Source organism: Aquarana catesbeiana, linkage group LG02, assembly GCF_042186555.1.
Source record: "Aquarana catesbeiana isolate 2022-GZ linkage group LG02, ASM4218655v1, whole genome shotgun sequence".
NCBI lineage: Eukaryota > Metazoa > Chordata > Amphibia > Anura > Ranidae > Aquarana > Aquarana catesbeiana.
In genome coordinates, this window is record NC_133325.1 from 137,592,500 (window position 1) to 138,169,215 (window position 576,716).

Sequence of the window (576,716 nt, forward strand, 5' to 3'; positions counted from 1 at the left end):
TGAGGTATTGTAAAACTCTAACATTCACAGACATGACTAGGCATGATAGGAATTGTAGTTCCTGAACAACTGGAGGGCCATAGTTTTGCAGACCCCTGTGCTAGACCATTATTATGCCTCCGGAATTGGGAGTGTTGCATCTACCCAACTTCTCTCCGCTGGAGGACACAAACCTACATCTATATGTAGCGCTGATAGATTTCTAATCTACTGCTGATAGGTAAATCTAGTGGGTTACTTGTTAGGTGAAGTTAGATTTGCTTCTGTTCCAGCTTGGCTGAGTTGCGTGTAGTTCCACACTGCGCCGGTGGGTATCGTTGTCACCATGGGCCAGTGTTGGAAAGGCAATGTGTTGAAGCGTATGAGTGCTCTTCTGTCCCGGAAACAACTCGGTGGAGGTGGTCCTCCGAGTTGCATTCTGGGAGAGGGTATTTATGGGACAGACGCCATGTTTAGGGGTTCGTTTTCAGCCACCTGCTGGACCTCCTGGCCGACAGGTATGCGTTAGGAGTACCACCTCGTGTGGGTGGGCCCAGAAGCCTGTCTGGGGCCTACCACAGCGGCAGAGGAATGGTCCTGGGCTGTCTATCCTGTGTGAAGAAGCTGGACAACTGAGGAGATCCCAGGGGAGGACTCGTCCTGGAAGGATCATGCAAAGTGCTGGTCTGGAGAGGGGCCTGGTGACTCAGTTGGAGGACATATCCTGAAGTAATCTTACTGCATAGTGCTGCCGGGTTGGCTTAAAGGTTCAAGTGCTGTGTCTGATATTCACCGTAAACCATTACATCCTGTGGCAGAGGATCATACAGGTTTTGCTCCAAACAAGTCTGTGGCAGAGACTTTTGTTCGTGCTACGTACTGGCTGCTAGGCGAGTGAGAGAAACCTATCCAGGCGGGCAAAGATTGAATCCCACAAGGGGAGTATATTCAGTTACAAGCGTTCAATTGCTAGTGATGTACCAAAAAATACTAAGAAAAGGTATTTGAGCTTCCCAGCAATTTTCCTTCTGCCTCTTTCCTGCTACTTCCTTTATTACCTGTTCATTAAAGCATTGGAAAAGATACTCAAGTGTCTGGTGTCTACATTGTCCATAGGTAAACTCAATGGGACCCTTGACCCGGTGTCCGTGAAATAGAGGTGGCGAAAGTGAAGGCAACAGCCCGTTTTAAACCAGCAGCTCCACCGAGAGTTAGTGCTACATATAGATATATATTTGAGCAGCACAGTGGTATAGTGGTTAGCACTTTCACCTAGCACTTCCTGTCAAACAGGAAGTGAGGGTAAAACCCTACCAATGTCTTTCGTTGGGGACACACAGGTCAATCTAAATAGTTTCCCCATTAGGTAAACTGCACTCTAGCATTTTGCTCTGTACACCCCAAATTATTAGGTATCTTGGACCTTGGGGTTTACTTATTAAAGGCAAATCCACTTTGCTCTACAAGTGCACTTGGAAGTGCAGTTGCTGGAGATCCAGGGGGACATGCAAGGAAAAGAAAAAAAAACACCATCTTTGCTTCTACATGATTGGATGTTAAAATCACCAGTGCTTCCCCTCAGATTTTCAGTGACTACGCTTGTATTGCAGAATGGATTTGCCTTTAATAAACCCAAAAATAACTAATAATTTGGGGTGTACACAACAAAGTGCTAGAGTGCAATTTGCCTAATGTTGACACTAGTTAGATTGACCTGTGTATCCCCAAGGAAAGACATTGGTGGGGTTTTACCCTCACTTCCTGTTTGGCTATGTGACAGGAAGTGAAGGCAATTTTAAGAAAAGGGACACAAAGCCCAACCTAAAAAAGACAAGCAGGGGTTCTAACACTCAATTGGTTTCCCTTAAATGCCCACAATTAGAATAGGACTGTCTTGAGTTAGATCTTAGCGCAGTGCTCTAAATCAGTGCTTTTCAACCCTGTCCTCAAGTACCCCCAACAGGCCATGTTTGCAGGTTTTCCTACATCTTTCTCAGGTACTTTAAATCACAGGTATTTTGAGCAGCTATTTTAGATAAGAGAAATTCACAAAACATGTCCTGTCGGGGGAACTGAGGCTGAGAACCACTGTGCTAAAATGGAAAATTGAATACTTACCGCTCTGTATTTTCCTTTCCTGGTGCCTATCCATGGCAGCATATGCACAATCCATGCATGTGCTACCATGAAGGCACCAGGAAATAACTTTTAGACAAACCATGCCATGCCAATCAGCCTAGTTAACCACTTTCCGCCCGCCCTATAGCAAAATGACGGCGGCAAAGTGGTTTCATTATCCTGACCGGACGTCATATGAGGTGATCAGGACAATGAGCCGCTGCGCACCCCCGGGGGCGCGCATTGCGGCGATCGTTGTTGTGGTGTGTCAGTCTGACACCCCGCAACACCGATCTAGGTAAAGAGTCTCTGACAGAGACCCTTTACCACGTGATCAGCCGTGTCCAATCACGGCTGATCAGGATGTAAATAGGAAGAGCCAGTAATCGGCTTTTCCTCACTCACGTCTGACAGACGCGAGTAGAGGAGAGCCGATCGGCTGCTCTCCTGACAGGGGGGGATCTGTGCTGATTGTTTATCAGCACAGCCCCCCCTCAGATCCCACCCAGGACCACCAGGGAAGCCACCCAGGACCACCAGGATGGCCATCACACTGGACCACCAGGTATGCCCCCTAGACCCCCAGGGAAATACCAATATGTGCCCAGGCAGCTGTCAATCTGTGCCCAGGAAGCTGCCAATCAGTGCCAACTCCAATACCTACCAGTGCCACCAGGGATGCCTACAAGTGCTCCATATCAATGCCGCGTATCAGTGCCCAGCAGCGCTGCCTATCAGTGCCCAGCAGTGCCACCTATCAGTGCCACCCTATCAGTGCCACCCTATCAGTGCCACCCTATCAGTGCCCAGTGTCGCCTATCAGTGCCAACCAGTGCCACCCATGAATGCCCATCAGTGCCGCCTATCAATGCCCATCAGTGCTGCATATCAGTGGCACCCATCAGTGCCGCATATCAGTGCCCGCTCATCGGTGCCGCCTTATCAGTGCCAATCAGTGAAAAAGAAAACTTACTTATTTACAATTTTTTTTAACAGAAACAAAAGCAAAACTTTTATTTTTTTCAAAATTTTCGGTCTTTTTTTTATTTGTTTAGCAAAAAATAAAAACCGCAGAGGTGATCAAATACCACCAAAAGAAAGCTCTATTTGTGGGAACAAAATGATAAAAATTTAGTTTGGGTACAGTGTAGCATGACCGCACAATTGTCATTCAAACTGCGACAGCGCTGAAAGTTGAAAACTGGTCTGGGCAGGAAGGTGTATAAGTGCCCTGTATTGAGGTGGTTAAGCTGCAGTTGGGAAATCTGTTGCATGAAAAGTAACAAAACACATAAAACATAAAAATTTACTACAAATTTTATTGGTCAACAAAACAGGACTTGGAAAAGAGCAAGGAAAGCAAAAAACACATGTATGTTAATTTGAGACACTAATGCCCCGTACACACGGTCGGACTTTGTTCGGACATTCCGACAACAAAATCCTAGGATTTTTTCCGACGGATGTTGGCTCAAACTTGCCTTGCATACACACGGTCACACAAAGTTGTCGGAAAATCCGATCGTTCTGAACGCGGTGACGTAAAATACGTACGTCGGGACTATAAACGGGGCAGTGGCCAATAGCTTTCATCTCTTTATTTATTCTGAGCATGCCTGGCACTTTGTCCGTCGGATTTGTGTACAGACGATCGGAATTTCCGACAACGGATTTTGTTGTCGGAAAATTTTATCTCCTGCTCTCCAACTTTGTGTGTCGGAAAATCCGATGGAAAATGTCCGATGGAGCCCACACACTGTCGGAATTTCCGACAACACGCTCCGATCGGACATTTTCCATCGGAAAATCCGACCGTGTGTACGGAGCATAACAGAATATGGTTTTTGAGGCCTGACCATTTTGCATTGGAAATTAACAGGAGTTAAAAGGACTGCACCCACAAATGGATATCTATTAATCACTTAAGGACCAGCCTCGTTTTGGATTTTAGGTGTTTACATGTTTAAAACAGGATTTTTGCTAGAAAATTACTTAGAAAAAAACAATATATAATGTTTGGGGGTTCTAACACCCTAGAGTATAAAATGGCAGTCAATGCAATATTTTTTTGCACAGTATTTGCGCGTCGGGACGAGGGGGTTTTAAAATCTTTTTTTTTTTTTTTTTTATTATTTATTTTACATGATTTTATTTATTTTTACACATTTAAAAAAAATTGTGTCACTTTTATTCCTATTACAAGGAATGTAAACATCCCTTGTAGTAGAAAAAAGTATGACAGGACCTCTTAAATATGAGATCTGGGGTCAAAAAGACATCAGAGCTCATATTTACACTAAAATGCAATAAAAAAAAAAAAAAAAAAAAAAAAAGTCATTTAAAAAAAAACGTGCCTTCAAGACTTATGGGTGGAAGGGACGTTTTGACATCGCTTCCGCCCAGCAGTGTCATGGAGACGAGTGGGCGCCATCTTAGCCTCACTCGTCTCCAGGCACAGATGGGAGACAAATATGATTGCCTCCGCCGCTACCGACGGCTCTGGTAAGCGGCGGAGGGCACCGGATCGCAGCGGGAGGGGGGGCCCTCTCCCGCCACTGATAAAAGTGATCTTACGGTGAATCCGCCGCAGAGACCACTTTTATCTTAAAGCCGACCGCCGCACGAAAATGGGGATACCGGGGTTATGGCAGCTAGCTCCTGCCATAACAATGATATCCGCTGCCAAAGTTTGGACGTACATCGGCGTACGGCGGTCGGCAAGTGGTTAAGGATTTAAACATTAGTCACAACATCTTGAAAAAGATTTTGCTAAATAATGCACATTACTCTGCCTGTACAGTGGTGCATCTGTTTGCAACATGTATCCAAAATGCTGCTTCAAAGATGTACGGCTTTAGAGAAAACATACAAATTGACATTGCAGCTCCAAGATTTTAACACAAAACCAAAAATAGCCTGCCCCCCCCCCCCCCCCAATATATACACAAGGCCATTTGAGTCTGTAAAGGCTTAAAATGAGAACCCACTTGTAAAAAATACCACCCCAAAATAAAAAAATATTGTGCCCCTCCCACACACTAACAAACACCTAGCCAAACACCTAGCCAAACACACAGCAAGCCAGACCATGAAAGGGGGGGTGTATACTTGGGGGGAGGGGGGGGGGGGGGCTCGGACACCACAAAATTCAACCACCTTGTTCCCATATTCAGGGGGACAAGGGCCTCTTCCACACAAACCTAGGCTGGGGTTGTGGGGGGCTGCAGACAGGGGGCTTTATAGAATGTGGAAAGCCCCTTTATACTAGTGGGTACAAGGTGCTTTGTGGTTGGTATTGGGCTGAGCCCAACATGCCCCAAAGGCAGCCAGCTATGTTGAGTGCATGTGGCCTTGTATGGTTCAGGAGGGGGTTTGGCGATCGCTCTTCTCGCACCTTTCCTAGCTGGCTCTGTTGTATGCCATGAAAAAAGATATGGTTTGGATTGGTGAAGGCAGCTCACAGCCTTTTTAGAATGCAGTGGAGTATGGAGTTCCCCTTTAAAAGCAAAAGCTTGCCCATGGAAATCAAAGGGGTTAGAGGGGGAGACAAGAGCATTGGAGAATGTAGTGTGGGTACAAGGTGCTTTGTGGTTGGTATTGGGCTGAGCCCAACATGCCCCAAAGGCAGGCAGCTATGTTGAGTGCATGTGGCCTTGTATGGTTTAGGAGGGGGTTTGGCGATCGCTCTTCTCGCAACTTTCCTAGCTGGCCCTGTTGTATGCCCTGAAAAAAGATATAGTTTGGATTGGTGAAGGCAGCTCACAGCCTTTTTAGAATGGAGTGGAGTGTGGCGTTCCCCTTTAAAAGCAAAAGCTAGCCCATGGAAATCAAAGGGGTTAGAGAGGGGGGAGACAAGAGCATTGGAGAATGTAGTGTGGGTACAAGGTGCTTTATGGTTGGTATTGGGCTGAGCCCAACATGCCCCAAAGGCAGCCAGCTATGTTGAGTGCATGTGGCCTTGTATGGTTTAGGAGGGGGTTTGGCGATCGCTCTTCTTGCAACTTTCCTAGCTGGCCCTGTTGTATGCCTTGAAAAAAGATATGGTTTGGATTGGTGAAGGCAGCTCACAGCCTTTTGTGAATGGAGAGGAGTGTGGAGTTCCCCTTTAAAAGCAAAAGCTAGCCCATGGAAATCAAAAGGGGTTAGAGGGGGAAGACAAGAGCATTGGAGAATGTAGTGTGGAGTTCCCCTTTAAAAGAAAAAGCTAGCCCATGGAAATCAAAGGGGTTAGAGGGGGGAGACAAGAGCATTCGAGAATGTAGTGTGGAGTTCCCCTTTAAAAGAAAAAGCTAGCCCAAGGAAATCATATGCATTAGAGGGGGAAGGTTAAATGCCCTTTTAGGAGAAGCTAGAGTAGCGAGAGTCTTTTTACATAATTTTAACAAGGTGCATGTCACATGTTGGCAACATACCATACTAACATGACCTGTGTGCAAATATCATTTAAAAAATACATAAAGGTGAACTAGCGTAAACAAAAAATTGTCAAGTTTAGAGCTGTGTCCGTTCAACCCACGCAATTGCATTTGCATTGCTTGACATTTACTAAGATTTTGGCCGCACAATGAACAAACGCATTTCAACAAACGCATTTCAACAAGCGCAAGAGCCGCATGCGCAGTGCTTAAATTGATCTTACGCAGTTTTAAAACATACTTGCAGGCACAGCAGGCTTCATCAGAAAAAGTTAATTTCTCATTCTATTTTGGGCATATTTGTTAGTTGGGCAGTTGTTACTATACTTCGTCACATCACCCCATAATATTGGCACCTCCATCTTCTGTTAATATTGAACTGAAGAGGCTGTGCGCCATGTCCATAGTGGTGCTCAGATTTCATTCTCCTGTGCACCGAGATTACTATAGTAAATGAGGATTAGCACTCTGTTACTGGCGCAAACGTTTCGTAAATATGAAATTGTACTTTGCGCCTCGGCGTGCACCTCCACTGATGGCGCAAACGTTTCGTTAATCAGCCCGTGTCATCACCTCAGCTGAAGATATAGAGGAGAGTATCCTATAAGGAATCAGATACCTAAAACTCTATTTCATACACCATCGCCCAATACACAGTCAGATCATCCCCATACAATTATTACAGGAAGAAATTTTCAAAGAGGATGAATCGATCAATTATAAACAGCTTTAATAAGAATGTTTAGTAGAAATAGAACATGAAAAATTGCAAAAACATCTGACATAGATGTAGCACCCTGATGTTTAGGTGGGGTTGCTCTTAAATTTATCTACCAAGTGATGGCTACCTTGGCCAGTTGCTAGGAGGTCAATTGATATCACCCTAATTCTGGAATTGCTGCACTTCTCTCTTCTGTCGTTGGGTGGCCGGGTATCTGGTGACATTCGATAAGACAAGGGCATTGCAAGGATGGATTAGGAATGAATGGGGTGTCTCAGCCAATGGGTAGGGATTTTCTTGGGTTCCTTGGCCTGCTGGGAGAGCCTATTTATTTGGGTGAGGTCAGGTGATCGGGGTTCTGTGCCACCTGGACGGCTGTCTGGGTGGACGTGTGTTGTGCTGCCCGGGCTACTAGGCCAAAGCATGAGGCTTATCCTGTGGATGTCTGGCTGCTAGGCTATCTGAGGGCCTATCCAGAAGCAAGAGAGCAGCGTAGGGTTTGGATTGTGGATTGCAGTCCAACCAAAAGTGACGGTTCTGCCGGCCAGAGAACCTGTCGTGGTCGGAGGTAGAGAAGAAGCTGTTGTCACTAAGGGACCATCCACATTGTTCCAGGGACCACTGAGTAGCTGAAGCAAGTACCAGAGCAGCATTCTCACCAGCCAGGACGGTGAAGAATTGGGAAACTTCAGCAAATGTCAAGCCAGGAACCCAGCCAGTGGAGGTGACGCTTGCAGAGCAATATTGTGTGCCAAGCCAGGGACCAAGCAGGCTATTGGGGTGACGCTTGAGGAGTATCTGTGAGTGCCAAGCTAGGGACCCAACAGGGACGCTGGGGCGAAGCTTGAGGAAGATACTCAGTGAGAGACGATTGGAAGAGCTCAGGCGATTCAGTGGCAGTGGATCAGTGGGTCTAAGTGATAGACTGGGAGCTCAGTTGAGTGAAGATCTAAAAAGGAGATTATGGAAGAAGTGAAAGAGTTCATTACAACTTGTTAGAAACTGTTCAAGATTGTTGCCATAGCAGACAACATTTCTACACATGCAGACATGGTGTCCGGCTGGGTGCCTTTCCCTGCATGGCTATCTATAGATGTCTCGGAGTCTGCTAATTAACATTGCAACTACTAAAGGGTGTCCTGGCCCTAACCAGGGCCGATCCTAGGGTCACAGACGCCTGAGTGCAGAAATATTTCTAGCGCCCCCACATGGGCGTGGTCATCTTACCAACTCCTCCCTTTTACAAATGTTTCTATGGCAACGACTCAACCACAGAGATGCTCCCCTAAGAAGTCTTTGTTACCCTAGGATCCTCCCATGATCTTTTAACAATAAAGAAAATACAGGAAGCGCGTACACAAATGAGGCCTGGAGGGGAGTCTCTCTGATGCACACACAGAGGGCCCTCTGTTAGAGAGTCTGTTAGAAAGAGCCCCCAGACATAGTACAGGAGACGATCAAAGACTGCAGACATGATACATGAGACGGTCAGAGACTGCAGACATGATACAAGAGATGATCAGAGACTGCAGACATGATACAAGAGATGATCAGAGACTGCAGACATGATCAAAGGCGGCAGACATAGTACAGGAGATAGTCAGTGACTGCAGACATGATAAAAGAGACGGTCAGAGACTGCAATCATAGTACAGGAGATGGTCAGAGACTGCAGATGTAATACAGGAGATGGTCAGAGACTGCCGATATAATACAAGAGATGGTCAGAGAATGCAGACATGATACAAGAGATGGTCAGAGACTGCAGACATACTACAGGAGACAGTCAGAGACTGCAGACATACTACAGGAGACAGTCAGAGACTGCAGACATACTACAGGAGACAGTCAGAGACTGCAGATATACTACAGGAGACAGTCAGAGACTGCAGATATAATACAGGAGATGGTTAGAGACTGCAGTTCCTATGGACGTTAGTAGATAATGGCCGATAGGCCCTCTCACCTGACCCAGCGGTGGCGCAGGGCAGGGGGGTTCTCTCTCTGATGGTGTTCTCTCAGCAGTGTCCTCTCCCTCTGGAGTCCTGGGCGTGCTTCCCTGAAAGCTTTCCTAGGCTCCTGGCTCTCTCTCTCTCTCCCATTCAGCTGGGCATGCTGTGTGGGCTGCAGTTTCCGTGTTACAGTGGGGCTGCCAGTCCTCGGGGACTACATATCTCGCAATCCTCTTCTCTGCTCCTTTTTCTATTCTATTTCTTCCCTGGCTGATATGAAGGCGGGGGAAGAAACATAGTGGGCCGCTGTGCTGGTAATCGCCGCTCACTAGTACAGCAGCTCACATGAAGAGGAGAGGGAGAGAATGGCCCGCAGCTGCAGTGGTGTCACTAGGGTTAGTGTTCCCAGGTGCGGTATAACATGGTGTCACCCCCCTTCCACCAACTATAGTCGCCCCTCAGTACAGACCCCCCCCACTAAGTATAGACCCCCTCCGTCAGTGCAGACCCCCCCACTAAGTATAAACCCCTCCCTCAGTACAGACCTCCTTCATCAGTATAGACCCCCCAGGACAAACCACCCCCTCCATTAATACAGACCCCCCCCACCAGGACAAACCACCCCCCTCCATTAGTACAGACCGCCCAGGACAAATCCTCCTCTATTAGTACAGACCCCCCACCAGGACAAACCACCCTACCAGGACAAACCACCCCCCTCCATTAGTACAGACCCCCCACCAGGACAACCCCCCCTCCATTAGTAGAGACCCCCCAGGACAAACCCCCTACTAGGACAAACCCCCCTCCATTAGTACAGACCCCCAGGACAAACCCCCCCTCCATTAGTACAGACCCCCCCACAAGGATAAACACCCCTCCATTAGTACAGAGCCCCCCAGGACAACCCCCCTCCATTAGTACAGACCCCCCAGGACAAACCCCCCCTCTATTAGTACAGACCCCCCACCAGGACAAACCCCCCTTCTATTAGTACAGACCCCCCAGGACAAACCCCTCTCCATTAGTAAAGACCCCATCCACCAGAACAACCCCCCTCCATTAGTACAGACCCCCCAGGAAAAACCCCCTCCATTAGTACAAACCCCCCCACTAGGACAAACCCCCCTCCATTAGTACAGACCACCCCAGGACAACCCCCCTCCATTAGTACAGACCACCCCAGGACAACCCCCCTCCATTAGTACAGACCCCCCAGGACAAACCCCCCTCCATTAGTACCGACCCCCCACCAGGACAAACCCCCCATTCATTAGTACAGACCCCCCAGGACAAATCCCCCTCCATTAGTACAGACCCCCATCCACTAGGACAAACCCCCCCTCCATTAGGGTACATAAAAACACCCGGCGGCAGCTAGAGAGGAGAAGACAGTGTGCAGCCACACTACCCGGGTGGAGAACAGATCACAGCAGGCAGGTCCTGAGTTAGACACAGAGAGGGGGAGAATATGTGTCAGGCACAGACCGCCCCCCCGCAGCAACATCGCTGCGCAGCTGGTCTCTGTCCACACAGAGACCAGCCGCTCCGATCTCCGGCTGCTCTCCTTCTCTGACAGGAGGGGGGAGGGGCTTGAGCAGAAAACACGGCGGCAGCAACAGAGAAAGCCGCCTCTGGACACGGACAAGGAGAGGAGGAGGAGGAGGGAGGAGAGAACTCTGGCGCTTCAGCGCCCCCCACCTCTCTGGCGCCCAGGTGCACTGCACCCCGCGCACCTGCCTAGGATCGGCCCTGGCCCTAACCCTCTCTCCCACAGTTCTGTTTGAGAAAATAAATCACTTTGTATTCAAGAAGTGTCTGGCGCCCATTAATCTGCCTTACATCGCACTCACCATGCCTTGTAACCCACTCTACACAGAAGGATGTCAGCTGTCCCTATTTCTGGAGGTCACCATTAGGCCTGGAGAGGCTCGGGACTTGGCTACATAACAAAAAGTTAAAATGACAACGTTGTCAAAACCAGACAAGAAAGCAGCTGCAGACACCCACACAAATCACACATCCACCACACACTCATCCAATCCGATTGTTGAATCAAAGAGGCACTAGTGCAAGTGACTGCAGATAGAGTATAATGGGGTTTAACCACAGTTGGCCAGTCTATGACTTCAACAGTAGTACAGGGCCAGACGTGATGTGGAGTATATGAGAGATGGATGGCTGAATCCACTGAAACTCAGTCAGTCAGTGGTGCATTTGCATAGTACAGCCATAGGTACAGGTAAAGGCTGAATGGAGTCTGCGCACCGAAATACTGAATGGTAGCCGAACAGCTAACCTGGCTGTGTAAAGCTGGACTGGTCACCTTACCTTAAATATATGCTTATATATCTAGGATCATGCTACCATCCACTCACTGTTATAAGTGTATGGGGATGATCTGATTGTGTATGGGGCGATGGTGCATGAGACAGAGTTTGAGGTATCTGATTCCTTATAGGATACTCTCCTATACATCTCCAGCTGAGGTGATGACACAGTGATTTTTATCTTTTTCTTTAGGTGTGCATTGATTATAGAATGCTGAATCGAAGAACCATTCCTGATCGGTATACCACACCTCGTATAAAAGATGCTTTGCAGTGTCTGTCTGGAGCAAAGTTGTTCGGTGTGCTGGATCTGCGTACAAATCAGATACCCAGGCATCCTGATGACCGAGAGAAGATGGCTTTCATCAGCCCGTTGGGGTTCTTCGAGTTTGATCGCATGCTGCAGGGACTGGCAGCATTCGTTTTTGACGCTTAAAGGAGAGCCTTACTGAAGCTCCAGTGGGGGTATGTGGGGGGTTGTAATCAGGTTGGGGATATGTGGGGGGTGTGATTGGAGTGGGAGTATCTAGGGTTTTGTGTGATCAGGTTGGGGGTATGTGGGGGTGTGATCGTAGTGGAGGTGTGATTGGAGTGGGGGTATATGGGGGTGTTTGTGATCAGGTTTGGGTATGTGGGGGGTGTGTGAGATCAGGTTGGGAGTATGATCAGAGTGGGGGTGTGTGATTGGAGTGAGGGTTTGTGGGGGCAGAGGTGGTCGATGTGGGGGTGTGTGATCGGGAGGATGGTGTGAGGGAATGCTGGATATACGGGGGGCAGCAAAATGCACTTTCGCCTAAGTAGACAAAAATTTTTGCACCGGCCCTGCAGCCAAGTGCCAGCTTCTTCGACCGAACCTTTAGTAGAGGATGACCCTGCACCACCTTCTGACACGACTAGGTGGGTCACTAACCTTACTGGCCTGTCACCATGCATCACATTTCTGAGCCTAGAGGAGAGCATTGTGGGAACTGTAGTCTCTTGCTCAGTCATCGCTAAACTGTTGAATTATCTGTAAACTACACTTCCCAGCAAGCCATTCTCTTCAGGGGAGAATTATGGGGGAGGCTTTAAAGGGATCTGCCGCCCAGGCCTACGCTCTCTTGCAGACGTCACCAGTCTGGGCAATAAGGATGGGCTCAGGCGTGCTTGCAGCTCTACATGCCCAAGCCCACCACGTGCAGCATTTATCACAGGTGGTGAAATATTTACTAAAACATTTAATGTGAAAACAGCTTAAATGTAGCTTACTGTACAATAATGTGCCTAAACCTCAATCGATTGCCCTGAAATTTTGCACAGCCTAAGATCTCAACTTACCAAACCTATCCAAGAAGTTTCATGCGATTTGGTGTACCACAAGGCAAACTATGGACATTAAGCTCTCCAAAAAACAAGCTTAATGTGGCTTAACGTACAAAAAAGACCTTAAATGTTAACCAGTTTCCCCCAAACTTCACACAATAAAAGACTCTATCCATGTCAACCTATTCTGAAAATCTCAGCTCATTTAGTAAATCACACCAAAAGTTATTTACATTAAGCTATATTTTACAATGCTAAAACGTTTAATGTAAAGAGCTTAACGTACCATAATGTGCCTTAACCTCAATCAATTGTCTTGAAACTTTGCACAGCCTAGGTTCTCAACATCCCAAACCTATCCAAGAAGTTTCATGCGATTCGGTGTACCACAAGGCAAACTATGGACATTAAGCTTGTTTTTTGGAGAGCTTAATGTGGCTTAACGTACAAAAAAAGACCTTAAATGTTAACCAAATTTCCCCCAAACGTTACACAATAGAAGACTCTATCCATGCCAACATATTCTGAAAATTTCAGCTCATGTAGTAAATAACACGAAAAGTTATTCACATTAAGCTATATTTTACAATGCTAAAACATTTAATATAAAGAGCTTAACCTCATTCAATTGTCTTGAAACTTTGCACAGCCTAGGTTCTCAACTTCCCAAACCTATCCAAGAAGTTTCATGTGATTCGGAGTATTACAAGGCAAACTATGGACATTAAATTTGCTTTTTGGAGAGCTTATGTGGCTTAACATACAAAAAGACCTTAAATGTTAACCAATTTCCCCCAAACTTCACACAATAAAAGACACTATCCATGCCAACATATTCTGACATTTTCAGCTCATTTGGTTAATCGCACCAAAAGTTATTCACATTAAGCTATATTTTACAATGCTAAAACATTTAATGTAAAGAGCTTAACGTACCATAAAGTGCCTTAACCTCAATCAATTGTCTTGAAACTTTGCATAACCTAAGTTCTCAACTTCCCAAACCCATTCAAGTATTCCAGATCGTTTGGTAAATCACCCCAAGTTATTCTCATTTGACCATTTTTTTACAATCCTTAACCAGTTGCAGACTTCGGGCGCACTAGACACACCCAAAAACATGTCATCAGTGTACACAGGTCATGTCTAGTACATCTAGTCCTGCTCTGCTGCCAGGACGCTTCCCTGTCTCAGTACACAATTCAGAAGGAGCTGTCAAAAAAAAGAAGCAGGCTGGCAATGTTTATCAACAACCACATCACAGAAAGTTACATCTATTGTAACTTTGTGTTTTGCATTCACAGATTAAGGGAATGAACTTCGATTTGCAGGTGAAGAGAGTTAAAGCAACCTTGACAAGTAAAAAAAAAAAAAAAAAAAAAAAAAAAAAATGTTTTCTCTAATTAAATGTTCCTCTATTGAACTCCTTAGTAACCCTTTAGTTTTCTCTAATCAGCACTGATTAACTCTATATTCTCCTTTTCTATTCAATTTTAATTTTACTGGTATTTTTTTTCTTTTCTAATTTATTAACTAATAGTTAAACTTTTTTTCTGTTTTTGTTTGCTTTGCTTATTAATATTTTTGACCCCTATTTGTATATATATATATATATATATATATATATATATATATATATATATACACACATATACACATATACACATATATATACATATACATACACATATATATACACATATATATACACATATATATACACATACACACACACACACACACACACACCGAAAGAAAGAAAAAAAATGCCTTTTGTTTAGTTTTATTACATTTAATTGTCTAAGGATTGCAAAAAATAATTATTGTTGCAGGACAATATTCACAAAAAGAAATCCTTATTTTTCCTTGGAAAAAAAAAAAAAAATGCATGTATTATGTTGTTATCTTAAGTCAGGGGTTAGGCAAGCTCGGCACTCCAGCCGTGGTGAAACTACAAATCCCATCATGCCTCTGCCTCTAGGAGTCATGCCTGTGATTGTCAGGGTCTTGCAATGTCCTTGCTGGATCTATATGGGACTCAGGGTAGTGTTAGGGGGGCTGCTGCACACAGAAGGCTTTTTATCTTAATGCATAGAATGCATTAAGATAAATAAACCTCCTGACTTTAAAATCCCTTTAACCGCTTCAGGCCCGGAAGATTTTACCCCCTTCCTGACCAGAGCACTTTTTACAATTCGGCAGTGCATCGCTTTAGCTGACAATTGCGCGGTAGCGCAACATTGTACATAAACAAAATTTGCATCCTTTTTTTTCCCACAAATAGAGCCTTCTTTTGGTGGTATTTGATTACCTTTGCGATTTTTATTTTTTGCACTATAAACAAAAAAATGCGCAACAATTTTGAAAAAAAAAAGCAATATTTTTTACTTTTTGCTATAATAAATATCCCCTAAAAATATATATATATAAATTTTTTTTCCCACAGTTTAGGCCGATATGTATTCTACATATTTTTGGTAAAAAAAAAAAAAAAAAAAAAAAAAAGTTAAAGCGACTATAAAATAGGGGATAGAATTATGGCATGTTTATTATTATTATTTTTTTTTACTAGTAATGGCGGCGATCTGAGATTTTTATCCGGACTGCGACATTATGGTGACACATTAAACACTTTTGACACATTTTTGGGACCATTGCATTTTTACAGTGATCAGTGCTAGAAAAATGCACCGATTACTGCAAAAATGTCACTGGCAGGGAAGGGGTTAACACTAGGGGGCGAGCAAGGGGTTAATTGTGTTCCCTCTGCATGTTCTAACTGAAGGGGGAATGGGACTTACTAGGGGAAATGACAGATCACTGTTTACACACACAGATCCCGGTTCTTGCTGTGTCACGAGCGATCGCGGGTGACCGGTGGAGCCATAGAAGGCACGTGCCCGCTGCACGGTGGGGGACCGATGCGTGTGTCAATTAGTGCATTTTTCTAGCACTGATTGCTATATAAATGTCAATGGTCCCAAAAAAGTGTCAGGTGTCCGATCTGTCCACAATGTTGCAGTCCCGCTAAAAATCGCAGATCACCGCCATTACTAGTAACAAATAAATAAATAATAAAAATGCCATAAAAATACCATAAATCTATTACCTATTTTGTAGACGCTATAACTTTTGCCCAAACGAATCAATATTGCTATTTTTTTTACCAAAAATATGTAGAAGAATATATAATGACCTAAACTGATGAAGAATTTTTTTTTTAACATTTTTGTGGGATATTTATTATTCATTAACCACTTGCCGACCGCCTCACACTGATATACATCAGCAGAATGGCACAGGCAAGCGGAATCACGTACTTGTACGTGATCTGCCTCCCGCGGGCGGGGGGTCCGATTGGACACCCCCCCCGGTGCCCGAGGCGATCGGCGTTTGTCCAGCGGCGATCGGAGGTGAGGGGGAGGCCATCCATTCGTGGCCCCCCCCCTCGCGATCGCTCCCGGCCAATAGAATTATTCCTCTGCCTCTGTATAGTACACAGAGGCAGAGGAAATGATGTCATCTCTCCTCGGCTCTGTATTTTCCGTTTCGGCGCCGAAGAGAGAAGACATCGATGTGAGTGTAAAAACACACAACACACACACACACACACACACACACACACACACACACAGTAGAACATGCCAGGCACACATTACACCCCCCGATCACCCCCCAATCACCCCCCCCCCCGTGACACTGACACCAAGCAGTTTTTTTTTTTTTTCCTGATTACTGCATTGGTGTCAGTTTGTGACAGTTAGTGTGGTAGGGCAGTTAGTGGTAGCCCCCTTTAGGTCTAGGGTACCCCCCTAACAAAGTTTTAACCCCTTGATCACCCCCCGTCGCCAGTGTCACTAAGCGATCCTTTTTCTGATCGCTGTATTAGTGTCACTTGTTACGCTAGTTAGGGAGGTAAATATTTAGGTTCGCCGTCAGCGTTTTATAGCGACAGGGACCCCCATATACTACCTAATAAATGTTTTAACCCCCTTGATTGCCCCCTAGTTAACCCTTTCACCACTGATCACCGTATAACCGTTACGGGTGACGCTGGTTAGTTCGTTTATTTTTTTATAGTGTCAGGGCACCCGCCGTTTATTACCTAATAAGCCCCCTGATCACCCGGCGGTGATATGCGTCGCCCCAGGCAGCGTCAGGTTAGCGCCAGTACCGCTAACACCCATGCACGCAGCATACGCCTCCCTTAGTTGTATAGTATCTGAACGGATCAATATCTGATCCGATCAGATCTATACTAGCGTCCCCAGCAGTTTAGGGCTCCCAAAAACGCAGTGTTAGCGGGAGCAGCCCAGATACCTGCTAGCACCTGCGTTTTGCCCCTCCGCCCGGCCCGGCCCAGCCCAGCCCACCCAAGTGCAGTATCAATCGATCACTGTCACTTACAAAACACTAAACGCATAACTGCAGCGTTCGCAGAGTCAGGCCTGATCCCTGCGATCGCTAACAGTTTTTTGGTAGCGTTTTGGTGAACTGGCAGGCACCAGCGGCCTAGTACACCCTGGTTGTAGTTAAACCAGCACTGCAGTAACACTTGGTGACGGGGCGAGTCTCATAAGTGCAGTTCGAGCTGGTGGCAAGCACAAGTAGTGTCCCGCTGCCACCAAGAAGACAAACACAGGCCCGTCGTGCCCATAATGCCCTTCCTGCTGCATTCGCCAATCCTAATTGGGAACCCACCACTTCTGCAGCGCCCGTACTTCCCCAATTCACATCCCCAACCAAATGCAGTCGGCTGCATGAGAGGCATTTTCTTTATGTCCTCCCGAGTACCCCTACCCAACGAACCCCCCCAAAAAAGATGTCGTGTCTGTAGCAACCGCTATTATTGTCCCTCCTGTCCTGACAATCCTGGTCTTTGCATTGGTGAATGTTTTGAACGCTACCATTCACTAGTTGAGTATTAGTGTAGGGTACAGCATTGCACAGACTAGGCACACTTTCACAGGGTCTCCCAAGATGCCATCGCATTTTGAGAGACCCGAACCTGGAACCGGTTACAGTTATAAAAGTTAGTTACAAAAAAAAAAAAAAAAAAAAAAAGTGTAAAATATATATATATATATATATATATATATATATATATATATATATATATATATATATATATATATATATATATATATATATATATATATATATATATATAAATTTTAAAAAATAGTTGTCGTTTTATTGTTCTCTCTCTATTCTCTCTCTATTGTTCTGCTCTTTTTTTACTGTATTCTAGTCTGCAATGTTTTATTGTTATTATGTTTTATCATGTTTGCTTTTCAGGTATACAATTTTTTATACTTTACCGTTTACTGTGTTTTATTGTTAACCATTTTTTTGTCTTCAGGTACGCCATTCACGACTGAGTGGTTATACCAGAATGATGCCTGCAGGCTTATGTATCATCTTGGCATCATTCTTTTCAGCCAGTGGTCAGCTTTCATGTAAAAGCAATCCTAGCGGCTAATTAGCCTCTAGACTGCTTTTACAAGCAGTGGGAGGGAATGACCCCCCCGACCACCCACAGTCTTCCGTGTTTTTCTCTGGCTCTCCTGTCTCAACAGGGAACCTGAGAATGCAGCCGGTGATTCAGCCAGCTGACCATAGAGCTGATCAGAGACCAGAGTGGCTCCAAACATCTCTATGGCCTAAGAAACCGGAAGCTACGAGCATTTCATGACTTAGATTTCGCCGGATGTAAACAGCGCTATTGGGAAATTGGTAAAGCATTTTATCACACCGAGCTTGGTGTGGTCAGATGCTTTGAGGGCAGAGGAGAGATATAGGATCTAATAGACCCCAATTTTTTCAAAAAAGAGTACCTGTCACGACCTATTGCTATCATATGGGATATTTACATTCCCTGAGATAACAATAAAAATGATTAAAAAAAAAATGAAAGGAACAGTTTAAAAATAAGATAAAAAAAAAAAGCACCCCTGTCCCCCCCTGCTTTCGCGCAAGCGTCAGTCTGGCATCAAATGTAAACAGCAATTGCACCATGCATGTGAGGTATCACCGCGAAGGTCAGATCGAGGGCAGTAATTTTAGCAGTAGACCTCCTCTGTAAATCTAAAGTGGTAACCTGTAAAGGCTTTTAAAAATGTATTTATTTTGTTGCCACTGCACGTTTGTGCGCAATTGTAAAGCATGTCATGTTTGGTATCCATGTACTCGGCCTAAGATCATCTTTTTTATTTCATCAAACATTTGGGCAATATAGTGTGTTTTAGTGCATTAAAATTTAAATTCACGCAAATACTGTGTGAAAAAAAAAAAAAATTAAACACCCACCATTTTAATCTGTAGGGCATTTGCTTTAAAAAAAATGTATAATGTTTGGGGGTTCAAAGTAATTTTCTTGCAAAAAAAATAATTTTTTAATGTAAACCAAAAGTGGCAGAAAGGGCTTTGTCTTCAAGTGGTTAGAAGAGTGGGTGATGTGTGACATAAGCTTCTAAATGTTGTGCATAAAATGCCAGGACAGTTCAAAACCCCCCCAAATGACCCCATTTTGGAAAGTAGACACCCCAAGCTATTTGCTGAGAGGCATGTCGAGTCCATGGAATATTTTATATTGTGACACAAGTTGCGGGAAAGAGACAAATTTTTTTTTTTTTTTTTTTGCACAAAGTTGTCACTAAATGATATATTGCTCAAACATGCCATGGGAATATGTGAAAATACACCCCAAAATACATTCTGTTGCTTCTCCTGAGTATGGGGATACCACATGTGTGAGACTTTTTGGGAGCCTAGCCGTGTACGGGACCCTGAAAACCAAGCACCGCCTTCAGGCTTTCTAAGGGCGTACATTTTTGATTTCACTCTTCACTGCCTATCACAGTTTCGGAGCCCATGGAATGCCCAGGTGGCACAACCCCCCCCCCCAAATGACCCTATTTTGGAAAGTAGACACCCCAAGCTATTTGCTGAGAGGTATAGTGAGTATTTTGCAGACCTCACTTTTTGTCAAAGTTTTGAAAATTGAAAAATACTCACCATGCCTCTCAGCAAATAGCTTGGGGTGTCTACTTTCCAAAATGGGGTCATTTGGGGGGGGGGGGGGGTTGTGCCACCTGGGCATTCCATGGCCTCCGAAACTGATAGGCAGTGAAGAGTGAAATCAAAAATTTACACCCTTGGAAATCCTGAAGGCGGTGATTGGTTTTCGGGGCCCCGTACGCGGTTAGGCTCCCAAAAAGTCCCACACATCTGGTATCCCCATACTCGGGAGAAGCAGCTAAATGTATTTTGGGGTGCAATTCCACATATGCCCATGGTCTGTGTGAGCAATATAGCATTTAGTGACAACTTTGTGCAAAAAAAAAAAATTGTCACTTTCCCGCAACTTGTGTCAAAATATAAAATATTCCATGGACTTAATGTGCCTTTCAGCAGATAGCTTGGGGTGTCTACTTTCCAAAATGGGGTCATTTGGGGGGGTTTTGTGCCATCTGGGCATTTTATGGCCTTCAAAACTGATAGGCAGTGAAGAGTGAAATCAAAAATGTACGCCCTTAGAAATCCTGAAGGCGGTGATTGGTTTTCAGGGCCCCGTACGCGGCTAGGTTCCCAAAAAGTCCCACACATGTGGTATCCCCGTACCCAGTAAAAGCAGCTGAATGTATTTTGGGGTGCAATTCCACATATGCCCATGGCCTGTGTGAGCAATATATCATTTAGTGACAACTTTTTGTATTTTTTTTTTTGTCATTATTCAATCACTTGGGACAAAAAAAATTAATATTCAATGGGCTCAACATGCCTCTCAGCAATTTCCTTGGGGTGTCTACTTTCCAAAATTGGGTCATTGGGGGGGGGTTGTACTGCCCTGCCATTTTAGCACCTCAAGAAATGATATAGGCAGTCAAACTAAAAGCTGTGTAAATTCCAGAAAATGTATCCTAGTTTGTAGACGCTATAACTTTTGCGCAAACCAATAAATATACGCTTATTGACATTTTTTTTACCAAAGACATGTGGCCGAATACATTTTGGCCTAAATGTATGACTAAAATTGAGTTTATTGGATTTTTTTTTTTTATAACAAAAAGTAGAAAATATCATTTTTTTCAAAATTTTCTGTCTTTTTCTGTTTATAGCACAAAAAATAAAAACCGCAGAGGTGATCAAATACCATCAAAAGAAAGCTCTATTTGTGGGAAGAAAAGGACGCAAATTTTGTTTGGGTACAGCATTGCATGACCTCGCAATTAGCAGTTAAAGCGACGCAGTGCCAAATTGTAAAAAGTGCTCTGGTCAGGAAGGGGGTAAATCCTTCCGGGGCTGAAGTGGTTAAGGGGGCAAATCCTTCTGGGGCTGAAGTGGTTAATCAATAGCCTTGAAACTTTGCACAACCAAAGTTTTTATCTTCCCAACCCTATCCTGAATATGGATTTTGGTTTCCCAAAAGGGAAAGGAGTGACATTTAGCTTAGATGATATGTAAAGGTTCATTTTCTTTTTTTAAACAAACATTTCAGATTTCCCTCCTCTGTGCAGTTGGTTTTGCACAGAGTAGCACCGATCCTCCTCTTCTGGGGTCCCTCAGCGGTGCTCCTGGCTCCTCCCAGGTTGGAGAGCCGCTCTCCCTTGGGGGAACTCATGTGGGGGATGGGGAAGGGGGTTCAGTGTAAGTTCACCTTACAGATTTTCTGTAAAAGGTGAATTTACCCTTTAAGCTATTCCAATTAAATGTTTCAGGACTATAAAAAAAATTATTAAAAGTTAATAACCCTTGGTCTGTTTTACCAAACAATCTAAAATTTTTAGAATATGCTGACATAGATACAGTCTTCCATTGTGGGAATTTGATAACATCCAAAAAAAAAAAAAAAAAAAAAATAGTACAGCACCCCCTGACCCCCAGAGGCATAGCATGGACACCCATAGGCAGGGAAGACTGACATTTTGATCTCGGGAAGATCCTAGACCAGTGAAGGGCTGTACGTTCAGAGAAAGGTTTGGGCCAGTCATTTTAAGTACATTTTTAAATGCTTTATTGGAGAACTCAGTAACTGACAGGAGGGATAGGGCTGAGAACATCCATGGCAAAACTAGATTAGAACATAACTCCAGACTCACCAGTCCCTTTCAGTATTCCACAGTGCAGAATCAATAGGAGCAAAGGCTGGCACTGGGTATTATGCCCCGTACACACGGTCGGAATTTCCGATGGAAAATGTCCGATCGGAGCGTGTTGTCGGAAATTCCGACCGTGTGTGGGCTCCATCGGACATTTTCCGACACACAAAGTTGGAGAGCAGGAGATAAAATTTTCCGACAACAAAATCCGATCACGTCAATTCCGACCGTGTGTGGCCTGTTCCAACGCACAAAGTGCCACGCATGCTCAGAAGAAATTCCGACACGGAACAGCTCGGTCTGGTAAACTTAGCGTTCGCAATGGATACAGCACTTTCGTCACGCTGCAATGTTAAAAATGGTTTAATACAGCACACTCTTCTTTATAATGTGACAAGAATTAATTCGTTTTGCTGCTCATATTCACACACACACACACACACACACACTTCTCACAAACTTATTTCGTTACTATTTATCGTGATTCACTCAATATATTTTGATTTCTCACATCTGACATTTTGGTGTAATTTTTTTTCTTTTTTTTGGCTTGAATGTAGATTTTTTTTTTTGTGTTTGTATTTTTTTGAAGGGTGGTTTTTTTTTTTGGATTTTTATTTGTACTCCCGAAAATTTTTGTGTGTGTTTTTTGTGTCAAGTTACCACAACACCATTGATATGTTGTTCTATTTAATCTGTAGGCAATTGTTTGGTGTTGTCCCTTGTTAATTTCACATTTTATGTTAGAAATGTACCTGAATCCTCACCAACAAACTGTCCTTTTTGGATGAAAACACACACAGGAGAGTAGAATTTCCAAAAATAAAAAACTTTTATTAAGGGCTCACAACTAAACAAAGAGGGAGGCAACGCTGGAGAAACAGAAGAAATTGGCAAAGCCTTGGACCCCCAGGGCAGACATCAAAAATTTTCAAGCAAAATTGGTGGCCTGAGGAGTCCTTATCTAAGGGAGGGCAGTCTGGTCCAGAAGTCCCAGAGATCCGGAAAGCAGCAGATGACATCCGTGTCCCCAGGCTGTGGTCATACGAGAGACTGCAGCTTCTGTCAGACCAGACTGAACCCAGGGTCATCACTCTCAGGTCTTCTTTCCACGCTTCCTTCCACGCGGTGGCTGTGGTGGTGGAGTTGTGGCAGCAGGAGGAGGAGGAGGAGGATGGTCCAACTCAGTCACGTCAGTCTTGGGTGTTAGTTCCTCACTCACCCCCTTAGTTAGGACTTTATAAATCAGTTGCTCACACAGGAGGCGTTGACTCTCATGCATGCCCTGCAGTTTGGTGGCAGCCATGCAGGCAAAGGCCTCTTCAGGAGTGGGTAAGGCTCTGAGGGACGCAGAAGCCTCCTGAATGAGCCTGAGCGCTGAATCCTGCATGGGAGTTGTCTTCCTCGCTCTTTTATATGGAAGGCGGAAGGGAGGCACCTGCGATTCAGTCAGGCTGCGACTTGTCCCAGACTTCTCTTGGCTGACACTTAGCCCCACCTCCCAGGTCTTCCTGTGTATGAAAAAGGGACATAGTTTTAGTATTTTCTTCATCAATCACACACAATTTTAACCTCCTAACTGTTGCAAATTGAATGTTAACAAATATAACAGACCATCATTCTGAGCCCAGCATTTTTGTTTCTTTTAACAATTTTGGGTGCCCACTACTGTCTTAATATTTAAAACACTTTTTTTCAATCACCAATTAGTGATCAATCATAACATCTAGGAAACATAAATATCTTTATTGACCAGAAATCAGTAGAAGAATGCTATACCTGGCTCCAGCTGGGCTCCTCCACTTCTTCCTGGCTGGAAGTCCCAGGTTGGACATCGGAAGCCTCAGCTGGGGTGGAAGGAAGAGTAGAGAGGGATTCCCTGACTTCAGTGTGGTCTGACAGAAATCGCAGTCTCTCATAGTACCACAGCCTGGGGACAAACGTCATCTGCTGCAGCTCCGGACCTCTGGGAATCTGTGACCTTCTTGCGCTCCCTAAGATAAGTGCTCCTCAGGCCACCAATTTTGTTTTTTAAAAGGGGATGGTTGCTGTGGGGACCACCGGCTTCACCAACTCCAGCAGTTTCTCCAACGCTGCCTGCCTCTTTTGTTTATTGTTATAATGGGGGTGTCTCACCTGCCACAGACAGGGCAGCTCCCTGTATTTGTCTATGAACAGGGGGAGAAAATTGTGGTCGTTGAACCCATCCATTTTCTCTGCAAGACACAACACAAGACAAACCCTAAGGTCAGGCCAAACTCCCCTAATCTGGTTAAAAAATAGACTTCCATTTCGAAGCAGTATAGGCGCAAGTTTAGATTTTACCTTCATTATCACGATCGGCGCCTCCGATGCTCCTTCCTCCGCTCACAGATCGTACGTAAGACGCACGCGTGTTACGCTTTATACACACTGCGCATGCATGTAACTCCGCCCGCCCCTGACGTTCTTTCTAGTCTATTCCCCACCCCTTTTCGATCTGCGCAGTGGGGGGAAGAGCACATGGCGGATACACAGCAGGATCGTGCTAATTGTAGCAACTAGGAGGAGGAGGAGGAGGAAAACTCGGATCCGGAAACGTCCCAATCCAGAAGGAGATTTAAGGCCTCAAATTTGTCCTTTGGGGAGATGTTGGAGATAGTCGGCCTTCTTCAGGATGTCCACCATGATGGAAAGTATGGACCTTATCCCAACCCCAATGTCAGAAAGGCCAAGATCATTGCGAAAGTGGTCAAGAGTCTGCAACGGAAATTTGGGGTACGACGATCGAAAGATCAGCTCAGGAAGCGGTGGTCGGACCTCAAATTACGAGAACATGAGCAGTACAGAAAGATCCGGAGAGTGCTGCAAAAAAGTAAGTGGTTGTGCTGTGTTCCTATTCTTTTGATGTTTATTACGTTCGTGCTGCTCCATGTGCTTTTAGGAACTGTTGTACAGTTTAAAACAGCAACTTTCATGTTCATGGGCACATTATTCGTTCGTATCAAACATTTTTCTTTCGGCCTATAAAACACCATTGTTTAGGCCATATGCATTTGGCCACCATTTTTACGCCCTATACTTGTCTGAAACGAATTTGGTTGTGTAGATTGCTTTGTTACTAGAATGAAATGCAAACTAGATTCTGTGTAAGGAGAGGACACTCAGCAGCTGTTTTCACATCTGGACACTGGAGCACTAGTGTGGGACACAAGAACACCATTTTTATTAGGGGGCCACACAGGTGCTCCAGTGTATACTATAGGGGGGGGGGCTACATCTGTGAAGCTTGTACCAAACAGGTAAAGTATTGAAGCTTGACAAAGGACACTGAAAATGCTACATTTTGGAACTCTGCTAAAATTGACAATTGTACCCCACTTCCAAGCAATGTTTACTATTTTTAGTTCTGCCATCAAATATCTGTGTGCCAATTATACCATTTTGTTTTACATAGGGGATAAGAGACTCGGAGGGCACCCCTCATCCGAGGAGACCAGAGCCCACCCCCCTCTGGAAGAAGGGGAAATCCCCCCAACACAAGCTGAGCAGGAGGAAGAAGACGTGGTGGAACTAGTCACCACAACAGGTGAGTGTCTGCGACCACAGGCTCAAGTAAGAGATGGATGGCGGCATATTTTTGATACCTAATTTTTTTTGGGGTTCCTCTCTTTTTAGGTGATCGTGATGTTGTGGATCCAGATCCTTTCACATCCGAAAGTGCCCAGATCCTGATCGGGGAGATCATGGGGTGTAATTTACAATTGGAAAACCTCAAGAAAAACCATCAATGATGTTATTTAAAAAAATATAATCATTGATGTTTTGGGGCGAGTTTAAAGCCCCTCCAAATCCCTTTGTTTTTTTGGTGTGCTACAATGTGAAAAACGTTTGTGATTTTTCCCAAAGCCAAATTTGGATGATGCACACAATGTGTCAACATGTGCTATCTGCCATCACGGGAGATCAATGGACACGTTTTGGGGTTGCAACCCCTTCCTCAATAATAAAGTAGCTGAGAGGAAGGGGTTTCTCACCCCAAACACGTCCCTTGATCCCCCGTGATGGCAGGTTGCACATGTCGACATTCGTAAATTGGTGTGCATCTTCCAAATTTGGCTTTTCCTGGGGTGACTTCACCCCATCTGAACGCAATATCAAACAGTTCCTAAATACTCATGTCTGATATTGCCTTCAAATTCTAGCAAATGTGAACTTTGTAAGTTCAAGATTTGTGTCTTTCTTGTTGGTTTTACACATGCCTGTTTTATCTTAAATGGACATTTCTATTTTTGATAATGCTACCCCAAAAATTGTTAGACAACAAACATGTTGGCTTGTTTGAAAAACCTTTGGTAAATGCACATGTGATTGTGCAGGTATTAAAAAGTGTGTTAATCAAGAATGTGTGGATTATTGTGTCAACGCTAAAACACTTTGGTGGTGATGCAATTGGTGTTTTCAGTGAAAATGGGGGTTATTTCCTAAGGGCAAATCCTCTTGGCACTACAAGTGCAGTTGCAAGTGCACGTGTAGTGAAAAGTGTCTTTGCATTTTGTCAATAACACCCAACAGTGCTTTGTATAAGGTTACACAATCACACCATTTTCTGGACTCAACACATTTCTGTCAGGGTCAGCTAAAACAAACACAAGCAGTAAATGTCCACAAAGAATTTCTTTTTTTTGCTTTATTTGAAAAAGGCTTCACATATTTGCTGGCATATGGATGACCCCCTACCCGCAAAGAACTCCAGGTATCATAACCGGACATCACGGGCACTCAGGGAGGGCAAGCCAGGATGGCCGCTTTCAAGCGCCGTCAGTGTTGTTTCAGGTATCACTCCGGCCTCAGGCCCAACAGAGCCAGCATAGTTGGCCGAATGTTTCCTTAAAAAGTTATGGAGAATACAGCACACCATGATGATATCATTAAGTTTATACTCCGCCATATGGATAGGTGTCAGAAATAGGCAGAACCGGCTGGCCAGGATTCCAAATGTGTTCTCCACCACTCTTCGGGCTCTGGCCAGCCGGTAATTAAAAACCCTCTGTTCCGGGGTGAGGGTCCTCATAGGGAATGGCCGCATAAGATGGTCCCCCAGCGCAAACGCTTCAGCAGCAACGAACACAAATGGGAGTCCTTCCACATTGTCCTCTGGAGCTGGCAAGTCCAAGCTGCCATTCTGGAGACACCTGTAGAACTCTGTCTGGGCGATGACTCCACCATCGGACATCCGGCCATTCTTCCCCACGTCCACATACAAGAAGTCGTAATTAGCCGACACCACCGCCAACATCACTATACTATTGAACCCCTTATAGTATAAGTAGTATGACCCCGAGTTGGGTGGTGGGACGATGTGGATGCGTTTCCCATCAATTGCCCCTCCGCAGTTAGGCAAGTCCCACCACTGGGCAAAATGGGAGGCCACAGTTTGCCATTCCTGTGGCGTGGAAGGAAACTTGAGGAAAACAAAAATAAATGAGTACTTTTGCCCATAAACATGGCAAGCAGATTAGACACAAACATTCTTCGCCAACCTCCAGATAGCATTTAGTAAGGGGAATTTAACGCCAAAGTATAAGGTACACCTATCATATTCCCCCTCCCCCCCTCTCATGGGCCATTTCGAACATTATGGGGGGGGTGTGGAAATCTTGGACAGGTACCCCTCTTCACTTCATTGAGAGATGAATGCCTAAATACAGGGTATTACTTGGAACAGCCCCTCCTTAGTTACACTATTGGCAGCCCACTGGACAGGTAAGAAGTGTCATAATACAAAGATATAAATACACATTGTACACATTTGAGGACATTTGGACATTCTGCTATTACTTGTCAAGATAATAGGATACAAAAACTTGAAACAATACCATTTGAAAGTATACAGGCAGGCCCTTGCACTACATGCTTTGGGGAATTCATCCATAAATCTGAGCACAAAAGAGATGGGTATAGTGTGTATGGGTTTGGCAAAGTCAGCAGATAGATGATTGAGGATAGATAGAGTTTTGGGATCAGCTGACTTAGCAGTTGGGGGAGGGACGGTTAAAAATGATTTGGGGACAGCACAAAAAAAAAAAAAAAAAAAAAAAAAAAAGGCCTCTGCCACTGCCTGAATTTAAAGCTAAAATAACATTTCAAAACATTTTAGGGGGTGTTTGGGGTAAAGCACTACTATGGAGCTGATAAAATACATTGTTTTAAGTGACTACATGCGGTGAATATAGGGCCCGTAGAGCATGCTGGGGAGGTTAGTGAAGGACAATCTGTATGAAGGACCTAAAAAATTAATTACATAAAAATCCAGCATGCATGGAGGACAAAAGGGGACATTCACAGCATATTCCAAACATGGTAATTAGGGAATGAGGAAAGAAATACAATATATTAGCAAACATTAAATACAATGAAATGTGATATTAAAGGATAAAAATCTTACCTTCATATACTCCTTCTGCAGGACCGGTCTCTGGGATAATGATCCCCAGAGCCTGGGGGGAGATGCCTGTCGAGAACTTCAAGTCCTGCAGACTTCTCCCTGTCGCCAAATACCGCAGGGTAGCGACGAGCCTCTGCTCCGGAGTGATGGCTTGCCTCATGCAGGTATCCTGCCTGCTAATATAAGGGGTCAGTGAAGCCAACAAACGGTGAAACACGGGGTCCGTCATCCTGACAAAGTTCCTGAAATCATCAGGATTATTCTCACGGAGCAAAGGCATATGAGAGAACTGGTCACGCTGAAGCAACCAATTCTTGGTCCATGAACTCCTCCCCACCCTGTTCATGGACTGGACTTGTGTCAAGGTCAGGACCCCAACACCAAGCCCCCGCACAGCACGAACTCTACGAGGAGTACGCATACGCAACATGGCTAGAAAACGGTCGGCTGCTCAGAACGAAGTAACAGAACGCACTGAAGAACAGCAAGGCCTGTGAAGAGCGACCTGAAAAACAGTAACGAACAAGAACACAATGTCTAAGTCACGCGGAACTTGCTTGCACGCACTGAAGAGCAGATACAAACCCACAAGCACAAACTGAACGGCAGAAAACGATCTGAAAGCCACGAGTCTGAAAAAGCACGAATCGTCTCTCACCAAACTTTTACTAACACGAGATTAGCAAAAGGAGCCCAAAGGGTGCCGCTCTTGGTTCTGAACTGGCCTTTTCTAGTCTCGTCGTACGTGCTTGATGTCACCGCGTTCTTGGCGATCGGAAATTCCGACAACTTTGTGCGACTGTGTGTACGCAAAACAAGTTTGAGCCAAACTTGTTTCCTAGGATTTTGTCGGAATGTCCGATCAATGTCCGACCGTGTGTACGGGGCATTAGAGAAACAGCTGAATAGGGAATAGACATAAGATCTTCAGTAGGAGGGACACCAAACTTGCTCCTAGGTCCTTTCCAGTAACAGATACCTCCAGTAGCCATCCAGCGTCTCTGGTTGTTCTCCTCATTCAGCATGTGAGGCCCCTTTTAGGCTTGAGTCCTAGTCAAACCTTTCCCACACTTGAGCATTCCCATCATCAGGACAAGCCTGGATGTAGGCAGTATGAAGACTGAGCATATGGCAATTCTCCTAAGTATATATGCACTTCCCCAGCATGCACCACTGGCCAAGAAACCCCTAGTGAATGGCTGGGGAGCACACACACACACACACGCATAATATTCCCCCATTGGCTGTCCCACAATACAGTCTCTACACAAAAGGTGGTAGGGGCTTCACAAGCTTAATGTCACCCACATGTTTTGTGGAAAACAAAAATCCATGAAACATCTAGGATAGGTTTGGGGAAGCTGGAAGCTTGGGTTGTGCAAAGTTTCAAGGCAATTGATTAAGGTTTAGGCACTTTATTGTAAGTTAAGCCCCATTAAGCTCCCCAAAAAAAACAAGCTTAACACCTTTATTTTCTTTGTGGGAGACCAAAATCCATGACTCTTCTAGGATATGTTTGGGAAGTTGAAAACTTAGGTTATGCAAAGTTTCAAGACAATTTATGAAAGTTTAGGCACATTATGGTACATTAGGCTCTTTTTACACTGAGCCACGTATTTTGTGATTTTAAAATATAGCTTAATGTGAATAACTTTTGGTTAGATTTACTAAATGAGCTGAAATTTTCAGAATATGTTGGCATGGATAGAGTCTTCTATTGTGCGAAGTTTGGGGGAATTTGGTTAACACTTAAGGTCTTTTTTGTACGTTAAGCCACATTAAGCTCCCCAAAAAACAAGCTTAATGTCCCTAGTTTGCCTTGCGGAACACCGAATCGCATGAAACCTCTAGGATAGGTTTGGGAAGTTGAGATCTTAGGCTGTGCAAAGTTTCAGTGCGATTGAGATTTAGGCACATTATGTTACATTAGGCTCTTTACGTTAAATGTTTTAGCATTGTAAAATATAGCTTAATGTGAATAACTTGATGTACTTCACCAAATAAGCTGAAGTTTTCAGAATATGTTGGCATGGATAGAGTCTTCTATTGTGTGAAGTTTGGGGGAAATTGGTTAATATTTAAAGTCTTTTTCTTTTTTTTCTCACCACGTTTGCACTTTATATAACTTTTATTTCCAATTCTGGCCAAACAACTGGTGACCAAGAGTAAATACGATCAGTAGACTACATCAGTCATCATCCCCAAGGACATTTTCCCTGGTCATCTGATTTACTCATTTACAAATCCCAGTCGATCTAACGATCGATTGAGATCTGTATGTGTATGTGTATGTGTGTGAGAGAGAGATCTGTATGGTGAAATTGGAAAACTGTGGCCACCTATGTCCTCTTTAGACTATATGTCTTTTTAGTTCGTATTGGGAATAGGGACGTCTAATTTTTCACATTTGTTATTTGTATTTTGAATTACATTTTTGGATAGTTTCAATAAAAATCAATACTTTCGTCACTGGTTTGTCCTTATAGAAGAGTTGCTTCATGACTGTCACAAATTTTCTTGAAGTTGAGATCTTAGGCTGTGCAAAGTTTCAGTGCAAGTGATTGAGATTTAGGCACATTATGGTACATTAGGCTCTTTACGTTAAATGTTTTAGCATTGTAAAATATAGCTTAATGTGAATAACTTTTGATGTACTTCACCAAATAAGCTGACATTTTCAGAATATGTTGGCATGGATAGAGCCTATTTTGTGAAGTTTGGGGGAAATTGGTTAATATTTAAAGTCTTTTTTGTACGTTAAGCTCTCCAAAAAAAACAAGCTTAATGTCCATAGTTTGCCTTGTGGAACACCGAATCGCATGAAACTTCTTAGATAGGTTTGGGAAGTTGAGATCTTAGGCTGTGCAAAGTTTTAGGGCAATTGATTGAGGTTTAGGCACTTTATTACACGTTAAGCTACATTAAGTCATTTTCACATTAAATGTTTTAGCATTGTATAATATAGCTTAACATGAATTACTTTTGGTGTGGTATGATTAACCAAATGAGCTGAAATTTTCAGAATGTGTTGGCATGGATAGAGCCTATTGTGTAAAGTTTGGGGGAAATTAGTTAACATTTAAGGTCTTTTTTGTACGTTAAGCCACATTAAGCTCCCCAAAAATCAAGCTTAATGTCCCTAGTTTGCCTTGTGGAACACCGAATCGTATGAAACTTTTTGGATAGGTTTGGAAATGTAAAAACTTAGGCTGTGCAAAGTTTCAGGGCAATTGATTGAGGTTTAGGCACTTTATTACACGTTAAGCTACATTAAGCCATTTTCACATGAAATGTTTTAGTATGTCCCCATTTCCCGATCTGTGCAGCCACGAATCGGGAAATGTCTCACTGCCTGCGCAGTGTAAGCTTCCGGCGGGCTTGGGCATGTCACACCTGAGCCCATCCTTACTGGTCAAGGCTCCCTGCATTGATTGCTGATCACTTTGCCGCATTTAGGAATTCTTTGCTTCTCTGAGCTCCAACTGCCAGTAAAGATAATTGCAAGGCCTTGTATTCAGAACATTGTCTTTTCATTGCTCTTAAAAGGGGACACGTTACTGGTATCTATACTACTCCACCTCTCATTAGAATAAGGGTATTTTAGCCCCGCCCGATTTCTCCCTTAGTAGTACTAACAACTAAATATCCTTTTAAGAAATCTGTTGCTTATTGTCTGTTACTTTGTACACTAGTGTCACCTTGGGGAGATGCAGACAAATACATCACAGGTGAGCTCATTTGCTGCTCAGTGATTGCAGTATTCTAGTTCTCTTGCAAACCTGGACTGTTAGTAGGTCCTGAGGACAGGAGTTGAGAACTACTGCTTTAGGTGTCAAGGAAGACTTGTAGACTAAGTTCAGTGTTAAGAGCCTTAGGAATCATTGTTTGTAAACAGAAAATCTTCTTTTTCCTTCTGCAAGAGTACTGTGTCAAAGTTGCCCCTGCGGGTGGAAAGCGTAAGAGCAAAGAATCCCTATATTCTAAGGCCTTCAGGGGAAAGAATGAAACACATCAAAGTGTTGAACAATGGGGCCCACGTTCTGCATTACCTTGATTCCTGATGCTGCGCAAATGTTTACCGATGTGGACACACAATCGACATTTCATCTTTTGATCAGTTTGTTACAGGGACATTCAAGAATGTACAGAACCCATTCAGTACTGCAATTAATGAACTGTTTAATATGATATATTTTGCCTGTCCCCATCGGTAAACTTGTCAGTGCATTCCACAAAGCAACATATGTGGCAAGGGGAACATGCCATTGATCCGAGGCATATTCGTTGGAGTGTGCACAAACTGAGTACACCAGCCAGCCTTAGGTTTTTAGTCCTTCTAGTTACCAATAGAGGTCTGGACCCTACAATCCGATATAGATCAGGGGACAGTGTTAGAACATGCCAATGTTTGTCTAGAACGGACTGAATTTCATCCCGTTGGGATCCGTAATGATGATACATACTGGAGAGGGTGCAACTGTCTGTGTCCTAATTAGATCTTCACGTTTAGATGAAGAAGCCCACCTACCTGTAATACCTGATGGTTTTGTGAGAGTAGCCTCTATTTCTGAATCTCTGGTAAAGTTCTTCAGAACGATAGTCAGCATCCGTGGAACAATTCCTACGGTAGCAAAGGAATTAGCCAGTGGTAATGCCTTGAATAAGCAATGGTGGATGGCGACTAGACACCAACGTGTTGGCGGCTGTCTCCTTCCTAAAAGGTTCTTGCCCTGTCTGCCGTGACAGGTGGATATGGAAAGGTCAAGGAAGGAGAACCTTTCAAAGTCCCAGGTAAAAAGAATGTTTGATATTCCTATCATTGGTATTTAAATTCAGAAATAAATTGCTGTAATTCAGCAACAGTCCCAGATGACCAGAACATTGTCAGTATACCTCAGCCACAAACGTGCATGGCGGAGATACATAGTTAAGGCTTTTCTCCCATTACCCCAGAGATATGCAGGTGCCTCGTATTTGCTGATAATTTACTCCAGCAACCTGGAAGCTATTGTCTTGTCCTGCACTGACACCTACAGCAGTTGGGAGACTCTCAAACGGGGAGGTCAATGCGCTCTGCAGCAGCTATTAGATCCAGCTACATCAATGGTGAGACAGTTTCATGGTATGCTGTTCCCTGATTTGCATAAATATGCTTGAACTTTAAAGGCACTGTGTGGTTACCTCTCTACCTACAAATATCTGCCTGCTGCTCATATGCCTGTATTAGGCCCCATTCACACCTGAGCTTGGCGTTTTTAGGCAGAAAATTGTGTGATTTTGCAGCTTTTTTTTACCGCGATTTTGTGTAGGGCAAAAGGTCACCTATGTAAAAAGCAGAAAAACGCCCAAATCTGCCCGATTCGCGCGACAAAAAAGGGTCCAGAACTTGTTTGAGCTTCAGGCGTTTGAGTGGAGATGTGAACCATCTCCATAGAGAATAATTGATTTTTTTTCTCCTCCAGCATTTTGTAGCTTCAGGCTTCAAGCTACAAAACACTCAGGTGTGAATGGAGCCTTACAGCTACATGAGCCCTTCATACATGTACTTCAGTGCCTAATCCATCCTAGCCTTTAGGTCATCTGCATCTCCGATTGCCACATCCATCCCTGGTATATCCTATCATGGACTGTGATATCAGTGACTTTCACTGCTCCATTTGCAGTTTGGCTCCTGGTCCAAGTATACATTACCACTGGCTACTCTCAGACTTGCTGCCTGCCCCCACTCATCTGTCTCCTGACAAGATTGGATGATTGTCTGAACCCAGGCTGTGTTTTAAATGTTCTTGACAAAGTTGTCATGAATGCTTGTTTTATTGTGGTATGGTGAAGGTTTGTTTTGACATTTTTGCATACAATTTAATTGTTACAAAAAATTAAATATTAATTATACATATGCTGCAGTGAGTTTATTTCAGCTCCTTTTCCTTGCATTCTTGATTTTGACTCCAGAAACCTCACTCATCACATGGGTGAGTCAGCAATGTATGCCTTACATACCCCTTAAGTGAGGTTGTTACCTTTTTTTATCCCCTCTTTGTGATTAACTATATAGACATCTTGGTAATTAAATGAAACAAAAACTGTAGCATTAACTCACATTATCAGTCAAAAAGGAGACATCATATTACATTGGTAGTAAGTGTAGAAGTGCCACCTTACATTTGTGGTCAATGTGGCTGCTAAGGAAGCTTGGACCAGAACCAACCTATTCCAGTATCCATTATATTAATCACAATTTTCTTTGCATCTTAAAGTGGTTCTATACAAGCGTTTTTACATCTTATTTCATTCTCTGCATAAAAAACCCCACACCCCCCTTTCGAATACCTGTACCCCCATGCTGTGTGCATCTATGGATGCACACAGCCCAGCTCCAGAGCACACCTGCATGGGTGCCCCCATAGCACACAGCACCCGCAGAAGCAGGCAATGCCAGAGGATACCAAGAGAGGATTGGGGCCAAGATTGCACAGAGCAGGCAAGTATAACTTTCTTAGCAAAATAACCTTGAATAAATCACTAACTTTATTTCTGTACTACTGTTCCTGTAATGTACGCTCAGATTTCAGAGTGGGAAGGGAACAAAGCACAGGGGCATTTCTTGCACACAGCAGAGTCATGGTATTGTTTCAAGCTGCCCCATTAGATTAAGCAGGAGTGATTTCAACTTGGCCAATGGAAAAGATGAGGAGCAGCTTTTAAACAGTCTACTATATTCTCCTTCAGAAGAAAGGCTACTTTAATATATTCGAGCCAGCATTGTTAGGGGGTTTGAAAAAGCCCACAATGTGGTTTGCATTCAACTACAGGCAAGCAGCTTACGGTTGGTAGCTTTGCCCCTACCTTAAGCATCACAATTAGTAAGGCCGTCTTAAAAAGACAAGTATAGCTGGCAACCACCGTACAGGTTATGTTTGCACATCTATTTGAAACTTAAGGAATTTTACAAAGTATACCAGATGTGCAAGAACTTCTACAAGTCTCAAAAGCTACCTTTAATATGGTCTGTGGTGAACAAAAAAGTGTCCAGTCTCAGATGCCACTAGGCACATTGAGTGCTAAAAAAAAAAAAAAAAAAATTTAAATGTGTGTATATAGCTTTTTTTTTTTTTTAAGCACTCAATTTGTGTATATAGCTTGTCTGACTTTTTTTTTAAGCACTCAAAGTCAGACAAGCTATATACACAATTTTTTTTTTTTTTTTTTTTTTTTTTTATTACTTATGCGAGGTAACCTCTTTATGATCTCAAAGATCTAACTTTTTTTTTTTTATAAATATTTCTGTATCAATCCCAAAAAGCGGATAGAGAAAAAAGCCACAAGTATAGAGTCCATTAGTTGAACCACCAATATTGAAATTAGATGGAGACACTGTTCTCTATCTCACTTGGATCAAGGTAGGGATAGGGCAGATGCATGGTCTTGTTCCTCTCCTGAATGCATTTGGAGATCTCAGCCAGTTTAACATGAAATTCCTTAATGAACTGATGTGGGGTCCTTTCTGTAAAACGTATAGTACGGTAGTTTCCAAGACGCCTCTGTAAAAGAAGACCTGAATGAGACTTGCAATACAGTTACAATGCCATTACATGTTCTGAAACCAGGGGGAGGCAATATTTGGTTGGTAGCTTTTCAGAGCCTGGACCAGCTCAGACACAGCCAACAATGAATTGCACTCCTGTGATCTATAGAAGTACAGCCAAACAAGCTTTGGCTATACTTGCTCTATGCACTTTGCAAATTTCAGTACCATTACTACCTTATGGAAGTGCTCTGCATCCACCGGGATCCCTGAGCTGCCGCCACCTTGCTCTAACCCTTTAATCACCACTGCAGTTGCCTCAAGACTTATGGAAGCCAAAAAAGTATGACTGCACCAGGCAATCAGAACTAGTGTAGAGAACTGCAACACTTGTTTATCCACCTGCTCATGAAGAAAAAATAAATAAAAAAGTCCCCTCTGCTCCTGCCTCTTGGGTCCTTCTGCTGCACCAAGACCCAGAGAAATTACTTGTTGGCAACGCTGGGATTGTGGTCATTCTTTGGAAACTGCCTGCACCATAAAGCTGTGCAGGGCCACTATGTTGAACTGATGAGACCCAAGTTGTGCAAAGGGACAGTCCTACACACTTAATTGGCAACCCTGTCAAACACTAGAAGATCTGTATTGTCTATATCATGAGGTTTGAGTATCATTTTTCACTGGTCCTTTATACTTACCCTGTCTGAGGGCTCATTGCTTAGTGTCCATACAGTGGTCATGCCAAGAGCTGTGGTGTTGACATCTGGCAAAGCCTTCAGAATAACTTGCATTGTTGCACCTTTAGCAGTAGGTGGAGGACTTCTCATAGTGGTGGGGCCATTGGGCATCCAAGAATAGAGGTCATACTACAGGGAAAACAAATGGTTAGGCACAGCTGTAAGCAATTCAGGCTTTTTGCAGCCATTACTTTTTTAACGAGGCATACCGCATATACATGGCCCCTCCATTTCCAACCTTCTGAAATTTTGGCCACGATAGGAATTATGGCTGTGTTGCCAAGTAATAATGTGTCTGAACCCCCCCCCCCCCCCCCCCATACACACACACACACACACACACCAGTACCAATGCAATTCCACTCACCTGACCACTATTGACAGCTGCATGCTGGGCAGAACATGTGAAGATCACCATAGTCAGGTAGTGGATCAGTGAGGCAGTTGACTCAAAGGAAGATGGAAGTTCTGTCATGGAAAGGTGGGGATGGGAACATGTTTTAGTACATGAGAACAAGTCCTAAATAGGATTTGTCACTTCAGAAACCTACCTGAAGACTTATTTTGAAGAAATCCTTCCTTGAAGATCTCAGCCACCCAGGCCTGAAGTTCAGGGTCTTCCCTGACCATCACATCACTTGTGTAGTAGTAATTAATAATGTTGGAAACAAAACTTGATACAAAAATATGACAAAATCAGAAAATTGACACAAGAGCACCACATGTCCAATAAAAAACAAAACACACACACACACACCTACCTCTCCACAGCTGACCAGATCTTCATGCCATCATCCCTGTACAGGTAGTTTGGGATGGAATCCATTCCTCTACTTGCTATGTTATCAGGGAGACACAGGCTACTATAGGTTACCCCTTTCATGGCCCTCTTCAAGAGTACTGGAACTCCTCCATTTCCAATCACCACACACTAGAGAATAAAAGGCAACATGGTTTAAATACTCAAGTCTTAACAGGATCTCAACATGTGGTGGTTCAAGGCCACGTTTCAGCAAAAGACTTGACCACTGCATAGGTAACCAAAGAAAAGTTGTATCTACATTATATTCTGGTACAATTTTCACTGCAGCTTTTGCCTTGTGCTGAGGTTGCTGGAATGAGCCCTCACCAACCAAATATGAAAGCAAAAATGTTACATTTATAGCCATACCCCTTTGGGACAGGCATCTATGACTTGCAGAGATTTATTTTGATTACTGCTTAATGTTCTTGGCACCATGTGACATTTTCCTCTGGTGCCTGAGGCATAAAGGCCCTTTGGTCATTCAGAGCGCTACCTGACAATTATTATTTCTGTATAGTGACATTAGGCATATAATGTAAGCCTGCAAGGCAAGTACAGTTTGATAAAGAAAAACCCACACAACCCCAATGCATTACGCAACATACAGTATGACATTGAGTCATCTGCTTTGTTGGCACTTTGCTCATGCACGGCAAAGTGAAATGTGTTGAGAATCCATTCATGCACCAAAATGCCCGATTTCCAAAATCCCAAACAAACACCATTTTAGTGCCATTTGTCTTTAAATCAGTTCAATGATCGATTTGAAAAACGCAAGTGCTACATCTGACACTTGCAATATTTGGGAGCAGAAACCAAATCTAAAAACGTACTGAAGGAAATGAAATGCGATTGGGGAAAGGGTGTCTGAGCAGATTTAGGCTCTCCGCATTGGGGGGGGGGGGGGCTTGGGGAGTTTACAGCAAAGCAGCAATTCTAAAAATGGATCAAAATAGACACCATAAAGATTTGGCTCTTACTTGATCAAAGAGACCTTTGTGTCCAGTGAGCTGCTTCCTCATCAGAGCATTTATTTCCAGTGTGTAGCGAAAATGTGGAATCAGCAGCTAGGAGAAAAAAAAAAAAAATTCAGATCCAGCAGTTTGTGTTGTCCATGTCCATAGAAGGGGAATCAGCCGCCCCCCCCGAAACAAACCATAACACCACTGTATTAAAGAGTCCCATGCTCTTAAAAAAATTCTCAAAGAGAATCCTGTGCAATTGAGGTAGTTTGTATGTCACCTATATGCTTAGTGGTTTGCATGCTACTTTGATTCAAACACTGAGTTGTTTCTCCTGCTAAAGGTTTTGTACTTGTGTCCATCCAGTTCTGAGATTTAAACAGCAATGCCGCATAATAGTCCTGGCGAAAAAGGGGGGGGGGGGGGGGTTTATACAGTACACTTTTGGATGAATAAGGGAACCTCAATATCCACATAGGGGCTGGGATCTGCCCCCCCTTGTTAAAGTGGTCTTCCAGATTCTGATACATCTCCCACCTGCAGACCCCCACAACCAGGGTTGTGGGGAAGAGGCCCTTGTCCAACAAAGGAACGAGGGGTGGGAGGACCTGAATTTACAGATTTTTCTCATCCTGTGATTAGGCCATGATAGGAGAAGAAGCAGCAGCAGACTAATGAGCTCATCTGTCAGTCTTTCCGCTAATCAGGATACTTTGTGCCATGCAACGCCTGTTTTGGCTCCTTCTCAATCCCTAAACTACTGTGCAGGGAATGCAAGAATCAGATACCTGTTGAAATCTAGACACAATACTACAGAGCAAATAAGCTGTGCCTAGAGTTCAGCTATAAAGTGAAGTCAATTTCTCGTCATTAAAATAGACATGCCATACTTGCCTGCTCTGTGCAATGGTTTTGCGCACAGCAGCCCCGATACTCTTCTTGGGTCCCCAGTTGGTGCACCTGGCTCTTCTCCCCCAAAGTTGGATCCCGAGCTGGGCTGTTGGCATCTTTTCAGACAGCCGGTTGTGCCCCGCCCCCTGCTCACATGTTTTGACCGACAGCAGGAGCCAATGGTCAAGTTTGTGAGACAGGAGAGAGGGAAGAGCTGCTGTAGATGTGCACAGCACATTAATGTCACAAGGGAGCGGGGTCACCCACGGATGTCATTGGGTGTCCCCACCCCTTAGTTATTTAGGAACTGTCAGGCGGTGGGAGCCTTCGTTGGGTGCGGAACCTCAGGTCAGTGGGAATCATGACTGATGATGGATCTACACTGGGGGACATTTGTTTTGTTACTAAAAGACTGCCTCCTGTGTTTTATACACTACACTTTTGGGTGAATGAGTAGGGGTACCCTTCAAAAGGGATCAAGGTGCTTTGGGGGAGAAAGGGGGGCTTGGGTCAGAGCACCCCCCCCTGCATGCACTGATAAGGGTTTGGTATGGATTTTGGGGGCACCGTCTTTCTACACACTTTGGTATGGGGTTCCACTTAAAATCCATATCAGATTCAAAGGGTCTGGTATGGATGGGCAAGCGCCGCCATTTGTTTACATTCAGCTGTCAGTGGGAACAATGCAAAAAGACAGACTGTTGACACCTGTTTGGATCCGCTTCTGTTGTGTTTTTTTAATTGAATAGGGCCATCTGTTTGTTTTTTTGTTTTTTACACCACCACACATGGGGCCTAAAGCATATTCACCAGGTGAGTGTAGACTGGCTCAAAGTCACTAATTGTAGGTGAAGCAAAATTTGGGCATTTTATTGGAGGTGCATGGAAAAGACCAACTTGGTATGGCAGTTTGGAAGACAGTTTCAGAATATTTTTTTTAGGGACATAGTTTCTATTAGTTGGTACATAAGGCTTAAAACTGCAGAATAAAACCCAAAGAAAATAAGCTCAGTCAGCAAACGAATTAACAGTTTGCGTTAAGAGTTTAATTTGCACTCATTTGCAAATACATGCGCACGCTGCAGAGGCCACAACAAGAGCCTTCATAGAAGCACAGGCATTATAATGGATAGGCAGAGGTCAGGTAAGCCTTGAAGGAACCCATCCCTCAAAGGCACAGGGGCACACTAGACACCCAGCATATAGCACAATGGCAGCAAAAGGTGTCCAGTACACCCCCTCATCACTAATACAACAGTACAAACAAATGGCCACTGGCCACTGCCCTCACCTATGACTGGCCTTAACGGCAAGGAGCACATGGAAGGCCAATGCATGTTAAAACATAACCAAAGAAAATTCCTAGCAACCAAACTAAACCCCTGTTTAATGCAAACTGTTAGGTTGCTGGCTGAAAAGTTGAGCTGGGAATTTGGTTTTGTTTTACATGCACTGCACTTTTGTCTCCTTGACCTTAAGGCCAGTTATAGGTGGGGCAGTGGCCATTTGTTTGTAAGGTTAAGACTAATGCTATAAAAAAAAAAAAAAAAAAAAAAAAAAAAACTGTCCAGAGCTCACAATTTTTTGTTTATATGGTTCTGCATGGTGTGCATCAGACAGCCAAAAAAAGGTGAGTGTAGCCTACAAATTCTCTGCAATGCCAAGGAAGCACCCTGAATTTCAGATTTCTTAAATCTTATTTTAATAAGACAGTGGCCAAAGAACAGTTTTGCAACATTATATAGTGCCTAAAATGCAAAAAGCCATTATCTCACCTTATGCAACGGGTGCCCCAATGGAAGTTGCCTGATGGTTGCAATGGAGAAAACCTCAGCTAAGAGATGGGTACGGAGAAAGTGAGCATCAATTTCATGTACCTGGAAGTCAGAATTACGAACCCAGATCTTAGCCAGTAACCAATCAAATTTCGAGTCACTGGGCAGGAAGACTGGAGTATGTTCACCAGGGGTCTGTGATAACTGAAATTTAAAAGCGGTATGGTTCAATATGATATTGCCTTAATCCTAACCAATCACCAATATGTGCAAGCAGTCACGTGTTTCTAGTGAAACATCTAAAGATGTATTCTCTTAAAAAATGTAGAGAATTAAGAGTGGATTTTAACAAATGTGGGCGCAACAGTTTGTAGGTCCCATAAGAGTTGTACATTTTTTTTTTTTTTTTTTTTTTTTTTATCTAAAAATTAGTGCTCAGACACCATTTACAAGATTCACTCATAGCCTGTATTGAGTTAACTTTGCAAAAATGTGTAAAATCTGAAAGTTGGATTCCCACCCAGGCAATAGGCAAATGTCCAGCTGCATTATCATGTGGGCTTTGCATTAATAAGTATTGTGGTAAAATGATGCATGCATCTGGAGCTGCATGCAGGCAGCTTCTTACTCTAGGTGGATGCAGCAGCTGTACAAACAGTTGCAGGTTCTAGTTTTACGTGTAGGTGCATGGCACCAAATGCGTGCATTCTGACCACCTACATACTTGTCAAGGTCATATTTTTGATGAATGGCTGTGATAAGCAGCTTGTCAGACCCTGATCAGCACCATTTTTATTCAGCAATGTCTGGGGGCCGTTCGATACAAGTTCATGGTCACTGAAGCAGTCCGGAGCTTACATTTGAAAGGGGAATGCAGCTGAATAAGGCATGCTGACCTCGCCAGCTGCAGGTGGTTCTGTGCCACTGTATATATAGCCCTCTAAGGAAGGGAGTACACTCCCAAAACTCAGCTAGCCAGCATTGTGGTATTGCACGTCAGGTCACGCAATTCCCACACTAGAATATCCAGCTTTTACCATGCTCATCATATTCCACTTTTGTTGATTATTCATTTTGTCACCATTTACGTTTTAATATAATAAAGTTCTGGTAATGCACTAGGCGTTTGTACTTTCTATAAAAGAATGCACAGGAGGGTGCAGATGGGTCCAAGCCCATATATAGTCCTTAGCAACAAGAGCCCCTCAATGGTTCAGTCCTCCGCACACAGCTCTCCAGCCTTCCATGGCTCAAGGCAAATGTGTTTACAGCTCCTGGTCCACACAGTCCAGGAAAAACTGTTTTCCCCTCCCAGATGCATGGCTGTCAGTGCTGTAGTTCAGTCCCATTTGTCTCCATTGCGCAGTGCTCCTGGCGAACTACAGTATTGTACAAAGTTTTAGCCAGGTGTGAAAAAAAAAAAAAAAAAAAAAAATTTATATAAAACCTGTAAAGAATGCCTTCAGAAATTACTTCTATTCACTCACTTTGCATTTTGCAAATTGGCTGGCTAAAACTTTTGCCCACAGTCTGTATATCTGCCTGTGTTCAATGCAGAAATCAAATTTATTTAACCACCTGTAAAATATAATTAAACCCCCCTCCCCCCATCACCCTGTCAGAACACAACAGCTCAGCGTGGGAGATCGCTGGACTAACCTTGCATGATTAGTACAGTGGCTCCAACGGGTAGTGTGTGTCCGTCCGTAAAACCAAGACTTGCATTCTTAAGCCGGGTACAAATTACCTGAATGGCAATTGGGACAAGCTGATCCTGAGGATTTTTCCACAGTAGACACATAGGAGCAGCAAGGTATTGTTTCTTTTCTTTAATTGTATTTGTAGGAATTTTCTCAAGAATTTTATAGTCTGCTATGAAAATATGTCCATCCTGCAACAAATGTGTTGTAATCAGCAAAATTTGCTACATGGGCAGAAACCCCAGCTATCAAGGTTGTTTGATACCATTGGCTCTTACCATTATATCCAGACCAGAAAAAGCCCTTACCTGAAGTTCTGTCTCTAAATTGGTGGAAGTCCCCAGAGATGAAGCTACCATTTGTTCACAAACTGAAAAATTCCTTGGGATCTTGAAGCATTTCTTGATCAGTGTGGGATTAATTCCATTCAGATATTGGCTACCAAAGAAAGAATCCTCCTTCCATATCTCACTCACTATTCCTAAAACACAAGGCAAAACAAGATTAATATTTGTTGTAAGGCTCGGTTCACACTAGGACGACTTGGGATCCGACTTGTAAGCCCTCAAGTCGCCCCAAGTCGCCCCAGAAAGATTCACATTACAGTGAATGGGAGCGTCTTAATAGACACTACTGAAGTCGCTCCGACTTCAGAGCGTACTCCCTGTACTACTTGGATCCGACTTGGTAGGCGACCTCTACCATAGAAATCAATGGAAGTCGCCTCCAAGTCGGATCTCTCTCTACAGTCAAGCGACTTTGCAGGGAAAAAAATTTAGTTTGCCCAGGCAAACCCCTCCCTCCCAGAGAGCTGATTATCCTGTGATTGGCCACAGCCAAAGTCGCCTGTCCTGGAGGCGACTTGAAGTCGCGTTGTAATTTGCTTAAAGTCACGCTGAAGTTGCGCTGAAGCTGCGTTGAAGCCGCCGTACAAAGTCGCGCTGAAATCGTGTTGCCCCTGTGTGAACCGAGCCTAAGGGTCAATTACGAGATGCTATTGGCAGAAGACAACTACAGTTTTGTCCTAATTCTTCACCAGAATGTCAAAGACAATATAGTGCCCCAGAAGGAGTCAAGAACTTCAAATGCGTTTGAAAACCAGGAAACCGTGTTAGCAGTTGGGCCCCATTCACACCAGCACGTTCTGGAAATGTGCATAGTAGCATGCATTTCTGTGCACCTTCCCTAGAGATCGCATTACACTTGCAGTGCCATTAAGCCACAAACACAGCTAGCAGAGGGGAGAAAAAAAAAAAAACAAAAAACAGATGTTAAAGACAATCTTCAGTTGTGGTACTCGGTTACAGCCATCCAGGCCAACAAAGTTCTCCATAAAGTAATTAGTGTTTCCCTTCTACCTCAATTCCCAAACGATGTCCTGACAGTTTGCTCTTTTGCAGCTCTGGGATGCAAAACTGGTTAGGATGAATGGTTCTGTCACTTGGGCTTAATGTACACGGGATGTTTTTACAACCTCTCCTGAACGATTTAACTTGATAGTAACCCACGTTTAGAAAAAAATTCTCTTCAAAATAGCCAAAAATTAAAAACGAAACGCGCCTAAACGCGAGTTACTGCATTTAGCGTCTGAACTCATTTTTTTGCCTTCAAAGAAAAGCCTATAAAAGCGCAACTGCCTAAAAACAACATTAAATGAACCTGTGTACATGTACACATAAGAGAACATTGGATGAGTTCAGGGGCAGCTGAAAAAAGCAGCAAACTGCCTCTGAACATCTGTTTACCAGCAGCAGTGTACATGAGGCCTTAGAATTCCAAGATATATGAAAAGACTTGGCTGCAAGACCATGTGTTAAATTACAACAGTTCAACTCCTGTCCTCAGGACTCAACAGGCCAGATTTTAAATATTACTTTGGGGAGATGCAGACTAGATTATTGCATTCAATGAGCAGCAAATGATATCACCTGTGATGCATTTCAGTTATCTTGCAAAGCTGGCCTGTTAGTGGGTCCTGAGGACAGGAGTCGAGAACCATTGTGCTGGAAGTTGTTGTGTAGAGATCAAGATAACTGAACAAACAAGGTTTTACAAGAGATCCTACAAACCTGAATTATGTGATTTTCGCAGAGAGGACAGCAGCCGGATGTCTTCTAGACTAGGCCATGATCCCTCGTTGAATAGAAATCCTTTAAGCATTGCTTCAAAGCCACTGAGTAGAGAAGAACAGGTAGCTTATACTTCATCGATCTAGACCAGGGGTCTCCAAACTATGGCCCTCCACCTGTTCAGGAACTACAATTCCCATCATGCCTAGTCATGTCTGTGAATGTCAGTTTCGCAATGCCTAATGGGACATGTAGTTCCACAACAGCTGGAGGGCCGTAGTTTGGAGATCCCTGATCTAGACCAATAAGCTAAAACTAGGTTAGTTCAATGAGTGTTAGCCCCCCCAATTCTTTAAGATACACCTGAAGTGAGGTGGGGGGGAGGGGGGGGGTTATTTAAATTATTTTGGTATGTATGCAGATCATAGACAAATCAGTTGCAGTTTTAAATTCCTATTCAAAGTTAATTTGAATAGAAGGGGTTTGCTTTTAGGCTAAAAAAGGATTTTAAGACAGTATAGTAAACCAAAAGGTAGTTTTGCCAAGATACATTGCCGACAACTGCGGTGCCAAAAATTATTTTCTGATGACGTCAACTTAAACTTGTAGCCAGTTCCAGAGGATACTGGCAACTGCTGAACTAAAGTTGCCAATTTTTAAATGGGGGCTAACACCCTTTAAATGTCTTCCCACTTTGCCATTACAACTGATAGCATAATTGAAAGGGCCGGTCCTTTTAAAAGACGTGCACCGTTTGACTGGGTGGGAAGTACACTCAATAGCCCATCCATTACAGGGTAAGGCAAACGCTAACATGTTAGGCAGAACAAAATTGGAGTGAACATTTTCTTTAGCAGAGTTAGCAAAATGGTGGCCCTTTCAGAGAGGGCAACGTTGGGGATATTCTAAATGTTGACTTTTAATGGATAAGATTTGTAGCAGAGTAGGTTCAGTGTGAAGGTGGGAGGGGGCTGTGAAGGCAAATTGATATGTAGGAAGGAGGGAATGTAAAGGGGTTGGAGACGGCTGTCCAGGGACTTTGCAGTGGTTACTGGAGAGATTGTTGGAGGAAAGTACCAGCAAAAAGGAGAGTATGTGGGGTAAGGGAGTGCATCTGCTATGAGGATTAGTTGTGCTGCAAGGTGGGGGGGGGGGCATTGCAAAACAGACAGGGCCCCAAACACCATTAAGCAATGTTCAGACCCATCCAGCAGCATCCTACCATAGACTGACAGGATGCCTACTGTAGATTTGGATGCTGTTTTAGTGTGTCTGGGAAGAACACACTGCAGTTGAATGCTCTAGTGTGCAAGGGGCCTTTAGGGGGTGTAGGATAGAGTAGGGAAAAAGCTGTGGAGATAATTCAGCTGGAAGGGAGATGTAAAAGCAATTTAATGGCTGGCGAGCCCCAGCACTGCAGTGGCATGCGCAGAGGCAGTAACTGAGCCGAATGCAGAAGCACATAGCACCAGGTGCCTACTGCAGGCTCAGCTGGCTTCTGTGCACACTCTCTCCCAACCTTCCCTGCGGGTTCAGTCCAGTGACCCTGCCCCCTCTGGTAATACTGTGACTCTGCCTCTAGGTTCCACAACCAGCACTGGAGATAAGAGTCTGGACACCGTATGGGTGGTGGAGCAGGTCGGGACTCAGGGCAGGCCAGCCTCCTTGCTAGAATTCTTCATGCAGGCACAGAGAGGTGGCTAGAAACAGAGGGTAGTGGTAGTGGAAATTATAGGTGCCCTGTACAGCCTAACCCAACAGACCCCCTGAATTTATCTGCTTGATGTAACTGCAGAGCAGTACACATAAAAGTGCAATGAGCAGAATGGTAGTGCTTGGTATGCATTAGTAGGAAAGTGCAAGACAGTCAGTAAGCAGTATGTAGAGGCAGAAAATCAGCAAGTAGTATGTAGTGGTAGGCTGCTTAGTCACTTACAGCATGGCTGGAGATGAAGACTCCCCTGGGCTGCTATCCCCACTCTTCCTTCCCATCTTTAGCTGTGGGATCAAACACAATAAAAGCAGCCATTTGTGGGAGTGGAGGAGACAGCCACACCCAATCAACCTTGGCTGCTGGGAAATACTGAAGAGCCCCAAGAGGCATCCTAACCTACTCAGTGGGCAGGGGAGAGCTGTAGGCAAGGCCCCCCTCCTGCAGACCTGAGATTGTTGGCTTACAATAGCTGGGCAGAGCACTTTTTTTTTTTTTTTTTAATGTAAAACACACCTACAAAGGACAGAGAACTGCAGTGGTCCCTGTGTCTGGGATCTATAAAGGGATACAGCCCAAGACAAAGCTTCTGAGACTAAAAGTCGGCACTGTTGGCAAGTTTTTGTGTACAAAGCAGCAATGACACTACATGAGCAATGTAAATATTATGCAGGTGAAAAGCAAGGTGCAGGTAGGTCTATTAAACCCCTAATGGGCCATGCTTGATTAGCTTTGTTCCTGGCCAGTGCTGCTAAGAAAACAGCACTGACTCCAGAATTTATAAAATGCTTGTTTAGGGGGTTCATTCACCAGAGGGGAGATCCATGAAGAAAGGTTCTCCTGATCTCCCTCTGCTGTAGCCACCATGCTCATTTCAGGCCGACAGGAGTGGCAGTGAAGCTTGGAATATGGTGAGGGGGTGGTATCCTCAGGAGTGTGTGGAAGTGTTTGGTTGGGCTTTACAGCCACCTAAATATCTTCCAATAGAAAATTAAAACAGGTGCTGCTGCTGACATAAGGCTTATGTTGGTGGCAGTGAAAGAGTTAGATGACTATGTATGGTATTAGGAATATATGAAAGAATACAAGGGTGTTTGTATAGTATATACAAAGTTAAATTGAGACATTTCTATATCTTTTCTACAACCCTGCAAACAATATAATCTATTAAGTCTAAAAGATTGAACTGACCATTGTAATTTTAGTAACATGAACAAAAAGCTGTTTAGATCATCTTGACAGTTTTTAAAAAGATCTGCAAAGTTAAAATGTCATCATTGAATGCTGAGAGAACACACAAAATCCATCCTACTTTACATTACCTTTTGCTTAGGGATGCTAGAAGCACCAAGTGCCCTCTTCCTTCCAACCAATTCAAGAAGCATACCTACACAATAGTTCTGGACCCCTGCTTTTTCACAGAATAATGGAGATACATACGTGGAAAGAAGGTTGTAGCCAAGGCTGTACTCTTTTAGCAAGGAGTATTGATCATTAGCAGGCAGCTTGGATACATCATCATCTTCTACATCAATACAGTGAGGGACACCTTCTGCATAAACCTTCCACCTACATGAAGGAACGAGCTTATTACAAGTCACCCTTTATTACAAATTTAAAGCCAAACTACCTTTTAGAGGAAAAGCCATCCTATCATAAACAGTAACTTTAAGTAGAATGCATACCCAAAGATACAAGAATAAAAAGGCAAATGAGGCCTAAAAATAAAGTGTGTGTGTGTGTGTGGCAGGACGGGGCATAGCACATGTGTATGGTAGCCAGCTTCTAACTTCACCCTGTTCTGTTAAGCTTTGGCAATAAAACCTGGAAGCCCATAGTGACAAACTGCAAAGATCTGGGCCCTAAAAACACAATTCAAATCCATGGGAGCCATTAGGAGGACCTTCTGTGCAACTCACGGAACAGCCAAAGCTTTTATTTCTTCATGTGACAATGCTGTATTCAACTGTTAATCCATAGTAGCCACAAATAAATCATTTTTACTTTTTGGATCAATGCGATTACCATGTATGTAGGTAGATGGTCTGGAACCACTAGAGTGAAGTGCAGCAGTCAGAGATTTGAAAGTCCACAGTTCTGTAGAGTGCAAAAAGGGTATGCCAAAATGGAAACAAATTTCACTTGCATGTACAGATCAAGTGTAGGTTTCTTACTTGTGCATTTCTTGGTTCATCTCCAGCTCTGCCTTTCTTTGTTTCAGGAGAGTAGGGTGAGTGTTTCCAGTTATTACAACACCTGTAACAGAACAAGTTGTACATGTCCAAACAATCATAATACAGTTTGTTCATCACTAGAAGTTCAGTTCAACAACTTAGAGTACAAAGATCAGTGAACCCATGAAGCCAAATTGAGTTTTGTTGAGAAGTTACATGAACCAGTAAGCCTATAAAAAAAAAGGGTCAGACAAACCAAAAAGGTAACCCCAGATCAGCTATCGATTTCTGCATGACAGTCTTGTTGGGACCATTGCAACAAATTCATGCTAGGGCTCCCGATTGTGGCACTGACAAAGTGCCTTGCAAAAGTATTCACCCCCTTGGCTTTTTACCCATTTTGTTACATTACAGCCTTTAGTTCAAAGGTTTTTTTTAATCTGAAATAGTAAAATCATACATACATACATACATATTCAGAACAGCCCAAGTTGGTGAAGATACATACACACAGTGGGGACGGAAAGTATTCAGACCCCCTTAAATTTTTCACTCTGTTATATTGCAGCCATTTGTTGATAGCCTCCCATGGCTTCCAATACCACCTCTACGCCGACGACACCCAAATCTATTTCTCTACTCCTCAACTCACCCCCTCTATCTGCTCACGTATCACTAATTTACTATCAGATATATCAGTCTGGATGTCACACCACTTCCTCAAACTCAATCTATCCAAAACCGAACAACCAAACTTATAATTTTTCCTCCCCCATATGCCCCTTCCCCTGACCTCTGTCAAAAGCGATGGCACAACCATAAGCCCATCCCCACATGCCAAGGTTCTAGGTGTAGTCCTAGACTCTGAACTCTCCTTCAAGCAACACATCCAATCACTGTCCAAATCCTGCCGCCTCAACCTCCGCAACATCTCCAAAATACGCCCTTTTCTAACCAAGGACACAACAAAGCTCTTAATTCACTCACTGGTCATCTCACCTCGACTACTGCAACTCCCTTCTCATTGGCTTACCTCTACATAGTCTATCACCTCTTCAATCCATCATGAATGCTGCTGCTAGACTCATCCACCTTACCAATCGCTCTGTGTCTGCCACTCCTGTCAATCCCTCCACTGGCTTCCGCTCGGCCAAAGAATTAAATTCAAAATTCTAACTACGTACAAAGCCACATGTATCAATATTTATGATATTCCTTTGTTTTTCTCAGTTAAATTATGCATCCCACCCCTGATGACTGGCAAGAAGCCAAGAAACGCGTCGGGTTCGCAAACTAAGGATGCCCTATCAAGCTTAAATCATATCCCTGACATTTATCAATTTTTTATCGAGTTCTCATTTCATGCGATTTTGATTGGCGATTTTAATTCATGTATTTCTGTTATGAATTGCATATATGTATGTCCATTGATTTGCTTTACACTACTGAGTCTTCAATGATTGTTACTGCTAAATATGCTTATATATCAATTCATGCGACTATGTCTGTATCTATACTACTTTATTGGTACTGTATGCATCAAAATCATGGACTTGACTATAAATTAAATCCAATCATTTTACCTACTCACATGTATTCATTATTATTATACTTTCAATTGACATGCTTCATTTAAAGTCCCACTTGCCCCTCTCTTTTTCTTTTATATATGAACCCGGGATGGAAGCATGCCATTGATATTTAGTTATGCGACTGGTCACTTTCTTTTGTCTATATTTATATTTGGGTGGAAGACACCCGCTCCCTTGGTGACCAAGTCGCACCATCATTAATTTTTGTTCATCCTTAGTTCAAATATCTTTTTGTATTTTTATCCCAACTCCGTTACCAATTTTCCAACACAGTAACAGTCCGTGACTATATAATATATTTTTACATGCGTTTCCTTGAGTTTGAGAACTATTTTGTACTAATTCCAGGGTTTTTATTCCCTAGAATCCACTTATTGATTTAAATCCAGCATATGGGCTGGGGTGTTTTGATATTTTGCAGTCTCTATGTCCGGGGTTGAGATGCGCTCCGCTCCCTCCCCACCTCCCCTCATTTATTTCGGGGCGGCTGGGGCCCGATCAACGCATCGGCGCCATGCATTTTTTTTTTTTTCTCCATCTGACGCCTACAGCTGTGATGAGTAGACATCCACTGAGTTACTCTCAGCTGTGATTGCTCTCTCGTCTCTCAGCTGCCAATGACGTCATGCATGACGCTGGCAGGGACCCGCCCAGGGCCAGAGTATATCAGCTGGGACCAACAGACTGACGGTTCACTCCCTCACTGTGCTTTGCTAGGAAGGGACCGCTCTGTTAAGCAGCCACTATTCAACACATGGGTAATTAATATATATTTTTATATATTTTTTTTTTTTTTTTTTTTTTAATATATCTTTTTTTTTTCTGCTTACAGTACACACATTCTCATCCTCTCACCCATTTACCTGGCGCACGACACTCTCCATTTTCACACATTTCCTAGGGATTTCTTTTTCTCTCTCTTTTCACGTGCATTTTTATGCATCTATTTTATTTCTATTCCCCTTTATCATCTCATTTTTCACACATTTACTCTTTCAGATGTACCTAGTACATATTTTTTTTCAGTCATTCTATTCATCCAACACGTTCTACTCTAGATTTACTTTCTTTAACACATTCCATTTTCTTCAATTTTCTGCAGATTTTCCCATTTACAACTCATTGACCAGTACATTGAGGGCTCAGGAATCAGTTGGCTGTGGTTTCTCCTGGCCCACCCTCCAATCACTTTGGGAGGATGGTCGGTGCCCTGCCTCAACCCCGGTTGAGACGGTTATATCTCACACCCTAACAGATCCCATTGCTGGCGACTCTCCTTGACTTTTGGGCTATTTTGTAAGTAGCTTCTCTATTCAAAGTAGACAATGGACATTTCTGATACGATTTTCTCTATTAGCTGGAGGTTCCACATGTATCAATATTTATGATATTCCTTTGTTTTTCTCAGTTAAATTATGCATCCCACCCCTGATGACTGGCAAGAAGCCAAGAAACGCGTCGGGTTCGCAAACTAAGGATGCCCTATCAAGCCTAAATCATATCCCTGACATTTATCAATTTTTTATCGAGTTCTCATTTCATGCGATTTTGTGATTTTGATTGGCGATTTTAATTCATGTATTTCTGTTATGAATTGCATATATGTATGTCCATTGATTTGTTTTACACTACTGAGTCTTCAATGATTGTTACTGCTAAATATGCTTATATATCAATTCATGCGACTATGTCTGTATCTATACTACTTTATTGGTACTGTATGCATCAAAATCATGGACTTGACTATAAATTAAATCCAATCATTTTACCTACTCACATGTATTCATTATTATTATACTTTCAATTGACATGCTTCATTTAAAGTCCCACTTGCCCCTCTCTTTTATATACGTACAAAGCCAGCCACAATTTCGCCCCCAGCTACATCACTAGCTTCGTCTCTAAATACCAATCTACTTGTTCTCTTCATTCCTCAAAACCTCCTGCTCTCTAGCTCCCTCGTCACCTCCTCCCATTCTCACCTCCAGGACTTTGCCAAAGCCTCTCCAATCCTATGGAATGCCCTACCCAAATCTGTCCGCTTATCTCCTATTTTATTAGCTTTTAGATGATCCCTGAAAACCCTTCTCTTCAGACAAGCCTATCCTACCCACACCCAACAACTGTAATTTTCATTTCTCAGCTCATCCCCACAGTTATTACCTTTTGTTTCCACTTGACCCTCCCTTCTAGATTGTAAGCTCTAAATGAGCAGGGCCCTCTGATCGCTCCTGTATGGATTTGTATTGTAAGTGTACTGTCTGCCCTCATGTTGTAAAGCGCTGCGCAAACTGTTGGCGCTATATAAATCCTGAATAATAATAATAATAATAATAATGTTAAAATCATTTAAGTTCATTTTTTTCCTGTACACACAGCACCCCATATTGACAGAAAAACAGAAATTGTTGACATTTTTCCAGATTTATTAAAAAAGAAAAAAACTGAAATATCACATGGTCCTAAGTATTCAGACCCTTTGCTGTGACTCCTATTTAAGTCAGGTGCTGTTCATTTCTTCTGATCATCCTTGAGATGGTTCTACACCTTCAAGTCCAGCTGCAGGTTCCTAAGTGCACAGTGGCCTCCATAATCCTTAAATGGAAGACGTTTGGGACGACCAGAACCCTTCCTAGAGCTGGCCGTCCGGCCAAACTGAGCTATCGGGGGAAAAGAGCCTTGGTGAGAGGTAAAGAAGAACCCAAAGATCACTGTGGCTGAGCTCCAGAGATGCATTTGGGAAATGGGAGAAGGTTGTAGAAAGTCAACCATCACTGCATCCCTCCGCTAGTCGGGGCCTTACGGCAGAGTGTCCCGACGGAAGCCTCTCCTCAGTGCAAGACACATGAAAGCCGCATGGAGTTTGCTAAAAAACACCTTAAGGACTCCAAGATGGTGAGAAATAGGATTCTCTGGTCTGATGAGACCAGGATAGAAGTTTTTGGCCTTAAATTCTAAGTGGTATGTGTGGAGAAAACCAGACACTGCTCATCACCTGTCCAATACAGTCCCAACAGTGAAGCATGGTGGTGGCAGCATCATGCTGTGGGGGTGTTTTTCAGCTGCAGGGACAGGACGACTGGTTGCAATGGAGGGAAAGATGAATGCGGCCAAGTACAGGGATATCCTGGACGAAAACCTTCTCCAGAGTGCTCAGGACCTCAGACTGGGCCGAAGGTTTACCTTCCAACAAGACAATGACCCTAAGCACACAGATAAAATAACGAAGGAGTGGCTTCACAACAACTCCGTGACTGTTCTTGAATGGCCCAGCCAGAGCCCTGACTTGAACCCAATTGAGCATCTCTGGAGAGACCTAAAAATGGCTGTCCACCAACGTTTACCATCCAACTTGACAGAACTGGAGAGGATCTGCAAGGAGGAATGGCAGAGGATCCCCAAATCCAGGTGTGAAAAACTTGTTGCATCTTTCCCAAAAAGACTTATGGCTGTATTAGATCAAAATGGTTCTTCTACTAAAATACTGAGCAAAGAGTCTGAATACTTAGGACCATGTGATATTTCAGTTTTTCTTTAATAAATCTGCAAAAATTTCAATCCAATCTAACTTGGAGCAGCTGGAGCCGTTTTGCAAGGAGAAATGGGCAAAAATCCCAGTTGTAAGATGTGGCAAGTTCATAGAGACTTGTCCAAAGTGACTTGGAGCAGTGATAGATGCAAAAGGAGGCTCTACAAAGTATTGACTTTAGGGGGGTGGTTATGCACATTGACTCTTATTTTGTCCTAATTGTTATTTGCTGGGCACGCACCGCATTCTCAGTGACCGTGAGTTCTGTGGACTCGATGTCCGCGATCATGTCACAGAGGTAGAATGGGGGGGGGGCTGTAGATATTTTTGGGGGATATTATAGCGAAAAGTAAAAAATGCTTCCCCCCCCCCCCAATTTGTTGCTCTTGTTTATAGCGCAAAAAAAATAAACCATAGAGGTGATCACATACCACCAAAGGAGAGATCTATTTGTGGGGAAAAAAAACGTCAATTTTGTTTGGGTGCAATGTTGCCCGACCGCACAATTGTCAGTTAAAGTGACGCAGTGCCGAATCGCAAAAAGTGCTCTGGTCAGGAAGGGGGTAAAAGCTGGAAGCCGATATACGTCCTTACTGTGAGGAATATCATTATGGCAGCAGCTAGCTGCCATAACCCCGGTATCCTCTTGTTTGGCCGGTGGTCCGGTCTCCGTGTAATAGTGGTCCCTGCGGCGGATTCGCCACAAGATCACTTTTTATCGGTGGCGGGAGAGAGCCCCCCCCCCTCCCGCCGTGCTCCGGTGTCCTTCTGCTCTGTGGCATGAGACGAGTGAGGGGAAGATGGCCCCCACCCATCTCCATAGCATTGCAGGGCAGAAGCAACGTCAAAACGTCACTTCCGCCCATAGCTCTTAAAGGGCCATTTTTTTACATTGACTATTGCATTTTAGTGTAAATAAGATCTTTTTGACCCCAGATCTCATTTTTAAGAGGTCCTGTCATGCTATTCCCCCCCCCCCCCCCCCAAGCAGGGGCAGCTCCAGACAATTTTTTTTTTTGGGGGTGCTGTGTGAAAAAGTGGTGGAGCTAATGCAGAGCATCATGGTCTCGTGGGTGTGGCCAAAGGTAGGCATGACTGAAAATTGGGTGTTTCTTCACAGTCCTTCCCCTTTATATAGACAAAATAGGGCCTTTGGACACACATAATTGATTGTTGGAGTAAAACAAGCCCAAATGGGAATAATGATAACCCCCAGCAAGTGCCAAGGTCAGCAATAGCTCCCCAGTAAGTAGAAGGGCCAGATAATCTCCAGTACATGTCAGGGCCAGCCATAACACCCAGCAAAACATAATAACTAACCCCCGGCACAGAACAAAAATAAACCCCCAGCATAGCACAAAAATGAACCACAAGCATGACAATAATCCTCCAATATTGCACAATAATTAACCCCTTAGCCTGGCAGAACAATTAAATCCCAGCATGGCACAATAATGTAGCACAGCAATAAACCCCAGGAATATGCATTAATAACTACCAGAAGTACACAATTAACCCCCAACACTGTACAATAATTAACCTCCAGGATAATAGCAGTCAGTGAGCCCCCTTTATTGTAAAACTTAAAACAGAGAATATACAGTGAAGAGGTCAGCACTATGTGGTCACCATAAGTGCCCAGATTAGGAGTGACACCCTAGGATGCCCAGAGCAGGAATGACCCCTAAGATCACAGTGCCCATATAGATCAGGCTTGCTCCTTAGAATGCCCAGAAGAGGAGGAGGAGTGTCCCCTCAGAGTACCCAGAGCAGCAGAATGTCCTCTTCAAATGCCCAAAGCAGGAGTGTCCCATCAGAGTTCCTAGAGCAGGAGTGACCACTTAGATCAGTGCCCATATAGACCATGCTTTCCTCTTAAAAGTGCCACAATTAGGAGTGCCCCTTTAGAGCTTCCCCCATAGACTGTCAAGATTAGAGTGCCCAGAGCAGGAGAGTGACCCCCTCAGAATGCCCAGAGCAGGAGAGTGACCCCCTCAGAATGCCCAGAGCAGGAGAGTGACCCCTTAGCACACCCAAGCACCCACCTGGTGCCGCCCCTGCCTCCAAGGGATGTTTAAAAAAAAAAAAAAAAAAAAAAAAAAAAAAAAAAAAAAGGCAGCTGAGCTAGACTTACCTCCTTTTCTGAGAGTCTTCCAGGACAGCCCATGAGACCTAGGGCTCCTCCTACCAGGACAGGAAACACGTTACCCCCACCGGATAAAGGGGCGGTCCTCCAGGCCCCACGTCAGTCTTCTCAAGAACTGTAGGATGTTCCTGCAAAACATATGAATAATACACATAACTTCAGACAAAACCGGGTGGGAATCCAGCTGTCCTGGAAGACTTTCAGAAAAGTTACCGGTAAGTCTAACTCAGCTTTTCTCCAAGCGTCTTCCAGGACAGCCCATGAGACGATGAGCCAGAACTTACCAGTCTAGGGAGGGACAACTGCCTGAAGGCCCTTACGACCAAATGCCTGCTCCTGAGCCGATAGATCCAGGTGATAATGTTTAAGAGAAAAAAAAAAAAAAAAAATTTCTTGGTTGCCCTGTGGCAAAACTACAAAAGGTTGGCAGTACAATAGTCCTGGGATCGATGGAATGTACTGGCCACCTTGGGCAAAAAACCTGGATCAGTTCTCAAAATCACTCGATCCTCAAAAATCGTGAGGAAAGGCTCCCTCACTGATATGGCCTGCAACTCACTTACCCTACGAGCTGAGGTAACAGCTACAAGAAAAACAGTTTTTAATGTAACTAACTTAACTGAAATATCCTCAAGAGGCTCAAATGGAAAATTCAACCAGAGTTTGAAGTACCAGGGACAGGTCCCAAGTTGGACAACTTCTCACCACTACTGATCTGGCCCTAGAGATTGATTTGAAAAACCGGAGTTAGACTTACCGGTAACTCTTTCTAGGAGTCTTCCAGGACAGCCTCTGAGACATAGGGCTCCTCCCTCCGGGACAGGAAACATGTATACCAATTGTCTTAAAAGGTGGTCCTCCAGGCCTCCCTCTTCAGTTTACCAAAGAACTACCGGAAGGCTCTGAAAGACATAATACACTAACACCACGTCAGTACATAATTCCAACACCAGTTAAATATAAACACCGGGTGGGAACCAGGCTGTCCTAGAAGACTCCTAGAAAAAGTTACCGGTAAATCTAACTCCGGTTTTCTCCCTTTGTCTTCCAGGACAGCCTCTGAGATAAGCAAGGACCTTACTTTGTCAGGGCGGGACCACTGCCTGGAGGACCTTTCGTCCAAATGTCTGCTCCTTGTCAGGCAATAAATCCACCCGGTAGTGCCTAGCAAACGTTGAGTAGCTGGACCATGTTGCTGCCTTGCAGATGTCCTCCGGAGAAGCTCCGGCCCTCTCTGCCCATGAAACCGAGACTGCCCTGGTGGAATGTGCCTTTACTAATTGTGCTTGTCTACCTTCCAACTTATAGGCTTCTATTGCCATTCTTATCCATCTAATAATGGAAGATGTAGAGGCCCTGCAACCCTTGCGGGCCCCCGAAAAATTAACAAAAAGAGTCAGAGTTCCTAAAACCTCTAGTGAATTCTAAATAAACTAAAGGCGTCTCTTAACGTCCAATAAACTTAAAGATTCCTCCTCATCTACTTCTGAGGTGGAACGGAAAGTCGGCAGGACAATGTCCTGTGATTATGGAACATAGATGCTACTTTAGGAAGAAAACTGGGATCTGTCTTCATAATGACCCTGTCTTCCCAAATCAACAAAAATGGCTCCCTAATAGAGAGAGCTTGCAAATCACTCACCCTTCTGGCTGATGTGATAGCTATCAGAAAAAGGGTTGAGTACCACCCATCTTAGCCCAGATTTCTCCAAGGGTTCAGAGGGACTACCAGCAAATGCTCTGAGAACCAATGCTAGATCCCAAGTGGGGCAGGCTGTAATACTCACTGGCCTGGACCTCAAAAGTGCTTTGAAGAAATTCTTTACGAATCGATTCTGCTGAAGCGAGGTCTGCAAGAAAATACTCAAGGCCGCAGTCTGAACCTTCAGTGTACTGACCGAAAGGCCCAGTTCTACCCCTGCCTGAAGAAAATCCAGGACTGCCGGAATGACTCAGACCCTGCTCTACCAACCAGGAATTAAATCTTTTCCATACCTTGCCCTAGTTATCGGCTTACGACACTCGAGAAGAGTTCTGACTGCTCTCTGAAAACCCCTGCTCTCGCAACAACTGTTCCTCAGATACCAGGCTGATAGTTTGAAGCTCTCCATCTGAGAATGTAGAAAATCGGTCCCTGGGAGATCAAATCCTCCCTGACCGGAAGGGGTAAAGGAGGACAAAATGGCCAGTCTCTTCAGGATGGCAAACCGGGCCTTTTTGGCCAAAACGGTGCCACTAGGATGAGATCCGTCGATTCTGCCAGAAATCTTTGAAGGACCGCCGCTATCAGCCGAACTGGAGGAAATGCATAACACAGCTTGAACTGCCAAGGGTTGGCAAAGACGTCTATCCCTGTGGCCTGATCCTGTGGGTGGACCGAAAAGAACTGTGCCACCTTCTTGTTGGTCTCCGAGGCAAAGAGGTCCACCTCCGGTAGCCCCCAACACTGTACAATCTCCCTGAAAACATCTATGTTGAAGGACCAGTCATTCTGGTACACATGCTGGCGGCTGAGAAAATCCGCCAGCAAATTTTGAGAGCCTTTCAGGTGAATGGCCGACAATGAGGCCAGATTCATCTCAGCCCAACACAGAATCTTGTTGGCTATGTTCTGTAGGGCAGGACTCCTTGTGCCTCCCTGCTTGTTCACATATGCAACAGCTGCCGCATTGTCTGTCCGAACTTGCAGGTGTAATCCCCTTATCCGGGACTGGAAGGCCTCTATAGCCTTTAGGATTGCCAGAAGCTCCCTCTGATTTGAGGATCGCCGGGCCTCCACTGGCAACCAGCTTCCCTGGGCTAAGGACCCCTCCAGGTGGGCACCCCATCCCCATGCACTGGCGTCGGTAGTCATCTCTAGCTACAGGATGGGCCCATGACAGACCAACTGCCAGATTGTGATGTGTCCGCCACCACCATAAAGTCCTTTTGACCTTTGCTGGTAGGCGTATGGGAAGATCTAGGCTTTGTCTTCTGCCGTCCCAGAAACGCAGCATGAAATTCTGCAGGGGCTGCTGTTGAAGTCTTGCCCAAGGAACCGCAGGGAAACAAGACATCAGACCCAGAACTCTCATTACCTCCCTGACTGGGGATTACCTGATTGGATTGCAGCTGGACTACTGCCTGATCCACCTTTAGGATTTTCTCCTGGGGGAGGAACACTTTTATCTCCACTGAAGATATCCTGTACCTCAAATACAGGACCTCCTGTGCTGGGGTTAGCTGGGACTTCTGTTGACTAGCCACCCGAGAGATAGGAGGAAACTCTGGGCCTCCTGCAGATCCTTCTCTAGCTGATGAAAAGAGGGGGCCACAAACAGGAGATCGTCCAGGTAGGGGAATCACTGTAATGGCCCTGACTCTTAGCGGAGCTAAAACCTCTAGCACCTTTGTGAAGATCCTCAGCGAAGAGGACAGGCTGAAAGGTAGTGCCCGGAACTGGAAGTGCAGAACCTTTGAATTTATTCTGACTGCTAGCCTGAGATATTTTTGAAATTCCTGATGTATAGGGATATGCAGGTAGGCATCCCTGAGGTCTACCGTGGCCATAAAGCAGCCTGGAAAGAGGAGGTTGGTTATGGTAAATATTGACTCCATCCTGAATCGCTTGTATTTTACAAATTGAGTCAGAGGACGGAGGTCAGAGGACTGCAACTGTGATAGCCAGCACTCCAGATTTCTGGCTACGCAAGTAGCTGCAAGGGCTGGTTTCAACCCAATTGATGAGGCATCCCAAGCCCTCTTCAGCAGCACATCCCCCCCTCTTATCCATAGGATCCTTGAGTGATCCCAAGTCGTCAAAAGTCAAGTCTGTCTTTGAGACCTTGGCTAAGGGAGCATCCAATTTAGGAATTTTATTCCATAGATGGGAAGCATCTGCTTCAAACGGGAACCTCGGTTTGAGGCTACCAGAAAAGAAAGGCCTCTTTTCCGTTTGTTCCCACTCCAACAAAAATCGATTCAATCAAGGATTTGTGCATAGGAAAAACCCTGGCTTTATTAGCACTAGACCTTGGCACATCAGGTCGTGCCTTGAGAGTTGAACCTGCTCCTCCCGGATTTCTAGCATGTAATAGATGGCTTTCAACAAGTCCCCCACATCGTCCAGAGATAGTTTGTATCTGGAAACTCTAGATGAATCATCCTCCCCCTCCGAGTCGGATGCTGAATCCACTTGTGAGGAGGCTAGAGATCTAGCCCTCACCCCATCATCCTCAGTCTCCTGACTGGGCTCAGATAGGGAAGGCAAACTGGCTGCCCTGACTAGGGATGGTGAGGGACCCTGCATCCTATCCATCATTCCTTTAAATGATTGAAAGGTGGACGCAAGCTCGTCTTTAACTGAGGATAAGATTTTATGACAAGATGCCACCGAATCATCCCTGACGAGACTACTGACACTCGGGGCAAAGTGGTTTCTCCCAATTGGGACCCAACTTAGTCCCACATACAGCACACTTCTTCCTAGGTAGCCGAGTCTGATCTGTCCTAGGCTTTAACCTGGAAATTAAACAGAAAAAGACAAGGAGGACAAGCTACCGTTAGAATGCCTCCCTGACCCACACCACCACTGTGCCAGGGTCAGCCTAGGAAGTGCCCAACCCATCACCTTAGGTTCCCTACATAGGAAGGGAGTTACTTGGGTCCCAAGAACCCTGACCCCCCAGTGTAAGGAATGGTCTCCCCTCACCACCTTACCTGAGAGGTGCCGGAGCCAACCGAACCGGAGTCTATTGCTTGAACAGCTGTCTCCATGATCCTGGTGTCTTCTGCTGCCTTGCTGAGCCTTACACACTGCTCCGGATGCTGTGTATCCCCCGCCGTGCTTTTTGAGACCAGAACCACGTCTCATGGCGCCCCGATGACGCGGTTCCGCCGAAAATACCATCACTTCCGATTGTTGGAACGCAGAAGCCCCGCCCCCCCACGCCGCGATTCTTCCTCACCCTTTGAACGGAAGAGCGGTAAGGCCGAACGAACGTCTCTCGCTTGCCGGCCCGGAATCACCTGACACAGGCAGGTACAGCTTGTAGGTGGACGTGACTGCGGTCACCAGAGGTCTAGCTCTGAGCTAACGGCAGCTGTGGAACTTAGCACCTTACTCTTCCCCAGCAGGCCAGAGGAGAGTCAACGCCAGGGGCTCTTCACAGGACAGTCCTGAGACATGGAGCTCCCTTGGTTCTTTAGCGTGCTCCTTCCCATCCGGCAGGAAACACAATAACTGAAGAGGGAGGCCTGCCTTTTAAGACAATTGGTATACGAGTTTCCTGTCCCGGAGGGAGGAGCCCTATGTCTCAGAGGCTGGCTCTAGTGACTGTTTTTCTGCAATTTACCAGAGTCTTATTTACTTTGTCAGAGAACCCCTGGGCGCTCAGTATCGTCTCTTCAGATACCAAGCCGTCCAGTTTAAGGAAACCACCTGAGGGTGTGACACTGGACCCTGCGATAGTAAGTCTCCTCTCTTCAGAAGACTCAGTGGGAGGCTCCAAGATCAGAGTCTGTAGCAGGGAAAACCATGGCCTCTTGGGCCAGAAAGGAGCGATTAGGATAAGATCTGTTTCTTCTAGAAGAAACTTCCGGAATAAGTCTGATCGGCGGGAAGGCGTAACAGAGGCCGAATGGCCATGGATTCGACAGAGCATCGATCCCCAATGATTGATCTGCTGGGTTCAAGGAAAAGAACCTCTGTCTTGCGGTTGTTCTGATTTGCGAAGAGGTCCACTTCAGGACATCCCCATCTGTTGGTGAGATCTGCAAAGACTTCAGGATGAAGGGACCAGTTGTCCCGATCTACCCGGTAGAGGCTGAGATAATCTGCCAGACAATTGTGTGTCCCCTTCAGGTGCACAGCTGTAATTTAAGCTAGATTCCCTTCTGCCCATGATAAAATCTCCTGGGCAATAGATTGAAGTATCCGGCTCCTTGTGCCTCCGTTTGTTACGCAACTGTCACCCCCCCCATCCCCAGGAACTCACATCAGTTGTGATCCTTTGGGATATAGGAATGGACCATGGGAGACCTCTTGTTAGGTGCAGGTTTGTCCTCCACAAGCTTCTATTTACCCTTGTGGGTATCCAGACCCTTGATTCCAGGGACTTGCATCCCAATTCCCTAATAGAAACAGTTGTAATGGACATTGATGAAATCTTGCCCATGGTACTGCAGGAAAGCATGAGGTCATCAGACCCACTGCTCTCGAAACCTGTCTCAGCAAGACAGACTGGTTGGTCTGTAACGCTGACATAGTTTGGATCATTTTTGTAATCTTCTCCTGTGGAAGAAAAACTTTGGTCTACTGAGCAAAAGTCGTATACCAGATATGTCACTTTCTGGGCCGGAATTAAGGACGACGACTTCTCTACGTTTATTAACCAGGCTAGGGACTGTAGGAAGTCTTGTGCCGTCTGGAGATCCACTAACAACCTTTGGTAGGATTCTGCCACTACAAGGAGGTTGTCCAGGTAAGGGATAATAGTAATCATCTTTAACCTTAGCGGAGCCAGCGCCCCCCAACACCTTTGTAAAAATGCGTGGGGCTGAGGACAGACCGAAGGGGAGGGCTTGAAATTGAAAGTGCCAAGTCTCTGTTCCCATCTTGACTGCTAATCTCAAGAATCCCTGGAAGGATGGATAGGGATGTATAGGTAAACATCCCTCAAATCCAAAGTGGCCATGAAGCAGTTTGGGTAAAGCAGGCTTTTGATTGTGAATACCATCTCCATACGGACATGCTTGTATCCGATTGAACGGTTTATTGACCGGAGGTTCAGGATAAGCCGATACTTCCCTGATGGCTTTTTGATGACAAATATATGGGATGAAAACCCCTTGCCCTGGTCTGACCAGGGATCGGGACTTTTTGATCTTATAAGTCTCCAATTAGGAGACCCAGAGCCTTCCCTTTCTCTCGATCTCAGGGAGGAAAGGTAACCAATAACCCGGTGGTTGGCAAGAAAATTCCAGCCTGTACCCATTGGTCACTAGGTCCAGGATGAAGGGGCTTGAAGTGACTGCTGCCCATTATGGGAGAAAGGCCCTCAATCTTCCTCCCACTAGGGGACAAGAGTCACTGTGGCTTGGCGGGTTGTAGGAGGATTAAACAAGTACCCCGCCCTCTTTACCTCTGCCTTTGTGCCCTGTCCAATTTTTTGGGCCGGTTGTCCTTTTCTCTAGGACTTTGCTGCCTACCTTGGCCACGGAGAAAAAACAAAAAACCCTCAACTCTGGCTGTCCCCCCCATCAGCTGTACGTTCCAGTGCCTCCCGCAGTCCTGGGCCAAAATAGATGATCACCCGTAAGGGGAAGCCCACAAAGGCGCAACTTGGAGGCTGAATCACCTGACCAGGCTTCTTCTGGCCGAATTCACTAAGGCCGAAGTCCTGGCTATCATTCTTACTGACTCAGTGGAAGAATCAGCCAAAAATCGTACTGCACGAAAAAGACAAGGGAAAGACTTCAAAATCTGCTCTCTAGAAGTACCAGCCAACAAATGTGTTTGAATGTGTGTCAACCATCCTTACAGATTTCTGCCCACACATGTGGAGGCCAGAGCTGGTTTAAGATTCCCAACAGCTGAATCCCAGGCTCTGTGGAGAAGGATATCCCCTCTTGTCCATTGGATCCTTAAGCGTACCCATATCGTCAAACGCTAGGTCCGAGCTTTTTGAAACCTTTGAAAGAGGTGCGTCCAACTTAGGATTTTTGTTCCACGGCTGTGCTGAGTCCTCATCAAAAGGAAGCCCTTTTAGGTTACCAGAAAGGTTCACTCTGGATTTTCCCACTCCAGTTTGATAGTATCAATCAGGGAACTACGTACTAGAAAAACTCTAGACTTCTTATGTAAACCCTTATACATAAGATCTTGTTTGAAAACTTGAACCTCCTCTTTTAATTCAAGTGTAGTATAGATAGTCTTTAATAAGTCATCAACATCCTCTAAAGATAACTTAAACCTTGAGCCCCATGTGGATTCTCTATCCCTGGGCTCTATATCTGACCCAGATTGTTCCGGAGAAGAACAGGTAGATCTGACTTCAGCTTCCGAGTCTTCTCTCTCTGCTTGCTGTGGAGTGCTACCGACTGAAGCCCTAATTGAAGACGGACCCTCAGCTGGAGCCTGAAGCTTGTTAATTGGCATTTTAAATGAGCCAAAAAAAAAAAAAAAAAAAAAAGGGTAGACGCAAGCTCATCTCTGACTGAAGTCAGCATTTTCTGACAGGAAGCTACCGGGTCATCCTTTACAGGTGCGGCAAACTGCTTTGCTCCATGAAGAGCTCAATTTGTTTGCGCAAACCACACATTTCCTTTTTGGTGGCTGCGCTTGGGCCTTGTCCTGGGTCTTGGTCTGCAAGACAAAGTTAATTATCCATAATGAAACCATCAGCCACCCACTCTGTAACACCCCGTGCAGGAGGGAGGAAATGTGTCCCCTTACACCCACTACTACAGAGGGGGGAGGAGGAGGACACACTCACAGGGATAGCAAAAGAGTGACAGAACACCCCAGGCTTACCTGTGAGGTGCTGGTGTTAGGGACCGCATCCACTGCCTGTGCAGGTACTGCCGAAGGATCCATCCTGCCCCTCTTGGTCATCCACAGCCTTGCTGCTTTCACCAAAAAACACCAGCAGCCAGCGTCCCCTGTCTGCGCCGTTATGAAGACTGGAACCGGCGTCTTTGGCGCCTGATGATTATGTCAAATGCTTTGGAAGTGACCTCTAGGTATTTCCTTCGGGCCAGCTTGGAGCGCAGTAGCTCCGCCCCCCTTGAGCACCGCAGCTTCCTCTTTCCCCTGCATGTATCAGCCATGCCATCAGCGGGGAAAGGACATAGCCGCTCTGCCTGTAGCCATTAGTGCAAAGCACCGCGTTATGGGAGCTGACATCACCCCAGTCCTGGCCCTCTCCAGGCACTGAAAACAGGGGACAGCAGCACAGCCAAATTCCCCAGTGGAGATGCTGTTTCTGGCAGAGGAAAAAAAAAAAAAAAAAAAAAAAAAAAGAGAGGTTAGTGACATGCCCCAAACAGCCATTCAGAGCCCCTGCTCATTAGATCTAGGAGACCAGGTTCCAGGAACATGTTACCCCCTTTCCGGAGGAAACACTAATAACTGACATGGAGCCTGGAGGACAGCCCTTTTATCTGGTGGGGGTAACGCGTTTCTTGTCCTGGTAGGGGGAGCCCTAGGTCTCATGGGCTGTCCTGGAAGATGCTTGGAGAAAATTGTTTTTTTTTTTTTTTAAATGCTCCCCATCCCGCCGAGCTCGCATGCAGAAGCGCCGCATATGAAAACAGTGTTCAAACCACGCATGTGAGGTATCGCCACGATCAGTAGCACGAGAGCAATAATTCTAGCCCTAGACCTCCAACTAGAAATATGCAACCTGTAGACATTTTTTTAAACGTCGCCTATGGAGATTAAGGGTAAAAGTTTGTCACTAATCTACGAGTGGGCGCAATTTTGCAGCGTGACATGTTGGGTATCAATTTACTCAACATAACATTATCTTTCACAAAAAAAAAAAAAATATAATTGGGCTAACTTTACTGTTTTTTTTCCCAAAAAAGTGCTCTTGTAAGACTGCTGCACAAATATGGTGTGACAAAAAAAGTATTGCAACGACCGCCATTTTATTCTCTAGGGTGTTGGGGGGGGGGGGGGGGGGAAGAAAAGTTAGCCCATTTATACTGTATATATTTTTTTATATTATAAAAGATAATGTTATGCCGAGTAAATTGATACCCAACATGTCACGCTGCAAAATTGCAACAAACTTACCAAAAAAAAAAAATTGTGTCACTTTTATTCCTATTACAAGGAATGTAAACATCCCTTGTAATAGAAAAACAAACAATTTCAATAATACATTGTGCTTGATTGCCATTTGTAGGAATGGCCAAGTGTTGGGGATTAGGGATGAGCCGAACACCCCCCGGTTCGGTTCGCACCAGAACCTGCGAACGGACCGAAAGTTCGCACGAACGTTAGAACCCCATTGACGTCTATGGGACTCGAACGTTCGAAATAAAAAGTGCTCATTTTAAAGGCTAATTTGCATAGTATTGTCCTAAAAAGGGTTTGGGGACCCGGGTCCTACCCCAGGGGACATGTATCAATGCAAAAAAAACTTTTAAAAACGGCCGTTTTTTCGGGAGCAGTGATTTTAATGATGCTTAAAGTAAAAAAAAAAAAAAAAAAAAAAAAAAAAAAAAGTGAAATATTCCTTTAAATATCGTACCTGAGGGGAGTCTATAGTATGCCTGTAAAGTGACACGTGTTTCCCGTGTTTAGAACAGTCCCTGCACCAAATGTCATTTTTAAAGGAAAAAATCTCATTTAAAACTGCTTGCGGGTTTAATGTAATGTCGGGTCCTGGCAATATGGATGAAAATCAGTGAGACAAACGGCATGGGTACCCCCCAGTCCATTACCAGGCCCTTTGGGTCTTGTATGGATATTAAGGGGAACCCCGCACCCAAATTAAAATAAGGAAAGGTGTGGGGCCACCAGGCCCTATATACTCTGAACAGCAGTATACAGGCTGTAGGTTTGTTGTTAAGTAGAATCTCTTTGTAATTTTGAACGGGTACATTTTTAACGTGTTTAGCTCCAGCCAAAAAATCTTTAAGCTTTTTGGAAAACATAGGGAAGGGTTATCACCCCTGTGACATTTGTTTTGCTGTCTTTCCTCCTCTTCAGAAGATTTCACCTCACTTTTTGTCCCAATGGATTGGAAAGCATCAGTGGAAAGGAGAAATGTTTTTCCCATATTAACTCTTACAGGAGAGAATTTCCCTTCCTAGGGGTAGATTTATTCTCTCTTCCTGTTGTCTCCTTCCGTTTGCAAGTAGGAGTCGTTTGTAAGTTAGTTGTTTGAAAGTAGGGTCCTGCCCTATATACTCAGCAGAAATTTGGGCCTTAGGTGTTGCTGTGGCCACAACACTGTAAGCCCTCACAGGGCTCTGCTGTGAAATATTAGATCAAGAATTGTAATTACATGCCCCTTTTGAACAGGAGCTGAAAAATTAGGCCTTAGGCACTGGTGCCACAACACTGCAACCCCTCACAGACACTCTAGTTGGAATGCAGGAACGAGCCCTGCTGCAAAGTATTGCATCAAAAATTGTAATTACACGCCCCTGTTAAACAAGGGCTGAAAAATTGGGCCTTAGGCACTGGTGGTGGCACCCAGAACCAAAAATGTTCTTACAAGCTATCAGCGTGATGATTGAGGAGGAAGAGGATAATTACTCAGGGATAGTCACTCAGCATCAGCATAGGCAGTCTTTGAAGGGATCTGAGATTTCAAAAAAAATTATTCGGTTACATCAGCATCAGGTGCTTGGTAGCTGGTGGTGATCCAAGACTCATTCATTTTTATGAAGGTCAGTCGATCGACCGAGTCAGTGGACAGACGCACCCTGTGATCGGTTACCACGCCTCCAGCAGCACTAAATGTGCGTTCCGAAAGAACGCTGGATGCAGGACAGGCCAGTAGCTCAATTGCATACTGTGCAAGCTCTGGCCAGTGATCCATCCTCAAGACCCAGTAACCCAGAGGATTTTCAGTGGGAAAGGTGTCCAAGTCTGATCTTGCCCCTAGGTATTCCTGCACCATGTAAAACAGACGCTGGCGATGGTTGCTGGAACCGATCATACCTTGGGGCTGCGGACCAAAAAAAATTGTCTGAACGCAGCGGTCAGACGGCCACCTTCTCCACCGCTTCTTCTTTGACTGACCGAAGCCTCAGCAACACGTTGTCCAGAAACAGGAGTTTGTAACCTCCCAGTCTCTGGGAACGCGTTGCACAGACCTTTCTGCAAGGCCTCCCGAAGAAGTTTCATCCTCTGCTCCCTCTGCGATGGCAAGATAAGGTCCGCAACCTTACCCTTGTAACGTGGATCAAGGAGGGTTGCCAGCCAGTATTGGTCCTTCTCCTTGATACCACGAATACGAGGATCCTTACGCAGGCTTTGCAGGATCAGGGAGGCCATGCAGTGTAGGTTTGCTGAGGCATTCGGTCCGGAGTCCTCTGGGTCACTAAGGACGACATGGTCCGCAGCCACCTCCTCCCAGCCACGTACAAGTCCATGTGTTTCTTGGGACTGATCCCTTAAAGACCGCTGCTGATGCTGAGTGCCAGGCTCCACCTCCATACTGACACAATCTTCCTCCTCCTCCTCTTCCTCTTCCTGTGTGATCGGCGGGCACGCAGGAACACTGTCTGGATAAAGGGGGCCTTGAGAGCTAAGGAAGTCCTCCTCTTCCTGCCTCTGTTCTGCCTCAAGTGCCCTGTCCATTATTCCACGCAGCGTGTGCTCCAACAGGTGGACAAGGGGGACAGTGTCACTGATGCATGCACTGTCACTGCTCACCATCCTCGTGGCCTCCTCAAATGGTGACAGGACAGTGCATGCATCCCTGATCATGGCCCACTGGCGTGGGGAAAAAAAACCAAGCTCCCCTGACCCTGTCCTGGTGCCATAGTCGCACAGGTACTCATTGATGGCCCTCTGCTGCGTGTGCAGCCGCTGCAGCATGGCCAACGTTGAGTTCCACCTGGTGGGCATGTCACAGATTAGGCGGTTCTTGGGCAGGTTAAACTCCTTTTGGAGGTCCGTCAGCCGAGCACTGGCATTATATGACCGGCGGAAATGCACACAGACTTTCCTGGCCTGCCTCAGGACATCCTGTAAGCCCGGGTACCTGCCCAAGAACCGCTGCACCACCAAGTTAAGGACGTGAGCCAAACAGGGCACATGGGTCATTTGTCCCTGTCGGAGGGCAGAGAGGAGGTTGGTGCCATTGTCGCAAACCACCATTCCTGCCTTAAGTTGGCGTGGCGTCAACCACCTCTGAACCTGCCCCTGCAGAGCTGACAGAACCTCTGCCCCAGTGTGGCTCCTGTCCCCCAAGCACACCAGCTCAAGCACCGCATGGCATCTTTTGGCCTGCGTACTTGCGTAGCCCCTTGAACGACTACGGAGCACCGCTGGTTCCGAGGAAGAGGCCATGGAGGAAGAAGAAGAGGAGGGGGTGGAGGAGAGAGGTGTGTCACAATCATTAGCATTTTGGAGGCGTGGTGGCGGAACAACCTCCAACACTACTGCACCTTGTCCTGCATCCTTCCCAGCTGCCAGCAGAGTCACCCAATGCGCCGTGAAACTTAGGTAACGTCCCTGTCCATGCCTGCTGGACCATGAGTCAGCGGTAATATGCACCTTACCGCTGACCGCCCTGTCCAGCGAGGCATGGACATTGCCTTCCACATGCTGGTAGAGAGCCGGAATCGCCTTCCGTGAGAAAAAGTGGCGTTTGGGTACCTGCCACTGAGGAACCGCACATGCCACAAACTCACGGAAGGGGGCAGAGTCTACCAACTGAAAAGGCAGCAGTTGAAGTGCTAGCAATTTTGCCAAGCTAGCATTCAACCGTTGGGCATGTGGATGGCTGGGAGCAAACTTCTTTCAGCGGTGCAGCAGCTGGGGCAGGGAAATTTGCCTGGTACAATCTGACGTCGGTGTACCAAAATCAGATTGCCCACAAGTACGTGGCTGTGACACACCTAATTCTACACCTTCATTCCTCTCAGTGCAGGTCTCAGAGAGGACTGAAGGTCTAGTGGGGTTGGAAATCTCAGCTGATGAGGAGCAAGCAGAGGTCCTCTTTGTTCTTTGGTGTGGGTCTTTTAGATACGCTTGCCAACGAACTGCATGGCAGGTCAACATATGTCTGGTCAAGCATGTGGTACCCAAGCGGGAGATGTTTTGGCCACGCGAGATACGCTTGAGACATATGTTGCAAATAGCAGCGGTGCGATCTGATGCACTCGTCTCAAAAAAGGCCCACACCAAAGAACTTTTTGAATAACGCGCAGAGACTGCAGCGCCCTGCACATGTGGAGCTTTGGGGTGTGATGCAGTCAATGTGCTGCCCTTAGGCTGGCCCCTGGAGGGCATCCTGCCTCGTTGGTGATGTGCCGCCTCCTCCTCCTCCTCTCTCCTATCAGGCACCCACGTTGAGTCAGTGACCTCATCATCCCCTCCCTCCTCATCACTGGAGCAAACCTGGCAGTATGCTGCAGAAGGGGGAGCATGACTGCCAGATTGCTGTCCTTCTTGGGCACCCCCTCTGTCCGTGCTCGTGTTACTGCCTTCATCGAGCTCAGTATCATCATCAGAGCCTTCCAAACGCTGGGCATCCTCCTGGAGCATGTACCCAACACTGTGGTCAAACAGTTCGAGGGACTCCTCAGGAGGACATGGTGGGGCTAGGGAAGGAGTCACTGATGACATTGAGCCGAGGGAAGAGGCCGCTGCTTTGCCAGACAAAGTACCCTGGGCATGGGTGAGAGAGGATGAGGAGGAGGAGGATGAGGACGGCTTGGTCATCCACTCGACCAAGTCTTCCGCATGTTGCGGCTCAACATGGCCAGCTGCCGAAAAAAAGACCAAGCGTGTCCCATGGCCACGTGCTGATGAGGATGCACCGTCTCCACGACCAGCACTAGACACAGAGCCTGCTTGCCCTCTCTTATTGGCTTGTGACTGTCTGCCTCTCCTTCTTGGCCTTCCAGACATACTAATGGCCTGTAGCTGCACTAAGCTGGGATAGATTTTTATATATATATATATATATACATACATACATACACACACACACACTGCAGCTAGCAAAATCAACTGCCTGCCTGTAGTATGAGAACACCAACCTTCTACAGGTAGCTTTAGCTGAACACTGAGGTGGACGCACCCCACTAACTTGTAGGTTTAGCAGAACACTGAGCAGGACGCACTGCACTAACTGTAAATAGTCTAGCTGCCTGACTGTGGTACTAATAGGATCAAAAGAACACCAGCAATTTTCTTCAGGTAGCTGTATTTACTGTAACAAGACAAGCCTGCCTGTCAGTAAGAAGATAACAGAAACGGATCTAGCAGAACACTGAGCAGGACGCACCCCACTAGCTTGTAGGTTTAGCTGAACACTGTGAGGTGGACGCACCCCACTAACTTGTAGGTTTAGCTGAACACTGAGCAGGACGCACCCCACTTACTTGTAGGTTTAGCAGAACACTGGGCAGGACGCACTGCACTAACTGTAAATAGTCTAGCTGCCCGACTGTGGTACTAATAGGATCAAAAGAACACCAGTAATTTTCTTTAAAATACTGTAACAAGACAAGCCTGCCTGTCAGTAAGAAGATAACAGGAACGGATCTAGCTGAACACTGTGAGCAGGACGCACTGCACTAACTGTAAATAGTCTAGCTGCCCGACTGTGGTACTAATAGGATCAAAAGAACACCAGTAATTTTCTTTAAAATACTGTAACAAGACAAGCCTGCCTGTCAGTAAGAAGATAACAGGAACGGATCTAGCTGAACACTGTGAGCAGGACGCACTGCACTAAATGTAAATAGTCTAGAAGATAACAGGAACGGATGTAGCTAAACTGAATTATATATATATATATATATATATATATATATATATATATATATATATATATATATATATATATATATATGCGCAACACCTGGGATGCATATATATATACACAATACACTTTAAGTGCAGCTAACTGACTGACTGTCCTGCCTAATCTAGCTAACTCAAAATGAAATGACACTGTCTCTCTCTCTCTAAGCACACCGGAACACACTGCACAGGGCCACCGTGCAGGCGGCCTTATATAGTGTGGGGCATGTACTAAATCCCCTGAGCCATAATTGGCCAAAGCCTCCTTGGCTTTGGCCAATTATGGCTCTCTGTTAAGGCGGCGCTGTGATTGGCCAAGCATGCGGGTCATAGTGCATGCTTGGCCAATCATCAGCAAGCAATGCACTGCGATGCCGCAGTGAATTATGGGCCGTGACGCGCCACACGAATTTGGCGCGAACGGCCCATATCGTTCGCAATTCGGCGAACGATCGAACAGCCGATGTTCGAGTCGAACATGGGTTCGACTCGAACACGAAGCTCATCCCTATTGGGGATTTTTGGTGGCCAAGTTAAAAGGTGGGCTGGGTGATCAAGCATTAAAACCTCTAGTAGGATATGGTCACATCAGTCTCAAAAGGCAAGTAACAGATAAACAGAAAACCATCTATTAAGACTTACCTTTCCCCTCTGGGATCTCCACAGGGTCAGGTTTTGTTATCCACTGATAGAATGGAAATTGGTAAAGTTGACCATTTGGGCAGGTAACACTGACAAATTGGCAGAACCAGACATCTAGAATGAACTTTAAGTAGCACTCCAAAGACACCCGGACAAGCAGGAGCTCTCCAAGATCTTTTGTTTCATTTATATCAAACTCTGCCACCTAGAAGAGAATTGACAAATCTGTTCACTACAGGTTTTACCAGAGTCACATGGCCATACGTAGGCCAGTTCTTGCAGAGGATATGCAACTCAAGTTACAACTGCTCTATATAGCCTCCAAAAAGTTACATTCAGCCATCGGTGGCGGATGTACAAATTTTCCCTAAAAAGTCATTTTTCAGCAATTGGAGAGGACTGCGATAGTGCTGCTCTCATATCAGCTTTTCACGAAGCCCATGTCAAGGAGATATCCACAGATTACTACAATTTATAATGTGCCGTTAGCTGCCAGTTTGATGATTTTTTACAGTTATACCAAGTTGCTATCAAGAAACCTTTAACCAGACAATTGTAAATATTTTACCTAGCAAATGTCATCACTATGAGAGTATACTCACAGATTCAGGCAAAAAGTGACTCCAGTGACGGGGCATTTGGTGTTTCTCACCTTCTCCATTTATGCCCACAAGAACAATGAAGATATTACTACAGGTGCCAGCAGACAGGTCTGACCCAGTGGCTACTTTCAGTTTGTACAGTCCCATGGCTTCAGGAAATGAGGCCGCAGCTCTGAAAGACAAGAGTTTAATGGATGTGTCTAATGTTGGGCAACTGCAAATTACTAAAGAGCAGATTAAATGTGCTAAAATGATTTATGCTGGTTTTCTTGTACCAGAACCAAAAAGATTACACATGCTAGTCACAGTGGAATATGTAGTTGCATGGGTTAGGTAGAAAGGGTGGGTCAAATCACCTAGCTATGAATATGTTGGGGGAAAAGGGGTGCACAATAGCATTTTTTTGCAGTTTAATACTGTGCACATGCTTGTGTTGACATCTCTTTAAAATGTTAAACGTTGCCATTTTGTACTCTGTTTAAAATAGAGTATGTATGGCCACTTCATTGGGTACACATGTTCACCTGCTTGGTAACAAATTTCTAATCAGCCAATCACATGGCAGCAATGCAAAGCATTTAGGACGTGGTGAAGACTTGAAGTTCAAACCGATCAGAATGGGGAAGAAAGGGGATTTAAGTGACTTTGAATGTGGCATGGTTGTTGGTGCCAGATGAGTGTCTGAGGAAGGAGCCAATAAAACTCGTTTACCATCTCCTTGATTTTCTGAATGGACAGAGTCAGGGATCACCGACTGTCCATTAATAACTGAGCATCGTGAACTGTATAGTTTACAATGATTCAGTTTATGAATGGAGGAGCCTCCATCTCCTGTCCATCTTCAGTGCAGCTGAAGCTGCTGAGAAAGGGACTGTGGAATCCGTGTCCTCAGTCCCTTTCCCTGTCTCAAAGGGGAGATGTCAGGGTCTGTTTAGACCCGATATCCCAAAGCCCCAAGAGGGTTGATAAATAAAGGGGGGGGGAGTGTAATACTTAACGCACACACACCAAAAAGAAAACAAACAAAACTGACAGTCCACGTCAGTGCTGTGTATTAGTGCCACTGTCACATGACATTGGTGCAAACCTACAGAACAACATCTCTGAAACACAACCAACCTTGAAGCAGATGGGCTACATCAGTGGAAAACTACACTGGGTTCAACTCCTGTCAGCTAAGAACAGGAAACTGAGGCTACAAGTTGCACAGGCTCACCAAAATTGGTTAATATGAGTCAGAGTCGTCTCAATGTCAGCTGCAACATTCAGGTCAGAATTTGGAGTAAACATGAAAGCATCCTGCCTTGTATCAACAGTGCAGGTGGTAATGGTATGGGGCAGCAGGATAATGCACCGTGTCACGAAGCTCAAATCTCAAACTGGTTTCTAGAACATGACAATGAGTTCACTGTACTCAATGGCCTCCACAGGCACCAGATCATAATCCAATAGAGCACCATTGGGATGTGGTGCAATGGGAGATTCACATGGATGTGCAGCTGACAAATCTGCAGCAACTGTGTGATGCGATCAGTTCAATATGGACCAAAATCTGAGGAAGGTTCCAACACCTTGTTGAATCTATGCCATGAAGCATTAAGGTAGTTCTGAAGGCAAATAGGGGTCCAACCCAGGTGTACATGTAAACCCAACATTTCATATTCCTGATGTGTGCCTGCTGCATCATGTTTTTGGGAAGAAAGAAAATGGGATTTTTATTACAGCTTACCTGTAAAATCCTTTCCTTGGAGTACATCATGGGACACAGAACCTTAAAGTAATTACTTAATGAGTTATGGGCCACCTTCAGGTGTTGACACTGGTAAACCCAATCAAGGAAGTTTACTCTATATAACCCCTTCTCCTTCCAGGAGCACATCAGTTTTTGTAGTAAAGCAATATACTTAAACCCCATAAGAGGGGAAGGACCTCTGTGTCCCATGATGTACGCCAAGAAAAGGCTTTTACAGGTAAGCTGTAATAAAAATCCCATTTTCTTTATTGTACATCATGGGACACAGAGCCTAAGTAATGACTTAATGCAGTGGTTCTCAACCTGAGGGTCGGGACCCCCCCGGGGGTCAAATGACGATTTGCCAGGGGGTCACCGAATCCTGGGCTGTTCCTGAATCCCGCACCGCTCTCCTAGCCTTTTTGTGGCTGTACAGCTGGGCAGTTCCTGGAGCCGGTGACCACCCACTCAGCTTCTTCGCAGCCGCCCATTCAGTTCACAGCATGGCTGGGGGGCAGAGACTAAAGGTCAGCTGACTGGGAAGGAATGTGAAGTGGGAGAGGCTGGAGGAGACCCTATCTCCTGATTTCAGCATAGGTGTCACTGCTGCGAGTAACCACAAAGTCGGAGACACAGTGAGTAACACTACCTGTGATTATAGTTGCCATTAAAAGTCCCCACTACAGTTCTCAGATCAGCAGAAGACCTTGATCAAGAGCAAGTTGGCTGATCATAACTTCCCCCAGCACTGCCACTGATCCCACCCCCCGCCAGCACTGCCACTCATCCCATTCCCCCCACTAAGGAGTAAGAGAAAATAAAATAGAGAATACATGGAATGGAAAGGAAAAGAGGGGGAGGAACAAAGAAAAGGGAGAGAAAGAATAAGAGAACAAGAACGACGGCTAGAGAGAGGGAAAAGGGAAAAAAAAGAAACATTGGGATAGAAAGAGATAAAGGGGAAAGAAAGGAGAACAAAGAGAAAGAGTGGTACATCCTAAAATGTACCATAAGGGGTTTTAATAGTGTACGAGTAGAAGGGACTCAGGGAGCGCTAAATGTCCGTGGGTTAGGGGCGCAAATCACTTGTCTTGCCTTGGGTGCCGACAACCCACGCTATGAAAATAATTTTACTGTTAGGGGTCCCCACATCTTGGGGAATTTTATCAAGGGGTCACGACACAAGGAAGGTTGAGAACCATTGACTTAATGGGACCTCCCATAGCAGTGCTACTTGAGGGGAGGGAGACAACCCGGAAGGTACCCCAGACTTGAGGATCTATACTGCTGCCTGCAGCACACTGCGCCCAAAGCCAATATCCTCATACCTCCTTACATCCACCTGATAAAATCTTTGAGAATGTATGCACTGAAGACCAAGTTGCAGCCTTACAGATCTGAGCCATGAGGCCTGGTGACACTGGCCAAGAAGCACTAACCGCCCTGGTAGAGTACGCCTTAACTTGAAAAGGGGGAATCTTACCCCTTAAATTATACGTTTGAATTATAACTTGCCAAATCCACTTAGAGACAGTGGATTTCGACGCTGCCTGCCCTCTTAGGACCCTTTGGCAGAATAAATAAGACATCAGTCTTCAGAATCTGAGCAGTTGTCTTTAGATTCTCACATCAAAACACTGTAGTGACCTTTCTTCACTGGAACATGGTTTTGGAAAAATGGTAGGACAATATCTTGGTTCAGGTGAAAACCTGAAACTACTTTTGGCAAAAAGCCTGGACGAGGGTGTAACACCACTCTGTCCTCATGAATAATCAAATATGGCTCTTTACAAGAAAGAGCAGCCAATTCCGAAACCCTTCTTGCTGAGGATATAGCAACCAAAAATACCAGCTTCCTTGTCAGAAGGACTAAGGGAATATGCTGTATTGGTTCAAATGGCTGTTTTTGTAACACTGACAAATCTAAATTCAAGTCCCAAGGGCTTAAAAGGTGATTTAACTGGCTGATTAATCCACATCACCCCTTGCATAAAACCCCAGACTAAGAATGCGTAGCAAGCGGTGCTTGAAATAAAAGTGATAAGGCTGAGACTTGGCCCTTAATAGTACTCAAGACCAACTTCATCTCTACGCCTAAATTGTAGAAAGGCAAGCCTGCTGCCTATGATATCTCCGAGGGTGCCAACCCTTGGATTCACACCAGGAAACATAAGCCTTCCAGACTCTATAATGTATAGTTATGGAAGCTGGTTTCCTTGCATCAATCAAATTAGAGATAACCGACCCGGAAAGCCCACGTTTCTTCAGAATATGGGTTTCAATAGCTAGTCTGTTAAATTTAGCGGTAGTAAAGTAGGATGGAATATCAGCCCCTGTGATAACAGGTCTGGCCTTAGTGGAAGGGACCACGGACCCTCCACTGCCATCTTTACGATTTCTGCATACCATGACCTTCTGGGCCATGCTGGTGCTGCCAGAATTACCGGTTTTCTTTCCAGCTTGATCCTGCAAAGAAGTCTAGGCAGCAATTGAATTGGTGGAAAATGCATAGATCAGTGAGAACTGATCCCACGGTATCACCAATGCATTTGTTCTGCATGCGAATGGATCCTTTGTTCTGGACACAAAGTTGACTAACTTTGTTGAACTGGACGCTAGAAGATCTACGTCCGGAGTTCCCCATTTTTGACAAACAGCCTGAAAATGTGCTGGGGTGAAGAAACCATTCCCCTGGGAATAATCTGCTGGTGACTTAAGTAGTCCGCCTGCCAATTCTCTATTCCCGGAATGAAGACTGCCGATGGGCAGAAAGAAATATTCCATGCCCAAGTTAGAATATGGTTCACCTCTCTGCGCTGAGAGACTCTTGGTGCCCCTATTGGTGAGTGATATAGGTAACAGCCGTTGCATTGATGGATTGGATCCTGACAGGACAATCGCTTAACCTAGAAGTCCAGGCTTTCAGAGCCAGACGCACTGCCCGAATCTCTAGGATGTTGATGGGCAAGCCTCTTTGGTTCTTGAACACTGTCCTTGGAGAGTTGTCTTCTGTCGTTACCACTTTCTAGATAAGTGATCTGAAGGATTTACCCTTTAGCAGATTCTTTAGTAACCATCAATTGAGGCTTTGGGACACCCTTGGGGACAGCCGCATTGGCAAGTCCAAAGCTTGGATAGTTTTGTTCCAAGCAAATAGAATATTGTTTTGTAACAGTCTCAAATGGAACTGGGCATAGGGAACTGCTTCTAATGAAGCCACCACGTTTCCTAAGAACCTCATGCAAAGGCAAAGGGAGGGATCTCGTTTTGACCTCACCATCCACAACTCTTATGGAGTTGTTTTTTGCCTGGGCAAGAACACCTTTTTCTGGGCTATATCTATGATCAGACCCAAATACTCAGCTTTAGCGCTTTTAAGCAAGACTTCACTAGGTTGAGAACGCAACCCAGACAACTGATTGTAATGTGTACACCTTACTCCAAACACCGATTAGTCTATCAACAATAAGTCGTCTAGGTATGCCAAGACTGTTTAAGCCCTGTGCCCTTGACCTGGCTAGAGGTGGGGCTAGCACTTTTGTGAACACTCAGGGTGCTGTAGCTGGCCCAAAAGACAAGGCTACAAACTGAAATGCTGCTGTTCTACTTCGAACAGCAGAAACCTTTGGAGAGCGGGAAATGTATGGACGTGCAGACATGCATCCCTGATGCCGATAGACACCAGAAGTTTTCCTCCTTGTGGGATAGAAACTACAGACCTGATCGACTCCATAGAAAGGAGCGGATCTTCTGGAACGGATTTAGATTCTTTTAGATCTAGAATGGATCTGTTGAATTTCAGCAAGGATCTTTACATGTACAGGAAACGCATGAAAAAGGCAGTGAAGGTTTTAAGGAACCTAAGAAGAAACAGAACTATCAGCTGACTCTACTAGAGGTAGCTTGAAAGAGGCATGAACCATCTCTGTAAGATATTTGTACCAGCAATGTCTCAGTGTCTTAGACTTACCGGTAAGGTAATTTCTACGAGTCTTTCAGGACAGCACCTGAAGAGAGCGCAGCTCCACCCACTTTTCCCAGGAAACACTGCAGTCAGTTTCTTCTTTTAAAGACCGGACACTTCCACCATGGCCTCAGTTGTTCACAGAGTACCTCCAGCCATGCTGAAATTAGATAAGCAAAACATAGCAATAACACCACATGTTACAAAACAATTAGGGCGGGTCATCGGTGCTGTCCTGAAAGACTCGTAGAAACACCGTTACTGGTAAGTCTAACTAGGGTTTTTCTCCCCTTGTCTTTCAGGACAGCACCTGGAGATGATAAAAGTACTTACTCTAGGGTGGGACCACCGCCTGCAGGACCTTCCTGCCAAACGATTGTTCCGCTGCTGATAGCAAGTCCAGCCTGTAATGGCGGGTGAAGGTGGAGAAGCTTGTCCACATGGCCGCTTTACAGATCCGACCTGGAGAAGCCCCTGCTCTTTCCGCCCAGGACGTTGCTACTGCCCTTGTTGAATGGGCCATTACCCCTGTGGGAGGATCAGCCCCTGAAGCTTTATAGGCTTCACTGATCGCCATTCTTAGCCATCTGCCTATAGTGCTTTTGGAAGCACAATGACCCTTACGCGATCCAGAGAAAAGAATAAAAAGAGAATTTGACTTCCTAAACTCTTGTGATCTCTAAATAAAGGAGTAAACATCTTCTCACATCCAGAGTATGAAAAGCCTCCTCTTTAGAGTTGGATGGTGTAGGGCAAAAAGTAGGTAAAACTATCTCTTGTGCCCTATGAAAAAAGGTTGCGACTTTTCAGTTTTTAGCACTACCCGGTCTGGAAATATAAAACAAAAAGGTTCGATTATAGATAGAGCTTGCAACTCACTTACTCTTCTGGCCGAGGTAATTGCTACCAGAAGAACTAGTTTGAGCGTCCATAATTTTAAAGTCGCTTCCTCTGGGGGCTCAAAAGGTATTTTGATCAACCCTTGTAGCATCAGTGATAAATCCCATTTAGGAAAAGATTTAAAAAAAAGGTACTGGCCTAAGCCTGGCCAATGCCTTGAAGAATCTAATTATAAACGGCTCTTGAGATAACTTTCTCAAGAAAAACCCGACAAGGCAGCCACCTGGACTTTCAGGGTACTGGCTGCCAGCCCCATTTCCATACCTTCATTGAGAAACTCTAAATATTGAAGGCAATTCCTGTGGTGAACATTTTTTAGTCATGCACCAGAAATTAAACCGCTTCCATGTTTTAAAATAAATACCTCTGGTAACCTTCTTTCGCTTACTTAACAGGGTTGACACCAGCTTATCTGAGAGGCCTTTTTTTTTTAGAATCTGCTCTTCATTAACCACCCCCTGAGTTTGAGCTGGTCAATATTTGGATGCTGAAGGGGTCCCTGGGTTAAGAGATCTTTTTGAAGTGGAAGAACCCAATGTGGTTCCACAGCCATCCTCTGTATAGTTGCAAACCTGGGCCTCTTGGGCCAAAAAGGAGCCACTAGGATCATACTTGTGGTCTCTCGTAGTTTCTTTAAAACCAAAGGGATCATTTGAAAGGGGGGAAAGGCGTAGCACAAGTGGAAGTTCTTGCCTGTTTAGTGAATAGGCCTTCACCTTTGAATTCTTGTGGGATGCGAACAGGTCTATATGAGGAACTCCCCATTTCTCTTAATTTTTGGAATACCTCCTTGTTTAGACTCCACTCTGCCTCTAATATACTTTCTCTGCTTAGAAAGTTGGCTACTAGATTCAGCTCTCCTTTTAAGTGTACAGCCGTTAGGGACTTTAAAGTTGTTTTCGGCCCAGGATAGCATCTGAAGGGACAAGGCTAGCAAGACTTTGCTTCTCGTGCCTCCCTGTCTTGTAACATATGCCACTGCTGTGGCATTGTCTGATAGTACTAGAACATGGTGACCCTGGACTATTTTCCCGAAAGCCCATAGTCCTAAGAGAATAGCCCTTAGTTCCCTCCAATTGGAGGATCTCCTGGCTTCCCTGTTTGTCCAATTCCCCTGAGCCATCTGTCCTTCCAGGTGGGCGCCCCAACCCCAGGAACTCGCATCCGTTAATCTCCTCTCCTGGGGAAAACACCAGAGCAGGCCCCCGTCCAGATTGGAGTGACTCCACCACCAGAGCTTCCTCTGAACTCAGGGGGATATCATCATCATTTTTTCTAGGGACTCTCCATAGGACCAATTTTTCAAGATTGTCTGTTGAAGATCCCTTGCATGTAAACGTGCCCATTGTACTGCTGGTATCGATGCATTAAGGAGCCCCAAGACGTACATCGCTGCCCTGATGGAAATCGGCAGGTTTGTCTGGGTCTTTTTTACAACATTCTGAAGTTTCACTCTCTTTTCCTCGGGGAGGAAGATTCTCTCCTGTATGGAATCGATAGTGTAACCTAGCAACTTTGTCTGCGATGGAATCATGTTTGATTTTTCCTTGTTTATTAACCAACCCAAGCTCTCCAGATGACTTTGTCCTTTGCAGATCCTTCTCTAATATGTGCCTTGTTTTGGCAAATAGAAGATCGTCTAAATATGGGACAATCGAGATTCCCTCTATTCTGAGAGGGGCTAAGGCCTCTGCCAGAATCTTCGTGAATATCCTCGGAGAGGATGACAGCCCGAAAGGGAGAGCTCTGAATTGAAGATGTATGATAGACCCTTCCATCCTGATTGCAAATCTGAGGTGCTTTTGTGATGCTGGGCTATAGGCACATAGAGATATGCATCGCTCAGGTCTATGGATACCATAAAACAGTTCGGGGTCAGGAGACCCTTTACTGAAAAGATCATATCCATTTTGAATTTCTTGTACCTGACCGCTCTGTTGAGAATCTTCAGGTTCAGAATTAGTCTGAATTTGCCTGAAGGCTTCTTTACCAGAAATATGTGCGAATAGCACCCCTGTTCCACTTCTTTGGGGGGGAACATTTACTATCACCTTTTGCGGAATTCCTGTAGAATTGTAGACATTGCTGTAAGCTTTTCTGGGTCTCTGGGAGCCCAAGTTACATAAAACCGAACCGGAGGGGGTTGAGCGAACTCTAGTCCGTAACCCTCTATTATAGTCTTGAGGATAAACGGACTGTCTGTTATCCTCTGCTACTGTGGAAAGAAGGTTTGTAACCTTGCTCCCACAGTCGGAGGACAGTCACTGGCTTTTTGTATTTGGGGTAGGGGGGGCGAAATAGTACTCCTGACTTGCCCCTGCCTCTGAGACCTCCCAGGTCTTTTATATCCTGTCTCCTTTGAGTCTGAGGTTTTCCGAAAAGGATGAAAATTCTTATTGCCCTGAGGAACCACCTTTTTCTTAATGGGAAAGGCCTTTTTCTTGTCCGCCGTTCTTTCAAGTATGGCTTCAAGACTTGAGCCAAAAACCAAATCCCCTTCAAAGGGTAGACCACATAACTTGGTCTTTGAGGCAGTATCTCCTGTCCAAGTTTTGACCCAAAGAGCTCTACGAGTTGAGTTAATTAAGGCAGAGGATCTGGCTGACATTCTAATTGATCCAGCTGAAGTGTCTGCTATATGTCCTACAGCTTTCTGTAGCACCGGTAGTGTCTCCAAAAGATCTTTACAAGGGGTACCTGCCTCGATATGAGCTTTTAGTTGGTCCAGCTAATGCTCCAAGTTTCTGGCCACCACTGTTGCGGCCATAGCTGGCTTTAAATTTGCAAGGGTGGAATCCCAAGCTTTTAGCAAGGAGTCAGCCCTTTTAGCCATGGGATCCTTAAGGATACCCATATCCTCAAAACGCAAGGTCGGTGTTTCGACACCTGAGTGTAAGCTGCATCCAGCCTTGGTTTTTTGTTCCAGACATGGGTGCTATCCTCTTCAAAGGGAAACCTGCACTTGAGGGATTTAGAAAAGAAAGGGGCCCTCTCTGGGTCTTTCCATTCCCTCTTTATTGTTTGACAGAAACTTATGCACCGGAAACTCCCTGTGCTTCACTTCACCCATGCCTTGAAACATTTTGTCATGTAGCGACAACAGGGTTTTATCTTCTGTAATATTTAGAGTAGTGTGGATAGTTTTTAATAGATCATCCACCTCCTTTAGAGATAGTTTATAGTGAGAAGTAGAGGAAGAAGATTCTCGCTTCTTCCTCAGAGTCTGTAGCCACACTACGCTCCTCTTCAGAGTCACTGCCCCCTCTGTATGCAGAGACAGAAGACTGGGAACGAGGTACTGAGCTGCTACTTGCAGCTGGACGCTTGTCAAGATAAGATTTAAATGACTCAAAAAAGGTATCAGCCAAATCTTTTCTGAAAGAGCTCAGCAAATCTTGCTGAGCCACAGGTGTAGTAGGAGTGGTCTCCTCTTTCACCAAGTCTGCAATGCAACCCTTGCATAACACTTTTGCCCAAGACTCTTTAAGCATATTTTTCCAAGATGGGCATTTCTTTTTAACAGAAAAAGAGGAATGCTTGGTCTTCTTTTGCCTTCTGAAATACATAAGCAAACAAACCGTATTATCCTACAGAAAACAGTATGCTGAAAAAAAAAAAAAAATGGAGGTGCTAACGCTTTAACCCCTCTACTTAAAATCAGCCAGTAAATCCCCCCACAGATCTACTTCACAACTATTAAAACACACTTACTTCCTGACTCAAAACACAGGAAGAGTGTTGCAGGCTCTTAAACAAAATCTAACAAAGAGGGAACTAAAACACGCCTCTAAAGTAAGTTACAGAGACCGCTGTCCCCGCTTACCTGGGCCTGGCGGATAGGGTTGCCACATCATCCCTTTAGTCCAGGACACACATCAATTATACAGGTTCTGTGGCTGATTAAGGTGGTAATTAAAATTCACTTGGTGCCTTATCTGCATTAAATTAGCCTGAGAACCTGTGTAATATGTGTCCTGGATTAAAGGGATGATGTGGCAACCCTACTGGCGGACCTGTGTGGCTCCTGCTCCTGCCACCGCCAATTGTTCCTCCTCCATGCTGTCAGGATTCACAATGGCATTTGGTGCCTGTATTTGAAATTTCCCGTTCCGCTCGCCGCTGCGAGGGCCGGAAATGATGTCAGCCGTAAGAGGCCGCCCTCTCCTCCTGCGTTCCAGCGGCCGGAACCCGCATCGCTAAAGGTCCCGCCCCCGGCCGTAGTGACGCGCTCGCCACCGGAACCTGGAAGGCTGAGGCTTTGGGGATGAAAAGGAGACGCCGCTCCTCCATAGCCTAGCCGCTGGTCTGAAGGAGCGGGGGCCCCCAGCAGCCTGACCCTCGCCGGGTATGAAGAGGGGAGGACGCCGGAGCAAACCCCGCACGTAAGGGAGGAAGCTGGGCTGGCCTGAGAAAAAAAAAAAAAAAAAAAAAACAAACACACAGCATACCGGGTATGCCCCTCCTCTCTCCACTTGGAGAAAGTGCAGCACACCCCTGGCTCCCTGCAGTGCTTCCACCATGGCGGAGGAAACACTACAACTGAGGCCATGGTGGAAGTGTCCGGTCTTTAAAAGAAAAAGCTGACTGCAGTGTTTCCTGGGAAAAGTAGGTGGAGCTGTGCTCTCTCCAGGTGCTGTCCTGAAAGATGAGGGGAGAAAAAAAAAAAAAAAAAAAGTTCAACTACAGTTGTCTCCTCTGCAGAGGAGTAATTGGTTTGCCTTTCTTCCTGATCACCTGAGGGTAACCCTTCATCCTCTACCCACTGTTCCCTTGATAAGGGATCTAAGGGGGGGGGGGGGGGGGGGGACGCTTCGTATTCTTGGATAGCGGATGCGGTTAAAGTCACTAGTTTTCCTTCTAGGCCCTGCAGGGCAGAGGAAAAAATTACCAGTTACACTTACCGGTAACGGGTTCTCTAGGAAATCTTCCAGGAGGGCACACCCGAGATGACGAGTCCCACCTGACAGGAAACACACAAGGTTTAAAAAGGCCCCTCCCTTCCCCCTGTCCCTCAGTTATGACAAAGTATAAACCCACAGCAGTGCCAGAGGGTTCAATCTGTGAAACAAACACACCAACAATTAGGGTTCGGGAAGTAGGCCTGCCGTTCTGGAAGATTTCCTAGAAAACTCGTTACCGGTAAGTGTAACTGGTAATTTTTTCCAGTCATCTTCCAGGACGGCACACCTGAGACAATGAACAAGAAGTTCAGGTCTACCTGTAGGACCTTCCTGCCAAACGCCAGGTCCTGAGGAGGACAACCGCTCCACTCTGTAGTGCCTGAGGAATGTATTTTGGCTCATCCAAGTTGCTGCTCTGCAGATTTGATCAATTGAAGCACCTGCCCTCTCTGCCCAGGAGGTCGCCAGAAATCTAGTTCACATTTCTAGCAATGCATGAAAAGGCTGTGAAGGTTTTAAAGAACCTAAGGGATCAAACTTTCAGCTGACTGTTAGGGGTAGCATGAAAGTGGAACGAAACATCTCCATAAGAGTTTGTACCATCAATAGTATGTAAACTCTTGGAGGGGATGAGAAGGGACTATATACAAGATTTTAGTAACGGTATCATTAGCAGTAATCAGCATGGATTCATGACTGCCAAGACTGTTTAAGCCCTGTGCCCTTGACCTGGCTAGAGGTGGGGCTAGCACTTTTGTGAACACTCAGGGTGCTGTAGCTGGCCCAAAAGACAAGGCTACAAACTGAAATGCTGCTGTTCTACTTCGAACAGCAGAAACCTTTGGAGAGCGGGAAATGTATGGACGTGCAGATATGCATCCCTGATGCCGATAGACGCCAGAAGTTTTCCTCCTTGTAGGATAGAAAACTACTGACCTGATCAACTCCATAGAAAGGAGCAGATCTTGCCAAACCAATCTACTAACCTTCTATGAGGCGAGATGCCAGCTAGATAAAGGAAGGCCGTAGACATTGATTATCTGGATTTTCTAAAAGCATTTGGCACAGTTCCCCATAAACGTTTACTGTACAAAATAAGGGCTGTTGGCATGGACCATAGAGGGAGTACATGAATTGAAAACTGGCTACAAGGGCGAATTCAGAAGGTGGTGATAAATGGGGAGTACTCGGAATGGTCAGGGGTGGGTAGTGGGGTCCCCCAGGGTTCTGCCGTGGGACCAATCCTTTTTAATTTGTTCATAAACAACCTGGAGGATGGGATAAACAGTTCAATCTCTGTATTTGCAGACGGTGCTAATCAGGGCAATAACTTCTCCGCAGGATGTGGAAACCTTGCAAAAAAGATCTGAATTAATGGGGTGGGCAACTACATGGCAAATGGAGGTTCAAGGTAGAAAAATGTAAAATAATGCATTTGGGTGGCAAAAATATGAATGCAATCTATACACGGGGGGGGGGGGTTGGAACTCTGGGGGAATCTAGGATGGAAAGGACCTGGGGGTCCTAGTAGATGATAGCAGCAGCTTGGCTTTGCTGAGCCTAACAAAGCAAACAGAATATTGGCATGCAATAAAAAGGGGATCAACTCCTGAGATAAAACAATAATTCTGCCGCTCTACAAGACTCTGGTCCGGCTGCACCTAAAGTATGCTGTCTAGTTCTGGGCACCAGTCCTCAGGAAGGATGTACTGGAAATGAAGCGAGTACAAAGAAGGGCAACAAAGCTAATAAAGGGTCTGGAGAATCTTGGTTATGAGGAAAGGTTGCGAGCACTGAACTTATTCTCTCTGGAGAAGGACGCTTGAGAGGGGATACGATTTCAATATACAAAATACCGTACTGGTGACCCCACAATAGGAATAAAACTTTTTTCGCAGAAGAGAGTTTAACAAGACTCGTGGCCACTTGTTGAAATTAGAAGAAAAGAGGTTTAACCTTAAACTACGTAGAGGGTTCTTTACTGTAAGAGGGGCAAGGATGTGGAATTCCCTTCCACAGGAGGTGGTCTCAGCAGGGAGCATCGATAGCGTCAAGAAACTATTAGAGAAGCACCTGAATGACTGCAACATACAGGGATATACAATGTAATACTGACACATAATCACATAGGTTGGACTTGATGGACTTGTGTCTTTTTTCAACCTCACCTACTATGTAACAATCTCAGATTGCAAGGTTGCATAAGGTTCAATGGTTTCCTCTGCAGAGGGGAAAAAAAAAAAAAGCTTGTTTTTTCTACGCGAGTGCCTGAGGGTAATACCTCATCCTGTGCCCACTGTTCCCTTGGTAAAGGGTTTGAGGTGGGGAAGGGGGATCTAGCACGCTTCCTATTCCCTTGGACGGAGGATGTGATTAAAGCCGCTAACCTTCTTTCTAAGCCCTGCAGGGCAGAGGAAAATGCATCTTCAGTCACGTATACAGGAGCTGAAGTGTGAAAAGCAGTTGCACCACCAATCGGTTCCAAAAACACCCTGGCTTACCATACCTGGCATCTCCAGAGAGGATGACAGTATGGCGGCATGACTGGAGTAGTGCCAAGTACCAGTAGTGCCATAGTGCCAAGCACAAAAGCAGAGGCACTGTTAGTACATTCTATTTGCATAGTAGAAAAAAAACAAACACAATGGCAGCATAAAGATTAATCTGATGCTAAACCACAATGTCTTTTCCTGTACTGGAAATGCCTGTGTACACCCCTCACGTGCTCCTGTGCTAGACACCTTTAGTGATGAGAGCGTCAGCCTTTTAAGACCTCTCAGGTGTAAGCCTGATTGCCTGTGTACTTCCACAAGGATGGAGTCCACACATGGCACCAACTGCTTTAGCCACGCCCCTTCTTTTCAAAAGAAAACTTCAGCTCGCACGCAGACCCAAAGGAGGAGAGGAGGCTACAGCCGCCATGTGGCGTTTGTCTTCTCCCGTGAGAGGCTGGCTTCCTTGCATTAATAAAAAGGCAAGTAAAAAAAAATAAAAGTTTCTGGAAAAGCCGCACCGCATCCCTCTGCATTACAATTAGTATGAAAGAAAAGTCATAGGTGGACTTTGCAGTTCCTAAGCTTTTCTCTTACCTTTTCCTTGCTGCAGGATACTGCTGAAAACAGACAGATCCAGACTTCACCCATCACGGTGGGCAGCATAGTTAAACCTTCAAAAACTGGGTCCCTTTTAATAGGGGTTCCACTTTGGACCTGTATAGCACCCCTCAGGACAACTTTAGGAAAAGTAGCAAGACAAAAAAAAAAAAAAAAAAAAAAGAGTCCTGGTTCCTAGGGTCACGCCCTCAGAGAGAAGCGTTACAGGCAAAACCTTGTTCTTCTATGCGAGGCCCAGGTACCATCCTGTGGCCTCAGTGGCGTGGATGGATCCAGTTGGAGGTTTAAATCCAGCATGGATCCCTCCTGGAGCTGCTCAAAGCACATCTTCACTCGTGACCAACACCTTAGACACTGGCACAAAAAACCAATGTGCTCCTGGAAGGAGGAGGGGTTATATAGGGAGTGAACTTCCTTGATTAGGTATAACAGTGTCAACACCTGAAGGTGGCCCATAACCCATTAGGTAATTACTTAAGACTCTGTGTCCCATGATGTACGATAAAGAAAATAGGATTTTTATAACAGCTTACCTGTAAAATCCTTTTCTTGGAGTACATCACAGGACACAGAGCACCACTGGAGGTGCTCTCTGTATGGGAGGGGTTATAAAGGGAGGCAACTTCCTGTTTAGGGTGTGCCAGTGTCCATCACCTCAAGGTGGCCTATAACCCACATAGTAATTACTATGGTGCTCTGTGTCCTGTGATGTACGCCAAGAAAAGGATTTTACAGGTAAGCTGTTATAAAAATCCCATTTTCTTTATCATACATCACAGGACACCATAGTAATTACTATGTGGGACGTCCCATAGCAATGCTATTTGAGGGGAGGGAGACAACCCGTAGGGTGCACCCAGACTTGAGGGCCTATACTGCTGCCTGCAGCACACCGTGCCCAAAGGCGACATCCTCATGCCTTTTTACATCCGCCTGATAAAATCTGGTGAATGTATGGACTGCAGGCCAAGTTGCAGCCTTACATCACCAAGCCTCCATAGCTCAGATCTGCAATGCCCAAGAAGCACCAACTTCACTAGTAGAGTGCGCTTTGACATGAAAAGGTGAAATCTTACCTTTTAACCATTAGTCCTGAATTATAACTTGCCAAATCCACTTAGAAATAGTGGATTTCTATGCTGCCTGTCCCTTCCGAGGACCTTCTGGCAGCACAATAAGACAGTCTTTCGGGTCTGAGCAGTCTTTAAATAGACCTTGACCGCTCTCATTAAATCAAGACAATGCATTGAGTTCTCTACCTAGAATATGATTTTGGAAAAAGATGGTAGGACAATATCTTGGTTTAGGTGAAAAGCCTGAAACCACCTTAGGTAGAAGACTTGGATGAGGACCAAACACGAACCTGTCCTCGTGAATAATTAAATATAGCTCTTTACAGGAAAGAGCAGCCAACTCCGATACCCTTTTTACAGAGGATATAGCAACCCGAAACACTAATTTCCTTGTCCGAAGGACCAAGGGAGTATGCTGTAATGGTTCAAAAGGACCGTTTTTGCAATACAGACAAAAACTAAGTTCAAGTCCCAAGGGTGGAATAAGCCGCATTACCCCCTGTATAAAAACTCTGGACCAAAGAATGCAAAGCAAGTGGTCTTTGCAATAAAGCCGAGACTCAGCCCCCAATAGTACTCAAGGCCAGCTTCATCTTTTTTTTTTTTTTTTTTTTTTTTTTTCTAAAAGTACAAAGTAATTCTACCCATGTTATATTTCCGAGTGTGCCCCCCCTGGATTCACACCAGGAAACGTGAGCCCTCCAGACTCTAATATGACTGTTAGGTACCTGGTAGTTGAGCCCGACTGGTAGAAGGAGACCTCTCAAACGCTGGTTCAGGAGCCACTGGAAGTGGGAACAGTGGTCTCTTGAGCTCAGTGGGTAGGAGGGCCTGATGCAGGTTCCTGTGGTAGCAAACACTGGAACTGAAAAGACGTCCCTCCGGGATGGCTGAGCTGCGGATGCAGGTAGGCTGAAACGGATCAGTAGGCAGACAGGTGGATGATATGGCAGCAGCAGAACCTGGAGCTTGGCAGAGCAGGCTGGAAGCAGTGTCACAGGACACAGGCAAAGCAGAGTCAGACAGTCCGTTTGGCAGGAGATCAGGCAAGTATATGGCGGAAGGGATAATCAAAGAATAGGCAGGCAGGAGTTCGGCAACAGGTCACAAGATATGAGCGAGGTCAGGCAGGCCAGGTCGGATTGGAGACAGGAGAATGGTCAGACGGAGCCGGGTCACTAGCAATACAACAGGCAGGATACAGGAACTCAGGTGCAGAGCTGCAGACGAACAGCACCTGATGGAAGCATCTGACAGTCTTTTAAAGGGGCCTTGGCGCCAAACAGCGCTAGCGCGAATGGGCGTGCGTTCCGGCGCCGCCTAGTGGAGATTTCAGCATCTTTACGATATCTGCATACCAGGACCTTCTGGGCCATGCTGGGGCTACAAGAATTACCGACTTTCTTTCCAGCTTGATCCTTCAAAGAAGCTGAGGCAGCAACTGAATAGGGATAAAAACCTAAATCAGTGAAAACTGACCCCATGGGGGTCACCACGTATCTGTCTCACATGTATGTCCTTGACATAAAGTTGAACCTGGATGCCAAAAGATCTACTTCCAGTATCCCCCATCTTTGGCATATAGCCAGAAGAAGTCGGAGTGAAGGGACCACTCCCCCGGGAACAACTGCTGGCGACTCAAGTAGTCCGCCTGCCAATTCTCCATTCCCGGAATAAAAAGACTGCCGATGGGCGGAAAAGGGATGTTCCTTGCCTAAGCTAGAATATGATCCACCACTCTGAGCTGCGTGACCCCTAGTGCCCCCTTGGCGATTGATATAGGCCACAGCTATGGCATTTTCAGATTGGATCCTGACAGGACAATCCCATAACCTGAATGTTCAGGGCTTCAGAGCCAGATGCGCTGCCCGAATCCCTAGGATGTTGATGGGCAAGGGTCTTTCAGTTCTGGACCACTGTCCCTGGACAGTTGTCTTTTTCCAGTACTGCTCCCCAGCCTGAAATGTTGGCATCTGTCATTACCACTTTCCAGGTAACTGGTATGAAGGATCTTTCCTTCTGCAGATTCCCAGATACAGACCACCAACTGAGGCTCTGGGACACATCTGGGGACAGCCACATTGGCAAATCTAGAACTTGGACCCTTTTGTTCCATGCAGACAGGATACTGTTTTGCAACAGTCTCAAATGGAACTGGGCATAGGGAACCGCTTCGAATGAAGCCCCCATTTTTCCCCAACAACCTCATGCAAAGGCAAATGGAGGGCATCTCTCTTCGACCTGACCATCTGCACCAGTTCTCTTATGGTGTTGAACTTTGCCTGAGGCAAAAAAAAAAAAAAAAAAAAAAAAAATTAAACCTTTTTTCTGGGGTGTGTCTATGGTCAGACCCGAGTACTCCAGCCTTTAGTGGTTTTAAGGCAGACTTCTCTAGGTTGAGAATCGTAGACTTTACAGGTATTTGGTTGTAATGTGCACACCTTGCTCCAAGCAGGCCGCTGACCGGTCTATTAGCAATAGATTGTCCAGGTATGCCAGGACTTATGCCCTGCGCCCTTAGCCTGGCTAGAGGTGAAGCCAGAACCTTTATAAATACCTGGGGTACTGTAGCCAACCCGAAGGGCAAGGCTACAAATTGAAAATGGTGCTGTTCTACCTCAAACCCCAGAAACCTTTGGTGCGTGGGAAATATAGGAACATGCAGATATGCATCTCTGTTGTTGATAGAAGCCAGAAGTTCTCGTCCTAAGAAGCCTACGGCACCTGGTATTCCCAGGCGGTCTCCCATCCAGGCCCAACCCTGCTTAGCCTCTGAGATCAGCCGAGATCGGGCGCTTTCAGGACGATGTGGCCATAGGATAGAAAGCACCGACCTGATCAACTCCATGCGAAAAGAGCAGACCTTTAGGAATCGATTCAGATCTAGAATGGGTTTGCCATCACCATTCGGTTTTGGTACCTTGATGAGGTTTGAATAGAACCCAAAGCCTTGCTCTTCTGTGGGAATTTGCATTATCACCCCTTGAGCTAGTAATCGGTCTGATGCCTGAAACAGATGGCCTTTTCCCTGGATCTTTGGGAACATTTGACCTTAGAAAAACGAGGCGGTGAAACTCTCGAAACGCTAGTTTATAACCTAGAGTTATTGTGGAGACAACCCATCTGTCCTGAATGTCCTCCTGCCAGACTTCTGAGAGCTGCAGAAGTCTTCCCCCCCCCCCCCCCTGCCCTGGCAGGCAGGGGCGCCTCTTGAGGCTTTAGAATTTTGTTTTGCAGGTTTCTGTCCCCAGGTACCTGGGCCTGACCCTGAGGATTTCCTCTAGACTGACAGAGGCAGTCACGACTGCCTAGAGGCAGATGCCCTGGAGAAAGAGCATGCTTTAATGAAGGGCGTTTATTCCTTCTTTTGACTTTGGATGCATTTGTCCAAATCATCCCCATGAAAAGGAAAACCAGTCAGGAGCCTTTTGCATGGAGGAACCCCCCGCATGTGTACTGGTGGATAGAATCCCAAATGGAGTCAATGGCAAAACAATGCTCTTGGCAGCTCGGCCAAGTCCTGGGCCTGTTGCACAGGAACCTCCCTAAGGGCCTGTCTAAACTGGTCCTTCAGGGACTGACAGATGCCTATCGCAGTGACTGCCGGCTGAGTAACTGCACCTGTCAAAAAAAAAAAAAAAAAAAAAAAAAAAACACCCCACACACACACAGGGATTTTAAACAGGAATTCCAATCTTATCTGTTGATCCCTAAGCATTTAAGCATTGTCTACTGGACAAGTAGAACTTTTATTCACACTGGATATAGCAGCGTCAACTGCTGGTACATTTCCATCTTTTGGTGAACTTCCAGTAATGCATGGACGAGAAACGCATGCAAAGTCTTCGAAGGCTTTATGGAACCCAAAGAAGAAATGGGATTTTCAGCTGACTCAGTCAAGGACAGCTCAAAAGTGGAATGAGCCATCTCTGTAAGAGATTGTACCAGCAATTTCAGATTGTGAGGCTGAAAAAGGTTCTTTGCCCGTTGATTCCTCCGAAGAGGAGTTATTGGATTGCCTTTCCTCCTGATTCCCTGAGGGTAATACCTCATCCTCCACACACTGTTCCCTAGATAAAGGGTCCGAGGTGTGTAGGTGTGTGTGTGTGTGTGTGTGTGTGTGGAAATCTAACACGCTTCTCCCTTTGGATGGAAGATGCGATTAAAGCTGCTAGTCTCTCCTCAAGCCCCAACAGGGCATAGGAAAAGGCACCTTCAGTCACGTAAACAGGGGGTGAGATGCTAGCAGCAGCTGCAACACCCACCGGTCCCAATGGCTCACCCTGGCTAGTCACTTCTGATATTTCAGGAGAAGATGACAGTGTGGAGGCATGACTAGAATCTTCAGTGCCTTGGGGCGATGCTTTGGTTACCACCTTTGCAGTGTTTACACCGGCCTTTTTGGGAGGCATAGACCTAAGCACAAAAGCAGAGGTACTAATTAATTGCACTACTTGCTGAACTATAGCCTGGCAATGGAATGCTGCTAATAAAAGTTCAGCCTGGTGCTGAGTAAAATAGGTTTCCTCAATTTTGGAATGCTTGCATGCAGCACCTTATGTGCCCCCACCGCTTCTGTGCTTTTAACAGCCGTACTCTCCAGCTCTGAGGAGAGTCTGCTTTTTGGACTCTGCTTCCCCTGTGCCTGTGCCGTGTGTCCTCGTGGATGCTACGTCCCGCACATGGTGCCTAGGCCATGCCCCCTCCGTTTGTCACCCACACCCCCCCCCCCCCGTTTTAATTACAAACAGTTTGCGCATGTGGGCAGCATCTGGGTCTGTCAAACAGACCCAGCAAGAGGGGAGGGGAGGAGAGGAGAGGCAAGCCTACTTACTTGAGCAGTATGGGGAAACCAAATAGCTCTAAGGAAAGCCACCGCACCCCTTGCGAGTGGGGGTGGAGGGAGTACAAACTACTGTTATATCTCCCAGCCCCTTAGTCCCTCCAGGGGGGAGAAGTGCAGTATTGGCAAATCTTGGTGGGGGGGGGGGGGGGAGAGATTCCTCATACAGGAAAAGAAGAGCTGCTGGCCGAGCCCACACATGCTGTGACACTGAGCTGAAATGAGAGACAAACGTACTAAGGTATGTGCATTTACTCCCTCTAGTGGAGACTTAAGGCATGACAACATTTTACCCAAGGAAGAAAAACCCTAAGTGGACTTTTTAGAGTTCCTAGGCTTCTTCCCTTACCTTATCCTCACCGCAGGGTTTCTGCTGATATCAGACAGATCCAACCTTCACCCATCAAGGCAGGCTGTTTAGTAAACCTTCAAGGACAGGGTCCTTTTTATCAGGGGTTCCCTCCCTGGGACCTGTATAGCACCCCACCAGGAAAAACTTTAGGTAATGTGAGCATGACCAAAGCCCAGGATCCCGCCCTGCAAAAAGGAGTTACAGGCAAAAGACACTGGCAAGAACAAAAACACAAAAACAACACACACACACACACACACACACACACACACACACACACAACACTGGAGGTTCTCCCGGTATGGGAGGGGTTATATTAGGAAGGCAACTTCCCGTTGAGGGTGTGCCAGTGTCCATCACCTGAAGGTGGCCTATAACCCACATAGTAATTACTACGGTGCTCTGTGTCCCGTGATGTACGATAAAGAAAAAGAATCCTGTTCACTTTATTGCTTTCTTTGTGTGAAATACCTGGTGTTCCTACCAGTCCCTCTGCTCCCCCCCCTTTGAATAAAGTACTACATGTACTTTCAGTGTAGCGAATGTGCCAGAGCCAATAGAACTATGGAGGAGATCTAGATAGATGAATTCTTGCTGTGGAAGGAGCCCTCCCTCATAGATGCCTCCCATGATCAGCAGTGGGAAGGACAGGGTGAGGGTAAATTCTGGTCTCTCTGCTGCAGTGGTACAAGTGATCTCTGGTCTATGCTGCAAAGCCCAGGGCATCTCTTCCTGGGTCTTGGGCTCATTCCCCGCCGGTCTGGCCTCTCACCAGTCTGTCAGCCTGCAGCTGTTTTATTTTCCTCGCTTTCCTCAGTGAAAAGAATTTAATAAAAACTCCTTTGTAAACTCCTCCTGTTGCCCAGGACACACTGGAATCTAGTTCAGAAAGTCAGTTCCTGTATTACAGCTGCCATTTTGGACTACAATTCCCAGAATACCAAATGCCCTGCATTGAAGTCAATAGGGTGGCTTGGCTTTAAAGTGGATGTAAACCCACATATACCCAGTGAAGGGAACCACCTCAGATGACACAGTTTAAACAAATCCTCCAAAATAAGATTTTACATGCATCGGCAGTCTTCAGTTTTCTACACTTTAGAAAGTGCACATAGTGTTACAAATCTTGTTTCCTCATTCAGCAGAGAGAGGGGAGTCTGGGAATATACTGAGCTGATTGGAGGAAAGGTACACACCCCCCAACTCCACATAGAGGAATGAAGAAACTTGCAGAGCTGCAGTCTGAATAGACAAGCTCTCTGCTTAGCTCCAAGCTCCCTCCGACACAAAATTTTAGCGGTTATCTCATGTGTCAGAGAACCTGTCAGAAGTCATCATGCTGATAACAGGAATGAAGCAGGAGAAAGACACGGCACTTGGATCTTTGGAGAGAGACAAGTGAACACTACAGGTATATATGTGCCTAGGTCAGATTTCGTGGATGGGGTTTACTGTGTTTCCTCCAAAAAATAAGGGGGGGGGGGGGGCAAGATGGGGTCACCGACCACTTTCCCAGGGTAGGGAACTAGGCCCTCTTGGGCCACCAGGAAGTGACCAAAATCAGTCTGCTGTCAGACTGGCTCAAATTTTTGTACTATCCTTGGGATCAGGGCCAAGGGGGAGGCATAGGTCAGGTCGAGCTCCCAGTCCTGGGCCAATGTGTCCACACCCTTGGATTCCCTCTCTGGGACAGGAAAAATAACCTTCTCACTCTGTTTCCGAGCAAAGGTCTATCTCCGGCGTAATGAAGCACTGACATACAAGAGAACATGTCGGGATTTAGCTCCCACTCCCCTGGGTAAATCAGCTGCCGACTGAGGTAGTCTGCTTCTATGTTGTAGACCCCTTTTATATGAACTGCAGAGATTGAGGGTATTCTCTGTTCTGCCCACTCTAGGAGCTCCTGAGTTAAGCTCATAGGTGTAAGACCTGGTTCCTCCCTGGCAATTCAAGAAAGCCACAGTCGTTGAATTGTCGGAAAGGATCCAGATCTCACTTCCCCTGATCCTTTCTTCGAATGCTCTTAGAGCTTCCCTGAAGGTGGAGGAAGAGCCCCTCTGAAACTGGTTCCAGACTCCCTGGGCCCCCAACCCCAGGTGCTCGCATCAGTCATCACCCTGAGAGGTTGAAGCTGGGGTCAAAGGTGACCCTCCCCAACTTCCAAGGATTGAACCACCACTGTAGTGACTTACCTCCTCTGGAATGGAAACCTTCCCGTTTAATGCTCCACCTTTTCCATCCCAGGAGGAGAGCAGGAAATGCTGGGAGAATCCTGGAGTGGAGCTGAGCCCAGGGTGCTGCAAGATGTCAATAACCCGAGTACCCTCATAATGTTCCTGTGGGAGACCTCTACGGTCTCTAGAAGGGACAACACTACTCCCATCAGGCCCTCTACTTTCCTTTGGGGCAGCACCAACTTCTGTGCCACTGAATCCACCTGGAACCCTAGGTAAATCTTGGTCTGTGATGGAACCAGGGAGGATTTTTTCCTGGCTGATTTACCAACCTAGAGACTCCAATGTGTTTACCACCTTGTCCAGGTTGGAAAGCAAGAGATCCCGGGACTGGTTGTGGACCAAAAGGTCATCCAGATAGGGGTATCAGCGCAATCCCCTGGAGATGGAGGTGAGAAACCACCTCCGCGAGAATCTGAAAACATTCGGGCTGGCTGCCAGTCTAAAGGGCAGGGCACAGAACTGCCAATGCTGGATGCCCTGATCGGTGAGAACTGCAAAACTTAGCAAGTTCTGATGCTCTGGAAAAATGGGGGATGTGAAGGCAAGCGTCTTAGGTCATACGGAATCCCTTGTACTGTAGGAACCCGTTTATTATGAGGTAGTACTTCCGAGGGCTTTGGGTCCACAAAAATGTTAGAATAAAACCATCGTCAATGTTTTTCTTCCAGAACCGCCACCTGATGCTCTCTAGGAGATCTACCACTTTGTTGGTCTCTGGGTAGGCAGGTTAGAAGGAAATTTGGAGGAGATACAGAAAGTAGTTCCAAATTGTAGCCCTCTTTTATCAACCACAGGATGTGGGGGCTTTGATATTCTCCCACTGAGCAAGGAACTGAGAACCTCCCCCCTACCCTGGTGCTAGTGTTAGGATCCTTGTTGGACAGTTTTGGGCCAGAATAGAGGAGATCCCCTTCCTGCTAGCCCTTGCACCACAAACCCCCATTTTTTGCCTTCCTCATTTCTCCCCCAACCTTCGCTGAAGCAGTTGCTGACCTGGGGGCCCATGAAAAAAAAACCTTTCCCCTAATTGGCCCCCCCATTCCCTTAAAAAGGAAAACGTTTTGCCCTTTTCCGTGGTCCTAGACAGGGCCTGGTCCAGGCCTGTGCCAAAGAGTAGGGAACCCTCAAATGGCAGACCACACAACTGTGTCTTTGATGTGTAATCCCCATCCCAGGTCTTCACCCACAGAGCTTTCCTGGCAGAGTTTAGGAGAGCTGCAGACGTGCACACTGTCAACTGCTGCATCTGCCAGGTAGGCCAATGCCCTACCAATTACCTCTAAAGAGTCCATGACCTATTTTGATTTAGAAGTACATAACACATGATCTAACTTGGGCACCCACATGTCCGTGTCCCTGGCTACTCAAGCTGATGCCAGGGCTTGACTCAAGGCTGCTGCATTGGCCTCCCAGGTCGCAGACCTGCAGCCCATTTGGTCCCTTATATTGCCTGCATCCTCGAAAGAGGTAAGATTGTTTGGACACTTGCGCTAGAGAGGCATCCAGCCTGGGTGTCTTAAAAGAATCTCTTCCTCTTTGATGGGGCACCTGCACTTCCAAGTTTTAAACTTCAAGAGTTTCCTTTCTGGCTCCTTCCATTCTCTCAAGATATCGTCGAGAGCTTGGTGGATAGGGAGAACCTTTAACTCAGGTCTGACCAGACCCCTGTACATCCTATCCTGGGCCAAGACCTGCGTTGCAGGCTCCTGGACCTCCTCCGATGCATATACTGCCCTGAGGAGTCCCTCCATATCATCGGCCGAAAAAAATATGTCTACCTGGTCTGGAGTCCTCCTCGTCCTGGCTATCCTCAGTCAAGCTCCGATCAGAGACTTCTGCCTCAGAGTCCTGAGTGGTTGGAGCTCAGGGGTTCAGGACAGCTACTCCTGCTGTCCCTGTTAGCGGAAGACTCCTCCTGCGAGGAAGAGCCCCCCTGCTTGAAAGGGGCTCAACTTCCTGCCTAGGTTTTAGGGCTACTTGGAAAGCTTTAAGGGTTGACAACATCTCCCTCTGTACGGAGATAAAATCCTTCATGACCTGGGAGGTCTCTTTTCCAGACAACTTATGGATACATTTATAGCAGAATAGTTTTGAGCGGTCCTGCGATAGTTTGTCACTGCAGTAGCCACATCTCTTGGAATGGGAAGGGGTTTTGGACTTAAGTCTACTGGCGATTCCCTGGGCAGCAGCCTCTGTTTCTGTAAAAGATGCAGCCATTAGTAAAAGTCTTCCCCATCTCCTGCAATGGTTGGGTGGCCCTATTCCCCCTGCCAGCCGGGTAAACTCACCCCCTGTGGTGTCTTCTACTGCTGCGGCCGTTGCAGGCCACTCTCACACCATAGCCAGTGCACTTTTCTCTGGCTCCTTTCAGAGTCTCTGCGCTGATGTCTCCGGCAAGAGACAAGCAGGATGTGGACTCCTGCTCAGCCGCCAGTCCAAACTCCACTCTATGTGAGACGCTACCATTTTCCTGCAGACCGAAAGTGCCCCACTCTCACGAGGCAGTGGCATTTCCGGCACGAGGGGGGAAACCACGTCACTCCTGTGACCTGCCCTTCTCCTGGAATCAATGGCCACTCAGCTCCCCCAGCCAGCAAGCACCGCCAATGCCATCCGTGCGACCCCAGGAGACGGGGCCCCCCGCCGCCTCCTATAAGCGGACAACCAGTCAGGCAGGGGCGGACTGACAACTCATGGGGCCCCCGGCAATAGGAGATTATGGGGCCCCCAGGCAATAGAAGATTATGGGGCCCCACAGTACACACACTTTTACATACTGTCCCTGATTTTATTGAGGCTGGCAACCCTGATGGGGCCCCTTAGTGGCATGGGGCCCTCGGGCAGTGCCCGAGTGGTCAGTCCGACCCTGCAGTCAGGTAAGCAGGAAACTGGTCCCTGAAGTTCTGGGTACCCCACCATGCCAGGGTCCTTCAGTTCTCAGGGGGGCTCTTCCAAACTCTGCCCCCCCTGAGATGGGGGAAAAGCAAGCCCTACCAGACCCAGAGGCTTCCCAAGCCTGTGGTCAGGCTGGGGGGAGACCTCCAACCCTTGGCTTTGGGACACACACACACACACACACACACACACACACACACACACACACACACACTTTTGACCTCTTATTGTGTTTCCTGTCAGGTGGGACCAGTCATCTCTCAGGGGGGTGGGGGAGAAGATCTTTTGACTTTGCTGGTTTTTATGTTGGGGGTGGGGTGAAGGTCAACTAAACTAGATATCCATCCTAATGGGTGGCATTTGCTACCACATTGTTATGCTGGTTTCTTTCACCCTAATGTGGTTGATCTGCATGAGATGCACTTGTTTTATTCCAGTCTCAGCTTCCTGAATGAAGACTGTGGACCAGATCTGCACATGTAGGTCAGCACAGCCACCTGTAGTCTCCACCAGTAATAGGCAGGTCATAGATTATGCAATTTTTTTTTCCTTCCAGGTATCCCTCCCACAGCACTATTGTGTTCTGCTGGCAGAACAGTGATTAGCACTGCCAGCTATAACCGATGGCACTCATTTATCAGAAAAAAAAAAAAAAAAAAACCACAACAAAAAAAACCCCAAGCTAGTTGAAGGACCCTCTGCCCTCCTTTACCTCTATTTAGTCTAATTACATTATCTTATGTGCCAGCATTTCTCCATTCCACCAACCCAGACCTACTGTACACAAGCCGATTGATGGTATACAATCATGGTGCCCATACATGGATTGAAGAGAACACACAGCAAGACATCTAGATAATCTTGTGCAAAAGCTGGACAGCGTGCAGTTCATCCCCACGAAGTCAAACCATGAGTCTTCCAGAAAAGCCAAAATCACCATATGATTTAACCGCTTCCCGACCGCCTCACGCAGATATACTGCAGCAGAAGGGCACGTACAGGCAGATAAACGTACCTGTACGTTGCCCTTTAAGAGGCGGGTTGCGGGCACGCTGGGAGCTCCATGACCGTGATCGCGGGTCCCGCAGACCCGATGTCCGCGGGGATACCCGTTATCGTCTCACGGTGAGGAAGAATGGGGAAATGCTAATGTAAACAAGCATCTCCCAGTTCTGCCTAGTGACACTGATCTCTGCTCCGTGATCGGGAGTGGCGATCAGTGTAGTGTCACACACAGCCCCCCCCCAGTTAGAAACACTCCCTAGGACACACTTAACCCCTACAGTGCCACCTAGAGGTTAACCCCTTCACTGCAAGTGACATTTTTCACAGTAATCAATGCAATTTTTTTAGCATCAATCGCTGTATTAATGCCAATGGTCCCAAAAATGTGTCAAAATTGTCCGATGTGTCCGCCATAATGTCGCAGTCACGGGAAAAAAAAAAAAAAATAATAAAAATGCCATAAAACTATTCTCTATTTTGTAGACGCTATAACTTTTGCACAAACCAATCAATAAACGCTTATTGCGATTTTTTTACCAAAAATATGTAGAAGAATGCACATCGGCCTAAACTGAGGAAAAAAGAATGTTTTTTTATATATTTTTTGGGGATATTTATTATAGCAAAAAGTAAAAAATAATGTGTTTTTTTTCCTCAAAATTGTCGCTCTTTTTTGTTTATAGCGCAAAAAATAAAAACAGCAGAGGTGATCAAATACCACCAAAAGAAAGCTCTATTTGTGGGAAAAAAAAAAAAAAAAAGTCAATTTTGTTTGGGAGCCACGTCACACAATTGTCAGTTAAAGCGACGCAGTGCCGAATCGCAAAAAGTGCTTTGGTCAGGAAGGGGGTGAATCCTTCCGGGGCTGAAGTTGTTAAAGAAAAGTAAACTCAGAACAAAAATATTGCAGCTTACCAGTACATTAATGTGGTAACTGCATCAGGCTAAGTTAACACTAGCCAAAGCTCTGAAAAGTGATCTGCAGTGGATCATTTTTCAGAGTGCAGCTTTTTTTTTTTTTTTTTTTAAATTATAGAATTTATGATGGGGCTAATGCATGATAACCCAACCGGGAGCAGTGTGGCCCCATTGCATTTAACAGTGGAGTCTGACAGGCAGTGTTGCCTGTCAACTCATCATACCACATTAAATTTGCAGCAGCCATGATGTGATTCGTCATAGTCACTGCCTACAACCCACTACATTAAAAAGGGAAAAGAGGGTGGGGAGAAGATATTTTGACTTTGAAGAGAAAGATATGTTTAAAGCCCAGTCCAGGTGTCAAGGGAATAAAGCCACCCAGGGGCACAAGGGGTGTTTACAGGATAGCCAGATAAAAATAAAGGAAAAGCACCTGAAAAGAAAACAAGTGCAAACATCTCAAAAGTATTGAGACAATGCAATCAATTTTTTGGGGGTTTAGACACAATTTAAAAAAAAGGGTACAAAATGAATATAAGTTAATAAAATAGTCATGTATAAAACACATGTACATGGAAGCACAGATAAAAGCAAGGCTTGTTTTAGGACCACATCCTTTAAATCAGGTTTGTTTAGGTTTGTGTACTGAAAATGGCACATCTGAGTCATTCAGAACACGTTACATCAGTGGATCTACATAGCTCATCAAACCCTCTGCACACAATCAGATGACCCAACAAAAAAAGTACTTTGCCCTATACGTTAAACAAGGCCACAAACCCACACTTTACAAGGGCCAATTACTCACCTATTGAGTACAATGAAGAGTCTAATGTGTGCATAGACCCAGACAGTTTATATAGGTGGTGATAGAGGGGGTGTGATCTCCCCAGCCACACACAACCTACTTACAATTAACCATTTGTTACCTGCCATGCACTTAAACACTTGTAACTATATCGACATTGGAAAAAAGTCTTCTTTGCACTTAGCACAATGTCTGTTCAAGCCAGTCAACTGTGTCAAAGTAAACCCTTCTTTGACCAGTTGATATTTGTTGTATGGATGTGAACACAGACTTTTTCTTTCAAATTTTGCATTCGTCTTACTGTATAGGTATGAGCAGACAGTGTATGGCAGTGTACAAAGTGTTCTGCTTCCACAATCTAAGCACTGAAAGCAGGGGGTATCATGAAATCAGTGGGCCTGTGTGCAAGATCAAAAATGGGCCCTAGGCATGAAAAAAAAAGTGTGCCGCTCTGAGAAGTGGGCGTGGTTTAAATTGTGCTAAATATTGGGAGTGGCTTAAAGGGGGTGTGGTCAGAGATTACTTACATAATGCAGAATGTGGTAATGTTAAATAGGGACCAGTGGTGCAAAGTGTCCAGCAGTGGGTAGTAAGTTCAGAAGAGGGGTGTGGAGTGTACGGCGGTGGGTGTTATGTGCAGGAGAGGGGTGCAGAGTGTACGGCGATGGGTATTATGTGCTGGAGAGTAGTGCGCAGTGTACAGTGATGGATAGTATGTGCAGGAGAGGAGTGCAGAGTTTATGGGGCAGTGGGTAGTATGTGCAGAAGGGGAGCATGGAGTGTATCGCAGTGGGTAGTATGTACACAGCATACAAATATTCTCCTGCGCTCACAGTGGTGACCCAGTGGTATAGTCAGTGTAAAGGCTTCCTAATGCTGGTGGTCTTGCTGCCTTCTCAGGATATTGGGCATCCTCAAACTGGAAACTAGCAAAAAAGAGAGAGAAAGGTGCACCAACCTAGTGCATTACTACAATAGAATTGAAAGATTACAGAGTAATATATACTCACAAACGTAATTGATAAAAACGCATGTCATGACAAGTGTCCTCCACTAACATGATCCCTGGGATCAGCCACTACTTTCCTGACTCTGATGAAGAGGGCTCGCTATTGAAATGCATCAACTGTTTGGATACCTCCTGGTCTTCTGGCAGGACCGATGGATGTTAATAGACCTTCATATTAGTGGAGGGCACTTGTGATGACATGCGTTTTTATCAATTACGTTTGTGAGTATATATTACTCTTTTCATCTTTCAATAAATTCTGTTGTGGTAATGCACTAGGTCCGTGCGCCTTTCTATCTCTTATATGCTAGCGGGTAGTATGTGCAAGAGAGGAGTGCGGAGTGTATGGAGGTGGGTAGTATGTGCAGGTGAGGGGTGTGGAGTGTACAGTGGTGGGTGGTATGTCCAGGATTGTGTCAGTAGGGCAGTGAACGGTGTCAGCAGTGCTTTATTTTTAGTATTATTTTTTTTATTTTTTGTTACAATTTTATTTTTTGTTACAATTTTATTTTTTATTATTAAAAAAAAAAATCTAAATGCTTTTTGGGGCCAGTAGATTGTTTGAATGAATTAATGAATGAATGATTTGTATAGCGCTGCAGTTGCGAACTGAATCGCCTCAAGGCGCTGGATCCGTCCTGTGTTGTCAAGCTTCTCAGAAGAGGTAGGTCTTGAGTTTCTTTCTGAAGGCCTGATGGTTTTCTTCCATGCGAATGTGAGTAGGTAGCGCGTTCCATAGCCGTGGTCCTTGGACTGCGAATCTTTGTTCTCCCTTTGTTTTGTAGCGGGTTTTTGGAATAAGGAGGAGGTTATGGTTAGAAGATCGAAGACTGCGATTCGGTGTGTAGCGTTTTATTTTCTCGCATAGGTAGTGAGGAGCGTTTCCATATATGCATTTGTGGGTGAGGCAGAGGGTCTTGAAAGTGATCCGATTCTTTACGGTTAGCCAATGTAGGCTCCTCTGGGAAGGGGAGATGGATTCCCAGGGTTTTTTTCCTGTTAACAGTCTTGCCGCGTGCTTTGGATGAGTTGTAAGCACGCAAGCTGATATTGGGGTAGTCCTATGTAGAGGGAGTTTGCGTAGTCGAGTCTGGAATTGATGATTGTTCCAACTACTGCTGATTTGTCCTCTTCTGGCACGAATGGGATGAGTCTACGTAGCAGGCAGAGGAGCTGGTGAGATCCGCTGACTACTGATCCTATTTGTGCATCCATTGACATTTCTGAGTCAAAAATGACTCCGAGACTCTTGGCTTTAGTGCTTGGTGAGATGGTCTGTCCAAAGATGGTGGGAGTTGTCCATGGGGTCTTAGTTTTGGAATTTTGGTTTCCGTGTAGGAGAAGAAGCTCTGTTTTTGATCCGTTGAGTTTGAGAGAGCTAGTAGTCATCCAGTCGTCTATCAGAGTGAGGCATTTTTCTAGTTGCTGAAGGTGGTCTTTTTCCCCGGTGATGCGGAGGTAGAGTTGGGTATCATCAGCGTATGAGTGGAAGCAGAGGTCCGATTTTCTGATGATTTTGAGGAGTGGGCGGATGTAGATGTTGAAGAGCACTGGTGACAAGGGTGAACCTTGAGGAACTCCACAAGAGATAGTGCGGGTTTCAGAGTAGAATTCTCCTAGTTTCACTGTCTGAGAGCGATTCCCTAAGAAGGATGCGAACCATTGTAGATCTGAACCTGTGACTCCTGCTACCTCTGTGAGGCGGATGAGTAGAGTATTGTGGTCCACTGTCTGCTTAGACCCCTGATATCTCACCAAAGCCCCCCCAACAGAAAAAAAAGAAAAATTGTTATAAATAAATATTTAAAACTAAAATTGTACAAATAATAATAATATAATATAAATAATAATAATAATTAAAAAAAACACTGTCACCTTTGCCCCCCCCCCCCAAAAAAAAAGAGAGAGCATTGTAAAAAAAAAGTAAAATGTAAAAAAATAATAATAATAATAATAATAATAATAATAATAAAAAAAAATAAATTGTAAAAAAAAAAAAAAAAAACGATTAACACAGTCCACGAGTCCTCGGTGCTGCATATTAGTGCCACTTTCACATGACATAAAAAAAAATATTGGTAAACAGTATCTGCGAGTATTTGAGTACTTGAAAAAAAGTATCGGTACTTGTACTCGATCCTAAAAAAGTAGTATCCGTGCAACCATAATAAATACCATGTCAAATGACAAATGGGTTAACGGGGTGGTTTACATTGATACATAATATAAAAGACCATGACAATTCCACTTGTCGTAATATTATTTTTGCTTTTGTTTTTTAATTTTTTTATATTATATATATTTATACAGTTGTGCTCAAAAGTTTGCATATCTTTGGGGAATTGGTAATATACAGTATGTACCATTTTTAAAGAAGACATGAGTGAGCAGGCAAAACACGTTTCTTGTATTTATTATGGGATTCATATTCAGTAACTGTAGGTCATAACAGACTGGCACAATCATAGAACAAAACATGGCAATAAGTAAACAAATGAAATGACCCCTGTTCAAAATCTGCATACCTTTAGTTCCTAATACCGTGTATTGCCCCTTTAGGCCCCATTCACACCTGAGCGCAGCTTTTTTGTGCGTTTTTACAGGCGTTTTTTCACGCGTTTTGCTTCAGCGTTTTCAGGCATTTTTGAGCTTTGGCGTTTTTAATAGCTAATAGGAATAATGATCATCTGTTTCATCATTTGTTGCTATGTTTTTCGTTTTTTTTTCATCTGCTTCCTGGGTGAACATTGTTCTTCCTCTTCATCATTGTTCTTCCTGTTCCTGGCTGTGTGGTGTATCTTGTTATACAAAGATGAGATGGCGTGTTTTGTGGCAACAGTCACTGTTACATCATATTTTCTGCATGAAAGAGAGAGGAGGAAGAAGAGGGCACACAGATACTGGATCCACCCCGTAATTGCCGATAGAGAAGAGAGAGGCCAATTTTGGGTCATGTACAGTGCCCTACGTGATCATGAGGAAACATTTTTGGACTACACTAGGATGCCCATAAAAAGTTTAGTCAAACTTCTTTGGATTCATGATGTTTGACATTGTTAATTTCTTATCATGTCCACATTTGTTATTTTTGCTAACAGCTTTGATGAGTTACTGGGTTTACTCAGTAGTCGGTTGCAACGAATGGACACATATTTCCGTAACAGTATACCCCCTGTGGAATGACTAATCATCACACTGAGGTAATTATTTATTTTTTTTTGTAATTTTTTGAAGACTGATATATGAAGTACCCAAAATTTTAATATTTTATATAAAATAAATATAAAATAAGTACCCAAAATTTTAATATTTTATATAAAATAAATATAATTGCAGCATGTCCTGTGTCCACCATTGTAGCCTCACCTGTGTCCACCATTGCAGCGTGACCTGTGCCCACCATTGCAGCCTCACATGTGTCCACCATGGCAGCGTGACCTGTGCCCACCATTGCAGCCTCACATATTTCCGTAACAGTAATTTTTTCTACATTTTTAAAAAAGACTGATACATGAAGAACCCAATATTCAAATTTTTTTATATGCATTAAATAAGCACCAAACACACGTTTTTAAAGTAATACAAAACTTTACTTTTTTTTTCAAAGTTTGAAGATTCTCGAAATCTATTTTTTTTTATTTACATATACACCACTGGAGAATTATTCAGAGGAAACATCTGCCTCCGAGACTGGATATAGCTTGTGCAGACATTTTACTAATGGAGAACCCCTTTTCCTCTTTTTGTCATTCAACAATATAAAATAAATATGTTAAAATATGGTGATGGAAGGTTTGGGAGGAGTTGACTGCCTCATTAGGTGACATCACCACATTCATGGCATGGCCATAATGTGACCAGGTGGAGGTAGAAGGATTCTGATGAACATTCTGCCAATTAGAAGGTGGTGGTGTTGGCAGAGGAAGGTGGGTGGCAGAATGTGGTGATGGCAACTGAGGAAGGGGTAAAGAATGTGGTGTTGGCAGAGGGGGCGGAGGGAGACTTGCATAGGGACCATAAAGTGGTGGAAGTTCTGAGGACCTATATGTGGTGGTTGGCGGAATAAATGTGGCTATGTAACGTATGGTACCTGCCAACATGTCTGCTTGGAGTTCTGATGGTACCTTCTTCATCAGACCTTCCAGACACCTTGCAGAAACCTGCACGAGACCTGTTGGTGTTCATACTTTCCGACATACTGGCTATAATGTCCAACATGCGGTTAAAATCTGGATCAGGAGCCCTCCTTCTTATTACATGTATGTTAGCCCTTGCAGGTACACGAGGACAAATGGGAGGTGTGGACTCCTTGTCTCCCACAGGTGTCGCAGAGGTAGAACGTACTGGAGTTGATGTTTGGCTCTCCGTAAGCTCTTGGCCTGCTTGCTCACTGACTGACGCTTGGCCTGCTTGCTGACTGCTTGCAACTTTATCCAAACCGTTATTTCCAGTACTATCCTCCCAGCAGCTTTCCGTACGGAAAATAGAAATTTATTGTTAGAACTTTCTCTTTTCATATTGTTTAATGACATACGTACAGATGATAGCTTACCGCCCCAAAGCCAGAAGTGGCCAAAGGAACTCCAATTCTTTGGCATGCACATAATCTCCAGGAGCACACGCCGCAGCTCCACTCCTAAAATCCCTTAGCAGTCGTAGATGTCGAGTGTAGGCATCCCGTATACTCTTCCACTTGCCTTTCAGAGGTTTAAAACAAAAAATGTAAAATATATATTTATTTCTTTGTAGGTACCTAGCAACCGGACAATCCTTATCAAGTCTACACTATGCTTTTCGGTTGGAAAATCTACAGCCAGTTACATAGTCCGTGACACCTGCTCTGCTATTTGGGATGTGTTGGAGGAGATTGTGTTTAAAAAACCTACAGCCGAAGAATGTTCACATATCTCTGATGTTTTCTGGCAACGCTGCAACTACCCCAATTGCATGGAGGGATTTATGGAAAACATATTAGAATCATAAAGCCCATGGGCACCAGAAGCCAGTATTTTAATTACAAAAAATATTTTTTGTTTATTTTAATGACAGTGGCTGATGCTAATTATTGCTTCAGCTATATAGGTATTGGTTCGTACGGCAGTAGCGCTGACTCCAGTATTTTTGGGCATTCTTCGTTTGGACACATGCTGCGTACCAATTGTTCTGGGACAGATAGTTAAACCTTCTTATCCTAGTAAATTCAGATACCATATTTCTTTGTTCTCAGTTTTATTAGAACAAGCCAGGTGAAACTACAAGGTGTTGTCGAGCATATTGTAATCGTGAACTTTGTGGCATAGAACACTTTTGACTGGCATATTCAAGGCTTTGGATATCTTTTTATATCCTTTTCCATCTTTTTTAAAGTTCCATTACCTTGTTATGCAGGTGTGTGTGTGTCTGTACCAAGGCCAAACATTCCAGGGTATGTAAACTTTTGATCAGGGCCATTTGGGTGATTTCTGTTATCATTATGATTTAAAAAGGAGCCAAACAACTATGTAATAATAATTGGCCTCATATGATCACTATCCTTAAATAAAAGACATTTTTTTGGCATGATCAGTCATATTTTCAATATCAATGCAAAAATTGCACAATTTCTGCCAGGGCATGCAAATTTTTTAGCACAACTGTGTTTTCAGGTTTTTTTAGCTATATAAATTTAAATATTGAAATACAGCATGCTAGGTTTATGCAGTGCCTTGAAAAAGTATTTATACCCCTAGAAATTTTTCACATTTTGTTATGTTACAACCAAAAACATAAATGTATTTTATTGGTGTAGCTCCCTGGGGTTTAGTCAGGGAGCTCCTCACCAGATTCCTTATCAGGAGTAGCTACTGTAGTTAATTACTAGGGATCCATTGACTTCTTCCTAAGTTTGGCCTAGTTGTACTTTCCTCTTCTACCACCAGGTGGCTGGGCACTTGGAGGTATTAGATTAAGAAGGACAACTCAAGGTCAGGTTATGGGGTATCTCAGCTAATGGGCACGGATTTTGTTGAATCCCTTGGCCTGCTGGGAGAGTCTATATATTCGGTTGAGGTCAAGTGATCCAGGTTCTTGTGTGCCACCCAGACTGCAGTCTGGGTGGATGTGTGTCGTGCGCCTCGGGCTGCTAGGCCAGAGATTGGGCCTATCCCGGGGGCATCAGGCTGCCAGGCTGTGTGAGGGCCTATCCAGAAGTATGAGGGCAGCGCAGAGTTGAGACTGCTTGCAGTCCAACCAAAAGTAACGGTTCTGCTGGCCAGAGAATCTGTCAGTGGTCAGAAGTAGAAGGGAAGCTGTGGCCAACAAAGGGACCAATCGCCTTTACCAGGGACCACAGTGAGTAACTGAAGCAAGTACTGGAGCAGTATTCTCACTGAACGGGCACGGTGTAGAATCAGGAAACTTCAGGTGGTGATCAAGTCAGGAACCCAACTAGCGGAGGTGATGCTTGCAAAGCAGCCTTATGTGTTAAGTCAGGTAACGAACCGGTCAGCAGGGGTGAAGCTTGAAGGTATCCAAAGTGCCACGCTAGGGACCCAGCAGGGAAGCGTGGGTGACGCTTGAGTGAAATACCACCGCAAAAGCCTTGAGGAGCTCACAGGATTCAAAGTTCGTGAATCAGAGGGTCCAGTGAGAGATCAGGAGCTCAGGGGGCTGAAGAACTACAAGAAGAAGTTGTAGTACTGCAGAGATAACTGTTACTTTGAGTTAGGAACTGTTTAAGTACTGTTACCATATGAGGGAGCAATCCTGCACATGCAGAAGTGGCACCTTGCTGGGGCCTTTCCCTGTACGCCTGTCTTTGGACACACAGAGTGGGGTTCAGGAGTGACCACGCACGAGTGCCACTATAGCAAGCAGCAGGGGGGAGGAGCCAGGCACGCTTGCGGGGGACCACAAAAGAGGAGGATCAGGGCTGCTCTGTGCAAAACCATTGCATGGAGCAGGTAAGTATGACATGTTTGTTATTTAAAAAACTAAAAATAAAATGTAGCACCCTCTAGTGTGCTAGAAGAGTAATGTAGTTTTTTTGAGGGAAGTACAGCCAAGCCTGGGTGTGTTTTGATCTTGGCTGGGAGTGGCTCGGGGTAGTGCTGGGTGACTCACTGGTGGCATCACTAGGACCTCCTACTTCTTCTAGAATCTTCTAGCATTTTCTGGAACAGTAGGCTGAAAGGGAGGTGGAGCCACCTGGGGTATTCTAGGGAGCCCTGACCAATCCCCAATCTGGATTGGTGAGGGATAGGCCTCCTTAAATATCCAGGGTCAGCCCAGTGGTGGGTGGTTCAGGAAGAAGCTGGAGATGGAGTGCTAGGCTGTCGGTGGCCTTTGAGGGAGCTACCCAGTCTGGGGGGGTGACCTTGGGCATGGGCTCGGGTGCGGACAGGACCCTCTGAGAACATGTGGAGGTGTCCTGGACTGGAGGCACAGGAGCAAGGAGAGGGCAGTGGGATAGAGCACTGCCAGGCAAGTCTCCAGGGAGGAACTACAGGTCATAGCCAGGAGGGCTAGTGAGTAATGTACAGTCAGGAGGACTGGGGAGGCATACCTGAGAGGACTGGGAGTGAGCAGTCTGGGATGGGTGCAGAACCAGAAGAGTGGACTGTGGAAGTATGGGCAGGAGAGGGAGGCAGCTGCAGCCAGAAGGGCTGGCAGGGCCTAAAGAGGTGGTGCTGGGAGCAGTAGCCACGTGTAGGACAACTAGCACCAAGGACTATCATTTAGTCTCGTACGACGAGACTAAAAAAGGGCAGTTCAATACCAAGCGCACCACCCTTTGGGCTCCTTTTGCTAATCACGTGTTAGTAAAAGTTTGGTGAGAGACGATTCATGCTTTTTCAGACTTGTGATTTTCAGATCGTTTTTCTGCTGTTCAGTTTGTGCTTGTGGGTTTGTATCTGGTCTTCAGTGTGTGCAGTGAGTTCCCATTGGTTTATTCAGTGTGTTCTTGTCTGCTTGTTACTGATTTTCAGGTCGCTCTTTACAGGCCTTGCTGTTCTTCAGTGCATTCTCTTACTTCGTTCTGACCAGCCGACCGTTTTGAAGCCATGTTGCGTGTACGTACTCATCGTAGAGTTCATGCTGTGCGGGGGCTTGGTGTTGGGGTTCTTACTTTGACACAAGCCCAGTCCATGAACAGGGTGGGGAGAAGTTCATGGACTAAGAATTGGCTGCTCCAGCGTGACCAATTCTGTCTCATGCCTTTGCTCCGTGAGATCCGTGAGAATAATCCTGATGATTTCAGGAACTTTCTCAGGATGACGGACCCCGTTTTTCACCGTTTGTTCTCTTTGCTGACCCCTTATATCAGCAGGCAAGATACCTGCATGCGGCAAGCCATCACTCCGGAGCAGAGGCTAGTCGCCACGTTGCGGTACTTGGCAACGGGGAGAAGCCTGCAGGACCTCAAGTTCTCAACAGGCATCCCCCCCAGGCTCTGGGGATCATTATCCCAGAGACCTGTTCTGCCATCATCCAGGTCCGGCAGAAGGATTATATTAAGGTAAGATTTATCCTTTAACATCACATTCTATGTATTTAATGTTTGCTAATATATTATATTTCTTTCATCATTCCCTAATTACCATGATTGTAATATGCTGTGAATGTCCCCTTTGTCCTCATGCATGCTGGAATTTTTTAATGTTTTTTTTTTGTCCTTCATGCATATTTGCCTTCACTTACCTCCCCAGCATGCTCTCCTGGGCCTATATCCACCTCGCCTAGTCACTTAACAATATATTTTGTCAGCTCCATTGTAGTGATTTACCCTAAACACCCCCTAAAATGTGTAAAAATGTTATTTGTGCCCTTAAATTCTGGAAGAGTGCCAGAGGCTTTTTTTTGGGTCCCAAACTCATTTTGAACCCTCCCTCCCCCAACCGCTAAGTCAACCCATAAAAATCCTCTATCTGCTGACTTTGCCAAACCCATACACGCTATACCTACCTCTTTTGTGGTCAGATTTCTGTATGAATTCCCCAAAGCATGTAGTTCAAGGGCCTGCCTGAATACTTTCAAATGGTACTGTTTAAAGTTTTTGTATCCTATTATTACCTTGATAGGTAATTGCGGAATTCAAAATTGTCCTCCAATTTGGACAGTGTGTATTTATATTTTTAATTTATGACACTTCTTACCTGTCCAGTGGGCTGCCAATAGTGTAAGTAAGGAGGGGCTGACCAAAGTAACACACATTATGTATGCATTCATCTCTCAATGAAGTGGAGATGGTTACCTGTCCAAAACATCCCCCCCCTAAAATTTTTACAATGGGCCATCAGAGGGGGTGATGAAACTGATAATTGCACCTTATATTTTTGTCTTTAAATACTCCCTAAAATAAATGTTATACTGATGTTGGCCAAGAATGTTTATGTCTAATCTGCTTTCAATGTTTATGTGCAAAATGACTAATTTTTTTTTTGCGGTGGGACTTTCCCAACTGCGGAGGGGCAATTGATGGGAAACATGTCCACATAGTCCCACCCCCCAACTTGGGGGTCATACTATTACAACTACAAGGGGTTCAATAGTATTGTGATGTTGGTGGTGGTGTTGGCTACTTACGAGTTCCTGTATGTGGACGTGGGGAAGAATGGACGGATGTCGGATGGTGGAGTCATTGCCTAGACCGAGTTCTACAGGCATCTCCAGAATGGCAGCTTGGGCTTGCCACCTCCAGAAGACAATGCGGAAGGACTCCCATTCGTCTTCGTTGCAGATGAAGCGTTTGCGCTGGGGGACCATCTTATGCGGCCATTCCCTATGAGGACCCTCACCCCGGACCAGAGGGTTTTTAATTACCGGATGGCCAGAGCCAGAAGAGTGATGGAGAATACGTTTGAAATAATGGCCAGCAGGTTCCGCCTATTTCTTACACCGATGCACATGGCGAAATATAAACTCAATCACATCACCCTGTCTTGCTGTGTTCTCCACAATTTTTTAAGGAGAAATTCTTTTAACTATGCTACCTCAGTTGGGTCTGAGGCAGGAATTCAGAATGAACCAACCCTGACGGCGCTTGAAAGTGGCCATCCTGGCTTTCCCCCCCAGAGTGCCCGCGAGGTCTGTATATAAGATACCTGGAATACTTTGCGGGTAGGGGGGCCATCAATATGCCAGACAATGTCTGAGACATTTTTTAAATAAAAATATATTTGAAACTGAACAAATATTTGCTTTGATTTACTGCTTGGCTTTCTTTTAGCTGTCTCCTCGGTTATCTTTTATTAATGTTATATTTTTTTGCCCTTTTTCTTCAACAGTGCAAACAAAATTTCGTTGACACATGAGGTGACAATCTCTTCTTCGGCTAACTATTATTATTATGTTGTGGGTCTGCTACACACACACCTTGTTTTTTTTGTTAATGTATGTAATGCATTACTGACAAAAATATTAATATTTTTCAGCACCATGACCGATATTTGGGGAGTCATGAAAATGGCGTGATTGTGTAAAATTAGAAAGCACTGTTGGGTGTTATTTACTAAAGGAAAATACACTTTGCACTACAAGTGCACTTGAGACTGCACTGAAACTGCACTTGTAGTGCAAAGTGGATAAGCCTTTAGTAAATAACCCCCATTGCCACGGAAAACACCAACTTTACTCCAAAAAATGCTTTTGAGCATTGAAAGAAGAAGCCACGCATTGTTGATTATCAATCTTTTTCATCAAAGCACAATCACATGTGCGTTTATAAAAGGGTTTTTGAACAAACCAACATGTTTGTTGTATAACTTTTTTTTTTGGTCACATTAAGTAGCAATGGCCTTTTATGGTAAAACAGGCATGTTTAAAACCATAAAAAATTACACAACTCTGGAACTTACAAAGTTCATCTTTTAGAAAGTGAAGGCAATATCAGACATGAGTATGTACAAACTGTGTTTGATATTGCGTTCAGCAGATGGGGTGAAGTCACCCCTGTAAAAGCCAAATTTAGAAGATGCACACAAATTGCCTACTGTCAACATGTGCTAGCTGCCATCATGGGGGATCAATGGACGTGTTTTGTGGGTGCAACCCCTTCCTCTCAGTTACTTTATTGTCGAGGAAGGGGTTGCACCCACAAAACGCGTATATTGATCTCCCATGATGGAAGATAGCACATGTTGACACACTGTGTGCATCTTCTAAATTTGGCATTTAACATACGTAAAACATTTTAGTCATAAAAAAAAGCAGAAGAAATTTAGGGATTTCTGGGTGTTTTAGATTCTCCCTAAAACATCAAAGATGTTCTTCATTTTATTTTGAACATCATTGATGTTTTGCTTTATGTTTTCTAAATCTCGATTACACCCCATTATCTCCCCGATGAGAATCTGGGCACTTTCACTGGTGAAATGACATTCCTCTTCCACAACATCCCGATCACCTACAAAATAAACAAAAACAAAAACACAATTTTTTAGAAATATGCAGGCATCCATCTCTTACCTGAAGCTGTGGTCGCAGACACTCACCTGTTGTGGTGCACAATTTCTACAACGTCTCTCTCTCCTCCTCCTCTGGTTGGGTTTTGGGGATTTTCCCTTCTTGCTGAGGTGGGGGGCCCCTGGTCTCCTCTGATGAGTGGTGTCCTCTGAGTCTTTTCTCCCCTATGTGAACAAAAATAGGTATACTTAGCACACAGATATTTGATGGCAGAAATAGGAATATGAAACATTGCTTTGAAGTGGGGTACAATTGTCTGTTTTGGCAGAGTTCCAAGCTGAAGAATTTTTTTTTGTCCTTTGTAAAGCTTGAATACTTACCTGTTTTGTGCAAGCTTCATAGATGGAGACACCCCTATAGTATACACTGGAGCACCTGTGTGGGACCCCCTAATAAAAAGGGTGTTCTGGTGTCCCACACTAGTGCTCCAGTGTCCAGATGTGTAAACAGCTGCTGAGTGTCCTCTCCTTACACCAAATCTAGTTTGCATTTCAGTATAGTTACAAACCCATCTAGACATCAAACTATTTTTAATAGAAGTAGGCCAGAAAAATGGTATTGAACTGCATCTGGCCAAAACATCCTATTTTAGTGGCCGAACGAACAATGTTTCCTACGAACAATTAATGTGCCCATGGACATGAAAGTTGCCATTTTAAACTGTACAACAGTAAAGAAAAGCACATGGAGCAGCACGAACGTAATCAAAATAAAGAATAGGAACACAGGACAACTACTTACTTTTTTGCAGCACTCTCCTGATCCTTCTATGCTGATCGTGTTCCCTTAATTTGAGGTTCGACCACCGTTTCCTGAGTTGATCCTTGGATCGCCGTACCCCAAAATTCCTGTGCAAACTCTTCACAACTTTAGCCATGATCTCGGCCTTTCTGACATTTGGGTTTGGGTAAGGTCCATGCTTCCCATCATGGTCGGCCCTCTTCAATATGTCCACCATCTCCACCATCTCTACAAAGGCCATACTTGATGCCTTAAATCTTCTCCTCCGGGATCGTGACGTTTCTTGCTCCGGCCTTTCCTTCTCCTCCTTGTTGCTGGAATTATCATGCACCTGTTGTCTCTCCGCCATGTGCTCTACCGCACTGCACCGAAAGAGAAGGGGCAGGGAATATACTAGAAAGAACGTCAGGGGCGGGCGGAATTTCACGCATGCGCAGTTTATATAAAGCGTAACACGCATGTGTCATACGTACGATCTGTGAGTGGAGGAAGAAGTATCGGAAGCGCCGATCGTGATAGCGAAGGTACCATTTTAACTTGGGCCTATACTGCTTATAGATTTAGGCCTATATTGGGACAAGATTAGGAGAGATTAGCCTGACATTAGGGTTTGTCTTGTGTTGTGTCTTGCAGAGAAAATGGATCTAGTCAATGATCATGACTTTATGCCAATATTCATTGATATGTTCAGGGAGCTGCCCTGTCTGTGGTAGATAAACCACCCCGATTATAAGAATCAAACAAAGAGTAAGGCAGCGCTGGATCAGTTGGTGGAATTTGTGAAGCCGGTGATCCCCACGGCAGACATCCCCTGTTTGAAGGCCCTAATTGGTGGCCTGAGGAGCACTTATCTTAGGGAGCACAAGAAGGTCCAGGATTTCAAGAGATCAGGAGCTGCAGCAGATGACATTTATGTACCCAGGCTGTGGTACTATGACAGACTGCATTTTCTGTCAGGCCAGACTGAACCCAGGCCAGCACTCTCCAGTCTTCATTCCACACTTCCTCCCCTCCCAGCTGAGGCTTCAGACGCCCAACCTGGGCCTTCCAGGCAGCAACATGTGGAGGAGCCCAGCTTGAGTCAGGTATAGCATTCTTCTAAATATTTCTGGTTGTTTAAATTAATGATGTTAAATATATGTTAGTTTTGATAACTGATTTCACAAAGTGTTTTACATATCAATAGACAGTAGTAGCCATAAATGATTGTGATAAGAATGAAAAATGCTGGGCTCAGAATGATAGTCTTTTCTATTTATTAACATTCAATTTGCACCAGTCATGAGCTGAAAATTGTGTGTGATTGATGAACCAAAAACTAAAACAATGTCCCTTTTTCATACACAGGAAAGTCTCAGCCAGGAGGTGGCCGGGCCCAGTAGCCTGCCCGATACCCAGGTCCCTCCCCTTCGCCTTCCACAAAAAAGTGGCAGGAAGAGGAGTAACATGAAGGAGGCAGCAATTGACCTATTTATGAAGGCTACTGCGGCCCTCAGAACCCCCCACAGTGTTCAAGAGGACTTTACCTATATTACAGCCTGCAAAATGCTGGAAATGGAGGAGGGCCAATGCCTAATATGTGAGTATCTCATCTTACAAGCCCTAAATAAGGGGCTGAGGGGCCAACTCAGAAGACAAAGCCACGTTTGTGAGTTCAACCATGGTCCTCCTCCTCCACCACCTACCACACCTCCAACACCAGAGCCACAGCCTGGAAGGAAGCGTCTAAGGAAGACCAGAGAATGTTGGCCCTGGGTTCAGTCTGGTCTGGCAAAAGATGCAGGCTGTTGCAGTACCACAGCCTGGGGACATAGATGTCATCTGCTGCTGTTCCTGATCTCTTGTAGTCCTGGACCGGATTGTGCTCACTATTATAAGGACTCCTCAGGCCAACATTTTTGACTGTAAAATCATTGATGTGTGCCCAGGAGTACAAAGACTTCGCTAAGTTCACCAGTTTATCCAGCGTTGCCTTCCTCCTTATTTTGTAATGACCCAAAATAAATGGCTATTAATTTTTCACAAAGACTTGCCTATGTGTTTTACTTCAAAAAGGACAGTTTGTTTGTGAGGAGGCAGGTACATTTCAAAAATACAATGTGAAATTAACAAGGGACACCAATTAAAAAAAGATTAAAAAAGACAAGATAATAATGGTGTTGTGGTAACTTGACATACAAAACACACCCAAATCCATTCTGGAGATCACCAAAAAACAAAAAAAAAAAAAACAAAAAAAACAGGAGATCTGGATTTGAAAAAAATACAACAAATAATACAAAAAAAATATATAAAAAATATTTTTTTTTCGGTAGATGTGACAAATAAAAATATTATATTCATGAAATCACGAGAAATAATAAAGAAAGAAGTTTGTGAGAAGTCTGTGTGAATATAAGCAGCAAAACAACTTCATTCTTATAGCATTATAAAGAAGAAGAGTGCGCTGCATTCAACAATTTAAAACATTGCAGTGTGAGGAAAGTGCTATATCCATTACGAACGCTAATTTTACCAGACCGAGCAGTTCCGTCTCGGAATTTATTCTGAGCATTCGTGGCACTTTGTGCGTTGGAATTGTCCACACACGGTCTGAATTTACTGATTTTGTTGTCGGAAAATTTTATAGCCAGCTCTCAAACATTGTGTGTCGGAAATTCCGATGGAAAAAGTCCGATGGAGCCCACACACGGTTGGAATTTCCGACAACAAGCTCTGACTGCACATTTTCTGTTGGAAAGTCCGACCGTGTGTACAGGGCATAAGAGTGACTGGAAATCGTGTGCCTGGCTGGGCAGGGTTACAGGAGGGCTACTATATTCAGCAGCCCTCATGAGAGTACCGCTACACAAAGGTTTACAATCACTTTAAATACTACACTATGGGCTTCTCCTCTTCTTTTGCTCTGCTTACATATTGGTTGATTCACTGACAGGAATACTGATGATATCTTTACATTGGGAGGATCTTTGCTAAATAAATAGTGTCCTGGGGAGATAATGTAGCGCTGCCCTCTTGAGGGTCGCAAGATAGATCAATACCCCTCTGGTTGCCCTGACCCCGTGAGTCTTCTGCCACCTCTGACACCCTGGGTTCAAACATTTTTCCTTTAAATAACAGCAACAATAAGGAAATACACCAAAATTAGTTAGATCAAGAATATTTTACTCAGTGAGATAAATGAGGAAATAATCATAGAACAAACTTGATTTTAACCCCCCAAAAAAGGAAAAGAGTTGTCTTACAAGGAATATTATTGATAGCAAAATAACTGTCACCTTTATGATTCAAACATTCAACAATGCATACTGTATTTCCTATACCAAAATAAGTATATGTTTATTGTATGTGGGTGGGCTACAGGAGAGCAGAGAAATCACTCTTGTGAGTGTCAGACCCCTCCTTTCTGCTCCTTCACATAAGAATAGGAAACTGACAGATGAACAAATACAACTCCAGCAAACAGTAACTATAGCACAATTCAACCTGCTCTTACAGAGAGTTCTTGGTGAACTGCAGCTTTGATAGTTTCAGCAAAACAATTTCTTGAAGTGGGGAGGGAAGTAAAAGTAGTCCAATGTTGCTGTGTGGCAGTCCGGTTAATCTTCAGCTAGCTCTCAGGTGTTTAATTGCAAGCAAAGAATATTGATTGGTAAGGCAGAATAGCTGATCCAATAGATGGTGTATAACCAGTAGACAATATTCCTGTGCAAATCAGGACTGTAATTGAATTCACAGTGATCACTGACTTAAAGCGGAGTTCCACCCAAAAATGGAACTTATGCTGTCCGCATTCCTCCCCCCCTCCGGTGTCACATTTGGCACCTTTTGGGGGGGGGGGCAGGTACCTGTCTAATACAGGTATTTGCTCCCACTTCCAGGCGAAAGATCGCGGCAATATCCGAGGCAATCTACGCCATGTCCGGCCCCTCCTCCGTTCCTTCTGCTGTCTTCTGGTGACACACAGGTCCCAGAAGACAGCAGGGACCACTCAGAATGTGCAGCGCGACTTGCGCATGCGCAGTAGGGAACTAGGCCATGAAGCACTTCCTAATTCCCTTACTAGCAATGCCGGTGCCTCCACCCGGAGCTAAGAGACGGGTTGGCTTCGGGTGAGGACATTGCGGGCATCTTGGACAGGTAAGTGTCCTTATTTTAAAAGTCAGCAGCTGCAATATTTGTAGCTGCTGACTTTTAATTTTTTTTTTTAGGGGGAACTCTGCTTTAAAGATGTTAAACTCTGTGGAACTACAAGCAACAGCAGAACAATAGATGGCATGGATGTCTGTGTATAGTGTCTATAACATGCTGGAACACATCTTTGAACTAAAGATGGTAAGAAGTGCAGGAAACAATGATGTCTATACCAGTGGCAGCTGGTGAAGTTTTAGGATGGGGGGCACCAGACCCTGCCCTTACCGTTTGACACCTCCCACTTCACATAAGTTCCACCCCTTATAGAATCCACCCACTCCATCCCCTGAATTCAACTTGCGTCCACCCATAGTGTCAGGAGTATACAGCTCAGTATCACAGGACAGAGTATACAGCCCCAGAATCACAGGACAGAGTATACAGCTCAGCCTCACAGATAGGGTATATAGCGCAGCATTACAGATACGGTATATAGCTCAGCATTACAGATATGGTATATAGATCAGCATCACAGATAGTATATAGATCAGCACCACAGATAGTATATAGATCAGCACCACAGATAGTATATAGATCAGCACCACAGATAGTATATAGATCAGCATCACAGATAGCATATAGATCAGCAGCACAGACACTGACAACACACTCACAGCACCCAAAACCCCCACCCCCCATGGGTGGCTCGCGGCACCTAGCAAAGTATCCCCTCCCCGAGTGGCTCACGACACACTCAGCGCCCCCCCCCCCCCCGTGGGTGGCTCTTGACAGGTAAGTGTCCTTATTTTAAAAGTCAGCAGCTGCAGTATTTGTAGCTGCTGACTTTTAATTTCTTTTTTTAGGCAGAACTCCGCTTTAAAGATGTTAAACTCTGTGGAACTACAAGCAACAGCAAAACAATGGATGGCATGGATGTCTGTGTATAGTGTCTATGATATGCTGGAACAGATCTTTGAACTAAAGATGGTAAGGAGTTTAACTTGTTTAATAATAATAAAAAAAGGTAAATAGAGTAAACATAGTCAAAACATAGCCAGAGTTCAGGAACCGGAACAGATAGTCAGACAAGCCAAAACATCAGAGAACAGCGCAGTAGAACAGCAAGCAGGATCTGAAGCCAGAAGGAATGTCAGCAAAGCAAGTCTTTAACAGGAACACAGGAGATCATCTCTAGAGATGTGACCAAGGCGAAGGCAGAGATCATATGGACTGGATGGCTTAAGTAAGCAGGACTGATGAGCAGGATATCATCAACAGGTGAGTCACTGTGGAGAGATAGGAGCTGGCAATTAGCCGACAGCTGAGCGGCCAGCTCAGAGAAGGAAGGGCTGAGCCCAGCCCTGACAGTACCCCCTCAGGCCTGAGGGGAAAATGACTATGGAAATCACGGAGGAGGACAGGGGCTTGTACGTCCAAGGATGAGGTGAGGTGGTAAAGCGGTTGCAGACCAAAGGTTTTAATAAGGAGTCATGAAATACATTTGAGATACGCATATTAGAAGGAAGGTCTAATGCGTAAGCCACTGAGTTAATCCTGCAAAAAATACGGAAAGGCCAAATAAATCGAAGTGCGAACTTCAGAGAGGGAACACGAAGTCGGAGGTTGCGAGATGACAGCCAGACCCTGTCCCCAACCTAGTAGGAAGGCACAGGCAGGCGTCTGCGCCCAAGTGGAACGTAGACCATGGAGATGCTCCTCTAACGCAGGAATACTCTGCGGAACAAATGAGTCAGGCAACATGAAAGGTTGGAAACCATAGTTCGCCATAAATGGAGACAATCATGAAGCAGAATTCAAGGCACGATTATGAGTGAACTCCGCCCACGGTAAGAGGTCTGACCAGTTGTTATGCTGGTTAGAAATATAGCAACGTAGGAATTGCTCCAAGGACTGATTGGTTCGTTCTGCAACCCCAATAGACTGCGATTGATACGCAGAGGAGAAAGCAAGCTGAATTCCCAACTGTGCACAAAAGGCTCGCCAGAACCAGGACACAAACTGACTTACCCTGTCTGAGACAATCACTTTGGGTAGCCCATGTAAGCGAAAGATCTCCCGAGCAAAAATGGAAGATAGTTTCTTAGAAGTGGGCAACTTCTTAAGTGGAATACAATGAGACATTTTCGAGAACCGGTCAACCGCCATAAGGATAACTGTGTTGCCCTTGGAGTTGGGTAACTCCACAATGAAATCCATAGACAGATGGGTCAAGGGCCTCTCTTCATTGGGTATGGGTTGTAGGAGGCCCACTGGAAGGTGTCGTTGAGTCTTACTCTGAGCACACACAGAACAGGCTGCTATGAAGGCGGTTACATCAGCACGTAGACTAGGCCACCAGAATTGTTGGGAAATGGCCCAAAAGAGTTGATTCTTCCCAGGGTGGCCAGCAGCCTTGGGAGAATGGTAAGTCTAGAGCATGGCAGTATGTAATTTTGTCACCCAAAGGAGAAGTGATACTGGTGCGAACCGTAGCCAGAATATGATCAGGAGGAATCACAGGAACCGGAACCGACTGCATCTTGGAAGTGGAGGAAAATTGTCGTGACAAAGCGTCAGCCCTTACATTCTTAGTACCGGGTAAGAATGAGACAATGTAATTTAAACTAGACAAGAAAAGTGCCCCTTGCACTCTTCTGGGAGAGAGGCATTTAGCCTCAGACAAGAATGTAAGATTCTTATGGTCGGTAAGAATGAAAACCGGCGCAGTGGTACCTTCGAGGAGATGTCTCCATTCTTTCAGGGCTAAAATGATCAGTAACAGCTCTCTGTCACCAATCTCGTAATTGCACTCTGCAGATGACAATTTCTTGGAAAAGTAGCCACAAGGATGCATAGCGCTCTCAGAGGTAGGACGTTGAAGGGCGCCAACTCCAGTCTCAGAAGCATCAACCTCAAGGAGAAAAGGTAACATAGGATCAGGATGTGCCAACACAGGAGCAGAAACAAAAGCAGCCTTGAGACTCTCAAAGGTCTTAATGGACTCCGGAGACCAACTCTCTGGATTACCGTCCTTTCTGGTGATATCAGTCAGGGGCTTGACCAGAGATGAGAAGGTGCGAATAAACTTCCGATAATAGTTGGCAAAGCCAAGAAAACGCTGCAGAGGACGTAAACCCATGGGTCAGGGTCACTGTAGGACTGCTGAAAGTTTCTCTGGGTCCATCGAAAAACCAGCAGTGGAAAAACCAGGAATTTAACCTGTTCACGATGGAATTCACGCTCCCTTGAGGCGGTCAAATAACTCCGTAATCAATGGAATCGGATAGGCATTCTTAATTGTGAGACGATTGAGACCCCTATAATCAATACAAGGTCGCAGTTCACCACTCTTCTTCTTCACAAAGAAGAAACCAGCACCAGCAGGAGACGAGGATTTGCGGATGAAACCTCGAGAAAGTACATCTGCAACATACTCCTCCATGGCCTTATCCTCCAAGACAGACAAAGGGTAAACCTGGCCACAAGGGGGTATGGCACCAGGTAGAAGGTCAATTGTGCAATCATACGACTGGTGTGGAGGCAAACTACTGGCTTGACCTTTGTCAAAGACATTGCTAAAATTGCAGTACTCCTCCAGCAGGGAGGAGAGTGAAGAGGTGCATAGGACCTTGGCTACCTTCTGGAAGCATGTCTTACTGCATTGTGGCGACCTGGAGAGAACCTCAGCACAGAGCCAATCAAAAGATGGGTTGGGCCTCTGTAACCAAGGATAACCAATAGCCAGCAGAAACTTAAGTGAGGAAATAACTTGGAATTGGATTATCTCATGGTGAAGAGCCCCTACGGCCATGGACAACGGAACAGTCTCATGAGTCACATGGGCAAGCTGTAGAGGTCTCCCGTCAAGAGCCTCAATGCCAAGTGGAGTGTCACGCAGCTGCAGCAGAATCGAGTGCTTTGATACAAAGGCAGCAGCAATGAACAGGCCTGCAGCCCCAAAGTCGATTAGAGCCTTTATCTCGACGGGCGACTCAGCCCAGGAAAGGGTAACTGAAACCAGGGGCCACCTAAGGTCTGTCCGTGACAGGACCTCAAGGTTCGTGTGTTCCCTTGACAGGTAGGACAAGACTTTAAAAAGTGACCTGTCTGGTCACAATAAAGGCACAATCTCTCCCTTCTCCTAAGGGTTCTCTCATCCACAGAGAGACACGTGAAGCCCAAGTGCATGGGTTCATCTTCACTGACTGACTCGGTACCAGGAGGCACGGGAGGTGAGGGAGGCAAGGGCGGGACTGCAAAGCTTGGAGACAAATGTACAGGAGGCTTCCGCAAGCGCTCCTTAAAAGAGAGTCTTTCTCTGAGTCTGGAGTCAATGAGGATGGCAAACGTGATCAACTTCTCCAGCTCAGTGGGTATATCTCTGGTTGCTCTCTCATCCTTGATGGTATCTGAGAGACCATGAGAAAAAGCCGCCACTAGGGCCTCATTGTTCCACGCAACCTCTGCTGCCAGAGTACAGAATTCAAAGGCGTAATCGGCAACAGTTCTCGTACTCTGTTTGATGGACATGAGGCATTTGGCAGCAGAAGCGGAGCATACAGGAACGTCAAATACCCTTTTAAAAGAAGCCACAAACTCAGGGTAACTCAAGACAACAGGTTTTTGCGTCTCCCATAGAGGGTTTGCCCAGGCCAAGGTTCTTTCAGAAAGCAAAGATATCATGAAACCTACTTTGCTTCTATCCATGGGAAACACCTTGGGTAGCATCTCAAAGTATATCTCAACCTGGTTGAGAAACTCTCTGCATTGGATTGGATCGCCCCCAAATCACAGGGGAAGTGGAGCGGAACCAGACATACCTCTTATAGAGGTAATACTCGAGGCGGGTGCCTGCACAGAGACTGGAGCAGCAGCAGGGATGGCCTGCAACACAGGTTGTACTGGAGCAGCCACAGTGGGAGATTCCAGGTGAGCCATGCGACTCAGGAGCGTTTGTAATGGCATGGCAAACTGATCCATGCAGTGATCCTGCTCATCCAATCTGAAAAAAATATTACCAACAAGTAGATTGACTGCATCTTCTGAATTCATGGCCTTCACCTACTGTCAGAAACCATGAATCAGACTGAGAAGAAGTACAGTTAAAGTGATTGTAAGGGTTCATTTTTTTTTTAAATAACGAACATATAATACTTACCTCCACTGTGCAACTCATTTTAGACAGAGTGGCCCCGAACCTGCTCTTCTGTGGTCCCTCAGTGGCTCTCGCGACTTCTCCACACATTGGATAAACCCCTGGGAGAAGCGTTCTCCCGAGTCCAGCATTTGGCATCCATAGAGGCCGAATGAAGGACTCGGCCCCGCCCCTGGCACCCACGTCATTGGATTTGATTGACAGCAGCGGGAGCCAATGGCTGCGCTGCTATCAATCTATCCAATTAAAAGCTGAGAACCCCGGGCAGAGAGACAGCGCGTCCCCGTGGGTCAAGTTCTAGGGCTCAGGTAAGTAAGACGGGGGGCTGGGGGGCCAGTCACTGCCAGGTGTTTTTTCACCTTAATGCATTAAGGTTTAATGCATTAAGGTGAAAAAACACGTAGGTTTACAGCCCCTTTAAATCACACTTGTTTAATAATAACAAAAAAAGATAAACAGAGTAAACGTAGTCAAAACAGAGCCAGAGTTCAGGAACCAGAATTGATAGTCAGACAAGCCAAATCTTCAGGGAGCCAGAGAACAGCAAGCAGGATCTGGAGCCAGAAGGAATGTCAGCCAAGCAAGTCTTTAACAGGAACACAGGAGAGCGTCTCTAGAGATGTGACCGAAGCGAAGGCAGAGATCATCTGGACTGGACGGCTTAAGTAGGCAGGACTGATGAGCAGGATATCATCAACAGGTGAGTCACTGTGCAGAGATAGGAGCTGGCAATTAGCTGACATCTGAGCGGCCAGCTCAGAGAAGGAAGGGCTGAGCCCAGCCCTGACACTGAGGCTGCTGGACTTCAAATTTCTGGCCCCCACTTTCCTTTTCTGAGGCACAGCACTGGGGATTGGAGTGTGGGCAGACACAAGGGGGTAGGGGCAGGAGGAAGAGGAACAGATCCAGCCCTCTCGCCTCTCCCGTCTGTGTGGGGGTAGGGGGAGGTGGGTGGCCTGGTAGCATGGCAGGAGAACATGGTGCCCATTATAGATTTGCTGTATGTATATACATGTGCTGGGATAGATACTTGGCACAGGACAAGCCATTACTGGCCACATCAGACCTCATGGGGAGAGCCCCAATGCCTCTTTAAGCTCTTTTCACTGTTAACGCAATTGGCCACACTAACTGTTTGCCGCAGCACGCTTTGCGTACCACATTACTACTTCCCTGGGGCACACAGAAGTGTCCCAGGTATTTTACAGTCCCATAGTACATACAAAAAAATGCTATGTGCCGTTGAAGTGTTCAGGTTTGGCTCGACAAAGAAGTGGCAATCCTAGTCAGCAGCACTCATGCAGGCCCAGACCATGGGACTGTTTTTGGCAAAGAGTGACAGTGGGCTACAAAAAGAGGTGTCTTTCCTCGTGTGTTCAGTGGAGAGGGGAGGGGCAGCCAATTGGCTTCTCTCTTCAGTGTACAAGTAGACAATTTCTTGTACACTGAAGCCGATTGGCTGCACGGATCGGAGGCCCCTCCCCTCTCCACACAGGAAAAGAAGAAAATGGAGCTGCCACCAACCCTCGGCCCCGCGACGAGAGGGGACACTGATGTAAGGAAGGACTGGGCTCACCTGGGGACACTGATGTAAGGACCGGGGCTCAGCTGGGGACACTGATGTAAGGACTGGGGCCCTGCTGGGGACACTGATGTAAGGCCCGGGGCTCAGCTGGGGACACTGATGTAAGGACTGGGGCACTGCTGGGGACACTGATGTAAGGACTGGGGCTCCGCTGGGGACACTGATGTAAGGACTAGGCTCCACTGGGGACACTGATGTAAGGACTGGGCTCCACTGGGGACACTGATTAAGGACTGGGCTTCGCTGGGGACACTAATGTAAGCACTGGGCTCTGCTGGGAACACTGATGTAAGGACCGGGGCTCCACTGGGAACACTAATGTAAGGACTGGGTCTCCACTTTGGACACTGATGTAAGGACTGGGGCTCCACTGGGGACAATGATGTAAGGACTGGGCTCTGCTGGGGACTGATGTATGGACTGGGCTCTGCTGTAGACCGATGTATGGACTGGACTCCGCTGGGGACACTGATGTATAGACTGGGCTGTGCTAGGGACACTGATGTAAGGACTGGGGTTCCGCTGGGCACACTGATGTAAGGACTGGGGCTCCACTGGGCACACTGATGTAAGGACTGGGGCTCCACTGGGCACACTGATGTAAGGACTGGGGCTCCACTGGGCACACTGATGTAAGGACTGGGCTCCGTTGGGGACACTGATGTAAGGACTGGGCTCCGCTGGGGACACTAATGTAAGGAAGGACTGGGACTCCGCTGGGGACACTGATGTAAGGAAGGACTGGGGTTTTGCTGGGGACACTGATGTAAGGACTGGGGCTCCGCAGGGGACACTGATGTAAGGACTGGGCTTCGCAGGGGACACTGATGTAAGGACTGGGCTCTGCTGGGGACACTGATGTAAGGACTGGGCTTCGCAGGGGACACTGATGTAAGGACTGGGCTCTGCTGGGGACACTGATGTAAGGACTGGGCTCTGCTGGGGACACTGATGTAAGGACTTGGGCTCCGCTGGGGACACTGATGTAAGGACTTGGGCTCTGCTGGGGACACTGATGTAAGGACTGGGCTTCGCAGGGGACACTGATGTAAGGACTGGGCTCTGCTGGGGACACTGATGTAAGGACTGGGCTCCGCTGAAGACACTGATGTAAGGACTGAGCTCTGCTGGGGACACTGATGTAAGGAAGGGCTAGGGCTCCACTGGGGACACTGATGTAAGGACTGGGGCTCTGCTGGGGACACCAGATGTAAGGACGAACTTTGCTGGGGGCACCTGATGTAAGGACGAACTCTGCTGAGAATGCCTGATGTAAGGAGGGACTCCGCTGGGGGCACCTGATGTAAGGACGGACTCCATTGGGGGCACCTGATGTAAGGACGGACTCCGCTGGGGGCACCTGATGTAAGGACGGACTCCGCTGGGGTCACCTGATGTAAGGACGGACTCCGCTGGGGTCACCTGATGTAAGGACGGACTCCGTTGGGGGCACCTGATGTAAGGACAGACTCTGCTGGGGGCAACTGATGTAAGGACGGACTCTGCTGAGAATGCCTGTTGTAAGGAGGGACTCCGCTGGGGGCACCTGATGGCATCTAGTGGCAGGCGATGTAGCAAGTGACACGCTCAGGGCTCCCTTTGATTTTGCATTATGGTAAGTTGAATGATTTCATTTTATATTACAATGTAATAATAGAAATAATTAAATAACAACCATGGTGCCGGGATGATTGCAGCGCTAACACCAGGTGTTTAGAGTATCTTTATCTGCTGATTGTTAAATTTTCTGGAATACACATATTTCTATTGTGGTGTAGGATCTGGGCCTGCTGTCCCTCCATCCCTCTTTCTTTCCTTCCTTCTCTCTCCTTTCCTCACTATCTCTTTCTTTCTTTCTCTCTCTCTCCCTCCATCATCTCAGACTCTACCCACACCCCCATTTGAGCCACGCCCCTTTAAGCCACACCCAATATTTTGCTTAAACAGCATCTGGATATGACGCTGAGCACGTAGACTCAACTTCTTTGGTCGACCATGGCGAGGCCTGTTCTGAGTGGAACCTGTCCTGTTAACTTGCTGTATGGCATGGCCACCATGCTGCAGCTCAGTTTCAGGGTCTTGGCAGTCTTCTTATAGCCTAGGCCATCTTTATTTAGAGCAACAATTCTTTTTTTCAGATCCTCAGAGCGTTCGTTGCCATGAGGTGCCATGTTGAACTTCCAGTGACCAGTATGAGAGAGTGAGAGCGATAACACCAAATTTAACTCACCTTCTCCTCATTCACACCTGAGACTTTGTAACACTAACACATGACACCTTGGAGGGAAAATGGCTAATTGGGCCCAATTTGGACATTTTCACTTAGGGGTGTACTCACTTTTGTTGCCAGCGGTTTAGACATTTATGGCTGTGTGTTGAGTTGAGGGGACAGCAACACTCACTTTTGTGAGATACTGTATTAATTTTACCTACAGGTAAACTTTATTAAAGAATTTTTTATTTGTTACAGAAGGATTGTCCCTGCAGCTTTTTTTTTTTTTTTGCCAGTGTCCAATCACCTAAAGGTAGCTGCCTATATTGTACTCCAATAAATTTTACAGGAAAGTAAAAATCTTATTTTATTCACTAAATAATTTTTTAATACTCATACAAGGTAATCTGTTCTTGTGCTCCCAAAGATCTTACAGTTATCTCATAAACATTACCATACTGCCAAGATCGGTATTGTGTCACCAGAGCTGAACAGATAAAAGAACCCCACACACAAGGACAGAATCATTTTAAACCATTGTAATATCATTATAAGGAAACGCTGTTCTCTATAACACTTGGATCCAGGTAAGCATAGGGCAGATCCATGGTCTTGTTTCTCTCCTTTATGTGTTTGGAGATCTCTGTGAGTTTATCCTGGAATTCCTTAATGGCCTGCTGCGGGGTCTTCTCTGTAAAATATTTATTAGGATAGTTTCCAAGATGCCTCTGTAAAGAAGAAGAGCTTGTTGAGATTCTAAGACAGTGAATCTGTCTAATAATACTCACTATATATTTGCCAAAATTTTATGTTGTGAAACAATAAGGCCAGGTTCACATATGTGCGGCCGCTGGTTTGTGCTTGGGGTCCGATGCGTTTCTGTTCACCGGTTCAGGTGGGATTCGGGTGGGAATTTTTGCCTGAATTTGCACCTGAACCGAACCCAAACATGCACAGGACCCTTTTGCAATCTGCTCAGTGGCCACCCCGGACCTGTGTGAACCAGCTCCATTGAGAGCCGGTCACACTCGTATGTCATGCGAATTAGACGCGGGGAGACCCGCATCCAATTTGCATATATGTGAACCCAGCTTAAAGGTTCTATGTGATCCACAGAGACATTGGCATGTTTGTGTACTTCTCACTGGTCCCTTGTACTTACCGTGTCTAAGGGATCATTGCTTACTGTCCACATAAAGATCAAACCAAGAGCTGTAGTGTTGACATCTGGCAATGTCTTCAGAATAGCTTCCATTGTAGCACCTTTTGCAGTGGGCGGGGGACTCTTCATAGTAGTGGGGCCATTGGGCATCCAAGAATACATGTCAAACTGCAGAGGGGACAAACAGATGTTTAGGGAAGGGAAGGGTGCAAGCAATTCAGGCTTTTAGAGTGCAGTCACTGCCTTCTAAAAAGAAGAGTTTTCCTGTCGTAGCAAAGTTAAGCTTCTTTAATCACTTGAGTACCTGGCTGTAATACCCTTTCATTACAAGGCCATTTTTCAGTTTTCTGAAAATATAGCTGTGATAATTACATTACTTAGTCATGCAATACTGTATCGCAAAATAATGTTATAACATTTGAGACAGCTACAGCTTTCTTTTGGTGGTATTTAACCACATCAGTACTGGCATGTGTAGCCCCTTTTATCACCAGACCATTTTTCAGTAATACTTTGACTGACAATTACCCAGTCATGAAACATCCCTTACTTTTTAATATATTTACAAATGATAGACATGTGCAATTCAATTTGTAACTAATCGAAATTCAGCCAAATCATGCATCCGAAGAAAAAAATAACAAAATTTCAACTAATATGAAAGAAATTGTAACAAAGATAACGAATGAATTCGGCATGTTTCGTTAATTCGTTAAAGGTCTAATGAAACAAAAGGTCAACTCGGAATAAATCTTACAGTCCAATCAGCGGATTCATTTTGTGCTGGAGGTTGAATTACTGGCAGTTGGCAAAGGCATTCCAGAGAACTGAGTGAGAAGGGCGTTGTATTGTATTTGAGCATAGAAGAGATATTGTCATTGTGAGTGTTAATGGATTCAATAAACAAATGTCTTTCTGAACTACGAATCGTTATCACGTATATACAGTACATACATAAATAACTAATTATCCGAAAATTAAACAATAAAACTAATTGATTTGTTATAACGAATATCTATACTCTACAAAAATAACACATTTTCCAAAAACAAACGAATATAACAGAATGAAATTATGTATTATACCAATAAATAGAAAACAAACAAAATGAAATTTTCCGTTGTGCACAAGACTATATTGATATAGGGTCTGGCATTAAAAGTACCATTTCTGTCTTTGCAGATGTCACCAAGCCATGCAGTGGAATAAAATCCTTACAGGATGTCTCCAACTTACAAGTCAACCTCAATGCACTGTTTAATTGGGCAACTATGTGGCAAATGGGGTTTAATGTCGAAAAATGTAAAGTTATGCACTTGGGGGCTAAGAATACGCATGCATCTTACATACTAGGAGGAGTATAACTGGGGGAATTACTGGTGAAGGATCTGGGTGTTCTGGTAGGATTTTAAAGTGTCCCACTCTCAAAGTGCTCACGCGCAAATGCAAACGCATACTAAAGTCCCACACGCATATGTAAACGGTGATCACACTACACATGTGAGCTATTTCTGTGAACGGCAGAATGGCCAAGAGCAATATTTCTAGCACCAGGTGTCCTGTATAACTCTAAACTGGTAACCTGTAAAGGCTTTTAAAGCATCACCTATGGAGATTTTTATGTACCGTAGTTTGGCGCCGTCATGCGGGCATACACAATTTTAAAGCATGACATGTTAGGTATCTATTTACTCAGTGTAACATCATCTTTTATACTTTACAAAAAAATTCTGTATTATATTGTGTTTGAGTGTGTAATCTGAGCTACCTGCTGATGGCTCAGGTCACAGCCATTAATAGGCACACTGGCCACCTGTGGGCATTGCGCTGTAGAAATAATGTCCACCTCTTTAAAGTTTTCCAGTGGTAGACAAGTGGTTAAAGGAAGCCCGTCATGTGAAGTATACTGTACATGCTGACCTTTTATAACCCTATATGCCTAGCTGTCATGCTGATTATTTTGTCTGGAGTCAAGCTGTAAAACATTGTAAAGTACCAATAATCAATATGCATGGACAATACAGGCAGTACCAATGTTATGCCACTCACCTGGCCACTATTGACAGCTGCATGCTGAGCAGAACATGTGAAGATCACCATAGTCAGGTACTTGATCAGAGAGGCTATGGACTCCAAGGAAGATGGGACTTCTGTCAGAGGAGAGACATACACACATTTTAAAAAGCATTTACCAAACCTGTCTTCATGTTCCGCAAATAGTTCATGTTTTGCTGGTATCCTTATATATGCAGTTTTGGTTTATTGCTGCATCTTTGTTGGTGGGAATATCACAGGTTTGATTTCCCCTGTGTTAAAAGCCAAGTACTCTCTCCCCAATTGGTATTTCTTTCATTATACCCAAACTCTGTCATGTCTGCACTGCACAGTTTGATTCTTTCAGGTTATCCACTGTGAGCTTGAAATCCTTGTATGTACTGTGTCTCTGCCCAAATCTGACAAAATCTCATTTAGCCTTAGAACCCTTCAACAGCCCATCTCATAGGGGTTACAGAAGTGCAGGAACCAGTCATGAAACAGTCATCGGATCTCCCTAGTTTGGATAATGATGATTAGTATGATATTTGGGATTATCCACTTCAACAGTTGATTTCAGCTAGAGATAGGCTGGTGCAGTTTATAATTGTACATCACTACTATCTCACTTCGGTACGTGTGGGAATGTTTTAAGCTGACCACTCCACTGCTTGTTGGTGCTCCTGCTTGAATGCTGATTTCTTCCATATATTGGGCATATACGGAATTACATTCATATTGGTCCCAGGTTCTGCAATCTATTGATGCCATGGACCTGGACAATTGGTCAATTATGCTAGAAAAGCAACCATTCTTCCTGCCTCACTGATCCTTGATAGCTAGAAATCACTTATAAATTCCACTCTTCTCCTGTATAAAAGATACCTACAACAGCAGAGAAGTTCCACTAAATGTGACAAAAATTGATCTCCATGGCTGGAGAATTCTGGCACAGAATCAGAAAAATTTATTATCATTTTACAATAAAAACCATAAAATGAAATTCATAAGAAGACTCCTCACATAAAAGACATCACATATCTCACATGGACATTATCTCACAACACATGCATCACATATTAAATACATACTGCATATCCAATTTAACCCTAAAAAGCTTCTAGTATTCAATAACCGTACGGACTGTGGAAAGGGCAACTCTGCAAACCAGGCATTCGCAGGATGGGAGCTATCATCTGCCTGCTCAGCGGGGATCAGCAGACCGATCCCCCACTGAGCAGAGTGAAAGGGCCCTAAGGAGGAGCTCTGTGGACTGTAATGTAAAGTAGAACTCTGATGTAAGAGCTGCTCTGGGAACCCTGATGTAAGGGGGTCTCTGCTCACCAAAGCCCCCACTTACATCAATGTCCCCCTTTTCATTACAGTACCACTCTCCCTTACATTAGCATGTTCAAAGGCTAGCGAGAGAAGGGAGGGAGGGGGCACTTCAAACACCATAGATGGAGGCTCGGGTTGACTGCACATTTCCTCCACTATCTAGTTGCCGGCTGTTGTGCTTTCCCACCCACTCATACCCTTTGGTTTTTTTGTTTGCAAACAATTATTATTGTTGCAAAAAGGTCATAGTTTGGTACAAATGTATAATAGAAAAAAAGGTACATTCAATATATCAAGTATGTGCTTAATATGAGGTAAAAGATATGTATAAAAAAGAATATAGCAATACAACATAAGAACAATAGTGTTGATATCTAATGCCGCGTACACACGGTCAGACTTTCCGAGAGGAAAAGTCAGACGGAATCTTTTCAGCGGACATTCTGATCGTGTGTGGGCCTCATCTGGCTTTTTTTTTTTTTAAATTCTGATGGACCTAGAAATAGAACATGTTTCAAATCTTTCCAACGGAATCAGTTCCTATCGGGAAAACCGCTCGTCTGTATGCTGTTCTGACAGTCCAAAAACGACGCATGCTCTGAAGCAAGTACGAGACGGCAGCTATTGGCTACTCGCTATTGAACTTCCTTTTTCTAGTCCCGTCGAACGTGTTGTACGTCACTGCGTTCTAGACGGTCGGACTTTGGTGTGATCGTGTGTACGCAAGACAGTTTCAGCGGAACTCTGTCAGAACTCCGTCAGAAAAACCTTCAGAGTTCATTCCGACGGTTGTGTGTACGCGGTATAAGAATTAGTTTTTCCTATGAGGTTGCATAAGTTACATCATAGTTTTCATCTAAGCTGATATTTATTATTAGGCTACATTTAGGTGATATTTAGGGTTGTGGTATATCCCAAGGGGACCATTTTTTTTTTTAAATGTGCATGGTGTCAAAGAGAGTATGATAAATTCGCTCTGAGTTTTATTTGTTCCATTCTACTCAATACCTGGGACCAAGGGACTGTTGGTGAGTGCCAGTTAAACGCTATCATCCAGTGGATTTGTTGAACAATGTGTGAATTAATCTAATATGCTGTATGGGTATATTTGGTATAGGTGGAAACAATAAATATTAGGAGTGAGGGAATTTTTTTTGCCTATGATATGTTCAATCTTAGCTGCTGCTTGTAACCATATGTAATTCAAAATGTTGCAGCTCCAGAAGGTATGTAAGATGATGCCTTGATCTGGGCATCCCCTAAAACAGGTAGGGGATACAGACAGTTAAAATGAGTTTATTGTAAAGGGAGTCAGGTACCATCTGGTGTGTATTTTGATGGCTGTTTCTCTTGCCGAAATTGAGCGAGTACATTTCAGTAGGTTTTGGATCATAGTGATCCATTCTGGTAGTGTAAAAGATTGGTCCAAGTCAATTTCCCACTGCAGCAATGGTTTTGATTTTTCTGAGAGAGAAAATTCATTCAAACAGCAGTAAATACGAGAGATCAAGCCTTAATCTCTTGGTGAGGAAATGCAGATTTGTTCAAATAGGAAATAAGGGGTATGCAAAGTTAGAGAGAAGTATTTTTGATAGAATGTTTCAATTTGAGTATAATGGGGTAATTCTGAAATTGGGAGATTATATAGTTCACACAACTCTGAAAAAGTGCGAAATGTATTATTTAGGGATAGAGATTTCAGAGTAGTGAGGCTGCATAACCTCCATATACTGAACGTACCCCTATTTCTAAAGGCCAGAGGGAAGCGGGGGTCTCCTATAAAGGATGCTGGGGGGGGGGGTGTAAGACATCAAGTCAAATTTATATTTGTAATGGTGCCATAACATATATGAGTGGGCCACCACCTTATTTAAGGGAAAGATCTCTCTAGGTTGAATCGACTTGGACCATAATATTCCTTGAAGATGAAATGGAATAATTGATTGTTCTTCAAAATGTAACCAAGCAACTTGATTTGAAGGAGCAAACCACTGAGCTAACTGTGTAAACCTTGCTGCTAAGTAATAACACCATAAGCTAGGAAGGCTCAAACCACCATTGGATTGAGATCTGTGCATAAGAGAGTAACCAAGTCTCGTTTTTTGATTGAGCCATATAAATTTGTTAGTTTCCTTCTGTATGGAGTCTAGTGTATTTTTAGGGATAAGTATGGGTAAAGCTCTAAAGTGAAATAGTAGTTTAGGTAAAATCACCATTTTGGCAGCAGTTATTCTCCCCAAAAAGGAGATGTGATAGTTAGACCATAATTTTAATAGTGTTTTAATATTTATGAATAGTGGTGGCTAATTGGTTTGAAAAAGGGTTTTATAAGATGGGGTAAGAAGGATGCCCAAATATTTAAAAGAATGTGATGTCTAGGCGAAAGAGAATCTCTCCTGTAAAGATGCTGTTAACAGTGGTGGGATATTCAATTTGAAGTCTGTTATGCCTTTGGAATAGCCTTTAACCACTTGCCGACCGCCTCACGCATATATACGTGAGCAGAGCGGCACGGGCAGGCAAAATCACGTACCTGGTACGTGATTGCCTTCCCGCGGGCGGGGGGTCCGATCGGACCCCCCCCCGGTGCCATCGGCGGTCGGCGTTTGGTTGAAAGCGATGAGAGACGAGGGGGAGACCATCCGATCGTGGCCCCCCCCTCGCGATCGCTCCCAGCCAATGAGAAACATCCCCTGCCTCTGTATAGTACACAGAGGCAGAGGATGTGATGGCCAGTTTCCGTTCCAGCGCCGAGGAGAGATGACATGTAAGTGCACCAACACTTACACGCAACACAGTAGAACATGCCAGGCACACTAAACACCCCCGATCCCCCCCCGATCGCCCCCCGATCCCCCCCAATCACCCCCCCCTGTCACAAACTGACACCAAGCAGGTTTTTTTTTTTTTTTTTCCTGATTACTGCATAGTGTCAGTTTGTGACAGTTAGCAGTGGTAGGACAGTGAGTATTAGCCCCCTTTAGGTCTAGGGTACCCCCCTAACCCCCCCTAATAAAGTTTTAACCCCTTGATCACCCCCTGTCGCCAGTGTCGCTAAGCGATCATTTCTCTGATCGCTGTATTAGTGTCGCTGGTGACGCTAGTTAGGAACGTAAATATTTAGGTTCGCTGTCAGCGTTTTATAGCGACAGGGACCCACATATACTACCTAATAAATGTTTTAACCCCTTGATTGCCCCCTAGTTAACCCTTTCACCACTGATCACCGTATAACTGTTACGGGTGACGCTGGTTAGTTTGTTTATTTTTTATAGTGTCAGGGCACCCGCCGTTTATTACCGAATAAAGGTTTAGCCCCCTGATCGCCCGGCGGTGATATGCGTCGCCCCAGGCAGCGTCAGATTAGCGCCAGTACCGCGAACACCCACGCACGCACCGTACACGCACCGTACACCTCCCTTAGTGGTATAGTATCTGAACGCATCAATATCTGATCCGATCAGATCTATACTAGCGTCCCCAGCAGTTTAGGGTTCCCAAAAACGCAGTGTTAGCGGGATCAGCCCAGATACCTGCTAGCACCTGCGTTTTGCCCCTCCGCCTGGCCCAGCCCAGCCCACCCAAGTGCAGTATCGATCGATCACTGTCACTTACAAAACACTAAACGCATAACTGCAGTGTTCGCAGAGTCAGGCCTGATCCCTGCGATCGCTAACAGTTTTTTTGGTAGCATTTTGGTGAACTGGCAAGCACCAGCCCCAGGCAGCGTCAGATTAGCGCCAGTACCGCTAACACCCACACACGCAGCATACGCCTCCCTTAGTGGTATAGTATCTGATCGGATCAATATCTGATCCGATCAGATCTATACTAGCGTCCCCAGCAGTTTAGGGTTCCCAAAAACGCAGTGTTAGTGGGATCAGCCCAGATACCTGCTAGCACCTGCTTTTTGCCCCTCCGCCCGGCCCAGCCCAGCCCACCCAAGTGCAGTATCGATCGATCACTGTCACTTTTTTTTGTAGCGTTTTGGTAAACTGGCAAGCGCCAGCGGCCTAGTACACCCCGGTCATAGTCAAACCAGCACTGCAGTAACACTTGGTGACGTGGCGAGTCCCATAAGTGCAGTTCAAGCTGGTGAGGTGGCAAGCACAAGTAGTGTCCCGCTGCCACCAAAAAGACAAACATAGGCCTGTCGTGCCCATAGTGCCCTTCCTGCTGCATTCGCCAATCCTAATTTGTGAACCCACCGCTTCTGCAGCGCCCGTACTTCCCCCATTCACATCCCCAACCAAATGCAGTCGGCTGCATGAGAGGCATTTATATGTCCTCCCGAGTACCCCTACCCAACGAACCCCCCCAAAAAAGATGTGTCTGCAGCAAGCGCGGATATAGACGTGACACCCGCTATTATTGTCCCTCCTGTCCTGATAATCATGGTCTTTGCATTGGTGAATGTTTTGAACGCTACCATTCACTAGTTGAGTATTAGCGTAGGGTACAGCATTGCACAGACTAGGCACACTTTCACAGGGTCTCCCAAGATGCCATCGCATTTTGAGAGACCCGAACCAGGAACCGGTTACAGTTATAAAAGTTACAGTTACAAAAAAAAAGTGTAAAAAAAAAAAAAAAAACACAAACAAAAATAAAAAAAAATAGTTGTCGTTTTATTGTTCTCTCTCTCTCTATTCTCTCTCTATTGTTCTGCTCTTTTTTACTGTATTCTATTCTGCAATGTTTTATTGTTATTATGTTTTATCATGTTTGCTTTTCAGGTATGCAATTTTTTATACTTTACCGTTTACTGTGCTTTATTGTTAACCATTTTTTTGTCTTCAGGTACGCCATTCACGACTTTGAGTGGTTATACCAGAATGATGCCTGCAGGTTTAGGTATCATCTTGGTATCATTCTTTTTAGCCAGCGGTCGGCTTTCATGTAAAAGCAATCCTAGTGGCTAATTAGCCTCTAGACTGCTTTTACAAGCAGTGGGAGGGAATGCCCCCCCCCCACCGTCTTCCGTGTTTTTCTCTGGCTCTCCTGTCTCAACAGGGAACCTGAGAATGCAGCCGGTGATTCAGCCAGCTGACCATAGAGCTGATCAGAGACCAGAGTGGCTCCAAACATCTCTATGGCCTAAGAAACCGGAAGCTACAAGCATTTTATGACTTAGATTTCGCCGGATGTGAACAGCGCCATTGGGAAATTGGGGGAGCATTTTATCACACCGATCTTGGTGTGGTCAGATGCTTTGAGGGCAGAGGAGAGATCTAGGGTCTAATAGACCCCAATTTTTTTTAAAAAGAGTACCTGTCACTACCTATTGCTATCATAGGGTATATGTACATTCCCTGAGATAACAATAAAAATGATTTAAAAAAAAAAAATGAAAGGAACAGTTTAAAAATAAGATAAAAAAGCAAAAAAATAATAAAGAAAAAAAAAAAAAAAAAAGCACCCCTGTCCCCCCTGCTCTCGCGCTAAGGCGAACGCAAGCGTCGGTCTGGCGTCAAATGTAAACAGCAATTGCACCATGCATGTGAGGTATCACCGCGAAGGTCAGATCAAGGGCAGTAATTTTAGCAGTAGACCTCCTCTGTAAATCTAAAGTGGTAACCTGTAAAGGCTTTTAAAGGCTTTTATAAATGTATTAATTTTGTTGCCACTGCACGTTTGTGCGCAATTTTAAAGCATGTCATGTTTGGTATCCATGTACTCGGCCTAAGATCATCTTTTTTATTCCATCAAACATTTGGGCAATATAGTGTGTTTTAGTGCATTAAAATTTAAAAAAGTGTGTTTTTTCCACAAAAAATGCGTTTGAAAAATCGCTGCGCAATTACTGTGTGAAAAAAAAAAATGAAACACCCACCATTTTAATCTGTAGGGCATTTGCTTTAAAATAATATATAATGTTTGGGGGTTCAAAGTAATTTTCTTGCAAAAAAAAATAATTTTTTCATGTAACCAAAAAGTGTCAGAAAGGGCTTTGTCTTCAAGTGGTTAGAAGAGTGGGTGATGTGTGACATAAGCTTCTAAATGTTGTGCATAAAATGCCAGGACAGTTCAAACCCCCCCAAATGACCCCATTTTGGAAAGTAGACACCCCAAGCTATTTGCTGAGAGTCATGTCGAGTCCATGGAATATTTTATATTGTGACACAAGTTGCGGGAAAGAGACAAATTTTTTTTTTTTTTTTGCACAAAGTTGTCACTAAATGTTATATTGCTCAAACATGCCATGGGGATTTGTGAAATTACACCCCAAAATAAATTCTGTTGCTTCTCCTGAGTACGGGGATACCACGTGTGGGACTTTTTGGGAGCCTAGCCGCGCACGGGACCCCGAAAACCAAGCACCGCCTTCAGGCTTTCTAAGGCCGTAAATTTTTGATTTCACTCTTCACTGCCTATCACAGTTTCGGAGGCCATGGAATGCCCAGGTGGCACAAACCCCCCCCAAATGACCCAATTTTGGAAAGTAGACACCCCAAGCTATTTGCTGAGAGGTATAGTGAGTATTTTGCAGACCTCACTTTTTGTCACAAGGTTTTGAAAATTGAAAAAAGAAAAAAAAAAAAAAATTTTTCTGGTCTTTCTTCATTTTCAAAAACAAATGAGAGCTGCACTCACCATGCCTCTCAGCAAATAGCTTAGGGTGTCTACTTTCCAAAATGGGGTCATTTGGGGGGGGGGGTTGTGCCATCTTGGCATTTTATGGCCTTCAAATCTGTGATAGGTAGTGAGGAGTGAAATCAAAAATGTGTGCCCTTAGAAATCCTGAAGGTGGTGCTGGGTTTTCGGGGCCCCGTACGCGGCTAGGCTCCCAAAAAGTGCCACACATGTGGTATCCCCGTACTCAGGAGAAGCAGCTGAATGTATTTTGGGGTGCAATTCCACATATGCCCATGGCCTATGTGAGCAATATATCATTTAGTGACAACTTTTTGTAAATTTTTTTTTTTTTGTCATTATTCAATCACTTGGGACAAAAAAAATAAATATTCAATGGGCTCAACATGCCTCTCAGCAATTTCCTTGGGGTGTCTACTTTCCAAAATGGGGTCATTTGGGGGGGGTTTGTACTGCCCTGCCATTTTAGCACCTCAAGAAATGACATAGGCAGTCATAAACTAAAAGCTGTGTAAATTCCAGAAAATGTACCCTAGTTTGTAGACGCTATAACTTTTGCGCAAACCAATAAATATACGTTTATTGACATTTTTTTTACCAAAGACATGTGGCCGAATACATTTTGGCCTAAATGTATGACTAAAATTTAGTTTATTGGATTTTTTTTATAACAAAAAGTAGAAAATATCATTTTTTTTCAAAATTTTCAGTCTTTTTCCGTTTATAGCGCAAAAAATAAAAACGGCAGAGGTGATCAAATACCATCAAAAGAAGGCTCTATTTGTGGGAAGAAAAGGACGCAAATTTTGTTTGGGTAGAGCATTGCATGACCGCGCAATTAGCAGTTAAAGCGACGCAGTGCCGAATTGTAAAAAGTGCTCTGGTCAGGAAGGGGGTAAATCCTTCCGGGGCTGAAGTGGTTAATATTGACATTATTTTGTATGGCACAAGCGAGGGGTTCGATGGCTCGGGCAAAAAGGAGAGGGGAAAGGGGGCAACCTTGTCTAGTTTCCCTACCCAATGCAAAGAACTCTGAGTTTTGTCCAGGGAGTCTAATTCTAGTTTGAGGATGCATGAATTCATTGCAAATACCGTATTTGGGGAGTAATAATTCCAGGTATGACCAACTGTCCTGTATTATATTTGTGACAAGCCTTAAGTTGTCTGTAATCTGTCTGCCTGGAATAAAACACGTTTGGTCTGGGTGTGTTAATGATGTGATGACCACAGCTATTCTGTCCTCAAGCAAACGGCCAAAAATTTTGAGGTCATTATTTATAACTGATATTGGGTGGTAGCTCTGTGGAGAGGTGTGATCTTTATGGGGCTTGGGTAATAGACACATATTGGCTAAAAGCATTTCCTCTGGGAACGTATTGCCTTGCAAAATATCATTGTATAATTTGGATAAATGGGGGGCCAGAATATGGGAGAATTTTTTATAATGTAGGGTGGAATATCCATCTAGACCGGGTGCTGTGGAAGTTTTTAGGGATTTAATAATCTCAGTTATTTCTATAGAAAGAATGCTTTGGTGAAGTATGAGGGGCAGATAGCAAATTCTTATAGAAATCAGAGAAAATCTCTATAAATTCTTTAGGGTGGGAGACTAAGTTCCCCTTGGAATTATGTAATTTCTACACTTGTGGGGGGTTTGTAGATTGTTTTAGCTTTCTAGCAAACGTTGTAGAGGCAGAGTTGCTATATAATAGGAATTTTGCTTTGGACCATCTCAAGGTATTTTCTGTGTCAGCAGACAACAATGTGTCTAGGTTTCTTCTTTTATATTGGATTTGATTATATAAGTCAGGAGATGGGGATTGGAAATGCTTGTAATATAATTTGTCTAATTCTTTAGTTAGGGTATTAATATCAATTAATTTTGATTTATTTTTGGCTGAGGAGGTTTTAATTATTAGACCTCTCATAACCGCCTTGTGTGCTGTCCATAATAAAAGAAATGTCAGGAGTCATATTATGAGTAAAGTACTCTGCTAATTGTGTTGAAAGTTGCCATTTTTTTTTTTTTAATTTTGACGTGGGGTTCCCCTTAATATCCATACCAGACCTGAAGGGCCTGGTATGGAATTTAGGGGGACCCCCACGCATTTTTTTTTTAAATTTTGGTTTGGGGTTCCCCTGTGGGCGAATCCCATGCCGTTTTTATCAATGAACTGTTATGTGTATTGACGGACCGACAATTCATTATAGCCAGGCGCTAGCGATAGTAGTTTTACAGTAGTTAATAGCGATAGTAGTTTTACATGACTTTTTTTCCTTTAGAAATGTCATTTTGCTGTCAGACTGTTCTAAACACAGGAAACATGCGCCCCTTTACAGGCATACTATAGACACCCCCCAGGTGGTAGTGATAGTAGCGATAATAGTTTTACATGACTTTTTTTCCTTAAGAAATGTCATTTTGCTGTCAGACTGTTCTAAACACAGGAAACATGCGCCCCTTTACAGGCATACTATAGACACCCCCCAGGTAAGATATTTAAAGGAATATTACACTTTTATTGTTTCACTTTAAGCATTATTAAAATCACTGCTCCCGAAAAAACAGCCGTTTTTAGAACTTCTTTTTGCATTGATACATGTTCCCTGGGGCAGGACCCAGGTCCCCAAACACTTTTTATGACAATAACTTGCATATAAGCCTTTAAAATGAGCACTTTTGATTATGCATATTCGTGTCCCATAGACTTTAACAGTGTTCGCATGTTCGAACAAATTTTTTGCCTGTTTGCATGTTCTGGATGCGAACTGAACCGGGGGGTGTTCGGCTCATCCCTAGTGGCAACCCAAATCCTGTGTCCTGTTATACCCAGTATCATGTATCCTGTACCATGTACAGTATCTGGTATCCTGCACACTGTTACTTTATCTCTGCTCCCCTTGTTCCAGGTCCTAGTCCTGGTCATGCCCTGTTTATGTGAGCTTTCCTCCATTTGTACATAGTGTATCATAATTAGGTTGATTGATTACTTGCTTCATTGTAACATTTATTTTTCATTTTTGCTTTCTTTGCAGTCTGTTGGTGTTGAATTGGTATTGTTTGTATTAATAAACTTTACCATAATAATACTCGGTCTGATTCCAGCATCCTTAAAGTGATTGTAAAGGTTTTTGTTTTTTTTTTAAATAACAAACATGTCATACTTACCTGCTCTGTGCAAGGGTTTCCTCCTTTTTCTGGGGTCCCCTGGTGGCTCTCCCCCTCTTCGGTGAGTGCCCCCACAGAGAGCTGCTTTCCATGGGGGCACCCGTGCTGGCACGCTCCTGAGTCCTGTTACTGTGTCTATTGACACAGACAGCAGGACTTGGCCCCACCCCGGATCCTGTGTCACTGGATTTGATTGTCAGCAGTGGCAGCCAATGGCTCCTGCTGCTATCAATCTATCCAATAAGAACCCAAGACAGCGGCTGGAGCTGCTGGGCTTGTGCATGTCACTGGAATGATCGGATTTAGGTATAAAAAAAGGGGGGCTCTGGGGGGCAGCTGCAGCACAGAAGGTTTTTCATCTTAATGCATTAAGGTTAAAAACTCTGAGACTTTACAACACCTTTAAGTGTAGACCACTAATCTGGTCATTCCTGTTGTCGCTGGATACCTGCATTCAGTATCCCTTACATTACGGCAGTTACCCTCATGGTGGCTCACTGTTTTTCAAATTTGAGCATATAAGCAGGTCAACCTTTACCCTAACTAATACATTTGAGACTGTCATTTGTGTTTATCAAAACCATCTACTTGCGCCAAACCACCCCGTAGCATTTGCAGTGCAGCACAGCTAGACACCTGAATCAGGAGCCTCTCCTGCGGCCTGTCACTTCAGAGTGAGGGAGGATGCTCCTCTCTGACTGCAGTCATGGTCAAGCCGAGGGAGAACTTCCCTAAGGCCCCTTTCACACTGGGGCGGTTTGCAGACGTTATTGCGCTAAAAATACCGCCTGCAAACCGCCCCAAAACAGCCTCCACTGTTTGTTCAGTGTGAAAGCCCGAGGGCTTTCACACTGAAGCGGTGCGCTGGCAGGAGAAGAAAAAATCTCCTGTCAGCCGCATCTTTGGAGCGGTGAAGGAGCAGTGTATTCACTGCTCCTAAACCGCTCCTGCCTATTGAAATCAATGGGACAGCGCGGCTATACCGCGGCAATACCGTGGCTATAGCCGTGCTATACGAGTGGTTTTAACCCTTTTTCGGCCGCCAGCGGGGGGTTAAAACCGCACCACTAGCGGCCGAATACCACGGTAAAACAGCGCTAAAAATAGCGCTGTTTTACCGCCGACGCCCCCTACCGCCCCAGTGTGAAAGGGGCCTTACTCTGAACTACCCTGGTCTTCTAAGTCTGTTTTATAGAGGGGGAAGCTGTATTGAAGGGGCAAAGCTGTACTTGGGGGAAGAGCTGTACTTGATGGGAAAAGCTGTATTGGTAAAGGAGCTATACTGGAGGAGGAATAGCTGCACTGGGGAGGAGAACTGTACTGTGGGAGAAAATCTGTACTAGTAGGAGGGGGGATCAGTACTGTGGAGGGTTTTGGCTTGGAGGTAATTTTTTGTTGTTCTTTGTCTAATGACTTGTGCAATCGCACTCTCCTAACTCCTGCACTCTGTGTGTTACGCTTTTCTGGCCCCTATACCATCTGTGTGTTATGCACTCCTGATCCCTGTACTGTGTGAGGTGTGCACTCCTGACCCCTGTAATCTGTGCCTTACTTACTCCTGACCTAGTACATTTTGCACTCCTGACCTATGCTCTTTGTGTATTATGCATTATGCATTTTGTCCTCTGTACTCTTGACCTCTGCACTATGCATTATGCACTCCTGACCACTGCGCTCTGTGCCTTGAAGCGGCATTAAACCCAAAAAGCAAAAATGAAAAATGTTCAGCTTATCCATCTTTAAATATGGTAGAAGATTTATTTTTGAGAATTTTTTCCTTTATTTTTTCCTGGTGATCTGGCCGGTAACACTTTTCCTGTCTGATGATGTATCTACTGTGGATGAAAGAGCAACAGAGACACCTTTGGACAGCAGTATGGTCAGTCTGGGAGGAAGGTAGTGTTTGATGCTATATCAGTGTAGAGCTACTCCCGTAGGAGCCGCAAGATTACTGTCCAGGTCTTCTCAAAACTTCAGCCCCGCAGCCAGGCACACAGTAGGCTCATTTACTCTTTTTCCAAAAAACAGTCTAGGGGATGTTGTTTTTGTTTTTATTTTTGGAAAACTTGAATAGGGATGAGGGTAATGATGGGATAGTCCAAAACTAGAAGTATGTACACTGAGGACTTAATCTTCCTTCCTGTTTAAGTAGTAGTAGAACTTGTAGGGCAAAGTACCTTTTCTTAGTGGACAACATCTGGGCAGAGCTCTTCATGACCACAAGCTAATGTCCCCTTTCATTGACCCACAGCTGACTATACTAGGCACCAGAGGGATAGCTAGAGCACAAGGTCCCCAAGATCTAGTAATGTCTGTACTCACAATGCCCAAGGACAGATGGATGCTGCCTTCCAATCTTCCAAGTGATGCCCTCCAGTGATACCAGACAGATCTGTGGCAGATAGCTCTAGTCAGTCAGCTTCTTCAAAGCACGCAGGTCTCTGCATTCCTCCCCTCAGGTCGTCCACCCGAGGTCTCATTTGGCAGCTTGTGCCTGGGTTGTGTGTGTGTAAAGTTATATTGCAAGTGACCTACACTCTAACTAGCGCTGACATACCAACTTTTTTACCATACCTTTGCTGCCTTAAAGGATGGCCGCAATAACTATTTTAGCTGTCTACTTACTGGATACGGCAGATCTGTGACTAGTCACCATCATGCTCGGGCCCTTACGTGCTAGCAAAGACATCATCTCACATCAGAAATCTGAACTTCTCTTATTTCCTTACCAACTAACATTTGCCTAAGCCTCTAATCATCTGCTGCATACAGTGATCTGTTTGGTAAACTGGAGCAGTGTCTTCTTGTTTAATTAACGAGGTATTGCTGTCTACATTAAAAATGTCTGAATCTAGGGTGTCAGAGGGGATGAGGAGCTTGCAAGGTCAGGGCAACAAATAGGGACAAGCATCAACTAGCAGCCCCTACAGGGGTAGAACTATATTTGGGTTGGCTTGGTTTGGATGTCCCAAGTTCCTCTATCACCAAAACTGTCAATGAGTCTGCCCCAACAGAATAGCTGATTTAGGTGACTCAAATGCAAAACCAGATACATCAGACCCTGCTATGGGTAATGGAAACACAAGTACAGTCACAGGTAGGCGGGTCAGACTCGAACCCGAAACCTTGCATATGGAGAAAAGAGATGCTTTCAATGTGGGGAACCTGGCCACTTCTGGTCAAAATACCCTAAGAGAAAAGAGAAGACCGATCTAACCACTGAGGTGTTGAAAGCATTACAATGGCTATTCCTAGCCAAGGAAGGGGGAAACGTCAAGGGGCCTTGATGAATGAAACAAATAAGGGCACTGGAAAAAGGAAGAGCTCCAAAGGTATAGAGAGACTAAAATCTAAGAGGGGGTGCAAGGGAAGAGCCCCTAAGTTCCTCAGATCCACTGCCAATGATTAAATGGGAACCACCAGAGTGGAAGGGGGAGGCACGGGCAGTCAATGCACCACCTCTTGACAGAGCAGCAGTAATGTCTTCTCAACAATTGCCAGAAAGGGCAAAAGCTTAAGGTAGCCAGTCAGGAACAAGGAAGGTACCTGAGAAACTTGTAGAGCCATCTTCTGTAGTTTCAGTCCAAGTGCAGGGTGTTTACACCAAAGCTTTTCTAGTCGGCAGGGCATAGATAACGTTGCTGTATAGAGACCTTTAAGACAAGTAATTGACGCACATTCAGAAGTTCCTACATGATGGGTATATTCCAATCAAGATAACATTCTGCCCCTCAATCGAAGGGAAGACTTTTGACAGCCTAGCAGTTGTGTGTCCCCGACCTTGCGAAACAAGACAGAATTCCTATCTGATTGAAACAAACACTGATTTAGTGAGGGGATTACTTACCCCATTAGTGGAAAAGGAGCGTCCCATGATAAAGAGAATACTTCCTCAGTTACATCAAGCTTTCCAGTGAGTAGTTTGGGAACAGAAGGCCCTGATGTAAAGTGTTGGAAGATCATGGAGACTGGATACCCCGAAGAGGTTACTGCAGCCAGGAGAAATTGTGTGCATGAAGGCCACGGTTAAGCTAACTTGGGATCAACCAGGGCCCTTTGTTTTTCTTGAAGACGATTCTCAGGGAGAAAAAAACAGGGGTTGAATTGATCCAGGAGGTTGTGCCTGCTAAAAATGTATCCCAAAGTGGGGGAAGAGTGTCTGTAAGTCTTCAAAATACTACTGACGGCCCTATCGTGCTGAAGCCTTAAATGGTGATTGGGCAAGTGAGCTCAGCTACCCCAGTAACCCTGGCTGCTTTGGGGGCAGAGATAGATGGCCAGCCAGGAAGAAAACCTAAACCCCATCCCTCTGTGCTACCGCCAAAGCAGGAAGAGAGCGTCAAGGAACAGCTGTCGAGGTGGGAGAAGAGGTTCTCTAAGAGTGAATTTGATGTAGGATACACTAATGCCCCGTACACACGGTCGGACATTGATCGGACATTACGACAACAAAATCCTAGGGTTTTTTCCGACGGATGTTGGCTCAAACTTGTTTTACGTACACACGGTCGCACAAAGTTGTCGGAATTTCCGATCGCCAACAACGCGTTGACGTCAACCACGTACGACGAGACTAGAAAAGGCCAGTTCAGAACCAAGTGCGGCACCCTTTGGGCTCCTTTTGCTAATCTCGTGTTAGTAAAAGTTTGGTGAGAGACGATTCGCGCTTTTTCAGACTCGTGGCTTTCAGATCGTTTTCTGCGGTTCAGTTTGTGCTTGTGGGTTTGTATCTGCTCTTCAGTGCGTGCAAGCAAGCTACGCGTGACTTGTCATTGTGTTCTTGTTCATTCGTTACTGTTTTTCAGGTCGCTCTTCACAGGCCTGGTTGTTCTTCAGTGCGTTCTGTTACTTCGTTCTGAGCAGCCGACCATTTTCTAGCCATGTTGCGTATACGTACTCCTCGTAGAGTTCGTGCTGTGCGGGGGCTTGGTGTTGGGGTCCTGACCTTGACACAAGTCCAGTCCATGAAGAGGGTGGGGAGGAGTTCATGGACCAAGAATTGGTTGCTTCAGCGTGACCAGTTCTCTCATATGCCTTTGCTCCGTGAGATCCGTGAGAATAATCCTGATGATTTCAGGAACTTTCTCAGGATGACGGACCCCGTATTTCACCGTCTGCTGGCTTTGCTGACCCCCTATATCAGCAGGCAGGATACCTGCATGAGGCAAGCCATCACTCCGGAGCAGAGGCTCGTCGCTACCCTGCTGTACTTGGCGACGGGGAGAAGCCTGCAGGACTTGAAGTTCTCGACAGGCATCTCCCCCCAGGCTCTGGGGATCATTATCCCAGAGACCTGTTCTGCCATCATCCAGGTCCTGCAGAAGGAGTATATGAAGGTAAGATTTTTATCCTTTAATATCACATTTTATTGTATATAATGTTTGTTAATGTAATGTATTTCTTTCCTCATTCCCTAATTACCATGATTGTAATATGCTTTGAATGTCCCCTTTGTCCTCATTCATGCTGGATTTTTATGTAATTATTTTTTTTGTCCTTCATACATATTTGCCTTCACTAACCTCTCCAGCATGCTCTCCTGCCCCTATATTCACCTCATGTAGTCACTTAACAATGTATTTTATCAGCTCCATAGTAGTGCTTTACCCCAAACACCCCCTAAAATGTTTTGAAATGTGATTTGTGCTTTAAATTCAGGCAGAGTGCCAGAGACTTTTTTTTGTGGTGTCCCCAAATCATTTTTAGTAACCCTCCCTCCCCCCAACTGCTAAGTCAGCTGATCCCAATTCTCTATCTATACTCAGTCATCTATCTGCTGACTTTGCCAAACCCATACACACTATATACCCACCTCTTTTGTGCTCAGATGTATGGATGAATTCCCCAAAGCATGTAGTGCAAGGGCCTGCCTGTATACTTTCAAATGGTACTGTTTAAAGTTTTTGTATCCTATTATTATCTTGATAGGTAATAGCAGAATGTCCAAATGTGCTCAAATGTGTACAGTGTGTATTTATATATTTGTATTATGACACTTCTTACCTGTCCAGTGGGCTGCCAATAGTGTAGCTAAGGAGGGGCTGTTCCAAGTAATACCCTGTATTTAGGCATTCATCTCTCAATGAAGTGGAGAGGGTTACCTGTCCAAGATTCTCCCCCTATAATGTTAGAAATGGCCCATGAGAGGGGGGGGGAATATGATAGGTGTACCTTATACTTTGGTGTTGTAAAATTCCCCTTAATAAATGTTATCTGGAGGTTGGCCAAGAATGTTTGTGTCTAATCTGCTTGCCATGTTTATGTGCAAAAATACTAATTTTTTTTGTTTTCCTCAACAGTTTCCTTCCACACCACAGGAATGGCAGACTGTGGCCTCCCAATTTGCCCAGCGGTGGGACTTTCCTAACTGCGGGCAATTGATGGGAAACATGTCCACATCGTCCCACCACCCAACTAAAGGTCGTACTATTATAATTACAAAGGGTTCAATAGTATTGTGATGTTGGCGGTGGTGTCGGCTAATTACGACTTCTTGTATGTGGACGTGGGGAAGAATGGCCGGATGTCCGATGGTGGAGTCATCACCCAGACGGAGTTTTACAGGCATCTCCAGAATGGCAGCTTGGACTTGCCACCTCCAGAAGACAATGTGGAAGGACTCCCATTCGTCTTCGTTGCGGATGAAGCATTTGCGCTGGGGGACCATCTTATGCGCCCATTCCCGATGAGGACCCTCACCCCGGAACAGAGAGTTTTTAATTACCGGCTGGCCAGAGCCAGAATAGTGGTGGAGAACACATTTGGAATCATGGCCAGCCGGTTCCGCCTATTTCTGACACCCATCCATCTGGCGGAGTATAAACTTAATCATATAATCCTGGCGTTCTGTGTTCTACATAACTTTTTACGCCAACATTCTGCCAACTATGCTGGCTCAGTTGGGCCTGAGGTCGGAATTCTACATGAAACAACCCTGACGGCGCTTGAAAGTGGCCGTCCTGGCTTGCCCTCCCTGAGTGCCCGTGATGTCCGGTTAAGATACCTTGAGTTCTTTTCGGGTAGGGGGGCCATCAATATGCCAGACAATTTGTGAAACCTTTATCAAATAAAAAAAAAGCTAATCTTTGGTGACATTTACTGCTTGTGTTTGTTTTAGCTGACCCTGTGGGGAGTCCTGAAAATGGCGTGATTGTGTAACCTTATACAAAGCACTGTTGGGTGTTATTTACTAAAGACGTAGACACTTTGCACTACCAGTGCACTTGAAACTGCACTGAAACTGCACTTGTAGTGCAAAGAGGATTTGCCCTTAGGAAATAACCCCCATTTTCACAGAAAACAGCAATTACATCACCACAAAAGTGTTGTAGCGTTGAGACAATAATCCACACATTCTTGATTAACAATCTTTTTAATACCTGCACAATCACATGTGCATTTAGAAAAGGTTTTAAAAACAAACCAACATGTTTGTTGTATAACAATTTTTGGGGTGGCATTATCAAAAATAGAAATGTCCATTTAAGAAAAAACAGGCCTGTGTAAAACCAACAAGAAAGACAAAAATCTTGAACTTACAAAGTTCACATATGGTAAAACTTGAAGGCAATATCAGACATGAGTATTTAGGAACTCTGTTTGATATTGCACTCAGATGGGGTGAAGTCACCCCTTGAAAAGCCAAATTTGGAAGATGCACACCAATTTACGAATGTCAACATGTGCTAGCTGCCATCACGGGGGATCAAGGGACGTGTTTTGGGGGAGAAACCCCTTCCTCACAGCTACTTTATTATTGAGGAAGGGGTTGCACCCCCAAAACGCGTCCATTGAGCTCCCGTGATGGCAGAAAGCACATGTTGGCACACTGTGTGCATCCTCCAAATTTGGCTTCTTTTCTAAACATCGCTAAAACATTTTTAAGATTGTAGCACACAAAAAAACAAAGTGATTTTGCGGGGTTTTAAATTCGCCCCAAAACATCAATGATGTTATTATTTTTTTGAATAACATCATTGATTTTTTTCTTGAGGTTTTCCAATTCTAAATTACATCCCATGATCTCCCCGATCAGGATCTGGGCACTTTCTGATGTGAAAGGATCTCGATCCACAACATCACGATCACCTAAAAAGAGAGAAACCAAACAAAAACAGGTATCAAAAATCTGCCGGCATCCATCTCTTACCTGAGCCTGTGGTCGCAGACACTCACCTGTTGTGTCAATTTCCACCACATCTTCTTCCTCCTCCTGCTCAGCTTGGGTTGGGGGTATTTCCCCTTCTTCCAGAGGTGGGGGGTCTGTGGTCTCCTCGGATGAGGTGTGTCCTCCGAGTCTTTTATCCCCTATTTTAAAACAAAAATTGTATAATTAGCACACAGATATTTGATGGCCAAAATATAAAGATGAAACATTGCTTGGAAGTGGGGTACAGTTGTCTATTTGGGCAGAGTTCCAAGATGTAGCATTTTTATTGTCCTTTGTCAAGCTGCAATACTTTACCTGTCTTGCACAAGCTTCACAGATGGAGACCCCCCCTAGAGTATACACTGGAGCACCTGTGTGGGCCCCCTAATAAAAAGGGTGTTCTTGTGTCCCACACTAGTGCTCCAGCGTCCAGATGTGAAAACAGCTGCTGAGTGTCCTCTCCTTACACACAATCTAGTTTGCATTTCATTCTAGTAACAAACCCATCTACACAACCAAATATTTTTCATACAAGTAGGCCCTAAAAAATGTTGGCAAATACATATGGCCTAAACAATGGTGTTTTATAGGCCGAAAGAAAAATGTTTGATACGAACGAATAATGGGCCCATGAACATTAAATTTGCCATTTTAAACTGTACAACACTTAAGAAAAGCATATGGAGCAGCACGAACGTAATAAAGACAAAAAGAATAGCAACACAGCACAACTACTTACTTTTTTGCAGCACTCTCCGGATCTTTCTGTACTGCTCGGGCTCTCCTAATTTCAGGTCCGACCACCGCTTCCTGAGCTGATCTTTCGATCGTCGTACCCCGAAATTCCGGTGCAGACTTTTGACCACTTTCGCCATGATCTTGGCCTTTCTGATATTGGGGTTGGGGTAAGGTCCATACTTCCCGTCATAGTCGGCCTTCTTCAGGATGTCCACCATCTCCAACATCTCCCCAAAGGACATATTTGTGGCCTTAAATCGTCTCCCTCTGGATCGGGACGTTTCTGGATCCGGGCTTTCCTCCTCCTCGTTGCTATAATTAGCATGCACCTGCTCTGACTCCGCCATGTGCTCTTCACCCACTGCGCCGAACGAAAAGGGGCAGGGAATAGACTAGAAAGAACGTCAGGGGCGGGCGGAGTTACACGCATGCGCAGTGTGTATAAAGCGTAACACGCGTGCGTATTACGTACGATCTGTGAGCGGAGGAAGGAGCATTGGAGGCTCCGATCATAATCACGAAGGTAAGAGACAAACTTGGGCCTATACTGCTTCTAGATTGAGGCCTATATTGTAACAAGATTAGGAGAGTTTTGCCTGACATTAGGGTTTGTCTTGTGTTGTGTCTTGCAGTTAAAATGGATATCTTGAATGATACAGACTTCATGGCAATATTCATTGACATGTTCAGGGAGCTGCCTTGTCTGTGGGAGATCAACCACCCACATTATAAGAACCAAACAAAGAGGAAGGCAGTGCTGGATCAATTGTTGGAAATTGTGAAGCAGGTGATCCCCACGGCAGACATCACATATTTGAAGATCCTAATTGGTGGCCTGAGGAGCACATATGTAAGGGAGCGCCAGAAAGTCCAGGATTCGCAGAGATCCGGAGCAGCAGATGACATCTATGTCCCCAGGATGTGGTACTATGACAGGCTGCATTTTCTGGCAGATCAGACTGAACCTGGGTCATCACTCTCCAGTCTTCCTTCCACGCTTCCTTCCCCTCCAGCTGAGGCTTCTGACGCCCAACCTGGGCCTTCCAGGCAACAACATGTGGAGGAGCCCAGCTTGAGCCAGGTATAGCATTCCTCTAAATATTTCAGGTTGTCCAATCAATGATGTTAACTAGATGTTAGTTTGAAGTACTAATTTAGGATTGTGATTGATGATGCAAAACATTAAACCATGTCCCTTTTTCATACACAGGGAAGTCTCAGCCAGGAGGTGGCCGGGCCGAGCAGGCTGCCTGATATGCAGGTCCCTCCCATCCACCTGCAAAGAGAAAGTGGCAGGAGGAGGAGTACCCTAGAGGAGGCTGCCATAGGCCTCTTTTGGAAGGCTACAGAGGCCCTGGGAGCACCACACACTGTGGAGGAGGACTTTGCTGGCATAATTGCCTGTTAAATGCAGCGGATGGAGGAGGGCCAACAACTCATGTGTGAGTCATTAATTTTGGAGGCTCCCAATAAGGGGTTAAGGGCCCAAATAACATCTGATACCCACCTTTGTGACCTCACACATGGTCCTCTTCCTCCTCCAGGTCCTCCTCCTCCTTCTCCTCCAGGTCCTACTAGTCCTCCTCCTCCTCCAGGTCCTACTCCTCCTCCTGCCACATCTCCAACAGCAGAGCCACAGCCAGGAAGGAAGCGTGGAAGGAAGACCAGACCAGCTACAAGAATATACAGTGAGCGGAATAAAATATTTGACCCCCTGCTGATTTTGTATGTTTACCCATGACAAAGGAATGATCAGTCTATAATTTTAATCATAGGTTTATTTTACCAGTGAGAGACAGAACAACAAAAAAGTTATAAATTGATTTGCATTTTAATGAGTGAAATAAGTATTTGATCCCCTATCAATCAGCAAGATTTCTGGCTATTAGGTGTTTTCTATACAGGTATCGAGCTGAGATTAGGAGCACTCTCTTAAAGGGAGCACTCCTAATCTGAGCTTGTTACCTGTATAAAAGACACCTGTCCATGGAAGCAATCAATCAGATTCCAATCTCTTCACCATGGCCAAGACCAAAGAGCTGTCCAACGATGACAGGGATAATAGGGCGTACACACGGTCGGACTTTGTTCGGACATTCCGACAACAAAATCCTAGAATTTTTTCCGACGGATGTTGGCTCAAACTTTTTTTGTCTACACGCGGTCGCACAAAGTTGTCGGAATTTCCGATCACCAACCACGCGGTCACGTACACCACGTACGACGAGACTAGAAAAGGCCGGTTCAGAACCAAGCGCGGCACCCTTTGGGCTCCTTTTGCTAATCTCGTGTTAGTAAAAGTTTGGTGAGAGACGATTCGCGCTTTTTCAGACTCGTGGCTTTCAGATCGTTTTCTGCCGTTCAGTTTGTGCTTGTGGATTTGTATCTGCTCTTCAGTGCGTGCAAGCAAGTTCCGCGTGACTTTAGGTAGTCATTGTATTCTTGTTCGTTCGTTACTGTTTTTCAGGTCGCTCTTCACAGGCCTTGCTGTTCTTCAGTGCGTTCTGTTACTTCGTCCTGAGCAGCCGACCGTTTTCTAGCCATGTTTCGTATGCGTACTCTTTGTAGAGTTCGTGCTGTGCGGGGACTTGGTGTTGGGGTCCTGACCTTGACACAAGTCCAGTCCATGAACAGGGTGGGGAGGAGTTCATGGACCAAGAATTGGTTGCTTCAGCGTGACCAGTTCTCTCATATGCTTTTGCTCCGTGAGATCCGTGAGAATAATCCTGATGATTTCAGGAACTTTCTCAGGATGACGGACCCCGTGTTTCACCGTCTGTTGGCTTCGCTGACCCCCTATATCAGCAGGCAGGATACCTGCATGAGGCAAGCCATCACTCCGGAGCAGAGGTTGGTCGCTACCCTGCGGTATTTGGCCACAGGGAGAAGCCTGCAGGACTTGAAGTTCTCGACAGGCATCTCCCCCCAGGCTCTGGGTATCATCATCCCAGAGACCTGTTCTGCCATCATACAGGTCCTGCAGAAGGAGTATATGAAGGTAAGATTTTTATCCTTTTATATCACATTTTATTGTATTGAATGTTTGCTAATATCTTGTATTTCTTTCCTCATTCCCTAATTACCATGATTGTAATATGCTGTGAATGTCCCCTTTGTCCTCATTCATGCAGGATTTTTATGTAATTATTATTTTACGTCCTTCATACATATTTGCCCTTCAATAACCTCCCCAGCATGGTGTCTCCTGGCCTTATATTCACCTCATGTAGTCACTTAACAATGTATTTTATCATCTCTATGGTAGTGCTTTACCCCAAACACCCCCTAAAATGTTTGGAAATGTTATTTTTGATTTAAATTCAGGCAGAGTGGCAGAGGCTTATTTTTGTGGTGTCCCCAAATAATTTTTAGTAACCCTCACTCCCCCAACTGCTAAGTCAGCTGATCCCAATTCTCTATCCTCAATCATCTATCTGCTGACTTTGCCAAACCCATACACACTATACCAATCTCTTTTGTGGTCAGATGTATGGAGGAATTCCCCAAAGCATGTAGTGCAAGGGCCTGCCTGTATACTTTCAAATGGTACTGTTTAAAGTATTTGTGTCCTATTATCTTGACAGGTAATAGCAGAATGTCCAAATGTCCTCAAATGTGTACAATGTGTATTTATATCTTTGTATTATGACACTTCTTACCTGTTCAGTGGGCTGCCAATAGTGTAACTAAGGAGGGGCTGTTCCAAGTAATACCCATTATTTAGGCATTCATCTCTCAATGAAGTGAAGAGGGTTACCTGTCCAAGATTTCCACACACCCCTATAATGTTAGAAATGGCCCATGAGAGGGGGGGGGGGGGGGAATATGATAGGTGTACCTTATACTTTGGCCTTGTTAAATTCCCCTTACTAAATGCTATCTGGAGGTTGCCCCATAATGTTTGTCTAATCAGCTTGCCATGTTTCTGTGAAAAAATAGTAATGTTTATTGTTTTTTCCTCAACAGTTTCCTTCCACGCCACAGGAATGGCAGACTGTGGCCTCCCACTTTGCCCAGCGGTGAGACTTTCCTAACTGCGGAGGGGCAATTGATGGGAAACACGTCCACATCATCCCACCACCCAACTCGGGGTCGTACTATTATAATTACAAGGGGTTCAATAGTATAGTGATGTTGGCGGTGGTGTCGGCTAATTACGACTTCTTGTAGTCATCGCCCAGTGGAGTCATCGCCCAGACGGAGTTCTACAGGCGTCTCCAGAATGGCAGCTTGGATTTACCAGCTCCAGAGGACAATGTTGAAGGACTCCCATTTGTGTTCGTTACTGATGAAGCGTTTGCGCTGGGGGACCACCTGATGCGGCCATTCCCAATGAGGACCCTCACCCCGGAACAGAGGGTTTTTAATTACCGGCTGGCCAGAGCCCGAAGAGTGGTGGAGAACACATTTGGAATCCTGGCCAGCCGGTTCCGCCTATTTATGACACCCATCCATATGGCGGAGTATAAACTGAACCATATTATACTTGCGTGCTGTGTTCTCCATAACTTTTTAAGGAAACATTCGGCCAACTATGCTGGTTCAGTTGGGCCTGAGGCCGGAATCATACATCAAACCACACTGACAGCGCTTGAAAGTGGCCGTCCTGGCTTGCCCTCCCTGAGTGCCCGTGATGTACGGTTACGCTACCTGGAGTTCTTTGCGGGTAGGGGGGCTATCAATATGCCAGCAAATATGTGAAGCCTTTGTATAATAAAAAACAAAAAGAAAGTCTATGTGGACATTTACTGCTTGTGTTTGTTTTAGCTGACCCTGACAGAAATGTTTTGAGTGCAGAAAATGGCGTGATTGTGTAACCTTATACAAAGCACTGTTGGCTGTTATTTACTAAATGCAAAAACACATTTCACTACAAGTGCACTTGCAACTGCACTGAAACTGCACTTGTAGTGCAAAGTGGATTTGCGCTTAGGAAATAACCCCCATTTTCTCAGAAAACAACAATTACATCACCCCAAAAGTGTTGTAGCGTTGAGACAATAATCCACACATTCTTGATTAACAATCTTTTTAATACCTGCACAATCACATGTGCATTTACCAAAGGTTTTTAAAACAAACCAACATGTTTGTTGTATAACAATTTTTGTGGTGGCATTATCCAAAATCAAAATGTCCATTTTATAGAAAACAGGCCTGTGTAAAACCAACAAGAAAGACACAAAACTTGAACTTACAAACGTCACATTTGGTCGAATTTGAAGGCAATATCAGACATGAGTATTTAGGAACTGTGTTTGATATTGCGTTCAGATGGGGGGAAATCACCCCTGGAAAAGCCAAATTTGGAAGATGCACACAAATTTCCCAATGTCAACATGTGCGACCTGCCATCATGGGGGATCAAGGGTAGAGGTCGACCGATATGGGTTTTTCTCTGGCCGATGCCAAAGCCGATATTTAGAAATCGCGGTGGCCGATGGCCGATATATGATGCCGATTTTTTTGGGCCGATATATTAGGCCGATTTCTTTTTTTTTTTCCCTTCATCGCATAAAATCTAACAGTTAGACCCCTTTCACACTGGGGCGTTTTTCAGGCGCTTTTGGGCTAAAAATAGCGCCTGTAAAACGGCTCCCCTGCAGTCTATGTGAAAGCTCGAGTGCTTTCACACTGAGGCGATGCGCTGGCAGGATGTTAAAAAAAAAGTCCTGCAAGCGGCATCTTTGGAGCGGTGTATACTGCTCCTCCACCACTCCTGCCCATTGAAATGAATGCGCACCGCTGCCAAAGCGCCTGCAAAGCGTTTCAGCAGCAGCGCTTCAGGAGCGCATTTAACCCCTTCGGCCGCTAGCTGGGTTATAAGCGCCCCGCTAGCAGCCGAATAGCGCCGCTAAAATGACGGTAAAGCGCCGCTAAAACTAACAGCGTTTTACCATCAACGCATGCCCGCTCCAGTGTGAAAGCAGCCTTAAGTAATAAGTGATACAGAAAATGTTTTATATTTAAACATTTATTAAACAAAACAAACCTCCAATCAGTTCACTTGTATGTATAATTTAGATTAAAAAAAAAAAATAACTATCTTAAATATTAAATACACAAAAACAGGTCATCAAAACTTTTGGACGAAAAAAAATGGGCTAACTTTACTGCTTTTTTTTTTTTTTATTTCATTAGTGTATTTTTTCAAACAAAAATTGTGTTTGAAAGACCGCTGCGCAAATACCGTGTGACATAAAATATTGCAACAACCGCTATTTTATTCCTTAGGGTCTCTGCTAGAAAAAATATATATAATGTTTGGGGGTTCTAAGTGATTTTCTAGCAGAAAATACAGGATTTTTACTTGTAAGCAACAAGTGTCAGAAAAGATTTAGTCTTTAAATGGTTAAACTGAGAACTTCTCCACGGAGTTCAGTCTATTGATAAAAGAACCTGAAAGAGATACAATGTATCTTCTTATCAGACTTGGCAGGCTGCCCAGAGGAGGAGAGAAGAAAACTTCAGAAAACTTGCATTGACTTCTATTACAGAAGTCATTTGCAAGTCCCACTGAAGGTATAATCGGCTTTTTTTATCAGCACAATCGGCCTATGCCGATTAAGTAAAAGCCAAATATCGGCCGATATATCGGTCGACCTCTAATCAAGGGTCGTGTTTTGGGGGAGAAACCCCTTCCTCATCGCTACTTTATTATTGAGGAAGGGGTTGCACCCCCAAAACACCTCCATTGATCTCCCGTGATGGCAGATAGCACATGTTGGCACACTGTGTGCATCCTCCAAATTTGGCTTTGTGAAAAATCACAAAAACATTTAGCACATTGTAGCACACAAAAGAAGAAATTGATTTGGAGGGGTTTTAAACTCGCCTCAAAACATCAATGATGTTTTTATATTTTGGAACAACATCATTGATGTTTTGCTTGATGATTTCTAATTGTAAATTACACCCCATGATCTCCCCGATCAGGATCTGGGCACTTTCGGATGTGAAAGGATCTGCATCCACAACATCACGATCACCTAAAAAGAGAGGAACCCCAAAATAAATTTGGTTTAAAAAAAATGCCGCCATCCATCTCTTATCTGAGCCTGTGGTTGCAGACACTCACCTGTTGTGGTGACTAGTTCCACCACGTCTTCCTCCTCCTGCTCAGCTTGTGTTGGGGGGATTTCCCCTTCTTCCAGAGGGGGGGGGGGCTCTGGTCTCCTCGGATGAGGGGTGTCCTCCGAGTCTTTTCTCCCCTATGTAAAACAAAAAAGGTATACTTAGCACACAGATATTTAATGTCAGAACTATAAAGATGAAACATTGCTTGGAAGTGGGGTACAATTGTCAATTTTAGCAGAGTTCTAAGATGTCGCTTTTTTAGTGTCCTTTGTCAAGCTGCAATACTTTACCTGTTTTGTACAAGCTTCACAGATGGAGACCCCCCCTATAGTATACACTGGGGCACCTGTGTGGCCCCCCTAATAAAAATGGTGTTCTGGGGTCCCACACTAGTGCTCCAGTGTCCAGATGTGTAAACAGCTGCTGAGTGTCCTCTCCTTACACAGAATCTAGTTTGCATTTCAGTCTAGTAACAAAGCCATCTACACAACCCAAGTCTTTGAAGACAAGTATAGGGCGTCAAAATGGTGGCCAAATGCATATGGGCTAAACAATGGTATTTTATAGTTGGAACGAAAAATGTTTGATCCGAACGAATAATGTGCCCATGAACATGAAAGTTGCCATTTTAAACTGTACAACAGTTCCTAAAAGCACATGGAGCAGCACGAACGTAATAAAGACAAAAAGAATAGGAACACAGCACAACTACTTACTTTTTTGCAGCACTCTCCGGATCTTTCTGTACTGCTCATGTTTTCGTAATTTCAGGTCCGACCACCGCTTCCTGAGCTGATCTTTCGATCGTCGTACCCCGAATTTCCGGTGCAGACTCCTGACCACTTTCGCCATGATCTTGGCCTTTCGGACATTGGGGTTGGGGTAAGGCCCATACTTTCCATAATAGTCGGCCTTCTTCAGGATGTCCACCATCTCCAACATCTCCCCAAAGGACATATTTGAGTCCTTTAATCTCCTTCTGGATCGGGACGTTTCAGGCTCCGGCCTTTCCTCCTCCTCCTCCTCCTCCTCCTCCTTGTTGCTGTAATTAGCACGATCCTGCTGTCTATCCGCCATGTGCTCTTCCTCCACTGCGCCGAACGAAAAGGGGCGGGGAATAGAATAGAAAGAACGTCAGGGGCGGGCGGAGTTATACGCATGCGCAGTGTGTATAAATCGTAACGCGTGCGTCTTACGTACGATCTGTGAGCGGAGGAAGGAGCATCGGAGACGCCGATCGTGCTAACGAAGGTAGGATCTAAACTTGGGCCTATACTGCTTCGAAATGGAAGCCTATATTGTAACAAGATTAGGGGAGTTTGGCCTGACATTAGGGTTTGTCTTGTAAGATAATAGGTACTTGTGCGCACACCAATATATTAAATATTAAAAAGCCAACAATAAAAAATATAAAATAACTTCAACAACGTCAAAAATAAAAGAAATAGCAGCCACAAATAATAGTGTTCACACACCTAGAGACAATTGCTAAAAAAAGGGGGGTAAATCTGCGGCGCTAATTATAATATGTAAAACCTCCAAACCATACCAAGAGGTTAACATAACCAGATCTCCAGGTATCGATAATGTCTAATGCTTGATCTTCCACTAATTTGTGCAATCAAAGGTCACAGAAAAAGCCAGTATTGCATCAAAAAATGGAATAACTAAAATAAAAAACTAAAGAAATCACAAAATGGGAATACTTGGTCGCTGTTTATAAATAACCCATACAAATGTACATAAATTGAAGATCCACTGAAATAAATAGTAAAAATTATTTGAAAAAATTATTGAAAAATTAGAACCACAGACTCCACAGTTAAACAGATCTTCAAACCACTACTCAAATAAATGAATCCAAATTAAAACATATCCTTGTAAACTATCCGAAATTATCCGAAATTATGATGATAGTTAGTGCAACAATCAAAAAATAGATGAGTGATAGGTGCAAATTCACTGGTGAAACAATAAGTGTAATTTATGCAGGATAAAAAATCACGATCTGATGATATCAAAACTATAAATAGATAAGACTAAAAGTGTCTAATGAAAAGGTAAACCATAAGTAGCAACATATGTGATCTAACAGGGTGTACATGAATAATCCTGCAGAAAGCAATAAATTTAAATAGAGCAATCTCCAAAGCGTCCCATCCAAAAAGGAAACAAATCAATCAATAAAAGTAGCAAGTAAAAATACTGCAACAAATGTGATCACACAGAGTGTAGATGAATAAATAGTAATTTGAGAAGATAAATAAACAGTCTCAGAAAAGTCCCATAAAAGATAAGATCTCCATTGTGGCAAATAATTGAAAAAACAAAGTTGTTCCAAAGATATTCAGTGATAGATGTAGTGTGTAATAGTAGCGGTTCCCCCAGCCTCTCACCTCCCGGCTGAACGATCACAGCCTATTTAGCATACGACAGATGCAATAGATAAATGTGACTAAAAGTGTCTAATGAAAAGTAAACCATAAATAGCAACATAAGTGATCTAGCAGGGTGTACAAGAATAATCCTGCAGAAAGCAATAAATTTAAATAGAGCAGTCTCCAAAGCGTCCCATCCAAAAAGAAAACAAATCAATCAATAGAAGTAGCAGATAAAAATATACTGCAACAAATGTGATCACACAAAGTGTAGATGTAGATGAATAGATAATAATTAGAGAAGATAGTGGAAAATAAATAAACAGTCTCAAAAAAGTCCCATAAAGGATAAGATCTCCATTGTGACAAATAATTGAAAAAACAAAGTAGCTCCAAAGATATTCAGTGATAGGTGTAGTGTGTAATGGTAGCGGTTCCCCCAGCCTCTCACCTCCCGGCTGAACGATCACAGCCTATTTAGCATATGACAGATGAAACAACGGCTTCCCAGTCTCCTTGTTGCCAGGGGTCTCCAGAATGCTGCTTTCAGGTTCAGCTCTCCCGGCTGAACGATCACAGCCTATTTAGCATATGACAGATGAAACAACGGCTTCCCAGTCTCCTTGTTGCCAGGGGTCTCCAGAATGCTGCTTTCAGGTTCAGCTCAAAAGAAAGGAAAGGGCTCCATAGTGTAGCAAGTAATTTCAATATTTATTTCATCAATATTTCACTTACATAAAAAACTGGATAACACAGAAAAAACTCTCAGGCTGCTCTCAGCTCAACGATCCCGGCCGTGATCGGAGAGACAAGCTGCAGCCGAAAAAGATCCGCCTCTCTCTTCCCTGACGCGTTGCGTGACTGTCACGTCACTTTCTCAAAGGGTATCCCTTTGAGAAAGTGACGTGACAGTCACGCAACGCGTCAGGGAAGAGAGAGGCGGATCTTTTTCGGCTGCAGCTTGTCTCTCCGATCACGGCCGGGATCGTTGAGCTGAGAGCAGCCTGAGAGTTTTTTCTGTGTTATCCAGTTTTTTATGTAAGTGAAATATTGATGAAATAAATATTGAAATTACTTGCTACACTATGGAGCCCTTTCCTTTCTTTTGAGCTGAACCTGAAAGCAGCATTCTGGAGACCCCTGGCAACAAGGAGACTGGGAAGCCGTTGTTTCATCTGTCATATGCTAAATAGGCTGTGATCGTTCAGCCGGGAGAGCTGAACCTGAAAGCAGCATTCTGGAGACCCCTGGCAACAAGGAGACTGGGAAGCCGTTGTTTCATCTGTCATATGCTAAATAGGCTGTGATCGTTCAGCCGGGAGGTGAGAGGCTGGGGGAACCGCTACCATTACACACTACACCTATCACTGAATATCTTTGGAACTACTTTGTTTTTTCAATTATTTGTCACAATGGAGATCTTATCCTTTATGGGACTTTTTTGAGACTGTTTATTTATTTTCCACTATCTTCTCTAATTATTATCTATTCATCTACATCTACACTTTGTGTGATCACATTTGTTGCAGTATATTTTTATCTGCTACTTCTATTGATTGATTTGTTTTCTTTTTGGATGGGACGCTTTGGAGACTGCTCTATTTAAATTTATTGCTTTCTGCAGGATTATTCTTGTACACCCTGCTAGATCACTTATGTTGCTATTTATGGTTTACTTTTCATTAGACACTTTTAGTCACATTTATCTATTGCATCTGTCGTATGCTAAATAGGCTGTGATCGTTCAGCCGGGAGGTGAGAGGCTGGGGGAACCGCTACTATTACACACTACATCTATCACTGAATATCTTTGGAACAACTTTGTTTTTTCAATTATTTGCCACAATGGAGATCTTATCTTTTATGGGACTTTTCTGAGACTGTTTATTTATCTTCTCAAATTACTATTTATTCATCTACACTCTGTGTGATCACATTTGTTGCAGTATTTTTACTTGCTACTTTTATTGATTGATTTGTTTCCTTTTTGGATGGGACGCTTTGGAGATTGCTCTATTTAAATTTATTGCTTTCTGCAGGATTATTCATGTACACCCTGTTAGATCACATATGTTGCTACTTATGGTTTACCTTTTCATTAGACACTTTTAGTCTTATCTATTTATAGTTTTGATATCATCAGATCGTGATTTTTTATCCTGCATAAATTACACTTATTGTTTCACCAGTGAATTTGCACCTATCACTCATCTATTTTTTGATTGTTGCACTAACTATCATCATAATTTCGGATAATTTCGGATAGTTTACAAGGATATGTTTTAATTTGGATTCATTTATTTGAGTAGTGGTTTGAAGATCTGTTTAACTGTGGAGTCTGTGGTTCTAATTTTTCAATAATTTTTTCAAATAATTTTTACTATTTATTTCAGTGGATCTTCAATTTATGTACATTTGTATGGGTTATTTATAAACAGCGACCAAGTATTCCCATTTTGTGATTTCTTTAGTTTTTTATTTTAGTTATTCCATTTTTTGATGCAATACTGGCTTTTTCTGTGACCTTTGATTGCACAAATTAGTGGAAGATCAAGCATTAGACATTATCGATACCTGGAGATCTGGTTATGTTAACCTCTTGGTATGGTTTGGAGGTTTTACATATTATAATTAGCGCCGCAGATTTACCCCCCTTTTTTTAGGGTTTGTCTTGTGTTGTGTCTTGCAGAGAAAATGGATGGGTTCAACGACCACAATTTCCTGCCCCTGTTCATTGACAAGTACAGGGAGCTGCCCTGTCTGTGGCAAGTGAGACACCCCCACTATAATCACAAACAGAAGAGGCAGGCAGCGCTGGAGAAACTGCTGGAGTTGGTGAAGCCGGTGGTCCCCACGGCAACCATCCCTTATTTAAAAGCCAAAATTGGTGGCCTGAGGAGCACGTATCTTAGGGAGCGCAAGAAGGTCACGGATTCCCAGAGATCCAGAGCTGCAGCAGATGACATTTATGTCCCCAGGCTGTGGTACTATGAGAGACTGCGATTTCTGTCAGACCACACTGAAGTCAGGGAATCCCTCTCCACTCTTCCTTCCACCCCAGCTGAGGCTTCCGATGTCCAACCTGGGCCTTCCAGCCAGGAAGAAGTGGAGGAGCCCAGCTGGAGTCAGGTATAGCATTCTTCTACAGATTTCTGGGCAATAAATAAATTATGTTTACTAGATGTTATTATTGATCACTAATTGCTGATTGAAAAAAAAGGTGTTTTACATATCAATAGACAGTAGTGGGCACCCAAAATTGGGACAAGAATGAAAAATGCTGGGCTCAGAAGGATAGTCTGTTATATTTGTTAACATTCAATTTGCAGCAGTCAGGAGGTGAAAATTGTGTGTGATTGATGAAGAAAAAACTAAAACTATGTCCCTTTTTCATACACAGGAAGACCTCAGCCAGGAGGAGGTTGTGGAATGTGGCAGTCAGGAGGAGGCGGGGATTAGTGGCAGCCAGGAGGAGGCGGGGATTAGTGGCAGCCAGGAGGAGGCGGGGCTAAGTGTCAGCCAAGAGAAGCCTGGGACCAGTCGCAGCCTGACTGAGTCTCAGGTCCCTCCCCTCCGCCTGCCATATAAACGAGCCAGGAAGGCCACTCCGAGTCCCGTGCAGGATTCAGCGTTCAGGCTGATCCAGGAGGCTTCGGCGTCCCTCAGAGCCTTACCAACTCCTGAAGAGGCCTTTGCCTGCATGGCTGCCACCAAATTGCAGGGCATGCAGGAGGGTCAACGCAAGCTCTGTGAGGACCTGCTTTATAAAGTCCTACGTAAGGGGGTGAGTGGGGAACTAACACCCAAGACCGACGTGGTTGAGTTGGACCATCCTCCTCCTCCTCCTGCTGCCACAACTCCACCACCAAAGCCACCGCGTGGAAGGAGGCGTGGAAAGAAGACCAAAGAGTGATGGCCCTGGGTTCAGTCTGGTCTGACAGAAGATGCAGCCTCTCGTATGACCACAGCCTGGGGACACAGTTGTCATCTGCTGCTGTTCATGATCTCTGGGACTTCTGGACCAGACTGCCCTCCCTTAGATAAGGACTCCTCAGGCCACCAATTTTGCTTAAAAATAGTTGATGTCTGCCCTGGGGGTACAAGGCTTCACCCACTTCTGCAGTTTCTCCAGCGTTGCCTCCCTCTTTGTTTAGTTGTGAGCCGTTAATAAAATTTTTTTAGGTAAATTATACTCTCCTGTGTGTGTTTTCATCCAAAAAGGACAGTTTGTTGGTGACGATTCAGGTACATTTCTAAAGTACAATGTGAAATTAACAAGAGACAACAACACCAAACAATCTCCTACAGATTAAATAGAACAACATATCAATGGTGTTGTGGGAACTTGTCACAAAAAACACACAAACATTTTCGGGAGTACAAATCAAAATCGCAAACAAAACAAAAATAAAATACAAACACAAAAAAAGAATCTACATTAAAGCCAAAAAATATATAAAAAATATACAAAAATATGTTGTCAGATGTGAGAAATCAAAATATATTGAGGGAATCACGATAAATAGTAACGAAATAAGTTTGTGAGAAGTGTGTGTGAATATGAGCAGCAAAACTACTTAATTCTTGTCACATTATAAAGAAGAAGAGAGTGCGCTGTATTAAACCATTTTTAACCACTTCAGCCCCGGAAGGATTTACCCCCTTCCTGACCAGAGCACTTTTTACAATTTGGCACTGCGTCGCTTTAACTGCTAATTGCGCGGTCATGCAATGCTGTAACCAAACGAAATTTGCGTCCTTTTCTTCCCACAAATAGAGCTTTCTTTTGATGGTATTTGATCACCTCTGCCGTTTTTATTTTTTGCGCTATACACGGAAAAAGACCGAAAATTTTGAAAAAAAATGATATTTTCTACTTTTTGTTCTAAAAAAAATCCAATAAACTCAATTTTAGTCATACATTTAGGCCAAAATGTATTTGGCCACATGTCTTTGGTAAAAAAAATGTCAATAAGTGTATATTTATTGGTTTGCGCAAAAGTTATAGCGCCTACAATCTAGGGTACATTTTCTGGAATTTACACAGCCTTTAATTTATGACTGCCTATGTCGTTTCTTGAGGTGCTAAAATGGCAGGGCAGTACAAAACCCCCACAAATGACCCCATTTTGGAAAGTAGACACCCCAAGGAAATTGCTGATAGGCATGTTGAGCCCATTGAATATTCATTTTTTTTGTCCCAAGTGATTGAATAATGACAAAAAAAAAAAAAAAAAAAAAAAATTACAAAAAGTTGTCACTAAATGATATATTGCTCACACAGGCCATGGGCATATGTGGAATTGCACCCCAAAATACATTTAGCTGCTTCTCCTGAGTATGGGGATACCACATGTGTGGGACTTTTTGGGAGCCTAGCCGCATACGGGGCCCCGAAAACCAATCACCGCCTTCAGGATTTCTAAGGGCGTACATTTTTGATTTTACTCCTCACTACCTATCACAGTTTTGAAGGCCATAAAATGCCCAGATGGCACAAACCCCCCCCAAATGACCCCATTTTGGAAAGTAGACACCCCAAGCTATTTGCTGAGAGGCATGTTGAGTCCATGGAATATTTTATATTTTGACACAAGTTGCGGGAAAGTGACAATTTTTTTTTTTTTTTTTTTTTTGCACAAAGTTGTCACTAAATGATATATTGCTCACACAGGTCATGGGCATATGTGGAATTGCACCCCAAAATACATTCTGCTGCTTCTCCTGAGTATGGGGATACCACATGTGTGGGACTTTTTAGGAGCCTAGCCGCGTACGGGACCCCGAAAACCAATCACCGCCTTCAGGATTTCTAAGGGTGTACATTTTTGATTTCACTCTTCACTGCCTATCACAGTTTCGGAGGTCATGGAATGCCCAGGTGGCACAAACCCCCCCCAAATGACCCCATTTTGGAAAGTAGACACCCCAAGCTATTTGCTGAGAGGCATGGTGAGTATTTTGCAGCTCTCATTTGTTTTTGAAAATGAAGAAAGACAAAAAAAAAAATTTTTTTTTTCTTTTTTTAATTTTCAAAACTTTGTGACAAAAAGTGAGGTCTGCAAAATACTCACTATACCGCTCAGCAAATAGCTTTGGGTGTCTACTTTCCAAAATGGGGTCATTTGGGGGGGGTTTGTGCCACCTGGGCATTCCATGGCCTCCGAGACTGTGATAGGCAGTGAAGAGTGAAATCAAAAATTTACGCCCTTAGAAAGCCTGAAGGCGGTGCTTGGTTTTCGGGGTCCCATACGCGGCTAGGCTCCCAAAAAGTCTCACACATGTGGTATCCCCGTACTCAGGAGAAGCAGCAGAATGTATTTTGGGGTGTAATTTCACATATTCCCATGGCATGTTTGAGCAATATATAATTTAGTGACAACTTTGTGCAAAAAAAAAAAAAAAAAAAAAAAAATTTGTCTCTTTCCCGCAACTTGTGTCACAATATAAAATATTCCATGGACTCGACATGCCTCTCAGCAAATAGCTTGGGGTGTCTACTTTCCAAAATGGGGTCATTTGGGGGGGGTTTGAACTGTCCTGGCATTTTATGCACAACATTTAGAAGCTTATGTCACACATCACCCACTCTTCTAACCACTTGAAGACAATGCCCTTTCTGACACTTTTTGATTACATGAAAAAATTATTTTTTTTTGCAAGAAAATTACTTTGAACCCCCACACATTATATATTTTTTTAAAGCAAATGCCCTACAGATTAAAATGGTGGGTGTTTAATTTTTTTTTTTCACACAGTATTTGCGCAGCGATTTTTCAAACGCATTTTTTGGGGAAAAAACACACTTTTTTACATTTTAATGCACTAAAACACACTATATTGCCCAAATGTTTGATGAAATAAAAAAGATGATCTTAGGCCGAGTACATGGATACCAAACATGACATGCTTTACAATTGCGCACAAACGTGCAGTGGCAACAAAATAAATACATTTTTAAAAGCCTTTAAAAGCCTTTACAGGTTACCACTTTAGATTTACAGAGGAGGTCTACTGCTAAAATTACTGCCCTCGATCTAACCGTCGCGGTGATACCTCACATGCATGGTGCAATTGCTGTTTACATTTGACGCCAGACCGACGCTTGCGTTCGCCTTAGCGCGAGAGCAGGGGGGACAGGGGTGCTTTTTTTTTTTTTTTTTTTTTTTTTCTTTATTATTTTTTTGCTTTTTTATCTTATTTTAAAACTGTTCCTTTCATTTTTTTTTTTTTTAATCATTTTTACTGTTATCTCAGGGAATGTAAATATCCCCTATGATAGCAATAGGTAGTGACAGGTACTCTTTTTTGAAAAAATTGGGGTCTATTAGACCCTAGATTTCTCCTCTGCCCTCAAAGCATCTGACCACACCAAGATCGGTGTGATAAAATGCTTCCCCAATTTCCCAATGGCGCTATTTACATCCGGCGAAATCTAAGTCATAAAATGCTCGTAGCTTCCGGTTTCTTAGGCCATAGAGATGTTTGGAGCCACTCTGGTCTCTGATCAGCTCTATGGTCAGCTGGCTGAATCACCGGCTGCATTCTCAGGTTCCCTGTTGAGACAGGAGAGCCAGAGAAAAACACGGAAGACGATGGGGGGGGGGGGGGCATTCTCTCCCACTGCTTGTAAAAGCAGTCTAGAGGCTAATTAGCCGCTAGGATTGCTTTTACATGAAAGCCGACCGCTGGCTGAAAAGAATGATACCAAGATGATACCTAAACCTGCAAGCATCATTTTGGTATAACCACTCAAAGTCGTGAATGCTGTACCTGAAGACAAAAATATGGCTAACAATAAAGCACAGTAAATGGTAAAGTATAAAAAATTGCATACCTGAAAAGCAAACATGATAAAACATAATAACAATAAAACATTGCAGAATAGAATACAGTAAAAAAGAGCAGAACAATAGAGAGAATAGAGAGAGAGAGAATAGAGAGAGAACAATAAAACGACAACTATTACTTTTTATTTTATATTTTTGTTTGTGTTTTTTTTTTTTTTTTTTACACTTTTTTTGTAACTGTAACTTTTATAACTGTAACCGGTTCCAGGTTCGGGTCTCTCAAAATGCGATGGCATCTTGGGAGACCCTGTGAAAGTGTGTCCTAGTCTGTGCAATGCTGTACCCTACGCTAATACTCAGCTAGTGAATGGTAGCATTCAAAACATTCACCAATGCAAAGACCAGGATTGTCAGGACAGGAGGGACAATAATAGTGGGTGTCACGCCTATATCCGTGCTTACTGCAGACACGACATCTTTTTTGGGAGGGTTCGTTGGGTAGGGGTACTAGGGGGAGGACATAAAGAAAATGCCTCTCATGCAGCCGACTGCATTTGGTTGGGGATGTGAATGGGGGAAGTACGGGCGCTGCAGAAGCGGTGGGTTCCCAATTAGGATTGGCGAATGCAGCAAGAAGGGCATTATGGGCACGACGGGCCTGTGTTTGTCTTCTTTGTGGCAGCGGGACACTACTTGTGCTTGCCACCTCACCAGCTTGAACTGCACTTATGGGACTCGCCACGTCACCAAGTGTTACTGCAGTGCTGGTTTGACTATGACCGGGGTGTACTAGGCCGCTGGCGCTTGCCAGTTCACCAAAACGCTACCAAAAAAACTGTTAACGATCGCAGGGATCAGGCCTGACTCTGCGAACGCTGCAGTTATGCGTTTAGTGTTTTGTAAGTGACAGTGATCGATCGATACTGCACTTGGGTGGGCTGGGCTGGGCCGGGCGGAGGGGCAAAACGCAGGTGCTAGCAGGTATCTGGGCTGATCCCACTAACACTGCGTTTTTGGGAACCCTAAACTGCTGGGGATGCCAGTATAGATCTGATCGGATCAGATCAGATATTGATCAGTTCAGATACTATACCACTAAGGGAGGTGTACGGTGCGTGCGTGGGTGTTAGCGCTACTGGCACTAATCTGACGCTGCCTGGGGCTGGTGCTTGCCAGTTCACCAAAACGCTACCAAAAAAACTGTTAGCGATCGCAGGGATCAGGCCTGACTCTGCGAACGCTGCAGTTATGCGTTTAGTGTTTTGTAAGTGACAGTGATCGATCGATACTGCACTTGGGTGGGCTGGGCTGGGCCGGGCGGAGGGGCAAAACGCAGGTGCTAGCAGGTATCTGGGCTGATCCCGCTAACACTGCGTTTTTGGGAATCCTAAACTGTTGGGGACGCTAGTATAGATCTGATCGGATCAGATATTGATGCGTTCAGATACTATACCACTAAGGGAGGTGTACGGTGCGTGCGTGGGTGTTAGCGCTACTGGCACTAACCTGACGCTGCCTGGGGCTGGTGCTTGCCATTTCACCAAAACGCTACCAAAAAAACTGTTAGCGATCACAGGGATCAGGCCTGACTCTGCGAACGCTGCAGTTATGCGTTTAGTGTTTTGTAAGTGACAGTGATCGATCGATACTGCACTTGGGTGGGCTGGGCCGAGCCGGGCGGAGGGGCAAAACGCAGGTGCTAGCAGGTATCTGGGCTGATCCTGCTAACACTGTGTTTTTGGGAACCCTAAACTGCTGGGGACGCTAGTATAGATCTGATCAGATCAGATATTGATCCGTACAGATACTATACCACTAAGGGAGGCGTATGCTGCGTGCGTGGGTGTTAGCGTTACTGGCGCTAATCTGACGCTGCCTGGGGCGACGCATATCACCGCCGGGCGATCAGGGGGCTAAATCTTTATTCGGCGGGTGCCCTGACACTATAAAAAATAAACAAACTAACCAGCGTCACCCGTAACAGTTATACAGTGATCAGTGGTGAAAGGGTTAACTAGGGGGCAATCAAGGGGTTAAAACATTTATTAGGTAGTATATGGGGGTCCCTGTCGCTATAAAACGCTGACGGCGTACCTAAATATTTACCTCACTAACTAGCGTCACCAGTGACACTAATACAGCGATCAGAAAAATGATCGCTTAGCGACACTGGTGACGGGGGGTGATCAAGGGGTTAAAACTTTATTAGGGGGGGTTAGGGGGGTACCCTAGACCTACAGGGGGGTAATACTAACTGTCCTAACACTGTAAATGTCACAAACTGACACCAATACAGTAATCAGAAAAAAAAAAAAAAAAAAAAAAAAAAAACCTGCTGGTGTCAGTTTGTGACAGGGGGGGGGGGTGATTGGGGGGGGATCGGGGGGCGATCGGGGGGGGGGATCGGGGTGTTTTGTGTGCCTGGCATGTTCTACTGTGTGTAGTGTGTTGGTGCACTTACATTGCAGTCTTCTCTCCTCGGCCCGGAACGGAAAATACCGAGCCGAGGAGAGATGACATCATTTCCTCTGCCTCTGTGTACAATACAGAGGCAGGGAAATGATCCCATTGGCTGAGAGCGATCGCGAGGGGGGGGCCACGAATGGATGGCCTCCCCCTCACCTCCGATCGCCGGGGGAGATTTGCCGACCGCCGCTGGCACCGGGGGGGGGTCCGATCGGACCCCCCACCCGCGGGCAGGCAAGGACGTACATATACGTCCTTTTGCCTGCCCGTGCCGCTCTGTCGACGTATATAGTCGTGCGGCGGTCGGCAAGTGGTTAACATTGCAGCGTGACAAAAGTGCTGTATCCATTGCGAACGCTAAGTTTACCAGAACGAGCTGTTCCGTCTTGGAATTTCTTCTGAGCATGCGTGGCACTTTGTGCGTCGGAACAGGCCACACACGGTCGGAATTGATGCGATCGGATTTTGTTGTCAGAAAATTTTATCTCCTGCTCTCCAACTTTGTGTGTCGGAAAATCCGATGGAAAATGTCCGATGGAGCCTACACACGGTCGGAATTTCCGACAACACGCTCCGATCGGACATTTTCCATCGGAAAATCTGACCGTGTGTACGGGGCATAAGACTGTAGACCTATAAAAGGCTGGAATGGTCTACAAGACCATCACCAAGCAGCTTGGTGAGAGAGTGACAACAGTTGGTGCGATAATTCACAAATGGAAGAAACACAAAATAACTGTCAATCTCCCTCGGTCTGGGGCTCTATGCAAGATCTCACCTCATGGAGTTTCAATGATCATGAGAATGGTGAGGAATCAGCCCAGAACTACACAGGAGAATCTTGTCAATGATCTCAAGGCAGCTGGGACCACAGTCACCAAGAAAACTATTGGTAACACACTACACCGTGAAGGACTGTAATCCTGCAGCGCCCTCAAGGTCCCCCTGCTCAAGAAGGCATATGTACAGGCCAGTCTGAAGTTTGCTAATGAACATCTGAATTATTCAGAGGAGAACTGGGTGAATGTGTTGTGGTCAGATGAGACCAAAATCAAGCTCTTTGGCATCAACTCAACTCACCGTGTTTGGAGGAATGCTGCCTATGACCTCAAAAACACCACCCCACCGTCAAACATGGAGGTGGAAACATTATGATTTGGAGGTGTTTTTCTGCTAAGGGGAATGGACAATGACCCAAAACACACGGCCAAGGCAACAAAGGAGTGGCTCAAGAAGAAGCACATTAAGGTCCTGGAATGGCCTAGCCAGTCTCCAGACCTTAATCCCATAGAAAATATGTGGAGGGAGCTGAAAGTTTGAGTTACCAAACGTCAGACTCGAAACCTTAATGACTTGGAGAGGATCTGCAAAGAAATGTCTGACCTCTGTGATTGCCAACAAGGATTTTGCCACCAAGTACAAAGTCATGTTTTGCAAAGGGGTCAAATACTTATGTAACTCATTAAAATGAATGAATTAACTGAAAATTTTGAAATGCGTTATTCTGGATTTTTTTTTAGTTGTTATTCTGTTTTTCACTGTTAAAATAAACCTACTATTAAAATTATAGACTGATCATTTCTTTGTCAGTGGGCAAACATACAAAATTAGCAGGGGATCAAATATTTTTTTTCCTCACTGTAATCCTTTTAGAGAGAGGGCCAGGTGGTCAAGTGACTTGGAGGATATCTGAGAGCAGCTTGCTGAACTGAAGAAATCAGTGGTTATCTGGGAATATTGAAGCACTTAGGCTGCCCTGTCTGAGGTGGAAGAGCGAGTATTATCATATCCCAATGCACCCTAAAGATCAAGAAAAAACAGCATTTATTTGCCTGCTAGGGTTCTTCGAGTTCAACCAGATGCCGTAAGGATTACTGGGGGGTCCCAGCTACATTCCTGAGGCAGATGGAGCCTACTGTAGGGGACATGAACTCGATCGAGGTTTTGGTGTACCTTGAAGATATCATAGTCTTCGGGAGAACTCTAGAGGAACATGAGGAGAGGTTTGATAAGGTTTTTCAGACGTTGCATGAGAAGAAGCTGAAATTGTCAGTGGAAAAATGCCAATTCTACCAAACCTCCATCACCTATTTAAGACATGATTTCAGCAAAAGGAGTTGCCGCAGACCCCAAGAATTTAGAAGCAATAATCTCGTGGCCAAGACCAAGAACTCTGTAGTTAAGATCTTTCCCGTCAGAATGAATCGTATACTCTGACCTCCTTCAAACAACTCTCCAGAGACTGAGCAACATTCTTTACATCATCCAGGTAAGTATTTTATATCAAAATTCTTTTTTCTTTAAAAGGAACAATATTAAAAACAAAAACACACCAAAAAAAACACATCACACAAAAAGGCCTATCCCAACCTCCACCTCCCAACATTCCAGAAAACATATGCCTCCTCCACACCCAAACTCTTCCGATCACATAACACAACATAATACAATTTGCTCAAAATCTACTCTATACATTCCTCCTCAGACAAAACAGAACTTCCTTTTCTGTATCCGCATCTTGCTTCCCAAACCACCTCTTTTACAATTGCTGACAAAATCCACCCCCTCCTCTTCACATCAGACCCACCACCCACCAAGCCATACAAACATAACTCTTGTGTAACCTCCTTCACCCCCAACACATTTTTAACAAAACCAGCCAACCTACCCCAAACATTTTTTAACAAAGAAGCACTCCAAAGACACGTGTCTTATTCTTTCAATTATATCACATCCTTCCCTCACATATCTCTCATTTCTCACCAAATCTCTCAATTTCAAAAAGGACATTGTCAGTAAACATTCATGAAAACCCATCCAAACAATTTCTTTTTGTTTGTTAGTCACTCCCTCCGTCTCCAAATTCCTCCAACATTCCTCCACTTGTTTCGGTCTTAGGTCAGCAATATTAGAAATCAACTCCTCTTTCCTTAACCATCTGACCAGGATATTTTTAGCTACCGCACCATTATCCTGGGGTATTGCTCATACTACTGGAAGTTTATAGTCAACTTCGCAAAGATCGCCCACCCCCTCCACAAATTACTTCAGAATTACCCTAGCAAGAGAGGGGGTGACAGAGTGAGACTGCAGAAACAGAGGGGCAAAAGTCAGTGGAACCCACAATATGAGGAAGCTTTCTATCTTCTCAAGAAGAGTCTCAATAAAGCCCCGGTGATGGAATATGCCAACCCTGCTAAACCTTATGAGCTCCATCTCAGCGCCAGTTGGGAGGGATTGAGAAGAGTTCTATACTAAATGAAGGATGGGAAGTTGTGCCCTGTGTATAAGAGAAAAGACTTGCGCGCTGCTATGTAAAAATTAGAAATTAAACATCAACCAACCATCAAGAACCATAAAAAAAAAAGGGGTGTATATGAAATTTGACTCAAAGCAATGATTGTGAACAGCTGCAACCACTTAAAGTGTACTCAAAAACACTGCATAAAATTTGAAAAAAAGGGGGGTGATGGTGCGCTTATTCGATAATAAGTACTAGTAACTCAAAACCAAGTGCAAAAAAGGAAAAATTCAAGTGCAAAAAAATAGTCCACGTGAAAAATATTGAAGGTAAGTGTCAGTTTATAAACAAAGTGACTAATTAATCTTTAACTTGGTAGAAGAAGACCAAACATCAATCCAGCACCGACTGAAATCAAGGACACTATTTATAGATTGGCCGCTCACCTACAAGGATGACCAAAAGGTCAAACAAGGCACATCAGTATATGGTGGGAAATCCTGCTGATTCAGCTGCAAAGACATCTTCTGGTACCAAGCCAAGACGTAGTTCTGGATAGGATCCTGGGATCAGAACATCACGCGCTCACCACTGAGTATTTTCACAGGTTTAGGTAGGCTCGCTACAATAAGGTTACTTCTTGTATAGGCGTCACTTTCCAGTGTCTCATGTGTTTGAACTCAATGCACCATTGAGTTCAAACACATGGGGCACTGGAAAGTGACGCCTATACAAGAAGCAACCTTCTTGTATAGAAGAAGACCCCCTTAAGAGTATACTCTCAAAACATTCATAGCTTCAATTCGCCCCTTAAGCGGTCTTAGGTTTTTCCCCATCTCAAATCCCAGAAGACATACATTGTCTGTTTGCAGGAGACCAGGTTTGCACAGTCCTCTGCTCCGCAGTTTCTCTCTATGCACTTTTGCAACCTTTTTCTCCGCCTCGGCCGCTGAGAAACAGAGGGGTCTTGGTAGCTTTTCGACATAACCTGCGCTTTACGTGCTCCCTGGAAATTGCCGGCCCTACAGGTAGATATCTACTCCTACAAGGTACCCTTTGGGATCACGAGGTTCCTATTGTCTCATATTATGCTCCCAATAGATTCCAACACAGATTTTTCTCACACCTATGTAAGGTCGTCTCTCAACACCAAAAGGGTATCCTTCTCATGGGTGACTCTAATATCACACTGAAGTCCACTTTGTATAGGCAGTATGCTCAGGGAGTTTCCCCCACTCATGACCTGAATTTAGAGGCCCAGGTGACCTCTATCCTACAATCATTTGGTCTAGTTGATGTGTGGACAGAGCTCCATCCTACTTCCCGTGACTACACTTTTTACTCCAATGCGCACGGCATCTTCTGTAGGATAGACCATGTATTTACGTTGTTACAACAACTTCCTCTTGCTTATAGGGTCTCTGTTCCCTCCTCCCCCTGGTCGGACCACGATCCTCTGGTGCTGTTGGTATCCCTCTCAGACCTGACCAACCCTTCCTTCCTTGGAGGATTAATGCATCTCTTTTGACCACTGAAGCCTCTTGTCAACAAATCCTTTCCCACATCAAGACCTACTTCTCAGACAAAGTGGGCTCTCTCTCCTCAGCAGTGTCCTTTTGAAAAGTCCATAAGGTCACTGTTCGAGGCCACATCATTCAGCTGGCTTCCTCAAAGAAATGAGAGAGAGGGAACATATCTTGGAACTGACCTCCCTTTTGGCTGAGGAGGACTCCCGCTGGAAGGCACGCTCCTCCGCTGCATTTAAAAAAGCCTGTGACACTCTGGCCACAGAATTTGACCTCATGTCTACTTCCCAGGCCGAGAGGACCCTTCAGTGGGCCAGACATAAATTCTATACTTGTGGTAATAAGCCTGGACCCATGTTGGCCAGAAAAATTTGTTCTGCTGGCAAACTGTATCACCCTGGATGGCTTCAGACATGTCTAGGTTGCCTCACTTCTAATCCAGCACAGATTGTTTTGGACTTTGCGGAATTCCTCTCTTCTGTATGCGCCAAACTGGGCCCATTCCCAGTAGACATAGCGGAGTCTTTTTTTCATGATCTTAACCTCCCCAGTTATCCGCTGCTGCTTGTAAGACCCTTAATGCCAGCATCTCTGCAACAGAAGTGCTTCGGGCGATAAAGTCCTTGAAATCCTCCACCGCCTAGGGCCCTGACAGATTTTCTGACCTGTACTACAAGAAATTTGCCCTCCTCTTGGTACCCTACTTGACCAATTATTTCAATGCATTGAAAAAGGGTTCCTTTCCCTCCGCAGATACCCTCAGTGTGCATATAACCATACTCCCCAAATCGGTGGACAATGCTTTTGAGCCACAGGCCTTTAGGCCTATCTATCTCCTCAATGAGGACTTAAAAATCTTGGGGAAAATCCTGGGCAATCGTATCAACCAATACCTAAACCTCCTGGTTCATAGGGACCAAGTGGGTTTTGTTCTGGGCAGGCAGGCGGACGACACGTCTGGAAAGTGTCTCATCTTATTCATCTTCTCAATCAACATAAAATTTCTGGTTTTCTCCTCTCCCTAGACATCTACAAGGCGTTTGACTCACTGTCGTGGGACTAATTGTGGTTTGTGTTGCGCCGCTGGGTATTTGGAGAAGCCTTCTTGACTTGGATCAAGGCTCTGTATTCAGTCCCGTCGGCCTCGGTCAATTCATCTTAGTCCTCAAACTCCTCGCACTCGCACTTTGTCAGGACCATAACATAACTGGAGTCCTGTATGCGGGCCATGAATATAAAGTATCTCACAAAAGTGAGTACACCCCTCACATTTTTGTAAATATGTTATTATATCTTTTAATGTGACAACACTGAAGAAATTACACTTTGCTACACTGTAAAGTAGTGAGTGTACAGCTTTTATAACAGTGTAAATTTGCTGTCCCCTCAAAATAACTCAACACACAGCCATTAATGTCTAAACCGCTGGCAACAAAAGTGAGTACACCCCTAAGTGAAAATGTCCAAATTGGGCCCAATTAGCCATTTCCCTTCCCGTTGTCACATGACTCGTTAGGGTTACAAGGTCTCAGGTGTGAATGGGGAGCAGGTGTTTTATATTTAGTGTTATCGCTCTCACTCTCTCATACTGATTACTGGAAGTTTAACATTGCACCTCATGGCAAAGAACTCTCTAAAGGATCTGAAAAAAAGAATAGTTGCTCTACATAAAGATGGCCTAGGCTATAAGAAGATTGCCAAGACCTTGAAACTGAGCTGCAGCACGGTAGCCAAGACCATACAGTGGTGTAACAGGACAGGTTCCACTTAGAACAGGCCTCGCCATGATCGACCAAAGAAGTTGAATGCATGTCCTCAGCGTCAAATCCAGAGGTTGTTTTGGGAAATAGATGTATGAATGCTGCCAGCATTGCTGCAGAGGTTGAAGGGGTTGGGGGTCGGTCTGTCAGTGCTCAGACCATACGTCGCACACTGCATCAAATTGGTCAGCATGACCGTCGTCCCAGATGGAAGCCTCTTCTAAACATGATGCACAAGCAAGCCCGAAAACAGTTTGCTGAAGACAAGCAGACTAAGGACATGGATTACTGGAACCATGTCCTGTGGTCTGATGAGACCAAGATAAACATATTTGGTTCAGATGGTGTCAAGCGTGTGTGTTGGCAACCAGGTGAGGAGTACAAAGACAAGTGTGTCTTGCCTACAGTCAAGCATGGTGGTGGGAGTGTCATGGTCTGGGGCTGCATGAGTGCTGCCAACACTAGGGTGCTAGAGCTAATTGAGGGAACCATGAATGCCAACATGCACTGTGACATACTGAAGCCGAGCATGATCCCCTCCCTTCGAAGACTGGGCCTCAGGGCAGTATTCCAAAATGATAATGATCCCAAACACACCTCCAAGATGACCACTGCCTTGCTAAAGAAGCTGATGGTATGCGGGCCACAAATATACAGTATCTCACAAAAGTGAATACACCACTCACATTTTTGTAAATATTTTATTATATCTTTTAATGTGATAACACTGAAGAAATTACACTTTGCTGCAATGTAAAGTAGTGAGTGTACAGCTTGTATAACAAGGAAATTTGCTGTCCCCTCAAAATAACTTAACACATAACCCAAACACACCTCCAAGATGATCACTGCCTTGCTAAAGAAGCTGAGGGTAAAGGTGGTGGACTGGCCAAGCATGTCTCCAGAACTAAACCCTATTGAGCATCTGTGGGGCAAAGGGAAGGTAGAGGAGCGCAAGGTCTCTAACATACACGAGCTCTGTGATGTCGTCATGGAGCAGTGGAAGAGGACTCCAGTGGCAACCTGTGAAGCTCTGGTGAACTCCATGCCCAATAGGGTTAAGGCAGCGCTGGAAAATAATGGTGGCCACACAAAACATTGACACTTTGGGCCCAATATAGAATCCAGTGGTGAACTCCTCAAACCAAGGCATTACGCCAACTGCAAAACATGTGGGGTAGTCTACCCGCTCACATGCGAATGCACCAGCTTTTATGAAGGGAAGACCATCCAGGAGTTCTGGCGCAGGGCCTACAGACACATTACAGCCATGAGAACCTGCAACCCGAACTTACCACTTGGCCAACATGTTAACAGTGTGCATGAAGGCATTTGCCCAAAATTCTCCTTTCTAATCCTCCATCGCGTGCACACCGGCATGCGTGGAGGAGACGTGAACAAAACACTGCTACAGCTTAAACAGAGGTGGATCTTTAGATTGAAAGCCACCCAACCGCCAGGACTGAATACCTGTATATCTTGCAGACCCTTTCTGGAAGGTTTCTCATCAGGGGGCTTTGAATGGGAGCCCTATGATATGCCCCCCTAGCCTGTTCATCCGCGTTCCTTGCTCCACAAACCCCGTTCTTTTCTACCACCCTGAATTTTCTCACATTGGTTACTATGGGTTGTTTCCATACACCCTTATGTACATAATGTAGACAGTCTTAATGTACATATATAAGAATATGCATGTATGAATCCATGTAATACCCTGGTTAATGCATTACTTCTCTCCAATGTGTACACCTGTCTCCAGCTCATGTTTATATGTGTATTTTTATTCATTTATTTATTCAGGGTTTCTTTTCCCCCCCTTTTTTCGTTTCCCCTCTTGGTATTCCTGACCTCTGGCCCCTATTGCCACACTGTGCTCGCTCCTTTATTTCCTATATCCGGACCTGGGAAGCCAGTCTGGCTGGAATTCCAGGTAATTCCCCACTCGGCACAGGGGGGCCGCCTGGTGCAACATTTTTGTCACAGGCAGCGTCCCCACAAGCCGAAGATCCGGGTCGTTTTTTCGACCTGTTTTTCTTCCATTTCCTGCGTCGCGGGCCTCTGGCGCGGGTCTGGGTTCCCGCCCCCGTGCGCTCCACGTCATCCCGCCGGGTGGTGTATGTCTCCGCGCCCGGTAGTGTATATACATGCCGTTTCCATGGGGGCCGATGCGCGCGCCCTAGGCTCGGGGGGGCGACTAGCTCACACCATTGGCCACGCTCGCAACCTATCGCGAGCCGGGCCCTAGCATTAAAACACACCCCCTACTTAGTTACTCCTAGGTTCCTGCCCTCGGATGCACGTCCGCCCAACCATCGGCACTGCATCTCTTCCAGGATCACCTAAAGTAACCTCTTTTGATCCGCGCTGACATCCAGTGTCTGTTACCTTGTAGCCTTATATTTTTTGCCTATGTGAGCCTTTTTCTTCCTGGACCTTACCCACATCCCTTTCCTTTTTAGGCTGGATACCCTGAGCCTTTTGAACCCTAGGCCAGGTGCCTATCAGGCGCCCCTAGCAGCACCTGGACAGCCTCCCCTCTTGCACCTCTTGTTTTAAGGCAGTCCGAACACACACCACCCCCACCAGGACCTCCTCCACACCGGGCCCCATCGCACCTCGGTGCCAGGCCCTGGGACTGTGGGCACCTACAGCCCCCCCCACCACTGGCCCAGCCCATCCGCTAGGCAGGACCTTGTTCACCCAGTACCAGGCAATTATCCTTAGGTTTCCACTGCCTCTATATGTATATATATACTATACTATTCTATAAGTCTCCACTACAATGGTCGTACCTTGCATATATTCACATTAACAATGATTATTTACCATTTCACCTTTGGCTCATAACTGTCTCTTTAATTATAGACATACCTTTGTCGTGCTGTATCCAATCAGACACACCTGAAGAAGAGTATAACTCGAAATGCGTTGGGTACTCCCCGCATGTGTGTTCCATATGTATCGGAGTCCTATGATTGTGAATTCCATTTATTGTATTGCATGTTTGTTGTGTTACGCATCCTGTATTCCTTTGTACATACACTTTTTTGCATTGTAGACTTGTTCTATTTACACCCCTTTGACAAATAAAATTCATACTCCTTACAATACTTATACTCCTTATTACCCCAGAGTAGCTTTTTCCCTTTAAAGTCCCATAAGAGGAACAAATTTCCATTTGCCTAGACTATTGGGGATGTGGGTTAACCCTACTCTCGAGACCAAGTCAGCACCACCCCTCTAATTCTCCTTGCCTCACACTGATAGTGTGTGGCGAGGAGAGACGATCAGTGGCATCTCCTCGCAGGGGACAACAAGACATGTAATCGGGGCACTGATCATCAGTGCCCTGATTACACTAAAGCGCCACCAGTGCCAGCAATCGGTGCCCACCAGTGCCAGTAATCAGTGCCCACCAGTGCCACCAATCAGTACCCATTAGTGATGGCAGTCAGTGCTGACTTTCAGTGCCCATCAGTTCCGCCTTTCAGTGCTGCTCATCAGTGCTGCCCATCAATGCCCATCAGTGCCGCCTATCTGTGCCCACCAGTGTTCCCTTCAGTGCTCATCAGTGACACATATCAGTGCCACCTATCAGTGACCATAAGTGCGGCATATTAGTGCCTCCTCATCAATGCCAACTATACAGTGCCCATAAGTGCCATCTCATCAGTGCCCATAAGTGCCACCTCATCAGTGCCCATCATTGCAGCCTATAGCCCATCAGTGCATCCTCATCAGTGCACATCAGTGAAGGAGAAAAATTACTTATTTACAAAATTTACTGAGAAAAACTAAGAAAACTTTTTTTTTTCAAATTTTTGTAAAATTTAGCAAAAAATAAAAAACCCAGCAGTGATTAAATACCACCAAAAGAAAGCTCAATTTGTGTGAAGGAAATTATAAAGATTTCACATGATTACAGTGTAGCATGACTGCACAATTGTCATTCAAAGTGTGAAAGCACTGAAAGCTCAAAAATGGCCTGGGCAGGAAGGGGATGAAAGTGCCTGGTATTGAGGTGGTTAAACGTTAATGTGCTATAATTATAAGCTGGGGATGGAAGTGGGTTTTTGGGGGGGCATAGCCAGCAGCCAAGGAGATGGCAGCTTAAGGAGAGAGCTCCAGGAGAATCCAGTCCCATCCAGCTGAAAGAAGCGACGCCAGACGGCACAGGGAGGAGAATCAACCTCCCTAAGAGCCCAGCTATCACCAGCCGCCGAGATGTTTAAAAGAAAACTCGAGCGGGGCCCAAAAAAGCTGACTGATTTCTACAGCTTAGAACCTCATGGAACCCAGGATGGCTCCGAGGCCTACAACTCGTGGCGCGGCCGCGGATTGGTATCTCAGAAAGATGGCAGGCACCAGGCATCATCCCCAGGGTACAGCAACAGACCCTCCCCAGGAGCATCACCTGTGCAGAGCCCACAGAAAGCGTCACAGAAGCGGTCGGAAGAGCACAGATATCCAGGTGAGCAAGGGGGACATGACATCTCAGGACAGCACTAAGGAGTTCATAGAACAAATGCATGATTTCCCCACCCTGGATCAGCCACTGACTGATACTTTAATGAAAGAAATGCTAGTGACTTTGAGGGGTTCGCTGCACAGAGACTTGATGGAATGCACAACTCAGCTGAAAGCTGAAGTGATTGCCATTGGGGACAGAGTCTCACATACTGAAAACAAGATGGGGGAGTTTGCCATAGCCCACAATGAGCTTGTAGATGCTTATAATGCAGCAGAATATGAGATACAGGCGATTAAAAGTAAAATGGCAGATTTAGAAGACCGTTCCAGAAGGAACAATGTGAAATTGAGAGGAGTGTCTGAATCTGGTTTGCCTGCGGACCTCAGGAAATATGTACAGCAATTTATATCAGCACTGCTACCAGAAACACTGGAGAGGGAGGTGATTGTAGATCGTGCACATCGCTTGCCCAAATCAAAGCACCTACCAGAAAAAGTGCCTAGAGATGTAATAACACGCATTCATTTTTTTCATGTAAAGGAAGATCTCATGCGATATACCAGGAAAAACTCCCCACTTCCTGATCCATATGCAGACATCTCTGTATACTCTGATACCTCGCAACATGCAAGCCCGCAGAAACCTGGCTACACTGACAAAGCTTTTCCAAAACCACAAAATACCTTACACTTGGGGTTTTCCGACTAAAATTATTCTCACAAGAGAAAGCAAATCCTATGCTATCACTAACTTAGAGAACGGTTTGAAGCTGGCCAGAAAGTGGCAGCTTCTCCTGGAAGAAGACGAAAACCCCACACCGTCACATTCTCATATAATATATCGCAGGAATGGCAAAAAGTCAAACATGGGTGATAATGGAGGAATAGTTCACCTGCACTTGTAACTCCTCACATTATACATTAGCCTAACCTGGATGGGGTACTGGATCTCAGGGAGCACAGACCCCCTCAATGCTCAGGAGCGAAAATTTTTCGCAAATAATGTTATTTTTTTTTTTGTGTTATATATGTTTTCTTGTTATTTTTCCCTCAATTTTCTCTTTTTTTACATGTACCACTAAGTTATGATGAACCTGCACTCTGGATGCAGCCTGTGTTTGTAGATCAAGCAGAACTATACAAAGATCCCATTTATTACTACTTCAAATCCTATCCTTCTCTGCCACCTTCAGGTAAAACTAGTGAATTGCGTATGATTTTCAGTTGCATGGCTTTATAGCTAGAATCTCACCCACAGATTGACTATGACCATTAAATTGATATCTTTTAATGTCAACGGTCTAAATAGCCCGCTTAAAAGAAGGGTGATGTGGCAGCAAGCAAAAAGCTTGAGGGCGACATATTATGTGTTCAGGAGATCCACTTTTCCCAAAACAAACAACCGAAATGCTCCGATAAATCCTTCCCATATATCTTTCAAGCCTGCACCACATCTAAGAAAAGAGGAACAATGATTGCAATAAACTAGTCTGTTGATTTCAACCTTTATGAGGTCATTACAGACCCAAAAGGAAGGTACATCATCTTAGTTTGTGACCTGAACAATGTGGAGTACACCATAGGTAATGTATATGCACCTAATACTGGACAAGCTTCATTCCTAAAGTCCCTCCACCAACGTATAAAAAAAACATACTAAAGGTTCTTTACTAATTTGCGGGGACTTTAACTGTGTAGTAGATAAATATATGGACTGCTCTTCTCCTAAAAGTACACACAGGTATGAAATTAAGCCACTCCTTACAGAATTGGGCCTGTATGATTCATGGAGATGCACCAATGCTTCAGAACATAACTATATGCACTTTTCAGCCCCTCATAACTCCTACTCAAGGATTGATATGATCTTGTCTGATCTCACTACTCTACAAAGGACTCTGAAAGTAAAAATCCACACTATAACTTGGTCGGACCATGAACCAGTGACAATCACAATAAATGAACAACACTCCTGCAACCCTACATATCTATGGAGGAATAATGTGTCTTTACTTTCTAACCCTCACCACAAAGGGCAAATAGCTAAACTGCTTGATGAATACTTTCAACTTAATGACAATGCTGAAACCAATGTAATGTATTTATGGTGCGCTCATAAAGCCTATGGCAGAGGCTTGTTGATACAGGCGGCAGCTAGGGAAAAGAGACAGAAGGCAAAAAAAAATTGCCACTCTCTTGTCCACTCTACAATCCCTAGAATTACAGAATTAACAAAACCCCTCCCCTACCATCACAAAGTCACGCTTAGATTACAGACAACAGTTTAGGCAGACTCTATTGGAAGAGCATACAAACTCTTTTTTGTAGGCTAATTATTATGCACACGGAAACAAAGCAGGCAAACTTTTGGCTAATTACATTCGAAAAAAAACGACAGAACTCTAGACTAACCTCTATGACTGACCCCCACACGGGAAAGATAGTTTTTCACCCAAACGAAATAACCAATGCTTTTCAAAAGTATTATAGTGATTTATAAGGGGGGAGGTGCTGCGCTAACCAGAAGAAAGCTGTAAATCTCTGTCTGTGGTCAATTAATAAAATGACATAAAATCGCATAATAAATCGCATAAATAAGAGTTGACACTAAAAAACATTCAAGTCTTAATAATCAGCATCATGTGTATGTGAAAAAAAGTGCATAAAAAATCCTTTTCAATTGGTATATACTAAATGACAAAAAAATTGCATGTTAAATCACATAAATAAGTGTTGACACTAAAAACATATAAATCTAGATAATCATGTGTTGGTGCACAAAGGGACATAAACACTACTTCATGTGAATAATTCTAAATAAAAATACATAGAATAAATCAGAAATAACCATCAAAAACATATCCCTATAAATGGTGCAAAACGTACAAAGTGCCAGTGCTTAAAGGTGATCTAGATATCGCAAATAAAACACATCAATCCAACGCAATATGGATAACAAATAATATAAACAAATGTCCCAATAATAGTGATATAAAATATATTGTGCTGGCCTGCGAAACAAATGACCAATGACATGCCAGTAAGTGCAGCAAACTTAAAGTGCCAGTGTAAAAGTCATTGAAGGTGCAAAAGCAAGTTCTGGTGTATTCAACAAAACAACAGTGGGGTGTCTGGGATGCAATTCACTCAGTGTCCTCTTCGTGCATAAAACACTAATGTAAGCAGTGGCCCCTTACCTAGCGGTGCTAGGTCAACCGCATGAATTGTAGCTAAAACGCCAGGTCCTGAGCCTCAATCGCGTCCCTATATCCACGCTTGCCGGTGTTGGGTTATCCTAATGGCAGCTGATTACAAGTGGCTATGGTCCTATCAGGGGTCCTGGACCAGCGCGGATCCTAGCTCAGCCTCCACATCTCAGGTATGTATGTACAGGAATATGCAGGACAAAGGTACTTGATAGTGAAGTATGTATTAACCAGGTAATGCTTTATTAAAAATCTTTAAGTAGATGTACTCACATAAAAACAATGCAGAGCAAACCTCTCTCCTACGAGCAGCGAACTCGTTCTGTGTCTAGCAATGTGAAACAGCCTATTCCGTCCCTACGCATGTCATCACTGATCACGTGACTTCTTCAGGGGATGAGCAAAATAGGCTTATTGTGGTCTTAAATAGTCTCTCCCATAGTGATTAATGGGCGGCCATTTTCTCGTAGCCACGCCGGCCATTACTAGGTCTCACATGGGCGCGGCCATTTTGTAGGTTAGAAACGACTACCTGATCATAACAAAGCTAATAACTAGGTGTCTGATGGGCGCGGCCATTTTATAGGTTAGAGAAGACTTTATACTCATACCAAGACAAATAGATACCGAATTGGCTGTATGTTTATGTAACAATATATTGTGTTGCTCATAACTATGGCTTAATGATATACAGAGGGGCTAATTGGCCAGAGACGGACGCATAGATGGGCATATATTAAAAAAGAGAGAGATCCCGCTGTATTGAAAGCTAAAAAATGCCAAATGGTCGGAGGCTACCACTAAAAGTGCATACATGGAAATTTTAATTCGTAAAATATATTGAAAGGTAATAAAAAGGCTAAAATTAAATTATTTAATGAAATATGATTAAAATATATGCGGGGTTAAAGTGCAAATAGCTGGAATATCCAGTAAAATTCAAGGTTGACCTAGCACCGCTAGGTAAGGGGCCACTGCTTACATTAGTGTTTTATGCACGAAGAGGACACTGAGTGAATTGCATCCCAGACACCCCACTGTTGTTTTGTTGAATACACCAGAACTTGCTTTTGCACCTTCAATGACTTTTACACTGGCACTTTAAGTTTGCTGCACTTACTGGCATGTCATTGGTCATTTGTTTCGCAGGCCAGCACAATATATTTTATATCACTATTATTGGGACATTTATTTATATTATTTGTTATCCATATTGCGTTGGATTGATGTGTTTTATTTGCGATATCTAGATCACCTTTAAGCACTGGCACTTTGTACGTTTTGCACCATTTATAAGGATATGTTTTTGATGGTTATTTCTGATTTATTCTATGTATTTTTATTTAGAATTATTCACATGAAGTAGTATTTATGTCCCTTTGTGCACCAACACATGACTGCTGAGGTGCAATAAACCCAGGTCCATACCATGATCCATCCAATTTAGACCTTACCCCTTCTTCCCATCAATAAAGACCACTTACCACCATTCATGTTGGAAAGGGCAAGGCCACAGCTTTTATTAAATTCAACTCTTTAACAACTTAAACATACATTTAACATTCCACAGTGCCAGTCACAGTAGCACTGTGAGCACTCAGTTCCGACTGGTGGAAAGGGAGATAACTGAGGGGCCTGTCCTTACCATAAGTGCCGGACTGCCGTCTATCTCCCAATTAGCGTGAAGGGCGTACCTCTTACCGCCGTGTTTTGCTGGCAAGGTCACCAAAAACCGCAGCAAGCTGTGACGTACCAACCATATAAAGGGCGGGAGGGTGCGCAGCTCTTACCGATCTTCTTCACCAAAAAGGCCCAGAATCCCCTGGGGCAACCACCTTAGTGAGCTCAGGCCCAACCCCACTCCGTCCCCCCACCAATCCACCGTGACCCCTAGTCACCATACTCCGCCCTGGTTATGCCCCCAACAGTCAAGGCTCTCTTTCCCAATGGGTTCAAGAGGCCTGCATGACTGCTGAGGTGCAATAAACCCAGGTCCATACCATGATCCATCCAATTTAGACCTTACCCCTTCTTCCCATCAATAAAGACCACTTACCACCATTCATGTTGGAAAGGGCAAGGCCACAGCTTTTATTAAATTCAACTCTTTAACAACTTAAACATACATTTAACATTCCACAGTGCCAGTCACAGTAGCACTGTGAGCACTCAGTTCCGACTGGTGGAAAGGGAGATAACTGAGGGGCCTGTCCTTACCATAAGTGCCGGACTGCCGTCTATCTCCCAATTAGCGTGAAGGGCGTACCTCTTACCGCCGTGTTTTGCTGGCAAGGTCACCAAAAACCGCCACCCGCCTGTCAGTAAGCTACTGACTGGCGCCCCACCGCAGCCAGCGCCTGTTCCACGCCCCTCTGGAGACCCAGATTAAAAATATCCAGCCCGATGTCATTCAGATGAACTCCATCCCTCCGCAACAAATCGCGATTATCACCCTCCAGGTCCCTGTGGCGTACCACAAAACCCCCTATCTGGCGCACAAACTTAGCCACTTGGGCATTGACCTTCCTACGAAAATGTTCTAGAAGGGGGCCAGGGACATCACGCGCCCATACCGAGCGGGGCACGATTTCTGACCAAACAACGGTCAGGTTAGTAAAGAAAGCACAACATTGGGCAATGTCACTTTTTACCGCAGATATGATGTCCACGGATCGCATATATCCAACGTCATTCCCACCCGCATGTATGACCAGGATGATGGGACCAGAAACGTGGGCACGAAGTTGCTGACATTCCTGAAGAACCTGTGTCCAACGTAACCCACGCAACCCGATCCATCGTATCCTTGCCACATCGTATGAGAATCCCAAGTTCCTGCCATAAGTTCGGATCTCTGCCCGGCGAGCGGCCCAGTATACGAAAGAATCCCCGAGGATCCAAATCTGTGCCGGAAAAGAACCTGGAAATCAACACAACAGATGTGGTCGGACATACAAAGAAAAACGAGAAGACTCCCATCTACCCAAACGCTGAAGTTCCGTATCAGAGAAACCCAAACCCGACGCGGCGGTCGCTGCGCCAATGCGAAAAGAGTGGGTGGAGAATTCCTTCGCAGGAAAACCCAAAATCTCCAGACAACGACGAAAAACGCGCAAAAATTGAAAACGGCTGAGAGAAGTTGCATCAGCATGGACAAAAATGTAGGGGACAGGGGGCGCGAAGGCACGAAAGAGAGGGCCAGGGACACCGGACAAAAGAGGCCGCCGCAATAATGCAAGACTACCCGGCGGCCCTTGCCAAAACAATCAGTCTTAGATGAACGCAAGAAAATCGTGACACTGCGGTGCGACAACGCCACATCCTCCCATAGGATGCCCCCCGAGATCAGTTTTGACTTTGACACCAATTCGCCAATTCGAAAGGCACCAAAGAAAGCCCAAGAAAAGGCTACCCTGAAAAGGAGAGTCTCATATTCCGATGAACATACATTCGGAAGAAGAGACAAGATGCCCAAAAGAATCTGAATAGATATAGGGCGTCTGGTATCCGGGAGGTGCGTAACCCGCTTCCAACCCCGGATAACCCGTCGGACAGGAAAAGCTTTTGTTACATCCTCCCACCCTAAGAGCTGGAACCAAAATGACAGGGCCGACAACGCGGATGAAACCGTAGACCCGGAAACGCCTTTTTCCGATAGAAATAATAAATAGGCAAATAAGGATAAACGACGGTCATCCGGAGAATAAATGTTAAACTCACCGCCCGACGCCTGGACCCACTCATGCCAAACCCGGCAGTACGCCGCCCACGTCCGCGAAGAAAGTGACGACCGGAGGAGCTCAGTCAAATGCCGAAAACGAGGTTCCATAAGTGGGCCGGACAGGGGAGGCCCTCCAAAGAAGCCATCGGAGCCAGTGTTCGAAAACGGCAAAACTGTTGACGAGAAAGAGCATCGGCAATATCATTAGAGGTACCCGGCACATGCCTAGCCCTAACGCAGATGTTGAAATGTAAACATTTTAAAACTAAAAACCGTAGCAACGAAACGACCGGAGGAGAACTGGCTGACTGTTTATTCACCACCTGCACCACACTCATGTTATCCGACCAGAAGACCACCTGGTGATTGCGCAACCTTTCACCCCAGAGCTCAACAGCAACAATAATTGGAAACAGCTCCAGCAGGGTGAGGTTGCGCAACAAATCCATGCGGGCCCATGAGGCCGGCCAGCGTTCAGCAGCCCATTCCCCTTGAAAGAAAGCGCCGAACCCACAGGAGCCTGCAGCATCGGTATACAGCTCCAGCTGTGAGTTCGGTACTTCCTCCCGCAACCAGCACGACTGTCCATTGTAAGTCTGCAAGAATGATAGCCAAATCCCCAAGTCATCCCTCATAGGCTTGGTGATCCTGACATAGTGGTGAGGGGCAGTTATGCCCTTCGTGGCCCATGACAGTCGCCTACAGAAGGCCCTACCCATCCGGATGACCCTACAGGTGAAAACCAGATGACCCAGCAACGACTGTAGCTGTTTCAGCTGTAATTTCTTCGCCCCCTTCGCCAAACGGACCAACGAGAGGAGCCTGGACAACTTGTCACTAGGCAACCTAAAAACCATCGCCACTGTGTCTATCTCAATACCTAAAAATGACAGGACTGTGACGGGACCCTCAGTCTTGTCAGCGGACAGTGGGACAGCGAAAAGCCGGCATGTATCCTGAAAAACAGTGAGCAGCCGCAGACACTGCCCACTGCCCGCTGGACCCACAAAAAGAAAGTCATCAAGATAATGCAGAATGGACTGAATACCCGCCTCCTGGGTGACCACCCAGTCAAGGAAGCTACTAAATAGCTCGAAAAAATAACACGATATGGCACAACCCATTGGGAGGCACATGTCGAAAAAATAGCTACCCTGAAAGTAGCAACCCAGGAGGTGGAAACAGTCCGGATGGACTGGGAGGAGGCGAAACGCGGACTCAATGTCCGCTTTTGCCAGAAGGGCAGACTGCCCCGCTGCCCTGACCAGCTGAAGCGCTCTGTCAAAGGACGCATAGTGCACTCTGGATTCCTCCCGGTCAATGCCATCGTTCACCGAGGAGCCAGAAGGGTAGGAAAGGTGATGAATGAGGCGAAATTTACCCTCCGCCTTTTTTGGGACCACACCGAGAGGAGATACCCTCAGGTTGTGTAAAGGAGGGAGATCAAAGGGGCCTGCCATTCTTCCCAGTTCCAATTCCCTCCAGAGCTTCTCGGCCACGACGGACTCGAATTCTTCCGCTGATTTTAAATTATGAGACATGGTCGGGGCGTCCGACGGGGTAAAGGGGATCCAGAAACCTCGGTCCAAACCGTCCCGCAGAATCAGGGCCTCTCTATGAAGGGGGTACCGGTCTAGCCAGGGAAGCATCTTTATGACGTTCACCGGCGTCCTCCGGCTTAGGAAGGTCAGTCTTGGTTCCGGGTCTGGAAAACGACTGTTTTCCCTTTCGAAAACACTTACTGGCGGGGTGAGCCCCTCCACAACTGGAGCACTCATGCCTGAAACGACAGGCGGAGTACCACTTGCAGTGGCTTTCGTTGAAAAGCCAGCAGATACCCTTCTTTGGAGCGGCCGACGCTCCGGACTGAGGGGCGCCGGCCGCGAACTGAAAGGACGAAGGCCTGTGAGGGCACATAAGCAGCAACCACAGGCTACCGTCCTGACAATCAAAACGAAATTCCCGACGTGCCGCCATTTTCTGCCAAAATTGAGTGTCATAATGAAACCAGCACTGACCCCCATAGACCTTGTATGCACCCCAAATAAGGTCCAAATAGCAAAATAACGAAGTGGCCAACTCCGGGAACCGCTCACTGAGCACTCCCGCATAGGCACAAAACCCCTGCAGCCAGTTCCCGAACGTCCTAGGAAGCTGTTTGGGTTTGTCACCCTGCGCCGATACGTCAACCCGTCGAGATTTGTCGATCGTCTCCCTATCCGGCGGAACGAGGGTAAGAAAGTCGACGAATTTGCGACGCCATATCTTCTCTTTCGTCTCTTCCGCCAAGTGGGTACCCGTCGGCGACACAGCCCACAACGCACCCCCATAAGCGGAGGTGGGGTTGGGCGATCCCGAGACACCCATACTAGAGAGAACAGATTTTACAACCGACGCGATGCGATCCTCCGGGCCCGATACGGAAGCATCAGCAGCTCTACCCCAAATTAACTCGCAGTCATACTCACTTGGTCGAGGAGGCATCGCGGGTGATGGACGATCGGCCACCGGGCCCGGCAGCGAATCCGATTCCAAGGCGATTTCAGAAGACTGCAAGCGTAGGCGGGCTGCGTAATCTGCTGTGCTGTCCCGACTCAGGGAAAGGTCCAAGGGCGGGGGTCCAACCACGGACCCGGTCGAATCCGACTGACCATGGACAGAGGCTGAGCAACGGCAGGTACACCTGCCAGCTCCTCTTGGTTGACCCGGGGCGGATGCCGCCGCCAGCCCGGGTCTGGAGCCGAGATCCCCCGCCCTGACGGGCGCAGGGGGATGAGGAAGGGCAACCGATGCGGGCATCCCATCAGGACCGCCAGCCCGGACAGGCACGTAGGGACACGGTTGCCCCACCGACGGGGTGGAGGTTAAACGCACGCGGCTGGCCTCCGCCCTGCGGGGCGCAGGAGGCTGCCGGTGGGCATGGGGTATCAGAGGGGGAGGGGTCAACCACACATCGCCCGCCCTGCCAGGCGCAGGGGAGATGTGCCTCGCGCCAACCCCCGCATCCTGGGACGTGGGAGGAAGATGCCTGTCCCCTGCCCTGCCGGGCACAGAAGGAACTCCGCAGGATTGATCCTGCACTTGTGCTAACATTCCTGCCCAGGCAGGCGCAGGGGGATAGTGCAGTGGCCCATCATTACTTTCTCCACACACCACACTGCTGTGCTGCCCAGCGCACCTAGCACCCAGCTGTGGTGTGTAGATATTCAAAACTCCCGCCCTGTCAGGCGCAGGGAGCACTCCGTCCACTAGATGGCGCCGGACCGGCTCCAAGTCCTCGGCAGAGCGATCATCGCCGGCTCCGAGGACAGCTGCGGAGGACGCAGCGGCGGCCGGCGGACCGACCCGCCTCCTCCTCCCCTTCGTGCCCGATGATTTCCCAGCGGAGGAATAAGCGGGCCGGCCGCTCAGGACCCCCCCGCCCTCCGCGCTGGCGGCCGTACTACGAGGATGAGTGAGGGGGCCGGGGAGCGCTGCGGCTCCAGCCCGGCCGCCTCCCACATTAGAGGGGGGGGGCGGGGTGGACGCTGGAGCGGGGGCTGCGTGACCGGGGACAGCGCGACGAGGCCCGAGTGGAGGCCTTAGCCCGCGCAGGGGACCTTCTCCGTGCCGAAAGACAACGGGGGGGGGGGGCAGAGGAAGGGTGTTTCCCCGTCGGAACAGGCAGGGGAGAGACAGGAGCAGGAGGGGGGGGAGAAGAGGACGGATGTGGAGGGGGACAATAGGAGGCCCTAGAGGGGCTGGGGCTGAGGCGGGAAGGCGGCCGAGTTCGCCTTCTAACCCTGGGGGGGGAATCCTGAGGGGGGTCAGGTGTGGGAATAGGAGAGGAATCCCCAGGGGTCAGGAGGGAGAAAAGCCACCCTGCCTGACCCTGAAGAGCCATCTCCCGGACCCTGGCCAGGAGGAGCTCGGTGTCCATGGTTGGAGGGACAGGGTGGGGTTCAGCCACAGCTCTTACCGATCTTCTTCACCAAAAAGGCCCAGAATCCCCTGGGGCAACCACCTTAGTGAGCTCAGGCCCAACCCCACTCCGTCCCCCCACCAATCCACCGTGACCCCTAGTCACCATACTCCGCCCTGGTTATGCCCCCAACAGTCAAGGCTCTCTTTCCCAATGGGTTCAAGAGGCCTGCATGATTATCTAGATTTATATGTTTTTAGTGTCAACACTTATTTATGCGATTTAACATGCAATTTTTTTGTCATTTAGTATATACCAATTGAAAAGGATTTTTATGCACTTTTTTTCACATACACATGATGCTGATTATTAAGACTTGAATGTTTTTTAGTGTCAACACTTATTTATGCGATTTATGCAATTTATTATGCGATTTTATGTCATTTTATTAATTGACCACAGACAGAGATTTACAGCTTTCTTCTGGTTAGCGCAGCACCTCCCCCCTTATACCTGAGTTTGATTTTGGGCTTATGCCTGACCCTTGCTTCGGTGCATGCAGCTGTCCAGTCGCATATGTGCGTTTTTACTATTTTTCTGAGTTCTTGTTTTCTTTTCTTTTTCCAATTGGGTAGCGCAGGAATATTCTTATTACATTATAGTGATTTATATAATTTAGCTTCAGACCCTAACACCCCACAACCTAACGACTTCACCATAAATTCCTTTTTGAACTCAGTAACGTTACCCAAGCTTACCACTGAAGCCCTTGAATTTCTGAACTCACCGATTCTAGACAAAAAAATTCTAGACATAATTAAATCACTCACCAAATCTAAATCCCCAGGGAGTGATGGCTTTTCAGCAGAATATTACCAGGCCTTTGCATCAACTCTCGCACCATATTTACAAAGACTTTTCACTTATGCTGCCTCAAATGCCTCTTTTCTCGAAGAGATTCTCCAAGCCACTGTCATAGCCTTGCCTAAACCAGGGAAGAGGCCAGATTGCCCTCAAAACTTTAGGCCAATTTCACTGCTCAATGCTGACAATGCTGCATAGAAAAACCTATGCAAAGCTTATCGCCAATCGTTTAGCAATAATCACACCACAACTGGTTAAAGCAGATCAGGTGGGCTTTGTGAAAGGCCGACAGGCGCCTGATGGCACTCGTAGACTATATAACCTCCTGTAGGTGGCAGAGGCTGGAGGGACCCCCACTGTGGTACTGACGCTTGACACTGAAAAAACGTTTGACAGGGTACATTGGGGTTTCCTGAATGCGACTTTGCAGAAATTTGGTCTGAGCGGCACGATACTCACAGCAATTATGGTCCTCAGCAAGAGTATTTACCTCTAATGTCCTTTCTGACATGTTTCGCATAACTAATGGCACCCGTCAAGGCTGTCCTCTCTCGCCACTGATTTTTATCTTAATAATGGAACCCCTGGCGGAGGCCATTAGATCTTGCGACTCAATCGCAGGTATTGAAATAGGAGGCTACTCCCATAAAATTGGGTTGTTTGCCGATGATGTTGTTTTGACGTTAACTAGTTCGGCCTCTTCACTGACGAAGGTACAATCAATTTTAAATGAATTTGGGGGGGCATCTTACTACACATTGAACTCCAATAAGTTATCTGTTCTGGCGATATGGTTGACAAAGAAAATGAAAGAGCATCTTAAAGGAACCTTCCCATTTCAATGGGTACCTCATAATTTAGCATACTTAGGAGTTACTCTATCATACCCAACAGCTTCCACATATGAAGCTAATTTCCGTAAACTGTTAGAAACAATTAAACAGGACCTGCAACATATATCAAAATTTGAAATGTCCTGGTTTGGGAGGATTGCGGCTCTCAAAATGACACTGCTACCTAAAATCATATATTATTTTAGAACCATACCAATCATTATACCAGATCATTTCTTTAGAGAGGTAGAAAAACTTTTCAGGCGCTTCATTTGGGGAAAGAAGATGAACAAGATTTCATTTCCTTTACTAATGAAGCATAAATTAAATGGTGGAGTAAACTTCCCTAATATTAAAAACTACTACTTGGCTGCTTGACTGGATCAAACTAAAGATTGGTTTCATACCAACTCTGATAAACTATGGGTCCAGATTAAGAAGTGTATAGTCGGTAATAGAAGCCCGCCGACCCTGCTATTGTCAAGTCTGACCCATCTGAAGTCAATACATAAGCCTTTCCCATCCATAGACGCCACACTACTAGCGTGGAACAACCTGCATGCTGTGGTACCTCAAGATACTAAAGATAAATGCACAAATTTCCACTGCAGATATACGAACACGTTATGCTGAATTTTGATGTTCAGCCATGGATAAGAGAAGAGATACAGACCTATAGAGAACTGGTTACCAAATACCCCAAACCCACTTCATTCCCCTTTATCCAACTCACCTACTTTCATAAAAACAACCCCAATATACATTATAATATCCACAGGGAAACATGGACACGCTTGAACTCTGACCGAGACAGCACAAAAGGACTGTCATGGTTTTATGACAAGCTACAATATAGTGGTGCTTTTCATAAATCCTCAAACATGCAAAACTGGGAAAGGGAGCTGGGTAATGTCTATACACAGAAGGATTGGCAAATGGCCATGCAATCCCACTTTGGATACTCCCACTGTGTAAACCACTGGGAATTGTTACTGAAAATACTATATAGAACCTACTTAACGCCAGTAAAACTGGCACAGATTTACCCAGACTCCTCTCCCAATTGCTGGAGGGACTGCGGAGGAAGGGGATGCATCCTACATATTCTATGGAGCTGCAAGGAAGTCAGAACTTTTTGGAAGGAGGAGTTTTCCCTAATCAATAAAGTTACGGGAGAAACTATTATACCCTCGCCACAGTTGCCACTTCTTAACATAGGAATGCACTTAATCCCAAACAAATATAGATCTCTAATTACTCACATACTAATTGCAGCAAAACTAACCATAACTTCTAAATGGAAATCTAAAGAGACTCCTCTGTTGTCAGAAGTTATAAATAGAGTTAAAACACAATACACATATGAAAAATGTTTCGCCATAAAAAGCCATAATATCCCAAAATTTAATCTATCATGGGTAGCGCAATATCCTACCAATTAGGGATAGGTAAATTACTTGCATTATTAGATACACACATTTTTTAGATGGTACATGTAACTTGTTAACGTTCTTTCTGTTAAACTGTTAAAGTGTTCTTTTTCTTAATTTTTGTATGAGTTATGGGAGATATACCCAAATACATAATAGATCGATTAGGGGAATTATAACAAATAATTGAAATAGTAAGCAACAGTCATATGGAAGTGTGCATGTGCGATTTGTCTGTGCGGGCCAGTGGTCTGTGGCACAGTTAGAACCCATTAGGGGTGCCTGGATCACAGGTGCGATGCCATTGCTTAGGATGGTCACAAGGTAAACGCGATCATTTGACTCAATTAAAGGAACAACTCCTTATTTTTCTTACTAACTCGATTTGGTATTGTATTCCCTGCTGATGAAGAGGTGCAACCTGTGCAGTATTGTATAACTCTCAGATGTACTATGTATTATTTTACTGTTGAATTTTCAATAAAAACTAATTGAAAAGGAAGTGGGTTTTTGATTTAGAAAAGGTTCAGCAGAGGGCGCCAAAAAGATAGTGTGAATGAGTGTAATGTGTGGAACTGGATATAGAAAAGAGGGATTGATGGGAGACTGCATCTCTCAGCCAGTACAGCTTGCTAATAGAGTCAGGGGACCGGGGCTTTAACAGACAGGCTGCATTAACACTGCCTACAACAGCACAGTGATTTATGCTACCGGGTATTCCCCTTACAGGTTGATGTTTGGGAGCAAGGCTTGACTCCCGGTCGATCTAGATTTTGGGACTTCTATTGACCACACTTCCTAAGCCTACTATAAGGAATAAGTCAACAGATCACATTCAGTGTTGCCAACCTTCCGCAGCATTTTTTACTGACAAAACATGTCAAATTTACTGACGAAGCACATTTTTTTTTTTTTTACAGAACTCCTATTAAAAACTAAGATAACTGGTATTTAACCACTAGTCGACCATCGGCCAGCATTATAAGTTGTCAGTTTGGCTCTCCTGCACAAATCGCCGTAGCTCAGGCACGCGGCGCCGCTGGCGGGAGCGTGAGCGTGCCCACGGGTCTGGCGAACTTGATGTCTGCAGGCGGCCCGCAATCGTCTAGTAGAGAGGCAGAATGGGGATCTGCCTTTGTAAACAAGGCAGATCCCCATTCTGACAGGAGACATAACATAGATCTACTGTTCCCAGTGATTGGGAACAGTGATCACTGTCATGTCCCTGCCAGCCCACCCCCCCCCACAGTTAGAACACACCCAGGGAACACACTTAACCGCTTGATCGCCCCCTACTGTTAACCCTTTCCCTGCCAGTGTCATTTTTACATTGATCACTGCATTTTTATAGCACTGATAAATGTAATAATGTCATTGGTCCCCAAAAAGTGTAATTTGGGGTCAGATTTGTCCGCTGCAATGTCACAGTCCTGCTAAAAATCGCAGATCGCAGCCAATACTAGTAAAAAACAATAAAAAATAAATCAAAGTCCCTAAATCTATCCCATAGTTTGTAGATGCAATAAGTTTTGCGCAAACCAATCAATTTAAGCCTATTGCGATTTTTTTTTATCAAAAATATGTAGAAGAATATATATCGGCCTAAACTGATGAATACATTTTTTTTTATTTTTATTTTTTTGGATATGTATTATAGCAAAAAGTAAGAAAACGTTTTTCTTTTTTTCAAAATTGTCGCTCTTTGTTTATAGCGCAAAAAATAAAAACTGCAGAGGTGGTCAAATACCACCAAAAGAAAGCTCTATTTGTAGGAAAAAAAGTGTGTCAATTCTGTTTGGGTACAGCATCGCACGACTGCACAATTGCCAGTTAAAATGATGCAGTGCTGTATCGCAAAAAATGGCCTGGCAAATCCTTCAGGGGCTGAAGTGGTTAAACAGTATAAACATATGGAAACGCTGACAATACTCCTAACAAATAATTTGCCTGCTTTACACTTAAAAAGTCAACACAACATAACAAATTATCAGCCCCTGATATTTGCAGACAGTTGTAAAAAAAAATCACTGATTTTTAGAAACTATCAGTAAATTTACTGCCGTTTGGCAAACCCAATCACGTTGAAACTTGAAGTTAGTTTATGAAGAGGTGGGGAGGCTTCTTCTGCTCAAGGGCAAAGAAACAAGAAAAACTTTGATTCAAAAGTCAAAGATCAGGTATTGCTGTCTGCAATAAATATGCCTGAATCGAGAGTGTCAGAGGGTATGAGAAGCTTGCAAGATTAGGGCAAACTGGGGACAAGCATCAACTAGCAGTCCCCATTGGGTTTTTTTTCGACAAATGGAGCTTTCTTTTGGTGGTATTTGATCGCCTCTGCGGTTTTCATTTTTTGGACTATAAACAAAAAAAAGCGACAATTTTGAAAAAAAACACAATATTTTGTACTTTTTGCTATAATAAATATCACCATTTAAAAAAAAAAAAAAATCACATTTTTTCTCAGTTTAGGCTGATATGTATTCTTCTACATATTTTTGGTATAAAAAAATCCTAATAAGTGTGTATTGATTGGTTTGCAGGTTTGCACAAAAGTTATAGCGTCTATAAAATAGGGGATAGATTTATAGCATTTTTATTATTATTATTTTTTTTTTTTTTACTAGTAATGGTGGCGATCTGCGATTTTTATCGGGACTGCGACCTTGTGGTGGACACATCGGACACTTTTGACACATTTTTGGGACCACTGGCATTTATACAGCGATCAGTGCTATAAAAATGCACTGATTACTGTAAAAATGTCACTGGCAGGGAAGGGGTTAACACTAGGGGGCAGTCAAGGGGTTAACTGTGTTCCCTCTGTGTGTTTCTAACTGTAGAGGGAGGGGACTGACCTAGAGGGGATGACGGATCGTGGTTCTTAGTTATTAGGAACTCACAATCTGTCACTCCTCAAAGAACAGAACAGGGATTTGTGTGTTTACACACACGTCCCTGTTCTGCCTCTCGTGCCTGCGATAACTTGTGGCCAGCGGCCATCGCGACCGTCGGCCACTAGCATCGGCACCCCGGAGTGCAGTGGCGCTCCTGGTTCCTCCTTTTCTTGAGTGCCCCCACGAAGAGCCGCTTTCCATGAGGGCACTCGTGCGGGCATGCTCCCGAGTCCTGCTGCTGCATCCATTGACACAGACAGCAGGAATCGGCCCCGCCCCCCCCATCTCCCGTGTCATTGGATTTGATTGACAGCAGCGGGAGCCAATGGCTCCCGTTGCTGTCAATCTATCCAATGAGAACCCGAGACAGCGGCTGGAGCTGCTGTGCTCGTCCCCGTCGCTGAAACGATCGAGCTCAGGTAAGAAAAGAAAAAGGGGGGGTCTGGGGGTGCTGCAGCACAGAAGGTTTTTCACCTTAATGCATTGAATGCATTAAGGTGAAAAACTGTGAGGGTTTACAACCCTTTTAAATAAATACAGCTTTGATCTAATACTTCAGAAGCAGTTTGAGTCAGGTGCTTCTTGTCAGCCTAAAAACTTGTTTAATGCAGGAAAAAATGCATCCTCTTGGCAGGATGCTTTGGCATTTTTAATTGATCTTGAATAGTTTGATAGTTAATAATGAAACAGCAGAAATTTTACCTGAAGAACAATTTTGAAGAAACCCTTCCTTGAAGATCTCAGCCACCCAGGCCTGAAGTTCAGGGTCTTCCTTGACCATCACATCACTGTAGTAGTAGTAATTAACAATATTGGAAACAAAACTAAAAAACAAAACAGGATCAGAATCAAGAGACATATTTTTAAGTATTGGAGTACCACCTTTCCAGGAATCAAATAAAAGATCTTTACCTCTCCACAGCTAACCAGATCTTCATGCCATCATCCCTGTACAAGTAGTTTGGGATGGACTCCATTCCTCTGCTTACAATGTTATCAGGGAGACACAGATTATGAAATGTCACTCCTTCCATGGCCCTTTTCAGGAGTAATGGAATCCCCCCATCCCCAAACACCCAAGCCTGGAGAGAGAATACCAGAGGGTAATGTGGTTAATATTCATAATTGCCAACTGTAAAAGAAGCCATTCAAAGCTTCCTCTGAGAAGAGATTGTAACATCATCAGCCCACCTCTCTGACTCAGCTAATCAGAGTAAGATTTGTATTAATTGATAGAATATAAAGTTTTCTTTGAATACCTGAGTGACACTCAGACCAACGCTATCTTGTTCCGGGTGTGAGGCAGGAAGGTCTCGTCTCACATTCAGAACACAGAGCTGTATACCATATGTAGCTGATGCTACATACAGTTTATACAGCACACCTAGCAGCCGCACATGTTAGTGAGGGAAATAGTTTGTTTGGGCCAGCTTTGAGGTAAAAAAAATGTCCCACTTCCTTTTTCACTCCCCTTCTCTACCTAACACTTACCTGGCTTGTCTCATCTCTCCAGTGCTGTACTGGCTGCAGCATTTCTCCTCCACTTCCTGGTCTTATAGGAGACACAGGAGAAATAGGTTCCCACTGCTGTCAAACTCCTGGGAGGAGTAAGAGGGGGTGGGGTCTTATTAGTGCTGTGTGTGTATATGGATGCACACAGCCTGGCTCAGGAGTGTGCCTGCATGGGTGCCCCATCAGCACATGGATTTCTGAGAAGGCACCCGCAGTAAAGGAGGGGTGGACAGCACTAGTGCGGGACTCCAGAAAAGTATGTAAGGGATCGCTCTGAACAATACCATTTTTTTTTTTATTTCCTTTACAATCACTTTAATGAAATGATGGAAAAAAGAAGACAAAGCAGGATCTTTACATTTCCAGCCACAGTTTCATGAACTGACCTAGATCTTTTTCATGTTATGTGCATACATGCTAAAGGGTTCATTTTTTTCACTTTGATTACCTCTCAAAGAGCTGTTGGTATTTCTGACTTTTATCTGTCTAAAAGGCCACTGGAAGCTTGATTCATACACCATCCTCCAAAAGGCTTCACTACCAGGTTCCCTTACCAGGAATGACAGCGGCAGCACCTGGGAGTCGATCTGAAGATCGGCTGGGGTGCTGACATCGCGGGCTCCCTGGACAGGTAAGTGCCCTAATATTAAACGTCAGCAGCTACAGTATTTGTAGCTGCTGACTTTTAATTTTTTCACCCAGACTGGACCTCCTCTTTAATGTCATACTTATCCTCCCCAACTCTTAAACATGGAGGAAGATATGAGGAATCCTTCCTCCTGAATAGGGATGAGCTGAACACCCCCCAGTTTGGTTCGTGGCAGAACATGCGAACGGACCGAAAGTTTGCGTGAACATTTGAACACCGTTAAAGTCTATGGGACCCAAACGTGGAAAATCAAAAGTGCGAATTTTAAAGGCTAATATGCAAGTTATTGTCCTAAAAAAGTGTTTGGGGACCCGGGTCCTGCCCCAGGGAACATGTATAATGCAAAAAAAGTTTTAAAAACGGCCGTTTTTTCGGGAGCAGTGATTTTAATAAAGCTTAAAGTGAAAAAATAAAAGAAAAATATTCCTTTAAACATCGTACCTGGGGGGTGACTATAGTTTGCTGTAAAGTGGCGCATGTTTCCCGAGTTTAGAACAGTCCCTGCACAAAATGACATTTCTAAAGGAATAAAAGTCATTCAAAACTGCTTGCGGCTGTAATGTAATGTTGGGTCCCGGCAATATGGATGAAAATTATTGAGAAAAATGGCAGGGTACCCCCCCCCCCCAGCCCATTACCAGGCCCTTTGGGTCTTTTATGGATATTAAGGGGAACCCCGCACCCAAATTAAAAAAAGAAAAGGCGTGGGGCCCCAGGCCCTATATACTCTGCAGCAGTATACAGGCGGTCCAAACAAGACAGGGACTATAGCTTTGTTCTTAAGTTGAATCTGTTTGTAATTTGGAACAGGTAAATTTTGTAAGTGTAGCTCCAGCCAAAAAATCGATTTTTAAGCTTTTTGGATAACATAGGGAAGGGTTATCACCACTGTAACATTTGTTTTACTGTCTGTGCCCCTGTTCAGAAGATTTCACCTCACTTTCTGTCCCAATGACAATTGGATTTTGAAAGTTTGGAGTTATTAGGGAAACAAGGGTTGGTAATAAAGCATCAGTAGAGACACCTTTTTCCCATATTAACTCTTACAGGAGAGAATTTCCCTTCCTAGGGGTAGATTTCCTCTCATTTCCTGTTGTCTCCCTCCGTTTGTAAGTAGGAGTCATTTGTAAGTCGAATGTTTGAAAGTAGGGGAGCGCCTGTATATACTATACGGCCTGCCCTATATACACTGTAGAAAATTGGGCTTTAGGTGTTGGTGGTACCAGAACACTGTAAGCCCTCACAGCTACTCTTGGTGAGCGCTGGAATGGGCCCTGCTGTGAATTATTGTATCAAGAATTGTAATTACATGCCCCAGTTGAACAGGGACAGAAAAAGGGGGCCTTTGGTGGTGGTGCCACAACACTGTGAGACAGTGTTTCTCAACTCCAGTCCTCAAGGCGCCCCAACAGGTTACGTTTTCAGGATTTCTATTATTTTGCATAGGTGATTTGATCAGTTGCACTGCCTTAGTAATTACCACAGCCTTTTCAAATCTGAGGGAAATCCTGAAAACATGACCTGTTGGGGCGCCTTGAGAACTGGAGTTGAGAAACACTGCTGTAAGCCCTCACAGTTACTCTTGGTGGGTGCTGGAATGGGCCCTGCTGTGAAATATTATATCAAGAATTGATACATGCCCCCGTTAAACAGGGGCAGAAAAATTGGGCCTTAGGCACTGGTGGTGGTGCCACAACACTGCAACCCCTCACGGATACTCTAGTTGAGCGCAGGAACGAGCCCTGCTGCAAAATATTACAGCTAAAATTGTACTTACACGCCCCTGTTAAACAGGGGCAGAAAAATTGGGCCTTAGGCACTGGTGGTGGTGCCCTGAAACAAAAATGTTCTTAGAAGCTATCAACATGAACATTGAGGAGGAATAGGATAGTCACTCAGCATAGGGATCTGAAAAAAATCGCACAAAGTGACAAAAGTCACATAGAATGGAAAAAATCGCATACAGTGCAAAAAAGTGAAAAAAAGTGCAAGAAAACCTCTAATTCAATAAATAAAGGTGCATAGTCCAGCAAGCGCACTTATCATATAACAGTTAATGCAAAAAAATAAAAGTGCATGTGCAGAGAATGATCTTGTCCCTAGGTATTCCAGCACCATGTAAATCAGACGCTGGAACCGATCAGACCTTGGGGTTGCGGACTAAAGAATTGTCTGAACGCATCGGTCAGATGGCCACCTTCTCCACTGGTCAGATGGCCACCTTCTCCACTGCTCCTTCTTTGACTGACCGAAGCCTCAGCAACACGTTGTCCAGGAGGACCAGGAAATTGTAACCTCCCAGGCTCTGAAAACGCATTGCACAAACCTTTCTGCAAGGTCTCCCGAAGATGTTTTATCCCCTGCTCCCTCTGCGAAGGCTGGATAAATTCTGCAACCTTACCCTAATAACGTGGATCAAGAAGGGTTGCCAGCCAGTAATAATCCGTCTCCTTGATGCCACAAATCCGAGGGTCCTTTCGCAGGCTTTGCGGGATCAGGGAGGCCATGCAGTGAAGGTTTGCTGAGGCATTCGATCCGGAGTCCTCTGGGTCACTAAGGATGACATGATCCACAGCCACCTCCTCCCAGCCACGTACAAGTCCATGGGTTTCTGGGGACTGAAAATGATACCTTGAAGACTGCTGCTGATGCTGAGTGTCAGGCTCCACCTCCATGCTGACACAATCCTCATCCTCCTCCTCCTCCTTCTCTTCCTGTGTGATCAGTGGGCCCGCATGAATACTGTCTGGATAAAGGGGGCCTTCAGAGGTAAGGAAGTCCTCCTTCGTCTCCCTCTGTTTTGCCTCAACTGCCCTGTCTATCATTCCACGAAGCGTGCACTCCAACAGGAAGACAAGAGGGACAGTATCACTGATGCATGCACTGTCACTGCTCACCATCCTTGTGGCCTCCTCAAATGGTGACAGGACAGTTCATGCATCCTTGATCAGTAGCCACTGGCGTGGCGAAAAAAAGTCAAGCTTCCCTGACCCTGTCCTGGTGCTATACTCACACAGGTACTCATTGATGGCCCTCTGCTGCGTGTGCAGCCGCTGCAGCATTGCCAACGTTGAGTTCCACCTGGTGGGCATGTCACAAATGAGGCAGTTCTTGGGCAGGTTGCATTCCTTTTGAAGGTTAGCCAGCCGAGCACCGGCATTATATAACCGGCAGAAATGCCCACAGACTTTCCTGGCCTGCCTACAGAGATCCTGTAAGCCCGGGTACCTGCACAAGAACCTCTGCACCACCAAATTAAGGACATGTACAGGGAACATGGGTCAAGTGTCCCTGTCAGAGGGCGGAGAGGAGGTTGGTGCCATTGTTGCAAACCACCATTCCTGGCTGAAGCTGGCGTGGCGTCAACCACCTTTGAGTCTGCCCCTGCAGAGCTGACAGAATCTCTGCCCCAGTGTGGCTCCTGTCCCCTAAGTAGACCAACTCAAGCACCACATGGCATCTTTTTGCTTGCGCAGCCCCTTGCATGCCTATGGAGCACCGCTGGTTCCGAGGAGAAATCTGCAGAGGAAGAGGCCATAGAGGAAGAAGAAGAGGAGGGGGTGGAGGAGAGAGGTGTGGCAGAATCACCACTACAAGCATTTTGGAGGCGTGGTGGCGGAACAAGCTCCAACAATACTGCACCCTGTCCTGCATCCTTCCCAGCTGCCAGCAGAGTTACCCAGTGCGCCATGAAAGAAAGCTAACATCCCTGTCCATGCCTGCTGGACCATGAGTCAGCAATAATATGCACCTTACCGCTGACTGCCCTGTCCAGCGAGGCCAAGACATTGCCTTCCACATGCCGGTAGAGAGCTGGAATGGCCTTCCGTGAAAAGAAATGGCGTTTGGGAACCTGCCACTGAGGTACCGCACATTCCACAAATTCACGAAAGGGGGCAGAGTCTACCAGCTGCAAAGGCAGCAGTTGGAGTGCTAGCAATTTAGCCAAGCTAGCATTCAGCCGCTGAGCATGTGGATGGCTGGGACCGAATTTCTTTCAACGGTTTAGCAACGGGGTACGAAATTTGCCTGCTACAATCGAATGTTGGTGTAGGGATAGCAGATTGCCCGCAAGTACTTGGCACACCTAAATCTACACCTTCATTCCTCTCAGTGCAGGTTTCTGAGAGGACTAAAGATATAGTGGGGTTGGAGATCCCAGCTGATGAGGAGCAAGGAGAGGTCCGCCTTATTCTTTGGTGTGGGTCTTTTAAGTACTGTTGCCAACGGACTGCATGGGGGGTCGACATATGCCTGTTCAAGCATGTGGTGCCCAAGCGGCTGCTGTTTTGGCCACGCTTGATACGCTTCAGACATATGTTGCAAACAGTAACGGTGCGATCTGCTGCACATGTATCAAAAAAGGCCCACACCAAAGAACTTTTCAAAATACACGGGGGGTCAGCAGCGCCCTGCACATGCAGAGCTCTGCGGTCTGATGCAGTCGGGTGGCTGCCCTTAAGCTGGCCCCTGGAGGGCATTCTGCCTCATTGGAGATGTGCCTCCTCCTCCACTCTTCTATCAGGAACCCACATATAGTCAGTGACCTCATCATCCCCTCCCTCCTCGTCACTGGAGCAAGCCTGGCAGTATGCTGCAGCTGGGGAAACATGACTGCCAGTTTCTTGTCCTTCTTGGGCACCCCCTCTCTCTGCACTCACGTTATTGCCTTTCTCAACCTGGGTACCATCATCGGAGCCTTCAAAATACTGCGCATCCTCCTGCAGCATGTACCTGACACTGTGGTCGAACTGTGGGGACTCCCCTGTGCATGATGGTGGGGCTAGGGAAGGAGTGACTGATGACATTGAGCTGATGGAATAGGCCGCTTTGGTAGCAGCATTGGCAGGCAAACTACTCTGAGCCTGGGTGACAGAGGATGAGGAGGATGAGGACGGGTTAGTTATCCACTCTACCAACTCTTCTGCATGTTGTGGATAAACTTGGCCAGCTGCTGAAAAAAAGGACAAGCGTGCCCCACAGCCAGCTGCTGAGGATGCACCGTGTCCACAACCAGCACTGTTGGCTGTAGACACAGAGCCTGCTTTCCCTCTTTTAGTGGCCTGTGAGTGTTTGCCTCTCCTTGGTGGCCTTCCAGACATGCTGTAAAATTTTATTAGCAAAACACAGCCTGAAGTTTACTAGAAAAAGTACACCAGGAATGGCCTGCAGTCAGATATAGGCTTGGCTAGACTAGAATGCAGTGGATATATGTATGTAGGAGACTGTATATATATTTAATGCACTGCAGATCACTGAATCACCTGCCTGCCTGAAAGTATATTTGTAAATGTACACCAGGAATGGCCTGCAGTCAGAGATAGGCTTGGCTAGACTAGAATGCAGTGGATATATATATGTAGGAGACTGTATATATATATATTTATTGCACTGCAGATCACTGAATCACCTGCCTGAAAGTGTATTTGAAAACGTACACCAGGAATGGCCTGCAGTCAGATATAGGCTTGGCTAGACTAGAATGCAGTGGATATATATATATGTAGGAGACTGTATATAAATTTTATGCACTGCAACTCACTGAATCACCTGCCTGCCTGAAAGTATATTTGAAAACGTACACCAGGAATGGCCTGCAGTCAGATATAGGCTTGGCTAGACTGGAATGCAGAATGCAGTGGATATATATATATATATATGTAGGAGACTGTATATACATTTTATGCACTGCAGCTCACTGAATCACCTGCCTGCCTGACAGTATATTAGAAAAAGTACACCAGGAACAGCCTGCAGTCAGATCTAGCTACACTGGATACAGTGGATATATATATATATATATATATATATATACATAATATATCTATATACGAAACTGACTATATATATATATATTTATATATATATATATATATATATATATATATATATATATATATATATATATATATATATATATATATATATATATATATATTAAATGCACTGCAGCTAGCTGAATCACCTGCCTGCCTGAAGTATATTAGAAACAGTACACCAGGAACGGACTGCAGTCAGATCCAGCTAAACTGGATACAGTTGATATATATACAAGACTGACTGTATATATATATATATATTAAATACACTCAGCTAACTGAATCACCTGCCTGCCTGAAATATATTAGAAACAGTACACCAGGAACGGACTGCAGTCAGAGATCTAGTTAAACTGGATACAGTGGATATATATGTATACAAGACTGACTGTATATATATATATATATATATATATATATATATATATATATATATATATTAAATACACTGCAGCTAATTGAATCGCCTGCCTGCCCAATCTGCAGTGGGGATGGAAAGTATTCAGACCCCCTTAAATTTTTCACTCTTTGTTATATTGCAGCTATTTGCTAAAATCATTTTAGTTCATTCTTTTCCTCATTAATGTACACACAGCACCCCATATTGACAGAAAAAACACAGAATTGTTGACATTTTTTCAGATTTATTAAAAAAGAAAAACTGAAATATCACATGGTCCTAAGTATTCAGACCCTTTGCTGTGCCACTCATATATTTAACTCAGGTGCTGTCCATTTCTTCTGATTAGGGATGAGCCGAACACCCCTCTGTTCGGTTCGCACCAGAACATGCGAACAGGCAAAAAATTCGTTCAAACACGCGAACAACGTTAAAGTCTATGGGACACGAACATGAATAATCAAAAATGCTAATTTTAAAGGCTTATATTCAAGTTATTATCATAAAAAGTGTTTGGGGACCTGGGTCCTGCCTCAGGGGACATGAATCAATGCAAAAAAAAGTTTTAAAAACGGCCGTTTTTTCAGGAGCAGTGATTTTAATAATGCTTAAAGTGAAACAATAAAAGTGTAATATTCCTTTAAATTTCGTACCTGGGGGGTGTCTATAGTATGCCTGTAAAGGGGCGCATGTTTCCCGTGTTTAGAACAGTCTGACAGCAAAATGACATTTCAAAGGAAAAAAAATAATTTAAAACTACTCGCGGCTATTAATGAATTGCCAGTCCGACAATAATACACATAATGGTTCATTGATAAAAACGGCATGGGAATTCCCCACGGGGGAACCCCAAACCAAAATTAAAAAAAAAATTATATGGGGGTCCCCGTAAATTCCATACCAGGCCCTTCAGATCTGGTATGGATATTAAGGGGAACCCCGGCCAAAATTTAAAAAAAAATGGCGTGGGGTCCCCCTCAAAATCTATACCAGACCCTTCAGGTCTGGTATGGATTTTAAGGGGAACCCCGCGCCAAAATTTATAAAAAAAATGGCATGGGGTCTCCCCAAAAATCCATACCAAACCCTTTTCCAAGCACACAACCTGGCAGGCAGCAGGAAAAGAGGGGGGACGAGAAAGCGCCCTCCTCCTGAACTGTACCAGGCCACATGCCCTCAACATTGGGAGGGTGCTTTGGGGTAGCCCCCCAAAACACCTTGTTCCCATGTTGATGGGGAGAAGGGCCTCATCCCCACAACCCTTGCCTGGTGGTTGTGGGGGTCTGCGGGCAGGGGGCTTATCGGAATCTGGAAGCCCCCTTTAACAAGGGGACCCCCAGATCCCGGCCCTCCCCCCTGTGTGAAATGGTAAGGGGGTACAAAAGTACCCCTACCATTTCACAAAAAAAGTGTCAAAAATGTTAAAAATGACAAGAGACAGTTTTTGACAATTCCTTTATTTAAATGCTTCTTCTTTCTTCTATCTTCTTTCTTCTATCACCCTTCGGTTTCTTCCTCCATCTTCTTCTTCTTCTGGTTCTTCCTCCGGTGTTCTCGTCCGGCATCTTCCCCCGCGGCGCCGGCGTCTTCTTCCCTTCATCTTCTGGCCCGCTCCGCATCCAGCATGATGGGATGGGAGGCTCCCGCTGTGTGACGCTTCTCCTCTTCTGACGGTTCTTAACTAACAGAGGGCGGGGCCACCCGGTGACCCTGCCCCCCTCTGATGCACGGGGACTTCCCTGTGGCATTCCCCGTGACATCAGAGGGGGGTGGACAGGGAAGCTCATCACTACTTCTGATCAACCTTGAGATGGTTTTACACCTTCATTTGAGTCCATCTGTGTTTGATTATACTGATTAGACTTGATTAGGAAAGCCACACACCTGTCTATATAAGACATTACAGCTCACAGTACATGTCAGAGCAAATGAGAATCATGAGGTCAAAAGGAACTGCCTGAAGAGCTCAGAGACAGAATTGTGGCAAGGCACAGATCTGGCCAAGGTTACAAAAAAATTTCTGCTGCACTTAAGGTTCCTAAGAGCACAGTGGCCTCCATAATCCTTAAATGGAAGATGTTTGGCAGGACCAGAACCCTTCCTAGAGCTGGCCATTGGGCCAAACTGAGCTATCGGGGGAGAAGAGCCTTGGTGAGAGAGGTAAAGAAGAACCCAAAGATCATTGTGGCTGAGCTCCAGAGATGCAGTCGGGAGATGGGAGATCACTGCAGCCCTCCACCAGTCGGGGCTTTATGGCAGAGTGGCCCAACGGAAGCCTCTCCATAGTGCAAGACACATTAAAGCCCGCATGGAGTTTGCTAAAAAAAACACCTGAAGGACTCCAAGATGGTGAGAAATAAGATTCTTTGGTCTGGTGAGACCGAGATAGAACTTTTTGGCCTTAATTCTAAGCGGTATGTGTGGAGAAAACCAGGCAATGCTCATCACCTGTCCAATACAGTCCCAACAGTGAAGCATGGTGATGGCAGCATCATGCTGTGAGGGTGTTTTTCAGCTGCAGGGACAGGACGACTGGTTGCAATCGAGGGAAAGATGAATGCGGCCAAGTACAGGGATATCCTGGACGAAAACCTTCTCCAGAGTGCTCAGGACCTCAGACTGGGCCGAAGGTTTACCTTCCAACAAGACAATGACCCTAAGCACACAGCTAAAATAACGAAGGAGTGGCTTCACAACAACTCCGTGACTGTTCTTCTGGCCCAGCCAGAGCCCTGACTTAAACCCAATTGAGCATCTCTGGAGAGACCTAAAAATGGCTGTCCACCAATATTTACCATCCAACCTGACAGAACCGGAGAGGATTTGTAAGGAGGAATGGCAGAGGATCCCCAAATCCAGGTGTGAAGAAACTTGTTGCATCTTTCCCAAAAAGACTCATGGCTGTATTAGATCAAAAGGGTGTTTCTACTAAATACTGAGCAAAGGGTCTGAATACTTAGGACCATGTGATATTTCAGTTTTTCTTTTTTAATAAATCTTCAAAAATGTCAACAATTCTGTGTTTTTCTGTCAATATGGGGTGCTGTGTGTACATTAATGAGGAAAAAAATTAACTTAAATGATTATAGCAAATGGCTGCAATATAACAAAGAGTGAAAAATTTAAGGGGGTCTGAATACTTTCCGTCCCCACTGTAAATGAAATGACACTCTCTCTCCGTCAACTCCAGCAACACACTACACAGGGCCAACTTGCAGGCGGCCTTATATAGTGTGGGGCATGGACTTAACCCCCTGAGCCATAATTGGCCAAAGGCATCCTGCCTTTGGCCAATTATGGCTCTCTTTGCTGATGGCGCTGTGATTGGCCAAAGCATGCGGGTCATAGTGCATGCTTGGCCAATCATCAGACAGCAATGCACTGCGATGTCGCAGTGCATTATGGGGCGGGATGCACCACTCGAATTTGGCGCGAAGGCCCCATAATGTTCGTATTTGCACGAACGCTCGAACAACACTAGAATTCAGTGGATATATATGTAGGAGACTGTATATATATTTTATGCACTGCAGATCACTGAATCACCTGCCTGAAAGTGTATTTGAAAATGTACACCAGGAATGGCCTGCAGTCAGATACAGGCTTGGCTAAACTAGAATGCAGTGGATACATACATGTAGGAGACTGTATTTATATTTTATGCACTGCAGCTCAATGAATCACCTGCCTGCCTGAAAGTATATTTGAAAACGTACACCAGGAATGGCCTGCAGTCAGATATAGGCTTGGCTAGACTGGAATGCAGTGGATATAAATGTAGGAGACTGTACATATATTAAATGCACTGGAGCTAACTGAATCACCTGCCTGCCTGAAGTATATTAGAAACAGTACACCAGGAACGGACTGCAGTCAGATCTAGCTAAACTGGATACAGTGGATATATATATATATATATACAAGACTGACTGTATATATATATATTAAATACACTGCAGCTAATTGAATCGCCTGCCTGCTCAATCTAAATGAAATAACACTCTCTCTCTCGGTCAACGCCAGCAACACACTACACAGGGCCGACGTGCAGGCGGTCCTATGTAGTGTGGGGCATGGACTTATCCCCCTGAGCCATAATTGGCCAAAGGCACCCTGCCTTTGGCCAATTATAGCTCCCTTTGCTGACGGCGCTGTGATTGGCCAAAGCATGCAGATCATAGTGCATGCTTGGCCAATCATCAGACAGCAATGCACTGCGATGTCGCAGTGCATTATGGGGCGTGATGCGCTGCTCGAATTTGGCGCGAACGCCCCGTAATGTTTGTATTTCGACGAACGCTCGAACGGCCAATGTTCGAGTCGAACTCATGTTCGACCCGAACATAAAGCTCATCCCTACTCCTGAATGATCCTACTCAACCAAAATATTTTCCTGTCATGCCTTTGCCAGTGAAATGAATGAGCTGTTAACTGTCAATTCTGGATAATACCATTTCTGTATAGTAACATTGGCCATTAATTCATGTGGGCTTACTTCAGAGTACTTAATTTTGATACTGTTAGAAACCAAGTCAATGCAGTAATTAAAAAAAAAAAAAAAAAACATCACAACACACACACGAACAATGTAAAAGTAAAGTACAGTTTCCCCCAGTCATCCATTTAGATTATCTGTTGGTGCTTTGTGTTTTCAAGGCAAAGTGAAAATGGTGACCAACCATTCATTCACTGATGCAGCAAACTTAGTCCTGATTCCCAAAAGCCCAACATGCAGCATTTTCACTCCAATAAATCATTTGTCAATTACTTTTTCATTAAAGGCTATGTTCGCCTTTCATAACTTATTACATGTTACACCTCTATCCAAGTAAAATGTAACTAGACGAGCAGCCAGCCCCCACACCCCCCCCCCCGAACCCCCATTGTGACAGCAGGCCAGGGATCTTCTTTCCGCACCCGCTGTCACAATTTAAAAAATGCACTACTATCAGCCATTGTAGCTGAAGGCTTGTGGTTCTCAGTGAACTACCAGGGAGCTGATGAGTGCTCTGGGTATTTCATTAATTCTTCCTGTCAATCAGCAACTGCCTGCCCATACGAGGTAAGGGCAGACAGCTACACTGGCAGTCTTCAGTAGCGTTGCATTGCACCCACGATCTGCTGATAGCGGGTGCAATGTTTAATCGGGCTCCTAATTTAAAAGGAATAATAAATGCACATTTTTTTACCTGCACAAAGATGTGCATTTATTTTATTTCTTTTTTTTACAAAGGTGAACTTACCCTTTTAATATTCTATTGCTTGGTCTGCTGGTGTGAAAGGCAAATGTTATATTTGGATTTTGGTCCCAATTATTGCAAGTTTCAGCCTTGCAAGTGTTTCAGAAAAAGCAAAAAAGTTTGAGTGGTAATAACCTGCAGCTTGCGACGTGCTGGGCAGATTTTTGACTGAGGCTTCATGTAGTTAATGCAAAAAACAACAAGGCAAAACAGAATTTGATATGCGCATTTGTGAAAATATAGTGAACACTAATACCTCAAGCTATTTTGAGAACTTCCGCTACTGTGGTCATAGAACAGAAACCATGCAGATATAGTTCTTACTTTTTCAAAGTGTCCACTGGGTGCCAAGAGCTGTTTCCTGCCAAGAACATTTATTTCCAGTGTGTAGCGAAAATGTGGGATAATCAGCTAGAAGGGGGAAAAAAATGAATACAATAATTTAGTAAGCTCTTTTACCTGACTAAAGGTTTTGCATTTCTGTCCATCCAGTACTAAGATTTACACAGTCCTGCCACACAACAGTCCTGCCTGGCAGGGGAGGGGCCCTAGTGTTTTGCTGAAGTTTAATGTGCAGGTCTCTGATTAGACAGTGAAAGAAGAAGCAGCAGACTAATGAGCTCATCTCTGTCACCTTTTCCTCCTAGGAGCATGCTCCTTGTGTACAGTAAACAGTAGTCTGCAATAGGGATAGGCTTTATGTTCGGGTCGAACAGCGAACAATTTGGGGTGTTCGCGGCAAATTCGAAAGCCGCGGAACACCCTTTAAAAGTCTATGGGAGAAATCAAAAGTGCTAATTTTAAAGGCTTATATGCATGGTATTGTCATAAAAAGTGTTTGGGGACCTGGGTACCTGGGGGGGTGTCTATAGTATGCCTGTAAAGGGGCGCATGTTTCCCGTGTTTAGAACAGTCTGACAGCAAAACGACATTTCTAAAGGAAAAAAAGTCATGTAAAACTACTATCGCTAGAGTCGGCTATAATGAATGGTCGGTCCGGCAATACACATAAAAGTTCATTGATAAAAACGGCATGGAACTTCCCCATAGGGGAACTCCACACCAAAATTAAAAAAAAAAATGTGTGGGGGTCCCCCTCAATTCCATACCAGGCCCTTCAGGTCTGGTATGGATATTAAGGGGAACCCCGCGCCAAAATTAAAAAAAAAAACGGCGTGGGGGGTCCCCCTCAAAAGGTAAAGATATCCTTGTTAAAGGGGGCTTCCAGATTCCGATAAGCCCCCCGCCCACAGACCCCCACAACCACCAGGCAAGGGTTGTGGGGATGAGGCCCTTCTCCCCATCAACATGGGAACAAGGTGCTTTGGGGGCTACCCCAAAGCACTCTCCCAATGTTGAGGGCATGTAGCCTGGTACTGTTCAGGAGAGGGGGTGCTCTCTCCCCTCCCCCCCTCTTTTCCTGCGGCCTGCCAGGTTGCGTGCTCGGATAAGGGTCTGGTATGGATTTTGAGGGGGACCCCCACGCCATTTTTAAAAAAAATTTTGGCGCGGAGTTCCCCTTACTATCCATACCAGACCTGAAGGGCCTGGTATGGAATTTAGGGGGACCCCCACACATTTTTTTTTTTTAATTTTGGTTCGGGGTTCCCCTGTGGGGAAATTCCATGCCGTTTTTATAAATGAACGTAATACCCCTGCAGGGGTGAGGCTATTTGGTGAGTGTATGCACATTAGGAGCACGATTAAGAAGCACTATCACCAAGCCAGCACCTGAATAAGAAGATCTTTAAATAACATTGTCTTTTATAAGGACTGACTCTTTCTGAGCACAAGTCACTTTGCCATATAAGAAGACCTTCTTAAACAAAATTGTTTTTCCAGCAAGCACTGGTTTTCCTTTTTGAGAACAAGTCACTTTGTTAATTAACCTTTTGAGCACCAGTCACTTTGTTAATTAATTTATAGCTGCTAAACTAGCACACATTTTTGATCACGAAGCACTTTTTGCATACGCACTTTTATTAAAAAATTCATTAATGCAATTGTATGTGATATGATATTGGGCATATATTTAATGTAACTGTATTTTAATGTTTGCAAAATAGCATATATTATATTTGTGGTTAACATTCTTGGAGCGTAACCCACACAATTTTTTGTAAACAACACACACTGAAGCATATTCTCTGGTCATTGAAACTACATTGTCAAGCAGCCGCCAGAGGTTGTAACACAATCCAAAATTCACCACAAACTGTGTGACAGAGGCTGTAACACACGCTGTTTCCTTTTTCTTTCACTTTTTTCGTTTGAATTAGTCCAACTGCTAATGGACACCACAAGTTTGTAGTACCACACCATGATATATGTGCACACACGCAAGGTTATATATAAGTATACACAATTTAACTATCCAGTTACCACACCTAGTCTGGGAGACCACACAAGGTATAACACGGTGGTTCTATCATCAAACATTTATTCCACTAGAACAGCGCCACATCTACATTTGTTTTATATATATATTCTAGTACACTCCACCTAGGTGGAATTGTATCTGTAGAGGCAGCAGTTCTATATTTCATCTGTACCCATATCCACCACGCGGACACATTGTTATATTCCTCGGAGGGACTCTTTGTCCACCGGCGACCCACAATCGCCTAGTACAGAAGCAGATCGGGGATCTGCCTGTGCGGATTCCCATTCTGACAGGAATTATCGAAAGGGAACCATTACAGAGAATAGAAAACTCCATTTGTTGTTGCCACAATCCCAAATATGTTGTATATTTGAAGAGGATAAGTGCCCCCTGGTACTATGGGACTTTAAGGGCGAACTTTTGAAGATACAGTATTTTAGAAACATAGAAAAATGTATTATTTCATAAAACAGTATGACGGTCTGAGACAACACCATACACAAAGTCGTACATGATATCCATGTATAATATGAGAAAAAAGCACTTCTCCTATCACCCGGCGCGTTTTGGGAAATTCAGAGTGAATCCCTTCTTTAGAGGCATGGAGGAGATCATAGTTGGAGATACTCTAGAATAGAGAAAACAAAGTCTAGACTTCTAGAATACAACAGGGCAAACATTGTGTTAAACATGGAAGCATCACAGCCAAAAAACACATGCACATACCAGTACTATATTCATGAAGTCGAATATTTATTAAAAAGATTGTTGGGCTAGTGCTAATGCTAAACGGGTATAGAGACACATATCCAGAATAAAGAAAATCACCAAATAAAAGGCAGATGCTCTTGGCACGAGAAATCCCTCACAAGGATCCCCAAAATAGGTCCCAGCAGCCGAATCGTACAGTTCAACATGCAGCTGGAAATATGGGAATATCAGTCCTACAGGAAAAAATACATTTCTTTAACAATGAATTGTATCTAGATTAGAAAACAAAACTGCATATATATATATATATATATATATATATATATATATATATAAAAGCATCACCTATACTAGGACGATGACTTAATATAACAGTTGTTTAAACTGACCGATCAATGGAGGGCTGGAAAAGAGATCCAATTCCAGTCTTTTAGATCGCTACTTTAAAAAAAACGACAGAGAAGAAGGGAAAACTTGTAAGAATGCGACGGCACTTCGCACAGACATTGTCATCACTGTGACGACAGTGTCTGTGCGAAGCGTCGTCGTGTTCTTGCGATGATGCATAGACACCGCGTCTTGTCAGGTGACCGCGGTGATAATGTGGAGCCCGTGACGTTCCCGCGGTGAAGTCGCCATGCTCTGCACTGCGCATGCACCAGCATCTTATTATAGCCCCAGGCGGCGCATCTGCTCCATGCGGACGCTGCTGCTCTGGGGTTCCCTGGGAGACAAACGTCAATATTCCTCGCTAAGGTAAAAGATATACATGCTGCATATGTAATTATAGTATTTTTCCCTTCTTCTCTGTCCTTTTGTTTAAAGCAGCAGTTTTGTTTTTTGTTCTAGATACAATTCATTGTTAAAGAATTTTATTTTTTCCTATAGGACTGATATTCCCATATTTCCAGCTACATGTTGAACTGTACGAGTCGGCTGCTGGGACCTATTTTGGGGATCCTTGTGAGGGATTACTCAAGCCAAGAGGATCTGCCTTTTATTTGGTGATTTTCTTTGTTCTGGATATGTGTCTCTATACCCGTTCAGCGCCATTCCAACAATCTTTTTAATAAATATTCGACTCCATGAATATAGTACTGGTATGTGCATGTGTTTTTTGGCTGTGATGCTTCCATGTTTAACACAATGTTTGCCCTGTTGTATTCTAGAAGTCTAGACTTTGTTTTCTCTATTCCAGAGTATCTCCAACTATGATCTCTTCCATGCCCCTAAAGAAGGGGCATGGAAGAGAATTTCACGAAACACACTGGGTTATAGGAGAAGTGCTTTTTTCTCATATTATATATAGATATCATGTACTACTTTGTGTATGGTGTTGTCTCAGACTGTCATACTGTTTTATGAAGTGATACATTTTTCTATGTTTCTAAAATACTGTGTCTTCAAAAATTTGCCCTTAAAGTCCCATAGTACCGGGGGGTACTTATTCTCCCCATTCTGACAGGGGACATGTCAGATGTCCACTGTTCCCAGTGATCGGGAATAGTGATCTTTGTCATGTCCCTGCCAGCCCACCCCCCCTACAGTTAGAACACACTCAGGGAACACACTTAACCCCTTTATCGACCCCTAGTGTTAACCCCTTGCCTGTGAGTGTCATTTTTACTTTGATCACTGCATTTTTATAGCATTGATCAATGTAATAATGTTAGTGGTCCCCAAAAAGTGTCATTTGGGGTCAGATTTGTCCGCCACAATGTCCCAGTCCCGTTAAAGATTGCAGATCGCCGCCATTACTAGTAAAAACAATAAAAGATAAATAAAAGACCCTAAATCTATCCTATAGTTTTTAGACGTGATACGTTTTGCGCAAACCGATCAATATATAGTGGGGACGGAAAGTACTCAGACCCCCTTAAATTATTCACTCTTTGTTATATTGCAGCCATTTGCTAAAATCATTTAAGTTCATTTTTTTCCTCATTAATGTACACACAGCACCCCATATTGACAAAAAAACACAACATTGTTGACATTTATGCAGATTTATTAAAAAAGAAAAACTGAAATATCACATGGTCCTAAGTATTAAGACCATTTGCTGTGACACTCATATATTTAACTTCATTTGGGTCCAGCTGTGTTTGATTATACTGATTGGACTTGAGTAGGAAAGCCACACACTGTCTATATGAGAATCATGAAGTCAAAGGAACTGCCGTGCAAGGCACAGATCTGGCCAAGGTTACAAAATAATTTCTGCTGCACTTAAGGTTCCTAAGAGCACAGTGGCCTCCATAATCCTTAAATGGAAGACATTTGGGATGACCAGAACCCTTCCTAGAGCTGGCCGTCGGGCCAAACTGAGCTATTGGGGGAGAAGAGCCTTGGTGAGAGAGGTAAAGAAGAACCCAAAGATCACTGTGGCTGAGCTCCAGAGATGCAGTCGGGAAATGAGAGAAAGTTGTAGAAAGTCAACCATCACTGCAGCCCTCCACCAGTTGGGGCTTTATGGCAGAGTGGCCCGATGGAAGCCTCTTCTCAGTGCAAGACACATGAAAGCCCGCATGGAGTTTGCTAAAAAAACACCTGAAGGACTCCAAGATGGTGAGAAATAAGATTCCCTGGTCTGATGAGCCCAAGATAGAACTTTTTGGCCTTAATTCTAAGCGGTATGTGTGAAGAAAACCAGGCACTGCTCATCACCTGTCCAATACTGTCCCAACAGTGAAGCATGGTGGTGGCAGCATCATGTTGTGGGGGTATTTTTCAGCTGCAGGGACAGGACAACTGGTTGCAATCGAGGGAAAGATGAATGCAGCCAAGTACAGGGATATCCTGAACGAAAACCTTCTCCAGAGTGCTCAGGACCTCAGACTGGGCCGAAGGTTTACCTTCCAACAAGAAAATGACCCTAAGCACACAGCTAAAATAATGAAGGAGTGGCTTCACAACAACTCTGTGACTGTTCTTGAATGGCCCAGCCAGAGCCCTGACTTCAGCATCTCTGGAGAGACCTAAAAATGGCTGTCCACCAACGTTTACCATCCAACCTGACAGAACTGGAGAGGATCTGCAAGGAGGAATGGCAGAGGATCCCCAAATCCAGGTGTGAAAAACTTGTTGCATCTTTCCCAAAAAGACTCAAAATGGCTGTATTAGATCAAAAGGGTGCTTCTACTAAATACTGAGCAAAGGGTCTGAATACATAGGACCATGTGATATTTCAGTTTTTCTTTTTTAATAAATCTGCAAAAATGTCAACAATTCTGTGTTTTTCTGTCAATATGGGGTGTTGTGTGTACATTAATGGGGAAAAAAATGAACTTAAATGATTTGAGCAAATGGCTGTAATATAACAAAGGGTGAAAAATTTAAGGGGGTCTGAATACTTTCCGTCCCCACTGTACGCCTATTGCAATTTTTTTTTACCAAAAATATGTAGAAGAATATATATCGGCCTAAACTGATGAAGAATTATATATATATATATATATATATATATATATATATATATATAATTTTTTTTTTAATATGTATTATAGCAAAAAGTAAAAAAAATCTTTTTTTTTCAATATTGTTGCTTTTTGTTTGTTTATAGCGCAAACAATAAAAACTGCAGAGGTGTTCAAATACCACCAAAAGAAAGCTCTATTTGTGGGGAAAAAAACCCGTCAATTTTGTTTGGCTACAGCATCACACGACCGTGCATTTGTCAGTTAAAGCCACACAGTGCCATATCGCAAAAAATGGCCCAGTCATTATGGGGCAAATCCTTCCGGGGCTGAAGTGGTTAATTAGCAAGGTTATTTTGTTGGGTTAGCAATACCAATTCTCTTAACACTTCTGAATATACCAGTTTTTGGAGTTAAGAGTTCTAAAGATCAGGAGATTACTCATTTAAATGTAACACTACCCCCCTAAGGGCTGCTGGTAATGGTCTCCACTATTCCTGCACAGCCAGGCAAAAAGCATTTTTCAGTCGCATCCAGATACAAGAATTCAGTCTCCAGCTTGGTTTTGTTGTTTTATTAGGGATAATAACTTGGATGGGGTAGAGGGATTATGGGATGCCCAATTTGATCTAAACAATGAATGGGGACAACTTCCTTCTTGTGTATAAAGATAAGATCCTGGACTGTTTTCTTTCCTGGTCACAATCAGTCTTTAAGGATCAAGCCAAAGTCTCTTTAGGACTAGGAACGCTTAGGCCCTTTTTCACAGGGGGCGGATCTGCCTGCTCAGCGGGGGATCTCTCCGCTGATTCCCGCTGAGCAGGCGGATGACAGGTCCTGTCTGCTCCACTATGCAGAGCGGACAAGGACAGAGCCTGCTCTCTTCTATGGGTTGGATGGAAACGGACTCCGTTTCCATCCGATTGTCGATCTGACCCGTTGTATGAATGGCAAACGTATCCCCATTTGTCTGCTTTCAGCAGATTTTGTCGGATCAGATGCCAGGCGCTGACATCTGCCTTCGCATAGAGGACAATGGGTGGCCTGATTGGGTCCGCCTGAAAAATGGACAGGCGGACCCGATCCATCCGATCGTGTGAAAGGGGCCTTAGTCCCTTTTAGAAGAATAGAACAGTATGTTGTAAGCTGCATGCAGGAGTATCTCCTCTCCTTTGAAGCAACGTGGGTTAAACAAAATAAAGATATATTTTGCACCGCATGCACGGCATCTGAACATGGCGGACGTGTGAGACCGAAGCTCCGTCCCCCGCCGCCTCTCCGAGACTCCCGCTGACCGATCCGAAGCTCCATTCTCCATGGGAGTCACCACCTCAGCCTCCTGTGATGGCCATGCACCCCATGGGCAAGATTGGGGATCAAAGACAGAATTACGCTGCAGTTTTTAAGCCTCGGGCCTACACCACGATGGACTGCTATCTGCATAGGCCCACATCCGCGGCCTCGAGTAGCCAGGATGGCGCACAGGGAGCACCGGAGCAATTTGAGCCAGAGACAGGAAGCCTTTTCGATATTACCCCCACTCCTGTACAGGGATGGCCCCCCCCTTGATGGCAGAAGTTCTGGATGCCAAACTACAATCCCTGCTCCAGGCGCTCACCCACAATATTTCACAAGAAGTGGGGAAGCTTGCCAAAGAACTGAGAGGGGAAATAGGCCAACTGGACACCCTGGAGTCCAAGTTTGACGAACTAGTGCAATATGTGCAAGTGCTTGAGGAGGATAAGGCTGCCATAAAGCAAACAGTCTCCCAGCTCCAAGCCCAACAGGAGGATTTAGAAAACAGAGAACGCAGACAAAACCTGAGAATCAGAGGCATCCCTGAAGCAGTGGATGATAAAGGCCTCCGGCCCTACTTTCTGAGCCTGTTCTATTTAGTGGCCCCCAATATCCCTGACATACATTGGAGTTTGGACAGGGCCCACAGATCGCTTGCTCCTAAGCCCCCAGCTGGTGCCAACCCTAAAGACGTGATTGTCAGAATTTACTACTATGATAGCAAAGAAGCTCTCACTGTTGCCACCCGCAACCAATCCAGGGTCGAGTTCAAAGGGTCCAGGATCCAGATCTTTAGTGATCTATCACCTAATACCCTGGCAAGAAGGAGAAATCTTCGCCCGTTGATGCTACATCTCCAAACCCACAAAGTCCTATACCGCTGGGGGTTCCCCTTTCGCCTTTCTGCATCCCGGGATGGTATACAATATTCCCTACGTATTCAGGAGAGTGACACCTTTTTGCGTAACTTGGGTCTACCACCTCTCCCAGATGAAGATCCCGTGCTGCTTCCTGCTACTCCTAAACTGCCGACAGCACCGAGTCACATGGACCCCAGTGCGGCAGAAATCATCCAAGTCCAACTTCACACCACAAAGGCGCCCCACCTCTAGATTTCCAACCTGAGTGACCTTCAACATGGCTATGGCCTTGAATTCTAATTACTTGGCCCCCCTGCTGTTTTTGTTTCTGGATGGCCAACAACCCCTTAGAGGGTTCACTCACCCCCCTTGCCTGTGGGGTGCACCGCCTGATTTTTTTTTCAAGTTACCCTGGTTTATCGGTTTGCTTTCTCTTAAGGCACCTGATCTGTAACCAGGGCCCTTATCCTCTGGAGGTCAGTGAGGGACCTCCCATCCCCATTTTTGGAGGTCCTCATGCTCCCCTTCCTAGCCCAAGGCTTAGGCCTGGGTTTCCTGGAGGCATTCGGCCTTCCGGGTTTCTATCTGGATGACATTCAGACTTTTTTTCTCCGTTTTCTTTTTCATGTTTTTTCTTTTTGTTTTTTTTCTCAGGTCCCCTTTTTTTTAATATGTTTATGTTACAATGCTGCTACTGTTCTAAACGTTGCTATGTTGCCTTATAACCACTATGTAACATTTGCACCATGGAATCTCTCACCCAATGTATACTATGCAATGTATCAAATGCTTTTTAACAGGTTAAGTTGCCATGGCACTAAAATTCCTTACATGTAATGTTAAAGGTTTAAACTCTATTCAAAAGAGATGGCTGGCTTTGAAAGAGTTTAAAGCTTCCAGAGCAGATGTAATTTTAGTCCAGGAGACTCACTTCCGCCCTTAGGGAACCGTTAAATTGGCCAGTAAACACTTTCCGACATCCTTCCTGGCTTCTGACCCATCTGGGAAAGCAGGAGTGCCTATCCTAATTAATCGATCATGCCCCTTACGCGTCAAATCTTCTTACCTGGACCCCCAGGGCAGATTTATTGTCTTAGATTGCTCACTCCTCAACCAATCTCCTACTATTGTTAATGTTTATGCCCCTAATTCTGGTCAGGTCCAATTCCTTTCCACCATGTTTGACACCCTAAACAAGTTCTTTTAACCCTTTATGGTCATTGGTGGGGACTTTAATGTGACTATGTCTCCCAGCAAAGATACGTATATATATACGTATTGTTTCCCTCTACAACAGCAACCAAACCTGACAGCCTTTCCAAATCCTTCCGTAAACTTTTCAGAGCTAGGAATAGATATCTGGAGGATCAAACATCCTACACACAAACAATACACATTTTATACACACCCCCACAAGCTTTATTCCAGATTGGATCACTTCTTTATATCTTCACCCCTCCTGACATCCACGGTCTCCTCTGAAATCAACCCCATAACCTGGTCAGACCACTCCTCTGTATCTCTTGACATTGCCCTCTCCTCTGCCTCCCCCAGAACCTGTCACTGGTGACTCAATGAGACCTTTCTTGGTATCCCAGAAACTAAAACCTGTCTATCTAATGGCCTAACTGAGTACTTCCAACTTAACACAAACACGGTCTCAGAGCCCTCCACCCTGTGGGGAGCACACAAGGCTGTCTTCTGGGGACATTGCATTGCTACAGACAGGTTCACGTTTAAAGAAGGATGCAGAATTTCAATACTCATCTATACTGTCTAAACTCCGCAAAGCTGAGAAATTCTTGCTGTCTTCCCCCACGGTGGCCAGGGTCCGAGCCATTGTTTCTTTGTGAAATCAACTTAGATCACTAATAATGAGCAAGATCGATAAATCCCTTTTATGGTCCAAACAAAAATTTTATGAATACTCAAACAAACCCCACAGAATACTGGTGAATACGTTTAAACCTCGTCCCTTCCATCCCCCCCCAGATTTTCTCAGGCAAGCAGATGGGAGCCCTACCTATTTCCCCCTCACTATGTCCAAGGTCTTTGGAGAGTTTTACTGTCAATTATACAATTGTCTGCAAACAGACCCTACAACTACAACTTTAGGCAAGAGAGATTTGACTCATTTTTTGATTCTCTACAACTACCCAAACTCCCCTCTGAACACCTCTCATCTCTGAACGCTGCTGTCACCCCCCGAAGAATTAGCTGACGTAGATAAACATCTCCCTACCCAAAAATCCCCCGGCCCGGATGGCTTGCCATAATCCTATTATGAGACCTTCCTACCAATTTTAAGCCCACACTTGATTTCACTATACGCCTCCCTATTTAAAGGTACTGCACCCTATCCACAATTCCTCCATGCCCATATTTCCGTGATTCCAAAACCTGTCAAGGATCCCTCCATCCCTGAAAATTATAGGCCCATCGCATTGCTTAACTCCGACTACAAGATATTTACAAAGATTTTAGCTAACAGACTATGCCTCTTAATTCCCAGACTCATACATAAAGACCAAGTAGGCTTTGTGACAGCCAGACACGCCGGTGACAACGCTAGATGTACCATAGACCTCAAAAACCTATTGAATAAAATAACCCGCCCAGCCCTGATACTGAGCCTTGACACACAAAAAGCCTTTGATCGGCTTAGCTGGCCTTTTATGTTTGCTACACTTTCTAACTATGGTTTTGGAGGCCCCTTCATATCAGCACTGCATGTCTTATACTCCCATCCTTCTCCTTGAGTAACGGTACCAGGCAAGGGTGTCCGCTATCAGCTTTACTCTTCATTCTCTGTCTGGAACCCAATCAAGATAGAACATGAAAGACACATAGCGGAGGAGAGCAAAAAAAAATCCCAAGAAATTCTTTAAGTATGTAAACAGTAAAAAAGGGAGGACAGACCATATTGGCCCCATAAAGAATGAGGAAGGACATCTGGTTACAAAGGATGGGGAGATGGCGAAGGTATTGAATTTATTCTTTTCCTCAGTCTTCACGAGTGAATCGGGGGGCTTCAGTAACCAAAACTGCAGTGTTTATCCTCATGACACAACACAGGAAGCACCTCCATGGTTAACAGAGGACAGAATTAAAATTAGACTTGAGAAACTTAACATTAATAAATCACCGGGACCAGATGGCTTGCATCCGAGGGTACTTAGGGAACTCAGTCAAGTGATTGCCAGACCGTTGTTCCTAATTTTTACAGATAGTCTACTGACTGGAATGGTACCAGCTGATTGGAGAAAAGCCAATGTAGCACCAATATTTAAAAAGGGCCCAAAATACATCCCTGGGAATTACAGACCAGTTAGCCTAACATCAATAGTATGTAAACTCTTGGAGGGGATGATGGATGGATTCATGAAGATTCGTTCTTGCCAAACCAATCTATTAACCTTCTATGAGGAGGTGAGTTGCCATCTAGATAAAGGAAGGCCCGTAGACGTGGTGTATCTGGATTTTGCAAAAGCATTTGACACAGTTCCCCATAAACGTTTACTGTACAAAATAAGGTCCGTTGGCATGGACCATAGGGTGAGTACATGGATTGAAAACTGGCTACAAGTGCGAGTTCAGAGGGTGGTGATAAATGGGGAGTACTCAGAATGGTCAGGGGTGGGTAGTGGGGTTCCCCAGGGTTCTGTGCTGGGACCAATCCTATTTAATTTGTTCATAAACGACCTGGAGGATAGGATAAACAGTTCAATCTCTGTATTTGCAGACGATACTAAGCTAAGCAGGGCAATAACTTCTCCGCAGGATGTGGAAACCTTGCAAAAAGACCTGAACAAATTAATGGGGTGGGCGACTACATGGCAAATGAGGTTCAATGTAGAAAAATGTAAAATAATGCATTTGGGTGGCAAAAATATGAATGCAATCTATACACTGGGGGGAGAACCTCTGGGGGAATCTAGGATGGAAAAGGACCTGGGGGTCCTAGTAGATGATAGGCTCAGCAATGGCATGCAATGCCAAGCTGCTGCTAACAAAGCAAACAGAATATTGGCATGCATTAAAAGGGGGATCAACGCCAGAGATAAAACGATAATTCTCCCACTCTTCAAGGCTCTGGTCCAGCCGCACCTGGAGTATGCTGTCCAGTTCTGGGCACCAGTCCTCAGGAAGGATGTACTGGAAATGGAGCGAGTACAAAGAAGGGCAACAAAGCTAATAAAGGGTCTGGAGGATCTTAGTTATGAGGAAAGGTTGCGAGCACTGAACTTATTCTCTCTGGAGAAGAGACGCTTGAGAGGGGATATGATTTCAATTTACAAATACTGTACTGGTGACCCCACAATAGGGATAAAACTTTTTCGCAGAACAGAGTTTAATAAGACTCGTGGCCACTCATTACAATTAGAAGAAAAGAGGTTTAACCTTAAACTACATAGAGGGTTCTTTACTGTAAGAGTGGCAAGAATGTGGAATTCCCTTCCACAGGCGGTGGTCTCAGCGGGGAGCATTGATAGCTTCAAGAAACTATTAGATAATCACCTGAATGACCGCAACATACAGGGATATACAATATAATACTGACACATAATCACACACATAGATTGGACTTGATGGACTTGTGTCTTTTTTCAACCTCACCTACTATGTAACTATGTAACTATGTAACCCTCTAGCTGCAGCCATACGCGCCCATCCTAACATCCGAGCATTCTCTTTGCGCCAGAAGGAACATAAACTATCACTATTTGCTGACGATGTCCTGCTGACCCTGCCGAACCTTATAGCTTTGTTAAGGGAATTTAGCTTTATTTCAGGATATACAATTAATACGGAAGCTCTACCAATACACATTCCACCCTCAGATCTTGCCATTCTCAAACAAAACTACTCCTACCACTAGTACCCGAACTCCCTTAAATATCCGTGGATAAATCTAACCTCCTCTTACTCTACTCTTTATCAGGCTAACTACCCCCCCACTCTTCCGTGACATTGACTGGCTCTTGCGACAGTGGGACGCTTATCCCATCTCTCTCTTGGGTCGTATCAATGTCCTGAAGATGTCTATTTTACCAAGACTTCTCTACCTATTTGAAACCCTACCAATTCCCATCCCTATGTCCCAACTCAAAGCCACTCAGAGAACATTTCTCAACTTCATTTGTTATTATAAAGCTCACCGGATAGCTAACTTGTTAATGTTAGCTCCTAGTGTCAGAGGTGAGATGGGAGCCCCCAATCTCAAATAATATTTTGCCACCCATCTTAAACCAGTCATTACCTGGTCCTCTAGAATGGCATCCATCATTTGGTCGGAAATTGAAATGAGTGTCACTAGACCAGTCCATCCCGGCTCTATGATTTGGGCAAACCTAGAGACCTCCATGAGCCAACTTAGAAGTCTATATCTACACCCGATGTTGTTCACCCTCTCAATATGGAAAAAGTACTCCCATCAGTTCTCTCTCTCCTCTCTATGCCCACCCCTACTAAATGTGTTGTTTAACCCTGACATCCCAGACAGCCTTTCTTATACCCGAATGCTCCCATGGACACAGGCCGGAATCTTTCAGCTTTGAAACCTAGTACACCTGCTCACCTATACACTCCTGCCCTTTGATAAATTACAGAGGAAACATCAGATCACAGAGCAATTATTTTACTCTTACCTGCAGTTTAAACACTATTTTGTCTATAAGTCCCTCACCTTAACCTTGGATAAGCCTACCTCATTTGAATTCTTATGTGCTCAAGGACCTTATCAGACCCACCTTATCTCAGACATCTATAAGTTTCTACACGACACTACCTTACTTACAGACACAAAAAAACAAACCTAGTGCTCATAGGCACAGCGTAACCCCTCAGGATTTTTAGGACAGACCAGGTGAGTATTTAAAAAGTATTGTTTATTGAAAACATTTAATAATCTATACAATAGAAATAATGTATAAAATCAATTGCAGTACAAAAAATACAGGCATGAATGTAAATGCCCTATGGTATAAAGGGCTATTGCACGTAGCTATAGAAGATGACGCCTGACATGTTTCAGACCCTAGGTCCTTCTTCATAGGCTGAATGTCATCTAAAGCATACATACATCTATGCTAATGAACTAATGGCTTCCTGTCTGTGGAAGACAAAGAAATATAAAATAGTGGATATATAGTAATAAAGTTCAAAAAAGCTAAGTGCCACAATGAAGGGATCAAATCAACCTACTATGTGAGGAAGTAATCACAAGTCCGTTAATTCTGTCAGCCAGACACCAGCAGTGTGATTGCTGGTGCTGGCAGGAAGTTTAAATAGCCTGTATAGCTAATTGGGACAGCTGAGAAGGAGCTTGAAAGTAGACATGTGCATTCGTTTCGTCTGAATGCATTTTCGTCCGAATTTCGGGTATTTTCGTTATCGTTTTAACAAACGATAACGAACGTGCAGAATCCGAAAACCGAAAGATCCCACATAAACAAATGCTTTATTTTCGTTTTCATTGTGACAACAGTTCAATATAGATAGGAGATTCGACATGACACTGACAAAAGCGATCTGTGTCCATTGAACCTGTGGTCGAATGTGCCTAACTTTAGCTCTATTAGTCCAAGATTATTCTACATAGAGAGGAAAGATTCGACATAGAGAGAAAAGATTTGACATAGAGAGAAAAGATTCGACATAGAGAGAAAAGATTCGACATAGAGAGAAAAGATTCAACATTATAGAGACAATAGCAAAAAAGGTTGAATGTGCCTAACTTAACTCTATTAGTCCAAGATTATTCGACATAGAGAGAAAAAATTCAACATGAAGATTCGACGAAGCAGTCGCCGCGAAGGGACATTTATGGTCAAATGCTTCGCCCATAGGCTATAGAAGAATTCTAATGTTGGTTGACTAGTAATCATAATTAATAAATATAATTATTACTAGTGTCATACATTAGAATTTTACTATAGCTTGTAGGCGGAACATTCGACCGGAAATGTACGATTGCAGCGTCGTACAGTTTAGCTGCTCCGTCAAATCTTCTTAGAACATTCGACAGACACCATAAGCCTTCAATGACAAATTCAACCTTAATTATTATGGATTTTCGGACAAATGCATTTTTTAACGAAACAAAATAAATAAAAACAAATTTCGGGAGTAACTATATAAATTCCTTTTTTGGACGAAAAAGAAATTCCAAAACAAAATATTTCAGTGTGCACATGTCTACTGAAAGCGACCCCACTCAGCTGTGATCAGTAAGGCAGAATATTGCGCCATGTTGGCCGCAATCATCTGCCTAAAAAATTCCCTTCAAAAGTCTGTTAGTTTGAATAGCCTGTGTGGCTAATTGTAGCAGCTGAGAAGGAGCATGAAAGCAACCCTGCTCAGCTATGGCCGATGAGGCAGAGTATTGCGCCATGTTGGCTGCAACCATCTGCCGTAAAGTTCCCTGATGGGATGGTGCGCGGCGCCTGGGGCGGGGCTGCGTCACGTGTCAACCCGCCATCAGCGGGCATGTAGCCCATCCCACTGCGCTCCAGGTTGGGATGCAAATAGGAAGGAGCAAAGCCAAAGGCAGAACTCCTATTGGGCATTGAGACACCGTGTCCCACGCTGGTGAGGTGTGGAATCGGAAGTCTCACACGCGCCAAGCAGGAACACATAGCAGCCAGTAACGCCCCGTGTGGTGAATAAAAGAACTATGAAATAATATAATATATGGATGTATCAATCAGGTATGTCAGAACCGAGGAGAGAAATGGTGCCACCCAGTGGTCAAAGGTGATCCGCTCAAACATGAGAACCATACAGGAAATCGCATCGCCAATCAGTTTCTGAATGAATCAAAAAACCAACAGAATAATTGTCAAAGTAAATAGAACAAGACAAAATTGCTGAAGACAAAAGAGGAAAAGAAATAGGGAGGAATTGCATACATAGTAAACATACTCTGTGTGGTTCTGTACACAACCGTGTTTTAAAATAATGAGAAAGCATGAATAAATACACCCATGGGATATGGGTTGGAGGTTTTAAGACATTCTTGTGCACTTTTGGAAGAGCATAAAAAGTCGCCTCACGTGGGAAAGGTGTTCGCACATATTCCCAAGTGTTTTTGTCAATGACATTTTGTTTGTAAGCTTGGTCCACCAGTGCGTGGAATTCATGTACATAACCATCGATCACAGATCTAGGTATGCGCTTGTACCATAGCGGGTTATCCAAGATAGCACATCTTGACATAATCTCCATTGTTCTGAATGACAATGTTACCGCCTTTGTAGTTATAGCAGGATTTTCCTTTAATGATTGCAATGTATCTGTTCATTATATGTCAGGTTGTTATGTCCATGGGGCGAATATTTTAAGTCACGTATGTCCCTTGAAACTAACTTTAAAAATGTTGCAGCATTGGGGTTAGTGCTAGGTGCAGGGCAAAGACTTGACTTTTTTTTCAAAGTAATGTTTTTAGGTTGTGGTGATAGAGGTGTTAAAGTAACTCCATCTATCTCAGACAATATACTGTCGAGATCTATAGAATCTATAAGATCAATGGGCTCATTTTCTTGCAGTAGGTCAGTGAGATCTCGCAAAGCCGTGAGTTCAGTGGCAGTATACGAGGAGCCATCGGTCAGATGTGTCTTAGTACAAAGACTTTTCAACAAAAGATTACGAATAAACAAATTAACATCTTTAATAATTTCAAATTTGTCGATGTGTGTTACCGGACAAAAAGTAAGACCCTTTTCCAAAACTAGGATCTCACTGGTGGTTAAATTGTGATCAGAAAGATTGATGATATTTAGTGATTGTGAGGAAGTATTTAATTCTTGTTGCGTTTGTGAGAGTGGCTGTTGATGCTTTCTTGGTGACTTTTTTGTTTTTTGCTCGTATGCGATCTAAAAAATCGCTTTGTTGCAATGTTTCTGGGAGCGAATTAGATCTAGGGGTGTTAGATTGATATGGTGCCCTATTTTGGGTGCAAGAAATTTTCGTCTTTTGTGAAGTTTTAGAATGGTCTCTAGTGTGTGAAGTTGAGGAAACATCAGTATTACAGATGTCATCATTTGAGATATTGGTCGGGCGGTCATGCTTCTGTCGCCTAGGTCCATTTGTTTGAGCTGGGACAGATTGTGGAGCTTTTGTAATGCCAGTTAGCCTAACATAGTATGTAAACTCTTGGAGGGGATGATAAGGGACTATATACAAGATTTTAGTAATGAGAACGGTATGATTAGCAGTAATCAGCATGGATTCATGAAGAATCGTTCTTGACAAACCAATCTACTAACCTTCTATGAGGAGGTGAGTTGCCAGCTAGATATAGGAAGGACCGTAGACATGGTGTATCTGGATTTTGCAAAAGCATTTGACACAGTTCCCTATAAACATTTACTGTACAAAATAAGGTCCGTTGGCATGGACCATAGGGTGAGTACATGGATTGAAAACTGGCTACAAGGACGAGTTCAGAGGGTGGTGATAAATGGGGAGTACTCGGAATGGTCAGGGGTGGGTAGTGGGGTCCCCCAGGGTTCTGTGCTGGGACCAATCCTATTCAATTTGTTCATAAATGACCTGGAGGATGGGATAAACAGTTCAATCTCTGTATTTGCAGACGATACTAAGCAGTATAAGCAGCTAAGCAGGGCAATAACTTCTCCGCAGGAGTGTAAACCTTGCAAAAAGATCTTAACAAATTAATGGGGTGGGCAACTACATGGCAAATGAGGTTCAATGTAGAAAAATGTAAAATAATGCATTTGGGTGGCAAAAATATGAATGCAATCTATACACTGGTGGGAGAACCTCTGGGGAATCTAGGATGGAAAAGGACCTGGGGGTCCTAGTAGATGATAGGCTCAGCAATGGCATGCAATGCCAAGCTGCTGCTAACAAAGCAAACAGAATATTGGCATGCATTAAAAAGGGGATCAACTCCAGAGATAAAACCATAATTCTCCCGCTCTACAAGACTCTGGTCCGGCCGCACCTAGAGTATGCTGTCCAGTTCTGGGCACCAGTCCTCAGGAAGGATGTACTGGAAATGGAGCGAGTACAAAGAAGGGCAACAAAGCTAATAAAGGGTCTGGAGGATCTTAGTAATGAGGAAAGGTTGCGAGCACTGAACTTATTCTCTCTGGAGAAGAGACGCTTGAGAGGGGATATGATTTCAATATACAAATACCGTACTGGTGACCCCACAATAGGAATCAAGCTTTTTCGCAGAAGAGAGTTTAACAAGACTCGTGGCCACTCATTAAAATGAGAAGAAAAGAGGTTTAACCTTAAACTACGTAGAGGGTTCTTTACTGCAAGAGCGGCAAGAATGTAGAATTCCCTTCCACAGGCGGTGGTCTCAGCGGGGAGCATCGATAGCTTCAAGAAACTATTAGATGAGCACCTGAATGACCGCAACATACAGGGATATACAATGTAATACTAACACATAATCACACATAGGTTGGACTTGATGGACTTGTGTCTTTTTTCAACCTCACCTACTATGTAACTATGTAAGATGTGCCAAGATATCTTGGATAACCCACTATGGTACAAGCGCATACCTAGATCTGTGATCGATGGTTATGTACATGAATTCCTCGCACTAGTGGACCAAGCTTACAAACAAAATGTCATCGACAAAAACACTTGGGAATATGTGCAAACACATTTCCCACGTGAGGCAACTTTTCATGCGCTTCCAAAAGTGCACAAGAATGTCTTAAAACCTCCAGGGAGACCCATTGTATCTGGGAGGGACAGTCTTACAGACAACCTAAGCAGATACCTAGATAGGTTATTACAACCATTAGTGGAGGCCCTATCCTCTTATACTAAAGACACAATACATATTCTCCAGATTTTGGAGGGCCTCCACGTCGATGGTGACAAACAATTAGTTGCCATCGACATGGAGACTCTGGCATACTTCGCCAGAGATTGTGGGCCAGAGGATACTCGAATGGCATCCTCAAAAAAGCATATAAGAGGGCCAGGAACAAGTATAGAAGGGATCTCCTTTTTTCAAAAAAACAATTGGAGAATCCCCTCCTACACGTATTATTACCAGGTATTGCCAACAACACCAACAAATTAGCAATATATTACAGAAATATTGGCATTTATTAAGCATGGATACCACCCTTACACCATATGTATCTACACAGCCTCTTATCACATACCGACGAGCATCTTCTTTACAAGATAAACTCGTGCACAGCGAATTTCAAACCAACAGGCATGACCGAAAAAGACTGACTGGCACTTTTAGATGTGGCAATTGCAATTATTGCCAATATATGGACACTACCAAAATGGTTGTGCTGCCAAATTGCGAACAATTCAGATCTAGACACTTTGTGAATTGTCGCACTTTGGGCATAGTCTATTTGATGCAATGTGAATGTGGGTGTTATTATATTGGAAAAACCAACCTAGCTTTTTGGCAAAGAATTTATTGCCACATTGTTAGTATCAATAAAAAGGACTCCGACCTCCCCATTGGTCGACATTGCCGTATGGTACACCCTGACAGTACTCCCAGGGTGCGTTTTCTGGCTTTGGACCATATTCCTTATAGTCCCAGAAGTGGTGACTCTAACAAAGCATTCTTACAGAGTGAATTGAGGTGGATTTTCCACCTCAATGCCACCTCACCACCTGGCCTCAATGAGGCATTTAACTTCAAACCCTTCCTGGAAGGATTCCAGTCAGGGGTTTGTGAACTGGACCTTTAATCTACAACCCATATCCCATGGGTGTATTTATTCATGCTCTCTCATTATGGTAAAACACGGTTGTGTACAGAATCACACAGGGAACGTTTACTATGTATGTAATTCCTCCCTTCTTTTCTTCTTTTGCCTTCAGCAATTTTGTCTTGTTCTATTTACTTTAATTGACAATTATTCTTTTTGTTTTTTTGTTTAATTAGTTTTTATTAGAAAGTAGTATGTATAAGGTACAATGTACAGTACAGAGAAGAATTAGACATATTGACGAATGAACCTTGTAGTATGCATGACAATCAGTTAACCATATATGCAGGATTATATATGCACATGGATATTCAGATGCTATCAGCATCATATATCGAGGCCCAAGGCATTCAGTGCTTACCAACTAGTCAATATTATAAATGTTTTCACCATACACTGGGTATAGGCACCAATATCTTCCCTGTAAGATATCTTCACTTAAGCATAAAATCTTGAGAAAACAGAATGTAAGTGAGAGAAAGGAGAAGAGTAAAAATAAAGAATAAGATGGGGAGAAAAAAGGCGGGGGGGGAGGGGGAGGAAGTGAGTCTGCCTCGGTCCAATCTCATTTTTGCAATATAAACAGCCAAAAACACATGATTGTTGTATAACAGATGTGCTTACACCCAAAAAACAACATAACCCCCATCTAAATATCTTACTCATATTAACTGAGACCGCACCAAGGTTGGGGTAACAAAGGCCGTAGCAGCCTACATTTATTTAACAAATATATAACTCTCTTCAAATAAACATAGAAAAACATAAAAGTAAAAAACATCTGTTATTCAACCATAAATTTCTGAGTAGGAATCTTCGTAACCATCTGTGTCAATAACCATATTACACTGCGGTCTCTCTCAAGTGTATTAACCATGCCTGAAGCCGACAAACTGGCTCAGAGACTACCACTGGCCGCAGTGCCCCCATTATCACTTCCTGGCTAACGTCCGTTAACCGGAAAACACCATCAGGACCCATACTAATGATAATTCCCGAACTCTTACTTCTGACATCTTCCTTCCCCTGCACAGACCAATGCCCTCCGCTGCCACGACAACCCATCCACCAGAACCTGTCAGGAAAAAGTAAAACAACATTCTGCAAAAAATAAAACAGTCCACACCACTAGGGAGGGTGGGCAGGAACTTTCCCCCACGCTTTGGTGACTCATCCAAGGCGGAGTCACCTTTTATGAGCTCCTCCAGCCCCTTCCCCTCTGCTCCATAAACCACCCCTCTGCCTGTGTTGATTTCACTGTCATGCGCGCCCTGCGCCTATCCATTTCATTACTATTGCTCCGGGCTTTCTTGACTGTTGTATAACAGATGTTCTTACACCCAAAAAACAACATAACCCCCACCAAATTACCTTACTCATATTAATCGAGACCACACCAAGATTGGGGTAACAAAGGCCGTAGCAGCCTACATTTATTTAACAAATATATAACTCTCTTCAAATAAACATAGAAAAACATACAAGTAAAAAACATCTGTTATTCAACCATAAATTTTTCTAGCGTTGGTCTGAGCAGGAAACTTCGTTACCATCTGTGTCAATAACCATATTACACTGCGGTCCCTCTCAAGTGTATTAACCATGCCTCAAGCCGGCAAGCTGGCTCAGAGACTACCACTGGCCGCAGTGCCCCCATTATCACTTCCCGGCTAACCTCCGTTAACTGGAAACCACCATCAGGACCCATACCAACGATAGTTCCCGAACTTTACTTCTGACATCTTCCTTCCCCTGCACAGACCAAGGCCCACCACAGCATCCAAGAGTAAACCACCTTACCCTTGGATGCCCCTCCACACCCGAAGGGCCTGCTGTATTCCGTCCTGAAGGCCCAACACCCACATGTTTATATGCACATCATTCAGATGCACACCATCCTTCCTCAAATATTCCAAGTCTCAAACTCCAATTCCAAGTGTCGTATAGCCAATCCCCCATTCCTCACCATGAACTTGCTCACCTCTCTGTTGATCTTCCTCCGGGCCCAGTTAACACCCTCCACTGACCTGGCCATCCTCCATGTCGTACGAGCCACCATGTCCAACCAGACAATGACCATATCAGGAAATTCCTCCATTAAACGCCACACATCAAACTTGATGTCTCGCGTGATGTCCACCATTGATCTAACCCCCAAATCATTGCCGCCTACGTGCAGGATTAAAACATCAGGCGGCCTGTCCCTAGCTGCATAACGCTGCAACTCTGAGACTAACCTACCCCACAACATTCCCGGGACTCCCAACCATCTGATACAGGCTTCCCTCCTATCAAAACCCAACTGCCTGCCCTCATATTGTACGTCCCCCCTCTGGGCCCCCCAGCACACATAGGAATGGCCCATTATCCAGACCAGTCCTGCCACGAACCTGAAATTAGAAGAAAACAAAAACATCACACCATGACCACTATTATTCAAACACTATACCCTGGCAAACTGAAAATTCACTACCCACACTACTACATTACAAACCCACCACCAAGTGGGGCCAAACATATGACTGGAACCTACTAGATTCCCACCACCCAATGCGTTTTACTGCTTCTACATCCATCCCCTATCTGGCTGCCTCTGTAGCGGCCACTATCCTAAACGAGTGAGATGAAAATGCTTTATCCTCCAACCCCAACACCCTTAGGCATTTTCTAAAAACTGCCACAAACTGAAATCGCGACATAGGGGTTACGTCTTCATGTACCAGAAAGGCGCCCTGCACCACCGGGCGAACCACCAAGAAAACCCTTACCACCCCCACCAGGCACAGAGGTGAACTCGGAATTGGATACACCTGTACCAACCTCCCTTTTCCAGCTTGGTCTTTCTTCGATCTCCGTAACCACAATGATGCACCTTCATCTCCACAGGTCATCTCCTGACTCCCCAGCCCCCCATGTACCTTCTTTGAAGGACTGACCAATTCCCCAATCCTAAACGCCCCAAAGAACGCCAACAAAAACTCTACTTTGAACAAGTTAACTTCATATTCAGAGGAACACACTCCCCCCAACCTGGCTACAATACCCAGAATAATCTCAAAGGTCACAGGCCTCCTGGTATTCTTTCGGACCACCGATCGCCAATAACCTTTTACAGCTTGCCGTACCCAAAAATCCTTTGTGAAATTGGACAGCCCTTGTAATTTGAACAAGAAAGCTAAACCCGCCAGCTGCGCATTTATCACAGAGGCGGACACACCCTCTTTCATCTTTCTTGCGATGTAGTATAGAACGAGTAACCGCACTACCTGTCCAGTCGGCTCTTCGCCCACCCCTTGCACAAACGCCAGCCAATCCCGCCATACCTTTGTGTATGCTGACCACGTAGCCCCACTTACTGACCACTTTATCCATCCAGCGATGAAGCCAATGCTATCCCCCACAACCACTCGGGACACAGTACCCCTTGCTGCTCCGAATCCAGCACCAACTCTCAGAACCTGTCCCACTGGAAGCGAGATAAGGCATCAGCTATTACATTTTCCACACCCGGTAGGTGGACAGCATGAATGAAAACATTCAGTTGCAAACATCTCAAAACCAAATGTTGAAGTAATCTAATAACCGGCGGAGAAGATGCCGTATTTCTATTGATTACCTGCACCACCCCCAAATTGTCCCTATGGAAACGCACCTTCAGATCCCTGAACGATGCTCCACACAACTACACCGCTAGTATCACCAGAAATAATTCCAGCAGCACCAGATTCTTAGTGAAACCCGCTTTGATCCATTCCCATGGCCAAGGACCTGCGCTCCATTGTCCTTGGAAAAAGGCCCCAAAACCTGTGGATCCGTGAAAAGTTCCAGGTCAAAATTGCTAAAAGGCCCCGACATCCATATCGCTCGGCCGTTGAATGATTCCAAAAAGGTATGCCATACCCTCAAGTGTGTTTTGACCAATCGCACAAAGTGGCTTGGGACTTTATGCCGCCCTTACTCGCCGCCAGTCTGCAACTGAACACCCTCCCCATAGGTAAGATACGGCACGCAAAATTGCCCAACACCGATTGCAGCAAACGCAGTTGTACTTTACGCAATCCGATCAGCCCTGCAATTTTCTTTTTCAAGTCCGCCAACTTATCCTCCGGTAACCTGCATTCCATCGCATCTGAATCCAGGACAATGCCTAGGAACGTGATGACCGTACTAGGTCCCTCCATTTTTTCAGCCGCCAATGGAATGCCAAACCTGTCCACAATGTGCTCTAACATTGCCAAAAGCACCGCGCAAGTTCTGGAAGAAGCCGGCTCTATGCACAAGAAATCGTCCAAGTAATGAATTATCGAATTCACACCCGACACATCCCGTACTACCCAGAGAGCTGAACTGCTCAAATATCGCACACGATATAGAGCAACCTATCGGTAAGCACTGGTCGACGTAAAATTCATCGTCCCAATGACACCCCAGCAACCGGAAACTGTCAGGGTGAACTGGTAATAGCCGAAAAGCCAATTCCACATCCGCCTTTGCCATCAAGGCTCCTTTCCTGTAACGGCGCACCCACCCTACAGCAGCATCAAATGACGTATATGTCTATGACATATGTATATGTCTATGAATGATCTATGGCATCATTCACCGACCCACCTTTTGGAAAGGACAGGTGATGAATGAGTCTGAATTTATTGGGTTCCTTTTTAGGCACTACCCCCATGGTGACACCACCAGATCGGCCAAAGGCGCCGATGGGAAAGGACCCCCCATTCTCCCCAATGCAACCTCCTTTCGTAGTTTCTCGGAAACCACATCTGGATGTTGCAAGGCTGACCGCAAATTGGGAGATATGGGAGGAACAACCTCCAATGTACAAGGAATTCTAAATCCTACTGTGAAACCCTCCTCCAGTAAATGCGCTGCTTTTTTATCCGGATACCTACTGAGAAACGGACGCATCCTTTCCACCTTCACCGGGGTCCTCCCTCTTGTGTCCAGCCTCCCCGGCACGGCCTTTTCCTTGCTTGAAACATCTGAATGCCAGGTGAGCTCCACCGCACCCTGAACACTCGTGTTTGTACCTACACGTACCTCCGAACTTGCATGTCCCTGTATTGTATTGCCAACAAACCCCTTTTTTGTTTCCCTATAGAAAGGTCCACCGCCCCCCTCCCCCCTGAAAAAACTGATTCGGCGCCTGCGCAGTCGTCATCAGGCGCATCCATAAGCTTATATCTTTGTGGTCCCATCGCAGCTCTGGACGAACCGCTCTCCACTGACGGAACTGCTCGTCATATCTCAGCCACGCTATATCACCATAAACCCTATAAGCCTCCCCTATCGAATCCTGGTAACAGAAAAGCCCTGAACAGTGTTCGGGTTGCTTTTCCCCAATGACACTTGCCATAATGGCAAATGCCTGCAGCCAATTGGCAAATGTCCTCGGGATCAACCTGTATCTTCTCTTCTCCTCGTTCTCCTTCTTAGAATCATCCAGTTTTACTCTGTCTAGATTGAACTTTTCCAATGGTAGTAGTGAAAAAATATCCACATACTCACCTTTCCACAGCTTCTCCCGAACTTCCTGCTTCAGGTGAGCTCCTAATGGCCTTCATAGCAAACATAGACTTCACATTTTGCTGCATCAGCTATCCTAATTATGTCTTGCCGCACTGCAGTCTCACTTACCACAGCCGTCTTGCCCGTCCCCTGCGGAACACTGGTCACCGTTTCCTCCGAGGCTGGCAAAGTAACCGCCGCCGTAACTGCTGGTGCCCCCACACCTACTCCTGACGCAACGCCCTCCCCGGTTCCCCCTGCTGGTGGGACCCAGGCAGATGCCGGCCCAACGACAGCCTTTTCCGCATTTTCAAACTTCTGTACCAGCTCCTTTATACCTTCCAAGAAGCCCAATAACCCCACAGCCCCCCCGGTGGCCTCCCCCGCCCCCTCACTGGCTGTCAAAACATCCGACCTACACCTAGGCCCTGTGCTCCCTGGCAAACCCAAATCAGGTACAATTAAAAGTGACTTACCAGGCTACATAGGTGTTGCCCCATCAGCCGACCGTCTGCATTCCCCCGCAGCTGTTCTCCCGGAAAGGGGGTCCTCCACCTCTTCCGACCCGGATAAGCCCCCCGTCACACTCAGACCCAGATCTTCCTCTTCTTCATCCGAAAGCCTGCCAGGCCTGATGGCCGTTGTTGCCTCAGACATCCTCCCCCTCCTCCGCGCAGCATGTCCACTCACAGACTTCTGGACAGCCTTGCCAGGACAGGTGTGGGGTACCTCGGTCCTGCTAGCTTCAGCTCTCCTTGCCGCCATCTCCCCATGCCCCCGATCGATCCCTTGTTGGTCCCCTGCCGAGGCAATTGAAGGCCCGGGGACCCCATCAGTAGAGCTCCTCTGCATGTAAACTGTCTCACTTGCTGACATCCTGGGGGCGGGGCCCGTGCTCTCAGAGTCTCCGCGCCTGGTAGGCCTCAATGCGGCCCTGTCTCTCTCTTGCTGTCCCCTGAATGATCTAGTTTGGCGGGCGGGTGTCCACCCTGGACTGCCAATTTCTGTCCGCGTCACCCATTTCGCCAGTGGGCCCGCCGGGGGTCCCTCCCAGCTACCCCCCGGCTGCCGCTAAATCCTGATGCTCTGGTGAAAAATGCTCCGGTGGCCTAGACTTGCGTGCCCGCGTGCCGCTCCTCCCACCCGCACTTGCCATTGACACAGGGCACTGCAAAGCTGTCCCTAATGCGTCCTGTAGCCACTCTGAACCCCGAACCGCTGCCTCCTCCCTTAGCTGGGCCAGAATTCTCTCCACCTCTGCCATGCTGCTGTGCTCCCAAGAACTTTCCCCCCACGCTTTGGTGACTCATCCAAGGCTGAGTCACCTTTTATGAGCTCCTCCAGCCCCTCCCCCTCAGCTCCATAAACCACCCCTCTGCCTGTGTTGATTTCACTGTTCCCACCGTCATGCACGCCCTGCGCCTATCCATTTTATTACTATTGCTCCGGGCTTTCTTTACTTAGGTTGAGACATAATTTCCACGTAGGCGGATGTGTATTTAAAAGCAAACCAGCAGGACCATATTTTTTTGCTAGGTCAGATTTATTTCTAAGGGAAAGAGTAAGATCTTCCATATAATATGTATGGTCTACTTCCAGTAGCCATTGGTGTAGTGTAGGTATGGTCGTTTTTTTCCAATATCGGTGGATAAGTGCTTTTGCAGCATTAAGGAGGTGTGGTGTTATAGATTTCTTATATGTTCCCACTGGTTTGCTGTACAGAGTAGCAATACAATCCAGGGATCACTGGAGATCTCAAACCCTTGGATCACCTTGGCCCAGTGTAGAATAGTCAGCCAATACGGACGTATAAGTGTGCAAAACCACCAAATATGAGCGTGTGTTGCTCTTTCACCACAGCCCCGCCAGCACAGGGGTGATGCTTGAGGAAAGTGTTTGTAAAGCACCATAGGAGTGTAGTGCCAACTCGTCAGCAGTTTATAGTACACTTCCACCATTTTAGAAGCCCCAGAGGAGGTATGGGACATTATGAGAATAGTGGATTTTTGGGCTGTTGACAACTCTTTGTGGAGATCTTTCTCCCAGTTGTTTAGGAAAGTAGGATCTCTTGTGGGAGTCAACGTTTGCAGTGCTTGGTAAAAGTGGGAGACAGGCTTCTCCACTGGTTGGTCTTCAGAAAAAGAGGCTTCTATAGGTGTCAAATCCGAAATGGACCGTATAGGTTTTGGGAGAGAGTGAACAAAAGCCGCTAGCTGGCGGTATCGCCACTGGTCCAAGGGTGTCACTGTGGAGCTCCGTGTTAATGTAGCCAAAGGAACAATACCCGTTGGGGTGGTTACTTGATGTAGTTGAGCCGTAGCCCCAAGATTCCAAGCATGAATCTTGAGGTCAATGTTCCCCGGTGGGAAGTAGTTATGGCCGGTCAGTGGCAAGAGAGGGGAGTTATATAGCCATTTATTCGCCCTACACAGCGAGTCCCACACCATGAGGGTGGAGCGTGTAAGCAGTGATGTGGTTGAAGAAAAGGTTCTGTGTTTCCTAGGGATCCAAATTTGTGTGAAAAGATCTGAGCCACTGAGCTCAGTTTCCAGGTTCACTCAAAGCTTAGAATCTTTATGGTACCTCCAATCAGAGATTCTATTCAACACAATTGCCAAGAAATACCTTTTAAAGTTTGGTAGGGCTAAGCCCCCTTCCCTTTTAGGTCTAAGGAGGAGGGTCCTAGCAAGTCTGGGTCGTCTTCTGTTCCATACATATTTATCAATCAACGATCTTATTATCGTAAAGAAACTGACAGGTATTCCAAACGGAATCATTTGGAACAGAAACAGCAACCTGGGCAGTACATTCATCTTCACAACTCCAATCCTCCCCAGCCATGAGTGAGCTATTTGAGACCATTTCTGCAAGTCCGACCTAATCGTATTCAGTAGGGGCAGGAAGTTAGTACGAAATAGGGCGGCTGGGTTCGGGGTAAGGTGAATACCTAAGTATTTCATCTTGTGCACCTGCCAACTAAAGGGAAAGGATTCTGTTTGTTTTTTGATTCATTCAGAAACTGATTGGCGATGCAATTTCCTGTATGGTTCTCATGTTTGAGCGGATCACCTTTGACCACTCGGTGGCACCATTTCTCTCCTCAGTTCTGATATACCTGATTGATACATCCATATATTATATTATTTCATAGTTCTTTTATTCACCACATGGGGCGGAACTGGCTGCTATGTGTTTCTGCTCGGCGTGCGTGAGACTTCCGATTCTACGCCTCACCAGCGTGGGACACGGTGTCTCAATGCCCAATAGGAGTTCTGCCTTTGGCTTTGCTCCTTCCTATTTGCGTCCCAACCTGGTGCGCAGTGGGATGGGCTACACGCGCTGATGGCGGGTTGACACGGGACTTTCTGGGGGCGGGGCTGGTGCCGCACGCCATCCCATCAGGGAACTTTGCAGTAGATGGTTGCAGCCAACATGGTGCAATACTCTGCTTTCATGCTCCTTCTCAGCTGCTACAATTAGCCACACAGGCTATTCAAACTAACAGACTTGTGAGGGGTATTTTATAGGCAGTTGATTGCGGCCAACGTGGTGCAATACTCTGCCTTACTGACCACAGCTGAGTGGGGTCGCTTTCAAGCTCCATCTCAGCTGTCCCAATTAGCTATACAGGCTATTTATACTTCATGCCAGCACCAGCAATCACACTGCAGGTGTCTGGCTGACAGGATCAACAGACTTGTGATTACTTCCTCACATGGTAGGTTGATTTGATCCCTTCATTGTAGCACTTAGCTTATTTGAACTTTATTACTATATATCCACTATTTTATATTTCCTTGTCTTCCACAGACAGGAAGCCATTAGTTCATTAGCATAGATGTATGTATGCTTTAGATGACATTCAGCCTATGAAGAAGGACCTAGGGTCTGAAACATGTCAGGCGTCATCTTCTATAGCTACGTGCAATAGCCCTTTATACCATAGGGCATTTACATTCATGCCTGTATTTTTTGTACTGCAATTGATTTTATACATTATTTCTACTGTATAGATTATTAAATGTTTTCAATAAACAATACTTTTTAAATACTTGGACTTTTTGCCGACCCTATACTGACAGTGGTTACTCCTATTATTGGGAGTTCTCGCAGTCACACTGGGCATATCCAGTTCCTGCCCTCTGTTGTTTGGTGCCTTGTTATCTCAGAGCTTACCATCTGTCCCACTGTGTAACAACTACATTGCAGGTCAGTTCCATCCCTGCCAGGTCCCCCTCATGGTTCATTGGTGATCGCCTCATGCAAGTGAGTATTAGCTTTCCATGCCTATGTCTTGTACTTGCATGGGTGTTCAATTCTATGCACTAGGTTGATCAATGTTCAAAATGTACTACTATACTAATGTTTAAATATGTTTACTTTATAGATGTATATATGCTTTAGATGACATTCAGCCTATGAAGAAGGACCTAGGGTCTGAAACATGTCAGGCGTCATCTCCTATAGCTACATGCAATAGCCCTTTATACCATAGGGCATTTAAATTCATGCCTGTATTTTTGTACTGCAATTGATTTTATACATTATTTCTACTGTATAGATTCTTAAATGTTTTCAATAAAAAATACTTTTTAAATACTCACCTGGTCTGTCCAAAAAAATCCTGAGTGGTTACGCTGTGCCTATGAGCACTAGCTTTGTTTTTTCGTCTATTGGATTGGCCAGACCAGGCCATACACACACTGTCAATCTTCTATCCTTCAGTATACACTTACAGACACATATCACCCATACATGCTGAAATGGTCCCAGACTGTTAAACGACCCATTCCTCTCCTTCAATAGCAGAAGATATGGGAGGCTGTTTTCAAATTGTCCCGATGCGTGGAGCCGACTCTTTTGGTATAGAACCCCAGAAATCATGCATAGGTATGACCCCAGGGCCCCCTGGGTGTGTTGGAGATGCCAAGGCGACATTGGCTCTCATTTCCACATTTTTTGGGAGTGCCCCCTGATTCAACCATTTTGGCTCTCTATCCAGGCCCACCTAAAAAACTTATTTGACACTGCTCTCCCTCTGGACCAGATTCATTATCTTCTGGGCCTACCGTTCTCTGGCATCCCCAGACACACCCAAAAATGAGCTGCCTTTATCCTTCTAGCAGCAAAAAGGGCTATACCCTCAAGATTAGGGATCTTCAAACTACGGCCCTCCAGCTGTTGCGGAACTACAAGTCCCATGAGGCATTGTAAAACTCTGACATTCACAGTCCTGACTGGGCATGATGGGAATTGTAGTTCCTGAACAACTGGAGGGCCATAGTTTAAGAACCCCTGCTCAAGATGGTTGCCTCCCTCCCTACCCACTTTCCCACAGGTACTCCATATATTGGAGCAGATTCGCAGAATGGAACAGCTTACTGCGGTAGAAATTGACTCACTTTCTCAATTTTCAAAAGTTTGGAAACTATGGGATCGCTCAGAACTTAACCCGAATGCCATGACTGCCAGGCTGTGATAATGTTTGTTGGTAGCATTTTTACCCTACCTATACAGTTTCAACATATGTTATATGCTTTTTCTATGGTTGTATTTGCTACATACTCTCACTTGTCTTTTTACATTCCTGTATTTTCTCTTATGAAAAACTTAATAAATATACAATTTATAAAAAAAGATATAGTTTACTGGAAATAAATTTAAATAGTGGGACTAACTTGGCATTGCAATTTGAAAGAGAGTTTTGCAGTTATTTGGAGTAAGTTAGTGCATGTCTATGTCCATAACCTGGACTGTAGTTGACAACTGCTGTGGAACTTCTTTCTTTGTTGCTGCTGTATTGTCCTTCTGCAGTGTGAACAGGGTTAAACTGAATATTCATTAATGCAGAAGTGCATAAGCCATATTCAAGGAGACCACTTTGTAATGCACATTTATGAATTGTCCCTAATTCAGGGGGCAGCCAACTTGGCTGGGTCTAATTTAATGCTAGAGAATGGTGATTAGCTGATGCAACAAAGCAAGAGGAGGTGGGTCTGCAGCTGAAAGAGAGCACCACAAGATTGCAGTGAATGGGGAAGAGTGATGTATGGCCAGAGTTTCTGGAACCATCTGATGCTGTGCTGCCCAGAAGAAGAGTGCTGACCAGAGATTGCTATTGCCAACATACTCTGTGCAATGATACATATAACGGGACCTGGATCCTGAGAACTCACACTGAGGATCAATGTTTTACATGCTGGACGCGGTGAGTGACTGTGACAATCAGCAGACCCCTGACCATCAGTATGGGACCACTGGCTACAACTGTTGGGTGCTAGCTTGTGAGGGAGGATCTTTTCATAAACCTACATGGAAAAGTCTGGAGTTTGGAGAGTACTTACTGTAATCAGAGGCCTCTTGGCCACTGAATTTTCTTGGTTCTGTAAAAATAGTTTTGTCCCAGTGGGGTTGCCTTATTTCCTCTTTATTTGGGAACACTCCAGTGCACATTTGGATTAAAAGAATGTAATAGGGAGTAATCCCACCACTTATAATTGAGGGAAAAAAAGGACTGCCTCAGCAGGATCGAGAGATTACAGCAACGTCTATCCTTTTATAACTTGAACTCAACTTTTGCTAAATCAGAGCATGTGTCCAGAATCCCAGAAGAGGGTGTGCTGGGTCTGGTAAGAGGCCAATATCATACAAGTTAATCTTTTGTCTGCTGGGAATTTTTGTGCTTTCTTCAAGGGCCCAAACTTTGCTGGCCAATATTTTTTTTTTGTAATCATTCACTGTCCAGTGGTATAAAATGGGGACTGTTATAGCAAGTTAGGACTGTCTTTACATACTGTTGCTAGGTAAAATAAATTTAGTTTTGTTAATTACTGATAGAATACTGCAGGTGTTTTAACCATATCTGTCAAAGTAACATTGTCCTATTGATTGTTTGTATAAGTACACTTGCTAATTCTCTCTTCTTTTAGGCCAGTGGTTCTCAACTCCGGTCCTCAGGTCCCACCAACAGGCCAGGTTTGCAAGATAACTGAAATGCATCACAGGTGACATCATTTGCTGCTCAGTGATTGCAGTATTCTAGTCTGCATCTCCCTAAGGTAATACTTAAAATCTGGTCTGTTGGTGGGTCCTGAGGACTGGAGTTGAGAACCACTGTTTTAGGCTATGCTTGGCCTAATAATTTCTTTGAAATACCCCAAGGTGTGTCTTCATCTTCAAGTGTACAAAGAAACCACAAAAAAAAATTCAGCGGCTTCTCTAGGGGTAACACTACACATATACTAGGCTCGGGGCTAAAGATTTACAGCTCAAAGGGTTAGCAGATACTACTTATTAACCAACCCAAATTTATTTCCAAATTCAACTTTTTTTATTTTAATACAGTGACAAAGATAAGTTTTGCAGGATCATATAGTGCCCAAAGTCCCAAACATCAGTTTTGCAACATTATATAGTGCCTAAAATGCCATAATACACTATCTCACCTTATACAATGGATGCCCCATTGGAAGTTGCCTGGTGGTTGCAGTGGAGAAGACCTCAGCTAACAAATGTGTGCGGAGAAGGTGACTGTCAATTTGATGTACCTGGAATTCAGAATTGCGAACCCAGATCTTGGCCAACAACCAATCAAATTCTGAGTCACTCGGCAGGAAGACTGGAGTATGTTCACCAGGGGTCTGAGATAACTAAAATTCAGAAGAGGTATGGTTCACAGATAGGAAAATCAATACAGGTTTGCCTAAATCCTAATCATTACCCATAATCACAAGCAGTCATAGGATTCCAAGTATTAAATATAAAGCATCTAAAAGTATTTTTCAGCTGTAGAAAATTTAGTAAATATCATGTTACACATGCATTGTTGTTTGTTTGCTTTGAATAATTTTGTCCTCTCCACACTCCATAGGTAAGGTATACTCTATGTAGTTAGTCCAACCTTTCTTCATGCTTCAGTCTCAATTCATCGCCTATGCTGTATTCTGCTGGATCTAGACACCTACCGGACGTTCATGTGTTTATGATCTGCTATGATCTGTTCATCTGTTATGATCTGCACAGGTTATTTGGAATAAAGCTTTCTAAAATCTGCAAGATGTCATTTGGATTATGTCACAATCTGCCAAGCTACTAGACTGCAAAATAAAGTGGTTGTGAACCCTAGACCTGTGCGGTTCGTTTCGTTCCATATTGAAATTTAGAGGAATTTTTGTTTTTTTTTGGAATGTATCCAAATTACAATAGTACCAAATTTAAACGAATCCAAAATAATGTAAAAAAAATTGTACAAAATTCAAATTCAAATAGTTTTCAAATAGTTTTCGAATTCAAATAGTTATCCATTTTCCAAAGAGATTAAAATAAAATAGAAAACAAAGGAAACGAATAGAAAAGAAAAGAATACAACAGAAGGTAAAATAATAGAATATAATAGAGTAAACAGAACAAAATAGAATAGAAAATAAAAGAACAGAATAGACTAGAATATAATAGAAATGAATAGAATATAACCATCTTCTAAAATTCGAATTTCAAATAGAATCATTTTGAATTTGAATACAATAGAAAAGAATAGAATAGAAAAAAAAGAATAGAATAGATTATAATAGAAAATAATAGAATTTAAAAAAATAGAATAGAATAGGAATATAACCATTACCCAAATTTCAAATAGAATCAATTAGAATTTGCTTAGAATAGAAAAGAATAAATTAGAAAATAATAGAATAGTTGTCAGGAAAAATTTCACCTGCTAGTGGTGCTGTCAGATCTTTGGGCAGCAGTACTGGTGTCCACCAGCGGGAGTCTCCCGGTAGTCTGGAGCCGACATCATCTCCTGCAATCAGGCGTCACCTGAGACTGATTGTGTGTATATATACCCGGCAGATGCTCACACATTTGCCTTGGTATTTTCCTTGAGCCCTGACCTGTAATCTTGAATCCTGAATCCGTACCTTGTGACCTGTATTCTTGAATCCAGTACCTTGTGTCCTGTGTTCCTGAATCCTGCATCCATCCCTGGACCCCTGTCTTGCAGACTTATCCCTTCCTCCTGTTGTCCTCTCCCTGTCCCATCCTGTTCCCTGTTCTATCTGATTGATCTCTCGTGTATGACCCTGGCTTGATTAAGTTTATGATTATATCTTACTCCTGTGTCACCGTGGTTGTTTGCTGGTTTGTTTTATTGTTTATGACTTATCCTTTTAATAAATCTTACTATTATTACTTACATGCGCTTTGGTCTTCCCTATTGCAGTCCACACATTTCTGATCGCACCGGTTTATGATAATAGTATAGAAAAAAAACCCAAAATAGAAAAGAATAGAAAGAATATAACCATCTTCCAAAAATTTGAATTTTGAATAGAATAGAAAATAATAGAATGGGATAGAATAAACAAACAGACAAAGAATAAAAAAAAAAATATAGAATAGAAAGAATTTAACCATTTCCCAAAATTCAAATAGAATCTATTCAAATTTGAATAGAATAGAAAAGAATAGATTAGAATAGGAAGATGGTTATATTCATTCTATTCAATTCTGTTGTTTTTTTCTATACTTTTGTGTTCTATTCTATTGTACTCTATTCTATTCAAATTCAAATTGATTCTATTTGAATTTTGGAAAATTATTATATTATTTCTATTCTATTGTTTTTTTTAATTCTATTCTACTCTATTTCGAATTTCAGAAGATGGTTATAATCTTTCTATTTAATTCTATTCTTTTTTTATATTTTTCTATTCCATTATACTCTATTCTTGTATTTTCTGTTATATTGTTTTCTATTTATTTTTTTCTATTCTATTTCTTTATTTTCTATTCTATTTTGTTCTCTTTTGAAAATTGGAAAATGAAAACTTTTCGAATCAATCCAAATTCGAATTGATCCAGATTCAAATTTGAATCGATTTGAAAACTGATTCCGAAAATAAATTAAACAGATTAAACAAATTTAACTAAACAAATTTATGTAAATAACAAAACAAAATTTTCATTCTGCACTTGTCTAGTAAACCCTCACCCAGCGACGTGAATAGCCTCAAATGATACACAGAGATTTAACAAATCCTCCTACATAAGTTTTACATGTATATCTGCTGTCTTCCCCTTTCTACACTCTTAGGAATGTGCAGATCATATTAAAAATCTTTCTTCCTCTTTCAGCAGTACATAGGGGTGGGTGGGGAGTCTGGACTTATACTGTGTGAGAGCTGATTGGAGGAAAGGGACACCCCTCCACCCCCCTCCACATGGAGTTTACAACCTCTTTAAGCTATCTCACCACAACTGGATCAGTTATATCAATCATCCTTTATGGCTCCAAGAAATCATTTAGCTTAGGTCAAAATCATCTCAAACAAGTGAGACAGAAAGCAGTCTGTGTTCTACAAACCACAAAGAGCTAAGCAACTGATACATTTCTCAGACTGCCAGGTAACTCTTTGACTGTCAACATAATGTTACAGCAAGACATTACATTTTCTCTGGAGGCTGAAAAACAGCAAGAGACAGAATTTTTTCCAGATCAGGAAGTCGGCAGTCAAGATAAATGCTTGGCTAAACCAGCTTGGAGGGTTCACCAGAATTTTTAAGTTGATAAAGAAGAAATGTTAGCTAATGTCAATCAGTTATGTTCTAAAACTGTTGATTACATATCATGCTTTTCTCAACCTTTCCTTGAGGTACTGCAACTACAGGGCGCTCTCAAACAATTCATTGCTACCTATAATGCCCTGTACACACGAGCAGACTTTTTGACCGGACTGGTCTGACAGACCAAATCCGTCGGACAATCCGACCGTGTGTGGACTTCATCTGACTTCCGACGGACCTTTTCGTTCCAAAATCCGACAGACTTTAGATTTGAAACTCCGCCGTACCCAGTTCCTATTGGGAAGCCCATTCGTCTGTATGCTGGTTTGACGGTCCAAATACGACACAAGGGCAGCTATAGCACCTGCCCGCGAGAATGTTTCCAGTGCGATCCTATCGCATTGGGTCTCGGCGACAGGGTGATATGCATCTCGCGCTCGCTGCAATAGGAAAAACACATTTTCCTATTGCAGCGAGCGCGAGAGGGAGGTGACAATGTTCCTTAGGTCTGGTATGGATTTTAAGGGGAACCCCCTACGCCGAAAAAAATGGTGTGGGGACCCCCCAAAATCCATACCAGACCCTTATCGGTGCACGCAGCCCGGCCGGTCAGGAAAGGGGGTGGGGACGAGCGAGCCCCCCCTCCTGAACTGTACCAGGTGGCATGCCCTCAACATGGGGGGTGGGTGCTTTGGGGAAGGGGGGACCCCACCCCAAAGCACCTTGTCCCCATGTTGATGAGGACAAGGGCCTCTTCCTGACAACCCTGGCCGTTGGTTGTCAGGGTCTGCGGGCGGGGCGCTTATCGGAATCTGGGAACCCCCTTTAATAAGGGGGCCCCCAGATCCCGGCCCCCCCGCCCTATGTGAATGAGTATGGGGTACGGAAGAGACCCCCGAAGTCGGAAGAAGACCCCCGGAGCTGCCTAATAAATTACTTTAAAAACCTGTGTAGTGTGTTTTTTTATTGACACTTTGTTTCCCCAGGTGAATGGGTAGGGGTATGATGTACCTCATACTCATTCACATAGGGCAGGGGTCGGGATCTGGGGGCCCCTTATTAAAGGGGGCTCCCGGATTCCGATAAGCCCCCTGCCCATAGACCCCGACAACCAGCGGCCAGGGTTGTCAGGAAGAGGCCCTTGTCCTCATCAACATGGGGACAAGGTGCTTTAGGGTGGGGGGCCGCAGGGCGCCCCCTTCCCCAAAGCATCCACCCCCCATGTTAAGGGCATGCGGCCTGGTACGGTTAAGGAGGGGGCGCTCGCTCGTCCCCACCCCCTTTCCTGATCGGCCGGGCTGCGTGCTCGGATAAGGGTCTGATATGAATTTTGGGGGGACCCCCACGCCGTTTTTTTCGGCGTAGGGAGTTCCCCTTAAAATCTATACCAGACCTGAGGGCCTGGTATGCTCTGTGACGGGGCTTGCAAGGTGTCAATCTCGCCGATGAAAGCGACGAGATTGACTTCCTTTTCTAGTCCTGTCGTACTTCATCATGTTCAAAATGAACGTGTGTGGGCAAGTCCGGAAGTCCGCCGTAACTCCGTCGAAACTCCGTCGGGAAGACCGTTGGACCTAATCTGCCAGCAAGTCCAGTCGTGTGTGCGTGAGTCCGTTCGTTTGGAAAGTCCGCCGAGAGTCCGTCGGCTAGACCATCGGACCAGTCCGGTCGAAAAGTCCGCTCGTGTGTACACGGCATAAGAGTTATCAAAGACTGTGCCTTCTATATACTAACCTATTAAATACTGAAGAGTCACAGGAAGAATTATTGGAATTTGATAAGCTTAGTCTAGAGAGAGACAAACAAAGTCAGAGGTGAGAATCGCACAACTTCATGAATCTAAACCTCATCACTCTGAATCTATGAGACACTCCTCCAGATACACCTAGTCTCTATAATTAGTCTCTACAATCATCTTCCACTCTTCTGGAAGCGAATGCCTGTACCCACTGGGATGCCTACCCGTTACCCCGGGTGGAGGAATACTCCTGGTACTGGGCTAAGCCAAGTATTTCTCCACCCCTGACCTGGTGGTGAAAAGACCACCTTTATCACATCTATAGGACTTTTCAAATTTAGTCTCATGCCCTTTGGGCTGAGTAATGCCCTCAGTTTGTTCCAGCGCTTGATGGGGATGCCTGGGAGATTTCAACTTTGAGACTGTTAGTCTTTCTGGATAATATCATAATTTTCTCCAAAATCTTTGAGGACCATATCCAACACTTGGACGGGGTGATGGTGAGCAACACCAAAAGTAAAAAAGGCAGTAAGTTGGATCCCAAATGGGAAACAGTCTCTTCATTCAATTCCAGTATACAACGTCATCTTGGAGGGTCCCAACAACTTCACCACAACCTGTTGAGACCCTGTGTGCTAAGTGGCAATTGCTCTGCCAAGCCTTCTGGAAATAGAGAGATACAGGACCCTATGGATGTCCCACCAGTACAAGAAGTTCCCAACGAATGGTACCTGTCTCCCTAGAGCCTCCAGATCCTGCGGACTCGGAAGAATGAAACTCAACTACTGTGTCTCTGGGCAGTCCAGAAGCGTCTGCAGGCCCAACTGACTATCTAGATTCTTCTGAGGAGTCAGCCTCGAGGCTGGGTATAGAGAGTGTGGTTGATCATGACAACCCTCATCTACACAAGGCTCTGGAGCCACCAACAGAAGATGGAAAAAGTAACTCCACAGAGGACACTGAAGTCCACCGCCCCATGCGGTCTAACCACGGGCAGCTTCCTGCAAAGCATTCTGATTATGATGTTTGAAATGCTGTTGCCATTGCCTTAACCATGTTTATTTCAGTTTCATGTTGTTCTTTACTGTGTTACGATGCTGAGGACAGCATCTGTCAAAGAGGGGGTAGTGTAGGCAGGTGCAGTCTATTTTCACATCTGCCTGTGGAGTTTGCCTGCAGCGGCAATGCAGGTGGAGGAGGAATTCAAGAGGAATTTCACTTCTCGAGAAGCTGTCGGCACCCATTAGACTTCCGACTACTGACACATCACTGTTACATCCTGTGAGTGTTGCCCATCGGGTTGCCTTTTCACCAGGCCTGTTGTGTTTTGCCGAACTTACAAAATATTACTGTTTTTTTTGCACTTAGACTCTGAGTGTTTTCTGCCCACTGCACTAACTGCACCTACCCACATGTCACTGCTTAATTAGGTAGATGTATACCCTGCTTTCCATATACAGAAGCCTGTGACTATAGGACTGCCATTGCCAACCTTGTGATATTTCCATTTGCCTGTCTTCAGTCCTTAACAGTGCACAGATCAGAGTCACTTTACTGTGACTTTTCAGGTTAAAGTAAGTTCAGAGCTATTCAAGTCAGACATGCAGATAGCCAATTTCACAGGGTTCATTCCCCACCCAAATACCTTGTATTCCTAGAATGTGTTGGGTGATTTGCATGTACATGGAGCTTAAAAAATTCTGCTTAAACAGACGTTCGGTGTTTTATTTTTTTATACCTGTAAAAGCACCTCTATGTCAGCCTATGTTATCATGCACAAATACATAAGCATTTACAGGAGTATATGAAGATTAGGGTTAACAGGAGTATTTGAAGAGGAGCATTTACAGGCAGAAAAAAAACACCAAAGGCATGCTTTCAGAGGAGTTTTTGAACAGAAAACATGCACATAAATGTGTCTAAGCCAATGTGCATGAGGGCTAAAAGGTCAGAAAAGATTTTTTCATATCTTGCTGAAATATTTTACCATTGTCATTACTAAAAAAAAATGTTGCTCTTAAATATGCATCTCAATTCTTTAAAAACAATCTGCCAAGTTTCACAGAACTGGTTTCTATTGGTTTGTGTGTAGGCAGGTGCAGTCTATTTTCTCCACTGCAGGCGGCACAGTGCCTGGTCCGGCAACACAAAGTCCCAGCCATTCATAGTTCATAGTTGCCCCAAGCTCAGTGGTGACCGCCATTGTCAATGGACTGGAGGTCCCATGCCTAATCGACACAGAGTTTGAAGTCACAGTCATGAGGTATGACTTCTATGTCCATCGGTTTGGGAAGTGAGACCAGCTTGACCCCTTCTGGCTATCCCTTAAAGCACCCAATAACTTGCCTATCCTGGTGGAAGGTCGGGATGGGCGAACAGTTCGGCCTGAGCATGAGTTTGGGCCGAACAGTGGCTGTTTGCCCGTTCAACGAACACCCAAATTATTGGGGTGTTTGACCATTTGTTCGGCCCGCCAAATGACCACAATTCACTGCGCCGCCGCATAATGCATTGGAATCTCTGATTGGCTGAACAATGAAAGCTTTGCCAAATCAGGGCACAGAGCACTGTCAGAGACATGATTGAACGCTGTCATGATGACTCTATCCAATCATGGCTCATTGCTCTTAGTCCCGCCCCACACTATAAAGGTATTCTTTCAACAGCAGCCATTTGTGGTGTGGAGAGAGATAGAACAGGGCTCTGTTCAGTGCTACTAGAGAGTTAGTGTGCTATAGTGTGCTACTGTGATTCTATTGTCAGTGTAGAATATCAGTTTAGTGTGAATCTGGTGATATGTCAGTCAGTGTGAGTGTAGTGAGTGACCATTCATTTTTACATTAGTGTCAGTTTATTTTGTCAGGGCAGATTTACTGCAGTATAGTTCTGTGCGTTAATGCACGTTTAGCGCAGTATATTTCTGTGCGTTATGTGCCATTTAACACAGTAGATTTCAGTGCGTTACTGCAAGTTTAACGGCGTATATTTCAGTGTGTTACGTGCCGTTTACCGCAGCATATTTCAGTGCATTATTGCAAGTGTAACGCAGCAAATTTCAGTGCGTTGCATGCCGTTTAACACAGTATATTTCAGTGCGTTACTGCAAGTTTAACACCGTATATTTCAGTGCGTTACGTGCCATTTAAGGCAGTATATTTCTGTGCGTTAGTGGACATTTAACGCTGTATATTTCAGTGCATCATTGCAAGTTTAACACTGTATATTTCAGTGCGTTACGTACCGTTTAACACAGTGTAATTTAGTATGTTACTGCAAGTTTAATACTGTATATTTCAGTGCATTACATGCCAATTAACACAGTATATTTCAGTGCGTTATGTGCCGTTTAACACAATATATTTTAGTGTGTTACTGCAAGTTTAACGCCGTGTATTACAGTGCATTAGTGCACGTTTAACGCAGTATATTTCTGTGCGTTACTGCACATTTGATGCAGTATATTGCAGTGTCAGTACAGTTTTCCTGCAGTATATTATAGTGTATCAGTGGAGTGTGTCTGTTTAGTGAGTACTCAAGTTACACCAAACACCACTTTCCATTGATTAAAGTGCATCCACATACACATTTCCACATCTTTATTACATTTTGTTTATAAGCATCTCCCCATCATGTCTGGGAGGAAAACAAGAAGAGGCAGATTTTCCCATGGCACTGTGAGGGGGCAGCAGCATATGTGTCCACAGACAAAGTTGGGCATGGTTAGTCCTCAGGCAGGGCATCATTTTCTCTGTTTAGAGATGTTGCCGTGCTATCCAGCCACAGCATGCAGAGGAGGTGGTGGACTGGCTTACTAAACCATCCTCATCCTTCATCACCCAAGCAGAAACTAGTGTGCAGTCCATTGCAGCTGCCAGAGTGGCTAAACCTGCCTCCTTGTCCACAGCTATACCTGCCATAGCCCCAGCATCAGGCATGGATAATTCACCTGAGTTGAACACAGCGTCAGCCACTTGCTCCTTGACAACGCATAGCCATTACTTGATTCAGATGTTGGCTCTGAGGTTGAGGAAGGCAGGAACATGAGCCTACAGAGAGGGGAGAACACTGGTACACAAATTGGCAGTCATGTTCCCCCAGACGCAGCATATTGCCAAGTTGTCTTCAGTGGTAATGAGGATGGAGGAGATGACGAGGTCACTGACGTGACTTGGGTGCTGGATAGAGCAGAGGAGGAAAGTGAGGTTGAGGCACAACCCCAACGAGGCAGCCATCGTGGAAGAGTAGAGAGCAGCCACCCTATTCCATCACATTGTGGAGCTGTTGTCTCCAGGCACACTTCCCACAGCTCAGCTGTCTGGGCCTTTTTTAGCACATGTGCATGTGCAATTTGCAAACTTTGTCTCAAGCACATCAAGCAAAAACACCAGCCATTTGGGTACCATATGCTTGACAAGGTATTTAACCTCCCACCACTCAGCCCATTGGCAAGAGCACCTGAAAGCCACACAAAAGGGTCACAATTCTGTTCCTCCTCTTTACCCACCTCAGTCTGCCCCCACTATACCTCATGACCTCTCAGCAGCCTCCACTGACAGGGATGATGGTATAGCGCAGGGTGTCCCAGGTCCTTGCAGCACATCTACCAGTAGCACACCACCAGCTGTAGACTATAGCCGTCAAATTTCTCTGCCCCATCTGCTGCAGTTAAAAAAAAATACAGTAACTGCCATCCACATGCCCAGCGTCTAAATACAAGCTTGTCAAAACTGCTGGCTCTACAACTTCTGCCTTTCCATCTGATGGATTCTGCCCCCTTCTATGAAGTTGCAGAATGTGCTGTCCCACAATGGCAGGTTCCCAGTCGCTATTTCTTTTCACATAAGGGCATTCCAGCTCTGTACCATCATGTGGAAGGCAATGTTGTTGCATCATTGGGCAAGGCAGACAGCTCCAAATTCCACGCTGACACATGGTCCAGCAAGCATGGTCAGGGATGCTATATTTCGTTCACAGCACACTGGGTAACTCTGCTTACAACTCGGAAGGATGCAGGACAGGGCACAGTGCTTCAGGCAGCTATGGCCTTGCTGGAACAATACAAGTTACTGCTGGAACAGCTGGACATTAATTTCCAGGACTACCCCTACCACAGTAAAGGCTGCTACATCAACTGCTAGAGAAGAACCTTTTGGTCTTTGCTGCCAGCCCAAAGGACTATGGGTACACAGAAGCCTTTGACCACCCAATACATATGGGGGATGTTCCATCAATCCGCTACTACAACAGTCCACCAATTGCCGTACTGCAACATTCCCCCACCCCTGTGCTAGGAGGTCAAGGACTTGCTTCACAGCATGGTACAAGCGGGGTAGATATGCAATTTTATATTTCCCCCACCCCCATTATGATGCCTTGGTTCAAACAGACAATACAGAAGCCTACACACAGTTACAAGACATGGAGGGGAAAGGTGGGACTTTAAATGAGGCACATATGCGGTGTGCCTCCATCCCTATAGTATATGATAAACAAAGGGAAAGTGGGACTTTAAATGAGATGGATGACTTTGTGGAAGCAAGTTTGAATAAATGCAAATTTTTATTAGTAAACACATTGAATGCGATAAGATAGGGCAATGGTTAAAAGCCACGTGTACAATAAATATGTCAATACGTATCAAATCCACCCACACAGAACATACAGGTGCGGCATGGATGAAGATTTACAAGAGTATAGTAATTCAAAACAATTCATTGTTACATTGCATGGAATAGGCTCATATAAGTACATATCACACAAAAAACAGCACTAGCAACAAGAATGTGAATATAAAAAAGAAAAGTTCTTATATAAAATATAGGACCATAGTTGATATATAAAAATGTCAAAATTAATAATCTGCTGCAGACCAGGGTTGATATGTCCATTACAGACATAAATCAGCATCACGTGTGTCCGACGCGTTTCGTGTAGAGACACTCTTCAGGGGCGGATGCTCAGGTATGTCTGCAGAGTATAAAATTGATAAATCATATTAGTCTATTTATTATAGGTAATATAAAGGAAGGGCAGATTTGCCCATCCTAAATACTCACAAAAAGTCCAATGCGGTGGGGTGCTGCGATCATGCAATCAGTGTCCCCAAGGTAATCTCCCCCGGGAGCTGAGGTACTCATTGGCCATGTGCAACAAGGCGCCCATGACGGAACCTCCCGATGGTCCATGACACAAAAGCTGGTGCGTGGGTGAAAAACCAGGGTAACCCAAAATGGTAACCTGGGGTGATCTGAAAAAAGTGTACATGGGAATGTGTAAATGAGTGAACAAAAAATTAATAAAAAATGTGAAACAGAATAAAATGTGAATTAAGTGAACAGTGTGATGGTGAGCTGACATGACAAAGAAAGAATGTAGGAGTGTAAGGTGGTGAGAAAGGAGAAAAGATGGGGCAAAGGGTGAAAAAACATACAAAATGCAAAGAAACCAAAGGTGGCGTGAAAGAGTGTGTGTGGACCCAGTGAAAGACTTACGTGGAGACAAGGCTTGTACCTGAAGTGATGTGCTGAGCTGCAATGGAATGACTGGAAAGTGTAGCAGCAAAAGTTGTGTCAGTCGAGGCCGTTTATAGGAGCCCCACATGTGCACGCCGGCCAGTACCAGCGTCACGCTGGCGTGGCATAGGCTGGGAGGGGCTCCAGTGGAGGCGGTAATCCCCGCCCTCCGCAGAAGCCTGATTCCCCGCCAGAGCGGCTCAGGTGAAAATCATATGCGCTACGTGCTGATGTCAAACATGACATCACACGCAGAGCAGGAAGAGGGAAGAGGGGGAGGGGGGCACGTAGGAAACATCGCAGCTCTCGGGTATAGACCAGAAAGGGGGACCCCGAGTAGCTGGGGTCGCAGGACATCGACACTGGAGTGGCGCAATGGTGCTGTGTGATGGCAGGGATACCACATTACTGTACCCCAAAATGCAAGAACCCGGGTAAGGTGACATTGCCACCCAGGATCTGCAAGCCTCTCACTTGGGCGGCAGGGGAACACTGCCTACCCAGTCACCCCATCTCCATCCCTAATTGGTTACAAGACATGGAGGGGAAAGGTGGGACTTTAAATGAGGCACATATGCGGTGTGCCTCCATCCCTATAGTATATGATAAACATGTAGGAGTATAAGGTGGTGAGAAAGGAGAAAAGATGGGGCAAAAGGGTGAAAAAACATACAAAATGCAAAGAAACCAAAGGTGGCGTGAAAGAGTGTGTGTGGACCTAGTGAAAGACTTACGTGGAGACAAGGCTTGTACCTGAAGTGATGTGCTGAGCTGCAATGGAATGACTGGAAAGTGTAGCAGCAACAGTTGTGTCAGGGGAGGCCGTTTATAAGAGCCCCACACGTGCACGCCGGCCAGTACCAGCGTCACGCTGGCGTGGCATAGGCTGGGAGGGGCTCCAGTGGAGGCGGTAATCCCCGCCCCCCACAGAAGCCTGACTCCCCGCCAGAGCGGCTCAGGTGAAAATCACATGCGCTACGTGCTGATGTCAAACATTACATCACACGCAGAGCAGGATGCGTGGCGCCGATGCTCTGTAGGCACCCACCCACTACCCCGCAGTGGGGGGAAGAGGGGGAGGGGGGGCACGTAGAAAGCATTGCAGCTCTCAGGTATAGACCAAAAAGGGGGACCCCGAGTAGCTGGGATCGCAGAACATCGACACTGGAGTGGCGCAATGGTGCTGTGTGATGGCAGGGATACCACATTACTGTACCCCAAAATGCAAGAACCCGGGTAAGGTGACATTGCCACCCAGGATCTGCAAGCCTCTCACTTGGGTGGCAGGGGAACACTGCCTACCCAGTCACCCCATCTCCATCCCTAATTGGTTACAAGACATGGAGGGGAAAGGTGGGACTTTAAATGAAGAGTGTCTCTACACAAAACGCATCGGACACACGTGATGCTGATTTATGTCTGTAATGGACATATCAACCCTGGTCTGCAGCAGATTATTAATTTTGACATTTTTATATATCTACTATGGTCCTATATTTTCTTTTTTATATTCACATTCTTGTTGCTAGTGCTGTTTTTTGTGTGATATGTACTTATATGAGCCTATTCCATGCAATGTAACAATGAATTGTTTTAAATTACTATACTCTTGTAAATCTTCATCCATGCCGCACCTGTATGTTCTGTGTGGGTGGATTTGATACTTATTGACATATTTATTGTACACGTGGCTTTTAACCATTGCCCTATCTTATCGCATTCAATGTGTTTACTAATAAAAATTTACATTTATTCAAACTTGCTTCCACAAAGTCATCCATCTCATTTAAAGTCCCACTTTCCCTTTGTTTATCATATACTATAGGGATGGAGGCACACCGCATATGTGCCTCATTTAACGTCCCACCTTTCCCCTCCATGTCTTGTAACCAATTAGGGATGGAGATGGGGTGACTGGGTAGGCAGTGTTCCCCTGCCGCCCAAGTGAGAGGCTTGCAGATCCTGGGTGGCAATGTCACCTTACCCGGGTTCTTGCATTTTGGGGTACAGTAATGTGGTATCCCTGCCATCACACAGCACCATTGCGCCACTCCAGTGTCGATGTTCTGCGACCCCAGCTACTCGGGGTCCCCCTTTCTGGTCTATACCCGGGAGCAGCAATGCTTTCTACGTGCCCCCCCTCCCCCTCTTCCCCCCGCCCAGTATGGGCAGGGAGTTGCGCGGGGTAGTGGGTGGGTGCCTACAGAGCATCGGCGCCACGCATTCTGCTTTGCGTGTGATGTCATGTTTGACATCAGCACGTAGCGCATATGATTTTCACCTGAGCCGCTCTGGCGGGGAATCAGGCTTCTGCGGAGGGCGGGGATTACCGCCTCCACTGGAGCCCCTCCCAGCCTATGCCACGCCAGCGTGACGCTGGTACTGGCCGGCGTGCACGTGTGGGGCTCCTATAAACGGCCTCCCCTGACACAACTGTTGCTGCTACACTTTCCAGTCATTCCATTGCAGCTCAGCACATCACTTCAGGTACAAGCCTTGTCTCCACGTAAGTCTTTCACTAGGTCCACACACACTCTTTCACGCCACCTTTGGTTTCTTTGCATTTTGTATGTTTTTTCACCCTTTGCCCCATCTTTTCTCCTTTCTCACCACCTTACACTCCTACATTCTTTCTTTGTCATGTCAGCTCACCATCACACTGTTCACTTAACTCACATTTTATTCTGTTTCACATTTTTTATTCATTTTTTGTTCACTCATTTACACATTCCCATGTACACTTTTTTCAGATCACCCCAGGTTACCATTTTGGGTTACCCTGGTTTTTCACCCACGCACCAGCTTTTGTGTCATGGACCATCGGGAGGTTCCGTCATGGGCGCCTTGTTGCACATGGCCAATGAGTACCTCAGCTCCCGGGGGAGACTACTTTGGGGACCCTGATTGCATGATCGCAGCACCCCACCGCATTGGACTTTTTGTGAGTATTTAGGATGGGCAAATCTGCCCTTCCTTTATATTACCTATAATAAATAGACTAATATGATTTATCAATTTTATACTCTGCAGACATACCAGAGCATCCGCCCCTGAAGAGTGTCTCTACATGAAACGCGTCGGGCACACGTGATGCTGATTTATGTCTGTAATGGACATATCAACCCTGGTCTGCAGCAGATTATTAATTTTGACAATTTTATATATCTACTATGGTCCTATATTTTATATAAGAACTTTTCTTTTTTATATTCACATTCTTGTTGCTAGTGCTGTTTTTTTATGTGATATGTACTTATATGAGCCTATTCCATGCAATGTAACAATGAATTGTTTTGAATTACTATACTTTTGTAAATCTTCATCCATGCCGCACCTGTATGTTCTGTGTGGGTGGATTTGATACGTATTGACATATTTATTGTACACGTGGCTTTTAACCATTGCCCTATCTTATCGCATTCAATGTGTTTACTAATAAAAATTTGCATTTATTCAAACTTGCTTCCACAAAGTCATCCATCTCATTTAAAGTCCCACTTTCCCTTTGTTTATCACAGAAGCCTACACACAGTTATTGAATACATTTCTTCTCAGATTTACGCTGCTATTTAGGAGAAGGTGGGAAGAGAAACTGAGCCCTATAAGAGATGGGGGAAAGTGGCCCAACGCTGATGTGAGTGGGCGTGAGTAACTCACCTGGAGCTCCTTCATCCTGATAATTGACCAGTGTGCTCATGGTGGGTTATCCGGTGACCGAGCGAACGGTGCTGGCAGTACAGAGCAGTGTGGAGCGGTGGTTCAGGAGCTGGCGGCTGGGAGTTTTGTGGCAGCAGTGAGTGGCGTCTGTCTTGCCTGGTCTGCGTGTGCTGCTGGGTTCTCGTCTCTGTTTGGCCTTTCTCGGCTACAGTTGGGAATCATCAGCCACCATTGATTTCTTCCTGATCCTGCATGATTGTCCCGGCTCTGGGAAAAACACGCTGAACTTTGACAGGTGCCTGCTAAAGTGTCTCAGTATTCTTGACTGGACCAGTCTGCTGGTGGAAGCTTACTGATTCCTAGTACTGCTGGTGGAACTCCGGTGGAACTCCTGTGACCCATTGGACCCCATAGGACCCCGCCTGGTCACCCCTATATTACAACTGTCACTGGCACCGATAAGTAAACTTTTGTTAAAAAATTTTCTTTTTTTTTTAAACACTGTACTGTGTGATAAAGGAGGGAGAGGAACTACTGCTTGGTGCCGGGAGAGTGGAGAGAGGAGAGCAGAGAGAAGGGAGAGGAAAATCTGGACCCTAAAGGAAGGGAAACTTTAACCCCATTCTTCTTAAGCTGAAAATGATGACGAGAAAAAGGGGAACATATCAGCGACACGGGATGTAACGAGTGGCTAAGGAAAAAAGTAAGGAAACGGCAGCTAAACTGGAGAAATTTGCCCATAATCCATCTTAAAATACTGTGAAGGGACATCAACTAAAATTACCCTCATCACCCTTTAACCCTGAAAGGATCAAGTCCACATGGTCGACCTACTAAAACAGTGTCAGCACCCTGCACTCCAACCATGGTGGGCCCATATGATCTCTCTACCCTGGAAGTTTCACTGTCAGAGGAACCATCTTTGAGAGAAGTATTGCTGGCGGTTAATGGGTGTAAATTTTCAGAAATGACAGACCAACTGAAGGGTATTAAAGAAGAAATGTCACTTGAGATGCAAAAAGCACACCACAGAATTGGAGGGCAGAGTAAGTGGAGTCGAAGATACAGTAACACCTATGAAGCAGGAGATTGAAGTCTTAAGGGGAACAGTTGAAAGGCAGAATGATAGATTGAAAGATCTAGAAAATCGGCTAATGAGAAACAATATTCGAATAGTGGGTGTACCAGAGAAGAGTGAATGAAACAATATGAGGGACTTCTTGTAAAAATGGATCCCAGAGGTCTTTGGGAAAGAGGAACTCTCCTCTTTGTTTGCAATTGAAAGGACTCATGGAGTCCGCTGTAAAACTTAATGGAGTAAAAATTTCATTATTCCCATATTTCTCTGCAGAGGTACAGAGAAAAAGGGTGAAATCTGTAAATATCAAGAGGCGCCTGGGTGTGATTGTTTTGAGAGTCATAGGTGTTTTAGGCACTGACACATGGTATTTTCTGATGAGGAAATTCTGATATGCATACAGGAAGATTAGGGGGTCACAATCAATGCAACTTTTTTGGGGGGGTCAAAATAGGGGGAAAGGGGGGGGCAGATACAGTTACTTTGGTATGGAAAAGGTACAGTGAAATTTAAATTTGAGTGCACGTTGAGAAAATTGTTTAGTAAAATGAAAGTGATTGTAAAGCTTCAAATATTAAAAAAAAAAAAATAACAATAATGTCATATTTACCTCCACTGTGCAGTTTGCCCCGAACACTGACTTCTGGGGTCCCTCGGCGGCTCTTGCGTCTCCTCCCCGCGTCAGATAACCCCCTAGGAGAAACGCTCTCCCGGGGGGTTACCTTGCGGGCGTGCTCCTGAGTCCAGCATTTGGCGTCCATAGTTGCTGAATGTATGACTCAGCCCCGCCCCCCGGTGCCCATGTCATTGGATTTGATTGACAGCAGCGGGAGCCAATGGCTGAGCTGCTATCAATCTATCCAATTAAGTGCCGAGAACCCCAGGCAGAGGGACAGCGTGTCCTCGCCGCTGGAAATTCCAGGGCTCAGGTAAGTAAAATGGGGGGGCTGGGGGGCTGGTCACTGCCAGGTGTTTTTTTACCTTAATGCATAGGATGCATTAGGGTGAAAAAACAGGAGGGTTTACAACCCCTTTAAGGATATTGGATATACATGCACAGAAGTTATGGGTTAAAAGAATATGGCCCTCACTTACACAGGGTGGTTCACAAACTTAAAGGAACATGAAGTTAATTTTTTTTTTTAGTAAAAGTGAATGGTGGAGTGACAATTTGCTTATGGAATGTGAGAGGATTAGGTGATTTATTAAAAAAAATAGCTCTATTTAAGTTTGCCTCAACTTTTGGAGTATCTGTCCTTTGCCTACAGGGGACACATTTAACAAAAGAAACAGTTTCATGGCTAACATGTAAGGGATTCCCTCATCAATACCATTCAGTGTATACATCATATTCAAGAGGAACGAGTATCCTAATACACAAATCAATGAAGTTCTCTTGTAGGCAAGTAAAGATATATGGTGAGGGAAGATACATAATTGTATATTGTATGCTTGCGGAGATGCTATGTATACTTATGAATGTGTATGTCCCGCCCCCTTTTAAGTTAGAAGTTATTAAACATTTGCTGGAATTTATGGCCAATAAACCAAGGGTACCCATCCTGATAGTGGGAGATTTTAACATGGTGATGAATACTCAGATGGATAAGTTTCCTCCGGGAAAGAGACATGAACAGAATCCATACACGTCATTGTATAGGATATTTAGAGACAGGGCTGAGGGATATTTGGCATTAATGACACCCATCAGCTCAAATGTTTTCATGCCACTCTGGTACATGCTCCTCACTTTCTAGAATAGATATGGCAATAGCGAATGATACCCTTGCTACAATGGTAATGGACATTAAATATGAGGCCTAGAGGATTGTCCGACCACTTCCCTTTAGTTTTGTCAATGAGACTGGGAAAACGGTGGGAGGGGGGAGAATGGAGAGTAAATCCGTTTTGGCTACAGTTGATAAAGAATATATGATAGACACACTTTGGAAATTTTTAGGGAATAATAGAACAACAGTAACACAGGGTATAGATTAGAATATTCTTAAAACTTATTTAAGAGGAATCCTAATTCAGCAAATCTCTAAGAGGAAAAAATCTACTAAGGACTGGGAGAAGAACGCAATGAGGAAAGTGACCGAAATAGAAAAGGCATATGTAGATGACCCATCACTAGATAACCTAGCTGAATGGACTGAAGCACAACAGATATATTATATGTTATCTCTAAAAAAAAGCTGAGAATAAAAGGTTCTTCTTGAAGCAGGCCCATTATGAAGAGGGGGAAAACACAGGACACATGCTTGCCCTTCTGGCAAAGTCGCAAAACACTATTACAACTGCTTCAATGTCCATTAAGACTTGTGCTGGAAGGGTCAAAATGTGTCCATTAGAAATAGTAAATGTATTTAAAGAGTATTATTCAGATCTATATAGGTCTAAAGTAGGAGAGGTAGATGGAGAAATGGGGGGAATTTTTCCAGGGTTAGCTATCCCACACCTCTCAGAGGAAAATAAGGCATCGCTGGAATTGTCCATTACCATTGAGGAATTACAAGAGGTGGTATTGGACTCAGCTAACCATAAAGCACCAGGGCCAGATGGATTGCAAATGAAATCTATAGGGAATATGGGGAGATAATGCTACCAGAGTTATTACAGGTACTAAATGAGGCAATGGAAAAGGAAAAACTACCAGTATCTATGACAGAAGCGAGGATCATAATAATACCAAAAGAAGGGAAAGACCCTCTTCAACCCACATCTTATAGACCAATCTCTCTGCTTTGTGCAAACATTTAACTACTGGGAAAAATTCTAGCCAGTTGATAAAGTAAAATAACCCATACTTTAATCCATCCTGATCAGTGTGGATTTATCCCTGGCCGATCAACATCGTTCAATATAAGGAGACTATTTTTAAATCTACAAATACCAGTAGAGGAGATGGGATCAAGAGTTATATTGTCCCTCGATGCTCTCAAAGCATTTGACAGCGTCGAGTGGCATTATTTATGGGCGTCGCTGTCAGTCTTTAATATCAGTCCTGTCTTTACAAAATGAGTAAAATTTTTATATACTGACCAAAGGGCGAAAGTAAAGATTAATGAAAGGGTTTTGGAATGTTTTTCGCTGTTCTGGGGTGCCCACTGTTGCCCCTGTTTTTTTGCCCTGGCGGTGGAACCTTTGGCCATAGCCATGAGAACAGTGGGAGGTGTAAGAGGTTTGAGGAGAGGGGTGGATGAACAAAAGATTTTGCTATATGCAGATGATATCCTTTTGTTCTTGGGAAATGCGAACCATTCTCTAACTGCAGCGATGGATATTATAAAAAGATTTGGCGTGTTCTCTGGCCTCTCCATCAGCTGGGAGGAATCTGTTCTTCTTCCAGTTCATGAACTGGAACGGGAGCTGCCTGAGAGCACTAGACATTTGCAGGTAGTGGAAAGCTTTAAGTATTTGGGAATAAATATAGCGGTAAAACCCTAAGCCTTAATAAAAGTATTTAAGGGAAAATGTAAGACGTGGAATTGTCTCCCCTTGTCAGTAGTGGGCCGTTGTAGCTTGATTAAAATGGTGTGGCTGCCTCAACTTTTATATATTTTACAGAATTAAACCCATATGTATTTCTGGTGTGTTTTAGGAAATTAGAGGGCATCTTTAGAGATCTGATATGGAGGAAGGGACATGCCAGAATTCACGTGAGAATATTACAGTTGCCTAAAGATAGAGGGGGTTTAGCGATACCGCACCCTCAGAGCTATTTTCTAGTGGCTCAGCTTCAACAGGTAGGGGGGTAGGAGGTCAAGTAATAATACTACTAGCTACAGCTCACAAGCGCTACTGTCCTGTAACCCACATACATCCCTAATTGAAGCACTAGAAGCAAACTCATTGGGAGAGGAGAGTCAATACCTTTCAGCAAAACTGTTGTTGAAGAGTTGGAATACAGCATGGTTAATATTTCAACACTCAGGATTTACAGAATATGCACCTATCTGGGATAATAAAAATCTACCTCAGTTAAAGGGGCTGGAGAACTTTAATAACTGGAAACAGAGGGGAGTGGTAAGACTATTGCAATTATATATAACGGAGTAGCTAAAGACATTTCAGGAGCTAAAAGAGGAATTTGGGTTTTCAAACAAGAATTTTTACCAGTACTTACAGATAAGACACGCATTGATAACACAATTTAAAGAAAGGATATTAGAATGCAGTAGAGCCCCCTTGCTGAGAATGTTGGTAGATGTCATTTCCCAAAAAAGGGTTGACTTCAAAGTTGTACAAAAATATACATCTTAAAGTATTGGAAAAGGACCTTCAGCTCTCTAGCAGGGTAAAATGGGAGGAAGATGTGGGTGAGTTAACAGATGCTCAATGGGATGGTATAGTAACCTCAATAGACTTGTTGTCCCTCTCGGCAGCCCAGAAACTCACACTACTTTATATTATTCATAGAGCATATTACACGCCAAAAAGATTATCTCAGTTTGGGAGATGTCCAGATGCATCCTGCCCCAGGTATAGAACTACAACTGGGCATTTGATCCATATGCTCTGGAGGTATCCCAAACTATGAAGATATTGGAAAGAGGTGTTGAGTAAAATAAATTCAGTATTTGAATTAGATCTAAGGATGTATCCAATATTGTGTATACTGGGACATATGGAGCAAAATGTGGGTTCAGCGTCTACACGAATCGTAGTTCTGAGATGCCTATATCAGGCTAAGAAGGGGATTACTTGGGAGTGGATAAAACCCAGGCCGCCCTCTGTAATTGGCTGAGAATGGTCAATAATACAATAATAAGGGAAATTTTTACTTATATAAGAGCAGACAAAATTAAATTTGAGAAGATATGGAAAGCATGAATTGATACTTCAGGACTGGTACCTGAACTTGAAAACATATAGAAAGTTTGTGATTGTACTATATTAGTTTTAGCAGAGAGATAGGGAGGGGGCACGCAAGATGCTAGAGGAGGAGGTGGGAGGGAAGTGGAAATTATAAGTATGTATTTATGGAAATGGATTTTGTTGTTTTTGTATCAAAAATTTGCATATTGAAAAAACAAAATAAAGATGAATGGAAAGATGACAGGATAAAAAGAATTCTTCAGTCTGCTCAACTGGTGCCTTTATTCCTCTCACTCAAATTACCACAGCTCTTCATTTTCCACAAAGTTTGACACTTCTGTATTTCTTCATAGTATAGGCCTACAAGTTGATTCCTGCTGTAGCAAATGGGTCAAGCGCAGGGGAACCTCATACACCTTCTCTGGTGCTGCCCCAAACTGAGAAGTTATTGGGACAGTGTAATTAAAACTAGTAAATGTCTCCTGGGTGTCAATTTAATCATGGACCCACTCACCTGTACTATGGTTAATTATGACTTTTCCCCCTATGGATGCCTACTTGTCTCTGATGTATTTGCTGCTTGGAAGATGGTAGCATTGAAGTGGGTGTCAAACCTTCTTTCTGTGGAGGACTAGATATCTGAACTAAATAGATGTATCTAATTTGGGAAACATACAATGCAGTGCGCAAATTCAAATCCATATGGTCCTGATGGACAGATTTTATGTGCCCTACTACTGGTTGAAGTGAAATTGTCTGCCCTTTAATTGGCCAGTTATTGTAATGCTCCTTGTTACAGTAACTAGCTATTGTGCTACTTCAAACTCATTGGGGGAAAATGTCTCTGTATTGAGCTGTGCTTTGTTTTCTCTCTCTACCTTGCTGTTCTGTGGACAGCTTATCTCTGTAAACTTCACAAAACCTTTCTCAAAATAAATCTGATTTAAAAGATAGGCAATTGTGTAGGTACAGAAGAGAAGATCACCTGAATGGCAATTGGGACAAGCTGATCCTGAGGGTTTTTCCACAGTAGACACATAGGAGCCGCAATGTATTGTTGCTTTCCATTAATTGTGTTTGTAGGAATGTTTTCAAGAATTTTATAGTCTGCCAGGAAAATGTGTCCATTCTGCAATACAATATCTATTGTAATTAGCAAATTCTTAGCACAAAACTGCAATGTATTACTATAGAACTATAGGCAAAACATTTTTTTGTTTCATTTTGGATCGAGTAAGGGAAGGTTGTAACTCCTATTTGTTTCATTTTTTGCCATCTGTACCCCATCGGGGAGATTTACCTTTACTTCCTGTCTCATTGCAAAAACAGGAAATGAGAGGAAATCGCTGCAAATTAAGGGAATTCCTTGGGGACCCCTATACCACCAGAACTGGTGTCCCCATTGAAAGACTTCCTCTCTGGTACTTTTCTGGGGACAACCCAAAATTTGGAATTTCTTTTTACTTTTGCTTTCAATGCTAATGGTGAACAGGACAAATGGAAAAACTGACAGGTGTTTTAATCCATCTCCACTCTGCCTAAAGAAAACGTTTTGCCTTTAGTTACACTTTAAACATACATGTGCACAGACTCAAAATTCCAGCTAGTTTCATTCCATTTTCTCATGTTATTTTATCCAGAACCCACCTGAAGTTCTGTCTCTAAATTTGTGGAAGGCCCCAGAGATGAAGCCACCATTTCATCAACAACTGAAAAGTTCTCTGGGATCTTGAAGCATTTCTTGATCAGTGAGGGGTTAACTCCATTCAGATATTGGCTACCAAAGAAAGAATCCTCCTTCCATATCTCACTCACTAACCCTAAACATGAAAGGTAACGATTAATATGCTTTTTAGACTTTTTTTTAGGAAAAACTATTGGCAGAGTGGGAACATGACAATATTAATGCCCAGAGACCATAAAGTCAAAGAAATGCGAAGCAGAACTTGAGCAACAAGACAGTGTCCTCGAAATCAATGCCATTTTACATTTACATTACAGATACTCCTCGTTTAATGATTTACTTGTTTAACGACCACTCAGACTTACGACCAGCTCTCCCCACCTGCACAACGTGCTATACATAATTGTATTGTACAGTACAGAATTTTCGTTTGTGTTCTGTACTTATGCAAATTAAAACAACGTTATTGAGCTGGAGTTTTGTATTTAGACCTTTTTCTCATAATACAGTACAGTAGTTAAGAATGCTTAAAATATTGATTACTTGTGGCTCCTCGTTTAACAACCACATCGTTTAATGATCTGGTCGTTGGAACGGAACCTGGTCATTAAGTGAGGAGCAACTGTATCAGGAAACAGCATGAACAATTGAGGTTATCATGGTAGGTTTAACTTTTAGGGTATTTAAGATTTACTACACTTGAGGCATTTAAATTTGTTTCAACCATCTATTCAAACACACACTGTAGCTTTCCAATAATCAATTTACTCAAACAACCATTATGGTTCCAAAGTTACAAAATGTCACCTGTGCACCACCACATTGAATTTCTGACAACTTGCTTTTTAGCAGGTCTATGAAGCAGTCTGCTATAAAGGAATAATTGTGTCATGCTGTCAGAATTCCAAGACTTAACATGCAAAGACTTAGCTGTAAGACAGTGTGATAAATGCCATATTTGTGTATTGAGAACACTCTGACAAAAACACTTATAATTTAAGGTCTAAAATAATAGAGAGATCTCACAAACCTGATTTCTGTGATTGCCGCAGGGTGGACAGCAGTTTGATGTCTTCTAGGTTATGCCATGAATCCTTGTTGAACATAAATCCTTTCAGCATGGTTCCAAAGCCACTAATAGTAGAAGAACAGGTAGCAATTCCTTTTTATGGCCTCATCTAGAGCTGCTGAACAAGTCAGTTGTGCTCAAATCCATACAGTGATCTGTTACTCTACAAAAGCTCATATCTGGTAGGTTAGAACAACCAGATTCTAGAGTACAGTTAAACTGGATTGGCTTCTGGCTTCTTTACTAACCTGAACTTTCAATAAACAAGACTGATAAAATTATTAAATGGTAGATCTTATCTGCTGAAGTAACCACATAATAGGGGACCGTTTATGATCTACTGCACACCCAAATTTTTGGCAACTGCTTGTGATTTGCTTTCTAAAAAATACCCAAAATTATTGAAGAAATAGGTTGCCGTTTTAGTTCCAGGAGCTGACAATTCAGACTTGTGCACCATGTTGATTTTTATGGTAGGTCTTGCTACAAATATTTTCAATCTGTTTATTACAAGTATAGCATTTTGAGCTAAATCTTTTGCCAGAATTCCTTGCTCGGGTTTCCTGAGAATTACAGTGACAAAAAACTTTTTTTCAATGAAAGGCAAACCTAATACCAGTTGTCCACAAGATGCTGTCAACATCTGATTAACTAAAGCTGCCACAAGCTGGAGAAGGGCATTGGAAATATCCTAATACCTTGGATTACCTTCTTTTTTAGGAATTCTGGAAAAGTAAACAACTCCGGCCCAACTTATTGAAGGAGCACAACAACATTTCCTGGATCCCTGCCTGTTCTCACAGCAGAATTTAGATACATACATGGAAAGAAGGTTGTAGCCAAAACTCATTTCTTTTAGCAAGGAGTACTGGTCATTAGGGGGAAGCTTGAACACGCCATCATCTTCTATGTCAATGCAGCGAGGGACACCTTCTGCATAAACTTTCCACCTACAAGATTGTATAAAGTTATTACAAGTACTGATAACAGGCTGTACTGTTCCACTCCCAGCACTATTTCCCCCATTCTACCTGCCAATAGGTGCTGGTTTTAAGCAGTTCATTACCTGTTTTGTAATCATGTAATCCAACAAAAAAGAGAAACCGCTCTCCATCATAAAAGCCTGGTATAAAATGTATTAATACTTTTTGGTAAAAAGGCTGTTCCAGCTGCCCCTCTACCCTATAATGCTTCTCACTCTACCAAGAATTGAATTGTAGAATGAGGATTGCAGGTTGGAAGGACACTTTTATTATATGGGCTTAAGTTGCAATAAAAATTGGTGGAACACCCTTTGTACCGGAAAGTACCAATACATCTTTATACTGGCCTATTATGATGGGGAGCATCACCTCTTTCTTGACAAATTATGACACGAAGATTGCACCGCTCCAGGTAAAATATGAGATTCCTCCCTGCTGTAGCAAGTGACGGGTGCCAGCCTTGGTCCGCAACCAAATGTGCACAAAACAATAAAGAGATGGCGGCACTACCTGCATAAAAAAAATATAACTTTACTGGAAATCCATTAAAATTGAGGACACAATGTGCTCACACATCTCCTATGGAATTCAGCAAACGTGTTTCACACACCTGTGCTTAGTCATTGCTTAAGCAATATAGTTATATTTTTTTATGCTGGTAGTGCCGCCACCGCTTTTTTTTTTTTAATCACCTCTCTCTTGTTTGATTATCACAAATCAAGCTTTAGTTACAAACTTAAATGTGACCCTCCCCCCTTCCTTAAACACTTCACAAGCATTCAAAAGAGAACCATGGGGGGGGGGGACATCTCACCTTTCTCTGACTTATGAATAATGAACAGAGTGATATAATTCTCAGGCTGCCAAGATCCCTGGGGATGCCAAGTAGCCCAGATCCCACAAGACGATGCAAAACCACAGTGCACAGTAGTCTTCTTGAAAGAACTAGGCCATTAAACATTCTCCAAAACCTTGCCAGTAGGAGGATGATGTCACCCTAGCCTAGAGATTGAAGGAGGAAGAAGGCGAAAAGCAAATACAGTATATTTAACTTCCCCCCAGGCTTTATTTGCACTTTCATCCAGCTTTTGGGGGGGGGGCACCTTGAAAAAGCAGACCTTATCATTAAGGTGCACTGCATTACATTTATGAGAGGAAAAGCCATTCTTATATTTAGGGGAAGAAGCCATATCATATAGCTTGTAACATTAGAATCACTTCAAGCAGAGTAGCACATGTACACAAATGGTATAAGAACCCCTGGTTACCAAGTCAGAAAATCCATGAGATTAAAAGGCAAAACTAAGGGCTGTGAAACAAAATACATATGATAAATTGATTCATAATAATTTTAAGTCAAGTGCTCATAAAATTGCATTTTCATCTATGTATGCTTTATACCCGAAAGATCCAGGAGGTCTAGGAGTCTCTGATTTCTGTAAATATTATCCCGCTGCTCAAGAGATGCAACTGTATCAGCTTTATTATTGTGGTTCTGTTCCTATTGACCTTTTGATGTGGCTACCTTCTAAAAGTCATAAGGCCATTTTGTACCTCTTTCTTTCCCAATCCTTACACCTCTGGGATACTTCCTGTGTCTTGTATCTGGTCTGGTCGTGCCATACTCTGGTGGCTCCATTATTCAATAATGCTAAGTTCCCTCCTGGACTACACTGCTTTCAGTTTCAATGATGGATAGACAAGGGGTTGTATCGCATTGGACATTTTTGACCGAAAAGGTATCTGAGAGACTTCTTATTTTTCTCAATCTTTAAAAATGCCACAGTCTGAATCATTCTGTTAATGTCAATCACACACTTCCTTATTGTCCTGAAAAAGTGAGCAGATGGTATTACTATGCAGACTGTCTTTGAAAGTAGATGTTTGCAGAGCACATCTCAAAGGGGTGAAATCACATCCTTATATACTGAAAGTTATTTATGGCCTCTTCCACTAAACTTGCGTATAGGCTGGCATGGAAAGTAGACCTGGAGACAGAGATCATTGAGGAAGACTGGAATTCCTGTACTTCTATAATTCATAAGGGCATTTTGAACATACAGCTGATTAAGACTAATTATAAGGTGGTCTCCTGATGGTATCAAGTCCCAACCAGGCTATCTAAGATGTATCCTAAAGGTCTCTTCACAATGCTTTAGAGGCTGTAGTCAAAAGGGTTCAATGCTGATACAATACAGATACTTAGAAGAAAAGAAGGCGAGTGCGGTTGTCCAGCCTTCTTTTCTTCTATGTTGAACATCCCTAAGAGAGCTCAGGTAGCTCATTTAAATGAATCGGTGGATGATATTGCCAAACATAAGCAATCATTAATTTTCTGTATGTTCTTGGCAGCAAAGACAGCTATAGCCATGACTAGATTTGAGAAGACTTGGGATTCGTGACTTCACTACCTTCAAGTTCCATCTGGATGGCACTGGATGGTGGCGGGGGATGGCTCTTGATGGACTTTCTGTTTTGCCTTCTTCTTCTACTTGTTTTCCCAAATTTTTTTTAAGAGCATCAGTGGGCTACTTGAAGTAAAGTGAAATTTGTCTACCGACCATTCCAATGTTTAGTGGATACTGGGAGATTTAAGCCACAGACTGACAGATATCTTGACTGCTGGCAAGAGTCTTGTGCCTTAAGCCTGTTTCACAAGGGCTTCAGCTTGTATAAGAGCAGTGCGAACAACAAGCTTTGACAATCAATCTGTAGAGCTTTCAGCAAGATTTGTTGAAGTTTTTAAAGTACCATTCAGCTTTTGTTTAAAGTCGCAATTAGCACTCCCATTATGATCCATGTTCAGTGTTTACAAACTGGACCTGAATGGTACTTTAAAAGCTTCAATAAAGCTCTGAAAGTTCTTTGTCAAAGCTTGCTGTTCACACTGCTCTTATACAAGCTGAAGCCTGTGTGAAACAGGTCTCAGCTACTAGGCCTGCACTATAGGTAGGTGTCTAGGGTTTGGCTCACTTACTAATGATCACCTCGGTGAATTGACCCTTTAAGTAAATACTTAAATTAAAGAGACATTTTGTCTGCTTATTGCCATCTGTGGGTGTCATTTCGGCAACATCTCGACAAGAGCCAATATCCACACATTAAGAGTTCCTTCTTCCCATCATATAAAAAAAACTCCAAGATACCCACCTTGTAAAAAAAAAAAAAAAAAAAAAACTTCCAAAATACCTACATGGATGTTACATTTACTGAATTTTCACTGCTGCTTTATACACTCCAAAGGCCTAATATGTCCTATTCATTGCAGTGGGCTGTGTTGGCAAAAAATGATGCATGTCAGATTTGTCCTGTTTTGGTGAACTGGCTGCCCAGTTGAATGGGCTGCCTTAATGCAATGTACATTTGCATGGATTGATGAACAGCAATGGACTGCATAAATCTGAATAGGCCCTAAAAGTTGCCAACTCTAATCCAATCCACAGGAACCACTAAGATGAGCCATTTCTTCTCAGTTTCTTCTCAGTTTACTTTCCAGGTCACCAGCAGAAGTTTTATTTCTTCACTAAGTTAATGGCTTACCCAAGAGTCATGGCTTTATCCAACTATTAATCTATAGTAGCCATGAATATTCAGTTTTACTACAATCAGCTGTGAGCAGTCATATGGATTGGAATATAACCACTAAATTCAAAAGGAAGGACTACAATTACAAAAATAGTGTTGGAAATTACAGTTGTGTAAAGTCCAAAAAGGATTGCCAAATAAGATTGCCAAACTAGACACAGCAACTGGTGCATATAAAGAGCAAATGTAGGTTTCTCACTAACTTGTATGTCTCTCTGTTCATCTCCAGTTCTGCTTTTCTTTGTCTCAGGAGGATAGGGGAGGTGCTCCCAGTTATTATAACACCTGAAACAAAACAAATTGTACGTATGTGATTAACTGAACCATAATACAGTTTGTTAAGTACTAGAAATTTAGCTCATGCCAATTTAAAGTACAAGGGTTAGTGATCCTTTAACTATGAACCCCAACAATGAAGTCAACCATGTTGAGAAGGTTTTTTGAAACCACCCTAAAAAGGCCAGACCCACTACTGAATTCTACATGACAGGCGAGCTAAACGTCTGTAAAATGTAGGCCTTTGTGACAAATTAATGTCTGGGTTCCCTACAGATGTAAATCTCTTTACTGTCCCAACTCTGACACTGGACAAAAGTGGCTGCACAGTTTTTTCATTCAGACAGTGAGGCTGGGTATAGACATATATCTTCTCAAGAATCATCCTCTGACAGACATCCATAGCATAAGATCAAGCACTATTACTTATGCATCATGCCCACACATGGTTATTTTCCTCCATACATGCACAGTGGATATAGAAAAGTATCATCCCCTTTAAAATAATCACGTTTTTTTTGCTTTGCAGCCTTAAATGAAGACAGACACAGTTTTTGTTTTATCCAGCTGTATTTACTCCATCAACATCCAAGTGACAGATATAACACCAACATGTCAGAAAAAAGTAAAAAAAAAAAATCAAGGAGCGTGGCTTGGTGTGTGGCTGAGATGGCAGCACATTAGAGGAGCTCCGGAGCATTTGCAGCCTTTAGCCCGTCTCTCTGCACCCTAAACACCTGATAATAGGCAGACAGAACCACCAAACACCACACACCCGATCCCACCGCACTTCGGCTGCTTATACAGAGAGAAACATCTCTGAACTCTTCAAAAGCCAGGTGTCTTCCCGTAGCAGCGTGGCCAGAGGCAAGATGGTGCCAACCTGACTAGAGGAGGATTGCAGTGAGGAATCACAATCGGCCACAGAGAATAACAGTAGGAATCTCCCACTCTAACCATCCCCTCACATATGTCTGGCTTTGCTGCGGACCGATCTCAAAACTAATCTGCTGGTTCTCACAGAAAAATTGTCCCCTGCTGAAGCAGCTGGGAAACACAGGGAAAAGGCAATACATAGATTGGAGAGGTGACAGGGGGATACCTACAGTATATATTAATGGCCTGGATCTCAGTGCTTTGCAAAAACCTGTCTGCTAAATTAAAGATCAACGGATCCTTGTCAGAAAGTGTGACCATCACCAGTGGTACAAGACAGGGTTGTCCTCTCCTATTCATTCTTTCGCTCAAACCATTCGACAGACGGGTAATAGCCGAAAGAACGATCCAGGGGCTTAAGGTGGCCAACAGAAAATTCAAGGTCGCTGCTTACCTATTCTTTCTGACAAACCCTCACACCTTGATACCTACTCTACTGAAGGAATTTTCCCTGAATGGCTACATTTCTAATTTAAAAATAAATTACACAAAATCTGAAGGGATTAATATCACCATAACGGGGGATTCTCTCAAAAATATATACAGTATAAGACAATAGCCCATTTAAATGGGAAGCTTCAGTACTCAAATATCTTGGGGTTTGGCTGACCCAACGACTCTCTCTAATCTACAAATGTAACTATTTACCTCTTCTTAAAACCAAAAGAGAAAAATCTACAAGCATGGCACCTGAAACACTTCTCCTGGTTTGGTCGAGGTGCCATTTGCAAAATGTCTACCCAGAATTTTTTATTTATTTCTAACCCTACCTATAAAAATACCTCAGTGGGGGGCGTGACCGGAAGCCGACCTTAATGGACGCTTGATCTCCTAGCTCCGTCAGCCCGCAGCACCTACGGCAATTTAGGGGACGATCCACAACACCCATATGGGCAAATCGAGGACCACCCGATCCTCCAAATACAGGGGCACATCACAACCCCCTCCAGGAGCATCCACGGACCTCCGCACCTTCTTCCTCCAGGCGGACATGGCCCAGAGTGGAGGAGACAAGATGGCGCCGGACATCCATGCGCCTGGATGTCGGAGCTCTGCACAGACCCTGCCACCTCTCCTTACCCAGCAGCAGCAATCTACAGGCTCTCCATTAGCGGTGACGGTCTCTGCAAACCCAGACACACATCCAGGAGCGGTGAGTCTATCCATCCACCCGGATCCCCAGACCCTGCAGCCACGTGGGCCGCAGCCGTCCATGCTGCCCGCCTCCTCACAGCACTATACACAGTGCTCTGCTGCGTTCCCGAGGCTGCTGAGAACGGCCTCGGACCCCTACATGCAGGGGTCAGATCCAGTATCCCCAACGCCCTCGGACCTTTCCCAGGACTATCCACCTCTGCCAGGCCCTGCACACCCCCCCCGTGGGGGTGCGTCGTGACCCAGGAGATGACTGGGATAGTTCACGGGCCATGGCAGTCTCCTCTCCCCCGCCCAAGGCACAAAGAATGTCCAGATCCAGAGACTCCAGTGTCTCTAAGCAGCAATCTGCCTCTAATCCCTCGTATGCATAAAAAGCCAGCACCCCACCCCACCTACCAACAGAGACCCACCATACGAGGCCTCCCCAACAGCCACAGGCCTTGATGTGGTCTGAACCATGGGATCCCCCGTTAACTGGACCACACCTGCCATCGGAAGCAGGATCACTCAGTCCACGCTCCCCGCCACCAGGTCCATCCTCACCCTGCCAGCAATTCGGGCCGATACAGGCTCCACACATGCTGCCTCACTGGCACACATATCTACAGGCCATCCCTACTAAAGAGGACTTTAGACAATTAATAGAGGACGTGAAATCCACCTGCCGCACAGAAATTCAAGTTCTCCAAACAGGTCTCAAGCACTTGGCGGATAGAGTGGAAATGGCGGAAGAAGAAATCCAGGAAACTAAACTGGCCGTCCATAGAACACAACTTCAGGGAGCAGAACATCGATCTCTTCTTAGGGACATGCAGAGGCACATAGAGGACTTGGAAAACAGGGGGCGCCGCAACAACATTCGGGTGAGAGGTATCCCAGAATCAGAGGGCACCGAAGACCTGCAATCAACTCTACAATCCTTTTTCAACAACCTACTTGGTGAACCCCCCCACAAAACATATAGGAATGGACAGAGCCCATCGAGCTTTGCGACCCAAGGAATCTGCCTCAAAACCGAGAGATGTTATTTGCAGAATTACCTCCTATCCCCTCAAAGAAGGAATTGTGAGGCAAGCACGCCTCGCACGCAAAGTTATCTTTGACGGGGTTCAGATACAATTATACCCTGACCTCTCTTGGATCACCCTACAAAAACGCAGACTCCTCCAACCTTTACTACAAATACTGCAGACCAAGGTAATCCCCTATCAATGGTGCTTCCCCTTTACCCTCACTGCAAAACATCAGGGCAAATCTGCTGTACTGAGATACCCAGAGGATCTCCGTACATTCTGTAATACCCTGGAAATCCATCCCCCACAGCTGCCAGAATGGGACTTGGTGGCCACTCCTCCAACACCGCCCACGGTCTGGCAGAAAATGCCCACTTCTAACCAGCCCCGGAACCCAGAAGCAACTCGCAAGCCTGTCCAGCACAAAAATTGATAAGCCTTATTGCACCTCTAAAGTTCATACTTTATTGCAGGACTTGAACACTCCAGTACAGTTGCTCTTCATGTCCGGGATTTATCTGCCTGTTATATTTCTAGTTAAGAGTCCCCAAAATTGCCCCTACGCTAAAGACTAGCTAGCTATTAAGGGCTTGTTTCGATCGAGCTCCGAGAGAGTAGACGTTCATCCGATCACATCTTACCCCCTCCTGATTTGTAGTACAGAGATTTATACAGTTTGTCTGTATTACCTTACTAGTTACGGGCTCCCTGGTGCCCTCTCTCGGCCAGTCCATTTGGGTTGGCGGTGGAGGGGCGTTTGGGAACCCGTGTTCACCTGGGCCTGTTGGCCGTTCAAAATTTAACGATAATGTATGCTTTCTGTTATCATTTGGTTCTAACTACTCACCTCTTTCTTCCCCAACACTTTTTCTTCTTCTTTTCCCTCAGTCATCTTCAGGTATGCACAGTGGTGTGTGTGAAGTGTCCTGGTCTCCTCCTGGGGAGAGCCGGCTCCTGGTCCCTGGCCTCAGACCCTGGTGCGTCTTCACTAGGTAAGCAAATAAACATCCTTCCGTACATAACTAGATGGCAAAGATCCTATCCTTAAATGTACATGGCCTAAACTCTAACAAAAAAAGGCATCTGGCGCTGAGGGAGTTCAGACAGTCGGAAGCTGATATTATATTAGTACAAGAGACACATTTCAATAAAGGGGGATCGTTCGCATTTGCTTCCAAGTATTTTCCCCAGATATATCTATCATCAAGTACTCATAAAAAAGCGGGAGTGGCCATACTTGTGCTGCTAAACAATACAACTTTCTTTCCAAGGTATATACTCGCATTTTTAAATCAAATCCTGGAGTTTTGGTGGTGGGAGGGGACTTTAACCTCGTCTAATCAGCAACTGCGGATCGCCAGGTGGTTGGCTCCTGGGTGTCCCCACCTGGAGTCCTTAGGGACTCTAGACTGTTTCGACAAATCTCTAGACGATATGCGCTCTTTGATGACTGGAGGGCCCTTCACCCAGGCGATCGGCAGTACACATTTTACTCCGCCCCCCACCAGACACACTCCAAAATAGACTACTTTTTTGTCAATAATCATACAATTAAACTAATACGCGCAGCTCAAATACTCCCTATCTCCTGGTCGGATCACTCCCCCATTCTACTTAAGCTGGAATTAGACATTCCTAACCGTAGATCCTATAACTGGAGACTTAATACGTTCCTTCTTCAACACCTTTCTACCCAAATAGAACTACATTCCACCCTTAAACATTACTTCATAGAAAACGCCTCCCCAGATATTTCGCCATCCATACTCTGGGAAGCCCATAAGGCAGTCCTTCGCGGTAAATGTATAGCATTGTCCTCCGCAATGAAGAAAGATACACTAGCTTCAAAAACAAAAGCAGAACAGGACCTTAGGGTGCTTGAACGCAAGCTCCAGGATACCCCCACAATACCCCTCCTCAGGAAAATAATCAATCTTCGTTCAACTCTTAAAGATCTCGCCCTAGGCCACGTAGAAAAAGCACTGACCAGACTGAAAAAAATGTTCTATGATAAAGGAAATAAAGCGCACTCCCTTCTAGCTAACAAATTACGCGAAAAGTCCCACATGCAAACGCCACACCAGATAAAAAACAAATCGGAACAATTAATATCTCACCCTACGGAGATTTCCCATGTCTTTGCAGACTTCTACAAAAACCTCTACAACAACCCAGACATACCCAGCAATCCCCCCCCACCGGACCTATCCCACAAAATGCGAGAATACCTAGAACGCAGCGGAATTCCCCATTTAACACCATCTGATCTGCTGTCATTGAATACACAGGTCACAGATGAGGAAATAGAAATGACCATTAAATCCCTACCATCTCACAAAGCCCCAGGACCGGATGGATTTCCGTATGAATACTATAAGACGTTTCTTCCCATACTGCTTCCACATATGCGCAAGCTATTTCATGCCTTCCTTCAAGACACCCCCATACCCCCAGACATGCAGTGTTCCTTTATCACTTTAATCCCCAATCCGGACAAGGACCCTTCCCTCTGCGCTAGTTACAGACCCATCGCCTTACTGAATTCTGACCTTAAAATCTTTATCAAACTACTCTCCAACCGTCTCAATCAGATTCTTCCCTCCCTGGTCCATAAAGACCAAGTGGAATTTGTCCCGCTATGACAAGCAGGCGACAATACCAGAAAAGTTATAGATCTAGTAGATGTGGCGAACAGAGAAAATCTGGCGTCCTTGCTACTAAGCCTGGACGCAGAAAAAGCTTTTGATCGCTTGGGGTGGCCTTTCCTGTTCGCCACACTACAATATATGGGATTCCGGGGTCCCTTTTTACAAGCAATCAGACACCTTTACTCCAATCCCTCATCTCAAGTCAGAACCCCCTTTGCACTCTCCACAGCATTCTCAGTGGCAAATGGTACCAGACAGGGGTGTCCACTCTCACCCCTGCTATTTGCACTCTGCATCGAACCCCTGGCCGCATCTATCAGGAACAATCCAGATATTCTGGGGATCTCGGTTAGAGGTAGGGAGTTTAAAATTTCCCTCTTCACCGATGACATTATACTCACATTGACCCAGCCCCATGTTACCCTTCCGATTTTGAATACAGAATTAGATCGCTTTCGTGTTCTTTCAGGATATAAAATTAACGCGTCAAAGTCAGAGGCACTCCCAATTAATATCCCTGCTACAGAGGTCACACTCTTAAAATCCAATTTTCCATTCACTTGGAAAACGACCGCCCTGAAGTACTTGGGAACCTTCATCACCTCCAAATTCAACACTTTGTACCAAGAAACCCCCCCCCCTCTTCCGCTCCATTAGATCCTCATTGCCCCAATGGAAAAAACACCATATCTCTCTATTAGGGCGAATCAGAAGACACAGGGTACCGAGATCAGTGTTAATGGCGTCCCGCAGTGAGGGGGGATTAGCATTCCCCAACATTATTAAATACTATCACTCAGCTGCGAGCAGTAGCTTTGTGATTTACCCACAAATCTTACAATAAATGGACAGAAATTGAAAAATTATGGCTAGCTCCCATACACCCAACTAATCTATTGTGGAGTGTGAATGAGGACGTAGCCCCAGAGCGTATGCTGGCCCCCATGTCCCAACTGAGACGGATATGGCGTACACTGGCTCATTCTCATGGACTGTCATCAGAAAAATCACTCCTGACTTCTTTCATCTGTAATCCTAAAGTGCTGGATAGCCTTACTTACCAAATGTCACATCCCTGGACATCCCGGAATTTATTCCACTTTGGGAATCTGGTGCACCCTAGGACACGGAAACTATTGTCATTCTCTGATCTACAGAACAAATATGAACTTCCCAGACAGGTGTTCTATGGGTATTTACAAATCCGACATTATGCACTTACTATAACATCTACCCTGCAATTCCCCCCCCATCCCCATTTGAAACTATAATTTTAGCAGGTAATACCCAGAAAGGACTCATATCGGGTATATATAGGATCCTGAACGCATTTTCCCTGGAACGGCAAAGCAAACATTCTTATATGACTAAATGGGAGAAGATCCTCAACGAGGAAATCCCTATAACACAATGGCAGATGATATGGTCCCAAGCGGCAAAGAGCTCAATATGCACATTGTATAAGGAAAATTCTTATAAAATTCTCCTACTCTGGTACATGACTCCAGAGGTGCTCCACGCCATTTTCCCCCATTAGTTCCGATAGGTGCTGGCGATGCCAGGGAGCAAAGGGCACCTTTCTACATATATACTGGAGTTGCCCATTACTATCCACTTATTGGTCCACGGTCTAACAATTACTGGCTCGCCTCCTGGACACACAGGTCCAGGCGTCCCCAAAATTCTTTTTGTTAGGCCTGTCACCACTTAAGCTTCCTACCCCATATAAGGGGTCATAAAATGGAACGCTACCATAAAACATGGTCTCCCTGGTTCGCTTTTAAGTACTCTCAGGAGTTTGAGAGGTTGAATTCTGTACAGTTGAACCGAGCAAGGGACTCGCGTTCCAAGTGATCCTCAACCTGAACCTAAATTGACCTAAATCACTCAAAAAGTCTCAGTGATCTCATTGTTTAAGATCCCACCTTAAAATACAAATTCTACGTAAAACCATAAAAATCATTTTGACTGGTTGGTAATTCAATATAGATTGAATCATATAAGATATGCTACACTCTTTGGCTACCTCCAACCCCCCCCCCCCCCACAACTCCCCCCTCCAGTTTCTCGCTATCATTTTCACTGCTTCTACTCTTTTAATCTCTTTTCCTTAGTACTCAAGAAATTCCTAGATATGGGTATAACATTATGCAGATAACTATATCAAGGTACCAGCCAATAGATTAAGCTGATTTCTCCTGGTTTACTGTACAAGTATTGTTTTCATACTATACACAATATATCCTGTTTTAGCTCCTATGCTTAACCTGTCAGCGTGGAATTGTAAACCGCGGGGGCGTGGCTTGGCGCACAGCGTGGATGGACGCTGAGTTAAGGAGCTCCGGCATTCTGTGAGACCTAGGAGGCGAAAACAACTGGTGCCGAGACGATTATGTCCTCACTCATAAAGAAGGGGACACACATCCGATCCCTGCATTCGTTGGGAACCCCTAAAAGCAAGTTATCACCAGCGAATCTCAACAAATTCAGTTACAGCGTGGAGGCAGGAGCTCCTAGATGGCGCTGACTCACAGGACGGCGGGAGGAGAGGAAATGGAGGATGATGAGATTTCTTTGCCAGCATCCGAGGACTCCTCTAGAGGTAATCCTGCAAACGATCCCCCCTGACATATGCCATTATGACAGAGATTGCTGCCGACAAAACTCTTTTTCTGCAGCCATAACTGACATAAAGACTGAACTGAGAGAGCAGGGAAGAAGAGAGACAGGGCACTTCTCAGACTGGATGATATTACCACCACTCATTCACAACACCTAATTGACAAGAATAGACAGATCGAAGATCTGGACAACAGAGGAAGGAGACACAACATCAGAGTGAGAGGTATCCCAGAATTGCCACCCCTGAGCAAATTAAACCAGCCCTTTCCTCTATCTTTAACAGCCTTCTGCAGAGGCCTGAGGACTCACCAATTGATTATGATAAAGCACACATAGCCCTTAGACCTAGAGCACCAGACATCAACCCACCGAGGGATATCATTTGCTGTCTCCCTAATTTCTGTCTGAAAGAGGAAATCTTGCAAAAAGCCAGAACAAATGAGCAAGTTATATTTAATGGCATAGATATCCAACTATTCCAAGACTTGTCCCCAACCACACTGAAAAACAGGAGAGCTCTGAAACCCTTACTTGAAATCCTGAAAGGGAAAAAAAATCAGTTACAGATGGAAATTCCCCTTTTGCCCTACAAGTCCCAGATGAAATACAGAATTTTTATTAGAATATGCAGATAGCCCCATTAGATCTGCCTGAATGGTACGATGAATTCCGCTTGCCACCAGCCATCAACAATACACCTCTTTTACCAAGGCCTTCTCCTGAAAAGTCTCTTTACCAATTCGGGAACCATCGCAAAAATGCGAGCAGAAGCAATTACAACTCTCCTGCCTCCAAGAGCCCTGTAATGAGAGATCCCAGGTAAAATCTGAGTTTTACCAATCGCTTACACATCTGTAACCTAACTGTTAATACTTGTTCCCATCCCACGAGTTAAAAGATGACCTGTTAATCGCACTCTGAAACAGTGGCGTCTCCAGCTTTCAAATTTAGGGGGGGCACATGGGGGGACAGGGACAAAAGTAGGGGGGCAACTATAAAATGCATATATATATATATATATATATATATATATATATATATCCTGGGGCCCTTTACTACGACCCCACAACGGGCCCTTTCACATGTTCTGCAGTGAGCTCCCTTCCTACTGTATTGGGGTCCCCCAGGGTGGCAGAAAACAAGAGATATATGTCACCAGCATATCAAGAAAATATAAGGATCCAAAGCAGTGGGAGAATTATCAGGATTGCAAAGGTTGTCTTGCCTCCGGGCCCTGGTGTTCAGCCACTGTGGGGTTCCCCAGCCTCCTCTTGCTGTCCTGCCCCTGCTATTGACAGCGCTGGTCTGGCATCTCTTGGAATTTACAGGCTGGTCCTCCTGTCCTAAGGACGGGAGAAATCAGTCTGTTTTTTCAGTAACTGAGAGTCCTGGTGGAGTCCTTCCTGCAACTCGCTCTTCTCCCTGCCAATGAGGATGCAGGTGAAGGAGCAGATCAGGCGGCCATGGTTGTGTGAACGCTCGCATTATGCAGTGTCAGCGAGCAGGGGAGGGGGGAGGAATCACCCGCAGGAGCTGACTGGGGACTCTCTCCCTCTTAGACATTGATTTTTTGTAAAAAAAAAAAAAAATTTTTTTTTTTTTTGGGGGGCACATGTTGGGGCACAGCATAATGTTGGGGGGGTCAGGGCCCCCTCTGGCCCCCCCCCCCCCCTAGGGTCTGAAAACACCATTCTGTTCACGTACAAAATTTTACAGAAGTTCTGTTTTAAAGTTGTTATTTTCTTATTTGGCCACAAGAGGGCACCCATGTATAAAGGTTTAATGACAACGATGATTCTGTATTTTGTTTCACCTACCACCAGAGGGAACCACCTCACCAGAAACAGCTAAACACAGATGGCTCTTGGTTTTTGTTTTGTTTAACATTTTCATTTCCTTTTACCCTGAGAACTTCAGGAAGAAGATCCACTTTTGACTTTTCTCTCTAAAGAAGATGGAATACTCCAGAACTCTCACCATAAATGTCCTTCGGACTCTTTTATGTATCATTCGGTGCCCATAAAGCTAACTGTGAGTAAATCTTAATGGCACACCCTCTGTCACAAATGCAGAGAGTCACACATCAACACCGTCTAAAAGTAATGCTTGAACAGTACACAAATGGAAGTTTTACCCCACCTTCTCTAGCTTCCCTCCCCTGGTTTGTGTTTCACTTCTCGTTAAAATATGGTCAATTTATATTTCAAAGCATTAAAAGATGATTTTGATATTTAATTTGTATTTTACTATACAACTTACTACTGTTGCTAGATAGATCTAGCTTCTATAGATTTGTTCATTATAAGTTATCTCAATTACTGTTAGACAAAATAATCTAAAATGAAGTTTGAGTTGTGCCATATCACTAGTGGGACCTATGAGTTGTGAGGCCCACTGGTGGAGTGCTCAACAATAAACCCTTGTGAATATATATAATGGTATTAAGAAAGTTTTATACTATTGTTTTCTCTATGGTACTACCACGAAAGTGGCTACACAATTACATAATCACATGGTTAACTGTTATCTGTCTCCCCTACAATCGTCTTATACAGCAATGTTAATCCTAGCTTAAAAAAGAGTCTAAGAATGAATAACTAATACACCTTGATCCCTATTCCTGGGTTCTCACGGAACTCCCTATGTTATAACGAAATATTTATTATACTAAATAGACTCTCTCTATCCATAAACGAACCTCCCACCTACCCCCCAGAGTCGCATTTGGTGTTACCCCCATATAACACTAACAAGCTCTACGCCATACGGACGTATGTTTGAGCTTAAGGCCCCTTTCACACGATCGGACCGTTTAGGTCCGCCTGTCAGTTTTGACGTCGGACCTGAACAGGTGCTCCATGTTAGTCTATGGAGCGTCGGATGTCAGCGGAGACATGTCCGCTGACATCCGACCCAGTCCGATCCACTAAAAGCAGATGGATGGCTCTAGGTCCAGGTCCATCGCTGGCGGATCGGATCGGGTGAGATCTGATGAAAACGGACATGCTGTCCGTTTTCATCCGATCCCTCCATAGGCGGCAGCAGCGCCTGACAAGCCCCTCCCCGCTCAGTGAGCAAAGAGGGACCTGTCATCCGCCGGCTCAGTGGAGATCAACGGACAGATCTCCCGCTGAGCCGGCGGACCGAGGCGGGCTCCGTAGAAACGGAGTCCGCCTTGTGTGAAAAGGGCCTAAGACTCATCTACGGTACTATTGGAACGACCCCACTCTTCTTAATCCTCCTTAACCTAATCCCTTACTAGCCTCTTGTAACCCTTCCTCCTGCCCTCCACCTCCCTAATCCCCCCCTTATATATATATATATATATATATATATATATATATATATATATATATATATATTGCAGCCATTTGCTAAAATCATTTAAGTTCATTTTTTTCCTCATTAATGTACACACAGCACCCCATATTGACAGAAAAACACAGAATTGTTGTCATTTTTTGCAGATTTATTAAAAAAGAAAAACTGAAATATCACATGGTCCTAAGTATTCAGACCCTTTGCTGTGACATATATTTAACTCTGGTGCTGTCCATTTCTTCTGATCATGCTTGAGATGGTTCTACACCTTCATTTGAGTCCAGCTGTGTTTGATTATACTGATTGGACTTGATTAGGAAAGCCACACACCTGTCTATATAAGACCTTACAGCTCACAGTGCATGTCAGAGCAAATGAGAATCATGAGGTCAAAGGAACTGCCTGAAGAGCTCAGAGACAGAATTGTGGCAAGGCACAGATCTGGCCAAGGTTACAAAAAAAAATTCTGCTGCACTTAAGGTTCCTAAGAGCACAGTGGCCTCCATAATCCTTAAATGGAAGATGTTTGGGACTACCAGAACCCTTCCTAGAGCTGGCCGTCTGGCCAAACTGAGCTATCGGGGGAGAAGAGCCTTGGTGAAAGAGGTCAAGAAGAACCCAAAGATCACTGTGGCTGAGTTCCAGGGATGCAGTCGGGAGATGGGAGAAGTTGTAGAAAGTCAACCATCACTGCACCCTCCACCAGTCAGGGCTTTATGGCAGAGTGCCCCGACAGAAGCCTCTCCTCAGTGCAAGACACATGAAAGCCCGCATGGAGTTTGCTAAAAAAACACCTGAAGGACTCCAAAATGGTGAGAAATAAGATTCTTTGGTCTGATTACTTTTTGGCCTTAATTCCAAGCGGTATGTGTGGAGAAAACCAGGCACTGCTCATCACCTGTCCAATACAGTCCCAACAGTGAAGCATGGTGGTGGCAGCATCATGCTGTGGGAGTGTTTTTCAGTTGCAGGGACAGGACGACTGGTTGCAATCGAGGGAAAGATGAATGCAGCCAAGTACAGGGATATGCTGGACGAAAACCTTCTCCAGAGTGCTCAGGACCTCAAACTGGGCCGAAGGTTTACCTTCCAACAAGACAATGACCCTAAGCACACAGATAAAATAACGAAGGAGTGACTTCACAACAACTCCGTGACTGTTCTTGAATGGCCCAGCCAGAGCCCTGACTTAAACCCAATTGAGCATCTCTGGAGAGACCTAAAAATGGCTGTCCACCAACGTTTACCATTCAACCTGACAGAACTGGAGAGGATCTGCAAGGAGGAATGGCAGAGGATCCCTAAATCCAGGTGTGAAAAACTTGTTGCATCTTTCCCAAAAAGACTCATGGCTGTATTAGATCAAAAGGGTGCTTCTACTAAATACTGAGCAAAGGGTCCGAATACTTAGGACCATGTGATATTTCAGTTTTTCTTTTTTAATAAATTTGCAAAAATGTCAACAATTCTGTGTTTTTCTGTCAATATGGGGTGCTGTGTGTACATTAATGAGGAAAAAAAATGAACTGAAATGATTTTAGCAAATGGCTGCAATATAACAAAGAATGAAAAATTTAAGGGGGTCTGAATACTTTCCGTCCCCACTGTATATAAATGATATATTGCTCAAACATGCCATGGGCATATGTGGAATTACACCCCAAAATACATTCTGCTGCTTCTCCTGAGTACGGGGATACCACATGTGTGGGACTTTTTGGGAGCCTAGCTGCATACGGGGCCCCGGAATCCAATCACCGCCTTCAGGATTTCTAATACCGTGTACACTCGATTGGACTTTTCGACCAGACTTGTCCGACGGACGCCGACGGACCAAATCCGGCGGACAATCCGATCATGTGTGGGCTTTACCGGACCTTCAGCGGACTTTTCCAGTCGCAAATCTGACGGATAGTGACTTCAAATAAAAACAGTCCTTAATGTAGATAATTCCACCAGTAGTGATTGAAGCATCAAATAGACAAAAACATCTCGTGAGAAGGATCCACCACCTATAAAGATGTACGCTTACCAGAGGTAAGCTTAATCAAAGCTTATATTCACAATCCAATCTGCGGGGACACCACCATCGGTCTCAGCATGGGGGGAGGATCACCCGGAACTCTCCGTCATAGAGGCCAAAATTCAACAGGGGGAACCCTTGTGTGTGATTCTGTGGCCGTAAGCATACCTGGAATCCCGCTTGTGCGAATGGCCCATTTCACATGGCCCATTTCACATGGGCCATTCGCACAAGCGGGATTCCAGGTATGCTTACGGCCAAAGAATCACACACAAGGGTTCCCCCTGTTGAACTTTGGCCTCTATGACGGAGAGTTCCGGGTGATCCTCCCCCCATGCTGAGACCGATGGTGGTGCCCCCCACAGATTGGATTGTGAATATAAGCTTTGATTAAGCTTACCTCTGGTAAGCGTACATCTTTATAGGTGGTGGATCCTTCTCACGAGATGTTTTTGTCTATTTGATGCTTCAATCACTACTGGTGAAATTATCTACATTAAGGACTGTTTTTATTTGAAGTCACTATCAGTCACGGACTTATTCTTTTTTATCACCTCTTATAATTTATTTGCTTTAAAGTTCTAATTAATCACAATCATGTTGTGTTGATATTTGGGTTTAGTATATATTAATTTGTTTTGATTTTAACACAATATTTGAGATATTCTGGTTGATGGGAATTTTATTCACTTTAGTTTTCTAGCGCGGTTCTGTTAATTGTTTTATATATCTGATTCTTGTACCTATGAATTAGAACTGCAGCTTGGGGGTGTAGGGAAGCGCAGTAATTTTTTATTCTTTTTCGCAAATCTGACGGACTTTAGATTTGGAACATGCTTCAAATCTTTACGTCGTAACTCCACCGGACCCAGAAATCCGCTCGTCTGTATGCTAGTCCGACGGACAAAAACCGACACTAGGGCAGCTATTGGCTACAGGCTATCAACTTCCTCATTTTAGTCCGGTCGTACGTCATCACGTACGAATCTGGCGGACTTTTGTGTGATCGTATGTAGTTAAGTCCGTTCGTTATAAAGTCCGCCGCAAGTCCACCAAAAGTCTGTCGGACTGGCTGTCGGACTTTTGTAGCTGAAAAGTCCGACCGTGTGTACGCGGCATTAGGGCGTAAATTTTTGATTTCACTCCTCACTACCTATCACAGTTTCGAAGGCCATAAAATGCCAAGATAGCACAAACCCCCTCCCCAAATTACCCCATTTTGGAAAGTAGACACCCCAAGCTATTTGCTGAGAGGCATGGTGAGTATTTTGCAGCTCTCATTTGTTTTTGAAAATGAAGAAAAGCAAAAAAAATGTATTTTTTTTTCTTTTTTCAATTTTCAAAACTTTGTGACAAAAAGTGAGGTCTGCAAAATACTCACTATACCTCTCAGCAAATAGCTTGGGGTGTCTACTTTCCAAAATGGGGTCATTTGGGGGGGGGGGGTTGTGCCACCTGGGCATTCCATGGCCTCCGAAACTGTGATAGGCAGTGAAGAGTGAAATCAAAAATTTACACCCTTAGAAAGCCTGAAGGTGGTGCTTGGTTTTCTAGTCCCATACGCAGCTAGGCTCCCAAAAAGTTTCACACATGTGGTATCCCCGTACTAAGGAGAAGCAACAGAATGTATTTTGGGGTGTAATTTCACATATTCCCATGGCATGTTTGACCAATATATCATTTAGTGACAACATTGTGCAAAAAAAAAAAAAAAAAAATTGTCTTTTTCCCACAACTTGTGTCACAATATAAAATACTCCATGGACTCGACATGCCTCTCAGCAAATAGCTTGGGGTGTCTACTTTCCAAAATGGGGTCACTTGGGGGGGTTTTGAAATGTCCTGGCATTTTATGCACAACATTTAGAAGCTTATGTCACACATCACCCACTCTTCTAATCACTTGAAGACAAAGCCCTTTCTGACACTTTTTGTTTACATGAAAAAATTATTTTTTTTTGCAAGAAAATTACTTTGAACCCCCAAACATTATATTTTTTTTAAAGCAAATGCCATACAGATTAAAATGGTGGGTGTTTCTTTTTTTTTCCACACAGTATTTGCGCAGCGATTTTTCAAACAAATTTTTTTGGGAAAAAACACACTTTTTAAAATTTGAATGCACTAAAACACACTATATTTCCCAAATGTTTGATGAGATAAAAAAGATGATCTTAGGCCGAGTACATGGATACCAAACACGACATGCTTTAAAATTGCACACAAACGTGCAGTGGCGACAAACTAAATACATTTTTAAAAGCCTTTAAAAGCCTTCACAGGTTACCACTTTAGAGTTAAAGAGGTCTACTGCTAAAATTACTGCCCTCAATCTGACCTTCACAGTGATACCTCACATGCATGGTGCAATTGCTGTTTACATTTGACGCCAGACCAACGCTTATGTTCGCCTTTGTGCGAGAGCAGGGGGGGGCAGGGGTGCTTTTCTCTCTAGATCTCTCCTCTGCCCTCAAAGCATCTGACCTCACCAAGATCGGTGTGATAAAATGCTTTCCCAATTTTCCAATGGCGCTGTTTACATCCGGCGAAATCTAAGTCATAAAATGCTCGTAGATTCCGGTTTCTTAGGCCATAGAGATGTTTGGAGCCATTCTGGTCTCTGATCAGCTCTATGGTCAACTGGCCGAATCACCAGCTGCATTCTCAGGTTCCCTGTTGGGACAGGAGAGCCAGAAAAAAACATGGAAGACGGTGGGGGGGCATTCCCTCCCACTACTTGTAAAAGCAATAAACATTACAGTATAACAGTAAGACTTACCATACCTGCAAAGCAAATACAAAAAAAAAGTAAAAAATAAAACATTTTTTAACGCAACCTGTGCCTAAAATATATATATGCCGAAGCATGGGGGCATCCACCCGCAAAAGGTAGGAGCAAATCGCTCCTCTGCCCCTGCTGCCACCATGCTTCGGCATATATGCTCTTTTTTTAACCGTGGGGGTGAAATCACCTCCGACAGCGCTGGAGTCACGGCTTTATGTATTGTGGGAGCAAACGCTGTTGCTGTCAAGATAAATAAATCTGCTCTGCAGCTGAATGGCGTACCTGAAAACAAAAAAATGGTTAACAATAAAACACAGTAAACAGTAAAGTATAAAAAAATTGCATACCTATAAAGCAAACATGATAAAACATAATAACAATAAAACATTGCAGAAAAGAACACAGTAAAAAAGAGCAGAACAATAGAGAGAGAATAGAGAGAGAACAATAAAACGACAACTATTTTTGTTTTTTTTATTTTATATATTTTTTTGTGTTTTTTTTTTTTTTTACTTTTTTTTTGTAACTGTAACTTTTGTAACTGTAACTGGTTCCAGGTTTGGGTCTCTCAAAATGCGATGGCATCTTGGGAGACCCTGTGAAAGTGTGCCTAGTCTGTGCAGTGCTGTACCCTACGCTAATACTCAACTAGTGTATGGTAACTTCAAAACATTCACCAATGCAAAGACCAGGATTGTCAGGACAGGAGGGACAATAATAGCGGGTGTCACTCCTATATCTGCGCTTGCTGCAGACACAACATCTTTTTTGGGGGGCTCGTTGGGTAGGGGTACTCAGGAGGACATAAAGAATATGCCTCTCATGCAGCCGGCTTACTGCATTTGGTTGGGGAAGGTGAGGTGGAGCACAGTCTGGAAACAGAAGGGCTCTGACTATCTCCTCCTGGAATTTAAGGAAGGATCCAGTCCGTCCTGAAGCTCTGTATAGCACATGAGCGTTCAGCAAAGCCAATTGAAATAAATAAACAGACACTTCCTTGTACCAGCATCTGGCCTTACGGGCAATTAGGTACGGCGCCAACAACTGGTCGTTGAGGTCCACCCCTCCCATATTTTGGTTATATTCGTGGACAGAGAGGGGTTTCTCCACAACACCAGTCGCCATAGTAATTTGGACCATCGTGTCTGCATGAAAGGAGGTAAGAACGAAAACATTCTTATTATCCCTCCACTTCATAGCGAGCAAATTATTACACTTGAAGCAGGTTCTCTCCCCCAGCCTAAAACGGGAATCTACAAGCCGCTGAGGAAAGCCCCGGCGATTAGGTCGCACGGTGCCACATGCTCCAATCTGCTGATCAAACAAGTGACTAAAAAGTGGCACGCTCGTGTAATAATTGTCCACATATAATTGGTACCCCTTTCCGAATAAGGGTGACACCAAGTCCCACACAATCCTGCCAGCGCTTCCTATGTAGTCAGGGCAGTTTGTCGGCTCTACGTGGCTATCTTTTCTCTCGTAAACCATAAAACTACATGTATAGCCTGTGGCCCTGTCACAGAGCTTATACATCTTGACCCCGTATCTGGCATGCTTGTTGGGAAGGTACTGTTTGAATGACAAGCGGCCAGAAAACTTAATCAGGGACTCATCAACGCAGACAACTTGATGGGGAGTAAACAAATCTGCAAAACGTTGGTTGAAGTGGTTTACGAGGGGCCGGCTGGCATTTCCAGTTTCATTGCCAATTCTTGAGCTTTCAGACTGGTCTTTGGATTGTTGCAGGAAGCCACTAGTGGAAAAACACATAAGTACTGAAAGGATCAGACTCGCAGCAGATTTCTGGTTCCAAACACATCCACCAACACAGCGGGGAGATACGATGAGATCTGAGTTTCTCTAAATCCATTTGGTGTCCTTGGATGTCTTTGACCACCTATGATTCCTGTATCTGAGTCCATTTATTTAGCTCCGGAGGGCTAATTTTACACAAGCTTCACCTGATCCTCTGTAGTGGGGGGGTCATGGGGCTCTGGTAAGCGGCCATTTTTATCACTGGTGGTGGACTGCACGCAACATTTTGCACGTCATGATAGATTTCATATGTCTCTCATATTGATGGACTTCTTTATTGTGGCAGGTTTTTTTTTTCATTTTTTCATTTATTTTTTCACGGGTGTTTGATTACATGTTTGGACACTTTACTGCACATTTTTGCATTTATTGATTTTACTTTTCATAATTTGAGAATATACCATTTGTGGATATTTATTCATGCTATATTTGTTTATGGTTTAGGGATAATATCATTAATTGATTATGCACTATTAAGTTAATGCTGTAGCACGATTCTATTATTATCTACCGAATTTTGTAGAGCCGATCGTATCCAGGGTCTCCACGAGGACGACAGAGTTCATTGTCATTGAAGTGCATGAACCCAAAGATCTGCTCATATTGTGCCCTGGTCATGGAGGCAGAGAACAAGGGCATATGGTGAATTGGGTCAGTGGACCAATATGACCGCAACTCACTCTTTTTAGTTATGCCCATGTTGAGGGAAAGGCCCAGAAAGAGCTTAAATTCGGAAACCGTAATTGGTCTCCAATCTCTGGCAAGGGAGGACTGGGGAATTGTGTTGACCAGCGCACAAATTGCTTTGGTCCACAATAGATCTATAGAGATCTTCGGTGAAAAACAGCGAATAAATATCAAGTGACGTAAAATCAACTGTTTCCACCTGAATGCCGGGTTGGCCAGTGAATGGGGGAAGTACGGGTGCTGCAGAAGTGGTGGGTTCCCAATTAGGATTGGCAAATGCAGCAAGATGGGCACTATGAGCACGATGGGCCTGTGTTAGTCTTCTTGGTGGCAGCAGGACACTACTGCCCTGTACACACGGTCAGATTTTCCGACGGAAAATGTGTGATAGGACCTTGTTGTCGGAAATTCTGACCGTGTGTGGGCTTCATCACACATTTTCCATCGGAATTTCCGACACACAAAGTTTGAGAGCTTGCTATAAAATTTTCCGACAACAAAATCCGTTGTCGGAAATTCCGATCATGTGTACACAAATCCGACGCACAAAGTGCCATGCATGCTCAGAATAAATTAAGAGACTAACGCTATTGGCTACTGCCCCGTTTATAGTCCCGATGTACGTGTTTTACGCCACCGAGTTTAGAACGATCGGATTTTCCGACAACTTTGTGTGACCGTGTGTATGCAAGACAAGTTTGAGCCAACATCCGTCGGAAAAAATCCATGGATTTTTTCCGTCGGAATGTCTGATCAATGTCTGATCGTGTGTACAGGACATACTTGTGCTTGCCACCTCACCAGCTTGAACTGCACTTATGGGACTCGCCATGTCACCACGTGATACTGCAGTGCTGGATTGACTACGACCAGGGTGTACCAGGCCGCTGGTGCTTGCCAGTTCGCCAGAAGGAATAGTGGCGCTAGTACTGCTCTGCTTCATTCGAGGGACCTGCGGTTCTTGCACATTAACGACAGAAGAAGAAGATTGGGGTCTGGTACGCCTGACCTTGGCAGGGACCACAACTCCGTCATCAGAGCTATCTGTCATGGAGCCGCTGTCCTCTACAGGATCATATTCTGAGCCTGAATCTGACAGATGAGTGACTTCCTCTTCACTATCTGTCAGGCTCTGAAACGTGTAGGCCTCTTCACTAGTGTACCTTCGATTTGCCATTTTGGGTTCTAAATTTAGTGGTACACTAGTGAGACTCACAGGTAAAAAAGCTCCTGACTGTCAGCGACTGTATCAAAACGCTACCAAAAAAACTGTTAGCGATCGCAGGGATCAGGCCTGACTCTGTGAATGCTGCAGTTATGTGTGTTTAGTGTTTTGTAAGTGACAGTGATCGATCGATACTGCACTTGGGTGGGCTGGACTGGGCAGAGGGGCTAAACACAGGTGCTAGCAGGTATCTGGGCTGATCCCGCTAACACTGCGTTTTCGGGAACCCTAAACCGCTGGGGACGCTAGTATAGATCTGATCGGATCAGATATTGATCCGTTCAGATACTATACCACTAAGGGAGGTGTATGCTGTGTGCGTGGGTGTTAGCGGTACTGGCACTAACCTGACGCTGCCTGGGGAGATGCAGACCCTATCTGATCCTAAAACTTAACTTATATCACCACCGGGAGATCAGGGGGTTAAACCTTTATTAGGTAATAAACAGTGGGTGCCCTGCAACTATAAAAAACAAACTAATTAACCAGCGTCACCCGTAACAGTTATACGGTGATTACTGGTGAAAGGGTTAACTAGAGGGCAATCAGGGGGTTAAAACCTTTACTAGGTAATATATGGGGGTCCCTGACGCTATAAAACACTGACGGCGAACCTAAATACTTACCTCCCTAACTAGCGTCACCTGTGACACTAATACAGCGAACAGAAAAACAATCGCTTAGTGACACTGGCGACAGGGGGTGACCAAGGGGTTAAAACTTTATTAGGGGGGGTTAGGGGGGTACCCTAGACCTAAGGGGGCCTAACACTAACTGCCCTACTACTTATAACTGTCACAAAATGACACCAATGCAATCATCAGAAAAAAACTGCTATTGGTGTCACTGTGATGGGGGTACAGGGGGGTGATCGGGGGGTGATGGGGGGTGAAAAGTGTGCCTAGAGTGTTCTACTGTTAGTGTAGTGTTGTGCAAACTTACTTGGATGTCTTCTCTCCTTGGAGCCGGAACAAAAAGACCGTCACAAGGAGAGATGACATCACTTCCTCTGCCGCTGTTTACAATACAGCAGCAGAGGAAGATTGTCATTTGTTAGGAGCGATCGCGAGGGGGTGGCCACGAATGAGTAGCCTCCCCCTCAGCACGGATCGCTCCCCTAACGATGCCGACCGACTTGGGCACTGGGGGGGGGGGCACGATGCGCCCCCCGCCTGTGGGAGGCAAATCACGTACCAGGTACTTAATTTTGCCTGCCCGTGCCATTCTGCCGCAGTATATCTGTGTTTGGCGGTCGGCAAGTGGTTAAAAGAACTGAAAAAAGCAGGCCCATCAATCATTTATCTCCAAGAAACACTTCAAAGACCAAAATAAACCCAAACTCACCAACAACCTCTACACAAAAGCATACCACGCCACAAACCCGCTAGCTAAAACCAAAGGGGTTACTATCCTTTGAATAAAGACTCTCCATTTGAATTGAAACAACAACTTACAGACCCTGAAGGCCGCTATATTTTCCTTAAAGGAATGTGGAAAGGTTCCACTATCACCTCAGCTAAGGGGTTTTTCCCAAACAAAGCTCATATCACATTCTGTAACAAAATAATAAACAAATCCTAAATGGTTTGCAGAAGGTTGCATACATTTAGGAGGAGACTTTAATATTCCCCTTTCACCACTTCAAGACACCTCAGGTCACTCCCATGCCTCATACAAAATTCTAAAACGCATTAAAGTTTTATTGCAATCTCTAGTAGATGAATGGAGATCCATTCACCCCACAGGCCGAGACTATACATACTTCTCTCCCCCTCACAAAAGATATTCAAGAATAGACCTAATTTTTGTTTCCCAGAGAGATCTGATTAACCTAGTTAAAGCTGACATTTGAATCATCGGATCATGCTCCCACTGCTATCACCTTAAAAAACTCAATCTACCCAAACAGACATCTTTTAATTGGAAACGTAATGCAACCCTTCTTACTGACCAGACAATACACGACGACATTTATGAATCCATCAAAAACTACTTTATAACCAATGTAGATTCAGATACAAATCCCCTCAACAATTGGGAAGCACATAGGAGCGTTATCAGAGGAGAACTAATAAAATGGGGTGCTAGAAAGAAGAAAGAAAGAGACAAGGAAATCACTACACTTTCTAACACAATCACTGAATGTTCAGCATAAGCAATCCCTTGCTACTAAGGTGGAAAATGAACTCATTCAATGTAGGAACTCCCTGAAGCAAGTTCTAAATTTCAAAACCCAAAAATCTTTTCTTTCAGAAAAGCGTTTTTTACAAACATGGAGACAAGAGTAGGAAACAGCTCACCAGAGCTCTAAAGGATGCAACAACAGCAAATCACATTCATGCTATACGTAACAAAGAAGGGACACTGGAAAATAAACCTGAAAAAATTGCAGAAATCTTCCATGAGTTCTATTCCAAATTATACAATTTACCTCCCCAACATAAACCAACTCGCATAACGCACATGAATGGAAGAAACAATCCAAAATTTCTTAAAAATAGCAAAATCCCCTCCTTAAACACAGATGATATAAACAATCTACATGACCCCATCACCATTATAAAATTACAGGAAGCGATCAAAGAATTAAAAACAGGGAAAAGCCCGGGTCCAGATGGATTTACATCCCAATACTATAAAATTTACACACAACTTCTTTCCAAACCCCTCTTAAGAGCTTTCAACCACCTGTCAAAAAACGATTCCAACGCTCTTTTAATGGCACATATAGCTGTTGTCCCCAAACCAGAAAAAGACCACACAGACTGCAAATTTTAGGCCGATCTCACTTTTAAATGTGGACATTAAACTCTTTGCGAAAATCATAGCTAATAGAATAAAACCCCTTTTATCAAAAATTATTGGCCCAGAACAAGTTGGCTTTATGCCTGGTAGGGAAGCCAGGGACAATATAACCAAAACTCTAAATCTTATCCATTACTCCCGTAGGTCAAAGATCGCAGGTCTTCTGTTGTCCACGGACGCTGAAAAGGCCTTCGATAGGGTCTCTTGGGACTACATGATATCTACATGCTCCCACATAGGCATAGGTGAAAATATGTTAAATTGGATAAAGGCCCTCTATCAAAAACCACAAGCAAAAATTAAAATTAATAACATTTTATCTGACCCAATAAATATACAAAACGGTACATGACAGGGCTGCCCCCTTCCACCACTACTTTTCATCCTGACCCTAGAACCCCTTATCAAAACTATAAACTTATGTTTCGAAATTCACGGTTTCAAACTCAACAATAGAGAGTATAAAATAGCGGCATACGCAGATGATCTTCTGTTCTTCATCACACAACCCCATATTTCTATACCCAACCTTAAAAAATTTTTCAAAACATTTGGTTTTATATCCAACTTTAAAATAAACCAATCCAAATCCAAATCAGAAGCACTTAACCTTAACTTACCCCCTGATAAATTACATCTTTTAAAAGATAATTACAAAGTCAAATGGGAACAAAACACCCTCAAATACCTAGGAATTAAATTAACGCCCAACATAGAGTCTCTTTTCTCAGCCAATTTCACCCCCTTGTTAAATTCTATAACCAAGGATCTACAAAAATGGACCCCCAAATTATTTTCATGGTTCGGAAGAGCTGCAATTTTAAAAATGACTATCCTTCCAAGACTGTTATATTTCTTTAATGCACTACCTATACCAATTCCCAACTCCTTCTTCTCCAAACTATTGAAATTACAAAGAAAGATCCTATACTTTACCCAAAAACAAAGGCAGGACAGGTCTCCCAGACTTCAAAAAATACTATTTTGCACCCACATTACTAGAATAATTGATTTGGACTGTCAAAGCCAAGATAAAGACTGGGTACATCTTGAATAGGGATGAGCCGAAGACCCCCCTGTTCGGTTCGCACCAGAACATGCGGACAGGAAAAAAGTTTGTTCGAACATGCGAACACCGTTAAAGTCTATGGGACACAAACATGAATAATCAAAAGTGCTAATTTTAAAGGCTTATATGCAAGTTATTGTCATAAAAAGTGTTTGGGGACCTGGGTCCTGCCCCAGGGGACATGGATCAATGCAAAAAAAAGTTTTAAAAACGGCCGTTTTTTTCAGGAGCAGTGATTTTAATAATGCTTAAAGTCAAACAATAAAAGTGTAATATCCCTTTAAATTTTGTAGCTGGGGGTGTCTATAGTATGCCTGTAAAGGGGCGCATGTTTCCCGTGTTTAGAACAGTCTGACAGCAAAATGACATTTCAAATAGAAAAAAGTCATTTAAAACTATTGCATTGCCGGTCCGACAATACACATAAAAGTTCATTGATAAAAACGGCATGGGAATTCCCCACAACCAAACCAAAACCCCAAACCAAAATTAAAAAAAAAAAATGACGTGGGGGCCCCCCTAAATTCTATACCAGGCCCTTCTGGTCTGGTATGGATATTAAGGGGAACCCCGGCCAAAAAAAAAAAAATGACGTGGGGGTCCCCCTAAATTCCATACCAGACCCTGTCAGACTGTTCTAAACACGGGAAACATGCGCCCCTTTACAGGCATACTATAGACACCCCCCAGCTACGAAATTCCATGGAGATAGGAATTCAAAGTAAACTTTTTAAGCCTTGATATCACCACAGTGTGCACACACAAAATTAAAAGTGCCCTTCCATCGTAGCTGTAGATTCTGCTTACCAGACGGCAAGCTTAAAAGATAGGTGGCTATAACCCAGCCTAGGCCTTTTAGCTTGATGATGACCACATATGATGGTAAATGGAAAGATGCAGCTCGCTCCCTCTATCCCGCTGGAGTGTCCGTAATAAAAAGGATGCTCAAGGAAAAAGAAGACTGCCCATAGTGTAATAAAGTCTATAAGATCATTTATTACAATCAAAGTATTGGACTTACATTTAGAAGGAAATATATAAGCTTAAAAGGACTGCCATCCGTCACAAACACATGAAGCCCATCCTCCTACTCCGATCGCGTGGTGACGTCACTACATGCCTTCAGCCAGACGCGTTTCGTCATCAGCAGAAGTTGTCAATGGGGAACGGGCAGCGTAGTGACTCACCACCTTAAATAGAAAACCAAGCCTCGCTCTGAGACACAAGTATACGGATCGAGGGACACCATATTAAGTATGGGCAGGTATCCCTTACCAGCAAGAGCACAGATACTTATACCTACAATACCCCGCATGGACCAATCATCACATTAAAAATGTAAGAAATACAAATAAAACCAACAGGGTGACTGTCATTTAAATGTCTGTAGAGAAATGTATATCGCATGCAAATATAAATCAACCCTTATTATGATGTATACCCAGTGTATTAAATAAGGAGGATACGTACCAAAATATGTTACAATGTAGGTAATCCCGACACTCATATTTGAAGTAAAAATAAATAATAAAAATAGGGATATATAATAGATTTTATATATAATGACATGAATAATAAAATTAATAAGTGAATATGTATTAATATTAAAAATATTAGAAATCAAATGTGAAATAAATAAATATGTGTTAAATAGATTATGAGTGTACCTAAGGATATATGACTAACAATCCCATAAGTAATAACACGGTGGGTGTAGGTGAAGTTGTCCATTCAGGGTTGTGTAATGCACCTGCATTGCGGGTTTTTAGGGATGTTATGCTTAAAGACCTGGACCTTTTGGAAGTTAAAAAAGCCAGATTGAGTAAGACTTTGCAAGAAGGTCTTGATTCCCTCTGTAAAAATAGGGATATAGTTATTATGCCAGCGGCCAAGGGGGTAGTATTGTGGTTCTTGATCGACAAGATTACATGACTGAGATGTATAGGATCTTGAATGATCGCGATACCTATACATTACTCCTCTCAGATCCTAAGAATAAGTATCTGAAAGAATTAGAGGCGATTGTGGCTAGGGGTAGTCAGGTGGGTATCCTTAACAAAAAGGAGAGTCTATATTTAGTGTCTAGAGCCCCACGCACGCCCACTATTTACTACTTGCCAAAAATCCACAAGAACCCTGTCTGCCCCGGGACGTCCTATTGTCAGCGGCATAGATTCACTAATGTCCCGGGTGGTCAGGTATATAGACTTTTATTTGCAGCCGCTTGTTCAAAGGATGCCCTCGTACATCAAGGACTCTAGGCATCTTATACAATTACTCTCCGAAGTCCAGTTCAAAGCTGGGATGTGGTTAGTCACTGCAAATGTGACGTCTTTATATACCATAATATGATTGTCGGGGTTACCTACATTGTAACATATTTTGGTACGTATCCTCCTTCTTTAATACACTGGGTATACATCATAATAAGGGTTGATTTATATTTGCATTCAATATACATTTCTCTACAGACATTTAAATGAAAGTCACCCTGTTGGTTTTATTTGTATTTCTTAAGTTTTTAATGTGATGATTGGTCCATGCGGGGCGTTGTAGGTATAAGTATCTGCGCTCTTGCTGGTAAGGGATACCTGCCCATACTTAATATGGTGTCCCTCGATCTGTATACTTGTGTCTCAGAGCGAGGCTTGGTTTTCTATTTAAGGTGGTGAATCACTACGCTGCCCGTTCCCCATTGACAACGTCTGCTGATGACGAAACGTGTCTGGAGGAAGGCACATAGTGACATCACCATGCGATCGGAGTAGGAGGACGGGCTCCATGTGTTTGTGCCGGCCGGCTTTCCTTTTAAGCTTATATATTTCCTTCTAACTATAAGTGCAATACTTTGATTTTAATAAATTATTTTATAGACGTTATTACACTATGGGCAGTCTTCTATTTCCTTGAGCATCCTTTTTATTATGGACGCCCCAGTGGGATAGAGGGAGCGAGCTGTATCTTTCCATTTACCGTCATATGTGGTCATCAGCAAGCTAAAAGGCCTTGGCTGGGTTATAGCCACCTGTCTTTTAAGCTTGCCGTCTGGTAAGCAGAATCTACAGCTACGGTGGACAGGCACTTTAAATTTTGTGTGTGCACACTGTGGTGATATCAAGGCTTAAAAAGTTTACTTTGAATTCCTATCTCCATGGTATTTTGTGGATATACACAATGTGACTTTTCAGCGCAGCTTTTTTGAATTTTGTTGGACTTTCTGTGTTATCGCACTTATGCTGCTGCTTTTATAAAAAAAAATTCTAGCGTGGTAATTTCTCTTACTTAATATGTAGCCAACTGTGCCCATCATATGCAGACTTTGTGCCTAGAAAATGCAGCCACTGTGCCCATCATATGCAGCCAACTGTGCCCATCATATGCAGCCACCTGTGCCCATCATATGCAGCCAACTGTGCCCATCATATGCAGCCACCTGTGCCAATCATATGCAGCCACTGTGCCCATCATATGCAGACTCAGTGCCCATCATATGCAGACTCTGTGCCCAGCAAATGCAGCCAACTGTGCCCATAATATGCAGCCTCTGTGCTCATCTAATGCAGCCAACTGTGCCCCATCAATTGCAGACTCTGTGCCCATCATATGCAGACTCTGTGCCCCCGCAAATGCAGCCAACTGTGCTCTATCAATTGCAGCCTTTGTGCCCATAATATGCAGCCACTGTGCCCTCCCTGCCCACCTGCCATCTGCCCGGCACTTACCCCATCGTGGTGGCGTGTCAGGCAGCTGGTCAGGCGGCGAGCTGTGGGACAGTAGCACGGTGATGGATGCTGTGTCCTCCGACACCTTCGTGCGTGTCTTCTTCCTGTATTATAGGCACCAATGGGATCACCTTCAGCCAATCAGGTGCCCGGTACTACATCCGGGCCTCCTGATTGGCTGAGAGGCAGTTCTGTGTTAGCAAAGCAAATATTCATTTGCTTTGCTAACACACCTGGGTGCACTGCGAGCGCAAACCTGGTTTGCGCTCCCAGGTCACCTTTTTTGACGCCTATTAGAGCCTATGGCTCTAATCAGGTGCTTCAAAAACACCTCCCCCGATGCTGTAATTCAGGCACCCGGGCCCCGAAAAGGGGCCGGACGCCTGAATAGGGGGTGTCTACAGCAGCCGTGGATAGAATCGTGCAATGCATGATCCATTGTGCACAGAGGGGGTGGCTGGAGAAAGGGAGTGGCTGGAGAGAGAGCGTGGCACCCGAGTGCCCCTAATGGACGCACTGCCACTACTGGGGGATTATGGATTATGTTTAAAGTCATTGACCAAATATGGTCATGACTGTATTTGGTCAATTACATCACCTAGTGTTCCCAGCTAGTTCAATCACATACAGCAGCCTCCAGAGATTTGTCATTTGTGAAGGGAGTACTGGTGGGTAAACTTTGATGGACAGGAACTCATGTCAACATTGGACAGTAGCAGATTGTGATTGACGTAATCTGCAATGCTGGACAGCATGACTGACATGAATTTATATTATAAATAAACAATGTTTAAGGATTTAGCTGTGTGTTTTTATTTACTTTTTTGGTGAATGAACAACAAGAGGTACTAAGCATCCCATTCTTTTTCACCTAGGGGGTGGCCAAATATCTGGGGGCCCCTTTTTTTAAAGAGTCTCCCCTACAGACCCCCACATCACTTTTGGGGACAGGATGTGGGGATGAGGCCCTTGCCCCCCCCCCCCCTTACATTGGAGGCAAGGTGCCTTCCAAGAGGGTGGCCACCCTCTTTGGAAGGTACCCTCTCAATGTTCATGACATTTAGCCAACTAGAATTCAGAAAGGAGGACCACACATGCCCTGCCCCTCTTTCATGACCACCTAGGCTTCAGACCCAGATAAGATTTTTTTTACATAATTTTTTTTTTGGGGGGTGGGAAGCATGCAGTTTTTTATATGGTACTAACCAATAAACAGCATGGGGTCTCCCTTTAAAATTCATAAAAGCCCCTTATCCAGGCATGCAGTGAGTGTATTAACCCCCCCCCCTTCTACTGAAACTGAATTAGGCCCCATGTCTTCAACATTAGGGTAGTGGTACTACTTACAAATGACATATCCCTGGCTGTTGCTTGTAAACAATGTAACTTTTAAAGGAAAACATTGTATTGCATTGTATTTCAACCCACATTAAAGACACTCTCCTCAAGGAACAATATTTTTTCTTATTTTGCAATGGTTCATGTCCCTCATGGCAGTGCCCAGCTACCCACGCCCCTTTATTTAATAATAGCTTGCAAGTTGGTCCTGCAAATGGGAAAAAAAGAGATTTGGATATTATAAACTTCAAATAGACTTACTGCAACATTGGCATATTTTTGCTTAGTTTGATGTACCTCCTGCAAAACTGTTTACCACCTGTCAAAAATACCTATTTATTAATGCCAAGAATAAGCCTGGCTTCTAGTGCTGTGCCATCCTTGGTAGCCCATAGCTCTCTGGAAATGCTATATGTATGAAGCTTTTGCCATGTTTTACAAAATTGTTTATTAACTAGTAGTCGTAACCATTACAGTTTACCTTTAAGGACATACCCAAGCACTGTGATTCCTATACTCATCAGCTAGATATTACAAGAAGTGATATTTCATGATACCCAGGCCTACTTATAATACACTACACACATTGACCCCACAGGAACCATTATATTTAATATACCCCAATAGAGGCTATTTACTTCTAACCTAACCTATTCTGTGATGCACACCTATTCCTAATGAGCTCATAGCAGGTAGACTTCAGTTGACAAAAAAGTATAACTGGTTGTTAGCTGTATGTTATGTACAATGTCATTGATAGAACTGGACTGAGACTAGCAAAACAAGTTTAAAGCTTTAGGGAGGCATGAGCAATGAAACAGGCACTACAGTGGCATTATTGTGGCACTAATCCTAATCCAATCACAGTATTGGAGATTTTTTAGTGGGTGAGCGAAAGGTGGGCTGTGTGGTAAAGTATTAAAACCCACAGTGGTGTTTGTCATCGTCACATCAGTCTCAGAAGACAAGGATGGAGAACAGTTCCACAGAAAACTAAGTAACAAGTCTTACCTTTACCCTCTGGGACCTCTACAGAGCCAGGTTTTGAGATCCACTGATAGAATGGGAACTGGTAAAGCTGACCACTGGGGCTGGTCACATTAACATACTGGCAAAACCAGTCATCTAGAAAAAAATTTAAGTAGCATTCCATGTTCAACTGGACAAGCAGGAGCTCTCCAAGATCTTTTTCTACATTTATATCAAATTCTGTAACCTGGAAGGGAGAAAGTTGTCAGATGTTGTCTCATCAACAAGTCAATGGGCCAATTTTTGCAAGCGATATGCAGCTAAAAGCCGCTTTCAACATTTGTGCTCTAGACAGACTCCAAAGTGTAACAAGAAGCCTTCCAACCATAGGTGGTTATATGAATTTTCACTGACATAAGCGTTATTGAAAGTGGGTATAATTTTTTCCCTCCCACTTCAGAGAGGGGGAGGAATGCATCACAGTACTGCTGACATATCAGCCTTGCTTTGCATCAGGTCCCAGTACTCTAGACACAAGACATCTTCATGATCCACGTATGTTCATCAATGGCTAGCCTAAATATTGGTCATGGGCAGCTCACATGCTGCTTTAGTGGCCAGCTCTACGATGTTTACAGTTACACAGCTTCCAACTGTCCCTGATTTCAAGGGACTGTCCCTGATTTGGAGCAATGTCCCTCTGTCCCTCTTTCCCACTCATTTGTCCCTCATTTTGGTCTGATCTATATAGTTGTATATAAAATGCACTCTTTATCTTTCAAAAAGTGTTTCCCAGTGCTGAACCTTTTAATCCACATTCTAAATTGCTGCATTTGTAAATTTAAAAGCCAATATAAAGGAATAGTAGTGGTAAAAAAAAGCCCTTGTGGATTTAATTAACCTTTTTTTTGTTAATTCTCCTAAAAGGGGGTGTGGCAGGGGTGTGTCCTATGCCTACATACGTTTGCTAGTAGGTGTCCCTCATTCCCATCTCAAAACGTTGGGAGGTATGATTTTTACTGTGTTACCATTAGTGATACTAAACACACTGTTTAGATTACATTATCCGTTCTCTATATGTATATGGATGATGTCACTTTATTTATTTTAAAAAAAAAAAAAATGTATGTACTTTTTAATAAACAATGCACAGCTGTCATGTGACTCAACTCTTTCCTAGCCCATCTGCAGGGAAACATCAGCAGGAGCAGCTTCTATTCTTCTGCTGCCAGTCACATGCTTATAAAGAAAAATAAAGCCTTCAGAATATGGAGGAAAAATACATAATTAATATTACATAAATGTTTAAATCATCATAAAATATGTATTTAAGCTCAATTTAAATATTTTTGTGCAAAAATATGGTATGGACTATCTGGGGGGAAGGTTCTGTCGAACACAGCCTGTTTTACACCCCTCTAGCCTGTCTCTATTGTTTGTATGTGCTTAGACTTTCAGGGAATTGATACCTTAATCGACATGTGATAGTCTGCCCCCATTGTGTTAAGCTGTTTAGTGGGCATGGAGAGGGAAGGAGGGAGTGGGCTGTCACTTATCTGGAGTGTATGCGCCCACATGTGTGACTCTTTAATCACATGGGCTGCACAGATAAGAAAGATGAGGAAATGAAGGAAACTGAAACTGGAGCATGATCAGTAGTTGTGGCAAAGATGGGTCTACACAATCTCAGACTGCAGTGATGACAGACAGGACATAGTTGCCAACTGTCCCGGATTTCCCGGGACATTCCCGGGACTTACACTCCATTCACAAATTTTTTGTGTCCCGGGAAATGTCCCGAAAAATCCGGTTTTTGATTTTTGCCGCCGCTAGAGGTCTGCGGCCGGCGGAGACACTGTCTCTGCCGGCCGCCATCTTGAAGAAGCTTGAAGACGGCTGGGGGGGGCTAGACGGAGCTCCTCCGTCGCCGCCCACCCTCTGCCCCGCCTCACTCCGCCCACCCTCCGCCCCGCCTCACTCCGCCTACCCCCGCCCTGCTGCCAGGGAAAGGGGCAAGGGTTTTGCCATGCGGTATTCGAAAAGACCGGCGGACACCTCTGAGGTAGGGGAGGGGGGGCGCACCGCTGTGGGAATTTGTAAGGGGAGCTCCACTTGGGGACACCTGATGTGAGGGGGGGGCTCCACTGGGGGACACCTGATGTGAGGGGGGCTCCACTGGGGGACACCTGATGTGAGGGGGGGGCTCTGCCGGGGACACCTGATGTGAGGGGGGCTCCACTGGGGGACACCTGATGTGAGAGGGGGCTCTGCCGGGGACACCTGATGTGAGGGGGGCTCTGCCAGGGACACCTGATGAGAGGGGGGCTCTGCCGGGGACACCTGATGAGAGGGGGTGCTCTGCCGGGGACACCTGATGTGAGGGGGGGCTCTGCCGGGGACACCTGATGTAAGGGGGGGCTCTGCCGGGGACACCTGATGTAAGGGGAGCTCCACTGGGGGACACCTGATGTGAGGGGGGCTCTGCCAGGGACACCTGATGTGAGGGGGGGCTCTGCTGGGGACACCTGATGTGAGGGGGGCTCTGCCAGGGACACCTGATGTGAGGGGGGGCTCCACTGGGGGACACCTGATGTGAGGGGGGGCTCCACTGGGGGACACCTGGTGTGAGGGGGGCTCTGCCAGGGACACCTGATGTGAGGGGGGCTCTGCCAGGGACACCTGATGTGAGGGGGGGCTCTGCCAGGGACACCTGATGTGAGAGGGAGCTCTGCCAGGGACACCTGATGTAAGGGAAGCTCCACTGGGGGACACCTGATGTGAGGGGGGCTCTGCCAGGGACACCTGATGTGAGAGGGGCTCCACTGGGGGACACCTGATGTGAGGGGGGGCTCTGCCAGGGACACCTGATGTGAGGGGGAGCTCCGCCAGGGACACCTGATGTGAGGGGAGCTTCGCCAGGGACACCTGATGTGAGGGGGAGCTCTGCCAGGGACACCTGATGTGAGGGGGGGCTCTGCCAGGGACACCTGATGTAAGGGGAGCTCCACTGGGGGACACCTGATGTGAGGGGGGGCTCTGCCAAGGACACCTGATGTGAGGGGAGGTCCACTGGGGGACACCTGATGTGAGGGGGGGCTCCACTGGGGGACACCTGATGTGAGGGGGGCTCCACTGGGGGGACACCTGATGTGAGGGGGGGCTCTGCCAGGGACACCTGATGTGAGGGGGGCTCTGCCAGGGACACCTGATGTGAGGGGGAGCTCTGCCAGGGACACCTGATGTGAGAGGGGGCTCCGCCAGGGACACCTGATGTGAGAGGGGGCTCCGCCAGGGACACCTGATGTGAGGGGGGGCTCTGCCAGGGACACCTGATGTGAGGGGGGCTCTGCCAGGGACACCTGATGTGAGGGGGGCTCTGCCAGGGACACCTGATGTGAGGGGGGCTCTGCCAGGGACACCTGATGTGAGGGGGGCTCTGCCAGGGACACCTGATGTAAGGGGAGCTCCACTGGGGGACACCTGATGTGAGGGGGGGCTCTGCCAGGGACACCTGATGTGAGAGGAGCTCCACTGGGGGACACCTGATGTGAGGGGGGGCTCTGCCAGGGACACCTGATGTGAGGGGGGGCTCTGCCAGGGACACCTGATGTGAGGGGGGCTCTGCCGGGGACACCTGATGCGAGGGGGGGCTCTGCCGGGGACACCTGATGTGAGGACGGACTCTGCCGGGGGCACCTGATGCAAGGACAGACTCTGCCGGGGGCACCTGATGCAAGGACGGACTCTGCCAGGGGGCACCTGATGCAAGGACAGACTCTGCTGGGAGCAGGCGACGTGGCTAGTGACACGCTCAGGGCTCCCACTGATTCTGCATTATGGTGAGTTGAATGATTTAATTTTATATTACAATGTAATAATAGAAATACTGCACTTCAATCATCCTGACACCATAACAATCATGGTGCCGGGATGATTGAAGTGCTAACACCAGGTGTTTGGAGTATCTTTATCTGCTGATTGTTAAACTTTCTAGAATACACATATTTTTATTGTATAGGATCTGGGGCTGCTGTCCCGTCATTTCCCTCTCCCCCTCTCCCCCTTTCCCTCTCCCCCTCTCCCCCTTTCCCTCTCCATCCCTCATTCATCTCAGACTGTAACCACACCCTCTTGAGCCACGCCCATTTAAGCCACGCCCACTATGACGTGTAAACCACGCCCATTTTTCGCTGCGCGCCTCACTTGTGTTTTTGCTAAGCCACGCCTACAAACGAATGCCCCGCCCCCTAATTATTGTACGGCTCCGCCAACAGCCACAAAAGTGTCCCACATTTTTTTTTTACAATGTTGGCAACTATGACAGGACAGAGGGACAGTGAACAGCAGGATCAAGCAGGATTTTTGCAGCGTGCAGAAAACAAATCCCATAATGACGGCGTGAATACGAACAGCATGTAATACAAAATATATTGACAGTTTTTAATGATGTAGGTTTAATGACACTTTAAAAGGAATTAAGAACAGCTGAGATATAACTTTAACTGAGTGCAATGCTCCATACTTATGCCTGCTTTGAATTACTTGTGCAGTGCAAAAATGAAGCTCAAATTTTTACCTGATTTTACTAAGGCCCCTTTCACACTTATACAACTTCAAAGTCACGCGATTTTACCGCGATTTCGCTGCGGCTATTTTGCCACGATTTTACCGCGATTTGGGAGAAGTACTACTTTGTACGACTTTGCTACAACTTTGGCATTAACAAATGAAAACATACAGTAGTTGGTATGAATCATGAGAGGGAACTCCGCGCCAAATTTTAAATAAAAAACGGGCGTGGGTTCCCCCCCAGGGGCATACCAGACCCTTAGGTCTGGTATGGACCTTAAGGGGAATCCCCTATACCAAAACAAAAAAAAACGGCGTAGGGGTCCCCCCAATCCATACCAGACCCTTATCCGAGCACGCAGCCCGGCCGGTCAGGAATGGGGGTGGGGATGAGCGAGCGCCCCCCTGAACTGTACCAGGCCGCATGCCCTCAACATGGGGGGTGGGTGCTTTGGGGCAGGGGGGGGCCCCCCCGCCCCAAAGCACCTTGTCCCTTTTTGATGAGGGCAAGGGCCTCTTCCCGACAACCCTGGCCGTTGTTTGTCGGGGTCTGCGGGCGGGGGGCTTATCGGAAACCGGGAGCCCCTTTAATAAGAGGGCCCCAAGATCCCGGCCCCCCACCCTATGTGAATGAGTATGGGGTACATGGTACCCCTACCCATTCACCTAGGGAAAAAGTGTCAATATAAAAACACACTACACAGGTTTTTAAAGTAATCTATTAGACAGCTCCGAGGGTCTTCTTCCGACTTCGGGGGTCTTCTTCCGACTTCGGGGGTCTCTCCAGTTCTTCTCTGTGCTCTCCGAGTCTTCTGCCGGGCTCCTCCGCTATCTTCTGCTCTTTTGCCGCTCTTTTGCTAGCGGTGGCCCGGACTTCTGCCTTCTTGTCTTCTTCCCTCTTCTCTTCTTCCGATGTTGACACAACGCTCTCTCTGGCTGGAATGCTCTCTGAGCGCTCCGATGTGACTTATATAGGCAGTGACCCCGCCCCCTTATGCCGTCACAGTCCCTGGGCATGCTGGGACTGTGACGTTTTTAGGGGACGTGGTCACCGGGTGATGTTGACCACGCCCCCTTATGGTGGCACACTCCCAGCATGCCCCGGGACAGTGACCTCATAAGGGGGCGGGGTCACCACCTATATAAGTCATTGCGGAGCGCTCAGAGAGCATTCCAGCCGGAGAGAGCGTCGTGTCAACATCGGAAGAAGAGAAGAGGGAAGAAGACAAGAACACAAGAGGGCAGAAAGCAGAAGTCCGGGCCACCACTAGCGGCAGAAGATAGCGGAGGAGCCGGCAGAAGATCAGGACACCGGGAGGAGACACCGGAGAGACCCCCGAAGTCAGAAGAAGACCCCCGAAGTCGGAAGAGGACCCCAGAGCTGCCTAACAAATTACTTTAACAACCTGTGTAGTGTGTTTTTTCATTGACACTTTTTTCCCTAGGTGAATGGGTAGGGGTACAATGTACCCCATACTCATTCACAAAGAGTGGGGGGCCGGGATCATAAGGGGGCGTGGTCAACATCACCTGGTGACCACGCCCCCTAAAACGTCACAGTCCCAGCATGCCCAGGGACTGTGATGGCATAAGGGGGTGGGGTCACTGCCTATACAAGTCGCATCAGAGTGCTCAGAGAGCATTCCAGCCAGAGAGAGCGTCGTGTCACCATCGAAAGAAAAGAAGAGGGAAGAAGACAAGAAGGCAGAAGTTCGGGCCAGCGCTAGCAAAAGAGCGGCAAAAGAGCAGAAGATAGCAGAGGAGCCCGGCAGAAGACCTGGAGAGCGCAGAGAAGAACCGGAGAGACCCCTGAAGTCAGAAGAAGACCCCCGAAGCCGGAAGAAGACCCCCGGAGCTGTCTAATAAATTACTTTAAAAACCTGTGTGTTTTTTTAACACTTTTTCCCTAGGTGAATGGGTAGGGGTACCATGTACCCCATACTCATTCACATAGGGTGTGGGGCTGGGATCTGGGGGCCCTCTTATTAAAGGGGGCTCCAGGATTCCGATAATCCCCCCGCCCGCAGACCCCGACAACCAACGGCCAGGGTTGTCGGGAAGAGGCTATTGTCCCCATCAACATGGGGACAAGGTGCTTTGGGGCAGGGGTGCCCGCAGGGCACCCCCTGCCCCAAAGCACCCACCCCCCATGTTGAGGGCATGTGGCCTGGTATGGTTCAGGAGAGGGGGGCGCTCGCTCTAACCAGATATGGGCAATTACTGGAACTATTTGTAGCTAGGGAATGTTGACAGCACTACTAAAAGATACTTACAGACCCAGGTAAGAAGTGGCTCCAGTGACGGGCTATTTGGTGTTTCTCACTTTCTCCATGTTCACCCACAAGAATAATAAAGATATTATTAAAGGTGCCAGCAGCCAGGTCTGACCCAGTGGCTACTGTTATTTTGTAGACCGCCATGGCTTGAGGAGATGAAGCAGCAGCTCTGAAAGACAAGAATTTTTTCAGTTATGAACAACATTGAGTTAAATGTTTAAGACCATATACAATGGAACTAAACCTGTGACCAGTTACTAAGCAGCAGACCAGGCATGTGTCTGAAAAAGGGTTGTATGGCTAAAATGATTCATACATACTCATACCCGTACTAGATCAGTTTTTTTTATATGCACCGGTGTGGTCTTTCAATCTTCTCAATACATAGCATTTCCTTTTCCTTTGCTGACATTTCCCCCTTTCCAGTCATAAACAGGTTAACAAGCCCTTTCACATAGAGTACAGGAGCCAAGCTTAAAATTATAGGGATGTGGAGGAGGAGGGACATGCTGACGTCACTGCGCTGTTTGTTATTCCGGAAGGACAGGTGTCTGATGCTAGCCAGCCGGCTATACATATATCTATGCACGTTTTTAACCTACTAAGTGTAAGTGCAAAACTTTTTAAATTTAATAAAGTTTAAGACAATCTTACACTATGGTGAGATTGTCTTTTTGGGTCATCTTTGTTGAATGGGACATCGTTTGACTCCATTGGACTGGATACGAGTGGTGGGAGCGTTTGGTTTCAGTGATCCATCCCAAGATCAAGCCCCATCTGCAAGTAGACATCTGAGCTTACAAGGCCTTGGCTGAGCAATAGCCACAAGCCTGTATAGCTTGCCATCTGGTAAGCGTGTCTTTCGTAAAGTGGTGGTGTACACTAGAGTGGTGTGAATCATTGTGGTCCTGTTGATATATGAACTTAAAGAGATTCACTATGTAAACTGATGTTTACATGAAAACAACGCATACTCCTCATGGACTTTGCAATTTGTTTATTATTTGAGACAACCTTTTATGTTTTTAAATCATAATTTTAGCGCAGCTCTGTTTGGTTTTATTGTTTGTTCCTTGTGTGTATCTCAGTCATTTATTTTTAAGTTTAATTTGTTTATGATTGAACATTAGCGCAGTATTAACTCTAAAAGTATTACTCCCTCTCTGGTATTCTTGGTGGGTTACTACAGCAGGAGCCTGTCCATCACCAACTGCGGTGGCACAAGGCTGGGGTCATCCAGCCAAGGTTGCCAAATAAGGTCGAACTTTCGCACAGCATTCCTGTGATGGTAGGCCAGTTATTCCCTAAGGAGAAGGGAGTTGACATAATTGATCCATTGTTTCTCAGTTGGGACCTGTGGTGGAGATTTTGAAATCTATATTTATATCTTCAAGAAAACTCTCTTTTTTTATTTGGTAGGAATGGGGTATTCTAACAACATAAAAACCAATGCCTAGAGATGCTAGCTCTCTTCGGCTCACGGTCTAGATGAAACATGGTAACATAAGGGCTGTGTAGGCAATGTATCCGTATTATCTATATGTCTCTTCTCTTCTCTTCTCTTCTCTTCTCTTCTCTTCTCTTCTCTTCTCTTCTCTTCTCTTCAACTTTTTTCTATCCTTGGTAATAACTTGATAGCATGTGTATGAACATTATAACAATATTTTGTATCATTGGTAACATCTTTGTTTTTAAGGTTGTATCATTTATGTTATAGTTGCTAACCTCTGATTAATACAAGTTTATTTTCTGTACAATAGTAAGTTTAAATAAATTAGATTGTTATCCTTTTCGCACAAGTATCATTTGTTCTTACTTTCATGGGTTGACTCATATAGATAAAAGGTCTTTAATCATTTATGTTATGCATCATTAAGCATATAAATGAGGTAGGTAAACATAGCCTTATCAGACCGTAGATGCCATCCATTATCAAGCTATGAGTTTTCTAGCCAGATATAGCAGTCTGGTGATCATGTAATACATTCCCTTTGGGTACATCTCTACATCAATTGCCCCTGGTAGGCACACTAGAGGAGTCAGGGGTACAGGTATCTGGGCTAGTTTGGAGATATAGTGGGACACATCCGCCCAGTAACGGTGGAGTTTCAGGCATCTCCAAATCAAGTGTATGAAATCACCCTGGTGCACCTTGCATTTTGGGCATGGGGGGAGTCTCTAGGTCCAATGTTATGCATCATTAAGCATATAAGTGAGGTAGGTAAACATAGCCTTATCAGATGGTGTGCCTTGTGTGAGGAAGTTTAACGTTTGGGTGAATGCAATTTCTTGTATGGAAGACAGAACTGGTTTATACCTAACCCCAGAAACGCTAAGCATTTTTTCTTATGTCTTTTGTGTTCACCTATCTCCCGTCTGAATACCAAGACTAAAAAACTTCTCAGAACTTTCCTGTTTACCTTTTGTCTACACAAATACTTTGATGAGACTGATTTTGAATAATGCATATAAGAAATGAAATTGTAAGGGCGAATGATGAGGGCTCCATTTGGAATCTTGGAGGCAGTGGAAAACGATATGTGCCTCTCTGCCAAAAAGCAAGTTCAGTTGACCCTTTGAATGAGATTAGGCCAATCATTGTGATTGAAACGCACCGGTGGGCATAGAGCTACGTTTCCACTGGTGCAACTCTAAGGTCGCACAATTGAGTGTGACTGAGGTGCGACTTTAGTGCGACTTTGATCCAAATTTACACTTTAGGTCGGAGTCGCATCAGAGTGGTGCAGGTACCTTTTCATAGTCGTTGCAGCTTTGCGTCACATAGATTGGAACGAGTGCTATTGAAATCAATGAGCTGTGACTTGTAATGCAACTTTGTGTCCAAAGTCGCATGGCAAATTGCATTAGTGGGAACGGAGCCTAGGTCACACTGAATGATCTTGATGTGTATGAATTAGGGCTACAACTGACGATTGTTTTCATGGTTGATTGGTTGGCCGATTGTTGTTTCTATTGATCGATTAATCCTGGGCCTGGGTTAAATGTGGTGTATGATTTGGTTGGTATGTAGAGTTTAGGAAGGGGGCAATTTATTCTTAGATATCTCTATGCAGTGGTGAGTGTAAATAACCAACTATATGGTTAGGGAGCAGGGTGTCTGGTCCACTCTAGGAGTGGCAGACAGAAGAGATATACTGTGTGTACTGTTGGAGGAGATGTACTGTGTGGACTATTAGAAGAGAGATATGCTGTGTTTGCTGTTGGAGGATGTATGCTGTGTGTACTGTTGGGGGGTGAGTCTGGTGGATATCATCAGACTCAGAGATCAATTTTTTTATTTAGAAAAAGCAATGTCTTCCTTCAAAAAAGTGTTGTTGTGGGAGCGTTTGTTCGATTTTCTAATCGTTAGTGGGGCAGGTAGACGTTTATTTTCAACTATAAAGATTTGGAGATAATAGGGAACTTCTTGGTCAAGGGAATTTTCAGACAGTGTATGTGGTTTTCATTCAGAAATTACATTGATTTTAAAAACAGAATGTTAACAAGTTAAAATTTCAAACATTCTTTCATCTTTTCATTGTACAAAGATTTTTTCTAGTATATTCTAGTAATATTCTAGTCGGAAAATTGATCCATGTGGCCAACATATCAGTACACACCTATGCAGTTTGCTTTTGATCTGTTTCTGCAGTGCTTTTTGCTGTGCGTTTTGATTTTTGCGCACATGATTTTGCGGCTTTTTGCGTTTTTGCATATTTTTTTTGGCCAATTTGTTGTTGGTCAGATTAGAAAAAACACAAATTGCTGCAAAAACGCATTACATGCTTTTCTGCAGCTTCTCCATCGAAGTATATTGAACCAGAGAAGCACCATTTTGCGTTAAAAAAAAGTCCCTGACCCTTTCCAAATACGCTGCGGCTGAAAAAAAGCATAGATGTGAACGTGTCTCATGGGAAGCCATGTAGGTGAACTGTTGTGCGTTTCTGCAAGATGCACCAGAGGGCACATAGATGTGAGCCAGGTCTAGGACGTTTATTAACATAATGGGGTTGAGAAGGCTAGGGTTGGCCCTTTGTGGTGCAGGGAGGGGCAGATAGTTACTACTGTAAGGGGTTAAGTAATATTTGCGGTGGCGATTGTTTGCTCTTTTTGTACTATAGAGGGCTCATTTTGGGTTTTTTAACCCCATTGTGTTACTGGCCGATTGATCGATTGTGAAAATAGTAATCGATTAGTTCGATAACCGATTAGTTTTCGATTAGTCGATTAGTGGTTTCAGCCCTAGTATGAATCTATCTCTTTGTAAACTACTAACTGGGGATTGTGAGCTTTGTAATTAGACCTGTAAACACTGGCTATATTGTAAATCATATTGAAATTAGGTGTGCCTCAGTTGACTGCCTCCTGTACTACAAGCACTCATAGGGTTCTGATTATCCAAGTTTGTGCTTATCATTCTTAAGATAACAGAAGTAATAGCCATTCTTTAAGAATTTCTTTTAAAATACTTCAGAAAAATCCACAGGGGGATTGAACTATTATAGTTTGGAAAATGTCTAAGCTAATTTTTTGAGGAACTATAGTCAGGACAGGGAATTGTTCTGACAAGTAGTGAAAAAAAAGGCAGCAATGGTGACAGGGGCGGTACCTGTCAACCCAATTCTTGGCCAGAGAGTAGCTACCTCTGAAGTAAAGGCAACCTGTAAAAAGGTTGGGGGATCAGTTCAAGGTCCATTGTAAATATGGGCCTTGGGTGGTATCTTCAAGATTGGGATCGCTGGACTGGAAAGAGGCATTCTAAGAGAGGTACTTTTAAGCCAAAAGCTTGGGAAAGAACTACTTGGAGTGCATGGATGGTGGAATAAAAAACACACCTAATGATGCTGGGGAGTAGGGACAAGCAGGGACAGCCACTAGACCAACATCCCCAGAGTAGTGACAGTGATGAACAGGGGGACGATGAGGAATTGTCAGGATTGGAGCCTTACAAAATCGCCCAGTCCTTGTTGGCAAGACACTCCGAAGCTGATAGGAATTGTCATCTATCAGCAAATGACAAAACTTTAAGCCATTTTTTTTTAGAATATTTCTGAAAAGTCCACAGGGGAGATTAAACTATTATAGTTTGGAAAATCTCCAGGCTAATTTTTTGAAGGACTATAGTCAGGACAGGGAATTGTTCTGACAAGTAGTGGAGAAAAAAGCAGCCACATTGATAGGGGCGGTACCTGTCAACCCAATCATGGTCCAGAGGGTTGCTACTTCTGGAGGATCAACCCATAAAAGGTTGGGAAATCAGGTCAGGGTCCAAGCGTCCGTAAGAATGGGTTAAATATGGGCCCTAGGATATTCGTGATTGGGATTGTTGGACGAGGAAGAGGTTTTCTAAGAAAGGTTAAACTTTAAGTATGGGAAGATCTGTACCGTGATCATCACACAAAGATGACACGGCCATATGACTTCAGTTGCCCGGTCAGATAGAGGAGATAACAGAGCAACAGATTTGGGTATGTCTGAATTCAGGGGGACATCCTCCACACCTAAGGTATGTACTAACAATGTTCCATCCCTGGTGTTTCTGCAAGAATATATCCCTGGAAGGTAAGAGTTTTTTTTTTTTTTAATTGTACCCATATAGGGCAAAGGGGCAAATGAAATGGGGTGGATTTTTGAAAGAATTTCAACATGACCAAACAGATGTTATGGGTTTAAGAAGAAGTACAGGTTATGATAGAAAACATGCTGATATGTGTGATGTCTAGATTTCATCTTTATTCTAGCTAATTGTGTGAGTGTGTGGAATATGCAATATATGTCGTGTGATGTTTGTCTCAGCTGCTGACAGCCCACCCCAAATGACCCCCCTTTCTTTCTCACCAGATCTGTGAGAGTGTAAAACGAACTGTATTAACATGCAAATGACCTGAGCCAAGATAATTATCTGTAATAGTGAATTGAAATGTGTTTATCAAAATTTACCAAAATGTGTTTGTTTTCCAGAGAGACAGTTCTGTGAGAGGTTCTTTGTTGTGATGTATTATGAGTTGTAGATAAATGGTACCGCTAAAAGATTTATTACGAGTTGCTAATTTTTTTTCTCACCATGGTGAATACATTTTTTGGGGGGGAATTCTTGGTATACCATAAAACAAAATCCACGTGGTATTAATATGTATTAATTAATACATATTAATAATAAGTTATACATATTAATAATAAGTTGAGCTCAACAATTTTTGGTATTTAAAAAAAAAGTGCACTGTTTATGTAATGTAATGTATATTTGTTTCATATGCTAATGTATTGTTACAGGGATATAACCATTGGTTTATTTTGTTTCTAGGAGGAAAAATGTAATGTTTACTACTAAGAATTGTATTGGTGTTTTTATCCCTCAGATTCGATAGTTGGGTTTCATGGCTTTCAGAACAAAAGGATATCACAGCCTCCATAGACAATTTTTTTCTTTTTACTGGTTTCAGCACCATTTTCTAGTTGATGCTTCTATTTGTTAGCCCATTCGGCTGTGTTTTGGACTACCTAAGTGTGTGTTGTATGTTCTGATCCAATTCTCAAAAAAAAAAAAAAAAAATCAGTGGCTATGCAGACTTTTGTGTAGACTTGTGTTTAAGACTGCTGAACCCCCCCTGTGGTTTTTGTAATTAGTTACACACCCAGCCAGTGCTTTCTTTTCAAGCGAGGCTCTTTGCCTCAGGCTAAGGTATGTTAATGTCCCTAGCAATCTGTGTGTCCCCAAGTGTATTTCAAGCCTGCTTCTTGCCCAGGGTCACCATGCCACTCTATTTGCTCCTAGAGTTTCCTGTTTGTCTGTTTTTACTTGGCTATTTGTTACCAATTGTCTAATGTGTCTGTGGCGTATCTGTCACTAATATCTGTGTGTTTCAAGGCACACCGGTCGGCTCGAATTGTACCCCCTACTGTTCAGTGATCCTGGCGACTCAGTGCTGCAAAGGATTTTTCTATGCCTGTTAGCCAGTAGGGATGGGCCGGACACCCCCCTGTTCGGTTCGCAGCAGAACATGCGAACAGGCAAAAAATTTGTTCGAACACGCGAACACCGTTAAAGTCCATGGGACACGAACGTGAAAAATCAAAAGTGCTAATTTTAAGGGTTAATTTGCAAGTTATTGTCATAAAAAGTGTTTGGAGACCTGGGTCCTGCCCCAGGGGAGATGTATCAATGCAAAAAAAGTTTTAACCACTTCAGCCCCAGAAGGATTGGGTTTACCCCCTTCCTGACCAGAGCACTTTTTACAATTTGGCACTGCGTCGCTTTAACTGCTAATTGCGCGATACTCACTATACCTCTCAGCAAATAGCTTGGGGTGTCTACTTTCCAAAATGGGGTCATTTGGGGGGGGTTTTGCCACCTGGGCATTCCATGGCCTCCGAAACTGTGATAGGCAGTGAAGAGTGAAATCAAAAATTTACGCCCTTAGAAAGCCTGAAGGCTGTGCTTGGTTTTCGGGGTCCCGTACGCGGCTAGGCTCCCAAAAAGTCTCACACATGTGGTATCCCCGTACTCAGGAGAAGCAACAGAATGTATTTTGGGGTTTAATTTCACATATTCCCATGGCATGTTTGAGCAATATATCATTTAGTGACAACTTTGTGCAAAAAAAAAAAAAAAATTTGTCTCTTTCCCGCAAGTTGCGTCACAATATAAAATATTCCATGGACTCGACATGCCTCTCAGCAAATAGCTTGGGGGGTCATTTGGGGGGGTTTTGAACTGTCCTGGCATTTTACGCACAACATTTAGAAGCTTATGTCACACATCACCCACTCTTCTAACCACTTGAAGACAAAGCCCTTTCTGACACTTTTTGTTTACATGAAAAAATTATTTTTTTTTGCAATGCAAGAAAATTACTTTGAACCGCCAAACATTATATATTTTTTTAAAGCAAATGCCCTACAGATTAAAATGGTGGGTGTTTCATTTTTTTTTTCACACAGTATTTGCGCAGCGATTTTTCAAACGCATTTTTAAAATTTTAATGCACTAAAATACACTATATAGCCCAAATGTCTGATGAAATAAAAAAGATGATCTTAGGCCGAGTACATGGATACCAAACATGACATGCTTTAAAATTGCGCACAAATGTCTTTAAAAGCCTTTACAGGTTACCACTTTAGATTTACAGAGGAGGTCTACTGCTAAAATTACTACCCTCGATCTGACCTTCGCGGTGATACCTCACATGCATGGTGCAATTGCTGTTTACAATTGACGCCAGACCGACGCTTGCGTTTGCCTTAGCGTGAGAGCAGGGGGGGACAGGGGTGCTTTTTTTTTTCTTTATTATTTTTTTGCTTTTTTATCTTATTTTTAAACTGTTCCTTTCATTTTTTTTTTTAATCTTTTTTATTGTTATCTCAGGGAATGTAAATATCCCCTATGATAGCAATAGGTAGTGACAGGTACTCTTTTTTGAAAATATTGGGGTCTATTAGACCCTAGATCTCTCCTCTGCCCTCAAAGCATCTGACCACACCAAGATCGGTGTGATAAAATGCTTTCCCAATTTCCTAATGGCGCTGTTTACATCCGGCGAAATCTAAGTCATAAAATGCTCATAGCTTCCGGTTTCTTAAGCCATAGAGATGTTTGGAGCCACTCTGGTCTCTGATCAGCTCTATGGTCAGCTGGCTGAATCACCGGCTGCATTCTCAGGTTTCCCTGTTGAGACAGGAGAGAAAAACACGGAAGATGGTGGGGGGGGGGATTCCCTCCCACTGCTTGTAAAAGCAGTCTAGAGGCTAATTAGCCACTAGGATTGCTTTTACATGAAAGCCGACCACTGGCTGAAAAGAATGATACCAAGATGATGCCTAAACCTGCAGGCATCATTCTGGTATAACCACTCAAAGTCGTGAATGGCTTACCTGAAGACAAAAAAATGGTTAACAATAAAACACAGTAAACGGTAAAGTATAAAAAATTGCATACCTGAAAAGCAAACATGATAAAACATAATAACAATAAAACATTGCAGAATAGAATACAGTAAAAAAGAGCAGAACAATAGAGAGAGAGAGAACAATAAAACGACAACTATTTTTTTTTATTTTATATTTTTTTTTATGTTTTTTTTTTTTTACACTTTTTTTTGTAACTGTAAGTTTTATAACTGTAACCGGTTCCAGGTTCGGGTCTCTCAAAATGCGATGGTATCTTGGGAGACCCTGTGAAAGTGTGTCCTAGTCTGTGCAATGCTGTACCCTACACTAATACTCAACTAGTGAATAGTAGCGTTCAAAACATTCACCAATGCAAAGACCAGGATTGTCAGGACAGGAGGGAAAATAATAGCGGGTGTCACGCCTATATCCGCGCTTGCTGCAGACACGACATCTTTTTTGGGGGGGTTCATTGGGTAGGGGTACTTGGGAGGACATAAAGAAAATGCCTCTAATGCAGCCGACTGCATTTGGTTGGGGATGTGAATGGGGGAAGTACGGGTGCTGCAGAAGTGGTGGGTTCCCAATTCGGATTGGCGAATGCAGCAGGAAGGGCATTATGGGCACGACGGGCCTGTTTGTCTTCTTCTTGGTGGCAGCGGGACACTACTTGTGCTTGCCACCTCACCAGCTTGAACTGCACTTATGGGACTCGCCACGTCATCAAGTGTTACTGCAGTGCTGGTTTGACTACGACCGGGGTGTACTAGGCCGCTGGTGCTTGCCACTTCACCAAAACGCTACCAAAAAAACTGTTAGCGATCGCAGGGATCAGGCCTGACTCTGCGAACGCTGCAGTTATCCTGCTACATGTTTTCAAAATTTTATAACAAACTATGAAACAGTTTTGTTTGTTTTTTTTCAAAATTTTGGTCCCTTTTTGTTTTTTTTTTAGCAAAAAATAAAAAACCCAGCAGCAATTAAATACCACCAAAAGAAAGCTCTATCTGTGTGAAAAAAATGATAAAAAACTAGTTTGGGTACAGTGTTGTATGACCGCACAATTGTCATTCAAAGAGTGACAGCGCTGAAAGCTGAAAATTGGTCTGGGCAGGAAGGGGGTTTAAGTGCCCAGTAAGTAGCAGTTGGGAAAGTTGTTTCTGTCTTTCTCTTTTAATGTGGGCCCATGTTTGATAAGGATTACCCTGATAACAGGTTTATGTGCTTCCCATGGTATGCCCCAGATCATATTCAGGTTGATCATTCGTTTGAAAGTAAAGTCTCAGTTCTTTTGTCACTTCCTCAAGCACTTCTGGGGTCTGTAAGAGGCTTTCATTTAGGCTCCAGAAGCAATGTCTGGGCGATGTGGTGTCAGACAGGGTGTATGTCAGGAATATAGGTGCATGGTCTGATCATGTGATGTGACCTATTGACGTGTCTTGCACTGCATGTAGTTGAGTGTGAGGGATCAAGAAATAATCTATTCTGGTGTAGATTTTATTTGGGGGGGAGTAAAACATGTAGTCACGTTCTCCAGAGTGTTGGAGCTGCCAAGCGTCTATCAGTTGGGCTTTGTGTAATGCTCTGGATATGCTTTTGAGGTGGCTCAGGGGAATAGACGATGTACCAGTTGAGGTGTCTGTTGATGGTATCAGGGGGGCATTGAGGTCTCCCCCCAGGATCAGTTGTCCCAGTGTGAAATCCTAGAGTTTACTTAGGGTGCTGTCTAGAAATGAGGCCTTGTTCTCGTTGGGGGTGTAGATAGTCGCTAATATGATTTATATATTTCCCAGGAGTCCCCTAAGGAAGATGTATCGTCCCATAGGGTCTATCAAAGTATCTTGGGTTTGCCAAGGGATTTTACTAGATATCAGTATCGATACCCCTTTAGATTTGGTCGTCGGGTTAGTAGAATGGTATGTTAGTGGATAAAACCTACTCTGTAGTTAATTCAGTCTGTCATTTTTGAAGTGTGTCTCTTGGATAAAGGCAATGTCTGTATAGGATTTTTTCATGTGTAGGAGCATGCGTCTTTTCTCAGGCGTATTTAGTCCCTTGACATTAAGAGACATCACTCTAATATTGTCTAGTGCCATTTTGGGGGGAGGGAGGGGGGTGGAAGGAGGTGAGGTTAACGAGGATTAGTAGAGTTAGGAAGTAGGGGAGTTTAGGAGGTTAGTAAGAGGTAGAGAGAGGAGGGGAGGAAAGTAGAAAGAAGAGAGAAAAGCAATATGATTTGGGCTTAGAGTCCTGGTTCCGTCTTAACTCACGGTATTAGCATATAATTCTCAGGGGGTATAAATTACACCCCCGGAGGATATGCCATCCTATTTGGGAGAGAGGAAGAGCAAGGCTCAATAGGTGAGCACCTGACTTTCCCTTCCACCCCGACTATATATATAACATTATAAGAACATTCTCAACTCAAACAGAGAAGACAACAATTTCCAATCTAATGAGGTAATAGTAACTGATATTAACATTTGAACTGTAACCATGAGCTCCCCTTATTGTGTTTAATGTCATGCCCCCCTCCCTCCTTTCTTACTCGGTTTATGATTCATCTTCTTACCTGATTACCCCGGTTGATCAATGGTTTTGTTACTCCATCTTACCTAGGCCATGCTGTGAAGTTGGGTCAGTATCTTTCACATGTTATTCTCTGTACAATATGCAAGCCTTGTTAACATCAGAGATGTACAATAATTGCGTATCACCTTGCTCCCTTTTAAATTACATATCTACCTTGCCCTACCTCCCGAGACAGTGACGCCCAGCCCCCTCAGTGAGCATAGCCGGCACCCCGTCCTGAGACAGCAGGGAGATGGTTTCCTTCTTTCTCACAATTCTCGGTAGGTAGCAAGGCTGAGTCAAGTTCCAAGTCTTGCATTTACTATTCTTCCCATACCTCCCCTTGCCTGTTTTACTCCCGGAGCTGTGTGGGGGGGGGTGAGTGGGGGTCAGGGCTCTCTCCAGCCGAAATGGTGTCTCCTTGCAAACGCCCCCCCACAACAGTTTTCCCTGTGAGAGTTCGGGATGGAGCATGGATATTGGTGTCACAAGGGATCAAGGTCTCAGACATATCTGGGCTGCACGGTGAGTGGACGGGTCCCATCAGTGGCCACTGCCGCATTGGGAGCAAGAGTGTGTAAGAGTCTCGCCTTCATGTGGAGGCCAACATGGTCACAACTTTCCTCACTGCATGGTCCAGGCTCACATGGAGGAAGGGGTCACATTTAACTTATGTGGCAGATGTTCTCACAGGTCCTGGCTAGTAGCTGCTGACCGGGCAGTACTGTAGTCTGGGTGCATCAGTTATGGGGGAGACCAGGGAGGTGGTGGGGTCATTTAAATTTACACAGTTAACAGCCTGAACTTCAAGGCACTATGGCGAATGTACTCACATCTACAGGGTGTCACGACTCCTGGGCTGCCTCCGAGGATGGTGCTCTCGGGCGACGGCAGTTTCTTTGTTGCCTGGGCGGGGGGTCTTCTCTTCTCTGTGCTGGTTGGTGCTGGTTGGTGCTGGCGGTTGGGGAAGCGAGGAAGGAGGGTAAGCCAGTTGGGTACTTTGATCGACTCCGCATCCAGGAATCCAAATAGGGCTGGCAGTGGTGCTGGTGTCCGGAGGGTGAAGGATCTTTGGTTCCTCCGGAAAGTCACAGAGAGCGGGTATCCCTATCTGTATATGGCATCTTGGTGTCTGGCGAGGTCCAGTAATGGTTTGAGCAGAGCTCGCCGATGCAGTGTGGTGCGTGAGAGATCCAGGAGTATCTTGATGAAAACCCCATCGAACTCTGGATCTCACGCTTCCCATGCTTTCCTGATGATGTGTTATTTCTGTGTGTAATGATGCAGTTTGCAGATCACATCTCTGGGTCTCGCTGGGTCCGCTGACCTGGGTCCTAGTGCTCTGTGTATGCGGTCGATCGACACATGTGCGGGTAATTCCACTCCATCAATGCTGCGGAAGATAGCAAGTGCTGTGTCGGATAGATCTTCAGCTCCCGTGGCCTCCTGCAGACCCCGGAGCTGGAGGTTGTTCCTCCGGCTCCAGTCTTCCATATCTTCCTGGTGCAATTGCTGGTCTACCAGGGCCTCCAGGTGTGTCTCCTATAATTCCTCTAATGCTGACACTCAATTTTCCAGTGTAGTTAGAGTGGATTCACCTTTTGTCAGCCTGGACGTTAGCCCCTTTATCTCCGCTTTCACCTCTGTAATCTCCTTTCTGTGCGCTGCTTCCACAGTGCCAATTAAGGCTACGATGTCTGCCTTTGTGGGGCGCACCCGGAGCAGAGAACACAGTTCAGGGTTCACTCGGTATAGGAGTGATGAGGGCTGTGACAAGCTGCCAGGATCAGGGTGGAAGTCTGATAGTGTATCCAGGAGTGCCCTCGTGATCTTGTGCTCCATATCAAGGGTCAGTGTGTTTTCTGTTGTCTGGGTCTCCGCCATGCTTGCACGTGCATCCACCATTTTAGAGCCCGGCGAGTGCAGTTGTGAAAGTAGGAATAATCGCCTAATTTCACTTGTTGGCGGGGCTGGTAGAGTGGATTTTGTGGGCTTATTGTTCCTCTTCGTCGTCTTCTTCTTTGAGGAGTGCATGCTGTGCTGGGTTTAGCTGAAACAGTCGGGGTAGTCGGGAGACGGCCAGGAGCTCAAGTAAAGCACGTCTCTATTCAGCCATGTCCAAGCCACGCCCCCTCATCTCCACTCTTCTTTGTTTCATATTCTTATCTATAATTACTTTAAGTGATGGTACCAGTCAATTAGCTGATAATGTTCCTCTATATCTTTAAAAGTAAATGTATTAGTCTTCTGGAACTTTTGTTTGAATATCAGAGATGAGCTATGAATTGTAAGGCTTTACCGTTTCTGCCTGACTCCATTTTTAAAAGTCCAGTGGGTCCTATAAAATGGTTTCCTGAAACATACAAGGACCGTATTTCACAAAGTATCCCTGGACATCCAGGTCTTATGTCTTAATGTAATTCTACCTCCCCTAGTCTGCCTACTGCTTTAATCTGAGCCCCATGAGCAGGTGTGGTGAACCCAGGGACCTGGCAATAGCAGGCAGTGTTGACTATATCTACCATCAAGGGCCAAGAATGACACTGGCTGTTGCTTGGACTCTGTACCCTGTGGGGATCCCACTTTACTCGTCCACATTACACCCCTTATAAGCATTTAGTCTTAATGGCCAACCCTCTGCTCCTGTCTGGCATTCCTCCAATACATGTACACTGACATTCTCCTTCGTTTTTTGTATTTATGCATGACTGTGTGCAGGGCCGATCCTAGGGTCACAGACGCCTGGGTTCAGAAATATTTCTGGCGCCCCCACGTGGGTGTGGTCATCTTACCAACTCCTCCCCTTTACAAGTGTTACTATGGCAACGACTCAAACACAGAGATGCTCCCCTAAGAAGTCTTCATTACCCTAGGATCTTCCCATGATCTTTTAACAATAAAGAAAATACAGGAAGAGTGTACACTAATGAGACCTGGAGGGGAGTCTCTCTGATGCACACAGAGGGCTGTCTGTTAGAGAGTCTGTTAGAAAGAGCCCCCAGACATAATACAGGGGAAGGTCAGAGACTATAGACATGATACAAGAGACGGTCAGAGACTGCAATCATAGTACAGGAGATGTTCAGAGACTGCAGACATGTTACAAGAGATGATCAGAGACTGCAGACATGTTACAAGTGATGGTCAGAGACTGCAATCATAGTACAGGAGATGGTCAGAGACTGCAGACATAATACAGAAGAAGGTCAGAGACTGCAGACATGTTACAAGAGATGGTCAGAAACTGCAGATATGTTACAAGAGATGGTCAGAGACTGCAGACATGTTACAAGAGATGGTCAGAGACTGCAGACATGATACAAGAGATGGTCAGAGACTGCAGACATGATACAAGAGATGGTCAGAGACTGCAGACATGTTACAAGAGATGGTCAGAGACTGAGGACATAATACAGGAGATGATCAGAGACTGCAGACATGTTACAAGAGATTGTCAGAGACTGCAGACATAGTACAGGAGATGGTCAGAGAATGCGGACATATTACAGGAGATGGTCAGAGACTGCAGACATACTACAGGAGATGGTCAGAGACTGCAGACATACTACAGGACAACCCACCCCCCCTCCATGAGTACAGACCCCCCCAGAACAAACCACCCCCCTACATTAGTACAGAACCACCCCTCCTCCATTAATACAGACCCCCCCTGAACAAACCACCCCCCTCCATTAGTACAGACCCCCCTCAGAACAAACCACCCCCCCTCCATTAGTGCAGACCCCCCTCAGGACAAACCACCCCCCTCCATTAGTACAGAACCATCCCCCTCCATTAGTACAGACCCCCTAAAACAAACCACCCCCCTCCATTAGTACAGACCCCTCTAAAACAAACCACCCCCCCTCCATTAGTACAGACCCCCCAGAACAAACCACCCCCTCCATTAGTACAGACCCCCGGGACAAACCACCCCCTCTCCATTAGTACAGACCCCCCGGGACAAACCACCCCCCCTCCATTAGTACAGACCCCCCAGAATAAACCACCCCCTCCATTAGTACAGACCCCCCAGGACAAACCATCCCCCCTTCATTAGTACAGACCCCCCAGAACAAACCACCCCCCTCCATTAGTACAGACCCCTCCAGGACAAACCACCCCCCTCCATTAGTACAGACCCCTCCAGGACAAACCACCCCCCTTCATTAGTACAGAACCCCCAGAACAAACCCCCCCCTCCATTAGTACAGACCCCTGGGACAAACCACCCCCCTCCATTAGTACAGACCCCCTGGACAAACCACCCCCCTACATTAGTACAGACCCCCCAGAACAAACCAACCCCCCTCCATCAGTACAGACCCCCAGGACAAACCACCCCCCCTTCATTAGTACAGAACCCCCAGAACAAACCCCCCCCCCTCCATTAGTACAGACCCCTGGGACAATCCACCCCCCTCCATTAGTACAGACCCCCTGGACAAACCCCCCCCCTCCATTAGTACAGACCCCTGGGACAAACCACCCCCCTCCATTAGTATAGACCCCCCCAGGACAACCCCCCCTTCATTAGTATAGACCCCCCAGGACAACCCCCCTTCATTAGTATAGACCCCCCCAGGACAACCCCCCCTTCATTAGAATAGACCCCCCAGGACAAACCCCCCCTCCATTAGTATAGACCCCTGACAAAGCAGCCCCCCTCCATTGAGCTAATTAAAAAACACCCAGGGCGGCAGCTGGAGAGGAGAGGACGGTGTGCAGCCGCACCGCATGGGTGGAGAACAGAGCGTGTCAGGCTTGGGCAGCAGGCGGGAGTTACACAGAAGGAGGAGAGGTGGAACACATCGGGAACGGACCGCCCCCCCCGTGACGTCACTGCGCGGCTGGTCTCTCTGCACACAGAGACACAGCCGCTACGATCTGTGGCTGGTTCCGCTCTCCTCCTCTGACAGGAGGAGGGAGGGGGGATGGGCTTCGGCAAGAGACACAGCGACGGCGGTGGCTGCGGTGACCGGCGGAAAGAGCCACCTACGGACATGGAGAGGAGGAGGAGGAGGGAGGGGAGCACTCTGGCGCTTCAGCGCCCCCACCTCTGTGGCGCCCAGGTGCACTGCACCCCGTGCACCCGGGCTAGGACCGGCCCTGACTGTCTGGAGGCCCGCCCGACCACCACCTGAAGAAGCAATGACAACCAAGTCATTTCTAGAGACAAATGTGCAACAAATAAGACTCTCCTGAACTTTCCTTCACTAAAAAGTGCCGTCTCGGGGTCCGATCCAGTCGTTACATTTATTACACCATATTCCCAGGTTACAGGACTAGATATGTCAGGATCCCGCCATCAATGTTGGAATTCCGCTCTTCCAAGGCAGTACAGACACTCATGGTTTGGATGTGAAGTCTCAAAGGCACCAGGATTTCTTTGCTGTCTCAAGTCTACCTTGATGGGTTCTGGTGTGTTCAAGAAAGGAAGAGGAGGCCGCAGTGGTGGTGGTGGGGAAGGGTCGGGGCTTCTGACTGTTGTGGGTGGATACAAAATCATTGAAGGAGGACATATGTTCAAGAATGAACTTCAGGGGGGACTGTGGGGGAGATTTTGAAATCCATATTTATATCTTCAAGGGAACTCTCTAAAAAAAGGACTCTCTAATTAAATTACCATGTCCCATATATATATATATATATATATATATATATATATATATATATATATATATATATATATATATATATATGCATGTATGTATATGTTTTTACAGGACTTTATATATTTTGTGATATCAGGTTGAGCCCAGCTTAGATTTTAAAAATACTTTTTTTTTCCTGGTTCTCAAAAGCTGTTGAATGTTTTAGGCAGCTGATAATTAAGCTTCAGACTTTGTGTCACCACCTGGTTGGGGGTCTTTTGTCATGCTTATTTTGGAACTGGTTATATTAAGATCAAAGAGGGCTAACTGTTTTAAGGCAGACATAGGAGGCACCAGAGAGAGTCTAATGTTTAAACATGATGTTTAACTGGACTTGGAATTACAGCCAATCAGAATTTGAGGCAACTTTGAACCAATGAACATTTAGGAGGCTTCAGGGGTAGCCAATCAAGATTCAATGCCACTTCTGAACCAATTAGGTGATCCTGAGTTTTGATTGGTACTATGGGGTATTCTAACAACATAAAAACCAAAGACTAGAGATGCTAGCACTCTTTGTTCATGGTCTAGATGAAACATGGTAACATGAGGGCTGTGTAGGTAATGTATCTGTATTATCTATATGTCTCTTCTCTCTAACTTTTTTCTATCCTAGGTAATAGCTTGATAGCATGTGTATGACCATTATAACAATATTTTGTATCATTGATAACATCTTTGTTTTTAAGGTTGTATCATTTATATTATAGTTTCTAACCTCGGATTAATACAAGTATCTTTTCTGTACAATAGTAAGTTTAAATGAATTAGATTGTTATCCTTTTCGCACAAGTAATATTCGTTCTTACTTTCATGGGTTGATTCATATAGATAAAAGGTTTTTAATCACTTATGTTATGCATCATTAAGCATATAAGTGAGGTAGGTAAACATAGCCTTATCAGACCGTAGATGCCATCCAGTATCGAGCTATGAGTTTTCTAGCCAGATATAGCAGTCTGGTGATCATGTAATACATTCCCTTTGGGTACATCTCTACATCAATTGCCCCTGGTAGGCACACTAGGGGAGTCAGGGGTACAGGTATCTGGGCTAGTTTGGAGATATAGTGGGACACATCCGCCCAGTAACGGTGGAGTTTCGGGTATCTCCAAATCAAGTGTATGAAATCACCCTGGTGCACCTTGCATTTTGGGCATGGGGGAGTCTCTCTGGCCCCATCCATGAAGCTGTAGAGGTGTCCGATAGGCTCTGTGCAGAATAAACAGTTGCGAGAGCTTATGGGGGGCCGAAACAGAGAATGCAGGTATCGATTCTAAAACCATGTCCCATTGTTCCCCATCTATATTGCCAATGTCATTCACCCACCGGTTCTACATTTTAAGGAGGCATGATCCTGGATGGAAGACATCAATTCTGAGTACACTTTAGATATCAGTCCCCTCTGGGTATCTGCCCAAAGGACTTCCATCAACAGAGAAGAGGCCGACACAGCTAAGGGATGCGTTTGTTGTTGAGTCTGCAGGGCATGTCTAAGTTGAAGATACTGGTAGAAACCTTTCGAGGGTAGCATGAATTCCGTGCATAATTGTTCATAGTTTTTATAATGGTTCCTGTGTAGATCTGCTGAAAGAACCAAATCCCCTTCTGTCTCCAAGAGAATTTATGCAATTCCGGGTATCTGGAATTATTCCACAGAGGGGTAAACACTAGTGGGCCTTTGATAGATAGAGCTTCCCGTAATTCCCTCCATACTTTCTTAAGGAGGTCTCCTGTCGGGGAAGAGGGGGGATACTCAATATATCCATCTCCATATGGGAGGCAGCTTTCAGTACGGGGTTGGTCACCAATTTGGCTACGGGATCTGCACCTGCATCCCGACCCCACCCTGCCAATCGCTGAATTTGGGAGGCTAGAAAGTACATTTTGGGATGTGGTACTGAAAGTGCTCCCTGATCTTTCCCGTATTGTAAAGTAATGAAGCTGATCCTAGCCTTTTTCTTCTTCCAGATTAGATCATGCATCAGGGATTCAATGCGTTTGAACCATTGGTTAGAAATTCAAGTGGGTGAATTTTGGAATATGTATAAGAGCTGTGGTGCCCATACCATTTTTATTAGGTTCACCCTTCCCACCACTGAGAGGGGGAGCTTGCACCAGCTATTACATTTTTCCCGCTGTCTATCCTGTAGTGGGCCCAAATTTAACCAAAGGTAGTCAGCAGGGTCTGGTGACACCATCACACCCAATATCTAAAGTTACTTGCTATGGTAATTTGGCTCGCTCCCTCAGGTAAAGGTGCTGTCAATGGGTCAATGGGCATTAGGATTGACTTGACCCAATTGATGGTAAAACCTGAAAACCCTCCATAGTCAATAATAATCCCCATCAATGTTCGCAATGAGGCAGCAGTGTCCCCCAGATAAATTACAGCGTCATCTGCATAGAGAGACACCTTTTCTTCCAAGGGACCTCTGCAAAACCCCATGACTCCAGGGGTGTTACGGATCAGTATTGACAGAGACTCTACCGCCAGAGCGAACAACAATGGGGATAGTGGACACTCCTGGTATTATTAATGCGGAGTCTAGCTCTGGGTGTTGAATAAAGAACTCTCACCCAGTCTATGAAATGATCCCCCAGACCAAACCTGGCCAGTATTTCCAGGAGGCAGGGCCACTTAACACTGTCAAAAGCCTTTGTGGTATCCATCGACAGAATGGCCCTACCTCCAGGATTATCTACCGGTACCTGCAGGTTCATAAATAATCACCGAATATTATCGGCAGTGGATCGGGTGGGAATAAAACCAGATTGGTCCCGATGGACCAGTCCACCCTTGGAGAGTCTGGCAGCCAGGACTCGAGCCAGTAGCTTAACGTCCGAGTTCAATAAAGAAATCCGACGATATGAATCCGGCAAAAGTCTGTCCTTACCTGGCTTGGGAAGTACCACTATAATGGCTTCCTGCATACTATCAGGTAAACAACCCATCTCAACAGCCTCAGACAGGGCCCGCAGCAGGGGTGGAAGAAGAACATTGCCGTAGCGAGAGTACACCTCGGCTGGCAGACCGTCAGAACCCAGAGATTTATGATGTGGGGCTTGCACTAAAGCAATCTGTTAATAAATATAAGACCAAGGGGTCACCATCAGCATTCCAAGAAATTGGGAAAGAAGTGCAAGCGTGTGATCAGGGCAGCTAAGATTATGAGAGAAACATTGTGGAGTAGATTAAAAAAAAAATCCCATAAAGTTTTTCAAATATATTAATAGTAAAAAAATCTAGGTCACAACATGGCCCCATAAAAAATGATCAAGGGAAGTTGGTCACAAGTGACAGGGAGAAGGCAACTATATTAAATGCATTCTTTTCCCCAGTTTATATGACCAAAAAGGAGAGGTATATTAAAGAAGACAGTGAAGTTAATAACAGTTGTAGCTGTCAGAGACCATTGTTTAAAATAACTAGAAAAGATTAAAGTGTTACTAAACTTACAACAGTAAAATCAGTCTGTATATGCAGTAAAACATGCTGGTTATACTCACAGTGGAACCTAAGGGGTTAATCCTCTGCATTGTGTAAAAAGGCTGTTTGATCCTGTCTCCTCTGATCCTCTCTGACTGCCACTGTCCCCAATATATTTCCTAATAATACAGAGCTAGGGGCATGCTCAGTTTGGTGTGTATTGCTAGAGTTTTTTTTTTTTTCTTGGGAGGGTGCACATGATCATCGCAGAGCGAATCTAATAGAGGGTCAGGGGTCCTGCATCCTGACAGGACAGTCAGTGCAGAATAAAAACTCCTCCTACAACCTTTAACCAGACACTCATAGAAGTCACAAGACTGCTATATACTGCTGATGAGAAAAGGTATTTAGCAGTTTATATTTACTAAAATAATTGCATTTCCATGTTCTGTGTACTGTGGGAGAACAGATATAGTGAAAGCAGGCTGCTGCGTTTAGAAACACTTTAATGTGAATAAATCATCAGGACCATATGGCTTACGCCTGAGAGGAACCATGGTATAGCCAGACTATTTTTTTGTGTTCTACACCAGCGCTAGGAAAAAACAAAACAAACTAAAGGAATAAAAAAACAAGAACCAAAAAAACCCCACAGCTGCTGTACTCAAAGTGTCAAAAAAATACTCAGTATTTCTCCTATTAATTATGTACAACGTTACGTGCAATCCTAACAATAACTTCAATATATGCAAACAGTTGTGCAAACAATATAAAGTATTGATACAGCAAATAGTGTTCATGTTTAAAGTGTTCTTGTGTCGCTAGTAACCAATTCATTCTTTAATCTCAATAAAGTGTCCATGCAATATTTTCCATACAAGTGTTTCTGTGCACTTTTTTACACAAAGCACAGTGCAATTGTGATATGTGTGCTCCAGTCATGCTCCACCACCAACACAGAGAACTCACCAGATGTATATGACCACCTGCTACAGGAGCAGTAGGTTATAATGCGCTTGTTTATACAGTATTTTTGGCACCATCCACTTGCAGGGTCAACCAATTTGCTCTCCTTTCACTTATATTCCACCACCTTAACTTGTACCATATATAGGAGGGAATAGAAGGAGATCTCCATAGGATAAAGCCTTTAAACACTGTATTATAAAATCCACATAGATCTACTTACAATAAAAAGTGCTTCTCTTAGCACTAACGTATATGCGCATAAGTATTAGCAATCAGGTACCAGTAGACATGTGCATGACGAAAAAATTTGATTTGTTTAATTTCGATTCGTTAATCTAGTTATTTTGTTTTGTTAAATTCGGTTGATTCATTCAATTAGTATTCAGGATTCGTATTCGGAATTCGTATTCAGAATTTTTCACATTTTCTTTGAATTTACCAATTTTTATCAATTCGAAATGTTCGAATCGATACATTTTTAATCGCTCAAATCGAAAACTTTAGTTTTTTTTTTTTTTTTTTTTTTTTGAATGTGGCAAAGTAAACAAAAAAAAGAAAAACTTCATCAAATGATTACAATGACTCTTTAAATCACCTTTGGCTTAACTAAAACAGCATTATTTCAAAATGGTACTCTAACACACACAGTCTTTGATTTCAGCAATATGTGTACAGTAATGCTGCGTACACACGATCGAAAATGCCGCCAGCAAAACTCAGATGAGAGCTGTTTGTCGGAAAATGTGACCGTGTGTATGTTCCATCGGTCTTTTGCTGGCGGAATTCCAGCCAGCAAAAGATTGAGAGCATGTTCTCTATTTTTCGGTCGGGAAAAGTTCCTATCCGAAAATGCGATCGTCTGTATGCAATTCGGACGCGCAAAAAAGCACATTCGTCACGCTGTCAATTTTTGGATCTTTTAATGCAGGGCATTCTTTTGTTCTTTATAATGCTAGAAGAATGAATTTGTTTTGCTGCTGATATTCACACAGAGTTCTCACAAACTTATTTCTTTATTATTTTTTGTGATCTCCTGAATAATAGTTTTTGTTTTTAAAGCCAGATCTCCATAATAATGTTTAGAATTATTTTTTATAGTCATCTTTTTTTTTTTAAATCAAGATCTCCTGTTTTTTTGATTATTTTAAAATTATTTTCTAGTGATCTCCATAATTTTTTTTTGTGTGTGCCAAGTTTCCACAACAACATTATTATCTTGTATTTTTAAAGCTTAAGGAGGTTGGTTGTTGTACCTTGTTAATTTGACATTGTATTTTTGAAATGTACCTGCCTATTCACAAACAAACTGTCCTATTTGAAGAAAAACACATAGGCAAGTATTTTCATATAAAAAAATCTCCATTTATTCTGGCTCATAACAAAATAAAAAGGAAAGCAACGCTGGAGAAACTGCTTGAATTTGCGAAGCCTTTGTACCCCAAGGCACACATCAACTCTTTGTAAATAAAAATTGGTAGCCTGAGAAGTCCATATAATAGGCAGCACAATCTGGTCCAGGACTCCCAGAGATCATGAACAGCAGCAGATGACATATATGTCCCCAGGCTGTGGTACTACAACAGCCTGCGTCTTCTGTCAGAACAGACTGAACCCAGGCCATCACTTTCTTGTCTTCTCTGCAGCCTTCCATCCACGCTTCCCTGCAGCCTTCCCTGCATCCTTCCTTGGAGGCTGTGGCTCTGGAGGTGGACTTGTGGCAGGAGGAGGAGGAGGAGGATGGGCGAGGGCACAGAAGTGCATGTTCTCACTAATTTGGCCTCTCATCCCTTCTGAAGGGCCTGAAAAATGAGATTCTCACACATGAAGCGTTGGCCCTCCTCCATTTGCTGCAATTTTGCAGCTACATAGCAGCCATAGGCCTCTTCAGTGTCGGGGGGGTGTTTTCAGGGCTGTATTAGCTTCCTTAATAAGGCCCAGTGCTGCCTCCTCCACGGTACTCCCCTTCTTGCCCCATTTTGTTTTAAGGCAGAGGGGAGGCACCTGGGATTGGGTGAGGCTACTGGGCCTGGCCACCTCCTGGCTGACACTTACCCCTGCCTTCTCCAGGCTGACACTTACCCCGCCTCCTCCTGGCTGACACTTACCCCCGCCTCCTCCTGGCTGCCACATTCCAGAGCCTCGTCCTGGCTAAAGTCTTCCTGTGTATGAAAAAGTGACATAGTTTTAGTTTTTGGTTCATCAATCACACACAATTTTCTGCTCATGACTGTTGCAAATTGAATGTTAATAAATAGAAAAGACTATCATGACTGTTGCAAATTGAATGTTAATAAATAGAAAAGACTGTCATTCTGAGCCCAGCATTTTTCATTCTTGTCACAATCATTTTTGGCCCCTTCTGTCTATTGATATGTAAAACACTTTTTGGTAAATCATTTATTTGTTATCAATAATAACATCTAGTTAACAACAATCATTTTTGGACAATAAATATGTTCAAAAATACTATACCTGGCTTCAGCTGGGCTCCTCAACTTCTTCCAGGATGGAAGGCCCAGGTTGGTCCTTGGAAGCCTCAGCTGGGATTGAGGGAAGGGTGGATGGAAATGTAGAAAGTGATTTCCTGGCTTCAATCTGGTCTTCCAGAAACTGCATCCTGTTGTAGTACCACAGACTGGGTACATACACATCCTTTGCTGCTGCTCCTGATTTCATGGAAGCCTGGACCTTATTAAGCTCCTTCCTATATGTGCTTCTCAAGCTACCAATTTTTTTATCCACAAACTCTATGTCTGCGTCGGGGACCTGCGTCTTCACAAATTGCAGCAGTTTCTACAGCGATGCCTTCCTAGCTGGTTTATTTCGATATAAGGGGTTTTTAAAATTTCTCATATCCCCGTATCTGTCTATGAACTGGCCCATGAGTTCAGGGTCTTTGAATTGTTTCATATTTGCTGCAAGACAAAACACAAGACAAAAACACTAATATCAGGCTAAACTCTCATAATCTTATCCCAATATAGGCCTCAATCTCGAATCAGTATAGGCCACTGATGTCCCAAGTAAAAAACCTTATAACGTATATAACTTCGTTATAACGTTCGGCACTTCCTCCACTCACAGATCGTACGTACAACACACGCGTGTTAGCTTTATATACACTGCGCATGCGTAAAACTCCGCCCACGTTGCCCGCCCCTGACGTTTTTTCTTGAATATTCTCCGCCCCTTCTCTTTCATTGCAGTGGGAGAGGAACATGGCGGAGACACAGCAGGTGCGTAATAGCAGTAACAAGGAGGAAAGCCCAGAGCCCGAAACGTCCCGATCCCGCAACGTCCCGATCCCGCAGGAGATTTAAGGCCTCAAATATGGCCTTTATAGAGATGGTGGAGATGGTGGACATCTTGAAGAGGGCCGACTGTGACGGGAAGTATGGACTGTACCTAAACCCAAATGTGAGAAAGGCCAAGATCATGACTAAAGTTGTGAAGAGTCTGCACAGGAATTTTGGGGTATGACGATCCAAGGGGCAATTGAGGAAATGCTGGTCAGACCTGAAATTGAGGGAGCAGGATCAGTACAGAAGAATCAAGAAAGTGCTTCTAAAAAGTAAGTAGTTGTGTTTTTTCCGATTTATTATTACTTGCATGCTGCTCCATGTGCTTTTCTTTACTGTTGTACAGTTTAAAATGGCTACTTTCAGGTTCATGGGCACAGTAATCGATCATAGGAAACATTGTTCGTTTGCCAACTAAATACGATGTTTTGGGCAGATACAGGGTTAACTACATTTGGTCAAGCTAATTTGTATTAAAAGAAGTTTAGGACATTATTGTCTAGATGTGTTTGAAGCTAGAAAGAATTGCAAACTTGATTCAGTGTAATGTAAGGAGAGGACACTCAGCAGCTGGTTACACATCTGGACCCAGGAGCACTAGTGTGGGACACAAGAAAAAACTTTTTAGGGTGTCCCACACAGGTACTCCAGTGGATAATTGGGGTGTCTCCATGTGTGAAACTTGTCCAAAAAAGGTAAGTATTCCAGCTTTGGTAAGTGAAAACATCATGTCTTCAGCTTGGAACTCTGCCAAAACAGACAATTGTACCCCACTTCCAAACAATGTTTCATATTCCTATTTCTGCGTGCTAAGTATACCTTTTGTTTCATTCTCATAGGGAAGAAAAGCCTTCGGACATCTGAGGACACCAGGAAACCACCACCTCCTGAAGAAGGGGAACAGAGGACACCACAACCTGAGGATGTGGAGGAAGGAGAGGTGGTTGAGATTGTCACCACAACAGGTGAGTGTCTGACACCACAGATTCAGGTAATAGATGTATGCCTGCATATTTATAATACATGATGTGTATTTTTTCTTTTAGGTGATGTGCATGTTGTGGAAGACCAATCTACTCATTTCACGAGTGACAGTGCGCAAAGGCTAATCCAGGACATAATGTTTTGTAGTCAGGTGTCACGTACCTGGTAGGTTTTGAGCCTGAAGTGCAGAGAGAGACCTCCCCTACAGCTCCCACTCCCGTTCCTCTGGAATGGGGACAGAGGGCACAGGAGTGAGGAGTGATATTGGTGCCTGGCAGGATCAACAGTCACCGGAAGTTCAGGAGTGGTGGAACCCTCTGGAACCAGGAGCTGAAGAGGAGACTGGAGACTGGAATGCAGAATGGACCAGGAACCACAGCAGGTAAGTAGGCAGGAACTAAAGTACAGGACTGGAACCATGAACAAGCAGTAGGTAACAGACTGGAACGCTGGACTGGAACCAGGAACAAGCAGCAGGTAACAGACTGGATACTGGAGTGCTGGACTGGAACCAAGAACAAGCAGCAGGTAACAGGCTGGATACTGGAGCGCTGGACTGGAACCAGGAACAAGCAGCAGGTAACAGAATGGATACTGGAGTGCTGGACTGGAACCAGGAACAAGCAGCAGGTAACAGACTGGATACTGGAGCACTGGACTGGAACCAGGAACAAGCAGCAGGTAACAGACTGGATACTGGAGCGCTGGACTGGAACCAGGAACAAGCAGCAGGTAACAGACTGGATACTGGAGTGCTGGACTGGAACCAGGAACAAGCAGCAGGTAACAGACTGGATACTGGTATCAGGCAAGGAATGGTCAAACAGGCCGGTGGTCGGTATTGGGCGGACAGCAGAGGTACCAGGGATAACACAGGAGAATGGTCAGGCAAGCCAAAGGGGTCCGGTGCAGGCAGATAGCTGGATAGTCTAACAGGAAGCCGGGTCAGATAACAGAAGGGTACAGATCAGATCAGGTTTTGGCACACATAACGCTGTAGAGCAGACAGCGGGGATTGATTGTGACAGGCAGGTTTAAATAGCCCGCCTGACGCCAGCGGGAGTGCGCGCGCGCGCGTGCCCGTGCATGACAGCACCTGTGAACACGTGCGCATGCGTGGTAGAGCCCGTGGCTGTGTTCCAGTGCGCCTGGAGCGTCGATTACTGGCAGGATCTTCATGACATCAGGATTTAGACCTCATCAAACAAAAAACAAATGACATAGAACAAAAACTGAAGAACATGATTGATGTACTAGGAAGAATCTAAAGAACAACAAAATGACACCATGTTCTATTTTTGGGGACCAATCTTTTAAATTTTTTTACACATTTTAAAAGCCAAATTTTGAAGATGCACACAGTGTGTCAACATGTGCTATCTGCCATCAGGGGATATCAATGTACGCGTTTTGTGGGTGCAACCCCTTCCTCGTAACTCAAGTAGGTGAAAGGAAGTGGTTGCACCCCCAAAACACGTCCATTGATCCCCCATGATGGGAGATAGCACATGTTGACATTAAGCATGGGATCAGGAAGCAAATCCCCAGTTTGACCCCCAATTTGTGTGCATCTTCAATATTTGGCTTTTACAGGGGGACATCACCCCATCTGATGAAGGCAATATCAACACATTTTTGACACTATAATGTCTGATATTGCCTTCAGTTTTTCAATGTTGAACTTTGTAAGTTCCTGAGTTGTGTATGTTATGTTTTGAAACATGCCTGTTTATGTACTAAAAAAATATTTTCAAGGTAAAACTTAAAAAAAAAAAATACGTTTTACAACGCACATGTGAATGTGCACAGAGTAAAAGGTTTTATACTCAACGATGTGTGGCTTCTTCTTTCAATGCTCAATACCATTTTTTGTATTAAGTTAGTGTTTACAGTGACAATGGGTGCTATTTAATAATGGAAAAACCACTTGGCACTACAAGTGCACTAGAAGAACCTAGGAGACAGCTAAAAGAAACACAAGCAGTACATCAAAATCAAGATTTGATCAGATCAATTTTTTTTTTAATATCAAAAATAATTACAAACTTGCTGACATAGCAATGGCCCCCCTACCCGTAAAATAATCAACATATTTTTGACGCACTTCACGGGCGCTTTGGGGGGGCAAGCCAGGACGGCCAGTTTTCATGGCCGTCAGTGGATTTTCTGGAAGTTCGGTCTCAGGACCAACTGAGCCATTTCTCTTCAAAAAATTGTGAAGTATGCAGCATGCTAGAACTATGTGGTTAAGTTTGTACTCCGCCATATTTATTGCCGTAAGAAATCCCATTATCCCAAAGGCATTCTCCACGATTCTACTGGCTCTGGCCAGCCGGTAATTAAAAACCCTCATCTCTGGGGTGAGGGTCCTCTGGGAGAATGGCCTCATCAGGTGATCACCCAGACCAAATGCTTCATCAGCGATAAAAACAAATGAGAGTCCTTCCACATTCTCTTCCACAGGTGGCTATCCCAAGCCACTACTCTGGAGACGTCGGTAGAACTCGATCTGGACAAAGACTCCACCATCCAACATCCGGCCATTCTTCCCCATTTCTACATAGAGAAACTATCAACACAATACTATGAAACCCCTTATAGTTAAAGTGGGGTGGTGGGACGATGTGGACGTGCTTCCCATCGATTGCCCCTCCGCAGTTGGGAAAGTCCCAACAATTAGCAAATTGGGAAGCCACAGTCTGCCATTCCTGTGGCGTTGAAGGAAACTGAGTCAAAAATGAAAAAAAATTATTAGTACTTTTGCACGTAACATTGCAAGCAGATTAGGCACAAACATTCTTGGCCAACATCAGTATAATATTTATTTTAAGGAGTATTTAAAGACAAAAATATAAGGTCCACTTATCAGATTCCTCACCCCCTCTGATGGCCAATTGGAAACATTTTAGGGGGGGAAGGTTATAAATGAGTTTTGGACCCCAAAAAAAGCCTCTGGCACTCTGCCTGAATTTAAGGACAACAATAACATTTGGACACATTTTAGGGGGTGTTTAGGGTAAAGCACTACAATGAAGCTGACAAAATTCATTGTTAAGTGACTAGGCTAGGTGTATATGGGCCCAGGATAGCATGCTGGGGAGGTTAGTAAAGGCAAATATGCATGAAGGACAAAAAAGGAGCATTCAAATCTTACAGCATGCATGAGGACAAAGGGGACATTCACAGCATATAACAATCCTGGTAATTAGGGAATGATGAAAGAAATACAAAACATTAGCATATATTAAATACATAGAATGTGATGTTAAAGGAGAAAACTTACCCTAATATAGTCCTTCTGCAGAACCTGTATGATGGCAGAACAGTTCTCTGGAATAATGATCCCCAGAGCCAGGGAGATGCCTGTAGAGAACTTGAGGTCCTGTAAACTTCTCCCCGTCGCCAAGTACTGCAACGTGGCGACTACCCTCTGCTCCGGAGTGATGGCTTGCCGCATGCAGGTGTCCTGCTTTGTAATATAAGGGGACAGCAAAGCCAACAGACAGTGAAAAAGGGGGTTCCTCATCCAGAGAAAATTCCTGAAATCATCAGGGTTATTCTCCTGGATCTCATGCAGCAAAGGCATATGGGAGAATTGGTCACGCTGGAAAAAACAATTCTTGGTCCATGAACTCCTCCCCACCCTGTACATGGACTGGGCTTGGGTCAAAGCAAGAACCCCAACACCAAGCCTCCGCACAGCACGAACTCTGTGACGAGCACGTACCCACAACATGGCTTCAAAATGGTCGGCTGGTCAGAACAAACTAACAGAACGCACTGAAGAACAGAAAGGCCTGTGAAGAGCGAGCTGAAAAACAGAGACGAGTGGACAAGAATGCACTGAAAAACAGATACGAACTGACTACATGCACTGAAAACCAGATACAAACCCACAAGCACAAACTGAAGAGCAGTAACGGACTGAAAAGCATGAAAGCTGAAAAGCGCGAATCGTCTCTCACCAAACCTCTACTAACACGAGATAAATACAAGATTAGCAGAAGGACCCCAAATAGTGGCGCGCTGGGTATTGAACTTCCGTTTTCTAGTCCCATCGTACGTGTTGTACGTCACCTCGTTCTTGACGGTTGGAATTTGGTGTGACCGTGTGTATGCAAGGCAAGCTTGAGCAGAATTCCGTCGGAAAAACCATCCAAGTTTTTTCGGACGGAAATTCCAATCGTGTGTATGCGGCATTAGAATTCAACTGGAGTTCAATATAAAATTAGATTCGAATTTCAGTCTGAATTTCCAAAATTTGGACGAATTTCATTTCGTCATTTGGAGCATTTGGTAAAATTTTTTTATATTGTAGTTCGGGTATTCTGATATATCTGAATCTCAGAATAACAAAAAATTTGTCCGAATATTAATTCGGAATGAAACAAACCGCATATGTCTAGGTATCAGCTCCATCCAACAGTGAGCAGTCCCTGCCTGCTCCTTCCCAGGTGTGCACGCGTCACCGACTATTAGCATGAATTAAAAAGGATATTTACTCAAAAGAATATTTATTTAAAAGATAAATCTATAATTCTATCACTTTACAAACTCTAGCTCAGCCATATCTTGAGCATGCCATCCAATTTTGGTTGCTGAGAGAGTCCAAAGAAGGGCAACAAAGCTAAAAAGGGGGCTGGAGGATCTCAGGTGTGAGGAACGACTACAAACATTAAACTTGTTCCCCCTGGGGGCACTTAAAAGGGGATATGAGTGCAATATACAAATTTTTAAATGATGACTTTAGCATTGCGAGGAACATTTTTAACCCAAGATCCCTAAAGAAGACATATGGCCACACAATGAAGTTGGGTGAGAAGCAGTTCAACTTTAAACTGTATAAATGATTCTTTACTGTAATGCCACGTACACACCAGCGGACTCTTCGACCGGACTGGTCCAACGGACCGAATCCGGCGGACAATCCGACCGTGTGTGGGCTCCATCGGACCTGAAGTGGACTTTTTCGGTCAAAAATCTGACGGACTTTAGATTTGGAACATATTTCAAATTTGACCAACGGACTTGAGTCCGGTCGAAAAATTTGCTCGTCTGTATGCTAGTCCGACAGACGAAAACCGATGCTAGGGCAGCTATTGGCTACTGGCTATCAACTTCATTATTTTAGTCCGGTCGGACTTTGGTGTGATCGTGTGTAGGCAAGTCCGTTCATTAGAAAGTCCGTCGGAAGTCCGTCAAAAGTCAGTCGGAAAGACTATCAGACCTTTGTTGCCGAAAAGTCCGCGTGTGTGTACAGGGCATAAGAGTGGTAAGGATGTGGAAGTCTCTTCCACAGTTGGTGGTGTCAGCTGGGACTGTAGATAAAAAACAAATATAGATGGGTTTCTTAGGGAATGCAATGTACAGGTATATGGAAAATGGCAGAAATGTAAACAAATCTAATTTTCCTCTGTAAACTATAAACTCTCCCTATCCATCATGTAAAGCAAATGGAGAGGAAGACATGTTTGAAGTCCAGCCTGAGAGTCAGCCTTTGCCCCCTCCATAGATACATTGAAGGTATGAGTATAGCCACCCTGAAATTAATTATGTTATTTGCAGGATTAAGATGTGAAAACAAAAGAATAAAGCCTGAAAAAAGAAAATGAATGCAGGAAGCGTATCTTAGGATTGGCAAGATGCAATGAATTACATTTTTGTATTTGGGTTTAGATGCACTTAAAGGAAAGGTATCATTGTGAAATTAAGTTAATACAACCTTGTGTGAATACTGAACCACAATTTGCTTTAGGAAAAAAATCCTTTGCTTATAGCTGATCTCGGGGATATTAGCAGACCCCCTCCCACACCTAGGGATGGGTGAACGGTTTGGCCCGAGCATAAGTTTGGGCCGAACTTACATTGCTCGGGCTGTTGGCAAATAGCCAAACAAACTGGTTGTTCGACTGTTTGTTCGGCCCCTGAACCAACCACAATGCATTGCGGTGCTGAACAGTGCATTGCAAGTCCTGATTGACTGAAGCAGTGAAAGCTTCAGCCAATCAGGACACAGAGCACTGTCAGAGTCATGATTGTACACTGTCATCATGACTTTATCCAATCATGGTTCATTCCCACCCCACAGTATAAAAGTATTCTTTCAATGGCAGCCATTTTCAGTGTGATTTTGGCATGGAGAGAGAAAGAAGAGGGCTCTGTGCTATTTTGCTTCAATTGTCAGTGTAGAATATTAGTTTAGTGTCAGTCTAGGAATAGTATGAGTGTAGTGAGGAGGACCATCATTCAGCTTTGCATAGTGTGCATCTAGAGTAGGGACAGCTCAGATAGTTTCACTGTAGGGTACTGAGACCGTGTTATTCATACATACATTAGTGTAGAGTAGGGAAAGCTCATATAGTTTTAGTGTAGTGTAGTGAGATCGTGTCAGTAATCTTGACATTAGTGTATAGCTAGAGTAGGGACAGTTCAGATAGCGTCAGTGTAGTGACGCTTGAACACTGTCTATTTGATTGCATTAGTGCCAGTTTAACGCCATTTACATCTGTGTGTGTTACTGCCAGTTTAATGCCATATTGTCTTGTGTGTGTTACTGCCAGTTTAACGCCATATCGTTTTGCGAGTGTTACTGCCAGTTTAATGCCATATTGTTTTGTGTGCATTACTGCCAGTTTAACGCCATATAGTTTTGCATGTGTTACTGCCAGTTTAACGGCCATATAGTTTTGTGTGCGTTACTGCCAGTTTAACACCATATAGTTCTGCGTGCGTTACTGCCAGTTTAACGCCATATAGTTTTGTGCATTGCTGCCAGTTTAACGCCATTTATTTCTGTGTGCGTTACTGCCAGTTTAAGCCATATAGTTCTGTGTGCGTTACTGCCAGCTTAACGCCATATTGTTTTGTGTGCGTTACTGCCAGTTTAACGCCATATAGTTTTGCGTGCGTTACTGCCAGTTTAACGCCATATAGTTCTGTGTGTGTTACTGCCAGTTTAACGCCATATGGTTTTGTGCATTGCTGCCAGTTTAACGCCATATAGTTCTGTGTGCGTTACTGCCAGTTTAACACCATATAGTTTTGTGCGTTACTGCCAGCGTTACTTCTGTGTGCGTTACTGCCAGTTTAACGCCATATAGTTCTGTGTGCATTACTACCATTTTAACGCCATATAGTTCTGCATGCATTACTGCCAGTTTAACTCCATATAGTTTTGTGCGTTACTGCCAGTTTAACACCATTTACTTCTGTGTGCGTTACTGCCAGTTTACCGCCATATAGTTCTGTTTGCGTTACGGCCAGTTTAACGCCATATCGCTTTGTGTGCGTTACTGCCAGTTTACCGTCGTATTGTTTTGCGTGCGTTACTGCCAGTTTAACGCCATATAGTTCTGTGTGCATTACTGCCAGTTTAACGCCGTATAGTTCTGTGTGCATTACTGCCAGTTTAACGCCATATAGTTTTGTGCGTTACTGCCAGTTTAATGTTACTTCTGTCTGCGTTACTGCCAGTTTAATGCCATATAGTTTTGCATGCGTTACTGCCATATAGTTCTGTGTGCGTTACTGCCAGTTTAACCCCATATAGTTCTGTGTGCATTACTGCCAGTTTAATGCCATATAGTTTTGCATGCGTTACTGCCAGTTTAGCGCCATATAGTTTTGTACGTTACTGCCAGTTTAACGTTACTTCTGTGTACGTTACTGCCAGTTTAATGCCATATAATTTTGCATGCGTTACTGCCAGTTTAACGCCATATAGTTCTGTGTGCATTACTGCCAGTTTAACGCCATATAGTTTTGTGTGCATTACAGCCAGTTTAACGCCATATAGCTTTGCGTGTGTTACTGCCAGTTTAATGCCATATAGTTCTGTGTGCGTTACTGCCAGTTTAACGCCATATAGTTCTGTGTGCATTACTGCCAGTTTAACGCCATATAGTTCTGTGTGCATTACTGCCAATTTAACGCCATATAGTTTTGTGTGCATTACAGCCATTTTATCGCCATATAGTTTTGCGTGCGTTACTGCCAGTTTAACGCCATATAGATCTGTGTGTGTTACTGCCAGTTTAACACCATATAGTTTTTCATGCGTTACTGCCAGTTTAATGCCATATAGTTCTTTGTGCATTACTGCCAGTTTAACGCCATATAGTTTTGTATGTTACTGTCAGTTTAACGTTACTTCTGTGTGCGTTACTGCCAGTTTAACGCCATATAGTTTTGCAAGCGTTACTGCCAGTTTAACGCCATATAGTTCTGTGTGTATTACTGCCAGTTTAACACCATATAGTTTTGTTTGCATTACAGCCATTTTATCGCCATATAGTTTTGCGTGCGTTACTGCCAGCATTACTTCTGTGGGTGCGTTACTACCAGTTTAACGCCATATAGTTCTGTGTGCATTACTACCATTTTAACGCCATATAGTTCTGCATGCATTACTGCCAGTTTAACGCCATATAGTTTTTATGCGTTACTGCCAGTTTAACGCCATTTACTTCTGTGTGTGTTAATGCCAGTTTACCGCCATATAGTTCTGTTTGCGTTACGGCCAGTTTAACGCTATATCGCTTTGTGTGCGTTACTGCCAGTTTACCGCTGTATTGTTTTGCGTGCGTTACTGCCAGTTTAACGCCATATAGTTCTGTGTGCATTACTGCCAGTTTAACGCCATATAGTTCTGTGTGCATTACTGCCAGTTTAATGCCATATAGTTTTGTGTAGATTACAGCCAGTTTAACGCTATATAGCTTTGCGTGTGTTACTGCCAGTTTAACGCCATATAGTTCTGTGTGCGTTACTGCCAGTTTAACACCATATAGTTTTTCGTGCGTTACTGCCAGTTTAATGCCATCTAGTTCTGTGTGCATTACTGCCAGTTTAACGCCATATAGTTTTGTATGTTACTGCCAGTTTAACGTTACTTCTGTGTGCGTTACTGCCAGTTTAACGCCATATAGTTCTGTGTGCATTACTGCCAGTTTAACGCCATATAGTTCTGTGTGCATTACTGCCAATTTAACGCCATATAGTTTTGTGTGCATTACAGCCATTTTATCGCCATATAGTTTTGCGTGCGTTACTGCCAGTTTAACGCCATATAGATCTGTGTGTGTTACTGCCAGTTTAACACCATATAGTTTTTCATGCGTTACTGCCAGTTTAATGCCATATAGTTCTTTGTGCATTACTGCCAGTTTAACGCCATATAGTTTTGTATGTTACTGTCAGTTTAACGTTACTTCTGTGTGCGTTACTGCCAGTTTAACGCCATATAGTTTTGCAAGCGTTACTGCCAGTTTAACGCCATATAGTTCTGTGTGTATTACTGCCAGTTTAACACCATATAGTTTTGTTTGCATTACAGCCATTTTATCGCCATATAGTTTTGCGTGCGTTACTGCCAGCATTACTTCTGTGGGTGCGTTACTACCAGTTTAACGCCATATAGTTCTGTGTGCATTACTACCATTTTAACGCCATATAGTTCTGCATGCATTACTGCCAGTTTAACGCCATATAGTTTTTATGCGTTACTGCCAGTTTAACGCCATTTACTTCTGTGTGTGTTAATGCCAGTTTACCGCCATATAGTTCTGTTTGCGTTACGGCCAGTTTAACGCTATATCGCTTTGTGTGCGTTACTGCCAGTTTACCGCTGTATTGTTTTGCGTGCGTTACTGCCAGTTTAACGCCATATAGTTCTGTGTGCATTACTGCCAGTTTAACGCCATATAGTTCTGTGTGCATTACTGCCAGTTTAATGCCATATAGTTTTGTGTAGATTACAGCCAGTTTAACGCTATATAGCTTTGCGTGTGTTACTGCCAGTTTAACGCCATATAGTTCTGTGTGCGTTACTGCCAGTTTAACACCATATAGTTTTTCGTGCGTTACTGCCAGTTTAATGCCATCTAGTTCTGTGTGCATTACTGCCAGTTTAACGCCATATAGTTTTGTATGTTACTGCCAGTTTAACGTTACTTCTGTGTGCGTTACTGCCAGTTTAACGCCATATAGTTTTGCATGCGTTACTGCCAGTTTAACGCCATATAGTTTTGCATGCGTAACTGCCAGTTTAGCGCCATATAGTTTTGTACGTTACTGCCAGTTTAACGTTATTTCTGTGTGCGTTACTGCCAGTTTAACGCCATATAATTTTGCATGCGTTACTGCCAGTTTAACGCCATATAGTTCTGTGTGCATTACTGCCAATTTAACGCCATATAGTTTTGTGTGCATTACAGCCAGTTTAACGCTATATAGCTTTGCGTGTGTTACTGCCAGTTTAATGCCATATAGTTCTGTGTGCGTTACTGCCTGTTTAACACCATATAGTTTTTCGTGCGTTACTGCCAGTTTAATGCCATATAGTTCTGTGTGCATTACTGCCATTTTATCGCCATATAGTTTTGCGTGCGTTACTGCCAGCATTACTTCTGTGTGCGTTACTGCCAGTTTAATGCCATATAGTTCTGTGTGCATTACTACCATTTTAACTCCATATAGTTCTGCATGCATTACTGCCAGTTTAACGCCATATAGTTTTGTGCGTTACTGCCAGTTTAACACCATTTACTTCTGTGTGCGTTACTGCCAGTTTACCGCCATATAGTTCTGTTTGTGTTACGGCCAGTTTAACGCTATATCGCTTTGTGTGCGTTACTGCCAGTTTAACGCCGTATTGTTTTGCATGCGTTACTGCCAGTTTAACGCCATATAGTTCTGTGTGCATTACTGCCAGTTTAACGCCATATAGTTCTGTGTGCATTACTGCCAATTTAACGCCATATAGTTTTGTGTGCATTACAGCCATTTTATCGCCATATAGTTTTGCGTGCGTTACTGCCAGTTTAACGCCATATAGATCTGTGTGTGTTACTGCCAGTTTAACACCATATAGTTTTTCATGCGTTACTGCCAGTTTAATGCCATATAGTTCTGTGTGCATTACTGCCAGTTTAACGCCGTATAGTTTTGTATGTTACTGCCAGTTTAACACCATATAGTTTTTCGTGCGTTATAGCAAGTTTAATGCCATATAGTTCTGTGTGCATTACTGTCAGTTTAACGCCATATAGTTTTGTACGTTACTGCCAGTTTAACGCTACTTTTGTGCGTTACTGCCAGTTTAACACCATATAGTTCTGTGTGCGTTACTGCCAGTTTAACGCCATATAGTTTTGTGCATTACTGCCAGTTTAGCGTTACTTCTGTGTGTGTTACTACCAGTTTAACGCCATATTGTTTTGCGTGTGTTACTGCCAGTTTAATGCCATATAGTTCTGTGTGCATTACTGCCAGTTTAATGCCATATAGTTTTGCGTGCGTTACTGCCAGTTTAACGCCATATAGTTTTGCGTGCATTACTGCCAGTTTAACGCCATATAGTTTTGTACGTTACTGCCAGTTTACCGTTGCTTCTGTGTGTGTTACTGCCAGTTTAACACCATATAGTTTTGCATGTGTTACTGCCAGTTTAACGCCATATAGTTCTGTGTGCGTTACTGCCAGTTTAACGCCATATAGTTCTGTGTGCGTTACTGCCAGTTTAATGCCGTATAGTTTTGCGTGTGTTACTGCCAGTTTAACGCCATATAGTTCTGTGTGCATTACTGCCAGTTTAACGCCATATAGTTTTGTGCCTTACTGCCAGTTTAATGCTAATTCTGTGTGCGTTACTGCCAGTTTAACGCCATATAGTTTTGCATGCGTTACTGCCAGTTTAACGCTATATACAGTTAGGTCCATAAATATTGGGACATCAACACAATTCTAATCTTTTTGGCTCTATACACCACCACAATGGATTTGAAATGAAACAAACAAGATGTGCTTTAACTGCAGACTTTCAGCTTTACTTTGAGGGTATTTACATCCAAATCAGGTGAACGGTGTAGGAATTACAACAGTTTGTATATGTGCCTCCCGCTTTTTAAGGGACCAAAAGTAATGGGACAGATTAACAATCATCCATCAAACTTACACTTTTTAATACTTGGTTGCAAATACTTTGCAGTCAATTACAGCCTGAAGTCTGGAATGCATAGACATCACCAGACACTGGGTTTCATGATTGGTGATGCTCTGCCAGGCCTCTACTGCAACTGTCTTCAGTTCCTGCTTGTTCTTGGGGCATTTTCCCTTCAGTTTTGTCTTCAGCAAGTGAAATGCATGCTCAATCGGATTCAGGTCAGGTGATTGACTTGGCTATTGCATAACATTCCACTTCTTTCCCTTAAAAAACTCTTTGGTTGCTTTCGCAGTATGCTTCGGGTCATTGTCCATCTGCACTGTGAAGCGCCGTCCAATGAGTTCTGAAGCATCTTGCTGAATATGAGCAGATAATATTGCTTGAAACACTTCAGAATTCATCCTGCTGCTTTTGTCAGCAGTCACATCATCAATAAATACAAGAGAACCAGTTCCATTGGCAGCCATACATTCCCACGCCATGACACTACCACCACCATGCTTCACTGATGAGGTGGTATGCTTTGGATCATGAGCAGTTCCTTTCCTTTTCCATACACTTATTTTCCCATCACTCTGGTACAAGTTGATCTTGGTCTCATCTGTCCATAGGATGTTGTTCCAGAACTGTGAAGGCTTTTTTAGATGTTGTTTGGCAAACTCTAATCTGGCCTTCCTGTTTTTGAGGCTCACCAATGGTTTACATCTTGTGGTGAACCCTCTGTATTCACTCTAGTGAAGTCTTCTCTTATTTGTTGACTTTGACACACATACACCTACCTCCTGGAGAGTGTTCTTGATCTGGCCAACTGTTGTGAAGGGTGTTTTCTTCACCAGGGAAAGAATTCTTCGGTCATCCACCACAGTTATTTTCTGTGGTCTTCCGGGTTTTGGTGTTGCTAAGCTCACCGGTGCGTTCTTTCTTTTTAAGGAGGTTCCAAAAAGTTGGCCACACCTAATCTTTTTGCTATCTCTCTGATGGTTTTGTTTTGTTTTTGTCAGCCTAATGATGGCTTGCTTCACGGATAGTGACAGCTCTTTGGATCTCATATTGAGAGTTGACAGCAACAGATTCCAAATGCAAATAGCACACTTGAAATTAACTCTGGACCTTTTATCTGCTCCTTGTAAATGGCATAATGAGGGAATAAACACACACCTGGCCATGGAACAGCTGAGCAGCCAATTGTCCCATAAAAAGTGGGAGGCACATATACAAACTGTTGTAATTCCTACACCGTTCACCTGATTTGGATGTAAATACCTTCAAATTAAAGCTGAAAGTCTGCAGTCAAAGCACATCTTGTTCATTTCATTTCAAATCCATTGTGGTGGTGTAATGAGCCAAAAAGATAAGAATTGTGTCGATGTCCCAATATTTATGGACCTGTCTGTAGTTCTGTTTGCATTACTGCCAGTTTAACGCCATATAGTTCTGTGTGCGTTACTGCCAGTTCAACGCCATATCGTTTTGTGTGCATTACTGCCAGTTTAACGCCATATAGTTCTGTGCATCACTGTACGTTTGGCGCATTATATTATAGTGTATCCATGGGGTGTGTCTGTGTAGTGTGAGTACTCAAATTAAAGTGCACCAAACACCTCTTTACATTGATTAAAGTGCATCTACGTACAGATTTCAACTTCTTCTTTACATTTGCTTATAAGCACCGCCCCTTCCTCCCAATAATGTCTGGGAGGACAACAAAGAGAGGCAGACGTTCCCTTGGCATTATAAGGGGGCCAGCAACAAATGTGTCCACAGGCAAAGGTGGACGTTTTGGTCAGTCCTCAGGCAGGGCATCATTTCCTCTGTTTAGTGAGTTTGCCCATGCTATCCAGCCACAGCATGCAGAGGAGCTGGTGGACTGGCTTACCAAACCTTCCTCATCCTCCTCATCCTGTCACGCAAGCAGAGACAAGTGTGCTGTCCCCTGCAGTTGCCAGATTGGATAAACCTGCGTCCTTGTCCACATCTATTCCTGCCATAGCACCAACATCAGCCATTGAGGAGTCAGCTGAGTTATTTGACCACAGCATTAGCCACTTGCTCCTTGATGTTGCCCAGCCATTACCGGATTCAGATGTTGGTTCTGAGGTTGAGGATGACAGGAACATGAGCCTAGATAGAGGAAGAAACACTGGTAGACAAATTGGCATTTATGTTCCCCAAGCCACAGCGTATTGCCAAGTTATCTCCAGTGGTAATGATGAAGATGGAGGAGATGGTGATGAGGTCACTGATGCGACTTGGGTGCCAGATAGAGCAGAGGAGGAAACTGAAGGTGAGGCAGCACAACCCCAAGGAGGCCAACATCAAGAAAGAGTAGAGGGCAGCCACCTTATTCCATCACATTCTGCAGCTGTTATCTCCTGGCCCACTCCCCAAAGCAAAACTGTCTTGGCTTTTTTCAGCACATCTGCAGCAGATTGCACTGTTGCTATCTTCAAACTGTGTCTCAGGCATATCAAACGTGGCAAAAACACCAACCATTTGGGTACCACATGCTTAACAAGGCATTTAACATCCAACTACTGAGCCCGTTGGCAAGAGCATTGAAAAGCCACACAAATCTGTCCCTCCTCCTCCTCCTTACCCACTTCAGTCTGCCCCTGCGATACCGAGTCATTACCTCTCAGCAGCCTCCACTGACAGGAATGATGGTATAGCACAGGGTGTCCCAGGTCCTATCAGCACATCTACCAGCAGCACACCACCAGCTGTAGACTGTAGCCAGCAAATTTCTCTGCCCCATCTGCTGCAGTGGAAAAAAAATACAGTCCCTGCCACCCACATGCCCAGCGTCTGAATGCAAGCTTGTCAAAGCTGTTGGCTCTCCAACTTCTGCCTTTCAGCCTGGTGGATTCTACTTTTCAAGTAAGGCTGTTCCATCTCTCTACCATCACGTAGAAGGGAATGTTCTGGCATCGTTGGGCAAAGCAGTCAGCCGTAAAATCCACCTTACTGCTGACACGTGGTCCAGCAAGCATCGGCAGGGACGATATATTTAGTTCACAGCAACTCGCTGCTTGCAACTCGAAAGAATGCAAGACAGGGCTCGGTGCTGTAGATTGTTGTGCCCCCACATCTCCACACAGCTGGTGGTGATGATGCCAGACCTGTGAGCTCTCCCCCCTCCTCCTCCATCTCCATGCCCTCCTCTGCAGAATTGTCCTATGAACATCAGGTATCCCCTAAGCGTTCAAAGGGCTATTCCCAGAGTCAGGCTAAAAGGTGCCATGCAGTGCAAGATTCTTGCAGCTCTGTAAGGACAGGCCCAGAGGTGGTTCACACCACACCAGCTGGAGCCAGGAATGGTGGTGTTTGATAATGGCTCACACCTCTCGTCCGCCCTTAGACAGGGGAAGTTGACACATGTGCCATGCCTGGCACATGTCCTCCTCAATTTGGTGGTGCAGCATTTCCTAAGTACCCAGGGTTGCAAGATGTACTAAAGCAGGCCAGAAGAGTCTGTAGTCATTTCAGGCGGTTATACACAGCCAGTGCTTGGCTGGCTGAAATTCCGCGGGAATTCCACCTGCCCGTAAACAGCCTGATTTGTGACATGCCCACCAGGTGGAACTCAACTTTGGGAATGCTGCAGTGGCTATACAAGCAGCAGAGGGCCGTCAAGGAGTACCTGTGCCAGTATGGCACGGCAACAGGCTCAGGCCACCTCGTCTGTTTTTCCCCTTGCCAATGGCTGATCATTAAGGATGCATGCACTGTATTGTCACCATTTGAGGAGGCCACAAGGATGGTGAGCAGTAACAGTGCATGAATCAGTGACACAAAACCTGTTGTGTTCCTGCTGGAGCAGACTCTGCATTGTTTTAAGGATGGGGCACTGGAGGCAGAGCAGCAGGAGGAAGAAGAGGACTTCCTTTCCTCTCAAGGCCCACTTTATCCAGACACCATCATTCCTATGTCACAGAACACACAGGAGGAGAGAGGGGAGGAGGATGAGGAGGAGGATTCTGGCACTTTCATAGGCTTTGAAGAAGAGGAAGACATGTGTCAATCTGCAAGCGATGGCTTTCCAACCCCAGGACCCTTGGGAGTAGTAAGTGGCTGGGAGGAGGAAGTTCCAGATGTTGTCATCCTGAGTGACCCCGAGGAGTCTGCTTCTCAAGCCTCTGCAAATTTGAGGCGCATGGGCAACCTCATGCTTCAAAGCCTGCGAAAGGACCCAAGAATACGTGGCATAAAGGAGAAGGGAGATTACTAGTTGGTTTTTCCTGACTCTAGTAGATTACAGTGTCGTGGAAAACGTAGTTTTGTGTCCTCTGTTGGTCAAGAGAGGAGCGTTGGAGAAGGCATCTTCCTAAGTGAGGCATTTCAGAATTTTTTTAGTCCTCGCCACCCAGGGCTGTCAGCTTCCACATCCCATCGGCAGCGTCTGCATCACATGGTGGACGATTACCTTGAGGCCAAATCAGAGATGGAAAGCTTTCCAGCTGACAATCCACTGACTTACTGGGTCATGAGAATAGACCACTGACCAGAACTTGCCCAGTATGCTATTGAGTTGTTGGGCTGCCCTGCATCCAGCGTGCTTTCAGAACGGGCATTCAGTGCTGCAGTAGGTTTCGTTACTGTCCACAGACTCCGTGGACCATTTGACTTTTATAAAATGAATCAGTCCTTGATTACCAGCTATGAAGCCCCTGATGCCGATGTCACTGATTAAGTATTTTTGGGATGTGGAATCTTTGCAGGACTTCGAGGCTGCCTAGCTTTGAGGGTGTTCAATCATTTCATCTGGAAGAATGTTTTTGGTATAGGTTTCATGGGCACAATTAACACCCAAAGACCAATTTTTTAGCACCTGTTTGACAGGTTCATGTCATTGCAATTTTTTACAGCAAGGCCAATTCTTGCTTTTATCAAGAGTACCTCAATAGGGTTACAGTGGGAAGGCGCCCTTGACACCCAAAGAGTAATTTTTCTGCACCTATTTGACAAGTGCATATCATTGCAATTTTTTACAGCAAGGCCAATTCTTGCTTTCATCAAGATTACCTCTATAGGGTTACGGTGGGAAGGCACCACCGACACCCAAAGACCAATTTTTACACACCCGTTACTTCTATACAAAGTCAAAGTGACACCCGAATGTATCCAAATAATCTCTAATCTTGTTCCCAGTACATTGTGGCCTCATCATTCACACTGACTCTCCAGCTGTTGCTGAGCAAAATAAAGGCAGCTTACACGGAAAATTTCATTTTTTTGGCTTTATAACTGCAGTTATTGCTGCAGCAAATTCCAGACATGGTACAGATCTGCCACTTTACAAGCAGACTAAGGGGGGACACCCCCCCCCATGCACTATATTGGAAGGAATTTTTCATTTTTAGGCTTTCACTTTAAAAATAAAAAAATCACTGCTCATTTAAAAATGACGTTTTTCACAAACTTTTTTTTTATTCATACATGACCCCCAGGGCAAGACCCGGACCCCTATAACCATTGTATGCCCAATTACTTGCATATAAGCCTTCAAAATGGGCACTTTTGATTTTTGACGTTCTAGTCCCATTGACTTTAATGGGGTTCATTATTTGGGTCCGAACTTTCGCGGTGTCCGAAAGTTCTGGTGTGAACCAAACAGGGGTTCATTCGGCCCATACCTACCCACACCTCTCTAATCAATGACATGAGAAAAATAAGAACACTATCTAAATTGCCATTTTACTTACCTGAAGCTATGGTCATGGGACACTGCTAGCTCGCCCAATCCTTTTCTCTTCTTCCTTTTACTTCCAATGGTGTCCTTTTCTGGTGTTCCTGTCACTGTCTGTGTGGCATGGACACTTCCTATTGGCTGTCCACTGATTAAGAAAAAAACAGACATCATCTGAAGGAAGTGACAGGGGACTGGTGTTTTCAGACAGGTTTAGAGTGCTGGATCACCTTATTGTCTGCACTCAGAAATGGCAGTGGTGAGGGTCCTAGATGGGGGAATTAGGTGAAAATATCTTACTCCACATAGTAAGAAAAATAATAGGGCTAGCAGGAATGGATAGAGGGATGTGAGAGGGAGAGGAGTCATATTTAGCTCAAAGTGGGGCTTAAAATTCACTTTGTTTAGATTTGCGTACTATAAAGATGCACATAGAGCATTTGAGACATTTAGTACAATGGTTATGGCAGTGAATTTATATATGTCATAAAACCCTTTGCACACAATCGGACGGAAAAAAACACCTTCAAAGTCTCCCTATACTTTAAATAGGCATATGAAACCACATTTTACAGCTGTCTACAAGGTCTGATTACTCACCTGCACAGCACAATGAAGAGTAGAATGCATGCATAGATCCAAACAGTATTTATAGGTTGTGATAAAGTGGTGTGACACCCCACTATAAAACTCCTACTTATAATTAATAGTTTGTTAACTGCCATGCCCTTAAATGCATCTAAGTAGATCAATACTGGAAATAAGCATGTTTAATTAGTACAATATCTGTTTAAGCCAGCCAGCGATCTAAGTAGATCAATACTGGAAATAAGCATTCTTGATTAGCACAATACCTGTTTAAGCCAGCCAGCTATATCAAACCTTTTTTGGCCTTTCCATATACAGTGCCTTGCAAAAGTATTCACCCCATTGGCTTTTTACCTATTGTGTTACATTACAGCCTTTAGTTCAATTTTTTTTTAATCTGAATTATATGTGATGGATCAGAACACAATAGTCTAAGTTGGTGAAGTAAAATTAGAAAAATATATACATAAAACTATTTTTCAGAAATAAAAAACTGATAATTGGCATGTGCGTATATATTCACCCCCATTGTTATGAAGCCCATAAAAAGCTCTGGTGCAACCAATTACCTTCAGAAGTCACATAATTAGTGAAATGATGTCCACCTGTGGGCAATCTAAGTGTCACGTGATCTGTCATTACATATACACACCTTTTTGAAAGGCCCCAGAGGCTACAACACCTAAGCAAGAGGCACCACTAACCAAACACTGCCATGAACACCAAGGAACTCTCCAAACAAGCAAGGGACAATGTTGTTGAGAAGTACAAGTCAGGGTTAGGTATTAAAAAAATATCCAAATCTTTGATGATCCCTAGGAACACCATTAAATCTTTCATAACCAAATGGAAAGAACATGGCACAACAGAAAACCTGCCAAGAGACGGCCGCACACCAAAACTCACGGACCGGACAAAGAGGGCATTAAACAGAGAGGCAGCACAGAGACCTAAGGTAACCCTGGAGGAGCTGCAGAGTTTCAAAGCAAAGACTGGAGTATCTGTACATAGGATGACAATAAGCCGTACGCTCCATAGAGTTGGGCTTTATGGCAGAGTGGCCAGAAGAAAGCCATTACTTTCAGCAAAAAACAAAATGGTACATTTTGAGTTTGTGAAAAGGCATGTGGGAGACTCCAAAAATGTATGGCGGAAGGTGCTCTGCTCTGATGAGACTAAAATTGAACTTTTTGGCCATCAAAGAAAACGCTATGTCTGGCGCAAACCCAACACATCACATCACCCAAAGAACACATTCCCAACAGTGAAATATGGTGGTGGCAGCATCATGGTGTGGGGATGTTTTTCAGCAGTGGGGACTGGGAAACTGGTCAGAGTTGAGGAAAAGATGGAGGGTGCTAAATACAGGGATATTCTTGAGAAAAACCTGTACCGCTCTGTGTGTGATTTGAGGCTAGGACAGAGGTTCACCTTCCAGCAGGACAATGACACCAAACACACTGCTAAAGGAACACTTGCGTGGTTTAAGGGGAAACATGTAAATGTGTTGGCATGGCCTAGTCAAAGTTCAGACCTCAATTCAATAGAAAATCTGAGGTCAGACTTAAAGATTGCTGTTCACAAGCGCAAACCATCCAACTTGAAGGAGCTGGAGCAGTTTTGCAAGTAGGAATGGGCAAAAATCTCAGTGGTAAGATGTGGCAAGCTCATAGAGACTTATCCAAAGCGACTTGGAGCAGTGATAGCCGCAAAAGGTGGCTCTATAAAGTATTGACTTGAGGGGGGTGAATAGTTATGCACATTGACTTTTTCTGTCATTTTGTCCTATTTGTTGTTTGCTTCACAATAAAAAAAAAAAATCTTCAAAGTTGTGGGCATGTTCTGTAAATTAAATGATGCAAATCCTCATACAATCCATGTTAATTCTAGGTTGTGAGGTAACAAAACACGAAAAATGCCAAGGGGGTGAATACTTCTGCAAGGCACTGTGTGCTGTCTAGATCTGTGAGCACACAGACTTTTTATTTCAAATGTTTCATTCTACTTACCTACAGGTATGACCAGTGAATGGCAGTGTACAGAGGGTTAACTAAAGTTATGTACTTTAGATCTTTCAATATGCCCCATTCCGAATGGGCTGTGCTCCTGTACTTTTTGATTACAGTCACCTGAACTTTGTCAGTAAGTTCTATTAAAGGTTTTGCTAGGATGCCAAGTGACTAATTATAAAGATACAGAGGGAGACATTCATCAAGCATATTAGCAACATTATTAGACACAAACTAGGCTGCGTCCCTTTAGGCTAACTCCACCTTTTTGGACCACATTACACCCATATTTAGGGTGTGTGTTGGAAATGTTTATACCTCACATAAATGATTAACGATACAAAAATAAGTGATTAAACCTTTGTCTATATAAGAAAAAGACGAACGATAACAGGGCCAAAAGATAAACAATTCCATTTATTTACACAGAAAAGAAACGTTAGAATAATAGAATCTATCATATATCTCAATCGATATTACAGGTGTAGTGTAGTCAGACTACCGAGATAATTTAGGCCAACCTTAGATAAGATTACAAGGGACATACACAGGCTATCAAGACAAATCCTAGGATACAAAAGGTTAGGAAAAAAAACAGAAAGAGAGATACAAGAATACTTTACATGGACATCATGTCGTCTCGATGGTCTTGAGCTGGACAGAGTGCAAACAGCTGGCTCTCTCCCTATTTTATATACATTCTCCACCAATCAACAGATGCCACACATTCATTGGTTCAGAGCCTGAAAGTCTGGTTGGCTACATTTGAAGCTTCCTAAAGGTTCATGCTAGGTTTTAAAAGTTCCAGTGCCAATGAGTCTATGAGTTAATGAACAATTCCCTTTGATCCCCCAACGCAAGCAGGTTGGACATTTGCACGTCAACGGCCCCCTGGTGAGGTGGAGCCCTAACGTCCGAAAATACTCTTTGATTCAATTAACACCTGGGGACCTTCCCTAGTTCCCATGAAAGTACAGTAAAAACTGCATTTCTAAAAAGGTGAGCTGGGTCTTTATTCACTATCATGATATTAAAAACATCTACCTATATACATACACACATATATATACACACACACACATATATATACATACAACCAATGGGGCATGGCAATTTAATTAGAGTCCTTGCAATGGTTCGCTTGGATCTCCTTGACATAAATATGGAATTCAAAATCTCCATCACATTCCCCCCTGAAGTTCTTTCTTGAACTTATGTCCTCCTTCAATGATCTTGTACCCACCCACAACAGCCCAGAAGCCCTGACCCTTCCCCACCACCACCACGGCCTCCTCTTCCTTTCTTGAACACGCTGGAACTCCTCAAGGTTGGCTTGAGACAGCAAAGAAATCCTGGTGCCTTTGAGACTTCACATCCAAACCATGAGTGTCTGTACTGCAATGTTTCATCGCCCCTCTGCCTTGGAAGAGTGGAACTCCAACATTGATGGCGGAATCCTGGCATATCTAGTCCTGTAACTTGGTAAGACCGTGTAATGGTTACATCGATTGGATCGGACCGCGAGACAGCACTTTTCAGCATGGTGAAGGAAATTTCAGGAGAGTCTTATTCATGACACATTTGTCTCAAGAAATGACTTGGTTGTCTTCGGGTGGTGGTTGGGCGGGCCTCCGGACAGTCGTACATGAATACAAAAAGAGAGAGGAAAATGTTAGTGTACAGTTATTGGAGGAATGCCAGACAGGAGCAGCGGGTTGACCATTAAGGCTAAATACTTATAAGGGGTGTAATGTGGACGAGTAAAAGTGGGCTCCCCACAGGGAACAGAGTCCAAGCAACAGCCAGTATCATCCATGGCCCTTGATGGTAGGGATAGTCAACACTGCCTGCTATTGCCAGGTCCCTGGGTTCACCACACCTGCTCACGGGGCTCAGGTTAAAGCAGTAGGTAGACTAGGGGAGGGAGAATTACATTAAGACTTAAGACCTGGATGTCCAGGGATACTTTGTGAACTATGGTACTTGTATGTTTCAGGAAACCATTCTATAGGACCCACTGGACTTTTAAAAACGGAGTCCAGCAGAAACGGTAAACAATTCATAGCTCATCTCTGATATTCAAACAAAAGTTCCAGAAGACTAATACATTTACTTTTAAAGATATAGAAGAAGTTAGAACATTATCAGCTAATGGACTGGTACCATCACTTAAAGTAATTAAAGATAAGAATATAAAACAAAGAAAGTAGGAATGAGAAAGAATAGAAAAACATAAAATAAAATAAGCAAAAAACAAACATACTGGTTCAATGCTACTTCAACCCAGCACTTTATGTCAAAGAGCATTGAATCTGCATTTATAAAAACAAACGAACAACATATAACTGTCCTGAAAAATTATTATAAAGTGCCTTGAAAAATAATACATTGCAGCTGTTGCAGCAGCAACTTTAGCAAAAAAAAAGATAAGAGATAAAGAGGAACAAAAAAAATAAAAATAGATAACTCCTCTCCCATATTAGTGATCAACAGGTGAACAGGATTACTGTCACTAAAAATTTACAAGTAGGGTACCCGACTGCACTTTATTGCTCAAAATTTTTTTAGAGGCTTTTTCCCAAAACAACAAAAAGAAAAATATAATTCTAGGGTCCTCTTTTAAATGCGCACAATACTCTACCTTGGTCTCTTAATAGTTACCCACATCGGGACAGCAACAGGGTGGAGTTTACTAAAGCTGTTGCCCTTGACCGTACCTAAAGGAACTTTTACCATTAAGAAACCTTAGTTTGAGATATTTGAATTAACCTCTTTTGATCTTGAGATCTTTCACTCCTCCTAAGACATCCTGATTTCCAGCTCCCTTGTTACCTCCTCCCACTCTCAACCCTTAGGACTGCTCCAGAACCTCTGGAACTCCCCACCCCAATATGCCCAGCTCCTACCCTGTCCACCACTAAGTGATACCTAAAAACTCTTTTATTCCGGGAAGCCTACCACCTAAAATGTTACCTCAGCCAGCTCCATATTCCCAGCCGCTATTATTTTTGTACCACCCTCCTCTCCTTAGATCATAAACCCCTTGAGCAGGACCCTTCTATTCACACCCTGCACAGACTGTTGGCCAAACTACCCAACTACCCAACTTTAAACTCCTCCCCAAATCCCAACGGGAGTTTCAGTACATGTAAGGGGATGTCAGGTTTGCTATAAAACCTTTCTTCAGGGGTGATCGAGGTACAACCTGATGTTCCTGCTATATCCATGCCAATGGCAAGAGGATATGTACAATAGACTCTCCCAGATAATGTACCCTGCTAAGTACAATTTAACCTGTTGCTGAAAACAGTGCATCATTAGACATGTGATACCAGCACCAGTACCCTGGTCTCCAGTCTCAAGTATTTTTAACTTTGTTTAGGACCAGTTGGGACACTACCCCGGCATCCATTAGACATGACCCCCTCCTGTGCCAGCATTGTTGCCTTTTCCCATAGCACAACACCTTCCTTTCTCCAGCACTTATCAGTACCAGTCATCTGAGGCTGTCCCTACTCAAACCATCAGAACAAGATGGACTCCAGGGTGTAGCACAGTAGAGTCTGATAGGATAGTACCCAGATTGACCGTGATATCTGCATAATGTTCCATCCCTGCCATTAGGGATGAGAACAGTGCAAGTTAGATTTTTGACGATCCTGGAACTGAGTCATCCACCAATCTATTACGACTCAACCTGGATACTACCCCCACCTGCCTGTCCTTGCAAAGTGATGCTGGACAGAGCAAGTTTGCTTTCCTAACCCCTTCCCTGATATGTAGCACAAGACCCCCCCAATGTGATCCTGAGTATCTCCAGCTCCATAGTGTTTTAGGGTACCCAGTGCCCCACCTCCAGCTCCAAAGACAGTCTCCATTAAGCCTCTCTTTCTTAAGGATGGGAAATAGTCAGAATACCCGGATTGAAAACCACCTGCCACCAGGTACACTTGTTTCTTTATAGAGGCTGCACACCTTCTCCCTCCTTTATCAGTTAGTAATCAGACCATTTTATCCTTCACCCATACAAAATAAACTGTCTACACTATTCAGACAGGACTCACATGAATGACAGGGGCATAGTGCAACACTGGGGCACTGGTCTTCCTGGCATGCAGGACACAGACCACTAGTTAAGGTACACAAGAAGTCTAGGACAGGAAGGACACCTACGGGTATTAACTGAGGAGAATACTGCATGCCCACACAACTCCATCCCTGTGCCTGAATTTCAGAGACCATGCCCAGGGTATACAATGCACCTCTACCTATGGTTAGGTTCAAGGAACCCTCTAGTTCCATGACTAACGTTACATCGGTATTCTTTAGAACAAAGAAACAAACTCGTCTATGTCCCAAATAATACCCAGGTGCTTCCTTCCCAGCAATGACCTCTCCATCCAGAACACAGAGTGCAATATCTTCCCAACATTTTTCACTCACCACCATGTATTGACCTGGCCTACAAAGGACATCATGGTCATGCTTCCGACAGAGGGAAGTATCAACCTGCCTCCAGCTTCCATCTTCTCTGATCACATGTGGGTAATTTAGCCTCAAATGCAACAAGATAGAATCCTCAGTCAGTAAGCCCATTGATGCGACCAAATATACAGACCGAGTCTGCACTTCTGTACATGGGATTATACAGCATAACACCTTTCACAATCCAAACTAGTACAGCCCATCCAGGCATTTTTACCCTGTATCACCACACTAGCTACCAACCTCTTAAAATGGCGGATAAAATCTTGAGCTACTTTTACCTGGGTATTTATGTGACGTTGTTGAATATTATCAAGAATGTCATTAATCTCTCTCTGAGGAACAAAGCCCCGCTTACTTTCTGAAGCCAGGGCTTTTTTTCAGCGGTAACGCGGGGGAACGCAGTTCCGGCACCTTCAGCACTGAATGTATGTAATGGCAAGGGGTGCTGGATTGTTTTACAGTGTCTATTGATGCTGGCTGCTGGGGGATCTATTCTTACTGGAGGTGCTATTTTTTTGCAGGGGTTTATTGTTGCTGGGGAGGTCTATTGTTGCTCCTGGGGGATCTATTGTGACTGGAAGCAATCTATTTTTGCAGGGTGGAGGTCTGTTGTTGCTGGCGGGGGATCTATTGTTGCTGGGGGGGTAAGTTGTTGTTGAGGGGATTTACTGTTGAAGAAGCAGTCTATTGTAGCTGGCTGCTGGTGGGTCTATTGGTGCTGTCTGTGGGGGGGGGGGGTCTGTTGTTGCTGCCGGGGGTCTATTGTTGCTGGAGGGGGGGTATTTTTTGCAGGTGGTCCATTGTTGCTAGGGGCGGGGAGAAGGGGTCTATTGGTGGCTGCAGGGGATCTTTTTTATACTGCTTTTCTTGTTATCATTAACAAATTTCATACAAATTACTTAGTACCACAAATGTTATTTGGTTCTGTATTTTCTAAAAGGGGCAGTATTGGGAGGTGGATAAGAGGTAGAACCAAGTAATGGTGCTCGGAGGCGGGTAGGGTGGGTTGGAGCAGAGACAAGGGCTAACTCCGAAAGGCAGAGTTCCTGCACCTATTCTCTGAGAAAAAAACCCTGTCTGAAGCTATAGCTGAGAGTTTGTTCCTCAGGAGATCGATGTCCACTCTATTAACAACACCCATCCCAGCTCCTATTCCCCCAAAATATGGTGCTGAATACATCAGTTCCTCTTTCGGGTTACTCCTCAGAAATAAGCGTCCTGCATGAACCTCATCCTGTGTCCGCACATCTCTGGGAGCAAGCCATTGATACAATGACAGCACTTGATTCCGTGTATACACAGCACATATAGGGTAATAGGTTTTTATCAACCACTGTGAGATGTCGCAGCGCCATGTGGTGAAGAACAGCCAAGAGCTGGTAACACCCCACACCATCTTCCTGCACAACTCTTCTCCAGACTCACCCAAAACTATACAATACGAGGCCAGACCTATACACTCTCAACTTGTATGCCATCAGGCAGGCCCTCGTACTACACATCTGAAGGTAAATCTAAAGGAAACCGAACAAAAAAAATTGCATACTGTGTATCCAGCTCGAGGAACTGCTGCTACCAGACACAACTGGCCAACAAGCAAAGAAAAATCTCTGGCAGCACTGATACGCTGGGATCACTGCACAGTAGTGGGTACACGAGCCGACCGGTGTGCCTTGAAAGCCCCAGATATTAGTGACAGAGATGCCACAGACACATTAGACAATTGGTAACAAATAGCCACGTAAAAACAGTGACACTGGACAGGAAGCAGGCTGGAACTACACTTGGGGACACACAGATTGCTAGGGACATTAACATACCTTAGCCTAAGGCAAAGAGCAGAGCTGGAACACCCAGGCATGGCTGGGCGTGTAACTACCATATTTATCGGCGTATAACATGTGCCGGCGTATAACACGCAACCCAAGTTTAGGAGGGAATTTTAAGGAAAAAAAACTTTTAGGAGGGAAGTTTAAGGAAAAAAAACTTACATTAAATGCCCATCAATGCAGCCTTATCAAGTCCATCTGCCGCCTTTTCAGTGTCCATTGCAGCCTTGTCAGTGCAGCTTTGCCCCAGTGCAGCCTTGTCAGTGCAACTTTGCCCCAGTGCAGCCTTGTCAGTGCAGCTTTGCCCCAGTGCAGCCTTGTCAGTGCAGCTTTATCAGTGCAGCCTTGCCCCAGTGCAGCCTTGTCAGTGTAGCTTTGTCAGTGCAGGTTTGCCCCAGTGCAGCTTTGTCAGTGCAGGTTTGCCCCAGTGCAGCTTTGTCAGTGCAGGTTTGCCCCAGTGCAGCCTTGTCAGTGCAGCTTTGTGCACTCGCCGCCGACATACACAGCTGTGTGTAGATTCAAATATGGCGCCGAGACTGCAGGGATTCGTCGGAGCCGAGATACACATACCCGAGTGTTCTCGGCTTTTTTCGGCGTCGCACACAGTCACGCCCAGACCTATGATGGACATAACACAGGTCCAATGGCGGGACTGGGCGGGACTGTGAGCAGCGCCGAAAAAAGCCGAGAACACTCAGGTATGTGTATCTTGGCTCTGACGAATCCCTGCAGTCTTGGCGCCATATTTGAATCTACACAAGGCTGTGTATGTCGGCGGCGATCGTGGCAATTGCCGCGATCGCTCCGATCACACAAAATCGGCGGGGATTGGCCTATAACACGCACCCACGATTTTCCCCTGATTTTAAGGGGAAAAAAGTGCGTGTTATATGACGATAAATACGGTAATTACAATAACAGCAGGGGGGTGAAGCAGTCTTAAACACAAGTCTTGTGAGATAACATGTAATAGCTGACCCTTAACAGTTAAATCCATGGAACTACAGGTATCAACATGGCTACTCAGTGGAGCCAAGAAACTCATTCATACCAGAGCTTCATACATGTTGGATCAGAACATACCACACATACCCAATGTGACAAACCTAGCCGGGACAGAGGCTGTTGGAGTGGACTGAATGCAAGCCTGTTGCCTTTTGATTATGGGCCCTGGATTTTCAATGGAACAATACTCTTTGTGAAGTGAATTAGAAATCCAGTCTGAACTGTACTAATCGGACTCCGTCGTGTATATATGTATATATTGTATGTTGTTTGATTCTGTTGGGGACTCCTTACTGTAGATTTGTGTCCCTGAAGAGAGAGGGGGGATTCCTCCAGCAGCCCCCTGCTGATAAGAATGATTCATACTGTTGGGACACATCCTGTGAGAAGATGCTGGTATCATCAACTCCAGCTACCTGTGTTTATGTTAATTGAATGAGCTGATCACATTGTCCTCTATACAATGTAGGAGACGGGACGACTCCTATTGGAGCGGCAGCTATTGTGTTTATACTACTGTGTGAAGCTCGGTGCCCACAAGTCTGTCATCTGGTCTGGGTAAATTTTTTAGTTAATTAGCTCATGTTAATTATGTTAATTAGGTTACAGTTGTATTGTTAGAGGAGGTTCCAACGGCATATAAAGTCTTGTAACTTTGATTCATAATAAACAGTTCTGATGTACTCCAAGACTGGTGTTGTCTAGTTCTTGGGGGTTCCTATAGCCAGATCCATTGGACTCGTGTTCCAGAACTTAGGAAGCGGTATATTGACTGAAGCACTCAAGCGGAGTGAGGGACGTTCCGTGACACCCAAGTTAGTCCAACCATAGCCAAGCAGACTGAAACAAAAGTATATACCTGTAACAAGACATTAGCATATGCAACAAATATACATTACATTACATAAACATTGCACTTTTTTTTTTTAAATACCGAAAATTGTTGAGCTCAACTTATTATTAATATGCATTACTTAATACATATTAATACCATGTGGATTTTTGTTTTATAGTATACCAATAATTCCTCCCAAAAAAATGTATTCACCATGGTGAGAAAAAAATAGTAACTTGTAATAAACCTTTTAGCGGTACCATTTCCTCTCGCAGAACTTTTCTGGAAAACAAACACAATTTAGTAAATTCACCTTTCGATTTAGTATTATATAATTATCTTGGCTCAGGTAATTTGCATGTCAATACAGTTTGCTTTACACTTTTACTGACCTGGTCAGAAAGAAGGGAGGGTCATTTGGGTGGGCTGTTACAGCAGCTGAGACAACAGACCTCAGAGTTAGACAACACAAGATATATTCCATATTCTACACACACACTCACACAATTAGCTAGGTTAAAGACGACCTCACACATCACACATAGCATGTTTTCTATAATAACCTGTGCTTCTTCTTAAACCCACAACATTTGTTTGGTAAGGTTGAAATTCTTTCAGAGATCCATCCCATTTCATTAGCCCCTTCTCAGCCTGTATGGACGCATTCTCAGGAGTTTGGAATGTGACACCTGACCCATGTGATCCATACTTCTTACACCTAGGCCATGTGGCAAAGCGTGCAGAGTACACTTCAAAATCACGTCTTTTGGTCCTGTATGGATTATGTTTACCGACTTTTTGACTGGAACGGGGACGGACAGAATCTCGCGATGTGGCCAAATAAACCACATAAGTGACATTTTATCTTATCTAAAGTGGTACAACATCTCTTAACAAAAGACTTTGTTTTAGACACCTGAGAATGTGGGATGGCTTTTTCTGGATTAGTAGTTTTTACCTGCGGCTTACAAAATATAGAGGTAATTTTTAAAGAGCTCTTACCTTCCAGGGATTTATTCTTGTTGGTACATACCTTAGGTGTGGAGGACGTCCCCCTGAATTCAGACCTACCCAAATCAGTTACCCTGTTATCTTCTCTATCTGAAAACTGAGCCAACGGCTCCTGGCAGCTGACAGATAATGGTTTCACTTCTCTTTCTGCATCCTCCAGCCTTTCTCCCAACAGATGAACGTCTTCCTGTAATCTTTGGTTTTCTAGTACTAATTGCTGGTGGATAGCCTCAGAATTTAACATAGAAGCTTCTAAAGTACGGATGATACCTTTGGTTATTTCTAGCGCTTCTTTTAGGAATGTGTTTTGCACTTTCAAATGTTCATACTGTTTCGCTAACCACCTGGTCGCAAAGACGCGTTTTTCCCATGTGCTTACTACAGCTTCTTTCAGTGAAATTTAATTTCACATCCTCTCCCGTCAGCGGGACAGAAAGTGTCCCTTCTGCCTGGAGACCTTCCTCCCTTAATGCCAGCATGGCCGTTTCCTCTCCATGTCCTGCTACTCTGCCTTCCTCTTCCTGTACCTTATAATCCCCCTGTAATCCACATTTTACTGGGGTATCAGACTTGTGTTGTGGCTCTCCCTTTTTGTCCACCAATGAAAGGTGACAATTCATGTCAGCCCATGAGCACTCTGCTGACAAGGGCTGGGCAACTGCATAAGGCCCAAGTCCTGGCAACTGCTCCTTGTCTCCCTGAAAATCACTGTCATCACTTGTTGGGGGTTGTGATGGTTTCTGCCTGTCCCTACGTTCAAGCATTGTTTGGAATGATTTCTCCTTAAATCCCATAGTAATAACATTAATTTCCTCTGTTTTATTCGCTGACTCCAGCATCCATATAAATAAAGTATCTTTTTTATATGGCTGTGTCATCTTTTTGTGGTGAGCACGATACAGATCTTCCCATATTTTAAGCTTAAATGTACCTTTCTTAGAAAAACTTGTTTTCGACCACCTATCCCATTCATGCATATATTTTACCACCCAGGGCCCATATTTATCTATCATCTCTTCCCTTGGGGTCATTTCATAGGGTTTACCCCATTCAGACCCCCTCTTTGAAGTGATTCTACTACCCATCCTTACAGACGCTTGGACCCTGACCTGACTTCCCAACCTTTTATAGGTTTCTCCACCAGAGGTAGCTACTCTCTGGACCGTGATTGGGTTGACAGGTACCGCCCCTGTCACCGTTGCTGCTTTTCACTACTTGTCAGAACAATATTTTTCCTGTTTGTGGCGATAGTCCTTCAAGTCAGCCTGGAGATTTTCCCAAACTAAATAGTTCAATCCCCCCATGGACTTTTCTGAAGTACTCTAAAAGAAATGCCTAACGAAAGGCTATTACTTGTGTTATCTGCAGAATGATTAGCACAAACTTGGATAATCAGAACCCTGATAAGTGCTTGTAGTACAGGAGGCAGTCAAATGAGGCACACCTTATTTCAATATGGTTTGTAGCAATTACAATTTTTACAGGTCTAATTACAAAGCTCACGATCCCCAGTTAGTAGTTTACACAGAAAGATAGATACACACATCGAAGATCATCCAGTGTGACCTAGGCCCACAGGTGCAATTCAGTCTCAAAGATCGGGAAGCGTCTTGACCTAGACTCAAGCAACGGTCAACCAGAAGCACTTGTTGGCAGAAAGGCCCAGATCCTAATTCTTTTCACTGCCTTCAAGCATCCAATCAGAGCCCCTTATCATTCACGCTGACACCCTCCTACAGTTTTGGCCCAACCGAGCAGGATGTCTTCTCATACACTCTCAGTACAATTTTATTTCACTTATACTGTTCATATCAGTCTCATCAAAGTATTAGTACAGACAAAAGGTTATGTATATATAAACAATGTTCAAAGAAGCTTGCTAGTTTCAGACAGGGGAGACAGACATACAAACAAGGACATAAAAAATGCTTACTGTTTTTTTTTTTTTTTAAAGTTAGACTTGTCCTCCACCCACAAAATCACAAATCACTCAAACATCAAGCTTCCTCACACGGGGCACAATATGTGTTGGAAATGTTTATACCTCACTTAAATGATTAACGATACAAAAATAAGTGATTAAACCTTTGTCTATATAAGAAAAAGACGAACAATAACAGGGCCAAAAGATAAACAAGATGTGGCAAGCTCATAGAGACTTATCCAAAGCGACTTGGAGCAGTGATAGCCGCAAAAGGTGGCTCTATAAAGTATTGACTTGAGGGGGGTGAATAGTTATGCACATTGACTTTTTCTGTCATTTTGTCCTATTTGTTGTTTGCTTCACAATAATAAAAAAAAAATCTTCAAAGTTGTGGGCATGTTCTGTAAATAAATGATGCAAATCCTCAAACAATCCATGTTAATTCTAGGTTGTGAGGTAACAAAACACGAAAAATGCCAAGGGGGTGAATACTTTTGCAAGGCACTGTGTGCTGTCTAGATCTGTGAGCACACAGACTTTTTATTTCAAATGTTTAATTCTACTTATCTACAGGTATGACCAGTGAATGGCAGTGTACAGAGGGTTAACTAAGGTTATATACTTTAGATCTTCCAATATGCCCCATTCCGAATGGGCTCTGCTCCTGTACTTTTTGATTACAGTCACCTGAACTTTGTCAGTAAGTTCTATTAAAGGTTTTGCTAGGATGCCAAGTGACTAATTATAAAGATACAGAGGGAGACATTCATCAAGCATATTAGCAACATTATTAGACACAAACTAGGCTGCGTCCCTTTAGGCTAACTCCACCTTTTTGGACCACGTTACACCCATATTTAGGGTGTGTGTTGGAAATGTTTATACCTCACATAAATGATTAACAATACAAAAATAAGCGATTAAACCTTTGTCTATATAAGAAAAAGACGAACGATAACAGGGCCAAAAGATAAACAATTCCATTTATTTATACAGAAAAGAAACGTTAGAATAATTAGAATCTATCATATATCTCAATCGATATTACAGGTACAGTGTAGTCAGACTACCGAGATAATTTAGGCCAACCTTAGATAAGATTACAAGGGACATACACAGGCTATCAATATTATAAGACAAATCCTAGGATACTTTACACAGACATCATGTCATCTCGATGGTCTTGAGCTGGACAGAGCGCAAACAGCTGGCTCCCTCCCTATTTTATATACATTCTCCACCAATCAACAGATGCCACACATTCATTGGTTCAGAGTTGCCTGAAAGTCTGGTTGGCTACATTTGAAGCTTCCCAAAGGTTCATGCTAGGTTTTAAAAGTTCCAGTGCCAATGAGTCTATGAGTTAATTAACAATTCCCTTTGATCCCCCAACGCAAGCAGGTTGGCCATTTGCACGACAACGGCCCTCTGGTGAGGTGGAGCCTTAACGTCTGAAAATACTCTTTGATTCAATTAACACCTGGGGACCTTCCCTGGTTCCCACGAGAGTACAGGAAAAACTATGAATATGGAATTCAAAATCTCCATTACAGGTGTAACCTGTTATATGGAGCAAATGGTTAAAAAAGGATGTCAACACACATTAACCTATGTGCATTTAAAAAGTTGGATGAGTTGACCTGAGATGATATGCATGATTCAAAATTCATTGTTGTTCTTTGTTGTTTCTTTCCAACAGATCTGCTGTGTTTAAAAGCAGCATATTCCATTTTTACAAAGTAGTGCATTGGTGTGAACTGAACCTCTTGGAAACAATGGATTTCAGTGTTTTATTGCACAGAAGAGGTTATTATTATTATTTTTTAGGATTTATATAGCGCCAACAGTTTACGCAGCGCTTTAAAATATAAAAGGGAGACAATACAGTTATAATACAATACAATAGGATTAAGAGGGCCCTGCTCAGAAGAGCTTACAATCTAATAGGGTGGGGCAGGTGGTACAAAAGGTTGTAACTGTGGGGAATGAGCTGGTGGAAGTGGTAGGAGATTAGTTGGAGACGTGATAGGCTTTCCTGAAGAGATGAGTTTTCAGGGATTGCCTAAAGGTAGCAAGAGTAGGGGATAGCCGGATAGATGGAGGTAGTGAGTTCCAGAGGATGGGAGAGGCTCTGGAGAAATCCTGGAGACGAGCATGGGAGGAGGAGATGAGAGAGCTTGAAAGCAGGAGGTCTTGAGAAGAGCGGAGAGGTCGATTTGGGTGATATTTGGAGACAAGATTAGTGATGTAGCTTGGGGCAGAGTTGTGAATGGCTTTGTATGTTGTGGTTAGAATTTTGAATTTAATTTGCTGGGTGATTGGAAGCCAGTGTAGGGATTGAAGTAGAGGGTTGGCAGACACTGAGCGGTTGGTAAGGTGGATAAGTCTGGCAGCAGCATTCATGATAGACTGAAGAGGGGATAGCCTATAGAGAGGTAAGCCAATGAGAAGGGAGTTGCAATAGTCAAGGCGAGAGATAACGAGGGAGTGAATGAGGAGCTTGGTGGTTTCATTTGTTAAAAAAGGGCGAATTTTAGAAATGTTACGGAGGTGAATTCTACAAACTTTTGACAGCGATTGGATTTGAGGCTGAAATGAAAAGTCAGAGTCTAGGATTACACCTAGTACCCTGGCGTGAGGGGAGGGACTGATGGTTCCATTGTTGATTTTGATGGAAAAGTCATGGAGGGGGGCACGGGCGGGGGGGAATATTAATAGCTCAGTTTTAGAGAGATTTAGTTTAAGGAAGTGGTGCGACATCCATGCTGATATGTCAGTTAGTAAGTTAGTAATGCGAGAGGAGACTGAAGGAGTGAGGTGAGGAGTAGACAGATAGATTTGGGTGTCATCAGCGTGTAAGTGGTATTGCACAGTGGTAAGGCACAGAAGAGGTTGATGTCTCTATGCTTTTGGGGAATGCCAAGTAGCCCTAATCACATGAGAAAATGCTCTTACATTGGGCTGGAGATTTGTGCCATTCTGCTATCTCCCCTGGTGTCTTTTTCTTTAAAAATAGACTGTATATATATATATATATATATATATATATATTTATATATATATATACACACAGTGTGTATATATAGGTGCATGGAGTGTCCGATTAGAGGTGCATAGAGGTGCATGGAGCGTCTGATTAGAGCTGCCTGAAAAACTGACAGGCGGACTTGATCGGAGCACCTGTTTGAAAGGGGCCTTAGTCTTCTAGGACTATGTGAGTGACACTCACATAATGATGGCCCCCTAGAGGAGGGGAGTGTAAAGGCAGGCTGGGCTCACAGAGGACAGGCAGATTGATTCTAGTGTCTCTGCCCAATGAAGACCCCCATTGCTCCTTCCTCTCTATCCCTCTCTGAGTGGATTATGTTTTGCTTCAGTTTGAGTGGAAGTGGCTCAAGGCTATTTGAATTTGACAGTCAACAGTTGGCGCTGGACGGTGAGGAGAAGAGGAGCACCGTTATCTGCTCCAAGCTGATGGGGAACTGTGTCGTTGTGTAGGCTGGATTTAAGGCACACCCTGTCATGGGGAATACAGGCCCCTATGAGACTATTTAACACATCCAGTGTAGAGTGTAAGTAAAAATGTTTAATTTCGCCTAACCCAACTTGTGGAAAATCCATTGTTTGAAGCACCATTAAAAGATCCTGTGTAAAGATAGGACAGTCAGGTACAGTAACAGAAGGAGATAACAGAAGAGACTGTAATAAACTGCAAGGCAACCATTTTACAACTTGAAAAGCTTAGAGGTAAAAGCTGACTAGTGATAGTTGTCTTAGAATAAAATGTATGAGTTTCCCACTTCAAGAAGGCCCTTGGTAATATTGAGTAATCAAAGTCTTGCAAAAGAAAGGGAAATATTGAAGCAATGAAGAGGCCTGACTCCTGAGAAGAAATATGAGCTGAACAGTGCTCCCTGATTGATCAGGGATGCAAATTCAGAAAGGCACTGGTGAATAGAGCAGAAATAAACCTAACTATTAGGACTATTAGCGAATGTTCTGTCCATAACAAAAGAACGTATCTTGATTTGGGTTTATGAATGGAGAGTGACCCTGCAAGTATGTGTAGCGCTGCGCCCATATAGGGGCTGCTGCTTAGGATGGGTCCTCTGTTCTTTGCCTTGACTTTTTCATAAAAACCTCAGCCCCTCCAATAGACCAGGTTGAGTGTAGAAACATATACAGTGTCTTGCAAAAGTATTCACCATCATTGGCTTTTTACCTATTTTGTTACATTACAGCCTTTAGTTCAATGTTTTTTTTAATCTGAATTATATGTGATGGATCAGAACACAATAGTCTAAGTTGGTGAAGTAAAATTAGAAAAATATATACATTAAACTATTTTTCAGAAATAAAAAACTGATAATTGGCATGTGCGTATGTATTCACACCCTTTGTTATGAAGCCCAAAAAAAAACCTCTGGTGCAACTAATTACCTTCAGAAGTCACATAATTAGTGAAATGATGTCCACCTGTGTGCAATCTAAGTGTCACATGATCTGTCATTACATATACACACCTTTTTGAAAGGCCCCAGAGGCTACAACACCTAAACAAGAGGCACCACTAACCAAACACTGCCATGAACACCAAGGAACTCTCCAAACAAGCAAGGGACAATGTTGTTGAGAAGTACAAGTCAGGGTTAGGTATTAATAAAATATCCAAATCTTTGATGATCCCTAGGAACACCATTAAATCTTTCATAACCAAATGGAAAGAACATGGCACAACAGAAAACCTGCCAAGAGACGGCCGCACACCAAAACTCACGGACCGGACAAAGAGGGCATTAATCAGAGAGGCAGCACAAAGATCTAAGGTAACCCTGGAGGAGCTGCAGAGTTCCAAAGCAAAGACTGGAGTATCTGTACATAGGATGACAATAAGCCGTACGCTCCATAGAGTTGGGCTTTATGGCAGAGTGGCCAGAAGAAAGCCATTACTTTCAGCAAAAAAAAAATGATATGTTTTGAGTTTGCGAAAAGGCATGTGAGAGACTCCCAAAATGTATGGCGGAAGGTACTCTGCTCTGATGAGACTAAAATTGAATTTTTTGGCCATCAAAGAAAACGCTATGTCTGGCGCAAACCCAACACATCACATCACCCAAAGAACACCATCCCAACAGTGAAACATGGTGGTGGCATCATGGTGAGAGGATGTTTTTCAGCAGTCGGTACTGGGAAACTGGTCAGAGTTGAGGGAAAGATGGATGGTACTAAATACAGGGATATTCTTGAGCAAAACCTGTACCACTCTGTGTGTGACTTGAGGCTAGGACAGAGGTTCACCTTCCAGCAGGACAATGACCCCAAACACACTGCTAAAGCAACACTTGCGTGGTTTAAGGGGAAACATGTAAATGTGTTGGAATGACCTAGTCAAAGCCCAGACCTCAATGCAATAGAAAATCTGTGGTCAGACTTAAAGATTGCTGTTCACAAGCGCAAACCATCCAACTTGAAGGATCTGGAGCAGTTTTGCGAGTAGGAACGGGCAAAAATCTCAGTGGTAAGATGTGGCAAGCTCAAAGAGACTTATCCAAAGCGACTTGGAGCAGTGATAGCCGCAAAAGGTGGCTCTACAAAGTATTGACTTGAGGGGGGTGAATAGTTATGCACATTGACTTTTTCTGTCATTTTATCCTATTTGTTGTTTGCTTCACAATAAAAAAAAAAAATCTTCAAAGTTGTGGGCATGTTCTGTAAATTAATTGATGCAAATCCTCAAACAATCCATGTTGATTCCAGGTTGTGAGGCAACAAAACACAAAAAATGCCAAGGGGGTGAATACTTTTGCAAGGCACTGTAGTATCACAGAAAATCACTAAAGGTAATACTAATACTCAGTACCCAGTATTAGCGTCATATCAAAGAAAACAGGCACCAAACTAGGTATTAAAGGCAAATTTAATTTACTGTCACCTAATATGGGTGGTAACTAGGCAAGCATAAAATGGATTAAGAATGACAATAACACAATTTAGCATATAAGGTGATTAACAGCAAAGACTAGCCATAAGATGACATTTGGCGTATAAATCAGCATAAACAGTAGCAAGGCTTCCTCCAGAGCAGTAGTAAAGTTTAATCTACTGAGTGCTGGAACTATACTGCCAGAGCAGGCAGGGGCCAAAAGGTACATGCAGAATAATTATTACGGCATTGGCAGTCCTCTGAAATGTTCTTCTGGCGGCTATAGTTGGGGTCCTTTAATAGTGTCAGTGCACTTAACTACAGTCACAGTTAACCTTCATGCAGCAAAGGTGCAGTATAGGTATGGCATAGTTTCTGCAGAGGTGCCAGATAGATGTAGTTAAGATACGTAAAGGATAGGAATAATGTGGTATAGAGTTGGTATAGGTGCAGTCTAGGTTTGGAATAAGTGTGATATAGGGTGCAGCATGATGAAGGTATACAAGACCAGCTTGTTTCCAATGCTCAAAACCAGTAAGTTTATTTACTTCTGGAAGATTAATACTATTCCAGATAGGCATATACTGCATGTAGCCTATATGACCAATAGTAGTTCACACAGCCTCCCAAACCTTCTGAATCGACAGGAAGGTTGGGGAGGAAAAGGCTCTTCCAAAAATGACAGGACAGAAAAACTCTCTGGATTAGATCATGAAGTCAGTTTCCACCCACCCTGACATCTGTTGCATTTGAGATGCCAGGAAATATAATCTAGCATTGGGAACCGCCAGCCCGCCACCATCCTCAGGAAGCTGTAAAGCACTTAAAATGGATCCTGGCATTCCCATATTTCCATTTAAGTTCTTGACATATTGGGCCTATCTGTCTAAATAGGCATTGGGGCATTCACACTGAAGAATTGTGTAACGTATAATGAAACTGGGGCATCCACGCAAATTTTTGTCACATTGGCCCTCCCCACTACTGACAATGGCAATTTATACCAGGCAGTACTAACTTTGCCCATTTTACGTAATAGTGGAAGAATATTCAGATTAAGACAATCTGCTACATCAAGGGACACCTCCACTCCCAAATGTTTAAAAGATTTTTCCAGCCTTATTTGAGAAGCTGCTGCTGAGAGAGGCCCTCTAATGGGATCTAAAAGCATCATCGTAGTCTTGTACCAATTAACCCAGAAAATACCCCGTAAGTAAATATTAGGGACATTACTACACTAAGTGTGTGATATCAACCCAAAAAACGAAGAGTATCATCTGCGTACAGTGCAACCTTATCCTCCCCCAAAGAATGGTGAAAGCCCACTATTTGTGAGGAATGTTGAATAGCTGTAGCCAACAGCTCTAAAGCTAAGGCAAACAGCAGGGGAGTTAATGGGCACCCTTGCAGAGTATCTCTAAAAAGAGAGAGCGATTCAGAAAGCCTCCTATTGATCTGTATATGGGCTGTAGAGGATGCATATAGGAGTTTAACCCAAGTTATAAAATGATTGCGAAAACCAAATTTTCATAATACCCGCCAAAGGAAGATCCATTTTATGCAATCAAAAGCCTTGGCTGCATCCAAGGAAAGGATGGCTCTGTTGCCCGAATTATAGGCCAAAGTTTGCAAATGAAGAAACAATCAACAAATATTGGGAGGACAAGGATCTAGTTGGTATAAAACCAGATTGATCTGGGTGAATCAGTTTTACAATAATGCCCTGTACACACGATCGGACATTGATCGGACATTCCTACAACGAAATCCATGGATTTTTTGAGACGGATGTTGACTCAAACTTGTTTTGCATACACACGGTTGCACAAAGTTGTCGGAATTTCCGATCGCCAAGAACGCGTTCACGTACACCACGTACGATGAAACTAGAAAAGGGCAGTTCTGAACCAAGCGCGGCACCCTTTGGGCTCCTTTTGCTAATCTCGTGTTAGTAAAAGTTTGGTGAGAGACGATTCGTGCTTTTTCAGACTCGTGGTTTTCAGATAGTTTTCTGCTGTTCAGTTTGTGCTTGTGGGTTTGTATCTGGTCTTCAGTAAGTGCAGTGAGTTCGTATTTGATTATTCAGTGCGTTCTTGTCCGCTCGTTGCTGTTTTTCAGGTCACTTTTCACAGGCCTTGCTGTTCTTTAGTGCATTCTGTTACTTCGTTCTAAGCGTTTTCTAGCCATGTTGCATATACGTACTCCTCATAGAGTTCGTGCTGTGCGGGGGCTTGGTGTTGGGGTCCTTACCTTGACACAAATCCAGTCCATGAACAGGGTGGGGAGGAGTTCATGGACCAAGAATTGGTTGCTCCAGCGTGACCAGTTCTGTCACAGGCCTTTGCTCTGTGAGATCCGTGAGAATAATCCTGATGATTTCAGGAACTGTCTCCGGATGACGGACCCTGTATTTCACCATTTGTTGGCTTTGCTGACCCCCTATATCAGCAGGCAGGATACCTGCATGAGGCAAGCCATCACTCCGGAGCAGAGGTTAGTAGCCACGTTGCGGTACTTGGCGATGGGGAGAAGCCTGCAGGACCTTAAGTTCTCGACAGGCATCTCCCCCCAGGCTCTGTTCTGCCATCATTCAGGTCCTGCAGAAGGAGTATATTAAGGTAAGATTTTTATCCTTTAATATCAAATTTGATTGTATATAATGTTTGTTAATATATTGTATTTCTTTCCTCATTCCCTAATTACCATGATTGTAATATGCTGTGAATGTCCCCTTTGTCCTCATGAATGCTGGTTTTGTTAAAATAATTTTTTTGTCCTTCATACATATTTGCTTTCACTTACCTCCCCAGCATGCTCTTCTGGCCCTATATTCACCTTGTGTAGTCACTTAACAATGTATTTTGTCAGCTCCATAGTAGTGCTTTACCCCAAACACCCCCTAAAATGTGTAAAAATGTGATTTGTGCTTTATATTCAGGCAGAGTGGCAGAGGCTTTTTTTGGTGTCCCAAAATCATTTGGAACCCTCCCTCCCCCCAACTGCTAACTCAGCTGATAACAATCCTCTATCTGCTGACTTTGCCAAACCCATACACACTAGCTAGCTACAGTGCTTCTCTATCCAGTCAACAGTTCCAGTGTTCCTGCCAGAGTTCCGGTTCATCTACCAGTTGTTCCAGTGCTCCAGTTGTACTACAGAACACCTCCCTGCTGCCTGTTGTTCCTGAGTTCCTGCCAGGTACAGTCCTTCTCTGCTCTATCGGTGGATCCAGTGTTCCTGTCAGTCCTCCTGCTGCTGCACCAGAGGACCGGATCAGCTCTACACCTGCCACTTGCCAAGCACTTGTGGCCCCCTGCGCTCTTGAGTCCCTGTCTTCTCTATCAGGGGCTCTCGAACCAGAGGCACACGAGAGGCTACTCCTTGCATTCTGGGCTCCACCCCCAGGTACGTGACAGCAGCCTTGTAAAAATGCTTACTTACTGTGGAGTAAGTCAGTACAATATTTTTAGGTGTTGTCTCTAAAACAATACAGTCTTATTTTATTTCTATTGTTATAATTTTAATTTTTATTTATAATTTTAAATACAATTTTTAACTCTGTCCTAATTAGACTGCATCATTCTGTTGTTGCTGACAGACTGTTTCAGAACTACCTTGCACAAATACCTCACTTCATTCTTTGAAATCTACCCCCCTCACCCCCCCCCAAAAAAATCAAAAAGACTTGTAAGGATAGATGGTTGAAACATCCTCTATGTTTCCCTCCGTGATGGGCCCCAAGTGTGGGTCACATGGGAGGCCTACACCAGGGTGGGTTCTTTTGGGCTACAGTAGTCACCTTGAACAGTCACTGCCTTACAGATGAGGTACCTTTTCTTGAACAGACGAGTGAATTCTAGTTAACTATATACATCACCATGTTCATGGTTATATTTAGAAGGGACTCACTGAGCCGATGCCCTTTCTACCTGTCCAGCTTATCTCTGCTACCTCACTTCCAGTAATGCAATGGGGCCTCGCCATGTGCTAGCTTGGGCTCCATGTGCGCACTTACTTAACTCTTCCTCTTCTGTACCTTTCCACAGGCTGCAGACCTCTGTGGTGTTGATCTGCTCCCCTTGCTATGGGAGATGGAGGGTTGACAACTCCTCCTGCAAGAGGCTATCCCACCTGTTACATATACACACTTACGACAGGCTACATGTGAAACCTTTATTACCCTTAGAAACCACTTGTTTTACTCTGCACCATGTTACTCCTGTAGTACTGTCTGGAAATGACACGTGTGCGCCAGTTACTTGCTTTACACCCCTTTAATAGCTTCAGTCCAGCCAAGGACAAAATTTCAAAAACTTTACTGGAAACTTGGAGCATAGAGAACAAAGTGCAATCTTTTCCAGACCTCCCTAATCCCTAACTCAGACTTTGTAGCTGCCCCAGCATGCCTGCACAGGATAGAGTCCATTATGGCAGATCTCCAGAACTGGTGTCTTTGGGTGATTTGTAGCTTTCCATAGGTGCTCCGGTTTTGGCTTTAGGCTGGATGGATGGACTCCAGCAATGGCGGCATGTCTACTATTATGCTCACCCTATCCCTTTTTTTTACAGCACAGAACCAGTGGGTCAGTCCCAAGAAAGCCCACCAAGAAAGACCCAGGAAGGATGTGAACTCTAACCCTCATGGCTGGGGTAGCATTACACTCAATCTGCTTACAGACTGTGCACACAAATCACCACACACCTTCACCCCAGCTAATTAAAATGCTGCTTTCTGGTCACAGATTTCCATTGCTGCAGTGAAGGCCCTCCCTGACATGATATTTACAACAGGACAGGATAGTACCTGAAGCACATGTAGGGCCATCTCCCACCAGTGGTCCAGCCTGAACATTCATTAATGAATGTTATTGCTTCAGAACATTTCATTTACAGCCTTTCTGCCCCTGCCCACTGGGACAGCCTGATGACACCAAAATCATCCAAACAATTTTTCATGATAATAAAAACAGATTAGATGGATCTGGACCAATGTTTGGCTCTCAGCCCTATCAAAGACCATGTTTCTGCCCCTTCTATCTTTGTTTAATAGACTGTGGTCCTCTCAATTCCTGATAAAGAAAAATGTAATGTAAGATATTTTTTTTTTTTGTACATTTGACCAATGTAAGGCCTGAAATGAGGACAGTGCATCTATTTTAGATATTTAACATTACCTACAAATTTGATTGAAAGGTTAGGTTTGGGGTAGAAAATGTGAAATATATGCACATGTATGGAAATGTCCCATATGATATAGTTATTGGAGAGGGGTAAATAAGCTAAAGGGAATTTTACATCTAGTAGAACATTTTTGTTGCCAAAAAGTTCAAAAATGGATGGCCCCATTACCACCTACTGTTGAGGTGTGGTTTAAAGAGGAAGTAAAGCCTCTGAAAAAAAAATACACCCTGCAAGACAAAGGCATAATGAGCTAGTATGCATAGCATACTAGCTCATTATGAATTACTTACCTGAGATCGAAGCCCCCGCATCGGCCCTCGTTCGCCTTCTCCGACATCTATCCTGGAGTGACTTCCGGGTATCGCGGCTCCGGCGCTGTGACTGGCCGGAGCCGCGATGACGTCACTCCCGCGCATGTGCACTGGTGCCGCCACTAACGCCATGATCGCTGTTAGAAACGGCACGCTCAGTGCGCCTGCACCCAATGTCTACGGCGCATGCGCCGTAGACATCGGTGCTGCAATTTCTGCAAATATCTCCTAAATCTTTTAGGTTTGGGAGATATTTCTTGCACCTACAGGTAAGCCTTAATCTAGGCTTACCTGTAGGTTAAAGTGGTTGTAATGGGTTTACAACCACTTTAAGAGTATAAATTATATCATGGGTATTGAATTAAAATTCAGGAGAGTCCTGTCAGCAAAATTTTCTTCCAGCAGAGGTCTGAATCTCATGTTTGTGCTATAACTCAGATCCTTTACATTACAGCCCCACCCACTTCAAATGAAAGTTCCCTCTTTACTGTACGTCAGTATCATCAGTCCACCCTTTACATTTCATTGAATAAACCAGAAAGTGATGTGTATTACATTACTTTCTGGTTCACAGCTGTCTTTGCTGGCAGCGCTGGTCAGGTAAGCAGCTAATGGAGCACAATCTCTTCTCCATTGGCTGCATTGGAGTGCAGGGGAGACCTCAGGGGTCTAATAGACCCTTGATGTCTCACTACAGAGAACCTGTCAGTAAAAATGTGCTATTGCATAAGTGGCTTTTGAACATACATATGTGAATGCATGCATTGGCTACAGGTACATACAAAAACAATGATTGCGCTACATATATTACATATTGCTATGCACTAGTGAAAAGAATAATTCTAGGACCATTATTCACAGTTAACTTTAAGCTGATAACCTTTAAGGACTTTTAAAGCCTTGCCTATGGATAATTTGGGGTACTGAAGTGTGTTAATATTTTACAGGGACACAGATTTAGGGCTTGACATGTTTTGTATCTATTTACTCATCACAACCTCATCTTTCATATTTTACACAAAAAAACAAAAACAAAAAAAAAGGGTAATATTATGTATTTGTGTATAATAAAATGTACTTTTTTATTTTCCAGATGCAATATGCCCATTTTCTCCTTTAGAAATTGTGGCACATACCATAAACACTTGCAGTCTGTCCATACAGGTTTAATAATTGTGGTGCAAATATGTGAAAATGTTACGTTTTACATTTTAAATGAAAAAAAAAACCACCCATTTTCCATTTCCTAATGCAATAACCCTGGTCAGTCGCTCAATAATTGCAGCCTGTCTTTAAAGATTAATAGCTGTGATGCAATACTGTGACATTTTTCCAAATGATTTCCTTAAAATATGGTGTTTTCAATTTCAAACAAAAAAAACACACATTTTTAATTTTCAGATGCAATATATGTACTTGCTTAATCTCTTGGATATTGAAGCCTGGCCCAAAAGATGGATTGTTGTGGTGTAAATCTGTAACATTTTTCCATCACCAGTCTCAAAAAAATATTTTTTTCCAGATGCAATCTGTCTTTTCTTTCTCTCAAAATTTTAGACCTATCCAATAAAAGCTTATGTTGCACCTTTGTTAGTTAGGTTGCTACCATGATTAAGGCAAAAAAAATATTGCCTCCTCTGTTGCCAGTGGAGTAAAGTTGTATTGCTGGTCTGTTCTGGGGTTCTGCTGGTTGCAGGCTCAACTCATTCCTCCTGTTTTCTAGTGAGTTCTAGAATTTAGTTGGTTGTAAGAGGCAGACCCTGAACTTACATATTCATACAGCCTCAGTCAATGCCTGGAAGGAAGAATGACCAGTAGGAGAATGAGGTGTTTATAAATAGGCTGGGTCCTAGAACTGCAGGGTTCTTGTCCTGTTGGAGAAGAACCAGCCTGGAAGGCTCAGGCCCTCTAGGTCGCTTAGCTGAAGTTTACAGGAGGCCTTCGGGGTCCTGGCTCAGGGAAAGCTGGGGGACCCATGTCTAAACTTGTTAGGAGGAGTTTGGAGGAAGTCCACTGAAAATCTGGCCTGAGGCTCACAGTACAGAAGCTGGCTGGTACTGCAGGAAAGCACTCAAGTACACAGGACACAGGGCACAGGGCACAGTGAGTAAAGGACTGAGAGAGAGAGAAATCCTAGAGACTATCCTTGTTAACGATTTGATAGACTGTTCCAGATTGCTGGCTTAGGTCTACCCTTGCATTGTAGTTTTCTGAGCTGTGTTCGCCTATCACTAGTCCAAGAGGGGTTACACCCTGAAAAGTTATAGCCAAAGAGTGTCCTCTGTTGCGCTTTGAACTAAATTTGGAGTACCCCAGGGCTCACCTCACACCCAAACCCAGTTCAACCAACATTTAACCACTTGCTTACTGGGCACTTAAACCTCCCTCCTGCCCAGACCAATTTTCAGCTTTCAGCGCTGTCACACTTTGACTGACAATTGCGCGGTCATCCTACACTGTACCAAAATGACATTTTTATCATTTAACAGAAATAGAGCTTTCTTTTGGTAGTATTTAATCACTGCTGGGGTTTTTATTTTTCGCTAAACAAACAAAAAAGAATGGAAAATTTTGAAAAAAAACAAGAAACTATTTTCATAGTTTGTTATAAAATTTTGCAAACAGGTAATTTTTCTCCTTCATTGATATGCACTGATGGGCTCCACTGATGGGCTGCACTGATTGGCACTGGTAAGGCATCACTAATGAGGAGGCACTGATGGGCCCTGATAGGTGGCATTGATAGGCAGCACTAATAGATGGTACTGATAGGTGGCACTGATGGGCACTGATAGGTAGTGTGGCAGTGTAATGAAATCTTCCGTGACTTTTGTAAGACAACATGAATCCACCACCACATAGAGTGCAAGCTTACCAGCTGCACAAGCTGTTTGAGCTTGTGGCTAACACCCAGCCAGGGCCTTTAATCCTCCCAGCACCTCCGATAGCCGATGAGCCAAGCGTTCCTGCAGACTATGGATGTGTCCAATGATCAGCAGCCAGCCACTGGAATCAGCTCGTTGTAAGTGTTCATACCAATCCAAAAACAGAATAAAGAGGAATCGCCATTGGTAAAACTGGGTGGTATATTATTAAATTGAAAAATTTGTGCTTACAAGTATAGAATGCACATGTTTAAAAAGTCCATAAGAAAACCGGCCAGCAAACACTAGTACAACACGCCCGTACAAGCGGGACGTAAAAACAGCGCGGTGACGTCAGCACATCGTTCCATCACTTATCTGACGTCATCCTGGGGCCGGCTATGTTTACATTACATGATCAGCTGTCATTGGCTGACAGCTGATCTCATGGTAAGGGGTTGGGATTGACCCCTTACTCCGATCAGCCGAGTCTCATTGACTCGCTGATCACAGAGCGCGCTATGCGCTCCTGGCAGAGGGCCCGCAGACCCCTCGAGCACAGGAGGACGTCTATTGACGGCCTCTCAGCAACGTAGGTCCGTGCTGTAGCCGTCATTCTGCTATAGCACGGATGGGAAGGGGTTAAACTACAAATATATTGCCTGTTTATTGAGTTGTGGGAATGTGGGCCTGCTGTGTGCCTAGCTGCCATGTACCTTACAGGGAATAGAACCTGAGACAAAACTACCAGCCTTATATGGGGTCTGTGCTACACTTAAAAGGTGTGCTTTAAATCTGTACAATCCTAAAAAATAGACAATAATTGATTTTCTACATATACATGAAATCTTCCCACTTTCCCTATCAAAAAGTGGACAATCAAAAGAGTCACGAATATGTAAAAATTTTCCATTGCAGAGAAAAAGACACTTATTTGTTTAGTCCAGATGAAATCTCTGTTTGCTCTCTCCCTCTGGCATTTCATCTTACCAAAATAAGTACAAACTGTCCAACGAATCAGTTGAGTTTTTCTGGCTTGTGGCTCTGAAAAAGCAGACTCTAATGCCGCGTACACACGGTCGGACTTTCCGGCATACTTGGTCCGGCGGACCAGAATGTGCCGGACAATCCGCCCGTGTGTGGGCGCCGGCGGACTTTTCCGGCGGACTTTTTCCCAAAAGCCCGCCGGACCTAGATTTGAAGAAAGTTTGAAATCTTTCCGCCAGACTCAGTTTCGGGCGGAAAGTCCGCTCGTGTGTGTGCTGGTCCGACGGAAAGCCCGCTCGTGTGTATGCTGGTCCGACGGACCAGATACGACACGAGGGCAGGGTATTGCATCTCGCGCTCGCTGCAATAGGAAAAACAAATTTTCCTATTGCGGCGAGCGCGGGGCATACCAGGCCCTTAGGTCTGGTATTGATTATAAAGGGAACCCCCCCTACGCCGAAAAAACAGCGTGGGGTCCCCCCTAAAATCCATACCAGACCCCGATCCGAGCACGCAGCCTGGCCGGTCAGGAAAGGGGGTGGGGACGAGCGAGCGCCCCCCCCCCTCCTGAACCGTACCAGGCCACATGCCCTCAACATGGGGGTAGGTGCTTTGGGGGAGGGGGGCCGCCCTGCGGGCCCCCCCCACCCCAAAGCACCTTGTCCCCATGTTGATGAGGACAAGGGCCTCTTCCCGACAACCCTGGCCGTTGGTTGTCGGGGTCTGCGGGCGGGGGCTTATCGGAATCTGGGAGCCCCCTTTAATAAGGGGGCCCCCAGATCCCGGCCCCCCACCCTATGTGAATGAGTATGGGGTACATGGTACCCCTACCCATTCACCTAGGGAAAAAGTGTAAGTAATAAAACACACTACACAGGTTTTTAAAATATTTTATTAAACAGCTCCGGGGGGGGATCTTCCTCCGGCTTCGGGGGTCTTCTTCCGGCTTCGGGGGTCCCTCTGCTTCATCTTCTCCCGGCGTCCGGTTGGTTCTTCTCCGCTCTCTTCTCTCCAGTTCTTCGGCCGGCTCCTCTGCTGTCTTCAGGTAGCTCTCTTGCCAGCAGAGGTCCGGACTTCTTGTCTTCTTCTCTTCTCCAGATGTTGACACGACGCTCTCTCCGGCTGGACTGCTCTCCGAGGGCTGCGTTGTGACTTATATAGGCGGAGACCCCGCCCCCTTTTGATGTCACAGTCCCTGGGCATGCTGGGACTGTGACGTTTTAGGGGGCGTGGTCACTGGGTGATGTTGACCACGCCCCCTAAAACGTCACAGTCCCAGCATGTGTAAAACTGTATATAGCTTTAATGATTAAAAAGAAATACACTTACACACATCCAAATATGAAATGGCATCTAATACTGTTCGAGCTCTCTCAAACAAATGCCCGTTGCTTCCGGGACTGTGCGTTGTGTTCAGGTGGCGTCAGCACGCCGCTCTCCCTACGCTGTTTTGTCAAACCTGACGTCGTCCAGGGGCACGGGCGGCGTGCTGATCCACCACCTTAAATGTTTCATAATACAGGAAGAGAGCGCCCAGTCCTGAGGTCCGAGCAATCATGATGCAGATGTCGCCATACTGGAAAAGGGCAACTGCCAGTGAACTAACAAGGGAAAGCCGATGTTATTTGATAACTTCCCTTAAATGCAAGTATACACTAATGTATATCCCATTGCTTATTGAATAAGGAACATTATCTAAAATACACTCTATGAGGTTAAAATACTGACATTAAAGCGGGGGTCCACCTAAACCGCCAAAAAAAAAAAAATATTAAAAGCCAGCAGCTACAAATACTGCAGCTACTGACTTTTAATAAATGGCCACTTACCTGTCCCAGGGTCCAGCGATGTTGGCAGGCGACGCCGAGAACCCGCTCGGTTCTCGGCAGCTGCCGCCGCCATCCTAGTTGAGGGAATCAGGAAGTGAAGCGTTGCGGCTTCACTTCCCAGTTCCCTACTGCGCATGCGCGAGTCGCGCTGCGCATCGTAACTGGTCCCCGCTATCTCCTGGGAGCTGTGTGTTTCCCAGGAGACAGCACGGAGGGACAGGAAGAGGCATAGACTTCCATGGGAGTCTATGCCGGAAGTGGGTGCAAATACCTGTCTTAGATAGGTATCTGCACCCCCCTCCCCCCTGAAAGGTGCCAAATGTGACACCTGTTGCCTTATGAGTTTATGTGAAATCTCCATTAATAACTGTAAAATATTGTAATAATGAAATATATTTCAGTTAGAGGGAAATATATTTAAAATACTGAGTGTTGTGTTGGTGTTATTGTAATTAGTTTAACTTCAAAGGTTGGCCTTTTGTTTTCCCTGATAACATCTCCCCTGGGTAGTAAACAACAGCCTTCTTTGACTCATCCAATCAGGCTGTGCCCAATATACATTTACTAGGTACAGTGACCAATTAGGGAGAATTATATTAGCCACACTACTGAAAGCAGGGGGATATAATGCTTTGTGACCAAGCTAACTCTCTCTTTGGTGTGGGAACAGACAGCAGTCACCATGGGCTGACCTGAAGTTAACAGGTAATCTAATATACTTGTATTTTATACTGTACTGTAAATATGGGTGTCGTGGGTGCCGTAAATACCATGTAAGCCAGGAGACCTACACTGTACATTGTGTTGTAAATACTGTCGGGTGTGTACTTTGTATAGATTATGTAACCCTATTAATAAATGTGTATTGCAGAACGAACTACCTCTTTGTTGTAAGACCTCTCAGATCTAGATATGTATATGTCCATACTACTACAATGATTGAGGTGTATGCACAAAATACAGAACTAGTCAACAAAATGGCGACCGGCGAATGGACAGAAAAATTTGGTGGTCTCTTTCAGCAATATCTCAAGGGGTTGCAATATCTACAAAAGGCACACTTTGAAAGGGTTTTTCATTTGAATGCTAAAAAAAATGAACATTGGGTGCTCTATGTGCTCGATATAGAAATGGGCTATAAGAAATAGCTGTGTTCTACAGTGTGTAATTAATAGGGAGCCTACGAGGAACACATAACTTTTGTTAAAAGCTAAATATAATATAGAATTGGTACATGAAGAATCCAGATGCATTAGAAGGAGATGAAAAGAGCTGTTGCCCAATGTTTCTATGCATGAAGATTCAGTCTATTTAAAAAAAAAAATTGAGGAATTGAGAGCACAGCACAAAAGATGGATAGGGAGGACAGACAGTCTTTAGAAAATGTGCTACTTGTAGCTAACAATATTGGCAAACTGTTGCCAGGAGTGCACATAACATTTCATGCAGATAATGTCTTGCAACGATGTAAATTGCTGGGAGTTGCCAACTCCAGAGATCAGGTTAACGTTTTACTATTAACAGTTAACTTAGACACATGGTCTTCCCTACAAGACCATGTTAAAGAAGGAAGAGCAGATTACAATGAAACTGTAGATGAATTGCTAAAAATAATATATCCCTTTGACCTAGGCTTAAAAGCAGCGTATAGAACAAAACAGGAAAATAATGAGAATCCACTTCTTTATGCAAACAGGCTATGGTCAGCTTACTATGTAGGCAAACGGAGAAACGTACACAGAGAGGACCCAGAGTACAAAACCCTCCTAATAGCTAATGCCCATCCAAAATTTAAAATTAAATGTGGATTTTTTATAAATCCTCTTAAAGATTCATATCAATGCATCATGGACTGTATGCACAATTTTTTTCATGTAGCCAGAAGGTCTAATTCTGTGAAATCAAAGATTTATCACCAGAGTACAAACAACAAAACCCGTTTAGCAAGTCACACTACAGGAGAATTTGCCACCTTTTCAAACAGAAAGAGGCACCATTACAATTATAATGCCTCCAAAGATAAGATCTATAGGCATGGCCCCCCAGGTACTAGTCAAATGCAAATAGCCTCATGCTCCCCTTTGAATGTAAATTCCATGGAAAGTGATCTCAGATTACAGCACAGGAGATCAGTTCTGAAAGAGGTTAAGTTAATTAGCACAATTACCTCTCTTGAAAATGAGATTGAACTACTGAAGTTGCATATTCATAATTGGGAAAATACCAATAAAATAATGGAAACATCACAACATGTTCTTAAGGTAAAATATGAAGCATGCCATGCAGATGTGGTACAGTGTAGGAAAGAACTGAAAGAAATAAAACAATCTTTTGATCAAATTGTTAAGGTCCCACAGAAAACCATCTGTTCCATTAAAACAGAAAATACTGGAGGGGGGGCCAACCTATCTATGCTATCTGCTAGGACTTCACCTTACTGGGAACAAACCTTAAATATAAGCAATGTAGAAAAAGCAAAAGAAATACCAGATCTAATGTGTCATTCAGATGTCTATGATCTGAGTCATTTGTTTTCACCAGATCCAAGGGTGAATGTCAGTGAACATATACCAATGTAAATATGTAACGGTAACAATGTGGCAGTGTTTGTTTTCTTTGTGTGAAAGAAAGGGAAAAGGGTAATAACTTTTGTCTAAGTTATATTTTCCAGGTGCAGGGAGCTCATGAAAACGTATTTACATATTAATCAGGTGTATCAATATAGATGTATTTATACATAAATACATACACCTAAGGTAATGTATATTAGGCTAGGTATTCAAACATGGTTATTAGTAATACAGGTGTTTATCTTCCCCAAAGGATCAGAAGACTGCCATAAATATTCAAAGGTATAGGGTACAAGTAGTGTTTAGTACAGAAGCCTACTCTTGCTTCATTTTATTTATTTATTTTTTATTTATTTGTTTTTGGTTGGTGTTCTTGGTTTTTGTTTGTTTTTTTGTTTCCTTTCTCCTGTTTGCGTAAACACATAACAATTCATTTGTGATTTATCAAAGCTCTATCCAGAATGTATGGGTTCAATCTAAATGAATGTGTGTGTCTGAGTGATGGAATGCATGGGTATGAACTGTCCATGTGTAAAGAAAGATTTTTTTTTTTTTTTGTAGGGGTGTACTCACCATTGTTTTTATAGCCATCAATAAGTGTGATCACACTAATGCGCATGCTTTGTACTGTTTATGATTATTTTATTAATTTTTCTCGTTTGTAATGAGCTCAATACTGGTACCAGTTTAAATTAATACTTTTTTTACAAGTTTATATGTATTCGCGAATAAATAACCTGTGCACAGATAAGAGATCTCGATCCCTATAACTCTGAGAAACTGTAGGGATTTCGTTTTGATAATTTTTCCTTTTCTGTGGCTTAGAGTGAAGTTTCATTCACTCTAATACGTGGAAAATACATAACAATGCATTGCTTTGCACCTTGTGGCATCTTATGGATTCAGTAGGTCTGGTGTTTTGTTTTTCCTTCCAAATTGACGCATGTGCTGTTAATATGTGTAAAGGTTTTATGTCTACATGTTGTCTTCCTAAACTTTAAGTATTTACAAACACACCAGGTTTTCCTATAACTTTTTCTTTGTCAGAGTACAGATATGTGGGTGTGTCTTTACATTTTCGACCGTACTTACTGTGGATGGACGCATTATCTCAGCTGGAAGTCTGTTCCAATCATCCACTACTGTTTAGTCCATTATGAACCTCTCAGAGAGGTACAGTGAGGTGTTATTAATTTTTGAGTTTTGTATTTTAGGAGAAATACACAGACAAGGACAAATGATTGGACCCAGACTGGACAAAGTACTTTGAAACACAGAGGACCTTAAAACATATTTTTTCATTTTTTTTTTTTGTTTTAAGGAGAAGCCTTGAATCCAATTAATTGCAGTCAGGCCCAACTAAATTCTAAAAAGAAAAAAAAATTTAAACATTTTTTTTTTTTTAAACAGAGATCCTGCTCTCTGTAATACAAGTTCTTGTGGCCTGATTGACTTGCAAATAGATTTGCACTAAGAGTCAATTAATATGTTAATCACCACCGACAGAGGGTGTTGCCTTTTGAATAGCTTCAATGTTTGAAGGCAGTTTCAATGTTTTTTTTTTTTTGACAGAATACAGATTCAATTTTTTTTAATTTGTTACATTTTTTTTTTCTCTCATTTTTATTCTTCTTTTTTTTTTAACGGTAATTTTTTTTTGGTTTACAAAAAAAAAAACAAAGGGGGAAGGACGATTTTTAATTTTTTTTTTTAATTCTTTTTTTTTTAATGTTTACTATTTTTCTTTCTTTCCTATAGTACCTTTATTTTTTTTTTTTGTATGGTGATTCTTGAGTTTGGTGTCACTAGGGTGAAATAAATAAATAAATAAATACATAAATAAATAAATAAATAAATAAAAAAAGAGGGGAGTAGGGGAAACATTATATGGAGAACATTTAAAATGGTTAGAAATGTTGATATAGAATATTAAAGCTTCCCTATAGCATTTTGGGGATGGACCAAGTTCCAACAGTTTTTCTTCTTCTCTTTCGACATTGGATAATTGTTTTATACAAATGTATGTCATGGTAGTTATTACCAACTATGACAGTAACACCTGGTTACACCTGGTCATGTGACTATTTTCTTTGTATATGTGACATACAATCCTCTCTACAGTTCTAATATTGGGCAGTCATCATATGTGGTCATTGATCAATTTTTTTTTGTTTGTTGGTCAGTTTTCTTTTTTGTGCCATAACCAAGTTCAAAGAGCATTGCGTGAATATTATATAGATATACTGGGACTGGTGAGACTCATAGTGATTGGCAAATAGCAGGGAGTATAGTACAATTGTACTTAAGAGTAATTTAGTTTGATTGTTCCTGAAGCCACTAGTGACTGATGACATCACACTTATCCGTATTCTGAAATCAAGTTATTTTTGTCTGCGTAGGCGACACTGCCTAATCTGCACTGAGAACTCTTAAAGTGATGACCTCTTCCGTAGCCTGTTAAAGGCAGGATTCATACAGTAGCTACACACGGTAGCCAAGGACGGAGCTATATGCCCAAAGGTTTGGCACCAGCCAAGGTTGAACTGTACCCAGTTTCAGTAAAAGGAGTTAGTGGTGAGTTGCGATGGCAACAAAATTCCCCTGAACACGTGAAGAGTCATACACACACAATGTGGTATTCCACAGAAGGTGGGGCAGAGGTACTTGCAGGCATATGACAATGGAGGAAGAAAGATGGGGGGATGAAAATCAGACACCTGGCTGAAGGGCGTAACCATTCAAATTGTTACACATGTCACTGGGAAAGGGGTCTCATTACTATGTCGCAGTATATCTATGACAATTCTAATCAAAGGTCCTTACGGCTCAGACTTACCAGACAAGCATTCAGTTGAATGCATATGTTTTAAATGTACTTGTGTTTTTATTTCTCTACCTTTGTCCACATTAATAAAGTATAATCTTAGAAAGCCAGGAAAAGCTGGTCCCCAGGCTGTTATTGTATGCTGTATCCAATTGGAATCACTAGTGAAGGCCGTCCCAGAAGCAAGGGCAACAGGACCAGATTCGCCTTATGGACTTTCGCACTGTTATTATCGGACTATTGTTATTATTGGACTGTTGAGAACAAGGATCCTCATGTTTTTTTTTTGTTTTTTTTTTTTTCCTTATTGTTTTGTTTTGGTGCTGTTTCTCATGATTTTTATTATGGACTTATGACATCCAGAACAAGTGATGACTAACGATACTAGGATCCAGAAGTGTGAACTGTAGAGATGGAGAGTTTAAAATTTTTTTTTTTCTTCTCAATGAGTTTTATTTCATTTCAGAAAGTAAAGCCAAAAGTGCCAAATATTAAAGGAGATTGCACATAAACCATTATTCTATGTGTGGCCGAGTCTCATATTCTCAACTGGCCACAAGGGGCCATCTGTTGCTTTATGAGTTTATGTGAAATCTCCATTAATAACTGTAAAATATTGTAATAATGAAATATATTTCAGTTAGAGGGAAATATATTTAAAATACTGAGTGTTGTGTTGGTGTTATTGTAATTAGTTCAACTTCAAAGGTTGGCCTTTTGTTTTCCCTGATAACATCTCCCCTGGGTAGTAAACAACAGCCTTCTTTGACTCATCCAATCAGGCTGTGCCCAATATACATTTACTAGGTACAGTGACCAATTAGGGAGAATTATATTAGCCACACTACAGAAAGGGGGGGGGGTATAATGCTTTGTGACCAAGCTAACTGGTGTGGGAACAGACAGCAGTCACCATGGGCTGACCTGAAGTTAACAGGTAATCTAATATACTTGTATTTTATACTGTACTGTAAATATGGGTGTCGTGGGTAATTTTTAAATACCATGTAAGCCAGGAGACCTACACTGTACATTGTGTTGTAAATATTGTCGGGTGTGTACTTTGTATAGATTATGTAACCCTATTAATAAATGTGTATTGTGGAACGAACTACCTCTTTGTTGTAAGATCTCTCAGATCTAGATATGTATATGTCCATACTACTACAATGATTGAGGTGTATGCACAAAATACAGAACTAGTCAACACACCGGAGGGGGGGAGGGTTCCGAAAAGTGGAAGTTACATTTTTGTGTGGAACTCCGCTTTAATTCGATAGAGTCTGTAAACCCCAATAGTGACATCTAGTGGTCAGACTCTATATGGTATGGCATACCAATTGAACCAATCGAACAGGCCTAAGGTAAAATAAGTCCATAAGAGTATCATAAGAGTATCATACGTGGCGTGGATCCATAGGGTGCGCTGCTATACCCCGTATGGCCTTAACATAGATACAGATGTTAATGCCTTTATAGATAATAGCTAATGTTAAGTATATGTGAACCAGTCCTGAGCTCCTAGCAGCACCTTGGGGGTAGGTATGATGGGTTTGTTCTTTCACTTATGCTTTATCTTATCCTTTTTTGCTATTTTTAGAGTTGAGGGAGGGCTCCCTTTTTTAAGAGTGTCCTTTTTAATTAAGGGATGACGACTCACATACTGTATGAGCCGTATGATACTCTTATGGACTTATTTTACCTTAGGCCTGTTCGATTGGTATGATCAATTCCCATATCGATCTTGATTATATTTCCCTTAATGGTTTAACAGGCCTTAGATAGCCTAAGTATATATTTTTTGGTTTTCTCTTCTTCCCTTTTTTTCTTTCTTTTTTCTTTTTTGTACGAGCATACTAATGGATTGTGTATCCTATGTTTGTAAATTTTTTTGTTTTTCATTTTATTTGAGTATCTAATTTTTAACTTCTGACAATATGAAAATTTGAGTGTATGGCTAACAATATAATGATGTGAGAGGAATTTATTAGATGCCATACCATATAGAGTCTGACCACTAGATGTCACTTTTGGGGTTTACAGACTCTATCGAATTAATGTCAGTATTTTAACCTCATAGAGTGTATTTTAGATAATCTAATTTTTATGAATTTTCCTTATTCAATAAGCAATGGGATATAAATTAGTGTATACTTGCATTTAAGGGAAGTTATCAAATAACATCGGCCTTCCCTCGTTAGTTCACTGGCAGTTGCCCTTTTCCAATATGGCGACATCTGCATCATGATTGCTCGGACCTCAGGACTGGGCGTTCTCTTCCTGTATTATGAAACATTTAAGGTGGTGGATCAGCACGCCGCCCGTGCCCCTGGACGACGTCAGGTTTGACAAAACGGCGTAGGGAGAGCGGCGTGCTGACGCCACCTGAACACAACACACAGTCCCGGAAGCAACGGGCGTTTGTTTGAGAGAGCCGGCCGGCTCGAACAGTATTAGATACCATTTCATATTTGGATGTGTGTAAGTGTATTTCTTTTTAATCATTAAAGCTATATACAGTTTTACACTATGGGAGCCCTTCTTTCTTCTATGTGACTGGTGGCTGTCATTGAGATGCTGTCTGTGGACCAATAGAAAAGTTTTGAGAGGAAGAGAGGTGTTGTCCTATCGTTTCATCCTGCGACTGTGGCTGGGTCATAAGCTAAAAGGCGTATGCGATCTCCTGACAAGAGATCAAAACAGCTGGTAAGAGGCTGCGGTTTTCTAGGTGAAGGACTATCCTATCCATATCACTATTTTCTGCGGTGTATTTCATGTGTGATGTCACCTCTACTTAGGAAGAAGAGGCCTTTTATATTGTGACCTTCCTCTGAAGAACAACAACATTTGTCTATTACTCTTCACTCTTACGGACTTTCTATTATGTTTCCACTGAGTGGACATTCATTCTGCTTTGATCTCATTTAGCGCAGTTTTTCCGTTTTAAATATCTAATGAGAAGGGACCTAGGAAGTCTAGGTCTTCTTCTATTCCAGACATATTTACCAATTATAGAGTTTAATATTGTAAAAAAGCCTACGTGCAGGAAAGATCTGGACAGCCGCACACAGGAATGAGCAAATAAAATCTTCTTTATTCAAAACGTGGCATAAAATCAGTACATGACACCGCTGGAGCAATACAGCTTAGCAGCTAACGCGTTTCATGCTCTTGCGGAGCGCTTACTCAAAGCTGACTTACATAAGAGTGATAACCACTTTTATACATAAAACATGCATATCACATGAGGACTTCCGTGTCGTTAGTAAACATGGCAGATGTATATATAAATATACATACATATATAAATGTTTAGTGCATGTAAATATAATATGATACAGTAACCTAGCCCTATGAAAATATATATACGTATGTGATTATAATATACTATAATATAACCTACTTGTGGAGTATATTGGATATTATAAGTGAAAAATAGATTAATATTTGTGAATATACATGTATGAATAAAAAACAAAATGCAATGAACTAAATGTAAAAAGAAGAAAGAAAAACGAATACATATAAGGTGTATATAGAAACTAGATAATGTTCAAAAGACTATTGTAATGGGGGACTGAACTGCGATTGATATCCGCATTGTCTCAGTGAAACCCAACCAACCGCACCAAGATCTCAAGCAGCAAATGTACACATAAACATTGGACAATTGGTCTGTGCGTGTGTGGTCTTTAATCACCGATCACAAAGTCTAAAAATAAAAAACATAAACACAGCACATATCAATACCCTCAAAAAGCTAGTTTGTGTATATGCACATGTAAGTAGTTTCTCATAACATCAAATGCATTTTTTTTAACTCAAAGCTGTTAGATACTGTACCTTGTGTCAATCACACAATACAAATTACTACATAGTTGAACCATTTCTGAAAAATAAAAAATAAAATGAGATGAATAGAACTTAAATTCCAAACCTACATTATTATTATTTCTGTTATAAGGTGTGGCGGTGAAAGTGAACTATAAGTGAATAAGTGAATATATGGGACTATTCCACACCTAACAGACCGGAACTCTCTAAAATGGTTTTTAATATAGACCGTAAAAATGACAGTTTGTTATACTTGTGAATGGATCATAGTATATAACAAAAATGCCCAAACATTTGTGTGGCTACCGCTAAAAACAAGGGCCTGTTGGATTCATTAAGACTTAAAGATGAAAAGAAGAGAAACGGATTTGTCAAAACAGGTTTGTAGATTATATTCCTATCCAAGTATATGTGCGTGTATGGTTTATGAAACATCCACATACATAAATAACTTGGAAGGATGTAAATACCTTGGACATGACAAACTATTAGAATTGACGCTGGATGATTTATTCATAAAAATGGGAAACATCCCATTCAAAGTTTAACCCCGACGGGATCCTAGTGTCCAATAGAAAAATCCAAAGGACTTCACGCTTGCACAGTGTTTGAAATCTCTCACCTCCTCTCACTGGTGTCGTGACCCTATCAATACCTTGGATGACTAAACTGGAGGTGTCTTTATGATGTGTAAAAATCCAGTGTTTCGCTACATTAGTCAAGTTGTCTTTTTCAATGTCGTGCAAGTGATCGTACAACCGATCCCTGAGGCGGTGTGTCGTGCGACCAACGTACTGTACCTGACAGATAGTGCATGTGATGACATATGTGACAAACTTGGTGTTGCAGTTTATGAAAGTTGAAATTTGAAACTCTTTCTTATTGCTGCAAGATTTAATATGTTTGCCTGTTTTAATGTAACTACAATAGTTGCAGGTTTTAATTCCACACCTAAAGTTGCCAGTAAAGGTGAGCCAATTAGATTTGGATTGGTTGGTCAAAAACAGGCTAGGAGAAAGAGAGCGACCTAAAGTGGGTGCTCTGCGGGAGACTACTTTAATTCCTTTAGAAAGAATGTTGTTATAGGCTGGATCATTGTATAGAACAGGAAGGTGCTTGATTATGATCTTCTTAATTTTAATAAATTCTGAACTATACGATGTTGAGAAAACTGGAACATGAGGGGAAGTATCCGCTTTTCGTGTGGTTTTCTTATGTGACTCTTTCTTCAAAAGTGAAGATCTAGAGATAGATCTTACTGTGTCAAGTGCTTTATGAATGAGTGTTTCTGTATAACCTCAGGCTCTGAATCTGTGTGCCATATTATTGGCTTCAGTTTCAAAGACTTCTGGGGAACTACACAGACGTTTCAATCTTAAAAACTGTCCATATGGTATCCCTCTGATCGTGTGACTGGGATGTGCAGAATCGGCCCTAAGTAAAGTGTTTCCACTAATGGGTTTTATGTAAAGACTAGATTGAATTATGTCTTCCGCACCCACCAATTTTACATCTAAGAAGTCAATAGAATTAATTTGTAGATTACCTGTAAACGTTAGATTTAGCAGATTGTCATTAAGATATGAAAGCCAGACATTTAAATTTGCTTTTTCATCGGATGTGATGAACAACAAATCGTCTATGAAACGACAGAAAAAAATCGTGTCCATACGACGGGGGCTATCTGGTCCAAAGATGTGGGACCTCTCCCACCAACCCATATATAGGTTGGCCAGTGAGGGTGAAAATTTCGCTCCCATGGAGGCCCCGCATCTTTGGAGGTCAAACATGAAGAAGTTGTGCGTCAAAAGATATTCCAAAGCCTGCAAAATAAATTCCAGAAGAACCAAAGAAAACTTGCCTGCTTTTTTGAGGAAATAGGAAACCGCTTGAATACCTAAGTGGTGCGGGATGCTGGAATATAAGCTGGTAACATCGCAGCTAATCCACCTAAAGTTATCCTCCCATTTTATGTCTTGAAGCTTGCTCAACAGATGGTTGGTGTCTCTTATGTAACTAGGTAGGCTGGTTGTTAGGGGCTGTAATTGGGAATTTATCCATTCTCCTAAACGCTCGTTTAAAGAGCCTATGCCAACCACAATTGGTCGTCCCGTAAGGGGATTCAACCCCTTATGGATCTTAGGCAAATGATGAAATACCGGTGTTATAGGATGTTCCGGAATAAATGATTCCTTATCTTTAGATGTAAATATCCCTGCTTGCACTGCTCTATCTAATAGTGTCATAAGTTCTTTCTTAAAGGGGGTAGTGGGGTTAGACGACAGCCGTTGATATGTATGTGTAACCAATAATTGGCGTAAGGCCTCTTTTTTGTAAACCTCTGCTAACACTGTAACCATCCCACCTTTGTCAGCGTTTCTAATGACAATCTGATCATCTGTCGACAGACCTTTAAGCGCTTGTCTCTCCCTGATGGTCAGATTGTCCTGTGTTAGCTTCTTCTTGTTGCAGCTGCGAGCCAGGCGCACTAAATCCCCCTCCACCATTTTTTGGAATAAATCAAGATCTTTCCCTCTGGATGCCACCGGGTAAAAGTCCGATCTACCCTTGAACGGAATCTCATGCTGCATATTGGTGGGATCCCGAGAGGATTGATCAGATTCATCCACCAAATCGATTAAATCCTGTAAAGCACAGTTTTCAATAAATTATTTGGGTGAAGGTAAAGACTCACCTGTATCGCAGCTGTCAGTGGACCTATTAATCTCATCTGATGAGCAATCAAAGAAGTGTTTCCTAAGGGTTAAAGATCGTAAAAACTTGTTAATGTCCAAGATTGTTTCAAAAAGGTTAAAATGTCGGCTGAGACAAAAATTCAAACCTCTTGCCAAAAGTCTAGTTTCATCAGGGTTAGGTGGCCTTTTGGACAGATTAATAACACTGTACTTCATCTCTTCGACTTCTCCCGCAGCGTGTAGCGTGCGTTGTTTGTGGTGTTTGTGTTTCCTGCCCCCTCTTCTTGTCTTTTTGTGGAAGATTTCTTTTTCTTGGTTTGTCCCGACCTGTGAGTGTTTCCTGGGGGGCGGTTGTTGTTCGGTCTGGTTGACTCTGAAGAGGTTAAAGATCTGTCGAGTGATGAGTCTGACATAGTGCATGCCAGAGTGTTGTCTGCTGATTCTCCTTCATAGTCTGAAAAGCTAACTTATTTGCCCCGATTTCTGCGCGATCCGCTGGAATTGAAAGGTGGCTTGTTCCAGGTGTAAACCTTTTTATTTTCATAATCATCCTTGTCACGAGGCATTTTACCTTTCTTGGTATCAATTACTGTTTTTTCCATTCTGTCCAATTTCTTATTCAATCTTTCATCAAGGTCTGCAAAGCCTTTAACAGTCTGTGAAGTAACAAGATCTTTCTGTATCGAAGATATATCCAATTGCAATTTTTCCGTTTCTTTTTTCTTTGAGGCAATAAGGATTTTCATGAGTTTGAAGGAACAGGTATCCAAAGTGTCTGTCCATTCCTTCTTAAACTCCTCATTAAATAAATCTGAGGTAGGAAATTTTTTGATCCTTAGTCCTTGTGGGATATGTGAAATCGATAAGTATTCCGTCAAAAAGGTTATATCCCAATAAGCTCTAATTTCTTTGGCCATTAGTTGTTCCAATCTCATGAAAAGACGTATCAATTGAACTTCATTGTCTTCTGACGATTGTAATGTGTATGCTTGCAATGACTGTCTCAGGGGGTTGTTGGAAGGTGCCGTGAGAGTTCTGCTGTAAACTGCTTCAACAGCAGGTGTCGGGGTACTGGTGTGATCCATAGTGTGGTGCCAAATGTGCTCTCAAACAGTAAAGCCAAAGATAATCTTTGAAAAGTCAAGGTTTAAGCTGAGGTATTCCTTAACAATGTGGAGATGCAGCTGAGCTGGTGGAAAAAATGTATAGCAAAAGTCCAGATACATAGGATTAGACAGAAATAGTTACCACCGCTCCAGGCAAATCAGTTAGCACCGCATGTCATCAGCCTAGCTAAACTAGCACTGAGATCTCATGCAACTAGCCGTCAGCTGCCCAGCATTATCTCATTAATGCTGGGTAATGTGATATGCATGTTTTATGTATAAAAGCGGTTATCACTCTTCTGTAAGCCAGCTATGTGTAAGCGCTCCGCAAGAGCGTGAAATGCTTTAGCGGCTAAGCTGTATTGCTCCAGTGGTGTCATGTACTGATTTTATGTCACGTTTTGAATAAAGAAGATTTTATTTGCTCATTCCTGTGTGCGGCTGTCCAGATCTTTCCTGCACGTATACAATTGCATCAGCAACTGCCAGCACCTGGAGCTCTCACCTTTTTGCACAGTGGAAGACAGGAGACTTGAGCCTGATTTGCCTGGAGCGGTGGTAACTATTTTTGTAAAAAAAGCCTATCGGTATTCCATATGGTATCATTTGAAACAGAAACAACACCCTGGGCAGTACATTCATCTTTACAACTCCAATTCTCCCCAACCATGAATGAGCAATCTGGGACCATTTCTGTAGGTCAGATCTAATTGTGTTCAAAAGGGGCATATAGTTCATACGGAATAATGCGGTCAGATTTGGTGTGAGAAAAATACCTAAATATTTCATTTTTCTCGCCTGCCAACTAAAAGGAAAGGCTTGTTTTAAATGGGTCACAGTGGAAGTGGGAAGAAATAGGTTTAGGATTTCTGATTTCGTCATAATCATTTTGAAATTAGAGATGGCACTGTACGTTGAGAATTCTGACATGAGGTTAGGGAGGGTTATCAGGGGTTGTTGTATATAGAACAAGATATCATCTGCGTATGCAGCGTACTTTTGTTCTGATTTACCTGTGACTACTCCGTGAATATCTGGATTCTGTCTTACTATAGAAAGGAAGGGTTCCAATGACAGGGCAAATAAAATTGGCGAAAGAGGGCAGCCTTGGCGTGTACCGTTGTGTAGGGTGAAGGGGTCACTTAATGTGCCATTTATGCGTAATTGTGCCGTAGGGTGGTATATTGTGCTATAGCGTGGAGATTTGGGATAGAAGAGATGTACTAATTGCCAGATGGGTCAATGTTGCCATTAGAAACTCCCAGTCCACCCTATCAAACGCCTTCTCAGCAGCGGTTGAAAGCAGAAGGGTGGGATGGGAGGATCTGCAAACATGTGCCATCAGTGAGAGGGTGCGAAGGGAGTTGTCCCTTGCTTCCCTACCCGAGATAAAACCCGTTTGGTCTTTTGAAATCCATTGCGGGATCAGGGGAAGGAGTCTATTTGCGATAGTTTTGGCATATAATTTAGCATCAATATTCAGTAATGAGATGGGGCGGTAGCTTCCACAGTCACTGGGATCTTTACTGGGTTTGGGGATGACAGTAATGTGTGCATGGATAGTCTCAGGTCGGAGGTTACCACCCTTAGAGGTCGCGTTGGCGTAATCGGTCAAACGAGGTAATAGTATGTCTGCAAAGGAGCGATAATAAGCTACTGTGAATCCATCTGGTCCTGGTGCTTTGCCATTAGCCATGGCCTTTAGTGCAATGCGTAGCTCCGAGGTGGTAAGCTCCCCCTCTAGCGAGGCTAGAGTCTCAGATGAGAGTTTAGGTATGTTCGCACGTGCCAAGTATTCCCTAATGAGTCTCGTCTTTTCATCTTGATCTGTAATCAAGTGTTGGACATGGTACAAGTGTTGATAAAACTCTCGGAATTCCTTAGCTATATTAGGCGTGTCGTGTACCATAGTGGCTGAAGAATTTTTAATTTTTGCTATGAAAGAAGCGGTTTTTCTTTGCTGTAGGGAACGGGCTAGCAATCTGCTTGGCTTATTTCCCCATTTATAAAAATTTTGAGCTACTATGCGGGTCTGTTGCTTTTGGTCTATGTGGAAGAGAGATTTCAATTCTCTCTTCTCAGTCAGGGTGTGAAATGGTGGAATGGTGAAATGTGCGCTCCCTTTTTTTCCTGGCTCCTAATTCTATTCATTTGCCCCGAATATGGGCCTTGTGAGCTTCCCATAGCGTCCCTGATGAAATGTCAGGATGTGAGTTCTCCTTAAAATAAAGAGATAATTCTTCACCTATCATTTTTTGTCAATTTCATCAGTGATAAGTTCCTCATTCAGTTTCCAATTAGTGGATTTAAGGGGTAAGGATGGGATTTTAACAGTGAGCATGATCAGGACATGATCAGATATGGGAGAGGTTTCAATTACAGATCTCACTAGTAAGGGTAGATGATGATGGTCTATAAGAAACAGATCAATTCTGGAGTAGGTCTGATGAACCTGAGAATAATGAGTGAAATCTCGTTCCCATGGGTGCAAAATCCTCCAGGTGTCTACTAACTGGGATTCATGCAAATGTTTGCGAATGTATCTTAGGCGTTTATGTGACATACTAGAGCTCCCTCTGGAGGTGTCTAAGACAGGTTCCAGGGGTGTGTTGAAATCCCCAGCAAGAAGAATGCACCCACAGGAAAAGATATTTCAGTTTCTTAAGTGTAGAGGCTATAAAACCTGCCTGATCACGGTTAGGAGAATATAGAGTCGCCAAGGTACAAGGCATACTGCCCAGGGTGCCCTTCAGAAACAAAAATCGTCCTGATGGATCACTTAACATGGATTCTAGTGTAAACACAGTTCCTCTTCGGAACCCAATGGCCACGCCTTTTGCCTTATGTATGTCAGAAAGACTATAATACCACGGGGTATTGTTGTGAATAGAGTTTTACAGAGGTAGTATGTGTAAGGTGGGTCTCCTGCAGAAAGATCACGTCTCCCCGCAGGCGACCCAGCTCTCTGTATAGACTATACCTCTTTCCAGGGGCGTGTAGGCCCCTTACATTAAATGAAAGTAGGTTTACTGTAGCCATGGGGACCAAAAGATCCGTGAACACTGGTATCTCGAGGAGTTGGACCTGAGGCAGGGAGAGAAGGGTTAGGATGAGGAGAGGGATGGGAAAGGGGAGTAAAAGAGAGAGAAGAAAGGAAAGAATAAAAAGTAGAGAGAAGAGATTAGTACCACATAATGAAAAAGGTGCAGACCACGGGGGGGGGGGGGGGTGACTGCAAGTGCACGCATAAAACTGCGGGGCAAAAACAGGATGCACATGAGGTCCAGCACCTTCACATCCACAACCCACAAAATGGTAGGAACATGAAGACGCAAGGCCACATAGCCCCTATTGAAGGGGGGGCGATGGATCCTGGGCATCCAGACACGGGCTCCAAGGGGAGTATGAGCAGTGTCCCGATGCCCCGGCGCCGACACCATATGTTAAGACAAAAATTAACCTTAATAAAAGAACACTAAACATACAACACCAGGTCGTTACTGAACAACCACCTATATGGAACTTAGAACAAAAAGCAAGAAACCCAGGACATAGTCCACTGACCTAACCTAGATCGACACACAGCAAAATTAGGTATATATAAATAGACCTATCTCAGGACTTTGATGGGCCAGGTATACTTGCTGATAGAAGGTTTCCATGGGAAGATGATTCTTAGGGCAGCAGGCCCGAGGCTCAGTTTGGATGGGGCGATGTGCCAGGCGCGGAGGTTCGATGTTTGTGATCTACCTTCTGCCATTTTGGTTCAGAGTTACCAGGTAAAGGCGGTATGACATCTTGCCAACCAGGAAGCTCCGGTGGGGATATGTTCATGTCCAAGCAGAACTTCTCCAGGTCCTCTGGAAACCGAAGGACAGCCGTTTTGCCATCTTTGCTTGCTACTAGAGCTGCCGGGAAGCCCCATCTGTATTTGATAGATGCATCCCGCAGCTTTTCCCGTGAGGGGACGTAAGGCCCTACGTCTCTCCAGGGTCTCCCTTGCCAGATCCGGGAAGAAGGAGAGAGTTGCACCGTCAAAGTTCAGTGATGTGGCCTCTCTGGCTTTTTTCATGATAAGTTCCTTTTCGGGGTAGTGGTGCACTCTGCATATAACATCCCGCAGAGTGTCGGAAGAAAGATTGCGGGGGCGGAGAGCCCTGTGAACTCAATCAATTTTCAGAGGGTTGTCTGCAGCTAGGCCCAGGAGGCTATTAAAAATACCTTGGATGGAGGGGAGAAGGTCGTCATCTCTTGTTGCCTCTGGAAGGCCTCTAATCCTGATGTTATTGTGCCTGTTGCGATTTTCCTGGTCCTCTATTTTGTAGAGGGCCATCCTGTGAGCTATGGAAAGTTGGCGGGTAGACGTCTGAAGGGTCCTAATGGAGGCCGCGTGGCAATCCAAAGTTGTTCAGATTCCTCCACTCTCTCTAGCACTTGAGAACGGTCAGAGCGTACCGCGGAGACCTCTTTCTTGATAACCCTCTCAAGACTCAACAACATAGAAGCTAGATCTGTCTTGGTAGGTAAGTCACTCACCAAGGCCGCGAACCCTGAGCGTGTATGCGTGCTCTTCTTACCTTCTGATCTGGCCAAAGAAGCAGGAGAACAGCGTCTGAACTCAGGCCTGGTGCTGGAGGCGGAGCCTGCGCCGGAGCTCACGCCATGAGGCGAGCGGCCCAGGCCATCCATGTCCTCCATGTCCTGTGGTTCCGCAGATAGGAACCTCTTAATCGAGCCAGCTGAGGTGCCTTTTTTAGGCAGGGGCTTGCCAGATCTTTTCCTCATCGTTACTCGGGCAGTAGCGGTGATGATGTGTCGGTAGAAGCTATTCGTCCTGTGTCGGCGCCGGAGCTCAGGGGAGATGCGTCCGCTCTACAGCATGCCAAAACCACACCCCCGACTCTAATTCTTATTTAATGATAACACCTGCCTAGTCTCCCCATCTTCAGTTATGGCCTAGTAAGAACACTTACATGGTGTGCAGCATGTCTGTGAAATATTTCTGGCTGTTGTCTGTAACATAGAAAACATTTTTTTTCACAATAAAATATGCCTCCTCTCTATCTCTGACATAATGGCCAAGTACAAATTCTTGATTCTTGCAAAACAAAAATACCTCAATTGAACTGCTTACAAACTCTCCAGCCACTGTGCTATATGTTTGGCTGTTGTCTCTGAAACATAGCACTGATTTTTTGTTCTGGAATATGGGTTTGTGATTTTGAGGTGTATTGATGCACTCTGGGTTGACATTTTGTTAAATGTTGTACACAATACAGTGTGGTATTGAAAAGAAGATCACAAGTTACAGTATGTGACTTAGTTTGATGTTGTTTGGTAAATAAAGTTGATAGCATTAGCCTTTTTTCACAGTATATACTTACTGATGATATTAGCAATATTGTCTCTGCTACTTCTACAGCTCAATTATGGCCTGGTACTGTGACACATAAAACAGCTCTCTTTGCTAAAACTATCTAATAAAGACCTTTTTAAAAAACGTATTGAGTTGCTGCTGCTGCTGCATGTAAACCAATGAATAATGTAAAAGTAAACTAAATTATACATGATGTTTAGGTGATGCCATAATACAGTGTCACTTATGCTGTTGCTGAGTAGTGTTCTGTAAAACCAGCTTGAATGCATCTCCCAAGTATGCTTAAAGGTACAGTGCCTTGAAAAAGTATTCATACATGTATTTTATTGGGATTGTATGTGATAGACCAACACAAAGTGGCACATAATTGTGAAGTGGAAGGAAAATGATAAATGGTCTTCACATTTTTTTACAAATAAATATCTGAAAAATGTGGTGTGCATTTGTATTCAGCCCCCTTTACTCAGATACCCCTAACTAAAATCGAGTGGAACCAATTGCCTTCAGAAGTCACCTAATTAGTAAATAGAGTCACCTGTATGCAATTTAATCTCAGTATAAATACAGCTGTTCTGTGAAGCCCTCAGAAGTTTGTTAGAGAAATATACAATCGTGAAGGTCAAGGATAAAGTTGTGGAGTAATTTAACTACTTCAGCTCTAGAAGGTTTTACCCCCTTCCTGACCAGGCCATTTTTTGCGTTACTGCACTGCTGCGTTGCTTTAACTGACAATTGAGTGGACATGCAACGTTGTACCCAAATAAAATGTATGTCCTTTTTTTCCCACTAATAGGGCTTTTTTTTGGTGGTATTTGATCACCTCTGCGGTTTTTATTTTTTGCACTATAAACAAAAAATGACTGACAATTTTGAAAAAAAAAAATCTTTTTTACTTTCTGCTCTAAATCACATCCAATAAAAACATTTAAAAAATATAATTTCTTCATCAATTTAGGCCCATATGTATTCTGCTACATGTTTTTGCACAAAAGTTATAATGTCTACAAACTAAGGGATAGATTTATGGACTTTTTATTTTTTTATTGTATTTACTAGTAATAGCAGCAATTTTTAGCGGGACTAAGTGACACTTTTTGGGGACTAGTGACACCAATACAGTGATCAGTGCTAAAAAAAATGCACTGTTACTGTATAAATGACACTGGCAGGGAAGTGGTTAACATCGGGTGATCAAAGTGTTAACTGTGTTTCCTGGGAGTGTTTTCTAACTATGAAAGGGATGGCCAAACTGAAGAAAGACAGAGATCCATATCTCTGCTTAGCAGTAACACAAAAACTCTGTCTTTCTTACTAGCAGAACGGCGATCTGCCTTGTTTACATAGGCAGACCGTCAATCTGCCAGGTTTCGGACCTGCTGAATGGCTCCCGCTGTGTCCAATCACAGCAGGAGCGGGTCTCCAGTGGCGCACACGCATGCCCCAGAGCCGAAAAAGGAATCACGTACAGGTATGTGATTTTGCACTCAAGGGCCACCCTGCCATAGTAAATGTATGTGGAGCGGTCTTTAAGTGGTTAAAGCAGGGTTAAGTTTTAAAAAATATGCACATCACCCTGAACACACCATCCTAACCATGAAACACGGTGGTGGCAGCATCATGTTGTGTGGATGCTGTTCTTCAGCAGGGACAGGGAAGGTCAGAGTTGATGGGAAGATGGAAAACCTGTTAGAGTCTGCAAAAGACTTGAGACTGGGGTGGAGGTTCACCTTCCAGCAGGACAACAACCCTAAACATACAGCTAGAGCTACAATGGAATGGTTTAGATCAAAGCATATTCATGTGTTAGAATGCCCCAGTCAAAATCCAGACCTACAGTGCAAAACTATTCACCCCCCCTTGGATTTTTACCCATTTTGTTACATTACAGCCTTTAGTTCGTAATTAGAAAAATTAGTTAGTAATTAAAAAAATATATACATAAAACTATTTTTCAGAAATAAAAAACTGATAATTGGCATGTGCGTATGTATTCACCCCCTTTGTTATGAAGACCATAAAAAGCTCTGGTGCAACCAATTACCTTCAGAAGTCACATAATTAGTGAAATGATGTCCACCTGTATGCAATCTAAGTGTCACATGATCTGTCATTACATATACACACCTTTTTGAAAGGCCCCAGAGGCTGCAACACCTATGTTGTTGAGAAGTACAAGTCAGGGTTAGGTTATAAAAAAAATGTCCAAATCTTTGATGATCCCTAGGAGCACCATCAAATCTATCATAACCAAATGGAAAGAACATGGCACTAGAGCAAACCTGCTAAGAGATGGCCGCACACCAAAACTTACGGACCGGGCAAGGTGGGCATTAATCAGATTGGCAGCACAGAGACCTAAGGTAACCCTGGAGGAGCTGCAGAGTTTCACAGCAGAGACTGGAGTATCTGTACATAGGACGACAAAAAGCCGTACGCTCCATAGAGTTGGGCTTTATGGCAGAGTGGCCAGAAGAAAGCCATTACTTTCAGCAAAAAACAAAATGGCACGTTTTGAGTTTGCTAAAAGGCATGTGGGAGATTCCCAAAATGTATGGAGGAAGGTGCTCTGATCTGAGGAGACTAAAATTGAACTTTTTGGCCATCAAAGAAAATGCTATGTCTGGCGCAAACCCAACACATCACATCACCCAAAGAACACCATCCCTACTGTGACACATGGTGGTGGCAGCATCATGCTGTGGGATGTTTTTCAGCAGTCGGGACTGGGAAACTGGTCAGAGTTGAGGGAAAGATGGATAGTGCTAAATACAGGGATATTCTTGAGCAAAACCTGTACTACTCTGTGTGTGATTTGAGGCTCGGATGAAGGTTCACCTTCCAGCAGGACAATGACCCCAAACACACTGCTAAACAACAGTTGAGTGGTTTAAGGGAAACATGTAAAATGTGTTGGAATGGCCTAGTCAAAGCCCAGACCTCAATCCAATAGAAAATCTGTGGTCAGACTTAAAGATTGCTGTTCCTAAGCGCAAACTATCCAACTTGAAAGAGCTGGAGCAGTTTTGCAGGGAGGAATGGGCAAAAATCCCAGTGGTAAGATGTGGCAAGCTCATAGAGCCTTATCCAAAGTGACTTGGAGCTGTGATAACCGCAAAAGATGGCTCTACAAAGTATTGACTTTAAGGGGGTGAATAGTTATGCACATTGACTTTTTTCTGTTATTTTGTCCTATTTGTTGTTTGCTTCACAATAAAAAAAAAAATCTTCAAAGTTGTGGGCAGATTCTGTAAATAAATGATGCAAATCCTCAAACAATCCATGTTAATTCCAGGTTGTGAGGCAACAAAACACGAAAAATGCCAAGGGGGGTGAATACTTTTGCAAGGCACTGTAAATCCAATTGAGAATCTGTGGCAAGACTTGAAAATTGCTGTTCACAGACACTCACCATCCAATCTGATAGAGCTTGAGATATTTTGCAAAGAAGAATGGGCAAAAATTTCACTCTCTAGCTGGTAGAGACATCCCCAAAAAGACTTGCAGCTCTAATTGCATGGAAAGGGGGTTCTACAAATTATTGATTTGGGGGGCTGAATACAAATGCACGCCACACTTTTCAGATATTTATTTGTAAAAAAATGTGAAGACATATTTATCATTTTCCTTCCACTTCACAATTATGTGCCACTTTGTGTTGGTCTATCACATAAAATCCCAATAAAATACATTTACATTTTTGGTTGTAACATGACAACATGTATTACACATTTTTAATGATGCTGTTTAGGACGTCTGAAAAGACGCTATCTATCCCTCACTGAATGATCATTTTAAAAAAATTTTTTGTGATTTCCCTTGGGCACTTCCCAGCTCCTCATGCCTTTGATTGGCAATCACTTGCCTAGTAATCTAGAAAATGGTTATGTCCTACTTGTGTATTGTGTCGGTCTGTGAGTACCTGTGAATTGTCTTGTTGTGTACCTGTGTATTGTCTTGTGTACCTGTGTATTGTTTTCAGTATTTGTGCCAGGAAGCTAGCTGTTAGGTAATTTGGACAGGGTATAATCCCCAATCCTCACTAAATTTAATAGGTATGATGCCCGGCGGGTGTGGAGAGGCGACTCTTTGTACATCTTGCTGCATGTATGCATTCCTTGATCATCTGATAGAGGGCGAATACTGCTGTGCAAAATGTAAGCACATTGTTTCCCTGGAAGCCCAGGTTCTGAATCTGGGGAAGCAACTGTCAGCACTGAGAAGTCCCTCCATACTAAAGGAGAGCCAGGAACGTACACGGCAGGTGCCGGCAGGGGCCAGCACAGAGGCGGGTGGAGACAAAGAGGTGTAGGCACTAGCAAAGAGTAGATGGATGACAGTCAGGAAGGGTAGAGGGGGAAGTGCCAGGGAGGCCGATCCAGGACTGGAGCATCCCAATAAGTAAGCTCCATTGAGCGACATTGGTGAAAGCAGTCAGGGACCAGCACTGCTGGAGCTGAGGGACTGCCGGGGGAAGAACTCCTCCAGTGAGAGGGGGGGGGGGCAGCGAAGGGAAAGGAAAGACAGATTCTGGTGGTAGGGGACTGAATTCTTAGAAGGACAGAGAGGGCAATCTGTAGCCAAGACCCGAAGCGCCGAACAGTATGTTGTCTACCGGGCGCTCGGGTTCGGCACATCACGGATCTTGTGAACAGATTACTGGGAGGGGCTGGGGAAGACCCAGCTGTCATGGTGCACATTGGCACCAATGACAAAGTCAGAGGCAGATGGAGTGTCCTAAAGAATGATTCTAGGGACTTAGGAGCTAAATTGAGGAAAAGGACCTCCAAGGTAGTATTCTCAGGAATACTACCGGTACATCGAGCCACACCAGAAAGGCAGAGGGAGATTAGGGAAGTAAACAAGTGGCTGAAGAGCTGGTGTAGTAAGGAGGGGTTTGGGTTCCTGGAGGACTGGGCCGACTTCTCAGTCGATAACCGGTACTATAGAAGGGACGGACTGCACCTAAATGAGGAGGGTGCAGATCTGCTGGGAATGAAGATGGCCAAAAAGTTAGAGGGGTTTTTAAACTAGGCGATGGGGGGGAGGGTCCAGAGGTAGAGAAAGTCAGTGTGGAAGATATTCCAGAGGGTAGTATTGGGGGCATTAGTGGTAGGTTAACCAAAGCACAAAAACACAGGTAAGTATAGTAGCAAGTCCTAGTTGCAATCTCGAAACACCCAATACAAGGACAATATGCGACCGGTCTAAACTATGTGGCATGTTCACCAATGCCAGGATCATGGCGGACAAGATAGGTGAACTAGAGATACTGTTGTATGAGGAGGATTTGAATTTTGTGGAAATTTCAGAGACCTGGTTCAACAGCTCTCATGATTGGCTGGCAAACATTCAAGGGTATACCCTTTACCGCAAGATAGAGAGGGTAAAAAAGGGGGAGGGGTATGCCTTTATATCAAGAATAATTTACAAGTGAATGTGAGAGATGACATTACTAATGGAGCTAGGGAGGAGGTGGAATCCTTATGGGTAGAGCTCCAAAGGGATGAAGCTAAGGGGAAAATAATACTGGGAGTATGCTATAGGCCCCCTAATCTGAGGGAGGAAGTGGAGACAGATCTCCTATCACAATTTGGATTAGCAGCAAGGATGGGAAGTGTTATTATAATGGAGGATTTTAATTATCCAGACATAGACTGGGCGGAGGGAACCGCGCATTCATTTAAGGCTCGCCAGTTCCTTAATGTCTTGCAGGACAATTTTATGGGTCAGATGGTAGACGCACCAACTAGAAATAAAACATTACTGGATCTACTGATTACCAACAATACAGACCTGATCACGGATGTGGAAATACGGGGCAATTTAGGTAACAGCGATCACAGGTCAATTAGTTTCAGTATAAATTACACAAATAGGAAACATAAAGGGAATACAAAGACACTGAATTTCAAAAGAGCCAACTTCCCTAAACTACAAACCCTGCTAAAAGGCATAAATTGGGATAAAATATTAGGAACAAAGAATACGGAGGAGAGATGGGTTTGCTTTAAGAGCATATTAAATAAGGGCATTAGCCAATCTATCCCATTGGGTAATAAATTTAAGAGAGCGAACAAAAGCCCTGGATGGCTTAACTCCAATGTAAAAATGCATATAAAAGCAAAGGAGAAGGCCTTCAAAAATTACAAGGTTGAGGGATCATCATCAGCATTCAGACTTTATAAAGAATGCAACAAGAAATGTAAGGGTGCAATTAGGACAGCTAAGATAGAACATGAAAGACACATAGCGGAGGAAAGCAAAAAGAAATTCTTTAAGTATGTAAACAGTAAAAAAGGGAGGACAGACCATATTGGCCCCATAAAGAATGAGGAAGGACATCTGGTTACAAAGGATGGGGAGATGGCGAAGGTATTGAATTTATTCTTCTCCTCAGTCTTCACGAGTGAATCAGGGGGCTTCAGTAACCAAAACTGCAGTGTTTATCCTCATGATACAACACAGGAAGCACCTCCATGGTTAACAGAGGACAGAATTAAAATTAGACTTGAGAAACTTAATATTAATAAATCACGGGGACCAGATGGCTTGCATCCGGGGGTACTTAGGGAACTCAGTCAAGTGATTGCCAGACCGTTGTTCCTAATTTTTACAGACAGTCTACTGACTGGAATGGTACCAGCTGATTGGAGAAAAGCCAATGTTGCACCAATATTTAAAGGGCCCAAAATACATCCCTGGGAATTACAGACCAGTTAGCCTAACATCAATAGTATGTAAACTCTTGGAGGGGATGATAAGGGACTATATACAAGATTTTAGTAATAAGAACAGTATCATTAGCAGTAATCAGCATGGGTTCATGAAGAATCGTTCTTGCCAAACCAATCTACTAACCTTCTATGAGCAGGTGAGTTGCCATCTAGATAAAGGAAGGCCCGTAGACGTGGTGTATCTGGATTTTGCAAAAGCATTTGACACAGTTCCCCATAAATGTTTACTGTACAAAATAAGGTCCATTAGCATGGACCATAGGGTGAGTACATGGATTGAAAACTGGCTACAAGGGTGAGTTCAGAGGGTGGTGATAAATGGGGAGTACTCGGAATGGTCAGGGGTGGGTAGTGGGGTTCCCCAGGGTTCTGTGCTGGGACCAATGGTATTTAATTTGTTCATAAACGACCTGGAGGATGGGATAAACAGTTCAATCTCTGTATTTGCAGACGATACTAAGCTAAGCAGGGCAATAACTTCTCCGCAGGATGTGGAAACCTTGCAAAAAAATCTGAACAAATTAATGGGGTGAGCAACTACATGGCAAATGAGGTTCAATGTAGAAAAATGTAAAATAATGCATTTGGGTGGCAAAAATATGAATGCAATCTATACACTGGGGGGAGAACCTCTGGGGGAATCTAGGATGGAAAAGGACCTGGGGGTCCTAGTAGATGATAGGCTCAGCAATGGCATGCAATGCCAAGCTTCTGCTAACAAAGCAAACAGAATATTGGCATGCATTAAAAAGGGGATCAACTCCAGAGATAAAACGATAATTCTCCCACTCTAAAAGACTCTGGTCTGGCCGCACCTGGAGTATGCTGTCCATTTCTGGGCACCAGTCCTCAGAAAGGATGTACTGGAAATGGAGCGAGTACAAAGAATGGCAACAAAGCTAATAAAGTGTTTGGAGGATCTTAGTTATAAGGAAAGGTAAGCACTGGGCAAGCACTGAACTTACAGTATTCTCTCTGGAGAAGAGACGATTGAGAGGGGATATGATTTCGATATACAAATACCGTACTGGTGACCCTACAATAGAAATAAAACTTTTTCGCAGAAGAGAGTTTAACAAGACTCGCAGCCACTCATTAAAATGAGAAGAAAATAGGTTTAACCTTAAACTACGTAGAGGGTTCTTTACTGTAAGAGCGGCAAGGATGTGGAATTCCCTTCCACAGGCGGTGGTCTCAGCGGGGAGCATCGATAGCTTCAAGAAACTAATAGATAAGCACCTGAATGACCGCAACATACAGGGATATATAATGTAATACTGACACATAATCACACACATAGGTTGGACTTGATGGACTTGTGTCTTTTTTTAACCTCACCTACTATGTAACTATGTAACTATGTTATTACTGTTGAACCTTTCATTGTAGGAGGGCTTGTATACAGAAGTGGAAATGGAAAACCATTTAGTGGATCTTTCCTCATTTGTTGTTGGTTTGTCAATTCTTATCTGTGCAGGTGTAGCTCTTACATTCCCTGTTCAGCCCTGCAGACTTGCCTTATCTTGCAAGGACACCCTTAACAATTAAGCAGAAAGGTGCAGACACAGTCAGAAAGCAGTGTTACATAACAGTGGGGAGGATGACTCCATTATTTGACTATTGTTTCTAAATATTAGGAATAAATCATGTATCTGTCTAACAGAACCTATAAAGAAAATCTATTATTCATTCTGTATCTAAGCCCGATGACCAGCTCTATATCATAATATATCGTATGTGATTTGTAGCTATAAGGTGAGTTTAACAGAAGAAATCAAGGATGCTCTGCTGTGTAAAGAATACCCAATCAGGTGCAAGGAAAAATTTAAAAAACAGCATATTTCCTTGCACATGATTGGATGATGGAAATCAAAAGAGCTTCAACACATTCACTACCCCTGGGGAAAATTAGTGCAACTGTACTGTTCTATTTTATTCTATTTTCCTTTAGTAAATCAACCCCTATGTGTAATACAACTGTTATTTTTGTACATACTGTAGGTGCACCTGACATGCATTTCTATATGTATGTAGCCAGATGTTTGGCTTGAGATAGAGAGCAATTTAGGACTGTGTTGCAGTCCTTTCTGTGTCTCCACTGGACTTCAAGCTTAACACTACCTCACCTCCACCCACCAGGGGGAGCTGGCAAGCAGAAGGAGCACTGCATATTTCTGGGCTGAAAAGCCAGACATTCTCTCTCTCTGCTGCGAGATGACCAAGATGTGCACATCGCTACTCCTGTGTGCACATCATTCTGCCACAAGCCTACGGCCTTCGTCAGAGATAGGAGTACTGCTAACCAGGGTGCTGAAGACCGGAGTTGCCCTAGGCAAACCAGGAAGCGAGCTGACACCTGAACAGCAGAATGAATGCAGCTGTATCACTGGGAATGGTGAGAGGACACTGCTGTCATTAACCTGCTGCTGCTAGCGGAGACTGAGCACATAGAGACTGGTACTCAAAGACATGAGTACTGGGACTGTACTCATGTGCACCACCATAAGGACTGGGTGCCAACATTAGCCTGCTGATAAACTAGGGCTAAAGTGTCAGAAACCATGAATCAGACCGAGACAGAAGTACAGTTAAATCACACTTGTTTAATAATAATAAAAGTAAATAGAACAAACGTAGTCAAAACATAGCCAAAGTTCGGTAACTGGAACGGATAGTCAGACAAGCCAGAAAGTCAGGAAGCCAGGGATGAACGTAGTGGAACAGCAAACAGGATCTTGAACCAGAAGGAATATCAGCCAAGCAAGTCTTTAACAGGCACGCAGGAGAGAGTCTCTGTGATGTTGACTAGGTGTAGGCAGAGATCATCTGGGCTGGACGGCTTAAGTAAGCAGGACTGACAAGCAGGATATCATCAACAGGTGAGTCACTGTGGAGAGATAGGAGCTGGCAATTAACCGACAGCTGAGTGGCCAACTCAGAATAGGAAGGTTTGAGCCCAGCCCTGACCTAAAGACTGCTTGCTGTCAGGGCTTGCTCTGCCCTTCCTTCTCTGAGTTGGCTGCTCAGCTGTCGGCTAATTGCCAGCTCTTCTCTCTCTACAGTTAACCAGCTGTTGTGGATCTGCTCGTCAGTCCCGCCTACTTAAAGACGTCCAGCTCACTTCCTTCCTGCCTCCGACTTGGTCACATTACTAGAAACCATTTCCTGCGTTCCTATTTAAAGACTGGCTTGCTGACATCCCTTCTGGCTTCTTATCCTGCTTGCTGTTCCTCTACTTGGATCCCTGACTTCTTGCCTGGCTGATTACCTGATCTGGTTACTGAACTCTACCTTGGCTGACTAACCGATCCAGTTACTGGACTCTGGCTATGCTTGACTACGCTTACTCTATTTCTTTTTTTTTTTTATTAATAAACAAGTGTGATTTAACTGTACTTCTGTCTCGGTCTGGTTCATGGTTTCTGACAGTAGGCGAAGGCCATGAATTTAGAAGATACAGTCAATCCACTTGTTGGTAATATTTTTTCCAAATTGGATGAGCAAGATCACCGCATGGATCAGTTTGCCATTGCATTACGAACGTTCCTGGCTCACGTACGGCTCACCTGGAATCCCCCACTGTGGCTGCTTCCCCAGCGATTTGGGGGCGATCCAGTTCAATGAAGAGGATTTCTCAACCAAGTTGAGATATACTTTGAGATGCTGCCACAGGCGTTTGCCACTGACAGAAGCAAAGTAGGGTTTGTGATATCTTTGCTTTCTGAGAGAGCCTTGGCCTGGGCTAACCCTCTATGGGAGATGCAAAAACCTGTTGTCTTGAGTTACGTTGAGTTTGTGGCCTCCTTTAAAAGGGTATTTGATGTTCCCGCACGCTCCACTTCTGCTGCCAAGTGCCTCATGTCCATCAAACAGAGTACGAGAACTGTTTCCGACTACGCCATTGAGTTCCGTACTCTGGCAGCAGAGGTTGCTTGGAACATTCAGGTCCTCGTGGCTGCTTTTTCTCATGGTCTCTCGGATTCCAACAAGGATGAGATAGCAGCCCGAGATATACCCACTGAGCTGGAGAGCTTGATCTCGTTTGCCATCCTCATTGACTCCAGACTCAGAGAAAGACTTTCTTTTAAGGAGCACTTGCGGAATCCTCCTGTACGTTTGCCTCCGAGCTTTGCAGTCCCACCCGTGCATCCCTCACCTCCCAGGCCTCCTGGTACTGAGTCGGTCAGTGAAGATGAACCCATGCACTTGGGCTTCACGCGTCTCTCTGCAGATGAGAGAGCCTTTAGGAGGAGGGAGATATTGTGCCTTTATTGTGGCCAGGCAGGTCACTTTTTGAAGTCTTGTCCTACCCGTCCTGGGAACACCCAAACCTTGAGGTCCTGTCATGGACAGACCTTAGGTGGTGTTGTGTCGTCCCCAGTTATCCAGAAGGATAAGCTCCTGGTTTTGGTTACCCTTTCTTGGGCTAAGTCGTCTATCGAGATACAGGCTCTAATCGACTCTGGGACTGCAGGCCTGTTCATTGATGCTGCCTTTGTATCAAAGCACTCGATTCCACTGCAGCTGCGTGACACTCAATTTGCCATTGAGGCTCTTGATGGGAGACCTCTACAGCCTGCCCATGTGACTCATGAGATGGTTATAATCCAATTCCAAGTGATTTCCTCTCCTAAGTTTCTGCTGGTTATTGGTTTTCCTTGGTTACAGAGGTACAACCCCTCTTTTGATTGGCTCCGTGCTGAGGTTCTCTCCTGGTCACCACAATGCAGTGAAACATGCTTCTGGAAGGTAGCCAAGGTCCTGTGTACCTCTTCACTCTCCTCCCTGCCAGAGGAGTACCGTGATTTTAGCGATGTCTTTGATAAAGGTCAAGCCAGTAGTTTTCCTCCACACCGGCCATATGATTGCGCAATTGACCTTCAACCTGGTGCCACTCCCCCTCGTGGTCGGGTTTACCCTTTGTCGGTCTTGGAGGATAAAGCCATGGAGGAGTTTGTTGCAGACACACTTTCTAAAGGTTTCATCCGCAAATCCTCGTCTCCTGCTGGTGCTGGTTTCCTCTTTATTGAAGAAGAAGAGCGGTGAACTGAGACCTTGCATTGATTATAGGGGTCTCAATCATTTCACGATTAAAAATACCTACCTACGATCCCGTTGATTACAGAGTTATTTGCACCGCCTCAAGAGAGCAATGGTTTTCACTAAGCTTGATCTGAGAGGGGCTTACAATCTGGTGAGGATGAAGGAGGGCGACGAGTGGAAAACTGTGTTTCATACCGGAACAGGCCATTATGAGTACCTCGTAATGCCTTTTGGCCTTTGTAACGCCCCGGCAGTTTTCCAGGAATTTACTAACGATGTCCTCCGAGATTTGTTGCAATTATGTGTGGTGGTTTATCTCGATGATAAACTCATATTTCCCAAGTCCCTGGAGAGACACCACACAGATGTCTGTCATATGCTTCAGAAACTAAGAGAGAACAATTTCTATTGTAAACTTGCGAGTTCCATCAGGAACAGGTTAAATTCCTGGGCTATGTCATTTCCACTGCTGGTTTTCCGATGGGCCCAGAGAAACTTTCGGCAGTCCTACGGTGGCCTCGACCTGTGGGGTTATGTCCTCCGCAGCGTTTCCTGGGTTTTGCCAACTATTATCGGAAGTTTATTCGTAACTTCTCGTCTGGGCAAGCCCCTGACCGATATGACAAGAAAGAATGGGGTAACCCACAGAGTTGGTCTCCGGAGTCCATTCAGGCCTTTGAAAGTCTCAAGGCTTCCTTTGTTTCTGCTCCTGTGTTGGCACATCCTGATCCTACGTTACCTTTTATCCTTGAGGTTGATGCGGAGACTGGTGTTGGCGCCCTTCTGTCTCAATGTCCTACCTCTGATGCCGCGTACACACGACTGGACTTTACGGCATACTTGGTCCAGCGAACCGGAGTCCGTCGGACAATTCGATCATGTGTGGGCTCCAGCTGACTTTTTTCCCCAAAACTTTGATGGACCTAGAAATGAAACATGTTTCAAATCTTTTTGACGGACTCGAGCCTGGTCAAAAATTCCGCTCGTCTGTATTCTAGTCCAACGGACAAAAACCGACGCTAGGGCAGCTATTGGCTACTGGCTAATGAACTTCCTTGTTTTAGTCCGGTCGTGCGTCATCACGTACAAATCCGTCGGACTTTGGTTGATCGTGTGTAGGCAAGTCCGTTCATTCGGAAAGTCCGTCAAAAAGTCCGCAGGACAAAGTATGCCGTAAAGTCCGGTCGTGTGTACGCGGCATGAGAGTGCTATGCATCCTTGTGGCTATTTTTCCAGGAAATTGTCACCGGCGGAGTGCAATTACGAGATTGGTGACAGAGAGCTGTTGGCGATCATTTTAGCTCTGAAAGAATGGAGACATCTCCTCCAAGGTACCACTGTGCTGGTTCTCATTCTTACTGACCATAAGAATCTCACATTCTTGTCTGAGGCTAAACGCCTCTCTCCCAGAAGGGCGCGATGGGCTCTTTTCTTGTCAAGTTTCAATTACATTGCCTCAAACTTACCCGGTACTAAGAATGTAAGGGCTGACGCCTTGTCACAACAATTTTCCTCCACTTCCAAGTTGGAGTCGGTTCCGGTTCCTATGATTCCTCCTGATCGTATTCTGGCTACGGTTCGCACCAGTCCTACTTCTCCTTTGGGTGACAAAATTCTTGCTGCTCAGGTCGATGCTCCTCCTGAGAAACTTTGTGACCGCTGTTTTGTCCCAGAGTGTCTCCATACTGCTGCGCTCCAGACTTACCATTCTCCCAAGGCAGCTGGCCACCCTGGGAAGAATCAACTCATTTGGGCCATTTCCCAACAATTCTGGTGGCCTAGTCTACGTGCTGATGTAACTGCCTTCCTAGCTGCCTGCTCCATGTGTGCTCAGAGTAAGACTCAACGACACCTTCCAGTGGGCCTCCTACAACCTATACCCAATGGAGAGAGGCACTGGACCCACCTGTCTATGGATTTCATTGTGGAGTTGCCCAACTCCCAAGGCAATATGGTTATCCTTATGATGGTTGACCGGTTCTCAAAGATGTGTCATTGTATTCCACTTAAAAAGTTGCCCACTTCTAAGGAACTGGCTTCCATTTTTGTCCCGGTTCTGGCGAGCCTTTTGTGCACAGCTGGGAATTCAGCTTGCTTTCTCCTCTGCATATCACCCGCAGTCTATTGTGGCCGCAGAATGAGTCAATCAGTCATTGGAGCAATTCATACGTTGCTATATTTCTGACCATCACAACAACTGGTCAGACCTATTACCATGGGCAGAGTTTGCTCACAACAGTGCCTTGAATTCTGCTTGCTGATTGTCTCTTTTTATGGCGAATTATGGTTTCCATAATTAAATCTCATCTGCCATTCATGTAGAGTGCACTCTAAAGTGAATATAGCCTACTGATTACAGAGGAGTTATTGTAGTATTGGTCATCATTGCTATTACTATTTTCTAATGCCATAACCAAGTGTACTCTAATCTAGCTCCCTAAAACTCAATTTTATGCTGCTATAGCCTAGTGATTGTATTGTCTAGTGAACTGTAATTGACCAAATCGTTTACATATTCATTTATGCACTTACTGCTATTTACTTTAACCTGTGATAATATATTGGGTGTTTGCTTTTAGAACAATTGATTACTCTCTGTGATACATTTTTTATTTGAAAACTTCATGTCAAGCTTTCGGAGTCTGTCCCCTTCTTCAAGGTACAAGCGGTACTAATATACAAAGTTGTAGCAGAGTGTTAAGCAAGACAATCTCTGAGGAAACCCCCCCCAAAATTTCAGAGACCTGGTTCAACAGCTCTCATGATTGGCTGGCAAACATTCAAGGGTATACCCTATACCGCAAGGATAGAGAGGGTAAAAAAGGGGGAGGGGTATGCCTATACATCAAGAATAATGTACAAGTGAATGTGAGAGATGACATCACTGAGGGAGCTAGGGAGGAGGTGGAATCCTTATGGGTAGAGCTCCAAAGGGATGAAGCTAAGGGGAAAATAATAATGGGAGTATGCTATAGGCCCCCTAACCTGAGGGATGAAGTGGAGACGGATCTCCTATCACAAATTGGATTAGCAGCAAGGATGGGAAGTGTTATCATAATGGGGGATTTTAATTATCCAGACATAGACTGGGCGGAGGGAACCGCGCATTCATTTAAGGCTCGTCAGTTCCTTAATGTCTTGCAGGACAATTTTATGGGTCAGATGGTAGACGCACCAACTAGAAATAAAACATTACTGGATCTACTGATTACCAACAATACAGACCTGATTACGGATGTGGAAATACGGGGCAATTTAGGTAACAGCGATCACAGGTCAATTAGTTTCAGTATAAATCACACAAATAGGAAACATGAAGGGAACACAAAGACACTGAATTTCAAAAGAGCCAACTTCCCTAAACTACAAACCTTGCTAACAGGCATAAATTGGGATAAAATATTAGGAACAAAGAATACGGAGGAGAGATGGGTTTGCTTTAAGAGCATATTAAATAAGGGCATTAGCCAATTTATCCCATTGGGTAATAAATTTAAAAGAGCGAACAAAAATCCTGGATGGCTTAACTCCAATGTAAAAATGCATATAAAAGCAAAGGAGAAGGCCTTCAAAAAATGCAAGGTTGAGGGATCATCCTCAGCATTCAGACTTTATAAAGAATGCAACAAGAAATGTAAGAGTGCAATTTAGGACGGCTAAGATAGAACATGAAAGACACATAGCGGAGGAGAGCAAAAAAATCCCAAGAAATTCTTTAAGTATGTAAACAGTAAAAAAGGGAGGACAGAGCATATTGGCCCCATAAAGAATGAGGAAGGACATCTGGTTACAAAGGATGGGGAGATGGCGAAGGTATTGAATTTATTCTTCTCCTCAGTCTTCATGAGTGAATCGGGGGGCTTCAGTAACCAAAACTGCAGTGTTTATCCTCATGACACAACACAGGAAGCACCTCCATGGTTAACAGAGGACAGAATTAAAATTAGACTTGAGAAACTTAACATTAATAAATCACCGGGACCAGATGGCTTGCATCCGAGGGTACTTAGGGAACTCAGTCAAGTGCTTGCCAGACCGTTGTTCCTAATTTTTACAGACAGTCTATTGACTGGAATGGTACCAGCTGATTGGAGAAAAGCCAATGTAGCACCAATATTTAAAAAGGGCCCAAAATACATCCCTGGGAATTACAGACCAGTTAACCTAACATCAATAGTATGTAAACTCTTGGAGGGGATGATAAGGCACTATATACAAGATTTTAGTAATAAGAACGATATCATTAGCAGTAATCAGCATGGATTCATGAAGAATCGTTCTTGCCAAACCAATCTATTAACCTTCTATGAGGAGGTGAGTTGCCATCTAGATAAAGGAAGGCCCGTAGACGTGGTGTATCTGGATTTTGCAAAAGCATTTGACACAGTTCCCCATAAACGTTTACTGTACAAAATAAGGTCCATTGGCATGGACCATAGGGTGAGTACATGGATTGAAAACTGGCTACAAGGGCGAGTTCAGAGTGTGGTGATAAATGGGGAGTACTCAGAATGGTCAGGGGTGGGTAGTGGGGTTCCCCAGGGTTCTGTGCTGGGACCAATCCTATTCAATTTGTTTATAAACGACCTGGAGGATGGGATAAACAGTTCAATCTCTGTATTTGCAGACGATACTAAGCTAAGCAGGGCAATAACTTCTCCGCAGGATGTGGAAACCTTGCAAAAAGACCTGAACAAATTAATGGGGTGGGCGACTACATGGCAAATGAGGTTCAATGTAGAAAAATGTAAAATATTGCATTTGGGTGGCAAAAATATGAATGCAATCTACACTGGGGGGAGAACCTCTGGGGGAATCAAGGATGGAAAAGGACCTCGGTGTCCTAGTAGATGATAGGCTCAGCAATGGCATGCAATGCCAAGCTGCTGCTAATAAAGCAAACAGAATATTGGCATGCATTAAAAGGGGGATCAACGCAAGAGATAAAACGATAATTCTCCCACTCTACAAGGCTCTGGTCCGGAGGCACCTGGAGTATGCTGTCCAGTTCTGGGCACCAGTCCTCAGGAAGGATGTACTGGAAATGGAGCGAGTACAAAGAAGGGCAACAAAGCTAATAAAGGGTCTGGAGGATCTTAGTTATGAGGAAAGGTTGCGAGCACTGAACTTATTCTCTCTGGAGAAGAGACGCTTGAGAGGGGATATGATTTCAATTTACAAATACTGTACTGGTGACCCCACAATAGGGATAAAACTTTTTCGCAGAAGAGAGTTTAATAAGACTCGTGGCCACTCATTACAATTAGAAGAAAAGAGGTTTAACCTTAAACTACGTAGAGGGTTCTTTACTGTAAGAGCGGCAAGGATGTGGAATTCCCTTCCACAGGCGGTGGTCTCAGCGGGGAGCATTGATAGCTTCAAGAAACTATTAGATAATCACCTTATGTAAGTCTGCCGTAGTGTGGTCTGGTTGTGAGAAATGATGTTCCAAAGGTGTGCAGAAATTATCCTCCTTATGTTCCTTGATTGTGTGCCTGTGCAAATTAATCCTTTTTATGGCACTTCTGTCCTGCTTCTTCAATGTAAGATCCTTTGCTACATTTTTTGCATTGGAAGAGGTACACCACATTACTGGAGGTACAGCTGCTATGATCCTGTGATATTTCTAGATTATTAGAATTATTATTAGAATCGTACGGTTCCATTCTGAATGTATGTGGGTTGGTAGTGTTTTAATTGTTGAGTAAAAGGATGAGTCACATAATCCATTTTTTTTAATAGTAAGTAGCATTTACCAGTTGCCTCTGGCCCTCATATACTGTCTTTCAGGCAGCCACCCAACCTCAGACAGAAACTAATATGCAGGAAACTTAATTCCAATTATGAAGTCACAAATAAAAGAACCAAACCTTGCAACAAAAAACGCTGCAAACTATGCAACCAAATCAATTGATCAAAAAGTGTCACACACACAAATGGGACCTTCAGTATCACAGGATCATACAGCTATACCTCCTGTAATGTTGTGGGCAGGGCCTACTGTTCCCATGCAGGTGGAGTAACACTTGCGCCATGCGCTCATCTATGCCTGGGACCAGGCGGAGACTGCGGCCATGTGAAGAATCTAACACAGACAGTTTCCTGACTAGAGATGAACTTTCACTGTGCTCAGTAATAAAGTGCAAAGTTCCTCTACAAAGTGACTTGTCCCATGTCACTACACAATATAACTTGTATGTTTGCATTAGGAGGGACATGCTGAGCCTGCGGTCACTCCACCTGTCCAGTGCATGTCCGCCACCTCACTCCCAGCCACAGAATGGGGTCCTGCCAAGAACCCAGCAAAGTTCTCCTGCTTGCTCTCACTGCTAAAGAGAGAGCCAGAACACTGACCCCCTCGCTACCGGAGGACCTGCCACCTTACCAGGTAACACGCTTGCTTCTAGCTTGTGCCTTCACTTGGTTGCGCATAGCAAATACACTCCTCTTCCTTGTCTTGAGTTAACCTTTCGTAGTAGTGTTACTTTATACCCCACAGTGCAATTGCAAACCCAAGTTCTTTTGAATATGCCAGAACCAACATGCACCAACAAACCAGGTTCATAATGATCAAGATAACTTTTAGACCCCTTTCACACTGATATAGGGCCGTGTTAGCGGTAAGGCACTGCTAGTTTTAGCGGCGCTTTTTGGCCGCTAGCGGGGCGCTTTTAACCAGCTGAAGAAAGGGTTAAATGCGCCAGAAAAGTGCTGCTGCCGAAGCGCTTTGCAGGAGCTTTGGCAGCGGTGCCCAATCATTTCAATGGGCAGGGGCGGTGGAGGAGTTAAACCGCTCCAAAGATGCTGCTTTCAGGACTTTTTCTAACGTCCTGCAAGCTCACCGCTCACGTGTGAAAGCACTTGGGCTTTCACACTGGGGCTGCAAGGGAGGCGTTTTTCAAGCGCTTCACAGGTACTATTTTTAGCCCTTTAGCACCTGAAAACCACCTCCAGTGTGAAAGGGGTCTTACTGTAGAAATGCAGCATAATACAATACAAACAATGTCCTTTCCTTAATCCTAACTAAAATAGCTTGGTGGCACAGGGGATTAAATAGAGCTCAGAAAAAAGAAACAGATAACTACAGAAAAAAAGTTTAACCCCTTCCCTAGCCTGGGCTGGCTGCTGGAACTACACACTGACTCGGTTGAATTGATGATAGGCAACTCCTATCCTCATATTGATTAGTGGTTCCAAATTAATAATAACTACTGCAGTAGGGAACAGACACAAAAGATACGCTCAGCATCTTTCCAAATTACTGTTCTGCTTTATTATGACGCAATTGAAGGTTTTTATGCACATGATTACGTAGGTATCACATTAATATTACAATTGTACGTTTATGGTAACAAGGGGCGTTACATAGGCAGGCTTATTCTAATCAGGACTCAAAAGAATGTAAACATTTACTGAAAACATTATTAGTGCCGTGTGCACAGTGAGGGCAGAGTGCAATACATACAAAATACAATACAATTATATACAGAACTTACAAATTTCCATTACAGTCTCCCCTCTTTTGATCAATATTTTGATCACTAACCATACCTGCTATCACCTTTAACCTGGAACCTCCACACGCTTAGGTGGAGGTAGTCCTGGCCAAAGAGGCAAAAAACTCCATTGTGGAGAAAATAATAGCTGAGCAACTTTTTCATTACCAAATGACTTTTCATTGTGAAAAACAAATGATTGATAAGACATATTTACAGAGTACTGGCTGTACACTCCTGTGGCCAGAATGGCCTTCTAGCTTAATTGTTGGCATGCTGACTTATCAGCATATGTAAACACAGACAATTCTACATAAAATGGAAGACGTACAAAAGACAAATATGACTTCAACATGGCTAAACTATTTTTCAAATATATATATCCCTTACAATTAAAGTAACTGAATCAAAAAGTACCCTAGACTGTGATCACAAGAGGGAAACAAATCAAACAGAGATTTCTTTAATTTAGTCATTTTTGCAGTGTCTGGTGTGGATCCAGGTGACTTTTCCTTCAAGTTTTGCAAAAACTGTACATGAAATAGATGCTGTATTGAGTCTCCAAACATTTCCTTATATATAAATGTCTCTTAAAAATCCATAAGTCACCTGGCTTTAGTTTTAGATCCTTCCAAACTTTTAGGATCTGGAATTGGGGAGAAAACACATAAATGAGTTTGTCAAAAACCTTAAAAGATCAGCAACATTCTCTATGAGATCCGAATGAAGGACTTCAGCTGCTGAGACAAAATATAAGCAAGTGAGTAACACACTCCCAAACCAAATCCCATAGGGAGAGAGTCCAACATCCCCCTTAGGGGCTTCATAAAATATAAGAAAACATTCAGGCAAAAGTTTTCTAGTTTCTTACTCTACTTTGTCTGATACATTGTAGACAGTAGGGGGTGTAAAAATAAAACCTCAAAACTTCTAGTAAGGACTCTCCTATAAAAAATGATTTCCTCTGTTACTCTCTGTTCTTTCTGCACTCTGTACTTACAAACTACTTCTGATAACACTTTTTACTGTGGCCTTTGCAGTAGCATTTGCCACTGGACATCCAAAAAACATGTCCATACAGACAAAATGCATACTCGTAAGATCCTAACTTGGGCATCTGGATATATCTTTTATGTAATCTCTGGGAGGGATGTTCAGCTTTTGGTAACACCTTTGGTAACAGGTAAAACAAGAAGTGGTATGTTATAAAAACAACTGTGGAGAACCCTGGCTCTATCCCATGCTCATTTACTAAGGCAGCCATAACTGCTTGTGACTCATGACACGGTCCATGTGTCAAGCTGAAGGGAAAAGAGTGGCTGGCAGACATAAATGATCACCTTTTCCAAAGTCCTGTTTCATAAGAAGTTGCCCCCTGTGGACCACTTGTTCTTCTCGTTCTGGGGTCCTTAAAGTTGAATTATTAATCCCAGCTATACTGGGCCAGAACTAGGGTGGAATCTGTGAGTTGCACAGACCCATCAAGTGTCTGGGGCTGTAAATGCAGCATCCTTAGTCACCTGGTTTGCTTCCATGTGTGAAAGTTAATATGGCTACCTCAGCAAGAACCTGGAAGGCTGAAAACAGCCGATCAAATTAACTTAGCATGCTTTATTGGTTTACCTGCCGAAGTAAAAACAAACTTCTGGCCCTTTAAATGGAACCAAAAGCTCTCTATATCTTGACTATCTATATAAATATACACTCTTTTTACAGCTCACAGGCTTTGCTAAAACATGGAGCTCTGTTTCTTGAGCTGGGGAAAAAGGATCCAATGACTTTGAATACAGAGTATCCTTCTGGGTGATAAATTGCATACTCAAATCTACAAAAAATTAAATATCTGGGTCTTCAGGGAGTGTGTCCTGCACTGGGCTCACAGCAGCTGATTCCTACACCATCAATTTAACACGTGTCTTTTCCTTTCTTTTGAATAAATGTACGCATTTGTCATGGTTAGATTTGTACATAAACAAAGTCATATTTTAAACCTTTCATTAAACAAACATTTAGTTAGCTGTATATTTGCTGCACAGAATGTCGGACCATTAAAAATTAAATGTTTGACCAAAACAATATCTAACTTTGTCTAATAGCACCTTTGCATAAAAGCTACAGCTCTGATATATCGGGGTGAACCCTTCATTACTGGGTCCAGCTTGCATAAATATATTACAATGTCTTGTTTTCTATCACGCTATTTGTGTAAGAACTCCAGTCTCATGTTTCAAAAGACAACTTTTTCCTGGCAATATTATAATAAATGATAACAATACCCTGCGGTCATGCAGAGATGCCCATAAATCCAAAATATTCTTCTGCTTATACCACTGTACTTACAAGAAAAAGGGGCACATCATTTCACAATCCACACATTCTGCTTTGGATTTCAAAAATAAAAATAAATAAAAACAAAAGGACCAATCTGTATGATGGACCAGAAAGCATCAAAAACTATAAAACAACTGGCTGCAGGTGACATCTATCCTAACAGGGTGTGTGGACTTGATGTGATGGGTCTGTTAAATTTAAATTTTATTTATAACAACTCTCACATCATGGACCGCACATCAAGTTATTATCAAGAACCTTGAAATTTCATTTTTGTAGAAAAACTTTTTATGTATCCCATTCATCTTGGCTTTGTTAAATATTATGTCAGCTGTATTCCAAATAACAACCTCATCTTAATCTTTTTTTTCTCTCAATAAGGGCTTATTGAATAAATGTAAAATTACAAAATTGTTATCTTAATCTAAACTAATCTCATTCATTACAAATTTCCCCATTAACCTCGACTTCATTTCCAACCAAAGGTTGTCTAAACCAGTTTCAATATATCTATATTATTAATAAAATTGTTAAACTCATATTAGAAATTAATACTCATTATTACTTAATTTTACTTAATTATCCTTTTTTAAATGCACTGTTTCCACTATCAAAAGATATTCAATTTGTGTAATACACGGTTAAATGTAACCTTCATTTTACCATGTTTGGAAAACAGATTCAAAATAATTGTGATCACATTGTTTACCATTAGATTCGTTAACCCGGCACATTTTGTTATAAATGCTTTGTCTAAAAAACAGAAATTGGCATGGAGTCCTTCCAGCTTATCACTGACCTCTCAGGGACATTCTTTCAGGAGAGCACAAAGGAGGGGGTCACATCTGCGTACATGACACACACAAGCAATAGAACTAAAGGTCCCAGCATTCGCACACACACCAATATCTCTCTAAAATCGCTTACATTTTTCCCATTTGTACACAACACATGCATATCATTCTCTCACTTTCTTTTAACTCTTTAATATTTCCCTGCCTAAATTCTGCTTTCCTTATTTTGTTTAAATAACTTTTATATCTAGCTTCTATGATTCTATGATCAGATGGGGAGCCACAGTGCTCATCCCATCTTCCCTCTCTGACAACATATAAAGTATTCTGTTTTACCTCTCATTTCTCTGTTTCTGACTTTAATAGTTGTAGTGCCTGACCCCAAATTCATCCCACAACTTAACATGAAAATGTCCCTTTCTGTCTAGTGTTAATGTCACCCTTGATCCATCCTGCTCACATAGATAGCTGTTTCTCTAGCTGTTTACTCTGCATGATTCTTAGTCCCTGTGGACCTTGGTAACCCAGTTACCCATTGTGGATCCCTGTCCACTTTAGCCATTAATCTAGGGGCTCAGTATAGGCGGAACCGCACCTTTGGTTCATATATAGCGCTCCTCTTGCGCTGGGCATTTTTGAGGGTCTCTTACCCTTCATTCCCTTACTTAATTCAATGCCCATAATGACTGGTCAGTCTTCTCTCTTCTCTACGTGTGCCTATACCCTCTTGAATCTAAACTACTTTATCTAGCAGATGTACTACATATACCTGTGAACAGTACTATTCTTCCCTTTCTTATTTATAACACTCCGAGGGACAGTAGACAGGGACAACATAACATATAACCACCAATCAATACAGTTCGATTAAGGGGAGTAAAATAGGTACCCTTTGTCCCGAAAATGCCTTACCGATCAAGGAAGTCTGATAACTCAAATGTAAGCAAAAGGCTTACCTCAGCCGGCTGATTATCAGAAATTCCCGGATCGTCTCAAGCTCCTCGTTTCGGATACTCAGGGTCACCTGGAATCCCCTCCTAAGGCAAAGCTCGCCATGCTGACTCGGTTGAATTGATGATAGGCAACTCCTATCCTCATATTGATTAGTGGTTCCAAATTAATAATAACTACTGCAGTAGGGAACAGACACAAAAGATACGCTCAGCATCTTTCCAAATTACTGTTCTGCTTTATTATGACGCAATTGAAGGTTTTTATGCACATGATTACGTAGGTATCACATTAATATTACAATTGTACGTTTATGGTAACAAGGGGCGTTACATAGGCAGGCTTATTCTAATCAGGACTCAAAAGAATGTAAACATTTACTGAAAACATTATTAGTGCCGTGTGCACAGTGAGGGCAGAGTGCAATACATACAAAATACAATACAATTATATACAGAACTTACAAATTTCCATTACAACACATTTCAACCTGCCTACATTGTGGTGTACCTCATGACATTGTAGGACTTAAGCCCAGACTCCTGATACTCTCCCATTTACCACACATCACCCTCCCTCCAAAAACATCATAAATGACTCAACCCAGTTCTTGGAGTTAATGGCCTTACGGCCTTATTTATTAAACTTATAAATTACCATAAATATATCATAAATAACCATAAACTTTAATAATAACTTTATTAGGGGAAATGTAAGAGCAAACAACTAGAACCCTGGTCACTGCAAACAGCTTCTTTACTTTAAGCCTACCAGTCGGCAACCCCTGACTCGGAGGCATTACCCAAAACTTTCCCAGTGACCTAACCTTTTTCCTCTTCCAGTTTAACCCCTCATAGCCTGAAAGTACCCAACATCAATCCCCATCCTTCCATGGATGGGTACCAGCACAATCCTCATCTGATGGATGGGTACCATAGACAACCCCCATCCCCTGGATGGGTACCACATGTTTCATACATGTAACGTAAAACTTATCCTATTCCAGGAAACCAACACTGCCACAGCACGCAAGGAGGTAACCCCTTACCCTTGCGCGCACCTCCACACCCTCAGACCCCTCTGTATCCCTTCTTGCAGGCCCAAAGACCACAAATCTGTCCCCACCTCATTAAGATGTACACCATCACAGCGTAAATACCTCCAGGTATCCACCTCCAGCTCTCTATGGAAAATGGCTAACCCCCCGTTCTTCATAAAGAATCTGCTCACCTCTTTATTCACTTTTATCCTAGCCCTGTCCACTTTTTTTTTGCCGACCATGCCCAACGCCATGACAACCTGCCCACTATGTCAGACCATAATAACACCATACTAGGATAGGCTGCTCGTAAACGCAAGAAATCACACTTTATATACCTAATAAGGTCCCTCATGGATCTGGCTCCCATATCATTCCCACCTACGTGTAATGACAATACATCAGGGGCCCTATCAAGGCATGAGAACCTGTGTATCTCCCCCAACACCCTGTTCCATTGCATACCCGGGACACCAATCCACCTGATGAGCGCCTCTTGCCTGGGGATCCTTAACTGCCTGCCGTTCGGCCGAACGTCAGCTCTCTTGGCCCCCCAAAAAACGTAAGAATGGCCGAGTATCCACACTAGGCCCACTTCTTGACCTGTAAACAAGAACAGAATAATACAAAACATGCATAAAAATAATACCAATACCGTAAAACCATAACCAAAGTATGCCAAATTAAAGTTGCACCAATTGTGGGCAAATTACAATTTAAATCTATTCAAATCCTACCTGCCAATACCCCTGATTACCTCTTGACTCAGACCCGCCCTAGCCACCTCCGTGGCCGCCCCAATCTGAAAGGAATGAGAAGAGAAGTTTTGAGGGTTGAACCCCACCAGTGACGCGCATCTTTTAAATACCGCTATGAACTGGAATTTGGATAAAAACGCACCATCCGCATGTATTAGAAAGGACCCCTCAACTGCCGGTTTAATAACTAGAAAAGATTCCACCGCCCCAATGGGGCAAATGCTAGACTCTGCAATCCTGCCAAACTCTAGGTGCCTGCCTTTTCCTGCCTGATCCGTTTTAGACCGTCTGATCCAGATTCTGATAATATCCTGCAAAAACTCCACATCCCCGCGCATAAGACCCCCTTGAATCTTCTTAGATGGGCTGACCAACTCACTTATGCGCAGTGCCCCGAAGAAAGCCAAAGCGAAAGCAGCCCGGAATAAAACGCATTCGTAAACGGATCTGCAGACCGTTTCCAAACTAGAAAATAATAATTTTAACAATTCAAATGAGACAGGGCACCTCCCGTCCCTGCTTTTGTGCACCTTCCTATACCCTTTGACTGCCTGTCTTAACCAGAAGTCCTTTGTGTAATCCCATTGCCCTTGCCATTTAAAAAGAAAGGCCAAACCTGCCAACTCACAATCTATGGCAGCTGCCGAGATACCCTTTTCAAAACCCCCAATGATGAAATAAAGGACGGCTTGTTTGACGTTCGGATCATCCGGGGCCATGCCCAGTTCGGTCAAACAGGCAAACCATTCTTTCCATACCTTTGAGTAGGCATTCCAAGTAGCCATACTCACGGATTTCTGTATCCACTTTGCTGCAGTCCCAAAGCAATGTTCCACATCCAGTCGGGACAGGCGGCCCCTTGTTGTTCCGCTTCTGGTGCCAACTTCCGGAACCTGTCCCACTGAAAACGAGACAAAGCATCAGCCAAAGTGTTGTCTATCCCGGGTAGGTGTACAGCATAAATGAATGCATTCACTTGTAAGTAGCGAAGTACCAGATGTCGCAACAACCTGACCACCGGAACAGATGCCGCTGTCAGACGGTTAACCACTTGGACCACCCCCAGATTGTCGCAATTAAATAGGACCTTCAAATTTCTGAAAGATTCCCCCCAAAGTTCCATAGCCACAACGATTGGGAACAATTCTAACAGAACCAGGTTCCCCAAAAACCCTGCCTCTTGCCATGCCAAAGGCCATCTGGAAGCACACCATTGTCCCTTGCAGAAAGCCCCAAAACCAGTGGAGCCCGCAGCATCAGTGAATAGCTCCAGGTCACAGTTGCTAATGGGGCCAGACATCCAAAGAGCCCGCCCATTAAACGACTCTAAGAAAACTTGCCACACCCGCAAGTCTTCCCTATGTTCTCGGGTAAGACTCACAAAATGTGTTGGCGCCCTAATTCCCGCAGTGGCAGCCGCCAACCGCCGGCAAAAGATCCTTCCCATCGGGATAATACGGCAAGCAAAATTCAGCTTGCCCAGTAAAGATTGTAGTTGGCATAGCTGTAATTTTCTCACCCCAATGGTCCCACGCACCTCCTCTTTTAACTTCTCCAATTTGTCCTTCGGAAGCGGCACTCCATCCTCGTTGAGTCTATCTCAATTCCAAGAAACGTAATTGTCACCGCTGGACCTTCCGTTTTTTCCGGAGCTAGTGGGACCCCAAATCGTTCCGCCAGATGTTGCAATGTCCCTAACAGCACCGCACAGATGTTGGAGCCTGCCAAGCCAACACATAAAAAAATCATCCAAATAATGAATGACAGAGTTGATACCCGCAACATCCCGAACTGCACATTCCAGGAATGAGCTGAACGTCTCAAAGAGGGCACATGAGATAGAGCATCCCATTGGCAGGCATCGATCAACGTAATAAGCCCCCTCCCATGTACAGCCTAGCAGCCTAAAGCTGTCTGGATGCACCGGCAGTAGCCGGAAAGCCGATTCAATATCCGACTTTGCCATTAAGGACCCCTGCCCGTACCTCCAAACCCATGCCACCGTCAAAAGATGTGTACGTTACCGTACATTCCTCCGGTGCAATGGAGTCATTGATTGACCCCCTTTTGGAAAGGAGAGGTGGTGTATGAGTCTAAACTTGTTAGGCTCCTTTTTGGGAACCACTCCCAGCGGAGAGACCACTAAATCAGGAAGCGGCACCTCCTTGAAAGGGCCAGCCATGCGCCCTAACGAAACCTCTTTTCCCAATTTATCGGAAACCACCGCTGCATGTAGCAGTGCTGACCGTAGAGTCTTAGCCTCGGGCGGTACTGACGCCAAAGAACAAGGTATCCGAAAACCACTCGTAAAGCCTGCTTCCAACGTAGCAGCCGCTGCCCGGTCGGGGTATCTACTGAGGAAAGATGCATCCTTTCCACCCGCACCGGAGTCCTCCCTCTTACCCGAAGCATCTCCGGCACGACCCTTTCCTTTTTTAAAGCACTTGGACAGTGCATGGGACCCCCCCGCAGCCTGAACACAAGTGTTTGAAGCGACAGTTGGAGCCAAATCTGCATGTGCCCTCGTTGAACTGCCAACAATAACCCCATCTCTTTTCGGTCGGTTGTCCTGGAGCTGTCGAACCTCCGACCCCTGCCTGAAAAAACTGATTTGGGGCCCTCGCCGGCGTCATCAACCTCATCCATAGACTTATGTCCCTATGGTCCCAGCGCAGAGTCGGTCGTACTGCCATCCGTTGTCAAAATTGTTCGTCGTACCGGAGCCAAGCCATGCCTCCATACGTCCTGTGAGCTTCGCTAATGGCTTCCAGATAAACAAACAGCGCTGAGCAGTTTTCGGGGGCCTTTTCACCTACTACGCTTGCCAAAATGGCAAATGCCTGTAACCAGTTGGAAAATGTTGGAATTAAACGATAACTCCGTTTTTCCTCATCTTCCTTCTTGCCCTCAACCGGTTTCAACCTATCCAGGTTGAATTTCTCCAACGGCAATAACGTGAATATCTCCACGTATTCGCCCTTCCAAATTTTTTCTTTTATCTCTGTTTTTAGATGGGCACCCAAAGGGCCCTCGAAACAGACATAGACTTCACTTCTTGCCGCATCTGCCAACCTAACTGAATTCGTCTTCTTATCACCCGTCTTCCCTTGATCCAAAGGAGTCGTAACCACGGCCGTCTGCTGGGAGACTCCACAACAGCTGTAGCAACCACCACAGGCGTCACAGGTATATCGCCCGCGGCTCGCGTGGCATCCACCGTCCGCGGGGGAGTTTGCGCCGTTGTCCACGCCCACGCCGGACTGCTTCCCGTCCCTGACTCAACACGTGCTACCAGTTCTTTCAGCCCTACCAACAGTTCCCGTAGGCCCTCGTTCCCCGTCTGGGGCACCCCCTTGCTGTCCCCCCATCCCTGCATGCCCCGTCTGTTTACCATGCCCCAACAGGTTATGCAATAAAGTTGTAGCGAAAATTGAAGAATCACACTCACCGGGCTGCCCAGGACTGGGCCCAACAGCCGCCACTCCTGGAACCACCGCCGCTGGATGTCCCTGGTCATCGCCTCCATCCGACCCGGACAGTTCTCCCTCCGACCGATCGTTGTTGTGCTCGTTCATGCTGACCGACTGCTGCACCCCAGATGCGACCGCTCTGGTTGCCGTGGGTCTGCGATGCTGTGCACGACCTTCTCTCCCCGTATTACCGCCAGGCCCGCTCGATGCCCCTCGTGAAGGACTCCTGCGTCTACTACTTTGTGGGGTGTGTGTCGCCCGTCTGCTTCCGTCACTCACACTGGACCTTGCGTTCCTCACCGACCCTCTCCTGTACTGTGCTGAACTACTGGCCAGCCCTGCCGTCTGTGCAGTTTCATGCAGTGCTGAGCCCAGCTCCTGAGTGTCCCGACCACTCCGCTCCTCCCCCGCAGACCCCTCGGCTTGTTCAATGCATCTACGATGGGCCAGGGGGGGGAAGAGCCGAGTGCTGTGCTATGCACCCTTTCCCCTGGCCCTCTGCCCTTGTGACGATTCTCCCTCACCTCTCCTTGGCTGCTACCCTGCCTGCTGGGGGTTCGGGGATCACTCGAAGCCTCCTGCCGCCACTCCACACGGGACGTTCCAGGGCCTGACTCTGGACTGAATTGCTCAGGCGGCCGGGAACGCCGTGCATGAGGTGTAGCTGGCCCCCCCCGCTCACCTCTGGTCTGCTCCCAGTAATGGCCGTTAACTGCTGCTGTATCCAGTCCACGCCATTAGCGGCAACCGCCGCTATCAGCTGTTCTAAAAAGCCCTCCATTGCCGCCATTATAAAGAATCACAGGGGGAATGAAGAGCGGTGAGGTGATGTGACTAATCTCTTCCTATCATTGGTGTGTACATTTGTTGGTGTTTTTTTTTTTCTGTCCTCAGAGATTGTCTTGATTAACATCCTGTTAAAACTTTGTGTATAAGTAGATTTGGGTGAACAGTTCGAGCCAAGCAAAAGTTTGGCCCGAACATCGCCTGTTTGCCCGTGCCTGTCAGACACTTGAATTTGTGGAGAAGCCGAGCACCCCACAATGCACTGCATGCTGCACAGTTCATTCTAAGCCCTGATTGGGAAAAGCTTTCCCCTAAACATACCAGGCCACGTGCCCTCAACATGGGGAGATGCTTTGGGTCGGGGGGGGCTCTCCCCCCACCCCAAAGCACCTTGTCCCCATGTTGATGAGGACAAGGGCCTCATCCCCACAACCCTGGCCAGTGGTTGTGGGGGTCTGCAGGCAGGGGGCTTATCGGAATCCGGAAGCCCCCTTTAACAAGGAGGTCCCTAGATCCCACCCCCCTATGTGAATGAGTATGGGGTACATAGTACACTAAAAGAAGTGTCAAAAAGAATTCAATTTCTTTATTAAAAATAAAAAACAATGTCCCTCGATGTAGATCCATTGTCAATCACAATAATGCCGCCACCACCAGACCTGAAAAAAGAAAAACAACGCTCTGCCCATGATGAAGGTTAACCGCTATCTACCTGCTCTGCCATCTGACAGTTCTTAAATAGGTAAGGGGCGGAGCCACCTTATGATGTCACCTGGTGGCCCCACCCTATATGATGTCATCGGCCCAGCATACACCTATTGGTGACATCACAAAGGGCGGTGCAACCAGGTGATGTCACCAGGTGGCTCCGCCCCTTACCTATTTAACCAGTTGAGATCCACGCTATAGCCAAATGACGGCTACAGCACAGATCTACATTGACATTGTCCCCTTTCCTTGCTTCCAGTGCGCTCTCGTGAACGCGCATTGGGGAAAATCTGTGTTCACAGATCTCTGTCAATGGTCAATCACAGCGTGTGAGGAGAGAGAGCTTCTGTGAACTATTGTGAGTGATTTTTCAGTAAATAAAAAAACAAAGTGTCCCCAAACAGTGCCCAATCAGTGCCCACAGTGACAATTAGCTTCTATAGCTAGTGCGATCTGTGCCCACCTGTATGCATCAGTGCCCACTTGTGCCATCAGTGCATCATCTGTGCCTGTCTGTGCCCATCTGTGCAATCAGTGCGCATCTGTGCAATCAGTGCGCATCTGTGCAACCTCATCAGTGCCCATCTGTGCAACATCACTGCCCATCTGTGCCACCTCATCAGTGCCCATCTGTACCAATCATTGCCCATCTGTGCCGCCTCATCAGTGCACATCTGTGCAATCAATCAGTGCACATCTGTGCCGCCTCAGCAGTGCCCATTTGTGTCGCCTCAACAGTGCCCATCTCCGCCACCTCAACAGTGCACATCTGTGCAATCAATCAATGCACATCTGTGCTGACTCATCAGTGCCAATTTGTGCCACCTCAACAGTGCCCATCTGTGGAGCCTCATCAGTGCCCATCTGTGCCACCTCATCAGTGCCCATCTGTGCCACCTCAGTGCATATCTGTGCCTACCTGTGCAGCCTCATTAGTGCACATCTGTGCAATCAATCACTGCACATCTGTGCTGCTTCATCAGGGCCCATCTGTGCCGCCTCAGTGCCCATCTGTGCCACCTCATCAGTGCCCATCTGTGCCACCTCATCAGTGCATATCTGTGCGATCAGTGCCCATCTGTGCCGCCTCAGTGCACATCTGTGCCATCAATCAGTGCACATCAGTGCACATCTGTGCACATCAGTGCCACCTCATCAGTGCCAATCAGTGCAGGCTTAGCACACACCTGTGCAGTCTCATCACCACCAGAAACCATGTCCAAAAAAAGCTTTTCCGCCAAGGAGGCATACCATTTTCTTTCCACGGCCGACGAGAGCAACGAGGAGCTCTCTTTTTCGGATTCCCTTTCCAATTTGGATTCTGAGTCTGACGTAAATTATGAGCCAGTCCTCAGTAGTAGGAGGAAGATGTTCGGCCCGCCAAACGAAGGCGTTCTGGCGAGGAGGCAGTGGCATCCACCAGCAACGCAGTGGCATCCACCAGCACCGCAGTGGCATCCACCAGCACTGCAGTACCTCGGCAGGAAAGGCCTAGTACCAGTGGGGTGTTACCTTAGCCCCAAAAGGGTTAGGACCCATGCCAGCCTTCCCTATGCCTTTCAGAACCCCTTGTGGCTTCCTCCTAATTCAGGAGAAGCCAACGTTCCCCCTTTCACTGCCCAGCCAGGAGTCCAGGTGGACACAGAGAATTTTACCCCAATTCATTTTTTTAATTTAATTTTTACGGAGGACATGTTAGCGTCAATTGTGGCCCAGTGCAACCTGTATGCACAGCAATTTATTTTGCAAAATCCAACATCATATTATGCCCGTCCCTACGAGTGGAGAGACCTAACAGTGGAGGAGTTCAAGGTTTTTTTGGGCCTCACATTTAATATGGGACTCACCAAAAAAAATCAATTGCGTTCCTATTGATCAACCCACCCCATCCACCATATGCCGCTCTTCTCCGTGATAATGCCCAGAACCAGGTATCTAATGATCATGAGGTTCCTACATTTCAGTGACAATACCCAGTGCCCTCCCCGAAATGACCCAAATTATGACAGGCTTTACAAAATTTGGCCAATACTAAAATTCTTTTTCTGAAGTATTCCCCCAGCTGTTCACCCCGGACCAAAACATATGTGTGGATGAGTCCCTTGTTAAATTTAGAGGCAGGCTTAAAATTAAGCAAATTATCCACAGCAAAAGGGCCCGCTATGGGGTGAAGGTGTACAAATTATGTGACCGAGCCACAGAGTATACAAATTCCTTCATAGCCTATGAAGGAAAGGACACCCAGCTGCAGCCCCCTAATTGCCCGGACTACTTGGGATCCAGCGGGAAAGTTGTTTGGGACCTCATATACCCCCTACTGGAGAAAGACTACCACCTGTATGTAGACAAATTCTACACATCTCTGCCCCTGTTCCACAACCTTCACCGGAAGAAGACGCCAGCATGTGGCACAATAAAAAAGAACCGGAAGGGCTTTCCTCAAAGTCTTGTCAATAAGAAGTTGAGAAAAGGAGAAACGGCAAGTCTGCGAAACAAGGAGATTCTGACAGTGAAGTGGAGGGACAGAAGGGATGTCTACATGTTGTCCTCCATCCACAATAACATCTACATGGAAATCCCCAGAAGGAATGGCCTCATCCAAAAACCAACATGCATCCATGAATACAATTTGTTTATGGGGGGAGTCGACTTCAACGACCAAATGCTCAAACCATACCTTGCCACAAGACGGACATACCATTGGTATAAAAAAGTAGCAATTTATTTTTTTCAATTGACCATATTCAATTCCTTTATCATTTACCGCAATTCCACCCAAAACCCCCAACCCTTCCTTGGCTACCAGGAGGAAATTTACACTGCCCTTATATTCCTGAATGGCCCACCAGAAAACATCCGATCAAATGTTCTTAGTCGACTCTCCGAACACCACTTTCCCGATAAAATCCCTCCCAAACCAACAGGCCAAAGACGTCAAAAAAGATGTAAGGTGTATACCAGAGCAGGAGTCAGAAGAGACACATCTTATAACTGTGCCCAATGTCCTTCCGAACCAGGCCTCTGCATAGGTGAATGTTTTCACCGTTACCATACTTCAATAAATTATTAGTGAAGTATGGTAAACATAATCCTCAGTTCCTGCCTTCACACACCTTCACACCCCTTATGCCACTGCCTGCTCTGTAACTGACCCTGGCTTGTTATTCGACCACACTTCTGCCTGCCGATTTTGTACATACCGCTGCCTGATCTGGAACTGATCCTGGACTGTTATTCAACCATGTTTCTGCCTACCGATTCTGTACACACCTCTGCCTGATCTGGAACTGACCCTGGACTGAAATTTGACCATGCTTCTGCCTACCGATTCTGTACATACCTCTGCCTGATCTGGAACTGACCTTGGACTGTTTGACCATGTTATTTGTCTGCCTCTTGGACTGATCTTGTACCCTGCAACTGGACTACTGGGATTCAACACAGGGGTCTCACATATGTGAGGGGCTCCAGAATAGTTTTTCTGGATGAAGAAAACAATTTTCTTTGTTTTCTCATTCCTAGATTAGGGTCTGGAGACTCGGAGGCTTCAAAGCGATTTGAGTGGGAGAAGCCTCTACCCCTGTCCCCATTCTGTCCTGAACAAGGCCCTACTTCTGCCTGCTGCCTGTAGGACTTACTGCCGTCATGCCTCTGTCTGTCGCACTGACCACAGCACATGGACCTGTTCCTGCCTACTACCAGAACCAATATTTTTGGCACTGCTGACAATATCTCTGCCTGCACTAACCCTGGACTGTATATGGACAGTATCCCTGCCTGCTGCCTGAAAAATTGTGTTCGCTGTTGCTGACCAAGTCCCTGCCTGCTGCCTGGACCAGACTCCCGTGGACAACTGCGCTAAAACTACAGGTAATCTTTTGTTTACCCTTTGCTCAGCATAATGTATTTTGGGCTGTAATTCTTGGTATGTGCATGCTATGTGTCCCTGGAACACCTGACGGTGTTCCTTGCATGTTGGATCTCTGTATGTGGACAGGCTGTGTAAAGGTCTCACACATGTGGTATTTCCATACTCAGAAGAAGTGTCAGAATGTATTTTGGGGTGTCATGTTTGCTATGTAAATGCTATGCTATGTATGTAAACGGACAACTTTGTGTAAAAAAAAAAAATTCGTTTTCATTTTTTTCCACATTTTCCAAAAACTTCTGTAAAAAAATGAACTGTTAAAAAAACTCATTATGCCTCATAGATTATATGTTGGGGTGCTAGCTTTCCAAAATGGGGTCATTTTCTGGGCGTTTCCATTGTCCTGGCGCTCCAGGGCCTTCAAAAGTGTAATAGGTGGGTGAGAAATGAAATGTGTAATTTATGCTCCTAGAACGCCTGAAGGTGCTACTTCAATGTTAGGACTCTGTATGTGGTCAAGCTGTGTAAAAGTCTCACACATGTGGTATCGTTATACTCAGGAGGAGTAGCAGAATGTATTTTGGGGTGTTATTTTTGCTATGTAAATGCTATGTGCTGGAAATATCTTATAAACGGACAACTTTGTGTAAAAAACGTTTTCATTTTTTTCCACATTTTTCCAAAAACTTCTGGAAAAAAATGAATCGTTCAAAAGACTCATTATGCCTCATAGATTATATGTTGTGGTGTTAGCTCACCATGCCTCTTACTAAATACCCTGGAATGTCTACTTTCCAAAAAGGGGTCATTTGGGGGTCATTTGTACTTTCCTGGCTTGTTAGGGTCTCAAGATTTGCACCATAGCTGATGATTGGCCAAGCATGCACTATGACCCGCATGCTTGGCCAATCACAGCACCGTCTGTAGAGAGAGCTGTAATTGGCCAAAGCCAGTGTGGCTTTGGCCAATTATGGCTCAGGAGGCTTAGTACACGCTCCACGCGGCCCTGTGTAGTGTGTGTTCCGGTTAAAGCTACAATTTAGTGTAGTGCGTCCTCTGAACAGTGTTCAGCTAAAGCTACCTGTAGAAGGTTGGTGGTGTTTTCCTGATCCTATCACTACCGCAGGCAGCTACATTATTTTAACGTTGGTGTAGTGCGTCCTCAGCACAGTGTTCAGCTAAAGCTACAAGTTAGTGTAGTGTGACCTCTGCACAGTGTTCAGCTAAAGCTACCAGTAGAAGGTTGGTGGTGCTTTCCTGATCCTATCACTACCGCAGGCAGCTACATTATTATAAAGTTAGTGTAGTGCGCCCTCTGCACAGTGTTCAGCTAAAGCTATCTTTAGAAGGTTGGTGGTGTTTTCCTGCTCCTATCACTACCGCAGGCAGCTACATTATTTACACGTTAGTCTAGTGCGACCTCTGCACAGTGTTCAGCTAAAGCTACCTGTAGAAGGTTGGTGGTGTTTTCTGATCCTATCACTACCGCAGGCAGCTACATTATTTTAACATTGGTGTAGTGCGTCCTCTGCACAGTGTTCAGCTAAAGCTACAAGTTAGTGTAGTGCGACCTCTGCACAGTGTTCATCTAAAGCTACCTGTAGAAGATTGGTGGTGTTCTCATACTACAGGCAGGCAGTTGATTTTGCTAGCTGCAGTATCAAAATATATATATATTATATATATATATATATATATATTTATATATATATATATATATATATATATATATATATATATATATATATATATATATATATATATATATATCCCAGCTTAGTGCAGCTACATCTCACTGCAGGTCATTAGTATGTCTGGAAGGCCAACAAGGAGAGGCAGACAGCCACAAGCCAATAAAAGAGGGCAAGCAGGCTCTGTGTCTAGAGGCAACAGTGGTGGTCGTGGAGACGGTGCATCCTCATCAGCACATGGCCGTGGGACACGCTTGGCCTTTTTTTCGGCAACTGGCCATGTTGAGCCGCAACATGCGGAAGACTTGGTCGAGTGGATAACCAAGCCGTCCTCATCCTCCTCATCCTCTCTCACCCATGCTCAGGGTAATTTGTCTGGCAAAGCAGCTGCCAACGTGGCCTCTTCCCTCGGCTCAATGGCATCAGTGACTCCTTCCCTAGCCCCACCATGTCCTCCTGAGGAGTCCCTCGAACTGTTTGACCACAGTGTTGGGTACATGCTCCAGGAGGATGCCCCGTGTTTAGAAGGCTCTGATGATGATACTGAGCTAGATGAAGGCAGTAACGTAAGCACGGACAGAGGGGGTGCCCAAGAAGGACAGCAATCTGGCAGTCATGCTCCTCCTGCTGCAGCATACTGCCAGGTTTGCTCCAGTGATGAGGAGGGAGGTGATGATGAGGTCACTGACTCAACGTGGGTGCCTGATAGGAGAGAGGAGGAGGCACATCACCAACGAGGCAGGATGCCTTCCAGGGGCCAGCCTAAGGGCAGCACACTGACTGCATCACACCCCAAAGCTCTGCATGTGCAGGGCGCTGCTGTCTCTGCGCGTTATTCCAAAAGTTCTTTGGTGTGGGCCTTTTTTGAGACAAGTGCATCAGATCGCACCACTGCTATTTGCAACATATGTCTCAAGCGTATCTCGCGTGGCCAAAACATCTCCCGCTTGGGAACCACATGCTTGACCAGACATATGTTGACCTGCCATGCAGTTCGTTGGCAAGCGTATCTAAAAGACCCACACCAAAGAACAAAGAGGACCTCTCCTTGCTCCTCATGAGCTGAGATCTCCAACCCCACTATACCTTCAGTCCTCTCTGAGACCTACACTGAGAGGAATGAAGGCGTAGAATTAGGTGTGTCACAGCCAAGTACTTGTGGGCAATCTGCTTTTGGTACACCGACGTCAGATTGTACCAGGCAAATTTCCCTGCCCCAGCTGCTGCACCTCGGATAGAAGTTCGCTCCCAGCCATCCACATGCCCAGCGGTTGAATGCTAGCTTGGCAAAATTGCTAGCACTTTAACTGCTACCTTTTCAGTTGGTAGCCCCCTTCCGTGAGTTTGTGAAATGTGCGGTTCCTCAGTGACAGGTACCCAAACGCCACTTTTTCTCACGGAAGGCAATTCCGGCTCTCTACCGGCATGTGGAAGGCAATGTCCATGCCTCGCTGGACAGGGCGGTCATGGACAGGGACGTTACCTAATTTTCACTGCGCATTGGGTGACTCTGCTGGCAGCTGGGAAGGATGCAGGACAAGGTGCAGTAGTGTTGGAGGTTGTTCCACCACCACCACGCCTCCAAAATGCCACTACTAATGATTCTGACACACCTCTCTCCTCCACCCCCTCTTCTTCTTCCTCCATGGCCTCTTCCTGTGCTTTGTCCTCGGAACCAGCGGTGCTCCGTAGGCGTTCAAGGGGCTACGCAAGTATGCAGGCCAAAAGATGCCATGCGGTGCTTGAGCTGGTGTGCTTGGGGGACAGGAGCCACACTGGGGCAGAGGTTCTGTCAGCTCTGCAGGGGCAGGTTCAGAGGTGGTTGACGCCACACCAATTTAAGGCAGGAATGGTGGTTTGCGACAATGGCACCAACCTCCTCTCCGCCCTCCGACAGGGACAACTGACCCATGTGCCCTGTTTGGCTCATGTCCTTAACTTGGTGGTGCAACGGTTCTTGGGCAGGTACCCGGGCTTACAGGATGTCCTGAGGCAGGCCAGGAAAGTCTGTGTGCATTTCCGCCGGTCATATAATGCCAGTGCTCGACTGGCAGACCTCCAAAAGGAATTTAACCGGCCCAAGAACTGCCTAATCTGTGACATGCCCACCAGGTGGAACTCAATGTTGGCCATGCTGCAGCGGCTGCACACGCAGCAGAGGGCCATCAATGAGTACCTGTGCGACTATGGCACCAGGACAGGTTCAGGGGAGCTTGTTTTTTTTTTCCCCATGCCAGTGGGCCATGATCAGGGATGCATGCACTGTCCTGTCACCATTTGAGGAGGCCACCAGGATGGTGACTAGTGACAGTGCATGCATCAGTGACACTGTCCCCCTTGTCCACCTGTTGGAGCACATGCTGCGTGGAATAATGGACAGGGCACTTGAGGCAGAACAGAGGAAGGAAGAGGAGGACTTCCTTAGCGCTCAAGGCCCCCTTTATCCAGACAGTGTTCCTGCGTGCCTGCCGATCACACAGGAAGAGGACGAGGAGGAGGAGGATTGTGTCATAATGCAGGTGGAGCCTGGCACTCAGCATCAGCAGCAGTCTTTAAGGGATCATTTACAGTCCCAAGAAACACATGGACTTGTACGTGGTTGGGAGGAGGTGGCTGCGGATCATGTCGTCCTTAGTGACCCAGAGGACTCCGGACCGAATGCCTCAGCAAACCTACGCTGCATGGCCTCCCTGATCCTGCAAAGCCTGCGGAGGGATCCTCGTATTCGTGGTATCAAGGAGAAGGAACAATACTGGCTGGCAACCCTCCTTGATCCACATTACAAGGGTATGGTTGCGGACCTTATCTTGCCGTCGCAGAGGGAGCAGAGGATGAAACATCTTTGGAAGGCCTTGCAGAAAGGTCTGTGCAACGCGTTCCCAGAGACTGGAAGGTTACAAACTCCTGTTTCTGGACAACGTGTTCCTGAGGCTTTGGTCAGTCAAAGAAGGAGCGGTGAAGAAGGTGGCCGTCTGACCGATGCGTTCAGACAATTTTTTAGTCCGCAGCCCCAAGGTATGATCAGTTCCAGCAACCATCGCCAGCGTCTGTTTTACATGGTGCAGGAATGCCTAGGGGCAAGATCTGACTTGGACACCTTTCCCACCGAAAATCCTCTGGGTTACTGGGTCTTGAGGATGGATCACTGGCCAGAGCTTGCACAGTATGCAATTGAGCTACTGGCCTGTCCTGCATCCAGCGTTCTTTCGGAACGCACATTCAGTGCTGCTGGAGGCTTTGTAACTGATCACAGGGTGCGTCTGTCCACCGACTCAGTCGATCGACTAACCTTCATAAAAATGAATCAGTCTTGGATCACCACCAGCTACCAAGCACCTGATGCTGATGTAACCGAATAAATTTTTTTGAAATGTCAGATCCCTTCAAAGACTGCCTATGCTGATGCTGAGTGACTATCCTGTCATACTGAGTAATTATCCTCTTCCTCCTCAATGATCATGATGATAGTTTGTAAGAACATTTTTGGTTCCTGGCGCCGCCAGTCCCGCCACCAGTGCCTAAGGCCCAATTTTTCAGCCCCTGTTTAACAGGGGCATGTAATTACAATTTTTCATTCAATTCTTTGCAGCAGGGCTAGTTCCTGCGCTCCAACTAGAGTATCTGTGAGGGGTTGCAGTGTTGTGGCACCAGCACCAGTGCCTAAGGCCCAATTTTTCAGCTCCTGTTTAACAGGGGCGTGTAATTACAATTTTTGATGCAATTCTTTGCAGCAGGGCTAGTTCCTGTGCTCCAACTAGAGCATCTGTGAGGGGTTCCAGTGTTGTGGCACCAGCACCACCACCACCAAAGGCCCAATTTTTCTGCCCCTGTTCAACAGGGGCATGTAATTACAATTCTTGATCTAATATTTCACAGCAGGGCCCGTTTCTGTGCCCACCAAGAGTATCTGTGAGGACACAGTGTTGTGGCACCAGCACCACCACCACCACCAAAGGCCCAATTTTTCTGCCCCTGTTCAACAGGGGCATGTAATTACAATTCTTGATCTAATATTTCACAGCAGGGCCCGTTTCTGCGCCCACCAAGAGTATCTGTGAAGACTTACAGTGTTATGGCACCAGCACCACCACCACCACCAAAGGCCCAATTTTTCTGCCCCTGTTCAACAAGGGCATGTAATTACAATTCTTGATCTAATATTTCACAGCAGGGCCCTGTGAGGGCTTACAGTGTTGTGGCCACAACAACACCTAAGGCCCAAATTTCTGCTGAGTATATAGGGCAGGCCCCTACTTTCAAACATCCAACTTACAAACGACTCCTACTTGCAAACGGAAGAAGACAACAGGAAGTGAGATGAAATCTACCCCTAGGAAGGGAAATTCTCTCCTGTAAGAGTTAATATGGGAAAAACTTTTCTCCTTTCCACTAATGCTTTATCACCAATCCTTGTTTCACAAAAAACCCTAAATTTTCAAAAATCATTTGTCATTGGGACAAAAAGTGAGGTAAAATCTTCTGAAGAGGAGCACAGACAGCAAAACAAATGTCACAGGGGTGATAACCCTTCCCTAGGTTTTCCAAAAAGCATTAAAATAGATTTTTTGGCTGGAGCTAAACACGTTAAAAATGTACCAGTTCAAAATTACAAACAGATTCTACTTAACAACAAACCTACAGTCCCTGTCTTGTTTGCATCGCCTGTATACTGCTGTTCAGAGTAAATAGGGCCTGGGGGCCCCACACCTTTCCTTTTTTAATTTGGGTGCGGGGTTCCCCTTAATATCCATACAAGACCCAAAGGGCCTAGTAATGGACTGGGGGGTACCCATGCCGTTTGTTTCACTGATTTTCATCCATATTGCCAGGAGCCGACATTACATTAAAGCCGCAAGCAGTTTTAAATGACTTTTTTTCCTTTAAAAATGATATTTTGTGCAGGGACTGTTCTAAGCACGGGAAACACGCGCCACTTTACAGGCATACTATAGACACCCCCCAGGTACGATATTTAAAGGAAAATTTCACTTTTTTTTTTTTTTTTTTTTTTTTTTTTACTTTAAGCATCATTAAAATCACTGCTCCCGAAAAAACGGCCGTTTATAACACTTTTTTTTTTTGCGTTAATACATGTCCCCTGGGGCAGGACCCGGGTCCCCAAACCCTTTTTAGGGCAATACCATGCAAATTAGCCTTTAAAATGAGCACTTATGATTTTGAACGTTCGAGTCCCATAGACGTCAATGGGGTTCTAACGTTCGTGCAAATTTTCGGTCCATTCGCAGGTTCTGGTGCAAACCGAACCGGGGGGTGTTCGGCTCATCCCTACTCTCACACTTTGAATGACAATTACTCTGCCATGCTACACTGTATCCAAACAAAATTTTTATCATTTTTATCTCACAATTAGAGCTTTCTTTTGGTGGTATTTAATTACCGCTGGCTTTTTTCCTTTTTGCGATATAAGTGGAAAAAGAGAACATTTTTTTTTTAAAACACTTTTTGTTAGTTTCTATTGTAAAATTTTGCAAATAAGTCATTGTTCTTCATAAATTTGGGCCAAAATGTATACTGCTACATATCTTTAGTAAAAATAACCCAAATTAGTGGATATTATTTAGTCTGTGTGAAAGTTATAGAGTCTACAAGTTAGACCCCATTCACACAGGGACGACTTGTCAGGCGACCTAGTCGCCTGACAAGTCGCCTCCCGTTCTGTACTATGGAGCTGTTCTAAGGGGAGCGACGCAAGTCGCTCCGACTTAGAAAAAGGTTCCTGTACGACTTTGGGGGCGACTTGGGGCGACTTGCATAGACTTCTATGCAGAAGTCGTTTTGCAAGTCGCCCGGGCATTCGTTTGCAGGTCGCCTCGCTGAGGCGACCTGCAAGTCGTGTTGCCCCTGTGTGAATGGGGTCTTAGGGTGCAAATCACTGAAAATTGATCACATCTGATCACACCTGATATACTGAAGGCCTATCTCATTTCTTGAGACACTAACAATCAAGAAAAGTACAAATACCCCCCAAATGACCCCTTTTTGGAAAGTAGACAGTCCAAGGTATTTAGTAAGTAAAATGAAGACTTTTTTTTTTTTTACACAATTGTAATTGACATTGTATTGACAGGTTATTTCTTGAACACAGCATGTGCATACTTGCAACTACACCCAAAAATACATTCTGCTACTCCTCCTGAGTATGCCGATACCACATGTGTGAGACTTTTACACAGCCTGGCTACATACAGAGGCCCAACATGCAGTAAGCACCTCTAGGCATTCTAGGAGAAAAATTACACATATTATTTCATGACGACCTCTCATTTTGAAGGCCCTGGAGCTCCAGAACAATGGAAACGCCCACAAAATGACCCAATTTTGGAAAGCAAACACCCCAACGTATAATCTATGAGGCATAATGAGTCTTTTGAACAGTTAATTTTTTTCCAGAAGTTTTCGGAATACGTGGGAAAAAAATGAAAATGCATTTTTTTTTACACAAAGTTGTCCATTTATAAGATATTTTCAACACATAGCATGTACATAGCAAAAATTACACCCCAAAATACATTCTGCTACTCCTGAGTTTAATGATACCATGTGTAAAACTTTTACACAGCCTGGCCACATACAGAGGCCCAACATCCAAATAGCACCTCCAGTCGTTCTAGGAGCATAAATTACACATATAATTTCATGACTATCGATCATATTTTTGAAGGCCCTTCATATTTCTAACACATAACATGTACATACCAAATAACAAAAGATTACCTGTGGTTTTAGTAGTGTAGTGGTCCAGGCAGCAGGCAGGTATGTGGTAAGCGACTGCAAAAGCAATCGTCCAGGCAGCAATACTGTCCATAGTTAGTTCAGGCAGAGATACTGTCAGCACAGCTAAAGCATTGGGCCAGGCAGCAGGCAGAGATGTCCAGGCAGGAATACTGTCTATAGTCAGTAGAGGCAGTAGGCCGAGATATGGTCAACACAGCCAAAGTATTGGTCCAGGCAGCAGAAATAAACACAGTCATTACAGGCAGCGATATGGTCAGCACAGCCAAAGTATTGGTCCAGGAAGCAGGAAGGACCATCAAGCTTAGGGCCAGGGGGACAGGGGTAGAGGCTTCTCCCACCCAAATCTCTTTGAAGCCTCCGGGCAACCAGACCCTGTTCTGGGAACACGGAAAACCAAAAACTGATTTTCTCTACTCAGAACGCTATTCTGAAGAACCTCACATATGAGAGACCCCTGTGTACTGAAGTAGAAGGGCAAAAGATCAGTCCAAGTGGCAGGAAAAACATGGTCGATTTAACAGGCCGAGGTCGGTGCACGTGGAAGTCAGAAACGTGGGTAAAACGGCAGGCAAAGGCATCATCGGTAAACAGGCTGAGGTTGGTGCACATGGAAGTCAGGAACGTGGTTAAAACAGCAGGCAAAGACATTGTCGGTAAACAGGCCAGGGTCAGTTAACATGGAAGGTAGAAACATGGTGGCAGGCAAATGATGCACACAGGTAACTGAAATGGGGAAATGGCAGTCTGTTACTAATAAGGGGAACTAATATCTGATGGATGTGTGATAATTTTTGAAGCAATCACCGATACACAGGCCAGGTTGGAAGGGACATTGGGGACAATAATAACTTGTATCTCTTCTAGCTCCTCCACTTGAGCATACACGGCATTTCTTTTTGCGTCTTCTTCCGGGTTCTGCAGGGGGAATGTTCTAGGGAAAATGTTGCTCATGAAGTCGACTCACACTATCAGAGCGAATGCTTCTTGGGGTGGATCCTTGCTGGTAAATAAGGGCAGTGACAATGTTTTCAATATATTTGAGGTAGGTGATGGGTTGGTTTTCGGGTGATTTTTGATAGCAGACAAATGAATTGAACATGGCCATATGAAACAGATGTAATGCAACTTTTTTATACCAATAATTGGACTTGCGGGTTGACAAATATGGTTGCAGCATCTGATCATTTAAATCCCCCCCCCCCATATACAGATTGTAGTCATGGACACATTCAGGCTTTACTACGGGGTCACGTCTTCTCTGAACCTCCACCAAGGTGTCATTGTGAATGGTAGTCATCATGTGAACATCCTTCTTATCCCGCCACTTCATAGCCAACACCTCCTCATTCCTCATGAATGCAACTTCCCCCTTTTGTAGCCGTTTTGATAGTAAATTCTGTGGGAAGCCCTTCCTATTTTTTCGGAAGGTACCGCGGGCCAGGGTTTTTTCACGATACAGGTGACGGAAAAGAGGCAAGCTGCTGTAGTAATTATCTACATATAAGTGGTAACCTTTTTTGAACAGGAGGTATGCAAGGTCCCACACAATTTTACCACTGGTTCCTATGTATGTGGGGCACTCACGGGGCTGGAGCTGAGAGTCTTTGCCCTCATAAATACGAAATGAGTACACGTATCCAGTGGCCCGGTCACATAATTTATTCAATTTCACCCCGTACCTGGTTCTCTTACTTTGGATATACTGCTTGATATGCAGCCGGCCAGTAAAGTGGATAAGGGATTCGTCTACACAAATATTTTGGTCAGGGATAAAGACTTTAGAAAATCATTTGGTAAAAGAATTTATTAGGGGGCAAGGCTTATATAATTTGTCGTTTGGGATGATCTTGGGGAGGGCACTGCAAATTGTCAGTGAAATGTAGGAAACGCGGAATCATATTGTACCATGCCCTGGACATAATAGAATATATGGGCATGTAGTGGATGGGGTGGGTGGACCACTAGGCATGCAGTTTGTTTTTCTTTGTAAGCCCCATATTAAAGTAAGGCCCGAGAACAATTTGAATTTGTCTAGTGTGAGACGTCACCAATGGAACATACGGGCGTAGGACGAACTGGGGTTGGTAGCAATAAATTGCTCTGCATAGAGATTTGTTTGGTCCACCATGTACTGCAACAAATCTTCCGGGAAAAACAAACAGAAATAGTCCAAATATGAAAAATTCGAAGTGTTGGGCTGCACACCTGGCTGTGCAGTGAAAGGGGTTATTGTAGCGGATCCTGAGTTGGCAGGCAACCATAAGGGGTTTGCCAGGGCATCGGGAAGGTAGGACTGGGCTCGGATTCTTTGGGCTTGATGTGCAATTCCAGTACTTGAACTGGGCTCCTCTTCCTGGGATCTGGCGCTGCTGGTGGTAGGTAGGTGTTCTGATCTTTTTCCTGATCTAGGTCCTGATCTCCTTACTCTTTTAGGAGGGGCGGTTTCCTCCGCTGATTAAGACTGATCCACTACCCTCCACTGGCTCATATTCCAAACCAGAATCGGATAATGAGAGCTCCCCGCTGCTCTCATCATCTGACATGGTAAGCATGTTATATGCCTCCTCAGCTGTGTAAACTCTTTGGGACATGATGGTGGTACTTTTGGCGGGCCTGTGTGACGGAACTGGTGGTGCTACTGACAGATCACTGATGGCTGGCCTGTGTGATGGTACTGACAGGTTACTGATGGCCTGAGTGACGGTACTTATGGCGGGACTGTGCGACGGTAGTGATGGCGGGCCTGTGTGACAGATGGGATATGACAGATGGCTGTCAGATCCAGATGGTACCGATGGCGGTGCTGATGGAGGTGGCTGTGCTGATTGTGGTACCGATGGCGGTGCTGATGGCAGGCTGTGACAGATCCAGATGGGCTGTGACGGGTTCTGATGGGCTGTGACAGGTTCAGATGGGCTGTGACAGGTTCTGATGGGCTGTGACAGGTTCTGATGGGCTGTGACAGATCCTGATGGGCTGTGACAGGTTCTGATGGGCTGTGACAGGTTCTCTTTATTGGTGGGGGGTGCGTGTTGTGCAGACAGTAGATGTGTTTCACTCACTGATCAGATCTCTCCTTCTCTCTCCTCACACGATCGGTGTGTGAGGAGAGAGAAGGAGAGATTCCTGGAAACCACTACAATGTTTATACTTGTGACCGGCTGTGATTGGACACAGCCAATCACGTGGGTAAACAGCCATTTCATTGGCTGTTTACCCTAATCGGGATGGGGCTATGTGCAAGGGACACTCGCCATCTCCGATCGGCGCGTTACGCGCCCCTGACGGCACGCATTACGCTCAAGCCCGATTTGTTTTGACATGTTATTGGACACAGCCGATCACATGGCAATTTCATTGGCTGTTTACTCTGATCGGGGATGAGCTGTGTCCGAGGGACAAGCGTCATCCCCGATCGCCGTGGTGCGTGCCCCCGGGGGCACGCAATAGTGGTGCATCCTGAAGGACGTCATATGACTCCCAGTCAGGTTTTTCAAACCACTTAGCTGCCGTCATTTTGTAATAGGGCGGGCGGCAAGTGGTTAAGTGCCCAGTAAGCAAGTGGTTAAGAACTGTCAGATGGTGGTTAGTCTTCATCGCAGGGAGAATTTTTCTTTTTCAAGATCCGGCAGTGGAGGCATTGGTGTTATGATTGATGATGGATCTACATTTTTATTCTACTAAACTAAAGCAATAGAATATAATCAATCTTCAAATAATCTAAAATAATTATTTACTTTATTTTTCTTTTAATTATATTTCTCATAAAGTTTTAATAAATAAATTGTTTAGAGATGTGTGAGGTTATATATGGGTGATTTAGGTTTGACTAAAATGAATTGTTTAGTATATAATAAAGAACTAGCAAATAGGTAATGTCTGTAAAGGTGGCCAGAAGATGATATTTGTAGCTATCATTTTTCTCCAAATATGTATTACTCTGATATGTGGCGATTGTAGTAATTGGTTTTCGGTTTGGTACACTCGAGTGTGACGTCTCCCATTGTCTGAGAGCGGGGATGTGTCAGGCCTCCACACCTACTGAGGAAGTCCACACCTTGGGATGTAACACGTATGGGTAGGTGGAGCCTGAAATCTGACGTCATCCTGCAGCCATCTCGCTCTACATAGATATAGCCGATCATGTGTACAACAGCTAGCACTGCTGAAGTGCTTTTTATGTGAGTGTATTACTTTTAAACATTCTGATTAAATTCTGTCAAATGGAGAACACTAGATTGAGTGTTCTGTTCCGTTTCTATATACCATCATCCCTTAGGCACACCCGAGGCTCTGAGAGCTGATAAGCGGATACAGGAGACACGGAGGGATAGCATGTCACATGGATCCCGTAATATCCCCTGAAGGAACAGCTGGTTATGACCAACTGGTAATGCAGGGGTCATAATGTGAGGTGAGCGGCTAGTGTGCACAGGTGAAGGATAGCACAGGCACTTTGTGGATTTTTTACCAACACTGTGGTGGAAAAGTAGTAGTTTATGGACACTTTGCACGTTATATTTTATTTTTGATTATTTGCAGATAAAGTATATTCTATTGCTTTAGTTTAGCACAGTGATAGTATCACCAATTGCATATTTTTGCACACATGCACCATTACACTTTATTCTATTTTCTCATTTTTGTTGCAGAGTGATGTATTAATGAATGAAAGTAGTGCTACACTTTTTTTTTTTTATAATTGTATCGAGTGTGGTGAAAACACTTTGTAGTGTTAGCAGCAACAGGTACCGTATATTTTTGATTTGTATTAATTTATTAGAGTTAGGTTTGTGGTAATTGAGAACAGAGTTTTAAAAAGCCTTGGAGCAGCTTCTACATTGCTACATTTCTCACCACCATAAAAACTGGTCGGACCTGTTACCATGGGTGGAGTTTGCTCACAATAGTGCCATCAATGCAGATTCCCGAAAATTTGAGTTTATGGCGAACTATGGGTTCCAGCCATCCATGTTGCCTGACACATTTGTTCCGCAAGAAATTCCTGCATTAGACGAACATCTTAGGGAACTCTGTTCCACTTGGGTGCAGGTCCAAGAATCCTTGCAAAGCACCAGACACATACACATATTCCATGCTGGCCACCAACACTTACCTGCACCCTCCTACCAAAATTGAGGAGAGGGTCTGGCTGTCTTCTCATAACCTCCGATTCTGTGTTCCCTCACTAAAACTAATGCTGTGTACACATGGGCGGACTTTTCGCCATCAAAGGTCCGACGGTCTTTCCGACGGACTTTCGAACTAACGGACTTGCCTACACACGATCACACCAAAGTCCGACGGATTCGTACGTGATGACGTACGACCGGACTAAAATAAGGAAGTTGATAGCCAGTAGCCAATAGCTGCCCTAGCATCGGTTTTCGTCCGTTGGACTAGCATACAGACAAGTGGATTTTTCAACTGGACTTGAGTCCGTCAGAAAGATTTGAAGCATGTTCCAAATCTAAAGTCCGTCTGATTTTCGACCGAAAAAGTCCGCTGCAGGTCCGATGAAGCCCACACACAGTCGGATTGTCCGACAGATTTGTCCCGTTGGACCTGTCCGGTCAAAACGTCCGCCCGTGTGTACACGGCATACCGCCTCAGTATATTGGGCCTTTCCGCATACTCTAAGATTAACCTAGTGGTCTACACATTAGAGTTTTCTTCCAACATGCATATTTTCAACATATTCCATCTTTCCTTATTAAAACCTTTGGTGTGCAGGGGTTGTTGAAAAGGGGGTACTGTCAGGGCTGGGCTCCTGCTATTTACTATCAGCTCTTTCTTTCAGTGCAAAGAGGTTGCCCAGTTGTCGGTTACATACCAGCCACTCTTTGTTTCCACAGTGACTCACCTGGTTGCCATTACCTGCCTTATTAGTCCAGCCTACAGCCAGACCCTTTTGGCCATTTAAACAGCTTTGCTCACTCCCTCCGTGCCCTTGCATGTTCAACATGGCTGACTTCTCTTCTGATTCCTGCTCCTGATTTTTGGCTACTGACAACGTTGACTTCTGGTTCTCTGATCCTGGCTCGTCTGATTACCCACTCTGGCTTCTAAACCCTGGCTTCTGTTTTTGACTACATTCCTGAACTGTGTTACTTTTGCTATTACATTGAGGCTGCGTTCACACCGCAGCACGGAGCAGCTTACAGCAGGGGTCTGGTGCATCCCTGTTCACCGTTTCAGGTCTGATTTCACTCCGAATTCAGACTTAAAACAGACCAGAAGATGCACAGGACTCCTGTGCAATTCGCACCGAAGCCACTCCGGAGATGTGTGAACCGGCTCTATAGAGAGACGGTCACAATCTCCTGATATGCGAATTAGATGCGGGAAACCCGCATCCTATTCGCAATAGTGTGAACCCAGCCTAAAAGTGTGATTTTAAACTACATTTTCTATCTCTGCCTGGTTTATGGTTCCTGACAGGTACACACTGAAAGCCTGTCTTGAAAATTAGGTGCAAATATGTTGGGCACTAGTGTGGTTAGTGCAAATAAAAAATTGATCACAGACAGCGCTCAATTGTTATTTTTGCACTAATGTGGCTCTGATTACCTCAAGCATGATGGGTGTTGGGTGTTTGCATTTGATACTGAACTTTAGTTGTGTGCAGGGTATCTACTGTATATTTCTGCTCCCAATTACAGTGCAGTATCCATTTGCTTAACCTGGTGTGTCAGAGGTTCACTGAGTCAAGGCAAAAGAGCAGAGAACCCAATCTACCATTGCATATTACTGTGGATTACCAGGTGTACTCTAATCTAGCTGCCTAAAACTCCATTCTATGCTGCTATAGCCTAGTGATCATATTGTTTAGTAAACTGTTATTGACCTAATCCTTTACATACCTATTTATGAACTTACTGCTATTTCCTCTAACCTGTGACAATACAGTATATTGGGTTCACTTACCACTAACCATTCTGGTGTTTGCTTTTGATACTGAACTTTAGTTGTGTGCAGGGTATCTAAACTTGTGATCCCAATCACAGTGCAGTGTCCATTTGCTTAACCACTTCCTGCCCGGCCTAGAGCAGATTGTTGGCCGGGTGGTGGCTTTCCTGTTCTAACTGGACGCCATATGATGTCCTTCAAAATGGGCTGCTTTTGTGCGGCGATTTGTGGTGTGGCGTGGCCCTCGGACACACGCATCACTGATCATGGTAAAGAGTCTATGATGTAGGCTCTTCACCATGTGATCAGCTGTGTCCAATCACAGCTGATCACAGTGTAAATAGGAAATGCCGGTTATCAGCATTCCTCTCCTCACGCTGACAGCGCATGAGAGGAGAGCTGATAAGCATCTTTCTTTAGTGGGGACATGCACACAGAGAATCAGTGCAATGATTATGCCCACCAGTGATGCCTGTCAGTGCTCATAAATGCTGCCTTTCAGTGCCCACCAGTGTCGCCTATCAGTGCTGTCTATCAGTGCCGTCCATCAGATCCTATCAGTGCCGCATATCAGTGCCTTTCATTGCCCATCAGTGCCGCCTATTAGTGCCCATAAGTGCCACCTATCATTGCTCATCAGTGCCCATCAGTGCTGCATATTATCAGTGCCGTCTATCAGTGCTGCATATGAGTGCCGCCCATTAGTGCCCATAAATGCTGAATAATAGTGCCTCCTCATCAGTGCAGCTTATCAGTGCCCATCAGTGTAGCCTCATCAGCGCACATCAGTGAAGGAGAGAAATTACTTATTCGCAAAATTGTATAACAGAAACTGAGGAAAACTTTTTTTTTTAAATTTGTCTTTTTTTCATTTATTTAGCAAAAAAAAAAAAACGTGGTTATTAAATACCACCAAATGAAAGCTCTGTCCCAAAAGAATTATAAAAAAGTGTATAAAACAGTGTTGCATGACCGTGCAATTGTCATTCAAAGTGCGACAGAGCTGAAAGCTGAAAATTGGCCTGGGCAGGAAGGGGGTGAAAGTGCTCTGTATTGAAGTGGTTAACCTGGTGGGTCAGACTTTATTCACTGAGTCGAGGCAAGAGAACAGAGTACCCAATCTATCATTGCTTCTTGCTAATTTTGTGTATTACCAGATTTACTCTAATCTAGCTACCTAAAAACTCTATCAAAGCCATTTGTATTGGGGATGCTTGGGATGCAGAACCTTCCATTTGGCATGGAAGATCCATTTTTAGCAGTTTTAGTGTAATTCAATTTGGAAAAATAATAAAATATTTGTATTATTTTTTAGATGTAGGGCACCGTGAGAAGCTCTGGGATATGGACACACCTTTTAGCTACTGCAATAACTTTTACAAGGCTTTCTCCTTGACACAGCTATTGGAATCCATCATGACAAGACTGATGAGCACTGACCTAAATAGTAATTAGTACTTATGATCCCTGAAATTACCATTTAATTTAGTGTTTATCATCCTTGAACTGGAGCTGAATGTTGCTTTAAAAGCTTTAGCATGGCTGTCCGAAGCTTGCTGAAAGCTTTGCAAATGTTTTGTGAAAGCTTGTTGCACACACTTTGGTATGGTCAGTCTATTTTCTCCACTGCAGGTGGTGCTCATCCACAGACTGAGCCTATTTAAGGCCCTGGCTCCCAGGTTTGGCTAACATTTGCAAGTTGGTAGAGTAGGGACAGGTACCCCGCCTGTTAGGTACAGCATTAGTGGTAGGGAAAGGTTCCTGATGAGGAAGGAAAGTGTAGGGTCGCAACTCTTTTGACCTCATCCCTCTGCTACCCTCTCAACAGACACTGTCAGTCCGGCTGATATCTGCTCTCTTCACATTACTGGAAACTGTGAGTGCACTCGGTTGGGCAGCCTTCCCACTGGGTTTGCTGCTGTGCTTTTTCAATACAAGTTCTTCATTGCACCTGAAGATGTGAATGATTGCCGCCGCACCATGCTGCACCCCACCCACACTTAGCAGCAGTCGTCAGGATGTGTCCCTTACAGTGGGTGCGAAAGGAGGATTGGGTTGCAGCACGGCTCCACTAGAATCAGCCTTAGTCCTAATGCTGAAGTTCAATGGCTCTAACATTTATATGGCTGAGTGGGAGGAGAGACTGGAGAGTGGCGCACGTCAGGTCCTGGCCTGGCTGGTGGCGGAGCTGGCTATTAACGCTTTACAGGCCAATGCCTGCCATGGCCTGATGGTGCTCCCAGAACACGAGTTAGCTACTTTAGAACAGTTGTCGGCACACTTGGAGGGACAGTTCGGAGAAACTACTGCTGCCAGAGCTGCGGCGAAGGTTTTTTTCTAATAAGCGGCAGAAGGACACGAGCCTTACCCACTATGTGGTGGCCATGCAAAACCTTTGGAGGCACCTGGGAAAGAGGGATATTTGTGGCTGCACTGACATCACTGATTTAGACCACATACTGAGGGACCAATTCATTACTGGTCTGAAAGCAGGCTTAGCTTTCAGAGCCCTATAGGAGAAAGTTAAGGCGCAAACCTACCACTTCCTTCCACAATGTAGTGGTGAATGGGGTTGTACAGGAACAAGAAGAGACGGATGCGACAGTAGCAGTCACCAGCAAATTTGAGCCTACATACCTCAAAGAGGAAGCCCTTGCACCTTCACCCCTGTCAGACATGCAAACAGAGCTGACAAAGCTAGCTCAGGATGTGGCTGCCTTGAAAAAGGAAGCAGCTTCCTCTTAAAAGGACTGACCTTAACCCCATAGGGACAAGAGCCCATTGCACAGAGACCCTGAGGAAGACAGAAAATGCTGGTGGTGTGGTTGCTATGGACACATATCCAAGAACTGTGGGTGGTCTGGATCCAGGAACCCATTCAGGCCCTAATTAAAATACTGACTTCCGGGGCAGAGGGACAACCCAGAGTCCCAACAAGTTCAAAGGGACGGTTGCTTCGAGCTCCGTGTCTTCTGCCCTAGTCAACTGGTAAGAAGTCCCATGCTTGATTGACACTGAGTCATAGGTCATTTTCATGATTTCTATGTGCAAAGATTTGGAACCCGTGGACAGCTGGACCTGTTTTTGCTGTCCCTTCAAGCGGCCAATAATCTACCTATCCTGGTTCGAAGGCATTGCCTGGGTGAGGATTCAAATTGAGGATCAGGTGGTAGAGCGGGTTGGGGTAGGCATGACCCTCAGCCTGGTTAACTCTGCAGTGCCTGTGGTGGTATAAACATCTTAAAGGACCTGAATTTACCCCTCCTGCTATCCAAATATGAACATTGGGGTCGGCGTGCCTGTAGCTGCAGCCTATGGGCCGTATGGCTTAGAGTACTTCAGGCTTTTGAGACTCAGAGCAGATCTAGTAAGAGGCAACCAGAGCAAGTGGGGGTGGTCCGCAATCCCCCAAAGCAAAAGTTAAATTGACATACCTATAAGAGGTGGTTTGGTCCCTCCTAGTGGGGGCCCACAGAAAGCTACAGAGAGCCACCATTATGGTAGAACCCTGCAAGAACCTTGTGATGCTAGGGGAATGTTTGGTGGGCCGTACCGTCTAAGGTTCACTGCGGAAGAGTGTTGGTACAGCTTATCAACCTAGGTACAACAACAATTTCGCTGCCCAGACACACCATTTTGGCTGACCTATACTCTGTATCTTGTCACTACATCTCCGAGGCCCAACCAGGGGTGGAAGCAGTATGCTCCTCCTTGCAAGCAGACATTACCTTTAAAACTTTTTCTTACCTTAACAGAGACAGCTCCATCAACTATTGGAGAATCACTTATTAATGTTCGCCACTAGCTCTGAGGATTACAGGTTCACTAAAGCCATTAACCACACTGTCCATCAGGGAGCAGTACCGTCCCATCCCCTTGGTGATACTATTATCTTCTCGAGGAACACGTGAAACATCTGGACCGGGTGTTCTCCTGTTTGGTGCAATATGGCCTTAAACCAAAGACCAACAAGTGTCCTCTAAGAAGGCAAAGGATCCAATACTTGGGGCATGTGGTCGAGCACAGTACCCAATGGAAGGGCAGCGAGCCCACGGGGCAAGGGTGGCGAGCTGTGTGGGTGAGAAGAGCGGGCACTGATCCAGCAGAAAGATCCAGATCTGATACAGTGAGAAAAAATAAATACGCTGTGCTAAAAGTGTAAATACAATAATATCAATTGTGTATATCAAATAATAATCCAAACAAAATAAGTTTAAATGATAATAACGTAGTATGACGTAGTACCACTACGTAGTACCACTATGTGCTAATAACATAGTGTGTTAAGAGTGCTGTAAAAATGTATAGTTACGCCAGAGCAAAAATCTGCGAATAAATCAGCAAATACCACTGTTGCATCGGTGCAAAATATGCAAATATATCAGCAAATACCAATATGCATAATAAAACAATAAACATAAAGTGCAATGTGCAGTTAATCTACAACAGTAGATGTATTATGTGCAATATTCAAAAAAAGTGCCAAGTGCCACACAATGGTGAAATCTAAAATACAAAAGACAATATTGAGTGAACCGGGAGTTTAAAGTTCAATATTAGGTGTATGAAAATTGTCCATAGAAAAAAATCAACATGCTCCAAATATATCCAGTGCTTAAAAAACCACGTTTCAGTGTCATCCAGTGACCCCCCCCGGGAAAGCCGCTCACCTCAGAGCGTGTGACTCAGCTGTGAAACTAAGTCTAAACACGCTTTAGAGCCATCCCACGGCTCAGTGATGGTATCCAGGTACACCGCATAAGCACAGCATAAGCAGCAGCTTCACAAGTATAGGAAATAAAAAGAAAAAACTTTGGGGTACTCACAAATTCAGGTTGCGTGAGTGCACCAACCTAGCAATAGCCTTCAAATCCTGAGTGTCAGATGGGGTAAAGTGTGCGTCGCATCACAAGGAAAAAGACAGCTTCGTGCTCCGTCCTGGCCCCTCCCCTAGGAGCACAGAGCTGTCTTTTTCGTTGTGATGCGACGCACACTCAGGATTTGAAGGCTATTGCTAGGTTGGTGCACTCACGCACCCTGAATTTGTGAGTACCCCATTGGGGGGAGTGTTTTTTACTTCAATAAAACTTTTAAACGTTATTACACCATCCATCCGGTGAGCCGCTTTCACGGGGGGACACTGGAGTATGGTTTTTTAAGCACTGGATATATTTGGAGCATGTCGATTTTTTTCTATGGACAATTTTCATACACCTAATAATGAACTTTAAACTCACAGATCACTCAATATTGACTGCCCCAGGAGGCCTACCCATGACCGGGAGGTGTTTGACAGGACGGATCCTCACCTGGTGCATGAAGTTCCAACTGACTGGTTCCTGCCACCCCTCATACTTGAGTCTCTGGCTTCCCAAAATTTAGAACCTGGAAACTTCGTTGATGGTAGCTTGGAGGGACCGTCCACCCCATTTAGTACCACAGACTGTGCTGACTTATCCGAGGCTTTAACTGCGGGCTCAGGTGAAGAGAAAGAAAAAGGCACATCTGGTCCTTAAGGCCCCTGAGTCACTAGCTACTGATGAGCCTTTACTAAGTGACTCCAACGAGAATCAGGAGAGCCAGCGCCCTTTACGGTCTAACTGTAGGCAGCTCCCTGCAAGATTTTCTGACTATGTTATCTGAACATGTTTACTGTTCCTACTTTATTTGGTTGTTCTTTAATCACATTTGATGTTGTGTTGCCATATTACGATGCCGAGGACAGCATCTGTTAAAGGGGGGCCAGTGTAGGCAGGTGCACTCTACTTTCTCCACTGCAGGGGCCCTGTAGCTGGAGAGGAAATCAAGAGGAACACATTCACTGGGGAACCAATCCGATTGGATGCTGCTGCCCCATGTGACTCTGGAAGCCGTCTTAGGTCAGGCGGTGCCTATATAAGGCCCTAGCCCCCAGGTTTGGTGTGCATTTGCGAGTTGGTAGAGTAGGGACAGGTACTCTGTTAGGGACTGCATAGCTGTAGGGAAAGTTTCCTGATGAGGAGGGAAAGTGTTCGCAACACCTTGGACCTCACCCTGCTTGGACACAAGACGACCAGGCCATATTTCTGCTCTCTTAACAGACATTGTCCGGCTGCTCTCTTAGCAGACGGGCTGCTCTTTTCATATTACTGTAAACCATGAGTGCACCTGCTTGGGCAGCCTTCCCACTGGGTCTGTTGTGAACTGCTGCTGTGCTGTTTCAATACAAATTCTTCATTGCACCTGACTAAATGATTGCTCCCGAACCACCAACACTTCCCCCAGCTACAACACTAACCTGGTCTCAAAATATCAACCAAAGCACTCTCTTCGGTCCTCCCAAGACCTCCTGCTCTCTAGCTCCCTTGTCACCTCCTCCCATGCTCACCTCCAAGACTACTCCCGAGCTTCTGCCATCATTTGGAAATCCCTACCCCAATCTGTCCAACTATCTCCTAATCGCTTATCTTGCTTCTAACTAATGCACTGTTTTTTACTTTCTCTATCAGCTCATACCCCCCCCCCCACCCCCCGCAGTTATTACCTTTTGTATCACTTGACCCTCCTTCTTAGATTGTAAGCTCTAACAAGCAAAGCCCTCTCATTCCTCTTGTACCAAATTGTATTGTAACTGTGATGTCTGCCTTCATTTTTAAAGCGCTGCACAAACTGTTATATATATATCCTGTATAATAATAATAATATTCATCTTATTGCAATATCATATATTGAGTTTATATAGAGAGTGATAGCAGATCCTGTCACCCAAGGCTAAGGCGTGCTGCTGTGTACACAACTTGTCTACTCCAGAGGAAGCTGCATGCCAGGGAGACAAATCTTTGTTCATTTAATTTTTAAGGATAAAAGATTTTACCGCTATATCTATAAGATGATCTGGATATGTTCTTGCTTGACAAATTGGTTGCAGAAAGTCATGTAATTATCCACCACTGACAAATGCGTGTGCTGTCCAGGACAAGGCTAGCAAAGGGCTCTGGACATTCCCCCAGTTTTTATGTGACAGCACTGGTGCCTAGTGATCAACTGCTCAATCACCCAGAGCTTTATCCTGAGAGGAAAGGGAGCGTGTCACATGATCCCATCATCAATGTGCTGCTGCTACTTACAGTGCTTTGAGAAAGTATTCATACCCCTTGAAATGACATTTTGTCATGTTACAACCAAAAATGTAAATGTATTTTATTGGAATTTTATGTGATAGACCAACACAAAATGGCACATAACTGTGAAGTGGAAGGAAAATGATAAATGGTTTTCAACATTTTTTACAAATAAATATCTGAAAAATGTGGTGTGCATTTGTATTCAGCCACCTTTACTCTGATACCCCTAACTAAAATCTAGTGGAACCAATTGCCTTCAGAAGTCACCAAATTAGTAAATGGAATCCACCTGTGTGTAATTGAATCTCAGTATAAATATAGCTGTTATGTAAAGCCCTCAGAGGTTTGTTAGAGAACCTTAGTGAACAAACAGCACCATGAAGGCCAAGGAACACATCGGACAAGTCAGGGATAAAGTTGTGGAGAAGTTTAAAGCAGGGTTAGGTTATAAAGAATATCCCAAGCTTTGAACATCTCACGGGGCACTGTTCAATCCCTCACCCAAAAATGGAAAGTATGGCACAACTGCAAACCTACCAAGACATGGCTGTCCACCTAAACTGACAGGCCAGGCAAGGAGAGCATTATTCGGAGAAGCAGCAAAGAGGCCCATGGTAACTCTGAAGGAGCTGCAGAGATCCACAGCTCGGGTGGGAGAATCTGTCCACAGGACAACTATTAGTCATGCACTTCACAAACCTGGCCTTTTTGGAAGAGTGGCAAGAAGTAGCCATTGTTGAAAGAAATCCATTAATAGTCCAGTTTGCAGTTTTCAAGAAGCCATGTGGGGGGACACAGCAAACATGTTCTGGTCAGATGAGACCAAAATTGACCTTTTTGGCCTAAAAGCAAAGCGCTATGTGTGGTAGAAAACAAACAATGCACATAACCCTGAACACACCATCCCCACCGTGAAACATGGTGGTGGCAGCATCATGTTGTGGGGAAGCCTTCCTTCAGGAGGGACAGGGAAGCTGGTGAGAGTTGATGGGAAGATGGGTGGAGCTAAATACGGGGCAATCTTAGAAGAGAAACCTGTTAGAGTCTGCAAAAGACTTGAGACTGGGGCGAAGGTTCACCTTCCAGCAGGACAACAACCCTAAACATACAGCCAGAGCTACAATGGAATGGTTTAGATCAAAGCATATTCATGTGTTAGAATGGTCCAGTCAAAGTCCAGACCTAAATGCAGTTGAGAATCTGTGGCAAGACTTGAAAATTGCTGTTCACAGACGCTCCCTGTCCAATCTGACAGAGCCTGAGATATTTTGCAAAGAAGAATAAAAAGTCACTCTAGATGTGCAAAGCTGGTAGAGACATACCCAAAAAGACTTGCAGTTGTAATTGCACCGAAAGGTGGTTCTACAAAGTATTGACTCAGGGGGGCTTAATACAAATGCACACCACACTTTTCACATATTTATTTGTAAAAAATGTTGAAAACCATTTATCATTTTCCTTCCACTTCACAATTATGTGCCACTTTGTGTTGGTCTATCACATAAAATCCCAATAAAATACATTTATGTTTTTGGTTGTAACATGACAAAATGTGGAAAATTTCAAGGGGTGTGAATACTTTTTCAAGGCACTGTATATGTCCAATCACCTTTTGAAGGAAAGCAGTTTTTATACATTGTTTATTTTAACTGTGTATGCAGCGGCCTACTTAGAGTACAAATTTGGGTTTTATTAACTTTTTTTTTTTTTTTTACCTGATCTGCTCCATTGCATTCCATGTCAGATGCCTTTCAGGGGGTTCCATCTCCCTATTTATCCATTTGAATCGTATTGCTCCCCCACAACTTTTTAACACCGTTGGTAAAAAAAAAAGATTAAGAATACTGATTTTACTGATATTGTATATTTTTTGTGACATTTTTTACTGGCTTGGCAATATAGTGTGATTATGTCACTATATTTTTACTTGAAAATTTTGCTGTACAATAGGTGTGGTCTGCAGAAAAAAAAACTCCAAATGTAAAAGGGAGATGAAGGATTGGCCTGTCCTCACCATAAGTGCCGGACCGGCCGTCTATCTCCCAATTACCATCAGGGCATAACAAATTTTCCATATTTGCTGGCAAGGTCACCAAAACCGCAGCGCGCTGTGACATACCATCAGAAATAGGGCGGGAGGGTGGGCAGCTCTTCCATGCTTCCGTTTGAAAAGGCCCATAATCCCCTGGGGTGCCAAACTCCTGAGCTCAGGTCCAGCCCCTGTCCCTTCCTGTACCAATCCCAAGTGAGCCAAAAGTCACTTAAACTCCTCCCTGGCCATGCCCCCATCAGTCAGGGCTCTCTTTCCCGAGGGGCTCAAAAGGCCTTCATGACTGCTGAGGTGCAATAAGCCCAGGTCCCATACCATAACTTACCATGACCACTTATAATACCTCACCCCTTCTTCCCATCCAATAAAAAACCACATACAACCATTAACGTTGGAAAGGGCAAGGCCACAGCTTTATTAATTCAAAACATAACATTAAATATTTAAACCGTGCCAGTCACAGTTGCACTGTGAGCACTCAACTCCAAATGTAAAAGGGAGATGAAGGAGGGGCCTGTCCTTACCATAAGTGCCGGACTGGCCGTCTATCTCCCAATTACCATCAGGGCATAACAAATTTTCCATATTTGCTGGCAAGGTCACCAAAATGCTTGTTCCACTCCCCTCTGAAGTCCCAGGTTAAAGATGTCCATACCAATCTCGTTGAGATGAACACCATCCCTCCTCAGCAAGTCAGTGTTGTCCCCTTCCAGATCTCTGTGACGGACCACAACCCCCCCCGATCCTACGGACAAACTTGGACACCTGAGCATTAACTTTTCTACGAAAATTCTCCAAGCAGGGGCCAGGGACTTCTCTCGCCCATATTGAGCGAGGAACTATTTCGGACCAGACGAAAGTCATACTGGTGAAAATTGCGAAACACTGAGCAATATCGCTTTTAATTGCAGAAATGAGATCCACAGACCGGGTGTAGCCAACATCATTCCCACCAGCATGAACAACAAGGATAATATGACCTGACACATGGGCCCGGAGCTGCCAACATTCCGTCAAGACCTGATACCAACGCAACCCACGCAGGCCAAGCCAGCGAATTCTTGCCACGTTGGATGAGAATCCCAGGTTTCTGCCATAATTGCGGATCTCCGCACGGCAAGCGGCCCAGAAGATAAATGAATCACCCAGTATCCATATTTGAGCCGGGGGGAACCTGAAAATTTAACACAAAAGATGTGGGCGAACATACAGTGAGAAACGAGGACTCCCATCTCCCCAGTCGCTGAAGTTCCGTATCGGAAAACCCCAAGCCAGAAGCGGCGGTAGCAGCACCTATACGAAACGAATGGGTCGAGAAGTCGCCCGCAGGTAAGCCTAAGGCCTCAAGACAAAGATGAAAAAACCCTCAAAAATTGAAACCGACTCAGAGAGGATGAGTCAGCATGTACGAAAAACGTGGAGGATGGGGGGCGCGCAGAAACAAACGGAAAGGTCAGTGACACTGGGCAAAATGGGCCGCCACAGTGGTACAGCACCACTCGGCGGCCCTACCGAAACTGTCGGTCTTGGATGAGCGCAACAAAACCGTGACGCTGCACTCCGACAAAGAAACGTCCTCCGTCCGAATACCCCCGGGGGACGACCTAGATTTTGCAACTGATTCCCCGATGCGAAAAGCCCCAAAAAATGCCCACGAAAAAGCCACCCGAAAAAGCAAGGTCTCGAACTCAAACGAGCATACCTCCGGCAACTTAGCCAAGATGTCCGATAAGATTGGAAGGGAAATAGGGCGCCTGGAATCGGGAAGATGTGTGATGCGTTTCCAACCTCACAATACCCGTCGTACCGGAAAAGCTTTAGTGACATCCTCCCACCCCAGGAGTTGGAACCAAAAGGATAGGGCAGACATGGCAGAAGAGACAGTGGAACCCGACACACCCTTTTCTTGTAATTGGACAAGGTAAGCGAATAAAACCAAACGTCTATCATCCGGAGAAGAAATAGAGAACTCACCGCCCGACGCTTGGAACCACTCGTGCCAGACCCGACAATACGACGCCCACGTCTGCGGAGAAAGAGATGACCGAAGAAGCTCTAGCAATCCCCGGAAACGAGGTTCCATAAGTGGGCCGGACAGGGGAGGCCCTCCATCGAAGCCGATGGAGCAAAGGAGCGAAAACGAAGAAACTGTTGGCGGGAAAGAGCATCGGCAATATCGTTAGAAACTCCCGGAACGTGTTTCGCCTTAATATAAATGTTAAAATGCAAACATCTTAGAACTAAAAAATGCAACAGTGAAACAACCAGAGGGGAACTGGCCGATTGCTTGTTCACTACCTGCACTACGCTCATATTGTCCGACCAGAAGATTACCTGGTGATTGCGCAACTGTTCACCCCAAAGCTCCACAGCTACGATGATCGGAAAAAGCTCCAAAAGGGTGAGATTGCGCAATAAGTCCATGCGGGCCCATGAGGCCGGCCAACATTCCGCAGACCACTCCCCATGAAAGAAAGCGTCAAAACCACAGGAGCCTGCAGCATCAGTGTATAGCTCCAGCTGTGAGTTCGGTACCTCCTCCCGCATCCAACAAGACTGTCTGTTGTGAGACTGCAAAAAAGTTAGCCAAATCCCCGGAAGAAGGCGAAAAGCGGACTCAATGTCCGCTTTTGCCAACAGAGCGGACCGCCCTGCTGTCCTAACGAGGTGAAGAGCCTTATCAAAGGACGCGTAGTGTACCCGGGATTCCTCGCGATCGATTCCGTCATTAACCGAGGAGCCAGAAGGGTAGGATAAGTGATGAATTAAACAAAATTTACCACTCGCCTTTTTTGGGACCATGCTGAGTGGGGACACCCGCAGGTTGTTGAGCGGGGGGAGATCAAAGGGGCCCGCCATGCTCCCCAGTTCCAGCTCCTTCTGGAGCTTCTCGGCCACGACGGACTCGAATTCCACAGCCGATTTCAAATTTGAAGACATAGTAGGGGCGTCCGACGGGGAAAAGGGGATCCAGAAACCTCTATCCAGGCCATCCTTCAGGATCAGGGCCTCCCTATGAAGGGGGTACCGGTCTAGCCAGGGAAGCATCTCTAAGATGTTCACCGGCGTCCTCCGGCTTAGGAAGGTCAGTCTTGGCTCCCGCTCTGGGAAGCGGCTGTCTACCCTTCCTAAAACACCGGCTGGCGGGGTGTGCACCCCCACAGCTGGAGCACTCGTGCCTGAAGCGACAGGCGGAGTACCATTTACAGTGGCTTTCATTGAAAAGCCAGCAGATACCCTTTTTGGAAGCGGCCGACGCTCCGGATTGAGGAGCGCCGACCGTGGACTGAAAGGACGAAGGCCTGTGGGGGCACATGAGCAGCAACCACAGGCTACCATCCTGACAGTCAAAGCGAAGCTCTTTTCGCACCGCCATCTTTTGCTGAAATTGGGTGTCATACTGGAACCAACACTGACCCCCGTAAACTTTGCACGCCCCTCAAATGAGGTCTAAATAGCAGAACAATGAAGTCGCCAACTCCGGGAAACGCTCGCAGAGCACTCCCGCGTAGGCACAGAACCCCTGCAGCCAGTTCCCGAAAGTCCTAGGAAGCTGTTTGACTTTATCACCCTGCGCAATGTCTACCCGACGAGATTTGTCTACCATTTCCCTATCCGGCGGCACTAGAGCAAGGAAATCAACGAATTTGCGTCGCCAAATCTTTTCCTTCGTCTCCACCGGTATGTGGGTACCAGTGGGCGCTACTGCCCACAAGGCACCTCCGGGAGGGGGGGCAGGATTAGGCGCCGCGCCCGAAACACCCATGCTTGAAAGAACCGATTTGACGACCGACACTATGCGGTCTTCAGGGCCCGATACGGAATCATCAACTGACCTACCCCAAATCAGTTCACAGTCATACTCACTGATCCTTGGGGGCATCAGCGATGACGGGCGATCAACCGGGGAATCGGTGTCCGACAGGACTCTGGAAGGCTGAAGACTGATGTGGGCAGCACCGTAAGGATCAACGGGGCCCTGTTCGTTAGGACCGTCCCGGCCTACGGAGAGATCCAAGGGCGGGGGTCCCACCACCGACTCGGAAGAGTCCCCCTGACCGAGGGCAGTGACTGAGCAGGTACAGGAGCGTCTATGGATTCTGGCCGGCTGACCCGGGGCGGGAGCTGCCGCCAGCCCGGATCCGGAGCCCGAGTCTCCCGCCCTGCCGGGCGCGGGGAGATTGTCACGACCAGCCTGGTTAAGCGCATGGGGGGGCAAGCCCCAGCGTCGTGAGGGGAGTCAATCGAACGTCCTCCGCCCGTCTGGCCGCGGGAGGGCGGCGGTGGGCATGGGGTGGAGGAGGAAGGGTGTCCGCGAAAGCCGACGAGCCCACACCCGCCCTTCTGGGCGCAGAGGGGGCATACCCTACCCAGGAAGTGATGTGGTGTGGCCCAGCCAGGGAATGGAGCCTGTCCCCCGCCCGTCCGGGCGCAGAGGGGGTCCTAATCTGTGAGTTGCCAGTTACGGATAGCCCAGGGGCTGGCTGAGACCCCACCCAGGAGGGAGCAGGGGGATACTGCCCTTGCCCAAAAGCATTGATGGAAATGCCTGGTGAGGAATGACCCCCCACCCATCCGGGTGCTGAGGGGGTCCTACTCTGAGAATTGTCATGGCAGGAAAGCCCAGGGGCCGGCTGAGACCCCGCCCAGGAGGGCGCAGGGGGATATAGCCCATGCCCAAAGGCATTCATTGGGTAGCCTGTAGTATAATCACCCCCCCACCCTCCCGGGTGCAGAGGGGTGCTGGTCACAGTCACACTGTGACAGGTTCACGGCCAGTTCCAAAACTCCCGCCCGGCTAGGCGCAGGGAGTGAACTGGCCGCCAGGGGGAGCCGATCCCGCTCCGAAGCCCCGTCGACACCGCCATCCGAGGGATCCGCTGCAACGGAAGAAGCCGGTGCAGGCGAACGGGTCCGACCCCTGCCTGCCGTTCTGCGAGAAGACAGCCAGGCAGAGGAACGGAGCGGTCGCTCACCCGCCGCCTCGCCGCCAGCCGCGGGGGCGGAAGCAGGTACCGCACCATGCGAGGCCAGGAGATGGAGCGCTCCGGCTCCAGCACGGCCTCGTGCCAGACTCTGGGAAGGGGAGGGGGACGAGGGGGGGCGCAGAACGGGGGCTACGTGATCTTGGACACCGGGGGGGAGGCCGCGCAGTGGACTGGAGGCCAGGAGAGGGGGATCACTGGGGGGGGCACGCCGAGAGCGGGCGGCCGACCCCCGCTTACCCGCTGGGGAAGCCCTGGGAACCATCCGAGCAGGGGATGAATGGAGGGGGAGAGGAGGAGGGGGGCAGTAGGAGGCCGAGGAGGGGCTGGGGCTAAGGCAGGAAGGCGGGCAGGCACGTCTGTGGGCCCTGTGTCCAGCCAGCTCAGGAGGGGAAGCAGGGGAAGGGGCAGGAGAAGGCACCCCAGGGGACAGGAGGGCAAAGAGCCAGTCAGCCTGACCCCTGAGAGCCAGCTCACGGACCTTAGCCAGGAGGCGATCCGTGTCCATGGCTGGAGCCGCAGGGTCAGGTCCGAGCTCTTCCATGCTTCCGTTCAAAAAGGCCCATAATCCCCTGGGGTGCCAAACTCCTGAGCTCAGGCCCAGCCCCTGTCCCTTCCTGTACCAATCCCAAGTGAGCCAAAAGTCACTTAAACTCCTCCCTGGCCATGCCCCCATCAGTCAGGGCTCTCTTTCCCGAGGGTGCTCAAGAGGCCTTCATGCGTATCTAGGTAGATGCAGCATCGGTCCGATGCTGCATCTGTCCCCTGCTGCCTCTTCACTGAGAACCGAGCCACCGAACATCGCCGATGGCTCGGTTCTCTCACCTCCCTGGGACGGAGAGCTGCTGCCTGTCAGTCAGCATCTCTCCTGCTCTGCTCCTTCACGCTCATTGGAGTGCTCAGCTGTGGAGGGGCGGGGAGTGACTATCTCAGCGGCTCACTGAGAGGCTGAGACTGCCATCAATCCAGGCAGCTGGCTGATCAAGACTTCCTAAGTCGGGATGACACGCTGCCTGGACTGATATCCATGACGTCAGCAGAGAGCGGACTTCAGAAGGCTCTCCACTGAAAATGGGTCACAGCAGTGCAAAACAAATTGCACTCCTGTGACCCATAGGAGAAGCCCAGCCAAACAAGCTCAGGCTGGACTTCTCCTTAAAGCTGAATTCCAGGTATGGTTTTTATAGCATAGTTACGTTGGTCCAATAATATGCATATTTCATACTTGTGTGAGCCCTGTAAAAGCTGGAAATCACTGTAGAAGATGCAGCTACTACAATGATCACCACTGTCTTCTGGGTCCTGTTGCTGAGCAGCTGCCCTGCTGCATTGTAACCACAGGGAATTGCTGGCTTGGGCATTCTGTGATTAGAGATTGGAGATCATGACATCACCACCCTGCCTTGCTGTCATGTCCAATCAGAGAATGCCTTTCATTCACTGAGAAAAATTCAAGTCGTCCTCTGTGTGCCACTCATGCCAAGGGTTACTTTGCAGCAGGGCAGAACACAGTGGCAAGCAGTCACCATAGCAGCAGCAACTACTACAGTAATTTTCAGATCGCATAGATATGAAATATGTAAACTTACATGGGTCCATGGTGGACCAATGTAACTAAGCAAAAACACCATACCTTGAGTTCAGCTTTAATATTTAACTGCCTTAAAAAATAAATGCATTTCACATGAATGGATAAAGTGGGAGTAAACTCCCGTGGTTGATTTTTACCTATAATTAGGCTTACCTATAAGTAGTGTAAATATCTCCTAGACGTGCACTCCTGAGCTGCTTCTATGTGTCCATAAGTAGACAGGTGCGGTTAGTTTAGTTCTGAATCGAAATTGGGACATTCGGATGCATCACAGTCACAATTGGAATTAATTTAAACGAATCTAAAACAAATTATAACGAAACGTAATTTCCTCCAAAATAACAAACTACCCGAATTCGAACAGAGTTCGAATTTGAAACAAATTCTAAAACAAATTTGAAACGTAAACATATTGCTGACTATTGCTGATTTCCTTCAAAAACTGTGTGCAAGTACACCTAGAAGAATTGATGCTCTTTTGAAGCCAAAGGGTATTCAAATACTGATTTGATTTTGATTTTTCTTCTTTTCGCTCACTCTGCATTTTTAAATTGATAAAAATAAACATTATTTCTTCACACTTGCCTAAAACAATTGCGCACTACTGTACATAGAGACAGCAAAATGTTGAGGTCAGATATTCGTTTTATAACTTAGAACATTTCAAATATTCTGAATATACCTTATTAACCACTTGCAGATTGCTCCACACACATATACTGAGGCAGGGCAGCCGCTTTGTGCCAGATCGCGTACCTAGTACGTGATCTGACACTTCCTGGTCTGGGACCCAGTCAGTGTTGATGGGGGAAACCATTCTGCAAAGCTATTGTGTTCTCCCAGTGGGAGGGGGGAGCCATCCCTACTGGGAGAAATCAGTGATTATTGCTAGCGGCTATAGCTGCTGGCAATAATTGCATGAACAATCTGACATGCTGGTTGTACTCAAGTCGATTGATGGATTAACTTGGATACAATCAGCCTGCCCATAGATGGTTCAAATCTCAGCCGGTCCCTGCTGAACCAGCCAACATTCAAACCATCTATGTCCGGTTTTACTGTAAGTACAAATAGAGAACAGTACAGCCATAGAACTTTTATGGCAAATGTAGGTAGAACTTGCAAGCAACACAGGCGAGATACGGTTTGAGAATAACAAACAACAGTGGTGTACATACATAGCCGGTACAGAAAACTATTAAGGATCGAATTAGACCATCAAAACAACCAGGGATGGTCAAAAAAGAAAAAAACTGGGTGCACAAATTCCAAATAGGGTAGAACCTAGTTTCTGCTCCATACTGCTCCCTATGACGACAGAAACAAGAAGACCAATATGTTCCTGCACAACTCCCATCACAATTAATAAAAAGACATTGTCATACATACTGTCATATACATATTTTTGTACGTAATATTATAATGCCTATGATATTTACTTAATTTTTACGAATTGCTGCATGGGTGGTTGTGGAAAGGTTTTCTAAAATGTGTCACTTAACTACACTTTCAGGACTACCCTCTATGGTCACTTTGGTTTCCATCTTCATTAGGGAAATCTTTCGTCTCCATGGTATGCCCTCGCACATTGTCTCGAATAGAGGAGTTGATAAAACCAGTAGACATTTCATGAAAATAGTAAGTTCTGTTCAGTAAAAAGAAAAATGTAGTAGTTTGCCCCTTCGGTCATTTTCTTTTGGCAGGTCTGAATTGGCTCTTGAAATTTGTGCACACACGATATGAAAATCTTATGATCTTTCGAAGTATGGATTTTTCCCTCTGATTATAATATAATATGTAAGCCCTGTTAGTGATGTCATGAAGCTTGGAATACTGAAGTATTTCTCCTTTGATTCTATTATACAGTGGGGGGTCTTCTGCCCTGTTTTAAGGCTAACCCCTTTCCAGACGGCTATGTGGTCTGGAAGGAATGCATTGTTCTGTGTTTGACTGTTTGTTTATGTACTTTAATTACCCCCTGGGGCTTCTCTGTGTCATTACACATATTAGTCCTCCTATTCAAGCTATCGGACCAATCCCTGCTGACCCTGTTTCAAGTCCTCATTTGCATGGCCAAGAGGACCTAATTGAGGACTAAAGTGTACTTTACAATTGACCAATAGGAAAGTGGTTGTTGGGGGCGGGGTGTTCAAACTGCTGTGTATAAAAGTGTGTTGTGTGCATCCAATAAAGGTGAGATTCCTGTTTGAACTTACATACAGCCTGCCTGGTGTTTGTTCTGAGCTATCACAACTGGATTTGAATGGCACATAGCTGTAGTTTGAATCCCGGAGCATCGGATGGCCAAACCATCAGATGTTGCGATCTGCAATCTGATTCTATAGCCGCAGAGGAGTGTCGGGAGAGTGGAACCGAGCGAGCAGGGGCTCGTTACATTGGTTGCCAGCGGTGGGATTTGCTCTCCAGTTACTGGGACACGCCAAACCACCACAGTGAATGACCAGCTATGCAGTCTGCAGGAGAGCCACGCTGAAAGACTTACTTGAGAGCCGTGGAGGGAAAGGTGTGATCGTGCTTCCTTGCTGTGAACACATCCAAACCATCACCTGGATCCAAGGTCCAGATAGCAGGAGAGGAGAGGTACAGATACGTTGTCATGGAAGAGGAATTCCAAAGGAGGTTGCGAGAGATGCGGATACATCACAGAGGACCAGTATCGGTGCTGGGATGGTATGATTCTGTCCGCCTACAACTCTGGAAGAAAGCGCTAGCCCTTGAGCACCACCAGGGAAAAAGTCTCCCCTCCATCCATGTAAGGTACTGGTCGCATTATGAAGTACGAATGCTATTATTGGGGGAACAACCGAACCAGGAGTGGACAGCTGAGTTAAGCAGGCTGATCCGGGCAGAAATGCGCTTGGACGAGAGCTGCAGAGCCCTCCAGTGGTATGTAGCCCAAGTGTGCCCGTGAACAGCGGATGACAGCCCCACGGAAGGCTTTGACTACGATGACCTGGGATTGTTATACTGGAGGCTGTCCATGGGACCCTGACTTTGGGAGTGATCGGGAGTGGCGTTTGGAGGAAATAATGGAGCACAGAGAGCGAAGACTGAATGTCTCAGAAGTGCACTGGGCACAGGAAGATTCTGAGTTTCTGGTCATTCAGGAATGGGAGCTGGAGATCGCCTACAGACAGCTGTTAGACTCTGCTCAGCAGCAGGGTGGTGCTCCCTTTGCCTGGGACTATCAGGAAATACCAGTTGACAACTCTGAAATCCTGGCTGAAGAGTCGACAATGTGGCAGAGTAACAGTGTGCTTTGCCAACCTGGCCCCGCAGCTATGGACGTGGAGGTATTCTGGAGGATGGAGCAAGTGCTGACTGACCTTGATGAACCTGTTTCTGCATTGGATGATCTTGAATGGAGGAATGTGCCTGTCCAGCAGAATGCCAGAGAATCAGCAGTGGAAAATCTGGAGATCGCTGTCCCCAAAGCTGAAGTGCTGACAACAGGGCAAAGCTCTGCTAACCTTTGCCCAGCACTGATAGCATCTTCTGGCTTCCATGGACAGGAGATGGCAAACCTTTATCTCCAGACACCAGTTGCAGAGACAGGGGATTTGATAGACTTTTCTGCTGAGGAAGAACAACCTGGTGAGCCTCCAGCAGAAGAGGAGCTGTTATTAGGGCCAAACTTCACTGTGCTCTGCCCAGCACCAACAGCAGTATCTGTGGAGTCACAAGGAACTTCCCCAGCTGAAGTGCTGGCCACCGGACAGAGGTTCCAAGACCTCTGCCACACATCTGTGGCGGTTCCGGAGGCTCAGGGTGAGAAGGAGGTGGTCACTTCCCAGAAGCAGATCAGGATACAGGGGGAGAAGGGAGAGGAGGTATTTGTCGTCCCTCCCCAACAGTTGGCCAGGGTGGAGGAAGCAGTCTTTCCTCCCCAGCAAAGATCCGTGCACTTGGGAGACAGTACCACAGACATATCGTCCCAACAGCCAGATGAGGGAATGGAAAAGGAAGCAGCTCACCTCTCCAATGGCAGTTACACAGTTTTGGAGTGGAGGAAGCCAGCCTCCTGCCCCAACGGTTAGCCAGAGCAGAGGGTGTGGAGTCCCCAGCAGAAGTGCTGGCAAGAGGGCAGAGTGCTGCTGGCCTCTGCCCTCAACTAACAGAAGAGGGAGTTCCTGTGGTAGTGGATGGGACTTCAGTCTCCACTGACACAACCCCAAAAAATGGTGTGACACTGAGACAGGAGGAGGTCAGCCATGCTTTGCAAGCACTGGGGGATTTTCACCTACTAAAAGTGGATGGGACTTCAGTCCCCACTTGTATACCCCAGGGATGCTGGGCAGTTGGCCCAGATCCCCAACAGCATGACGGAGTGAGCCCAGTCACCCTGTCTTCTCTACAGTGGCTGAAAGGACTCCAGGGAGAAGGGCTAGTCCAGGCCTCTCCCCAGTGGTGGGCGTGTTCTCTGAGAGAGGCAGAGGTTGGCTGGGTGAGTAATGCTCTGTTTGGAACAATTTGTTTGGGATACTGTGTGGGTACAGGCATTAGGGGACTGGAACTATGGACTAACTTCAGAGTAAATATGTCTGGGGTCTCCTCCTGTGTTAGACATCTGCCGACAAGGGAGAAATGTGACAGACCTAGCCAGGACAGAGGCTTTTGGAGGGGACTGAATGCTAGCCTCTTGCCGACCGATCGTGGGCCATGGCATTTGGGGGAACGGTGCTCTTTGTGAGCTGTATGCCTAAGGACCCGTGAGGTGGTGTTACTTTGGATTCAGGTCCATATCCCCCCAAGAGACACAGACTCTGGGAACCCTGTATATGCCATATTACAAAGAGTGACGGATTCATACTGTTGGAACCTTAAGACTACTTTTCCAACATCCTCGAGTTGACCCGTTCGTGGTCCCGCTGTGGCTGTTGGACTGTTTTTCAGGGGGGAGTATTGTCATGAAGCTTGGAATACTGAAGTATTTCTCCTTTGATTCTATTATACAGTGGGGGGGGGGGTCTTCTGCCCTGTTTTAAGGCTAACCCCCTCCAGACGGCTCTGTGGTCTGGAAGGAATGCATTGTTCTGTGTTTGACTGTTTGTTTATGTACTTTAATTACCCCCTGGGGCTTCTCTGTGTCATTACACATATTAGTCCTCCTATTCAAGCTATCGGACCAATCCCTGCTGACCCTGTTTCAAGTCCTCATTTGCATGGCCAAGAGGACCTAATTGAGGACTAAAGTGTACTTTACAATTGACCAATAGGAAAGTGGTTGTTGGGGCCGGGGTGTTCAAACTGCTGTGTATAAAAGTGTGTTGTGTGCATCCAATAAAGGTGAGATTCCTGTTTGAACTTACATACAGCCTGCCTGGTGTTTGTTCTGAGCTATCACAACTGGATTCGAACGGCACATAGCTGTAGTTCGAATCCCGGAGCATTGGATGGCCGAACTATCAGATGTTACGATCTGCAATCTGATTCTATAGCCGCAGAGGAGTGTCGGGAGAGTGGAACTAAGCGAGCAGGGGCTCGTTACAAGTGATATCCAAATCTGTTACATGGTAGACTTACCATTCCATAGATATGGTCATACACAGTTTAGACCAAATTTTGCAAATTTGGGCCAAATGTGACAATTCCAACTCCATCAAAAAAATGTTTTTTCCCTTTTGCCCACAGAGGAGCAGAAAATGTTAACTGACAGGGCTTCCTTAGCTTTTGTATAATTACCAAAAATAATCTGTTTTGGGGAACATATCTGCATATGGCAAGAACCAGTTGTAATATGCAAATTAAAGTTATTCTTATTAATTCATTTAAAATAACCTTCCACTAATCTATCTCTACTGAAAAATGAATGTAATGATTTGGCATGGGTTAGGGTTACTACAAGTGATACTCGAAAAATTAGAATATTGTGCAAAAGTTCATTTATTTCACTGACGCAACTTAAAAAGGTGAAACTAAAATATGAGATAGACTCATTACATGCAACGCAAGATGGTTCAAGCCGTGATTTGTCATAATTGTGATGATTATGGCTTACAGCTCATGAAAACCTCAAATCCACAATCTCAGAAAATTAGAATATTGTGAAAAGGTGCAATATTCTAGGCTCAAAGTGTCCCATTCTAATCATCTAATTAAGCCATAACACCGGCAAAGGGTTCCTGAGCCTTTAAATGGTCTCTCAGTCTGGTTCAGTAGGAATCACACGAAAAGAAAAAAGAGAGCGCACCAGCCTAGTGCATTATCCTTGACAGATTTATTTAATTAAAAGCAAAATAAAAACTACTCACAAAGGTCGAAGAAAAATTCGCATAGCAATGGCACAGAGGCAATTATTTCAGTGGTAGCAGTTTTCCAGGTCCCAGGAAGGAGGCATACGGACTACTGCTGGCTAACGCGTTTCGAAGGTAACCCTTCTTCATCAGAGCCTTAGTAAGGCTCTGATGAAGAAGGGTTACCTTCGAAACGCGTTAGCCAGCAGTAGTCCGTATGCCTCCTTCCTGGGACCTGGAAAACTGCTACCACTGAAATAATTGCCTCTGTGCCATTGCTATGCGAATTTTTCTTCGACCTTTGTGAGTAGTTTTTATTTTGCTTTTAATTAAATAAATCTGTCAAGGATAATGCACTAGGCTGGTGCGCTCTCTTTTTTCCTTTCGTTTAATACTAGGACAATCCCATCCTCTGAGAGCAGCAAGGCCGAAATCCATAGTCCTTCTAGAACCCTTGGGACTTTCTAGCCAACACACCTGTGCGCAAGAGTACTTTTTTTGCTTTCAGTAGGAATCACAATCATGGGAAAGCCTGCTGATCCGACAGTTGTGCAGAAAACCATCATTGACACCCTCCATAAGACCGGAAAGCCTCAAAGGGTAATTGCAAAAGAAGTTGGATGTTCCCAAAGTGCTGTATCAAAGCACATTAATAGAAAGTTATGTGGAAGGGAAAAGTGTGGAAGAAAAAGGTGCACATGCAGCAGAGATGACCGCAGCCTGGAGAGGATTGTCAGGAAAAGGCCATTCAAAAGTGTTGGGGACTCTCACAAGGAGTGGACTGAGGCTGGAGTCAGTGCATCAAGAGCCACCACACACAGACGGATCCTGGACATGGGCTTCAAATGTCATATTCCTCTTGTCAAGCCACTCCTGAACGTCTTACCTGGGCTACAGAAAAACAGACCTGGTCTGTTGCTCAGTGGTCCAAAGTCCTCTTTTCTGATGAGAGCAAATTTTGCATCTCATTTGGAAACCAAGGACCCAGAGTATGGAGCAAGAATGGAGAGGCACACACTGCGAGATGCTTGAAGTCAAGTGTGAAGTTTCCACAGTCTGTGTTGATTTGGGAAGCCATGTCATCTGCTGGTGTTGGTCCACTGTTCTTCATTAAGTCCAAGGTCAATGCAGCCGTCTACCAGGAGAGTTTGGAGCACTTCATGCTTCCTTTCGCAGACGAGCTCTATGGGGATGCTGACTTCATTTTCCAGCAGGACTTGGCACCTGCCCACACTGCCAAAAGCAAAAAAAACCTGGTTCAATGACTGTGGGATTACTGTGCTTGATTGGCCAGCAAACTCGCCTGACCTGAACCCCATAGAAAATCTATGGGGCATTGCCAAGAGAAAGATGAGAGACAAGAGACCGGACAATGCAGAAGATCTGAAGGCCACTATTGAAGCATCCTGGTCTTCCATAACACCTCAGCAGTGCCACAGGCTGATAGCTTCTATGCCACGCTACATTGAGGCAGTAATTGCTGCAAAAGGGGCCCAAATCAAGTACTGAGTACATTTGCATGCTTATACTTTTCAGAGGTCCGATATTGTTCTATATACAATCCTTGTTTTATTGATTGCATGTAATATTCTAATTTTCTGAGATTGTGGATTTGGGGTTTGTAAGCCATAATCATCACAATTATGACAAATCACGGCTTGAATTGTCTTGCTTTGCATGTAATGAGTCTATCTCATATATTAGTTTCACCTTTTCAGTTGCATTAGTGAAATAAATGAACTTTTGCACGATATTCTAATTTTTCGAGTATCACTTGTATTACTGCACTTTGTATGCCCATCTTAGTTCTTGCACTAACTTACCTAATAAAACTGCCACCTTTAATTTTCATAGCTTACATTACTTGATGATGAGAATATGAACTGCTTTTAAAGGCAGTAGAACCGATCTACTGTACATAAATTGTACAGTATACATCCAATTGATTACCAATACCAGTTGGATCTTCTTGTATATGTATAGTATACTCATTTTAATGCTTCTTGTCCCCCCCCCAACCTATTCTGGCGGCAGTAGATGGTGTGCACAAGTGAAGGCATAACAAGCTTGTAATGACTATACTCAACTTAATTGTTATGTACTGTATGTGTGTCTTAAATACAAAAAGATAGTATCTTTGATCATGTGAGTTTTATATTATTATTAGTAATTACATTTGCATAAAGTTGCCACCATATTTCTCTATAGAATAGTTTTGTGATATTTCCTGAATATCATTAAGGTGTTTGGGGTCTTGCACATGTTGTTGATACTCTTTTAGTTTCACAATTTTTATATGTTATAATGATGATAAGTCACCTACAATTTTCATGCTCCATGTTGGGTCCCTGATGGAGGCTTTCATGTTGTGAAAACTTATTTTTATCTGATAAAATCACAAATATTTAAACAGTATGTGAACAAGTAGTACCAGACTATTTTTCAGGTATTCAAAACAAATTTAAATAACAGACGAAAAATGTAAATCAAATTGAAAACGAAATGAAAACTAAACTAATTTCGAAACTAATCATTTTAACATAACAAATGTAATTAAACTGAATTTTTAGTTTAACACATCTAACTAAATGAAACACATTTTTCTGACGCCAACATGTTGTCATACTAGTGATAGAGCTCCGCCTCTTGTCCACTCCCTCAGGACCAGTGAATTGCATAAAAAAGACATAGTTAGCCGCCCCCCCATTCGTCTTTTTTTCCTCATACCTCAATGCACCAGTGATGAAGTAACCAGCATTAGGTGTCAACCTCTGCCTCTGTGCAGCATCTGGCTGGGTTCAGCCTCTTCCAGTACACAGTCCCAGGCTTGGGCCATTAAATGCACTAAATGGCCTGGGAGCTCCTTCTGTGGGTCTTGATGGGTTCTGCAGTGTTTTCTCACTAGTTTTGCTAGCGGCTGTGGGCAGAGGTGTGTGTGTGTGTGTGTGTGTGTGTGTGTGCGCTTACCAGAAGGTAGCATCAATCAGGCATGTGAGATCAAAGCTCTGGATAGTGAGTGTTACAATTCCTCCTCCTCAGCTGAGCCACCTCAGACAACCTTGACCCGGCATGTGAGAATATATATCAGGATGGCAATGTCCCAGATGGTAAAAAACCTCTTTCCACCACGAAAACCGTTTGGTAGGTTTATGGTTAACAGCATCCATAAAAAACAGAAAGCCTCCACATAGTGAAAAACAATATGGTTATGGGTTTATTTGGAATAAAAAGGCTTTACATAGATTCCAAAATGTATTGCATCAAGTAAAAAATCTCCTCCTCTGTGATCACAAAAGCATAAAATTCAAAAAGGCGCAATGGCATGGAAAGGACCGTCTTCTCTTTTCCTACCTTTCATTTTTCAGCTGGCCGTCGCACCTGTCCTCTAGCCATAAGTCTGTCACCAATTATACAAGACCCTCAAACCTTAAAGTGGATGTAAACCCAAATCCTGAAATTTGAGCTGGGCACATATACCCATGCATCTGCAGTGTTTTCGTATCTCTCTTCAAAGCACTAAGTCCCATGGCTTTATCCTGCTCTGTTCTTCTATTATCAGCATGATAATTTCTGACAAGTTCTTCGACAACTGTGATAAAACCAGCCTGAATTTTGTGTCAGGGTGGGTGCTATTAATAGATTAGCAGAAAGCTGCTCCACTCACAGGAAAGCTCTGAAAGTCTCTGCCTATGTGGAGGGGGGTATGTGCCTTTCCTCCAATCAGCTGTCTCCCAGTGTAATACAACAATACACTGCTACTGCTGAATGAGGAAATGAAAATTCTAGCATGATGTTCATTTTCTAAACAGTATATAAAGCTGAAGACAGCAGATATACATGTAAAAAATATGTAAGAGGAATTGTTTCATCTCTGTGTATCATCTGAGGCTGTTCACTTCACTGGGTATATAGTTACATAGTTACATAGTAGGTGAGGTTGAAAAAAGACACAAGTCCATCAAGTCCAACCTATGTGTGTGATTATGTGTCAGTATTGCATTGTATATCCCTGTATGTTGTGGTCATTCAGGTGCTTATCTAATAGTTTCTTGAAGCTATCAATGCTCCCCCCTGAGACCACCGCCTATGGAAGGGAATTCCACATCCTTGCCGCTCTTACAGTAAAGAACCCTCTACGTAGTTTAAGGTTAAACCTCTTTTCTTCTAATTTTAATGAGTGGCCACGAGTCTTCTTAAACTCTCTTCTGCGAAAAAGTTTTATCCCTATTGTGGGGTCACCAGTCCGGTATTTGTAAATTGAAATCATATCCCCGCTCAAGCGTCTCTTCTCCAGAGAGAATAAGTTCAGTGCCCGCAACCTTTCCTCATAACTAAGATCCTCCAGTGTGAGGAGGGTTTACATCCACTTTAAGGTAGGGGACCGCCGTCTGGGTAAGTTTTCAGGATTTTCCAAAAAAAAAAAAAAAGTGCCTTCTTATTGCGGATTGCTTTGATTTGTTTCAGCCCTGTATGCTCATGCTCTCGAAGATCAGCCTCGTATGCACTGCTCCGTATGCACCTCATGTTTCATCCCGTATGCACTGCTCCCATTCCAAAAGGAAGTGAAAAAAGAGGGGGCATACCTCCTCTTCTCCTGAGCAATATCAGCATCTTAATAAAAAGACCTGCTGGGTCTGTGGAGAAGTCCTAATGCCCAACAAATTTGTTTGCAAGGGCTGCCTGGAACAGTTCACAGTGGACAGAGAGCAGAAGACTACCCAGATGTCCACCTTGCTGAAGAAGGTGATGCGAGACTCCATCTCGGAGGTCACTTCCATTATTCCAGCCAGACAGCCCCTTAGTGGTGCTAGTCAGGAAGCCCTGCTAGAGGATCAACCGGGGACTTCACCAGGTAGCGCTCCTCACTTCAGCACTGTCTCTGGGGAATCCGCACAGCAGGCAGAAGCCAGCAGTTCCTCTTCTTCGGAGAATTATTTGGAACAGCTCAGATTTAGCTTTTCTTTGGCGGATCCATATATCCAGGTAAACAAGCAGGCCATTACATGGGAGGAAGATGAGGCCCCCAAAAAGGCGAAATACTATTTTCCTTCCCTCCAAAAGCGTCAATCCTTTTTTCTCTTTATGGAGCAAATTAAGGGCCTCATTAAACAAGAATGGCAGAACACCGAGAAAAGATTCTCATTTAACAGGCTGCATAAGTTATATCCCCTGCAGGAGGCAGATGTAGCCTCACTTGACTCCCCTCCGGTTGTGGGTGCAGCAGTGGTCTGGCTAGCCAAGAATGTTACACTCCCAATGGAGAATTCAGCCTCCTTTAAGGATGCAATGGACAGAAGAATAAATCTGGACCTGAAGTGCATCTATCAAGCGGCCGGAGAAGCCTGTTATCCAGCTGTAGCCCTCACCTCCGTGGCCAGTGCCTTGAAGGTCTGGGCTCAGAACATTGAGTCAGCAGTAAAGGAAGGGGTTCCCAGAGCAGATAATGTTCAGACTCTAGAAGAACTCAAAGTGTCATCAGATTTCATTGGTGAGGCAGCCAAAGACACGATTAAGTGTTCAGCCAGAGCAATTCTGCACTCCGTCATGGCTAAAAGGGCTCTACAGTTAAAACCTTGGGCCGCTGATTTATCGTCAGAACAGAATTGGTGCAAGATCCCCTTTGAAGGCAAGGCCCTATTCGGCAGTAAGATGGAGACGGCCATCTCAAGAGTATCTGGGGGCAAGTCAGGCCTGCTTCCACAGGACAGGAAGAAGAGGCGATCTCATTCATTGATTCAGGGAGCCAAGATCCAGCAGGCAAACCAGAGGATCAGTGGTGGATGGAAGGGTACCCATTCTATCTTCCTCAGGGCACACAGGCAGAAAGCCATAAAGGTCCCGCAGGAGCCTAGCGAACCCTTTTGACGGTGTGCAGCCCCAGACATTTGCAGTAGGGTCCAGGCTGGCACATTTCACAGATGTCTGGGTGGAAAATTGTACAGACCTATGGGTAAAGGCAACAGTCACCCAAGCCCATTTCTGGCAGTTTTACAGCGCCCCTCCTTTGGATCATTTCTCCCCCACCAAGATCCCGGAGGTTCCGCAGAAAGCGGCGGTTATGCTACAATATATACACACAGGTTTCATCTTGCGAAAGATATACCGAGTTTTAGTCCACCCTCTTCATGGTCACCAAAAAGGATGGATACTGGCGTCCAGTCATAGATCTTAAAAAGCTAAACCACTTTATCCTTCTGGAAAGATTCAAGATGGAGTCGATCCACACAATCATTCAAGCAGTGCAACCAGGCGATTGGATGCTTTCTTTGGATCTACAGGATGCCTATATTCATGTCCCATTCTTGTCCTCTTTTCAGCGGTATCTCAGGTTTGTGGTCGGTCGCACGCACCTGCAATTCACTAGCCTACCCTTCGGCCTATGCATTTCCCCCAGAACATTCAGGAAGGTCCTCATTGCAGTATTAGTATTAGCCCTGCTCAGAGTGAAGGGTCTCTGGGTCTATAATTACCTGGACGATGTCCTCCTGTTGGCCAGGGACTGGAGGGAGCTTTTGACACACAGAGAGATCCCTATCCATAACTTGCAGAAATTCGGTTGGCTTATCAACATCAAGAAGAGCCAGCTTGCCCCAACACAGCAGTTGGTATACCTGGGGGCACTCTTCAACATGGCTGATGCTTCAGTCTCAATTCCACCAGCAAAAGCGTTGATAGTCAGGAAGAGAGTACTAAGGACAGCAACTTCCACTCACCTGTCAGCATCTCAGTGTCTCAGCCTTTTGGGCACCATGTATTTGTGCATTCCAATGCTCCCTTGGGCACATTGGCACATGTGGCAGTTCCAGCTAGGGTTTCTTGCGCAGTGGAAAAAGCAGTACCTAGCAAAACTAATAACATCCACCTCAGCATTCAGCAACCAGTTCCCCTCCCAGTGTTTCTACGCCTTCTAATTCAAGAAGACTTCCTACACCTGAGTATACACAGACTGGAGCTACAAGCATGGTTGTTGAGAGGGGGAAGCTGGAAAGCATAGGGTGCTCTTCTCTATTAAGAGCCAGAAAACCTTCTACAAACCAAGTATATGCTAAAGTTTTAAAAGTTCCTGGCTGGACAGGAACTGGATCCTTCTGCGCCTCCACTTTCAGCTGTCCTAGATTTTCTTCAAACAGGATTGGACATGGGTCTTAGCCTGAGCTCACTGAAGGTACAAGTTTCAGCTATCTCAGCAGTGACAAAAATAAAATGGGCTGAAGATTAGGGATGAGCCGAACACCCCCCATCCAGAACATGCGAACAGGCAAAAAATTTGTTTGGAAACGCGAACAGCGTTAAAGTCTATGGGACATGAACATGAATAATCAAAAGTGCTAATTTTAAAGGCTTATATGCAAGTTATTGTCATAAAAGGTGTTTGGGGACCGGGGTCCTGCCCCAGGTGACATGCATCAATGCAAAAAAAAGTTTTAAAAATTGACGTTTTTCAGGAGCAGTGATTTTAATAATGCTTAAAGTGAAACAATAAAAGTGTAATATTCCTTTAAATTTCGTACCTGGGGGGTGTCTATAGTATGCCTGTAAAGTGGCGCATGTTTCCCGTGTTTAGAACAGTCTGAGAGCAAAATGACATTTCTAAAGGAAAAAAAGTAATTTAAAACTACTTGCGGCTATAGTGAATTGTCGGCCCCGGCAATACACATAAAAGTCATTGAAAAAACGGCATGGGATTCCCCCACAGGGGAACTCCGAACCAAAATTAAAAAAAAAAATGTGTGGGGGTCCCCCCAAATTTCATACCAGGCCCTTCAGGTCTGGTGTGGATATTAAGGGGAACCCTGCGCCAAAATTAAAAAAAAAATGGTGAAGGAAGGCCAGAAGATGATGGAAGAAGAAGCGGGCAAAGAAGAAGACATTAATAAAGGAATTGTCAAAAAGGCTATTGTCTTTTTTAATATTTTTGCCACTATTTTTGTGAAATGGTAGGGGTACATTTGTATCCCATTACCAATTCACACATGGGGGGACCTGGGATCTGGGGGTCCCCTTGTTAAAGGGGGCTTCCAAATCCCGATAAGCTCCCTGCCCGCAGACCCACACAACCACCAGGCAAGGGTTGTGGGGATGAGGCCCTTGTCCCCATCAACATGGGGACAAGGTGCTTTGGGAGGCTACCCCAAAGCACCCTCCCCATGCTGAAGGCATGTGTCCTGGTACGGTTCAGGAGGGGTGTGCTCTCTCTAACCCCCCCCCTCTTTTCCTGCGGCCTGCCGGGTTGCATGCTTGGATAAGGGTCTGGTATGGATTTTGAGGGGGACCCCATGCCATTTTTTTTTTAAATTTTGGTGCGGGGTTCGTCTAAATATTCATACCAGACCTAAAGGGCCTGGTAATGGACTGTGGGGGAATCCCATGCCGTTTTTTAAAATGACTTTTATGTGTATTACAGAGACCCGACAATTCATTGATAGCCGTGAGTACTTTTAAATGACTTTTTTTTTCCTTTAGAAATGTAATTTTTCTCTCGAACTATTGTAAACACGGGAAACATGCGCCACTTTACAGGCATACTATAGTCACTCCCCAGGTACGAAATTTAAAGAAATATTTCATTTTTATTGTTTCACTTTAAGCATTATTAAAATAACTGCTCCCGAAAAAAACTGCCGTTTTTAAAACTTTTTTTTGCATTGATACATGTCCCCTGGGGCAGGACCCAGGTCCCCAAACACTTTTTATGACAATAACTTGCAAATTAACCTTTAAAATTAGCACTTTTGATTTCTCCCATTGACTTTTAAAGGGTGTTCTACGGCTTTCGAATTTGCCGCGAACACCCCAAATTCTTCGACCCGAACATAAAGCCCATCCCTACTGAAGATACGTTAGTAGTGCAGTTTCTAAAGGCGGTCATTAAAATCCGACCACCTAAGAAGAGAATCCTCCCCTAATGGGATCTGTCGGCAGGGGCTTTGCTAGGTGGCAAAAAGACCAGGGGCTTCAGCCTGAAGTCCAAGAACCGGGGCGGAGGGATGGTGTTGTATGTGGCGCGGCTTTTTTTTTTTTTTTTTTGGCTGGGCAGTGGGGTTGTGTTGTGTGACTTACCAGTGCCCATCAATGCTGACCACTAAACTCACCTGCCTGACCTACCTGCACTGACCATTACACTGACCTGCCTGACCTACATACAATGACCTACCTGACCTACATACACTGACCTGCCTGACCTACATACACTGACCTACATACACTGACCTGCCTGACCTACATACATTGACAATGACATACATACACACACTGTCTGACCTACCTCAGCTCAGCCGTGGTGTATGGTCACAGCAGGCAGTCAGTCAATCGTCAGAGAGGAGCTGAGTCGAGGAGGAGAGGAGAGTCGCCCGCCCGAGAGGGGATGTGGTATTCCCGCCTTCTGGAGCCTGCAGGCTAAGATGGACATCACATCACTCACACATCCCGCGGTCCTGACATTGGCGCTGCAGGCTCCAGAAGGCGGGACTTGCAATGGCACTTGGCCGCACTCGGTCACTTTCGGCCGCACTCGCGATCAGATCAGCCCCGGCGTTCGGGGTTAACAATGCAATGCAGCATTCAATAGACTCGGGGCTTTTCGGGGTCACATTCGGGGCTCCAGCCCCCCCAGCCACCCCTGTCTGTCGGTATTGCTGGACTTCCTATCTGATCATCCTTCCACTCCAACCGAACAAATTCACTGTGGGACATTACCCACAAAGCTGTTTTCCTGACTGCGATCACCTCACGCAGGAGAGTCTCTGAACTTCAGGCCCTGGGAGCATCAGATTGACATATTACCTTTTTTCCAGACCGAGTGGAACTTCGACCAGTAGACCATTTTGGGCCAAAGGTGGCCACATCATTTCACCAGACAGGTGTCTGGGCTTTGCCTAACTTTCCGGAAGAAGATTTGGGTAGACTACATGAGCTGGATGTTTCAAGAACATTAAGGAAATATCTGTCGGCAACCACTCCCTTCAGATGCTCAGATAAACTTTGCATAATCCTAGTGGGAAAAAACATAGGAAAGGAGGCCTAGGACCTCAAGGACCTTGGCGAGCTGGATTGTCAAACTTATTCGCAGAGCGTACAAGGCAAGAAGGTGTGAACTCTCTTCAATGGTGACTGCACACTCTACTAGGGCAGTAGCAGCCTCGTGAGCGGCCCTTTGGAATGTGACGATGGAGACCATCTGCAGAGCGCTTCATGGTCCTCTCAAAATACCTTCCTAAGGCATTATAGAGTAGATCCAGGTACCCTATCATCTGTAGACTTTGGGAGAAGAACAATCCAATCTTCTCTTGCATTATAAACAAAACTAATGTTGCTTAAGCAGTACCCACCCTGTCATCTAGTTATTTATCCCTAGTATGCTGCCATGTTGGTGTCAGGAAAACGGAAAATTGTATCATATACTTACCCTAATTTTCCTTTCCTAACGTCAAACCATGGCAGCATACGGACCCACCCTTGTATGTTTCGGTATGTGGCTTTGCAAAAAGGATGGGGGCGGTGGTTAACTAAGCTTGTTTTTATGCTTTATCACTCGTCCTATGGGAGTGGACAAGTGACAGAGCTCTATCACTAGTATGCTGCCATGGTTTGGCATCATGAAAGGAAAATTACACTAAGTATTTTAAGTATTTGATACAACTCTCCGTTATTTTGTTCTGCATGTCTAGTGAGGACTCCCAGGGGCAGCTCAGCACCTCCTCTGCAATAGGGAGACTAAAGCATCCACTCACTCTCTGCTTGCAACCACTGATCACTGGAGGCTTTAGGGGAGAAACTTTTTTGTAGCGTACAGAAAGAGAAACAAATGCAAATTTTGCAAATGTGTCTAGCATGCATTCTAAACATTGCACAGCATGTGCCAAATTCAAGTACAAGTTTTGGACAGGTACAATTTTTGAATGCAAGAAAGACACTTGCATGTTCTCCCTGTGCCTGCGTGGGTTTCCTCCGGGTACTCCGGTTTCCTCCCACACTCCAAAGACATGCTGGTAGGTTAATTGGCTTCTGTCTAAATTGGCCCTAGTATGTATGAATGTGAGTTAGGGACCTTAGATTGTAAGCTCCTTGAGGGTAGGGACTGATGTGAATGTACAATGTATATGTAAAGCGCTTCGTAAATTGACGGCGCTATATAAGTACCTTAAATAATAATAATAATACAAAATCTGTCTGTGTCAATTATTATGAATTCCAGGGAATGTCTCTAACTTTACGGTAATAGTGGGGCATAGTTGCGTATAGCCACCTACACCTATTCACGTCTTTGTCCAGGACATCCCAAATTCCAGAATTACACAGTGTATCTATGATGCACAGTTTTGCCTGACAGGATGCCCAGCATTCAGCCCTGTCAGGAGAGTTGGAGGGGGGGGGGGGGAGCAGTGGCTTTTCAGGTGTTTTTTTTTTCTTCTCTGAGTCTCTCTAAACGTTAATTCTTCATTGCATTTTCAAAATTATCTAATTAATATTTAGTAAATGTTTTCTCTTGTAAATTGACCATTCATCCACCAGATGGCAGAGTTCTCACAAGAAAGAAATAGCCAGGCTTGATTAATGAGTAAAGAGAGATTACGCTGATGTTGCATTAGCAGGCATGGGTCAAGTTTCAAGTCCACACCTTTGTTGTTTGCCATTTATAGAACAAGCAAAGCATATCCTTTTTGTGTTGCATAAGTTACACTCGATGAACCGTATGTTTATGAATGAAGAATACAACTGCAACCAGAACAATGTTTCACTGTTTATGTTTGCTACGGCCAGGGAGTTTTCTGCTTTTTGTTAGTATAAGAATCTTAAAGGTTGCACCATCCAGGCCTACTATAGATAGTCAGCACAATCTGCATAGCTTGCATTGGCGTGAGTCACTTACGTTAAAAGACAGCAAATCACAGTGGTATTTTATTTTTTCACAATTTAAAGTGACCTGTTAGGCCTTTTGCCCACTATGCCTTCAGCCCTGGTGCGTGATGAAATTCTGAGGCTTTTATGTGGGTGGAAGACACAGACACGTTGTCCAGTCCCACTGCTGGCAGCCTGTAAAAGTCTATGAGCATCTAAAAGCTGTTGCAGTTGAATAGGGCTGCCTTCCGCCTGCATTAAAATGCTGAAAACCCATGCACAGGGGCTAAACGGCCAGTGAACATGAGGCCCTATAAAATAAATATTGGAGACCCATTGCTGATCATTTGAAAATGCTATTTGCCTGCTGTTATGATGACTTATTGGCTTCATTATTTTACCTGGAACAAGTATGTAAATCAGAAAATCAGTACTCCTATATCTCACAGAAAGGAGAGGGGGACACAACCCTATAACCATGTAAGCATGTGCAGTATATTTTCTCCACTATAGGTGGTGCTGGCATTGCAGTTGTAGGGGAAGTCAAGAGAAACATAGTTCCTGGGCAACTGAGGAAGCTATCCAATTGGATTCTGCCAACCCATTTGACTACGGCTATGTGAATATTTAAGGCCCTGGCTCGCATGATTGACGCGTATTTCACACGTCACCTATCTGACAGAGACAGAGATTAGTGGCAGGGAGATGTTTCAGATGAGTAGGGAAAAAATAGAGACACGCCATCCTTCCTGGAGACCCCACATTTGGGTATGGGTACTGTCACGGAACGTCCCACACTCCGCTTGAGTGCTTCCGTCATATACCGCTTCCTAAGTTCTGGAACACGAGTCCAATGGATCTGGCTATAGGAACCCCAAGAACTAGACAACACCAGCCTTGGAGTACATCAGAACTAACTTTTTATTTGAGATCTCACAGACCTTTATACAGCAGGGATGACTCAAAGCTAACCTAATTAACATGAGCTAATTTACTACAAAATGTACCCAGACCAGATGACAGTCTTGTGGGCACCGAGCTTCACACATTAATATAAACACAATAGCTGGAGCTAATTACAATTAACAATACAAACAACAATCTCCCCCCTCCTCAGCCTAGACCATTCGTCTCCTAGCCAGGGCTGGTGGCTAATGTGATCAGCTCTTTCAATTAACATAAACACATGTTGATAACACCAGCATCTCCTCACAGGATGTGTCCCAACAGAATGAATCAGTCTTATCAGCAGGGGGCTGCTGGAGGAATCCCCCCTCCCTCTTCAGGGACACAAATCTACAGTAAGGAGTCCCCATACAATATATACATATATACACGACTGAGTCCGATTAATACAGTTCAGACTGGATTTCTCATTCACCTCACAAAGAGTATTGTTCCATTGAAAATCCAGGGCCCATAATCAAAAGGCAACAGGCTTGCATACAGTCCTCTCCAACAGCCTCTGTTCTGGCTATGTCTGTCACATTTCTCCCCTTTCGGCAGGAGACTAACACAGGAGGAGACCCCAGACGGGTTGACTCCGAAGTTAGTCCATAGTTCCAGTCCTCTACTGCCTGTACCCACACAGTACCCCAAACAAATTGTTCCAAACAGAGTATTACTCACCCAGCCAACCTCTGCCTCTCTCAGAGAACATATCTGCCGCTGGGGAGAGGCCTGGACTGGCTCTTCTCCCTGGAATCCTTTCTGCCGCTGGAGAGAAGACAGGGGGACTGGGCTCACTCCATCCTGCTGTTGGGGATCTGGGCCGACTGCCCAGCATCCCTGGGGTATACAGGTGGAGACTGAAGCCCCATCAACCGACACCAGATCAAGCTGCAGTTGTGAGGTGATGACTGCATTCTCTCCTTGGATCCTGATCTGCAGCTCGCGATAGACTGCCACCTCCTCACCTTGGGCCTCCACAATTGCTGCAGGTGTGGGGCAGAGGTCTTGGACCCTCTGTCCGGTTGCCAGCACTTCTGCTGGGGGTTTGCCAGGTGCTTCCTCCTCTACAGAAACGTCTATTAAATCCCCAGTCTCTGGAATTGGTAAAAGTGTGGGACAGAGGTCTTGGACCCTCTGTTCAGTTACCAGATCTTCAGCTGGAGAAGTTTGTTTTAACTCCATAGATGCTGCTGGCAGAAAATCACATGTCCCTGTCAGTGTTGTGGGAGAAAGGCCGACTACCTCTTCTCTCAGGAAGGCTGAAGCCACTGTTGGTGCTGGGCAGAACACAGTGAACTTTGGCCCTGATAGCAGCTCTTCTGCTGGAGGCTCATCAGGTTGTTCTTCCTCAGCAGAAAAGTCTATCAAATCCCATGTCTCTGCAACTGATGTCCAGGGATAGAGGTTCACCATCTCCTGTCCATGGAACCCAGAAGATGCTATCATTTCTGGGCAGAGGTTAGCAGATCTCTGCCCTGTTGTCAGCACTTCAGGCTTGGGGACGGCAATCTCCGGATTTTCCACTGCCGATTCTCTGCCATGCTGCTGAACTTGTTCTAGCAGTTTCCTGTATGCCCTTTCCAGATGCTGTTCCTTCCTTAGCAAATGGTCCAGATCAGGTTTGAGCTCTGAGACCCCTGCAAGACCGAGCATAGACTCTCTATAGTCTCTCATGTCCTCAAGGTCAGGTTCCCCCTCATCGCCAAACATAAAAAGATCTGTAAGGTTCTCCCACAGCAATCCAGGGCCGCCAAAGTCATATCCCTCCGGAGAGCATTCTGTTGTCTCCCCTAAATATCCCTCCTCTGCGTGCCATTGCAGAGCCCGATAACGATTGTCCAGCTCTATCTCCTGCTGGACCAACCTGTCCAACTCAGTCACCCATTGCTCCTGGGGCTGCTCTCCCAGGAATGCCATCCGCAATGCCCGTTGGTCACTGGCCCGTTGCTCTTGGGTTGGAAAGCACTTGCCCTGTTTTATACCAGCGAGACGGAGGGCTGCAATCCAGAGCTCCACCCGAATTTGCTGCCTAAGCTCCAGGTATTCATCCTCAGACACAGTCCTGGTGTATGTTGAAAGGATGATCCGCAGCAGCCCCGGGAACTCTGATGCCAGGTCCATATCTCCGCTGGGGTGACTGAAGTCTGCTATGCTGATCTTGGATCCAGTTGGAGGTTTGGATGTCCCAGACTTCAGGAAGCTTTCCCGCTGCTTGCCACCAATGTCACAGAACGTCCCACACTCCGCTTGAGTGCTTCCGTCATATACCGCTTCCTAAGTTCTGGAACACGAGTCCAATGGATCTGGCTATAGGAACCCCAAGAACTAGACAACACCAGTCTTGGAGTACATCAGAACTAACTTTTTATTTGAGATCTCACAGACCTTTATACAGCAGGGATGACTCAAAGCTAACCTAATTAACATGAGCTAATTTACTACAAAATGTACCCAGACCAGATGACAGTCTTGTGGGCACCGAGCTTCACACATTAATATAAACACAATAGCTGGAGCTAATTACAATTAACAATACAAACAACAATCTCCCCCCTCCTCAGCCTAGACCATTCGTCTCCTAGCCAGGGCTGGTGGCTAATGTGATCAGCTCTCTCAATTAACATAAACACATGTTGATAACACCAGCATCTCCTCACAGGATGTGTCCCAACAGAATGAATCAGTCTTATCAGCAGGGGGCTGCTGGAGGAAACCCCCCTCCCTCTTCAGGGACACAAATCTACAGTAAGGAGTCCCCATACAATATATACATATATACACGACTGAGTCCGATTAATACAGTTCAGACTGGATTTCTCATTCACCTCACAAAGAGTATTGTTCCATTGAAAATCCAGGGCCCATAATCAAAAGGCAACAGGCTTGCATACAGTCCTCTCCAACAGCCTCTGTTCTGGCTATGTCTGTCACATTTATTTAAGGCCCTGGCTCGCATGATTGACGCGTATTTCACACGTCACCTATCTGACAGAGACAGAGATTAGTGGCAGGGAGAGGTTTCAGATGAGTAGGGAAAAAATAGAGACACGCCATCCTTCCTGGAGACCCCACATTTGGGTATGGGTACTAAACCCACAAGAGTAAAATCTGTATATGCAGAAAAGCATGCTTGTTATACTCACTGTGGAACTTAAGGGGTTAATCCTCTGCATTGTGTAAAAAGGCTGTTTTATCCTGTATGCATAGATCCTCACCTCCCTGCAATGTCTATCTGGGGAAGGCCAGCTAACACAGGCAGAGTAGCCGACCTGCACATGCTCAGTTGTGTTTTTAATGCTGGAGAGAATATTTACTGGTTTTCAGAGCTAGCCAGGTCACATGCTATTGACATCACACATGTAGGCATTAGAGCTGCACAATTAATCATCAAGAATCGTTATCGCGATCTTGACTAAAGTGTTTCACAATTCTTTCTATGCAAAGAATTCTCTCTGCTCTTCTGAAGTCACAGCCCTCAAAATTAAGGAAGAGAAAAACTGGGCAGTCTGCCAAGAGTCACAACATTCTTTAGCAGTGGAACTTAAGTATAAACATTGTAACAATTTGTCAATGTAATAGACTTTGTGTGTAAGTGAAAAAAAATTAACCACTTATGCCATGTACACACAGTCGGACTTTTCAGCTACAAAAGTCCGACAGCCTGTCCGACAGACTTTCGACAGACTTTTGGTGGACTTTCAACAGACTTTCTAATGACTGGACTTGCCTACACACGATCACACCAAAGTCTGACGGATTCGTACGTGATGACGTACACTGGACTAAAATAAGGAAGTTGATAGCCAGTAGCCAATAGCTGCCCTAGCGTCGGTTTTTGTCCGTCGGACTAGCATATAGACGAGTGGATTTCTGGGTCCAGCGGAGTTACGACGTAAAGAGTTGAAGCAAGTTCCAAAACTAAAGTCCATCAGATTTTACTGGAAAAGTCCGCTGAAGGTCCGGTGAAGCCCACACACGATCGGATTGTGCGCCGGCCTCCGTCGGACCAGTCCGGTCGAAAAGTCCGACCGTGTGTACGCGGCATTAAACACTAAACCTTTTTCTGACATTTGTTGGTTCCAAGTTAAAATGATTTTTTTTTTGCTAGAAAATTACTTAGATCCCCCAAACATTATATACATATATATATACTTTTTAGTAGACAGCCTAGAGAATAAAATGGTGGTTGTTGCAATATTTTATGTCACACTGTATTTGCGCAGCGGTCTTTCAAATGCAATTTTAAAAAAAAAAATTACTTTAATGAATTAAAAAAAAAACAAAAACTAACCAGTAAAGTTAGACCATTTTTTTTTTTTTTGTATAATGTGAAAGATTTTACGTCGCAAGAATCGTGATCTTTTTATTCTAAGCAAAAAAATTGTGATTCTCATTTTGGACAGAATCGTGCAGCTCTAGTAGGCGTGTATACAGGTTGTAGCGGAAATCTCCTCCTACCTAAACTCTCAGCACTGGAGAAACTGTGCAGTTTATCATGTAACCGTGGTATACAGATCATCTAAAAAGGTATATAGTGGCAGTATTATAATGTAAAAAGAAGATTTAAAAGCTGAACTATTTTCATTATACTAGGTTTAGTAACACTTTATTTAAACAAGCTGAGGTTAGAAGCTTGTAAGCGGGGGTAGGGTATGGCGGCCTCGCAGAGGGAATCACACGTACTGACTTTATAAGCTAGGCAACGTTTATTACCGGAGAGACGGTAGTAGGAAGAGTATTTACAGCAGTGATGCACTTAGTTTCACTCCAAGCATGGAGGCATAGATACACAGCACAGTCACTTCTGATATAAGCGGTAATTGTATTCATCACATCAGCACTATAGGCACTTTCACTGACTAACACAGTATAAACCCAAGCACACAATGCGTATCTGTAGAGGCTTATATTCACACACAAGTTACTTGGAAACAACACTATATCTTCAGCGGGTGGATATAGGCATCTGATATGCTTGTCCCGCCCTCACGGTGAGGACACCGGTTTTATTATCTGCCACGGGGAGTCTTTCTTCTTACCAGGATTGCTGATACAAAACTTCGAAGGAACCCTGAGCTATCCTTGACAGGCCGGAACACTCTCCCTATGTTTTTTTAACTCTCCCTCACAAGCGGGTCCTTGTCCTTGTCTATACACACACGTGAACTCCCTTCAACGTGGCTGGGCTTCCCTATATAAGGTATCCACCCAAAAATGGCCAATCAAATCTCCCAAAATTTGCTGTCCTATCAGGACACCAGGCTTTTCCAAAATGGTGCCGGAGACAATGATAGAGGCAGACAGCTCTGAACAATTGTACACATAAACATATCAAATCGGCTGAAAAGTGAGTATATACACTTGCTAACCCACTACCTATTACAGCCAACTAGGCTGCCCTGCACTACAGCTGCCTACATTCTGATTGGTTTCTCTGCAGAAGTGTGACTCATTTTTCACTCCCTAGCTTTAGTAAATAAACCCCTAAGTTTACTGCCACTGCACCAGGCTGCATCTCTCCACAACCAGACCCATTGTGTTAGAATGGGGTCTAACCCATATAGGTGGGGTGTCCGCTGTCAATAAACTTTAAATGCATGTCTGCAGTAATAAAAGTGATAGATTATTTGCAGATTATTTTGTTTTTCCACAGGGAGTGCAGTTTTAAAGGAATAATTTTCACCTGTAAGCATGTTGAATATTTAGGCCTTGTTTACACAACAGGCGGTTGAGCTGTGCTTTTGGAGTACACGTTGCCATGGTTGTGGCACCGTCAAAATGGTACCACTTGATGTGTTTGGGTTCTTCTCACTTGCAACCACTGTCATTTTTTAAATCAGTGTGGCCTGCACAGCTGAGTCATTCAGTCAGGCTATTGCGGATGGTTGCAGGTAGAGTTGCACTAATACTGATATTGCCATCAGTGCTAATACTATGCATTTGCTTGAGTACTTGTACTCAAGCAAATGCTCCAATACTAAAACGGATACCTTCAGACTCAGTTCACATATGTGCAGGCCGGTGCATGGTCCAGTGCGATTTTGTTCAGTGGTTCTGGTGGGACTCCAATGCAAATTGTAGTGTATGAGATTAAAAATTGCTCCCGAACCGGGCTGAAATCGCACAGGACTCTTTTTCAAATCGCACTGCGGCCAGCATATGTAAACAGGCTGTAAAAACTCACTGAAACGCACATGAAAACTGATTTGAAACTGATGTCTCTGCAAGTGAAATCTGTGTGGTTTTCCCACCAGTTTTCATGTATGTATGGTGTGAACAAGCCCTAAAAAACTGTCACATGACACTAAAAATAGGTATCGGTAATTGGTATTGGCAAGAATTCAGTCTTACAAAAATGGTATCAGTGCATCTCTAGTTGCAAGTGTGGGAATTGCACCTGTTTCCACACCCACAACCACCTGCAGTCAAAACGTGCTGCTTTTTAAAAATGCTCAGGGATGCCATTCATTCTTAAAGGTACCCCATGGAACTAAAAATGCAGCACGTTTGCTGGAACCTTTTGCATGTGATTTCCTGGCTACCGTGTTTTCAAAATATTGCAAGAACCTTTTTCCTACGTACCCCATGCAACTAAAAATGCAGTACATTTGCGGGTGAGGGGGACCTTTTGCACCATGCAATTTCCTGGCTACCGTGTTTTCAAAATGCTGCAAGTACCTTTTTTCTGTGTGAAATGCAGGCACAGCAGCCAATTTAAATGAATTTGCTGTCGTGCCAGCGCAAACGCTGCCCACAAAGCTGCATTAGTGTGAACTGTGAAGAGATCTGTGAATTGATAAACTACAAGTTCCATCTGCCATGTAATCACTGCACTCATAGTCCATTTTTGCCGTGTACACACGGGTGGACTTTTCGACCAGACTGGTCCGACAGGACGAATTGGACAATCGGACCGTGTGTGGGCTTCGTCGGACCTGCAGCAGACTTTTTTGGTCGAAAATCTGATGGACTTTAGATTTGGAACATGTTTCAAATCTTTCCGATGGACTTGAGTCCGGTCGAAAAATCCGCTCTTCTGTATGCTAGTCTGACGGACGAAAACCGACGCTAGGGCAGCTATTGGCTATCAACTTCCTTATTTTAGTCCGGTAGTACGTCTTAACGTAGAATCCGTCGGACTTTGGTGTGATCGTGTATAGGCAAGTCCATTCGTTCGTCCGTCGGAAAGACCGTCGGACCTTTGATGCCAAAAAGTCCGCCCGTGTGTACACGGCATAACACTTCCTGGGGAGTCTGCTAAGAGCCTGTAACGCCTGACATTGCACTTGCATTCCAGTAATCAGGGGTGCAATGCTTAGCAGGCTCCAGTAAAAAAAAAATGCTAATTTTCCCTGCAAAAATACGCACATTACTATTTTTTTTAATAGGTGAACCTACCCTTTAAAAATGGCATCTGGCTTCCAGAGGGTTTCCAAAGACTACTTTCATTTGTCCACCCCTGGGATATATAAATGCAACCCTAATTCATTATTGTGATAGAATGTAGACTGCTGTTCCTGCTATAGACACAATGGGGCACCAGTGTCAAAGCTGTTTTATCTTGCTAAGAAAATGTGCCAAGTGACTATAGTGAGTTTCCTTTCACAAAATGAGAATAGATGTTACATAAGAGAGCAAGTTTGTGTACTCATAAATATCTGAAGTATTTGGCGCAAGCTCTTTTGTTTCAGGTTGGGTGCTGGTAGGGAATTCTTGCTGGAGTCACAGTATGCATTCTTTTATCTTCGTGTATATAGATAAGCCTTGCAAATAGACTGATTTGTATATATTTGTGTTGCCACAAGCCTTTTCTTGTTTTCCCAGAGACTGAGTTGAGCATAATGCAAATGGGTTTTCCAGGTCAGCCATAAAACAAGACACTTTTGTTAGTTATGTATGGTAAAACTGCACAATGATGGGTCAGAGCTGGGACCTGCTATTAAGGCCTAGATACAGTTGCTACCTCTGCAACTCATGTTGTTAGAGTATTACTGAGATGAATTGTCTGTCTTTATTGAAGGTAAGGAATGGATATTAGATGGTTTGGCAATGTGTCTACCATACAAATGTTTAGTAGAACAATCATGACAAAGGCACACTGTTGTTTCTGCTGAGGATTCATGTACTGGCCCTTACCTTGTTGAATATTTGTAATGATGCAGGAATATACATATCTTGAGATGATCCCCTTCTCTCTTTGCAATCATGGGGGTGTCTGTCCCATCACAGTGCTAAATATAAGAATGAGTATTATGCCGCGTACACACGAGCGGACTTTACGGCAGACTTTGCAACGGACTTTACGATGGACTTTCTGAATGAACGGACTTGCCTACACACGATCAACCAAAGTCTGTCGAATTCTTACTTGATGACGTACGACCAGACTAAAATAAGGAAGTTCATAGCCAGTAGCCAATAGCTGCCCTAGCGTGGCTTTTTGTCCATCGAACTAGCATACAGACGAGCGGACTTTTCGACCGGACTCGAGTCCGTCGGATAGATTTGAAACATGTTTCAAATCTAAGTCCGTCCAACTTTTGAGAAAAGAAAGTCCGCTGGAGCTCACACACGATCGAATTGTCCGACGAAATCCCATCCGCCTGGCAAAGTCTGTCGTAAAGTCCGCTCATGTGTACGCGGCATAACAGTTTCATGAATCTTGCTTGAAGTTCCAAGTTTGTGAAGTTTGCAGCAAACCCCATTGTAGTCTACAAGGAGGGGGCAAATTGGTGAAGCTTATTACATTTTGTAGGGCTAATAATCAAGTTATTGTCAAACAAAAATCATGAGAAGTAAGGCAATGCCGTGGAGGACCTGTGCCAATGGGAGACAAAAATACCAGTATCTCTCCCTACCCAGAATTGTCATCCCTCCCTAAGAGTGCCAACACCAATAATATGGCTGCTTTTTGCTCACCCTTTTATAGAAAAAGCCTATGCACTGCATTATAGGTTGTTACTTATTTCTGGTGGCAAACCTGTGGACTTTTTGGGCAAAAATGTGAGATTTGCCAACTTGGCCAATACTTGGTGCTAGCCAGGAACCCAACATAGCTGCTAACTTCATTCCTTGCCATATACCCACAGACAAACATTTCTTTTCAAATCCAGATGGTGAATAGTAGCAATCATCTTGTGTCTAGTGGTGACATAAAATATGACAATCCTACATTAGCCATTACCCTCATTAATGACTAACAATGTGGACTACAATTGCAAAGCATAGCGATCCCCATCATTTCTATGTACTGTATTGTCCCTCTAGTGCCCAGTGTCACTAACTGACCTCATATCTGTGAGTCGACCCAAAGGGATTGTGGGATTAGTAGTTCCTCGGAATGACTCTAATTACTCTGTATGACTCTGCACCCGGACCATACTGTATATCCCAGGGACCTTTGCTATCATCAGGGAGAATGCTGGGAAGAGCATAAAAGAGACCAGAGACGCGCACTCCCTTTATCCTGGGCCTGGTGTATGATGGACCTCTCCGTTCGGAGAGGGTGAGGTCACGGCCTACCACGCGGTGTAGAACATTCCAAGAATTGCCCATCCCTCCTTGCTGATCATCAGGCATCTATCCAGCATTACCCTGATAGTCCAACATCCTGCCCTCTGTGCTGTTCATCAGATGATCGCCGCAAGTCTAAACCGCTACAAGGACGCCTCTTCAGGAATAGCTGTTCGGAAGGCATTAAATCGGCCCGGTTTTTAGTGAGAGGGCAATTGCCCACCTCTACAAACCTTTTTTTGCTGCTTTACTGGGACACTGTGCACAGACAGCTTTACCCTGGGGAAACACTTTACTGCATCTCTATTTGAACACTTTACATATACACCTGTTGCATCAACCTTTTTCTAAGAAGTATCATTACCTTGTTGCTGCAACTTATTGGATATAGTTAAAGAGCTCCAACTGCTAGCGAAGACCATCAGGCCAGCAATGGGGACCTTACTGTCATTACTACAAAAGGGGGCCCTCTTACTGTTCTTGTTCAATTGATCTCTCATTAGGATTAGAAGTTGAATAGGCTGGCCTGGGTTTCCCCCTTTATAAGTCTTGCCAGAATTAATGCTTAACTCTTGTTTATCCTTTTTAGGTCATGCTCAAGTGGTATTACATTGTACATACCTATATATAAGTATACTGTTATCTCCAAAATGTCTTAACTTGTATTATTGCGGAGGAATTCTTCTTCTAAACTAGGACTGTTATTCAAAGTTCAGTTGATCGATTACCTCCTTTGTGCAACAAAATCTTGCTTGAGTTATTCAGTAAACGCTAAGAGAACACAAACTCATTGATTGGTTTGATTTATTACTTTAAGGTGGTGCAAAGATGTCTAAACCCAGAGTGTCAGGTGGGTTGGAATGTTCCCTGGGTCACGATGGTGCAGATGAGCAGGTAAATCTAAGCAGTCCCCAAGGAGGCAGTGCTACACTTACATCTCCTGACGGACCTAGTTTGCACATACCAGAATGGAAGTACGTCAACTACACTCAACTGCACTGAAACGATTCAACTAGTGGTAAAATCTCAGATTGTCTGCTAGCTTCATGAAACCGTATGGAGGAGAATCAAGCAAGGGTCCGTTTTGGAGAAAGATGAATGATCCCTTATAGGGTCCGTTGATTAAGGGGGTTCAGTCAAGCCTCCTGTACAAGACCTGGCAGCAGGGGGAATCAGATGTGGACAGGAGGGGGTGGTTGTGCGGCAGGGGGGCAATTATTAGAAGAGATCCCTTGTGTGGATTTCCCTGCAGTAGCTAAAAACTGGCTTCTCCTCTTCTACACCCCTGCCAGCTTTTAGCTGCTGCAGGGAGAGTAACAGAGTAATCAGTTCCAGTACTTCCCCGCCTCATCACGCACCCCCTTCTGTTCACCATTCGATTCTTCCTGCTGCCTAGGTCCCTATTCCCTGTAGCATTGCCAGTTTCTGCTCCTCTCCCACCCGCAAGCTTTGAGCTGTTTGCAAGGGGGAACTACCTGAGGTCGGTTCCAGTAATTGCCACCCCCCCCAGCACGGCACTGATCACCCCCCCACCACCGCACTGATCACCCCTCCTGTCCACAATTTTCTTATGTCTGGGCTCCCCTGTGTGCCCCTTTCCCACCCTCAAAAGTGAGACATCAGGGGTCTGTCTAGTCTCCTGATATTTCACTCCTGCCCCCCCCCCAACAGCTTTGTGAAAAAAAAAAATTAAGAGTTCATTCACAGTTTCCCTGGCCCAAACAGTGTGAATGAGCAGTTTGTTAATGCAGCTGAAGTAGAATGCTACTTTATGAGGATGCAGTGGATGTATGAACACAGCTACAGGTCCTAGTGTGACAGATGTGCAGGTGCGGGAAAGTGGCCCCAAATGCACACTGTCTGTGTTTGGGGCCCTAGACCTGCACTCACACACCAGTCAAATTAGGACACGCGACTGTGTTTGTACAGCTATTGTGTCCCCATAGCATAACATTGGGTGCCTGCACACAGCTCCAGCCACATAACATAAAAATGCTGATTCACAGCTCCCATGTGAATGAACTCCAGGACCTCATTCACACACACAGCTTTATTTATTCGATTCATACAATTTTATCATTTAGATTTAGCAGGGATTTTGTATGTTATTTTGTGTTTCTGTCCCCTCATAATAGTTTTAGTGTATTTTTAGCAAAAATATTATGTTGATATTTTCTGGGAGAAGGGGCCCTGTGATTTAGGCTTAACGAAGGCCTGTGATTTCGAAAAGCAGCTTTGTTTATGAAAAAGTACATATGAGCAACTAGACATGTCATATACTACCTAGCACTGGGTGTCTGAAAAGTTTGTTACTTATGATTAAAATGGTGCAGCAGATACAATGAGGAGATAAAAAGAATATTGTATTTAGTGCTTCTATTCTAATTTCATATGAGTGATACGTAAGTGATGGCCATAAATATCATTTTTTCAATAATTTGCATGTGATTGATTTGCATGTCTTGTATTATGATGTGTATTTTAATATTCATGTCCTGTATTATGATGCGTATTTTAATATACAAACAAGTTACTGAACTGTAAGACTCCAATGCAGAGTTAGTTTTTAAATGTGAACAATGTCAGTGATGTGTCTGGTGTAAATTCCGCTCCAGTCAGCAATTGTGCCTGGGGTGATGTAAGCAAAACAAATATATACAACATTCATCCCGGCAGCACTGCCATGCTGCAAAATGTGATACTCCTGGTTTATACAGAATTGTATTCTGAAAATATACCCACCACAAATCTAAACAATAAGTGGTCCCCTTGCTGCCAATACATACCCTCCCCACTAGGTTCACTTGCACCACCCCCCCCCAAAAAAAAGTAAGTTCTGGGTTAAAGTTTACACAGGGCTAGAGAATCCCTACTTGCCCCAACCTGACATACTTCTCCCTAACGAGGAAGTGCAATGGTATTTCATGGAGCTCCTGCGGGTGTACAGGGCAGTGGGGGATAGAAGCAGAGGGATTAAGTGATGAAAAGTCCCCACTATGAGAATACATGCAAAAACACGTTTTTAGTGGAGTGAGAAACGGTTCGCATAGTGTTTTCAGTGTGTCTATGTCATTCTGTCCAGGTGAACCGATCCTCCCAGAAATGGCTTCCGGTACATTTGCCCAGATGAGGATAATGTTACTAGGCCTGGGATCATGGGAAAGCTGAGGAGAATGCATCCTGCAGAGGGCTGGAGTGTCTGCCTGTGAGGTTTTGGGATTCTCATTGCCACGATTAAAGTGGTTGTAAACCCTCAGACTCAGATGATACACAAAGATGAAACAAATCTCCCTGCATAAGTATTACATGTATATCTACTGTCTTTCCCTTTTTACACTCTTTAGGAAGTGCAGATTGTGTTAAAAGTCTTTTTTTCCTCTTCCAGCAGTGGGTGTGGAGTCTAGGCTTACACTGTGTGATAGCTGATTGGAGGACAGGCATACACCCCCACTTAACATAGGCAGAGGAACGAAGAAATGCAGAGCTGTACTGTGAATAGACACGCTCTCTGCTAATCTACTTCTAAGCTTCCTCCCGACACAAATTTTCAGCTACTGTTATCTTGTGTGTCGGAGAACTTGTTAGAAGTGACTCTCCTGATAACAGAGGAACAGAGACGTAGAAAAAAGCATCACTTAGAGCTTTGGAGAGAGGTAAGTATACACTACAGATATATATGGTTAAGTCAACTTTAATGAATGGAGTTTACAACCACTTTAAGCTGCGTGGTCCCAGTGTAACATCCTTTTTCGGAGTTCTCACCCCCAATAAGTTTCCTATGCTTTAAAGATTTACTTGGATCGCACTTGAAAAGGTGAATTAGCAATCACTTGGGACGTTGTTCTTGGCTACTTATTAAAGCCTTTACACACTAGTGAGATATTGGCACACGCGTTTTGATCTCTGAGGGTGATGTTACTAGGCCTGGGATCATGGAAAAGCTGAGGAGAATGCATCCTGCGGAGGGCTGGAGTGTCCACCTGTGAGATTTTGGGATTCTCAGGTCATACTTTGTGCTTCATTTTATTTAGCTTTTTATATATATCTAGCACCTTCCTAGTTGCGAGTGTAGAGGCAGAGTCGCTGGGGTTGATTTGTTCTTGGGATTGTGCAGTGCTTTAAAGGCTGTGACTCTGTTACCTCCCCCTGGTTTCTAGGACACTCTGAATAGTTCTGGAACTTAGAGGGTCGTGGAACAGAGGCAGCAGCCTGAATATTTATGGAGTTCCCACCGATGCCTGGGGAGGCAAGGCACAGAAGGTGGGGGAACAACCCATAACTACTCAGGAGCCTGGCAGTCTAAAGGCGGAGTCCAGTCATCCAGAGGGACCCCTGTGTTGGGGCAGGGGTGGACTGAAAGAGAGAGACAGAGAAGTGGGACTGGGGAGAAGTGGGGAGCCTCACACCTTCAGCCACTTCCGTCTCAGCCAGGAATTAGCTGCAGACATCCAGGGAACCAAAACCATCCTGTGCAGCAGAGAGGCCAGTTTAGCATTCTTCTGGATTCAAGGAGCTACTTAAAGGGACTGAGTGGGTACCTTCCACTCATACCCGAAGGCTACAGACAAGACGGTTATGCCCTGTACACACGATAGGATTTTCCGATGGAAAATATGTGATAGGACCTTGTTGTCGGAAATTCTGACCGTGTGTGGGCTCCATCACACATTTTCCATAGGAATTTCCGACACAAAGTTTGAGAGCTTGATATAAAATTTTCCGACAACAAAATCCGTTGTCGGAAATTCCAATCGTGTGTACACAAACCCTACGCACAAAGTGCCACGCATGCTCAGAATAAATTAAGAAACGAAAGCTATTGGCTACTGCTACGTTTATAGTCCCGAAGTACGTGTTTTTGATTTTCCGACAACTTTGTGTGACCGTGTGTATGCAAGACAAGTTTGAGCCAACATCCGTCGGAAAAAATCCATGGATTTTGTTCTCGGAATGTCCGATCAATGTCCGACCGTGTGTACAGGGCATAATACTTTACATCTATGAGACCAGGAGACAACTTAGAGCCAGCTCAAACTAACCAAGAGCTCTCCAATATCTCTAACGTGGGTCAAGAGTAGCCAGGCGCTTGTAACACAGCCAGGTGCTGCACATGCAACTTCTGTGTTTTTTTAGACCTTTGTTGTTTTGTTAGCTGCACAATCCCACTCTCCCATGGGTGGGCTGCGCATTTGGAGACAATTCATAGCAGCCAGAGGCAATAGCAGGTCCTCATTTGTTTGTTAGAAGTTGTTCAGTTTGGGCATCTCATGTTACCCTATTCCCCCTCCAAGTTCAACCTTTTCCAAATAAACAAAACAAAACCAAATCCCCTGGACTGATTATTGAGCTTCTGGAGAGAGTGTGGAAATACCTGTTGCCTGGCTTTGAGGGGGAAAAAGCCCGAAATCCAGTGGCCCTTGGGGGGGTAGCACTACATATACCATAGCTGTAAAAGGTTGGCACCTCTGTCAGTTTTTTATTGCTGTCTGTGTCCCAATCAGGATAGAAGTGATGGAAAATCTCTCAAAAGGGGACCAAAACACATTTTTTTGTCATATGAGGAAGGGTTAAAACTTTTGACAGGCTCCTGGTGACAGACACTCCCCTTTTTTCTTCTGTGAGTGGCACAGGCCCAGGAAGTAAAGGGAAAATTGGGGTCACAGACAAAAAAAATCCTGCTGAAAATCTAACTCCCGCATTACCACCACAGTAGTGTAGCCGTCAACAGGTGGAAACACTGAACATTGCAGGGAGATTAAGAGTTATCTCTGATATCGGTGCATGATTGTTCATGGTTAAGGAGGCCCGAGACAGATTAGTATAGTATTAGTATTAGATAGCATTTTCAGGAAGAGGTCAGCAATGGCAGCCTTCATATTTCTCCTTTATAGTCACCCTGTCAGGGGCTTACCAAAATTACAATGCAAATACCCTGTAAAAAGCAACATTTTATTTACCTGTCTACTGAAATTTCACTTTGTAGCAAACCAATCCTTGGCTGCTGTAATTTCTTTGTCATCCCTAGACACTGTAGGATACAGCAGTCATGTTGGGGTTGGCGGGGGGAACAACAGTGATACAGCAAGCAGGCAACATGCTATTTCACACACTCAGAATTGTGCAATAGGATTGGTGCCAGGTGCACTGCAAAAGAGCGTTTCAGCAAACCACCGTTTCAGAAGGTTCAGCAAACTAGCCACCAAACAGGTAAATAATGATTGGAGAAGGGAGTTGTTTAAAAGGGACTTTCAGGAATCCACTGTCTGGTGAGACTGTGTATTTCCATCCCTCGGGACTTTGATTGAAATAATGGCCTGGTGAGGTCACATATTTCCATCCCATATCTAAACAAAGAACCAAAGGAAAGGAGGGGGGTTGGGACTTTAAATGAACCATATGGCAGCAAAGAGGTATTCGGTGAGCAGCAGAACTTTATTGGTATAGTAAGACATCACAGATAATAAAACAATTGATAAACAATGATGACAATACAGATCATACTGGCGGAATGTCTCATAATGAAACCACTAATGGCAATAGTACAGTTGATAAGTAGTTTACCAAATAATATCATTTTATAAAGTTCCATGGTTCACCATAAATAAATGGATAATAATGTTAATATGAAATTCAGGGTACTGCCTGCAGGACCCATGGCTTCACTGAACCTGAACAGATGCAATTAAAGGAATAACTTGATAATCATATTGTAGCTAGACAAAGACACGGCACCAAGAAGCTCTACGCATTTCGTGGCACTGCGCCACTCGTCAGGAGCATGCACGTGAAATTCCTACAATGAAAGTATAAAGGAGCAATGAGTATCTACACATATATGGACACAATCAGATAAACAACCCCAACCTCAGTGGGTGCTCACTGGCTCCGAAGGCCTGTGACACCCTATCACCATAGTACACAGCCAATTCCAGCCCCAGCCAGTGAGTACCCTCTGAGGTTGGGGTTGTGTATCTGATTGTGTCCATCCATATATGTGTAGATACTCATTGTTCCTTTATACTTTCATTGTAGGAATTTCACGTGCATGCTCCTGACGAGTGGTGCAGTGCCACAAAACGCGTAGAGCTTCTTGGTGCCGTGTCTTTGTCTAGCTACAATATGATTATCAAGTTATTCCTTTAATTGCATCTGTTCAGGTTCAGTGAAGCCATGGGTCCTGCAGGCAGTACCTTGAATTTCATATTAACACTATTATCCATTTATTTATGGTGAACCATGGAACTTTATAAAATGATATTATTTGGTATACTACTTATCAACTGTACTATTGCCATTAGTGGTTTCATTATGAGACATTCCGCCAGTATGATATGTATTGTCATCATTGTTTATCAATTGTTTTATTATCTGTGATGTCTTATTTTACCAATAAAGTTCTGCTGCTCACCGAATACCTCTTTGCTGCCATATGGTTCATTTAAAGTCCCAACCCCCCTCAAACAGGTAAATAAGTTGCTGCTTTTTCAACTGTGTCCTGCCATTCTTATTTTGTTTAAGCCTACGGTTGGGTTCACATGGAGCAGATCCGTTGGACGGGCTTCGTTAGTTCAGCGGGAGATCACTTCGTTAATCCCTGCTGAGCAGGTGGATGACAGGGCCGTCTCCGCTCACTGTCCAGGGACGGACCTGTCAGAGCCCCGATGTCCTCTATGGGGAGTTCGAATGAAAACGGACAGCATGTCTGTTTTCATCCGATCCCATCCACTGGATGGATGGCGAACTTATCGCCACCCGTCTGTTTTGAGCGGATCTTGTCGGATCGGATGGCAGGCGGGTGTCAGCGGACACATCTCCAGTCAATGGGTGGCCCGCTCGGATCCACCTGAAAAAAACGGACAGGCGGATCCGAGAGGGCCAATCATGTGAAAGGAGCCTAACTCCATGTTTACTCTGCCTTTAAATAGTTGGTTAGAACCAAGCTGACCCAAATAAACTATTCCTTTTACTTAGAGGTGTGCTGTGCTGTATGAACTGTATGTAGCCTTAACTATTCTGTCTTGAACAGAATATTCCGTCTTGAACACACCTTTATAAGTTGGCCATACATGGATCAAAATTTGGGCGGTTTAGCAGGGACCAGCCAAATTTAGATTCATGTATTGGCAGGCTGGTTGTACAGAAGTAGATCTACCAGTTGACTTTTGTACAACCAGCCTGGATTTTTCCCACTCGATCAGTGCTACGGGCTATAGCCGGCAGTCTCCCTGCTGTCAGAATACAATAGCTTGTGGGTGGGGCCCAACTCGCCCTACATGCAGGGGTACCTCTTCCTCCTCGTGTGCACGCTCACCAATGACGATACGGGGCCGTGGTCATGTGAAGTTCAACATTAAGGCACAGCCCCAGATTAGAAATGAGCTGTATACCTGTGTCCCTGATTATAACTTTTCTTCCGGAATGTAGCATTTAGAGGGGGACACCACTGAGCTTGTGTCCCACTCCAACATTCATCTGCCATCTCACTCCCAGTGACAGAATGGGGTCTGACACTAAGCGCGGACCTCATGCGAGCACTTAATTAACTCCTTCAGCTGTCCCGTACCATGTGGCTAAGTCCATGGGGTTTCCGTGCCATGGGTTCAGTCCCGATTACTTTTGGGGAACCAACCACTAGGGAGGGAGCCAGAGCACCGACCCCCTCACTACTAGAGCACCTGTCACCCATTCTCCTTGCTGTCTTAATGCTATTACATTGCCACCAGTCCATGGGTTACTCATACGTAGCAACTACACCTTTCCTGTAACCTCTTCTGCTGAGTTAAAGTGTTTGTAATGTCACATCGTGACTTTGCTGGTATCCCCTCTGGTTTATACAATCATAAACTACAGTGTATGTGTTCTTTTAAAATGACAAGGCTAAATAGCTTAGCTCACACCATAGATGTCATAGACATGATCCCCCTCCACTCTCCTTCATCTAAGGAGAGCATCGGGAGAGGCTAAGATTCCCCTCTGACATCAACCAGCCAGCAGAAGAAGGTCACGTGACCGCACAGTGGCAGTGTGAGAAAAGGTATTTAGCATTATCATTTAAAAAAAAAACACACACACTGTAGTTAATGACTGTATAAACCAGAGAAGATAAAAGTATCTTTGCTATATATTGCTGCAGATTAGCGGCTGGAGGGGCGGGAAGGAGATCGTCTCTCACACTGACAGGCAGGGAGGGAGGGGGAGAGGGGAGAGACTCAGAGCAGAGAGCGGGATGAAGAAGGCACTTAAACTGACCACGGTATCATGGCTCAGCAGGCATGATTACCATGGTCAGCACACACAGGAGGACACAGGAACAGGCAGGATTAATCAGGTATTTTATTATATAGAAGGGGACAAATTACATGGCGCAAGCACTGTGCTATAGATCATGCCTTAAAGGAACAGGATTTTTTTTTTTCAGGGTCACAACCACTTTAACCCTTTCCTCTTCACCCTGTGCTTACAGGCCCTGTTCTTCTAGATACAAGATATACCTCCATGCAATCCTTTAAATAACTTCAGGCCAGGCATGAAACCGTTGATCAGACTTTACTTGAAAACTTAGTAATACAGTCCAACAGTGCAACACAGTTCCTTACTAACTAGCTAGACCCCAGGCTGCCCAGTGCGTACCTTTCTCCAAAGGTGGGAGTATATTATATGGTAGAGTACTGGCTCGGGCAGACTTTCCTAAAGTGCACTCTAGATGTTGTTGGTGGTTACAGCTTTAGGTTTGGACTCTCAATTCCTTCCAATGCAGGCTACAGCAGAGAGCGCTCTCCGAGCAGAGCAATCTCCCTATTTCTTGATGGTATAGGGTGGAGGGCAGAGCTCAGAAATGTCCAGGAAAATGCTAAGTCTTGCTTAAGGGCCAGTTCACACTGCTGCGTGGTGCAAGATCGCATGCGATTACAGCCGGTGAGTAAATAAGAAGAGAGCGGTGGCTAGGGCCAAGCCACACTCGTGTGTGTGTGTGAATGGACACACAGATGCCCCGGGACTGTGATGTCATAAGGGGGTGGGGTCACCGGGTGACATCTCCCGGTGGCCACGCCCCATGCCTATATAATTGGTTGCGGACCTCGCTCATGGCATTACAGCGAGAGGGAGCGTCGTGTCAACATCTCTGGAAGAGAAGAGGGAAGAAGACATCTCAGGAGACCGGGCTCCTCCGCTAGCAAAAGAGCGGCAAAAGAGCAGAAGATAGCTGAGGAGCCTGGCAGAAGGAAGAAGGTACCGGAGAAGAACCAGAGAGCGCGGAGACGACACCGGAGAGAGGGAGAAGAGGCCTGAGAGACCCCTGAATTTGGTAGAAGACCCCCCGAAGTCGGCAGAAGACCCTCGAAGTCGGAAGAAGACCCCCCCAGCTGCCTAATAAATTACTTTTAAAACTTGTGTAGTGTTTTTTTATTGACACTTTTTTCCCCAGGTGAATGGGTAGGGGTACGATGTACCCCATACTCATTCACATAGGGTGGGGGGCCGGGATCTGGGGGGCCCACTTATTAAAGGGGGCTCCCGGATTCTGATAAGCCCCCCGCTCGCAAACCCCAACAACCAACGGCCAGGGTTGTCGGGAAGAGGCCCTTGTCCTCATCAACATGGGAACGAGGTACTTTGGGGTGGGGGGGCCCGCAGGGCCCCCCCTTGCCCCAAAGCACCAACCCCCCATGTTGAGGGCATGCGGCCTGGTACGGTTCAGGAGGGGAGGGGCGCTCGCTCGTCCCCACCCCCTTTCCTGACTGACCAGGCTGCGTGCTCGGATAAGGGTCTGGTATGGATTTTTTGACCCCCACGCTGTTTTTTCGGCATAGGGGGTGCCCCTAGGAATCAATACCAGACCGAAGGGCCTGGTATGCTCTTGGAGGGGAACCCATGCCGGTTTTTTATTTAAAATTTGGCTTGGAGTTCCCCCTCAAGATTCATACCAAACACAGTGCCTGGTATTGGCGGGGATCCAAGTCGGATCCCCGTTCAATATGAGTCGGTACCCTGTCGGGTTGCTATGGAAATGGCTAAACGCACTGTACAAATGCAGCTGATCGCAGTGCCTGGTGTCTTGAATTTCACAGAAAAAGAACATGCTTTTAACTGCGGCAGAATAGCCGTCCGTGTGAAAGGCGCCTTAATGAGCTGTCAGGGGAATACAATAAAACTGCTGTGCCACTTTTGTAGCGTTAATTGCTTTTGTTATTTTGTTGCGCCTAATTCAAGAAGCATCTGCGACAGTTATAGGGCGTACACACGGTCGAACTTTGTTCGGACATTCCGACAACAAAATCCTAGGATTTTTTCCGACGGATGTTGGCTCAAACTTGTTTTGGCTACACACGGTCGCACAAAGTTGTCGGAATTTCCGATCGCCAACCACGCGGTCACGTACACCACGTACAACGAGACTAGAAAAGGCCGGTTCAGAACCAAGCGCGGCACCCTTTGGGCTCCTTTTGCTAATCTCGTGTTAGTAAAAGTTTGGTGAGAGACGATTCGCGCTTTTTCAGACTCGTGGCTTTCAGATAGTTTTCTGCCGTTCAGTTTGTGCTTGTGGGTTTGTATCTGCTCTTCAGTGCGTGCAAGCAAGTTCCGCGTGACTTTAGGTAGTCATTGTATTCTTGTTCCTTCGTTACTGTTTTTCAGGTCGCTCTTCACAGGCCTTGCTGTTCTTCAGTGCGTTCTGTTACTTCGTTCTGAGCAGCCGACCGTTTTCTAGCCATGTTTCGTATGCGTACTCCTCATAGAGTTCGTGCTGTGCGGGGGCTTGGTGTTGGGGTCCTGACCTTGACACGAGTCCAGTCCATAAACAGGGTGGGGAGGAGTTCATGGACCAAGAATTGGTTGCTTCAGCGTGACCAGTTCTCTCATATGCCTTTGCTCCGTGAGATCCGTGAGAATAATCCTGATGATTTCAGGAACTTTCTCAGGATGACGGACCCCGTGTTTCACCGTCTGTTGGCTTCGCTGACCCCCTATATCAGCAGGCAGGATACCTGCATGAGGCAAGCCATCACTCCGGAGCAGAGGTTGGTCGCTACCCTGCGGTATTTGGTGACAGGGAGAAGCCTGCAGGACCTCAAGTTCTCGACAGGCATCTCCCCCCAGGCTCTGGGTATCCCCAGAGACCTGTTCTGCCATCATCCAGGTCCTGCAGAAGGAGTATATGAAGGTAAGATTTTTATGCTTTAATATCACATTTTATTGTATTGAATGTTTGCTAATATATTGTATTTCTTTCCTCATTCCCTAATTACCATGATTGGAATATGCTGTGAATGTCCCCTTTGTTCTCATGCATGCTGGATTTTTATGTAATTATTATTTTAGGTCCTTCATACATATTTGCCCTTCAATAACCTCCCCAGCATGGTGTCTCCTGCCCTATATTCACCTCATGTAGTCACTTAACAATGTATTTTATCAGCTCCATAGTAGTGCTTTACCCCAAACACCCCTTAAAATGTTTGGAAATGTAATTTTTGATTTAAATTCAGGCAGAGTGGCAGAGGCTTTTTTTTGTGGTGTCCCCAAATAATTTTTACTAACCCTCCCTCCCCTCAACTGCTAAGTCAGCTGATCCCAATTCTCTATCTATCCTCAATCATCTATCTGCTGACTTTGCCAAACCCATACACACTATACCCATCTCTTTAGTGGTCAGATTTATGGATGAATTCCCCAAAGCATGTAGTGCAAGGGCCTGCCTGTATACTTTACAATGGTACTGTTTAAAGTTTTTGTATCCTATTATTATCTTGATAGGTAATAGCAGAATGTCCAAATGTCCTCAAATGTGTACAGTGTGTATTTATATCTTTGTATTATGACACTTCTTACCTGTCCAGTGGGCTGCCAATAGTGTAACTAAGGAGGGGCTGTTCCAAGTAATACACATTATTTAGGCATTCATCTCTCGACGAAGTGAAGAGGGTTACCTATCCAAGATTTCCACACACCCCCTATAATGTTAGAAATGGCCCATTGGGGGGGGGGGAATATGATAGGTGTACCTTATACTTTGGCGTTGTTAAATTCCCCTTAATAAATGCTATCTGGAGGTTGCCCCATAATGTTTGTGTATAATCTGCTTGCCATGTTTCTGAGTAAAAATAGTAATGTTTATTGTTTTTTCCTCAACAGTTTCCTTCCACGCCACAGGAATGGCAGACTGTGGCCTCCCACTTTGCCCAGCGGTGGGACTTTCCTAACTGCGGAGGGGCAATTGATGGGAAACACGTCCACATCGTCCCACCACCCAACTCGGGGTCATACTATTATAATTACAAGGGGTTGAATAGTATATTGATGTTGGCGGTGGTGTCGGCTAATTACGACTTCTTGTATGTGGACGTGGGGAAGAATGGCCGGATGTCCGATGGTGGAGTCATCGCCCAGACGGAGTTTTACAGGCGTCTCCAGAATGGCAGCTTGGACTTGCCAGCTCCAGAGGACAATGTGGAAGGACTCCCATTCGTGTTCGTTGCTGATGAAGCGTTTGCGCTGAGGGACCACCTGATGCGGCCATTCCCAATGAGGACCCTCACCCCGGAACAGAGGGTTTTTAATTACCGGCTGGCCAGAGCCCGAAGAGTGGTGGAGAACACATTTGGAATCCTGGCCAGCCGGTTCCGCCTATTTATGACACCCATCCATATGGCGGAGTATAAACTGAACCATATAATACTTGCGTGCTGTGTTCTCCATAACTTTTTAAGGAAACATTCGGCCAACTATGCTGGCTCAGTTGGGCCTGAGGCTGGAATGATACATCAAACCACACTGACGGCGCTTGAAAGCGGCCGTCCTGGCTTACCCTCCCTGAGTGCCTGTGATGTGCGGTTACGATACCAGGAGTTCTTTGCGGGTAGGGGGGCCATCAATATGCCAGACAATCTGTGAAGCCTTTTTATAATAAAAAAAAAATAAATAAATCTTTGTGGACATTTACTGCTTGTGTTTGTTTTAGCTGAGCCTGACAGAAATGTTTGGAGTGCAGAAAATGTCGTGATTGTGTAACCTTATTATACAAAGCACTGTTGGCTGTTATTTACTAAATGCAAAAACACATTTCACTAAAAGTGCACTTGCAACTGCACTGAAACTGCACTTGTAGTGCAAAGTGGATTTGCCCTTAGGAAATAACCCCCATTTTCTCATAAAACAACAATTACATCACCCCAAAAGTGTTGTAGCGTTGAGACAATAATCCACACATTCTTGATTAACAATCTTTTTAATACCTGCACAGTCACATGTGCATTTACCAAAGGTTTTTCACACAAACCAACATGTTTGTTGTATACCAAATTTTGTGGTGGCATTATCCAAAATCAAAATGTCCATTTTATAGAAAACAGGCCTGTGTAAAACCAACAAGAAAGACACAAATCTTGATCTTACAAAGTTCACATTTGGTAGAACTTGAAGGCAATATCAGACATGAGTATTTAGGAACTGTGTTTGATATTGCGTTCAGATGGGGGGAATCACCCCTGGAAAAGCCAAATTTGGAAGATGCACACAAATTTCCCAATGTCAACATGTGCTACCTGCCATCACGGGGGATCAAGGGATGTGTTTTGGGGGAGCAAGCCCTTCCTCACCGCTACTTTATTATTGAGGAAGGGGTTGTACCCCCAAAACGCGTCCATTGATCTCCCGTGATGGCAGATAGCACATGTTGACACACTGTGTGCATCCTCCAAATTTGGCTTTGGGAAAAATCACAAAAACATTTAGCACATTGTAGCACACAAAAGAAGAAAGTGATTTGGAGGGGTTTTAAATTCGCCCCAAAACATCAATGATGTTTTTATATTTTGGAATAACATCATTGATGTTTTACTTGATGATTTCCAATTGTAAATTACACCCCATGATCTCCCCGATCAGAATCTGGGCACTTTCGGATGTGAAAGGATCTTGATCCACAACCTCACGATCACCTAAAAAGAGAGGAACCCCAAAATAAATTTGGTTTAAAAAAAAAGCCGCCATCCATCTCTTATCTGAGCCTGTGGTTGCAGACACTCACCTGTTGTGGTGACTAGTTCCACCACGTCTTCCTCCTCCTGCTCAGCTTGTGTTGGGGGGATTTCCCCTTCTTCCAGAGGGGGGGGGCTCTGGTCTCCTCAGATGAGGGATGTCCTCCGAGTCTTTTCTCCCCTATGTCAAACAAAATGGTATAATTAGCACACAGATATTTAATGTCAGAACTATAAATAGGAAACATTGCTTGGAAGTGGGGTACAATTGTCAATTTTAGCAGAGTTCCAAGTTGTAATTTTTTTAATGCCCTTTGTCAACCTGCAATACTTTACCTGTTTAGTGTGAGCTTCACAGATGGAGACCCCCCTATAGTATACACTGGAGCACCTGTGTGGCCCCTGTAATGGAAATTTGTAAGTTCTGTATATAATTTTATTGTATTTTGTATGTATTGCACACTGCCCTCACTGCGCAACAGCACTAATAATGTTTTCAGTAAATGTTTACATTCTTTCGAGTCCTGATTAGAATTAGCCTGCCTATGTAACGCCCCTTGTTACCATAAACGTACAATTGTAATATTAATGTGATACCTGCGTAATCATGTGCATAAAAACCTTCAATTGCGTCATAATAAAGCAGAACAGTAATTTGGAAAGATGCTGAGCGTATCTTTTGTGTCTGTTCCCTACTGCAGTAGTTATTAATTTGGAACCACTAATCAATATGAGGATAGGAGTTGCCTATCATCAATTCAACCGAGTCAGCATGGCGAGCTTTGCCTTAGGAGGGGATTCCAGGTGACCCTGAGTATCCGAAACGAGGAGCTTGAGATGATCCGGGAATTTCTGATAATCAGCCGGCTGAGGTAAGCCTTTTGCTTACATTTGAGTTATCAGACTTCCTTGATCGGTAAGGCATTTTCGGGACAAAGGGTACCTATTTTACTCCCCTTAATCGAACTGTATTGATTGGTGGTTATATGTTATGTTGTCCCTGTCTATTGTCCATCGGAGTGTTATAGATAAGAAAGGGAAGAATAGTGCTGTTCACAGGTATATGTAGTAAATCTGCTAGATAAAGTAGTTTAGAGGCAAGAGGGTATAGGCATATGTAGAGAAGAGAGAAGACTGGCCAGTCATTATGGGCATTAAATTAAGTAAGGGAATGAAGGGTAAGAGACCCTCAAAAATGCCCAGCGCAAGAGGAGCGCTACATATGAACCAAAGGTGCGGTTCCGCCTATACTGAGCCCCTAGATTAATGGTTAGAGTGGACAGGGATCCACATTGGGTAACTGGGTTACCAAGGTCTACAGGGACTAAGAATCATGCAGAGTAAACAGCTAGAGAAACAGCTATCAATGTGAGCAGGATGGATCAAGGGTGACATTAACACTAGACAGAAAGAGACATTTTCATGTTAAGTTGTGGGATGAATTTGGGATCAGGCACTACAACTAGTAAAAGTCAGAAACAGAGAAATGAGAGGTAAAACAGAATACTTTATATGTTGTCAGAGAGGGAAGATGGGATGAGCACTGTGGCTCCCCATCTGATCATAGAATCATAGAAGCTAGATATAAAAGTTATTTTAAACAAAATAAGGAAAGCTGAATTTAGGCAGGGAAATATTAAAGAGTTAAAAGAAAGTGAGAGAATGATATGCATGTGTTGTGTACAAATGGGAAAAATGTAAGCGATTTTAGAGAGATATTGGTGTACGTGTGTGCGAATGCTGGGACCTTTAGTTCTATTGCTTGTGTGTGTCATGTACGCAGATGTGACCCCCTCCTTTGTGCTCTCATGAAAGAAATGTGGCTGGGATGAGAGGTTAGTGATAAGCTGGAAGGACACCATTGCCAATTTCTGTTTTTTAGACAAAACATTTATAACAAAATGTGCCGGATTAACGAATCTAATGGTAAACAATGTGATCACAATTATTTTGAATCTGTTTTCCAAACATGGTAAAATGAAGGTTACATTTAACTGTGTATTACACAAATTGAATATCCTTTGATAGTGGAAACAGTGCATTTAAAAAAGGGAAATTAAGTAAAATTAAGTAATAATGAGTATTAATTTCTAATATGAGTTTAACAATTTTATTAATAATATAGATATAATGAAACTGGTTTAGACAACCTTTGGTTGGAAATGAAATCCAGGTTGTTGGGGAAATATGTAAAAATGGGATTAGTTTAGATTAAGATAACAATTTTGTAATTTTACATTTATTCAATAAGCCCTTATTGAGAGAAAAAAAGATTAAGATGAGGTTGTTATTTGGAATAAAGCTGCCATAATATTTAACAAAGCCAAGATGGATGGGATACATAAGAAGTTTTTCTACAAAAATGATATTGTAAGGTTTTTGATGAAAACTTGATGTGCGGTCCATGATGTAAGAGTAATAATAAATAAAATTTAAATATAACAGACCCATCACATCAAGTCCACACACCCTGTTAGGATAGATGCCACCTGCAGCCAGTTGTTTTATAGTTTTTGATGCTTTCTGGTCCATCATACAGATTGGTCCTTTTGTTTTTATTTATTTTTATTTTTGAAATCCAAAGCAGAATGTGTGGATTGTGAAATGATGTGCCCCTTTTTCTTGTAAAGTACAGTGGTATAAGCAGAAGAATAGTTTTGGATTTATGGACATCTCTGCATGACCGCAGGGTATTGTTATCATTTATTATAATATTGCCAGGAAAAAGTTGTCTTTTGAAACATGAAACTGGAGTTCTTACACAAACAGTGTGATAGAAAACAAGACATTGTAATATGTTTATGGAAGCTGGACCCAGTAATGAAGGGTTCACCCCGATATATCAGAGCTGTAGCTTTTATGCAAAGGTGCTATTAGACAAAGTTAGATATTGTTTTGGTCAATGGTCTGACATTCTGTGCAGCAAATTTACAGCTAACTAAATGTTTGTCTAATGAAAGGTTTAAAATATGAGTTTGTTTATGTACAAATCTAACAATGAAAAATGCGTACATTTATTCAAAAGAAAGGAAAAGACGCATGTGTTAAATTGATGTAGGAATCAGCTGCTGTGAGCCCAGTGCAGGACACACTCCCTGAAGACCCAGATATTACATTTTTTGTAGATTTGAGTATGCAGTTTACCACCCAGAAGGATACTCTGTATTCAAAGTCATTGGATCCTTTTTAACTAGCTCAAGAAGCAGAGCTCCATGTTTTAGTAAAGCCTGTGAGCTATAAAAAGAGTGTATATTTATATAGATAGTCAAGATATAGAGAGCTTTTGGTTCCATTTGAAGGGCCAGAAGTTTGTTTTTACTTCGGCAGGTAAACCAATCAAGCATGCCAAGTTAATTTGATCGGCTGTTTTCAGCCTTCCAGGTTCTTGCTGAGGTAGCCATATTAATTTTCACACATGGAAGCAGACCAGGTGACTAAGGATGCTGCATTTACAGCCCCGGACACTTGATGGGTCTGTGCAACTCACAGATTCCACCCTAGTTCTGGCCCAGTATAGCTGGGATTAATAATTCAACTTTAAGGACCCCAGAACGAGAAGAACAAGTGGTCCACAGGGGGCAACTTCTTATGAAACAGGACTTTGGAAAAGGTGATCATTTATGTCTGCCAGCCACTCTTTTCCCTTCAGCTTGACACATAGACCGTGTCATCAGTCACAAGCAGTTATGGCTGCCTTAGTAAATGAGCATGGGATAGAGCCAGGGTTCACCACAGTTGTTTTTATAACATACCACTTCTTGTTTTACCTGTTACCAAAGGTGTTACCAAAAGCTCAACATCCCTTCCGGAGATTACAAAAAAGATATATCCAGATGCCCAAGTCAGGATCTTACGAGTATGCATTTTGTCTGTATGGACATGTTTTTGGATGTCCAGTGGCAAATGCTACTGCAAAGGCCACAGTAAAAAGTGTTATCAGAAGTAGTTTGTAAGTACAGAGTGCCAGAAAGTACAGAGAGTAACAGAGGAAATCATTTTTATAGGAGAATCCTTACTAGAAGTTTTGAGGTTTTATTTTTACACCCCCCCTACTGTCTACAATGTAGCGGACAAAGTAAAGTAAGAAACTAGAAAACTTTTGCCTGAATGTTTTCTTATATTTTATCAAGCCCCTAAGGGGGATGTTGGACTCTCTCCCTATGGGATTTTGTTTGGGAGTGTGTTACTCACTTGCTTATATTTTGTCTCAGCAGCTGAAGTCCTCCATTCGGATCTCACGGAGAATGCTGATGATCTTTTAAGGTTTTTTACAAACTCATTTATGTGTTTTCTCCCTAATTCCAGATCCTAAAAGTTTGGAAGGATCTAAAACTAAAGCCAGGTGACTTTTGGATTGTTAAGAGACATTTATATATAAGGAAATGTTTGGAGACTCAATACAGCATCTATTTCATGTACAGTTTTTGCAAAACTTGAAGGAAAAGTCACCTGGATCCACACCAGACACTGCAAAAATGACTAAATTAAAGAAATCTCTGTGTTTGATTTGTTTCCCTCTTGTGATTACAGTCTAGGGTACTTTTTGATTCAATTACTTTAATTGTAAGGGATATATATATATTTGAAAAGTAGTTCAGCCATGTTGAAGTCATATTTGTCTTTTGTATGTCTTCCATTATATGTAGAATTGTCTGTGTTTACATATGCTGATAAGTCAGCATGTCCACAATTCAGCTAGAAGGCCATTCTGGCCACAGGAGTGTACAGCCAGTACTCTGTAAATATGTCTTATCAATCATTTGTTTTTCACAATGAAAAGTCATTTTGTAATGAAAAAGTTGCTCAGCTATTTTCTCCACAATGGAGTTTTTTTTTTTTTTTTTTTTGCCTCTTTGGCCAGGACTACCTCCACCTAAGCGTGTGGAGGTTCCAGGTTAAAGGTGATAGCAGGTATGGTTAGTGATCAAAATATTGATCAAAAGAGGGGAGACTGTAATGGAAATTTGTAAGTTCTGTATATAATTTTATTGTATTTTGTATGTATTGCACACTGCCCTCACTGCGCAACAGCACTAATAATGTTTTCAGTAAATGTTTACATTCTTTCGAGTCCTGATTAGAATTAGCCTGCCTATGTAACGCCCCTTGTTACCATAAACGTACAATTGTAATATTAATGTGATACCTGCGTAATCATGTGCATAAAAACCTTCAATTGCGTCATAATAAAGCAGAACAGTAATTTGGAAAGATGCTGAGCGTATCTTTTGTGTCTGTTCCCTACTGCAGTAGTTATTATTAATTTGGAACCACTAATCAATATGAGGATAGGAGTTGCCTATCATCAATTCAACCGAGTCACCCCCCTAATAAAAATGGCGTTTTTGTGTCCCACACTAGTGCTCCAGTGTCCAGATGTGAAAACAGCTGCTCAGTGTCCTCTCCTTACATAGAATCTAGTTTGCCTTTCATTCTAGTAACAAAGCCATCTACACAACCCAATTCTTTGAAGACAAGTATATGGCGTCAAAATGGTGGCCAAATGCATATGGGCTAAACAATGGTATTTTATATTTGGAACGAAAAATGTTTGATCCGAACGAATAATGTGCCCATGAACATGAAAGATGCCATTTTAAACTGTACAACAGTTCCTAAAAGCACATGGAGCAGCACGAACGTAATAAACACAAAAAGAATAGGAACACAGCACAACTACTTACTTTTTTGCAGCACTCTCCGGATCTTTCTGTACTGCTCACGTTCTCGTAATTTCAGGTCCGACCACCGCTTCCTGAGCTGATCTTTCGATCGGCGTACCCTGAATTTCCGGTGCAGACTCCTGACCACTTTCGCCATGATCTTGGCCTTTCGGACATTGGGGTTGGGGTAAGGCCCATACTTTCCATCATAGTCGGCCTTCTTCAGGATGTCCACCATTTCCAACATCTCCACAAAGGACATATTTGAGTCCTTAAATCTCCTTCTGGATCGGGACGTTTCAGGCTCCGGCCTCTCCTCCTCCTCCTCGTTGCTACAATTAGCACGCACCTGCTGTCTATCCGCCATGTGCTCTTCCCCCACTGCGCCGAATGAAAAGGGGCGGGAAATAGACTAGAAAGAACGTCAGGGGCGGGCGGAGTTATACGCATGCGCAGTGTGTATAAAGCGTAACACACGTGCGTCTTACGTACGATCTGTGAGCGGAGGAAGGAGCATCGGAGACGCCGATCGTGATAACGAAGGTAAGATCTAAACTTGGGCCTATACTGCTTCGAAATGGAAGCCTATATTGTAACAAGATTAGGGGAGTTTGGCCTTACATTAGGGTTTGTCTTGTGTTGTGTCTTGCAGAGAAAATGGATGGGTTCAATGACCACAATTTCCTGCCCCTGTTCATAGACAAGTACAGGGAGCTGCCCTGTCTGTGGCAAGTGAGACACCCCCACTATAATCACAAACAAAAGAGGCAGGCAGCGCTGGAGAAACTGCTGGAGTTGGTGAAGCCGGTGGTCCCCACAGCAACCATCCCTTATTTAAAAGCTAAAATTGGTGGCCTGAGGAGCACATATCTGAGGGAGCGCAAGAAGGTCACAGATTCCCAGAGATCAGGAGCTGCAGCAGATGACATTTATGTCCCCAGGCTGTGGTACTACGAGAGACTGCGATTTCTGTCAGACCACACTGAAGTCAGGGAATCCCTCTCCACTCTTCCTTCCACTCTTCCTTCCACCCCAGCTGAGGCTTCCGATGTCCAACCTGGGCCTTCCAGCCAGGAAGAAGTGGAGGAGCCCAGCTGGAGCCAGGTATAGCATTGTTCTACAGATTTCTGGTCAATAAATAAATGATGTTTACTAGATTTTATTATTGATCACTAATTGCTGATTGAAAAAAGTGTTTTACATATCAATAGACAGTAGTGGGCACCCAAAATTGGGATAAGAATGAAAAATGCTGGGCTCAGAATGATAGTCTGTTATATTTGTTAACATTCAATTTGCAGCAGTCAGGAGGTGAAAATTGTGTGTGATTGATGACTAAAAATCTCAAACTATGTCCCTTTTTCATACACAGGAAGACCTCAGCCAGGAGGAGGTTGTGGAATGTGGCAGTCAGGAGGAGGCGGGGATTAGTGGCAGCCAGGAGGAGGCGGGCTAAGTGGCAGCCAAGAGAAGCCTGGGACCAGTCGCAGCCTGACTGAGTCTCAGGTTCCTCCCCTCCACCTGCCACATAAACGAGCCAGGAAGGCGACTCCGAGTCCCGTGCAGGATTCAGCATTCAGGCTGATCCAGGAGGCTTCTGCGTCCCTCAGAGCCTTACCCACTCCTGAAGAGGCCTTTGCCTGCATGGCTGCCACCAAATTGCAGGGCATGCAGGAGGGCCAACGCAGGCTCTCTGAGGACCTTATTTATAAAGTCCTACGTAAGGGGGTGAGTGGGGAACTAACACCCAAGATGGATGTCATTGAGATGGACGATCCTCCTCCTCCTCCTCCTCCTCCTCCTGCTGCCACAACTCCACCACCAGAGCCGCCATGTGGAAGGAGGCGTGGAAAGAAGACCAAAGAGTGATGGCCCTGGGTTCAGTCTGGTCTGACAGAAGATGCAGTCTCTCGTATGACCACAGCCTGGGGACATAAATGTCACCTGCTGCTTTCTGGATCTCTGGGACTTCTGGACCACACTGCCCTCCCTTAGATATGGACTCCTCAGGCCACCAATTTTGCTTTTAAATAATTGATGTCTGCCCTGGGGGTCCAAGGCTTCACCCACTTCTGCAGTTTCTCCAGCGTTGCCTCCCTCTTTGTTTAGTTGTCAGCCCTTAATAAATTTTTGGGGGAAATTCTACTCTCCTTTGTGTGGTTTCATCCAAAAAGGACAGTTTGTTGGTGACGATTCAGGTACATTTCTAACATAAAATGTAAAATTAACAAGAGACAACAACACCAAACAATCTCCTACAGATTAAATAGAACAACATATCAATGGTGTTGTGGGAACTTGTCACAAAAAACACACACAAACATTTTCAGGAGTACAAATCAAAATCGCAAAAAAAAAAAAAAAAAAAATAGAAACACAAAAAAAGAATCTACATTACAGCCAAAAAATATATAAAAAATATACAAAAATATGTTGTCAGATGTGAGAAATCAAAATATATTGAGGGAATCCCGATAAATAGTAACGAAAGAAGTTTGTGAGAAGTGTGTGTGAATATGAGCAGCAAAACTACTTAATTCTTGTCACATTATAAAGAAGAAGAGAGTGCGCTGTATTAAACCATTTTGAACATTGCAGCGTGACGAAAGTGCTGTATCCATTGCGAACGCTAAGTTTACCAGAATGAGCTGTCCTGTCTCGGAATTTCTTCTGAGCATGCGTGGCACTTTGTGTGTCGGAACAGGCCACACACGGTCGGAATTGACGCGATCGGATTTTGTTGTCGGAAAATTTTATCTCCTGCTGTCCAACTTTGTGTGTCGGAAAACCCGATGGAAAATGTCCGATGGAGCCCACACACGGTCGGAATTTCCGACAACACGCTCTGATCGGATATTTTCCATCGGAAAATCCGACCGTGTGTACGGGGCATTATGGTTCTGACAGAAACTCATGTGCCAAATTCAGTTAGTTTAAAATTCCACAATATGTGGTGCAATGCCTGCGCCAAATTAAAAATAAAATACTGAAAGTTCATATCTTACGAAAGTGAAGCTAATTAAGAACAACTCACTTGTAAAAGTATTGCACCAAACTAAGATACAAGACCTAGACCGGTACATGAATTTAGTGCATGCTGCATCCCTTTTAGAACACCAATGAGACACTTTGGCAAAATCTGTCTGCACCAGACTTTATGAATTCCAGGGTGTATGATCCCATTACAATCACCACTAGGTCATATAGAAACAATTGGTTTCTATATGCCTAGTTCACACTGCAATGCAGCCGTGTGGGCGGTGAGATAAGCTGCCTACCTGAATTTTACCAGTGTACAGGAATGCACAGCATTTTACTGCACAGAAGTGCAGAACACCACACGGCTGTGCAGAGACATGAATGAAGTGTCACTTCATAGGCATCATGCTTCCCCCTGCACCACAGCTTACTGTAGGGCAAAACTGACAGCTGCCTCCTCGCTAAAACCGACTGTTTAGCATGCATGCAGTGTGAACAAGCCATAAAGTACAGATTTAAGTCCTGACTGTCCTTTTTTAGTGCCTAGATTATTTGTGGATTCCTAAAATGTAATTGCATTAGAAAGCATGATTTGACTTGACGCTCATCCCACACAAACGTATAGTGCAAGGGCCTGCTTGATTGAATACAATAAAGTGGATAGTTTAGGTAGATCCTCATAATACATAGTTTTGGTTAACTCTAAAGGAGATTATACTTAGATCAAACAGTCAAATTTCAACATGTATGGTAAGCTTAACCCTTTTTGCCAAGGGAAGTCTGTATCATGTAAAACCCCACTGTAAATGACAAGCATTTACAGAGACCAGCATCTGTAATTATATATTAGTCTTTGAATAAACGGCCATTGTTCCAGAAATATATATACCGCCTTGAAGCGGTACAGCTGAACCTCTCATTGTAGGAGGGATGCATTTAATCCCTTGTGTACAGAAGGAAATGGAAAACTTTTAGTGGATTTTCCTCATTTGTTGTTGGTTGGCTGTCAGGTCCTGTCTGTGCAGGTCTAGCTCTCACATATTCACATTCCCTGTTTGGCCCTGCAAGACTTGCCTTGTCTTGCAGGGACACCCCTAACAATTAAACAGAAAGGTGCTGACACAGTCAGAAAGCTGCGTTATACTATGGGAGGGAGGATGACTATTTGTTTCCTATTGTTTAATGTTGATGATAAATATTTTACTGTACCTGCTTAACAGAACCTGTAGAGAAAATCTATTATTTATTGTAGATCTAAGCCTGATAACCACCTCTATATTGCATACCATTATGCTATAGCATCGGTTGCAAGGTGAATGCATCAGGCATGCTCTGCTGTGGCTCTCTAATATAGCTGCCTGGTGTTCCTGTACACATATAATGGCCACATACCGAAGAAAGAAATTGAACAAACCACATGATTTGATATCTGGAAACTTATACTGAGTGAAAAATGTAGTCCGCAATTGCTGACCTGCAGAAAATGCTATTTGACTGGCTGACTTGTTTATCCACTGGGTCCAATACTTTCAGAGTCATCTGGAATGAAAATACAGATCAGGAGCATGGACTTCACTTGCTGCAGCAGCTACATGCATGCTCCTTTCAGTGGCTCAATGCATTGAGGCCAGAGATGGTCAGACAGCTAGCATTTTCAGAAGGAGGTCAGCAGTGGCAGCCTACATATCTCTCTGTACAATATTTCCTATTAGATGTAAAAAGTACTAGTGAGTACCAATGACAATTGTGACAATTCTATGTAAGTTAATACATTTGATTACCTGTAATATTAGAAATAGAAGCAACCCCCCCCCCCCAAAAAAAAAAAAAAAATGGGCACAGAGACTACTTTTCTGATCAGTATCCACCTTCATGCAGACCTGCCAGAGAGCCCAGAGGAAAACCCTGACTTTCGGAGTATGGAGATGGTAGATGTGCTTCGTACATGTTTCAACCGGGTCAGGTGTGGAAATAGGGAGCATGTCTGAGCTTATGTAAATGCCAACTTTGAGAAAGTCAGTATTTGCAATGGCACTTTTGTGTTTGTTCCAACATATTTTTGCTAATATACACATTTGCAGATTAACCACAAGATAGATCAAACACAAATTGTAATCACGTTGCCTCGCTTGTTAATACCTATATCAGCCATAAAGGTAGTATACTGTATTTTCTTCAATGGGCCGGTTGACTTGTAGACTTGCATTGTGAGAAAAATCAGTAAAGCACAACCATTGCGCAGCATTGCAAAGCAAAAGGCAGAGCCTGTGTGTGTAGATATGGCTGCCCCTTTATAATATACTGCAAAAGAATACAAGACTGTTTCAGATTGGACAAGTGAGTGATCCGCTGTGATTTCTGTACTTCAGCTGGAACAGTAAGTTTCAGATGCAGACGTTTGGCACTAACTGTATACAGGGGGAATAAAAGTAAGAGTATTATGTAACCTGCAGCTGCATATTGCACACACCTTATTAGTGTTTATTTTTTTAGTGCAAATGGCCAAGAGTTGTTTTTGGCTGGAGTTCAGCTTAAAAACAAAAAAACATGAAATTACCTTTTCAGACTTGTGAGACTGCAGGTCCTCTCTAAAATGGTCAAATTACATCTGAAATCGCAATAGTGTGAATCGGGCCTAAAAAAGCCAGTCTACCCAATACGAACATTGCAATCTATGATCTGTGCAGAAAAAAATGGGGTAATTCAGTAAAGCCCCAACAAGATTTTTTGGCCTTATGGCTCTTCAAAATTGCCTGCACAATTTTCAAAAATCCCTGCCACTTACTTTACTGGCACATACAGCAGGTTCAGGTAGTTCCTAATAGCGCCACTTTTACAAAGTAGAGCTAATACTGTACCATGTACAAAAATAATTACCTGCAGTTCATAGATAACTAAAGTGGAGTTAATTAAGACCAACTCTTACACACGATCGGACTTTCCGACAACAAAACCGTGGAATTTCGTTCGAAGCTTCTTGGCTTCAACTTGTCTTGCATATACACGGTCACACAAATGTTTGCCAACAATTACGAACGTAGTGACGTACAAGACGTAGGGCGAACCGAGAAAAAGGAAGTTCTATAGTCATGTGATATCTCCATTATGAACGCTAGTTTTACAAGACTGAGCGCTTTCGGTTCGTACTTTGATTCCGAGCATGCGTGAACTTTTGTGCGACTTTTGTGCGACAGACTTGTGTACACATGATCGGAAAGTCCGACAACAAAGTTTTGTTGGTGGAAAATGCTGGAACCTGCTAGCCAACATTTGTTGGAGAGTCCAACAACAAATGTTCGATGGAGCATACACACGGTCGGACTTTCAGCCAACAAGCTCACATCCAACATTTCCCGTCAGAAAGTCCAATCGTGTGTATGTGGCACAACTTTTTATAGCCTCCTAGCAACCTTTCACAGACTGAAATGGTGGGAAAGCCAGGTAATTTGTCACGTACCTGGTTGGTGAGCCTGACATGTAGAGGAAGGCCTCTCATACAGCTTCGGCTTGAGGACTACTGATGGTGAGACAGCAGCCACTGGAGTACGGCGGGGTAAAAGTGCCTAGGATCATTCCAGAAGTCTGTGCAGGTAGTAGCCAGGAACTCGCAGGCAGGAAGCCAGACTTGGCTGTTAGCAGGCAGATGAGGCAGCAGACAGGCGTGGATGCACAACAGGAAGAAGGAACCTGGAGCTGCTGAACTGGACTGAAGGAGCTGTAGCAGGCTAGAGGAGCTGGAAGCATGGTCAGGCAAGCCGGGTCGGTAACAGACAGGTAGATCAGACATAAATGGCAGGCAGAGGCGTAGTCAGGTCACAGACAGGGTTGGCAACAGATGCTGCTGGCATCCAGCAAGCTGGATCAGAATCAGAAGTCAAACACAGGAATCAGGATTCACATAAACACTGTAGACCAGGGATATGCAATTAGCGGACCTCCAGCTGTTGCAGAACTACAAGTCACATGAGGCTTAGCAAGACTCTGACAGCCACAAGCATGACACCCAGAGGCAGAGCATGATGGGACTTGTAGTTGTGCAACAGCTGGAGGTCCGCTAATTGCATATCCCTGCTGTAGACCAAGCAGCAACTAGACAGCGCTGAAGCTCCGTTTAAATAGGCCGTTTGGCGCCAGTCCTGGTGACAGGCTCGTGCACACGAATGTGGGGCCGCGTTCAAGCACGCGCGTTCACACATGCCTGTGGCTGTTCTGCTCATTCTTTGTTGGTGCCTGCGCACATGTGTGTGTCTGGGAACGGCAGCTGTGCGATGCAGACATCTTTCCTGGCATTATTATTATTATTATAGGTGATTTATTTATCCTGATATTGATTGGGTAAATAACACTGCACGGTCAACAAAGGCTTGCCATTTCTTAAACCTAATTTCAGAACAATTTCAATTGCAAAAAAGCTAACTTCAATGACCTGCTCCTCGCTATACCAAACTCAATGTCACCAAATAATCCAGTTCTTCTCTGTCTTTTGGCTTAGATCAAGTGTGGTATCTTTTCTTATCAGTGTCCAGTAGGGGCACTCCACGAATTGTCCAGTGCTTATGAATAGGATGGACATTGTTTAATGCTCCTGCTGGTATGATGGGAGTCCTGAGGGGCCTTCCCAATGGGTTAAGGAAACTGAATTGAGCATGCACCATGTAATGTATGGGTCGAGAATACTTCCCTAGCATGGAGGGTTCCAAGGGGCCCAGTGCCTCCTGGTGTAAGCAGTGCTACCTAATCTGGCAATGGGCTTGGAAGGCAGAGAACCTGTAGTGTCATGCACCCCCCCCCCCCCCAGGAGTAACACACTGAGGGTGCTCTTACATACCTACCAACTTTTGAACTTCAGAATAAGGGACACTGGAGGAGTAAAAAGACCTGCGGTGTGCTACGTCACTGTAAATTCTGGGTGTGGTCGAGCATCTAGCAGTGGGGGGGGCTTACATGACGTGGGTAAACAAAACCCATGCTTCCTTTTACCTATAAAATATGCTTTGATTGCTTTGTCTTAGCCTAACTTAAAGAACTTCATTAAAATAGTCAGAGACTGCATAGCAGAGGTTTGGACATAAGGCAGAAGATGGCCAGAGACTGCACACATGATACAAGAGATGGTCAGAGACTGCAGACATGATACAAGAGATGGTAAGGAACTGCAGATATCATACAAGAGGTGGTCAGAGACTGCGGACATAATACAAGAGACATAATACAGGAGATGGTCAGAGACTGAAGACATGATACAGAAAATGCTCAGACTGCAGACATGCTCCAAGAGACTGTCCAGAGACTGCAGACATGCTCCAAGAGATGGTCAGAGACTGCAGACATAATACAAGAGACATAATACAGGAGATGGTCAGAGACTGAAGACATGATACAGAAAATGCTCAGACTGCAGACATGCTCCAAGAGACTGTCCAGAGACTGCAGACATGCTCCAAGAGATGGTCAGAGACTGCAGACATGCTCCAAGAGACTGTCAGAGACTGCAGACATGCTCCAAGAGACTGTCAGAGACTGCGGACATGCTCCAAGAGACTGTCAGAGACTGCGGACATACTCCAAGAGACTGTCAGAGACTGCAGACATGATACAAGAGGTGATCAGAGACTGCAGACATGATGCAGAAAATGATCAGAGACTGCAGACATGATATAGGAGATGGTGAGACTGCAGATCTGATACAGAAAATGGTCAGAGACTATGAACATGCTACAGGGGTTGTTGGAGACTGGGGGCATGCTTCAGCAGTCAATCATAGACTGGAGACATAGTACATGACACATTACAGATAAGTGTCTGTAGGGGACCAATGGGCCACACAAAGTGGCAATGGGCTACATGTGGCCCTGAGCACTAAGCACTGCATTGTACATTTGGAGGGAAGTGTACATTCTTTTTCCAAAACCCCAAGAGCTAGCTCTCTTCTCCAGGTCTGGCAACACTGCCAGGATGCTTGCTATGAGACATCAAATACAATCTATTGCTGAGATCGGTAACATGCCAGGGCCAGTCTTCACTCGGGTGACCACATTTCCAAACTGCCATTCAGGGACACCCCCCCCCTGCCCCCCTTCTCAAAAAAAGATGGAGGGTTTGGGGGAATGTAGTCTCGGGGTTGACAGAGAATTAGGCGTCAGGGTTGATTTGTCAGGCGAATGGTTGGTGTTGTACTACATTGTAATATATAATGAAATTGTTCAACTAACCATAATGCAGAATCAGTGGGGACCCTGAGCTTGTCACTTGCCATCTGATGCAGTGTGCCACTTGCCACCTTTGCCTGCCACTAGATGCAGCTTGTTACTTGCCACTGTCATCTGCCCCCAGATGCAGTGTGTCACTTGCCGCCAGATGCAGTGTGCCACTTTCCACCTGTAGCCTGCCACCAGATGCAGTGTGCCACTTGTCACCTATAGCCTGCCACCAGTCCGAGTCCCGGGAAAGTCAACACCCCTCCCGCTACTGGCTGATGTGACTCCTCCCATGCGGGGGCTGGGGGGGTCACATCTTCAGCTCTGAGGGGTTCATGCTGGGACCTGTAGTCCTTCACTTTTGGGGGGTCACATCCCCCAAAAGTGAAGGACTAAAAGTCCCAGCATGAACCCCTGATATCTAAGGATGTGATGCGCCCCCCCCAAATTGAAGGACTACAGGTCCCAGCATGGACCCCTGAGAACTTGCTGATGCTGGGACCTGTAGAACTTCACTGATTTTGGGGGGGGGGGGGGGAGGGGTGGCATCACATCTTCAGTTCTGAGAGGTTCATGCTGGGACCTGTAGTCCTTCACTTTTGGGGGGTCACATCCCAGCATGAACCCTGCCCTGATCTCTAAGGATGTGTCCTCCTTCCATCCCCCTGAGGGTGTAATCTCATCTGTCAGTGTCCTCTCCTCTTCTGCCAACCCCTTATCTGCCTAATGTCCTCTTATGAGTGCTAGCTCCAGGCTGACACACACTGGTAGCTCTTGTAAAGTTCTGACAGTTCAGCACAGAAGGCTGGCTGCTGGGGGAGAGCTGACTGAGGATTTTAACCCCGATCTGTCCATGGTGAGTGCTTTGGATTCACTTGCCTTTCTACAAAACTCATCTCTCCTTTATACACTTCTGCATGCTGCTGGCTGAGTGATGCAGGGAGGAGGTGGGTGGAGCTAATCAGTAGGCACGGAGGAGGAAGTTAAATTTTCCCCGCTTTGAATGCTGGGGCTCTGCCTCTCTCCTCCTCGTGATGTCACTGGTTGCTAGACGCCAGGCGGGCGGCAGCTAGCAGCCATTTGGGCACTGAGCCGGCAGCTCATGTAAAAGGGGTCTCACCAGCCAGGGGTCCACCACAGGCTGTCAGTAAGTGACAGCAGCGATATGAGGGATATTTTAGGGGGCATAAGATGGGTCCAGGACCGGGGGGCAATTCCAGAACACTGTATGGTGCCGGGACCCAGGACAGAGCTGCCAATTGCGGGAATGTCCTACCGAATCAGGGACGCTTGGGAGGTATGCTCTTAGTATCACTATTGGTTATGGGACACCACGACACCCTTGTTTTTTCCTGCACTACTTCTTATGAGCTTGGTCTTTTGGCAGAGACTGGGGCATTTTTGTTACCAGGCTGCAGGGCCTAGACAATACACTTGCACTGGCACTTTCTATTTCCCATATTTATTACTCTCCATGTGTGATTCACTACACTTATTTTTTTGTTCCCTTATTCACTCAGGATGGAGGGTGTTGGTCCTTGGGCTTACCCTGATGTCTAGGGGGAGGATGCATGAACAAGAACCTCTGCCTGCGCTAATCACATTCCTTAATAAGAGGGGTCTCTCACCTACCACTCGCACCCTAATTTATAGAGTCCCATACCAAGATGGCTGCTGTGGGTCACAAGAGTTGCAGCATCCAATCAGACAGCTGCAACCTCTTTGACAGTTACAGAGTCCCTGAGGGTCCACCCCCTTGTGATTGATAGCAGACAATGGGCATTTTCTTTACAGCCAATAGCAGTCTGTCTATTGGCTATGAATCCACCCTCTGCCTGGTGTCACTCACAAGAAAAGTGGGCCTGAGGCGGAACTAGCGTCTGTGAATCCCCATTAGATTCCACCCTCCCAGCTTTAAAGATCCTCTGCTACTTTGCTGCCTGCATGACAGTTGCAGTGGCAGATAGGAAGCTCAGTGTAAGTACTGCAACAGGGACATAAATTTGCCACCCGCACCAACATGTGTCAGCACATCAGAACTCTATTACTATCCAATCAAATTTCTTATTTTACCAGTAAAAGTTAGCCATATCAATGTTTGAGGTTTTCATATTGGCTGCTATGGGTTACTGCACTTTGGACACTGGTGTCTTCGTAAATAAATGAATAAACCTGATTACTATTATGACTATGTTTGAGCTGTTTTAAAGCCCAACTCTATTGTCTTACTAAAAGTAAATAATAAGTTGTCCATCGTTTGTTTAACTAAAAATAATATATAGCTTTTGCTGCAATACTTCCCTGCTCTGTAGTGCTGTCCCCGACAGATTCAAAGCTCTGACACCCTAGCGCTGCTTCTCTTCCAGGTTGAATGATGCCCCACACTTCCTGTGAGTCCATAACGCCATGGACACACCACTGGGGATATTTAATCACACTATCCTAGGCTAAAGAGTACTGCGGCACAGAATGCTGCTCACATGTCCGCTCCCATATGTGAGAAGATAAGAGGAAGGACCAAAGGCTCACATAATTTGTAATGAAAACATCTTTGCCATTCTGAAGCTTCCCTCCAATCACTTTGCATATTATTTTATATATACTTTGATTGTACTTGCCAAATATGCTGCAGAAATCTCCCTCCGCTGAGTCTGGCTGCAACCATTTTAACTGTGGGCAGCTGAAGCTGCTGCCTGTTCACTTCCTGGATTTACAGACACAAAGAGGCACACCTCCAGCTCTGCAGCTCTCATTGGCCTTTCTATGACTCACCCCCCCCCCCCTTCCATTCCTGGCAAACTCTCACCAGAGTTAGAGAGAGAGAGAGAGCTGTGCATGATGTCATAAGCCTAGGCTTTTTACCAGACAAGAAACAGGAAGGGCTGTATGAGGTAATTATTGGCAGAAAACAAAATGTTTTACTATCCAAAGTTAAAACAACAAAGGCAGAAGATTTAATAGATGGAAAGTTGAAAAAATGACTGAAGGTCCGCTCTAATTAATTTTCATTATGTTAGCATACTTGCCAACTGTCCCGGATTTCCCGGGACATTCCCGGGACTTGGATGCCATTCCCGAATTCCTGGTGTCCCGGGACACCTAATGTGAGGGGGAGCTCCGCCGGGGACACCTGATGTGAGGGGGAGCTCCGCTGGGGACACCTGATGTGAGGGGGAGCTCCGCCGGGGACACCTGATGTGAGGGGGAGCTCCGCCGGGGACTCCTGATGTGAGGGGGAGCTCCGCCGGGGACTCCTGATGTGAGGGGGGCTCCGCCGGGGACTTCTGATGTGAGGGGGGGCTCCGCCGGGGACACCTGATGTGAGGGGGGGCTCCGCCGGGGACACCTGATGTGAGGGGGAGCTCCGCTGGGGACACCTGATGTGAGGGGGAGCTCCGCTGGGGACACCTGATGTGAGGGGGAGCTCCGCCGGGGACTCCTGATGTGAGGGGGGGCTCCGCCGGGGACACCTGATGTGAGGGGGGCTCCGCTGGGGACACCTGATGTGAGGGGGAGCTCCGCCGGGGACACCTGATGTGAGGGGGAGCTCCGCCGGGGACACCTGATGTGAGGGGGAGCTCCGCCGGGGACACCTGATGTGAGGGGGGGCTCCGCTGGGGACTCCTGGTGTAAGGGGGCTCCACTGGGGACATCTGATGTAAGGGGGGCTCTGCTGGGGGCACCTGATGTGAGGGGGAGCTCCGCCAGGGACACCTGATGTGAGGGGGGCTCCGCTGGGGACTCCTGGTGTGAGGGGGGGCTCCGCTGGGGACATCTGATGTAAGGGAGGCTCCGCTGGGGGCACCTGATGCAAGGACAGACTCTGCTGGGACATCTGACGCAAGGACGGACGGCTGGTGACAGGCGACGTGGCTAGTGACACGCTCAGGGATCCCACTGATTCTGCATTATGGTGAGTTGAATGATTTCATTTTATATTACAATGTAATAATAGAAATAATGCACTTCAATCATCCTGACACCATAACAACCATGGTGCCGGGATGATTGAAGTGCTAACACCAGGTGTTTGGAGTATCTTTACCTGCTGATTGTTAAACTTTCTAGAATACACATATTTTTATTGTGTAGGATCTGGGGCTGCTGTCCCGTCATTTCCCTCTCCCCCTTTCCCCCTCTCCCCCTCTCTCCCTCTCCATCCTTCATTCATCTCAGACTCTAACCACACCCTCTTGAGCCACGCCCATTTAAGCCACGCCCACTATGCCGCGTAAACCACGCCCATGCTTCGCGCGCCGCACTTGTATATTTTCCATAAGACACGCCTACAAATGAATGCCCCGCCCCCTAATTATTGTACGGCTCCGCCTACAGCCACAAAAGTGTCCCACATTTTTTTTTTACAATGTTGGCAACTATGTGTTAGATTGTAAGCTCTAATGAGCAAGGCCCTCTGATTCCTCCTGTATTGAATTGTATTGTAATTGTACTGTCTGCAGTGGCGGATCCGGGGGGAGGGGGCAATTGGCCCCCCAGAAATTAGTTGCGGGTGCGGCAGTACGGTCAGCATGTGAGTGAGCGGGCGGCTCAGTGGGCAGGTGAGTGAGCGGGCGGGCAGCTCGGCGGGTAGGTGAGTATGCGGGCGGCTCGGCGGGCCGGCGGGGGGGGCAGAGAGATGACATCATCTCTCACCGCCCGGCGCCCACCCTGCATCCCTGCAGTTCTGCCCTCACTGTGCAGGCAGCCGCGGGCAGCAGAGAAATTACATCATGTCTCTGCTGCCTGACTTCACTCTGGGACATAGGAAGTGACAATCCCCACCTTAGCAAGAAAGTGACAATTGTAGCAGGCAAGTGACAATCCGCAACGTGTGGCAGGTGACGTGGCAAGTGACAATCTGCATTTGGTGACAGGCGACGTGGCAAGTGACAATCCACAACTTATGGCAGGTGATGTGGCAAGTGACAATCCGCAACTTGTGGCAGGTGACGTAGCAAGTGACAATCTGCATCTGGTGGCAGGTGACAGGCTCAGGGCTCCCACTAATTCTGCATTATGACGAGTTGAACTATTTCATTTTATATAACAATGTAATAATAGAAATAATGCGCTTTAATCATCCTGACACCATAACAACAATGGTGCCAAGATGATTGAAGCGCCAACACCAGCCATTTCCCCATAAATTGCCTGCAAAAAAATTTATTTTCTGGCAGTGCCGCTCCTGAGACTAGACTCTGGATCTGCCCCTGACTGCCTGCCTTTATGTTGTAAAGCTCTGTGTAAACTGTTGGCGCTATATAAATCCTGTATAGTAATTATAATAATAATTTTCTGACTGTAGGTGCACTGTGAATAGCTCTGGCATTTGTACACCTTTCAGCCAGTTCAGTAACTTTTACACAAGTATGGATTACTCCTTCTCCCTATTATTGCAGCTATTGGAACCCAGTATGAAAAGACTGCGCAGCATTGACCCAGATAGTAATTAGTACCTATGCCCCCTGGCTTGTATGCATAGTATGGCTGAAATGTGTGGAATGAGGCAGGGTGGGGAACTGGTTTGGTCAGTGGCATTACCTTTATATTTAGCCTATGGCTCACGGTTTGTAAAAGCCCATAAAATTGACTAGGACTGTCAGTGTACACAACCTTGTACAGCTAGTTATTGTGTGTCCAAGGTGACGACAAGAATAACAGAGCGAGATTGGCTAGATGACTCATAGTTCTGATGGTGGGAGGTGGAAAACAGCTTTGTACTATGAATCTTGTGAGAACCTGTGTAATACCTTACGTGAATGGAATCCCTGTGACAACCTCAAAAAAATCGATGCTGATACCTTTTATTTGAATAAGTTGCAATCAGCAACACTCAGAAACAGACACTGAACTACCACATCAGTTAGAGACATTTATGAACAGTTAACATCAGTTTTTTCATAATATAAACCTGAATTAAAGTAGCTAACACTGTTGCTTTGTAGCACTGTGGTCCTGGGTTCCATTCACATTATAACACAGGCAAAGTATAGCAAACAGATGTAGAGTTTTAGAGAGGATTGAGTGAAAATTGCTACCAGCACTTAAAAGATGTTAAGTTACTGCATCTAAATCATTCCGCGGTGTCTCCCCCAAAATTGTGCCTTATGATGGTACCTCCTTCTCTGATTTTTGCTAAGAGTTGTTGATTTAATTTAAAGCCGAAGTTTAGGTGTGGCTGCTGTTGCATAGATACATTGGTCTAGCTTGGACCAATGTAAGTATGCATGTGCCATACCTGACTGATCCCCAAGGAAGCTGGAGGTCACTGCTAAGTTCTGGGTCCTGTGCCAAGCGGCTGCCCAGTGCATAGTGAACACAGGAGGTCACTTACTTGGCATAGATGCCATTCACTTTGCATATTATCAAAGCATGCAACGCATTCTACGAATAACTGAGGAGGAGATTGTGATGTCACCGCCCATCTCTCCACTGCGTCCAACTGGAAAACATATTTATTGAGAGAATGCAAAGTGTTCTCTGAATGTCTCCTATGCTGAGCAACCGGTTGCCCCACTACTTAGTGAACACAGGAGGTCACTTGCGTGGCACGAGAACAATTTAGAGAACCACTTTGGATTTTCTCAATTAATGCAAATTATTCTCTGATTAGATATGGTGGAGAGGAATCACCTGGCCCTGAAGCTAGTGGCAATCACTGCACCAGTGATCTCCAGATTTCACAGGGATCCCACATATATAGAACATGTATACTTACATTGACCCAAGCTGGACCAATGTAACTATGCAAAGCTATCCATACCTGGAATTCAGCTTTAGCACTGAAGCCTAAATAGCATCTTGATATACTAACAAAATGCTACAGTTGCCAAAAGGAAGACTTAGCAATGCATGGCACACGACGTGTAACCTGTTTTCATAAAAATTCTGATTGCCTGGCTGTTATGCCCACCCTCGTATGTAGCTTTTGAACGTCTGACTTTTTCGATCAGTGAAGCCAGTGGGTCAGAATATAATGCAGGTGCAGTAATAAGTATTTTCAAATGCAGGTCACCAATAGCATTCCCATATTTCTGTTACCTTGTAATTACTTTAAAGCCCAGGTAAAGTCTGATGAAAAATAATGAGATAATGTAAGGGTGCCGTAAACATACATTTTATATCATCTGTTTGTGATTTTTTTTTCAGCTCCAGTGGTAGCATAAAATCTTCAGACCTAGGCAAATAGGCCGCAGGAAGGGCCACTGCTACTTGGGGGTGCTGTGGACTAGCTTAACATGATACAAAGAGATGAAACAAATCCTTCTGCATAAGTTCACAATTTATACAGCTTGTCTGAGCTTTCAGAAAGCAGGGGGCAGGGAGCTGAAATGACTCTCTCCAGAGCCAAAAACAAAAAAATGGCCCCTGCCCCCACCTATAACTGCACGTGGAAGGGCAATCACATGAAAGACAAAAACAGAACATTCCATTGCTGAACCAGTCTGCCAACTGACCAAATTAACCTGTCCAACAGTCTGCGTTAAAAACAGGGGTTTAGTTAGCATGCATTTGCAAATGCATGCATAAGCTGCAAGGCTTCTTCACGGCACCCTGTGTATGCTTGCAGTCCTAACGCTACTGAATTTATAAGCGTCTCCACAATGGAAGAACATGCATTAAATGGATAGATGAGGGTCAAGTGGGCCTGGAGGCAGCTCAGTGAGGAGAGCTTAGAGCTAATTAGAGGGAAGCAGGAGCGGCCAGTCCATAAGGGGCGCCGCCTCCCTAGTTTGCAGCGCTGCCCCCCCCTAGTTTGCATGAGTGGGGCGCTGGATTAATGTCTTTCTATTAGGTCTTTTTTTTTTTTTTTTTCAAGCACATGATTAGAGCCTGAGGCTCTAAATGGCTTGAAAAAGGATGGGAACCCTCCACTTGTGCTACTAGCAATTCAATATTCGCTACCGGTTTCCGGCTTCTCCTCCCAGCCAATGAGGGCAGGAGGCAGATCTAAAGAAAACCGAGCTGGCCAGGAGGAGAAGCCGGGGAAGCCGCAGCGCCGTGACTGCTGGTGGGTAGGGATGAGCCGAACACCCCCCTGTTCGGTTCGCACCAGAACATGCGAACAGGAAAAAAGTTCGTTCGAACACGCGAACACCGTTAAAGTCTATGGGACACGAACATGAATAATCAAAAGTGCTAATTTTAAAGGCTAATATGCAAGTTATTGTCATAAAAAGTGTTTGGGGACCTGGGTCCTGCCCCAGGGGACATGGATCAATGCAAAAAAAAGTGTTAAAAACGGCTGTTTTTTCAGGAGCAGTGATTTTAATAATGCTTAAAGTCAAACAATAAAAGTGTAATATCCCTTTAAATTTCGTACCTGGGGGGTGTCTATAGTATGCCTGTAAAGGGACGCATGTTTCCTGTGTTTAGAACAGTCTGACAGCAAAATGACATTTTGAAGGAAAAAACTCATTTAAAACTACCCGCGGCTATTGCATTGCCGACAATACACATAGAAGTTCCTTGATAAAAACGGCATGGGAATTCCCCAAAGGGGAACCCCGAACCAAAATCAAAAAAAAAAAAAAAGACGTGGGAGTCCCCCTAAATTCCATACCAGGCCCTTCAGGTCTGATATGGATATTAAGGGGAACTCCGGCCAAAATAAAAAAAAAAAAATGATGTGGGGTTCCCCCTAAATTCCATACCAGACCCTTCAGGTCTGGTATGGATTTTAAGGGGAACCCCGCGCCAAAAAAAAAAAAAAACGGCGTGGGGTCCCCCCAAAAATCAACCAGACCCTTATCCAAGCACGCAACCTGGCAGGCCGCAGGAAAAGAGGGGGGGATGAGAGTGCAGCCCCCCCCCCTCCTGAACCGTACCAGGCCACATGCCCTCAACATTGGGAGGGTGCTTTGGGGTAGCCCCCCAAAACACCTTGTCCCCATGTTGATGAGGACAAGGGCCTCATCCCCACAACCCTGGCCGGTGGTTGTGGGGGTCTGCGGGCGGGGGGCTTATCGGAATCTGGAAGCCCCCTTTAACAAGGGGACCCCCAGATCCCGGCCCCCCCCTGTGTGAAATGGTAAGGGGGTACTTACCCCTACCATTTCACTAAAAAACTGTCAAAAATGTTAAAAATGACAAGAGACAGTTTTTGACAATTCCTTTATTTAAATGCTTCTTCTTTCTTCTATCTTCCTTCATCTTCTGGTTCTTCTGGCTCTTCTGGTTCTTCCTCCGGCGTTCTCGTCCAGCATCTCCTCCGCGGCGTCTTCTATCTTCTTCTCCTCGGGCCACTCCGCACCCATGGCATGGGGGGAGGCTCCCGCTCTTCTCTTGTTCTTTTCTATTCTTCTTCTCTTCTTCTCTTCTTCATTTTCTTCTCCGGGCCGCTCCGCACCCATGCTGGCATGGAGGGAGGCTCCCGCTGTGTGACGGCGCTCCTCGTCTGACAGTTCTTAAATAACGGGGGGCGGGGCCACCCGGTGACCCCGCCCCCCTCTGACGCACGGTGACTTGACGGGACTTCCCTGTGACGTCACGGGGAATGCCACAGGGAAATCCCGTCATGTCCTGTGCGTCAGAGGGGGGCGGGGTCTTCGGGTGGCCCCGCCCCCCCGTTATTTAAGAACTGTCAGACGAGGAGCGCCGTCACACAGCGGGAGCCTCCCTCCATGCCAGCATGGGTGCGGAGCGGCCCGGAGAAGAAAATGAAGAAGAGAAGAAGAGAAGAAGAGAAGAAAAGAAGAAGAGAAGAGCGGGAGCCTCCCCCCCATGCCATGGGTGCGGAGCGGCCCGAGGAGAAGAAGATAGAAGACGCCGCGGAGGAGATGCTGGACGAGAATGCTGGAGGAAGAACCAGAAGAGCCAGAAGAACCAGAAGAACCAGAAGATGAAGGAAGATAGAAGAAAGAAGAAGTATTTAAATAAAGGTATTGTCAAAAACTGTCTCGTGTAATTTTTAACATTTTTGACAGTTTTTTAGTGAAATGGTAGGGGTAAGTACCCCCTTACCATTTCACACGGGGGGGGCCGGGATCTGGGGGTCCCCTTGTTAAAGGGGGCTTCCAGATTCCGATAAGCCCCCCGCCCGCAGACCCCCACAACCACCGGCCAGGGTTGTGGGGATGAGGCCCTTGTCCTCATCAACATGGGGACAAGGTGTTTTGGGGGGCTACCCCAAAGCACCCTCCCAATGTTGAGGGCATGTGACCTGGTACGGTTCAGGAGGGGGGGGCGCACTCTCGTCCCCCCCTCTTTTTCTGCGGCCTGCCAGGTTGCGTGCTCGGATAAGGGCCTGGTATGGATTTTTGGGGGGACCCCACACCCTTTTTTTTTTTTTTTTTTTGGCGCGGGGTTCCCCTTAAAATCCATACCAGACCTGAAGGGTCTGGTATGGAATTTAGGGGGAACCCCACGTCATTTTTTTTTTAAATTTTGGCCGGGGTTCCCCTTAATATCCATATCAGACCTGAAGGGCCTGGTATGGAATTTAGGGGGACTCCCACGTCATTTTTTTTTTTAAATTTTGGTTCGGGGTTCCCCTTTGGGGAATTCCCATGCCGTTTTTATCAATGAACTTCTATGTGACTGTGTATTGTCGGCAATGCAATAGCCGCGGGTAGTTTTAAATGAGTTTTTTCCTTCAAAATGTCATTTTGCTGTCAGACTGTTCTAAACACAGGAAACATGCGCCCCTTTACAGGCATACTATAGACACCCCCCAGGTACAAAATTTAAAGGGATATTACACTTTTATTGTTTGACTTTAAGCATTATTAAAATCACTGCTCTTGAAAAAACAGCCGTTTTTAAAACTTTTTTTTGCATTGATCCATGTCCCCTGGGGCAGGACCCAGGTCCCCAACACTTTTTATGACAATAACTTGCATATTAGCCTTTAAAATTAGCACTTTTGATTTCTCCCATAGACTTTTAAAGGGTGTTCCGCGGCATTCGAATTTGCCGCGAACACCCCAAATTGTTCGCTGTTCGGCGAACTTGCGAACAGCCAATGTTCGAGTCGAACATGAGTTCGACTCGAACTCGAAGCTCATCCCTACTGGTGGGGTGAGTGCGATTCTGGGGGGGGTGCTCTTTCTTTGCCGCCCCCTAAAAATGTTTAGCGCCAGCTGCCACTGGAGGAAAGGTACACATCCCCTTCACGCAGCACATAAAAACAAAGCTGAGGCTTTCAATCGTAGGCTGTGTGCTGAAGCTTCCTCCCCTGTCACCTTTTTTTCCTCTTGGTGTCAGGAAAATCTGTCAGATGTGACTCAGATAGCAGGGGAATGAGCCAGTAGTAGGGTTGCCACTTCATCCCTTTAAATCTGAACACATATGAATTACACAGATCCTGTATTTGGGTCAGTAGAGAACCTGATAAAACTAGGTCCAAAATGTGCCCAGTTCTAAATAATTAAATAATTAGTATCCATATTTGTAAGGTATTAAGATCAATTGATTAGCAGTGTGAAGCCCTACCAGTCTTAGGCTGGGTTCACACCTCCGACAGATGCAGCTCACAGTCCTGTGCGTCCCTGTTCTCGGTTTCAGGGACGAATCGGGGGCCGAATTTTTGCCTGAATTTGGCCCTGAAATGGGGTCAAAGACGCACAGCGTTTCTGTGCAAGCCGCCAATGGATATATGTGAACTGGCTCCATAGAGAGCCGGTCACAATCTCCTGTCATGCGAGTTGGATGCGGGAAAACCTGCATCCAATTTGCATAGGTGTGAACCCAGCCGGAATTATGCTAAATAAGGGGATTTGCACTATCCTGGAGAAAACACCTTCAAACAGGTGTGCTGCATAAAGCATGCAAATCTCATTTTATCACATGGAAGCGATATCCCACAATTTAGCCATTTTCCTTGCCGTCTTGCTGTATGAGCAGCTGATTCTCTTTTTACTGCTGGCCACAGTACAACACATACACTTAATTATAATCTTCATGGCGGCACAAAGGTTCATTTCTGTTATATTACTGTGAAGAATTCATAGTTTTCCCAAACCAACTCCCACACATACAACCGCCCTTTGATCACCGTACTTCCTCCTTTCTGCTCTGACCGCACCCTGGTGCTCGCCTTTCATTCTTTCATCGTACCTTTTCTGTGCAGATTATTACTTCTGCTCCAACAGAGTGAGTCACCTGTGTGAGATTTACTAGAGCAAACACTGCTTTATAGCAAACCTGTATGCAAGAACCAGGCACTCTACACATCTAGTTATTTACTGCCAGTAGGAACCCTCTGCTGTCTGCAGACCACAGTTAATGTACATATTTCAGAGCATCTTAGCTGTACTTCAGCAGATCCTGAATCTTTTTTAAGAAACATTGAGGTTCCCTGTAGACCCTGCATCGCAGAATTCTGTGTGGTGTTTTGACAACTTTTTTTAATTGGTTCGCATTGCATGGTGGTTGCAACTATTCTTGCCCTACTAAAAAAAAGTCAAAAGTCGAGAAGAACCTAGCTCCTCTATGGTTTCCTCGGTCACAGGGAGGCAGCTATTGGATGCTGGTGTCCCATGTTATTTTGGCAGCTATCTTGGGTCAGGCGAGTGACTAGTTTAGGGACAGGTCACCCATCTGTCAGGGACAGTCTTAGAGCCAGGGAATGGTTCCTGAGGAGTAGGGGAAGTGCAGAGACTATGCAAACCTTCCTGTAAAGCATCCCCCTTGGGTATGGACCAGCAGGCTGCATTCCCCGCCTTTTGGCAGATGCTATCAGCATCTCCTGGTCTCAAGTGTTCTGTTCCTTCACTTTGGCAGTTTGTAAGTGGTCCTGGGTTGCTCCCCGTCAGGCCTGTTGTGAACTGCTGAACTATGTTATAATATTCTCCTGTTACTGCACTTGGACTCTGTGTGCTCTCTGCCTGCTGCATCACGCTGCACCTACCCTCATGGGCTCTGTGGAATGTAAGTTCCCCAGCTAGGCTTGTTTACAGGGGTTCCATCTTGTATAAGAGCATTGCAAACAGCAAACTGTTCCTAAGCATTTACAAATTATCCAGCTAGCTCCAGTTTAGAAAAGTAAAACAGCAAGCTACAATGCTGTGTTCCTAAACCTTGGAATAACCAGGTATCTATCCCTAGAATGCATAAAATGAACCCACAAGGGGAAGAGCTGGGGAAAATTGGTGGTACTATACGATACCAAACAAAAGGAGGGGAGAAAAGGGTATAATAGTGTATCCAATTAAGCAGTACAGTACTGCTTAAATGGATACACTATTACACCCTTTTCCTTTTTCTCCCCTCCTCTTGTTTGGTATGGTATAGTCTCACCAATTTTCCCTAGCTTTTCCCTTTGTGGGTTCATCTTATAAAACAGCAATCTAAATGGGAATGTACCCCCATAATTATCTCAATCGTGGTAGCCTTCAATTACTTTGTATCGAACGCACCCAAAGGGGATATGCCATGCAAAATTTCAATTCCTATATCCATTCTCTCTCTAGTTATCCCTAACCTCTCCACAAGTTCCTGGCAGAACATGGGTATAAGTCAGATCTCAGATTTCTACTCGGGCAACCTTTTGAAACCATTCACATCCCTACAAGAAGTATTCTCTATACCTGCCACAGACGATTTTAAATATATGCAGATAACCCACTGCATATTGCACAACCCACACCTTCATCTCTATTTACATAAAACAGCATGGAAATACCTATCCTCTGATAACTCTTGTTTCAAGGGTATCACTATTTTTATAACCTTCTACAAGATAAAACCACTTTTGTCAAACTTCCACCAAACTTCAGCTTTCATGACAACCTTTTCTTTGTCTTTACAAGGGTCCATCTCATATGTTTGTTTTTCTCTATTTGAAATTCAATAAAAATCTATTGAAAGTAAATGGTAATGTAGAATGACACTAAAATAAAGCTACAGTATTAGAAGAATTCTCACTGAGCCTCAGCACTACTTGAAACCTAAAGAATATGCGAACACGGTTCAACAAAACACTCATTGTAATATAGAAATAATAAATTGTTAACCATAATTGCTTTTATTTAATTTAAAAATAAATATTTTGTATCTATTTTATTAAGATTCGTTTGGCAGGGATGTGACCGCATAGACTTTTACCTTTCCTTCAAACGTGGGGTGGGTAGTGTCTGACATCATACAGAGCTGGGAATTCTGTATACCTCATCTGTATAAGCTTCAATCAGCTATTATTTTGATAGCCAGGCTCTGATTGGGAGCCACTGTCAATCAACCCAGAATGGCTGAATGGGGGGCGTGGCACTGAACTGGCTACAGGAGGACAGGCACGCTGGGAGCGCACACAGCGCCCTGTATCTCCAAAGAGGTACACAGATACACAAACTGACAATGCTAGCACAGGTCTGTTTTTGGGCTTTGTGTTGTCAGAATGAAAGAGCATACATGGGGAGCTGGTAGGATCCAAGCAATTAAAGAACATAAAAAAATTTCTGTTAAACATTTTGGAATAACATACACTTTAACTAATGTCTGGTTGTTCAAAAACAGACAGCGCTACCAAATATTTGTTTTTGCTGTCCTCGAACTGGAGCTGAAGGTTGCTTTAGAAGCTTCAGCTTGGGTGCTTAAAACTTGCTTAAAGCTAAAAAAAAAAAAAAAAAGGGAACAGTGCAGTACTGCGTAGTGATTCCAGCCGCACACTGCACCCCAGCCGTTGCATTATAAAGCACTGGCTGGTGTGAATGGACGCTAACAAAAACGCACATCTTTTGACAGATAAAACAGCTTCTATAGAATGTATCTCAGCTCTTTGAAACTGTTTACTGGGTTTTCCCTTAATTGTAAACTGTAGCCTTGAAAACACAGGCTCTGCCTGGGTTCCATTGAATGGGGCGAATCATGTTTCCCCTGTCAGGCAATACAACTGAAAATATGTATTTAGATTCCTGTAAAAAGATCTTAAAAGAAACACAATTTTTGAGTTTAACAGAATAGGTAATTGCCCTTATGATCAGACAGTGTGTAACTGTAACTTTTAGCTTTCTAAACAAGGTCAAAGTTAGAAGCAATATTGTAAAACAAGTTCAAGATGGCAAAGAGCATGCATACACTGCAGAATTATACAAGGACACAGGGTAACCGCCACTGGAACTGTAGTACTCTCAATGAAGAGTTGTTCCACTTAGCCACCCCATTGCTTGATTCCTAGCAGGTGTTCTAGTATATTGGCTTCCTCTGTGTAGAGCAGCCTTAGCATGGGGGTGGTGACCTTGACCGCCTTGGCTGCCACCGAGGTGGTGTTCACCTTTTGCAGGAAGAGGTATACCCTCCTTTCCCTCCAGAAGAGTTTTTCCTGTCTGTGCTTTAACACAGATAATTTTGTATGAACCCGAGTCATTTTCTAGATGGAAAAACTCCCATGGAGACATCTTTTTGGTTCCAGGTGGGTCTATCAATTATCCACTACAACAGCCTTGGGTACATCTAAACCTGTGAACCTCTGCTCCTGTAATACTATGGCTGATTCATGAATGTTCAAATTGAGGTTCCTGCTATCTTTCTCTTGCAATGTTTCTCTGATCCTGTCCGATAGAAGTCAATCCACAAATTGTTCTTTCAGTCATCCATCAGCATCACCCCAGCCTAGCCATCCTACTTAGCTCCATTCCATTTTGTCGAATGGATTCTACTGCTCTGCTTCCTGCAGTTAAAATGGGCCTTAATGCACAGCATTAACCTTCTTCCTTTCTCCTCTATAGCATAATGGCCAGTTCTGCCTGCTGAATGGGAGGCATCTCATATAAGCATATCAGGCCCTTCAATCTCTTGACCCAGCCACCCAAATCTTGACCTGGACTTGTACTTGTGGCAAAAAACCTCCCAGAAATATGGTGTCATTACTGCACTATTGGTGTTGTACTACCAGGTGCCACTCATAGGCGTGTGCAGGGGGTGTGCCAGGTGTGCCTGGGCACACCCTAATCACTACATGTGGCGAGATTCCCCTTCCTGGCCAGGCTTTCCCCCCGTATTGTGCCTTTCCCCACAGTCCTGCTGGTTTCCCTCCTCTTCTCTCCCCCTGGCTGCTGAGGAGGATTTTTCATAATGAAGAATAGGGGAAGGGGCTAGTAAATATGTAATTTACTGGCCCCTTCCTTTTCTAAATGAACACAGTGAACACACTCACTCACTGCGTTCATTCATAACTGAAGCATAGTAAACTGTGAAACCGTTCAGCACAGAGCACTTCCCATTCACTCAATGTCCAGTGAAACTGAGGCTGCAGAGAAAGGCATTAGTGTTTGAGCTTTGGGGTGCGCACCCTAATGCAATAGGCTGCGCACACCTAAGGTGCCACTATTGTGCCTCTCCCATTACTATTGTCTGACATGGCTGATTCTGTTTATAGATGCCAAGCAAAACAGAACAGTCAATCAGTCAAATGTTAGAAGTAATACTACAAAACAGTTTTAGGATAGTAAAGAGCATGCATACACTAAAGAATAGGGCACAACAGATTATGAAAAACATGGACTCTTCACAGCAATGTCTCTGTGGCTCAATAAAATGGCTGCATTGCATAGTCTCTATAAAACTGTATAACAACAGATAGTCTAGCTGAGAATAACTAATTCAGTCAAACAGTTCAGAACAAAACAGCTACTTAGGCTTATCCTCATAAACATCATCTTTCTCAATGATGTCCAGGGTAGCTCTGGTAAACCAGGTGAACAGCTGGAGGGATTCCAGGCTAGAGGTAACAGGGCCACCCTACTGGAACGACAGTAAACTAAAAACAATTAGGTGTGCTAATATTCTCTGGCCCTGCTGACAACATGTTGGTTTTGATAGTGGAGGGCCTCTCACCTAGCTGCAGATCACTTTCCAGCTACATCTGCCTCATTAAGTGTGGCCTCCCTGAACTGCTGAGTGAAGAAAGCAGAGAAAATTATCTTCCCTGGGCATGTCCAGGAACCCAGGCAGTTGTGGGTTAAAGTGATTGTAAAGTCTTGTTTTAAAAAAAAAAAAAACAAACATGTTATACTTACCTGCCCTGTGCAGTGATTTTGCACAGAGCAGCCCAGATCCTCCTCTTCTTGGGTCCCTCTTGTCTGTTCCCGATCCCTCCCTCCTGTTGAGTGCTCCCTCAGCAAGCAACTTGCTATGGGGTCACCTGAGCAAAGCTGCAGCTCCGTGTATCCATTTAGACATGGAGACATCGGCCCTGCCCCCTCCCTCTCCTGATTGGCTAACTGACTTTGATTGACAGCAGTGGGAGCCAAATGTGCCGTGCTTTGTCTCAGCCAATTAGGAGGGAGAGTCTGAGGGACTCATGGACCTCGCTGGATATAGAGGGGGCTCAGGTAAGTATTAGGGGGTGCTGGGGCTGCTGCACACAGAAGGCTTTTTACCTTAATGCATAGAATGCATTAAGATAAAAAAACCTTCTGACTTTACAACCACTTTAAAGGGTCTGTGCCTGCATCTGAGCATGGCGAGTAAATGTCACTCTGCTACATGATGGGGGATTTTAATTATCCAGACATAGACTGGGTGGAAGGAACCGCGCATTCATCTAAGGCTCGCCAGTTCCTAGATGTCTTACAGGACAATTTCATGAGTCAGATGGTAGATGCACCAACTAGAAACAAAGCATTACTAGACCTACTGATTACCAACATTACAGACCTGATCACGGATGTGGAAATAAGGGGGAATTTAGGAAGCAGCGATCACATGCCAATTAGCTTCAGTATAAATCACACAAATAGGAAACATAAGGGGAATACAAAGACATTGAATTTCAAAAGAGCAAACTTGCCCAAACTATGAACCTTGCTAGAAGATATAAATTGGGATAAAATCTTAGGAACAAAGAACATGGAGGAAAAATGGATTTGCTTTAAGAGCATATTTAATAAGGGCATTAGCTAGTGCATCCCATTGGGAAATAAATTTAAAAGAGTGAACAAAAGTCCTGGGTGACTTAACTCCAATGTAAAAATGCATATAAAAGCAAAGGAGAAGGCCTTCAAAAAATACAAGGCTGAGAGATCATCATCAGCATTCAGACTTTACAAAGAATGCAACAAGGAATGTAAGGGTGCAATTAGGGTGGCTAAGATAGAACACGAAAGACACATAGCGGAGGAGAGTAAGAAAAATCCTATTAATTCTTTAACCGCTTGCCGCATGGCTCACGCCAATATACGTTGGCAGAATGGCACGTACAGGCATACTAACGTACATGTACGTTGCCCTTTAAGACGTGGCTTGTGGGCGCACGCCGCCGCCGCTGGGGTGCGCGGCGCACCTGCCGTGAGCTTCGTGGGTGTGATCGCGGGTCCCGCAGATTGTCTCTCGGAGAGGAAGAACGGGGAAATGCTGATGTAAACAAGCATTTCCCTGTTCTGCCTAGTGAAACTGACACTGATCACCGCACCCTGTAATCGGGAGCGGAGATCAGTGTCATGTCACACATAGCCCATCCCCCCACAGTTAGAATCACTCCCTAGGACACACTTAACCCCTGCAGCGCCCCCTCCTGGTTAACCCCTTCACTGCCAGTCACATTTACACAGTAATCAATGCATTTTTAATCGCACTGATCACTGTATAAATGTGAATGGTCCCAAAATAGCGCCAAAAGTGTCCGATCTGTCTGCCATAATGTCGCAGTCACGATAATAATCACTGATCACCGTCATTACTAGTAAAAAAACTATTAATAAAAATGCCATAAAACTATCCCCTATTTTGTAGACGCTATAACTTTTGCGCAAACCAATCAATAAACGCTTATTGCGTTTTTAAAATATATAATATATAGATGAACACTCTCTATAGAAGTGGGGTGTGTATAATCTAATTGAAAATGGTACTCAAGAATATGCAAACAGCAATACGAAATTATTCTTCAAAGTTATACTTGGAATGTTTCTAGAAATTTCAGTCATGAAACTAGACGGCTTCATTACACTTTACAAAATATTTTATGTGCATAGTTTTCTTGTTTTATTTGAGAAAACAGCTTTCATAGACAATGACACATATAGGACAGGTGGGTTTGTTGCCACAGGCAGACATATTAGTCATTGTAATTGTTTTACTCTCTTACATTTAAAAAGAGGCAACATATTCAAGATTATTGATATGCTATGCATGTTTTAGGAATCTGTCACTATATAGCATGCTTGGTTTTTGTTTGCTGTAGGCAAATTAAATGATGTTCTGTAAGGAGCTGGTGCATCAAATGCCAACGCTGGATTCAGACAGTAAAGTTAAAAATAAATTGCGTCAGGGTCAGCTTTGTTCATGCAGGCCCTACTAAACTGCAAGTAAAAAAAAGTAAAAAAAATAATAACTCTAATGCCCCGTACACACGGTCGGACTTTGTTCGGACATTCCGACAACAAAATCCTAGGATTTTTTCCGACGGATGTTGGCTCAAACTTGTCTTGCATACACACGGTCACACAAAGTTGTCGGAAAATCCGATCGTTCTGAACGCGGTGACGTAAAACACGTACGTCGGAACTATAAACGGGGCAGTGGCCAATAGCTTTCATCTCTTTATTTATTCTGAGCATGCGTGGCACTTTGTCCATCGGATTTGTGTACACACGATCGGAATTTCCGACAACGGATTTTGTTGTCGGAAAATTTTATATCCTGCTCTCAAACTTTGTGTGTCGGAAAATCCGACGGAAAATGTGTGATGGAGCCCACACATGGTCAGAATTTCCGACAACAAGGTCCTATCACACATTTTCCGTTGGAAAATACGACCGTGTGTACGGGGCATAATGCAAAACTAACATTTAAAACCTTACATATGTACATATAATCTCTGTTTAAGATTTTAGAATGTTGTGTAGCACCCTGGTGTTTAGGCAGGGTCGATAACAAATTTAGTCTGCCAGGTAGTAAGTGTCCTGGCTAATTGTTAGAGGATCCACTGGTTTTTCCCTAAATCTGGATTTGCCGCACTTCTCTCTTCTGTCACTTGCTGGCACTGTTGCCGGAGACATTGGATTGACAAGAGCCTAGCAAAGTCAGACTATGAGTGGATGGGTTGTCTCATCCAATTGGCAGGGCTTCTTTAGCCCTTGGTCTGCTGGGAGAGCCTATTTATTTGGGCGGAGTCAGGTGATTAGGGTTCTGTGCCAACTAGAAACTGTCTGGGTGGGCGTTGTGTTGCCCCGGGTTGCTAGGCCAGAAGCCTGAGGCCTGTCCCGGGAGTGCCTGGTTGCTAGGCTGTCTGAGGCCTATCCAGGAGTAGGAGAAGCAACGTGGGGTTGGGACTTCAGGCTTGGAGTCCAACTAAGTTGCAGAGGTTCAGCCAGACGGGAAACCAGGTTGTTGCTATCGGGAACGATCATTCCGGTTGCCAGCAGCAATCACGGATCAAGACCAGAGGTAAAGGGAAAGCAGTCGCCAACTAAGGGACCACCCTTCCTGTTATCAGAGGCCAGTTTATGGAAGTCTGAAAGAAGTACCAGAGGAGCCTTTTTCACTAGCCGGGGACAGTGAAGATAGAGGGAAAGCTTCAGCAAGTGCCAAGCCAGGGACCCAGCGGGTTAGCGGGGGTGATGCTTGAGTATACAGTGGGTTAGCTATGGAAGAGCTCAGAGGATCCAATAAAGATTGGGATCTTGAAGTCTTGGGAAAACTGGAAGCTCAGAGAGTGAAGATCTACAGTGGGACACTGTGAGATGTAAGATCTATACCATGTTACTATGAGTTACATGTAAGGATCACTATTGACTGTTGCAAGTTCAGTTGCCATAGTAGACAGCAGTTCTACAAATACAGTGATGGTATCCGGCTAGAAAGGCCTTAACCTGTATAGCTGTCTGCCTATTTTGTCTCGGAGTCTGACAATTACCATTGCATCTGCCTAAGGGTTTCCTGGCCCTAACCCTCTATCCTCCTGATCTTGTTAAGAGACAATAAATCTCTACTGCTTGCATCCAAAAAGTGACTGGTGCCCAATTATTTCATTTGCAGTACACTCAATATGCCTAGTAACACACTCTACAAGGAAGGATGACAGCTCTCCCTGATTCTGGAGGTCACCATTAGGCCTCTGGAGGTCAGGGCCAGTGCTACATTTGGTGCCCAATGTGGGGCAAAGGCGTTATTCCCTAGCAATCGGCTACAGCTACATCAGGATTTTGTCTGGCTGCGTGAGAAGGTGGCAAGTAAAATCTTTATTTCGCAGTAGTGTTATTATTCATTCCAACAATGTGGGGAAGAACCAACATGTAAGAGAAGTCCGGTCAACAAACGCGCATTGGCCCGCAGGCGTGGGCACACTAGTGTGTGCACAAAGAGAAACGTGTATTGGCGCATGCGGGAGCACGTGTGGGCGCGAGCAGGCGCACGTGCGCACACACGTGCACATATTGGCACCAGACAGCCTATTTAAACTGAACAATGACACATACACATTGCTGAGTGGTCTTTCAGCTTGTTAACCTGTGCTTTGATCTGTTCCAGTTTATCTGTGTTTGACCCGGCTTCACCTGTACCTTCCTCTGGACTTCTGCCTGCCTACCTGTGACCTTGGCTTGTGTTTGACTCTGCTCCTGTCTCATGCTCCTGTACCTTGCTGCCCGATTGCGTACCGAACCCGGCTTGTATTCTGTCTTGGCTCCAGTCTTACGTTCCTGTACCTGCTCTGCCCGGCTGTTGAAGACTCCCTGGCTTATGTTCCGGCTACGCCTCTGCTTGCCAATCCATCGACATGGAGTTCCAGTTAACAGTGCCTGTCCGGTGATATACGGCCATCTGGTTCTTGTCAAGCCTCAGCTGGTGCCACCTGCTATACCGGCCCTCATGCCACTCTATGTCCTACACTCCCTGTCATCCCTATCAGGGGCGTTGGATAGGAGGTGCAAGAGAAGCCCTCTCTGCAGCTCGATCTCCACCAGGTACATGACACAACATGTCTCATTGTTCATGGGAGAGTGCCAGCCTGGTCTTTTGTCACTTTACGCCAGTGCTGCAAGGGTTAAAACAGACTCCATTAAAGTTTTGGCGTGCCACAGGAGAAAGGAACAAAATATTAAAGGGCACACATGCAAAAAATGACATTTAACTCCTGCAAGGCTATTTAAAACACCTAACATTTTAAAAAAATATGGGGATTTGGTCACACCATATTGCTATATGGTGCTTAAGCCCTCTTTTAGGGTGTGCCCCCCAAATTTTTTCTTTGTCTATTGTATGGACTCTGACCAAATCCTTTTGGGCAGGAGAACCCCACTCCCTCATCATTGCCTCTCGTTAGTGTCCTCCTGTGTTATAGGAGGAGTCCTTTAGTTCTCCCATATAGAGGAGTGTATTTCTCCCATGGTTCAGAGAAGCAGGATCTTCCATTCTATGGATGGCGTAGGACCCACTAATAATGGGGTACTTTGTCGCAGTAAGTGGGCTTAAGCACCATATAACAATATGGTGTGACCAAATCCCCATATTTTTTGAAAATGTTCAGGTGTTTTAAATAGCCTGGCGGGAGTTAAATGACATTTTTTGCATGTGTGCTCTGTAATATTTTGTTCTGTTTTATGGTCTTATGGCTGCACCATCTTTAGTGCATCTTTTAGGGTGTGCCCCCCAAATATTTTGTTTGTCCACAGGAGAAAGGAGGCAGGCGCTGAAGTTCTACAGGTGAACCAATCCGTTGGCAGGGGGAGGAGCTGTCACTCTACAGAGGAGGAGAGGGAAGTGATACCGTGTGCAACGCCGTCACCCACTTTGGAGATACAGTGCGATTGTTGTATGGAGAAAATGGCGCAGTTTGGAGCCTCCATGGCAGATTAGACGATGCGTGTTCCGGGTGCTGGCCTTGGTCTGAGCAGACTGAAGGCCTCCTGACGGATACCGGAATGAGATACACACCTAAAGGTAGTCTTGCGCTGTTCACTGCAGCTGGCTATGAAGCTATCGGGCTAATCTGCAGGAAATGTTCCGGCCTGGCTACGAAGCCTTGGATCATCTGTGGACACTGCAGGGAACCCCTACTTAAGGTAGTCTCGCCAGCCCAAACTCAGTGGACACTACAGGAAGATTGAGACAAGAATGTGGCCATTCCCACTGAGGAGAGCCTTGAGATGCAGCCTCTGCTTGCCGATCCAGCAACATGGAATTCCAGTTCTCAGTGCCTGTCCGGCCATCTACAGCCATCGGGTTCCTGTCAAGCCTCAGCTGGTGCCACCTGCTATACCGGCCCTCGTGCCACTCTTTGTCCTACACTCCCTGTCTTCTCTATCAGGGGCGTTGGACAGGAGGTGCAAGAGAAGCCCTCTCTGCAGCTCGATCTCCACCAGGTAAATGACAGTACCACTCAGCCAGATGTCAGAGATCGAAAGAGAGGCTTTACCTCTGGAGACGCTATGCCCAGCAACTTGCCTCTTATCCAGGCAGTCAGCACCCTGCAAGATGGCTACCTCCAGCTAGAGGATAACATCCTGTCCATGACCTCTACCTCAGTAACCTCTGCACCTGCCACAGCACCTGGCCACTCCACGTCTGAACAGACCTTACCCGCATCCACAGGAACTATACCACCACCAGAACCTGAGTTCCTGCACCAGAGCGATTTTCAGGCGATCGGCACAAGTTCCGGGCATTTAAGAACTCTTAAAAAATAGAAAATGTGGCGCTTAAGGAATACAAACACCCCCAGTGTCACCTTAGGGGTAAGCATTCAACTGGTGAATCATAAGTGGTGAAAAAAGATATAAATGTGCAAAAATACACTAAAAGTGACAAGTGCATAAATGATGATAAAAGAACTCATGTAAACATGGCATAAACAAGTACTTTAGAGTACATATAAACCTATGGCATAAGCTAATCACGATGACAATGAGTCTGTAATAAACAAAAAAACATCCATGAACTCCTTTATATAGAGATATATAGTCTGTTGGAGAAGGCAATAGAATTATATTTCTTCTGATGATGACAAATATGGGAAACGACTTCCCCACACAACAATCAGAGGTGTGCATCAAAAAACAACAGAGGGAATGGATACTCTTACCCCAAAGCGTGGACACACATGCCAGACGGCGGTGGGTCGATCAAGCATAAGACAATCGTTTCCAACAGGCTCTCCAACCAGGACCTCTGCAGTTAAATGGTGTATACCTGCGTCTATATCAAAGGGGATCGATGGTGGATGTTCACAGTGAGGGCTCCAGCTGACAGATGTTTGTAGTGATCGGACATCGGACCGACATCCAATCAACAGCACAAATCATGGGAAGAAAGAAAAAAGGGCCTCCACAGTGCAGATAGATCAAGGATAAAAAATATTTATTCAATAAAAACAAAGATAAAAAACGTACAAGCCATCAATCAAGATGTGTACATAGAGTGATCACAAAAATGGAGAGAACAGCGTGGTATAAAAAGCATAGCAGGCTATGTACCCGACATGTTTTGAACTAATGTTCTTCTACTGGGGCATAAACCCGTTTACTGAATACCACGCTAATATATAGAATATGCATCATGTAATAATCACTTTAAACTGTAACAGCTGGTGCTTGCTAGCATTAGAAACTGCACTATCCAATCACGAATCTGCAAAAAGCTAGACCCCTCCTCCTCATGTTATGTGGCCACCTACTCGAGATTAAGCGGCCAATCAGGGGCGGAAGGCACCGTCACCACGTGATCACGTCATCCCGTTATAACCACATGGTGTCATCGCCCACCTCTGCAAACCTCATGTTGACTCCAGTACCCAGAAGTCGCATCTAGGTTGGCTGGGCAACAACAGGATACTGACCAATCGCGGTGCCCACGACACCTGGTGAACATCACATGGCAGCTAAGGTCATCAATGGCCACATCTATCATAAAGAGAACATTTCTCGCAGACATAAATCCCGCATGGATGTGAACACACACAGCATAATAAAGGAATATTGACCACAACAAACCACCAGCAGTGAACAGCCTGTACAAAAAGATATGTATTAAAAACAATGACTGAAACATCTAAAATATGAAACAATAACAGAGTGATGGTATAAATATTGGGGGCAATAGATAAAAACTCATGGATGGATATATGTGCATAACAAAGGGAATGGTAATGCCACAAAGACCCCTGTAAAGGATCTAACCCCAATGACACAATAACTGGTGTCCCCCCCAATAAAACCCCCCACATACTCTTAGACTGAACAGATAACAAATATGGAAAGAGCTGCAATACATCAAAACCATGAATCTATAAAATGGCAAAAGAGAACAACACAACTGTAACTAGATGGTCCACCTCAAAAAAGGGGTAATATGCTAATTTAAGATTTATTAATAAACGCAATAATATCCCACTCGATATTTAACCCATGAGGAGAATAAGACTTGAGCTGGTATATTCAGAAGGTCTCTAGCTTAGAGACCCACCTGATGCGTGATTCACCCCTCCAGTGTGGAATAAATTTGTCAATTACTTGAAATTTGGTGCCAATGGGGTTCTTGTTATGGAAATGCAAATAGTGTCTGGGAACACTATGATTAGTAAGGCCTTGTTTGATACAGGCAATGTGTTCGTTAACTCTGACAGAGAATGATCTAATTGTACGTCCCACGTACTGCTTTTTACATGGGCATGTGATCAGATAAACAATGTAGCGTGTACCACATGTAGTAAAGTGCCTCATTTGGTAAATAGTAGACGTGGTGGTAGATTCAAAACTTTCCGATTTCCTCCATCCACACACATTATGTATGCAAACATTACATTTCCTACATGGATAATATCCTTTGGAATCTTGAAAAAAGGTGGGTTTCTTTGGAGGGTTAATCACATTGTGGGAAATCCGACTCTTTAAGGACAAAGCTCCCCTGTAAATAACTCCTGCTTTATCTGGGAGTACTGGACCCAAGACTGGGTCATTTTTCAATACATTCCAGTGGCGATTAAGGATGCTTTTTACTTGCTTATGTTACACAGAGAATTGTGTAACAAAAGACCATTTGAACTTAGTATCAGGCCCACGCTTACGTTGTTCCGTGGGGAGATATCCCTTCTCAACAAAACGCGACTTGAGGGACTGCGCTTGTTGGAAAAAATCTGGTAAGTCAGTGCAGTTTCTTCTAATCCGCAGTAGTTGACTGCGGGGTATGGATTCCAACCAAGGACCGTAGTGACAACTGTCAACGGAAATATATCCATTGTGATCAGTCAGCTTGAAAAATGTTTTAGTTACAAGATGATGATCGACAATGGAGATTTCTAGGTCAAGAAAATGAATGGTAGCGGGACTAATGTCATAAGTCAAAACAATCCCCATCTCATTATTATTGAGAGTGGCCATAAAATCATGTAACGATTCCTCATCACCCTTCCATCTTGATAATTAATACCCTCCAACCAGGGTATGGTATCGCCTGTATCCTTAAGGTAGGAGGGAATGATGATTCGTACTGTGGCTGCAGATGGAAATCAATGTAGGGGCCTATGCGGGATGTCACAGAGTCTATCCCGCTCACAATAGGTCTACCTGGGGGCTGCATGGCATTCTTGTGCACCTTGGGGAGATAGCATATAATGGGGATATGGGGAGCCACTGGTACTAAATAATCTCTCTCCTTTTTGTCTAAAATCCCTTGTCGGAAACCTTTTTCAACCAATCAATCAATCTGGTCTTGAAATCCTTAGTGGGATCATTGGGCAATAATGTGTAAGTGTTACCATCACTCAAGATCTGACATATTTCAAGGTCCGACGAATTACAAGGTTCTTTCGCTCGCACAGAGACTTGAGGCCAGTCCCAAAGTTTGGATGATCATATACCCACTTTTTGGGCAGCGATTCCAAATCATTTAGATCTAGGTCTCGAAAGACTTTAATGGATGGTGCTGTAGCCCCGGGGGGGGGTTGAAAAGGGAGGGATTTGATAGGCGGGAATGCACGACACTATTTTCACCCATAGTAGTAGTCCTCAGTCCAGAAGGATTGTCAATAAAATGCCTCTGTACATTCAATCATCTGATGTATTTATGGACAAAAGTCTCAAATTTATTCAATTTTTTAGACATCGCAAACTTAAGCCCCTTGTCCAAAAAGCATAGTTCAGCATCCATGGCTTAAAAATTCCACCTGCCTTTATAGTCTTTTTCTTTTTCCTGGCCCGCCTCCCCCCTCGGGTACCTTGTTTGTTTCTACTCTTTGTTTGGGGCCAGTAAGTTCTCTGGGAAAACTCTCATTGTGGGGGGACCCGGATATGTTTGATTGTAAGTGTATGGTGATCTATTATACTGATCATATTCTTTTTCCATATATGAATATTGTGTATTATGTCTGCCTCGATGAGCTTCCTCTTTGAGGGGTGAAAATCGATTGTGAGTATGAATTGGAGTGCGGTAAGGATGATATTGTTCCTGATAATATCCCCCATGATTGGTACGTTGGTATGACTGAAACTTCTAAAATATGAAACAATAACAGAGTGATGGTATAAATCTTGGGGGCAATAGATGTTAATAAAAACTAATGGATGGATATATGTGCATAACAAAGGGAATCTTTTATATTCTATTGCCTTCTCCAACAGACTATATATCTCTATATAGAGGAGTTTATGGATGTGTTTTTGTTTATTACAGACTCATTGTCATTGTGATTAGCTTATGCCATACGTTTATATGTACTCTAAAGTACTTGTTTGTGCCATGTTTACATAAGTTCATTTATCATCATTTATGCACTTGTCACTTTCAGTGTATTTTTGCACATTTATATCTTTTTTCACCACTTATGAATCACTAGTTGAAAGCTTACCCCTAAAGTGACCCTGGGGGTGTTTGTATTCCTTAAGCGCTGCATTTTCTATTTTTTATTTCCATACACAATTTGTCATGTTGTTGATGCTAGCTGCTGTTTTGTATAATTTTTTTCTTGTGTCACCAGTAGCACAACTTTTTTCACATATTTAAGAACTCTTGTGAACTTTACTTTGCCCTGCAACAAAGAACTTTTTCACTTGAAGCCACCAAGGTGGGTTTTGCCATATCCTTGCTTCTCGGAGAACCACAGTCATGGGCCCATCAGCCCATAAAAGCATTACATGAGTATATTGATAGAAGCTTGGAAAAGGGCTTCATCAGGCCTTCCACGTCCCTCGTGGGTGCTGGAATCTTCTTTGTAGAAAAAAAGGACCATACCCTGCATCCCTGTGTTGATTAATGGGAATTAAATAAAGTCACTGTCAAGAACAGATATCCTTTGCCCCTGATTCTGGAACTATTTCAATGTTTCAAAACATCCACTGTATTTACGAAGCTTGATTTACGAGGCGCATTTAACTTAGTGCAGATCCGCGAAGGGTGTTGAATGGAAGACGGCCTTCCACACTAGATTCGGACATTATGAGTACCTCGTTATGCCCTTTGGGTTGTGCAATGCTCCAGCAACATTCCAGCATTTCAGCACACCGTGAACACGTGAAAAAGGTTCTCGGCCGATTAAGAGACCATGGAATGTATGCAAAGGCCGAGAAGTGTGAATTTGAAAAAGAAACAACCCAATTCTTGGGACTTATCATTTCCACTTCAGGCATCTCCACGGATCCCCAAAAAGTCAAATCTATCCTCGAATGGTCCACTCCTACAGACAGAAAGAGCACACAGAGGTTCATAGGATTTTCCAACTTTTATCGCAAGTTTATTAAAAATTTCTCTGCCATCATCTCTCCTGTTACCCAGCTGACAAAACAGAATACCCGTTTTCAGTGGACACCTGCAGCACAAACAGCATTTGATCAGTTAAAGACTCTGTTTACCACAACATCTATTCTGCAACATCCAGATCCTGCATTACCATACGCCCTCGAGGTGGATGCTTTGGAGAATGCCGTGGGTTCCATCCTGTCACAGCGCCAGGGAATGAAGTCTCTGTTACACCCCATTGCCTTCTTTTATAGGAAACTCAGCCCCGCAGAAAGGAATTACAGTGTGGGAGACCGGGAGTTATTGGTCATAAAGACAGCCCTAGATGAATGGTGTTATTTGCTGGAAGGAGCAGCTCACCCCATTTTGATCTCTACCGATCACAAAAATCTCGAGTACCTCAGAACAGCCAAACGATTAAGACCTCGTCAAGCCAGGTGGGCACTATTCTTTTCCCATTTCTCCTTCCATATCACCTACAGACCGGGTTCCAAGAATGGCAAGCTTGATGCGTTATCTAGCATGTACCCAGAAGAAGAAGAACATCACCGAGCAGACACAATCCTGCCGGTCCAAAGTTTTCTGCTACTACAAGTAGATCTGATCATCCAGCTTAAACAGGCATCCATGAGGGATGTTCTACCACCAGGTTTTTGCTTCCAGGAACAAGAGGGGTTATTCCTGCACAACCAAAAGGTGTTTGTACCCCCAAGTTTGCACCCCAAGATCCTTAGCCTGTGTCATGACCATCCCTTGGTGGGACATTTTGGGGTAACCAAGACAGTGGAACTAGTGCAACGGTCCTTTTGGTGGCCAGGTTTAAGGTCCGATTGCAAAGATTATGTTGGTACCTGTGGGGTGTGCACCCGAAACAAGAATGCTAAAACCAAATCCTGGGGTCTGTTAAGATCTTTACCTATTCTCAAGAGACCCTGGGAAATGATCAATATGGACTTTATCGTTGAGCTTCTGCATCTGAAAGATTCATTACCATCTTTGTGATCGTTGACAGAATAACGAAGATGGCCCATTTCGTTCCTATGTTAGGAACCCCCTCAGCAACAGAGACCGCTTGTACCTTCATCAAGGAAGTGGTTAGACTCCACGGGGTACCCAGCAGCATCACCTCCGATTGTGGGGTACAATTTATGTCCAGATTCTGGAAAGATCTTTGCAGGATACTATCGATCGAAACTTGTTTCTTGTCAGCCTATCCCCCACAGACAAATGGCCAAACAGAATGAACATATCAGACTCTGGAACAATACCTTTGGTGCTTCTCATCCTTTTCCCAAGATGACTGGGCATCACTTTTACCCCAAGAAGAATTTGCATTCAATGATGCAGTTCACTCGGATACAGGACAGGCCCCGTTTTTTTGCAAATTATGGGTACTTCCCAGTCTTCCTACCCAACATCTTGCTTGATTCTTCGGTTCCTGCAGTCCAAGAAAGAATAAGTGCTCTTCAGTCTAACAACAAGGTATTGCCATTTCTAAAGCACAACAAGACAATAAAAAAATTATTTGCCAGGAAAAGAAGAGGAGATCTAAAACTTCAAGTAGCAGACAAGGTCTGGTTATCCACTGCCAATTTAAAATTGTCATGTCCATCCAAGGAGCTCGGACCTAGACCTTTTCCTGTCAAGAGGCAGATTAATCCAGCGGCCTACGAACTTTCACTCCCAGAGACTTACAAAATTCACCCTGTCTTTCACATGTCCTTGCTAAAATGGCAGATGTAAATCTGGTATTGTAAAAGGAGGTTGTACACTGGTAGGATGCAGGTCTCAGACCCTGGGTGCTATGATTGCAAGCCAGGAAATTTAGCAAGACATGGAGACTGCTGCTGTAAGAATTACGGCACAGCAGTATTAAAGTTACTTTTTGTTCAGCCAGCTTCAGGCATTAACATGGAATGGTATGTCCAACCCCATCACATGCATGTCCAGGGCTCAACTGTGCCCTCCAGGAGCCTATGACGTCAATCAGCACTGTCAGGGTGGCGAGTGGAGGGGAAGCAAGGAACATCTGTTTCTCGATCTCCGCTAGAAGCAATGAATCCGGGACCTTTCATCTCTGAGGGCTTTCAGGTTCACTGCTGTCAGATCCAAACTGGTGGGGATAGTCAAAACAGCTAATCAAGTGTAGTTTCTACTCAGTCTAGCTGGCATGAGTAGACGAGACATAAGGGGTCCAAAACTTTCATGATGCCTCTGTAAAAAGTATCTGTCACTCCATTTGTGCTTTTTATGTAAAGCCAACCTGTTCACATATACCAACACAAACACACACAAAATGGAGCCCACAGGAACAAAAACAAAGACTGAACGGGGCCATTATTTACTGTAAAAGTGATAATTAAAGTCAAGTTTTTTTTTACGTAAAATAAGATGGTTGCTGGAGTCACATGGGGCGGCAGCATCCAATTGGGTGCTTCCCCAGTGACCCAGGAAACAGAGGAACCATGTTCCTCCTGACCTCCTCTCTAGCTGCAGTGCTGCTGCAGAATAGCGCCACTTGCAGGGGAGAAAGCAGACTGCACATGCCTACACACAGACACACACAGCATGGCTCGACCCTGCCCCCTGCTCCTATGCTCAAGACTTGAATGACAGCAGCAGAAGCCAATGGCTCCCACTGCTGCCTCTGTCTTGTGAATGCAGAGTGAATGCAATAGAGGAGAGCCTGGCTGTTGGCAGGGACCAAGAGAGGTGTCCAGTGAGTGTTTGGGGGGGGGGGGGATGCCAAAAGAACTGATTTTACAAGAACTCCCCTAGGCACTAGGCAACAAGTAATCATTAAACCAAAAATAAGTTGCGCAAAAGTGTCACCATACAACTGTAGCATTACCCCCGTAGAAGCTGCTGGTGAATCGGTATCCCCCACCCTGCACAACAAGGCACATCGACACTAAATTTCCACAGCACACTTGAGTCAGGAAACAGTCCAGCAACTTTGTTTGTTTTATTTATTAGGGGATTTCAACTTGGATGGGGATGGGGAAATTATGGGATGCACTCTTGACTTATCAGCAAAAGGAACTCTTATATCTATATCTATCTATATGGACACAACTATATACAGTCCATATATACACTTCTCTTCTGCCTCCTGCAAAAATCTTGCTTGCAGAAACACTCGGGCCCAACTGGAACACTTTTTAGGTGGGATCTGGTGTGTAGAAAAAGTCCCAGTGTCCAGCTACCTTCCTGTGACTACCGATCCCAGTACCATCTCTTCAGGCACTGCCAGCCCACCTGGCTGAAGCTGCCCCTTTAACTAGCCCTCCTGGCTAATCTTCCTCATTAGGCCATGGATTAGTAGGGGCCCTCATCAATACTTCAGATAGCTCCTACTAACCTCCCTCCCATCCTTCTGGAAGTTTTTGCAAAGTTACAGCAATTAGGGGGAGGTATCAGAGATGCTGCCTGATGAGTCATTCCAGCCTCCCTGGATCACTCACCCTGACCCAGAATCAAAACACACAGACTTAGCTGCCAGCCAAGCCAAACAATTTACCTACACTACAGAAAAAAACCCTAGCACACTAAGCTAGAGGATGCTGTTTGCAGACGGGATCCTAATTAAAAGTTGCCACACTGGGCTGTCTGAAGGATTTGCATATCTTGGACTCCATCTCCCGGCTGCAGCTGATTGTTGATTGACTTGATTGCATGGTTAATCCATTGTGGAACCCTGACTCTTGGCATCTATCCATCCCATAGGGATATTGGGATAAGGCGCAGCCAGACCTCCATCTTGGGATTTTAGTGGCTGGTAAGCGGCTTGTGAGTGGGGTGTGCACTTTTGGGTGTGAAGAATTCTTCTTCATTCACTTTTGGGCACTGGATCTTGTTAACACTTAAACGTTTATATGAACTTTTTGCACAAAAGCACTTTTTTTCAGACCTTATTGGACTGTTTATTAATTTCTTCAATGATATATTTATTTGCACATATGGGGGTTGATTTACTAAAGGCAAATCCACTTTGCACTACAAGTGCACTTGAAGTGCACTTGGAAGTGCAGTCGCTTTAGATCTGAGGGGAAGATCTGAAATGAGGGGAAGCTCTGCTGATTTTATCATCCAATCATGTACAAGCAAAAATACTGTTTTTTATTTTCCTTGCATGTCCCCCTGAGATCTACAGCGACTGCACTTCCAAGTGCATTTGCAGTGCACTTGTATTGCAAAGTGAATTCGCCTTTAGTAAATAAACCCCATAGTCTTTAAATCACACAGACCTTTTTTTCACTTGATTGTATGATGGTTATAATGACCTTATGCGCCTTATATTCGTAACGCAACACAATTTTAGTTTTAACAAGTCATCATTATATAACGTCGTGCTATCCCTGCAACCATATTATTAAACAGGTCTTGATTCAACACAGGTACGGTTTACAAGTCAAAATTAGTGGCAAAGCATTCTCTCTGCTCACTGCACTCGCATGCTCCAGACACCTATGTGCAAACTAAATCATAGCTGGGGCCAACAGCAACCAATCGGATTTCTTGTTTAATTTCCACAGTACACATTATGGTGAGAAAGAGTAAACCCTGTTTGGTATTGACCACACCCTGCTTTTTTTCTTTGGAACAGTTTTCATAAATCAGTCCCATTGTGTGCCTCAATGTAATCTTCAGCTTATTGCCCTATTGTATATTATTTTTACATATAGAGTGACAACAGACCCCATCACCTGAGGCTAGGGCGTGCTGCTGTGTGCACATAGCTTGTCTACTCCAGAGAATGCTGTGGGTCTGCATGTCTTGTTTATTTGTGCAAACAAAATTTTCACAGGTGTGAAGGCAATGCCTATTAGATTTCAGTATTCTTTGAGGAATTTCTACACATCTGAAAGTTGTATGGAGTAATAGCCCAGGATGGCAGCAGGGTTCAGCTACGAGCCCTGTGGCATTTCCAGATAATTGTTTTCCACTTTAGTTACATGTCTGACTTTGCCTTCAAGCAGAAGTCAAAGGCAGATAAATGATGGGAGCTTAGTAGCTATGATGCCAGGAGCTACTACTACTGTGTTCATTTAATTTTTAAGAGGAAAAGATTTTACTGCTGATCACAATCTGTAAGTTGACCTGGATATGTTTTTTTTTGACAAATTGGTTCAGGAAAATACTGTGTATATGTGTCCATCACCGTGCTGTCCAGGTATGAAAAAAAAATGAAAACATGGGTTTTGCAGTCCATAGTGGCCCACGTCCTCCAACACAATCCAATCCAACAGGTAGAAAACACTATACTTCTACTCACCCTTCTGTCTTTGTGACTGTACTCTCCCGACCTTGCTTCAAATCCTTCACAAGAGGTCAAAAAATCAGAGAGAGATGACCAAGAGAAAAGTCTTTTCTACTCACTGGAGCTCTTCCTGTTGGAGGGCCTACGGTGATCTAGTGAGAAGGCTGCCCGGCTAGGATAACCTTGACTTAAGGCACTCTCTTCTCATCTTAATACTACAATCATAGGTGTGCGCAGCCTATGGCATTAGGGTGTGCACCCCAAAGCTCAAGCACACACTACCGATTACTCGTGATGTTCATTCAGAAAGGGAAAGGGCTAGTAAATTACATTTTTACTAGCCCCTTCCCCCACTGATCCTAAAACATCCAACAGCAACTGTCAGCGGGAGAGGTGGGAAGCTTGTAGTGCTGCGGGGGGAAGGAGGGGGAGCCAGATCAGTAGGGGGAATCTGTTCTGCACAGGGTGATTTGGGTGTGCCTAGGCACACCTGGCACACCCTGTGCACACACCTATGACTACAATGGAAGTGCCATGGGATTGCAGATCCCACACAACATCCCCTTATCCACAACTATAATCAAAACAAGATGAAAGAGAAAAGTTAAGGAAATAAACATCAAGACAAGAATATTAGAATATAATAGGCTGTGGCCCTTTTATTGGGATTAAAAACATATACTTTAAAATTAATTAAAAACCAGCTAACCTTATTTAAATATTATCCATGAACAAACCAAACTTTTAAATAAATACCAAACAACAAAATTTAGTCACCAAAACTCAAGCTACATGCAGCTCATTAAAATATTTAAATACACTATCCACATGCAAACGTGCGCGACAATACCCCCAACAAGGGTAGATCGACTTCTGTTCAACCACCTGCTGAACCAGACAAATTTTGATTCATGTACCACCAGCTTTAGGGAGGGAGGGTATGACTAGTGTTGGGCGAATGGTTCAGCCTGAGCATGAGTTCGGGCCAAACATTGGCTTTCTGGCCATTCGGCAAATACCCAAATTCTCCGGACGTTCAAGTGTTTGTTTGGCCCGCCAAGAGCCCCACAATGCACTGTGCGCTGATCAGTGCCTTGGAAGCCTTGATTGGCTGAAGCAATGAAGGATTTGCCCAATCAGAGCACAGAACACTATCAGAGCCATGATTGGAGAAAGTAATAATAACTGTGCCCAATCAGGGCTCATTGCTCATAGACCTACCCCACACTATAAAAGGTTCTTTCCCAGAGCAACCATTTGCAGTGTGATATTGGAGTGGAGATAGATAGAACAGGGCTCTGTTCATTGCTACTAGCAAGTTAGTGTGCTATAGTGTGCTATTGTGATTCTATTGTGAGTGTAAAGTATTAGTGTAGTGTTAACATAGTGATAGTGCAGCGCGAATGTAGTCTGACCATTCATTTTAACTTTAGTATCAGTTTAGTGTTACTATAGTTGAATGAGAGAAAAGGGGATTTGGGGAATTTAAATGAAGCAGGAACCAAGGGGATAACTGCCTCCATCCCTATCATTGATTAAAAATAAGAGCGAGTGGCGGGACTTTATATGAAGCACAAAGCAGCAATGAAGGAAGTCAAGTGACTGGGGAATAATGTTTATTTATATTAAATAATCTTATATAAAACATATTGGGCATACAACCTCTAAGAACATTTGATCATTTTCAACACAAGTTACATATTAATACGCAATCCAGTAGACATTCATGTATTAGAAGAATGGCCTGGATACTCTTTCTAGATTTCTCTCGAAATAAAAAAGAGGAGGGGAAGAAAAAGGGAATTAACATGGTTAATATGAGGGAGGAGGAGCCACGCCCCGACGACACCGCGATTCGAGTACCCGGAAGCCACGGGTTGTTTTAGAGCCGGCCGGCTTTTCCCTTTGTACGCCTATTTTCCACTGACGTCTGTAAGTGCATTCTTGTTATTGCTATTCAATAAATGTAAGGTTTTACGCTATGTGGAGCTGTTTATTTCTTTTTGGTGACCCATCTTAACCATCCTGGTGCGGCTGGCTGAGAGGTTTTTTGCAGACCGGATGACATCTAGTGCCTGTTATACAGATCCCAGGCTGGGGTTGCAGCCATCCGCTCAGTAAGGTCTCCTATCACTAAGAGACCAACATCTTTTGGTAAGAGGTGGCAGTTTTGGAAGGTGGAGGTTTATCAACGCACCCTATTCACTGCAGCAAGATTACCAATATTTCACCTGTCACTTGGGGATATTTATTTCAATTTTCTTTCCTCATCCTACTTATGGACTATTACCAACTCTGTTTTGTGGTCTGTAATTAGGGGCAATATCTGCACCTTTAGGATTTGTTCACATTATTTAATTATTGCATATTTTTTTTTTTTTTTTTTACGTTTTTTTGGGGATATTCATTTGTCACAGTGATTTTTGATTGTTATATTTTTGTTAGGTTGTTTTGAGACATTTATTTGTCACTTGTATCACGTCTTTGCAGACATAGGAGCTATTCGTGTGTTTCACCATTTTAATTATAAAGCATAGTGATTGTCACTCATGTTCAGATACCCCTCTGTAAAGTTATAAGCACTTGATTCTGGCCTTTTTCACATCTTTAGCGCGACTTTCTTATTTACACATGGTTAATATGATAAATTATTAAAAACATTACTTGAACCATAGGGAATATTGATTAATCCATGGTAAGATGATAGTAGGCGTTGATGGCTCGACGTGTTTCGGGGCCTTATAGCCGCTCATCAGGAGCATAAACCATGGGAAATATCTAGAAACAGAACGTAATTTCTAGATAATCTCAAAAAATATTAATTGGAAAATGGGGGTAAAAACAAACAAAAAGGAACAAGGAAAATTTTTAAAAGGAAGAATATATGGGGAGCATTGTGCAAGGTTGTATGTCCAGCTTACATCTGCATCCGCGCAGCGGCAATGCGGCATCATGAGTCGCCAATACACCGCAGGGTCTCATTTCTTGTGCATCATCTTTAGAAGAGGCTTCCTTCTGGGATGACAGCCATGCAGACCAATTTGATGCAGTGTGCAGCATATGGTTTGAGCACTGACAGGTTGACCACCGACCCCTTCAACCTTTGCAGCAATGCTGGCAGCAGCCTTTGCAGCAATGCTGGCAGCACTCATACATCTATTTCCCAAAGACAACCTCTGGATATGATGCTGAGCATGTGCACTCAACTTGTTTGGTCGACCATGGTGAGGCCTGTTCTGAGTGGAACCTGTCCTGTCCTGACCACTGTATGGTCTTGGCCATGCTGCAGCTCAATTTCAGGGTCTCGGCAATCTTCTTATAGTCTAGGCCATCTTTATGTTAAAGCAACAATTTTTTTTTTCAGATTCTCAGAGAGTTCTTTGCCATGAGGTGCCATGTTGAACTTCCAGTGACCAGTATGAGAGAGTGAGAGCGATTAAACCAAATTTACACCTGCTCCCCATTCACACCTGAGACCTTGTAATACTAATGAGTCACATGACACCGGCGGGGAGGTAAAATGGTTAATTGGGCCCAATTTGGACATTTTCACTTAGGGGTGTACTCACTTTTGTTGCCAGCGGTTTATACATTAATGGCCCTGTGTTGAGTTATTTTGAGGGGACAGCAAATTTACACTGTTATGCAAGCTGTACACTCACTACTTTACATTGTAGCAAAGTGTCATTTTTTCAGTGTTGTCACATGAAAAGAAAGAATAAAATATTTACAAAAATGTGAAGGGTGTACTCACTTTTGTGGGATACTGTACACAATTATACTTTAATATACCCTCCACCCTAACCTATAGTTACAACCCTAAAACACATTGTACACATTTTTTCCCCTAGATCTCCCACTGGGGTCTTCATCTCCACCTCCCAATAGGGCTTTTCAACCACACTCACGGCCTAGGATCTGTCTGTGCTGGTTGTTTTCACCTCTGCAAGCCTTCACGGCCCCTAGAGATGAGACCCTGCGGTGTATTGGCGACTCGTGATGCCGCTTTGCCGCTGCACGGATGCAGATGTAAGCTGGACATACAACTTTGCACAATGCTCCCCATATATTCTTCCTTTTAACCACTTCAGCCCCGGAAGAATTTACCCATTTCCTGACCAGAGCACTTTTTACAATTTGGCACTGCGTCGCTTTAACTGCTAATTACGCAGTCATGCAATGCTGTACCCAAACGAAATTTGCGTCCTTTTCTTCCCACAAATAGAGCTTTCTTTTGATGGTATTTGATCACCTCTGCGTTTTTTATTTTTTGCACTATAAACGGAAAAAGACCGAAAATTTTGAAAAATTTTCTACTTTTTGTTATAAAAAAAAATCCAATAAACTCAATTTTAGTCATACATTTAGGCCAAAATGTATTCGGCCACATGTCTTTGTTAAAAAAAATGTCAATAAGCGTATATTTATTGGTTTGTGCAAAAGTTATAGCGTTTACAAACTAGGGTACATTTTCTGGAATTTACACAGCTTTTAGTTTATGACTGCCTATGTCATTTCTTGAGGTGCTAAAATGGCAGGGCAGTACAAAACCCCCCAAATGACCCCATTTTGTAAAGTAGACACCCCAAGGAAATTGCTGAGAGGCATGTTGAGCCCATTGAATATTAATTTTTTTGTCCCAAGTGATTGAATAATGACAAAAAAAAAAAAAAAAATTACAAAAATTGTCACTAAATGATGATTGCTCACACAGGCCATGGGCATATGTGGAATTGCACCCCAAAATACATTTAGCTGCTTCTCCTGAGTATGGGGATACCACATGTGTGGGACTTTTTGGGAGCCTAGCCGCGTACGGGGCCCCGAAAACCAAGCACCGCCTTCAGAATTCCTAAGGGGGTAAATTTTTTATTTCACTCCTCACTACCTATCACAGTTTTGAAGGCCATAAAATGCCAAGATGGCGCAACCCCCCCCCCCCCCAAATGACCCCATTTTGGAAAGTAGACACCCCAAGCTATTTTCTGAGAGGCATGTTGAGTCTATGGAATATTTTATGTTTTGACACAAGTTGCGGGAAAGTGACAATTTTTTTTTTTTTTGCACAAAGTTGTCACTAAATTATATATTGCTCAAACATGCCATGGGCATATGTGGAATTACACCCCAAAATACATTCTGCTGCTTCTCCTGAGTACGGGGATACCACATGTGTGGGACTTTTTGGGAGCCTAGCCGTGTACGGGGCCCCGAAAACCAAGCACCGCCTTCAGGATTCCTAAGGGCGTACATTTTTGATTTCACTCCTCACTACCTATGACAGTTTTGAAGGCCATAAAATGCCAAGATGGCACAACCCCCCCCCATGACCCCATTTTGGAAAGTAGACACCCCAAGCTATTTTCTGAGAGGCATGGTGAGTTCATTGAATATTTTATATTTTGCCACAAGTTGCGGGAAAATTACAAACTTTTTTTTTTTTTTTTTGTTTGTGCACAAAGTTGTCACTAAATGATATATTGCTCAAACATGCCATGGGCATATGTGGAATTACACCCCAAAATACATTCTGCTGTTTCTCCTGAGTATGGAAATATCACATGTGTGGGACTTTTTGGGAGTCTAGCCGCGTACGGGGCCCCCGAAACCAAGCACCGCCTTCAGGATTTCTAAGGGCGTAAATTTTTTATTTCACTCCTCATTACCTATCACAGTTTTGAAGGCCATAAAATGCCAAGATGGCACAAACCCCCCCCCAAATGACCCCAGTTTGGAAAGTAGACACCCCAAGCTATTTGCTGAGAGGCATGTTGAGTCCATGGAATATTTTATATTTTGACACAAGTTGCGGGAAAGTGACAATTTTTTTTTTTTGCACAAAGTTGTCACTAAATGATATATTGCTCAAACATGCCATGGGCATATGTGGAAATACACCCCAAAATACATTCTGCTGCTTCTCCTGAGTACGGAGATACCATATGTGTGGGCCTTTTTGCGAGCCAGGCTGCATACGGGGCCCCGAAAAGCAATCACCTCATTCAGGATTTCTAAGGGCGTACATTTTTGATTCACTCCTCACTACCTATCACAGTTTTGAAGGCCATAAAATGCCAAGATAGCACAACCCCCCCCCCCAAATGACCCCATTTTGGAAAGTGGACACCCCAAGCTATTTGCTGTGAGGCATGGTGAGTATTTTACAGCTCTCATTTGTTTTTGAAAATGAAGAAAGACAAGAAAAACATTTTTTCTTTCTTTTTTCAATTTTCAAAACTTCGTGACAAAAAGTGAGGTCTGCAAAATACTCACTATACCTCTCAGCAAATAGCTTGGGGTGTCTACTTTCCAAAATAGGGTAATTTGGGGGGGTTTTGTGCCACCTGGGCATTCCATGGCCTCCGAAACTGTGATAGGCAGTGAAGAGTGAAATAAAAAATTTATGCCCTTAGAAACTTAGAAAGCCTGAAGGCGGTGCTTGGTTTTCGGGGTCCCGTACGCAGCTAGGCTCCCAAAAAGTCTCACACATGTGGTATCCCCGTACTCAGGAGAAGCAACAGAATGTATTTTGGGGTGTAATTTCACATATTCCCATGGCATGTTTGAGCAATATATCATTTAGTGACAACTTTGTGCAAAAAAAAAAAAAAAAAAATTTGTCTTTTTCCCGCAACTTGTGTCACAATATAAAATATTCAATGGACTCAACATGCCTCTCAGCAAATAGCTTGGGGTGTCTACTTTCCAAAATGGGGTCATTTGGGGGGGGTTTGAACTGTCCTGGCATTTTATGCACAACATTTAGAAGCTTATGTCACACACCACCCACTCTTCTAACCACTGGAAGACAAAGCCCTTTCTGAGACTTTTTGTTTACATGAAAAAATTATTTTTTTTGCAAGAAAATTACTTTGAACCCCCAAACATTATATATTTTTTTAAAGCAAATGCCCTACAGATTAAATTTTTTTTTCACACAGTATTTGCCCAGAGATTTTTCAAACGCATTTTTTTGGGAAAAAACACACTTTTTTAAATGTTAATGCACTAAAACACACTATATTGCCCAAATGTTTGATGAAATAAAAAAGATGATCTTAGGGCGAGTACATGGATACCAAACATGACATGCTTTAAAATTGCGCACAAACGTGCAGTGGCGACAAACTAAATACATTTTTAAGAGCCTTTAAAAGCCTTTACAGGTTACCACTTTAGATTTACAGAGGAGGTCTACTGCTAAAATTACTGCCCTCGATCTGACCTTTGCGGCGATACCTCACATGCATGGTGCAATTGCTGTTTACATTTGACGCCAGACCGACGCTTGCGTTCACCTTTGCGCGAGAGCAGGGGGTGACAGGGGTGCTTTTTTTTCTTTTTTATCTTATTTTTAAACTGTTCCGTTCATTTTTTTAAAAATCATTTTTATTGTTATCTCAGGGAATGTAAATATCCCCTATGATAGCAATAGGTAGTGACAGGTACTCTTTTTTGAAAAAATTGGGGTCTATTAGAAGAATCTGACCACACCAAGATCGGTGTGATAAAATGCTTTCCCAATTTCCCAATGGTGCTGTTTACATCTGGCGAAATCTAAGTCATGAAATGCTTGTAGCTTCCGGTTTCTTAGGCCATGGAGATGTTTGGAGCCATTCTGGTCTCTGATCAGCTCTATGGTCAGCTGGCTGAATCAACGGTTGCATTCTCAGGTTCCCTGTTGGGACAGGAGAGCCAGAGAAAAACATGGAAGACGGTGGGGGGGGGGGCATTCCCTCCCACAGCTTGTAAAAGCAGTCTAGAGGCTAATTAGCTGCTAGGATTGCTTTTACATGAAAGCCGACCACTGGCTGAAAAGAATGATACCAAGATGGTTCCTAAACCTGCAGGCATCATTCTCGTATAACCACTCAAAGTCCAGCAACATACCAGTACATTGCTGGTCCTTGGGCATATATTGTAAACTTTTTTTTCATGCAGCCTGTGGGCTGAACGAAAAAAAGATATTGATCGGTGGGTATGTCCACCATTAGAATACCTCCCTTCATCCACCCACTTCTAATGATGGGCATATATGCACCATTTATGTATGCCGAAGTATGGGGGCATCCTCCCGCAAAAGGTAGGAGCAAATCGTTCCTCCACCCACTGCTGCCCCCACGCTTCGGCATATATGCTGAAGTATGTAACTGTGGTGGTGAAATCACCTCTGACAGCGTTGGAGTCACGGCTTTATGTATCGTGGGAGCAAACGCTGTTGCTGTCAAGATAGGTAAAACTGCGCTGCAGCTGGCGTACCTGCTAAGCAAATGATGGTTAACAATAAAACAAAGTAACATTACAGTATAACAGTAAGACCCCTTTCACACTGAGGCGGTTTGCAGGCGGTATTGCGCTAAAAATACCGCCTGCAAACCGCCCCTAAACAGCCTCCGCTGTTTGTTCAGTGTGAAAGCCTGAGGGCTTTCACACTGAAGCGGTGTGCTGGCAGGACGGTGAAAAAAGTCCTGCAAACCGCTTCTTTGGAGCGGTGAAGGAGTGGTATATTCACCGCTCCTAAACCGCTCCTGCCCATTGAAATCAATGGGACAGCGCGGCTATACCGCGGCAATACCGCGGCTATAGCCGCGCTGTACGAGGGATTTTAACCCTTTTTCGGACGCCAGCGGGGGTTAAAACCGCACCGCTAGTGGCCGAATACAGCTGCAAGGATGACGGTACAGCAGCGCTAAAAATAGCGCTGTTGTACCGCCGACGCCCCTACCGCCCCAGTGTGAAAAGGGCCTTAGACTTACCATACCTGCAAAGCAAATACAAAAAAAAATAGTAAAAAATAAAACATTTAACGCAACCTGTGACTAAAATATATATATATGCCGAAGCATGGGGGCATCCTCCCGCAAAAGGTAGGAGCAAATCGCTCCTCCACCCACTGCTGCCCCCACGCTTCGGCATATATGCTGAAGTATGTAACTGTGGTGGTGAAATCACCTCCGACAGCGCTGGAGTCACGGCTTTATGTATCGTGGGAGCAAACGTTGTTGCTGTCTGTTTTATTTTATATATTTTTTTGTTTTTACTTTTTTTTGTTTTTTTTGTTTTTTTTAACACTTTTTTTTTTGTAACTTTAACTTTTGTAACTGGTACCAGGTTTGGGTCTCTCAAAATGCGATGGCATCTTGGGAGACCCTGTGAACGTGTCCTAGTCTGTGCAGTGCTGTACCCTACGCTAATACTCAACTAGTGTATGGTAGCGTTCAAAACATTCACCAGTGCAAAGACCAGGATTGTCAGGACAGGAGGGACAATAATAACGGGTGTCACGCCTATATCCGCGCTTGCTGCAGACACGACATCTTTTTTGTGGGGCTCGTTGGGTAGGGATACTCGGGAGGACATAAAGAAAATGCCTCTCATGCAGCCGGCTTACTACATTTGGTTGGGGAAGGTGAGGTGGAGCACCATCTGGAAACAGAAGGGCTCTGACGATCTCTTCCTGGAATTTAAGGAAGGATCCAGTCCGTCCTGAAGCTCTGTATAGCACGTAAGCATTCAGCAAAGCCAATTGAAATAAATAAACAGATACTTTTTTGTCCCAGCGTCTGGCCTTACGGCGCCAACAACTGGTCGTTGAGGTCCACCCCTCCCATGTTAAGGTTATATTCGTGGACACAGAGGAGTTTCTCCACAACACCAGTCGCCGTAGTAATTTGGACCGTCGTGTCTGCATGAAGGGAAGTAAGAACGAAAACATTCTTATTATCCCTCCACTTCATAGCGAGCAAATTATTACACTGCAAGCAGGCTCTCCCCCAGCCTAAGACGGGAATCTTCAAGCCGCTGGGGAAAGCCCCGGTGATTAGGTCCCACGGTGCCACATGCTCTAATCTGATGATCAAAAAGGTGACTAAAAAGTGGCACGCTCGTGTAATAATTGTCCACGTACAAGTGGTACCCCTTTCCGAATAAGGCTGACACCAAGTCCCACTCAATCTTGCCAGCGCTTCCTATGTAGTCAGGGCAGTTTGTTGGCTCTCTACGTGACTATCTTTGCCCTCGTAAACCATAAAACTACATGTATAGCCTGTGGCCCTGTCACAGAGCTTATACATCTTGACCCCGTATCTGGCACGCTTACTGGGAATATACTGTTTGAATGACAAGCGGCCAGAAAACTTAATCAGGGACTCATCAACGCAGACAACTTGATGGGGAGTAAACAAGTCTGCAAAACGTTGGTTGAAGTGGTTTACGAGGGCCCGAATTTTGTAGAGCCGATTGTATCCAGGGTCTCCACGAGAACGACAGAGTTCATTGTTGTTGAAGTGCATGAACCGCAAAATCTGCTCGTATCGTGCCCCGGCCATGGAAGCAGAGAACACGGGCATATGGTGAATTGGGTCAGTGGACCAATATGACCGCAACTCACTCTTTTTGGTTATGCCCATGAGGAGGGAAAGGCCCAGAAAGATCTTAAATTCGAAAACTGTAATTGGTTTCCAATCTCTGGCAAGGGAGGACTGGGGAATAGTGGCGATGTGTTGACCAGCGTACAAATTGCTTTGGTCCACAATAGATCTATAGAGATCTTCGGTGAAAAACAGTGAATAAAAATCCAGTGACGTAAAATCAACTGTTTCCACCTGAATGCCAGGTTGGCCAGTGAATGGGGGAAGTACGGGTGCTGCAGAAGTGGTGGGTTCCCAATTAGGATTGGCGAATGCAGCAGGAAGGGCACTATGGGCACGACGGGCCTGTGTTCGTCTTCTTGGTGGCAGCGGGACACTACTTGTGCTTGCCACCTCGCCAGCTTGAACTGCACTTATGGGACTCGCCACGTCACCAAGTGTTACTGCAGTGCTGGATGTACGACCAGGGTGTACTAGGCCGCTGGTGCTTGCCAGTTCACCAGAAGGAATAGCGGCACTAGTACTTCTCTGCTCCATACGAGGGACCTGCCGTTCTGCACATCAAGGACAGAAGAAGAAGTTCGGGGTCTGGTATGCCTGACCTTAGCAGGGACCACAACTCCATCGTCAGAGCTATCTGTCATGGAGCCGCTGTCGTCTACAGGATCGTATTCTGAGCCTGAATCTGACAGATGAGTGACTTCCTCTTCACTATCTGTCATGCTCAGAAACGTGTAGGCCTCTTCACTAGTGTATCTTCGATTTGCCATTTTGGGCTCTAAATTTAGTGGTACACTAGTGAGACTCACAGGCAAAAAAGCTCCTGACTTGTAGCAACTGTATCAAAACGCTACCAACAAAAACTGTTAGCGATCGCAGGGATCAGGCCTGACTCTGCAAACGCTGCAGTTATGTGTGTTTAGTGTTTTGTAAGTGACAGTGATCAATCAATACTGCACTTGGGTGGGCTGGGCAGGGCTGGGCCAAGGGGCAAAACGCAGGTTCTAGCAGGTATCTGGGCTGATCCCGCTAACACTGCGTTTTTGGGAACCCTAAACTGCTGGGGACGCTAGTATAGATCTGATCGGATCAGATATTGATCCATTCAGATACTATACCACTAAGGGAGGTGTACGGTGCGTGCGTGGGTGTTACCGGTACTGACGCTAACCTGACGCTGCCTGGGGCGACGCAGACCTTATCTGACCCTAAAACTTAACTTATATCACCGCTGGGTGATTAGGGGGTTAAACCTTTATAAGGTAATAAACGGCGGGTGCCCTGAAACTATAATAAACAAACTTACTAACCAGCATCACCCGTAACAGTTATACGGTGATCACTGGTGAAAGGGTTAACTAGGGGGCAATCAGGGGGTTAAAACCTTTATTAGGTAGTATATGGGGGTCCCTGTCCCTATAAAACACTGACGGCGAACCTATATACTTACCTCCCTAACTAGCGTCACCTGTGACACTAATACAGCGATCAGAAAAACGATCGCTTAGTGACACTAGCAACGGGGGGTGATCAAGGGGTTAAAACTTTATTAGGGGGGGTTAGGGGGGTACCTTAGACCTAAAGGGGGCTAACCCTAACTGCCCTACCACTTATAACTGTCACAAGCTAACACCAATGCAAAAAAAAAACTGCTATTGGTGTCACTGTGACAGGGGGTGATCGGGGGGTGATGGGGGTGAAAAGTGTGCCTAGTGTGCTCTACTGTAAGTGTAGTGTTGGTGCAACTCACATTGATGTCTTCTCTCCTCGGCGCCGGAACGAAAAGACCAGCTCGAGGAGAGATGACATCACTTCCTCTGCCGCTGTTTACATTACAGCAGCAGAGGAAGATTTTCATTCGTTGGGAGCGATCTCGAGGGGGTGGCCACGAACGAGTGGCCTCCCCCTCAGCCTGGATCGCTCCCCTAGCGAAGCCGACCGCCTTGGGCACCGGGGGGGGGTGCGATGCGTGATTTTGCCTGCCCGTGCCATTCTGCCTCAGTATATCTGCGTTAGGCGGTCGGCAAGCGGTTAAAAATGTTCCTTGTTCCTTTTTGTTTGTTTTTACCCCCATTTTCCACATAATATTTTTTGAGACTATCTAGAAATGATGTTCTCTGTTTCTACATATTTCCCATGGTTTATGCTCTTGATGAGCGACTATAAGGCCGCAAAATGCGTCAAGCCATCAACTCCTACTATCATCTTACCATGGATTCACCAATATTCCCTATGGTTCAACTAATGTTTTTAACAATTTATCATATTAACCATGTTAATTCCCTTTTTCTTCCCTTCCTCTTTTTTTATTTTGAGAGAAATCTAGAAAGGAGTATCTAGGCCATTCAGGCATTAATCTCATCTTGGCTATGTTTACAAATATATCTATTGCTTGTTCTATATCTAATACATGAATGTTTACTGGATTGCGGATTACTATGTAACTTGTGTAGAAAATGATCAAACGTTCTTAGAAGTTGTATGCCCAATATGTTTTATATAAGATTTTTCAATATAAATAAACATTATTTCCCAGTCACTTGACTTCCTTCATTGCTGCTGTGAGCTTCATATAAAGTCCCGCCACTCGCTCTTATTTTTAGTGTTACCATAGTGATAGTGCAACGTGAGTTTAGTGCGACTGTTCATTTTTACTGTAGTGCCAGTTTTGTGTTTCAGGGCAGGTTGTCTGCAGTATATTGAAGTGTGTCAGTGCACTTTTACTGCTGTATAGTGTGTCAGAGCACTTTTACTGCAGTATATTGAAGTGCATTAGTGCACTTTTACTGCAGTATAATGAAGTGCATTAGTGCACGTTTACTGCAGTATATTTGTCAGGAACCATGACGCAGACGGAGATAGAAAATGCAGTTAAAATCACACCTTTTTAATTTAATGGTAAAAAATTGGTACAAATAGAAAACGTAGTCAAAACATAGCCAGGGTGCGGTAGCAAAAGCTGGTAGTCAGAACAACCCAGTAAATCAGGAAGCCAGAGACCAGCGTAGTAGGAGGCAGCACACAGGATGAGGAACCAGGAGGGACATCAGCCAGGCAAGTCTTCAACAGGAATACAGCAGAGAGACTCTAGATTTGTTGATCAAGGCGAAAGCACAGGAGAAATGAACCAGGCAGTTTAATAGCCAGAAGTGGCTGGCTGTAGGCTGGAGTGATGAGCAGGAAATGATCACCAGTGCGTTATTTGAAGTGCGTTTGTGCACTTTTACGGCAGTATATTGTAGTGTGTCAGTGGACTGTGTCTGTTTAGTGAGTACTCAATTTAAAGTGCACCAAACACCACTTTCCATTGATTAAAGTGCATCCAAGTACACATTTCCCCGTCTCTGCAGTATATTGAAGTGCGTTAGTGCCCTTTTACGGCAGTATATTGAAGTTCGTTAGTACACTTTTACTGCAGTGTATTGAATTGCATCAGTGCACTTTTACTGCAGTATATTGAAGTGCATTAGTGCGCGTTTACTGGAACATATTGAAGTGCGTTAGTGCAGTTTTACTGCTGTATATTGAAGTGCATTAGTGTGCATTTACTGGACCATATTTAAGTGCGTTAGTACACTTTTACTGCAGTATATTGAAGTGCATTAGTGCACGTTTACTGAAACATATTGAAGTGTGTTCGTGCAGTTTTACTGCAGTATATTGAATTGCATTAGTGTCCTTTTACTGCAGTATATTTTAATGTGTCAGTGGAGTGTGTCTGTGTAGTGAGTACTCAAGGTAAAGTGCACCAAACACCAATTTCCATTGATTAAAGTGCATCCAAGTACACATTTCCCCGTCTCTATTACATTTTGGTAGTAAGCCTCCTCCCCATCATGTCTGGGAGGCCAACAAGGAGAGGCAAATGTTCCCATGTCACTGTGAGGGGGCTAGCAGCGTCTCTGTCCACAGGAAAAGGTGGACGTGGTCTGTCCTCAGGCAGGGTATCATTTCCTCTGTTTAGTGATGTTGCCCATGCTAAACCATCCTCATCCTCCTCATCCTCTGTCACCCAAGCAGAGACTACTGTGCAGTCCATCACAGCTGCAAGAGCAGCCTATTCTGCCTCCTTGTCCACAGCTACTCCTGCCATAGCCCCAGCATTAGCGATGAGCCGCCCAATGTTCAAGTCAAACGTAAGTTCGACTTGAACATTGGGTGTTCGCCGAACAGCAAACATTATGCGGTGTTCGTGGCAAATTCGAAAAGCCGCGGAACACCGTTAAAGTCTATGAGACACTAACATGAAAAACCAAAAGTGCTCATTTTAAAGGCATATATGCAAGTTATTGCCATAAAAAGTGTTTGGGGACCCCGCTCATGCCCCAGGGGACATGTATCAATGCAAAAAAAAGTTTTAAAATTGTCAGTTTTTTTCAGGAGCAGTGATTTAATAATGCTTAAAGTGAAACAATAAAAATGAAATATTCCTTTAAATATCGTGCCTGGGGGGCTCCCTTAGTATGCCTGTAAAGTAGCACATTTTCCCCATGTTTAGAATAATACCACAGCAAAACGACATTTCTAAAGGAAAAAAAGTCATTTAAAACAAATTGCGTCTGTAAAGTATTGTCGGATCCCGGCAATATAGAAAAAATTCATTGAAAAACACAGCATGGGTCCCCCCCAGTCCATTACCAGGCCCTTTGGGTCTGGTATGAATATTAAGGGGAACCCTGCGCCAATTTTTTTTTTTTTTTAAATGGCATAGGGGTCCCCCAAAATCCATACCAGACCCTTCAGATCTGGTATGAATTTTAAGGGGAACCCTGCGCCAAAATTTTTAAAAAATGGCGTAGGGGTCCCCCCAAAATCCATACCAGACCCTTATCTGAGCACGCAACCTGGTAGGCCACAGGAAAAGAGGGAGTGATGAGAGAGCGCCCTCCCCTCCTGAACCGTACCAGGCCACATGCCCTCAACAAAACATCTTGTCCCCATGTTGATGGGAACAAGGGCCTCGTCCCCACAACCCTTGACCGGTGGTTGTGGGGGTCTGCGGGCGGGGGGCTTATCTGGGTGGGATGTATTGGAATGTGAATGGAAAACAGATGTAGATATGGCGCTGCTCTAGTGGGGTAAATTTTGATGGTAAGCCGCCGTTTTATGCCTTGTATGGTATCCTGGGCTAGGGATCCAACAATACATTACAGCCGCGATCAGTTTAAAATTACTTTTTTTCCTTTAGAAATGTCATTTTGCTGTGGTATTGTTCTAAACACTGGGAAAATGCGCTACTTTATAGGCATACTAAGGAAAACCCCCCAGGCACGATATTTAAAGAAATATTTCATTTTTATTGTTTCACTTTAAGCATTATTAAAATCACTGCTCCTGAAAAAACTGCTGTTTTAAAACTTTTTTTTGCATTGATACATGTCCCCATGGGGCAGGACCCGGGTCCCCAAATACTTTTTATGGCAATAACTTGCATATAAGCCTTTAAAATTAGCACTTTTGATTTTTCACATTCATGCCCCATAGACATGTTCTGGGGGTGGGT

At 44.4% G+C, this 576,716-nt stretch overlaps 2 protein-coding genes across 7 annotated transcripts; both read right to left on the reverse strand.

The window, feature by feature from the left end:
- Nucleotides 1–35,536: 35,536 nt before the first annotated feature.
- LOC141127242 (hydroperoxide isomerase ALOXE3-like) lies at nucleotides 35,537–72,852 on the reverse strand. Its single transcript, XM_073613508.1, has 14 exons — nucleotides 72,687–72,852; nucleotides 72,085–72,289; nucleotides 48,695–48,776; nucleotides 47,961–48,089; nucleotides 44,810–44,913; nucleotides 43,049–43,221; nucleotides 42,788–42,931; nucleotides 41,041–41,244; nucleotides 38,393–38,479; nucleotides 37,369–37,538; nucleotides 37,159–37,280; nucleotides 36,975–37,075; nucleotides 36,569–36,736; nucleotides 35,537–35,886 (listed from the first exon to the last, which is right to left on the reverse strand). Exons 1-14 carry the CDS (start codon nucleotides 72,831–72,833, stop codon nucleotides 35,707–35,709), a joined length of 2,016 nt encoding a protein of 671 aa, XP_073469609.1. The 5' UTR covers nucleotides 72,834–72,852; the 3' UTR covers nucleotides 35,537–35,706.
- A 55,197-nt stretch (nucleotides 72,853–128,049) lies between these two features.
- Nucleotides 128,050–355,021, reverse strand: LOC141127244 (hydroperoxide isomerase ALOXE3-like). 6 transcript variants are annotated; one of them, XM_073613510.1, is made up of 15 exons: nucleotides 354,955–355,021; nucleotides 310,929–311,100; nucleotides 304,129–304,333; nucleotides 273,878–273,959; nucleotides 269,928–270,056; nucleotides 269,068–269,171; nucleotides 268,001–268,173; nucleotides 267,339–267,482; nucleotides 245,433–245,636; nucleotides 212,394–212,480; nucleotides 199,362–199,531; nucleotides 199,152–199,273; nucleotides 130,920–131,020; nucleotides 128,871–129,038; nucleotides 128,050–128,436 (listed from the first exon to the last, which is right to left on the reverse strand). In XM_073613510.1, exons 2-15 carry the CDS (start codon nucleotides 311,073–311,075, stop codon nucleotides 128,257–128,259), a joined length of 2,016 nt encoding a protein of 671 aa, XP_073469611.1. In that variant the 5' UTR covers nucleotides 311,076–311,100; nucleotides 354,955–355,021; the 3' UTR covers nucleotides 128,050–128,256. The 6 variants fall into 6 exon arrangements, with proteins under 6 accessions (XP_073469611.1, XP_073469610.1, XP_073469616.1 ...); XM_073613509.1 differs by lacking the exon at nucleotides 354,955–355,021 and adding an exon at nucleotides 354,371–354,502; XM_073613515.1 differs by lacking the exons at nucleotides 304,129–304,333; nucleotides 310,929–311,100 and adding an exon at nucleotides 354,371–354,502 and having other exon boundaries at nucleotides 354,955–355,018.
- Between the last annotated feature and the right edge of the window lie 221,695 nt (nucleotides 355,022–576,716).

Excerpts from the sequence above, each read along its gene's own strand:
- LOC141127242 (XM_073613508.1), bottom strand. The coding sequence starts at position 72,833 with ATGGGACTGTACAAACTGAAAGTAGCCACTGGGTCAGACCTGTCTGCT. Across the intron at positions 48,090-48,694 it reads ATGAACCAAGAAATGCACAA|GTGGAAGGTTTATGCAGAAG; the intron begins GTAAGAAACCTA and ends TCCTTCATGTAG. Across the intron at positions 43,222-44,809 it reads GCGAAAATCACATAATTCAG|GAATAGTGAGTGAGATATGG; the intron begins GTTTGTAGGATC and ends CTTGTGTTTTAG.
- LOC141127244 (XM_073613510.1), bottom strand. The coding sequence starts at position 311,075 with ATGGCGGTCTACAAAATAACAGTAGCCACTGGGTCAGACCTGGCTGCT. Across the intron at positions 304,334-310,928 it reads GCCACTTCTTACCTGGGTCT|GTTACAGAATTTGATATAAA; the intron begins GTAAGTATCTTT and ends TCTCCCTTCCAG. Across the intron at positions 212,481-245,432 it reads TGGGGCATCCATTGTATAAG|CTGATTATCCCACATTTTCG; the intron begins GTGAGATAGTGT and ends TCCCCCTTCTAG.